Raw genomic sequence first — 576,716 nt, 5'->3', positions numbered from 1 at the left:
GAACTTACTTGGGAACCAGCACCACTGCCGTCTGAGAGTGAGGCTGAGGCACACCATGATCTGACAAAGGTAGCTAAGCGTAAAATGAAGGTCGTCGAAACTCTCATAGTTATGGAGTGTGATGACGCTCAACAAGAAGTGGCGTATACTCCTGCTGCTGAAGACTCTCACGACGACGACGCAGTCATCATAGGCTTCACTCCAGCCTCAGCGGGCATGCAGCAAACAGACATTTTACCCTAGCCCGAAAAGCTGCTGAGCGTGATGATGTTGTCAACGAGGGGGCAATGGGAACACCACAATCATTGGAGTTAACTAGTACACCACCACCTACCGCTTCCATATTTCTTCCTCGCCAAAAGGAACCTCCATCCACCTCGACCTCAATTAGTGGTGGGGAAAGTGCACAACGTAGTAAAGTTCAGCAATACACATCCTCCACTTCATCTGGCATTAGCAGCATGACCACCACCAGTATCGCCTCCTCCGGCCCCCACAGACATTTCAAGTCCGCAGTTTGGGACTTCTTTAGTGTTTGCCCAAAAAAGGAAAACATAGCCATTTGTAGCATTTGTAAGCTTGCAGTTAGTCGTGGTAAGCTTGGTACCAACTATGGGACCGGAGGCCAGAGAGGTCATCTTGAGAGACAGCACGCTGTCCAATGGTTTGCGCACCTAAAGGAGATCAAGGAAGCCCGAATTGCAAGTCAAGAAAACGTTGATGTTCCATCTGATGATGACGAGGAGGAAGAAGCGTCACACACTTCACTTACACCCAGTACCCCTGTCAGCACACCCCCTGTGAGCCACACTAAGAGTGTGGGAGAGAGTGAGACACTAATGCGAAAAAGTTCATCAGCGAGCGTAACTGGGTCGAAGAAGTCATCATCATCATCCCGTAAAATGGTCCAGGGCAACATTAGAACCATGTTGTTTTCAGACGCGCCATATGAACGCAACCACCCAACGGCGCGTCTGTATAACACTACGCTGGCTAAAATGCTAACGCTGGACCTTCTCCCTTTTTCTTTTGTAGAAGGGGGTGGTTTTCTAGAATTAGTGGCAGCGCTCTGCCCTAAATGGAAGGTTCCTAGCCGGTTCTATTTTGCCAGAGTTGGGGTTCCAGCACTACATGAAGATGTGCTGGAGGTGATTGGGGCAGCTTTGCAGAAGAGTGCTCTTCACACTATACATCTGACAACAGATATGTGGACCAGTGGCGCAGGCACTGATTACATGTGCATCACGGCACACTGGGTCTCTTTTTCAGGGGTTAAAGCAAAGCTAAACTCAGGTGTTGATCCAGAACAATTTTTTAAAGCTGCTCGGAAACATGCAACACTAGCCATGTTTGGCTTGGAGCTTCGTCATACAGCAGAAAACATTTTGAATGAGTTTAACACAAAGGTCTTTCATTGGCTGTCCCCAAAAAAATGCGAGATTGGTTATGTTTCCACGGATAATGGCGCCAATGTAGTTAAGGCCATGGATCTGGGTCACTATTTCAGAGTGCCGTGTTTGGCGCACTGTATAAACCTGGTTGTTAAAAATTTTTTGAGTGAAGACAGTCCAGCGTGCGAGTTAGTGGCCACCTGCCGAAAAATGTGCAACCATTTCAGCCATTCTTTTAAGGCCCGGAAGCATCTGAGGAGCCTGCTACATGAACGTCAAATGCCAGTGAAAGCACTCATCCAGGAGGTGCCAACACGTTGGAACTCAACCTTCTACATGCTTGAGCGTCTGTATGAGCAGTTTACGGTACTCGATCAGTATTTCTTAACACTGGGTACAGCTCAGAAGGACCTGAGGCTAGATGCGGCGGAATGGAAGCTAGTTAAAAGCCTGACAGACATGCTTCGTCCTTTTGAGGTCTTCACGCGTGCAGTCAGCAGGGAGGACTGTAATTTGGGAAAAGCTATCCCATTGTTGCGCATGCTGGAGCACAAACTGAAGGCGGTGTCTTCTAAGTTTCAAAAAGATGAAGAAAAGCAAGAAGCTTTTGTTTTGGCGGAGAAATTATTAGAGCGCCTACTTGGCGATGAACGTCTTCAAAAGATCCACTCAGAACAGCATTACATTTGTGCTACTATTCTGGAACCACGCTACAAAAAGGCGCTGGCAGGCAGAGCATTATTTCCTTTTGGTGATGAAGATGTTACAAAGTACAAACGTTGGCTAGCCTTGTCAGCCATGAGGTTTGAAAGAGAACAGCAGAAAATTGAAGGAAAAGGCAGTACATCAGCATCAGCAGGCCATCCCCAGTCAAAAGAATCCACTTCTGCACATGTGGCTGTGGCAGAAGTGACCTCTCAGCCGTTAAAGACACCGGCAACCGGATCATCTGCACCAGACACAACAGAAACATTGGGTGCAGAAGAGGATTGGCTAAATGAGCTTGGGTTTGGTTCTCAAAAGGTCCGAGCAAAAAGTAAGCAAAGTGGAGGAACCGCAGAGAACCTTCAGTCGATGGTGCAGGACTATATGAATGACTCAACAGAGGTCTATCTTAATGCTGACCCATTGGCGTATTGGCATGGGAAAAAGAGAATTGTTGCCAGAGATCACCAACCTGGCTATAAATTACTTGTCTTGCCCACTCACAAGTGTGTCTTCTGAACGTGTTTTCAGTGCTGCTGGTGGCATTGTAACTTGCAAACGGACCCGCCTCTCGCCCAAAAATGTGGAGAGGTTAACAATGATCAAGATGAATCAGCACCTCATACCACCAGATTACAAAGTACGAGAATACACGCCGGAAGAAGACGAGGAGGACTGCAACTTAGATGAGGGAATTTCTTCTGTGTTAGGTGACACTGACCTACTGCCTGAATTCGCAGAGTATGAGGACGAACTCTTATTCCCTGACACCGAGCCCTGAAAATGAGCCAATGAATCAATAACTTTCTTTTTCTTCCTTATTCACTTTTATTCCTGTGTGTCTGTCTTTCTTTGTTTTGCCAATAAACAAAAGAAGAGAGGTTAATGTCTCTTGTAAGCCACTTAGATGGAGCCAAAAGACTCGAGGAGTTCACACCCTATTTGGGTTTGAAAAGAAAGCCCTCACACACCGACCTAGTCAGTGTCATGCTTCATCATCGGGCCCCACCGAAGAGACCTAATGCCTCTTCGGTGTGCTGCGACGCCAGGAGACTGCGGAGCTGGTATTGTGTGATGGGTGTGTTGAGGGGTTAAATTAAACTTAAAAGTGTCTAAAGGGTATCTAAAAAAAGTTTATTAATGATCCCTAGGACACAATAAAAAGAGTTCTATGTGTCTGAATTGTAAAGCCAAAGGTAATGGATGGTTTAATTCAGAAATAACTTAGTCAACATGTTTCAGCCTTAGTGTTGGTTTAATTTTACCTAGGCATTCATCAGGACAATGTTAAACCCCGGCGGTATGGACTCTCTAATCGTCCACCCTAACCTGGGGGCGTGAAAGTGAAAATGAAAAAAATGTTTAAAGTGCATAAAAATTGGAAGAGCAAATGCTCATTCCGAAAAATCACTCCTAGTTATGGAGTGTCTTGGCACTTTAAAGTTAGGCGCTATCTGCACCATGGGTCTCAGGAGGGGGGTTGGAGTGTCCCTGGCACATCGCCCTCAGCACTCGCAGCCCGCTTGTACACCTCGTACTTCCTCAACCCGACCCCTTTGTTTTGCACAGTTAATATAATTAAAACTTGAATCACCTAATCACAAAAACAAGTCCATCAGCAGAACTGTCTTCACTTATTTGCTTATTGATTTGAAGGTGCCGCAGTCTGCATTCCTCAGGTTCACAAGTTCACAAGAACATGCTCCTCTATCCTCCTCCTCCAGACTCCTATTTCCCTCAAAGCAGAGGGCTGGATTACGCCCAATGAAGAAAGACTCTGCACTTGTGGGGGTGTTCTACTTTTTTGCGGGTGGGTTGGCGGGTCTTGGGGCATTGCTGGGAAGGTCTAATACCGGATAAAACTGGTTTGGACCAAATCAGACTTGAAAACAATTTTGACTTTTTGCTCACTATGTTTTCAGGGGCCTGTTTGGGGGGCTTCCTGGTGTTTGTGGGTGGGTTTTGGGGTCTGGGAGCACTGCTGGCACAGTCTAGTTTTGATTGCATTTGCTTTTCAGGAAATCCATGGTGGAAAACGGGAGTTATGACCTAGCTGCACAGCGCGTTTGGACAGAAGGCCGAAAAATATTGTAAGTAATATGAGATTTTCCATTTTGGCTTTTTGGCTGTTTGGGGGTGTTGTGCTTTTTTGCGGGTGGGTTGGCGGGTCTTGGGGCATTGCTGGGAAGGTCTAATACCGGATAAAACTGGTTTGGACCAAATCAGACTTGAAAACGTTTTTGACTTTTTGCTCACTATGTTTTTAGGGGCCTGTTTGGGGGGCTTCCTGGTGTTTGTGGGTGGGTTTTGGGGCCTGGGAGCACTGCTGGCACAGTCTAGTTTTGATTGCATTTGCTTTTCAGGAAATCCATGGTGGAAAACGGGAGTTATGACCTAGCTGCACAGCGCGTTTGGACAGAAGGCCGAAAAATATTGTAAGTAATATGAGATTATCCATTTTGGCTTTTTGGCTGTTTGGGGGTGTTGTGCTTTTTTGCGGGTGGGTTGGCGGGTCTTGGGGCATTGCTGGGAAGGTCTAATACCGGATAAAACTGGTTTGGACAAAATCCATGAGGAAAAAGTTTTTGCATTTTCTGACATTTTGCTCACTGTAGCGTTTTCGGGGGCCTGTTTGGGGGCTTCCTGGTGTTTGTGGGTGGTTTTCGGGGTCTGGGAGCACTGCTGGGTACGGATAGTTTTGATAGCAAGAGGTTTGAAGGAAATCCAGGGAGGCAGAGGGGAGTTAGGGCCTAGCTGCAGAGCGCGCGCTGAGTGATTTTGGAAATTTCCCCAAAAGTGACTAAGTCCCCATTTTTGAACTTTTGCTTTTTGGCTGTTTGGGGGTCTTCTACTTGTTTTTGCCTGGGTTGACGGCTCTGGGGCCATTGCTGGGAAGGTCTAATACCGGATAAAACTGGTTTGGACAAAATCCATGAGGAAAAAGTTTTTGCATTTTCTGACATTTCGCTCAATGTAGCATTTTCGGGGGCCTGTTTGGGGGGCTTCCTGGTGTTTGTGGGTGGGTTTCGGGGTCTGGGAGCACTTCTGGGTATGGATAGTTTTGATAGCAGGAGGTTTGAAGGAAATCCATGGAGGCAGAGGGGAGTTATGGCCCAACTGCAGAGCGCGCGCTGAGTGATTTTGGAAATTTCCCCAAAAGTGACAAAGTCCCCATTTTTGTACTTTTTCTTTTTGGCTGTTTGGGGGACTTCTACTTGTTTTCGCCTGGGTTGACGGCTCTGGGGCCATTGCTGGGAAGGTCTAATACCGGATAAAACTGGTTTGGCCAAAATCCATGAGGAAAATGTTTTTGCATTTTCTGACATTTCGCTCAATGTAGCGTATTCGGGGGCCTGTTTGGGGGGCTTCCTGGTGTTTGTGGGTGGGTTTCGGGGTCTGGGAGCACTGCTGGGTATGGATAGTTTTGATAGCAAGAGGTTTGAAGGAAATCCATGGAGGCAGAGGGGAGTTAGGGCCTAGCTGCAGAGCGCGCGCTGAGTGATTTTGGAAATTTCCCCAAAAGTGACAAAGTCCCCATTTTTGTACTTTTGCTGTTTGGCTGTTTGGGGGTCTTCTACTTGTCTTCGCCTGGGTTGAGGGCTCTGGGGCCATTGCTGGGAAGGTCTAATACCGGATAAAACCGGTTTGGACAAAATCGGAGGCTAAATTTTTTTTGCGTTTTTGCTGACTTGCTTGTCTTTGAGGTGCTCTTTGGGGGTGTTCCGGGTGTTTGTGGGTGGTTTTTAGGGTCTGGGAGCACTGCTGGCACAGTCTAGTTTTGATTGCATTTGCTTTTCAGGAAATCCATGGTGGAAAACGGGAGTTATGACCTAGCTGCACAGCGCGTTTGGACAGAAGGGCGAAAAATATTGTAAGTAATATGAGATTTCCCCTTTTGGCTTTTTGGCTGTTTGGGGGTGTTGTGCTTTTTTGCGGGTGGGTTGGCCGTTCTTGGGGCATTGCTGGGAAGGTCTAATACCGGATAAAACTGGTTTGGACAAAATCCATGCGGAAAAGCCTTTTGGCACTTTTTGTAACTTAGGGTTTGTTAGGGTTAGCCCTAGCAGCAGGATTGCATGTGTTTCAGGGTGTTCTTGATTTTTGCAACTGAGTTCTGGGGTCTTAGAGCACTCGTGGGAATGTGTAATTTTGGTTGCAAGTGATTTGAAGAAAATCCATGGTGGGAAAGGGGGATTAGGCATAGTTAAAGAAAGCGTTTGCCACTATTCTTAACTTAGGGCTCGTTAGGGTTAGCAGTATTTGTATTGCATGTGTTTGGGTGGGGGGCTGTTTGTGGGGGGGTTTGTGAGTCTTGGAGCGATGCTGGGTATGGATACTTTTGCTTGCTTGCAAGTGCTTTGAATACAATCCACGGTGGGTAAGGGGGGATTTGGGCCTACTTTTACTTTCAAAGTACGTTTTGTCACCAGTTTTCTACTAGGCCTCGTTTTTTGAGATCTGATTGGGTGTCTTCTACATTTTTGCGACTGGCTTTAGTAAGGGTCTGGGGGGAGCACTGCTTGGAAGGTCTAATTTTGTTCTAAAACACAGTTTACAGTACACCTAGCTTGAGGGGAAAGATCCGCTAAATTAATTTGCCCATACTTATTTATCCTTCAAAAGGAGACTCAGACAGAGTACGCACTTTCAAAAATATTGTACTGTCTTTTAGGAAACTCAAAGTGTGACTTTTTGCACTACACAGCTTACATACCTTATATTTATTTGTCAGTGGTGTTCTAATATCACTTCCTGTTTTTCCATCAATAATTACAGGCCGGGTTTCAGTCTGTGCAATGGGAAAAAAAGGATGAAGTCAGGCTTCACATTAGCGAGCCGCAATTCAGCATCCGCCAGGCAGGCAGTGGACAGGGTGTCTTCTGGTCACCAACATTGATGGACGGAGCGTCAGCTGGAATGGAGGAGTCCCGCTAATAAGAGGAATGGTTTGATGCATGAAACTTACCAAATTTAACAGGACAACTACAACAACATACAGATACAGTATCCGTTCTTTTCTAATTATCTTTAAAGTAATGTTATTGCTGTGAACTTCTATGAGTGTGACTCTGCATTTCTTGGATCTCCATTCTCTGCTTCTAAATTCATCCCTACAGCCATTCTATAGGTTTTACTTCTGCTATTTTTTAAACCTAATTTAATGTAAGAAGTGTTTCTCTGAGTGCAGAGATAGGCAAGTGAAAACGCTGCAGCCCTGTACTGTCGCATTCTGTCATTCACGGTTGTCGAAAATAGTACTTACTTTTCAGTAACCATGCATGCAGTCGTGCATGCACTTCCTATATGTCACTTAAAGGATTTATGGTTAGCTTTGTACCCAAAGATTTCTTTATCTTCAATTACTGTTTGTCCATGCTGTGCTTTTTTTTTCTTCTCTCAACAAAACTTACCCCAAAAAAAAAACCCATTCCCATCCATTTTCCAAACCCTAATCCTCTTCCCCCGGGCTGTGTGGTTTTGATTGATGTGTGACTAAATGACAGCAATAATTCCACACACTTGCTGGGGAGGATAAGGTGATAGCAACAGGCTGGTGAAGGAATCCGAGGATATATATTCTATTCTTACTCAGCTTGACACTCAGTCACTATTGGCAAATGAAAGCAGATTTTCATGTGCGCCATCAACTTGATAGGTCATCAAGATTAGAACATCCTCCTCCTAGACGTGGCAAATTATTACGCTGCTGTGTCCTTCACCTTCAGTACTATTTTTTGTAGTAGTATCCAATGTCAAATAAATTCAACGCAAGTACTAGTTATAATTTCAATACTTTACCATTTGTTAGGCTACTTTGTGGCACTGTTCTAGTGTACTGTCACCTGCTATATTCTCTATCGTACCGTTCTAATGCTACGGTAAGGACAAACAAGGTTTCATTTTCTTTTTTTTCAGATACTACAACTGCCACTGTGTAACACCACTAGTACCAACGCAATGATGACATTTCATCCGCCCAGGATTGCCAACCTTAATCGCGATTTGCCGTGCAGCCAGCCCTGTGCCTAGCCCTATTTCAAAACACAAATTACAGGTAAGATAAGCGTTTGGGGGGAGGAAGTATAATGGAGTATTAGGAGAGACGAGAGACTGACGCTAGTACTAGTAAAGTCCTAGGACTATTGAATTCACTTACTCTGTGAGAGGCACTTAGTTTTGAAAACATTTGGGCAATTAATTACACAACTTGAATCAAGATGCCACTTCAGTTTCACGAAAACAAAGTTACTGTTAAACCCCCCACCCGCCAGCCTCAAAAGCAGTAAAAAAAAACACGTATGCTAAGATAAAGTTTAAAGTATATTTATATCCCTGACAAAAATAATCTCCCACAAGACCCAACCCACCCCCACTCCCTAACCCCAACGAATGTCCATAAAGTGAAAAAACCCAACTCCCAATTCCCACCCCCCAGAAGTCTTTAAAAAAGGGGCAAGGGACAGTCTCTCCTCCTACTGCTGGCTACTGCTGTTGACTTTCCGGGCCAGGTCGGAATGCTCCTTGCGGAGGGTCTCAAGCAGGGTTTTCGTGTTGAGCAGCTCCTGCTTGAGGTAGGAAACCCTCAGGGAAAGGTGGTGCATACGTTTTTTGCAACTGCTGTGGGGGACAGCTGATTTCTTTGCTGCTCGGCGGTGGCGGGTGGCTGCGGCAGCGATACCACTGCTCCGTACCACTGGAGACCTTCTGCGCTGACTCTGTGACCCAGGGAGCGCGGAGGAGGATGCAGCTGTGCCGGTAGATGTTGTTGTAGACTGCGTGTCCCCCTCCTCCTGGGCCACCAGCCACCGATATTCAGCGACAGTGGCCTCCAGCCTCCGTTGCCGGGCCTGTGAAGCCAGCTCCTTCCGGGTTGGTTTGGAAGGAGCATCTATATGAAGAAAGAAAGACATAGTCTGTAACCAATGCTCTTTAAGATTAACACAAAATGATTCAGCAGAAAGTTGTGTCACAGTAGAAGTAGCAACCTGCAAGCGCAGTACATAACTATTGTGTCCAGTATCTATCTAACCTCCCACTTCTTCATCCTTGCTCTAACATTAGTGGGAGTTTAAGGAATCAATTTTACGAGCACTATGGACTCACTCCATTAGAGTCGACTATGACAGTACACCAGTCTTATTCTTCTTCTTCTCTATTGTTTAGCAAAATTGGTATGTTAACTTCTGCAAGCCGGCATAATGCCAGCGCAGTCAACTTGCACCCAAGAAAAACAGACACCCGCCATGATGAGTGAGACAGACTTGCGTTACTGTACCAGTCCACTACATGCAGGTGGTGATGCTCTTACTTTTCTATTACGGGTGGCACTGAGAATACTCTGTTACAAGGGCTACTGCTTAATTAATTTAACTTTCACCCTACAGTGCCAATGAATAGATACTTGAAAAGGAAAATGAAGAAGATAAATAATCTGATTATCTATCACTGCACATGGTATGTATTTCCTTACATATGGGATGACTTTAGGTGCTTTGCTTTTTATTGAGTGAACAGTGATACATCCACACAAGAATGACCGAGTTCAACTAAACTTATTAACAGAGGTAGTGAGTGGCCATCGTAATACCCGGATATATGCTGTGCTTGCAATACAAACTACTGCTGCTATTCATGGTAGTATTCGGACAAAATTACAACTTCTTTTCCTTGCCTTTCCTACACTGGGACGGACGTGCGGGTGCGGTGTTACATGCTCTTCAAAGTAACACTTAGTTCATCCAGTGACCATGTACTCTCTCGAGATACACATATGCTATCTAAGAGTCAGATAGTACCATGTTTCAGGCATCCATCCATTCAAACTATATGTCAATCATTCTTCTTCATGTCTCTCATCTGGACAAACCTTAAGTTTTCTCACGGGGAGCACACTATGCAGTCTGAAATCTCAATAAGTAAGGAATATAGGAGCTTACCACTGCCCGCCACTACCGTGGCAACCCGCACAGCAGTTTGGTCCGGCACTTGCACCGCCTCCTCCCCAGAACTTTCCTCCTCCACCTCCACGCTGGGCCCAGCACCAGATGTTCCACCTACAAAGTACATTTAAGAATGTTAGATGTCATAGACATACACCAATCACTAGTATTTTGTCTAGGAATTAAGAAATGTGAATACAGAAAACAATCTAATAATATGTGACTGTCTACTCTAAAGTAAAAATGTCCCTTTTTCCAGGGAAGGGTGTTGTCTTGCTGCACTTTTTGGCACAACTGATGAATGCTTGCTTTTTAACATGCACCATTTGTCTCATAACAGACAGAAGTTTCACTTCTAAGAACAAATCATCATCACTAGGACGGAGGGACCAACGATTCAGCACCAAAAAGAAAATTAAAGTTCAAACCAGGTGAGGGCTCGGCTCGCCCACAATAAATGTATGAAATAAATCACTATAAGAACTTTTCCATTTATAATCAACCGTTTATGTTTTATGACAAACTTGATTTTAATAAATATTTTTACTTTTAATAAAGCTTTAAAACTTAAATAGACTCTGTGGTTTTTGGTCATGAGTGAATGAGCAAAAGGTTTTGCAATTTGCAATGCATGAGCCCGTGCCTCTGACACTTCTGGACTCTGACTCCGTACTCTTGTCCTGCGTTGGATAATCATCATTGGGGATCAATCATCAATGAATTCGGGAGCTAAATGACTCTGCCACACTATCTAGTCAGTAAGGAGATTGGGGGTTCTTCAAAGTCTGATATCACTGAGGTATGTGGAAAGTCGACCTGTGCCTATTATAATTGATAAACAATGCACTTTAGTGTCCATAGTTCTGTTTGTACAGATTTGTCCCTGCAACAGTAGTAGTATGGATTGTCCTCCTATCCAAACCAAAAGTAAAGTAGTATCTTATTCTTTCTTGGTGGTCATTCACCTTTTTATTGTTGGTAATTGTCAAAGCATAAACATTTAGAAGACTTGAAAAGACATTATGGACAATCCCAGAGGACTGCACTCAGAGCATAGAGCTATTGCTGACTAGAATGGGAGTTTCGTTTTACACCTTTTGCCAAATGTTCAATCTTAGTTAGCTACACAGGCAGACAAATAAGAATATTCTAGTAATACCACAGGGAGTCATAGTCGAGGCAGGATAAGAATTTAGATACAGTCTACAAGAAGATCAAAGACGATTTAGAAAAAATCAAATGAGGAACGCTAGGAAAAAATAGGTACTCTATATTAAAATTAAAACTTACCGGGGCCAGCAAAGGAGCCCTCGCCTGACCGATCCTGGCCTGGTTCAGCAGCAGCAGCCTCCTCCAATGTCCTCTTGCCCCTGGGGGGAGCTGATGTACAACATGAAAGAAAGAAAGACCCAAAAACATGGATGATTGTTGTCAACCAAATCAAACATTTCAAAAGAACAATAACAAAATCTTTTGGCGAAATAGCAAATAGACAACTATTGAACGGGATATATTGACCTATCTCATGTGGTCTATTACGATATTAGTATTGCTTGATTTGCGGACCGTCGACTTGGAAAGTTATGCAACTCACTAAACAAACTACTAAAAAGGTTTGCCTAGGACTGGCAGGCAGCAGTCCGCAGCACGCGAAGTGACAGACAAACTCCATCGTGATTGCAGATCAGCGACAACACTAAAAAGTTTCCTACCACATTAACCAGTCATTAAAATACTCAAACTATCAATCCACCACCACTATTTCTTCTTATTGCCAGGTGTACATAGGAAGGACTGGACTGGAGTCTGTAGGGGCAGATTTACAAGCCCCTTGCGGCTCTTTTGCTCCATTGTTGCGTGACTTTTGTGACGCAGAGGCATAACAAAAGAGGCGCCATGGTGAGGCGTATATTTACAACGTGACGCATATGGGAGATGCATCACGTTGTAAAGCCCTGCGTCATCAGGGGGCGTTCCGGCGCAAGGGAGGGCGTTCCTGAACAGGAACGCATCCTAAAAGTGGCTGAGGGAAATCTAGAAGATGTCAATCAGTCACTTTTAGGACAATGATGCGTGACTCAAACCCTGCGCCTGCTTGAAGCAGACGTACGGCTTGACGCAGCATTGGGGAGATAGGGAACCCAAGAGCATTGCTGGAGCTGCGCCATCATTGTCACGCAACTCCAGCAATGCGCCGCCTTTACGGCACAGATGCGTAAGGCTTCTGTGACGTTTTGGGCCCATGGTGCGCCGCATTGTAAATACGGCGCACCATGGATGGTGGTAGAGTGGCGCACAATTACTGGCGCATCCCTGCTACTTTGCAGGGATGCGCCGGTAATTGAAAATCTGACCCTTAGTGTCTAGCATTACGCAGTTCTTTACACTACACTCATACATAATTTCTCAGGCCAATGAAATGAACACAAAATAGAAAACAAATAAGCATAGTAGCAAGACTACTGAGAAGGAGAGCAGTGCACCTGAAATGCACAGAAGATTTTGAAATATAATTTACCTACAATGTAATCTGCAGCATTATTGCTCTTGGTAAAAAACAAAAAATTGCAATATAATAACACACAGAGCGGGAGAAAACAGAGTTGTGATGAAATAGCTAGAAATAGCTACTACTACTCACCAAGCCCGGGGAACTCGACGCCGAGCACGTCCAGCAAGTCGCGTTCCCGGTCCATGAGATCCGTCCAGCGGTGGGTGGCCTGGTTGTAGGTGCGCCGGACCCCAGAGTGTTCAAACATGGCCCGGCACACCTTCTCCCACCGCTTCCGGCGCTCCCGGCTCCCGTAGCCGGTAGCGATCTTGCCACCTCCCATGATGGTCTTGGGGAGGCGGCGCTGGACATGAAAGACTAGTGCGGCCACCTCCTCCTCACTAAAAATCTCCCAAGCTATAACTTGCTCCCCCCTCAAACGCCCGCACAGGAGCCGGTCACGGGGCACGGGACCCTTCCCCTTCGCGGGCTGCTTCCCAGCTCCCTTTACCATGGTCTGGGCAGAAAGGAAGGTAAATAATAAAGAAGAAATAGAATAGGGAAGAAGAAAAGAAAAGAGTTAAAAAAAGTAGTTTAAAATTAACCCAAAGTAGCAGAAAACACAAAAATATAGAGCTAGAAAAATAGAGGGATAGATAATAAGTAAAATAGAACAAAAAAAACTTCAAACAAGCAAAGGATGGCAGAGATCGACAGAGGATACAGAAAGCATGCCCAGAACCATAGCAATGAATGAGAAACAAGATGGCCGCGCCCGTTCACGACCGCGTGGGTAAGTTCGCGCGAGATTTTCCTCGCGATCACGTGCGAAATTGTACTAGCGAGCCGCACACTTTGCGAGATTACACATAGCGCCCGGAAACGGAAATACGTCACGCAAACAAGATGGCCGCACCCATGTACGGCCGCTAGGGTAACTTCGCAAACGTTGTGCTACAAGCGGCTTGCGAACACGCAAAAAATCACGCGAACAAACACGCCGCAAAAAAACTAATCGTGTATTCTCACGAATTCGCGGCTTCTGAAATCGATCTCGCACAAATTCGCGCCCCGCGAATCGCGCGAAATTACAGAATTTTTTTTTTTGCAAAACTGAAAGCACTCAGCAGGTGCAAAAGTTCCATTTTAACATTAGTAACCATTCACTCTAGTGCTTCCTGAGGGGCCCCTCCAGAGTTCAGTTGCCTATTTGCAACTATTCTATGACCCTGCTCTGACCCTCACAGCAGGCTCATAGAATAGCTACAAGTAGGCCACAAAGGTCCTGTGAAAAAAATTGCACTGCAACAGAAAGCAAATTACAGATAAGGAAGCTGGTGCCAGTCAGACTGGAAGTTTAAATTCAGTGACACATTAATCAACCCCAAATTAATTCATGTCAGTTGAAGCAGGGCAGGTGTGCTTGCTTTTTTTCACCCCCATAATCTACAGTGATAAACCAACCAGAGGGTGGCAGTGATGTACCAGAGGGTGGCATGGGTGTACCAGAGGGTGGCAGTGGTGAAACAGAGGGTGCTGTGAACCTGTGATGATGAACCAGACGTAGAAACAACATAGTCGCGGCCGTTGCGAGCCGACAAGTAAGTTTGCAATTGCTAACTGGTACACAACCCTCGCGAACTGGCAGAAACCCTTGCGAACACACAAAAAAAAAATCCGCAAATTCGCGAGAGTTCGCGGATTTTGCGGATTGCGAATCGGTAAATACGCAGGTTTGCGGATTGCCAATTCGCAAAATCCGCCCATACTTAGACACGACAGGCTGTGGGAGATACTTGGAGTTGTAGGGGTGGATCTTTATATTATCCTTTTTTTATGGTACTTGTATAGGGGTGCCTCAGCTAATGTGCACTTTGGTATAGGGGGTGAGTGCACAGCCTCTTTTCCTATTAGAAGTGGGGTCAGGAAAGGTTGTGTACTGGCCCCCTTTCTTTTTAATTTGTATATTAATGGATTGGAACAAGCAGTGCTCAGGAATAATCAGGATTTCCCCTTAGGAGATGGCCATACCAGCACTCCTTTATGCGGACGAGGCAGTACTTATGTCTAGAACTCAAATTGGTCTTCAGAGGGTCCTTGACATTTTTACAGACTTTATGAAGGATCTAGGTCTCTCAATTAATTAATCAAAGACATACATCATGAATTGCGATGGGAGAAGCAAAAGGTCAAGGGGCATTATGTGGATGGGTAGAAGTTAGCTACAACCAAGAGCATCTCGTACCTTGGTATTGTTATATACTAAATTGCGGCCCTAACATAGGTGCTCTGTTTCAGAGGCACAAATCCTTTGTGCCACATAGACATGCATGCCCTTTCACCCAGTTAAGGCCCTTTCACCTAGATCAGCCCTCCCTTTACAATAATGAGCAACAGTGGGCTGTCCGTTATCTGACGTGTGCTCTGGGTGCAGAAGACGGTCCATCCTAAATACGTCATCTCCATGTCCAACAGTGACTAACCTAAAATCACAACGAATTCTTAGAAAAAGACCCTTAGCTCTTGGGATTTTCCCTAGCACAGGGTTATTGATTTCTCCAAGAACTCATTAAATATGCATGACGTCAATACCAACATTCCAAGGCACCTACCCGGTATAAATATACCTCCCTTTGCCCAAGAAAAATAGAGGCGACCGAGACTTCCATGCCGACACTCTGATATCTCAGACGCTGCAACCTGCGTCATGCCACAGCTCCAGCTGGCAGAAGTCCCACACCCACCCTGGAGGGTCCAGCTCGAGAATCAGGATGAAGTCCCGCTAAGGTAATGGAGTTAGACTAAATCCTAGGGAAATTCTTGGCTCTCTAAGACATACACACATGCTAGGTACACTTAGGTACATCTATTTATGCATCATAGGGGTATAGGCTTTATCTTAATGCATTCTGTATTTCATGGGTGTGTTCATTACTATTGCAAAATGGTAGAACTATACAATTCCTTTTTATTTAACTGCACTGCTGGCCATAATTCTCTGCTACTGTCCAACAGTTGTCACATCACATATAACCAGTGCTAGAAGAACAACTGTGCAATAAATTTTATTGTAAACACACCCGACTGTTTCTTCTATGTACTCCTCTGAGATGAGTGACTGAATGAAAAGTAGTATATTGTTTCCACGATCCTGCGGGATCAGGGTTTTATGTTATGTGGTTGCCAGAACCTATTCCCTTCTTGTCTTCAAGAAGTTTCTAGTGGCCTCTGAGCTAGCTGGCACACAGTAATTAAGTTTAATATACATAATAGGGGCATACTGACCTCAGTCCTATGCCAAGCCTATCGTGTATGTTATTCCAATGCGCAGAACCTATAAGGGAAATAGGAACTACACTACAGCATCCTATTTAATCAAGTTGATGCATGGGCTCAAGCAATAGTTACAAAAAAATTGGTGTTTGTAAAGACAATAGTTGCCCTCACCTCCTTCTCTAAGGAGTTAGAAAGGAAACCCCCAGCAGAGCTCATTCAGATTTATAAATCCAAATGTATTACAACTAGGTATGTGCGTAATTTTATGAACGATCTAGGGCACACAGAATATTTTACCAACCCAAATTCTAGGCAAGAAATGGCCAGAAAGATTAAGAAAGGAGGGTCTCCAGCTCCTGTGTACAATAAGAATGTCAGAAGAGATTCTAAAGCCCAGTGTAAAACACCTCCAGTTAATTTTAACCTCTTTTGACATTGAACCATATTTAATATTTGTACCAGGTGGTTTTGACAGCCGGCTTTTGACTAGGGTCAGACTGGGTACTGTTCATAGATTAGTGACTTTTCCAAGAATTAACGATTGGTCACGGACACTGCAACCTTGTCCATGTGATAATCTAGCTGAGCAGTCTACCATACACTTAGTTTTATTTTGTAAAGTTTATATAGGGTTTAGGAAAGTGTGGATTCTTCCTCTTTTAAAACAACATGGGCTAAGACAATGTCGCCCAACCTTGGTCAAACTCCAGCTCTTGGAGAGTCTTGGAGCATAGCAATGTTCTTGAAGAAAGTATTGCATTTTAGAAAAACTATGACATGTGAGTGAATTATAATCGATGGTGCATTTGCCATTTTTTAGATTATTTCTTATCATGCTGTTTTTAACTTCATATTGAATTTCATTTCTTATTTGTTTACATGTAATATTAGGATTTGTATGTATTTTTATGACATTTTTGTGCTTTTACGTTTGTCAAAAAATGCAGTTGAATAAAGCTTTCCTTGACCTTGACCAGTATCAACGCTTAATGTATCCTCTTCTCCTAACCTTAACTCCTAAAACAAAGACATTCTTCTAACTAAATCACAAATAATAGGAGCACTTTCACTGAGCACTTCTAAACCAACACGTTTTATTAGGCACATCAAAAATGTGAATAATTGTCAGCAAAATATACGATTTCTACATGTTAAGGTTTTCAACTAAACGCATGTGAATTCAACCTCAGTCTTTGCAAGTCAACATGAAAATATCCCTAACAATTCACAAATCACGTTATTACCATTCACGTTCTAATATCACACGTTAATACGTGGACTGGACCACCTCCTTCCTCTCCATCAGAACAAAGAGCATCCGCCTCTCCCCTTCCACTCCAAAGCCACCGGGATCATCTGCGGCGTACCCCAAGGTTCATCCCTCAGTCCACCGTTGTTCAACATCTACATGGCACCGCTCGTTCACGTCGGACAACGGCACAAACTCAACATCATCTCCTATGCCGACGACACCCAGCTGATCTTCTCCCTCACCAAGGACCACCACAACTCCAAAACCAACCTCCACGAAGGAATGAAGGCTGTCACCGGCTGGATGAGGAACAGCCGACTGAAGCTGAACTCGGACAAGACAGAGGTCCTCATCCTCGGATCCACCCCCTCGGCCGGGGACGACTCCTGGTAGCCGACTACACTAGGAACACCCCCAACACCCACCGACCACGCACGCAACCTAGGGGTCATCCTCGACTCTACCCTCTCCATGACGAAGCAGGCCAACGCTGTCTCCTCCTCCTGCTTCAACACCCTCGGCATACTTCGCAGGATCTTCAAGTGAATCCCCACCGAAACGAGAAGGACGGTCACCCAGGCCCTCGTCAGCAGTAGACTGGACTACGGAAATGCACTCTATGCAGGTGTCCCGGACAAACTCCTGAAACGGCTCCAACGCATCCAGAACGCCTCCGCACACCTGGTCCTCGACATCCCCCACTGCAGCCACATCACATCCCACCTGAGAGACCCGCATTGGCTCCCTGTCAACAAGAGGATAACCTTCAAACTCCTCACCCACGCACACAAGACACTCCACAACACCGGACCAGCGTACCTCAACAGCTGACTCAGCCTCTACACCCCCACCCGCCAGCTACGCTCCGCAGCCCGTGCCCTCGCCAACGTTCCCCGTATCCGAAGAGTGACTGCCGGTGGCAGATCATTCTCCAACCTTGCCGCCAAGACATGGAACACCCTCCCCATCCGCATACGGCAGACCTTCTGACCTTCTGACCGTGAGAAGACTTCTCAAGACCTGGCTCTTCGAACAGTAGCAGTCCCCCCTTAGCGCCTTGAGACTCTCACGGGCATGTGGTGCACTTTACAAATGCTATTGATTGATTGATTGATACAACAACAGAATATATGCGGTGCAAACTACTTTGAATTATAATACACCCCTACAATTGAAGGAGCAAAATTTGTGCTACATCAAGGTAGAAAAAAAAGTATTCAGCCTCCTTGTTTGGACACCAAAAAATTTGACAGAGCTGATGGTGTTCTCCAGAGAGAAGCTTTAGATCCTTGCAAATGCAGCACTTTTTGATATCTTTATTCTGCCTTGAAATCCAGAGTACTGCCACCACCTTTTTTACCTGGCCCTCCAGGCAGCTAACCCCTCCCCACCCCCTGTGTGACGGAGAGAATGGAGTCAGTAGAGCAATCCGGACAACAACAGTGCTCAGCCATGTACTGAGCACGGTGCTCTTAATGTGCTGGTTGGCCGCGCAAAGGGCACTTATTCCCTTCCTTATTGTAGATGTAATAGTGAACAGCAAAATATGTGACGCAAAAGGCAAACAGAAACAATGGCTGAAACAGTTGCAGAAGTGACGACAACATAGAAAGAAATGTAAAAGACACGTGATTGCTTCCTTTTAAGCTGAACCTGTCTTTTAATCATGACAAATATCATAGTTTCTACTTATATTTAATGAAAAGAAAAAAAAGAGAAATTCCCAAGTGAAAAACGCTGAGCCTTGCGTTCAACTTCTACTTGTGCCTTCTTTTGAGGTTAGTTCCAAAAATGAAAGGCCCTTAAGAGGGTAGTGCACTCTTAGGGTGTTGAGTTTTCACTACATATATTGGGTGACAAGCGGCTGACAAGTAAATAATGCATTGAATAAGGGAAGAAAAAGCAGGGGTCCCTCTTGGGGTTTGTAGTTTTGGCAAGGAAGTGAGAAAAGGACGTTGGTGGGGCACAGAGCATTCAAGTCATGGCAAGCCTTTAGTTTCACGTAATTTGACTCTGTACGAAGAACGGAAATAAAATGGGCCATGCATTGTTTTGCTTTTTCCTTCATACTTAAAAGAACAGCTTATCCTTTGTGTACAGAGCGCCTAGAGCATATACAATATTCAGATAAACTGTGGTAGGTAAAGGGGGAAGAGGGATGGTTTGACATGCCTTGCTTCTTAGAAAACGCTCTTTTTGTTCATGAGAAATGTAGTGTTATAGACAGTGCCGATACATCAGTTTTGCAGGTACCATAACAATGCCTTATATTTTGAATCAATAGCCCCTGATCTCCCCAGGCAGGCCACTAGGCACCAGGGATTATGTTGGGTTTTGTATGCGTAGGAGTGGGGGCTGCCCAGAATGGGCATGCTAATGCCCCCACTCTCACCCCTAAAAATGTCTTCCTGCCCCCCCTTGAAGGTAGATTGGGTCAATAGCCCCTCATTTGCCCCCCTCCAGCAGGGGAGCAGAAAGTACACTATGCACCAGAAATATGTTTATGAGTATGTGAGGCATGCCCCATAGACAAGACTTGCTTAATTTTTTTAGGCACACATTTTGGTTGTTTCAGTGATATTCTCATCTGCCCCCAAGCAAGGGCAGAAAAACCACTAGAAACCAGGGAAGGTTTGTGTGTGAACTGGAGTTTGGCTGCCGGTCTATATGTACTGAGCTTTGGCTGGTATTGTGCTGGCAGTGGTGTGTGTGGACTTGCACCTGATGACAGTGTGTGTAGATTGGTGTTTGCCTGGCGGAGTGCTTAGAGTGGTGCTTAGCTGGTGTGTACGTGGACAGGCACTTGGCTGACTGTGTGCATGGATGGTACTTGGCTGGCAGTGTGCATGGATGACACTTGGGTGTTGTTGTGCATGGATGATGCTTGGCTGGTGGTGTGCGTGGATGGTGTTGTGCATAAAGCGACTCTAGACTGTAGATGTAGCTTGCATGGACCCCTCCCCCCAGTGTTTTCTTATCCCCTCCAAACCTCACATTTAAATAAAAAGGTATATTTTCTTCACATTTCTGTGTGGGAAAGTTGTATGGTCACCCCACAGGTACACATTTCCTACCACCCAACATCCCCTTGGTCTCCCAAGGAAAATGATACCTCATTTGTATGGGTGCCCAAAGTAGCGTCAGCCTAAAAACATATAAACAAATTAACTTTACGGACCTGCTTTGGGCCCCCCTCAATCTCTACACGTTTTTGGCCCTTTCATGTCGCAGGCACTTGGCCCATCCACACAAGTATGGCATAATTTTTATCGAGAGATTGAGGGGAATGCTGAGTGGTAGGAAATTTGTGCAGTGCAGTGTTTGCATAACTTTTCCGCACAGATATTAGAGGAAAATTTGACACTTAAGCAAAATTTGTGGTTTGCAGCGGATTCTGCGATGGAAAATGTTGGGGGACCAACCTAAGCCACACCTCCCTGGACCTCCACGGGTATCTAGTTTTCAGAAATGTCTGGGTTTTTTAGTTTCCCCTAGATGTTTGCAAGCCTGGGACCAAAAACACTGGGGCCCATCTATTTATCACAAAATAAAATGGTTTATCAAGGGGGTCACCTGCGTTTTTGCTCCTGGCTAGGCGGCCATCTAGGGAAAAAATACAAAACCCAGACATTTATGAAAACTAGACACACAGGGGCGTCCAGGGAGGTGCAGCTTGAGCGGATCTCCCAATTTCTTCCTACACAAAATCCTCTGCAAACCTCAAATTTAGCTAAAGAAATCACATTTTCCTCACTATTCTGTGCGGGAAAGTTGAGGGATCACTTGCTTGCCATGAATTTCCTACCAGCAAGTGTTCCCCAAGGTCTCCTGATGAAAATGGGACCTCACTTGTAAGGGTAGGCCTAGTGCCCGTGACAAGAAATCACCGAAAGCATACTGCGCAGACTTCAAAATTATCTATCGTATTGCAGGATCACCGGGCCGCCACAAATTTCCTAACCCCCAGCGTTTCCTCAGGTCTCTCAATAAAAATGGCACTTCACTTGTGTGGGTAGACCTAGTGCCCTTGACAGGAAATGGTACCAAAACGTACTATGGAGACTTCAAAATTATCGATCGCATCACTACCTGGTATTGCGATTGAGTCACCTGCGTTTTAGTGCAGGGCTCAGCAGCCATCCAGAGAAACCTACCTAACCCAGACATTTCTGAAAACTAGACACTCAGGGGAGTCCAGAGAGGTGCTGCTTGCATGGATCACCCAACATTTTCCTACCAAGAATGCCCTGCAATTCTCAAAGTTAGCTAAAAATAAAAATAAAAATGTTCCCACATTTCTGTGTGGGGGTCACAGCTCCAGCACAAATTACCTACCACCCAGTGTTCCCGTCAGTCTCTCAGTAAAATGATACCTCACATTTTTGGGTGGACCAAGAGCCTGCGACTGAGAAGGGGCAAAAACGCAGAGATTGAGGGGATAGCACAGAAAGCTCTAAGCACTATTTTTTTAATGTAAGTTTTAGTCTGGCTCTGTATTGAACATCCAAACAAGGGAGGTATCATTTTTATTGAGTGACTGAGGGAAACAGGGGGTGGAAGGACATTTGTTCAGGCGTAGTGATCCCACACAAAATTAGAGGTTTGTAGGGGATTTGGGTAGGAAAACATTGTGGAATCCACGCAAGCCATACCTCCCTTGACTCCACTGGGTGTCTAGTTTTCAGAACTGTCTGGATTTGGTAGGTTTCCCTAGATGGGTACAGAGCCCGGGCCCAATAATACAGGTACCAACTTGCAAAACCAGGTCGTTTTGTGATAGATAATATTGATGCCTCCACAATACGTTTTGTTCCCTTCCCTGCTGCGGGTACTTGACCAACCAACACAAGTAAAGTACCATTTTTATCCGTAGACCTAAGAGAATGCTGGGTGGTAAAAAATGTGTGGCAGCCCAGTGATCTCACAACTTTCCCACATATAAAAGTTAGGAAAATGTGATTCTTTTAGCTGCATTTGAGGTTTGCAGGGGATTCTGGGTAGGAAAATGTTGGGAGACCCATGCAAGCCACACCTCCCTGGACTCCCCTGAGTGTCTAGTTTTCGGAAGTGTCAGGGTTAATAGGTTTCCCTAGATAGCCACCAAGCTCATGACCAAAAAATAGGTGACTCTTCAGTATGGTTTGGGCCATTTACTGTCACGGGCACTAGGCCCACCCATATAAGTGAGATAAAATATTGATCTGCGGGGCCTGGGGGAACGCTGGGTGCTAGGAAATTTGTGGCGGCCTGGTGATTCCCACACAGAAAAGTGAGGAAAACGTCATTTATTTTAGCTACATATGAGGTTTGCACGGGATTCTGGGTAGAGAAATGTTGGGAGATCCATGCAAGACACACCTCCCTGGTCTTCCCTGGGTCTCTAGTTTTTAAAAAAAATATCTGGGCTTGGTACGTTTTGTTAGATGACTGCCAAGCTGGGAAACAAAAATGCAGGTGTCTCCCTCACAAAACCAACTGTTTTTGTGTTCAATAACTTTGAATCCCCAGAGTATGTTTTGGGTTGTTTCCTGTCACGGGCACTAGGCCTCCCCACACAAGTGAGGTACAATTCGTAGCGCGAGACTTGGGGGAATGATGGATGGGTGGAAGTTTATGGCCCAACAGATTTTTCCATTGCAGAAATTTGAGGAAAATGTGTTTTTATGGCCAAAGTTCGAGGTTTGCAAGGGATTCTGGGTAACAGAACCCGTTGAGAACCACACAAGCCACCTCATCCTGGGTCCTGAATTCCCCTGGATGTCTTGTTTTAAAAAATGTACAGGGTTGCTAGGTTTCCCTAGGTGCTGGCTAAGCTAGGGTCCAAAATCCACAGCGAGGCACATTGCAAGAAAAGGGTCTGTTTTCACTGGAAAAATGTGATGAGCCCACATTGTGTTTTGGGGCGTTTTCTGTCACGGGCATTAAGTCTACCCACACAAGTCAAGTACCATTTTTATCAGGAGACTTGGGGCAATACAGAACAGTAGAAAATGTCTATTAGCAATTCTTTTTCTATGCATTACTGTCTTCCAAATGTGAGACAATGTGTAAAAAATTTGTAATTTTGAAAAATGTCCTCTAATTCATATGTAAGAATGGGTATCTACAATTGAGAGATGTGGAAATAGCTTCTGCTTCTAAACTCTATATTTTGCTATATATCCTGTACACAATAAAAAACCATTGCAAGACGCTGCTCAGTTATTGGCTCTGGGTTCCTAAGGTTCTTGGTGAACTTACAAGTCCTATATATCCCCACAACCAGAAGGATTTAATCCAGCGGATGTAATGGGTTATTTCTTTAAAACATCTTCCGTACTTAGAGGAAATTACAGGTGAAAGCGTTGGCACAAATGTGTGTTCTTTTTCAACTCAATTTCAATATTTTTTTATTTCAACTGTTAGTTTCTATAGGAAAACCTTTAAATGATTTACACAAATAACCCCTTGCTGAATTCAAACATTTGCCTACTATTTGGAAAAGAACACTTATTTCTACCACTGACTGGAAGGGGGTTAAAAGCACAAAAAATAGGGAAAAAAGGCAATGTCGCAGTAAAATTCCAAAACTGTGTAGAAAATGTTGGTTTTCTGATAAAAGTCTGCCTGCTCCCGAAAGCTGGTGATTTTAGAACTACAAACCCTTTGTTAATACCATTTACAGGGAAACAATTAGATGCTTTCTCCTGTAATGCTTTCCCCCCATTTTTCACAGAAACCCAACATTTAGATGAATTTTGGCTAGATCCACAAACACTGAGTACCTTTAGACTCACAGGATGTTAGAAGAATAGGACACAAAGTTGGTGTGAATACCTTATGCAGGCAAAATGTTATGGGGGCCTAGGGGTGAACTACCCCAAAAAGCCCAAAAAAGTTTAGCACAGGGAGGGGGAGGTGAAGGCTTAGCAGCAAAGTGGTTAAAGAAACAAGGTTTTCAGTATTTTTTTTAAATCATCCAATATCCTGATAGGAGCGAATGTGAAAGGGTTGACTGCTCCAATGACGGGGGCTAGGTAAAATAAAGCGCGTTATCCTTAAACCTCAAGTCTCTGCCTCGGCAGTACCGTGAAAGCAGAGTGCAAAGATATGACAATACCAAAAAGTACTTTATGAATAAGGCACATTACTTTGAACAGATTACTCTTTCTTACAGTTAGTCAATGTAAAGTTCTTACAGTGGGTTTAGAGGAAAAACAAGGAGGGAGTTTAGAAACTAAATGGTCAGGTGTATTTTGTATCACCTGTAGTTTGGAGAGTAGAGCCTCATTGTCCTCTAACAAAATTGTGTTCCTACGGTCCAGTTGACTGGATATGAGGGTCTGAAACATTGTTTTCTTGGAGCTCTTTGGGAGCAAAAGAGAACACTTTCCTGAGCAGTCGTAAAGTGCCCAAACAGGAAAAGCAAATGGAAGTCACCTGTTCCTTCATGAAGAGCTTATTGTGGACCAGAAAATCAAGATTTATACCACTTGCTGAGTGCAGTAAGTTGTACCAAGTTTTGTTTGACCATCAGTCTAATGACCACAATTTGTGTACTTTTCCAAACAGTAGGATTGATGTCGTTCCTCCGTTGAGTTGTAAACCACTCAGACAAATCCAAGATGCCAACTTACCCATATATACCGTAAATCAGGTTTAGAGGCTTCTGTTCTCTTAAGATCAGAAATTCAGTCCCATCTGCATATGATATTATTCTAATTCCACATTATTTGTCAGTCTTCGCAGGGGGGCCACATAAATGTTTAAAAAGGTATAACTAAGAGAGGACCCTTGAGGTACCCCCTGATTCATTAAAACTGTCCTAGATTTAAAAGGCTGGCTCACAATCATCTGCATTCTCTCAGGCAGGAAGTACCTGAGCCATGCTAGGGCCTCAGCCTACAACCTTTTATGTTTTATTGTACATTCTCTGAATAAGGATGAAATGGGAGACCATATCGAAGGCTACTGACAAATCTAATAGTACCAGCATGGCTGTGGTGCCGTCATTCAACAAGGTCCTAGTAAATTGATAACTGCCAAAAGTGTTGCCTCCATGCTGTGAGCTGTTCTAAAGCCGAATTGTGAGGGATCCAATATGCAATAATCCTCCAGCTATTTTGAGAGATGTTTATTTATTAATCTCTTCAAGACCTTACTAAGAAGTAGGAGAAGCGTAATCCGTCGATGGCTTGCTGAATGGGTCCGTATTGGCTTTTTTGGGATAGGGAAGATGAATTCTGACTTCTAGGCCTTTGGCATCTTGGCAACGTCCATGGATAGGTTAAATAGTTCTGTGATATGTGGAATCAGTAGTGAGGACAAAGAAGAGCATATGTCGACTGGACAGCGGGCTTCTGGTGAACCAAATTTTACTTTCCCTGGAATTTCTCTCACCAGTTCCTGAGTGATTATGTCAAACATTCTCAACAGGCCAAGGGTGTCAGATGCCAGTGCATTGTAATTTACTAATCGATCAGGCCTCTCAGCCTGAAACCAAAACTATTTATATATTTTGAAAATCTTTTTCTCGAAGTGACCCACAAATAACTCACATAAAACTTCTTAGGTAGGTATCACAAATCTGGAGGCCCCCAATTTAGCAAATTCATTTAGAAAATTAAATAATTCCCTTGCTGAATGACCTGATTGCTCAATCCTCAAGATAATATATTTCTTCTGTACGTCCCCAAATCTATCAATGGTAATTTTAGAGAGCTGCTTTCTATGCTCTCTGTTCTGAGGGAATTAATTCCTAAACCACTTCTTTTACAAAGAGTCTTTTCACTTCTAAGCTCAACTGTATACCAGGGTGCTTGTTATTTAGGATGTATCCCATAACAAACTGTTGAAGGAGCCACTAAATCAAAAGCTTCCATTAGGGAGTTATGGTAGCCTGCAAGTACCTCATTATTGTCATTACTTTTCTGTATAGCTGCTATTTGGTTCGCCAATATGAGGGAGTAAGAGTAGAGGAGGTACTAATTGATAGTCCCGACATATTGATGGTTAGAATAAGAACTCTTAAAGGCCTTGATATTCAGTTGATCAATATTTACGTCAGGGGTACCCGGGGTGGAAGGGTGGCTACAACCCTCCACATTTTGGACGACTTTTTATCAGGTGCACATGAAATGGGTTCACGGTTGTAATGGGGGACCTTAATTCCTGTTTTGAACCCCTGAGTGTAGGGGACGGCTTACTCACTGAGGCTGAGGATATGACTTGGGGGATTCCCCAGCTTGAGTTAGCCCCGATAAGGAAATGGACACAATCTGCTACATTCATTAAAGGGTTATGCCTGGATAAGGGCTTGCGAGCACTAAATGGTAGAGTGCGTTCGGATAGGACAGGTAGACATACCTTTATCAACGGCAGACACAGTAGCCGTATAGATTACATTTTGGTTGATGTAAAGATGTGGGCCACAGTTAAGGATATGGTGGTCTCGAGTCGTCCGGAAAGTGATCATGATCCGTTGGTGATGGAATTAAGGGATCACAGTTTTCTGGGGCTAGAGAGCTGTAGGCTAAATGTCGTTCAGGATGAAGTTGTACTTAGTAACGACATGAGAAGGGTACGGTGGCCTAAAGTCTCTGTTAATGTTGAGGCACGTAAGGAGATTAGAACACTGGTATCAAACTCTCTGGAAGTAATTTCTAGTTGTGGGTCACAGGAGAATATTAATGTAATAATCACTAATATCCACACTAGTCTATTTGTAGAGCTGAAAAAGCTATTTGTAAAGCCCATCTCCAAGCAGGGTAGGAGGGGGAAACAGAAAACTACATCCTGGTTTGATGAGGATTGCCGTAGAACCCAAGGGGATCTGTTTAATTCAATAAAACAAAAAAACCACAGCCAAATAAGGTCTTGTAGGAAGGCTTATAAAAATTCAAGGCACAAAGCTAAGTCCAACTGGGACGAGGAACGGTGGGCACAGTTAACCGAAGCATGTAGCTCCCGGAACATGTGTCAGTTCTGGCATTTACTAAAATGGGGCAAATCACAGGAAGATCGCCCAAGCCCTGCCTCGGTTGGTCAACTTCAGTGGGTTTGCTACTTTGAGGATCAATTTAGGAATTGTAGTAATACTCAGGATGACATACCATGTCTTATTCCGATTGCTCCTCTTAAATTCACGAGTAGTGAAGTTAAACATATCCTGCAATCTATCCCAAGGGGCAAGGCACCCGGCCCGGATTGCATCCCAGCTGACTTATTTCAAGAGGATCAGGACCTCTGGGTCCCCTATATAGTTCAATTGGCAAATGCTTTAGCCTCTGGTGCTCAGGTCCCCGAGTCTTGGTTTGGGGCAGAAATCCTGCCAATTTACAAGAAAGGCGATCGGTCGGTTCCTTCCAACTATCGGCCGATGAGCCTAATAGATGCGGTACAAAAAATCATAGCCCGCCTTGTTATTGGTAGGATTCAAGACTGGATTGATGAGTTTAACATTCTTACACCACTCCAGGCTGGCTTTCGGTCACATGTGAGCACCCTAGATCAGGCTCTTCGGTTTATTCTCCTCTATTGGAAAACCATCACCCTAGGCAAAGGTAACCTTTACGCAGCCTTTGTGGCTTAAGGTCTGCATTTGACCTTGTACCAAGGGCTAAACTGTGGGACTGTTTAGTGAAGCTGGGTATGCCGGCTCCTCTTATAAGCCTCCTGGTCAACCTGCATGCTCATACATATGCCCAAGTACGTTGGGGTAAACCAGGGGAGGTAACAGATACATTTCCAGTTGCTAAAGGTGTAAGGCAAGGGTGCGTTTTAGAACCCACCCTGTTTTCTTTATATATAAATGGGGTTATTCAATACTGTGCCAATCATCCTACTGATGCCCCGTCCCTGGCTGGAATGAAAATCCCATTGCTCATGTTCGCAGACGACACCCTTTTAATATCCAAGACCAGACAGGGCCTTCAACAGGCTTTGTCAAGGTTTGAACTGTTCTGCTGCGAGCATGAGTTTGAGGTAAATGTGTCAAAAACAAAATGTATGGTACTAAGAGGAGACTCCCCGATTACAGCTAGGGTCACTATGGGAGGTACATCTCTGGAACAGACAAAACTGTTTACCTATCTCAGAGTTACGTTTAGTGAGACCCTTAGTTGGTCTCAACAGGTTAACCTATTGGCATTAAAGCATACGCAGATAGGAGGAGCCCTGCTCAAAGAACATAAAAGCTCCTTTTCCAGGCCCATGTCTCCTTTAATGAAAATCTATGGTATGAAAGTTCTACCATCTGTCTTGTATGGAGCGGAGCTTTGGGGCTATAGTAACCTTGACCCCTTGAAAGTTGCCCAAAATAAATTTTTAAGGACGGCCCTTGGCCTTCCACAGTCATCCCCGCGGATCCCACTTTTGTACGATCTTGGGTGTCAGCCTGTGGAGGACCTGGCCAGATTTTGTCCACTAGCTTTTTGGCGACGACTTTGGACCACGCCTGAACTTCAGCTTTATGCAAGAGCATGCTTAGAGGTTAGGGATCTTCCCGACTCCCCCAATATTGGTTGGTTCAAAGCCTTAAGAACCACCCTGTGTGCCATGGGCCACGGGGAACTCTGGTTAAACCCTGACACTGCAACTTTTCCCTCTAAGAAAGATCTAAAGCAGCAATATTGGGACTGGGTGGTGAACAATAGACACTTTGGACTGACAGATACTAACCTTACTGGTACATTTGTTGTTATGAAAGATGTCCCCAGTTTTGAAAATTATTGGGATGTTATAACTAAGCCCCTGGACCGCAAAGTATATCATCAGTTTAGGTGCGGTTCTTTGCCTTTAAGGGAGTATACTAAACAGTGGGGTAAGGGAGGCCCGGTTCATTGTCCTAGGTGCTCAGGACAGGATGAAAGTGTTAACCATTTTCTTTTTGCCTGCCCGTTGTACACTGCCCCTCGAGCAAAGTGGCTTAGCCCAGTTTGTAGAAACTTGGGAACACGCTCAGCTGCGAATGCTAGTAGGTTATTAAAGTCTGACCTGTCACCCTTAACTGTAACTGGAGTAGCGAAATTCTTAGGTTGGGCCTGGATCCTTAGAGCAAGACTTATCAACTCGGCCTAGGTTCCAGCGTATTCCACTGATCTGCAATTGACTATGTGTAAATGTGTTCCCGCCTAGTGTGCCTGGACTACCAAGGTTATTTGATTAAGGATCTATTGTAACTTTTAATGAATTTTCAATGAAGTTTTGTATAAATGATTTAATATGGTCTTTGACTGTTTTAATATTACCTTATTCTATTTTAGGAATTGTACATGTATTTTAGCTACTGTAAATTGTGTTACATGTCTTTTATGATTTAATTATCGAATACAGACTTCTTGAAATTGAATTGAAATTAGTCGGGGTGTATTAAAAACATGTGTTAGTGAGGGTGAGAGCAGCCTAATGGTGATTTTTTTAAAAACCGAGTGTGTGAAGTGCGTTTATAATATACAGTGCAGTCTCCGCTTGGTGAGATCGGCATGGGGGCTTGCTGCTTATCGTGATTATTAATAAATGAAGGTGTATTAAAAACACGTGGGTTGATGAGGACCAATACAATTTACAATATGAGGGACGGGGGGGGCATCAGTGATCCTAAGTAGGCCAAATGGGGCGGTAACCCGCGAATGCGGTTCGGCATTACGTGGCATCCGAGATATATGCCTGTGCTCACCTTGGTATAACAAAGATCTAATCGGTAAGAAATGTTCGGCAGATGAGCCGTAGTCCCGTCTGGCCGCTGCATTCAGTCAGAATTGCTACAGTGGGGAGGACTGGTGTGACGTCTTATGTGCACGCTTCTGTCAGTGACTCGGTTGCCTGGCAACGGACGCAAGTCTTTATTTAAAGGTTATCGGGTAAGTCATGTATAACGCAACTTGGGTGTGTCTTTGGAGGTGCAGCAGGCAGGCATGGTGAGCAAAGGGGTGTCTGCAAAGATGACAGGCCAGTCAATATGGCATTGATTCCTAAAGGAGGATACAGTGTTTACATGCATATAATGCAAAGGTTGAATCACATCTCTGCCGAAAGTGCAGAATAGTTTAACAGAAGGTACATAATGCATGACTTTCTTCAATGATAAAACCAATGATAGTAAAAGCAGGTTACACAAGATGATCTGTTGTGTGGTGATTAAATGGAGGAGCGTTTCTGAGTTGCAAACAGGCTGTTATGTGTTGTGTGAAGGTCCACCCAATATTGCTTACATGTGTACAGGAACATTTGCAACAGGATTACGCAAAATGGTTACTGGTGGCCTAGTCATTGAATCACATCTCTGCCGAAAGTGCCGAATAGTTTAACACAAGGTACATAATGCATGACTTTCTTCAATGATAAAACCAATGATGGTTAAAAAAGGTTACGTGCAACACAATCTAACAAAAACTGGCTTCTTGAGGATAAGCAGTTTCAAAGACTTGATTGTAGGTTTTTTTTCAATCTTTATTTTTCTAAATCATTAAAACATTACAGGATTGCTTGCCGCCACCCCGTTTCATCCCACTCGGGACTTCTTCAGGGCTCAAAGCAATTTATAAAAAAACACAATTTATTACAAAATATATTTACAATTAAAAACATGCTATCTTTACACATTGTGATTCCATTATCAAGTACATGGATGCCTATCCTCTAAACACAATCATTTCTAATTTTGATACATGTGATTACGAAGCCATAACAATGATCCATACTGAATAGAAAATCTGTTCACATGGTATCCCAAACTTAATCTAATGCGGGAGGAGACACAGTTTAGAGATGCCATGATAAAAACAATGGACAAAATTGATACACCGATCATTGAAATTCACAGTGCTGGAACTCATATGTCTTTAGCTGATATGTCGTGATCATGATTCAAAAAAACGATTACAATTACAAAGTTATTAGTTTATTTGAGATAGTTTCTCAAAGTAAAATGCAGATATCAATGCAGTACTTCTAGGCTGCTAACAGTTCCTCAGGTAAAATAAGATACAATAAATGAGTCCCCAGATCTTTTTTCAATACATTGACATAAGGGCTTCCAAAGTATTATGCCTTTGGTATAATATTGTGACACAAAAATCTCTTTCAACACAATGCCATAGGGACAGCGAATGTATCGTACCTTTGTTATATCATTGTGACACAAAATTCACGTCAATCTTCTAATATTCCAATTGATGATCAGAGAAAGATATATCTAAAGGGAACAGTTGCAGATTCATATAGTTAATAGAATCCTGGGCATTCCTAAGTTTGCGATAGAAGTAGTGCATACATGCATGTGAATGCATCCCTGTGTGAGGCACACCTCTGGATTCATCAAAAGTTGACTCCAAAAATAAAGTTCATTTGAGTTTATCAAAGTCTATATTTAATTGTTGATGTCTTCAAATGTTTATAACATATCATTTAAACGATTTGCATCATTATTCATCATGTATCTACATTTCATAACTCCAATGCATTTCGGGCTTGAGAGCCCTTTTTCATGGAGCTCTAAAAATAAGAAAAAGAAGATATAGCAGTCAATGTAAATAACACTATCGGGCTGTGTAAGATTTTAAATACGTATCATGCGGTAAATTATCCTACAAGGTACTGCCTTATGGGTCACCGGTGTGGGTATTCAGTGAATTTTTTAGAATTAGGCCAGGACGAAAGAGAAGACCCAGGAGGAGCAAGCAAAGAAAAGGAAAAAGGACATCCGAATACACGGAGCACAATACTGAAGAAGGACAACAAACCCAAAAAAAACACCTAGTAATTAACATCTCGGATACCAACTTGACATCATACGAAATGATACTGTTGGAAAAAGGAACATCCTTCATTCCCACCACACAAACTAATTTACTTGAGTTGGAAGTAAGCACCTTCAATTTCACAGCCAAATTACGACTGCGCCATTTCTTTGACAACGTCCTACAACACAGGAAAAACCGGATCAACTTATGGGATTACGCCCACAAAGTACGTACCAAGCACCATGCAGCCACAAATGCATAGATTTATTCGAAAACTTGGTAAAACGTGACCTGGCAAAAATCAATTACAAAAGAAAAGTTACAAAAAACATAACACAAAAAGATCAAGACACCCTTAAGAAGATTGCCACTAATAAGGATATAAAATGTCATCGTTAAGACAGAAATGTACACAAGAAAAAAAACTGAGCATATCATGGATGACAATACGTACATGAAACTAAAATCCAACCCTACCACCCAATTCAAAGAAACACTCCAAAACATCATCAATAAGGCCTATAAGTCGGGTACCATCAATGATCGTACAAAAAAATTCTTGCTTCAAGAATATCCAAAAAGCCCATCAATACACATGACTCCTAAGATTCATAAAAACATTGAAGACCCGCCATTCAGGCCTATTGTTTCCACTAAAGGATCCTTACACAAACCTGTGGGGAAATTTCTAGACAGGTATCTCCAACCGTTAGTCACCAAAATGAGAAGTTGTGTGAAGGACACTACTGACTTTTTGCTAAAACTATCAGAAGTCCCAATTCAAGCTGATGAACACTTAGTTTTATGCACCGCAGACGTAAGTGCCCTATACACCTCCATCCCCCATGGCGGTGGCATTGAAGCAAATGAAAAAGCCATCCTTAACAGTAACCTTGACCCTCTGATGCAACGGTTCCTGATGGAACTCATGATGTTCACACTATACCACAGCTACTTTGAGTATGACGAAACTTGGTATCTCCAGCTGTCCGAAATGTCCATGGGGAATTGTGCTGCTCCCATGTATGCGAACATATTCATGAAGGAATATGAAGAAACACACATCTATGGAGACGACAACTGGAACAACAATATTAAACTATTCATCAGGTACATTGATGATTTATTCATCATATGGAAAGACTCTGAAAGTAATTTGGAACAAGTACTTACTACTTTGAACACCAAAGACGAAAGAATCCAACTTACATGGCAAATGAGCAAAGAATCTATCAATTTCTTAGATGTAGCCATCACCAGAACACCCAATGGGTTTAAAACTGATCTATAAAGCAAAGTAACGGATCGTAATAACACCCTCCATTACTCCAGCTTTCACCAGGGTTCATTAAAAAGTCACTTGCCATTTTCACAAATGCTGCGAGTCAAACGCATCACATCTGACGAACATCTGGCTGAACAACGCATTAATGAAATGAGTAAATGATTCTCAGAAAGAGGATACCCTAAAACCATACTTGAGAAAGCCAAGACACATGTCCAAACAATCAGCAGACAAGAGGCTTTAAAAAAACAAATAAACCTAAAGACAACAGAATGGTATTAGTTTCCAAATTTTCAACCACAAGTGCAAAATACAAAAAAATCATTTTAAAACCTTGGCCGATCTTGGAATTAGAGACTGATTTTCAAGATATATTCAAAGACCCTACTATATTCGCATACACACGGAGCAACAATATCAAGGAAATGCTAGCTTAACAACCGCCACCCAAAACTGAAAATAAAGGTACACGCCCTTGTATGAACTGCAATAACTGCAACAATATTATCAAAGGGAATACCATCACTCACCCATGAAAGGGAATGACATTAAGCTAAATGTTAATGCCACATGTGACTCTACTAATCTCATTTATTCATTAAAATGCCCCTGTGGAAAGATTTATGTGGGGAAGACTGAGAGGAAAATCAAAGTACGTATAAATGAACACAAATCGAACATAAGAACAAAAAATGAAAAATCCATTGTGGCTGTTCATTTCAATGAACAAAAACACACTGTTGCACAACTGAAATTTATGGTACTTGAAATTATCCAGAAAACAGAGGGCAAAGACAATCACAAATTTCTACTCCAACGTGAAATGTCATGGATTTACCGTTTACAATCAATGAAGCCCTTTGGACTCAATGATAGAACTGAAATTAGTTGCTATTTATAATTCTTGAACTTAATACTTTTGTCTTTATTCATATAGTTTACCATCATTTCCTGTGGTTTTCTGATACAGTAACTTTATTGTGGTTTGTTTTGATATTATTTACGTTGTATCCACACTGTTGGTAATTTTTCATCGTTACTGCTAGCCAACACACGATCACCTACTTTATTAAACACAAACCGATACACACACCTAAGATGGCCGCCCCGAGAGTCCGTCATTTATTTTCATTTTATTTTCATTAACCTCACGTGACGAATAGAATGAATCAAATGGATTTAACACGAACACACTTCCGCGTTCACTATGTTCCCGTAGGATGCACTATGGACCCGTAACATCAGCATGCTAAACGGACTAACCCCCCAAGTAAGTTTACTAACGCACCATCTTAGAACTTGACGGGACAGGTCTCCCGACCGCTATCAGAAGCTTATACCATGTTGTTCACTCTTTACAGCCCAACTGTCACCATTCATCACACCGTGCAACTGTAAGTTGTTTCGTTATCACGAGCACCCGTATTGACCTTTTTAATCACCCTTTAGCCGCCGTACCTCGTCAAACGTTTCAGCCTCTTTCCAATGTACACTTTGTTCTTTATCATATCACTGTGGCGACTTTTTGTGGCTATACTATCATGGACACTACATCGCATGATGGATTCCCCATTAAGCATGTTTTTTACTTTCACTGATTACCCACACCGGTGACCCATAAGGCAGTACCTTGTAGGATAATTTACCGCATGATACGTATTTAAAATCTTACACAGCCCGATAGTGTTATTTACATTGACTGCTATATCTTCTTTTTCTTATTTTTAGAGCTCCTTGAAAAAGGGCTCTCAAGCCCGAAATGCATTTGAGTTATGGAATGTACATACATGATGAATAATGATGCAAATCGTTTCAATGATATGTTATAGACATTTGAAGACATCAACAATTAAATATAGACTTTGATAAACTCAAATTAACTTTATTTTTGGGGTCAACTTTTGATGAACCCAGAGGTGTGCCTCACACAGGGATGCATTCACATGCATGTATGCACTACTTCTATTGTATTCAGATAGTGTGACTGGACGGACACACTTCCTGCGCGAGCACTCCACCTTATTGAAAACCAATTGAACTTTATTCGAAATATCAAGCACAAACCCTGAGCTGTGCACCTTCCCACCCACTGTTTTGTACATTCCTAAGTTTGCTCATGTTGATAACATCTTATTAGGTATCATAAAACATCCTCCGTTTTAGTCAGTGTATTCATACTAGTGGCATCCTACTAGATATCATTAGGATATCATGATGTTTGTGATTTAGGGCGGTCTATCAAACTGTCATTTGCCACTATTTATTAACACTATGCAAAAAACCTGATCTCCGATAATACATTCATTGCTCGAGGTAGGGATGTAAAATGTAAACTATGCCGTAGCAATTGCAGCAAACAAGTGAGAGTAGCTGATGTTTTTCCCCTTAGTTAATATATCTTATTGGACTATATTTAGGGCTCCCCAAAGGAAATTCTCTACATTACTCTGCTAATGACTTGTATTTCTATCTAAAGTTCTTTCCACTAAATAATGTTACTTACGTTATGAAAAAAGAAGTTGCTTCAACATTCTGATATAAGTTCCATTTGTATGATCCATCGAATTTTCCTCCTGATGTACTAATCTCACAGTGTGTTTACCCCATAATGTGTTCCATTGGTGAAATTCTAAACAAAAAGCACATATAGATAGCATAAAAAACTCTCCTCTTATCTTATCGTTATCATTATGCGTCTAGTCTCAACATTACACATTCTAACATGCTCCCTAGAGGCGATTAGTGAACATAAGCACGCATATATTGTTGGATACATACCGATATAGCAAAACAACAGCTACTGAGCTCAAAATAGACAGACACTCATACGCATGGTTCCGGCGTGTATTCAGAGTGTCTACATTGGTTACACAATGCACTAAATATTTAAATGGCACACACAGAAAGCGTTTTAAGGCAGCATATACTCTGTGTTTTAGCACCAATATCACAAAATAACAACTACTAGCGTCTCTGTAAAGATATGAGCTACGGTATAAAATGACATCAACTGCCTACGGTTCAGTTGGACTTTGGCCAATATCACAAAATAACAACTACTAACATATCTGTAAAGATATGAGCTCCCATATAAAACGACATCAACTACTGGACTTTGGCACACGTCAGGTTACGCATGTGCTACGGTACCTATATATCTATGTCACAGTGTATCAAATCTTTTATATCCACAAGCGTACGATTTATAAGACATATGCTACGTGTCTTGCCACCGAAGTGACACTATAACCGCGGCTCCTTTACACCACAAGCACGCTTCTACACTGGCATAAATTGCTAGTGGTCAAGGCTAAAGTGATCTAAAGATTACACGTGCTGCCTCAGTACTCACCCCGGCATGTGTGGCCCCTCGTATTCACAACAGTCCTCCGGTCGTGCAACCATGCAAGTCGGCATTTCACCCTGTTTATATCATCCATCTTAAACTATCCACACCAGTGGAACCCCCATGGCGCCTTTGGATGATGTAATCTCCGTGTGCTACTGGGTGTTCCACGCAATATCGGCACCATCTTTGAAAGTGTCTATCTGCACGGCGTCCTAAGTTGTTTCTCGGTAAATATCTCAGCGAATGATGGTTTATCGATTATACGGACGCATCAATTAAAGTAAAACCACGTAGTGACTCAATCTTTGTATATCAATATACACGGCCATATCCCAGTGAAGATAAAACGAAGTCGTTAATGATATTCAATCTTGCTAATTATCACACGCGGCATGGGCGCCATCTTTAAATATGTTTTTCCGATTATTCAGACACATCTGTATAATGATGATTTATCGATTATACAGACGTATCAATTAAAGTAAAACCGCCTAGTGACTTAATCTTTGTATATCAATATACACGGCCATATCCCAATAAAGATAAAACTAAGTCATTAATAATGTTCAATTCGACTAACTATCATGCGCGGCATGGGCGCCATCTTTGACTATGTGTATATACGCGGCGTCCAATATTCTTTCTCATTGAATGTCACAAAGAGTAGCGTTTTTTGGAATATATAAATGCACCAATATTCAAACCAAAATTGTATTACACCTTGATCTCTGTGTGTGAACATGCTAGGTCATATCACATAGCGTGTATCTGCCACATACACATCCCAGGTTTCCATACCACCTGTCTCGTACTTCCAGTTGGTGCTCAATTTCTTCCACGTAGTCTGAGGTGTTTTGTACCTCTACTGCCCCACCATTGTCTGCAGCCTTGATGATGATAGCGGTGCGAAAGGTGGTGGTGATGGGGATTCTAAAGAACGGTGATGGATTAAACCCAAATCTTTTGACTGGGTGTGAGTGTTTGATTGGTTCAGATGCTCCGTCCATCACCACCCCCTTTTGTACCGCTTTGATGATGATAGAGCTGTTCTGGCGCAGACAGTTGAGTGCCAATTTTTCATCTTTGCTGATATTGTATTTATTGTATTGCTGTTCTTCAAGTTAACCCATCACCTCTTGTAGGACAATTTGTTCAAAGGCCAATATGCGTTGGCTCATCAAGTAGGCTCCCGGTGCGAAAGTTGAGGGTGACTTGAGCGGTGTTGCTGTTGTTACTGGTTCATTTACATTCCTGCCAAAGTAGTACTTAAGTCTGATTTTGCGGAAAAATTTCTGCATTTCAGGCTTTGAAGTGAAGGGATCTGGTCTGCTCGTTGGGACGAAAGAGAGACCTTTGCTCAGTACCTCTCTTTCCACCACAGACATGCCTCACACGAGGTCTCCCAACCACGCCCAATCGCGCCCTTTGCGGCCGCAATCCTTGATTAGAAGCATGACCACTCGTACACCCCTTCGCCCTATGCAGCCTCACACTACGCAGTCCAACAACGTCCACGAGTCACCGCCACCTATATCTCACGTGTTGAAGCGGTAGTTTCACCACAAGGTAAACATTGCTCCTGTTACCTTTAAATCCGCACCACCCCTAACTGTAATTACTTTCACAGCAGCACACGTAAGCTGCTTGATCCCCGTGGTCCTATTTCTGAACAACTTATTTCACCCCTGTAGAGCAAATTACCGCTTGGGCTTGTCTTTTGAAATTTCCAGTGTCCCCCGACCTCGGCCAAGACTTTGTCTGGCCATTCTAGGGTGATTACTGCCACCCTATTACTTTCTGTGCACCTTTTGAGCACACCAGCAACCTCAGCTCATAGATAAGCACCTGTCTTTATGATTTTAGGCTGTCACCGTCCCCTTCCCGACACACTGTCCTGATGAAGACCCTGCGTGACCACCGACTGGGGCACATTTAGGGTTGAAACGCTGACGATTACTCAAGCCCAGACTAACCAAGACTCTACATAACGAAATGAAAAGGGTCACTGGTGTTAATGCATTATCTGGCCTATCTGTCACCTGTATATAAAAACCTCAACCACCTTGTATATACTGTAAACCTGTTGAGCACTGAGCACCTATTCCACACGATCACCCCATATCTATGTAAATATTGATCTCATGTTGACAGCCAGGGTTTACTCTGATTATCTATTGATTGAGCAAGAATTCGCACATAAAGCGTCTTGCTTGAACTCATGAACCTCATATAACCCTAATAGTCTTAATCAACCTGTTTGTATTACTAATTTGCCCTTATTCTGACATTTGGGGTGTCCCAGAGACGCTTGCTTATGTGTTTACTAATCCTAATACGCTTGCTGCTAAAGATGGCTGCTGCTATGCGGGCATTTCTTCTGCGCATGCGTCGGTCATACCCATGTGATGTGACGTACTCACAGTTCTGGTGGGAAATCTTTGCACTTGCGCAGTAGATCTAAGATGGCTGCTTTGTGTCCTCACATGCCTGATGCTTGTATTGCTGCTTTAGCTATACCGTTCGTCTTGCATTAATCTTAATGCTATAGTTATTACAAAGTAATGGGAATAGTATAGGGATTCAGGGTATACAGTGCATTTATTTTTTCTAAGTTCTAAAACTGTATCTATTTACTTTTCATGCAACGTAAACCTTGGGCATGAGGGACGGGAATACTCCATGTTGAAATGCCTTTCTGCGCATGACAGTCTTTCGCCAGAGGATGAACTCTATGGCATTGAATGAGTGCCAACCCAGAGGTCTCAGTCAAGATGTGCCTGGGAAGATGCACCTTCGCCTAGTAGAAGAAGCTGAATTGTACTAAATGTAACACATTGTAATAAAAGTTAAATTCATCATTGTTTCGTGTAGAAAGCATGTCATGGGAACCCCAAATTCAATAGGCAGTCTCAAAAGATGTAAATTAGGGCTTGAGAAAGTCAAATCCTATTTGGTGTGATGACCTGTCCTTCCTTTGGACCAATCGAAATTGGGGATTCTTACACTTGCAACATTTTGGGGGTGGTACACTGACCCGGAAACAGTATAACTAGCCTAGTTTGAGCTAGAGAAATTGTCTGATTGGCCGAATAGCTGACCTGTCACTGACCCAACGCACTCAATAGCTGATCCAGAAACAGAGGTGCTGCGGAGCACTCTGTCTGACTGTCTCACAGACCCATTCGGGGTTTTGAGAACCTTAAGTGCTGGCGGAGCACTTTGCTGGGGAATTCGAGAACCCAATAAGGGGGTTTTGACTGATAGCTGCAGAGAGGGTGTAGCGCAGGCGTTGCAACTGAACTGCGGGTGCTGGTCTTACCTTGGTGTTCCTGTCCTGATCCTAATCTGGTTTTCCTGTCCTGGGTTTCCATTCTGCACCTGCTGGCCTACTGGCGACTGTATTCTTTGGGGTTTTACTGTCCTTAACTGACCCGTGGCCAGGGTTGGTCTCCACACCGTTCTAGGTAAATATACATCTGAGGGAACCCATTTCGCAATCTCTATTTCTTTGCTTTTAATCAAATCGTACTTGCACATTGTTCCTTTACTTACCCTCCCTGTACTGACCAATGATAAAGTCCTACATTTTAGTTGTTATACTAGCATGTTCCATTTTTCCCCATCCTATAAGGACATTCCTACATACAGTTCATGAAATATAGACGTTCCTTTCCTTTAGACGATTTAAAATGGTTATAATGAATTATTAGCGTGTTCTATTTTTCTCTTTCCCTATAGCTACATGGTATCTTCGAATTTTCTATAGACTGATTAAAGTTACATTCTAGCATGTTCCTTATCTTTCCCGTCCTTTAGTTACTCCATATAAAGTCTGATTCCTGAAAAAAACATTATTAGCATGTTCCCTGTTCTTACCTTCTCTTTACAGTTCTAGATGGTTGGCCTAATCTGGTTCTTGCATAGTTACACTATTTTCATGATCTTGGTTATTGATAGCTTGCTCACTGTAAGTTCCATCTTTTCCACGTTTGATGAAGATTAGATAAAGGTTTTCAAAACTACCTGAGTCTGTGGTTATTATAAACAATGCACATATTATAATTGTTATTGTATTTTGTGACTGCTTATCTTTTACAGCTAGCTCCCTGATCCATTGTGATCATAGGTACCGGTGACAAGGATTGGTAAGTCGGGTACATTGGTAATAAATAGGAAGGAACAGAGTTACTGGTGGTAACGTGTAGGTTACCCGATTAATAAATATGGTGAATTGAATTTATGGGCCCAGGTGTGTATATGGTGAAAATTATAGTCGGGTGACCTGCGCGCTCTATCAGTAATTTTATGGTAGCAGAGGTGATGGTTAGGGACTAGTTAAAGGTAGGTAGGACTAGTTAGGATAGGGTAAATTGCTGCTAAATATGAAAACTTTATTACTGCAAACATATCGATCGATCAAATGAAATTGTTTTGAAATGTTTGAAATGTTTAAAATTGTTCTATGAAATGCTGCTATATTGAGCCAATGTTTTAACCAATTCGTTAGTGATTGTTATACGTTTGTCTGGAATGCCCGGGGGCAGAATAGCGGGTGGTGAGGAGAATCCACCTCGCAGTGAGGTCAGTTGCTCGAGGAAAATTGGTGCAGGTTGGGCAGAACTGGAAGCACTAATTAGGGTTTCTGTATAAGTGTATGAATAAGTGATAGCAAAGAGTTCGCTAGCAAAACTTCTATTGTGATATCACATAGTAAGGGTCACACGGAAGGAGTAGCACGTTCGTCTGAGCTTGTTTGATAGCAAAGGGGTTCACTGGTGAAACTTTCGGCTTAGTATATATCCCTGAGTGGATGAGTGGAAGGAGTAGCAGTTTCTCTGATGCTTGTGTGAAGAGTAGGCAGAAGGGATCTACTCGTAGTATATAAAAAGTAAACAAAAGGGATTTACTTGCAGTGGAACAAATCTTTTCTTTCTAGACACTCGAGTACAGTGGCAAATGTTTTTGCGTTGTAAATTAAACAGAGCACTTGCACTTTAAATAAAGAATTGAGTTTCCTTACCTTGTGAAGGAGGGAGTCAGTAGCGGAGCTGCTCTGACGTCACTCAGTGCCGCGCTGGTATTGGTCGAGACAGCGGGCGTGTAGCTGAGATAGTATTGTAAAGGAGGGGTGAGCAAAGGAACGTGAGAACTCGTTTCACGAGAAATGCCGCGCACCCATTGGTTGAAGTTATTTGAAACTGCACATTTGATTGGTTGCAGGAAATTAAAAGACGCATTGGTATTGGAAGTGATTTTGTAAACAAAAGTAAATTTGGGAAAAGGTATATGTGGTATTCGCATCATCCCGAGTCCCGACCAGATCCTAGATATCAAGGGTTTGTGAGAGATCAGTGGAGAACAGAAAGATATAGCATTATGTATGGGAGCAAGAGAAAGATGACTTTAGTAGACAAAGTAAAGAACTATTTTAAGAAAGACAAACCCATCAAAACCAGAGAAGGAGTTATCATTCTGCCACCTAATACTCCCGCATCATTTATGATGTTTGACAGAGGCTACCATGCTTGCGTATGGTTGGAAAATTGGGTGGAATATACTAAAGATGACGGAATTTTGGCCTTTCCATTAGAAGGTACATTCAATGGCAGAATTTTGTTCAATTTGAGAACCCGAATGAATGAATTACATCCCAGACCCAGACCCAGACTAACGCAATATGAGGCATTAGAAGAATGGGAAATAGAGGCTTTTGGCAAAGGTGTCCTGCAGGTGAGAGTCGCTGCGGCGCCTCCCTGTTTGTCTCGTGCGCCTAGAGCGCTGCTCTGCATTATTTTAAAACACTCCGTTTTTTGTATTTAATTTAATTTCTTTTTGCTTATCCCTTGTTTTTAAAAACGTTGTCCGGTCCCTTACCTGCACCATAAAATTGTTGGAAAACCACCGCAGTTTTTGCGGGTCCGGTTCCGGGGAGGTTTGTGGTGGGGAGTGACATCTTGGGTTGGGCAGGGAGTAGCGGACGCCATCTTGGAGCGTCCCAGACACTGGCCTCGGTACTTCTGCTAGTCAACTGGCTACCCTCCGCTCGTCTTTTAATGAGAGGAGTACAGTCCTCTCGGACTTCCCTTCCCTATCTGTAACTTCTTCCCTCGATCTTCTCGCCCGGCTTCAATCTGGCTCGCCGTTGGATCCTTGCCCAGCGAAATGTCTAGGAAAAATAGCGCCTGCAATTAACAGTTTGCTTAATCCGCTGCTCAATCTTTCCTTGACCATGGGCGAAGTTCCTTCGGCTTGGAAACATGCTCTGATCTTACCACTACTCAAAAAGCCCACTTTGGATCCTCTTGTCCATGCTAACTACAGGCCGATCTCCCTTCTCCCTGCTCTGGCAAAGGTGATCGAGAAACATGTACAGCTCTCTATTTCCAACTACATAGAGAGCAATAACATCTTACATGACTCCCAATCGGGCTTCCGTGCTAACTATAGCACGGAGACAGCTTTGCTCGAGATCACCGATGCCATCAGAGAGACGCTTGATCTGAGGGGGGAAGGCTATCCTGGTTATGCTGGACTTGTCGGCGGCGTTTGACACCGTCCCCCATGCCGGTCTCCTTTCTAGACTCTGGGAGATCGGCTTTCGTGGGACGGTGTGGAACTGGTTTAAATCCTTTCTGACCGGCCGTCGACAAGTGGTCTGGGCACCTCCGTTCTCCGCGGAAATGCCGCCGCTAGAGGTGGGGGTTCCTCAGGGGTCTATCCTGAGCCTCACCCTTTTCAATATCTATATGGCCCCTCTGGCGGCGGTAGCGGAGTCCTTTGGTGCCCGGATCATATCCTACGCTGATGACACCCAGCTCCTTTTTACATCTAAAAAGGGAGAGGCTTTTGACGGTGGTTTGATCAGGGAATGCCTGGGTGCGGTCTTCGACTGGTTTCGGCGGCACAGTCTGAAGTGCAACTCCGACAAGTCAGAGCTGCTTTTTTTCGGGTGTCCGCCGGATCCCAACTGGAAGACCTGGTGGCCCCAGGACATGTTTCCGCCTGACGTGGCCTCTGTGAAGGCTAAAAACCTAGGTGTGCAATGTGATGACAGCCTTTCTTTTGGACCCCAAATCATCGGTCTATATGGGAAATGCTTTGGCATTTTGAAAATGCTTCGGAAGTTTCTTCCTCTGCTGTCTCTGCAGCACAAAAAAATCATTGTGCAATCTCTAATTGGCTCGCGACTGGATTACGCGAATGCCCTGTATATCGGGCTGCCTAAATACTTGTTGGCCCGTTTGCAGATTGTGCAGAACTCGGCTGCAAGAGCCATTGTTGGTCTCCCACGCAGGGCAAAAGCCTCGGATTGCATTGGCTGCCCATTGCCAAAAGAATCACCCTTAAGGTGCTGACCTTGGCATTTAAGGCCCTCCATTCAATTGGCCCAAAGTATATGGAGAAGCGCCTGGCTTTTTATGTCCCGAGGAGGACGCTCCGGTCGGCCTTGTTGGCCAAAGCCATTGTTCCCCCGATTAAACTTGCCCGGATCAGAGGATGTTCTTTTCGATATTTGGTCCCGCGCTGCTGGAATGAGCTTCCTGTCTCCATAAGAAAGTCAAACAGTCTCCTTGCTTTCAGAAAGGAGCTGAAAACCTGGCTCTTTTCAGTATAATTTTTTTCTGGTTGGGCCTCTGTGAGCTGCTGTATTGTGTTTCTCCTCCATAGTTCTCTTTGCCAAAGCGCCGGGACACCCCTCGGGGTAGCCGTGCGCTATAGAAGAGACCTAAACATAACATAACATTTTGAGCAAGACAGACCAGAAATGACAAAGGGTTAACAAAATTTTACCCGAAAGTAAATAGAGAGACCTGAGAAAAAATAATGAAAGAATGGAGACAAAACATGATGGTAGAAGGACTGTACCCTGTAATAACAGTAGAAGAGCCCATGGGAGGGAAAAGGACAGAGAAAACAAAGCATTTAATGACCAGTGGTGATTCAGACAATGATTATTTGGAGGATTTGTTAATGAAAAATCCACCACCTTATAATGAAGGACCAAGATCTTTGAGTGTGAGAGATCCATGTCTGAGACCTCCTTATCAGGAGGAATCAAGACCTGTGAGTACGGGAAAACTATTTCTGAAACCTAATTATGGTGAGGGACCGAGTATGACACATCCGACTGCCCCGAGTTTTAGTCCTCCGTTGGTTCCGCAAATAGTACATGAAACCTCCATGGAAAAGATACTGCAGGATAGAGAACGAGAAGCTTTAGTTAAGCAAAGAACAGAACTATTTCAGAAAATCTCCCAATTAAATACAAGTCCTGAAGCTTTGACGATCCCAGTAACTATTGGACCAGTTGTTCCTTTGTACGGGGTTAAGCACAGTAGTCCGAAAATGCCAATTATAACCCCATCTGTAGTACAGCCAAGAAAAGAGCCCTTGATAGTAGATGATCAGGCAAGTGAATGCGAATCTGTGAATTCCTTGATGGATTTACCAATAAGGGAACCAGAAGGGAGTTCACAGAGAAAGAACACTCCTTTGACTTCGCGAGAAATTCAAATTGAGTCATCTTCCGGTACTAGAAGTGCTACTGTAGTGACTCCTGTAGAAATTGACAGATGGACCCGAGAATTAGAGAAGCTAAATCCTCAGCCAAAACCATTGGATATATACAAACTGAGAATAGAATTAGAGGAACTGATGGCTGGGAATGTGGGGTTGGACAGACTAAATACCCTTAGTGAGGAGGAATTGTTATTCATTTGTAAAAGTCTTACCCGTAATACCAGAGTATACTATGAGAAATTAATGGACACTGCAGCTAGTATGGGAATAGACATTAGCCGATCTAAAGTTTTGCAAAAACCCTACAGAGCAGAATTCTCAGACAAAGATTTGGAAAACATGAATGTGTCAGGGAAAAAGGTACAGATCAGAGAATTGTTAAACCTGTTGCAAAAATGGGGAGATTTAGAAAAATGGAAAGCCAGGTGGGCCAAGAAAAAAGAAGATAGTAGATCAAAGCAAATGACATCTGAATATGTTTTAAAAGAAGCAGAAAAAGTAGAAAAATTATATCCTATGCGAGAACTGCCAGGTGGAGGATATGTACATGTTCCTTGGTCCTGACATGATATTGTGTCCTTTACAAATGACTTCCCAAAATTGCGAGAAAAACCTGTAGACTGGTACAGACAGGTCGAGAGATTTGTGAAAGTTCAAAAATGCCTCCTGAAAGATCTAGATGGTGTCTTCGACATTGTAGTTCCTGTAGATTTATGGACTGAATGTAAAATTGCTGTTGATTGGCCTTGTGAGGAATTACTGAGGGACAGGGGCTCCTTCAGGGGATGTGATGAGGAAGTACGATCAGGTAATGTTGTATCTGAAAGGAAAGGTGCCTGCAAAGGAAACTGACTGGACCCGAATAGACAGAACTACTCAAAATAGAGATGAAACTGTGCATTCTTATTATGAACGACTGTTACAGGTGTTCAAGACATACAGTGGTCTGGACAACATTGAAATGAAGGACATGACTCACTTCATTTATCGATTTGTGCTAGGGTTAAGGCCTGAGATCTCACAGTGGATCAAAGATAATAAAATCTGCTGGCAAGCAAAACCGAAAAACGGAAAGAGTTAAAGGAAAAGGTTATGTGGGCACAGGTAAAATTAGCAGAGCACCAGGAGCTGCAATTAAGCAAAACGGCTAATAATCAGAGTCAAGGCCCCGGGGGTGGGGGAAAGCCCAGAGTAAAAATGAGCAGAGAAGAGGCAAGAAAGAAGTTCCCCTGTCACCGGTGCGGAAAGATTGGACACTGGAGAGACGAATGTAAGGATGTGCAGAATGGTAATGTGCAAATTAATTATTTGAATCCACAGACGCAGAATGAGACACCACGGAAGACCCAGCAGCAGGTAAAGCAGAATCAGTTGCCTGGTGCACCTAGGCCAAATTACAGGAGCAAAGCACAACAGAGTGAAGACACTGAAGGTTGGGAAGGAAGGGAGGATAGAAATGCAGCAACTTCACAATTTTTGTTCAATGATACATTTCTCTGGGATGACACCTACTGACAGTGCCTGAGGGGGGAGGACGAGGAGTGCGTGCTTGGCGCATCCTTGCCGGTGGACCAGTCAGGGCCATACATTGAAGCAAAGGTTGAAGGAAATGACGTCACCTTTCTGTTGGACACTGGTGCTACCCGTTCTAGTGTGAGAACAGCAGACGTTCCAAACCTATCCCTCTCGGGAGAAGCGATCCAAGTAGTGGGCGTTTCTAATCAGCTAATTAGTACCCCAGTTACAGAACCCATCGAGATTAAAATTGGGAACTTTAAAGAAATGCATAGATTTGTTGTATGTGATTCCAGTCCTGTAAACCTACTAGGATGAGATTTATTGTGTAAAATGAATTGTACTATCTTTTGCACTCCAAATGGCGTCAAAATTCAGACCCCAGATGAAGACGGAATTTACAAATTAATGTTAGCAAGACCCGACTTTAAAAGACTGACAATACAGGACTTACCTGAAGAACTCCAAGAAACAGTGAAACTGGAAGTATGGGATTTTACTGGAAAAGATGTAGGATTAATGGCAAATGTTGACCCAATTAAAATAGCACTAAAAGAAGATGCAGTCTACCCAAACACCAAGCAGTACAAAATGAGTGCAGAAGTGAAAGCAGGAGTTGCTATTGAAATAAAAAGATTGCTAGAGGCAGGTATTTTACAAGAAGTATTGAGCAGTCCTTGTAACTCACCAATAATTGGCATCAAGAAACCTAGTGGTAAGTACAGGGTAGTACAGGACCTGCGCAAGGTAAATAAAGTAGTTCCTTGTTGTCCTGTCGTGCCAACCCTGCAGTGATCCTATACCAAATTCCATGGAATGCTGGATGGTTTACCGTCATTGACTTATGTCACACATTCTTTTCAATTCCACTGCATCCAGACAGCAAATTTCTTTTCTCATTTGAATTTGACAGCCATGTCTACGTCTGGAATCGTGTCCCTCAAGGGTATACAGAAAGCCCTTCGATTTTTAATCAGATTCTGAAAAAGTGTCTTGAAACCTTGGTATTGCCCGGAAAATCTGCCCTGGTGCAATATATAGACGACCTCTTGGTGGCGTCTAAGAGCAGAAAAGACTGTGTTACTGACACCATTGCCTTACTGAACTATTTAGGTGAAGGTGGACATAAAGTATCACCAGAAAAACTGCAGTTCTGTACCTCTTCAGTAAAATATCTGGGGCACCAGATAGAGAGAGGTATCAGGAAAGTAACCACAGAGAGAATTAGAATAATTCGAAATATGGAATTGCCAAATAGCCAGAAAGAAATCAGAATGTTTCTAGGAGTTGTAGGATACTGTAGGCAGTGGATTGTGGGATTTGCAGTACTAGCAAGACCATTGATAAAAATGACAAAGAAAGGAGCCAAAGATCCAATGGAATGGGATGACGAAAGCATGAATGCTTTTGTAAAATTGAGAGAATGTCTGTGTACAGCTCCTGCATTAGGAATGCCTGACTATTCAAAAGATTTTGCACTTTTCTGTGACACAAGAGACAATTGTGCACTTTTCAGTCCTGACCCAAATTCATGGGCTGACTCGACGTCCAGTGGCATACTTTTTTTCCATATTGGACCCAGTAGCAGCTGGATTACCTGGATGCTTGAAAGCTGTAGCTGCAACATGCACGAGTCTTGAACAGAGTGAGTCCATTGTGATGGGACATCCAGTAACTGTATATGTTCCACATTCTGTTGTAATTTTTCTGACAAGAACTAAAACCCAGTACCTCACACCTAGTCGACTGACTAAGTATGAGAGAATCCTTGTAGGAGCAGGAAACATAACCATTGCTAGATGTAATATTCTGAATCCAGCTACCTTGCTGCCTAGTTCCTTCACAGCAGAAGTGAGGGAGGAAATTGAAGATGATTGCATTGATTTGACTGAGTTTAGCACTAAACCACGCCCATATATAAAAGAGAATCCTTTAATTAATGAGGATTTTGAGCTGTTCGTAGACGGCTCATGCCTGAGACATGAGGAAGGTGGCCTAAGTGCTGCCTACTTCGTGTGCACTCTAGGAGGTCCAGTGGAAGCATCTTATTTACATGGAGTCAAGTCTGCACAAATAGCTGAATTGGTTGCATTAACAAAAGCTTGTAAATTTGGGAGGCATTCAAAAATAACCATATATACTGATAGTCAGTATGGTTATGGGGTTGTGCATGACTTTGGCCAGTTGTGGATGCAAAGGGAGTTCCTGACTTCTTCAGGCACCCCTATCAGAAATGGAAAATATGTACAGGATTTACTGGAATCAATCCAGTTACCAAAAGAATTGGCTGTGGTCAAGTGTGCTGCTCACAAATCTGGTGAGAACAAAGTGACAGCAGGTAACCGATATGCTGACCAGTTAGCCCAACATTGTGCAAGATACCGAGTATCCATCAAAATAAAGGTTGGGGGAAACGGAAACAGCTGCCAACTTTTGATGCTAGAGGGAGTGAATACATGGGAGGAAGTGAGAGACTTACTGGAATCAGCAGAGCCACAGGAAAAGCAAAGATGGAGAAACTTTGGTTGTCGAAGGAGAAATGAAGATGGTGTCATTGTTTACCTTGATGATGGGCCTGTGATGCCAGACTGTATGCTTGCTCCTATGGCTAGGCTGATACATGGAGACACACATTTAGGCAGGGACGCGATGATTCGCATGTTTCGTTGGACCTGGTTCAATTCGAAATTCAGAAACGTAGCAGAAGCACTCTGCCGGAGGTGTCTGATTTGCCAACAATTTAACCCTGGAAAGAAAACTGTAGTATTACCAGGAACTATTGGAAAGGCAGAAGGCCCCTTTATTAGACTACAACTAGACTTTATTCAGTTGCCCCCTTGTCGAGAAATGAAATACCTACTCGTCATTGTCTGCCTGTTTTCAAAATGGGTAGAAGCTTACCCTGCCCGCAGAAATGACAGCATCACAGTAGCCAAGTTATTACTTAGGGAACTAATACCTAGGTACGGATTCCAAGTCACAATTGAATCAGACAGAGGAAGTCATTTCCAGAATGAAATAATTAAGCAAATTTGTGAAGCATTCAAAATCACGCAAAAACTGCACTGTGCATATTGCCCAGAGGCTTCTGGAGTGGTAGAACAACTGAATGGCACCATTAAAGCAAGATTGGGAAAGATGTGTGAATACACTCAATTGGAATGGCCAGATGCTCTTCCTCTTGTGTTGATGTGACTCAGAAGTATTCCAGACCGGAACACGGGCTTGAGTCCCCACGAGATTCTAATGGGAAGAGCAATGCGGCAAGCATGGGTGCCAGGATACAAACTGATAAGCATATCTGATGATTTGGTACTAGAATACTGAAAAGAGCTGGCTGACCAAGTGCGTTCTATCTCTCACCAGGTTGGGGGAGACGCCGTCGCCAGGCCAACGACTCCAGCACATGACCTGAATCCAGGTGACTGGGTTGTAATAAAGAAACATACTCGAAAAAGTTGCCTTGAACCGAGGTGGGGAAAGCCACGACAGGTGATCCTGGTAACCACCACAGCTGTGAAGTGTGCAGGAGCACCTCGCAGGATCCATGCCAGCCATACAAAGAGAGTGACTGGACCTGAAGAAACTGAGGCTGAAGGTTGTGCAGCTGAGGGGTCCCAAGATATCGATCCTGAAGTAGCTGAAGAGGAACAACCAAGCTCCAGTCAAGATGATTGGGTCCCAATAATCGACCTGACTATCGACCCTATACGAACCAGAAGACAAATCTATTTAGATAGACAGTGGGATAGTGAGGACGAGACAGGTGAAGAAGAAGGTACTCAGATCATTGAAATCCAAGTCAATCTGATTCTGAGGAGGACCAGATAGGGAGAGAACAGGTAATTGACACTCCACCACAAACTCCTGAGCAAAGAGAGGGACAGATAGAAATAAGGGAGAAAGTTCAAGCGGAAGAAAATCAAGAGTTCGAAGAGCTTGAACAGGATCAGATAGGATTAGACAATTGTGTTCAGGAAGAAGAAATCGAAACAGATCAAAGCCAAATTCAGCATACACCTGAACAAGGCCAGTTAAGGGACCAGGCAGAAGAAACTGAGGAAAGACCTGGACCTAGTCAGTTAGGGGAAAATACAGAAGGTGAGCCCGAACCAAATGTGCCACAACTGAACGACAACAAAAGAGGGTTTGAAGAAGGCCAAGACACCGTGCCAGTTAAAAGACTCAGAAAAGGTGACTCAGTACCCAGATTTGTGAAAAGACTAAGATTGTGACTAAAAACAATAAACGAAGAGTCTGAACAGGTGAATGAGGTCTCAAGTCAAACTGACCCAGCAGTGACAAAGCCTAAGAGAAGTGCCCGTATAAAGAAACTGAATACCAAGTACCCGAGTCCTGAGTGGACTTACTTTATAGTGGAAGAATTTGAAAATTTGGAAATAAGTGATGAAAGTGATGCAGAATTGATAACTGACAAGGCCGAATAAGGAGTAGAACCAACCTGAAAAGTTGCTCGAGTAAGCAAGCTGTGCAGAGTTACAAAGAGGGGTTAAGCTTCTTTTAAGCCAAAGATGTCTGATTCTTCTGTGAATGGGAGACCAAGATGAAGTTGTTTAAAAACATGCTGTCAAGTATGTTTATGCAGTGTATCAATAGTACTGATACTTTGGATAGGACTAACAATAGCTATTCCTTCTATGACCCGAACCTGTACCCGAATAAGTACTTACCTGAAGACACTGTAGAATCACACACTAGAAATACACCACAAAGAGTAGATGCACTAGACAAGCCACTTAGCCTTAAGCAAATACAGTTAGATTTAGAAGCACCAGATGAGGAAAGGTTACATTTCAGTAAAATCAAGAATAAAACTCATTTAAATGTTTTCGCAAACCTATTAGTAGATTATGTAGAAGCTATGGAAATAGATGATTGTTATGTCTGCATGAAGCTACCTACTTCAGTAGCTGAAGGTGTGACTTACCACCACTTGCCCTTAACCTATGAAATTCCTTGTAGTATACTAACTAGTTTATTATATAGAAGAGGATCTTTACAGTATTATTATTCAAATCTTGATGTGACATTTTCTGAACTTCCTGTCCGCCGAAACCTGAACCCTGTACATACAACTAGAAATGTAGCAAAATACATGAGTGATTATTTTCTAACTGTAGGTAAAATAGACATAGATAATGCACACAAAGATAACTTGCCCTGTTCATTACACGAAAAGGAGAAAATGTTTTTAAATATGGTAGAGAAAAGAAGAGAAAGTTTCCAAAAGAAAGCAAAAGATAAAAATCAGAAAATTCCTAAATGGGCCGAAAGCATAGTAAGCACCTCAAATGGTGGAACTAATGTAGCCATGTTGATGGATTTCGAAAAGAAAGGGAAACTCTGTCTTAAAAGAGAGAAAACTAGGTATTATAACAAGATCTTCATTGGTTCCAGTGAATGCGAACACAATTACAAGGTAATTGGGGGATGGGGTTTCAAAGATGGGTCAGAGCCTGTGTTTCCTGGAATTTATTTTATATGTGGGAACAAGGCTTAACTTCAAATTGCCCGACCATTGGTACGGAAGCTGTTATTTTGATATTGTCTTCCCAAAGATATACCATGTGGGGAAAATCACTGGAAGCACTGAAAAGACTAATGAATTAGTACGTAGTAAAAGAGAAAGTGTTGGGGAAATAGTAGGTGATATGTTTAGTGCATCAATACCTACAGTGGGAGTGACTCTGAATACACACAGAATTTGCAAATTGTCAACGGTAGTTAATCGGTTATCAACTGACACTGCTGGAGGTTTCCTGATGGTCAATACCGAAATGGTTGCGATCAGATCAATGGTTTTACAAAACAGACTTGCTCTTGATACATTATTGGCAAAAGAGGGCGGAGTCTGCAGAATGCTGAAAATGCAACATTGTTGCACTTACATACCTGACAAAAGTGTGGAAATTAAAGGGTATGTAAGGAACATTACTAATTTGGAAAAAGAGCTCGAACCACTGGAGGTTGACAGTGCCTGGAAGAGACGTATTGATGGTCTCTCTGCTATAGGTCTTTGGTTTTCTAACCTAGGTAAAAGTCTTTTGAGCAAAGTACTGATGCCAATTGCAGGAATAGGGTTAGTAATGTTTATAATAGTAATTTGCTGTAAATGTCGAAAACACCAAAAGAAATACACTGTGAATAAGAGAGGTGTGAAACAAAATGTTGATGAGCTTGAATTAGAAGAACTAAATAATCAGATTTATAAAAGGGTGAAGAATTCTCACCCTGATAAAGAGACTGAGAAAAAGCTGAACCGAATGTTTGAAGAGATTGAATTGGGGAAAATGTGAAAAGTTGGCATCTGGTTCTATTAATTTGTGATGATATAAAGTATCATCAAAGAGGGGATTGATGGAGCAATAATTCGCACGTAAAGCGTCTTGCTTGAACTCATGAACCTCAAATAACCCTAATAGTCTTAATCAACCTGTTTGTCTTACTAATTTGCCCTTATTCTGACATTTGGGGTGTCCCAGAGATGCTTGCTTATGTGTTTACTAATCCTAATACGCTTGCTGCTAAAGATGGCTGCTGCTATGCGGGAATTTCTTCTGTGCATGCGTCGGTCATACCCATGTGATGTGACGTACTCGCAGTTCTGGTGGGAAATCTTTGCACTTGCGCAGTAGATCTAAGATGGCTGCTTTGTGCCCTCACATACCTGATGCTTGTATTGCTGCTTTCGCTATACTGTTGGTCTTGCATTAATCCTAATGCTATAGTTATTATAAAGTAATGGGAATAGTATAGGGGTTCATGGTATACAGTGCATTTATTTTTTCTGTGTTCTAAAACTGTTTCTATTTACTTTCCATGTATCGTAAACCTTGGGCATGAGGGACGGGAATACTCCATGTTGAACTGCCTTTCTGCGCATGACAGTCTTTCGCCAGAGGATGAATTCTATGGCATTGAATGAGTGCCAACCCAGAGGTCTCAGCCAAGATGTGCCAGGGAAGATGCACCTTCGCCTAGTAGAAGAAGCTGAATTGTACTAAATGTAACACATTGTAATATAAGTTAAATTCATCATTGTTTCGTGTAAAAAGCATGTCATGGGAACCCCAAATTCAATAGGCGGTCCCAAAAGATGTAAATTAGGGCTTGAGAAAGTCAAATCCTAGTTTGTGTGATGACCTGTCCTTCCTTTGGACCAATCGAAGTTGGGGATTCTTACACTTGCAACAGTTTGGGGGTGGTACACTGACCCGAAAACAGTATAACTAGCCTAGTTTGAGCTAGAGAAATTGTCCGACTTGTCCGAATAGCTGACCTGTCACTGACCCAACGCACTCAATACCTGATCCAGAAACAGAGGTGTTGAGGAGCACTCTGTCCGACTGTCTCACAGACCCATTTGGGGTTTTGAGAACGTTAAGTGCAGGCGGAGCACTTTGCTGGGTAATCGGGGTTTTGACTGAGAGCTGCAGAGAGGGTGTAGCGCAGGCGTTGCAACTGAACTGCGGGTGCTGGTCTTACCTTGGTACTCCTGTCCTGATCCTAATCTGGTTTTCCTGTCCTGGGTTTCCATTCTGCACCTGCTGGCCTACTGGCGACTGTATTCTTTGAGGTTTCTACTGTCTTTAACTGACCCGTGGCCATGGTTGGTCTCCACTCCGTTCTAGGTAAATATAAATCTGAGGGAACCCATTTCGCATTCTCTATTTCTTTGCTTTTAATGAAATCGTACTTGCACATTGTTCCTTTTCTTACCCTCCCTGTACTGACCAATGATAAAGTCCTATATTTTAGTTGTTATACTAGCATGTTCCATTTTTCCCCATCCTATAAGGACATTCCTACATACAGTTCATGAAATATAGACGTTCCTTTCCTTCAGACGATTTAAAATGGTTATAATGAATTATTAGCGTGTTCTATTTTTCTCTTTCCCTATAGCTACATGGTATCTTCGAATTTTCTATAGACTGATTAAAGTTACATTCTAGCATGTTCCTTATCTTTCCCGCCCTCTAGTTACTCCATATAAAGTCTGATTCCTGAAAAATATCTTATTAGCATGTTCCCTGTTCTTACCTTCTCTTTACAGTTCTAGATGGTTGGACTAATCTGGTTCTTGCATAGTTACACTATTTTCATGATCTTGGTTATTGATAGCTTGCTCACTGTAAGTTCCATGCTTTCCACGTTTAATGAAGATTAGATAAAGGTTTTAAAAACTACCTGAGTCTGTAGTTATTATAAAGAGTGCAAATATTATAAATGTTATTGTGTTTTGTGACTGCTTATCTTTTACAGCTAGCTCCCTGGTCCATTGTGATCATAGGTACCCGTGACAAGGATTGGTAAGTCGGGTAATGTAACGGTGTAACCATACAGGATAACCACGTCACTTGTCAAGGGACATTACAGGACGTTTTTCCACCTTCAACACCCCTCTTCTACCCTTCACAGAACATCAGTGCCCAAGCCTGCACACAGGAGAACTAGGAGATTCACTGGCCCTTTAAGGATGAGACAGCAGAGGAATGGGCGGGGCTGTACAATGAGGCGGAGACGTCCTTTACGAAGGAACGCCAGAAACAGGTGTGTTTGTTCACCCGGAGAGAAACTGACGAGGAGCGAAGGAATACGGACGTGGAAGCAGAAGGAACGGAACATTCGGAGGACGGTGAAGTTGCGGCTTCAAGAGCGGACGAGAAGCCAGGAGGCCAACGGCTTTACGAGTCACCCAGCCACACATCCAGGGGAGGTGTGTGGCTAACCCAGGTACGTGAAACTATCCGGAACTGGGTGGGACGTAAGGGCGGTTTGCCTAATTAAACTCAATACCTCCTGGACCCGGTGTACTTTTTCCCGAGCACTGTCTTGCACCTTTGCCGTTACGTATAAAAGAGTGTTACACGGGTTACTGTGTCCTCACTCCCTTTCCCCTCACATATAGATAAATGTAAAGCACCCATCTCACAAGAGATTATTTCTATTTGTTTAAAACCGAGAGTCAAGATGGACCCGGAAGAAGAAAGGCCACGACGGAGTCCAGAAGGCTTTCCCCGACTCGACCCATCTGAACGTCACAACCAACGGCCCAATGGAAGTAGATCTCCACGACGGAATATACCCTTTAGGAGAACGTGTACGGATCACCTGTACAATACAGTAAAGCCCGTTAAAACTAAAACCCGCTTATTGCCGATTCCTCTTGACCCCGTCACAGGTACATTGGTAATAAATAGGAAGGAACAGGGTTACTGGTGGTAACGTGTAGGTTACCCGATTAATAAATATGGTGAATTGAATTTATGGGCCCAGGTGTGTATGTGGTGAAAATTATAGCCGGGTGACCAGCGCGCTCTCTCACTATGAATGATTTTATTCTGATAAATTAAAACAGTACAAAGCATCTAGATTTCTATTTCCAATTCTTCAAGGAAAATTGTTTTACTTTACAGGCCACCCGATTTTAACGAGTGCATTTTGAGCACCACTAAGTAACGTACTTTCTACCCAACAGAACCACTTCTTGTTTAACTTACCCATATCCATGTTCTGTGGGACACGGGGTTACCCACTATTGCTTAACCTCGAATCCCATATCAGCATTGCTTCAGTTCATTGAGCAATAATATATAATACAGATTTCAATTGACATTCAACAAAATGGCTACAATATAAGTATTTTTTCATTTTTTTTATATAGCGCAAACTTGACCCGGGGATATCAGGTATCAGAGTGCTTAACATGATAACCAGTTTCATTACAGATGGACAAATTTTTTTATTAGGCACAGGGAGATTGAGTGATTTGCCCATAATCACAAGATGTTGAGCGTCATTGCTGAGACTTGGACCGGTTCCCCAGATTCGATGTCGATTTCTCTAGCAGTAAGTCCATATCCTCTCCCAATGTCCATACTTTTATCTTTTAATACATATCATAACATAAATCAATTACATCAATGATTCGTTTTTAACAACTAAACAACAAAAATGTTGTGCCAGTGTGCATTTCAGTGAAAAAAAATATGGATTTGTCATGCTTGGCCATAGTTAAACACCTATTGGCCAAAGGGGAGTGCATTCCCAAAATACCACAAAGTCAGATGCCACATGTAGTCAGCAAGACTCAGCCAATCAGAACACAGCATTCGCACTACACGCATGATTGCCAGCTAGATACATACACATATTGGGTCTCCACAAAGTCGAGTGCCAGCTGTACCCCCTTATCAGATTGTTGAATTTATGGTTCATGACTAGGACTGGATTTACGAGCTCTACAAGAATGTGTAATCGGTTTATTGTACTTCAAGAACTGTATTTAATGCTGGTCAAAACTCTGAAAATCAAGACATTCTTGTGACAGGACTCTGTTACTGCTCTCCCGGCCATTGTGTTTAATTAAACCAACTTGTTCCTGTTTTGCCAAATGCCTCTTGTCTTTTCATTTTTCATAGGCAAATGCATCACTTTGTAAACCCCTGCACTACATTATACCTGCACCAGGTATAATGTTTGCAGGGGTATGCATGTATGTTCCCCCTGTAAAAAGCCTTGTGGAAGTGGTCTATGAAAACTCAGTGCGCCACTTCTAGGACGCCATTACGTCAATATTTTACACCTGCCGCACAGCAAGCGTACGACTAATGGCAGTCCCTTTCACATGGGCTTCCCCATGTGAAAGGACACATTGATGGAGTTGTGTCTATTTTTAGACACACCCCAGCAATGCATCACTTTTGCGCCTACAGATACGTCAGAAATACTGACGCATCTGTAACTCCTTGAGACATGATGCGTCATACACTAAATATGATGCATCCATCATGACGAAAGGAGGGTGCACTAAGAAGTGATGCATCTCTGTTTTCGCACAGTGATGTATCACTTTTCATTAATAAGGCCCTAACTGGGTTTACCTCTAATATTCAGCGATAGTTATGTGTGTTTTCAATATTGTAACACAGCAGCAGCTCACCAATAGCACTGCAAATAACCTCTGTGACACCCTCCTATTTCTTATATGTTAGGCCTGGTTTTGATCTAAAAGAATTTTTTTAATGTATATTACATTAAACATAAACACAATATTTCTCTGCAAAATGGCTGCACTAGACTCTCACACATCAGGTACATCAAAAATAAATTAAAGAAAAAAAGTATTTAAAACAATCTGTTTAAAAAATATTCAAGGTCATTAGGGCAAAACTCTGGAGAATGGAGCTGACTCTGTCAGGGCGCCCCCTGAAAGGCTGGGGCCTTGGGCCAGAGCCCACTTTGCCCATGCATTAAAACATATCTTCTTTTTACCTAGTCAGCATGCTCAAGAAGGTGAAGGTAGTTTATAATTAGTTTGGATTACTGGGCATTCCACAGATGGTACACATAGACCCTGGGTGTGAGATTGGGTCACTGATTTTTTTTTTGCTTGGACCGCTAGGAATTACATAGATGGTACACATAGGCCCTGGGTGTGACATAGGGTCATTTATTTATCGTTTGGATTGCTGGATGTCACACAGATGGTACAAAGAGACGCTGGGTGTGATATAGGGTCAACACTTTGATCTTATTTTTTAGTATAAAGGAATTTTCTTAGAGACTGTCAGTTTCTAACCACTGACAGTGACTGAAGGAAGTGAAAATCGGGTTTTTATGAATGGACCACTGAGCATCATACAGATGGCACGCATGACCCCTACGTGTGATATAGGGTGTAATTTGCATGTTTAGTGAAATAAGGTGTAGCTTGTGTCTGGCCAGGGAGGGCGGATAGTTATCAGGTTTTTCATTCTTCTCTGTACAAATCATATCTATTTTTGTCCCTGAGCAATACTGACAGACTATAGGGTTTACTTAACTCTGTCAGCCCATGTATGGTGTCCTGCTGGAAACAGACCAAGCAAGTGTAATGTGGGCATTTGTTATCTTCACTGTACTCAGGCTCATGATGCGGGAGATAGGGGCCTCGGAGATTATCTTTGTCAATCCTATCCATTTTGGGGTGGAATTGCAGAATGATGCCCGGTTGCGCCTGGCAGTGCTCACATGTTTCAGGAACAAGATTTGGCCACCGTGTCACAACAAATGTGGGTCAAGGAACCCTATGATGTAGGGCTCATCAACCCTGCTGACCCTCAAAGAATAACCTTATGGGAAGGAGCTTTCCTGCAGTTGGTGCATCAATACCTGCGCACCAAAGAGGCAGATCAATCAATCAATCAATCAATCAATCAATCAGAGTACTTGTAAAGGACGATACTTACCCGTGAGGGTCTTAAAGCGCTGAGGGGAGGCGGTGCCGCTACTGCTCGAAGAGCCAGGTCTTGAGGAGTTTTCTGAATGCGAGTAGGTCTTGGGTCTGCCATAGGTGGGTAGGGAGGGTGTTCCAGGTCTTGGCGGCGAGGTAGGAGAAGGATCTGCCGCCGGAGGTTGTTCGTTGGATGTGGGGTACATCGGCGAGGGCGATGCTGGCGGAGCGGAGCTGGCGGGTCCGGGTGTAGAAGTTGAGTCTGCTGTTCAGGTAGGCTGGTCCGGCGTTGTGGAGTGCTTTGTGTGCATGGGTCAGGAGCTTGAAGGTGAGCCTCTTGTCAACGGGGAGCCAGTGTAGGTCTCTCAGATGGGGGTGATATGGTTGCAGCGGAGCACGTTGATGATCAGTCGGGCGGAGGCATTTTGGATGCGTTGTAGTCGTCGTAGGTGTTTGGCTGGGATTCCTGCGTAGAGTGCTTTGCCATAGTCCAGTCTGCTGCTGACGAGGGCCTGTGTCACCGTTCTTCTTGTTTCGGTCGGGATCCACTTGTAGATCCTGCGGAGGGTATTGTAGCAGGAGGAGGAGACGGCGTTGACCTGTTTAGACATGGAAAGGGAGGAGTCAAGGATGAATCCTAGGTTGCGTGCATGGTTGGTGAGTGTCGGTGCTGTTCCCAGTGTGGTCGGCCACCAGGAGTCATCCCAGGCTGAGGGGGTGGGTCCAAGGATGAGTACCTCCGTCTTGTCCAAGTTCAGCGACAGACGGCTGTTCTGCATCCAGTCGGCGACGATGAAGGCATAGCACCCACGTTCCAGATACTAGTGGACCAAGAAGTCCTCCACATAAGAGTCTCCCCCTGCAGTACTCAGATCTTCTCCTGGTTCAGAACCTGCACTCCCTCAATGACATTGTGGGACCAGAGTTCCCATTGGTATCAGAACCTTCTGTCTTACTGGCAGCAACTTCTCTGTAATAGATATAAAAAAGGTGTTCTTCGGCATCCATCTGCACCCTAACAGTCATTAACATACTGCATTCAGCTTCCGCTGGGTTCAGCTGCTATACCGGAGACTGCCACAAGGGTACTGTGAATCCCCTAGTATCTAAAACAGAATACTGAGGAAGGATGTCACCAACTTCCAATAGAACAACACCCTTATACAATACGCTGATGACAACTTGGTCTGCAGTCCCTTCGAAGATCTATGTCACCAAGAAACGATAGCCCTACTAACCGAGCTTGTCACAAGATGATACAAAGTTGAAAAGGGAAAGGAGCATATTGTACAGCAGGAGCTTAGTTTTTGGGTCAACTCATCTCAGCAACCAGTTAGTGGATTACTCCAGAATGTGCTGACTTCATGAGGGCTATGCCGCCACCAAAAACAAACGAGTATTTGCGATGCAATAGGTCTAGCACTTGCGAGAGTTTGAGCTTTTGAAATTGTAAATGACAATGCCTTTTATTTATTTTTTTTGAAAACCTGCAAGCGGTGCATATTAAAGGATGCACTTTGTACTTATAGTCATTGCTTACACGAAGCAAGGCTAGCAGTAACTGTGCCTCTTTTACTGCTAGCCTTGCATCTTGTAAGCAATGACTACAAGTACGTGTTTATGCACCGATTGCAGGATTCCAAATCACTTAAATAAAAGTCATTATTATTTACAATGTCAATAGCTCAAACGCTCGCAAATATGAGACCTATTACATTGTAAATTCTTGTTTCTAACTTGTTTCTTTTAAAAATTTCATTCAGGAACAAGTAGCTTGGTGATAAGTGTTGAGATTTCTCAATTAATATGAGCACCACTTGAGAGGGACTTACGGTATCACTTATACTCCTTGCACTGACGTTCTGGCCAGGACAGTGTCCCTGATATTTATAAACCAATGGGGTGTTTCTCCGCCCATCGAGAATGAGACTTTTAGTTCATTATTAAAGAAGCATATTTAAAAGACTTTGAACATTTTAAATCACAAATGTTGTGGTCTTTGTCACAAATGCAAATATCTGAAACCTGGGGGGAAGAGGGAGGCACAAAGCCAAAGCCTGAGAAAATAACTCTAATCTGTGGAGCTCTAGCCTGTAGGATGGGGAGCTGTACCACATGAGTGTGAGTTGGTATAAACCTACTGAATGTGGCCAGAGAAGCCCAGCCAGATAGGATGCTACCTGTTGTTTAGTGTTTGAGAAGAAAATAATGCCCTAGGAGCAGGGGTCATCACAACATCATGCTCTTCAGCAAACACAAATGTGATCTCAGTTTTACAAAATACGCTAAACAGGGCCACTGGAATTATGCTTCGCAACCTAAAATGTAGTTTTCATTGAATGACTAAGCCCTGAAGGATCAATGCTCATACATGCATGTGTCATATACTGCATTTACTTATATTTTATGTACGGAGACGGATTCAAATTTTAATTTTACTTAAAACGCACGTACCACTGCACTTTTAATATTGATTTTATAAGTTACTGTATTTCTCAGGTTTTTATAATATGAGCAATAAATCATTCTTCAACGGCAGCTAAATTTAAAATCAATAAAGAATCTATTGAAAACAAAAAAAACTGGGATGGGCACTTTGGTGCCAAGAAAAGTTAGCTAGTGGAACATCAGGAGAGACTGGCTGACACAGACTGATTTTATTTTTATTTTTTTCAGTTTAAGAAATTTTTATTAAGTTTTAGCAAAAACGCAAACAATGCCATACAATAATGGAAGTGAATATAATAAGATAAAACAGGTGGCACTAGAGTTAATGAAAAATTTCAGAAAAACTAATGAGGGGAAGAGAAAAAAGTAAAGAAAAGTAAAGAAAAGAAGAAGAGAGAGAAGAGGAAAGGGGGAAAAGACAGAGAAGGAAGGTGGAAGGGGAAAGAAAGAAGCTAGGCGAAATTTGAGAATATGCGAGGATAAGAACAGGACATTAACTCACATGGAATGGGTAGAAGAGAGGTAAGAAACAAAGGGGAGGCATAGGAGATCAGATTTGATTTTTAGAGGGACAGAAGAAGAAGAAGCAACAGAAATCCTATGTTCATCACATATGAAATTCCACCAAGTTACAACAGAAATTTTGGAATTATCTTTCCAACAAGATAAAATCACTTTAAATGCAATAGCAATGAACAAATCAAGTAATCTAGCATTAGATGAGATCATGTCTATATCATCTGATAAAGAACCTAAAAATACATTTGCTTACGAGAATGTAGTAGAACATTGAAACATATGCATGCATATATCCCAGATAGATTTCCAAAATGAGAAGCAGAAGGGCAATCAAACAGTTGATGCTTAAGTGTACCTGGTTCGGAAGAACAAGACCAGCATACAGAGGGTGAAGCAGGTGAAAACTTGGAGATACTTACAGGCGTAAAAACAACTCTATGATAAATGAAAAAAAGGGATTGAGTAATGCGTGCAGCGATAGAAACCTTAAATAATTTGGACCATAAGCAATCCCAAACATCAACTGGTATCAAAATATTCAAATCAGCTTCCCAGTCAGTCTCAATAGAGGACTTAGGGCGGTCTGAAACATTGTAAACCAGTAATCTATATACATGGGCAGTTTTTGGTTGTTGTAGGGAGAACAAAGAGTAAAGTGGGGACGTGGGGGAAAAGGAGGGTAAAACATCAGGTGTTGAAAGGAATGTTAGGTGAGAGCGAATAGCATCAGTTATGATGGTATACTCCTGTAAATTTGAAATAGGCAGTTGATACATATTTTGTAACTCATGAAAAGGGAGAATAGAATTATTGAAATGGAATTGATGTACAAAAGAAATTCCCTTTTCCTTCCAGTATTTGTAGTAGAAAGACTTGCCCTTATATTTGAGGAACTTATTATACCACATAGTGGACGATAAAAGCATTGAAGGGGAGATAAGTCTTTGGAAAAAGTGTCAAGCAGCAGTGACTTAGAGTATTTCAGAACTGGGTGTTTGGACAAAAAGGAACAATTGAACATGAAGACAGCATGCTGAAACAAAAAGTCTTTCAACAAGGAGCGTTCAAACACTACCGATCTGGGTACTGGTGAAGTCAAAAAATCATATGCTAAAGTGAAGGATTGTTTTATAATAAAAGCAGAGTGGTATAATTTAAAGTTAGGGAAACGGACACCACCTTCATTTTTAGGATGGATGAGTGTTAGCAAAGCAATGCGGGGATGCTTATTACTCCACAAAAATTTGGAACATATAGAATTCAAACGAGCAAAATATGAGTAAGGGATTTTTATGGGGAGCATAGATACAGTATAAAGAATATGCGGCGTAATCATAATTTCAATAGTATCTAGTCTACCCCACCAGGACAAAAATAAGGGAGACCAACTTTGGAGAAGGGACTGGAGTTTTTTGACAAGGGAATCAAAGGTGAACTTAAGTGTTCAGTGATAGGGGAGGAAAACCAAATGCCAAGGTATTTTATTTTGGAAGGGCACCAGGCAAATTCTGTGGAGTGAAACATGTATTGGTAACAAATGGAATTTAGAGGTAGGACTTCTGTTTTGGAGAGATTGAGTTTGTAACCAGATATGATATGGAAGAATATAAACGACTTCATCCATGAAATGTGGTAGAGATGAGACTGGGTCAGCCATATAAACAAGGATATCATCTGCATATGCAGATATTTTTGTTTCAGTAGATGCTAGTTTGAAACCATGGACATTGGGGTTAGTTCGGATACGCTCCAAAAAAGGTTCGAGACATAGGATAAACAGTAATAGGGAAAGAGGACAACCCTGTCTTGTGCCCCTGGACAAAGAAAAAAATCTAGAAAACTGGTTGTTGACAAAAATACTAGCACGAGGAGAGGAGTAAAGGAGTTTAACTAAGGAAATAAAGAAGGGACCAAAACCAAACCATTGCAAGGATCGAAACATACATTGCCAATTGATCCGATCAAAGGCTTTCTCTGCATCCAAGGACAGAGCTGCAAGGGGAGATTTAAAGGAATTACTGTGGGAAATAATGTTAGCGAACATATGGGCATTATCAGAGGCCAATCTAGCTTTTACAAAGCCAACCTGATCAGTTTTAATCAAAAGAGGGATGAGGACATCTAGGCGAGAAGCAAAAATTTTAGCAAATATTTTACAATCATAATTAATCAGGGAAATGGGGCGAAAGATTTTACAGAGGGAGTGATCTTTGTCTGGTTTTGGAATTATGATAATGAGGGCTTCTAGGAAGGATCCAGAGGCTTTGGCAGATGAAATTGAATTAAAAAGTTGATGTAATTGGGGTACAAATATGGTTTGGAATGCAGAATAAAATTCAATAGGTAATCCATCAGGACCCGGAGCTTTGGATTTTTTAAGGGAAGAGATGGCCTGGAGAATTTCTTTAAGAGAAATGTCTTTCTCTAATTGGGCAAATTCATCTGGGAGTGAAGGTGGAGATGGGAGACGGTCAAAGAAGGACGTTAGGTTAGAATCCGATGGGTGAGTATCATCAGTATAAAGATTGTGATAATAATTATGAAAAACTTCTGCAATGTCCTCGTCTGAGGAAACTAATTTATTAGTTTGGTCATTGAGAATAGGACCAATACTTTTATGTTCAGATTTGATTTTGAGATAGTTTGCCAGCATTTTACCCGCTTTGTTTTGGCCCCCATTGTATTTGGATCTAATTTTCAAGAGGGTGTTACAAGCTTTGACCGTAGCAATCTTATTTAACTCAGATTTTGCTTTGATTAGATTCTGAAGAGCATCCTTGGATTTTGAGGAAAAGTACGAGTGTTCAAGAGTTTTAATATTCCTGAGTTGGTCTTCATATTTGAGTCTATTAGTTTTCTTCTTTTTTGTAACATATGAAATAGTAAGTGCTCGAAAAGCAGCTTTGAAAGCGTCCCAATTATTAGGAATAGAGGTGTCAGAAGGGTCATTAAGGAGAAAAAACTCATTAATAACGACCGTAGCTTCCTTAACAAAAGCAGCATCAGACAACAGAAATGTATTGAATTTCCATCGACTGAATTTGGAGGAAGTTAAGGTAAGATCAATGGACGCATGGACAGGGGCATGGTCAGACAGAAAAATAGATCCAATATCAGATTTTTGGATGGAGGGAAGGAGTGACTTACTAACCATAATATAGTCTATCCTAGAACGGGTATGATGAACATTGGAAAAAAGGTATATTCAAGGGTGTCAGGATTACATGTTTTCCAAACATCATAAAGGGGACGCGAAGCAATGGCAGATTGGAAACATTTATGAGTCTTATCAGGTTGAAATTTGTGAGATGAAAGCCTGTCTGCGAATGGGTCTAACCATTGATTAAAGTCCCCAGCAATTACAATATTTGGACAGTCCATAGTAGATATAAGGATTTTGATATCGTTCCAAAATTTGGGATCTGGTCAAACTGGACCATAAATGTTTAAGAGAACCAAAGTCTTATTTTGGATCACAACCTTTGCCATTACCCAGCATCTTTTGTCATCATTTTGAGAGGATAAAATTTAGGCCGACAACCCCTTATGGAACAAAATCGCAAAACACCCTTTCTTGTTAACCGCAGGAGAAAATACCACTTGACCCACCCAATGCCGTTGTAACTTAGAAGATTCAACATCTGTACAATGAGTCTCTTGGAGAAAGACTACTTGAGAATTAATTTTAGACAAATGAGACAATACCTTCTGACGCTTGACAGGATGACCAAGACCTCGAACATTCCAAGTCACAAAATTACACACAATGTAAGGTAAGGATGGGGCAATACACGTGGGGTGGACACACTGCAGGAAAAACATCTACAAGAGAGGACATAATAAAAAAAGAACATGTTACATCGGAATAAAATACCCAATACATGTAAGTATGAAAATACAATATGAACAAAAGCACTGTGTGTGACAACAAGAACCATAGTAGCCATAGTGCAAAAAATAGAGACTGACCAAGGAGAGAGAAGGAGGGGAGTGCCCAGGATGAGGGGGGAGCGTAGGAAAAGCAACAGCAAGAGAGAAAGGAAAGAAGAAAGAAAAGAACAACAGAAAAAAGACAAGAAGACAGATCAAGGAACAAAAAGAGAAATAAAGATCGATCAGAAGTAGAGACACATGAGATACAGATGATTAGGTCAAAAAGCCATATAGAAAAAGAGCAGGATAGAAGAGAAAAGAATAGAAGACAGGTAAAGAGGGAATAGAAGAGAGTAAGCAGATCAAGGCCAGGAAGCCTTATCCGTAGAGAGGAAAGCAACCGAAACAGCAGGGGCAAGGGTACACCAGAGAGGAGACATAGCCCCGCGAGCTACCAATGACAGGACAAGATAAAAAAAAAAAAAAAACAGAACAGATGAAGAGGCGAAACGTCGAGAAAGATGACAACAGCTAGGAGAAGAATTCAACAGAAGCCAATTAGCAGATAGGAGATACAATAATGTAGGCCATAGGAAGGGAGAAATTAACTAGCAGTGTCCATGGTAGAAGAAGAAACACTCTGTAGAAATAGCTGAAGCTTTTGTGGATCATTGAAGGAACGGGTACGACCATTGTGCGTTATTTTGCAGAAGCAAGGATGCAGGATTCCATATTGAATATTCAATTGTCTCATCCGAGGTCGAAGAGCTAAGAATTCCTTGCGTCGGGCAAGCGTGGCAGATGAAATATCCTGTGAGATAAAAATGTTGTGGCCAGACCATTGGAGACGTCGCTTAAGCCTAGCTGCCTTCAAGACAGACATTAGCTCAGTAAGTTCGAGGAAAAGCAGAATAATGCCACGAGGTTTGGAAGAGTTGGAGTTCATACGACCTAAACGGTGGGCTCTTTGGACGTTCAATGGATGAAAAGAAGGCTGAAGAGCCAAAAGTTCCTGTAAGAATTTTTGTTTGAACAACACCATGTCAGGACCCTCCACGTTCTCCGGAACACCATAAACGGCAGATTGTTCCTACGATTATGATTTTCAAGGTCCTCGATATGTAGTTGCAGTTTGTGAATTTCTTGTTCCAATTGAGGGATTCTGGCAGAAATGTCCTGAATATCACTTACACGCTGTTCTAAATTCAACACTTTGCCCTCCATGATCGCCCATCGCTCCTCAATCTGTCTAAGTTTTTCGTTGGTGGCAGACATGAATGGTTGTAGTCCACGAACCTCTTCCAAAATGGAATCCAGGACAGGATTAGAGGAAGACTGGATGGGGGAAGGCGGATCATTTTTGGGTCGTTTTGGTTTAGCACCAGTCTGAGATAATTTTGGAGTAGGTGAAACATGCGCCATTGTACTATGCAGATGTTGTGCCCCAAAAAAGTACAGAAGTGCAGACACTCTGAGGTGAACGCAGCACACAGGTCACCAGTAAGCATGGGCGGATTTTGCGGATCCACGATTCACGAATTTGCGGATTCACGGATCGGCGGATTGGCGGATTTGGGGGCGGGGCTTTACTGGATAATCAGTAAGTGCTACCTCGTTGGGTAAATGTATAGTGCGGGAACACGGTGCACACCTCGAGTGTGTGGGCGGGGCCAAACGGACGGGGCTTCCATGCGAGTGCACATGCCTCTTGTGTGTATAAAAGGTCAGAGACTGATCGGAGCAACAGATGTAGAAACAGAAGCTCCTGGTCACAGAACAGCACGGGGGTTGCGCTCGTGAAGGTCAAAGATGCAAAGGCCTGTATCCAGCGTCACAGCTGATTTTCGACGGTATATTTGGGAAGAAGGCACAACTGCCCAGCCTCCACAACGCTCAGGATTGTTTTTGGGCTGATGAATGAGTCACTGAATTAAAGCTTCCCTCAATTCACCTTCCCTTCTTGTTCATCTCATGAGAGGAGGCTGTCTCCCATGCAGCCTCCTCCAATTGCTCATTGTATGCCCGCGATACTATAAATTCCAACGAGGACCTACGTGCAGTGTCTCTCACACCGTATGTGCCACACGCTGTCCTTGGGGATCTCTCCTTGCTCTCGAACGGCCCCTATTGTTTACCTTAGCCAGCGGCTCATCAGAGCACGAGAAAACTGCTGCTTCTCCCTCAGCACGCCACACCGGGCATGTCACTACATGCGTCTCGATGTAATGAAATCTATGTGTCCTGCCTCTGCCAGTAGGCGCATGGCTTCCCGCCTGAATCGTCTGCCATCATTCTCCTCAATGCGCCTAACAAATTTTACTGGGGCCACAATGCCACTTTTCCCAAAATGGTGGCTGATACGATGAAACTTGCTGGTTATATCGACAAGCCCAAATGTAGCTTTGGCTGTCCCATCCACCAATATCCCCCGGGGCACAGCTCCCAAGGACAGCTGCCCCCCAAACCCTATTCTTAAAATGGGCCATTTTGCATGTATGTTATTTTTCTTGTTCCTAATCCCATTCACATTTGAAATTGTGACTACATGATGTAAGTATTTTTCCAAAACAGCAGCATTGTTTGGCATTTAGTGCAGCAAGCATCAAAAGGTTGGGCTTGGGGAAAATACTTTAGTACACATGGGCAATTATGCTTAAAAATAGTCTCAATTCAGCCTGCAAATAACAAACTAACTGACATGCTCTGACTCTTTTGGAACACGGAAAAGTTTGTTCAAAGAGGTGTAATTTTTGTGCCAGGACCGTCGTGCCAGAATGAACCCTGCCCTTCATATTTATTGAAGAAGACACCACCGTTTTTTTGTAACTAATTTACGATGGCGCCGGCAAGCTGCCAGCGCCATCCTAAAATAGTTACTAAATTAGCTTCAACAGGAAGCTCTAATTGGTAACATAAAGCAGGCGCTCGAGCCCCTGCTTTATCTTATCTATTAGAGCTTCCTGCTGAAGCTAATTAAGTAACTTTAGGATGGCGCTGGCAGCTTGCCGGCGCCATCGTAAATCAGTTACAGAGCAGCAAGGCGTGAACTTTTGACCGGGAATCCGCCGCTCGCGAATTGCGGATTTTCGGTAAATTCGCGAGAGTTCGCGGATCGCGGATTTACCGAAAATCCGCAAAATCCGCGATCGGAGCGGATTTTTCGCTCATGCTTAGTCACCAGAACCTCCACTGCCTTGGCACAAAATGGCGGCCACCCGCGTCTGCCGAGTCTAAAATTTACCGCTGATCAAAAAAGAGCGTTGCACGGCATTTAAGAATCCGCCGGCAGGCACAACATGGTCCACGAACCTTCCGCCGGCTCCGCTGAAAAGTCTGTCTGCTCAGAAATGCTGTAAAACCAGAATTAACGCGATCCGCTGGTCCAGTCACCACGGAGCCTACAGGGATTCCGTCTTCGCTCTCCGGCGCATTAGCCACGCTCCCCTGATTTGATAATTTAATGTTTTAATTATCGCATTTTTGAACACCATCAAGATGTTGCAATTCCTTTCACTACGTTCTTTAATTGCTTGTTTTATTGACACTATTTTGTTCATTTTTACATTTATATCTACTCATTTAGTCTGGTCTAGATTAGGTCATACATTTTTTATAAAGTCTTTTAAATATACAATGTGGGTTTCTTGTTTGTGTCCATCCATGGGGAAATAAAGTTGCAGAATCAACAATAAAAAATAATCCTCTATTGCCACATGACTAATTGCTGCCTTATGTGCACCATCCTCAAATAAAGTGTGGGAAGGTTCACATGTCCTGGCACAGTAAATTGGCTAGCCCGGCACTTTGCCAAAAGGTTTAGTGTATTTAAAATTGTGCACTATTTGCCTGTAATGCTGCAAAAATACATCAATATCGCATCCCCATTGATACGACTTGCGATATAACGGCACCCGTGGTAATAACTTGGTCATTGTAATGACCGCATTGTAAAGGCATGCATTGTGAAGGCAATTCAACACATGAATTGCAATGTCATAAATTCCATTCCATCCGTTTTCTGACACTCAGATGAATGCAGGAGGGTCTATACCTTTTTCATTGTACAAATAAAGGCAAAGGCCTGCTGGTTACAGATTACCTGGTGGGAACTACTGAATATGATTAATGACACTGAACTCTGCCTAAACACTATCAGGGAAGAACTAAGAGCCATCTGCCTCATGGTGATGCAACATCTGTATATGTTGGACTTGATGGCCGCAATGGAGGGTGGGGTGTGTGCCAAGATTAGTGCTTCTTGCTACAGGTTTATTCCTAGACATGATCTCAAAAACAAAACTCTCGCTTTTGCCATTAAGCACTGCATTGTCTACAAGCTTACACGAAGAAGGGGGGAGGTGCCCCTAAGCAGGACTGAATTTATATTCTTTTTTCTTCTCTCACCATGTGCTTGGCCAAACTGTGCACATCATTGCTTCTGGTTCTCGTTTTTTTACTACTAATGCGTGGTTTCCTCCAAGTAGCAGTTTCCTGCTGTAAAAATGCAGTCCTCAAATTAGGTAGTATGCAAATACCTAAAGAAAGGACAGCAGACACAACGTAAACACACCCAGCCTTGAATAAAGTGGCTGTCGTGAAAAATGAGACAAGCATTTGCAATGCAATCGGTTTCGCCTTTGGGACTATATGTTTTTAGCTATGCAGCACATTAGCCTGGGTGCTGAAACATTCTCTGATCTTTAACATGGAGGGAAAGTAAGGACCAAATCGAGTGACACGCCAGGTATGGGAACACATTTAAAGAAATATTGCCTTTCAGCTGGAAATGGTATAGTCCGAAGCTCTGTTTTTAATATAAAATCAGGGCCTTCGGTGGTCATATCACTGAAAATACAAGATTTGAAAAAAACATTATTGTCTACGGGTGCTCCTGGAAGGCAATTTCTGTGGACTGGAATCTAGAGAATGCTAAAGTGATTCTGGTATTTTACTGACCTCTGCTGGCCATTTTCTATCATGAAAGTGAAATAGAGGCAGCTGCCAGATATTTAAAAAAAGAAAGTGCATCAACAGAAAGCAATTCTGTTATTTTACTGACCTCTACTGGTCGTTTTCTGTCAATACAGTTAAATGGAGCAGTTGACCAAGCAGAAAGCAATTCTGGTATTTTACTGCCCTCTACTGTTTGTTTTGTATCAAGACAGTTAAATAGAGGCAGTTGAATAGAAAAAAAGTACCTAAGCGGAAGCAGACAACTCCTAGAGTTAATCTGCAGAGCCCACAAAGTACATACACTATAAGTATATACTAAAGTATATACAAGAGGTCTCGAATGCTCAACCTAAAAAATTATGTAGATAAAATTTCAACTAGAGGGGGGAATGTTAATATCGTTGAATGCGATGTCAATGTAGGCCAAAATATATGTACACAGAACATTGCCAATTCCGGTAAATATGATGTCAATGTACACCATAATATATGTACAAATAACAATGTCAATACCGGTAAATATATTGTCGATATACGCCATCTATACACATAATAATGATAATATCGGTAAATACAATATCAATGACTGTCATGTTATACATAAATGTAATAACTAACTTGTATTATTGCCATTGAATCCTCCCGAGATGACCTGCTCATCAACACAGAGTCAAAGATATGTGATCTGACAGGAACTGCAACCCAAACTCAAGCCTACCAATTGATAGATCACAGGTGGGGTAACACTTATCCTGAAGACAAACGCGCGAACAGGGAAAACGCGGATTAGTGAAACAGATAAGCAGGCACACCAGAAAAGGTCCAAGGAGATTGACCCCAATAAAACACGTTTGACCAAAGGGATGCGTGTTCCCAAAATACCACAAAATTAGATGCCACATGAAGTTAGGAAGGCTCAGCCAATCAGAACACAGCATACACACTAGACACAGTGATCATGCTCACCCCATGATGGACATCTGGACACATACACACTGGTCCACATTTAGTCTCCACAAAGTCGAGAGCCACCGGTGCCCACTTATTAGATGGTTTAACGTATGGTTTATAACTAGGCCCACATTTACATTCTCTACAAGAATGTGTACTCGGTTTATTGTACTCGAAGAACTGTTTATGATGCCTGCAAAAACCTCTGTATATCGAGACAATCTTAAGATGAGACTCTGCTGCTGCTCTCCTGCCCACTGCATTTAATTAAACCCGAGGGTGGCTCCTCCATAATGGGAGGAGAGCTTTATTTCCTTGGCTCAGAGCCAGCACCTGAAAAATAAAACAATATCATTTAATAGTTTTATTTTCTGTTGCTGGCTGAGCCAGCATGCAGTAGGAAGGGTGGGGTTTTGGGAGGGGGTAGGAGGAGTGCTATGTGCAGTTCTAAGTGCACATATGAGTGGGCAGCTGTCAAAGGGAGGTTGTGACATAGACCCAGTGACTGCTGGGACCAGGAAGACCGACGAGCGACCTGGGAGGCAGTCGGCAGGTGCAGATAAGGTTTCCTTTAAAAAAAAAATATTATTATTGAACTCACACTCCACGCTCCCTCTCCCAAGCACCCCTTTGCCCCCTCACCCTGCCCCCTGCAACCCCGCCCACCACATTTTATTTGTGCTGACTGCCATTGGTAAAGCACCAGAAAGTTGTTTGCTGCAGGACACAAGGAAGTAACAGGTGAGTTAATCATTGCATCTATGTTGTAGGACAATGTATGTGTCATATAAATCCCTTTCTTAACCCCTTCGGGGCTGGTAACGAGCTGGGCTCGTCATAGTGCACACTGTTGTGCGCTGATGACGAGCCCAGCTCGTCATGAGCCCCACCCTCGGGGGAAGCGCTGGCGCTCCCCCGTGGATCTGCGATCTTCTTGCCAAGTATGGAGATGGCAGCGGAAGAGTTTCCGCTGCCCCCCCGCCCCTCCCCATGGGAATCCCTGATGACGTCAGAGCGCACAGCGCGCGCTGACATCATCAGGGATTCCCAGGCGCGCGGGAAGCCAATTGCTTCCTGCGCGCCGAGGGAAAAGGTAGGTTTCTCGTGCTTGGGGGGGTTTGGGGCCGCACAGAGGCATCAGGTTTCCTCTCCCCGGATGTCTCTTTGCAGGGCATTTCTGCCTCACGATCGCGCACAGCATCGCGATCGTGCGGCGGAAATGCCCCCACTAGCACCAGGGATTTTGAATTTAGCTTTTAGGAAGCGACCCCTTGGGCAAGGGTCACTTCCAGGTGGGCAGATATATACTTTTTGATTTTCTGCCCCCCCTGGGGCAAATCGGCCCATTTTTTTCGTCCGTTTTGCTCCCAGGTGGGGCAAAAATTCCCCACTAGCACCAGGGATTTTTGTTGGGGCAATGTGTTTGTTTTGGGAAGCGACCCCTTGGGTAAGGGTCGCTTCCACGTGGCCATGATTGTGTTGATGATTTTCTGTCCCCCCTGGGGCAAATCGGCCTGTTTCTTTTGCCGTTTTGCCCCCGGGGGGGGGGGCAGAAAATGCTCCACTAGCACCAGGGAATTTAAATTTAGTTTTTAGGAAGCGACCCCTTGGGCAAGGGTCGCTTCCAGGTGGGATGTGATAATCTTTTTGATTTTCTGCCCCCCCGGGGGCAAATCGGCCCGTTTTTTCAGCCGTTTTGCCCCCAGGGAGGGGCAGAAATTCCCCACTAGCACCAGGGATTTGTTTTGGGGCAATGTATATGTTTTGGAAGCGACCCCTTGGGCAAGGGTCGCCTCCTGGTGGCAAGTAGTTATGTTTTTGAATTTCTGCCCCCCCTTGGGGCAAATTGGCCCGTTTTTGTTTATGTTTTGCCTCCTGGGGGGACAGAAAATTGCCGCTAGCACCAGGGTTTTTTTTTGCATGGTTTGTATTGACCCCTTGTGCAATGGTCACTTCCTGGAGGGGTCTTAATTTTTTATGTATATTTTTGCCCCCCCCCGGTGGGCAAATAGGCCTGTTTTTTTGCCCGTTTTGCCCCCAGGGGGGGGGCAGAATATGCCACTAGGCACCAGGGATTTTTTTTTTGTTATGGCGGCTACCCCTTGGGCAAGGTTTGCTTCTTAGAGGGAATGTTTTTCTGCTTCACCCCCACCCCCCTAGGGGCAAATTGGCCCTTTTTTCTGTAGGCCCTAGGATTTGAGTTTTGTAGTGTGTCGAAGCAAGCCCTTGGGCAAGGCTTGGTTCCAATGGTGGTTATATTTTTGGTTGTTTTTTACTGGCCGCCTCCCTTGGTGCCAGTTGGTCTTTTTTTGTCCTTACTGCCCCCGTGTGATGGGGGTACTGTTAGGAGCAAAAGACCGACTGGCACCAAAGGGGTCAGGCAGTAAAAAACTTTCAAAAAATTAACCAGTGTCTTGATGGTTTTCCTTACCTAATCCCAATTTGTCTAAGCCCTATTTGATGGCCCATCTGGGCGAATGTAAATTTGGGGGGCAAATTTGTGTGTTGTTTTTGTAATTGTTATATTGTTTGTGAAATGTGGTAGTAATTTTTTTTTCTTCTCTATTTTTGTCTTGTTCCAGGCTTTTGCTGTTTGGATTGTTGTAGGTTGCGGGTCTGTTACTGCTGGTTTTGCAGCTTGTGTAGTTGCTTGTGCTTGGTAAGTGAATGTATTTTGTACTACTTTCCCTTGATGATTGTCTTTTTGAAAAAGGTGTGCTTATAGCAGTTTGTGTGGCTCTGTGTTTTTTGTTTGTTTATTTTTTTTAGCATTAGTGCTTGATGTGCACTTTGTTTTCTAATCTGTAAAAAAAAGAAATTTCTTTCTAGTGGGATATAATTTCTTTTTGCTGTGTCTCAGCAGAGTAGGTGCTGGTGAGTGTAGCTATATTTGGTAAGAGTGAAATTGTTTTCGATTGTATTGATCTTTGTGTGAAAGCCGTACCTTGTTTACTTCTTACTTTGCACAGTGTAGGTTGTTGTTCACTTGTGTGTGCAGTCTTCTTGCTTTGTAAGGATAATGGCTAGTCGCAGGATTACTGCTCAGCAGGTTCTTGGTTTGCTTTTTGAGTCTTCCTCTGACCATGGTTCAGAGACTGAGTCTGATTCGGACCCAGAGGTAGGGGCAGAAGATTCAGGCAGTGAGTTTTCTCTTCGCATGGAATCATCGGATGATGAATCTTCTTCTAGTGCTGATGAAGTGCCTATGGTAGAGGAGGACATTGATGTGCCGGTAGTGGGCCAAGAGGCATCTGTGCTGCTGCCTAGGGCTGCAAGGTTTCCTTTCTTTTTACGTCGGCAAGAGGCAGGTGGGTTGCAGCCTGCGCCCAAAAGGCTTCACATGGCTGTGGTGCGCCAAGAGGCATCTGGTGCTGTTAGTCTTCCTGTTGGTGTAGTGCAGCAAGAGGCATCTGGGGCTGTTAGGCTTCCCATTGGTGTAGAGCGGCAAGAGGCATCTGGGCCTGCTTGGTTTCCCGGTGGTGTAGTGCAGCAAGAAGCATCTCAGGCTGCTAGGCTTCCCGTTGGTGTAGTGCAGCAAGAGCCCTCTGGGGATGCTATGTTTTCTGTTGGTGTTGTGCAGCCAGAAGTATCTGTGGCTGTTAGGCTTCCCGTTGGTGTACAGCAGCAAGAGGCTTCAGGGCTGCAGGCTGGGGTGACTGCTCCCCCCGTTGATAGGGATGGCCTCTGGGTTCCCCCTGGCATGGTGCAGCCGGCATTGCCAGAGTTCACTGGTGTTCCTGGGTGTAGAGTAAATACTGAGAATTTTCTGCCAATAAATTTTTTTCAGTTGTTTTTTGACGATGTGTTTTTGCAAGAGATTGTTGAGCAAACTAATTTGTATGCAGAACAGTTTTTGAGGGACAACAGTGCCAGCCTTAAGCCCCATTCTAGAGCTACCCGGTGGACTCCCACAAATGTTGAAGAGATGAAGAAGGTTTTGGGATTAACTTTTTTGATGGCCTTGCTAAGGAATCCATCAATGTCTTCATATTGGTCCACTAGTCCCTTGATGGCAACAGCTATATTTCCAGCAGTCATAAGTCGTGATCGGTATATGCTTCTTCTTCGGATAATGCATTTCGTTGATAATGGTTTAGCGTTGCCACGCGATCACCCTGATTGTGACCGTCTGTTTAAAATTCGGCCTGTCCTTGATCACGTTGTTGATCGTTTTTCTGAGATCTTTGCTCCTGGTAAAGAAATTGCAGTGGATGAGTCTTTGCTATTGTTCAAGGGCCGCTTGGTTTTTAGGCAATACATTCCTAGTAAGAGGGCACGCTATGGAATCAAACTGTATATGCTGTGTGACTGGATATGTCTACAATTTCAGGGTGTACACTGGTAAGGAGTCCAGCATTAACCCTCCTGGTTGTCCTTCCAGTTTTGGAGTGACAGAGAAAATTGTGTGGGTACTTGGTAGAGGATTATTTAACAAAGGCCACCATTTATATGTAGATAACTTCTACACTGGTGTGCGGTTGTTCAAGGAGTTGGCCAAAGTGGCCAAAGTGGGCACTGTTGCTTGTGGCACAATGCGCTGTTTCCCAAAGGAACTTGTTTGCAAAAGGCTTGAGCGGGGGCAGCCTAGTGCATTGCGATGTGGGGAGCTTCTAGCTGTGAAGTTTTTAGACAAGAGAGATGTGTACATGCTGACTACTATCGATGATGAAAGTACTGTACCTGTGCCTGTTTGGAGTCAGGGTGCTGAAGTGCGCACACCTGTGTGCATTTTAGCTTACAATAAGTACATGGGAGGTGTTGACAGAGTAGATCAGAGGTTGGAACCTTATGCTGCTGTTCGAAAGGCTTACATTTGGTACAAGAAGTTGGCTATCCATCTTTTCCACTTGGCATCCAGTCAGTCAAAAATACTTTATTCGGTCTCAAACATAAACCACAAAAGTATACAAAAAACATGCAAATTGGTCCAAGTAAACAACAAATTATATAATTAAAAAGGACCGATGATTGATAATAAACAATACACAGGGTCGAGTTAAAAAAAAATATATATATTAAAAAATTCATAATTACATTTTAATAACAATCATATCTATGCAATCATATCTATACCACCTGAATGTAAACATAATGCTGCGGTCATTAGGATGTTACTTTGCCCAGTTAATTTTTTTGCTCAATCTCGTTACAATTGTCAAAAATTTAGCAATATTGTAAATTTCCCAGACACTTGGTAATAACTGGAGAAATAACAACGCAGGTTTCACTTGGTAGAACCCTTTTCCCTTTAATAAAGGTACAATGAACTTTTTCCTAAGGACAGTAAAGTGTTTACAAAAGAACATAAAATGGGCAGTGTCCATAAGGGAAAGCCCATCACAACTACATAGCCCCAGATCATTTGAGTTTGTCCAGCCAGGGCGGCCACTGATCAGTAGGTGAATCTTATTCAGCCGGAATTTAGTTAGAAGGAATCTGTGGTTTGAGATGTTTACCACTTTTAAATAGAGTTCCAGCTGACACCCTGATGTCACAATCAACTGGTGCGTTCTAACTGTGGGCTTTACCAATTCTAAATGTTCTCTGTCCATTCTTCTCATTTCCAGAAAGGCATTTTTTACCCAATTAACATCGCCCTTAACCAGATCAGATGGATTAGTGAACATCTCTGGGCGGCCCAACTTGATTAATAAAAGGTGGACATATTTCAACCAAGGAATATGGTCCCAATGGTCCAGTGCTATGCAGTCGTTAAGGATTTTATGATTTACTGTCAGTTCTGGGTTCAACCATACAGAAATCCACTTCAATAAGGGGGCCATAGCAATGCGGTCCTCCAGGTAATCTATACCACATTCCTGGTGCACTATATAACCAGCCGTAGATCTCGGTAAGGACAAGATTGATTTAAGGAAATTGTCCTCTACTACCTGGAGGGTCTTGGCTGGTTTATATCCCCACAGGTCTGCCCCGTACATTGCGATGGAAATACATTTAGCGTTGTACACCTGCAATACTGCCTCCAAGGGTTTAACCCCTAGTTTACGAGAAAACCCCAAAACCGCAAAAATTGAACGTAAGAAGACTTTTTTCTTCTCCTGCAGCTGGGGGATCCAGGTTGAACATTGATCAAAAACAACCCCCAGGTAGGGAAATCTGGACACCCTTGACAGTCCATGCCCATTGCAATGTAGAACCTTCATGTTTCTCTCTGGCCTGCTTTTATAGCTCACAACCATTACATGTGATTTACCATGATTCACACTAAGATCTAAGGAAGACATAAAAGTATAAAAAGAATTTAATAGGCGTTGGAGACCCACTGCAGTACGAGCCAGCAAAGCAGCATCATCTGCGTATAATAATGCTGGCAAGTGGAGATCCCCGACCATGGGGATATCTCTACTTGATGTGTTTAAGGTTATCCCCAGGTCGTTGATGTACAGAGTAAATAATAAGGGCGCTAGGATGCACCCTTATCTAACACCGTTAGTGATATTGATCTTACCAGTGCTATTGCCTTTGCGGTCATACCTCACAAAGGCAGTAAGATCCCTATGGAGATCAGCCAGGAAGTATACAATATTAGCGTCTATACCAATTCTAAGAAGTTGGCCCCAGAGCTTGGACCTATTGACTCGGTCAAACGCCGAGGATAGGTCCATAAACGCTATATATAGGTTACCTTTCTTGGCTTGTGTGTACTTCCCTATAAGTAGTTGCAGGTTCAGGCTCTGATCTATGGTTCCTCGCCCTTTTCTAAAGCCATAGTGGAGGGAAGAAAGAGTATTAGTTTCTTCTAACCAAACAGTCAGCTTGCACAGTACTACTCTCCCAAGAACCTTTACGGCGGAGTCAATAAGGGAAATGGGGCGATAATTTCCCGGGTCACCTCTGTCGCCCTTCTTATAGATCGGCACAATTACTAACTGAGACCATGTCTCCGGAATGCCAAAACTCGAAATTCTGTTAAAAACATTAGTTAAGATCTTGGACCAGAATGCTATATTTGATTTAAAAAGATCGGAAGGAACACCATCCGGTCCAGGGGCCTTGTTACTGGTCATTTTCCCAATTGCATTGGCCACCTCGGATTCCTGAACTATCAGTGTATAGGGGAACCTCCTAAAGGTGGTCGATGCCTCATCCCCGGAATTCTCGCTCTCATAGACTGACTTAAAATGGTGTAGCCACTTGTCCTCCTGAATGCCACAATCCAGTTCGTCATTTTCAGAATCGGCGAAGTAGGATTGATTCACCACTGCCCAAAACTTTGCACTATTTTTTAGAACGTCAATAGATGTTAACTCTGCCCAAGCGTCCTCTCTAATCTCCGCCTCTTGGCCACAGCCTCCTTATACTTTTTTCTGAGTGTGGCAACAAGCTGCTTATCCACTGGGCTGGTTTTAAGGGCCAGTTTCAAGTTTTTATTAGCTGATGAACAATTATTATCAAACCAGCCTACCCTCGCACAGTGTGTGCTTTTGCCAATGCTGGTCAGATTGGTAGCGATCTCATGGCACACTTTTTGGTATGCCTCCAATACTTCCCTGTCTCCGGCATCAGGATTCATGCATAAATCCAGCTCCACCCCACTACTATTGCGAAGGTTAAGCAGAAAGTCATTAGGCACTATCTTACTCCATCTAATTCTGCGTGCTTGATCTGTGGGCCGGATGTTGTTTTTGTCCGCCATGTTTGCCTTAGCCATCGTCATTTTAATGACGTTTTTTACCATTAACAGAACTGGATTGTGGTCACTAAAGTGTGACCTTAGAACCGAATAACTAATAATGTGGCCATGAATACTACTACTAATAAAAATAAAATCAATGATAGACCCGCTACCATGTCCCTCAAAAGTGGGGGTCTCCTCGCCATCCCTACTGGGTGAAGTAATCCCATTTTCTGCCAACAGGGTTTCCAAAAGGGCACCCTGGTCTGAATGCTCAAAGTGGGTTTCTTCCTGATCTGGGGGGCCCAAAAACACATTAGAGGTACATTTATCCGGGCACTCGTGGATGTTAAAATCTCCCAGTAGGAAAATAATGCACTCTGCCTCAGATGACTCTTTAAAGTTTAAAAAAAAGAGGTTAAGCATTTTTAAGTTACTGGTTGGTTCTATTCTATCATAAGAGTTATAAAAGTTTACCACCAGAACATTGTGCTTGCCTTTACATGTAATATGTACTGCCAAGCAATACGGGCTACCCGTAGCTATTTCTTTATAGGTTCCTGGTATTCTGGCAGAGATCAACGTAATCAGTCCACCCCGCGCCCGTCCCCGAGTAGAGGGAACTGCCGGACGATGAAAGGTCGTAAAACCGTCTAATGTCAAAGCATTGCGTGTGTCCCAAGTTTCCTGCATTGCAATGATGTCCATACTACCTACAAGATTCCGCCAAATGGGGTCATCGATTTTATTTTTTAACCCAGCAATGTTCCATGTGGCAAGTAGACACTCCCCTGCCCTTCTTGCGTTAATGTCTACGGATGAAAAAGAAATATTTCCAACATTAATACCAGGGTCTTTCCCTCCAGGCAGTGTGAGAGAATTAATCAAACCTTCTATGTTAGTAATGGTATTAGGCACTGGTTGTATAACCCGGGGTGGGGATACGAGGTCCTTTGCCATGAGTCCCTCACCATGTCAATCTGCCCATCCCAAATTAACTAAGCATGCGTAACGGTTGACCGTAGGGGTATAAAATATTTGATCTTGACAGTTAACCGGCTGCAGATAGTTGTTGCGATGACCGTTAAATTGTGCACCCCCGAAACCCACTTGTGTTGGTCTACCTCCTCTGCCTTGTACCGTGTTCCACCCCCCGTCACCTTCTCCACCCCAACAGTGATTATTCATTTCCCAGGGTGGAGTAAACCTACTCCTTCCTCTGTAATCATTCTGACCTTTCAGCCAGCTCCATCTTTTATCGACCCGCTCATTTGACTGATAAAAATAAGCGAGAGGTCTGGCGATGACTGTGCCGGCTTGATGGGAAGATGGCCTGCTACAAATATAATCCACTACCTGTCGGTTTTCAAAGGTATAAGTTTAAGAAAAGGGGGGTTGACCCGGTGTCCCTCAGAACCTGGGTATTTGATAGTTCAACAAAAATTGGTTCTGTTGGGTAAGGCAGGTTATTTGATCTATGCTCGTAGATGCACATGAAAACAAATCAGCTCTCTGATACAATGTTTAGCGTTAAATGAGAAATCAATGCTCAAAACACAAACAAACAAAGTCATAAGGTCAAGGTATTGTATTGTAACTATTATTACATGGTTGCTTCTTATACAAATCCGAATTACTTCATTCATGGATCAGTTTTGAATACATAGCAAGACCGTCATATAAATTTGTGACTTTTTGTGACAAAAGTGCTCAGTGTAACTGACCTTATGACTTTGTTTGTTTGTGTTTTGAGCATTGATTTCTCATTTAACGCTGAACATTGTATCAGAGAGCTGATTTGTTTTCATGTGCATCTACGAGCATAGATCAAATAACCGGGTTTTCAAAGGTAACCACTATGCAGTCCCCCGGTAATCTCTTGCTATTTCCACCCATCCAGGGGGCTCTTTCCACCATTAAGATATTACTGGGCATATTCATTGGTAATGGAAAGTTATTTGTTAACCAGTGGCACACTTTGTTCTTCAAGGTTTGGAAGGATTCCACATGAGGAGGGTTTAATTCAGTTATCCCAGTAAGGACCACTACATAAGGGGCGGCCTCTAAGGGGAGATTAATGTTTTTGCGAGGTACTGACTTTTCTGGGTTAGAAGAAACCTGTTTGGGGAATGGAATAGTCTGCGGGGTCTGATCCTTAGATGTAACCTGGGGTGGTATCCTGGGTTTTGCAGGGGTGGGAATATTTATAGGGCCAGGTATGATGACAGGTATGTTGGTGTTTGGTCCTGCCAAGGTGGGATCTCTATTTGGTTTTTTTAACGAAGTTTTCTTTTCTGTGTTAGCCTTCGTCCCTGCCACAGAAGAGATGTGATTGCTATTTTTCACAACGGGAGCCATATTGCTAGTTGGACCAGGAATACTTGTGTTGACATGGACATCTTTTAGCACAAGTTCAATGCGCCGCAGCCTTGCCTCCAAGGGTGCCAGTAAGGCCTTAATGGCCTCAATGACATCCACGGATGCCAGGGACGCGGCTGAATTCTCCTGGTTTAACTCCCTCACAATCTCCAGGTTCTCCCCGCTTACTCCCAGAATATCGGCCAGGCTGTCATCCACTAGCGAATCCTCCAACATGCTCAGGGATAAACGCCCTGCCACTGAATGTGTGGCCTCTAGGTCTTTAGCTCTTGTTAATGGTTCCCCACTCACAGCAACTATGTTATTACCAATAATCGGTTGGCTAGGTGCATGTACTAATACTTTAGTGGAATTGACAGAAAGCAACTTAGCATTATTTTTTGGTATTGCCCCCTCTTTCTGACCTTTTGCATTTATATCAATGCATGTGGGGTGCACATCCACGTTTGAAATACAGTTGCTGGGCACAATGGTGTCTAATAGTGAATTAGGTATAGGGAGTCCCCCCTGATTTGAGAGAATACTAAGTCTCTCTAAGGTGTTACCACGTTCTAGGGTATCGGGTGTACGTGCCTGGGCGATATGGCCTAAAGAAGACCTTTTCGCCAAGTCCAGATCCTGCGACACCCGTTTACTCATCAAAACTATCCCCTGATCTATCAAACAGTTTGTACGAATTATGAAGTCATCAAGGGTACCGGTTAATTTCTTAGCCCCAGCAGTCATGCTACGTGTCTCTCGGCATTCCATATCCAGGCAGTGCGTTATAATCAATAGAAAATAGAGTCCTCAAAGCTCTTATTGCAGAGTGATGATATAAGGCTAACTGCAGTTGCTTACAGATTTGTTGATTGATCCCCGTTGTGGCATACAGATGTAACAGAGTTCCTGGCCCAGGCCAGGCTCCTCAGGCCTCTGAGGGCCACAGAGGGCCCGCCCTTTGCCCGGGCTTAGCCCCGGGCATCCCGCTCGCGTCCCGCGGAGCGATCTCCGCTCTACCTTAAATAGCTAATAAGGAAGGCGGTGGGCGGGACTAGCAGGGGGCGCTGGCCGGATGTTGGTAGGCCACGCAGGGACTCCTGGAAGAGCGAGTCCCTGCCGTGCTTCACCCCTGCCGATGTCTCACCGCCTCACAGCCCGCAAGGTCCCCAGGCACGCTCTCCCAAAGATAATGCTACGCAGCGGCACCCGCACAGCGGGTGCGGCAAGAAGTAATGTCCGTGACGGGGAGGAGAGGCTCAGGGCTCCAGCAATGCAGGACAGGAAAAATGATTGTCAGGTAAGGTCTCCTGTGCGAAAGGTAGCGTGTTCCCGCTTATTCCCCGGGATGGAGGCTCTTTAAACGCTCTCACTGCCGGGCGGTGGGCAGGACTAGCACTTGGCATCCTTTAATGCTTTTGTTGTGTTCCAGAAGTCTTGTCCTGAGTCGAAGATGACTTTTGTTAAGTTTCAGGAGTCTATAATAGGCAGCCTTGTACTAGTGGAGCAGGCAAGTGTTCCTAGAATTGGAGTGGTGGAGGATGTGGCTAGATTGAAAGATCGCCACTTTCCTGAATACATTCCTCCCACTTCCGTAAGAGACTTTCCGACTAGAAGTTGCAGAGTCTGTTGGCAAAGAGGCATGCGGAAGGAGTCTCGTATGTACTGCCCTGACTGTCCTTCTAAGCCTGGATTGTGTGTGTCAGCTTGTTTTAAATCGTACTACACGCAAAAGAAGTTTTGGGAGTTTTAATGAGCTGTAAAGTGAATTGCCTGGTCTGTATTCTGTAAATTTTTTTTAGTTTGTTTCAAGCATTGGCATTAGTGCAATGTGTTTAGTTTTAGAATTTGTGTTAGCTGATTTGTAGGTATTTCCATTTGTTAAGTGTTATTTTGAAAAAAAGAATTCTAAATGTGATTGTGGTGTGTGCAGGCTGGTGCTTGGATGGCGGTGTGCGTGGACTGGCGCTTGGCTGGTGGTGTGCGTGGACTGGTGCCTGGCTGGTGAAGTGCAAGGATTGGTGCTTGGCTGGTGCTGTGCGTGCACTGGTGGTTGGCTGGCGGGCTGCGTGGACTGGCGCTTGGCTGGTGGTGTGTGTGGAGTGGTGCTTGGCTGGTGGTGTGTGTGGAGTGGTGCTTGGCTGGCAGTGTGTGTGAAGTGGCGCTTGGCTGGATGGTGTTCGTGGAGTGGTACTTGGCTGTCTGTGCACGGAGTGGTGCTTGGCGGGTGGTGTGTGTGAATTTTTGTTTGGCTGGTGCAGTGCATGGTTAGGTGCTTGGCTGGCGGTGGGAGTGGATGGTGCTTGGCTGGTGAAGTGCAAGGATTGGTGCTTGGCTGGTGGTGTGCGTGCACTGGTGGTTGGCTGGCGGGCTGCGTGGACTGGCGAGTGGTGCTTGGCTGGCAGTGTGTGTGAAGTGGCGCTTGGATGGATGGTGTGCGTGGAGTGCTAATTGGCTGTCTGTGCACGGAGTGGTGCTTGGCTGGCGGTATGTGTGGAGTGGCGCTTGGCTGGATGGTGTGCGTGGAGTGGTACTTGGCTGTCTGTTCACGGAGTGGTGCTTGGCTGGCGGTGTGTGTGGAGTGGCGCTTGGCTGGTGGTGTGCGTGGAGTGGTACTTGGCTGTCTGTGCACGGAGTGGTGCTTGGCTGGCGGTGTGTGTGGAGTGGCGCTATGCTTGCGGTGTGTGTGGAGTGGTGCTTGGCTGGTGGCATGTGTGGAGTGGCGCTTGGCTTGCGGTGTGTGTGGAGTGGTGCTTGGCTGGTGATGTGTGTGGAGTGGTGCTTGGCTTGCGGTGTGCGTGGAGTGGTGCTTGGCTTGTGGTGTGTGTGGAGTGGTGCTTGGCTGGCGGTGTGTGTGGAGTGGCGCTTGGCTGGATGGTGTGTGTGGAGTGGTACTTGGCTGTCTGTGCATGGAGTGGCGCTTGGCTTGCGGTGTGCGTGGAGTGGTGCTTGGCTGGTGGTGTGTGTGGAGTGGTGCTTGACTGGCAGTGTGTGTGGAGTGGCGCTTGGCTGGATGGTGTGCGTGGAGTGGTACTTGGCTGTCTGTGCACGGAGTGGTGCTTGGCTGGCGGTGTGTGTGGAGTGGCGCTTGGCTTGCGGTGTGCGTGGAGGGGTGCTTGGCTGGTGGTGTGTGTGGAGTGGTGCTTGGCTGGCGGTGTGTGTGGAGTGGCGCTTGGCTGGTGGTGTGCGAGGAGTGGCGCTTGGTTGTCTGTGCACGGAGTGGTGCTTAGCTGGCGGTGTGTGTGGAGTGGCGCTAGGCTTGCGGTGTGCGTGGAGTGGTGCTTGGCTGTCGGTGTGCGCTGAGGGGTATTTGGCTGGCGGTGTGCATGGTCTGGTGCTTGGATGGTGGTGTGGGTGGACTGGCGCTCGGCTGGCGGTGTGTGAGTAGTTACTTTCTGTTGGTCACTACACACACTGCTAGTTTAGTGACACTCCACGCAGTCCATCATTTTGTGTAGTTGCAGTGTCAGATATGTGGGCGTGTGAAAGTGATGGGCCCTTGAATGGCGCTGTCTGCTGGTGTGAGTGCTGTAATGTGATGGGTCCCCGGCTTGCGGTGTGAATGTTTTGTATGTGTCACACGTACGAAAGGTGTATGAATGGCCTGTAAAGAGGTTGGTGCCTTGACGTGGCTTTACAGCTCACGAGCTGTGAGTCAGTTGTTCAGTTTATCATAATTTCAATTATACGCAGTGTATTTCATTTTTGTGAAATTACTTGCGAATACAATTGTATGTACTGAGTCATGACTCACCCTCGTGCCAAATCCAACCAGTATGTGTGTGTGCTTGCGGTTTAGATGGCTGTCCAGTAATATTTGTCTTTTTTCTCTTTCTGAAGTAGGGTGTACCTTCTCCCTTTTTGTGAATGTTGTAATGTTTTGCTTTTCCTTCCGGATGGTGTCAATGGTCTGGTGTCTATCAGGTATGAAAGGTGCGTGAATGGCCTGTAAAACTGTTGGTGCCTTGTCGTGGCTTTACAGCTCACGAGTTGCGAGTCACTGGTTCAGTTTTTATGCATTTATTTATTGACAGAGCATTTCATTTTTCTGAAATATCTTGTTAATAAAATATTATGTACTGAACCATCACTCGCCCTCGTGCCAAATCCAACCTGTATGTGTGTGACTTTGAGTTTGAGGAATAGATAGCCGTGCTTGAATGTTTGACTTTTGAGTAACTCTGTTAAGGTGTACATTATTGCTATAAATAACTTACTAAATTTAGATATTATTGTTAAACCATGGGAGTATATGGTCATGTCTTTCTGGTGTAATCTATTGTTTTTTTTATCCACAATCTCCTGCAAACTTGAAAATGTCTGTCACAATTGCCATGCAATATTGTCCCAAGATTCGCACGCTCTCAAATTGAAAACTTAATTCTTTCAAAACAATTTGGTTTTGCAAGGGGGTTCCCATGAGTTTTTGGCCCAGGGCTCGGCGGGAATCTTTGGAAACTACCATACCCAAACTGTTCTGAAAACTAGACACCCGGGGGAGTCCAGGGATGTATGGCATGCGTGGGTCCCCCAATGTTTTTCTATCCAGAAATCCCTGCAAACCTTAAATTTAGGTTAAAATAAACACTTTTCCATACATTTTTGCATGCGATCTCTGTGCCGGCACAAATGTCCTACCACCCTGCGTTTCCCTTGATCTCCCGAGTAAAATGATACCTCACTTGTGTGGGTGGGTCAAAGGCCTGTGACTAAGGTGAGGTGCTTAATTTGTCAATCCCAAATACTACAATTTTTAAAAATTAATTTTTAGCCTGTTCTGCTTTGGGGCATCCACACAAAGTGCGAAAAAACAGATTTCTTCAGCTAAAATTGAGGTTTGCAAGAGATTCTGGGTAAAGGAACGTTGGAGGAACCACGCAAGCCATACCTCCTTGGAAGCCCCTGGGTGTCTACTTTTCAGAAATGTGTGAGTTTGGTAGGTTTCCCTAGATGGCCGTCGAGCACAGGGCCAAAAACCCAGGTAACCCCTCGTGCAAAAGCTGGTGGTTTTGACATTGTCCAGGGCGTTTTTTTTGTCAATTTCTTAGTTTTGCAAGGGATTCTGGGTAGTAAGTAAAATCTTTATTCGGCGTTCATTTTCCATGAATTACCATAAAAACATTTATACATTTTATTTGCATGCATTTTAACAATACTAAAACATATTCATCTCATTTAAAAATTGAAAAGATTTTGCTTAATCAAAACAATGTAATAGGTATTATTCTGAAGATTAAGCCTTAGTTTAAAAATGCATTTTAAGAAAGTACTAACGACTTTGCAAACATATTCTGAGCTTAAAAATTGTAGCCACAACATAGCGGGACGGCATTTTCGAAGGCCTAGAGTTCTCAACAGTGGGGTTAGCCAAAGCCTTCGGTGGGCGGAATAATATTTACAGAACAGTACAGTGTGCATTGTTGACTGTTCAGATAATTCATCACATGGGCAAGGCATTAAACTCTCTTCCCAGCTATTTCTGTTTGGGAATGCTACGACCCTATGGAAAATGTTCAACCTGAATCTCGCTAATAGAAATCGTTCAAACTGCGAGTCTACATAGGTTAAATATGGTTCCATTTCCATGGTCGTCATGACCGCCAGAGAGTGCTGTACAGATGGTTTCTTAATCTCCACAGTGATACGTAATTCTTCAAAGTGACTCAACGCCTTTGCCTTGAGCTCTTTCTTGGGAATTCCAACAATAGATTCTGGGTTATAATAATACTCGGCCATTCCTAGATCAGTGAGAAGATTTTTAACATATGTTAACCAGTCTATTTTATCTGCGCGATCTAGGGTCATACAATCCGCAACGATAGCTTTAGTGAGAGAATTCTTTGTTGAAACCCATATTCTGCGCCAGAGAAGCACGGGTTCAATTTTGGCCAAGTCCTCAATGTGAGGTAGTCCCAGTTCTGCATGTGAGGCAAAAGTGGATACTCTTTTAGGGACTGACAGTAAAAATCTTATGAAGGTATTCTCCGCAACCTGTAGGGCTTTTGAGTGTTTATGGCCCCATAAACCCGCCCCATAAAGTGCGATTGAGTGGCACTTAGCTCTATAGATTTGGAGTAGTTCAACCGGGGTTTTTTTCCCTAATTTCTGGGCAAATTTAATGAGAGCAGCGATGGAGCGCAAAAGTTGGTGCTTGCGCGCTTCCATGGCCGCTCTCCAGTTGAGCTTCTCATCTATCATAATTCCCAAATAGGGGTATTGGGAAGTGGATTCTAATTTTTCGTTATTTAAAAAGATGTTTTTTCCGTTTTTCCTAACCCGTCCAGCTACCATAACAAAAGTTTTCTTTATGTTTATAAGAAGGTCTAGATCGCTCATAAATTTTGCATAACTATTCAAGGATTTTTGTAGCTCACGTGGGGTGCGTGCTATGATCACCGCGTCGTCTGCATACAAGAGCGCAGGCACCAGTCGATCTTTTACACGGGGTAAATCCAGTCCCCCTGTAACATCTCTACCTCGAGGCCATTGGTATAGAGGAAGAAAAGGAAGGGGGCAAGGACGCATCCCTGCCTGACGCCGCGCTCTATAGGAAAGGAGTCTGACAATTCACCCCGTACTCCAAAACTCACCCTCGCGGAAGCGTTGGAGTAAAGTTCTCTGAGGAAGGTCACGAGAACCTCGTCCATTCCCATGTTGGTCAGGACTGACCAGAGTTTTGCATGACTGACGCAGTCAAAAGCGGCAGAGAGGTCGACGTAAACCATGTACAACCTCTCGCGCTTTGCTGAGACATACTTTCCCATCAGTAAGGCCAGGTTGAGGGCTTGTTCAGTTGTTCCGTGGCCCTCTCGGAAACCATACTGAATGTCCGAGAGGGTCCCGGTATCGTCTGCCCACTCCTGTAAACGCTGGAGAACCACTCTGCCCAGTACTTTCCCCAGTGAGTCCAGGAGGGAGATTGGACGATAACAAGTCACCTCCTCTCTATTTCCCTTCTTAAAGATGGGTACCAGAATTAATTGGGTCCAGGATGTGAGTAATCCGGACACCATTGCTGCGTCAAACACCCTTTTTATTATCGGGGCCCAAAGATCTAATCTAAATTTGAAAAAATCAACTGGGGCTTTTCCACTCTTACTGGCATTCAGTGCGTTTATTACCTCGTATAGGTTGACTGCCAGTGGAATTGGGAATGAATTATCTTCATTTATACTGTTATTTTTTCCACTAGCAGCTACTACTGGTGGTTTGCCAAAAATCTTAGCGAAGTGATTTGTCCAGGTATGTCCCTCAATGGCTACATCAAGACTTGGCTGGTCTATTGAATCCGTCAGGAAAGGTGCTTTAACCACTTTCCAAAATAGTTCGCTGTTTTTGTTTAATGAGCTTTCATGCAGCTGGTTCCATAATGCCTTTTTTAGCTCTTCTTTTCTCGCTTTACAGGCCAACTTATACGCTATTCTCAGATTCCTGACCTCCTCTTTATCTCTTGTTGTTTGTATTAATGCTCTTTTTAGCTTTTTATGGGCTACTGAGCAATCATGGTTGAACCATCCTTTTCTTTTTTCCAAGGCCCCTTTCTGCTTCACGGTAAGGTGTTTATTTACTTTACCTAAGATCATCTTAAAATGGGATAGGACTTCCTCATCAGATACCTCCATATCTAAGCACTTCAGAATTTCTGTTTGTGCTGCAATTACGACCTTATTTGTCAGTTCGTTTGGATCAATCTGCCCCCACCCAAGGGTATAGCCATTTATTTTTGTGAGCTGGATATTGTTCTGGGAGAGGGCGGAGATTAAGGTTTGGGCTGATAGCTGAGATTGGTCCAGGATTAAATCAAAGGTTAAAGCTGAGTGATCACTTAATGTATTAATTTTCACTCTGAAATTCAGGGTCTTATTTACAAGGGTCGCTGTAGTGAGGATGTAGTCAATTGTAGTTTCACTTCCCCTTCCGAGATAGGTGGGGTCCAGCTTCCCAAGTAAAGGGTTTATTTGGTTTAATATTATTAGATCCAGACTGGACATGGTTTCGTTTAGGAAGTCGCCCACCACTGAATGACTAAAGTGGGTTATGTGCTCCTCGGTTCCATGCCCCATCCCACAGATATTACTATTTTGATTTTCGCAGGGGTGGAGATTAAAATCGCCTCCCCAAACGATACTCGGTGGTTCTGCCCCTGGTTTTAATTTCGTGTCACTACTTAGTTTCTTGCATAAAACCCCCAATATTTTTATTCTCTCGTTTTCCATTAGATTGTCATAGAGGTTGACGAAGAGAATAGTCCTCTTTGTCTTGAATACCAGTCTCAGGATCTGATAATGGGTTTCTAGACTAATTGGAGTAACTACCAGGCCAGGTATAGTGTTCGATATGTAAGTTATCAGCCCGCCTTTAGCTCTCCCGTGGGTTCCTGCAATTCCTGCTGAGAAATAAGTTTTGTACCCTATCAAGTGCATTTCTTTTGTAAGCCAAGTTTCCTGTAAAGCTAAGACTTGAGGTTCATTGGCAAACTCTAAGAGACTTCCGTCCAGGATTTTTTCTCGGAGACCTGCACAATTCCAGAACATAATTTGGATTTTTTCTCCTCTCGTAACGGAGACCTGGCTTCCATTTATCCTATTTAACGTGTTTGGCACAGGTTGCTCAACCTCCCTATTACGGTCCTCATGAACTAGAGTAGATGTAATGGTAATATTGTTCCCCCTATTTAGATTATCCCGCTCCCTCTCAGATGGTTGATTAGATTGAGTCACCTGACTGTATTCTTCAGTGGTACGATTTTCGACCGTAGTGTCTGGGGTGATATCACCAGCTAGAATGCCTTCTTTTATCATAGAACAGTCTTGAATCAAGGGAAGATTGCTATTGAGTCAATCCAATCCATCTAAACCAGACAGTGTTGAGAAGTAATTAAATGTTGGAATGTTAAACTCGGGGAATGGTGTTTGGTAGTTGTTATTCAAATTACCCCAGTATGTCTGAGAGTGGAGTTGTTGCAGAGGTTGATTCGAGAAATGGTTCTGAATAGGCTGGTAGCCTACTTCTCTCCACTCCGGACGATATCTTCTTGTTTGGAAGTGACTAGAATTATTTATCAATTCTCGTGGATAGAAGTAGCTAACGTAGTGTGTGGAGATAGTATCTCCGCCTATGGCCTCATACCAATCTCCCAGGGTTCTTACCACCCTATGGTCCTTAAAGTTAATGATTATGACGTCTCCCCTTTTGTCTTTTGGCCTTGAGCCCACACACACCGCTCGCCTTACTGACAGGATTTCACCATTTACATGTGCAGGAAGGGGTCTGTTCTGCTTCAACCAATAAATGGTTTTATTTTTCAGAGCATGATAGTTTTCTCTGGCCCCTTCTGCTAGTTCCGGAACTCCTGTCAGGACAATTGTATATGGAGCTGTATCCGGAGGTAAATCAACTGTCCTGTGTCTTGGTCTTTTTGAATATTGTGTTGAGTGGTCGCCCAAATCTCTGCTTGATATTTTATTCGTGGGCGGATTGGATTTTATTGTTGGTAAGGGAGGATTTGATTGTATAGAATTATTTGTCACAGGGAGGGCTGGACCTGAGGACTGTGATGATGAGTCAATAATGTTACTATGTGGCACCAGGAGTGAATTAGCCATGGGAGGATGTAAGGGGGTGGTATCGATAGTCGCCAAATGAGTCCCCAAATTACATTGGGGGATTGGTAGGGTAAGATGTGAGGTGGGAAAGGGTTTAGGCTCAAGAGGTCTATCTCGAGTAGTGACCGATGGTTTCATACTACTCAATGTGGCTTCTAAAATGGTGAGCCTGGTCTCCACTTTCATTATGCTCTCGCTGATAGGCAAGAGCAAAGATCTGAGCAGAAATTCCAGAGTGCCCAAAGGAGCGGCAGGGGGTACTACATTAGATGGATTAATCATGGGGGCTTCCTCGAGGTTGGTAGTGTGGACACCTCTATTGAGGGGAGAACTGCAGACATCCACCATCGATTTGTCATGATTTGGGGCTGGTTTAAGGCCTTTCCCAAAATCACAATGTGAAATTTTCGTTTTAGCATGCCCTCCCCTCATTTTCCTTCTTCGCTTATTGGGGGGGGGGGGCGTGGACCTTCGCATCAGCAGCTGTTTTTGGCTTGCCCTTCCCAACTTTAGGTGCTTTAACCGATAGAATAGGTTGGGAGGTTAAGTCGATGGGCACTCTACTAGGGCTAGTTGGATCAATAACCCTGGGGGCTTGCTCAATGGGCGGACAAGGGGGAGTAGTACAATTCCTCAGCAGAAGCGGGACGCCCTCCTCAGATAGTGGCCCCTCGCTAATGCTGATAGACTCACCCTCTTGGGAGATAGAAATTTCAGTCAAGGGCCTGTTTTTCAAGGTTTCAATAGAGCGGCGTCGCTCGGCCCTACGCTCAGCCAGAGAGCAATCTTTATCCCCATCCCCGCCACCCGGTGTTCGTGAGAAATAGATGTCCAATGTCCTGTTTTTGGCTCCCCCCACCTTAGCGGTGAGCCCATCCAACGCTGGTGAAGGCATGTCAGATATATGCTATCCTAAACAGGGACGAAGACGGGGTCAAGATATTACGCCAACAGCAAACACAAGAGGGTGGGCCCAGCCCAGGCTCCTCCGGCCTCTGAGGGCCACAGAGGGCCCGCCCTTTGCCCGGGCTTCGCCCCGGGCGCTCCCGCGCAGCGGTGCTGAAACAATGATATGGGCGAGGTAAGGCGAGGGGCGGGGCAGGCAGAGAGAGCGACCCAGGTGTTGCGGGTCTCGACCTCACGCAGGGACTCCTGGTAGATCGAGTCCCTGCGGGTCAGCTCGCAGCCCTGCAGCTCCCACACAGAAGCAGACAACGCAGCGGGACCCGCGCAGCGGGTCCGGCAAGGAGCTGTTGGTAGTCCGGCGTTTTCTTCGCACGAAAACAAAGGCAGGCTCTATCTGTGACTCCCACGACGGCAAAACAGCTTACAGGAGATCCCAGCGAGGGGCGGTGCAGCAGGTCCTTATCTGCTGAGGCGAGGGCGGGGCAGGCAGGGAGAGCGACCCAGGTGTTGCGGGTCTCGACCTCACGCAGGGACTCCTGGTAGATCGAGTCCCTGCGGGTCAGCTCGCAGCCCTGCAGCTCCCACACAGAAGCAGACAACGCAGCAGGACCCGCGCAGCGGGTCCGGCAAGGAGCTGTTGGTAGTCCGGCGTTTTCTTCGCACGAAAACAAAGGCAGGCTCTATCTGTGACTCCCACGACGGCAAAACAGCTTACAGGAGATCCCAGCGAGGGGCGGTGCAGCAGGTCCTTATCTGCTGAGGCGAGGGCGGGGCAGGCAGGGAGAGCGACCCAGGTGATGCGGGTCTCGACCTCACGCCGGGACTCCTGGTAGATCGAGTCCCTGCGGGTCAGCTCGCAGCCCTGCAGCTCCCACACAGAAGCAGACAACGCAGCGGGACCCGCGCAGCGGGTCCGGCAAGGAGCTGTTGGTAGTCCGGCGTTTTCTCCGCACGAAAACAAAGGCAGGCTCTATCTGTGACTCCGACGATGGCAAAACAGCTTACAGAAGATCCCAACGAGGGGCGGTGCAGCAGGTCCTTATCTGCTGAGGCGAGGGCGGGGCAGGCAGGGAGAGCGACCCAGGTGTTGCGGGTCTCGACCTCACGCAGGGACTCCTGGTAGATCGAGTCCCTGCGGGTCAGCTCGCAGCCCTGCAGCTCCCACACAGAAGCAGACAACGCAGCGGGACCCGCGCAGCGGGACCCGCGCAGCGGGTCCGGCAAGGAGCTGTTGGTAGTCCGGCGTTTTCTCCACACGAAAACAAAGGCAGGCTCTATCTGTGACTCCCACGACGGCAAAACAGCTTACAGGAGATCCCAGCGAGGGGCGGTGCAGCAGGTCCTTATCTGCTGAGGCGAGGGCGGGGCAGGCAGGGAGAGCGACCCAGGTGTTGCGGGTCTCGACCTCACGCAGGGACTCCTGGTAGATCGAGTCCCTGCGGGTCAGCTCGCAGCCCTGCAGCTCCCACACAGAAGCAGACATCGCAGCGGGACCCGCGCAGCGGGTCCGGCAAGGAGCTGTTGGTAGTCCGGCGTTTTCTCCGCACGAAAACAAAGGCAGGCTCTATCTGTGACTCCCACGACGGCAAAACAGCTTACCGGAGATCCCAGCGAGGGGCGGTGCAGCAGGTCCTTATCTGCTGAGGCGAGGGCGGGGCAGGCAGGGAGAGCGACCCAGGTGTTGCGGGTCTCGACCTCACGCAGGGACTCCTGGTAGATCGAGTCCCTGCGGGTCAGCTCGCAGCCCTGCAGCTCCCACACAGAAGCAGACAACGCAGCGGGACCCGCGCAGCGGGTCCGGCAAGGAGCTGTTGGTAGTCCGGCGTTTTCTCCGCACGAAAACAAAGGCAGGCTCTATCTGTGACTCCCACGACGGCAAAACAGCTTACAGGGATTCTGGGTAACAGAACCTGGTGGTAGGCAGTCTAGTCACCCCATCCTGAATTTCCTTGGGTGTCTAGTTTTCAAAAATGTATCGGTTTGCTAGGTTTCCCTAGGTGCCGGCAGAGCTAGGGTTCAAAAACAAAAGGTAGTCTCTTTGCCACACCATCAAGCAAGGTTTTGCAGAGAAGCCTGCGTTATCCTAACAGATTCCTTAGAAATTGTACTCCAAGAGAAAATTCCGATGCACCAACCAGTCATTGATTTCCCCAGCCATGACTTGCAGCTTCATCTTCATCGTTGTGAACTTTCTTCAGACACAGTCAGTTCCATAGTCTCTTCCAAACTGAGCACCAATCTGAAATGCTGATAGCACATGCAGCATCTTTGGTGCAGCGTGGTATGATCAATGTACCAGAACTGGCTTCTTGATGATATTGTCATTATCGTGCATTCTTGTGTAAAGGAGGACCAGACAGGAAAGTATGCCGAGGTTTCACCTAAACTAATCACAACTAAATAGATTGGTACCTCCATATGGACACTGCTAACAATTCAGGGGCCCAGAAATTGGGTCAACCTTGAGAAGTGAAGCTGGATGTGGTAGGCGTTGTTTAAAAGTGAGGGTCAATGTGTGTAGGTATGTAAAGACTGAAAGTAAAGTGCCAAACCCAGTTGTGTATTGATTTTTCTGGTCTTTCTTAGTGCTTGATGTGAGTGTGCAACTTCTGGAAGCACGGTGTCAGGCCAAGATATGTTTGTATTCTTGAGATCTTTCGTTGTGTTTGATGTGACTTGTATACAGAGACTGGAAAGCACAGTGCCAGGCGCGGATGCGCATGTATGCTTGTGATCTTTCATTGTGTTTGATTTGACTAGTGCACAAAGGCTGCAAGCACAGTGCTAGGCGCACATGTGCATTTATTCTTGTGATCTTTCATTCTGTTTGATTTGACTTGTGTACAAAGGCTGGAAGCACAGTGCCAGGCGCAGATGTGCATTTATTCTTGTGATCTTTCATTGTGTTTGATTTGACTAGTGTACAAAGGCTGGAAGCACAGTGCCAGGCGCAGATGTGCATTTATTTTGTGATCTTTGTGTTTGATTTGACTAGTGTACAAAGGTTGGAAGCACAGTGCAGGCGCAGATGTGCATGTATTCTTGTGATCTTTCGTTGTGTTTGATTTGACTAGTGTACAAAGGCTGGAAGCACAGTGCAGGCGCAGATGTGCATTTATTCTTGTGATCTTTCGTTGTGTTTGATTTGACTAGTGTACAAAGGCTGGAAGCACAGTGCCAGGCGCAGATGTGCACTTATTTTGTGATCTTTGTGTTTGATTTGACTAGTGTACAAAGGCTGGAAGCACAGTGCAGGCGCAGATGTGCATTTATTTTGTGATCTTTGTGTTTGATTTGACCAGTGTACAAAGGCTGGAAGCACAGTGCAGGTGCAGATGTGCATTTATTCTTGTGATCTTTCGTTGTGTTTGATTTGACTAGTGTACAAAGGCTGGAATCACAGTGCAGGCACAGATGTGCATTTATTATTGTGATCTTTCGTTGTGTTTGATTTGACTAGTGTACAAAGGCTGGAAGCACAGTGCCAGGCGCAGATGTGCATTTATTCTTGTGATCTTTCGTTGTGTTTGATTTGACTAGTGTACAAAGGCTGGAAGCACAGTGCCAGGCGCAAATGTGCATTTATTCTTGTGATCTTTCATTGTGTTTGATTTGACTTGTGTACAAAGGCTGGAAGCACAGTGCAGGCGCAGATGTGCATTTATTTTGTGATCTTTGTGTTTGATTTTACTTGTGTACAAAGACTGGAAGCACAGTGCCAGGCGCAGATGTGCATTTATTTTGTGATCTTTGTGTTTTATTTTACTTGTGTACAAAGACTGGAAGCACAGTGCCAGGCGCAGATGTGCATTTATTTTGTGATCTTTGTGTTTGATTTTACTTGTGTACAAAGACTGGAAGCACAGTGCAGGCGCAGATATGTAGTTATGCTTGCTGTCCGCTCTGGTGCTTGATGTTGGTATGTACCAGGCCAAGATGTGTAGTTATTACTGCTCTGTGTCCAGGTGCCCGATGTTAGTATGTAAGTGTTGGATCACAGTGCCAGTCCCAGATGTATAGTTTCCTTGCGGTCTCTCGTGGTGCTTTGTGCTGTTATATAAATAGAAGTGGTTTCAGGTCCAAATGTGTTGTGGTGTTTATAGTGAAAAGCCATATGAATAGAAACATTTCTTCTCTCTGTCTAAGCGGGTCCACGTTTCTGTCTCACAGGGCGGTGACCCCAGAGGTAACTTGAATGGAAACATATGACACCTGAAACAGGGAGTAGAAGATACGTCAACCCGTGAGAACCACGAAAGGGCTCTCAGTAAAGAGGGGTGTGTGGATAATATAGCTCCCCGTCTATTCACCGCCTGACAGAATGGTAAATAGATACCACAGGAAACGTGTGCATTACTACATTACTGAAAAGGCTTTCATTCCCAGGTGCTAAACTGGTGAAGGGTTTACTCAATTACCTTATACCACAAAAGAAGACATTGAAAGGTTCATGGCCTGTGATTCAGACTAAAAATAGAATTGATTCTCTCCCCCCCCCGCCCCCACTCGCCTCCAAATGGGCATATAAAGTACGCTATTGCTCTTTCGCCTCAGATTGCACTTTGACTTGAGGTGAAAATGGAGCGAGCCTGTGTCCTTCTGTGTGTGCTTTTGTGTGCGGACCTCCTACACGGGGCAGGTACGTCTGGGCAGCCGATAGTATTTTTGTGTCTGTTCAATGAGGTCGATCTACAAAGCATGATTTTCGCATTAAAATGCACTGAGTAATGTACTACAGGCAAATTAATGAGGGGAGCGTTCAATATTATATCGATTTATGTTACTGAATATGCGCGATACCAAATCGCGATAACAAATCGCGTTACTGATATGCGCGATTTGTTTTACCCGTGATTGGCACCGCCCGATGCTTTATCTCTTGGGCTCACTGTCCATGTCTGCAGGATGCCTTTGTTGAATCAGCCCCAGCTCCAGGATTTGGGATCTGGGAGGGGCAGGAAGAAGCATGGGTGGACCAGAGTCTCCCAGGTGACTGAGAGCTGGTTCTTGGCATGCCGGATGGTCTTGTAAGGAATGAATGAGAGCTGCACATCATACCTACAGCTAGGTTCTGTCTGCTAGTTTTAAATGTGTACTTCTAAAGGTTTAAACCTATGGGCTTCAACTCTTCTGCTATCTGCACCTCACGATCCTTTCTCGCTGTGTCTCCCTCCGGACTTCACTCTGCTGTCCCACTCACCACACCCTCTACATCCTCCAATCTCACTCTCGTCTTTCCTCACCTCACACTTATCCACCTGTTTCTCTGCTGTGCCTTACCCTTACTCATTTTTACCTCATATTTCTCCTCCCACCTCAGCACCTCAACTCTTCTCACCCTCCTCTATTTCTGCTTTATCCTAGTTTCACTCTCTCTTGGCCTCACTATCCTCTCACTGTGAGTCAACCTACTCTCACTCCACTTCACCCTTCTTTGCATCTCACCCTTTTCCCTCTATGTCATTCTTCTCTCTCCATCTCACCCTTTTCCTTGCCCTTTTCTATCTTCGTTGTCCTCCTCTTCCTCTTGCTCACCCTCCTGTGTCTTACCGACTTGTCTTCTTCTCTCCCTATTACCATTCTTAATTTTCTCACCACCCATCCACCTGCCACAGACTCCTCCCTATCTCTCTGTTTCACATTCTACTCTCTTCACCTTACCATTCTATTCCACTTCACCCACTATTTTCCAACCCACCCTCTTCTGTCAGCTTCATCTTTATTGCTGCTGCCTATGGGGTAATGCTTTTGTGTATATAAAGGAATAAGGTGTGTGCATGTGCTTCTGTGGGTGCATGAGTGTGTGCAATTAGGCATGGCAGCTCTCTGTCACCGGATCTGTTCTTCACTGGTAGCTCTCCAAATTCTAAACTTTGGCAGCACTAAGGACTGGATAATGTAGTGCATACACATGAGCACACATGAGATGTGCAAAGGATTGGGGTTATGCATATTTTAACTAAATAATCGAGGTAACAATTGGCGAAGAGCATTATAAACTTGAGCAACAAAACCATACCAGGCATGAATTGAGGGCCTATTTCTACCACTATTACCACTATTTTCTACCACTATCTTACCACTGTGTCAAGAGTATATCTTCCAAGGTTGACTACTGGACTTGTAATTTGATGACTACTTTCTCAACCACATTTTGTAGTCAGCTTTTTGAGCGGAATGTATCTTAAGGGGAACAAAGTGGAAAGGGAAAGCTCATTTGAGTGCCTCAAAATTGAACTTTCTCCCATAAATAATGACTGCCATGTTTTCTCTTCATTCCCATTCCCCTGTCTCTCACTAGTCTCTCCCATTCCCACCACCCTCTCGTAAGCCATTATCCTCCCTGTCCATCAATCTCCCCTCTTTCTTCTTCTTCCACTTTGATCAAGTCTTTTCACAATTTTCTCTGACCCCTCCTCCACCACTTATCAATTGCTCATGACCTTCCTATGTGACCACCATCTTTTCTCACTACCCCCATCAGTGGCAGCTGGTGACATTTGAAAGTGGTGAGGCATAAATGTTTGCTATGACTTTTATGTAGTGAGCAACACAAGCAAGCTTAATGGAGAAACATGGGGTTCAGGCTGGGTTCTCCTCCAAAGAAAAAAATTGAAAAAGAGATTGGCAAATAGTGCATTTTAAAGCAAAATATTTTTTTGATAAAGCAAGGCTTCTTAAGTGGTGGGAACATATAGTCTTTAAATATTAAACATATTAAAAACGGCCCTATGTCTTACTGCATCAATATGATCATTAGTTACTGTAATATCCACAATATACAAAACAACAACTTCAGCCTTTTAAAGTATTTTCTTGTCCAGTGTCTTGCACTGCATGCAGCATCAACTTTGAAAGAAAATGCTCTACCTAGGATTTGCAAAGGACCCACAGCGGAGGATTTCAATAAGTCATATAGCAATATGTAAAGACAGGTCTTTAAGTGGGATGAGAAATGTGGGGGCTCTCCAACAGGGAACATGTAAAATAAATTTCTGTGATTCTCATAGTGTGCTAAACGACCAGTATTTTGATTTCCTCTGAGATGTAATTGCATCCAGATGTATAGCACAGCAACTGACCTACATCTATTACCTGTAAGGACGATTTGCTTTGTGAATGGTTGTTAGCTGTCTAAGATAAATGGGTAAACGAAACAATTGATGGACGGTATGTTGGACAATGCAAACATTCACCCCCAGTCACAAGGATCTGGGTTAAATCCATCATTCTTTTGCTCACCACACAACCCCACTTTAGACCCAGTCACATTCAAATCAGTCTTGACCCTGTTCCTTGTGGGAACAGTCCAGCTTGAACTGCCAAGTCATCTCCTCCCTGGACTGGAAAGAAGCATCCTGGGACCGGTTTCAGGGTATCACACTTCATCAGCCAGGCTAGCTGCAATCCAGTGGTGTAGTGAGCTTGGGACCCACTTCTGAGCATAACCTTACCACTTAGGGCGACATATGCAAAGAAACAATTGATGGACAGAATGTTGTACAATGAAAACATTCACCCTCAGTCACAGGGATCTGGGTTAAATCAATCATTCTTTTGCTCACCACCCCACCTCAGTTTAGACCCAGCCATCTGCAAATCAGTCTTGACCCTGTTCCTTGTGGGAACAGTCCAGCCCAAACTGCCAAGCCAGGTCCTCCCTGGACTGGAAACAAGCATCCTGGGATCAGTTTCAGGGCGTCACTCTTCATCATCCAGGCTAGCTTGAATCCAGTGGTGTAGTGAGCATGCAGCCCACGTCTGGGTATACCCGTCCCACTTAGGGTGACATATGCAAAAGAAACAATTGATGGACGGAATGTTAGGCAATGCAAACATTCACCCCCAATCACAAGGATCTTGGTTAAATCCATCATTCTTTTGCTCACCACACCACTCCAGTTTAGACCCAGCCATATACAAATCAGTCTTCACCCTGTTCCTTGTGGGAACAATCCAGCACGAACAGCCAAGCCAGGTCCACCCTGGACTGGAAACAAACATTTTAATATAAATGAGTAACAAGGATTTCTTATAAATAATTAACCTTAAAAATGTTTCAATTCTGAAATTTCTATTGTTGAGGCCCGTGGAAGAGGTTTTGGCCTATGGTTGTGTGCTCTTTATGTTAGATATATATGTCCTTGTTCTCTGCTCATCTTGTCCATCTGTACATCTTCAACCGCCTCTCTTTCCTATTCAGCACCCTCTTTTCACTCTACCCCGAATGCACTTCCTCGCATCTCATTCACTTCAACCCTTCCAAACATACACTGCACTCACTAAATTTAAGCAATATATTTTCTTTTGCTTTTGCCCTGTAAATATTTTTTCATCTGTGCATCTCCTTCACACACATTTTAACAGAATTGCAATTGCAACAGGAATACATGACCATTGTTCTGTGTACTCTGCAACAAGACCAACCTACTGACAGTCACTTGCTTTGGCTTCAGAATCAGCGTCAGAGCGTCTTAATCAAAGCCACTCATAAACACCTGACATGACTCAAAGTATGCACGGAAAACAAATACCCAAACACAGCATGATTAAATAGCTCTTGAGGAAGGCAAGATTAAATAAAACTTGAAAAAGAGAAGAAATAAATCACTGATATGCATTGGCTAAATGTTTTTTAACACTCATTGTTCATAAATCAATCCATGTTTTCGGCATTGATACTATTAAGGGAATCAAGATAGGGCTAGTTTTAATGTCATATAGCAAAGAGCCATCTACTGTAAGCATATATATCTCGCTTTGCTCTTGACTCAGATATTTGGATCAACTGCACAAGTAAACAAGAACCCCGGCCTGTTCGTCTTTTGGATCAATTTTGTGGGGGAACAAATGCAGCAGATCCACTTCTAACCAGGGCAGTGACTCGCAACCAGCGCCTGGGGTGTCACAGTAGGGGAGGTTTGCGTGGTGAGGGTCTCAGCACAATATACATAACAGAAAATTAGCATTCTAACACTTACCATTACAGAGAACAAGGCACCAAAAACACTTGCTTGCATACACTCCTACATGTGATCAATGTGAATTTAGTGAGTAATACCTGTGCTTAAACCAAAAGCTTAATGCATATTAAGAGATCAAAAAACGAAAATCAAACGGTGCATTAGTGAACAGGTGAGATGTCGAGTATTATCTGCGCAACCGGTCCGTGAACAAAGGTGAATACTAAATAGATGACGACGTGCGTTTGAATCTCGTGCTGTTAGAAAGGTTTTTAAAAAAAGTGTGCTAACATGCATAAACGTACAAGAAAATATTCACAATTAACAAGCGGGGCTTACCGCAATTCTCGGCTTTCGCCTAACCATAAATGAACCGGAAGTTAAGCTGATTTAACCCGGATGTACTAGGCGGCCATATATGCAGTCGCTAAGACACCTAACTGTGCGTGAGGCATAAAAATAAACAATGGTGTGTAATGAACGGGTACATGCAGTGTTCTTGAGTTAATGGTGTGAAAGACTGTATCCAAAATAACGACCTGCAAGTCAAAATATTAAATTAGATCAATAAAGTTATACGAACGAACATAATACATGTAGCTTTCAAAGTATACAATAGCAATTTCAAACATCGTGAATTTAATTTCAAAGATGCAAAGAATGGTGCTACAAGTCAAAAAGGGAGAAGAGAAATCAAAACATGTTGGATGACATGAAATTAAATAACATAACATTTTATCAAAACGGCGCCACAGTACGGACAAAGGAAAGGAATTCTTATAGATAACAGTTGTATTCCATACGGTCATTAAGACAATGTTCAAGTTCAAGTTCAAGTTCGGAAATTGTATAGCGCGCTACTCACCCAGAGGGTCTCAAGGCGCTTGAGGGAGGGGGGGTGCTTTACTTATCGAATATCCAAGTTTTAAGTTGCTTTCTGAAGGAGAGGTGATTCTCTGTAAGGCGGAGGTGGGTGGGGAGAGAGTTCCAAGTTTTGGCCGCTAACTAGGAGAAGGATCTTCCCCCCATGGTGGATCTATGGATGCGCGGGATTGCGGCGAGGGCTTGATTGGATGATCGTAATTGGCGGGTGGGGGTGTAAAAGGACAGGCGCGTGTTGAGGCATTCGGGTCCTAGGTCGTAGAGGGCTTTGTGTGCGTGGGTGAGGAGACGGAACGTTATTCTCTTGTTGACGGGGAGCCAGTGGAGGTCTTTCAGGTGGCCGGAAATGTGAGCTTGGCGGGGGATGTCCAGTATGAGTCTGGCTGAAGCGTTTTGGATGCGTTGGAGTTTTTTCTGTAGTTTGGCTGTGGTTCCGGCGTAAAGGGTGTTTCCGTAATCCAGTCTGCTTGTGACCAGTGCGTGGGTGACAGTTTTTCTTGTTTCGATGGGGATCCAACGGAAGATTTTTTTGAGCATGCGTAGGATGTTGAAGCATGATGACGAGACGGCGTTGACCTGTCTGGTCATCGAGAGGGAGGAGTCCAGGATGAAGCCTAGGTTATGTGCGTGGTCCGTTGGTTTGGGTGCGATGCCCAGGGCTGGGGGCCACCAGGAGTCGTCCCAGGCGGAGGGGGAACAGCCTAAGATGAGGACTTCCGTTTTGTCCGAGTTCAGTTTTAAACAGCTGTTTTTCATCCGCTCGGCTACATCTTTCATTCCTTCGTGTAAGTTGCTTTTGGCGGTGTTTGTGTCTTTGGTGAGGGAGAGGACCAGCTGGGTATCGTCTGCGTAGGAGATGATGTTGAGGTGGTTGTGTTGGCGCGCGATGGATGCGAGGGGACTCATGTATACGTTGAAGAGGGTGGGACTGAGTGATGATCCTTGCGGGACGCCGCAGATGACTTTGGTGGCCTCTGATCTAAAAGGGGGGAGTCGGACTCTCTGGGTTCTAATGTGGTTTCATACTTGACAGTAATGAAATCCAATAGTTCTCTCTTTGTAATAGAGAATTGTGATTATCCTTTCCTTCCATTTTCGCAACATTTTCAAGAACACAAAATCTTATTTGGCTAACGTTGTGGCCGGCTTCAATGAAATGTTGAGCCACTGCTGATTTGATTTGTTTAGTTCGAATATTGGATTTGTGCTCATTGAGTCTAATTTTGATTTTTCTTTCAGTCTGCCCTACGTATATTTTGCCACAAGGGCATTTCAACATATACACTAAATTGGATATATCACAGGTTGCTGTTGCTCTGATTTTAATTTTGTGACCCTTGATAGGGTGGTCGATGGTTGTTCCTTTTATCTCGCTGTTGCAATGGTTGCAATTCCAGCAAGGTGAGGTTCCTTTGAATTGTATGGTAGCTTGGTCATGTTCCGAATGTTTTATTAGTTCTCCAATGTTTTTTGCTCTTGTGTATGCAAAGATGGGTTCTGTATCAAAGATATGGTTGAAATCCTGCTCTGCGGATTTGCCAATGCTTTTTGATGATGCTCCTGAAAGCTTTACTCATGGTAGAATACTTCGATACAATGGTTGTGGCATCCTTAGTTCTTTTCTGGCAGGTAGATAACAGTTCAGTTTGTGTCTTGTTTGCACAACGTTGCTGTGCTTGCTCGAGAATATGATTGGGGTAACCACGTTTCTGAAATCTTGTTATCATATCACTTTGTTGTGAATCCGATGTTTTAGGATCAGAGACTATGCGCTTCTCTCTTATCAATTGACTGTATGGCAAATGTTGTTTGAGTGGTTGTGGATGGAAACTGGAGTAATGTAATGTGTTGTTTCTGTCGGTTGCTTTCCTATGTAAATCAGTTTGGAATCCTGTGGAAGTTTAGACGATTTTTACGTCCAGAAAAAAGTTACTGATTCAGTTTGAATTTCATAGGTGAATTGAATACGTGAATCTATGTTGTTCAATTTGCTTAGTTCCTGATCAAGTCTCTGCTTTGGTCCTTGCCATAATAAAAAAATATCATCAATAAATCTCACAAAGATTTTGAGATGATTGATCCATGGGTGTACTGTCAGTACATGATCCTCTTCAAATCTACTCATGAAAATGTTTGCATAAGCTGGAGCTGCGCAGTTTCCCATGGATGTTCCGTTTTTTTGTTGGTACCATTCATCATTCCTTTTAAAGTAGCTGTGCAACAAAGTGAATTGCATGAGCTCCATTATAAATATTTTAAACTCTTCCTGGAGTTCAGTCCTGATCAAATTGTACTCAATGGCTTCAATCCCCATTCGGTGTGGGATAGAGGTATACAATGAATTGACATCCACTGTGCATAGAGGTGTACTGTCATAGTCATCCAGAGAAATGTTGTTGAGTTTTTGAAGAAAATCTGTTGTGTCCTTAATATAGGTTTTCGTGGACATGACTGTTGGCTGCAGATATTTATCTAAGAACTTTCCCACAGGTTCATGTATATTACCACGTGTTGAGACGATCGGTCTGCAAGGTCGTTATTTTGAATACACTCTTTCACACCATTAACTCAAGAACACTGCATGTACCCGTTCATTACACACCATTGTTAATTTTTATGCCTCACGCACAGTTAGGCGTCTTAGCGACCGCATATATGTCCGTCTAGTACATCCGGGTTAAATCAGCTTAACTTCCGGTTCATTTATGGTTAGGCGAAACGCCGAGAATTGCGGTCAGCCCCGCTTGTTAATTGTGAATCTTTTCTTGTACGTTTATGCATGTTAGCACACTTTTTTTAAAAACCTTTTTAACAGCACGAGATTCAAACGCACATCGTCATCTATTTAGTATTCACCTTTGTTCACGGACCGGTCGCGCAGATAATACTCGACATCTTACCTGCTCAAAAATGCACCGTTTGATTTTCGTTTTTTGATCTCTTAATATGCGTTAAGCTTTCGGTTTAAGCACAGGTATTACTCACTAAATTCACATTGTTTGGGACCATGGTTCATAGCCGGTGTTTTAACTTCACGCACTTTTAAGTTCTTATTGCTGTTTCCTCAATTTTTGAGCGCGAAAACAGACACTTCGTTTTCCTTTAGAAATATCCCCGGATGAAGGCATACTTTATGCCGAAATGCATTGGGAATTGCAAAGTGGATATTGAAACATGAATGAACTATCCTATGTACTTAAAGAAGTCTTGTGAAAAAATAACGAGATTCTGAATTAAAACAAAAGACTATCAATTCACACAAGTGTTTCCATCCTTCATTTTAAACGGATAAACCTTCCATTCGAAGGTAGCCAACAGAGCCTGGGGGACATATCCCACGCGGATGGGAATGCAACCTATTTTGATTTACTACATTACACTCCCAGTCAGAGAGTGATACCCCGGAGCACCGAACAACATATTAAGTATTGATTAACACGTGTAGTGCGCCCAACCAACACCTTTTTGCACGTCTAGTTCTCCTGACACGGATCGGGCAGCATACCCAGCGTACTTTCATCATGCAATAAGAAGAAATATTTGACATGACAGATATTAGAGCAGAAACTTTTGCTTATGGAAACGATGAAGCATCGAGAATATATGCACTCATTAATGAGGATGTTACTGAAGTCGCCACAAATCGAACAAAGGAACAAAATATTAGACAATTGATCTACCTTTCAAAAAAAGAAATTAATCAACGCTTGCATGCGAGTACTATGGTTAAATACCACAAGGCACAAAGAATCCCGAGAGGTCTAAGGATACCGTTGAAACCGTCACTATGTAAAAATGTACAGAAGTTCAAAGATAGGTTGTTTGCTATCTTAAACAAATGCTCATTAGACCTAATACTCTTGATTATCGAGGAATTGTCAAACATTTTAGACGACCTAACTAAAGAGATAACAAAGGTAAAGACCGAGCTTGAAAATAGTTTTTCTCCAGAGGAATTAACTAAGATTCTAGACGACATCAACATACAACTTTCCAAACACACCGCGGAGGTCAGTGAACACAAAATACGCAAACTAAGAAGAGATACCATCGATTAAAAGATGGGGGAGGTGTATACATGGGCAGACATTTATGCAAAATGTCGGCAAAACAAACCACATACAGCAAACACGGATACTTCTTCTTCTGAAAGGGATTTAAGCAATAAACAAGGAAGAAGTGGACGATTTCCTCCACAGAGACCATTGCATAATATTCCTTCAACCAATACAAATGTAGCCACAGCTTCCACATCAAGCGAGCCTTCTTTAGAGGTAGGCCACGAAGTACAAGAAGACCCAGGAGGAGTCAAAGAAAAAACAAAAGAACCCCCCCAAACGCGTACAGTAACAGCCAAGAAGGACAAACCCAAGATGGTAAAATAGAGGACAATCTTGTCATCAATATCTCGGATTACAAACTAACTCAAACACAGATAACAACTTTGCAAAAAGGCACATCATTTATCCCCACAGCCAACACCAACAAACTCGAGCTCGACGTCTCATTTTTTAAACTCATGAGAAAACTTCGTCTTAGACATTTTTTTGAGAACGTGGTGGAAAAGTCTATCAGAAAAGAAGATGATCAACTCAAAGGATTACGTACAACCAGTACATACATGGCACCGGTTTCTCACAAAAGTCTAGACATGTTTGAAATTTTGGTAAAAAACGACATCTCTAAACTGAATTGCACCAAACCAACTAAACACAAAAATTACACGATCAAAGAAATGGGTACCCTGAAGGCTATATCGCGCAACAAACATATAACATGTGTCAAGGTGGATAAGGGTGGCGCCATCGTTATTTTAAACACTACTTACTACAACTCACAGGCATCCCTACACCTCTCGGACCAAGAAACCTACATGAAGCAAGAGAATAATCCTACTAATCATTTCACGGAAATACTTGGGATCATTTTACAAAACGCTCTAGACAATGGCATCATCAACGAGAAAACCAAAAAGTACCTGACACAACTGCATCCCAAAAGCCCCAAGTTTTTTATGGTTCCCAAAATACATAAAAATCTAAAAGCACCACCTTGCAGACCAATCGTCTCAACACGTGGTATTATACATGAACCTGTGGGAAAGTTCTTAGATAAATATCTGCAGCCAACAGTCATGTCCACGAAAACCTATATTAAGGACACAACAGATTTTCTTGAAAAACTCAACAACATTTCTCTGGATGACTATGACAGTACACTTCTATGCACAGTGGATGTCAATTCATTGTATACCTCTATCCCACACCAAATGGGGATTGAAGCCATTAAGTACCATTTAATCAGGACTGAACTCCAGGAAGAGTTTAAAATATTTTTAATGGAGCTCATGGAATTCACGCTGTTGCACAGCTACTTTAAATGGAACGATGAATGGTACCAACAAAAAACCGGAACATCCATGGGAAACTGCGCAGCTCCAGCTTAGGCGAACATTTTCATGAGTAGATTTGAAGAGGATCATGTACTGACAGTACACCCATGGATCAATCATCTCAAAATGTTTGTGAGGTTTATTGATGATATTTTTTTATTATGGCAAGGACCAAAGCAGATACTTGATCAGGAACTAAGCAAATTGAACAACATAGATTAACGTATTCAATTCACCTATGAAATTCAAACTGAATCAATAACTTTTTTGGACGTAAAAATCGTCTAAACTTCCACAGGATTCTAAACTGATTTACATAGGAAAGCAACCGACAGAAACAACACATTACATTACTCCAGTTTCCATCCACAACCACTCAAACAACATTTGCCATACAGTCAATTGATAAGAGCGAAGCGCGTAGTCTCTGATCCTAAAACATCGGATTCACAACAAAGTGATATGATAACAAGATTTCAGAAACGTAGTTACCCCAATCATATTCTCGAGCAAGCACAGCAACGTTGTGCAAACAAGACACGAACTGAACTGTTATCTACCTGCCAGAAAAGAACTAAGGATGCCACAACCATTGTATCCAAGTATTCTACCATGAGTAAAGCTTTCAAGAGCATCATCAAAAAGCATTGGCAAATCCTTAGTGCAGAGCAGGATTTCAAACATATCTTCGATACAGAACACATCTTTGCATACACAAGAGCAAAAAACATTGGAGAACTAATAAAACATTCTGAACATGACCAAGCTACCATACAATTCAAAGGAACCTCACCTTGCTGGAATTGCAACCATTGCAACAGCGTGATAAAAGGAACGACCATCGACCACCCTATGAAGGGTCACAAAATTAAAATCAGAGCAACAGCAACCTGTGATACATCCAATTTAGTGTATATGTTGAAATGCCCTTGTGGCAAAATATACGTAGGACAGACTGAAAGAAAAATCAAAATTAGACTCAATGAGCACAAATCCAATATTAGAACTAAACAAATCAAATCAGCAGTGGCTCAACATTTCATTGAAGCCGGCCATAACGTTAGCCGAATAAGATTTTGTGTTCTTGAAAATGTTGCAAAAATGGAAGCAAAGGATAATCACAATTCTCTATTACAAAGATTTCATTACTGTCAAGTATGAAACCACATGGTCTTAATGACCGTACGGAATACAACTGTTATCTATAAGAATTCCTTTCCTTTGTCCGTACTGTGGCGCCGTTTTAATTCAATTTTATGTTATTTAATTTCATGTCATCCAACATGTTTTGATTTCTCTTCTCCCGTTTTTGACTTGTAGCAACATTCTTTGCATCTTTGAAATGAAATTCATGATGTTTGAAATTGCTATTGTATACTTTGAAAGCTACATGTATTATGTTCGTTCGTATAACTTTATTGATCTAATTTAATATTTTGACTTGCAGGTCGTTATTTTGGATACACACTTTCACACCATTAACTCAAGAACACTGCATTTACCCGTTCATTACACACCATTGTTTATTTTTATGCCTCACGCACAGTTAGGCGTCTTAGCGACCGCATATATGGCCGCCTAGTACATCCGGGTTAAATCAGCTTAACTTCCGGTTCATTTATGGTTAGGCGAAACGCCGAGAATTGCGGTAAGCCCCGCTTGTTAATTGTGAATCTTTTCTTGTACGTTTATGCATGTTAGCACACTTTTAAAAAAAAAAACCTTTCTAACAGCACGAGATTCAAACGCACGTCGTCATCTATTTAGTATTCACCTTTGTTCACGGACCGGTTGCGCAGATAATACTCGACATCTCACCTGTTCACTAATGCACCGTTTGATTTTCGTTTTTTGATCTCTTAATATGCGTTATGCTTTCGGTTTAAGCACAGGTATTACTCACTAAATTCACATTCTTTGGGACCATGGTTCATAGCCGGTGTTTTAACTTCACACACTTTTACGTTCTTATTGCTGTTTCCTCAATTTTTGAGTGCGAAAACAGACACTTCGTTTTCCTTTAGAAATATCCCCGGATGAAGGCATACTTTATGCCGAAATGCATTGGGAATTGCAAAGTGGATATTGAAACATGAATGAACTATCTCATGTACTTAAAGAAATCTTGTGAAAAAATAACGAGATTCTGAACTAAAACAAAAGACTATCAATTCACACAAGTGTTTCCATCCTCATTTTAAACGGATAAACCTTCCATTCGAAGGCAGCCAACGGAGCCTGGGGAACATATCCCACGCGGATGGGAATGCAACCTATTTTGATTTACTACATTACACTCCCAGTCAGATAGTGATACCCCGGAGCACCGAACAATGTATTAAGTTTTGATTAACACGTGTAGTGCGCCCAACCAACACCTTTTTGCACCTATAGTGGATACTGACATAGACTACAATGGCAAAGAATGGCTTTAGAACAGTAAGACCTGTGTCGTACATCACAATTCAAAAAGTACATCAATTTGTTTGGAGATACAATCATATCTCTAAATAAATAGATATATTTAATATTTGTACAGGAATGTGAAGGAATTTCAGGGGGGCAGCCCAGAGCCCTAATGGAGAATCCTACCCCGATGCCCATCCTTCACAAGCGTCATCCCCCCCTCACCCTTCTATTTTCCTGTCCCTCTGCTCTCCTCTTAGTGCCCCAAGCTCAGTACATGGTTAGCCATCCCCCTACTTGCATCACTCATTTTGCTCATCGATACCCTGCTCCTTCAATGCTACTTCCACAGACACCTTTTTCATCCTCCGTTATCTGCCTCACACCATATTCTTCACTTTCTCTGCTGCATGATGCTCATTAACCCCTACTTCTCACTAATCAACCCGCTCTGTCATATTTCATCTTTTCCTTTAATATTTTCTATACTTTTGTTTCATCTAGCCGTTTCCTTACCATTCTTTTGTCTTATCCTTCCTTTTTTTCTCATCTTTTCTATCCTCACAATCAACTCTATTTAGCCCCATCTCTGTACTGCATCACCGTTTCCACTTTTCAATATTGTCTTTAATTGTGTTTGCTACCCATTTGAACCAAAGTTCAGAAGGTGGCCGTGGGTTTATCAGGACTTCCTCTGATGTAAGGACACCACCGCTTCCACAGCTGCGAGTAAATCTTTAGCTAATATCCTTAGTTCCTTTGAACTCTACCTTTCAAAATGCCCTAAAATATCACATTTATTTGTGGCTTAAATAAGTGAGTTGTTTATCCATAGCAGGGACACCTAACAGTACAGAATTTTCATATTGGTTGTGTGACATCAACGTTTTTTTCTTATAGTGTTTGCTGCCTATAAGATAGATTATTATTTGGGATGGGTGACTGTCCACATCAATGAATAATAACACTTCTTGTCAGGGTGAGCCCTCAAAGTCACTACATCAACTTGAGCTCAACCCCCTGTTAGCTATGGTATGGAGCAGAAAGGCTTAACTTAGGGAAATGAGTAAAGTGTATATGCAGTACCAAAACAGTAATAAAGTAAAAAAAAACAAGTAATAGAAATCCCAAATTAAATTACAAAAATAGAGTCAAATTTAATTTAAAAAAAGACACCAAAAAGGTCGAAAATCTAATACGCAGGACCATAGATATGACTTTTTCAGTATTTAAATGCACCAAGCACAAATGATGGTCAAGGGTCACAATAGACTGGGACCTGGACACGATTTGAGGCCGACTGAGGTGGAGCTTGGGTTGGATGTATCAAGTGGATTGGTCCTGTGGAAAGTTTGGAAGTCAAAAAGCTCAAATACATTTCTGAGTCACAGTTCAGAGAGGGACTTTGTCACTTTTTTGGAAGAAACATGCTTTCCATGTGGGCATCTCTGAAACTACAGCTGCTGTCATTGAACTGAATCCTGGATACCTAAAGCAGATTGACCGCATTGCCTCTCAAAAACATTTCAGCAAGAATTCTCACACGTTTGTATGTCCCATCTCAGAATGGGAGCTGGTTGTTTTTCCTGAGGTGCTTCAATCTCTGAAATAGATTAAGTATCTTGTATCCCTGTAGCCACAGAGAAGTCAGACACCTGCCCTTTGAAGTTCACTTCTTTTTCATCAGTAAAAAAGGGAGCAGCTCTAGTCAGTCAGTGTCCTCTAAGTTCATAGGCAGCATTTTCAGTCCTCTTCTGATCTACTACAGATCAATACAGTGGTCTGAGGAGGGTGCCTTGGAGGTGCAAAGTTTATTACTGGCTCTAGCTAGGGGTTGGAGGCAATTCCTGGGTGAGGGAAAAGGTGCCAGGTCATGGCCTATCTACTTTTTTCAGTAGTTCTTGTTTTCTGTAGTGCAAACAGGCCTGAAATAGCGTCAAGGCAATTTCAAGATGGTCAAAGTCTTCAGCTCATCAAGCTTGGACACTAAAAGTCAAGGTTGTAGGCAAGTATGCTATGGAAAAGACTAGGGTCATCCATATCTAACATTAATATCCAGTTTGAGGCAGGCCCTGGACCCACAACACAAAATAAGATAGAGGTCTGGTAAGACAAATAATGGTCTTTCAGCAATCAGATAGAGGACACACAATAATTATCATCTGATCTTCTTTGATCTTTTCAAAGGCGCGACATGTTTGTATGTGCCTCAGACACGCCTCACAGGCAGGATTTGACACTGTGTGCCAACATAAGAAACAGTAGCCTTTGCCCTGAATGTCCAGCTGAACTCATAGGAGTCATAACAGCAGATTCAGGTGAATATGTCTTCCAAAATGGTCCATTGTGTGGCCCCTGGAAGGAATTTCACACCTCTTTAAAGGCTGAGTACCAACTGGGTAGCTGGGAATTAGCCTCCAAGAGCCTCAGACAGAGTAAAGATATATTTTTTAAAGTTACTATCTTTATTACTTGTTACAATTCCATCTTTATGGTACATTGGATTTTAATAACTATTAAAATATGGATTTAATTATTTTCCTTGCTGATCCCAAACACAAGATAACAGTGTTAATATGTTTACCTCTGCTCTAGTTTTCTGTACAGGACAGCCAAGCTTGCTGCAGTGAAAATAGCTTTTGGGGCTTTGTCACTATAGGAACATGGTGACATTAATTTCCATGTGCCCCATTTCAAAATACCATGCACCCTACCGTGTGGGCTACAACAAGTCCTACTTATGGGTGACATTTTCATATTTAAAAGGGATGTCTTTGCCTGTTACAAAAGGGTATATTAACATGTTGCATGGCAGGTTTTACAATGCAGCAGTGAGGTTACAATGGTTGGCCTGAAGCCACGTTTTGCATGCCCCCTTTGTGGATCACACAATGGGTTCTGCAGTCCACAAGTGACATTTAACTCCCAATCCTAACGGCATTTTCGGCAGCAGGGGTAAAGTGACCAGAGTTCCAAACCCAGCATAATAGTTTCCAGAAAAAGGTACCAGATCTAAGGTTGACCAAGCAGAAAGGTAGATTTTCTATAATGTCATTTTTTTCAGAAATGGAAGGCTGATTAGCAAGGTTGACCTTGTGACGCCACATATTGTTGGAAGATCTCCACATCAAGTGCATTAGCTAAGTACATCATCTTAGCAGTTTCGGACCTGAGGAGTAACAGCCACAATATATAATCAAGGTCACTGGATTTATGCAATTGGGGCGGACCAAATTATGCAGCAGGCCTAACTAAATTATGCAGCATAATGTGGAATAGTACTACTTTATTATGTTGTCTCTTTTTACATATATTAACACTGTCTAGAACAAAACTTAATCTCATTAGAGCAGTTTAAAATGCTACTACAGTAATAAGCACCTGTAACGTAACCAGTAAACATTTGTAAAGGTCCGTTCACTATGCAGCAACACACAAGCGTTTGTACTAACTTTTGATCCATTTACAATGGCTTTTTGTTAAGATCTGCAAATTATGCAACCAATGATGGCATTCCCTCCATCTACCCTCTTGACAAATCCATAATTATGCATAAAACGCGGCATCTGCAGCATTGCATAATTATAGTGGCCCCGACTATAATCCATTTCGGCCGATTCATGCGACAAAATGAGAGACTTTGTTGGGAAAGATAAATGCAGAGCCACAGATGCCTGACAGTGTGGTGTCTTTTTTTTAAAAGTTTCTGCTAATTATATTAGCAAGGTTCACCTTCTGCATGCACCTCAGGACATTGATAGTAGGCAGGACAGTGGCAGGACATGTTGCCAGTGCTGCCATGGAATCGTTGCCCTGGCTTTCCTTTGTGTTCTAGGAACATTCACTGCTCCTTCTCATTCTGTGTTTGTGTTGTATTTGTGAATTTTGACAAGTCTAAACTTTGCCATATTCAATGTGTTTTGCTTAAAATAGCGCTACAAGTAGAGCCGGTGGAATGTGTGATTCTGCGGCTAAAGCGTACTCCTCAAAATTATGGATTTGTCAATTAATCCACTTTCTGCTGCATAATTCGCGAGATTTTTGCACTCAAAACAAAATGTTGCTTCCAGCTCAAACAGATCAAAAGTTACGGAAAAACAATTACGCAGCAAAATGTGTTGCTGCAAATGTTCACTGATCACTTTTCAGTTGCCTTCTACTGTATTTCGATGTTAAAGTGTTAATAAGTAGGTGTAAACTTTTCCAAGAGAAAAATGACACGTAAAAATAAATTAAATACTACTATCACAAAATGTGCTTCATTACGCTGAGTAATTTTTCTTTCTATGCCACATAATTTAGTCAACCATGCCTCATAATTTGGTTTTCCCCAATCGCATAATTCTAGTGGCCCTGGCCATAATGTAGGAATAGCAGTCATCTACCATGTCCTCTCCCCTGTCCTCAGCCACTTAAAGTAGCCTAAGGCTTTGGCATTATGAATATAAGTTGCAAAATTACACTTTAATTGCTAGTCTTCAGGCTTGTGTGATTTTTTTCATTAAGAAAAAGAACAGAAGATGTTTTAGGTCTCGCTGAGTCAGCGCGCATGCGCTGCTCGGAGAGACATTTAGGGGCTTTGAGAAGTGCTCCCAAAGCAGCGATCAGCTTGCCAGTGTCAGTGACGCCACCTCAGGAGTCCAGGTTTCTTCCGTCTTGTAGTTGACTAGTCCCAATACCTCCAAGGACCAACAAATGTGACAAGGATTGCAACACTTGGCACAATCTGCTGACCCCTAAAGGGACAGGGAAGTGGGGGACGGAAAGGGTAGTGGATGGGGGTAAGGAAAGCGAAAGAGAGAAACAAACAACACTGGATCTCTTCCTTGAGATGACAGTCTCTCTCCTTGAAGCACTCTGGACTTTCTCTTTACTGCCGTGATTCATAGGTTGCAGTACTGCGTTGTAAGATTAACATCAATCACCACCAATTCCTTATCGTTCTGCAGCTTTAACAATACATACAGTAAGAAGTAACCTTATACATACCAACTATTAGAAAGCCCATTCCTGTACTTCTTGTGCAAGTCTATGGGACATCATTAAGCATACACTGAGCTGCTTAGAAATTGTAGCACCTTTTAAAACATAAATACACTGAGTAAATATTTGCCTTATACTGCTATTCCAACGAATTGAAAGAACTGGTTAGTTGAACTGCAAATCACACTTAGCATGCAACCGTTTTGTCTTACCTTACACTGTTACGTGTGCATCTGTAAGTAAATGGGGTTCTGTGGAAATAAATAAAAGAAAGAATACAGGCCCCTAATAACTACTGCAATGAACCAGTAACTTTGGTAACAACTTTACAATCAGTTTTTGCAGTTTGAATCACTGCGTTACCATAAGAAGAGTTGGCAGTTTCTGTCACCACTGTTAAATGACATCCAAATGCAAGTCTAAAAGATACGAGTTTAAACATTTACAATGTTCATAAAAGAAAAGATCCGACGTTCACTGCTAGCCAAGGTTCGTTTTTCCGATTACAGTATTGTTTTTGCCAAGGTTCGTTTTGCTTTGGCCAAGGTTTTATTCCTGATTACTAACAACAGAAAAGTCTTACTTTATCCTGGGATTTGCCGGAAGACCAAGTCCTGGGACCGGAAGGGTTTAGCAGGTTCCACTGAAAATGAGCTCCGACTCGAAAACCGGAAGTCTCTGGATCTGTCTCCGACGGAGCTTGGAAACTGCCAGGGCACTTCGAGTGTCGAGGAATCCTTCAGCTACTGGGTTGCTCCGAGGGATGGAGCAGGCAAGTCGCTGCTGCGATCTGAAGAGCGGGCGGGGCCGGGTACTGGGAACAAGGTCCTGGAGGCTCCTGAAGCGACGCATAGGCTGTGAAGCGAAGCGTCTTTCCGAGGAACCGGCAAGCCTTTTATAGGCTTTTTCACACGTGTGAGGGAACGTCGGTTGAGCGCACCTGCTCAACGTGCTTCCCTCATGAATATTCATAACCTCCTACCGGTCTTATGGAAAGAAACATTGCGCTATACAAATATGATTCTCTATCCCAACATTAAAGGTAGAAGTACAATAAACAAGCATTGCTACCTCCAAACACAACTTCTGCATTAACATGGTCCTGTCCTAGAAACGATGACCCATGCTTAAGTTTTCTTGACAGTTTCCCCCCCCAAAGGCCTTCTCAGGGGTCGTGGTTTACTGGGATTCAAAGCGTGAAAAGAGCTAATCAGCCGGGGGGCGTGAACATTGCTCTCAGGTTCCCAGGATCGTTCTGCACTATCATAGCCTTTCCAATCAATTAGATAGTACAAACGCCCCCTAAGTCTCTTTGAGTCTAGTATTTTCCTGACCTCGTACTCAATGTGATCTCCTATAACAAGTGGAGGGGGAGGAGCATCAGGATGGGTGTTAGGTTGTACAGGTTTTATCAGGGACACATGGAATACTGGATGAATTTTATAGTCCTGAGGAAGGATCAATTTTACAGAGACTGAATTTATTATTTTTTCTATGGAAAATGGACCAATGAATCTAGGTTTTAATTTTTTAGGTCCCTCAACTTGTATATTCTTGGTTGATAACCAAACCTGATCTCCAGGTTTATAAATAGGGGCAGGTGTCCTATGTTGATCAGCATAATATTTCATCCTTTCTTTTTGCTTAGTTAAGGTTAGTTTTACGTTTTCTTGAAATTTACGTAAACTAGTTAGTCTTTCTGCAACTGCTGGCATACTGTTTCCTTTTTCTGGGACAATAACAGGCAAAGTTCTAGGATGTTGACCAGTGAGAAAATAAAACGGGGAACAACCTAGGGCTGAGTGCATAGTGTTATTATAAGTGAATTCAGCCAAAGGCAGGGCGTCTATCCATTCTGTGGTTAAAGTGGTGGTTAAACAACGCAAACTTTGTTCCAGGTATTGATTCACTTTCTCGGTTTGTCCATCGGTTTGAGGGTGGAAAGCTGATGATAAAGCTAAGTCAATCCCTAGATGACTGCTCAATTGTTTCCAAAATTTAGACAGGAATTGTGGCCCTCTGTCTGAAATGATTTTTTGCGGAAGACCATGTAATTTTACAATGTTATCTAAAAACACCTTACTGAATTCAACTGCAGAGGGAAGTTTAGATAATGGAATAAAATGCCCCATTTTAGATAACAAATCCACCACTACTAAAATAGTAGTCATTCCTGATGATTTTGGTAGATCTGTTATAAAATCTAAGCTAATAGTATGCCAGGGTGTCGGAGGTATCTCCATTGGTTGCAATAAACCAACTGGAAATGAGTGTGAAGGCTTTTGTCGGGCACACACCGGACAAGTCTGGACATACTGCTGAATATCTGATTTCATACCTTTCCACCAAAAGTACCTTTGACACAATTCCACAGTCTTGTTAATTCCAGGATGAGCGACCATAGCTAAATCATGGTTCCATTTAATCACTTGTCTTCTCAAGTCTTCTTTTGGAATTAATATTTTATTTTTGAAATAAAATATACCATCTGATACAGAAGTTTGTTTTTGTTCAAGCCAATCTTTTAGATTTAAATCTTTATTTTGATCTCTGAGTAAAGACAGGAAGTCTAGTTGTGTGATTTCTGCGCAAATCTTTTCTACTGGTATTATACTCTGTTGCCCTTTTTTAGTTTCTTTGTCTTTATCACAAACTAAACGTGAAAGAGTATCCGACAACAATTGCTTGGCCCCAGGTCTATAAGTGATCATGAAATCGAATTCACTAAAGAATTGTAACCACCTCATCTGTCGTGGCGTGAATGCTTTCACTGTAGAGTAAAACTGTAAATTCTTGTGATCAGAGAATATAGTTATTGTATGCTTGGCCCCTAGGAGGTGATGTCTCCATTCCTGGAAGACAGCCTTGATTGCCAAAAGTTCTCGCTCAGCGATCGTGTAATTCTGTTCCGCTGGCAACAACTTCTTGGAAAAAAAAGCTATAGGATGGAAACTTCCTGAATTTGCATCTTTCTGTAACAGAACTCCCCCAATTGCGGTTTGAGAAGCATCTGCTTCAACGAAGAAAGGTCTGTCCGGGTCAGGATGTGTTAGGATGGGGGCAGAAGTGAAGGCCTTTTTCAAAAGGTCAAAGGCTTGCTCAGCTTCTTCATTCCACTGAAATTTCTTTCCTTTTTGTAGAAGACTGGTAATTGGCACCACGATTTCTGAAAACTTCGAGATAAATCTCCTATAGAAGTTTGCAAACCCCAGAATTCTTTGTACTTCTTTGACAGAAGTAGGAGTTGGCCAATCCAAAATTGCTTTTACCTTTTTGGGGTCCATGACTATGCCTTCTGGGGACAACCAGTAACCTAAGAATTCCACTTTTGTTGTGTTAAAAACACATTTCTCGAGTTTGACAAACAAAGAGTTATCTCGTAGTTTTTGTAAAACCAATCTAACATGTATTACATGCTCCTCTGGAGTTTTGGAAAAGATTAGAATGTCGTCGATATATACAATGACGCAGATGTCCAACAATTCATGCAACACCTCATTAATGAAGTACTGGAAGGCTGCCGGAGCGTTGCAGAGACCAAAAGGCATCACTGTATATTCAAACAGGCCAAATTTAGTACGGAAGGCAGTCTTCCATTCGTCGCCTTCTTTTACTCTGATTAAGTGGTATGCCCCACGAAGATCTAGTTTGGTGTAAATTGTTGACCCTTTGACCTGATTTAACAGTACAGGAATCAATGGGAGTGGATATCGATTTTTTTATAGTGGCCTTATTAATTGCACGATAGTCGATGCAGGCCCTCAAATCACCTGTCTTTTTAGCTACAAAAAATAGTGGAGACGAGACTGGAGAGGTTGAATGTCGAATAAAGCCAAATTCCAGCAATTCATCTAGGTAAGTCTGTAGATATTGGTTTTCTGGTTCCGTGAGTGCATAAACACGACTACAGGGTAGTACTGTTCCAGGGATCAAATCTATTCTGCAGTCATAAACCCTATGAGGGGGCAACTTAGTTGCTTTTACAGGGTCAAATACATCCGAAAAATCTTGGAATTCGGTTGGTAATTCCACCGAGTCTGGTTGGGTAGCAGCACAGACGAGAGGTAGGTTAGGGTCTCTATTCTCCTGATAACAATGTGTTTTACAATGCATGGAATCCAAAGTTACGGTACGCTTCACCCAATCGATTTTTGGGTTGTGAAGCTCCAACCATGGAATGCCTAGAATGACTCCAAAAGCGGGAGTGTCAATCAGGTCAAAAACTGTTAGTTCTGTATGCCCATTGTCTGATAGAAGAAGCAGTGGAGGAGTGTGAAACCTGATCAAACCAGACGAAAGTGCAGAACCATCAACTGCTCGCACGGGTTCTGGTTCCTTTTTTGGGATTTTTGTTAGATTTAACCTTTTAGCGAATCCTAAATCAAAAAAGTTTCCAGTGGCTCCTGAGTCTATCAAAACAGGAATACTATGTCTTTGTTGGTTTGCCAAAATCAGGACCAGCCTTATTGTGAAATGACGAGGTACGTGATGGGCAATGCTAGTAATATATCTTGAGACCTCAAAAGTCTTCTTTCCCGAGGGATCGGTCTCTCCTTCCCTCGAGAAACCTAGTTTTCCGATTCCTGAAGAGGATCCTGAATTGTGGCCAGGAGCTTCTTTTTAGCTGGCCGAATCGGACACTCTTTGGCGAAATGACCAGACTTCCCACAATAAAGGCATAGATTTGCCTTCCTTCTCCTATCTTTCTCATCTTGTGATGAAGGTCCTTTAATTCCCCCAATCTGCATTGGTTCTACTTGAGCATTCTTATCTTCACTACTCTTCTTTTCGGTTTTAAAGTGTAAAGCCCTGAAATCTGACTTGGGCCTTTCTGTTCTCCTCTCCCCCAGTCTATGATCTAACTTGACTACGAGATCTTGGAATTCCGCGAAGTCATCAGGAAGGTTTACAATATGAGCCAGAGAGTCCTTTAATTCCTCCCTAAGACCCCGATAGAACAAAGATATTCTTTTATCTTCTGGCCACTGGGTTTCAGCTAACAAACGATTAAAGGTGGTCACATAAGAAATCAGGTCTCGAGAGCCCTGACGTAGATTCAATAATTCATTGTCAGATGCTTGCAGAAAGACATGCTTTGCAAATAAACTAGACATGGCAGTTTTGAAATGCGTTAGATTATGCAATAAAGGATCATTCTTATCCACTAAAGGCATGGCCCAATTTGCCGCTACACCTCCTAAATAAGAAATAATGAAAGCTACCTTGGAGGTGTCTGAAGTGAAGATTTGAGGTTTGCATAAGAAATGCAACTGACACTGACTCATAAAAGTGGTAAAGTGAGAACTATCGCCAGAAAAGCGTTCAGGGTTGGCTAAAGGAACAGGCTGTGGGGAGACTACTGTGATTTGAGCAGGTTGACCTTGACCTATTCCTGTGGTAAGAGTTGGATTCTGGAAAGGGACCCCGAATTTGGGAGGTGATAGAACTGGCTTTTTAGACTCCCCTTTATCTCTCCAAGAAGTGAAGCCTTCTCTGGTGTGATCTAATTCTTGTCTGAGGGATTGGTTTTCTAACCGTAAGTCCTGTATCTCGTCATTCATTTTACGCACTAATTCTACCAACTGGGTGGCATCCATGTCTTCCATGGGAGTAGTCAATTTCAAGAGGGAATATGGACTGTTGTGGCTTCGCTTTCTGTCAGTGACGCCACCTCAGGAGTCCAGGTTTCTTCCGTCTTGTAGTTGACTAGTCCCAATACCTCCAAGGACCAACAAATGTGACAAGGATTGCAACACTTGGCACAATCTGCTGACCCCTAAAGGGACAGGGAAGTGGGGGACGGAAAGGGTAGTGGATGGGGGTAAGGAAAGCGAAAGAGAGAAACAAACAACACTGGATCTCTTCCTTGAGATGACAGTCTCTCTCCTTGAAGCACTCTGGACTTTCTCTTTACTGCCGTGATTCATAGGTTGCAGTACTGCGTTGTAAGATTAACATCAATCACCACCAATTCCTTATCGTTCTGCAGCTTTAACAATACATACAGTAAGAAGTAACCTTATACATACCAACTATTAGAAAGCCCATTCCTGTACTTCTTGTGCAAGTCTATGGGACATCATTAAGCATACACTGAGCTGCTTAGAAATTGTAGCACCTTTTAAAACATAAATACACTGAGTAAATATTTGCCTTATACTGCTATTCCAACGAATTGAAAGAACTGGTTAGTTGAACTGCAAATCACACTTAGCATGCAACCGTTTTGTCTTACCTTACACTGTTACGTGTGCATCTGTAAGTAAATGGGGTTCTGTGGAAATAAATAAAAGAAAGAATACAGGCCCCTAATAACTACTGCAATGAACCAGTAACTTTGGTAACAACTTTACAATCAGTTTTTGCAGTTTGAATCACTGCGTTACCATAAGAAGAGTTGGCAGTTTCTGTCACCACTGTTAAATGACATCCAAATGCAAGTCTAAAAGATACGAGTTTAAACATTTACAATGTTCATAAAAGAAAAGATCTGACGTTCACTGCTAGCCAAGGTTCGTTTTTCCGATTACAGTATTGTTTTTGCCAAGGTTCGTTTTGCTTTGGCCAAGGTTTTATTCCTGATTACTAACAACAGAAAAGTCTTACTTTATCCTGGGATTTGCCGGAAGACCAAGTCCTGGGACCGGAAGGGTTTAGCAGGTTCCACTGAAAATGAGCTCCGACTCGAAAACCGGAAGTCTCTGGATCTGTCTCCGACGGAGCTTGGAAACTGCCAGGGCACTTCGAGTGTCGAGGAATCCTTCAGCTGCTGGGTTGCTCCGAGGGATGGAGCAGGCAAGTCGCTGCTGCGATCTGAAGAGCGGGCGGGGCCGGGTACTGGGAACAAGGTCCTGGAGGCTCCTGAAGCGACGCATAGGCTGTGAAGCGAAGCGTCTTTCCGAGGAACCGGCAAGCCTTTTATAGGCTTTTTCACACGTGTGAGGGAACGTCGGTTGAGCGCACCTGCTCAACGTGCTTCCCTCATGAATATTCATAACCTCCTACCGGTCTTATGGAAAGAAACATTGCGCTATACAAATATGATTCTCTATCCCAACATTAAAGGTAGAAGTACAATAAACAAGCATTGCTACCTCCAAACACAACTTCTGCATTAACATGGTCCTGTCCTGGAAACGATGACCCATGCTTAAGTTTTCTTGACAGCCAGAACGCGCAAAGGAGCGCGCGATGTGCACAGCATTTTTTCACGTCGCACGCGCACCTCTGACTTCACCACTCGTGTTATTTTTTTATTTTTTTTGCGCAACACTCGCGGGCTGTTAGTGCCTTACAATCCCTGAAGCACTCCCAACGTCATGTCCATACAGTTGTGGCTCCGGCCAGACAGCGCCACTGTTCATCAGATACATACACTGTCTTATTTTTAAGGTTTTTGTTGTTTTGTTTAACCGCATTATACACGAGGGCATAGCGATGTTACAAGCAGCCCCTTGTAGCTATTTCACAGACTGACACCTGTACTTTCTGCCACTTTACATTTTTTTTTAAATCGCGCGATGATAGTTTTGCAGCAGCCTGCATTTGATGGTGGCTACAACATTTTACAAGAATAGCAAATCCTTGGTCTTGAAAAGTAGCGGAGCAGGCGCCCTTTTTTGATGCCTTCAGTTGTGTGGTGTTGTTGGTTGTGTGAGTAAATCTCGTGGCTGCGAGTGGACCCTTTTCCTGATGCTCACTTCGTGTGGGCTTTGTCGCCTTTAGGTTTTAGGGGTACTTTTGCTGTTGTTTCGTGCGATTCACAAATCACTGCGAAAGCTTTGAAGTCCAATTATTATGAGTTGTTTTCTCAGGCATCTTTCATTTTCAGTGTTGTTGTTAATGTGTAGCCAGCGGGAGCTGAAATCTGAATGTCAGATCGGTTTTCAGTTTGGCATTCACACCATGGCTCTGGGGATGAAAGCATAGTAAAACGTGTAAATAGCTGCGAATTTGTGCGGCTACATGAAACCCGAGCAGTCTCGTTTTTTTTTGTTTTCATTGAAGCTAATTACAGTAGAGGAATAAAGGTGATTCAGTCTATCGACTTTGTCTGGTTTAGACTTTTGTTAGAAGTGCGTGTAAAAAAGGTTAATGTAATCTAAGTCATTCATATTTATATTTCACATACTTTCCTTAATATTGCATTTCCTAACAGTGTTAGCTATTTACAAGCTGTTCTCCCACTATACGTTTTTCAGACAACATATCATTCTGGTTAGTGCATGCTTTGAATTGTAACACATCCGGGTGACTCTAGGACAACAGCTGAGTTCAGGCTGAAGGCAGTGTGAGTTCCACTCAATGCCTGTAGTTGGGTCAAAAAGGTGTTCAAGAACACGTGCACATCCAATCCTTGGCATCTCTGCAGCACGCACAGAACAATGATCCCGTACGCCAGCTGCATTTGTGATGCTCTGCAAATGTGTGAGTAAGGTGGCACTCTATGGGAATTTTGGATTAAATGTTTAAGCCACGCCCTGAAATAGGCAGGCCACACCCCTTTTAGGAAACTCTCAATTTTTTTTCTCCCACTTAAAGCCCCGTCTGAAAGTACGTGTTGCTAACACCACCACAGAATTACAGATGAGAAGATCGCTGGCTTTGGTCTCTTCTTCCCAGTGCAATAACTCATCCCACACAAGGGTGAAATATGACCTTTTATGACTTGTCATTTTATGTAAACAGATATCTGTAAAGCGCTGCACAGCTCTTTGGAGTTAACTATAGCATTGATGGGGTCTCTTTGTGAGCGCCCTTCCCTGTCCAGTGCTGGTAATGTGTGAATGTCAATTGTGCAACATTCATCAGTGGAAATTAAAATATGGAGAAAAGTTGTTACTTTTGAAAGTCTCTTTATTTAGCTCTTTCTTTGAAGAGGTCACGTTCTTAATCACTAAGATACAAATCCATGGCGGGGTTTTCACCACACTGGACATCTTTATAAAAGGGACCGCAACATTGTGCAGCTTACAAATAGCGCCATGACTACTTCTAAAATGAAGATTCGGCACTAGTGGTAACTGTTTACCTTTTAATTACAAGCATTGGCATAGCCAATAGGTCTTGTTATCTTTTATGGTGGTTTCAGCTCATTTCTGAACATCTCTATGCTTAATTTGATCCTGTGATGAATTTGGGGGTTCAAGGACTCTCGCCGTCCTCACCCAGGAGTTAGTCCTGAAGTCTCAGTTATCACGCTAAGGATTTTGACTGTCCATCCTGTGTCCCTTTGTGACCCTGCCCAGGTTCAGGCCAGCAAGTAGTGTTGTTGCATCACACAGGCTGACATCAATTCAGTGGTGCGGCAAAAGTGCACGTTTAACGAGCATTTGCAATGCAATAGGTCTCGCATTTACGCAAGCTTGTTCCATTAGGCAGCATATAATTTGGAGAACATTGCAGCTGCTGTAATTCCTTCTACCTGTCATACTGTTGGATAAACATACTGCGTAGAACAGACACTGTCAATTAGACACAGTGAAAACAAATCTAATTCCTTTTATATATAGGAACATGGATGTCACTGATTTAACCTGCAAGAAATTAAACCGGGCATCACGCCTGCTGACATTAGTTCACTTCTCAAGCAAATCTTTTTTTCTCCTTGTGTCTGACGTGCCATACGGTCTCAGTGGAAGAAAAAGCAGACAGAGAGGTTGGCATTAAACCATGTCTACACCCATGGACAATGTGACCAGCCTGATGCACCCAATGCTTAATTTGTAAAAAGTGCCAGGGTCCTTATCAGTAGGGCCCTGAGCTTGCGCAACCAAATGCCCCTGATGGCGTGCAAATGAAAATATCAACTCAGCTACTAACCATCAAATTCCTATAGGTGTGATAATTCAGACTACTCTAAGCCACACAAAGCTATGAGAAAGCTGTTGTAAGACTGCCCCCTATTTGCATCCCACTTAGTGCTGGGGAGGAACATTTGAATCAGTAGTTAGCATTCCCAGGTTGAAATCCCACCATTGTACACTACTGGGAGAAAGCACTGTAATCTCCCACAACTATCAGCAAGCACACCAGTGCTTTATGATGCTAGAACCTGGCATTATTAAGTAATATATGGGTTCTGAAGGGCCCGTGCAGCGGGCAGGAGCTGACATAGAGTAACTGGACCCGGCTACCCTCTCCCACTTGGGAAACTGGCTAGGAAACTCATTGAGGGCACAATGAAAGAATCAGACAGGCATAACTTTCAGGAGCAATAGCTTAGAAGCAAGGTCTTGTCCATCTAAAGTCTCAGGTCCCCCCATTGCAAGGGTTTAAGTACCACCAATGGAGGCAAGGTTGTAGTATCCTCAGATTTGTTCCTATTTATTGGCGACGATCTTTCGGAGACTTACTTGCGTTCAACGTGCCATCTAACAGGAGTTGGAACTCACTAGTAAATATTGTGGAACAAGCAAGAAGTAACTAGTAACTCAATTAAGGAACCTCGAAAAGCACGCACAGTAGCCCCACCAGTGTACGCAAAACCGGACAGCTCTAGCCCAGTGGTGCTGTCATCTCATCTCAGTGTCTTGAACAACAAGAAATTCAACATCAAAGCTGTCTACGTTTGTCAGAAGAACCAACGTATCAAAACAAGCATTAGCATAGCCAAAAGGTCTCACTTATGGGACCTTCTAAGTATTTAGGTATGCAGCACAATGTCCTTGGTGCAACAACAGCAACTGTTGCGTGGCTAAACACTTATAAGACCTATTGGCTATGCCAATGCTTGTTCTACTTGTGAATGGGCGATGGACGGAATGTTGCACAATGGCAAAACATTCACCGCCAGTCACAGATCTTGGTTAAATCCATCCATATTGAGGGGGCCTGGCCCACCCACTAGAATCAGGCCTGGTTTGAATGCCAAATCTTTCCAATACTCTTTCAGTCTTCACGGTTCCGGTCCTGAACCTACTACCATGATCATGATCTGCTTATGTATCGAACTCCCAGCTCCGGCTGTGCTTGTTTCAAAGCCTGTAGTCACTGACCACACACTTGTTCACTATTTTCCTTTCTTTAGTACCCCTCTCCCTGTCTACATATCGATATCTCCGCCACATCTTTCTGTTTTTCAACAGCTCCAGCTTGTGTTACTGTATTTGCTCATTGTTTTTCTGTGTTTTGGTATCTTTATATATATCTAAATAAGACGTTATGGACTTCGATCTTAGCCACCACCTCATTCACATGTTCCCTTGATAATTTATGGCAGGAAGGAGCATTAATGACAGATATGAGGGCTAAACTCTCAAACATTATGTAATAATTTAAGTGAAACTTACCTCCAGGGCACTGGGACGCTTCAGGTACACCCCTGTGCAAACAGTACTTTTGATTTATTAAGGTTGTCTTCTGAGGCTAGAAATCTTCCTTTGTATGACATGCCTTCTAAGGTAATGGAGTGCTATTTTTGCTCTTTTTGAATTATGTCATACACGGAAAGGCATATTGTGGTGTAAAGCTCAGCTACGTATGAAGAATGTAGTTCTACTGTCGGTGCCTTGGATTCTACGGGCATACTTTTGGGGTCTTGTTCTCGGGTATGAAGATGCTCAATATTTTTTTTAGGATAAGAAATAATCCTTTTATTAACGTTTAAGACGGCTTGTAGAACAATATCCTGACAGAGGGCCTAAATACCTAATTAGTTCGATAATAGACACAAATTAGGAATGGAATAGTATTTTAAGAATCCTGAATGCTCAAGGGATCGCCATGATGTTATGACTTTGCTTGGCCAAAAACTATTTTACATAGCCTTCTGTGCATGTCCAAGTGACAGCATGTTCTAAAGCTGATTAATTATTTGGATGCCAGCTGTGTGAAGATGTAAAGGGATCTATACATTAATGCTGCTTGCGATGTAGTACCTTAACAATCATAACGCTGCATTGCAGCATTGTCATTGGCTATGGGGAGCCTGGGTGCTTCCTGCTTATGAACAGTCACCTTACCTAGGATCAATGCATATTGCAGTAGCGGCTGGCAGTTGATGGTGGTGGAGGGGTGTGTGGTGGGGAGGAGGGCAGGGGAGATTGCAGGGGGGGGGACAAAATAAAAATAAAAAACACTTAGCTCCTCCACCGGCAGCATCTTTTCGCTACCTCTTGGCGAGTTCATAAGCAGGAAGCACCCAGGCTCCCCATAGCCAATGGCAATGCTTCAATGCAGCGTTATGATTGGCTCCCCTAAGCCAATGACAATGTTGCAATGCAGCGTAGTGCATCGGCGCTCAGATGGGGACTGGTGGCCTGGGCATGTTCCCCAGCAGGCTGTGTAAAGCAGCCTGGTGGGGACATGCAAAGTGTGCATGAATGTTTGGCTGGCCAAGCAGCCATGCACACTTGGAGTGTGCAAACACCTCCTCCACCTGTGCCTCCAGCCCCGTCCCGCCCTAACCCAGTACTGAACCTGCGAAAAATAAAATGATAATAACTGTTATTATCATTTTATTTTTCCTGCTCAAAAAGCAATGGGGCGACGCTCGTCTGCCTTAGCAGAGAAGCCGCCCCAGGCATATTGAGAACGTAACAACCTGCCAGAGGCTGTCAGGCATTTTAAAGGCATTATTTCAAATCAACATTTAGTGCAGAATAAATGCACAAGTATAATTGCAGAAATAAGTAACATTGTAGTGAACATGAACACACAAAATTTAAATAGTATGATGGTGAATAACATTATTAGACAATGCATTTTTAAAGATTACCTACATGCCTAATCTTTAGCATCAAAGTTGTGCCATAAGTGTTAGACTAGGCACCCTGGGTGTGGTTTCCTCTAACATTGTGTGTTTAGGCCTCCTGTTTTAGCTGACTTCAGTTTTGTTGGCCTTAGGACTCTGCGGAATTCACCACTGCTAACCAGTGCCAAAGTACTTGTCCTTAAAACATAGCAGAATAGACTACTGCTGCATTGATAGGATAAGTGCAAAGACCCACATTGCATTAAAGCTCTACGCAACCACCGCATTGCCCAGACTGAGTGCCACATCCATAGTGCAGGCCTGGTCATCCTCCGGTGACGGCAGCCTTGACGACGACAACGGGCTCCGCATCGCAGCCTTACAGTTCTTTGGAACTGATGCATCGCCTCAACTGTGTGCTGCTTCCTTGACACTTGTTATTGCCACACAACAAGCCCCTTCGATAGGACCCTTGACAAGAACACAAGCTTTTGCATCTCAGCCTCGCTGCATCTCAGAACCAATGCATTGCTTCAGATGCACAACGCATCTTGTACGTAGATCGTTGCAATGCTCCGCAAACAAGGATTTAAGGTACTTTGTTCAGCGATCCTAAGTAAGTCCCTCTAGACTGCCTGTGTACAATCGTGCCAGCTCAAACTTGTGACTTTGTCCTGGTCCAGCGTGACTGGATTCCCACAGTTGGCATTTTGTGCTTTTTGACAATATGTTCACAAAAATTTTAAAATGCTACCTCTGTGGTTTTACTGATAGGAGTTTTGTCATTTTAGTCTTGATTTATTTATTATAGAAAGTAATATTTTTCTAACATGATGTAGGATCATTTTTGTCTGGTGCTTTCACTTTATAACGGTTTGAAGTGTTACAGAAATACTTTACGCATTGCCTGATTACTCGGTGCCAAGCTATCAGAGGTCTGAGCATAGGTTAATTTAGGCTTGGCTTGTGCCTCATCCTGACAAGGATTGTGGCTGCTGTTTGACCGGGGCACACACCCCAGTCAATCAACAACCCAATTTCTCACAATAAGGATTTAATATTTTGAGAAAGTCAATACACATGCATAATGAGAGCAATATTACAATGGGATTTTTTGGCACACAGCAGACCAGAGTGTCTGTTGTTATGCCTGAAGGGCATATAGTACATTCCTTTAACCCAATATTTTACTGAATTTGTACCTAATTTTAAGACACTGGTCAGAAACAGAGCTTCAAACCTTGGTCACACTATTATCTGAAAATAAAACGCTACCTCAGAGAAATATTGGGTACAATGAATTCACTGTACGACCTGCCAGCAAATTATATAGTCACCTGCTCCGTACCTGAAATGCTCATCATGATACAGGCCCTGAACCTTTTATGTTTTTCTAATCAGTAATCATTTACTGACAGAGATAAATCGGGACCTACAGCTTGGCATAATAAACAAGTCTCCTAGCTGGTCATGGCTACAGAAATACATATGCATAGTATTGCTGAAATCTTAAGTCTACTCCAGATCATTCCTCCAGATGTGACAGCCAAAATACTAGAACTTCTACAATCCAAAGTCAATATATTTTTTGGGCAGGGGAAGTCCTTGACTGGGGTGCTTGAGGATCCCACACATTTTATTGCTGAGCTGCTCATCTACAATACCTGGTGGACGGGGAACATTCCAAAGTAACTAAACAACGGTCCTATAATAATCACTTTTTTTTGCTGCAACCCTAATATGGCACGTTCATTGGCTGTGCCAAACTCAGGGGAGCCAGGGCTTGTATTCTTTCGCAATAACAGGGGTGACAGTAGCCTTATGGGACAGAGTGACTAGAAGGTTGGGATTTTATGGCAAGACCGGAGGCTAAGATTATGCAATCTATCTTTACTGCGCCACCCACAGCAGCATCTTTGAAGAATATGGAACACAACGAAAGTTCTATGAAAACTAACAATGAACTGGAACCTCCAGTAATATTCCCTCTTTTTTGCTGCCTCCCAAACAGATAAGTCCCGTCTGCCATCGCTCTATGAATGCATGAATGTTGTAATCCTTATTTATCCTTAAAATCTTAAACTATCATAGGATTGTACATGGAATACTTAACATATCAGTGAGAGTGAGATTTCAATGAAATGTTTAATTTATTAATTATTTTGAGTAACTTAATATCGTAAGTTCGACATCTAGTCTATTTAAATCCATAATCCTTTAAACGAGTCATCTCTAATGGTATTTTAATGTGTAAATCAATTTAATGTGTCATCTTTACGACCAAAGATCTGTGCAGAGGTTTATTTGACAGATGTATGTCCTTTAGGGCATGCGAGCTCAGAGCACAAACATGTAATATGTCCTTTGTGTGTGGGGCTCTTACGCTGTCATGGTTTAATGAGGAGCAAATAAACATTAACTGGGTCGCACTTCTCAATTACTTAGCGCCCTCCTTTGCTTCACTCGAGCTGGCTCAGGACTTCACAATGATGATCCTTCTCGAGAGCTCTGCTCCGATACGAATGAGGTAATTACCCTCAAGGTCAGGCTCACGCACACACTCACGTAGAGCTTGATGTGTGCACGAGCGCTCTATTCAGTTTTCTCGATCGGTGAAACTGACAGGAAAAAAAGATTACTGCCCTGGTTAGACACATCTGGCAAACAGGTCTTTTCAGTTCTGCTTCTAAAAGGATATTTGGAGTAATAATTTTGAGAGAATCTTAATGCTTATTGTCTGTCGACCTTTTTTAGGTAAATTCGGCGATAAGTGGTAGCAGTTCTTTCCTGTCTTCTTATTTGTCTTTTGTGACACTGCCTTTGTTAATATTTAATGTTGTTTTGGCACTGTTCATTGCCGTTTCTGAATAGACTTTACTAGGTGAATTCATTTTGTGTTTACTTGGAAGGAAAGGGATATTTTAGAGAGAACAATGTCTGAACCAAGCAGTGAAATATGTCCTGAAAATAGGATTAGCGACATGCTTACTAAATTTGCATCTGATCTACATAAGAGGATGGCTAAGAAATTTGAGGAATTTGTTTTAAAAAAAACCTGGTTCCTCTGAGGAAGAGCGTTTTTGGTCCGCAGGTGAGGATCCTGCAGACGTTCTGACGAAGGAAGGAAAGGTTTCTAGGTAGAGAAAGAATTTAGATGAGTCTGGACTTAAGAGTAAAAGATCAAAAGCTGCGCATGCTGATGGGGGGTACTCGTAAAAGTACGAAACATGGCAGTGTTGAGGACACACATGGGGCCTTAGAGAGAGGCCGCCACGCAGTTACTGAATACCACAATAAAAAAAAGTAGAAGACACACTTCTGTCCTCTGTGACAAGTCTTCTGGCAGCGCAGAAATAGAGCTAAGTTGCATTTTGAAATTGTGGAAAATAATAAGGGTGTGGACAAATTGGCTTCTAGTAAGGGGGGTGTCCTTAGTGGAGGTGTGGACCCACTAGGTGACTCAATGTTTTACCCTTTGATGCTAAAACACCTTCTCTCTCCTGAATGGAGCCCGGCTCCGAATGTGGCACAGTATGTGGAACTGTGGTGAAGAAAACAGATCCCAAAGGATGTGAAACTGAGGTTACGGTCTGAGTGCCCACGACCCACCCTGGCAAAAAAGATTGGAATGACACCAGATCTGGATGCTAAAATGATAGCATTTATTGGGAAAGGAGGTAAAGACCCTAGGAAAGGTCTAGATAAAGGGTTACGTATGTGCCAGGATTGACGTTTGGACCTCACTGGCCCGCTAACCAAAATCTTTGATGTGGCTGAAGAGGTCTATGTGGGTAAAAAAGATCTGGATGTAGAGGAACTCAGAGAGAGGACACAAAGAGGAATTTGCTAGCTGGATAATGCAAACACAGCCCTGTCGGTAGAGAGAAGGAAGAGTATCCTTCTCAAGATTTACCCGAAATTGGCTGAACTGGCCAATAATGAAGGTGGTTTGGAGGCAAATGGAATGCTATTTGGTGAGACATTTCCTAAAGAAATGACAAAATACATTGAGGCTTTCAGCTCTTTGCAAAAGTCTCAGAGAGAAATTAAGAATGTGTTTGACCGTCGTTTTTTTGGTGGGGCCGGGAGAAATAGAGGTCGTTTCCCCGGCCGAGGAAAAGGAATCACAAGGGTCTCCTTTCCAAGAGGGTTTAGAGGCTACCAATATCAGTCACAGAGTGGCTATAAACCCGGAAATTTCTACCCTCAGAGGCAGAGGGGCAACTCAAGAGGAAATAGGAGGTCAAGGGGCACAGGTGGGTCAAGACCCTTTTGTTACCCGAATAAAGTTGAGCAGGAGACTTGCTCAATTTTATCACAATTGGTGTGCGATTTCGAAGGGCCCGTGGGTTCTTCAGACAGTCATGGGGTGTCATATAGATTTCATAGAGGAACCGGTTCAACTAAAATTTTCGGTTATGATAAAGTTTGATTCAAAGTTAACAGAACTAGTCAAAACAGAGGTAATGAGTTACTATACTAGCCAAAGGTGCGATTGTGGAAGAGTTGGAAGAGACTGTGAGTTTTGTGAGCAATATCTTTCTGGTGGAAAAGAAAGGGAAAGGTATGAGATCTGTCATAAATCTGAGGAAGTTGAACGATTGGGTGGAATACCACCATATCAAGATGGAAGGAATGCATATGCTGAGAGACATGTTGCAGTTAGGAGACTAGATGACTCATCTGGATTTAAAAGATGCTTATTTAAGTATCCCAATTTGCAAAGAACATCAGAGATTTCTAAGGTTCAGAAGGGGAGGAAGGTTGTGTAAGTTTGTTTGTCTCCCATTCGGGTTATCCTCCGCCCCGTTGTGTTTCACCAAAATGCACCGCCCAGTTGTTGCATTTCTGAGAGAGAGAGGAATTTGTGTAATAATATATCTAGATGACATTTTAATTATGGATCAGGAGAAATCAAGAGTGGAAGACCATATGAGGTTGGCAATAGACCTTTTGGAGAGTCTTGGTTTCTGGTAAACAGGGAGAAGTCGTGCTTCATTCCAAGTCAAGAGACTCAATTCCTGGGGTTTTTGATAAACATGGTTCAGGGTCAATTGAGATTGCCTATGGACAACATAAAGAAAATAAGAAAGGAAAGTCGAAGCATTTTGTTGTTGTATGTGATTTCATTGAGAATGCTAGCAAGGGTTATAGGGTTGTTGTCTTCAACTATTCAAGCTATTTTTCCAGGATCTTTGAATTATCGTGCTCTTCAGAGATTGAAGAGCAGTCACTTGAGGCATGGCATGAAGTATTCAGAGGAGATTACACTTTCAGGGGAAGCGAGGTCAGAGCTCCATTGGTGGCTAAGAAATATGGAGGCCTGGAATGGGAAAGACATTTTCGGAGTAAATCAGGAATTGATTATAGAATCAGATGCGAGTTTAACTGGATAGGGAGCTTATTGTGGTGCTACTTCAACAGGAGGAACTTGGACTGTAGAGGAAAGGAACTGCTTGCAGGGTCTTTTGCAATAAAGAGCTTTGCAAAGGACAAAGCAAGGTGTTCTGTCCTGCTAAGAATGGACAATCTCTCAGCTGTCAGGTATGTGAATAAGTTAGGTGGACCGAGATCAAGGGATCTAGCGGACCTTGCAAGAGTGTTTTGGGATGTTTGTTTGAATCAGTATATCTTGGTTCAGGCGGAACATATTCCAGGCCTGAAAAATGTACACGCAGAGTGTCACTCGAGGAATTACACGGATCTCAGCGACTGGTCTCGCCACAGTTCAGTGTTTCTGAGGTTGATGGAGTTGTGGGATCCTTGTCTGGACCTGTTTGCGAACAGGTGGAATACTCAGCTGGTAAAGTTTTTCAGTTGGCGTCCGGATCTGGACTCAGGAGGGTAGATGCTTTCAGACACGATTGGAGGGGACTTCGTCCTTATGCCTTCCCTCCATTTGTGATGATAATACATGTAACCTTGTTGGCTCGCAAATGGAGGAAACAATGGTCTTGATAACCCCCCTTTGGAAGTCTCAAGTCTGGTATCCTGTACTCCTAGAAATGTCAATAGATTTTCCAATTCTGCTCCCATCGTTTCAAGACGTTCTGATGGGACCATTGGGAGAACCCCACAAGTTAGTGCTATCAGGTCAGTTGAGACTGATGGCATGGAGAATTTTAGGAGAGTCTGAGAAGTGCCTGGACTTTCTGATGAGGCTCCTAACCTTATTAGAGAATCCTGGGCTCCAGGAATCAGGAAAATGTATAGACTGGGAGGGATTTTGTTACCGTGTCAGTGGATGAAGTTTTAATAGTTAATTACTTAGCTACCTTGTTTGCTTCAGGTTTAGCTTACAGAACTATCAATTTACATACATCAGCCATTGCCACTGGCCTTGAACTGGTAAATGGAGTTTCTGTGGGACAGAATGTTTTGGTGAAAAGATTGATGAGAAGCGTGAGAGTTTCAAAGCCACCTGCGGACAGATACTCGTCCGTTTGGGATGTATCAAAAGTGTTAATGTATTTAGAGAACTTAGGAAGCAACAGTGGATTGGAATTGAGAATTTTACATGGAAACTGACTATGATATTGTGCTTGTTATCTTTTAGAAGAGTTTCAGATGTATAGGCCTTGGATGTCGGTGCTAGGATTTTTAATCCTGAGGGAGTTTGCTTTTATCTTTGCAGAAGAATGAAAACATATTTAGATAGCATGTTCTATCCTTATTTTGATGAACATGAATGTTTATGTGTTGTGCGTTGTTTAAAGGAATATGCGAGGAGAACATCAGGCATTCGTCCTCCTACTGAAAATCAGCTTTTCATATCATATAGGAAACCACACTGAGCTGTATCTAGTCCAACTTTGGGTAGATGGGTTAAAGAAGGGATAGGGAATGCTGGTGTTGATGTGAGCAGGTTTGGTGCACATTCTGTGAGAGGTGCTTCCGCTTCAAAAGTTTTTATGCTGGGAGGTGCTTTGCATGATATTTTGAGGTGTGTTGATTGGTCTAATGACTCTGTCTTTGGAAAATGTTATTTAAAACCTGTGATAAATGCAGCTTCTTGTTTGTTAGAGAAGCTTTTAACTTGCATAATCTTAGCCTCCGGTCTTGCCATAAAATGTAGATTTTCATCAGCTTTGACGGACAGAAAATCTGGATTTTATTAAAGACACAGAGGCCTATATTTTCTCCCTAACCTTGTTTGGTTATTGTTCTTTGTTCTTTTACAGCTCGTGGTCAACAATGAGACAGGAAGATGGATTCCTAAATTTGGATAATACTTTCTTCTGGATTATCAAGTTGATGTTTTTTCTTAAGAGTTATGTTTGCGTTTTGTTGCAGTGCTCAAAAAAGAAGGAAGATGACTGGAGGTGCCCGTTCACTGTTAGTTTTCATAGAACTTTCGTTGTGTTCTATATTCTTTAAAGATGCTGCTGTGGGTGGCGCAATGAAAGAAGATTGCATAATATTAGCCTCCGTGTCTTTGATAAAATCCAGATTTTTTGTCCATCAAAGCTGACGAAAGTCTACATTATCTTCTAATTCTTTCCCTTACATTCTAATGACATCATCTCAGACTGTACACCTCCCACTGCCAAATTTTGTTTTCAAAACTGGAGATCAAATAGATGTTTCAAGACAGGCTCTCTATTTGGCAATAGACAGTTAAAATCCTTTGAAGATATTGAAAGCCAGTGCAACCTATTTGAGTCTGATAGATATCCATACATGCAGGTTCGCCTCTGGGTCTTACAAGCAAACAGCCACAGGACCACTGACACCGTTTCATATTTTTCATTTACAAATATTTGCTGGGACATAGTGTGACTGAAAACACCCCGGGCCAGAGACATTGGTAAGTGGACCTTGGGGTGACCATATCTTCTAGGAATTGGGAACACCCCCTTATGATGGAGCTCACAACTCAGCCCATAATGTATTAACCAGAGACACACAACACAAAATACTCACACATTGCTATGGATCCCCAAATAAAATAACAAAATGGGACATATTGATGTTGAACCTATGCTGAAGGGGTGAGGACCTACAGACAAGCTGCTACATGTTTCTTGGATGTGACCTAAACTCCAAAGATACTGGAATGTGACTATGGTCAAACTGGACCTCGTCGTTGGAGTACAAATACCCTGGGACACAGGGTTGGTCTTCTAGGGTATACAATATCAGCGGGGTAGATCCCACAAATCACTAAGGGGAAAGCAGATCACAATAATGATAGCCACAGCAATAAGAGCAATCCTTGACCTTTGGGGAAAGCAGAGGAAATTAGATGTGCAGTTTATGGAAAATACTTGCCAAGGAAAAGCTTGAGTTTTCCACATAACACAAACGCAAAGCATATGAAGCCTACTGTGCACCACCAATCTCAATTCTCTTAAGAGAATGTAGAGAATTTACATAACCCAACTATTTAAAGTCATACATCTCGTACCCACAGACATTATCTAAAGAAGCCACAGGATGCATCTTGCAATGTGTTTACATTGCAGGTGTATTCACCATCCAGTGCATAAAATGCTATATCATCCCAATCCCCTTTGCTGCTTTTAAATGTTATTGATGGGGAGAAGAAGGGACTCCTCCTTTTACCTAAAAAGATATCATTATAGTCTACTGATTTTCACTAGCCAGTGACTTGTAGGTGATGGTATGTGTAGTGTAGGTTAATGCAAAGCTTTAAACAATAAACGCATAACTAATGTAATAGTAAAGTTACAATAAAAACTACTTAGTTTGTGGATGTGCTCCCTAAGAATGAGCAAAATATAGTAACTCAAAGTGAAGTTAGAAAGTGTTGTGAGTATGTTGATCCATTTCCCAATTCTGTATGTGATAGATGGTGGAAGCAAAATATCAATGATGCAACAACAGCTTAATAAATGAAGAGAGCTGGCTGAAACCTTTAAGTGAGCATTTTATACATACATGTTTAGTAAAATCAAAAGGTCTTGGCTAATGCCAGACATAAAAATTACATGGGAATTATTTTGCACACTAGTGTTAAAGCGTGGCTTTTTACTCCAATGAATAAAGCGTCCCCCTGGATCTCATCTCAACTTCAGTTTTCAAATGGTGCCTAGTGGTGAGAGAATATAACCGCCAACCCAATGTGCTAAAACCTGCATGTTTACCTACTTTAGCAGATAAAAGGTTAGCAGCCCTAATAAAATAAGGAAGGACACCAAAAGAAAGAGTTTCCCCTGAAGCTTTATTTTATTTTTTTATTTTTATACGTTATTATTTCTTTTTCTTTTCTTTGGGGCACAAAATATGTATATTTTTTGTGTGTTCAAGCAACTAAACAAAGGCAGTCTAAGGGTACACCTGTCCCAGATAGTAAACAGACGGGCACAATAATTCCCAAAGGGGAAAGAAACACACCTGGTGATCACTACTGATGTGGGGAAGAAAACAAATAAGCATTTCAAACCCATACTTACCGTTTGCATACCTTTTCTTTTCTTTTAGTTTCTTTTCATGTGACTCCAGGGACCTCTACTTGTGCCGAGTAACCAGGAACGAAAAGAAGATCCTGATTAGCCCAAGAAGGAATAAGTAGTGTCCCTTATGAATATATAAACATTTCAATATCAATAAAAAGACATCATTGAGCCATCAAAACATCCTGCTTGCATTTACCAGCCTTCTAAAACCTCCACAGTTTCCTCCTGGCGGTCGCCAGTAGGTAGTTATAGGTAGGACCTTGTTTCCACATGAAAAGTGTTTTTTCTGACTTGCCAGTGACAAATCTTTACAAAACTTTTCTAAAAAAGTGTGCCAGTAATTCTGGTTGTGCGTGGAAAGTTTCGAGTGATTTTTGAAACGGGGTTGAGAAAATGGAAGGGGTCAAATAAGAGTGTTTCCTATGTTAATTCTTATAGTGTCTTCAGACAGGCCTGCAGCCTGAACTGCTGGATGGTATTACATGAAATTTGGCAGGAAAGGTAACTTTTAGTTCGCAGATCACGCTTTCAGTTATTTGGTGTAAATCCATTTAGTAGTTTTCCTGAAAGTGTTGGCGCTCATCTTGGGACATAGCTTTAGCCGAGTCCCAAAAGTAAAACACAAAAAAAATGTAAAGAGGGCAGGGTACGAATACCCTAGCCCTCTAACCTTGGTCCCACATGGACTCTGGCAGGGCAAAAAAACATATATTTTTTAATTCACCGTAATTCTCAAAAATATTCACGAATATTGCTGTGTATTTAAAAAAAAAACAAGCACAGTTTCTAGGACTTGTTTATAATGTCGCTCCCAGGTGGGCTAGGTCCCAGGGGCATGCAGGTCTTTATAAAAAACAAAATGGCGGGAGAGAATATGGCCCCCCTCCAAGGGCATATTTATGCCCCGGTAACCACCACCTCCCAGGGGCTCATGTGAATATTAATCGGGGGCCAAGTAGACCTCCCTAGGACCTATTAGAAACACAAAGACAGGTGAAGCCAGGACGCTTCCTCAGGCTCTCGTATGCCCATCGTGCGCAATGTACAGTGTCTATTTTAGTACGTTGGGGCCTTGGGCATGCAGCTCCCTGATCAGTATCTACCACTGTGTGCAGCTGGAGGAGAGTGTATAAATTGAGCTTGTATGCAATAAAAGTAGAGATTAATTTCTAGGGCGTTGAGGCTGCCCTGTTAGAAGGGCCTTTTCAGAGGCTTCCTGCGTGCCCATGCCAGAGCCACTACGTTTGAGTGAAGTTGCTCCAAGAACTGCTTGGTAAGTAGGAGTGGTGTATTAATGAATGAATGTAGAAACTTAGGGAGCACCATAATTTCGGCAATAGTGATCTTACCCTTAACTAACCCTGGGCGGAGTTCGTGGAGTTGCACTACGCGGAACTCTATGAAGTACAATAAAAGCTCAGCTGCACTACGCGGAGCAACCACGCAAGCGGCGGAGTACAATAGAAAAATGCTGCTTGTATTGATTGCACAGTGCCAGATGCTTGTCCGCACTGTGCAATCATTGCGAACGGCACCAAGCACAGCGCAAGTGGTCTTTGCTTTCCTTTTCTCCTGCTCGAGTACATTTTTACTCGAGCAGCAGATTTTCAACGCGAGCTGGCAGTTTCTCAACGCGAGCTGTTGTGAGCATACGCGACCACTCGCAATAAGAAACCTGACTCCTCGCCAAATTGGTGGTGACAATTGCGGACGAGAAAAAATCTCACCCGGAGGTTGATTTTCCATGCTTTGCCAACTTGACGTTGACGAACGCAAGCGAGGAAAGAAACTTTGCTCTGCTGTGCAGAGCGGAGTTTTTCGGTACTCCGTGAGCTCTGCGTAACACGGAGTGCAGGAAACTCTGCAAACTCTGTGAGCGGAGTGAATTTCACCGCCCAGGGTTACCCTTAACAGGACAGTGGCAATCTGGACTAGATTGATACTCTCTTCTCAAGTCAGGTCATAGCTCACCTGTAGGTTGATTCCCACAGCTCATCAAAATCTCTGCTGAGCCATAAGCCTAAATACTGAGTTGGTTCCATCTCCCAGTGCAATGGGAATTCAGCTCAAACTTTTCTGAGGCTGCACTGAGGTGGAAGAAGATGGATTTTGACCAATAAATGAAAATACTAGAGTGTCTCCTGAACCTGATTACATCCCGAACAATGGGAGAAATGTCTCCTAATTTCCCCTCAAAAAACCAATCCCGAGATGCAGATATGGATCAAGGCTTTCACAGCCTTAGACAGCTCACTGACCATCGTGGACTCAGCAACATCTCTGGGAATAACCCTTGACTGCAATTTGAACATGCAAGACCACATCAACTCGATGGCCAAATCGGCCAGATTCCACTTGAGCTACCTTTGGAAACTGAAACCCTTCCTCGACCCTGCCGACCTAAAAAGCGCAGTCCAAGCGCTAGTAATCTCCAGACTGGAGTATGGCTGTTCTACTCTCTCAGGTTTACCCAAGATCTCGCTGGCACCGTTAAAAGCCTGCCTTAACCCCTTCACTGCTGGGGTAATTCTCCCACAGTGTGGGGGGATCCGCGGAGCCGCTGTGGTCTTGACAAGCCCAGTTCATCATGACTCAGAGTGGAGCTGGGCTCATGACGAGCTGGGCTCATCACAACTCTGCCCACTGATTAATTCTCCCACACAGGCGGGGAATTAACCGTGTGTGAGTGGAGCACTCACTATTGTACACTGCTATGATTCCCTGTAAAGCGCTCTGATACCTTAATGGGTCAAGTTAGCACTCTATAAAACAATAAAATAAATAAATGAGAAAGGTTGTCATGGTGCTTGAGAACATACAGTGTAATGTAAACTGCATACATGGACACTTACACTCTCCTAGCTGACAAGTTGAGGCCCCTATCAGCATGATGCTGACACAGTTGTGAGGCCAGGGGCTCTGTCACTATTGCAAATAGGATGAGAGACAATGGGCGTCCCTACCTAATGCCCCTAGACACAGCAAATGGGACAGAGGCGGTGCCATTGAGGTGCAGTCGTACTGTGGGGGCGGTATAAAGAAGATTAATCATGTTTAGAAAGCGTGAGTTAAATCAGAGATGCAGAAGTCGGCAGAAGAGGTATGACAGCTCAAAAGAATCAAATGCCTTCATGGCATCTCAGAGGGCCATGGCTGCTACGAGTTGAGGGTCTAAGGTATGCATAAGAGCAAACATTGTGTAGAGATTGTGAGCTGTTGAACACCCTAGGACAAACCCAGATTGGTCCGACCAAACAATTGTAGGCAGAAGAGGCAAGACGTGGGTATCAATTATTTTAGCCAAAATGTTGTTATCCACATTAATCATGAACACTAGTCTTTAGGAGTCACAATGGTTGGCATGCTTCCTAGGCGTCAGGCCTGAAACAATGACGCAGTGAGGGAGGCAGTTGGCCCCGGGATAGCAAGTCATCGTACATTGCTAATCAATGAGGAGCTAGGATGGAAGCATAATCCTTATAACAGAAAGTACTGTGTCTGTCTAATCACTGCACATTATCCCCAGGCAAACTTCATATCAGCAAGATGATTTTCTCCACCGTAAAGGGAACATCAAGGTACAGAAGATGAGTGTTGTCTACCCATAAAAGCTGGAGGGTATTGACAAAAAGCATCCAGGGCCCCATTGTGGTACGATATAGATCCAAATTGGTCATCGATAAACTCTGTAATGTAAGTGGAGCAAGCCAGTCAGTGTCCTGCCAGATATATCACTGTCTCCATAACATCTTCCCATTGCCTCCTTGTGCAGGGGATGGGTTTCTTTCTCTGCTTCCACCTTGTATGCAGCAAGCTTTTCTCTGAGTGCTGCAAGCGATCACGCGTTATTGGAGTCAAAGAATTCTAGCTCTAATGTACAGATGTCAGTTTCAAGTTGCCAAGGATGGCAAGTTGCGTGTGGATTGCCTTGAGTATACCAGATTGTTTTACAATGAAAGCTCCCCAGGTGGCTACCTTGAAAGCCTCCCATAATGTGAACTTAGTGGCAAATGATGCCTCATTATTGGCAACAAAATCAACAATCTTCACCCTGATTTTGTAATGGAATACTGCGAGGAAGGTAGTTATCATTTGTGGTTTATGTACGGGCATCTTGCATGATTAGGCAAAAATCGATTTAAGACCTAGTGTAGGGTGTACAAGGGATACAAGTGCCCTCTGTACAGTCAGCATGTCATAAACGCCAGATTTCCAGAAGGCTATTATCATGCATAAGGGTATGTAGCTGTGCAGCAGCAGCCGGATGAATCCATCTAGTGTCACTAGATCTGTCGACTGCATTATCATGGACAGTATTAAACTTTCCCCCCGGAGAACCGGGCCAGGGTGCAACATGGTAATTAGGCACCAGACATTGGCAAAAATTGGGGCTGTCGATATTTGGGTCATAAACTGATGCTTCGGTCACTGAAACTTTGTAGAGCTCGCCGTGTACGATAACAGACCTTCTAACTCTGTTGCAGATAGATTGAAGCGTGTTCCAGCGCAGCCCCTTATGAAGAAGGATAGAAGTGCCCCAGGAATAGTTTGCGTATAGGGAGGTATGTGTTACAGTGATCAACCCCACTCCTAGGTGAAGGGCAGTGGACAAAGTTAAGTGGAGTTCTTGGAGGAAGCAGATGTCGATATGATATCTGTTAAGATACACCTGTACCAAGCTCGCCTTGAGTCTATCACCAGTATGTTTCGGGACGGGCATGTCGTTTCTGTTTCTTCTCGCTAAATCGAGAGCTAGGGACTTCTCAATGTCCTGGCTCCACTTTTACATTTCTCCATGGACTAAAGACACTTGGTATCAAACTGAGATTTTGACACATTTTGGCCTACCGGACTGAGCTTGTTTACGCTTAAAGAGCAATATACTGCTATACTATGCTGTGAGTAATTCATCAACTACTGTTGCTCCAAGCCTGGAAAAAGTCTTTTTACGATAAAATACGTGCCAGCTTAGTTCAAGTTGGGCGTTTGTTCAAGTTGGATTTTAGAAATAAAGAATATCGAACTTTCTATTGGCATCTATGTACTTAATGAATCGTACTGTTGAACACAACAGAAAAAACCCACACAAAATAAGGACCTTGACATTTTCCTTCTGTGTTGGTGCTCTGAACAGTTCTTCGAAAGTTTTGTGTATGGCTTGTCCCTACTTGTGACAATATTTGGATAACGTAGTGTCCTTTGTTTCATTGAGCACATCAACCTGACATATGTGTACTCAAATTTCCTTAATTTTTTATGTGCTCACAATATAACTCCCATTGTCATCTTTGTAATGTTTGTTGATTGGTGAAGTAGTATTACTTGCCATCGATCCAGATCCACAGCTTGGCAGGAGAGTGTAGTCAACCGCAGATTTTTGGAGGGGGCGTTACAGCCTGCACCACGATGATGAAGTCAGGGTATGTATACAAATCCTCTTCACACGTTTAAAAGTAAATACATAAAGTTTCATTCTGTGTCTAAGAATGCTTAAGATCTTGAATTAAAGACATCTGAAAATACAAAGACAAGCATCATTGTGATATGTTATGAAACTTTATGTATTTACTTTTAAACGTGTGCAGAGGATTTGTATACATAGTAGGTTAGTATGCTGGCCACACACATGGGGATTTGGTGTTTTTTCCCTACCTTATGCACCATGCCAGATTACCTGCCATAACTGATTTGTACTTGTGATAGACCTTAGAGCACCATTTTGCCTATTGCTGACCACCGACTGTATACCTAATGAAGTCAGGGTAGAAGGATATAGCATTTCTCTAGTGTATTCCCTGGTGATTGACAGTTTGACATTATATGGTTAAGCGCAAAATGACGTCCCTGTCTCTATAATTGAGAAGGTGGGCCACAATGGGCCTCACAAGTGCTCCAGGTGGAGGATGCAGGCCCAGTGCATGATGGGCACGCTCAGAAATAAAGACCAGTAAAAACGCCTCTCCAAACAGGGAGCAGAGCATGTGCTCAGCACAGGATTCCATTTTGTCGAAATTTGTTGATTCAGAAACCCCTAGGATGTAGAGGTTATTTCACCTAGAATGTGTTGCACAGTCCAAATTCTTGGGCCAGATTCATAGAACTAACTTAAGAAAAATCCTAAACTTACTACCACTTTGGTATTCACAGAAGGCACATACTCATTTTGGGATTCACAGAAGGCACTTACTCATTTCGGTATTCTCAGAAGTTAGGAGTCCTAACTTTAGGACTCCTAAATGCCTTCTGTGAATACAGAAAGTCTTAAAGTTAGGATTTTTCTCAGTGTAGGGGTAGTAAAGTTAGAACTTATAACTTTAGTACTCCTTAATGCCTTCTGTGAATACCGAAAGTCTTAAAGTTCGAATTTTTCCCAGTTTAGGAGTTGTAAAGTTAGGAGTCCTAACTTTACTACTCCTAAATTGAGAAAAATCCTAGCTTTAAGACTTTCATTATTCACAGAAGGCATTTAGGAGTCCTAAAGTTAGGACCCCTAACTTCTGTGAATACCGAAATGAGTAAGTGCCTTCTGTGAATGCCAAAATGGTAGTAAGTTTAGGATTTTTGTCTTAAGTTAGTTCTGTGAATTGGGCCCCCTGAGTTTGACAGCCCCGAGTACTCTTTCCATATGGAGCAGCTGTTCATTGGTGGTGGCATCTCTTTGATATGATCAATCCTGCTCTTCAGCAAATAGATGTTTGCGTAAATGGTGCACAAGCTTTTTTTTTATGTCAACAAACATCTCTTTTATGTCAAGATTGTGTATGCCCTCTCAAGACTCCGAGATGGCAGGGTGGCAGAAGCACTATTTGGGATCCATGACATACGTGTGAAGCTTGCCATCAAATACCCGCTTGGATTATCTGGCATTACACGTGCCCATGCTGAAAGTCTGCTGTGGGTGTCTGACCATTGAGTCCCCCCTCACTCCTGTTTCTGTTTCCTGAGGGACATGGGAGGCATAAGCAGACTGCAGACCAGTTAGTGGTCAGGGGGCAAAGGGCAATCCACACGCCACATGCAGATGTCTTCCAACTCATATACGGACCCACAGAAAGGGTCCGTCCAGTACGGCATATAATACTGTACTCTAGGAGTCGCTGATCAAGTAGCACTGTCTCTCAGGAAGCTCTGAAAGGCCTGAACTCTCCGGGTCCTGTCTCGCCCCGATGCTCTCCCTAACTGGGGTGGTCAAGAAGCATGAGCAGACCCAATTCCAGTAGAAAGAGGAGGTTAAAGTTAGGCCACACTCATCTTTGCAGTGCTCCTTCCCCGGGGGAAGGTTCTCACAGTACACAACGGGGACCAAGCCCTCTCTCAATCAATGACTGCCACAGAGGGCAAGCAAACCCCAGCCCCCAGGCCACAACCAGAGACATGCATCCCAGACCACCAGCATCCCAAAGGACACAGGGTAGACACATGTACTGTAAGTGTAGTAGATGCCACAATAGGTGCTGCAGTTCATCTTTGATGGCCATATCTTTGCATCTACACTTATTCTGCTTCTCCGATCAACTTCTTCCATATGCTTCTTGAGGTTTTTTCACTTCAGGGTCTGCTTAAATGGCACCATGGCTGCGGAAAGGAGTTGCTCTAGCGTTAAGCAGCATTTAAGTCATGACAGAAAGCACAGTCCAGCGTGAAATCTTATGCATGGTTGCTGTAGGTTCCACTTCTCTCCTTGGTACCAAGGTCCCAAATGTAAACATAAATTCTGGAAATGCAACTCCTGCTTCTGCTAATTACCTTTTTTCCATTACATAATGGTCTGGTGGCTTTGGGAGAACATTAGAGTAAGGAAATTGACCGACTACAGGATGAGCTATAAATGCAATATCAAGTGGCCAAGACACATATGATACAAACCGCCCTAAGTACAGATCACAACTACAAGAAGCTTATTGAGGCCCTAAACCTTCAACCACAAGCTTCCTGTTAAATGATAGACATGATGAAAATGAAAACTTTACCTGTATTCCTAGAAATGGTCCACACATTAAACTGTAGGACATATGTTACAATGAAGTATTCCTGGATCATTAACAAAATAGGCCAGTGAGCATCTGGCTCAACGAACAAAGGAAACTGAAATAATATCTATTGTAGTGTTGGAAACATCAACAGATTGCATAGTTGTCAATTGTTGTGGCCAAGCAAATGTACTGCAGACCATGAGGAGAAACAAAGACCTAGCAAGCAGAAGCTTGCCCATGAGACATATGCAAATCCATTGCAATTCCCTTTGTACCTTTAAGCAGATCCTTATTTGGCCTGATGGAAGATCATAGGCAGGCTTGACACGATCATTGTTGTTCAGTGGCCCGCGACCTCAGCCAGCTCTCCGCCTCCAGCAGGAGGCTGGTGTCGCTCCCACCTGCAGGGAAAAGCTACAAATGCCACTCCCTTTAGGCAGAAGCAATATGTTCATTTGCTTCCCTGCCTGCTTCAATGTAGGCAGGGAAATAGATGAAAAAGTAGGTTCACAGGGGTGGGAGGATTTTTTATACTCCTCCCCACTGGGAACGGGCTTAGTGTTTGCTCTTGCTTGGCTGGAGCTTTCAAATTGCTCCCACAAAGTGAGGGCAAACACAGGTTTCCCTGCCTGCACAAGTGCTAGCAGAGAAACCACTATGTACCTGCAATGAACATCCCAGGATATATGTGGAGATGGCCCTGGGGTATGGGTCCCCGGGGCCATTAATGGCTCTGGGATTGGGGCTGGGCAGCCCCTCTCATTTTTGAATGTGTGGTCAGGCACTGGAGATGTGATCATGGGGCCTAAATCGGCCCAGGGAGGGGGCTGTGTTCTCCCATCTCCCTTTTTAACTCACTGCAGGGCCCCAGGATGGGACCCCCTGGGCTAAACTTGTACCAGGAGGGGGCCGCATATATATATATATTTATATATATATATATATATATATATATATATATATATATATATATATATATATATATATATATATATATATATATATATATATATTACCTACTGGCGGTCGCCAGTAGGTATATATAGTTAGGATTTTTATATATATATATATATATATATATATATATATATATATATATATATATATATATATGTATATATGTATATATATAGTTAGGATTTTTTCTCTATGGGATTTTTGAAAATTCTATGTCTAATAACTTTGGCGTTTGTGGACGGAATTGGCTGAAATTGTCAGGAAAATGGAACATTTTGTTTCTGAGCAGCCCCTGAAAATTTGGGGGGGTTTTCGTCAAGGGGGGGCCGAAAAAAAAGGGGGGTCCCAAAACGTGTTTTTAACATTGAGTTTTCCATAGGGCGGTTGGCCTCACTTTTAGCCCGAACGGCTGAATGGATTTCCACGAAACTTGGCAAAATTGTAGATATTGTTTGCCCGATGTGCCTTTGCTAGGTCTCAAGATATGTGGTCCTGTGAGTTTTGAGTAAATTAGGTTTAAAAAAAGATATATATCTAGAGCTGCGCCCGGTATGCGTACCGGGGAGCGCTTCAGGCGCGCCACGCGACTTGCGCACGGCAAGCTGATTGGTTCTCGGGTGTCTGTAAACATTCGAAACAGTCCGCAGCGGCCCCCATCTTGTGTCTCGTGGGATTGAGACACAAGAGGTGGCAAGAATCAAAGGGGGGAAATGAGCAAAAGGGGGCAGGGTACACCCCCCTGACCCCCTACTTTTGATGTGGGGGCCATAAAAGGCTCCCGCGGGTGAAATTTTTTTTTTTAAAAATTTCGATTTTCGCGGGGGGGAGCGCCCGGTACGCGCACCGGGGAGCTTACGGGGGAGCGTACCATGGAGATTAAAAATGACAGACTTTTTTTTTAAAAAAACGCTTCTTTTTATAAATTGGAGGTAGTTCTGAAAAGAACTTTTTTTTTTGATTTTGTTGTTTTATATATATTTTTTTAGACTTTTTAAAACAATTTTATATTTTTTTGGGATTTTTGTCAAGGGAAAAACAAAAACAGGGATTCCAAAACTGCTCAACAGGAGCAAAAAAAATTGAAAATTTAGGGACTGGCAGAGCAGCGGTGCTGCTGTTTCTTTAGGGCAATGAGTTCAACACTCTGCTCCCCATAGCAGAGCAGTTCGTCACACTCCGTGCACAAAAATGTGATGCCTGCAAACACCGGCTGAATGTTAGGGACCATTCTTCCACGGGGTGGTCCCGAAGGTGTTGCTCCACCAGTGGAGGTGCTGCCGCCATCTGTTGGTACATTCCGTGCCAGCTCTCTGACACTCTCCCTGGCAAAGTTGTTAGGGTGTCTTCTTTTCACATGCCTGATCAAATTAGAATTCCCAAAACTATATTTTTTCAGAGGATTGCCTCTGGATAAACTACTCCCACATATTTTGCAGGTTACTTTGGGAGCGTTGACTTTTTTCTGTCCTTCAGGGATGTCGTAAAATTTCCAGATGAAATGGGTTTTTTTCTTTTGCTGAGGAGGGTCCTCATCTAAAAATCCATCTGAATCACTGCTGGATGACTCTCTTGCAGCCATTGCTGGAGATCAGAAAAGTAGGAGATAGAGTAGACAGAACAGCTCTTGCTCTCTCCAAGTACAAAGCAATAGTGAGAGAAATGGGTGGGTTTCACACAATTTGGAAAAAAAAAGTTCTGAACCAATCAAAAGTGTTATTTTAAAGTCACATGGTTTGACGCGCTTACGCTACGCGCCCCGGGGCGCGTCCCGGGCGTGTATCGTAAGCGCATCGGGGCGCTTACGTTGCGCGATCGTATGCGCTTCCGGGTGCGCTTACGCGGTGCGTCATAAGACGCATCTCGCGGCTACGCGATACGTGTCTTATGACGCAAGGCGTGGCGGCTACGTGATACATCACGATGTTGTTTTCGTTCGCGGCAATAGCGCTTCCGGGACGCGTATTAGTACGCGCCCCGGGGCGCGCCGCAAGATTGCGCTTACCCGTGCGTTCACCTGTCCGCGCCCCGGGAGCTTACAAAAAAAAAGTATTAAAATTTTTTTTATTAATAAACATATAAAATATATGTTTGGATTTAAAGAAGAATACATTTTACAGCTACAGATATTAGCTTTTAAAAAACCAATGAAATTCACTGAAAAAACCATAGGTTATAGACCATATATAGTTAGGAATTAGCATTTACAAAACCTTGAAAATTCACTGAAAAAACCATAGGTTATAGACCATATATAGTTAGGAATTAGCATTTAAAAAACCTTATTTTACTCACACAAAACCATTGAAATTCCATATATAGTTAGTTGTACTAACTATATATCGCGCACCCGCAATCCACTGCTGATGATGTCACATATTACATCATTCATGACATGGTCAGTGACATCACTGATGACATCACTGATGACATCTCAAATGACATCACTGATGACATCACTGATGACATCTCATTTGACATTACTCATGACATCATTCATGTGATGATACGATGAACCTCTTCAGACTCTAATATAACCTTAGATACACTCAGTGTAAACAGACACTCACAGACTGTCACTCATCCATGGAGTTACTCACACACCTAATCAGTCTTGCAAAGAATCAATCACACCTCCATTTCCTCAACTATATAGTTAAACACACCTTACTTATTGAAACATATAATAACACATATTTACTCTGTTATACAATCCCTGATACAAGTTCACAATAATCCATACAGCCACTCACACATTCACTGGCTCTCATGCACAGTTATTTATATATGTCAACTACCACATGTACTGTGTTTTACATATGTACTTACTTTGACATGTAGCACTGAGATATCCATTCACTCACCAATACACTCATGCACACAGTAAACCGCCCATACAGCTGTTTCCACATGCACTTTTGAACCCATACATCTAGTGAATCAACTGCTCACACATCTATGCACAGAGTCATACACCTCCCAGACACCCACACACACTCAGTCTCCCATACAAATACTTGGCCAACTAATCAATAACCCATATAGTTAGTCATATAGCTAATGATCAACAATTGCATCAGATTACAAAACAACAGACACAATGGTGCACAATTTAAAACAGTTTAGTCACTAACCCATGCACTCAGTGAGACACATTTAATCACTCACTTATACAGTCAGTCATGCACCTACTAAATACATCATCCAGACACTTATACATCCACTCATTCTTCAATATATAAGACATATTTTAACTTTACAGAAACATACAGTCACTGGATGTTATCATCAGTGATGTCATCAGTGATGTCATCAGTGATGTCATTTGAGATGTCATCAGTGATGTCATCAGTGATGTCACTGACCATGTCATGAATGATGTAATATGTGACATCATCAGCAGTGGATTGCGGGTGCGCGATATATAGTTAGTACAACTAACTATATATGGAATTTCAATGGTTTTGTGTGAGTAAAATAAGGTTTTTTAAATGCTAATTCCTAACTATATATGGTCTATAACCTATGGTTTTTTCAGTGAATTTTCAAGGTTTTGTAAATGCTAATTCCTAACTATATATGGTCTATAACCTATGGTTTTTTCAGTGAATATATATATATATTCACTGAAAAAACCATAGGTTATAGACCATATATAGTTAGGAATTAGCATTTAAAAAACCTTATTTTACTCACACAAAACCATTGAAATTCCATATATAGTTAGTTGCACTAACTATATATCGCGCACCTGCAATCCACTGCTGATGATGTCACATATTACATCATTCATGACATGGTCAGTGACATCACTGATGACATCACTGATGACATCTCAAATGACATCACTGATGACATCACTGATGACATCTCATTTGACATCATTCTTGTGCTAATACGATAAACCTCTTCAGACTCTAATATAACCTTAGATGCACTCAGTGTATACAGACACTCACACACTGTCACTCATCCATGGAGTTACTCACACACCTAGTCAGTCATGCAAAGAAACAATCTCACCTCCATTTCTTCAACTATACAGTTATACACACCTTACTTATTCAAACATATACTAACACATATTTACTCTCTTATACAATCCCTGATACAAGTTCACAATGATCCATACAACCACTCACACATTCAGTGGCTCTCATGCACAGTTATTTATATATGCCAACTCTCACATGTACTGTGTTTTACATATGTACTTACTATGACATGTAGCATTGAGATATCCATTCACTCATCAATACACTCATGCACACAGTCAACTGCCCATGTAGCTGTTTCCACATGCACTCTTGAACTCATACACCTAGTGAATCAACTGCTCACACATCTATGCACAGAGTCACACACCTCCCAGCCACCCCCACACAAACTCAATCTCCCATACAAATACTTGGGCAACCAATCAATAACACATATAGCCTCTCGTATAGCTAATGATCAACACATGCAGCAGTTTACATCACAACAGACATAATGATGCACAAATTAAGACAGTTTAGTCACTAACCCATGCATTCAGTGAGACACATTTAATCACTCACTCATACAGTCAGTCACGCACCTACTAAATCCTTCATCCAGACACTTATACATCCACTCATTCTTCAATATGTAAGACATATTTTAACTTTACAGAAACATACAGTCACTGGATGTTGTCATCAGTGATGTCATCAGTGATGTCATTTGAGATGTCATCAGTGATGTCATCAGTGATGTCACTGACCATGTCATGAATGATGTAATATGTGACATCATCAGCAGTGGATTGCAGGTGCGCGATATATAGTTAGTGCAACTAACTATATATGGAATTTCAATGGTTTTGTGTGAGTAAAATAAGGTTTTTTAAATGCTAATTCCTAACTATATATGGTCTATAACCTATGGTTTTTTCAGTGAATTTTCAAGGTTTTGTAAATGCTAATTCCTAACTATATATGGTCTATAACCTATGGTTTTTTCAGTGAATTTCAATGGTTTTTTAATAGCAAATATCATAAGCTGTCGAATGTCAAGTACGTGGTAAGTGAAAACATTTTCGTGTTTATGCACACTGATCTGCTTTGAATGGTGCCCCCCCCCCTCATTTCTATTAGGAGTACTCTCTCTTTGCAGATAGTGAAAGGTAGTTAACGCAGGTCTTTGCCCCCATTGTAATCCGTCGTGCCTGCTTCTCTCTCCATTTGATTCATTGTTATCCAAGTATTTACTGTTTTAGAATTAGTTCTCTTTGGTTCATTCTCTATTTACAAACAAACACAGAGTCGCAATACTCTGTTTAGTCTTTGCAGATAACGAAAAATCGTGTAAAAAAAAAGAAAAAGAATCGAGCAAAATCAGTAGGCCACTAATGGGATCTCTTTTTGACCTCGCAAAAATAGAAACATTAGGAACAACCCCTCATGACAAATACAAAACTAGTGAGATGAACTGAACTCCACACAATGATGGCTGCAAAACAGCTCGGCTCCGCCACCCACCCCGCCCAAAATAACGATAAAGAACGGCTGCCATGATTGGTTGCGGAATGACCACGACGGAGCTACGAAATGGTGCTGCTCTCATGCTAACCCCAGCTTCAGTCTGAAACATCCAGAAACACTGTAGACTACCAATTCGATCAGTTCCGGTAGCGCCCCAATGTAACCCGGTAGAGAAGAACTAGCCCTCCCCTCTTTGACTGATGGTTCTTGTTGCCTGTCCCTTCTGTTGTCATTTAACAGAACTATTTAGCCTGCTGAAAGGGGTTGTGTTCCGACCGCTGGTTGGTGGAGACATTTTGACTATATTCTGTACCTGCGTTGTCGCGTAATGCGTCATATGACGCGCCGCGTTAGCGCATCCGGAAGTCATCCGGGGCGCGCAGCGCGTAACGTAAGCATAACAAGTCATGTGACTTGTTAATAAAACTTTTCATTGGTTCATTTTACTTTTCTTATTGTAATGATGAAAGGCTTGATCATATGACCTAAAAATTACGCTTTTCATTACTTCCGAACATTATTTTTTCTTAAATATATGTTATAATGTTCCAGGCTAATGTACTTTCCCGGAAATTTTACAACTGTCCTGCAAGTAAAATATATTCTTTTTTCGAGAAAAAGAGCGTTTCTTCGTCCCATGACGGAGCCGTTGAGCAAAAGAGGGTCGACCTGCTGTCTTAGTCGCCGATACGCCTGAATATGAGATTCTTATCGATCACTTTATATTGCAGGAATAGAAAACACAACAGCCCTTGACCATTTATCTTTACTGCGTTCCTTCGTATTATACCTTTTACCCTTCATGTAATTGGTCTGCTTTATTTCACTTGCCTTTTAATGATTCTAAAACAGTGACTATTATTAAAAACTTTACCAATGTATATACTACTACCATGTTTTCTTTTAAAAACCTTTATTGTGAAAATTTCATTATACAAATACGAGCCTATAACCACGTGGGCCGGCCACGGAGCAAACTGTAATCGTATATGATGAATAGACATTTACACTGTAGAGGAACGTAACGGGCGGGCCATTAGGTTGCAAGAACTAAGGTGTCTAACAGTTACGGAATCGGTGGACGTACATTTTATAATTAAAATACGACAGGGCCAGTTACAATAAAATTATCTAGATATACATTTGCGGGCAAGTACCATGGGTGACGTTAATTCGAACTTTCAACAGTACAGTAATCAATAACACATCAGAACTTAATATCAATAGGGATGTCGAAATATTCAATCAATTCTCGTCCCCGCCCGCCATGTGCTTCAAAACTGCATACGTATCTCGTGATTTCAAGGTTCTGCAACCAGTACACAACAAGGAGTTACGAGTCCCATTTATTCTGGCGCCATTTTGGGCGAGGACGGGCAGGTCCAGGATATAGTCAAAATGTCTCTACCAACCATCGACTATGATGATGTTCATATGCTGTATTTATTAGAGTAACACTCAGATGTCCACATGAAATAAATTTGCCACAATCTAAACATGTCATTTTAATCTTTCCAAAGTTCTTCTAAATATTTGGGACCGTTTCCCTTGCCTCTGAAGCTCTCAGTGCCACTTCTTTGATGAATGTACTAGCAGGTCAGGGGTTCTCCTCCAAATCTCTCTTTTATGCAGCACTATAATTAATTGTTGCCACCTCTCCATATGACGATGCATGGTATAGTTACCACAACTATATTTTTTTTCGGTTCCTCTAGAGAGTTCATCGTGGCAGATGAAGCGTGTAACGTACCGGGCATTTACCTTTTTTTGCATGTACAGGAAAGGAAAAAAAAATCGAGCGTCCGAGTTCTAAGGTGTCCCAGGGCCATTTTAGTGGACCAGGCCCAAATCCAAAGAACAGGCCGCCATTTTGAGAGTCCTGTTGCAGCCGCCTGTCGCTGTAGCATCAAGAGCAGCCGAAACTCAGCTGAATGGCAACTGAAACGGTAAAGGGGCGCCCCACTACAGCAGACGAGCCAGGCCCAAATCCAAAGAACTGCTATCTCACAGGCTAATGGGGCGACCCACGCCGAGTTTCAGCATTGTAGGATGACCACACAAGTACAGCAACTTGCTAGACATCACCTCGGTGCCATCCGGATCTCGGCGCCCCACTGCAGATGAAGTGCCTCTCAACTATGAAACCACCACGGTGACATCCGGATCTTGGCGCGTTGTGCTGCCTTCGGCCTATTCGCACATCGGTCCGCTACTGACGCCATCTCACAGGCTAATGGGGTGACCCACGCCGAGTTTCAGCATTGTAGGATGACCACAGCAACTTGCTAGACATCACCTCAGTACCATCCGAATCTTGGCATCTCAACGCCTAGTGGTATCTTCCATACAAAAAATATTGTTACGCTGCCTTTGGCCCCATTCGCACACCAGTCCGCAACTTAGACATCACCTCGGTGCCATCCGGATCTTGGCATCTCAGCGCCTTGTGGTGTCAGTCAGAAAATATTGTTGTGCTGCCTTCGGCCTATTCGCAAATCCAAAGAACTGCTATCTCACAGGCTAATGGGGCGACCCACGCCGAGTTTCAGCATTGTAGGATGACCACACAAGTACAGCAACTTGCTAGACATCACCTCGGTGCCATCCGGATCTCGGCGCCCCACTGCAGATGAAGTGCCTCTCAACTATGAAACCACCACGGTGACATCCGGATCTTGGCGCGTTGTGCTGCCTTCGGCCTATTCGCACATCGGTCCGCTACTGACGCCATCTCACAGGCTAATGGGGTGACCCACGCCGAGTTTCAGCATTGTAGGATGACCACACCAACTTGCTAGACATCACCTCAGTGCCATCCGAATCTTGGCATCTCAACGCCTAGTGGTATCTTCCATACAAAAAATATTGTTACGCTGCCTTTGGCCCCATTCGCACACCAGTCCGCAACTTAGACATCACCTCGGTGCCATCCGGATCTTGGCATCTCAGCGCCTTGTGGTGTCAGTCAGAAAATATTGTTGTGCTGCCTTCGGCCTATTCGCAAATCCAAAGAACTGCTATCTCACAGGCTAATGGGGCGACCCACGCCGAGTTTCAGCATTGTAGGATGACCACACAAGTACAGCAACTTGCTAGACATCACCTCGGTGCCATCCGGATCTCGGCGCCCCACTGCAGATGAAGTGCCTCTCAACTATGAAACCACCACGGTGACATCCGGATCTTGGCGCGTTGTGCTGCCTTCGGCCTATTCGCACATCGGTCCGCTACTGACGCCATCTCACAGGCTAATGGGGTGACCCACGCCGAGTTTCAGCATTGTAGGATGACCACACCAACTTGCTAGACATCACCTCAGTGCCATCCGAATCTTGGCATCTCAACGCCTAGTGGTATCTTCCATACAAAAAATATTGTTACGCTGCCTTTGGCCCCATTCGCACACCAGTCCGCAACTTAGACATCACCTCGGTGCCATCCGGATCTTGGCATCTCAGCGCCTTGTGGTGTCAGTCAGAAAATATTGTTGTGCTGCCTTCGGCCTATTCGCACATCGGTCCGCTACTGACGCCATCTCACAGGCCAACGGGGCGCCCCACGCCGACTTTCAGCATTGTAGGATGGCCACACCAGTACCACAACTTGCAAGACACCACCTCGGTGCCATCCGGATCTTGGCATCTCAGCGCCTTGTGGTCTCTTCTACACCGGAAATATAGTAGAAAATATTGTTGCGCTGCCTTTAGCCCCATTCACACATCAGTCCGCTACTGACACCATCTCACAGGCCAACGGGGCGCCCCACGCCGACTTTCAACATTGTAGGATGGCCACAGAAGTGCGACAACTTACTAGACACCACCTCGGTGCCATCCGGATCTTGGCGCGTTGTGCTGCCTTCGGCCTATTCGCACATCGGTCCGCTACTGACGCAAACTCACAGGCCAACGGGGCGCCCCACGCCGACTTTCAGCATTGTAGGATGGCCACACCAGTGCGGCAACTTCCTACACACCACCTCGGTGCCATCCGGATCTTCGCGCGTAGTGAAGCTGCAGCAGCTGCAAATAAGCTTCAGACAGTGTTACAACCGCTGCTCAGAACTCTCAACTATGACACCACCTCGATGCCATCCGGATCTTGGCGCGTTGTGTTGCCTTCGGCCTATTCGCACATCGGTCCGCTACTGACACCGCCTCACGTGCCAACGTATTTTCTCCACATTTTATACCCTATGCCGCATAACAGGTCATGTGACTTCTTTATAAAACTTTTCATTGGTTCATTTTACTTTTGGTTTCCTAATGATGGAAGGCTTGATCATATGACCTAAAAACAACACTTTTCATTGGATGAAAACTTTTTTTTCCCCCCAAACGATGAAAGCCCCACCTTGTTTCTGGATGTTTCAGACTGAAGCTGGCGTCACCATGAGAGCACCACCATCTCGTAGCTCCGTCGTGGTCATTCCGCGAGCAATCATGGCAGCCGCTCCCCACCAGAAGCCTGCAGGAGTCGGGGCCCCCAAAACTTTTGATGAATTCTCAAGGCGGAGGGGACGCTTTCGAGAATGGGGTCCAAGACCTAGCAGACAAGCGTCCGATTTCCAAGGTGTCCCAGGGCCATTTCAGTGGACCAGGCCCAAAAAGGAAACAGCCTGCCGCCATTTTGAGAGTCCTGTGGCAGCCGCCTATCGCTGCACCGCAAGAGTGGGCGCAACTCAGCTGAATGGCGGATTTTGACACAGTGGACCAAAAGCGGACGGAATGGCAACTGAAACGGTAAAGGGGCGCCCCACTACAACAGATGACACTCCACCTGGAGAGGCCCGTTCACGCCGCCTCCCCCGGGGCGCCCCACGCCGTTATTCGGAGCAGCATTGTAGGATACCAAAACCAGTGCGGCAACTTACTGGACATCACCTTGGTGCCATCGTTCTGCTGCCTTGGAACTATTCGCACAACAGTTTGCTACTGATGACCCACCCCCCGCGACGCCCCACGCCGTTATTTGCTGGGTGGCAACTTACTAGACATCACTTTTGTGTCATCTAGATTTCGGCGCGTTCTGCTGCCTTGGAACTATTCGCACAACAGTTTGCTACTGATCACCCACCCCCCGCGACGCCCCACGCCGGAAATCTGGACGTTGTGCTGCGTTGGGACTATTCGCACAGCCGACCGCTACTTCGTTGTTTTTCTCTAAAAATGTTTATATGTTATTACTATTTTTGTTTTCTTGTATATATTTATAAATTATTAAAGTTTTATAATCTTACTACTTTGTCGGAGTGCTATATATTTTTAATGTGACACATAATTGTAAAAACTTTGATGTACAAAGAGTCATCCCTGGAATCTTCCGCTTCACGCTCGGTCCCCTCCCCAATCACAATACAGGATGGTTTTCAGATAATAGCAACGCTTCTGCTGTGACGGATCTCATCGAGTGTGGGCCTTGATCTACTATAACTCCTTTGAAGACGGGTGATTCTTTACAGCTGTGGCCATAAACTACATCTGCAGGGCTAGCTGATAGCCTAGGACCGGCCTGGACAATCGGACACAGAGGAAAAGGAGTGTCAGAGGGTGCGGTAGTGAATAGGGCGAAAGGGAGGTGTCGGGCGGGCACAGGGTGTGATTCTCAGGGAAGAACAGCGCAGATGGGGGGAGGTTTATTACCCATGCATAAAACAGAGAGCGGGGGTGACCACTGCCTGGGGGAGATGCTTGCGAGGGTGGGGAGCCATGGTAAGGATCGACAGCGTTCACAGAGTGGATCTGGTCAAGGCATCTAAAATGGCTGCCGTGCACGACAAAAGTGTGGCATTTGAAAAAAGACAAGATGGCGCACACAATGTTTTTCAACAATTCCTGATTTCCTTCGAATCGAACGTTAACAGACGTTGGGGCATATTACCAAAGTTAAGCGATATTTATCCCTAACGATGCATTGCAAAGATTTTTTTACCGTCAAATTATCGCAGATAAACCTTGCTATTATCAAGGTTTATCGCAAATACGATAAAAAACGAGCGCAATGCATTAATGTCGCTGAAAACTCCGCGATATTCATGCATTACCGAGCTAATGCTCTTAGCCATGTTATCCACCTCCCATTGGATAACATGGCTAAGAACTGCTCAGGGCAGCTGTTACTTTTTGGAGATATTCGCGCTTATCTCGAATATTTCCAAAAGTTGATAATAGGAGATAGCGATGTTAGCGACTGTTTCCAGTCGCTAACATCTTGGCATGCCCACTTTGCATGTCATTAGTGATAAATATCACTCACATGCAAAGTGGGACCCAAGATGGTCGCTATCTCCTACTAGCCGTCGCTAACTGGTGTTAGCAACAGCTAGGTAATACACATATAATTTTATCTCCGCGAAGCGGAGCGCTGTTACAGATATATATCTTGTTTTTGAACGTTAATTTCTCAAAATGCACTGAAGCACATATATTGAGACATAGCAAAGGCACATCGGGCTACCAGTCCCTAATATTTTACCAAGTTTCGTGCAAATCCATTCAGCCGTTCGATTATTATTATTATTATTTTTTTTTGCCCCGCGGGGCCCTTTTAAAACCTCCACATCAAACCTAGGGGGTCAGCGAGGATCTACTATGCCCCCTTATGGTCATCAGCCGTTCGATTATTATTATTATTTTTTTTTTTGCCCCGCGGGGCCCTTTTAAAACCTCCACATCAAACCTAGGGGGTCAGCGAGGATCTACTATGCCCCCTTATGGTCATTTGCCCCTTCGCTTTGGCCTCCTCTTGTCTCTCGATCCTACCGAGAGACAAGATGGCGGCCGCTACGTACTGTTTGGAATGTTTACAGACACCGGAGAGCCAATCAGCTTCGCTTCGCAAAGCTCCGTAACGCGAAAAGTACGCGAAGCGGTGCGCTGTTACAGATATAAATCTTTTTTTGAACGTTAATTTCTCAAAATCCACTGAAGCACATATATTGAGACCTAGCAAAGGCACATCGGGCTACCAGTCCCTACAATTTTGCCAAGTTTCGTGCAAATCCATTCAGCCGTTCGATTATTATTATTATTATTTTTTTTTGCCCCGCGGGGCCCTTTTAAAACCTCCACATCAAACCTAGGGGGTCAGCGAGGATCTACTATGCCCCCTTATAGTTATTTCCCCCTTTGTTTTGACCTCCTCTTGTCTCTCGATCCTACCGAGAGACAAGATGGCGGCCGCTACGGACTGTTTGGAATGTTGACAGACGCCGGAGAACCAATCAGCTTCGCTTCACAAAGCTCCGTTGCGCGAAAAGTACGCGTCCTGGGCCGCTGCCCAGTCCGCTGTTACAGATATATATCTTTTTTTAAACGTTAATTTCTCAAAATCCACTGGAGCACATATATTGAGACCTACAAAAGGCACATCGGGCTACCAGTCCCTACAATTTTGCCAAGTTTCGTGCAAATCCATTCAGCCGTTCGGGCTAAAAGTGAGGCCAACCGCCCTATGGAAAACTCAATGTTAAAAACACGTTTTGGGACCCCCCTTTTTTCTCGACCCCCCCTGGACGAAACCCCCCCCAATTTTCAGGGGCTGCTCAGAAACAAAATGTGCCATTTTCCTGAAAATTTCAGCCAATTCCGTCCACAAACGCCAAAGTTATTAGACATAGAATTTTCAAAAAACCCATAGAGAAAAAATCCTAACTATATATACCTACTGGCGACCGCCAGTAGGTAATATATATATATATATATGTATATATATATATATATATATATGTATATATATATTCACTGAAAAAACCATAGGTTATAGACCATATATAGTTAGGAATTAGCATTTACTAAACCTTATTTTACTCACACAAAACCATTGAAATTCCATATATAGTTAGTTGCACTAACTATATATCGCGCACCCGCAATCCACTGCTGATCATGTCACATATTACATCATTCATGACATGGTCAGTGACATCACTGATGACATCACTGATGACAACATCCAGTGATTATGTGTTTCTGTAAAGTTTAAATATGTTTTACATATTGAAGAATGAGTGGATGTATAAGTGTCTGAATGAAGGTTTTAGTAGGTGCGTGATTGACTGTATGAGTGAGTGATTAAATGCGTCTTACTGAATGCACGGGTTAGTGACTAAACTGTCTAAAAGTGTGCATCAGTATGTCTGTTGTTGTGCAAGCTGCTGCACGTGTTGATCAGTAGCTATATAAGTAGCTATATGGGTTATTGATTGGTTGCACAAGTATTTGTATGGGAGACTGAGTGTGTGTATGGCTGGCTGGGAGGTGTGTGACTCTGTGCAGATCAATGTGTACTTGTATCAGTGATTCTATAAGAGAGTAACTATGTGTTAGTATATGTTTCAAAAATGTAAGGTGTTCTGTGTTTAACTGTATAGATGAGAAAATGGAAGTGTGATTGATTCTTTTCAGGACTGACTAGGTGTGTGAGTAACTCCATGGATGAGTGGCAGAGTGTGAGTGTCTGTATAGGTGTATGAGTGCATATGATAGTGTTGTAAAGATGAGTGATTGTATGTATGAATGATTGTATGAGTGAATGTGTGTGTAGACATAGGAATCAGTGAGTGCGTATGTAGTAACTAGTATTGGTGTGTCAATGGTTTCAAAAATGATACTCTCTATTTAACACTGGGTGTAACGGAGGTTATATTAGAGTGTGAGGAGATGCATTGTATTATCACATGAATGATATCATCAGTGATGTGATCATTGATATCAAGTGAGATGTCATCAGTGATGTCATTTGAGATGTCATCAGTGATGTCATCAGTGATGTCACTGACCATGTCATGAATGATGTAATATGTGACATGATCAGCAGTGGATTGCGGGTGCGCGATATATAGTTAGTGCAACTAACTATATATGGAATTTCAATGGTTTTGTGTGAGTAAAATAAGGTTTAGTAAATGCTAATTCCTAACTATATATGGTCTATAACCTATGGTTTTTTCAGTGAATTTTCAAGGTTTTGTAAATGCTAATTCCTAACTATATATGGTCTATAACCTATGGTTTTTTCAGTGAATTTCATTGGTTTTTTAACAGCTAATATCTGTAGCTGTAAAATTTATTCTTCTTTAAATCCAAAAATATATTTTATATGTTTATGAATAATTATTTTTTTAAATATTTTTTTTTCTTCGTTCCCGCTTCGCGAATCGGGAACCTTACAGTAAAAAAATGTTCAGAAAAATAAAAAAAAAAGTTCTTTTTAGAACTACCTCCCCGTTATTAAAAAATTGGTACAATATTTGGAACTGTGCCAACCTCTATTTCTCTTAGTTCGCTTCCTAGTTCGCTCGCTGGTACGCGAACTGGAAGCGAACCAAAAACAGTAAGAATAAGGGAAGGAAACACACACTTATGTTAAAAGAAAGACAGCTATAGGGGAGTAAACTAGAGATACTATTACCCATAATCCACTACTGATGATGTCACATATTACATCATTCATGACATGCTCAGTGACATCATCAGCAGAGGATTGCGGGTTTTTTGGCAACATGCCTTATCGACGGTTTAATAACGCTGCCTTTTGCTTTATATAAGTTTTCAAATTGTATGAAATATATACCAATAGGTCTTTATGAACCTTTAGGTAGTGCTTTTGTTCATGAGGTCTGGTCGCTTCCATACACATACAGATGTTTCAAAGATGATCAAGAAGTTTATCTGAATGGAGAGGAATGCACTGAGACGCCAGATCATTCACTAATGTGTAGGCACATACAGTTACACGATTCATGCAACAAACAGCGACCAAATATGGCTTGCGTGATGCAAGGCACGCCAGTTCCTGCTATCATCCCCACGTTCAAGTTGTTGGAAAATGGTAGTTATTTGATGCTCAATAATGAAGATTGTTCTGAGTTAATTAAAAGTATTCCTTTTATCGTAACAGTAAGTGAACGGGTTATTTGCTGCAGAAATGTTCTATTTCCTCCCACACATGAACATAGGGAGTTTTCAATCTGGCCACAAATACCAACCTTGGGACACGTTTCAACGGCATGACAAGAATAAGAGCTCTTTTGTCTCAGAGAGAGGTGGCCTTGAGTTCGGCCCGTGAAACTTTCGTACTTCACATAGCGAACACCCGTACACAGGTTTGCCTTTCAATTTCAGCAACATGTTTCCGACTATCTTTAACGCATCCTCCACAAAATCCCTGGCACACTTTTTTAAAGTTGTTACCAGTGGTCTCGTGACTTCATTTGAGAAAATCTTTGGAGTCATCCCTGCTCCCTTTCATTCCATTTTCTCCACTCTGGTTCGTGGATTGCATTTTTACTTGCTTTACCAGCGGACGCTCTTGTACTTTTTTACATTTTTAAATATGGATGTCCCTCCTATGCAACCTCCGACCCTGCAGCTGCTGACACTGTTCCGCAATCGCATGCTAGAATATTATGGCACAATGCCGTTGGCGATATTAAGCACGGCATATGGATTATCTTTTCGGTTCTCCTACTTCACCTGTGTCCAGCCTGTATTTCACTGCCTGACCTGTGATTTCGATTGGGCCATTGATTTGTGTCTCTGCGGACCGGTTTCTCCTGACGTCGACTTTAATCAGCTGATGACTCCTATCATTACTCACGAGTTGATTTGTCCTGGCGAAAGGATTATGGCTGTGGCATTGATGCATGGACTACTTGGTCCCTGGAATTTACTGGCGGCAGCACAGTCTTTCTTGGAACACAGCTTTCTTGAAAACCCACCGAGCTGTCCTCTGATGGTGATAGAGGATCCGGTGCTGGGAGAGCACGTATGTTCTTTTCCGCTTTTAAATTGGATGGCTGAACTGTTTTCGGATGAAGACGGTGACTTCCTGTTGGAGGCTGTTGCAGCTTATTTTGCATACACAGTTATGTCATAGACCTTTTTCATGTTTCATATGCTGAGTACTAGCATTTCATTGACAATTCATTGACTTAATTGTCAAGTTTTTATTATTTACCTTGCCTATTGGCTTAAGACTCGATAAAGTACTTGGCTGTTTTATTTTTCTTTAGCATTGAATTTTCCTAGTTTTTAATGCTTTACCTTGCGGACCGTCCACATATAAACTTGCAATCTGCTCTCATGAGATGGCACTTCTATTATCTTATTCAGTTCGTTTCCGGATCATGAGGAGGTGTCATCTAGGTCCTGGATATCTTTACACCGTGTTAAGTTAGCATGGGCTCATTACCGGTTTAAACGCCATTTTTCCTTTTTTGCAACTTCTGCACACGACATTTAGTTGTTGCTTTAGCTTTCCACCTAGTAGTTCATCGTGGTTTACATGAGAATAATATGTTATTGGTCTACTATCTGCTTTACTTGTTAAACTATATCTGTACAGCGAGTGCTAAAGTTTCAAGAACAACACGGTACAGAATTGTTATGAGGTCTGATCTCCACGACTTCATACTCATAACATAAGTGCAACTTCTGCCAATTCTGGGCATGAGGCGGGTTTTATATTGCTTTGCCGAACACACATACACAACAGTTGATGCGGTTCACATGAAGAGAGAGCTGGTGTATGCTGATGTGATTCCTTCAAATCTAAGACACTAAAGTATGGGCACGCCCTAAACCAACACAAAGAGACCTTCTTAGCAAATAATATAATATGTGTATTAGGGAGGGTGAGATATAAGCAGCCGCGGGCCGTGGAGGGAGTTACGGTGAGGCAGGGAGGCGGGGAGGGGGAGAAGCAGGGTGGAGCCCTCTCTACCTTGCCCCTCCCCCTCCCCGCCTCCCTGCCCCACCGTAACTCCCTCCACGGCCCGCGGCTGCTTATAAGTGTTGCTAACTCTTATTCATTTACAGCATGTTAACATACTGTCACCATTCGCTTTTTATGTACTAGTAACTATGCTGGTAATTTTGCTACTGATAATATGTGTACTTGTATTCTCCACCCTGCTTCTCCCCCTCCCCGCCTCCCTGCCTCACCGTAACTCCCTCCACGGCCCGCGGCTGCTTATAAGTGTTGCTAACTCTTATTCATTTACAGCATGTTAACATACTATCACCATTCACTTTTTATGTACTAGTAACTATGCTGGTAATTTTGCTACTGATAATATGTGTACTTTTATTATCTAAGGTACTACGCCTGAGAAGACGGCATTAGTAAATAAACATTTCAAATACACATGTGTTCTTCTTAACTCCATGTTCTGGTTTCTAAGAAATATATAACGACCGACTGTTCATGAGTTCCACGTATCCTGAGGTACTATAAGTTCATATTCTGGATTGTCTAAACATTGAGAGTTTGTTATATCCAATGTGACACTGTACCTAGCTTGCTAAATAGTTTTTGATTACTAACGTGAGTTTTGGGACACCCTAATTCGCCGAGGTTCCAATCCTCTGTCCACAGTTCTGTGTGAGAACAGAAACCCTGCGACAGGGGCACCCCCGACCCTTGCTGGACCTTCATCACACTTGCGATACAACTCCAGCAATGCGCCACCTTTACGGCACAGATACATCACGCATCTGTGCTGTTTTTGCCCCGTGATGCGCCGCATTGTAAATGCAGCACACCATAGGTGACGGAACAGCGGCACAGAATGACTAACACATCCCTGGTGATGCGCCAGTCATCATAAATGTATCCCTATGCTTCTTATCTTGTTAGAGATGAACCGCCATATGTATCATCAAAGTTATTTGCATTTCCTAAATAGCGAACTTTAAGGAATAAATAGCGATTCTTTACCATTCCTAGTTTGCGATGAGCTATTTGCTAATTAGCCGAATGTAGCCCAATGAAGCCCAATGTAGCCCAATGTAGCCCAAAGATGGCCGCCAGACACACAAAAAAACAAATGTAGCCCAAATATCAGCCAGATGTAGCCCAACTATAGCCCAGTGACAGAATGACCAATCAGCTTCGCAAACCTCCGTTACGCGAAGCGGAGCGCTGTTACAGATATATATCTTTTTTTGAACGTTAATTTCTCAAAATCCACTGGAGCACATATATTGAGACCTAGCAAAGGCACATCGGGCTACCAGTCCCTAATATTTTGCCAAGTTTCGTGCAAATCCATTCAGCCGTTCAATTATTATTTTTATTATTTTTTTTTGCCCCGCGGGGCCCTTTTAAAACCTCCACATCAAACCTAGGGGGTCAGCGAGGATCTACTATGCCCCCTTATAGTTATTTCCCCCTTTGTTTTGACCTCCTCTTGTCTCTCGATCCTACCGAGAGACAAGATGGCGGCCGCTACGGACTGTTTGGAATGTTGACAGACGCCGGAGAACCAATCAGCTTCGCTTCACAAAGCTCCGTTGCGCGAAAAGTCCGCGAACCAGAGCGCTAACCGGTCCGCTGTTACAGATATATATCTTTTTTTAAACGTTAATTTCTCAAAATCCACTGGAGCACATATATTGAGACCTACAAAAGGCACATCGGGCTACCAGTCCCTACAATTTTGCCAAGTTTCGTGCAAATCCATTCAGCCGTTCGGGCTAAAAGTGAGGCCAACCGCCCTATGGAAAACTCAATGTTAAAAACACGTTTTGGGACCCCCCTTTTTTCTCGGCCCCCACTGGACGAACCCCCCCCAAATTTTCAAGGGCTGCTCAGAAACAAAATGTGCCATTTTCCTGAAAATTTCAGCCAATTCCGTCCACAAACGCCAAAGTTATTAGACATAGAATTTTCAAAAAACCCATAGAGAAAAAATCCTAACTATATATACCTACTGGCGACCGCCAGTAGGTAATATATATATATATATATACACAGGTTTCAGGGATGTTATATTTTGTTGGACATTTCACACATACAAAACCAGAGAAGTTTGGCAGTTAAATGCAAATTTCTAACTATAACGTCACTGAAACCTATGTTTTTTTCAGTGAATTTCTAAGGTTTTGTTACATCAAAATTTCCAAATGTAACGTCTGTGAAATCTATGGTTTTTTCAGTGAATATCAAAGGTTATTTTAGATGAAAATTTCTAATAATGACGTCCCTGAAACCTGTGGTTCTTTCAGTGAATTTCTAAGGTTTTTTAAAGGCTAATCCCTAACTGTAACCGCCTTGAAATCTCTGGATTTTACAGTGAATTGGTAATGTTTTTCAAATGCTAATTTCTAACTATGCCTACATAGGTAGGACATGTGCAGAAAGAGGAAGAAAGGCGGAGAAAGAAGCATGAGCAGTGCAGAAAGACACAAGAGAGGTACAGAAAGAGGAAGAAAGGTGCAGAAAAAAGCAAGAGAAAGACAGAAAGAGGCAACATGAGTCCAGAAAGAGGAAGAAAGGTGCTGAAAGAAGCAAGAGATGTGCAGAAAAGGACCACCGGAGGTGCAGAAAGAGGCATAATTTTACTGTACCTTACAACAGATTCATACAAAGTAGCCAAATCACTAATACGTCTCCCAAGAATGTTAGGCCTACCAAATATAAAACAACAATCATAAGCAAATCAATGTAAGTCTGACCAAGTTTGTGAAGGAATGCATACGTGCGTCTCTGCTTTTACCTAGTGACATAAACATAAACATACAAATACTTGAATACCTATGTTTCAAACAGCATACTCTGTACATTTGTGTACAAAAAAGATAGAAGCAAGAGAAGTGCTGAAAGAAGCAACTGATGTGCAAAAAGAGGCAAAAGGTGTGCAGAAAGAGTCAAGAAGGGTCAGAAAGAAGCAAGTGAGGTGCTGAAAGAGGCAACAGAGGTGTAGAAAGATGCAATAAAGGTACAGAAACAAGCAAGAGAGGTGCAGAAAAAGGCAAGAGAATTGCTGAAAGACGCAACAGAAGTGTGGAAAGAAGCAAGAATAGTGCAGGAAGAGGCAAGTGAGGTGCAGAAACAGGCAAGAGAGGTGCAGAAAGAAGCAGGAGATGTGCAGAAAGATGAAAGACAAGTGCAGAAAGAGACAACAGGGGTGCAGAAAGAAGCAAGAGCAGTGCAGAAAGAACCAACAGAGGTGCAGAAATAGGCAAGAGAGGTACAGAAAAGGCAAGAAGGTGCTGAAAAAAGCAAAAGAGGTACAGAAAGAGGCAAGAGAACTGCAGAAAAAGGCAAGCGAGGTGCATAAATAGGCAGGAGAGGTGCAAAAAGAGCGAAAAGGGATACAGAAAGCGGCAAGAGGGATGCAGAAAGAAGCTAGAGAAGTACAGAAAGAAGCAACAAAGATGCTGAAAGAGGCAAGAGGGGTGCATAAAGAGGCAAGAGAAGTGCTGAAAGAAGCAACAGAAGTGCCGAAAAAGGCAAGAGAGGTGCAGAAACAGGCACGGAAGGTGGAGAAAGAGGGAGCAGGGGTGCAGAAAGAGGTAAGAGGGATACAGAAATTTGCAATGGAGGTGCAGAAAGAAGCAAGAGCAGTGGAGAAAGGAGCAAGAGAAGTGCATAAAGAAGCAAGAAAGGTGGAAAAATAGGGAAGAGGGGTGCAGCATCAGGCAAGAGGGATGCAGAAACATAAAAAGAGGTGCAGAAAAAAGCACAACTAGTGCTGAAAGAACTAACAGAGGTGCAAAAAGAGGTAAGAGTGGTGCCGAAAGAGTTAGGAGAGGTGCACAAAGAGGCAAGAGGGATACAGAAAGAGGCAGAAGGGGGGCAGAAAGAAGGAAGAGAAGTACAGAAAGAAGCAACAGAGGTGCTGAAAAAAGCGCAAAGGTTGCGAAAGAGGCAAGAGAAGTGCAGAAAGAAGCAAGAAAGGTGCAGAAACAGGCAGGAAAGTTTCAGAAATAGGGAACAGAGGTGCAGAAAGAGGGAAAAGGGGTGCAACAAGAGGCAAGAGGGGTGCAGAAAGAAGCAAGTGAGGTACAGAAAGAGGTAAGAGAGGTACAGAAAGAGACAAGGGAGGTGCAGAAACAGGCAAGAAAATTGAAGAAAGAGGCTAGAGAATTGCTTAAAAAAGCAGGAGAGGTATAAAAAGAAGCAAGAGAAGTACAAAAAGAGGCAAGTGAGGTGCTGAAACAGGCAATTGATGTGCAAGAAATGGCAAGAGAACTGCAGCAAGAGGGATTCAAAAAAGGAAAGACAAGTGCAGAAAGAAGCAAGAGAGGTACAGAAAGATGCAAGAGCAGTGCAGAAAGAACCAACAGAGGTGCAGAAAGAGGCAAGAGGGGAGAACTGCAGAAAAAGGCAATAGAGGAGCAAAAAAGGCAGTAGAGGAGCACCAAGAGGCAAAACAAGTACAGAAAGAGGCAAGAGGGGTGCAAAAAGAAGCGAGAGTAGTGCTGAAAGAAGCAACAGATGTGCTGAAAGAGCCAAGAGGGGTGTAGAAAGATGTACAAAAAGTGCAGAAAGAAGCAACTGGGGTGCTAAAAGAGGCAAGCAAGGTGCAGAAACAGGCAAGAAAGGTGACAAAGAGGGAACTGGGGGCAGAAAGAGTCAAGAAGGGTCAGAAAGAAGCAAGTGAGGTGCTGAAAGAGGCAACAGAGGTGTAGAAAGATGCAATAAAGGTGCAGAAACAAGCAAGAGAGGTGCAGAAAGAGGCAAGAGAATTGCTGAAAGACGCAACAGAAGTGTGGAAAGAAGCAAGAATAGTGCAGGAAGAGGCAAGTGAGGTGCAGAAACAGGCAAGAGAGGTGCAGAAAGAAGCAGGAGAGGTGCAGAAAGATGAAAGACAAGTGCAGAAAGAGACAACAGGGGTGCAGAAAGAAGCAAGTGCAGTGCAGAAAGAACCAACAGAGGTGCAGAAATAGGCAAGAGAGGTACAGAAAAGGCAAGAAGGTGCTGAAAAAAGCGAAAGAGGTACAGAAAGAGGCAAGAGAACTGCAGAAAAAGGCAAGCGAGGTGCATAAGGAGGCAGGAGAGGTGCAAAAAGAGAAAAAAGGGATACAGAAAGCGGCAAGAGGGATGCAGAAAGAAGCTAGAGAAGTACAGAAAGAAGCAACAAAGATGCTGAAAGAGGCAAGAGGGGTGCATAAAGAGGCAAGAGAAGTGCTGAAAGAAGCAACAGAAGTGCCGAAAAAGGCAAGAGAGGTGCAGAAACAGGCACGAAAGGTGGAGAAAGAGGGAACAGGGGTGCAGAAAGAGGTAAGAGGGATACAGAAATTTGCAATGGAGGTGCAGAAAGAAGCAAGAGCAGTGGAGAAAGGAGCAAGAGAAGTGCATAAAGAAGCAAGAAAGGTGGAAAAATAGGGAAGAGGGGTGCAGAAACAGGCAAGAGGGATGCAGAAACATAAAAAGAGGTGCAGAAAAAAGCACAACTAGCGCTGAAAGAACTAACAGAGGTGCAAAAAGAGGTAAGAGTGGTGCCGAAAGAGTTAGGAGACGTGCACAAAGAGGCAAGAGGGATACAGAAAGAGGCAGAAGGGGTGCAGAAAGAAGGAAGAGAAGTACAGAAAGAAGCAACAGAGGTGCTGAAAAAAGCGCAAAGGTTGCGAAAGAGGCAAGAGAAGTGCAGAAAGAAGCAAGAGAGGTGCAGAAACAGGCAGGAAAGTTTCAGAAATAGGGAACAGAGGTGCAGAAAGAGGGAAGAGGGGTGCAACAAGAGGCAAGAGGGGTGCAGAAAAAAGCAAGTGAGGTGCAGAAAGAGGTAAGAGAGGTACAGAAAGAGACAAGGGAGGTGCAGAAACAGGCAAGAAAATTGAAGAAAGAGGCTAGAGAATTGCTTAAAAAAGCAGGAGAGGTATAAAAAGAAGCAAGAGAAGTACAAAAAGAGGCAAGTGAGGTGCTGAAACAGGCAATTGATGTGCAAGAAATGGCAAGAGAACTGCAGCAAGAGGGATTCAAAAAAGGAAAGACAAGTGCAGAAAGAAGCAAGAGAGGTACAGAAAGATGCAAGAGCAGTGCAGAAAGAACCAACAGAGGTGCAGAAAGAGGCAAGAGGGGAGAACTGCAGAAAAAGGCAATAGAGGAGCAAAAAAGGCAGTAGAGGAGCACCAAGAGGCAAAACGAGTACAGAAAGAGGCAAGAGGGGTGCAAAAAGAAGCGAGAGTAGTGCTGAAAGAAGGAACAGATGTGCTGAAAGAGCCAAGAGGGGTGTAGAAAGATGTACAAAAAGTGCAGAAAGAAGCAACTGGGGTGCTAAAAGAGGCAAGCATGGTGCAGAAACAGGCAAGAAAGGGGACAAAGAGGGAACTGGGGGCAGAAAGAGTCAAGAAGGGTCAGAAAGAAGCAAGTGAGGTGCTGAAAGAGGCAACAGAGGTGTAGAAAGATGCAATAAAGGTGCAGAAACAAGCAAGAGAGGTGCAGAAAGAGGCAAGAGAATTGCTGAAAGACGCAACAGAAGTGTGGAAAGAAGCAAGAATAGTGCAGGAAGAGGCAAGTGAGGTGCAGAAACAGGCAAGAGGGGTGCAGAAAGAAGCAGGAGAGGTGCAGAAAGATGAAAGACAAGTGCAGAAAGAGACAACAGGGGTGCAGAAAGAAGCAAGAGCAGTGCAGAAAGAACCAACAGAGGTGCAGGAATAGGCAAGAGAGGTACAGAAAAGGCAAGAAGGTGCTGAAAAAAGCGAAAGAGGTACAGAAAGAGGCAAGAGAACTGCAGAAAAAGGCAAGCGAGGTGCATAAGGAGGCAGGAGAGGTGCAAAAAGAGAAAAAAGGGATACAGAAAGCGGCAAGAGGGATGCAGAAAGAAGCTAGAGAAGTACAGAAAGAAGCAACAAAGATGCTGAAAGAGGCAAGAGGGGTGCATAAAGAGGCAAGAGAAGTGCTGAAAGAAGCAACAGAAGTGCCGAAAAAGGCAAGAGAGGTGCAGAAACAGCCACGAAAGGTGCAGAAAGAGGCAAGAGGGGAGAACTGCAGAAAAAGGCAATAGAGGAGCACAAAAGGCAGTAGAGGAGCACCAAGAGGCAAAACGAGTACAGAAAGAGGCAAGAGGGGTGCAAAAAGAAGCGAGAGTAGTGCTGAAAGAAGCAACAGATGTGCTGAAAGAGCCCAGAGGGGTGTAGAAAGATGCACAAAAAGTGCAGAAAGAAGCAACTGGGGTGCTAAAAGAGGCAAGCAAGGTGCAGAAACAGGCAAGAAAGGTGCCAAAGAGGGAACTGGGGGGCAGAAATAAGGAGGAGGGATACATCAATTTGCAAGAGAGGTGCAGAAAGAAGCAAGAGCAGTGCAGAAAAAACTAAGAGAAATACAGAAAGAAGCAAGAGAAATGTCGAAAGAAGCAAGAGAGGTAGAGAAATAGGGAAGAGGGGTGCAGAAAGAGGCTAGGGGGATGCAGAAATTTACAAAAGAGGTACAGGAAGAAGCAAGGAGCTGTGCAGAAAGAACAAACAGAGGTGCTGAAAGAGGCGCAAAGGGTGCAGAAAGAAGCAAAAGAAGTACAGAAAGAAGCAAATGAGGTACAGAAAGAGGCAAGAGAGGTGCAGAAACAGGCAGGAAAGGTGCAGAAAGATGGGACAGGGTTGCAGAAAGTGTCAAGGGGGGTGCAGAAAGAAACAGGTGAGGTGCAGGAAGAGGCAAAAGAGATACAGAAAGAGGCAAGAGAGGTACAAAGACAGGCAAGAAAAGTGAAGAAAGAGGTAAGAAAATTGCTGCAAGAAGCAACAGAGGTGTAGAAAGAAGCAAGAGAACTGCAGAAAGAGGCAAGGAAAGTGCAGAAAGAGGCAAGCAAAGTGCAGAAAGAGGCAAGCAAAGTGCAGAGAGAGGCAAGAGAGGTGCAGAAAGAAGCAAGAGCAGTGCAGAAAGAACCAACAGAGGTGCAGAAAGAGGTAAGAGGGGTCCAGAAGGAGGCAAGAAAGTGCAGAAAGAGGCCAGAGAACTGCAGAAAAAGGCAAGAGAGGTACAGAAAGAGGCAGGAGAGGTGCACAAAGAGGCAAAAAGGGCATAGAAAGAGGCAAGAGGGATGCATAATGAAGCAAGAGAAGTGCAGAAAGAAGCAACAAAGGTGGTAAAAGAAGCAAGAGGGGTGCAGAAAGGGGCAAGAGAAGTACAGAAAGACGCAACAAAGGTACTGAAAGAGGCAGGAGAGAGGTACAGAAACAGGCAGTAAAGTGTAAAAAGAAGGAACAGTGGTGCAGAAAGAAGTAAGAGAGATTCAGAAATTTGCAAGAGAGGTGGACAAAGAAGCAAGAGCAGCGCAGAAAGAAGCAAGAGCAGTGCATAAAGGAGCAAGAGTAGTGCAGAAAGAAGCAACAGAGGTGGAAAAATTGGGGAAGAGGGGTGCAGAAATGTACAAAGAGGTACAGAAAGAACCAAAACCAGTGCAGAAAGAACTAACAGAGGTGCACAAAGAGGCAAGAGGGGTGCAGAAAGAGTTAGGAGAGGTGCACAGAGGCAAGAGGGATACAGAACGAGGCAGGAGGGGTACGGGAAGAGGGAAGAGAAGTTCATAAAGAAGCAACAGAGGTGCTAAAAGAAGCACAAAGGGTGCAGAAAGTGGCAAGAGAAGTGCAGAAAGAAGCAAGAGAGGTGCAGAAACATGCAGGAACATTGCAGTAATAGGAGAACAAAGGTGCAGAAAGAGGGAAGAGGAGTGCAGCAAGAGGCAAGAGGGTAGAGAAAGAAGCAAGTGAAGTGCAGAAAGAGGGAAGAAGGGTGCAGAAAGAGACTAGAGGGATGCAGAAATTTGCAAAAGAGGTACAGAAAGAAGCAAGAGCTGTGCAGAAAGAACTAACAGGGGTGCTGAAAGAGGTGCAAAGGGTGCAGAAAAAAGCAACGGAATTGCCGAAAGAAGCAACTGAGGTACAGAAAGAGGTAAGAGAGGTGCAGAAACAGGCAGTAAAGGTACAGAACGATGGGACCGGCATACAATAAGAGGCAAGAGAGGTACAGAAAGAAACAAGTGAAGTGCAGGAAGAGGCAAAAGAGATACAGAAAGTGGCAAGAGAGGTGCAAAAACAGGCAAGAGACGTGCAGATAGAGGCAAGAGAATTGCTGAAAGAAGCAACAGTGGTGTAGAAAGAAGCAATAAAGTGCAGAAAGAGTCAAGCAAAGTGCAGAAAAAGGCAACCGAAGTGCAGAAAGAGCCAAGAGAGGTGCAGAAAATGGTAAGAGAACTGCAGAAAGAGGCCAGAGGGATGCAAAAAGAAGCAAGAGCGGTACAGAAAAAAACAAGTGAGGTACAGGAAGAGGCTAAAGAGATACAGAAAGAGGCAAGAGAGGTGCAAAAACAGGCAAAAGAAGTGCAGAAAGAGGCAAGAGAATTGCTGAAAGAAGCAACAGTGGTGTAGAAAGAAGCAATAAAATTGCAGAAAGAGGCAAGCAAAGTGCAAAAAGAGGCAAGCGAAGTGCAGAAAGAGCCAAGAGAGGTGCAGAAAATGGCAAGAGAACTGCAGAAAGAGGCCAGAGGGATACAAAAAAGGGAAGAAGGGTGCAGAAAGAAGCATGAGAAGGGGTGCAGAAACAGGTAAGAGGATACAGAAATGTATGAGAGGTGGAGAAAGATGCAAGAGCAGTGCAGAAAGAAGCAAGAGCAGTGCAGAAAGATGGAAGAGAAGTGCAGAAAAGGCAAGAGGGGTGCAGAAATTTACAAAAGAAGAGCAGAAAGAAGCAAGAGCAGTGCAGAAAGAACCAACAGAGGTGCAAGAAGAAGCAAGAGGAGTGCGGAAAGAGATAGACATGTGCACAAAGAGGCAAGAGGGGTACAGAAAAAGGCATGAGGGGTGCAGAAAGAAGGAAGAGAAGTGCAAAAAAAAGCAACAGAGGTGCTGAAAGAGGGAAGTGGGTACATAAATAGGCAAGAGAGGTACAGAAACAGGCAAAAGAATAGCTGAAAGAAGCAACAGAGGTGCAGAAAGAAGCAAGAGAAGTACAGAAAGATGCAAGTGAGGTACAGCAAGAGGCAAGAAAGGTGCAGAAAATGCCAATAGAACTGCAAAAAGAGGCAATAGAAATGCAAAAAAGGGAAGAAGGGTACAGAAGAAGCAAGAGAGGTACAGAAAGAAAAAGAGCAGTACAGAAAGAACCAACAGAGGTACAGAGAGAGGCAAGAAAAGTACAGAAAGAAGCAAAAGAGGTGCAGGAAGAGGCAAGAGAACTTCAGAAAGTAGCAGGAGAGGTGGAGAAATAAGGAAAAGGGGTGCAAAAAGAAGTAAAGGGGGATCAGAAAGAGATAGGTGAGGTGCACAAATGTAAGAGGGGTATAGAAAGAGGCAAGAGGGGTGCAGAAAGAGAAAAGAGAAGTTCAGCAAGAAGCAAACGAGCCACAGAAAGAAGAAAGAGAGGTGCAGAAACAGGCAGGAAAGGTGCAAAAAGAGGGAACAGGGGTGCAAAAAGAGGCAAGAGAGGTGCAGAAAAAGGGAAGAGGGGTCCAGAAAGAGGCAAGGGGGTCCAGAAAGAAGCAAGTGAGGTACAGAAAGAGGCAAGAGAATTGCTGAAAGAATTAACCAAGGTGTAGAAAGAAGCAAGAGGAGTGCAGAAAGAGGCAATTGAAGTACAGAAAGAGGCAAGAGAGATGCAGAAAATAGCAAGAGTACTGCAGAAAGAGGCAAGAGAGATGCAAAAAGGGGAAGAAGGGTGCAGAAAGGAGCAATAGAGGTACAGAAAGAAGCAAGAGAAGTGCAGTAAGAAGCAAGAGAGGTGTCAGAAAGAGGGAAGACGAGTACAGAAAGACACAACAAGGGGGCAGAAAGAAGCAAGATAAGTGCAGAAAGAGGCAAAGGAAGTGCATAATGAAGTAGCCAGAGGTGCAGAAGGAGGCAAGTGAACTGCAGAAAAAGGCAGGAAAGTTGCAGAAACAGGCCAAATAGGTACAGAAAGAGGGAAGAGGGGTGCAGAAAGAGGCAATTGAAGTACAGAAAGAGGCAAGAGAGATGCACTCCCAATCAGGAGTTTCATTTTGATTGGCTGCCAGAACTCCAAACCAAGAAGTGTTGGCAGCCATCTTGTGACTTGGTAAAACCGAGTCACAAGTAAAAAGGGAATAAAATGATAAAGGGAAAAGGGGCCAGAGTAGAAATACCCTGACCCCCTAGGCCTGGTCAGGAGGACCCCCAGGGCCTCAAAAAGCATATTTTTTTTCAAACTGCAGGATTCGCTCTGGGTTTGTGAATCCTGCCGAGAAAATTTTAAAAAACAAAGTGCGGTCTCCTGCTCTTTGTTTTAATGAGCCCCAGGGGGATCAGGTGCAAGGGGCAATATGCTAAATATATGCAGGGGACGTGGGCCCCCACTGCCCTAGGGACAGCCAGCTCCCTGGGCTTTTAATAAAATATGTGGGGGGCTCCTGCCCCCCCACACTGCCCCAGGGACCGCCACCTCCTCTGGGCTTTTCTTAGTTATGTGTGGGGGCCCTCAAGGGCCCCCCTAAGCCCCAGTGACTGCAACCTCCTGGGGCTTTGCTTAATTATATGTGACGGGGGCCTCAAAGGCCCCCCCAAGCCCCAGGGACTGACACCTCCCTGGGGGTTTAACAAATGGTAAGTGTGGGGGGGCTTGAGCCCCCCAACACTGCCCCGAGGACCACAACCTCCCCGGGCCTCTAATTATTAAAATACAGGGTCCGTTGCGGACCACTACCTCCGGGTCATTGCAGTTTGCAATGGCAGAGCGGGGGCACTGCTCCCGCCCTGTCATTGCAAACTTCTGCTTTGCTCCATGGAAGCCAGAGCAGGAAAGCTGCTCTCGCTTCCATGAAGCACAGCAGTATTGCTTTTGGACAAGGGGAGCTGCATGATTGCAGCTCCCATTGTCCAAAAGCAATGCCGGCTCCCGCAGGAGGCAGTAGAATGGCTGGGACCAATGTTAGGCCAGATCCCGGGATAGGGTCCCCGGGCCATAATTGGCATCAGGAGGGGGTTCACGCGGCTCCCTCCAAATAACAAAAAAAGGCTGTCCAAGCCCTGGGGGATAGGGTCCCCGGGGCCAGAAATGGCCTGGGAAGGGGGCCTCTTGGACCACTCTCTGTTTCTTTTTTTTTTTAATAGGACCGGACCCTGGGGGAGGGGGTCCCGAAGCCAAAATTGGCCACAGGTGGGGCCTGGAGCCAACCTGCGCGCCGTCGCAATGCTTGCCTCCATTTTGTCTGGCACCACTGGAGCTCTATAGCCCGGGGACACACTGTTAGTGTAACCAGGCGCTTTAGAAATTCAGTTTACTTACTTACTTACTTACTTACTTCCCATGACTTTCAATTGTGATTTTTCTTTGCCAACCACATCACGTCATCTCGATATCACGCCATCTCTGTTCCAGGCAGTTTTAGCAGTCACTTTTGGATGCCAGTCACTACGCCGATTTAATTGTGGCATTGTCAGGTTGTGAATCTACTACGAGGGATTTTCAACATTGTTTCTACATGGCCGCATGGTATTCACACGTTTTGTCAACAAATGTCTTGTAGTGTGTTTGATGCAAACTTTCCTGGAACTATCTGAACACCATTGTTGAGGTTTGTCGGAGCGACGATGTTTTAATGTGATGTACATTGTCTTATTTTCTTCCTGGTGACTCAAAGCATTTTTGTTGCTTCCTCGAGTACAGTTTAGGATTGCCCAATACTGTCGGTTGATATCTTGTGTTCACGCAGCTATGATTTTTCATCACTCACTGCTCTGGCCTATGCTGCCATCTAGTGTCTATCCTCACATTATCAGCTTTAGTGGCTATTCCTCAGATTACGAACTTTAAGTTATATGGCCAATCCTACAGTGTATATTACTGCTCAGTGACCTTTTAATAGTGTGACAAGTCAAGTTTTTGACCTCTGGGGTTGTTTTATTTTGTTTCTAGTGAACAGTGTTAATTATCTCTTTCTAACAAGTGTTTTAATACGGTCACACAGTGCACAATCTTTACCTTAACACACAGTGCACAATCTTTACCTCAACATGAGGTGTCTTGCAGGGATTTTAGTCTCAGCATTACCATGCACATTCTCACATTTATTATCTCTTTCTAACTAGTGTTTTAGTCCTGTCACACAGTGCACAATCTGTACCTTAACTTCAGGTGTCTCACAATGGTTTAGTCCTTTTATTACAGTGCACATTTTCCTTACTTTCACTTGTGGTGTATTGTAAGGGTTCTTGCTGTTCTAATGGTTCACAACAATGACCTCTACATGAGTTGTCTCACATGGGTTACATTCCCATTTTTACGGTGCACATCATGTTTGCCTCTACATAAGGTGTCTGCTCAGTGCACAAGAAATTACCTCCAGGGTATTTCTTCCTTTACAGTGCACACTATGTCATGTGTTCCTACCCACGTATTCGGGTTCCAACCCGAAAAGCTAAAAAATGTGTTGCTTTAGTGCACAGTGTGGAAGCCCCACACTAGTTGTCCATACACGGACACTTCTCATCTTATTTGATTACCCTACATAGGGTGTGTTTGGGGAGTACCCTTTTGTGTACAACTCCAGTCTCATTACCTTCACACAGGGTATTTAGTCTGATTACCAATTGGTTATTTTCTCAAAATTATTGTGTCTTGTTCACAGCTTTCAATTGGTATTCATTTGGTCAATTGGTCATCATTTGTGATATTGAGATTTTAATTTATGGGAAGTATCTGTGATTCATTTTAATTGTCTCACTATTTCCTATTACAGCCCAGTTTTCATTTTGACATTTTTATTGGTGTCATCTGTGGATCCTGGATTCTATTCTTCTTTGTTTTTCTCTGTCTTTCTCTTACTGTGGTGTTCTTTTGTTCATTGGAGGTTTTCTTCTACAACTTTTTGTCAGTGTCTGGTATGATTTGTCTCTTTATATGCATTCCTGGCCAGCAAGTATATCTTGAGGTAGTCACTTGGTATTTTCTCTTTTTGTTATTGTTGTTGAGAGGAAAAGAGGATGGTATTCTCACCTTGTCTTTCTTCTCTGTTTTTGTCACTTATATTTTCACATTTTTTTATTAGTTCTTTTCTCTCAATGGTTTACGATGTTTCTAATTTACTCCTTATCTTTCCTTTATCTTGGTTTTCTTTCTCTTTTCTTTCTTTATTGGTTTTATATGGAAGGAAAGGGGATATGTTATATCCTGGCTTTGATGGTATTCATGCAATCGCTTTCTCTGCCAGTGGAATGTTCATCCAATTATGTGTTTCAGAATGTTGGGAGCCAGAGATGTCAGTTGAGAAGGGCTGAGCAGCATACTGGCTGCTCCTGGTGGGGTCTTATATTGGATTTAACTGGATGACTTGTAACTATCTACTAATAAACATCTAAAGATCCTCTACACGTCTGGACTAAGTTACTACAAATACCCATGTGGCTGTCTTTATATACATGTATCAACACATATATATAACAAACATCGTTTGCCAATGTTGCATAAAATTAAAATTGAAACTTCATACAAGTACATTTAGAACCAGTGTCACACTCATGAACATACAAGTACATTTAGAACCAGTGTCACACTCATGAATAATCCAGAAAAGTGAGGACCTCTGGTAAAATACCAACGACCAGTGTCGGATCCTCATGTCTGAACCCCCTAGACAGGCAAAATAACTGTGTAAAAGCCCACATACAATGCTGAATTTAAAAATGTTAAAGGCACAGGCAAATCCTTTTTATTACATGGCATAGTTTCTTTTCAATGGCACTGAACAAGCAGTTATTCGTAATAGCATATTATTGTGGCGCACCAATCTCTTTGAAAACATTTGCAGAGGGAGGAGAAGAGTATTGTTTTGTGGAGAGTTTTGTCCATCATTTCGCGAATTACCCAGAGTTCATTCCTCGTAGTGCAGTTAATCCTCTGACCCTTTCAGTGCTTATAAATTCCTCATTGGGCATCTGTTTCCCAATATAATAAGAGGGTCCGTGCTTCTGATGTTAGCTTCCTCCTCTCATGTGCTAGTCACTTGATTTACCACCAAACAAACTGAAAAGGCTGTGGTAAATAAATAATTAAATACCTGTGCTATTTTTGACAAGATATACTAATAACAGATAGCTCAATAAATAAGAGTCAAGATTCGAGGTAGCTGGAGTTTGCAGGTTTTAATACAGGCATAAAGGACAGGAACAGGACAACCTGCACGGGAATAGGATGGCAGCTGCCGGGGGACAGGATCGGAGCATAAGGGGCAACTTTAATAACAGTGCACAAGTATATATAGTTAAAACAATTTCATTGCAGTACATACAATAGGCATAGCAGTGGGCGGGGTTTGTAGCAGTCGCGAAAGATAAGGCATAAAATGGGTGTAACAAGAGGCGTGTACATAGACATGTGATGTAAACGTAACAGAATATGTCATAAATGGGGCGGAAACATGGAGGGGGCTACCTAAGGAGCCGGGACCTCTGACCTAATGGTGCGCGCAAACTGGCAATGACGTGTTACTAGGGAGAACTGGGGGCTATGACTTCTGCGCTAGAAGAGGAGACTAAAGTCTGGAGAGTCAGAGCGACATGTACCCAAACACTATATAGTATCTGATGTTTAGAGAACATGTTGATAGAATCTAAAAGTTATCAGGGCAAAGGCTAACAGACTCTAAGACTGGTGCATGCATTATTCCACATGTAGTGCGTGTTGAGGAATATTAAATGACCATTAATACAGTATTTCTCTTACATGGAGACGTAAAGGCTAGACGATGACTGAAACTATTGATGCGATTCAGTAGCTTAGGAATGCAGAGAAGGAGGGCTGGACTGATAACTAGAATCATAACATACTCTTGGCAGACTGGCAGGCAGAGCCAGGCCGAGCCGGGCACTGTGAGGCAGGAAGTAAGTGAAGGGTCAGGGATACAGGTGGGGGCTGTATCGCTCCTCAGCGAGGGTTCAGGAGACAGGAGCTGAATCTGAGTCCGGGCCCTTTTGAGGCCTAGAAACGGGGACTTTTACCGAATTAACGTGCACACTGTGAAACGTGGCAACATAGGTTTACATAGGCCTAATACTCGTAGCTTTCACGAGAACTGGAAATTGGCATACTAGAGTTGGACACAACTGGAATTGCGTCTTTAATCGATCATAAGGGAATACATATGCATATTGATCATGCACATATAGCATAGGAGTGGGGAACACGTAGGGACACAGAACATGGCAAAATTTACTTTTCCACAAGGCACTGCACGTTAAATCTCTGTGCTGTTTTCCACTGCATAATCCTCGCTGTTCTGCAATCTTCCAACCCGTTGTCCAATATATGTGTGTGTTTATATATGTGTGTGTGTGTGTGTATATACATATAAATGTACATGTCTTCAGCTGTGAGGTGAATGGTTTGAGAAATGTTGTGGACAAAAATAAAGATAGTGGTGATGAAAATATGCATTAAGTGAATTAAGTAAAGAAAAATAGCTTTCAGTGACTACTCAACCTTGGGCCATGTATATTCTGTTTAGAAAAAATGTAACATTCACTACAAAAATGCAACCAGTAGTTGTCCCCAGACTTTATTCAGGGGCCAACACTGGTTACTACAAACTCTTTTGATTGCTAGCTCAGTGATCAAGAAAACAAATTAATGTTTCAGTTCCAGGTTGTTGTTGTCATTCTAATTGGAGAGCGACAGGCACTTTGATGTCAGCAATGATGTTTCTATATGAATAACGTGCTACTGATATTGCACTGTTGTTTCTTTTTTTCTTCTCATAATGTAAAACAAAATAATTAATCATATGCAAATGAAAAAAGAAACCACACAGTGTGCTTACTTTGCTATGGAACTCTTACAGTAATTAGATCTCTGCTTTCTAGGCCAAGCTAACATTTATTGTATTTATCTCTCCAGATGTTGCTGTATCTTCAACTACAAAACACCCCAGTAAGTGCTGCATGAGCCTTAAACGGAAACCCTTGTGTATGGGCATGTCAGTAATGATTGTTTTTGTTGTTGGTTTTTTTGGTCCTCATATGTGACAACTTGCAAAGGTATAATATCAGATATTGATATGTGGTTCTGACATACCAAGCAAGCAGCCTGCCGGGCAAAGTCATTCCTGATATTCCTTTCTGCTCCATTACGAGAGATTGTGGGATCACCCACCCACTCTCTCTCTGGAGGCGAGTGTCTTAATCCCTGAACCTGAAAATCTCACTATGTGATTGAATCGGGCGCAAATGTAGCTAATGGCTTCCAGTACGTATTCTTTATGGGGACCCACTTAAACAATCTAGTCTGCCAATGATACCCACTTAATACAGGTTTCCCAGTGTGCTACAATTATCAAGGTTGGCAAGATATGTTCTTTCATGTTCCTACCTCTTCCCACTAGATCATCATCTTCTAAAACCCCAAATATTATCAGTGGTAGGCTTACCTCAATTCTTCTTTCCTTAAGGGTAGTCAAAGCCTTACCCACATCCTGCCAGTAGACTTAAATTTCTGGGCATTGCCAAACCATATGAATATCGTCTGCTTTCTCTTTCTCGCACTTCGGGCAATGTAATAGTATCTCCCACGTTAGACAGTTTCATGGGGGACCAATATACCCTATGAGAAACAAACAGATGATTTCTTCTTAATGGAGCATATCTAACAAAAGAACAAAGGGTAGCCATAGATACTTGACACAAGCATGATATGTCTACTGTCAGTAGTAATTCCTTTCATCTGCCTTCTGGAAGTGTGTTAGGGATGTCTTCTGCTTGAATCAGCATTCAGTGCCAGGTTGAGATTTCTTTCTTTTGCTAATTGGTGTCACAGATTTTCTTCACCCAGTCCAAGGAACCGCCAGCGTCTGGCTGTTCACATGCCTAACTTGTTAATTGCAAGTAGTTAAACCTTTATAACGTGTTGTTAGTTTTTTGGACAAGAAGTTCCCATGAAATTGTATTCTCTACCCCCAACAGGTCCCCCTATTTTTCTATAGAGATAGTGGTGATGAAAATATGCATTAAGTAAATTACGTAAAGAAAAATAGCTTTCAGTGACTACCCAATTCTTGGGACAACAGAGACGTGGTCTGAAACATTTGAGACATGAAAAGAGACAAATATACAGTTAGACTGCTCACCCAATATTTAAATCAGAAATTGTGTAATTGCAACATGACTACTAACCTGGCATGATCCCTTACACAACTCGGGGTTGACTCTTCCAACCACTCAGGCATGTCTATTCTGTTTAGAAAAAATTTAACATTCACTTAAAAAATGCGCCCAGTAGTTGTCCCCAGTCTTTTTTCTGGGGCAATCACTGGATACTACGAACTCTTTTGATTGCTAGCTCAGTAATCAAGAACACAAATTAATGTTTCAGTTCCAGGTTGTTGTTGTTATTCTAATTGGAGAGCGACAGGCACTTTGATGTAAGCAATAATGTTACAAATATTGCAATTTTGTTTAACTTATTCTTCTCATAATGTAAAAGGATATAAATTAATCATATGCAAATGAAAAAGGAAATCACACAGTGTGCTTACTTTGCTATGGAACTTTTACATTATTTAGATCCCTGCTTTCTAGGTCAAGCTAACATTTATTGTATTTATCTCTCTAGCTGTTGCTGTATCTTCAACTACAAAACACCCCAGTAAGTGCATGTGCCTTGAGCGGAAACCCTTGTGTATGGGCATGTCAGTAATGATTGTTTTTTTTGTGGTCTTTTGGTCTTCGTATGTGACAACTTGCAAAGGTATAGTATCAGACATTGGGATTCGGTCCTGACATCCCAAGCACGCAGCCTGCCGGACAAAGTCATTCCTGGTATACTTTTCTGCTCCATTACGAGAGGTTGTGGGATCCCACACTCAGTCTCTCTCTGGAGGTGAGAGTCTTAATCCTTGGACCTGAAAGTCTCAGTATGTGATTGATTCAGGCGCAAATGTAGCTAATGGCTTCCAGGTTCGTATTTTTTTGTTGAACCACTTAAACAATTTAGTCTGCCAATGCGTTTAGCTGATATTAACCATTCTGTACAAGGGGGAAATGGGTGATACCAACTTAATACAGACTTCCCTGCATGCTATAATTATAAAGGTGAGCACGAGCTGTTCTTTCATCTTCCTAACTCTTCCCACTAGATCATCATCTTCTAAAACCCCAAATATTATCAGTGGCTTACCTCAATTCTTCTTTCCATTAGGGTAGTCAAAGCCTTACCCACATCCTGCCAGTAGAATTGAATTGGGGGTGATTCCCAAAACATATGAATATCGTCTGCTTTCTCCTTCTCGCATTTCAGGCAATGCTTGATAGTATCTCCTACTTTAAACTGTTTCATGGGGGACCAATATAGCCTATGGGAAACAAACAGATGATGTCTTATTAATGGAGCATATCTAACAAAAGAACAAAGGGTAGCCATAGATACTTGCCACAAGCATGATATGTCTACTGTCAGTAGTAATTCCTTTCATCTGCCTTCTGGAAGTGTGTTAGGGCTGTCTTCTGCTTGAATCAGCATTCAGCGCCAGGTTGAGATTTCTTTCTTTTGCTAATTGGTGTCACAGATTTTCTTCACCCAGTCCAAGGAACGGCCAGCATCTGGCTGTTCACGTGCCCAACTTGTTAATTGCAAGTAGTTAAACCTTTATAACATGTTGTTAGTTTTTTGGACAAGAAGTTCCCATGAAATTGTATTCTCTACCCCCAACAGGTCCCCCTATTTTTCTATAGAGATAGTGGTGATGAAAATATGCATTAAGTAAATTACGTAAAGAAAAATAGCTTTCAGTGACTACCCAATTCTTGGGACAACAGAGACGTGGTCTGAAAAATGTGAGACATGAAAAGAGACAAATATACAGTTAGACTGCTCACCCAATATTTAAATCAGAAATTGTGTCATTACAACATGACTACTAACCTGGCATGATCCCTTACACAACTCGGGGTTGACTCTTCCAACCACTCAGGCATGTCTATTCTGTTTAGAAAAAATGTAACATTCACTTAAAAAATGCGCCCAGTAGTTGTCCCCAGTCTTTTTTCTGGGGCAATCACTGGATACTACGAACTCTTTTGATTGCTAGCTCAGTAATCAAGAACACAAATTAATGTTTCAGTTCCAGGTTGTTGTTGTTATTCTAATTGGAGAGCGACAGGCACTTTGATGTAAGCAATAATGTTACAAATATTGCAATTTTGTTTAACTTATTCTTCTCATAATGTAAAAGGATATAAATTAATCATATGCAAATGAAAAAGGAAATCACACAGTGTGCTTACTTTGCTATGGAACTTTTACATTATTTAGATCCCTGCTTTCTAGGTCAAGCTAACATTTATTGTATTTATCTCTCTAGCTGTTGCTGTATCTTCAACTACAAAACACCCCAGTAAGTGCATGTGCCTTGAGCGGAAACCCTTGTGTATGGGCATGTCAGTAATGATTGTTTTTTTTGTGGTCTTTTGGTCTTCGTATGTGACAACTTGCAAAGGTATAGTATCAGACATTGGGATGCGGTCCTGACATCCCAAGCACGCAGCCTGCCGGACAAAGTCATTCCTGATATACTTTTCTGCTCCATTACGAGAGGTTGTGGGATCCCCCACTCAGTCTCTCTCTGGAGGTGAGAGTCTTAATCCTTGGACCTGAAAGTCTCAGTATGTGATTGATTCAGGCGCAAATGTAGCTAATGGCTTCCAGGTTCGTGTTTTTTTGTTGAACCACTTAAAAAATTTAGTCTGCCAATGCGTTTAGCTGATATTAACCATTCTGTACAAGGGGGAAATGGGTGATACCAACTTAATACAGACTTCCCTGCATGCTATAATTATAAAGGTGAGCACGAGCTGTTCTTTCATCTTCCTAACTCTTCCCACTAGATCATCATCTTCTAAAACCCCAAATATTATCAGTGGCTTACCTCAATTCTTCTTTCCATTAGGGTAGTCAAAGCCTTATCCACATCCTGCCAGTAGAATTGAATTGGGGGTCATTCCCAAAACATATGAATATCGTCTGCTTTCTCCTTCTCGCATTTCAGGCAATGCTTGATAGTATCTCCTACTTTAAACTGTTTCATGGGGGACCAATATAGCCTATGGGAAACAAACAGATGATTTCTTATTAATGGAGCATATCTAACAAAAGAACAAAGGGTAGCCATAGATACTTGCCACAAGCATGATATGTCTACTGTCAGTAGTAATTCCTTTCATCTGCCTTCTGGAAGTGTGTTAGGGCTGTCTTCTGCTTGAATCAGCATTCAGCGCCAGGTTGAGATTTCTTTCTTTTGCTAATTGGTGTCACAGATTTTCTTCACCCAGTCCAAGGAACGGCCAGCGTCTGGCTGTTCACGTGCCCAACTTGTTAATTGCAAGTAGTTAAACCTTTATAACATGTTGTTAGTTTTTTGGACAAGAAGTTCCCATGAAATTGTATTCTCTACCCCCAACAGGTCCCCCTATTTTTCTATAGAGATAGTGGTGATGAAAATATGCATTAAGTAAATTACGTAAAGAAAAATAGCTTTCAGTGACTACCCAATTCTTGGGACAACAGAGATGTGGTCTGAAAAATTTGAGACATGAAAAGAGACAAAAATACAGTTAGACTGCTCACCCAATATTTAAATCAGAAATTGTGTCCTTGCAACATGACTACTAACCTGGCATGATCCCTTACACAACTCGGGGTTGACTCTTCCAACCACTCAGGCATGTCTATTCTGTTTAGAAAAAATGTAACATTCACTTAAAAAATGCGCCCAGTAGTTGTCCCCAGACTTTTTTCTGGGGCAATCACTGGATACTACGAACTCTTTTGATTGCTAGCTCAGTAATCAAGAACACAAATTAATGTTTCAGTTCCAGGTTGTTGTTGTTATTCTAATTGGAGAGCGACAGGCACTTTGATGTAAGCAATAATGTTACAAATATTGCAATTTTGTTTAACTTTTTCTTCTCATAATGTAAAAGGATATAAATTAATCATATGCAAATGAAAAAGGAAATCACACAGTGTGCTTACTATGCTATGGAACTTTTACATTATGTAGATCTCTGCTTTCTAGGTCAAGCTAACATTTATTGTATTTATCTCTCTAGCTGTTGCTGTATCTTCAACTACAAAACACCCCAGTAAGTGCATGTGCCTTGAGCGGAAACCCTTGTGTATGGGCATGTCAGTAATGATTTTTTTTTTGTGGTCTTTTGGTCTTCGTATGTGACAACTTGCAAAGGTATAGTATCAGACATTTGGATGCGGTCCTGACATCCCAAGCGCGCAGCCTGCCGGACAAAGTCATTCCTGATATACTTTTCTGCTCCATTACGAGAGGTTGTGGGATCCCCCACTCAGTCTCTCTCTGGAGGTGAGAGTCTTAATCCTTGGACCTGAAAATCTCAGTATGTGATTGATTCAGGCGCAAATGTAGCTAATGACTTTCAGGTTCGTGTTTTTTTGTTGAACCACTTAAACAATTTAGTCTGCCAATGCGTTTAGCTGATATTAACCATTCTGTACAAGGGGGAAATGGGTGATACCAACTTAGTACAGATTTCCCTGCATGCTATAATTATAAAGGTGAACACGAGCTGTTCTTTCCTCTTCCTAACTCTTCCCACTAGTTCATCATCTTCTAAAACCCCAAATATTATCAGTGGCTTACCTCAATTCTTCTTTCCATTAGGTTAGTCAAAGCCTTACCCACATCCTGCCAGTAGAATTGAATTGGGGGTCATTGCCAAATATATGAATATCGTCTGCTTTTTCCTTCTCGCATTTCAGGCAATGCTTGATAGTATCTCCTACTTTAAACTGTTTCATGGGGGACCAATATAGCCTATGGGAAACAAACAGATGATTTCTTATTAATGGAGCATATCTTACAAAAGAACAAAGGGTAGCCATAGACACTTGCCACAAGCATGATATGTCTACTGTCAGTAGTAATTCCTTTCATCTGCCTTTTGGAAGTGTGTTAGGGCTGTCTTCTGCTTGAATCAGCATTCAGCGCCAGGTTGAGATTTCTTTCTTTTGCTAATTGGTGTCACAGATTTTCTTCACCCAGTCCAAGGAACGGCCAGCGTCTGGCTGTTCACGTGCCCAACTTGTTAATTGCAAGTAGTTAAACCTTTATAACATGTTGTTAGTTTTTTGGACAAGAAGTTCCCATGAAATTGTATTCTCTGCCCCCAACAGGTCTCCCTATTTTTCTATAGAGATAGTGGTGATGAAAATATGCATTAAGTAAATTACGTAAAGAAAAATAGCTTTCAGTGACTACCCAATTCTTGGGACAACACAGACGTGGTCTGAAAAATTTGAGACATTAAAAGAGACAAATATACAGTTAGACTGCTCACCCAATATTTAAATCAGAAATTGTGTCATTGCAACATGACTACTAACCTGGCATGATCCCCTACACAACTCGGGGTTGACTCTTCCAACCACTCATGCATGTCTATTCTGTTTAGAAAAAATGTAACATTCACTTAAAAAATGCGCCCAGTAATTGTCCCCAGACTTTTTTCTGGGGCAATCACTGGATACTACGAACTCTTTTGATTGCTAGCTCAGTAATCAAGAACACAAATTAATGTTTCAGTTCCAGGTTGTTTTTGTTATTCTAATTGGAGAGCGACAGGCACTTTGATGTAAGCAATAATGTTACAAATATTGCAATTTTGTTTAACTTATTCTTCTCATAATGTAAAAGGATATAAATTAATCATATGCAAATGAAAAAGGAAATCACACAGTGTGCTTACTATGCTATGGAACTTTTACATTATTTAGATCCCTGCTTTCTAGGTCAAGCTAACATTTATTGTATTTATCTCTCTAGCTGTTGCTGTATCTTCAACTACAAAACACCCCAGTAAGTGCATGTGCCTTGAGCGGAAACCCTTGTGTATGGGCATGTCAGTAATGATTGTTTTTTTTGTGGTCTTTTGGTCTTCGTATGTGACAACTTGCAAAGGTATAGTATCAGACATTGGGATGCGGTCCTGACATCCCAAGCACGCAGTCTGCCGGACAAAGTCATTCCTGATATACTTTTCTGCTCCATTACGAGAGGTCGTGGGATCCCCCACTCAGTCTCTCTCTGGAGGTGGGAGTCTTAATCCTTGGACCTGAAAGTCTCAGTATGTGATTGACTCAGGCGCAAATGTAGCTAATGACTTCCAGGTTCGTGTTTTTTTGTTGAACCACTTAAACAGTTTAGTCTGCCAATGCGTTTAGCTGACATTAACCATTCTGTACAAGGGGGAAATGGGTGATACCAACTTAATACAGATTTCCCTGCATGCTATAATTATAAAGGTGAGCACGAGCTGTTCTTTCATCTTCCTAACTCTTCCCACTAGATCATCATCTTCTAAAACCCCAAATATTATCAGTGGCTTACCTTAATTCTTCTTTCCATTAGGGTAGTCAAAGCCTTACCCACATCCTGCCAGTAGAATTGAATTGGGGGTCATTGCCAAAACATATGAATATCGTCTGCTTTCTCCTTCTCGCATTTCAGGCAATGCTTGATAGTATCTCCTACTTTAAACTGTTTCATGGGGGACCAATATAGCCTATGGGAAACAAACAGATGATTTCTTATTAATGGAGCATATCTAACAAAAGAACAAAGGGTAGCCATATATACTTGCCACAACCATGATATGTCTACTGTCAGTAGTAATTCCTTTCATCTGCCTTCTGGAAGTGTGTTAGGGCTGTCTTCTGCTTGAATCAGCATTCAGCGCCAGGTTGAGATTTCTTTCTTTTGCTAATTGGTGTCACAGATTTTCTTCACCCAGTCCAAGGAACGGCCAGCGTCTGGCTGTTCACGTGCCCAACTTGTTAATTGCAAGTAGTTAAACCTTTATAACATGTTGTTAGTTTTTTGGACAAGAAGTTCCCATGAAATTGTATTCTCTACCCCCAACAGGTCCCCCTATTTTTCTATAGAGATAGTGGTGATGAAAATATGCATTAAGTAAATTACGTAAAGAAAAATAGCTTTCAGTGACTACCCAATTCTTGGGACAACAGAGACGTGGTCTGAAAAATTTGAGACATGAAAAGAGACAAATATACAGTTAGACTGCTCACCCAATATTTAAATCAGAAATTGTGTCATTGCAACATGACTACTAACCTGGCATGATCCCTTACACAACTCGGGGTTGACTCTTCCAACCACTCAGGCATGTCTATTCTGTTTAGAAAAAATGTAACATTCACTTAAAAAATGCGCCCAGTAGTTGTCCCCAGACTTTTTTCTGGGGCAATCACTGGACACTACGAACTCTTTTCATTCATGGGGGACCAATATAGCCTATGGGAAACAAACAGATGATTTCTTATTAATGGAGCATATCTAACAAAAGATCAAAGTGTAGCACAAGGGTGTTACGTTTACTGTCGGTAGTACTTCCTTCCATGTGCCTTATGGGAGAGTGTTAGGGCCGCCTTTTGCTTGAATCAGCATCCAGTACCAGGTCCCTTGAAATTGTATTCCCTTCCCCTCTTTTCCCATTCCGGCCTCAATGAGTGGAATGGCCAATACATCCAATAAGCATGGTGGGGTTCCAGGGGATTTCCAAATTGGAGCCAGGTGACAATAGTAGGAAATTCAGAGAATTTTCCTAACCTGTATTCACAGCTTACATGCTGCAGTTAAAACCTTGAGTCACACCCTTTTGAAGTATTTGGGGTGTCCAAATTTAAAGAGAAAGTGACTGCTCTCTTCTTTCAAATCTTTGGTGAGAGCTCCAAAACATGAGGGCCCCAATTTAAAGTTGTTTGTTAATAGAGTTTTAAAATGCTTTAATTGGAAAGCCCAGCAGTAAATTTGAAAATCTGGGAAGGCCACCCAACCATCTGTTTTCTTTTTACACCACTTCTTCCATGCAATTCTAACGGCCTTATTTGCCCAAATAAAACTGTTCACTTCACCTGGTAACTTTCTCATACACTTTACCTCAAAATGCAGTGGTAATGCATTAAACAGAAAAGTACGTTTTGGAAGGAGCATCATTTTGTTGAGGTTAGTTTTGCCGAGGTGGGACCATAGTTTTAGGAGCTTTCTGGTTTCTTTCGTGATTTTAACCCAGTTTATTTCAGCCATGATATCCATATCTTTCGTCACTTGCACACCTAAATATCTGATCTCCATCTTCTCTTGCTTTTTCAGAGTAATGTCTAGTGGTATATTCCATGCCATGATCTCAGTCGTCTCTTCGTTGACTAAATATCCCAATACTTTCTCAAAATCTATTAAAATATCCAAGATGATGGGAGATGCCCCTAACAGGTCTTTTGTGTAGATCATTAGATCGCCGGCATACAAGGCCTCTTTCTCCATCATTGATACTGAAATGGTAAGATTCGCTGTTCCTGCCTGATTCTCCTGGCTAAGGGTTCAATATATAGGTTTAACAGTAGTGGGGATAGGGGCAAGTTTGCTGGTGCCTCTACCTATCTCCACCACAGGTGTAAGAGTGCCATTAACCCGGATTCTTGCCTTAGGGGATCTGTATACATTTTGGATTGCATGTAAAAAATTATTACCTACTCATTATAGCTAAGGGAAGTTGTTTGTCAGTGGCAAGGTCGATTGCACATACCAAATCAGGTACATGCTCTTGTAGGTGTCTATTTGCCATCAATCCCTTTTGGAGGTGTTGATCTGCTCTCCCGACACTACACCAAATCTTTTGGCCAGAATGCATGTAAACAGTGAGGAGTCAATGTTAAGTAGTGAAATCAGCCGATATGATTTACATGTTTTTAGGATTTTTATTAGGTTCAAGAATTAATGTGATTGTAGCCTCATTCCACCTGTCAGGGATAGGGAAATTATCCTCATATATAAGATTAAATAAGGAGGTCAGCTCTGGATCTATTTCTTCCGCTAAGACCTTATATATCTCAGGCGGGATACCATCTGGGCCTGGAACTTTCCCCTTTTTTAAATGTTTAATTGCTTCATGAACATCCTCAAGACTTATTTCCTTATTTAGATGTTGTACTTTGTCTTGAGTAAGTTTTAAATGTGGGTCTAGTGTTAGTCAACTATCACCCTGGGAGTCTGATGCTAGGCGATCTTCCCTATACAAGTTTCGAAAAGGTGATAAAAGTCATCCCTATGTCTTGATCATTTTGGCACCTTTCCCCAATTTGCTCCACTACCACCTCTTTGATTGTGTTTCTAGTCAGTGTTCCTATTGCCTTCCAAGGCAATAACTTACCACAGCCGTCCCCATATTCATAATGTGCTAATTGGCTAACATTCCATTTTTGTTCAAGTGTGTCGTCTAGGTGATCTGTTAGTATTTTCTTTGCTTCATCTATTTGATTTTGAATTCTGATAAAATCTCCAGGGTCGGCTGCTTAATTCAGATCTGTGAGCCCGGTGGCTTTTACCCTCTCTTGGTCCGATATTTTTTGCTGGGCTTTTAAAAATGATTTGTCTAGCGTCCATTTATAATCGGATCCATGCGAGAAGCATAACCATATTTCTTATTGCGATATGTGTAACTTTAATTACTTCCAGCCTTACCTATCCAAGGATCTATCAACCCCATATTCTTCATTAAATTTTGTATGGCGTTTCTCATTTTTGGTGTCTTGGTTGTTGGTCAGGAGGAAGATTTATCTAGAACAGGATTGAGTAATGTATTGAAGTCACCAGCCATTATAATTATATTTTCATTATTTGGCAATAGTTGAAACAGATCCTGTAAGGTGGAAGGATCGTGTATATTGGGGCATTAATAGGTGACCAGGGAATATTTAATGTTGTTGATATGCATGATGGCTATCAGCCATTTACCCTTGGGATCTGCAGCGACCTCTAATAGTTTGGCCCATGCTGTATTTCTGGGTAAAATCGCATCCCCTTTACATTACAATTTTGATTTGTGCATGCATACTGGCGTATCCACCCCTGCCCTTTAGTAATTTTTTACCACTCTGCCTGCTGAAAGGTGTGTCTCTTGTATCATCAGTATATCATTGTTTGATTGTTTTAAAAAAGAATAATTCTCCTCCTCCTGGGCGGCACCCTCAACCCATTTACATTCCAACTTAATATCCTCAGGCTGCTGGTATTAATAACGGTAGTCACCTTCAGGGGCGCACCTTTTCTTTGAGCCTCGTAAACTTAACATATTTGCCACACATAAGGGCCATAATTTTTTTCCCTCTGCTACCCACCAAGTGAGATATTTAATTGAGGAACACGGCGGTCAGTTAACAACGGACCGCTTCTGACTCACCTCTCCGGGACGCCAAGATGCACCGGGCCGAGCCTCGCCTAGCCCCTGCGCCGGAAAGTTCTACTGAGCTGCAGACACGGTTTTGGGCTGCCATATGGGAAGGGTAGCCTGCAGTTGTTACAAGGGAGTGGAGGCGCAGAGACACCCTTGATGCAACTGTACCACAGCTTGCCTCCTCTGAGGAACAGTGGTTACTGGGCGCATTGGAGCTACGCCGGGACCGGCAAGCTGCAGCACAGTCCCACCACCGGGTCGCTGACAGCAATGTCAGCACAAGTCTGAGAGCACGCCAGCCACTACATCCCCCATCACAAACCACTACACTGAATCCTTCTTCTTTTTTGCATCTTATGTGCCCCAAAAATACTCCTCTGCCAGGTGGGAAGGAGAAGGGACAGGGGAAACCACACAGGAACGCCAGAAAAGCTTAGAAGACTTGAGTTTAATCATCTGAAGAAGGGAAGACACAAGGTATTTTGCGCTACACTCTCAGAAATAAACACTTAGATTTCAACATTGGACTTTCTAAGGGGGGCCTTGGTGTATTCCCCCCAATAATCTTCCCTAAAACTGCACCCACTCTGCCACTCACTACTTCCCCCCAAACTCCCAAAGCTGCTTTTCTGGAGCCCAAGAATAGGAAAGTTAAAATCACACACTCACTGAGATCCTTTTTGAAAGTACAAGGAGGGAGGGGGGACACTTTCCCCAGAGAGGCTAGTACACCTTTTGTCCTCACTCATACAGACACTCTCAGACTAATGGCACTTCAAAAACTTGATCATAGAGAGCAGGAGGGGCTCCCCCTATCCAACCATTCCCAGGTTTTGGAGGGAGGTATAATACTCCCGGAACTCATAGGAGAGGTTGAATTAGGGGCACCTATACCAGTGATAGAGGAAAATATCTTTCCCCACCTATAGAACAAGACACAGGAGCCTTACTGCATTCACTTTCCGAGGAGATTAGAACTAGATTCTCACTCTCTGAGGGAAATCCCACAAAAATATGTGACATGTGCGAGAGCCTAGAAAATAAAATAACGGGTCTAACGGAAAGAATAGAGAGCCTAGAGGCAATTCTGGAGACAGTGCGGGATGAGACAGCAGGGAACAGCAGAGAAATTGCGGACCTTAAGACTAATGGGAAATTACTCCAGGAAAAGGTAGAAGCATTAGAAAACCACTCCAGGAGAAACAATCTAAAGGTCCTAAATATTCCTGAGGGTAATGAAGGAGGCGATTTAAGAGAGTTTGTAATAGCTCTGATAAAAGAATTGATACTATCTGTCAGGACACTAGACCTACATCAGGATATACAAAGAGTACATAGGGACCCATACATGAAGAATCCCAGCATAACTAAGCCCAGAAGGGTACTGATACATTTTAATACCTATGTTGTGGAAAAGTAAATTTTGCCATGTTCTGTGTCCCTACGCTTCATCCATCATATGTTATGTGTGCATGACCAATATGCATATGTTATTCCCCATGTCCGATTAATGACGCAATTACAGTTGTGTCCACCTCTAGTATGTCAGTTTCCAGTCCTCGTGAATACTACGAATATTAGGCCTATGTAAAGTTATGTTGCCACGTTTCTCAGTGTGCACGTTATTCCATTATAAAGTCCCCGTTTCTAGGCCTCAACAGGGCCCGGACCACAGATTCAGCTCCTGTCTCCTGAAAGCCTCGCTGAGGAGCGATACAGCCCCCACCTGTATCCTCGACCCTTCACTTACTTCCTGCCTCGCAGTGCCCGGTGCAGCTTGGCTCTGCCTCTGAGTCTGCCAAGAGTATGTTATAGTTCCAGCTATCAGTTCAGTCCTCCTTCTCTGCATTCCTAAGCTACTGAACTGCATCAATAGTTTCCGTCATTGTCTAGCCTTCTCGTCTCCACGTTAGAGAAATACTGTATTAATGGTCATTTAATATTCTTCATCACGCACTACATGTAGAATAATGCATGGTCCAGTCTTAGAGTCAAGTTAGCTTTTCCCCTCATGACTTCTAGTTTATATCAACATGTTCCCTAAACATTAGATACCAGATAGGGTTTAGGTACATGTCGCTCCGACCCTCCAGACTCTAGTCTCTGCTCCTAGCACAGAGTTCGTAGCCCCCAGCTTCTCCTAGTAACACGTCATTGCCAGTTTTCGCGCACCATTAGGTTAGAGGTCCCGGCTCCTTAGGTAGCCCCCTCCAATGTTTCCGCCCCATTTCATGACATATTCTGTTACGTTTGCATCACATGTCTATGTATACTCCCAGTTACACCTCTTTTTACTGTTATCTTTCGCGACTGCTACGCGTCACGCTTTCTGCTCCACCCACTGCTACGCCTACTGCAATGTAATGCTATGTGTTTGCGCTATGTATATAAGTCAATGCATTGTTATTAAAAGTTAGCGCGCTCATCCCAGACCAAGCCCCAGCAGCTGCTGGGTCATTCTATGCAGGTTGTCCTGATCCTGTCCTTATGCTGTAATAAACCTGCAGAAACTCCTACTACCTCGAATCTTGACTCTTATTTTATTGAGCTATCTGTTATTCATTCATTCATTTAAAAATAGATCCGGTATTATTTATTTATATACCACATAATGGCGCCCGAATAGGGACTTGCCCTTTCCCCACGCGTCGGTGAAGCCACGCCGACCCCCTGACCCTCTGCAGTCGTGACGGAACCATACCGTGCACTGGCAGATATTTCTGCTCCAAGTATCCCTCAGGCCCACGGAGGAGACGGAGGAGGCGGTCCAGCATCCGAACGAGACGGTGGAGGAACGCGGCGAGTCCCGACCAGAGCCCAAGCCGAGAGTCCAAGGTCCGAGGTATCCGGAGGCCCACCTGTAACTGAAGTCCGAAGTTCGTCGTCCGTCGTCCAGTCCAGTCCGAGGCCTTCCGTTCCGTGCTGCCCGGTGAGTACCATTGCTGGGGTAGTATCTAGACAGGACCAATCTAAATTGACTCCTGGTCTGTGGGTTGGTGGTACCCAGACTCACAAACGAAGTGTTCACCTAGGTGGATACGGGTCTTGATGCGTCCCTTTATGGGACCGGTATGTTCCGTACTGTTATAGCAGTGCATCTAGTAACTCTAGTCTGTTCCGTTCTCGAGAAAACCTGTTCTGTTTCTGTTCTCAGTATTCCAGGTAATATTCTGTTCGAACCGTTATTTATAATGTTCTTTATGTATTTTAATGTTGTGGTATGAGTGTGATGTGATTTCGTGTTTTTATTGTGTATTGTATTGTGTCCAGATTACAGTTCAGTCATGCCGCTCTTTTCCAAGTTACGTCAGTTAAAAACTAGAAAGGGTCTGTTAGAGGAAGCAGTTCCTGTCCCACCTAGGGACAGTCCAGGTCACTTTATGTATCAGAAACATGGCATAAGCGCCATAATGTATCTAGATTTATGGGTAGAGTATACCAAACAGTTAGAAGAAAAGTATAGATGGCCCGTATCGGGTACATGGGATGCCGAATGTATCATGCGAGTAGAAGAAGCATTATGGAAAAAGAAAGCCAGACAGTCACAGAAAGATGCCATCGAGTTATGGCGTAAAGAAGCGCATAGAAGAACCGAAAAGGAAGTCAGAAAGTCAGAGTTAAGTAGAGAATCCCAGGAACGAGCCCAAGAAAGAGAATTAATCGAGATAGGTGAACAAGTCAAAGCCGAACAGTCAGACAGACAGAGGCATGCCCTCATTAAGGGTATGTATCCTCTCCTTGCCGAAGGTTTGCCAAAAGCGACCCCAGAGGCATCCAGTAATTTCCCGCCGCCATTAGTTCCGACCAAGCTACGTCACAAACCGACCGCAGCTGATATTTTTATTTCGTCCTACTTGGACGACACAGTCCCCGAATATGCAAATCCTGTTCGCGCTCCGCCAGTCCCTGTAAATCAGGCACTTCCTGCTCCTCCAGACACCGGGGTGCCCTTAACAGCTCCCCCGGTCCAGTCCGCCATACAAGTCCAGCCCACGTTACAATTACCGACTCTGCCAGGACGAAGAATGTCAGTCGACGATTCCAGTTTAGGGGCCGCGGGAGGAGGTCTTCCTCAAACCCCGCCGCCACACAAGCGTTTATCAGCACTCGAATTACATGCTCAAGCATCACAGCGTACTCCTAAAAGTAATAAGTCTGTCACAGAAATCAGACAAGCCCTTGGCGAATGTGTCTATGACCCAGTCCCAGGCGAGTATAATATGGTTTTATATTCCGTACGTGTAAGGAGAGTGACCGAGTATCTAGTCACCTTACCGAATATGAAAGAAGATCTAGACAGAATATATCGTTTCATCCGTACAGGGGATGATCCAGAAAGTATTGGCGAGATTATGTCTCAAAGGAAAGCCGAGATCCAGCTCATGATATTAAAGTTCCTGATCAATTGTCTAATAAGAGAACAAGATTACCCGTCTAAAGATTCCGCCGAAATGAGAATCCTGACAAGGTGGAGTGATAATATAGCCGAGGGTAAGCACAAGACCGTCGGTGCCATGGAGAGTATGTACAAGAAAATTCGTAAAGAAATAATAAGGTTACACGAACAGCGTAAAGCAGCACAAGTAAGCGAGAAAGAAAGTATCTCTGATCCTGAAGAGGAAGACGAGAATCCCGCCAGAATAGCGTATGTAGGAAAACCTAGATTTCCAGATCGCCATTTACGCCTAGAACACAAGTCTATTTTTCATCATCCAGCACCAGAACAAGGTTCCCTAGAACAAGTATTTCAAGCTACCGATCACATTCTGAAATCACGAGTCGGTTACAGTGAATTAAGTACTATGCATGAACAAGAACTAGCCCGATCAGCAGTCCGATGGATTACTGATTCTACCACTTTTCCAGACGAAATAGTGGCACAAATGTTTCTGAAACTGCCCCCAGCCGAGCAACGACTGGTGGGTATGTATATGATCCAACACCTTATTACTCTGTATGAGGGTCAACATTCTGATCCAGGTCCGTTACACGATATCCTGAACGAGTTACTCCAGTATAGATGGAGAGGTCTAGGTACCGATTTAATTAGTGTCATTCTAGAACAGCGTCACAAATATAGAACGTTTCTGAACCCGCATTTTGTTCATGTCTCACCCCCAGAAAGTAAACCATTCTACATAGACAGACAGAATCCGTTACGAGAAGTCCACCCAGTCCAAGGGGCGGGTGGCGTAATGCAACGAGTGTTTGTATACACTCCAATATCAAAGATGGAACTCCTTGAAATGAAGAAATTAATTCCCTGTCATGACAAAGATCCAGCAGGGTTCCATAGAGAATTAAAAGACATGCTCCGTATGGGAGAATACACTTACCCAGATATCATTAAAATGTTAAAGGTCCTGCTACCCGCAGGGGTATATGAAAAGTTAAAAGAAAAAGAATGGGAGGTGGGAGAGAAAAAGATCGATTGGGCAGCTCTAGAAGCTGAAGACAAGGCACGAGTACCAGGTACCGGTCTTGGAGATAAATGTAAAGAATTACCAGAATTACTGATTCAAGTTTTACCCAGATTATTGACAACGAGAAAAGAAGACTGGGATGCAATCTCAGCCTGTAAACAGAAACAAGATGAAGATATTAGTGATTTTTATTCTAGATTCGAGAAATGTTTCAGTATTAATAGTGGTCTCAAGACAAGTAGTGAGTCATACCCTCATCTTTTCGTTACCAAATTAGTCGAGAATTCAAGCCCACAAATTAAAAATCGAGTTTTGAAAGTCGAAAGCACCTGGCAAGCTAATACTCCGTCCCAGATGCTCCAGATGCTCCAGTACCACCAGAATAGAATCAGAGAAGAGCAAGAACACGAGAGAAAACGTATGAAAGACACGAAAATGAAAGTGCTAGTTGCACAAACAGTTCCTCAAGACAGTCAGAAGAGGGGTCTGAATCAAGCCAGTCATCCTGCAGCTCCCGTTAAAGGGAACTGCAATTATTGTAAGCAGCCAGGTCATTTTATAAACGAGTGTGCAGTTCTGAAACATAACATAGCTACTGGTAAGACTAAAGAAAGACCACGTCCGCCTAGACAAGAACAAGTTTCACAGATTCCTCAGCCACAGAATGCACAACAGACAGTTCCAACACCGCAGCCTATCGCTGCAACACAGCACGTTACATCGCAGATGTACCAGTATGCACAGTCTGAGTATCCAGAGTACCAGCCATATTCATGAAACAGCCTAGAGAGGGAGGTAGGCTTGCCTCTCATCGAGATACCTGTAGATCAAGAAGGTCCCTATGTTCACAGTCAAGTATTAGGGAAAGATAGAAAGTTTTTGATCGATACAGGGGCAAGTAGGACCACAATTAATCATGCCGAAGTTCCAGGGGCTCCGCTCTCAGGCTCAAGAAATGTTTCCCTTGGATTTTCAGGAAAGCCAATAGTTAATGAGATATCAAAGCCAGTCACTCTAGAAGTAGGTCCATTGTCCCGTACTACTGATCTGTTACTTACTAAGTCATGTCCAGAAAACCTATTAGGCATTAAGACACTGAAAGAGTTAGGTGCAGTTATTTGCTGTTCCCCAGAGGGAATACGTCTGTTCCTACGTGACTTTAAGGGTCACTATGTATTACGAGATTTTGATTCAAGATTGTCTAATGTTCCGCAGCATTTATGGGCGCAAGGTCCAACTGATGTAGGTTACATGCAAATCACACCCCATCGTGTGACTCTCAAACCAGGTGTAGTGTTACCCCGAATCAGACAGTACAGATTGCCACCTGAGGCTGTAGCAGCCTTATCCAAAATTATTGACGAGCTCATGGCTCAAGGAGTAGTTGTAGAAACTGACTCCAATGTATGCAATTCTCCGATCATTCCAGTTATGAAACGTACTGATCCAAATGCACCCCCAGTATATCGACTAGTGATTGATTTACGAGAGCTTAATAAATGTATTATTCCTCAGTACCCAGTTGTCCCAGACATCTCTTCCCTGTTAACAGCCATTGATTCCGAAGCCATGTTTTTCACTGTCATAGACCTCAAGAATGCATTTTTTAGTGTTCCGATTCATCCGGACAGCCAGTTTCTTTTCGGATTTTGTTTAAATGGAAGGAGCTATATGTTCACACGCGCTCCTCAAGGTTTCACAGAAAGCCCTAGTATTTACAGTCAAGCACTCAAGAGACAACTAGACAACATTCACATGCCAACTGACACTGCCCTGCTCCAGTATGTTGATGATCTACTGATCACAGCCCGTTCTGAACGTGCTTGCGAGCGAGCATCACTTACAGTCCTGTATTTTCTAGCCGAGATGGGGCACAAGGTGTCACCTTCGAAGCTTCAATTCTGTGTCCAGCAAGTGGTATACTTAGGACACTTGCTGTCCAAGAGGGGTAGGCAGTTGACACCCGACCGTATCCAGTTAATAGCGAGTCTTCCCCAGCCCAGAACCCAGAAGGAGGTACGTGCCTTTATCGGCCTTACTTCTTATTGTAGACAATGGATTCCCCAGTATGCATTTCTAGCCAAGCCACTGATACAGTTAACGACACAGGAGGCAGCCGTATCGACTGTCCTCCCTTGGACATCTGAACATACACTTAGTTTCAATGAGTTAAAGAAAGCCCTATGTCAAGCTCCAGTTCTAGCTACACCGAACTACAGTAAGCCTTTTACACTTTTCGTTACTGAACGGGAAGGTACAGCATTATCTGTTCTCACACAAGATCAAGCAGGACAATACAAGCCCTGTGCTTATTTTTCGAGCACATTAGATCCAGTCGCCCAGGCGTTGCCTGCGTGCCTCAAGTCAGTTGCAGCCACAGCACTAGCTATCAGACAAAGTGATTCCATAGTTTTAGGACACTCCCTGACAGTACAAGTTCCACACTCCGTAGAAGTTCTTTTAAACCGAACACAAACACAACACTTGACAATTGCACGTTTAACAGGTTATGAATTGACACTGTTCCAGCCACACATAGAAATTAGACGCTGCAACGTCCTGAATCCTGCTACACTGTTACCATCAGTTAGTTCAAATCCAGACCCACATGATTGTGTGGAAGTAGTTAACATTACGACAAAGCCAAGACAAGACCTGACAGACATTCCGTTACCAGATCCTGACCTGACACTTTATGTGGATGGTTCATGTATGAGAACTAGTACAGGAGAACTAGTCGCCGCGTATGCAGTAACTACTGACACTGAAGTTATTGAAACACACCATATTGACACCCTGTCCGCTCAAGCAGCAGAGCTAGTCGCTCTGACACAAGCCTGTATACACGCCAAGAACCTGAAAGTTAATATTTACACAGATTCACGTTACGCATTCGGAGTTGTACACGACTTCGGAGTGCTCTGGCAGGAGAGAGGTTTCATGACTTCTCATGGAACCAAGATTCAGCACGGTCTCCTTATTCAAGCCCTGTTAGATGCCATACATTTACCGACATCTATTGCTATCATGAAATGTAAAGCACATACGAAAGTTACTGACATTATTTCCCAAGGTAATGATCTAGCAGATCGCACAGCCAAGCTTACAGCACAGACTCCAGACATTCCAGGTAACATGACACATACTCCAGATCCGATTACATGTATGACAGTTAAGGACCCTACACAAGATGTCATAGATATCCAGTTACATGCTACTCCCGATGAAATCAAGAAATGGTATGAACAAGGAGGGGTCCAGACAGATCAAGGGTGGTTAACGAAAGGTAGAGCCACATGGTTTCTCCCCGATTCTATGGTTCAAGTCATTATCAATACCACACATAGTCCAGCACATTTAGGAGAAAAAGCTATGTTAGACAGTATCCAGAACATTTGGTTCAACAAGCATTTACGAGCTGCAGCCAAGCAGAAAGTCCGTACCTGTATGATATGTTGTCAGTTTAATCCAGGTAAAAGTGTCCCGGTGGAACAAGGTGGTTTCCAGCCCCCTGACCACCCTTTTGAGGTCCTCCAGATGGATTATATTCAGATGGAGCGATGTCGAGGTTTCAAGTATGTCCTTGTAGTTGTATGCGCTTTGTCCAGGTGGACAGAAGCATATCCAGTCCCAGATTACACAGCCGCGACCACTGCCAAGCAGTTGGTTCGTGAATTCTTCCCTAGATATGGACTCCCTAGAGTCGTATATTCTGATAACGGCCAGCCATTCTCATCTGAACTCATGAAGCACGTTTCCCTTTTGTTAGGGTACCAGTGGAAGTTCCATTGTGTACGCCATCCTGAAGCAGCCGGTCTCGTAGAGAGACATAATCAGACCCTGAAAATCCGTATTGTTAAAGTCTGTAAAGAAAAAGGTGTGGACTGGCTAGTAGCTCTACCAGTCGCTCTGTTTTATATGCGCATGGTCGCACATTCCAGATCAGGTCTGTCCCCGTATGAGGTCGTATTCGGCCGCCCCCCTAACATGTGGGGTACTCCTAGACCCCGAAGTATTACCGATGTTTCATGTAATATGCTGACAGATTACCTAGCTTCCTTGATGTCTGCCCTCAACTCATGTCGTTCACAGGTTGCTGCCGCATTTCCAGACAATACCGAGGTGGCACCGCACGAGATCGTTCCAGGCTCCTTGGTGATGATCAGAAATTTTGACAGATCAAGTCCGCTGGAACCACGTTGGAAAGAGCCACGTCAGGTCCTCTTGACCACCCGTACTGCCGTCAAGTTGGAAGGCAGGAAGGGGTGGGTCCATCTTTCTCATGTAAAACTTTTCAATGGATTGAAACCAGTCTCCAAGAACATTTCCAAGGATTCCCAAGATTCTAAAGACTGCCAAAACATTGCTCTTAAGGACTGTCCCGCACAAGACTTTATTACAACCCCTCCCATGGTAGAGAAAACTCCGCAACAGGAGTATAAGTTAAAGCTCAGGTCTAGTAAAATAAGTCAGTCAGTTTGATTGTATAAGTCCTCCCCTAGGTGAAACGGTTAGACTGTTTCTGACATGTATAAAATAGACCCCCATAGTGAGAGAGTCAGTCGAAGTTCAATCAGATGTATCGTTTTTCTGAGTTTCGTATTATTCATCAGCATTATGATTTCCTGCACCAGCTATGCGTTCTATCTGTATTGTCCAGTTCCTCATGTAAATATGTCTGTTAATGCTACAGTAGAGCACACGTTAAGTGATCTGCCTCCTCACGAATATTCTTACCGCCTCGCTATGCGTAACAACACATTTATCCGTATGTTACATTACTCACACCAGACCAGCAATGCCACTAATTGTTGGGTGTGTGGTCGACTCCCCCCTTTCCAGACACCGAAAGGAGTTCTGCCACTGTTTCCTTATCCATTCTCACACAATGGTTCGTGTGGAGCATGGTCCACGTTAACGTCATCCTCAACAGATATGTCTTTTCTTAACAATACATGTTTCTCAGACAAGCAAGGTTTCCCCCACAGAACAGGTTTAGATCTAGAAAATGAAGTATATAATTTAGGTAATTATTCGTCAAATTTCATGGTCCTGAATGTTCAGTCTGATACTACTCCAGACTTACCTGCTATTTCAGTACTACCTGTCAAAGGCGAATTATGTGTCCGTAGTTATGGTTCCATACATGTAGGTCATAGTGAATGTACTACTATTGTCAAGTATAGTGACAGTGGGAAATCTGTTTTCAAAGCTTCACGTCATTCTTATTTTATTTGTGGTCAAACTGCATATGTCCGTCTGCCCCTCGATTGGGAGGGAACCTGTTACATTGCTTTCCTACTGCCACCTGTTTTTCTAGCCCCATCTGATTATCACAGAAACACACATCTAGTACACATTAGACATAGAAGGGAGTCCCCAATTGTCGATTATACTGAAACTACTCTAGAACAGTATACAGATTTCAATAAAGGTTTCTTCTTCTTTGTAGGACCTGTCCAGAATAGTAAACTGATCCGTAGGTTAACCAGAACCCTTGAAGCTGTAGTAAATGAGACTGCCTCTGCTCTAGGTAATCTAACTGAAGAACAATCTGCTATGAGATTTGTCGTTTTGCAAAATCGTCTCGTCCTTGACGTCATACTGGCCGATAGGGGCGGGGCCTGTAGAGTCATCGGATCTAGTTGCTGCATTTTCATTCCAAATAACGCGCCGTCTGTTTATTCAGCTATAACCAGACTCCAGAAAATTGCCCATCTGTTACATCAAGATCCAGGCACCTGGACATGGTCCGGTTGGTTCTGGAATATAATTTCCGCATGGGGATGGAAAGTCCTGTCCTTTCTAGGTATTGCAGTAGCGATCATATTTAGCTGCTGCCTCTGTATACAATGTGGCCCTGCGATTTGCAGCATGTGTGCTACCTCTTGTATTCCTAGTCCCAAGCCCCGTTCTAAATCCCGTTCCAAGACAATTCGAGACGAGCAAATGATACTGTATGAAATGATAGATGGTATCATGAAAATTGATGTTTCCTGATGGAAACGTAGTGACAAGGAGGGAATGTGGAAAAGTAAATTTTGCCATGTTCTGTGTCCCTACGCTTCATCCTTCATATGTTATGTGTGCATGACCAATATGCATATGTTATTCCCCATGTCCGATTAATGACGCAATTACAGTTGTGTCCACCTCTAGTATGTCAGTTTCCAGTCCTCGTGAATACTACGAATATTAGGCCTATGTAAAGTTATGTTGCCACGTTTCTCAGTGTGCACGTTATTCCATTATAAAGTCCCCGTTTCTAGGCCTCAACAGGGCCCGGACCACAGATTCAGCTCCTGTCTCCTGAAAGCCTCGCTGAGGAGCGATACAGCCCCCACCTGTATCCTCGACCCTTCACTTACTTCCTGCCTCGCAGTGCCCGGTGCAGCTTGGCTCTGCCTCTGAGTCTGCCAAGAGTATGTTATAGTTCCAGCTATCAGTTCAGTCCTCCTTCTCTGCATTCCTAAGCTACTGAACTGCATCAATAGTTTCCGTCATTGTCTAGCCTTCTCGTCTCCACGTTAGAGAAATACTGTATTAATGGTCATTTAATATTCTTCATCACGCACTACATGTAGAATAATGCATGGTCCAGTCTTAGAGTCAAGTTAGCTTTTCCCCTCATGACTTCTAGTTTATATCAACATGTTCCCTAAACATTAGATACCAGATAGGGTTTAGGTACATGTCGCTCCGACCCTCCAGACTCTAGTCTCTGCTCCTAGCACAGAGTTCGTAGCCCCCAGCTTCTCCTAGTAACACGTCATTGCCAGTTTTCGCGCACCATTAGGTTAGAGGTCCCGGCTCCTTAGGTAGCCCCCTCCAATGTTTCCGCCCCATTTCATGACATATTCTGTTACGTTTGCATCACATGTCTATGTATACTCCCAGTTACACCTCTTTTTACTGTTATCTTTCGCGACTGCTACGCGTCACGCTTTCTGCTCCACCCACTGCTACGCCTACTGCAATGTAATGCTATGTGTTTGCGCTATGTATATAAGTCAATGCATTGTTATTAAAAGTTAGCGCGCTCATCCCAGACCAAGCCCCAGCAGCTGCTGGGTCATTCTATGCAGGTTGTCCTGATCCTGTCCTTATGCTGTAATAAACCTGCAGAAACTCCTACTACCTCGAATCTTGACTCTTATTTTATTGAGCTATCTGTTATTCATTCATTCATTTAAAAATAGATCCGGTATTATTTATTTATATACCACAATGTGACAAAAGAAAAGATACTGATGGAAGGTCTTAAGGCAGGTTCATATACTAAAAATGAGTGGTCCTTCCGTATTCGGTCAGATATTGCTAGGAAGACACAGAATCGACATTGGGAGATGGGTAAGTATATACAAGACCTTAGATCATTTGGCACCACGGCTCAGCTGAAGTTCCCTGCCACTTTGAGAATAATGAGGAACAGCAAGATGTTTAACCCAAAAGATTCAGATGAAGTTTTGGATTTGATTAAAAAATATTAAAACTTAGGGCTTGACTTGGCGTCACTGTTAGATAATCACTTATATTCATGCCGGAGAGGTGAGGGCAAAGGATGTTAAGGAAACGCCCAGGTTGGTTTAAGGGAGGGTTCCTTGGGGGGCGGGGGGACATGATCACACTAATGTAAAGTAATTATTCTTTGTTTGTACTGGACGCACTGGCTTCAAAACCTATGCGGCTGAATGCATAAAGGAAGTGTTCTTTGTACTTTTGGGTCTGGCACTAACCGCTTTCCAATGTGGAAGGCCAGGATTGAGGGATTATCAATCAATCAGGATTTATAAAGTGTGCTGGAGTTGTTAGCTGCTTCGCGGTGCTCTATTCATTCGAACAACCACGTCTTGGGTCCCCCTGAAATTAGGGAAATACAAGGAGAAGCAGTGAAAAATTAGGGAAAAGCAGGAGAAAACGGGGCAAGAAAAGAGGAAACAGTAAATTACAAGGCAAAAACAAGAGAAAGCACTCAGAAAAACAAGTAAAAGGAGGAGAAAGCAGAACGAGGCAAAAGCAGGAGAAAGCACTTAGAAAAATAGGGGGAAAGGAATGAGAAAACAGTAAAAAAATATGCACAAAAGCAGGAGAAAGCCATCAGAAAAACAAGGGAAAGGAAGGAGAAAGCAGTAAAAAAAAAACGAGGCACAAGCATGAGAATGTACTCAGAAAAACGGGAGAAAGGTAGGAGAAAGCAGTGAAAAATGAAGCAAAAGCAGGAGAAAGTAATCTGGAAAACGGAGATAAGGGAGGAGAAAGCAGTGAAAATGGAGGTAAAAGCAGGAGAAAGCCCTTAGAAAAAACAGTGAAACGGAAGGACAACGCAGTAAAAAAACAAGCCAAAAGTAGAAGAAAGCACTCAGAAATCAAGGAGGAAGAAGAGCAGTACATCAGCACAGGAGAACTATGATCCACTGGCCTGCAGTAGATTGTTCATGGGCTATTTGAGTCCGAACAAAAATGAATGCCTATTATTTTTCACCTAAATCCTAATGGGGAATCTTTTGTCTCTTTTAGAACCTACTTGTAAAACAATGCTAGAATATTATATCCATAGTACTACTTTTACAATGTACATTGTATTTGGGCTGGTAATTCGCAGATTCAGAGAATTATTAACAGATTGGTATCTGTAGAAATCTGACTTGTCTGTTGTGCACTAATGATTAGGTGGGCTGAAAACATTTTGCTTCATTCCACACATGAAAGCTCATAATCCAATAGAAACTCATTATGTGTTTGATGTTATGCTCTTGGTAAATGGCCTTCCACTGATGAAGAGCACAACTGTTCATACCTGACATAGAATTTGCATTCAACTGTAGTTCTAGAAACATGCTTATCCACTTTCAGTCTATTACTTATCTCCCCTTTAGTCTTTTGGAGTGTGTAGTATATGTGCTGGATGTTCAGTTCTTCGATGCAGCCAAAATGACAGGTTTGTAACTCCGACCCTAGTAATAGTTTATAGTCAAATTTGCAAACCTGAATGTTTGACCATAAAAGTGTTTTTGAGGGCCTATATCTGATTGAGCAATATTTATTGACCTTTACTTTTCGATTGCTAATACAGCCTTAGAGCCCAACGTAGCGGGATCTAGCGATCATCAAGCCCTCTCCAGTGTTAAATGCCTGAGCCAAAATTGAGAACCTTTAACAAGGGAGCAGGCCATTTATTGGCTGGTAAAGCCCGCTTTGGAGGGCTCTAAGGGTAATAGAACATTCCTCCCCTAGAGGATAGATTGTTCTAATTTGTAAAACAAAGTCCTCACAGAGCCCTTGGTGGTTGAAATCCCCTCGCGCTCCGTAAGGCCTTTGTTCACAGCAACAGCTGTGAGCAAACATTGGAAGGTTGCTTCTCCAGACTGCTAACAAGCATTAGAAGCCTGGAGCTACTCCATTGTCTTCAATGGAGCTCCCAACATTCCAATGTTCTTATTCCTTACATAGACCTGATCAGAAATTGGCACACAGTATATAGGTAGGGTGATGGAACACCAATTATTGTAAATTCTTAATTTGTGGCCTCTGTCTCATATTTACTCCAATTTTTATAGCATGGTGTTTAGATTTGCCACCCTCTTGAACTCTGAATATTGCTTTAGTGCTTTGATTTCTGGCTCGCATTGACATTTTACACAGCTTTGAATTGGGGATACTTAGACATTAAAATCAAAATTTCTGTGGCAGTGGTCTTGTGTCTTGATAGGATGTCTTAGGTGATTGTTATTCAAGGAGACAATGAGATTCAAAAAATGCTCCAGGCACCTCCTTACATACTTAATATGTTTCACTACAATGATCCTTGTGTTTGATTGAAAACAGAGGTGTACAAAATGAGTTACATGAAGCTGAAAATGCATAATTGTGGCTTCAGGTGGCTTTTTACAAAAGCATATTAAATTGGCACCAGTAGGACAAACACAATTTGGGCTGATATTCATCTTTCAGTTCCGGAAAGGGGTAGGAAAATGGAGGTTTTCAGAGGCAGTTTTACATTGAAAATGTTTGTCACATTCATTAATTAGGACATTTGAAGGCAATCCGTATTTCTTTTTATATGTTTCCCTACTTTAAAAGCACTTGAACATCCACTTTAAAATGGTTGTAGTAGGTGAACCATGTGTTTGGGTAATATCTTAAAAAAGACAATATGCCGTTCCTCAGAAGGAATACATTGTTTTCCATTTTGTTTGAAATTGGGTGTCTAGTTGGCAGAGGCATTCACCCTGTCCAAACAGGGATCACAAGCCTTGTCATGATAAGTAAGATAAATACTAAATGATAATCTGTGGTCAACCTTTGGTAGCTTGGCACCGAGCAATCAGGTGTCCCTAAAGAGGCAATGTGTAAAGTATTTGTGCAAAATACACACACACAGTACCGCAATTAAAACATCACAAAACTACTTCACACAAGTTTAGGAAAACAGAGATGAAAAAATGTAAAACTACAAAAATCCAATAAGTAGAACCAGTGATAAATCAATAGCGCTAAGGGGTTACTTGGGGTCGTGATAGACCGTGGTGAATCAAAGTTTGAGGCCAGCGGCGATGGAGGGCAGGCTGGCTACAGGACTCACACAGGTCCCGCTGACGTAGTACTTTGGATGGAGCAAGCGTCGAAGTCAAAGGCTCAATGTGGAGAACAGAGGAGGCGGTGTCATCGTTGATTTTGTGGATGCAGGTGATGCATCTGTTCCAATTCACTCTAATGGAGAAGGCTTCAACGACGATCCCCTTATGATGCAGGCACAGTGTTGTTGTAGAATCTCGCAGTCGGGTCCCGCATAGTCATCGAGCCGTGCAGGTATGTTGTCAGATAGGAACTTCATATGTGTCGAAGGACGCTGTGTCGATTCCGATTGCTGCAAAGTCTTCCCTGCATCAATTTCGAAGCAAAACAGCTTCTTCTTAGTGTAAACCCATGAGTGGGTTGACACTAAGGATAGGCTGGAATAGTTGAGTGTTACTCCCGGGAATTCCGCAGAGTTACATTAATACTCTGCGAGACTACATGGAGTCCCCCCCCTTGGGAACCAGAGAATAGCATGAGGTGCTAATGGCGATACTGATGGAGAGTATGAATAGTCTATGCTAGCAGTGAGGAGAGAGTGTGACTGTTTCCATTGCTTCGCTTTCCTGTGCTGTGCTGTGCTTCACTCAAAGCACATCCTCTCTTCAAGGACATGAGCATGTATGAACACCTAAGACAAACATTCATTAAAAGTGTGAAGAACGCACACTTCACCGATGGAATGATCACACAGACATCATTCCTACGCTGCTTCTTACGCTACGGAGCTGTTATTGAAAGAAGTGAATGATACTTTAACCTGCAAGTGCAGCTCCTTCCTACGAATTATGTTTAGCAGCACCCATGCCAGCATGCCAGTGTAGAACTGCGACTATAACCTACATAGTACAGACTAGTTCAAACTAGCATTTTTTGGGGGGAGTACTGCTATGAGCTGACTCGCATCTAGACGCCGCCCGCTATATTAGGGCACCGACCTATAGTAAGAGTGGCAAAGGATTAAAAAACGTGTTTGAACATGAAACATCATCTGATGACCTTTTCTTCCTCAAGCCAGATTAGTCAGTTTATTAATAAAACATTACATGTACATTTACACAATCTGAACCTATGTAACTATGTGTTGCAAATGTCGGGTATTTTCTGCTAAACTTCGTTCACTATATACCAAACTTCTAAAATGAAAAATAAAAACTTGATCTCTTCCCTTAATTTCAAACTCTATACCTAACATTCTCAAACCATTACATAGCACCACAACCTATATGTCACAATATTTAACTTCGGTAAGATGTCACCACTTTTAAGATATGTCAGTTCTGTGTGTACCTGTAGCCGGAATCTGTGTGCACTGAGATATTATGAGACATAATGTAGTCCAGTGAGCTTTCTCATCTGCTCTCCAGATCCGAGAACATCCTACTGACTACGGGTTTGAATGTCCACAGGGACCACCCACCGTTTCACCTGAGGTCAATGAAATGAGTGATATTGAGTTAGCAACAGTGTCAAATGGCATTACCCTCAAATGCAGAAGCACTCTTTTTCGAGCATGAGACACTAGTAGAAAATATTATTATAGTATTTACCTGTCAGCACTGCAGGGACCAGGATCCCAGAACGGGTGAGGACCAGTAGCACCCCAGGGTAGGCCATGCTTCTCCGATAATGGTGAGAAGATGTAGTTGCCGGTGAAGCAAAAGGCACTCCAGTGGGTGTCTAACCAGGGGCAGAGGGTGGAAACTCTTGGTTACAATGGATACTCTGTGCACTGTGCAGACACCAGAGCCTAAAATACTCAAACATCACACAATCCTCCTCCGGCAGCATAAGGCTGGCTAGCGCCCCCTCCACTTTCTGCAAAAACACAGTACACACAGCTGAGGGTGCGAGAAGTGCATCCAGCCCCTTCTCATCTGACAGGTGCCGGTCTAGTTTGAACTTGGCCAGACATTTCACAATAGGTTTTGTGGCTAGGTCCCACCCTCCAAGTTATAAGGAAAAGAAGACGTTCAATTAATGTACCAAATGCAAGCCTCACTGAAATCCCATGGCTGTGCATGTTTAGTTATATTGGGGCATTTTGTTCTAGTTGTGCAAGGGCTCAGTTAAAAAAGTTTAAAGCGATGTGCACTGGTAAACTCTGCCACATGACTGTATGCAGAGTTTTTCCGAACTCAGCATTCCAAGTAGAGCGGGGAGTGGCAAACAACTGCACACTCCACCAGTGGAGTGGAGCTTACCACCTTCTCTAGTTTACTCCTCAGGCAGTGTTGGATTTACAAATGGCAGAGTTCAGCAGCAGCAGGGTTTTGATGGCCCTATGATTTCAGAAAGGGTGGACAAGCCGGCAAGCCTTTGGAGTCTCTCTGGGCTCAACTAAGATCTGTCCTGTCCTTGTCCTCAGCAGGGCAGAGGTAAGCAGTCAGCAGAGCATCTCAGCAAGCAGAAAGCAGTTCCTTCAGAGCAGCAATCAGGCAAAGTGGCAATCATTGCAGCATTGCAGTCTTTACTCCTTCATGTGTAAATGTCAGCCCCCCCTACCTCTTCCTTCCTAGGAAGAGCTATAAAAATTTAGATAAATGCAGATGTGTTCTCTGTCACACCCACACATCCAGTGTTTGTGGCTGTCTAGAAGGAAATGGACAAAGTGTAGTTGTCACCCATCCCACACATGTATTGGAGACAGCCTGCCAGGCACACAAAGCAGTAATAGAAGAGAAATGTCAACTTTCTAAAAGTGCCATTTTTAAACCAGTAATGCTAATTCCAATTTTACTAGCAGAGAGGATTTATTATTCCCATTCTAAAGATGTAAAACATGATGCACCTTCTCCTTTCTAATTAGAATTTAGAATGTGTTTATTGTACAGTTAATAAAAACTCACAATATTACACAATAGATAAAAAGTCATTGACTGTATAAAAAAAGCTTTTACAAAAAAAGATGCTGCACATTGATAAAATCAAAAGGAGTCTATGGTAAATTAACGAGTCTTTCCTGTTGGTCACGGCCTTAATACTTGTAGTTCTTATGGCTGTAAGGCCGTTGGAGAAATCACTGTTCTCCTGATATGATTAGTTGTTTCACCCAACTGTCTTTTCATTTAGTTTTGTGGGTGATTTCATATTTTATTATAATTACTGTGGCTTTAGTACTTGTGGGCCTTATAGTTTTTTAAGAGCGATTAGGGAAGACTGCTATTCTCCTGGTGCGGTTGGGTTTTCGCACCCAAGTGTTATTTCGTTTAGTTTTTGGGCCACTATTTCAAAGTATTTGACTGTTCTACAGTTTAACTGAGTCTCTTCGGGGTTGAAACAGAGCATTACTGCTTGCCTGCAGGTTTTTACGCACTTCTGGTTCCATAGGGGCCGAAGCATAGAACGCCTTACATCCACAAGAGCTTTACAAATACAAATGATGTGTATAAGATCCTCCTTCGCAGATTGGCAAAGGCGACATGCATTTGATGGATTAGGCCTTTTCCATGGTGCCAGATGATGTGCTATGGGTATGTTGCCTAAGCGCATGTTTAGAAACTTATTTTTTGTTTTTTGTGTAGGGCCCGTTGATAAGTACTCTTGTGGCTTTGTGGTTCTGTACCCTTCAAGCACAACCCATTCGTGCGCTCTCTTGGTTAGGGTGGCTCGGTCCTCAAGTGAGGAGACCAATTTGATGACTTTCGACACTGCTTTTTTAAAGGTCCCAAAATCCGTTCTTGTTTCCCAGAGCGTATTTAGTCCTAGGCTCTCCAGTGAGTTTGTTAGGTATGCCTTGCAGGTGAGATTTCTTTGGCGTTAAGCTCAATCCATAGGTTGGCGTTTAGGGATCCTTGCTCGGCGTCTTTAATTTTGCGCCAGCTTTTTATATATTGGCCTTTCCTCTCCACAGAGTGTTTCAGCAGTCCAAATTCGAGACGAATTTGAGCGGGCGAAGAATTTTTAGGGAGGTGGAAGATTGCCCTATATGCACGACTGATAGTATTGTCCAGAGTACTTGCATCTTTACCTCGCATTGATTCGCTGCCCTAGGAGAGCATAGGCTGTAGGCGAGCTTTTATTACCTGTAAGAGTGGCGCTAATGTCCTGTCAGGGAGAGCTTTCTGCAGGGGCCTTGTTGATAGTTGGAAAGTCATGCCCTTCCGGCGAATGGCCTCTAGTTGTTGCTTGAAGGAGCCGTTGCCCTCTATTATGACTCCTAGATATTTATATGAGGTCACCAGTTCTAATCTTTGATTGTCCAGGTACCATGCGGGTTTCCGTTTTTTGTTGTAGTTCATTGGCATGACTTTGGTTTTGTTCAGATTGATTGTTAAAGAATTTGCTTTTGAAAATGCATTGGTTCTGTACAGAAGGTTTTGGAGGCCAATAGGAGACCGGCTGATGAGGACCAGGTCATCTGCGTAAAGCAGGTTTGAGAGCGTAATATTTCCTAACCGAGGTGCGTGTGATGTAACTGTTTTTAGCTCTTCGGGCAGATCCGCGAGGAAGAGATTGAACAATGTTGGCCCTAGGACGCAGCCCTGTTTTAATCCTTTGCTGGTCTTTATTTTTCTCGATAGGTGTGTGCCAGATCCCAGTTTAATTTGGACCCATGTGTCGGTATGCAACATTTCCAGCTGCTGTAGAAGGGGGCCAGGGATTCCCAATGAGCTCAGCTTCCGCCATAGTTTGTGCCGATCTACATGGTCGAATGCGGCGCTGTAATCAATGAAGCACACGAACAGGGAGCTTTTTGCCGTTTTTACTGCGTCGAACAATAGGGTTAACGCCATGATGTTTGGTAGGGTACCCTGGCCCATCCGGAAGCCCGTCTGTGTAGCTGGGATGATGTTCTTTTTTGTTGCCCATGTTGTTAGATCCTTCAAGATGAGGCCTGCGTAGTACTTTGCCTCTACGTCTATCAGGGCAATCAGACGGTAGCTGCTTGGGTCGATCCTAGCGCCTTTTTTGTATATTGGGCTTATTATCGAGCCACTCCAAGATGTTGGTATTTTTCCTGTTTCCCTTACTTCATTGAACACTGGAGTCAATGTAGTGCACCAAAAAGCTGGATCCTGTTTGTATAATATCGGAGGGATCCCGTTTGGTCCTGGGGCCCCCTCAAGTTTTCCCTTCGAGATTTGTTTAAGAATAGTATCTGCTGTTTCCTGAGCCGATAGTTCATTTTCGATTATTCTAGGCTCAACTATCATAGGACTGGCTTCGTCCTCTGCTGGAGTGTGGGGCCCGGTTGTTTTCTTTTTGAGCGCTTGGTTTGCTTTTTTGGTGAGTGTGACAGTTTTGTCCAATTGGTGGAGAGCTCCCTCTTCCGAGTCTGCCCCTCCGGCTTTCTTCATTGCGGGGTCGTTTGTGTTAAAGTGAATTGTTAAATAGTTAGCCCAGTCGGATTCCGGTATTTCAGAGTTAATACCGTTGTGGTCTGGCTGTTGAACCGCCAAGGAGTATAGAGAGAAAAACAAAACTACGGCGCCCTCCACTCAATACATCATTACACAACCAATGCCGTAGTTTCTGAGGCAGTTCTCAAATCTTAATCTGTAGACAATACTGGATAAACCACAGGTGCTTCCAGGAAAACTCTAACCTTTAGAGACTTTCAAATTGTCTCAGTCTGATGCCTTAATAAAATAGCCCCTCTCTGATCCATATACATTGAAACAGCACATAACCCACAAACATTTAACACAAATGAAAAAAGGTGGAGAAAGCGAGATGGCACCTCACGGGCGCACCACCAATGGGACCCCTGGCTGGTACTCACCAGGATGGCCCTGTTCTCATCATTGGTGCCATCAAGCCTTAACGGAAACGTGTCTAAACCCAGGGTGGGGAGACAGTGAATGGTGCAATGGACACAACTTATATGTGACAAAACTTACGACATTAGACATGTAACATACAACATATAAGTTACTGTTCAACTAGAACCAAAAAAACCTTTACTCGTGTTCTATTCTTTGTTGCAAACAGTAAAAACTTAAACATAAAAAAGGGGGATGTGAATACTACCCATCGATTCACACCCTACTTACAGCCGACATGTTTCATTGCCTTGGTTTTTATCAGGCAATTTCCTCAGGGCAAACCAATAAATGCCACTGCACAAGCCACTGACTGTAGTGTGCCTTTAGTTGGCTATGACTCTTATACCAGCCACGAGGAATATAAAATCAGGGATGCAGCTTCCATAGGTAAGCATGCTCCAATCTCCCTTCGATTATGATACAGTGGAGAATACTCGTACGGCGTCTTCTCAGCACTCGGGATATCCTCCTTGAAAAGAAAGGCTATTTCGCTAGGAGGATAGAGGCTGCCTCTAATTCCTGCAAGGAGATTTTCTCGATTGTCAGGGAATTTACGGCTCCACGGTCTAATTCGACCCAGACCGCCCCTACCGAGGCGTGGGTTTCTGATCTTGCCAACTTTTTTACTACCAAGAGAAAGCTGATCCAGGACTCCTTCCCGCTGAGGCCGGTTGTACTCTCCCCCAGCTTTGAGGACGGACCAGTTCTATCGGCCCCTTTGGGGTCAGTCTTGGCAGATTTTCCGCCTATTTCAGTCCCTTCGTCATTGACACTTATGGCCAATATTAAATCTGGCTCGCCTCTTGACCCATGCCCGGCCAAGTTTTTGGCGAAGATGGCGGCAGTTGTTAATCCGTTGGCGAACCCACTTCTGAATCTCTCTTTGAGCCGGGGGGTGGTCCCGCAGGCTTGGAAGCAGGCGATGGTCATTCCCCTCCTCAAGAAGCCTGGTCTTGATCCCAAGGTCTTGGCCAATTATAGGCCCATCTCTCTCCTTCCTGCGCTGGTCAAGATCTTGGAGAAGCATATGCACATTGTGCTTTCCAACTTCTTGGAATCCCACCATTTGCTACACTCCACTCAATCTGGCTTCCGCCCTAACCTAAGCACCGAGACGGCGCTTCTGGAGGTGTCTGAAGCCATTAAAGAGGCTCTGGATTCGGGAGGCAAAGCCATGCTTTTGATGCTTGACTTGTCGGCGGCCTTTGACACCGTCCCCCACGAGGATCTGCTCGTCAGACTTTATGAGATCGGTCTGAGGGGGACGGTGCTCAGCTGGTTTAGATCGTTTCTGGCTGGCCGTCGACAAACGGTCTGGGCCTCACCTAGTTCTGCCGTGATCCCGCCTTTGGGAGTCGGAGTCCCGCAGGGCTCTGTGTTGAGTCCGACTCTTTTTAACATCTTTATGACGGCATTGGCTGAGTCTTGTGGGGCCCAGATCGTATCCTATGCCGACGATACCTACCTCCTCTTTACTTGCGGGAAAGGAGAGGATTTTGATGGAGAGAGTATCCGCGAGTGCCTTGGGGCTTTTTTTAAATGGTTCCAGCTGAACAGCCTCAGGTGCAACACAGATAAATCTGAGGTACTCTTCTTCGGCTGCCAATCCGACCCGGACTGGCAGGAATGGTGGCCTGCTGATATGTCTCCTCCAGTACGATCGTCCCAGCTGGCAAAGAACTTGGGGATCAAGATTGATAACGGTCTGACTTTAAGATCTCAGATCCTTGCTCTAACGGGCACCTGTTTTGGCCTCCTCAGGATGCTCCGGAAGTTTCTTCCTTTGCTTTATGAAGACCACAGGAAGACTACGGTACAGGCCTTAATTGTTTCAAGATTGGGCTATTCCAACGTCCTATACCTTGGCCTGCCGGAGTATCTCTTACAACGGCTGCAGGTGGTCCAGAACACGGCAGCGCGGGCCATTTTCAGCCTCCATAGGCTAGCCAGGGTCTCCGGCCTTTTGCAGTCTCTTCATTGGCTGCCTATCCGGAAGCGGATAGTTTTCAAGGCCCTGACCCTGGCACACAAGGCTCTTCACGCCTCGGGGGCTAAATACCTTCAAAGTAGGCTTGCCTTTTACCATCCGGCTCCATCTCTGAGATTGGAAGCGTTGTTCCTTGCTGTGGTTCCTCGTGTGAAGAAGGCCCGCATTGGAGGCCGTTCTTTTAGGCTGCGGGCTCCACAGCTTTGGAATACTTTGCCTTTGGCACTACGTAGCACCGCTAATTTGCTGACCTTCAGGAAGGGCCTTAAAACCTGGCTCTTTGCCCTTTAGTTTTCCCTCTTTTATCTGCTGGCTTTGTCTTTTTTATTCTTGTGTTGTGTTTGTCTTTCGCAGGCTGTCAAATAAAAGCGCCAGGACACTCTATCGGAGTATCCGTGCGCTATAAAAGACAAAATTAACATAACATAACATAACTCCAGAGAGTGCAACAGTAGGGAAAGCGGTGGATAGCATGGGGGTAAAAATTACTATTCCGAACTCCAGTGAGTGCAACAGTAGGGAAAGCATTGGATAGCATAGGGGAAAAAATTACTATTCCAACTCCAGTGAGTGCAACAGTCAGGAAAGCGTTGGATAGCGTAGGGGTAAAAATTTCTATTCCAACTCCAGAGAGTGCAACAGTAGGGAACGCGTTGGATAGCCTAGGTATAAAAATTACTATTCCTAATCCAGTGAGTGCAATAGCAGGAAAAGTGTTGGATAGCGTAGGAGTTAAATTAACATACTTATCAATTAAATATTTTTTATAAAATAAATAATATATTAATAATTATTAAACTAAATGTATTAATAAATACCTTTTAAATTAGATTAATATTTACTTAAATACCATTAAATTACTTCCCACCCTATTCCCCAATAAACACACAACACGCTACACATAAAAAAGAACACAATTAATTCAATTATCAATTAATCAATTAATGAAAAATAATTACCAATTAATAATTAATTAACAATACATTAATATTTAATAACAGTAAACGAAAACTCATTAATTGATTAATTATATTTAAATGACTTCCCACCCTATTTCCCTATACACCCACAACCCGCTACACATTAGAAATAACATAATTAATTTAATTATCAAATAATAAAAAATATTGACCAATGAATTATTTTAAATAAAATTGTTAACATTAACAATAACTAAAAATTAATATATGTTAATTATAATTAATGTAATTATAAATTAACCAATTAATAACAACCAATTACCAATTAATAATTAATTAACAATAAGTTAACAATCAATGACAATAAATAAAACATATTAATTAATCAATTATAATTAAATTACTTCCCACCTTATGCCCCTATAAGCCCACAACCCGCTCTGATACTAAAACGCAAAAAAAGATAAAAAAATTACGATTTTCTATACATTTATTACATATATTTAAAAATAATGAAAAAAGCATAAAAAAATGTTAAAGATACATATAAAATACATACTAAATACATGACACTAAAAAAAGTTGATAATATTTACAAAGATATTTTTGCTAACGATAATATTTACTTTGATATTACTTACTTCGATATTAAATAAATCGATATTACTTACCTTGCAGTCGATTTTCTGGTCAACGATATTCTTGACTTCGATATTCTGTCCCTACGATATTAAAAACTCGATATTAGTGCAGGTTGATATTAAAATTTCAATATTTTTGACTGCTCACGAATCTGATCATGAGAGAGCTCATGTTCAGTAATTGCTTTGCAGAACTGCTTGAACATCTGACCAGTTCAAAGATCACTGTACCCAGAGGGAAATAGGGAAAATGAAAAGGAGTTCTCTAAATGTCTCCAAAAGAGTTCTCAGTGGAAGGAATCCCAATCAAATCCTCAGCAGAAGAGGGATGAATGGAAAGGCGTCCCCAGGTTACCTCAGGCCCAAGTGCAATGCCTCTCACCAGTATCTGCACTTTAAGAGGGATGTCTTATATCTCCACAGGAAATAGCCCCTGACTGGTGGGCTCATCTTTGGAAATACCCAGTTAGCTCTTGGGGGTAGTGCAGAGTTTAAGCCAGTGCCTTAGTGTCCCCGGGTGACAAGGAGATGGTGCCAAAGGCTCACATGCTTGACAATACTAAAAGAATTAGCAGTAGGTCACCATCAATGTTAAGATGGTGGATGCTCTGAGACACACAGAAGCCAGTATGACTACTGTTTGGTGTCACCTGGTGTTCTCAGAGAAGGCAGTCCCTGATGTAGTCTACCATGTTCTTACATCAGACAACATAGTGATCCACTTTCCAACGGTTCTAATCCCATGGGGGGGGGTCTTAATTTCCTTAAAGGTAGCTGTGAGTACAACCATGCTTTTTGACTGTCTGTTGGGGATAAAGTCTCAGAAGGACATGTTGGATGGCCTGAGTGAGTGCGCCTAACCACACTGCCTATGGCATCCTGACAGAGGATTCAGAAGGACCTGGCGTCTTGAAAAATGGTCTTGGTGCCGGCAAATAAGAGGAAGAGCATGGGACGTGGGACACCTACTCCAGAAGATCCAATATTCTGGGTGGAGGCTGATCCAGAGGGTGATGCTCAGAATCTACAGGGGGAGTAATTGTTGCTCTGGGAGAACTCGCTGAGTTAGCTGGGTGGCAAATTAAAGAGAGGTCATCACAGATGGAGTTTTACAAAAGGAAGAGAATGTGTCCTACTCTTGAGGGCCTAGTGTGGTGGGCTAAGGCCTAGGCAGCTGGTGACACCTCTGGTTTGCTTAATTTTCAAGGAAAAGGTTTCTTATACAGTGAACCCAAAGTCCCTAAGTCTGGGTCTACCTGTGTGTTGGTGATCTCCCAGTGGTATTGGCCTTTTCAAATTGAGTTGGCTAACTATATCCCCTTGGTAGAACAACTGGGGCAGGCCAAAACTTTAAACCTTTGTCCAACTGGCCACCTTCTCGCGGTAAAGCAGAAGGCCCTCTTGCTTCCCTTCCGTGTAGTGGTAACACTATTTGAGAGGATGGCCATTAATGTTGTTGGGCCTCAGGACACCAAGACTGTCTTAAGAAACAGGTTCCTGCTGGTCTTGGTGGACAATGCAACACGTTATCCTGAGGCCATACACTTGAAATCGTGAATGCACCTACAGGGGCTAGGGCATTGATGAGGATATTTACCTGTATGAGGTTGAGATGGTACCTGCTGGTAAAACCCTTAAAACCCTTTTTTAAACCACCAAAGGTCAATTCTCAGACTGAACTCATGTTTAAGGTTCCCATCATGTAATCACTACATATTGTTATTTATCTGTCTCTTGATGTCACATTTTCTTTATTAGATCAACATGTCTGACCCAAAACACTATGAGGCTACCACATTGGCTTACAGTGCTACACTAACATTTGAATTAAAAAAAATTAAGCCTTTGTTGAGATGTTCATTGACATCTGATTTCTTGCGAAGGTAGCATCTGAAGGGAGAGGAAACACATAAACTGTAAATTCCATATTGCTTTGTCAGTTAATGTGTTCTGTTTGTACTCTGAGAGATGTATATATATGTGTCTCAGAACAAGTTCTGTGGACTCGAGCAGATGTTGATGACTAGAATGTAAGAGAGATCTTATTTATATGATCATTTCATGTGGCTGCATATTTTCTCTGGACACCATGTTCAGAGTTAATAAGCCCCTGCACCTATAGTGAATGAGTAAATGATCAGTGATGACAGCTCGCCATGCCAAGTAGTGGGGAAGCAATGCGTGAAACATAAAAAAGCATGGACTAAATAATTAAAAAATAGATAAAATAGTACTTACATGCCACTGCAGTTGACACCTTGCTCCTCTCCTAATCCTTATCTCTGGGAAGTCCACGGGCTAGTGCACACTGCATAGGGTCCCAGATGCCAAGCTAGAAGAATCCAGGAATACTATTAGCCATCATAAGAGAAGTGCTGGGATCAGTCTCAGTGGCCTGGTTTGGCGCTCAGACAGGGCTGGTGTCTGATCTTGTTCTGGCTGTGCAACAGAGCTCTGTTTTCAGAAATGCTAACAGCCTGAATATGATGTCGGTCGGAAACTAAACCACCCGAATCCTTGTCTGATTTGGTTCTGACCAACTCGCGGTTGGCAGGTCTGCCTGAATCAGTATGATGCTTCTGAACACTGTACGGAAGGACTCCCATTGACTTCAATGGAGCCTGTGTTCTGACCGACAACACAGGCTCCTATGGGGAAAATGGGTGTCTGCAGAAAACCTTGCACACTGTCGCAGGCACCCCATTGTGCCTGCCACGCTTTGCATGGTTTTACAGAGAGTTCCCTAGGGTACATCCTCGAATCCAAACCGGGGGACTCAGGGTGAAGGAGGGCCTTCTAGGGGCCCCCAAAGTCTGTTTCTGGCAGCCTTTCTGTGTAGGACAGACCGAGTCGGTAAGGATGCCAGAATCCGACATCATAATCGATTGGTCCGTAGAGCTGTACGAATTGGCTCTGACCGACTCAGATTCTTCGATTCCCCTTCCGACCACGAACATCATAATCTGTCAGTCGGAAACAATTCCAACGTACCGATTACGATGGGTTCCACACGGTCTAAGGGAATGCGACTGTCAGTCGGAGGCTTTACGACCAACAAAGTAATCAGGCCCTAATTGTGCATGTTGGTTCGGCCGTCCTAAGACAGCCGTCCAAACCGACATGCGCACTTACAGTGCCAATCACTCCTCTCTGAAGCTGAGGATGGCCCCGCCCTATGACTCAGCTGGCTCTGCGCAGCGTTTCACCGGGTTTCTTCACAACAGTCATCATCGAATGACTGTTGTGAAGAAACCCGGTGAAATGCTGCGCTCGTTGGAATAAAAAGCCACGAGCAAAGTACCTGATTGATTGAAAACCACGAAGGCAAACTTTTTTTTTAAAGGAATAAGAAACGGACGGTGCCGTAAAATTGATACCCCGCCGGACTAAACAATTGATGGTGGAGTGTTCACCAGAGGCAACCTGGGCGATACCGGCATATTAACCACCAACCCAATATTGAATATCAGAAAAGATTAAAGGTTCGATTTTGATCAGAATTCAGAAATTTAATTGTATCATACAAGGAGAGCAAAGTGTATGTCCTGAAGAAGATGGTATCATTAATAGATATGCCATCGAAACGCGTCAACGCCTGATGATAAAGGGGTGTTAAATTGGGCCGAAGCAGCATCAAACTAGAGACAGGAAAAAGAGATTGATGCTCTAGGCTGTCTATTGATTAGGCCAATTAACACAAGTAAATACAGAGTGTATTGTCTTTGTAGTTTCTCCTTTTTAAACTTTTTAATATTTGTGTATTTAATTGTATTGAAATGTGAAGTATAATGATGCATAATTTGTATTTTGTGAAACCATTTTTGATAAAATAAATTTGAGGAATACATGTTTTTATATAAAAACTTAGTTGTGGATTTATAAGTGCTTCATTTGGGTCCTCAATAAACGGTGGGGTGGAGTTGTGTGAGTAGTGTGATTGATTTAATTAGTATTCTACCCAAACGGAACCTTCTTTTTAACTTGATAGTTTCTGGGTGCTCCATCCCTTTGGATTAAAGAGCCCCCTATCCTTGAATTTCAAAGAGGTAGGTGATACACTAGTGAAAAAAGAATGTAGGAGATTTTGACTATCAGCACATGTAAAGCTTAAAAAAAGATGTCCTATGTTTTAAAAACCAAACACCCTTCCGTATGGGCCATCAAGGGCCTTCATTAACCCCTTGCATGCTCATGACGAGCCCACAGTGGAGGTGTGCTCATGATGAGCTGGGCTCGTCATAACGGCCACGGCCCGCCCACGCGGGATTGATTCCCTGCCTGTGCGGGAGAAATAATCAGTGGGCAGGGTTGTGACGAGCCCAGCTCCACTGTGACCCATGATGAGCTGGGCTCATCACGAGCACCCGCGCGCCACGGCCCCCCAACCTCGCCCCGCGCCGTGGGGGAATTACCCCTGCGGCGAAGGGGTTAAGGGTGATGTATATGTTTTAAAATGTAAGGTTTAGGCCTGGCAAAAAGTTTGCGTTTCCAGGTGGAATTGGCAGTTTTACTTTGTACTATGGACTGCATTGGCAGGCCTGAGACATGTTTTAAAGTGCTATTTTAGTTGGGGGGCAGTGAGATCTGCCGACTCACTAGCATTCATTGTACAGGTCCCGGGCAATTGTAGGTCCAGATACTAGGGACTTGTATGTAAAGTAAATGTGCCGAATAGGTGTACACCAATTTTACTGTGTTACTGGTTAGCAGGGGCAAAGTGCCCAGAGTCCTAATGGCAATAAAAAAATAATTTAAAAAAGCAGGAGGTGTGAAGGCAAAATATTTGGGTGTGACCCTGCACAGATGGCCAGGTTAAACACCCTTCAGTGTTTTTTCTAGAAATTAGAGGTTCAAATTTGATCCATCTAGAAATGAATAGGTTGAATTAGAGATATCTGTACCGTTAATCCAAGCAGCTCAGCAAACTCTTGTTCTTGCATCTCCTGCATACCCAAAATTAAAAACATATTCAAACTTGATAGTACAAGGGAGCTTTTTCTCCTGACGGCCGTTTCAGTACAATGAAATTCAAAGAAAGTTCCATTGACCTAAAGCTCTCTCATTGACTGGAAGTACAGAGAAGCATTGTGCTGCCCCTATTACAGGACTGGGTGCATCAGTCCCAAGTCCTGAAAAGAATTTGATTCAAAAGAGCCAAAAGAGGGTAGGAATTACATTTCCTGACCCTTTGGTTCAGGTGGGTTGTCCCCAAATGGCACAACATTGTTTTAACAAAATAGATTGGGCCACCCACAGACGATTGGGTGCAGGGCATGAAGGACCGGCCACTTAGACGAAGCCCTTTGGTCAGTCCCGTTGACCACACCCTGCTGAACATGGCCATGCGCAGGTGAGGGTTGACTGAAAATAGTGGATAATTGAATCGTACAGCTGAATGTAGCATATGATCAAAAAGCCCAAAAAATTATTTAAAATGATTTGGTTAAAATGAAGTTATAGTTATCTATGGTTATAACATAAACATACATATTTCTTTTAAACTTTCTAATTCACTATACAACCATAGTTAATCTGAATTCATAGATACAAAACAAAACCCAAAGCCCTGAATCGAATCGAAAAATCTTTATTCAGATTTATATACAAATCCTTAAAAGAATACAAATACAGTGATACAATAGTTTACAATTTGGTTTACAAGTAATGTCCACACGCCATCAAATAAAACCATATATTCTAAACAGTGCATTTTAAAATCGAATATAAGTCTACGTCTAGGTCAGACTGATCAAATTTAGACAATTAGGGAAATAAAAAGGAGTAAAAATTGATTTACATGAAATGTCCACACACTATCACGTGAAAGCAAATGTACTGAGAAGTGTGTTAGGAGATCGGGCAAACAAACAATGTACGCTAAAACATATATTTTACAATTTTAGAAAGGCTTGCCATAGTTAAACAAAAGACAAATAATGGGACTTTAAAGTGCTAGCAATAATATATCAGATCTGATCAAAGTATCTGTTAAAATCAATTCCAGGATTCAAGTAAATTAAGTTGGTTTTTATTATCCAGCACAGCATTCATAACCTCATTGCTTTAAGATCCAGATGCAACTGCCTTTTCTCTCCCAACCACTTTCCAGAATACAGAATGTTATTAGAATATAAACATGGCTCATGGACAGCAGCTCAGGAGCATCATGATGTCACTTACCAAGATGTTAGTGAACATAGAAAAAGTGTGATACAGAATGTAACATATCCCCCTTTTCCATAAACAAGCATGTTGTTCAGACATAATCACTAAACCTAGCTGGACTATTTCTTACACAAACATTTTGCTTGATTCTTGAAGCTACCGTGCCATTAACACTTTGTCCTAAAACTTGAGTGTTGGGTTTACATCTAGAACTAGAATCAGAAACAAAATTATTACACTTAGCAATTCTTCTTATATTCCACAATTTTCCATCTTGTGTAATTACAGAATTAGTAAACACTTTTTTGATCTGTATAGGTTTACCAAATTTACATGACCCCTTCATCATTAGACCTGGTCTCATATTTCTTACCCAATCTCCCACAACAAAATTATGAGTTCTAACTTTCCATTTCCTTTTGCACCAATTCACGGTCTTATTTTGCTTCACTTCCACTCTCTTAGCTGTATCATGTACACATTCTTTATTATCTATTTTACCTTGGCACTTGTTCTTGAGCCACCATGGACATATTTTTGAAGCAGGATCTCTTTATTTGAGTAGTTTAAAAGGACTAAGTTCGGTTGTTGTATGAGGTGTAATTCGATAAACCCACAATCTCTCTCTTAACTCATTCATCCATTCACCACGGGTTTTCACCACATCAGTTATATATGACTTCAACACTCTATTAAATCGTTCCACCTGGCCATTCTCATGTGGTTCATATAACGATGTACACTTGTGTGTTATGCCATGTTCCTTTAAATAATTCTCCATTTCTATTAATTTCAATTGCACTCCATTGTCTGTAATTAACACAGAAGGACAACCTTCTCGAGGAAAAATTTCTTTAAAAAACACAATCACTGCATTTGTAGTGGCATTAGGTACAAATTTTACTTCCGGCCATTTTGAGTGGAAATCAATCAAGACTAAGGCATATTGTGAATTTTCTGGTAGATTCTTAAATGGGCCTGAAATATCAAAAGCTAACTTTTGCCACAGCATGTCTGGCCACTTCACAACCTTTAAAGGTGGAACATAAGTCCTTAACATTCTCTCACTCGACACACACTCTTCACATTCCCTAACTACTCTATCTATAAATGCATCCATTCCAGGCCACCAAAAGAAAGCCCTAATCAACCTCTTCATAGAAGATATACCCAGATGTGTTTTATGAGCTAGCTTAAGTATGACCTCTTGTACACCTTGTGGTGGAACACATTTGCCTGACTTAAACAAAAAACCATTCTCCCATTCTAATTCGTCCGCTACCTTCGCAAATGGTAAAAGCTCCTCTTTAATTAACTCTTTTTTAGGCCATCCTTCCATAATGTACTTTTTAAGGGAACTCCACCTATCATCCATCCTTACACAACTGTCCCACTTCTCTTCTGTAAATTCCTGAAACTGATCTCCCATCACATCAGCTATAGTCACAATGAATTCTCCTTCCTTAACCACATCCACCTTGTCCTGCTCACAGGGCAAACGTGATAGGAAATCTGCAGTAACATTCTTCTTCCCTGGAACATACTCCGTGCTAAAATTGTACTCTTGTAATCCAGAAGATAACCTCGAGATCCTGGCAGTGGAATGCCAACCACCACCTGTAGACAGTATATTAACAAGAGGTTTATGATCAGTTCTGAGGATAAACCTGCAACCCCATACATACAACCTAAAATGTTCCACCGCCCACACACATGCAAGCAACTCTCTTTCAATTGCCGCATATTTCCGTTCACACTCGTTCAACGTGCGTGAAGCAAAAGCAATGTTCCACTCCTCTTTTCCTTCTCTCTGAGACAGAATGCCACCTAAACCATATAAACTGGCATCCACCGAGATAATACATCCTTTTTTCATCCTAAAAGGTTTCAATGTAGGAGAATTAATGATATCCTTCTTTATGCATTCAAAAGCCTCCTGTTGCTTATTTGACCACACATACTTTACATTCTGTCTTAATAAAACCCGCAATGGTTCCATTTTTGTAGCGAAATTTTCCACAAACTTACTGTAATATTCACACATGCCCGTGAATGATAACAATTGATCCTTATTAGTAGGTGATGGGGCTTTAACGATTGCATCTACATTAGTTTTTTTGGGAACAATTCCATCTCCAGACAATGTGTGACCCAAATACCCGACTGTACGTTTAAAAAGTTTACATTTATGTGCTTTCAATGTGAGGCCATGGCTCTCTAACCTTTTGCAAACTTCATTCAAATGAAAAACATGCTCCGTTTCATTCCTTGAGAAAATTAAGATGTCATCTTGGAAGCATTTGACATATTCATCCAAATCCCTAAATATTTGGAACATCACTCTCTGGAAAACTGCCGCCGCCGACGCCAGGCCAAATGGCATTCGTGTATATTGGTATAGGCCAAAAGGCGTAATGAACGCTGTCAGTTTTTTTGACTCTTCCTTAAGTTCTATTTGGTGATATGCAGATCGCAAATCTAATGTAGAAAATATTTGAGCTCCCACAAACATTGACACAACTTCATTAATATTTGGTAATGGGTGACAATCTATGACAATATTAGAGTTGAGAGCTCTAAGGTCTACACATACTCTCAATTTTTGGTCCGGCTTGCGGACCAAAACAATGGGAGAAACCCATTCAGCTGATTCAATGGTTTCAATGATTCCCTCATCTGATAACTCTTTTAACATATCTTTTAATTCTTGTCTTACACTTATTGGAACACCCCTAATTTTTTGTTTGAAAGGTGGGGTATTTTCCTTCAGAACAATTTTATGAGAGAAATTCTTTAATTTCCCTAACTTGTCACAAAACACATTCGTGTAACTGTTCCCCAAAACCTTCTCTTTATCATTACAGTTGTTATTGTTGCCAATGGTAGCAATCTGATTAAATAGTGTATCATCAAATAAAGTGACTGGCTCTTTGGCCCTTGGATTCAATATAATTCCATGTTTATACTGATCACGCCATCCTAGGACATTAACTCCTTTTTTTGCAATATACAGCTTAATTTCAGTACTCCTATACTTAAAGCAGATTTTTACTCCAAAGAAACCCTCAACTTCAATCTGATTGCCTTCAAAACTCTTAGTCAAAATATCGGAAGGTAGTAAATTCTCTAAACTCAATTGCTTGTTCAACTTCTCTAAAAAATATTGACATGTGATAATAGTCCATGGGGACCCTGAATCTACCATCAGAACTATGTCCACTCCACACACTTTAAAATCACTATTAGGTGATTTCTTAATATGATCAGGAACTCCATCAATAATGGAGACAACAAAGCCCCTATCAACTGTATCTGTTTCATGCGCCAGATTGGATGAGTTTACTTCATTATCCGCAACAAATGAGACTGCACCTCTGGATGGTGTGACACTACGTCTAATGTCCCTACACACACTTGTGAAGGGCCCTACTCTACCACAATTCCTACATTCCTTGTTAATTGCAGGATAACCCGGAAATGATGCTAAATGAGATTTATTGCCACATCTAAAACAAACTGCATTGTTTCGTGTTGGTACTTGGGCATACCTGTACATATTAGTGTTTAAATTTCCCTTATAGTTGTGTTGGAAACGTGTAGGTTGTTGTTGTTGGAACTTTGTGGGTTGCTGTTGCATTGTGTTCTCAATTTTAGGTTTAATATAACAAACTTCCTCCTCTGTAGATTTTTTATTAGAATTGTCTTTAACAACCTCCATCCATTTCTCCGACTGTTCTAGCGCCTTTGCTTCGGTAATTGCCTCAGTCAAGCTGGGATTTCCTAAAACCCACAATCTTTCTTGAATTTTTTTATTCCTAACGTGTACTATGATTTGATCTCTTATCATTTCATCTGTTAACGTTCCAAAATTACAATGCAATGATAAAGATCTTAATCCTGTGAGGAAATCATCAAAACTTTCATCATCTTTTTGCTCTCTGGTATAGAATTTGAATCTGTTTAAAGCAATACTTGTAACAGGCTTAAATCTTTTTTCTATTCTTAATAAAGCCTCATTATATACATTCAAATTATCACCGCTACCATCGCTCTGGGACGCGATTTGAGGCAAAGATCTAAAAATAACTTGCCCCTCCGAACCTAGACAATGCAACAAAATACATTTCTTTCTTTCTGCCCCCATACGTTCGCCATCTATAGCTTTCATATATGTAATAAATTCTTCCTTCCATCTTGCCCAAGGCATAGGAGGATCACCCTTGGACTGCAAAAACGTTGCTGGGAGATCAAACTGCATGTTTATACGTTGAATTAAGAAAAGAAAATAAGCAGGAATAGTTATGTTATATATGCATTAACTAAGTACCTTTGAAAAAAAAATATTGCGAAAGAATAAATAAATAATAACTATTATAATATAACTCTTAAGATATTAATATTATTTGAACATATTCTCATCGCCAAAATTGTTAAAATCAATCCCAGGATTCAAGTAAATTAAGTTGGTGTTTATTATCCAGCACAGCATTCATAACCTCATTGCTTTAAGATCCAGATGCAACTGCCTTTTCTCTCCCAACCACCTTCCAGAATACAGAATGTTATTAGAATATAAACATGGATCATGGACAGCAGCTCAGGAGCATCATGATGTCACTTACCAAGATGTTAATGAACATAGAAAAAGTGTGATACAGAATGTAACAGTATCTTCATAGCATAAGCCATCGAGATGGATTAAAGATGCACACCTACAAAGAGTTTTCTTAATGAAAGAAAAACATCTGCTTAATTGACAAATGTTTCGAATATATTTCTCCAGTTATAGTTAGGGGTTGTCAGAATTGACAAAATTGAACTCCTCGGAATTACCTAATATTTTTTTAGATTCCGCAGAATTTCACAATGGGGTGGAGCGGGCATTTTAAGGTATTTATTTTCTTAAAGGAAAATGCACCCTCGCTTTCAAAAATGGATGTGAGTATGCATTTTTCTCTAAGAAAATAGAGCAGCCAACCATCACTTGGCACCTGTACATACTCTGCAGTGCTTCCTGCAGAGTATGTATGTAAAGGCACCGCCACTGAGCAATGCAGTGGTTTCTAGATTTTAGGAACCACTGCATATCAATCTGTAGTGCATGCACCTTGGCACTCTTACATACTCAGCAGTAATTACTGCTGAGTATGTAATGGTGTTAAGACATATGCACTGCAGTGGTTTCTAACCAGGACGGCAGGATGGTGCAGCCCCTCTATGTCTAAAAAACACTGCAGATTAAACTTTAGTGTGCAGTGATTTTAAAACAGAGAGCGACTGCTCCGTCTTCCAGGTCTCTTTAGAAACAACGGAATTTACTGCTTAATTCCACCAGCGGAGCAGCAGAATTTATAAGTAATTTCATGTCGCAATAGAGACACTGATCTACCCAATTCCTCTGAATCTATCTGCTGTTGGAATTAATAATTCCACCCATGCTTAGATATAGTTAAGTGAACTGACCATAACTTGCATCCCTGGCATGCGTTGCTTGTGATTTTATTTATGAAATCAGTCATGACATGTTAAATGACATCCCTAATAACATCTCAAGTGATATCACTAATAAGGTCACTGATGACACCATCCATTGGTACTCCTGTTTACATTAGCTGCAAGGCTGAGGTCTTTCTTTAGTTAGTAAGACACTCTACTGTATAGAGGAATCAGACCCTGCCCATGCATTTAGCTCAACAGGGTGGTATTATAATTCCTAATCTAGTCATTAGAGCCATTTGGCAGCATTTATATAGTAAGATGCTTGAATTTATATATAGCACTTCACAGCCCAGATGAGGTGCCAAAGCATATTTGCTGAGGGTAGCACCATACTGTGTGGGATGGAAGAGTCTATGTCTCTCACAAAGGCTCAGTATTGTTCTGATGCCCATCATCAAAACCAGAATTGTGATCTGATCTTATTTTTGTCATTTCAACTTTGCATGTGCAGAGGCGAAAGGAGGAACTAGATAATACACAGGCTTCTTGAAGTTAGATTTTGGATTTATAGTACTTGCAGGAATGAATCTTGGCTGATGTAGGAAGTATGTTGGTGTTGTGTGTCTATGGATGAGTTACCTTATCTGGTAACAGCTAGCATGTCCCTGCGCTTTCGCATTAAGTGGAGCAAGAAGCAATGAGGGAGCCTGCTCATTTGGTTGTGATTTTTTGAGAGTGGTTCTGTGTCTTTTTGTCTTTCTAGCTATGGTGAGTGAAACTGTCCGCTCATAGTGGATCATTTTTGGAAAAGTCAAGTCTTTACTGCCAATTTAGGTAATCTTGGATGTTTAGTTTTCTTTGCAGAGAAGGAACGCCTAAGTGTTGCTGATTGTAGGGACTAAGGGATTCCGCTGATGTATTTCTTTCTCATTTGGGGGAATTGTCTGCTGGGGTGGCAATTTGAAGCAGACGATTATCTTCTGCACATATACTTTTTGTATGCTTGGTAAAACAAAGGTTCTTGGATCTGTAGGTGATGCAGGGTTTTAAGGCTTAGCATCTGACATTACGATACACTTGAATGACCAATGAGATATGAGAACATAGAGGGATACGCAGAAGTTGTCTTGCTGCTTTGTTTCAGAATCTTTGCAGTTGTCAGTGGCCTCTAAGTAGACTCCATTTGCACAATCAACACAAGGGGATAAGGAAGATGGTTGCCTAATATTCTGCTTGCAGCCTAGATGTTGAGAGATCCATCATATTAGTTATTCAGTGCACAATCCACTTCATGTTATTTAGGGCCTGATTTAGAGTTCAATGGACAGTATTCTGCCCCCGTATTGCAAGTGCATTATATCCAATGGCACTGGTAATGCGGCAGATGGGATATCCATCATGTTTGTGACAAACTCTAAATAAGGACCCTTAGTTCACATGCAGCACCAGGAATAGCCTGGAGTCTATGATTGGTCCAAAATGTCTTACCTCTGTGGTGATTGCTGGTGGTGCCCATTGTGTGGGTCAATATAGTCTTTGGGTTTATTTCTTTCATTCTCTGAAAGTTAGGATCTTGTTTTTGACAAGTTAAGTTTAAGATAATTTCTCAACATTCTTTAGTTGGTCTCTCAAATGTAATGTTTCTAAGCTCTCTAGGTCCTTCTGGTTGTCAACATTTCAGATGTTCCAAGTGTTGTCAGCATAGTATTACCATGCTAAAATGAAAGGCTTGATGAATCTCAGTATGGGTTGAGGTAGATATTGCACTGGTGATGTGATTTAGTCTTGAAGTACACTAATGTCAAGGCTAAGAAAAAGTGATATGAGCAGGTCTTCAGAATGATTGTGGGCCTGCCAGAAGGGCAGGATGAGATCCTGTCAAGAATAGTTTTCTTTGTGCCAGGTTTATCGAGTCTCACTAGAGAAAAATGGTTATTGATTGCAGACATTGCGTTAGACAGGTCCCGTAGTAGTCCTGCAACTCCATGTCTGTCTATGGTTGTCTTTAGTTCAACCAGTGCAGTTTCTTACCTCTTTGGGCATAACCAAATGTGTTCTATAAAAGTGGCTTGTTTTCTTACAAAATCTTACAGACCTAAGAAAATGCTACTCTATCAGTTTGAATAAGAACAGGGCATTCAAGCTTGGCCGGTAGGTGACACACCCGTCTTGATGATTACTCATGTGGAGTTTACTTTGAGATAAGAAGGAAAGGTTATGACATGATAGGAAGTAGTTGTTAATGGTCATAGCTGGATATGTAGAAATCATGATGAGCTAGATACTCTTGAATAGTTGTATCAGACAGCAGCAGATGGGAAGCTGCGAGGTCCTTAGCCCCGATAGTGGATTTGGGATATGAAGAGTTTCTTGGAGAAAGGCTAGGTTTTAATGTCTCTTGGTTGGAGAACACTTTTTAGTCCTGGGATTTGTGAGCTGAAGGGTGTGCTTTTTATTCTCAGGCATTGTTCGAGCAGCTTTGATTTCACTACAAGTTGGTCTGTGATGGAATTAAAGAAAACTGGAGACTGCGATTTGTACTCCACTTTACAGATTTTAGTATGGATCTTTTGAAGGGTCTTAGTAATGCATTTGGCATATGCGTTGTGATTTCATTGAAGAGTAATGTTTTTAGTGACTTCTGTTTTCAGTGTCTTGAAACTTTCATTGAGTCAAAGAGTTTTATGATGATGGTTTGAGTGTATGAACATATCAAAAAGAATGCACTGTTAAAAGCTTTGAAGAACAATTGCATAACTGATTAACTTCTGTTAATTGGTTAGGGTAAATCAACTAAGAGGTGAGCTTTCAGTGCAGAGACTTAGAGTCATATGCATGAACACATTTTCCCGCAGTCATAGAATGGGCAAGACCATTTGATGCATCTGGCCCTTAGAGTCTGTTGTACTGTATTTGTTGTGCAACAAGAAAATAGGGCACCACAATAGCCTACAGATAACAGGACATAGAAGTAACAGAAAAAGACTAATACTTGTCTCCCAAAAAAATCCTTGAGGAATATTGTTTTGCTGTCATATGCAATTGAGGTAAGTGCCACAGAATGGCAGGTGATGCGTGTGGGTTTAGTTCTGAGAATAGTGACATTAAGAGCCTTTGATTTTGATGTGATGATTCTTGAGAGTGGGACATTAGATTGCTTACACAGGATACCCTTATTGTCCAGGATGCTGAAATTAGGATTGTTCAAGGGGCTATCTCAAATGGCATCTAGCAATGCACCTGTAAAATCTCATTTGTTTGGAATTTCACTGTAGTTCAGCGGGAATGCAAAAACCAAGATTAGCAGCTGACTACGAGGGATTTGCAGTCTGTCATTACAATGCCTTTAACTAAATGGGTTTGTAACAATTGCTTAAAATAATGACTAGACCTTCTCTGGCTTTCATCATATGATTCCATGTCAGGTCTGTAAACCCAAGAAGAATGACTTCATGCACGACTGGTGAGGCCTTTTCTCCTAACAGGGAGTGAAAATGCTGAGTAGGTCTGGTTTTGTATCTGAATTCGGAGTGCAGTAGTTTAGGCGGGTTTTGTCCATTGAGCAACTGTAGATAAATTGGTGTCTTGGACTATATTGAATGTGGGGAAGGAGTAGGAGGGGTGCGGATGAGAAATAAAAGGTAGAGATAGAAAGGGTGGTAAAGAGTTTTGGAGAGTAGCATGGAACAGAGGTTGTGTAAGTGATAAGTTCAGGGACAAAGGGGGCCATTCTAGCTGCTGGAAGAGACAGAATATGGACTTTAGTAAGCTAAAAGAGGGTAGCAAGTCAGTATGGTGACCTAATTTTAGTAGAGGGGAAAGCATGTCAAGAATTGGTAAGGAAAAGGGTCCAGGATAAGAAGTAAGGGAATGAGTGATGGTAGTATCAGAAGACATGCAGTTTCAGTGATTCTGAAGAAGGTTGTATGGATGTTATAAGGTGACTGAGGAGGGATTCTTGAGGCTGGATGGGAAATATGAGGTACTGGGTTTTTCAGAACCGGTACCGAACCGGTAACCCAGTGGTGTCAGGGAACACACCCAAAAACCTCGAGTACTTTCCTGATTTAGACCACAGAAACTCAGAGTCTTCTAGGTGAAGTCAAGGATCGATTTTATTGGCTGCAACCAAGGTAACAGGCGTCCTAGAAGTACAACAGCACGGGATGTATATTCTCAGGAGACTGCTCAATCTTACAAAGTCAGGCTTCTCTTTTTATACAAAATATTGTGCTTTAGGCAAACATTCTTTGAATTTTAGTATACCATTCACATGTTCCCATTACAAAGAAAAAGCAGAGTTATGATGACAAGCCCACATTACAGTTCGTCCAGCCCATAATAAATCACCCGGCAAGGCCCAACAGTTTCATCAGATATCGGTGGACCCCCAATAAAAACGGGCACCTCCTCCTCGTAAAGCAAGTCAGAGAGAAAGGAGCAGGGACAGGTGGGAGCAAGATTAGGCAGGGTGTGTGTGCGATGAAAAGGGTTTATGACATGTTGTGCTTTGATGCTATCTCGTTCGGCCACTGGGAGAGGAACTGACCAAACAGGTTCGGCCTGAGGCAAAGGTTTCAGCTTGCCCAGGTCAGAGAAAAGTCAATCAAGGTGTACGTGTCCTTTGATATCGAATTTAGCTGTATTATAAGCCTATGTCAGGGCAACTCACAAAATGGCTGCCATACACAAAATGGAAGCCAAGGGTTCAAGACAAAAATTACGATTTCGAGGTGAAATCGTCACTCGAATATGACGAAAATGCTTTTACATAGTGTACTAGCCATTTCCGGTCTTTTGATATAAAAATCGTCATGCTACGACGAAGTTTTATTCACGAGTCCAGAATTGTCAGAACTGCAAACCCTCCTTTTGCCCTTACATAGGCAATTTAACCTAATCTCATGCTAATCTGAGTCCAGGTCTATATTCCTAAAGTCATTGAGATGTTGCTGTAACATCATTCTAGTACTTAGCTCGTCTCTTGATACAGGTTTCCTTACACATGATGTAGCACAGAGGCCACATATTGCAGGAGCACACTGCACGCACAGACAGAACAGGAAAAGAATGGCTAAGACCATGCCAATGACCATCAGAATTTTCCATCCCCAGGCGGATATCAGTTCCCAGAACCATCCCATTAAAGACCAATCTCCTTTATCCACATGAATAGATTCGGAAATCTTATGCAGTTTAGAGATGGCCTGGTACACTGTTGGAGCGTTATCTGGGATGAAAACACAGCAACTCAATTGGATCAATCTACATACCCCACCTCGGTCTGCAAGTATGACATCTAATGCGACCCTGTTCTGAAGGGTCATAAGACGATCCGACTGGAGCTCAGCAGTCAAGTTACCAAGGGCACCGGCAGTTTCAACCACGGTGGATTCAACTACCCTTGTCAATTGCCTTATGTTCCTGCTGTTAGCCATTGGTCCCCAGAACGGCAGAAAACCCTTTACGTAGTCCCCAAATTCTTGTCCTGCAGTGTCTTCTTCGCTGAAGACACCTCTAACTATCCTTGTCTTGTGGTAATCTGCTGCCGCTGTGTAGGTGGGAGGCAGCAGGAACAAAACAAAATATGTGCCCGAAAAGTCAGGGGGCAACCATGTATAGGCTCTGTCATGGCAGATGAAATAGGTACCCTTAGCTGCTAAAAACGAAGGGGAAGTCTGGGCTGCAAAAACATACGTTTTAGTGCAGATACTCTTCCCTAACTGAGCTCTGGGATTCTTGCCATTACCTTGCAGACACAGGTGACCCTGATGGGGTACAATCCAAATCGGGGAAGATCTCTTAGCTTGCTGTTTCTCACTCAGAGTAGCTCCATATCCGGTCACGTTCCATCCTACGTATACTAGTGTCTCATCTCTCGGGATAGTCTCATAAGAAATGTCTTCCTTTATCATATCTACTATACCCTTAACTAGAGCACTTTTCTTAGGATTGTCTTCCACAGAACGTAGGGGGTAGACTTCATGTGCATATATGAACATTGTTCTGTATGCCCACACAGAACCATTGTGGCTGAAAGGCAGGACCAGATAAGGGATACCTTTATCCGTTGTGTGAGGCATAAGACCACACACCCAACAGTTAGTCGTGTTCATTACAAGTTGGTGTTGGTGCAAAAGCTGAACAAAGGAGTTATTAATAAACTCTAATCTCCTAGCGGATTCATGTTCAGGAAGGGGTTGAAAAGAATGTGAGGAAACAGTGAAAGGAGGAGGTATAGACGATGTAGTGGGTGCAAATGTTACTCGAAAAGAGAATAAAACATAACTTATTAAAAATATAAACATACTGAATAACATGAAAATGCACAATATCAAAAAGCTTTTCTTTGTCAATATTTTACGTATCTTGGCTTTAAAGTTCGTTTTGGCAGGTCTCTCCATCTCGAAAAACTCCATCCTCTCTAAAGTGCTGCCCGCGATGGGAGGTTGTTTCTGCTAAGGAATGCTTCTGTCAGTCTAGGGCAACTCCCTTGGACCAACCAGAACTGTCGACCTAACGTCGTCAGCTGCACCCCAAAGACTTTGGGCAATCGCGGCCCTAGCAGCGGAACCCGGATGGCGGTTCGAAAAACAAAAATAGGCAAGTTTCTCAGATGGGAGAGCTGCGCTTTCAAAAATAGTACTTGGAGGAGAAAAAAAGAATTTTATTTGTCCATAGGTCTCGGCCTCAAATTATAGCGCTTTTTCCCAGGTACTGTCTGGTCCTGAAACAGGAGTTCAGGCTCTGTAGTGTCCAATCGAATTGACGGTGATACAGCTGGTTGCAAAATTGTATCACTCTCTTGTTCAGTAAGTGTTCCTTTTACACGTGCATCACTGAAAGGCAGAAAACGTGGCACGGTTTCAGTCTCTGAGTCGGCGACACCTTCCTGGACCCACCGGTCATATGGCAGAGGCAGAGGGATCCGCTTGCAGTGGATCCCGTGGATCCAGTTTTTCTTCCCCTCCACTCGAACAGCTGATCTTGTGGAAAGAAGAACGAGGTGCGGTCCGGTCCACCTTGGCTGGTCGTTCTTGGTCCGCTGGAAATTTTTCACAAGGACCCAAGATCCAGGGTCGATCTGATGACCTGGAGTTTCAGAGACCGGAGGCAGGGTGTCATGGACCTGTTGGTGTAAAACACGCAATGTAGCCATCAATTCGTACAAATAATCAAGCAGAACAGGGTGTTCTATTTCACTGAACTTAGTGGGCCTTGGCACTCCCCATATGTTGGCCGGGCGGACAAAAACTATTTCGTAGGGACTAAGTCCCACTCGCGAATGCACAGTCATTCTGGTGGATAGGAGTGCTAAGGGTAGGTCGTCAGGCCATTTAAGACCAGAGCTCGCTTGGATTTTGGCCACTTTAAGTTTTAAAGTGCCGTTGTAGCATTCTACTAATCCAGCTGATTGGGGGTGATTTGCAGCGTGGAACTTTTGCTGAATGCCTAGCCCTTCACATACTCTCTTCATCACACAACCCACAAATTCACTCCCATTGTCACTCCAGACCATTCTAGGCATTCCGAATCGGGGGAAGAACTCTTTCACAAGGGCTTTAGCTGTGGATAAGGCAGTGTTGTCTTTTAGGGGATAGGCTTCCACCCATCTTGAAAAGGCACAAACAACGACGAGCACGTATTTTAAATTGTTGCACCTCTCCATGTGGATGAAATCTAGCTGCAAAACCTCGAACGGATACGTAGGAGGTGCAAAATGACCAGCTGGAGGTGGGGTTCCCCTACCAGGATTGTGTTTCAGACACACCATGCAATTCTTGACCACATTCTCTGCACACTTAGGAATTCCTGCATTTTGCCATACTGGAGCCAACAACTTACAAATCCCTTTCACACTGATGTGAGCCATTCCATGAGCCATTGTAACTGTGGAAAAGTAAATTTTGCCATGTTCTGTGTCCCTACGTGTCATCCGTCATATGTTATGTGTGCATGATTAAATATGCATATGTACTCCCCATGTCTGATTAATGACGCAATTACAGTTGTGTCCACCTCTAGTATGCCAGTTTCCAGTCCTCGTGAATACTACGAATATCAGGCCTATGTAAAGTTACGTTGCCACGTTTCTCAGTGTGCACGTTATTCCATTATAAAGTCCCCGTTTCTAGGCCTCAAAAGGGCCTGGACACCAGATTCAGCTCCTGTCTCCTGAAGCCTCGCTGAGGAGCGATACAGCCCCCACCTGTATCCTCGACCCTTCACTTACTTCCTGCCTCGCAGTGCCCGGCCCAGCCTGGCTCAGTCTCTGAGTCTGCCAAGAGTATGTTATGAGTCCAGTTATCAGTTCAGTCCTCCTTCTCTGCATTCCTAAGCTACTGAACTGCATCAATAGTTTCCGTCATTGTCTAGCCTTCACGTCTCCACGTTAGAGAAATACTGCATTCAATGGTCATTTCATATTCTTCATCACGCACTACATGAAGAATAATGCATGGTCCAGTCTTAGAATCAAGTTAGCCTTTCCTCTCTTGACTTCTAGTTCATATCAACATGTTCCCTAAACATCAGATACTAGATAGGGTTTAGGTACATGTCGCTCCGACCCTCCAGACTTCAGTCTCTGCTCCTAGCACAGAGTTCATAGCCCCCAGCTTCTCCTAGTGATACATCATTGCCAGTTTGCGCGCACCATTAGGTTAGAGGTCCCGGCTCCTCAGGTAGCCCCCTCCATGGTTTCCGCCCCATTCATGACATATTCTGTTACGTTTGCATCACATGTCTATGTATACGCCCTGTTACACCTCTTTTCCCCCTTATCTTTCGCGACTGCTACGCGTCACGCCTTCTGCTCCACCCACTGCTACGCCTACTGCAATGTGATGCTATGTGTTTGCGTTATGTATATATGCTCATGTATTGTTATTGAAAGTCAGCGCGCTCATCCCAGATCCAGCCCCAGCAGCTGCTGGGCCCTGTCATCCTATTCCCATGCAGGTTGTCCTGTTCCTGTCCTTATGCTGTATTAAACCTGCGAAACTCCTACTACCTCGAATCTTGACTCTTATTTATTGAGCTATCTGTTATGATATATGTCTAGTCAAAAATAGGGTATTATTTATTTATTTACCACATAATGGCGCCCGAATAGGGACTTGCCCTTTCCCCACGCGTCGGTGAAGCCACGCCGACCCCCTGACCCTCTGCAGTCGTGACGGAACTCTTCTGCGCAGTGGCAGATATTTTTGCTCAAGTATCCCTCAGGCCCACGGAGGAGACGGAGGAGGCGGTCCAGCATCCAGACGAGACGGTGGAGGAACGCGGCGAGTCCCGACCAGAGCCCAAGCCAAGAGTCCAAGGTCCGAGGTATCCGGAGGTCCACCCGTAACTGAAGTCCGAAGTCCGAAGTTCGTCGTCCGTCGTCGTAGCAGTCCAGTCCAGTCTGAGGCCTTCCGTTCTTGCTGCCCGGTGAGTACCGTTACTGGGGTGGTATCTAGACAGGGTCAATTTAATTGACTCTGGTCTGTGGGTTGGTGGTACACAGTCCCACAAACGAAGTGTCCACTTCGGTGGATGCGGGTCCTGACGTGTCTCTTTACGAGACCGGTAAGTTTCGTACTGTTTCAGCAGTGCATCTAGTTTCTGTTCTAGTCAGTTTCTGTTCTCGAGAAAATTTATGTGTCTGTTCTCAGTATTTCCAGGTAGTATTCTGTTCGAACTGTTATTTTTTAAATGTTTTTCATGTATTTTAATGTCGTGGTATGAATGGGGTATAAGTATCGTGTTCATTGTGTATTGTATTGTGTCTAGATTACAGTTCAGTCATGCCCATATTTTCCAAGTTACGTCAGTTAAAAACTAGAAAGGGTCTGCTGGAAGCAGCAGTTCCCGTCCCGCCCAGGGACAGTCCAGGTCACTTTATGTATCAGAAACATGGCATAAGTGCCATATTGTATCTAGATTTATGGGTAGAGTATACCAAACAGTTAGAAGAAAAGTATAGATGGCCCGTATCGGGTACATGGGATGCCGAATGCATCATGCGAGTAGAAGAAGCATTATGGAAAAAGAAAGCCAGACAGTCACAGAAAGATGCCATCGAGTTATGGCGTAAAGAAGCTCATAAAAGAACTGAAAAAGAAATCAGAAAGTCAGAATTAAGTAGAGAATCCTTAGAGCGAGCCCAAGAAAAAGAATTAATCGAGATAGGTGAACAAGTCAAAGCCGAACAGTCAGACAGACAGAGGCATGCCCTTATTAAGGGTATGTATCCTCTTCTTGCCGAGGGCTTGCCAAAAGCGACCCCAGAGGCATCCAGTAATTTCCCGCCACCACTAGTTCCGACCAAGCTACGTCACAAACCGACCGCAGCTGATATTTTTATTTCGTCCTATCTGGACGACACAGTCCCTGTATATGCAGATCCTGTTCGCGCTCCGCCAGTCCCAGTAAATCAGGCACATCCTGCTTCTCCAGACACCGGGGCACCCCATGCAGTACCTGCTACGGTACCCCCGGTCCAGCCAGCATTTCAATTTCCCGCTCCGCCACGAAGAATATCAGTCGACGATTCTCGTCTAGGGGCCGCAGGAGGAGGTCCTCCTCAAACCCCGCCGCCACGCAAGCGTTTATCAGCACTCGAATTACATGCTCAAGCATCACAGCGTACTCCCAAGAGTAATAAGTCTGTTGCAGAAATCAGGCAAGCCCTTGGCGAATGTGCCTATGACCCAGTCCCAGGCGAGAATAATATGGTTTTATATTCAGTACGCGTAAGGAGGGTGACCGAGTATCTAGTCACCCTACCCAATATGAAAGAAGATCTAGACAGAATATATCGTTTCATCCGTACAGGGGATGATCCAGAAAGTATTAGTGATGCCATGTCTCAAAGGAAAGCTGAGATCCAGCGTATGATATTAAAGTTTTTAATTAACTGTCTAATAAGAGAACAAGATTACCCGTCTAAAGATCCGGCCGAAATGAAAACCCTGACAAAGTGGAGTGATAATATAGCCGAGGGTAAGCACAATACCATTAGTGCCATGGAGAGTATGTACAAGAAAATCCGTAGAGAGATAATAAAGATACACGAACAACGAAAAGCAGCACGAGTAAGCGAGAAAGAAAGTCACTCTGATCCTGAAGAGGAAGACGACGAGAATACCGCCAGAATAGCGTATGTAGGAAAATCTAGATTTCCAGATCGCCATTTACGCCTAGAACACAAGTCAGCTTTCCATCATTCAGCACCAGAATAAGGTTCCCTAGAACAAGTATTCCAAGCTACCGATCACATTCTGAAATCACGAATCGGTTACAGTGAGTTAAGTACCATGCATGAACAAGAACTAGTCCGATCAGCAGTCCGATGGATTACTGATTCTACCACTTTTCCAGACGAAATAGTGGCACAAATGTTTCTGAAATTGCCCCCAGCCGAGCAACGACTGGTGGGTATGTATATGATCCAGCACCTCATTACTCTGTATGAGGGTCAGCACTCTGATCCAGGTCCGTTACACGATGTCCTGAACGAGTTACTCCAGTATAGATGGAGAGGTTTAGGTACCGATTTAATTAGTGTCATTCTAGAACAGCGCCACAAATATAGAACGTTTCTGAACCCGCATTTTGTTCATGTCTCACCCCCAGAAGGTAAACCATTTTACATAGAAAGACAGAACCCGTTACGAGAAGTGCATCCAGTTAAGACAGAGGACGGGGAAATGCAACGAGTGTTTGTATACACCCCAATAACAAAGATGGAACTCCTCGAAATGAAGAAATTAATTCCCTGTCATGACAAAGATCCAGCAGGGTTCCATAGAGAATTAAAAGACATGCTCCGTATGGGAGAATACACTTACCCAGATATCATTAAAATGTTAAAGGTCCTGTTGCCCGCAGGGGTGTATGAAAAGCTAAAGGAAAAAGAATGGGAGGTGGGAGAGAAAAAGATAGATTGGGCAGTTCTAGAAGCTGAAGACAAGGCACGAGTACCAGGTACCGGTCTAGGAGAGAAATGTAAAGAATTACCAGAATTATTAATACAAGTTCTACCCAGATTATTGACAACTAGAAAAGAAGACTGGGATGCAATCTCAGCCTGTAAACAGAAGCAAGACGAGGATATTAGTGATTTTTATTCTAGATTTGAAAAATGTTTTAGTATCAACAGTGGCCTCAAGACAAGTAGCGAGTCATACCCTCACCTTTTTGTTACTAAATTAGTCGAGAATTCAAGCCCACAAGTTAAAAATCGAGTTTTGAAAGTCGAAAGCACCTGGCAAGCTAATACTCCGTCCCAGATGCTCCAGATGCTCCAGTACCACCAGAATAGAATCAGGGAAGAGCAAGAACACGAGAGAAAACGTATGAAAGACACGAAAATGAAAGTACTAGTTGCACAATCTGTTACTCAAGACAGTCAGAAGAGGGGTCCGAATCAAGCCAGTCATCCTGCAGCTCCCGTTAAAGGGAACTGCAACTATTGTAAACAGCCAGGTCATTTTATAAATGAGTGTGCAGTTCTGAAACACAACATAGCTACTGGTAAGACTAAAGAAAGACCACGTCCGCCTAGACAAGAGCAAGTTTCACAGACTCCTCAGCCACAGAATGCACAACAGACAGTTACAGCACCGCAGCCTATCGCTGCAACACAGCATGTTACATCGCAGATGTACCAGTATGCACAGTCTGAGTATCCAGAGTACCAGCAGTATTCATGAAACAGCCTAGAGAGGGAGGTAGGCTTGCCTCTCATCGAGATACCTGTAGATCAAGAAGGTCCCTATGTTCACAGTCAAGTATTAGGGAAAGACAGAAAGTTTTTGATTGATACAGGGGCAAGTAGGACCACAATTAGTCACGCCGAAGTTCCAGGGGCTCCGCTCTCAGGCTCAAGAAATGTTTCCCTTGGATTTTCAGGAAAACCTATCGTAAATGAGATTTCAAAGCCAGTTACTCTAGAAGTAGGTCCATTGTCCCGCACTACTGATCTGTTACTTACTAAGTCATGTCCAGAAAACCTATTAGGCATTAAGACACTGAAAGAGTTAGGTGCAGTTATATGCTGTTCCCCAGAGGGAATACGATTGTTCCTACGTGACTTTAAGGGTCACTATGTGTTACGAGATTTTGATTCAAGACTGTCTAATGTTCCGCAGCATCTATGGGCGCAAGGTCCAACTGATGTAGGTTATATGCAAATCACACCTTATCGTGTGACTCTCAAGTCAGGTGTAGTGTTACCACGAATCAGACAGTACAGATTGCCACCTGGGGCTGTAGCAGCCTTATCCAAAATTATTGACGAGCTCATCGCTCAAGGAGTGGTTGTAGAAACTGACTCCAATGTATGTAATTCTCCGATCATTCCAGTCATGAAACGTACTGATCCAAATGCACCCCCAGTATATCGATTAGTGATCGACCTACGAGAGCTTAATAAATGTATTATTCCGCAGTACCCAGTTGTCCCAGACATCTCTTCCCTATTGACAGCCATTGATTCCGAAGCCACGTTCTTCACTGTCATCGACCTCAAGAACGCATTTTTCAGTGTCCCTATTCATCCAGACAGCCAGTTCCTTTTCGGATTTTGTTTAAATGGAAGGAGCTATATGTTCACACGCGCTCCTCAAGGTTTCACAGAAAGTCCTAGTATTTACAGTCAAGCACTTAAGAGACAACTAGACAACATTCACATGCCAACTGACACTGCCCTGCTCCAGTATGTCGATGATCTACTGATCACAGCCCGTTCTGAACGTGCTTGCGAACGAGCATCCCTCACAGTTCTGTATTTCCTAGCCGAGATGGGGCACAAGGTGTCCCCTTCGAAGCTTCAATTCTGTGTCCAGCAAGTGATCTACTTAGGCCACTTACTGTCCAAGAGGGGTAGGCAGTTGACACCAGACCGTATCCAGTTAATAGCGAGTCTTCCTCAGCCCAAGACCCAGAAGGAGGTACGTGCTTTTATCGGCCTTACTTCTTATTGTAGACAATGGATTCCTCAGTATGCATTTCTAGCCAAGCCACTGATACAGTTAACGACACAGGAGGCAGCCGTATCGACTGTCCTCCCTTGGACATCTGAACATACACTTAGTTTCAATGAGTTAAAGAAAGCCCTATGCCAAGCTCCAGTTCTAGCGACACCGAACTACAGTAAGCCTTTTACACTTTTTGTTACTGAACGTGAAGGTACAGCATTATCTGTTCTCACACAAGATCAAGCAGGACAAAACAAGCCCTGTGCTTATTTTTCTAGCACATTAGATCCAGTCGCCCAGGCTTTGCCTGCGTGCCTCAAGTCAGTTGCAGCCACAGCACTAGCTATCAGACAAAGTGATTCCATAGTCTTAGGACATTCCTTGACAGTACAAGTTCCACATTCCGTGGAAGTTCTTCTGAACCGAACACAAACTCAGCACTTGTCAATTGCACGTTTAACAGGTTATGAATTGACACTGTTCCAGCCACACATAGAAATCAGACGCTGCAACGTCCTGAACCCTGCTACACTGTTACCATCAGTTACTTCGAATCCTGACCCACATGACTGTGTGGAAGTAGTTAACATTACGACAAAGCCAAGACAAGATCTGACAGATACTCCGTTACCAGACCCCGACCTGACACTTTATGTGGATGGTTCATGTATGAGAACAAGTACAGGAGAACTAGTCGCCGCGTATGCAGTGACTACTGACACCGAAGTTATTGAAACACACCGTATTGACACTCTGTCCGCTCAAGCAGCAGAGCTAGTTGCTCTGACACAAGCCTGTATACACGCCAAGAACCTGAAAGTTAACGTTTACACAGATTCACGCTACGCATTCGGAGTCGTACACGACTTCGGAGTGCTCTGGCAGGAGAGAGGTTTCATGACCTCTCATGGAACCAAGATTCAGCATGGTCTCCTTATTCAAGCTCTGTTAGATACCATACACTTACCGACATCCATTGCTATCATGAAGTGCAAAGCACATACGAAAGTCACTGATATTATTTCCCAAGGTAATGATCTAGCAGATCGCACAGCCAAGCTTACAGCACAGACTCCAGACATTCAAGTCAATCAGACACATACTCCAGATCCGATTACATGCATGACAGTTAAGGACCCTACACAAGATGTCATAGATATCCAGTTACATGCTACTCCTGAAGAAATCAAGAAATGGTCCGAACAAGGAGGGGTCCAGACAGATCAAGGAAGGTTAACAAAGGGTAGAGCCACATGGTTTCTCCCCGACTCTATGGTTCAAGTCATTATTAATACCGCACATAGTCCAGCACATTTAGGAGAAAAAGCTATGTTAGACAGTATCCAGAACATTTGGTTCAACAAGCATTTACGAGCTGCAGCTAAGCAGAAAGTCCGTACCTGTATGATATGTTGTCAGTTTAATCCAGGTAAAAGTGTCCCGGTGGAACAAGGTGGATTCCAGCCCCCTGACCACCCTTTTGAAGTCCTCCAGATGGATTATATTCAGATGGAGCGATGTCGAGGTTTCAAGTATGTCCTTGTAGTTTTATGCGCTTTGTCCAGGTGGACAGAAGCATATCCAGTCCCAGATTACACAGCCGCGACCACTGCCAAGCAGTTGGTTCGTGAATTCTTCCCTCGTTATGGACTCCCTAGAGTCGTATATTCTGATAACGGCCAGCCATTCTCCTCAGAGTTAATGAAGCACGTTTCCCTTTTGCTAGGGTACCAGTGGAAGTTCCATTGTGTACGCCATCCTGAAGCAGCCGGTCTCGTTGAGAGACATAATCAAACCCTGAAAATCCGCATCGCCAAAGTCTGTCAAGAAAAAGGTGTGGACTGGCTAGTAGCTCTGCCAGTTGCTCTATTTTACATGCGCATGGTCGCACATTCCAGATCAGGTCTGTCCCCGTATGAGGTCGTTTTCGGCCGCCCCCCAAACATGTGGGGTACTCCTAGACCCCGAAGTATTACCGATGTTTCAAGTAATATGCTGACAGATTACCTAGCTTCCTTGATGTCTGCCCTCAACTCATGTCGTTCACAGGTTGCCGCCGCATTTCCAGACAATACCGAGGTGGCACCGCATGAAATCGTCCCAGGATCCATGGTGATGGTCCGCAACTTTGACAGATCAAGTCCGCTGGAGCCTCGTTGGAAAGAGCCCCGACAGGTCCTCCTCACCACCCGTACAGCCGTGAAGTTGGAAGGACGCAAGGGCTGGGTGCACCTTTCTCATGTTAAACTTTTTAAAGGACTAAAACCCGCCTTAAAGAACATTTCTCAGGATTTGAAGGAAAATATTGTTTTCAAGGACTGTCCCGCAAAAGACATTGCTACAACCCCTCCCCTGTTAGAGAAAACTCCGCAGCAGGAGTATAAACAAAAACTACGGTCTAGTAAAATAAGTCAGCCAGTTTGATTGTCTAAGTCCTCCCCTAGGTGAAACGGTTAGACTGTTTCTGACATGTATAAAATAGACCCCCATAGTGAGAGAGTTAGTCAAAACTCAATCCGATGTATCGTTTTTCTATGTTTCATATTGTTTTCCAGCCTTATGATTTCCTGCACCAGTTATGCATTTTACCTATGTTTCCCAGTTTCACATGTAAATAAGTCTGCTAATGCTACAGTAGAGCACACGTTTAGTGATCTGCCCCCTCATGAACTGTCCTACCGCCTCGCTATGCGTAATAACTCATTTGTCCGCATGTTACATTATTCACACCAGACCAGCAATGCCACTAATTGTTGGGTGTGTGGTCGACTCCCCCCTTTCCAGACACCGAAGGGAGTTCTGCCACTTTTTCCTTATCCATTTTCACATAATGGTTCATGTGGAGCATGGTCCACGTTAACGTCATCCTCAACAGATATGTTTTTTCTTAACAATACATGTTTCCCAGACAAGCAAGGTCTCCCTCACCGAACAGGTTTAGATCTAGAAAATGAAGTGTATAATTTAGGTAATTATTCGTCGAATTTTATGGTCCTGAATGTTCAGTCTGATACTACTCCAGACTTACCTGCTATTTCAGTATTACCAGTCAAAGGCGAATTATGTGTCCGAAATAATGGTTCCGTACATGTAGGACATAGTGATTGTACTACTGTTGTCAAGTATAGTGACAGTGGGAAATCTATTTTCAAAGCTTCACGTCATTCATATTTTGTTTGTGGTCAAACCGCATATGTTCGTCTGCCCCTCGATTGGGAGGGAACCTGTTACATTGCCTTCCTACTGCCACCCGTTTTCCTAGCCCCACCTGATTATCATAGAAATACACATCTAGTACACATTAGACATAGAAGGGAGTCCCCAATTGTCGATTATACTGAAACTGCTCTAGAACAGTATACAGATTTCAATAAAGGTTTCTTCTTCTTTATAGGACCTGTCCAGAATAGTAAACTAATCCGTAGGTTAACCAGAACCCTTGAAGCTGTAGTAAATGAGACTGCCTCTGCTCTAGGTAACCTAACCGAAGAGCAATCTGCTATGAGATTTGTCGTTTTACAGAATCGTCTCGTCCTTGACGTCATACTGGCCGATAGGGGCGGGGCTTGTAGAGTCATCGGATCTAGTTGCTGCATTTTCATTCCAAATAACGCGCCGTCTGTTTATTCAGCTATAACCAGACTCCATAAAATTGCCCATCTGTTACACCAAGATCCAGGCACCTGGACATGGTCCGGTTGGTTCTGGAATATAATTTCCGCATGGGGATGGAAAATATTGTCCTTCCTAGGTATTGCAGTAGCGATCATATTCAGCTGCTGCCTCTGTATACAATGTGGCCCTGCGATTTGCGGCATTTGTGCTACCTCTTGTATTCCTAGTCCCAAGCCCAGTTCTAAATCCCGTTCCAGGATAATTCGAGACGAGCAAATGATACTGTATGAAATGATAGATGGTATCATGAATATTGATGTTTCCTGATGGAAACGTAGTGACAAGGAGGGAATGTGGAAAAGTAAATTTTGCCATGTTCTGTGTCCCTACGTGTCATCCGTCATATGTTATGTGTGCATGATTAAATATGCATATGTACTCCCCATGTCTGATTAATGACGCAATTACAGTTGTGTCCACCTCTAGTATGCCAGTTTCCAGTCCTCGTGAATACTACGAATATCAGGCCTATGTAAAGTTACGTTGCCACGTTTCTCAGTGTGCACGTTATTCCATTATAAAGTCCCCGTTTCTAGGCCTCAAAAGGGCCTGGACACCAGATTCAGCTCCTGTCTCCTGAAGCCTCGCTGAGGAGCGATACAGCCCCCACCTGTATCCTCGACCCTTCACTTACTTCCTGCCTCGCAGTGCCCGGCCCAGCCTGGCTCAGTCTCTGAGTCTGCCAAGAGTATGTTATGAGTCCAGTTATCAGTTCAGTCCTCCTTCTCTGCATTCCTAAGCTACTGAACTGCATCAATAGTTTCCGTCATTGTCTAGCCTTCACGTCTCCACGTTAGAGAAATACTGCATTCAATGGTCATTTCATATTCTTCATCACGCACTACATGAAGAATAATGCATGGTCCAGTCTTAGAATCAAGTTAGCCTTTCCTCTCTTGACTTCTAGTTCATATCAACATGTTCCCTAAACATCAGATACTAGATAGGGTTTAGGTACATGTCGCTCCGACCCTCCAGACTTCAGTCTCTGCTCCTAGCACAGAGTTCATAGCCCCCAGCTTCTCCTAGTGATACGTCATTGCCAGTTTGCGCGCACCATTAGGTTAGAGGTCCCGGCTCCTCAGGTAGCCCCCTCCATGGTTTCCGCCCCATTCATGACATATTCTGTTACGTTTGCATCACATGTCTATGTATACGCCCTGTTACACCTCTTTTCCCCCTTATCTTTCGCGACTGCTACGCGTCACGCCTTCTGCTCCACCCACTGCTACGCCTACTGCAATGTAATGCTATGTGTTTGCGTTATGTATATATGCTCATGTATTGTTATTGAAAGTCAGCGCGCTCATCCCAGATCCAGCCCCAGCAGCTGCTGGGCCCTGTCATCCTATTCCCATGCAGGTTGTCCTGTTCCTGTCCTTATGCTGTATTAAACCTGCGAAACTCCTACTACCTCGAATCTTGACTCTTATTTATTGAGCTATCTGTTATGATATATGTCTAGTCAAAAATAGGGTATTATTTATTTATTTACCACATAACCACTGCAAGCACATATGCATCGGGTAACAACCATCTCTGATGTTCTGACAATTCAATCCAACAACCATTTCCATCCATTCTACCCGTACTTTCTCTCCACATGTTCAACTCTTTCTTTGTGGCCTCAGCTTGAATAGACTTCACACTCTCTATCGTGTCTTCACACATTCCAACATCACCAACCCATCTTGCAGGGCCTGTAACATACATTCGGCTCATTACATTCCTTGCAGTTTCTTTCGCGATTTCGTCAGCAAATGCATTTCCACGACCAACATCATCAGTCACCTTCTTGTGAGCACTACATTTCACAATCGCCACTTGCAGAGGCAAGGTCAGTGATTCAAGAAGCTCATTCACCAACTGACCATGCTGAATCTTAGTCCCATGCGAAGTCAGGAACCCACGTTCTTTCCACAATCGTCCAAAACTGTGAGCCACACCAAATGCATACTGACTGTCGGTATAGACAGTCACTTTCATTCCTTTTGACGACACACATGCTCTCGTAAGTGCAATCAATTCTGCTGCTTGAGCTGAATTATGTGGGATACGTGCAGCTTCAACAATTGTATGCAAAGTCGTGACAACATATGCTGCAGTCGTGTCACCATTTGGGAGCTTGAAGCATGAACCATCTACCCATAAGGTACCATCACACTTTTCAAGAGGAGTATCTAGGAGATCTATTCTCCCTTTCGTTTCTTCTTCTGTTCTAAGAAAACAATCATGCTGTTCTGAATCATCTAGTTCCTCTACAATTGGCAACAACGTAGCTGGGTTGAGGGTGTTGCATCTTTTTATGTGCACATGACTTGCTAACAAGGTTAATTCGTAACCTGACAATCAAGCACTAGTTAAGTGCTGTGTCTTGGTTCTGTTTAACAACGTGTCTACTGCATGTGGAACCATAACAACTAACGTGTTATTCATCACTAGACCAGCAGACTGTCGAATAGAAACAGCTGCTGCCGCTGTTGCTCTTAAACAACTCGGCAATGCTTTAGCTACAGGATCCAAAGTCGACAAAAAATATGCACATGCACGCTGCTTGTCTCCAAACAACTGAGTCAACACTGATAATGCACAACCCTCTTTCTCATGGACATACAATGTAAAGGGCTTACTGTAGTTGGGTGTACCTAACACAGGAGCCGAACATAATGTTGTGCGCAATTCAAAAAAACTTTTCTGACACTCTTCAGACCAAGGAACGGGATTGGGTGTATCTTTACACGTTAATGCCACTAAAGGTTTGGCTAGTAACGAAAAATTTGGTATCCATTGCCTGCAATATGATGAAATGCCCAAGAAAGCACGTACTTCTCTCTGTGTTCTTGGCACACTCAATTTCGCAATTGCCTGAATTCTTTCTGGGGTCAGTTTCCTTCCCTCCTTCGACAAGAGATGACCTAAGTAGGTCACTTCTTGTCGACAATATTGCAATTTTGAGAGAGACACTTTGTGGTGCAAATCACACAAATGATGCAACAATGACAACGTGGCTTCTTTACAGATTTCCTCAGTATCTGCAGCAACAAGCAAATCATCAACATACTGAATGAGGGTAGCGCCATCAGGTAAAACAATCGTATCAAGCTGTGTTTTTAGAGCCTGACTATATATCGATGGACTTTCACAGTAGCCCTGTGGAGCGCGTTTAAAGCGGAAGCTGCGTCCTCCTAAACTGAAGCCAAAAATATCCCTGCTCTCCTCGGCAATCGGGATGCTGAAGAAAGCATTCTTCAAGTCAATCACCGAAAACCAGGTGGCAGAAGCTGGAATCATAGTCGATAGGGCAGTAATGTCAGGAACAACTGGAAATTGTGGCACAACTATTTTATTGACCTCTCTAAGATCAATCACAAATCGGTACACAGGTGGCTGAGAAGGGTCAGTTCGTTTCAAAACAGGCAGAACAGGACTATTGCAAACGTTGCCTCTTGTCTCTTCAATCACATATTTTTCAATCAAATCGTGAATAATCGCTAGCAAAGCTTTTTCACCTTCACTAGAAATTTTGTATTGGGGAATTCGTGGCATTTTAACAGTGGCTTTCAATGTTACAACATATGGCGGTATTTCCAAAAGGCCTACATCATTAGGACCAGTAGCCCAAAGAATATTAGGGAGAGATAACAATTCTGTTGGAAGTTTATCCCTTGACAAATACATTGGAGAAATCACTTTCTTACCCAGTGTAAGTTGTACTCCTGAAGGAGAACAATATAAAGTTGCATACAATCTTTTCAGCAAATCTAATCCTAGCAAGTTTTCACCACAACCTGTTGTCAGAATAAGGGGTGCTTCGAATTCACAAGGTCCAACAGAAAGGGACAAAGGGTCAGAAATCGGATTTCTAACTGGGGCGCCAGAAAAACCTACAGAAACATTCATTTCGCAAGACAAAGGTGTGCCAGCGAGTTTGGAGTGCATAATAGAACTCTTTGTAGCACCAGTATCCAACAGAAAAGGCTCTGACACACCTGATGTAATCACCTCAACGTAGGGTCCACTCTGATCTACTGGAACTGAAACAACTCCCTCTCTTTGTCTATGGCTGTCCTAGCAATCATTACCTTCCCAATGCTCATCTTCTGCATAGTAATCATCTGCGTAGTACTGAGCTGTCCTACCGGACGCGTTATTCTGCTGATCCAATTTATTCGTTGAATTTTGAGGCGGAAAAGAACGCGCGTTCTGGGGGAAATTTCCACGTCCTCTACCTCTAGGAGCTTGTTGAACACCTCTACCTCTTGAGCCAGAAACACCATTTGCGCGCTGTAACAAGATAGGGCAACTATACTTGAAATGACCCTCTTCCTTACAATACGAACATTGATTGGGACCTACAGGGACACGTGGTTGAGTATACTCGACTCTTTGCGAGTTCCTCTGATACTGTTGAGGCTGCTGATAATTATTCTGATAGTTAATCTGTGCACCACTATTTTGACCACCACCACGTGGCGGATATGCTTGCTGTAACAAAACCTTTGTTTTTAACTCTTTAGTTTTCTTGTCTGCTCTATCTTTCTCATCTTTGTCCCGATTTTCGTAATGTTGTGCAGTAGCCAATATCTGTGCTGAAGAGGAAACTGCCCAAGAACTCTCTGAATCTTTTAACTTTTTACACAACTCTGGAAGCAGATTGTGCACTAATTTATTGACGAACAGTCGCTGACCACCTTCTGTGCTCATATCTTGACCACTGTGGTCGACAAAAGTCTCTTCAAACCTGGTGAAGAAATCTGAGACCGTTTCATCTTTCTTCTGCTTACATGCAGACAATTTATCCCAATTTACTCGCATGGCAGGCATTAAAGTCTTCATGTAATTAATAATCCTACCAGGGAGGTCTGCTACTAAAGGCTCAGGTTTAGCACCACCAATTTGTAGGGCATCTGCGGCAGCAATATTAGCCCATGAGTCACCTAACTCTTGATCATGATCTGCATGACGAATCTTTCCCCATAAGGGCTGTGGAACAACGTTCCCAAACAACATATCTATATCCGCTAAATTCATGATACATGACCCAGCAGTCTGTGACAACTCTTTGTAATACCCTGCGGGATTTTTACAGGGATCAGGCAATGTCTGTTTAAGAGCCAAAACTTCAGCTTGCTTCCATGGGACATGTACCCACACACGCTGAAAGTGTGGCAGAATAGGTGAGACAGCATTCGCGTTCCCTTCCCTCCATTGTGGAGGAACTTCTTTCATGGGATACTGTCTCACCTTCTTTTTAACCGAGGAATCAGACTCAAACAATGACCTAGAAACACCTTCAGTCCTAAGCAACAACAACGTCGCAACTGCTTTCTTAACATCTGAACCCACAATTGCGCCTTTTGAAAACTCAAACCGTACGTGGCTCAACTCAGGAGGATTAGAGTCCAAATCATTTTCCTCTAAATCTTCACACAGGAAAACACACATTTTCTCAAAAACGTATCTCTGCTTTGATGCTTCCCACTGGGTGAAGACATCCATAACACATTCTAAATCATATCTTTCCGTATCAGCAACCCATTTATGTGCCAAATAATTCAACGTTTCCTTCTCCCTAGAGTCAGGCTGTTGACTACGTAACTGTTTGTGCTCTGTGTCAGGAGTTACACTCGTTGCACCAAAGAGAGGATGCAAAAAATTTGCGACAGTACTAGCCACTCTCTGATGAACAGAAGGAGAAGTCGATGAAAAGACAAGAGGGAAAGCAGGGTGAGACGAGGCAGATGCAGAGGCAGTGTCAGGAGAAGTACCAGGAGTGTTAGTCGATATAGTAGTTAAAGTTGCAGGAAGTAAAGGAGGAGCAGATGTAAAAGTCGGTGGCCCTTGAGGAGGCTGCACCGGAGGAGCAGGAGCCAGCTGAAGAGTAGCTGGTGGGTGCTGTGGAGGAGCAGGAGGCAATGCAATCACAGGTTGCGCAACTAAAGGTTGCGGAGGTGCCGTAGCATTTTGCGCATAGGGGGGTGGCGAACTTAACAAATGCGCCATTAATGGATCTTTTTCAAGCTCTTTTGCTGCATCTTGCTGAAGAGGCGGCAAAACTGGATAGCATTTATCTATTACCATTTTACGTTGCCTGTGCAACTGCTCACTCATCTGTTCTTCTTCATTGTCTTTAAACTGCATAGCAGCTTGCATTATCGAAATACCCCGTTCTCTCTTATTTTTCTTCTCTAATTTAATTTCCTTCTATTTGGCTTCCTTACGCCATAGGCGGAAAGAGTCATACATCGCCGGCCGGGCTTTCTTCTTAAAAAGTTTAACTTCGAGGTTATCTAAGATTTCTGTATCAAAGCTACCATATTGGGGCCATTTTAAAACACCATCTTTTCTGGTGTAGCGGAACCACACTTCATTATATGTGATGGGGCCTACTCCATGTTTCACATACAGTTCATAAGTTGGAGTTCGAAACCGGAGGAACTGGACATGAGTCCTCCAATCGGGAGTCCCTATTATTACAACCAAGACAAAACAAATTTCCAAGTCTGCTAAGACCAGGCATCTTCGCTCACTAGTCTAGCTTCAAACTTCAAAGGATTATCGATTACGATATTGCTCGTGAATGCACGAGTCCTTTGGCTTTGGCACTTGCAAGTTCCAAAAAAGTGATCCCAAAAGGGGATACTCAAACTAAGACCAACTAAGGACTGGGAGACGCTCCACTGATACTTAACTGAGATATCGATGACGTCACCAGAAGACTCGTCTTATCGTTTCGCTCTACCAAACTTCAAGGGTCCAAATCAGGGCGATAGCCAGGGCAGCAGTCCTTTGTAGCCGTCGGGAAGCGGGGAACCTCGCAGCAAAGACTTTCGGACCACGTCGACATGCAGGGGTCGATGAAGTGGTTGGCCTTCCTCCAGAATTTTCACACGAAGCTCCTCACGAACCTCTGGCTGGACCGGTACCGCTGGTATCACCCCACTTTGGGCACCAACTGAGGTACTGGGTTTTTCAGAACCGGTACCGAACCGGTAACCCAGTGGTGTCAGGGAACACACCCAAAGACCTCGAGTACTTTCCTGATTTAGACCACAGAAACTCAGAGTCTTCTAGGTGAAGTCAAGGATTCGATTTTATTGGCTGAAACTAAGGTAACAGGCGTCCTAGAAGTACAACAGCACGGGATGTATATTCTTAGGAGACTGCTCAAAGTCAGGCTTCTCTTTTTATACAAAATATTGTGCTTTAGGCAAACATTCTTCGAATTTTAGTATACCATTCACATGTTCCAATTACAAAGAAAAAGCAGAGTCATGATGACAAGCCCACATTACAGTTCGTCCAGCCCATAATAAATCACCCGGCAAGGCCCAACAGTTTCATCAGATATCGGTGGACCCCCAATAAAAACGGGCACCTCCTCCTCGTAAAGCAAGTCAGAGAGAAAGGAGCAGGGACAGGTGGGAGCAAGATTAGGCAGGGTGTGTGTGCGATGAAAAGGGTTTATGACATGTTGTGCCTTGATGCTACCTCGTTCGGCCACTGGGAGAGGAACTGACCAAACAGGTTCGGCCTGAGGCAAAGGTTTCAGCTTGCCCAGGTCAGAGAAAAGTCAATCAAGGTGTACGTGTCCTTTGATATCGAATTTAGCTGTATTATAAGCCTATGTCAGGGCAACTCACAAAATGGCTGCCGTACACAAAATGGAAGCCAAGGGTTCAAGACGAAAATGACGATTTCGAGGTGAAATCGTCACTCGAATATGACGAAAATGCTTGTTCATAGTGTACTAGCCATTTTCGGTCTTTTGATATAAAAATCGTCATGCTACGACGAAGTTTTATTCACGAGTCCAGAATTTTCAGAACTACAAATAGTGCTACAGTTAGAGAAAAGAGATATTGGAAAAACTAAAGATGTGTTAGTGGTGGACAGGTAAGGTACAGATGAGGTGAGGGAGGAAATGGCAGTGAAAGGAAAGGAAGGATATTAGAGGAAGATGGAACAGGATTAAAAAGAATATAGAAGTTGGAAAGATGGATGAGCAGAGGTTACAGAGAACGAGGGACAGAGAAGTTGGTGAAGAAATGAGGAGTAATATATAGTGGGGTTTGCGAGAATGGGAAGGGTAAAAGAATGGGAAATATATTAGGAAGTTTGAACAGAAGGGGAGTGCAATGGAAAGAAATTAGGATACAGGGCTGGTGATCCAGTGTTATGCTGGGGGAATGATCGAATGAGATTGAGGAAAAAGAAGCATAACTTGAGAAGCTATTAGAGAAAACTATGGCTAGCCTGCTGAGGGAAAAATTGTGAGTAGGGATGGCAGGTAGTTTGGAGGGGTAGTTGAAGTAAGAAAGGTACAGGACAGAAGGGAGAGTTAAATAAGTGAACCCTGACTAGGATGAAGGATAAGATTTATGAGCAGGAGTTTAAGTGTAAAATTGGGGTGAGGAAAATATTTAGTGACAATGACAAACAAGATCAGGCTGAACAGTCAAAGTGTGTAAGAAAGTAACCACTGAAGTGCATGGACTTAAATATAGAAAGAGAAAGAGCAGGTAAGAGGAGGGATGAGTCGTTGGAGTGAGGTGTAGTTCAAGGGAATATCCAGAGAAATATATCAGCCCCCACTTTGAACTATATTGCTGCTGTTGAGTGAGTAAGACCCTGCATGGAAGGCCTGCAGGAATTGTTCCCTCAAGGGAAGTTTACTTCTTCCCTCATTCTCTTTTCTACAGATGCTCCGTCCATCACCACCCCCTTTTATACCGCTTTGTTCGCCCTAAATTGGCAGGGTATGCTCAGGCGTGAGTCCCATGCTCTCCACACCACTGGAGTCAAGCTATCCTGGCTGAAGACGGCAGATAGCCAGAAACCAACCGCTCCTAGGATGCTTGATTCCGGTCCAGGAAAGACATGGCTTGCAGGTCGGGCTGGACTGTTCCCATGAGGCACAGGGTCAAGACTGATTTGCATATGGCCATGTCTGAACTGGGGTGGTGTGGAGTGCAAAAAAACAATGGATTTAGGCCCAGATCTCTGTACTGTGGTGAATGTAGGACATTGTTCTGCATTCTGTCCATCAACTGTTGGGTTTACCATTTTTAATAGAGCTGTCCGACCTGTCACAGACAGCGGGAGAGCAGCCCAAAAGGCCATGTTACCCTTCAATGCCCTCACGCACCTCCATACATTCGCTTCCAGCATATCAGTAGCGGTATGATAAACATGTACACCCAGGTATGCCAGCCAAGTCGGTTCCCATCGCACTTCTCTAGATGTAATGGGTGGCAGTCCCCCAGGCCTCGTCAGAAACAGACATGTTTTCGACCAATTCACCCGTAGGCCAGAAATATCTCTGAATTCTGAGAGCAAATTCGCAGCTCCAGCTAGTGCCCTCCCGGCATCTTCCAAAAACATCAATAAGTCATCCGCATATAGCGAAATATACTGCTGATCTCCCTGGCACCACAGACCATCATATTCCTCTCCCAATCTGGCCTTCGCCGCCAGTGGTTCTATGGCTAGGGCAAACAGTAAGGGGGAGAGCGAACACCCCTGTCTCGTCCCATGGGCCACTGGGTATTGAGATGATATCAGTGTCCCAACCCGCACCCTAGCCACTGCAGATGTATAGAGCACCTTCGTCCAGGCCACAAAGTCAGTTCCTACTCCAAAGCATCCCAGCGTCTCATACAGATATAGCCACTCTAAGCTGTCAAAGGCTTTCTCAATGTCCACTGATAGCACCACAGGTTGCTGTGCTCCCGGTGGTTCCTCTTCCAATATCCATACCAACCTCCGTATATTAGAGGATGTATTCCTAGTCCGGATAAACCCAGCCTGATCCACGTGGATCAGAGCGGTCATGTGCTGCAAGAGGCGAGTCGCCAATATCCTGCTCAAAATCTTGTGGTCGATAGTTAGCATTGATAGCGGCTGATAGGAGGCTGTGTCCGTCCCCCCTCGGCCAGTTTTCAGAAGCGGGATCACTAGTGCTTCCCGCATGGTGTTAGGGAGTTGACCCAATCCTTTTGCCTCTTTGTAGACTTCCAAGAGCCTCTGGGCTAATAGGTCCACATATTTCCAGTAGAACTCTACCGGTAATCCGTCAACTCCCGGTGTTTTATTTTGGGCCATGTGCTTGATAGCACTCCTAATTTCCTCCATCGTTATGTCCCGGCCCAAGAATTTTGCTTGTTCTTCCTCTGATTCTGGGAATATGATCTCGTCCAGAAAGGAGTCGATCTCGAATTCCCCCGCCACCAACGAGCTTTCATACAGTGCCTCATAATACAGCAGAAACCGGTGTAATGTCGCACTCGGTGAAAACAACCTCCCCATCTCTGTCCTCTAGTGCAAATATCAGTGACCCCCGTTTTGTTGGATTGGCCAGCCAAGCCAGCAATGCCCCCGCCTTATCTCCTTCAGCGTGTGCTTTCGTGAAATAAGTTTTATGGTCAAAGCAACGCATTCTCTCCATCTCCGCTGCCACCCCTTCTTTTGCTGCCATTAACTCCGCCTGAACTTCGGGATGCCCAGGCCTTGCTAGTTCCGCCTCTCTCAGCCTACTCTTGGCCCGGTCTACATCTTGCAATAGTACCTTCCGCATCTCTACATGTTTACCAATACAGAGCCCTCGTATGACCATCTCAAAGAGGCCGTGCCAGCATTCTCGGAAAAGTAATGTGTTATCCCTTCACTCACTTCCCTCTGAAAAACCGGGTCTTCTAGTGTTTCAGGTCGTAGACGCCAAGTGGGGATGGCAGATACTGGCATCATCCAATGCATATTAAATAGCAGTGGGTTATGATCCGACAGTGTTCTGGTGAGATATTCAGTGTGCACTATAGAGGACACCCGTGATGTTGAGCACAAGACTGCATTTAAGCGAACATGCAGATCATGCATCGCAGAGAAGTATGAATAATCACGGTCATGTGGATGGTGCGTGCGCCATACGTCCACCAAACTACACCTGTCCTGCCAATCCAGCCTACATTTAGTCAGTCTGTACACAGGAGAGTCCGCTAACGGAGGGTGTGATCTATCCAGTGACACATCTGCTATGGAATTGAAATCCCCTCCTAGCACTACAGGGCCTTTGAAGTAATGTGCTAATGAGCCAGATAAACGTTCCAAGAAGCGCGGTTAGTCAATGTTTGGAGCGTAAATGCTACAAAATGCTATATCCCTACCCCGGAGCCTCCCCACTACTGCCACAAACCTGCATTCAGGGTCTATTGTCTGCTTCGTCACCTGGAAAGGAACTCCAGCTCTAATCCATATCAGTGCTCCCAGTGCAAACGCAGAATATGTGGTGTTAAAAACCTGTCCTCTCCATCTCCTCTGTTAAACTATGCCTTCCGCCTTAGTGAGGTGAGTTTCTTGAAGCAGCGCTATGTGGATCCCTCGTCTGACTAAGTATGCATGGATCTTGTGGCGCCGTGTCATTGTGTGAAGCCCCCTCACATTCCAGGTTATACATCGCAGATCAGCTACAGCCCCCATAGCTAACGTGTAATATCCACATCTCAAGTCGTCTTTCAGCAACCCCACCGGCGAACCTCTTAACCCAACTTCACCCCCAACAGCCCGACCCCCCCCCAAGAACAGGACCTCCAGCAGTATCTGAGGGCATGCCTTATGGGCAACGAGGGGAGCTTGGTGCCGACGGGCCGCCGCCTATATTCTGTACTCCTCCCGCCTCGAAAACCCCAAATAAAAGAATGCACCATACCATTCCACCCCCCAATCACCACCTTGAGACTTAGTGAGCATCCACCAATAGTTCAATCATGCCCCAGACCCACTGGAGCGAAAGTTTACCCCCTCCCCACGCAACATTCAACATCGTTATACTCCCCCCCCGCTAGCCATGACCATAACACCTCTCACCATCCTCAGCCACAGCGCATGAACCTCGCCAAGTTCAAGTTTTCATTCGTCCAATATCCCATCCGCTGTCGCTGGTTTGATCGGCGGCATCCGTATGCTATCAAGTTCAAGTTCAAGTTTATTTGTTTGATTAATTAAAATCTTACAAAAAAGTACACTTTAAAATGTCTCAACAATAAAAAGTTAACGAACATCAAGCAAATAATTTTACTAAACTTCTAAAAAGCGGAACTCTAAATAGAATTTGCCTTAAGGCCTTTTACAATCACAGATAAAAATTTTACAAAAGCGGAATTCATTAATAGATCGTTCGAATTTAGGCACGCCATTAGTGCTTGTCTACAAGTTCTTACACCTCGAGCATTGAATAACCACCTGAGGATTACTTTCCTTTCTGCTTCTATTGTAGGACACAAACATAAAAGATGCAACATATCTTCTTGTCCCCCTTTACACAACCTACATATCGTATTGTTCTCAGTTAACTTCCACGGTGGCAGATGACACAAACCTGGCCATAGACCAAAGCGCACTCTAATAAATGTTCGCTTACTTTGGACAGACCAAGGAGTTTCTAGGTATTTTTGGACTTGTTTTTTCTTATAGTCATTTACAATTGGCCAAGAGTGTTTTCTTTTTACCAGTAGCTCTTTATTTTTTAGGAGCGATAGATGAATAACCAGTTTATTAATTGTCTTTTTAAAACTTTCCTGGGTGATAGTATTTTCCCAAATTGGTGTTAATCCAAGTTCTTCTTTTGCTTTGTTTAAGTATGCCCAGGCTTGAAGTTTCCTATTGTCTCTTACTTCTTTCCATAATATTTGAGACAATTGATTAACCTGGTCGTTTTTTACACGATTCCACACTTTTAGAATTTGGCCTTGCCGGGCATAAAGCTGATTATTTATCCCAAACTCCAGCCTTATTTGTGCCTGTGAGGCATTACATGGAAGGTTAAAAAGTATTTTGTACGTTTTTGCCACTGCTTTGTTAATTAGTTCCGCATCCTTCCCGTTTAGGACTTCGGCACCGTATGTTAAAGTTGGTATTAGTTTGGCAGATATGATTTTTAATAAAGGACCATATGTCAAGGCGGTTAGTTTCTTTTGTATGGTTCTAAATGCGGCAACAAGGCTATTGACTTTCCTGGTAATATCTTTCCTTTGAGGGAGAAAACTTCCACTCTCGTTGAATAGGACACCAAGATACCGATAGCTATTAACTTGTTCTAGTTGGGTTTGTCCCAGCATCCATTTATTTTTTTGTCTTCTGCTCCTTGTGACAACCATTATTTTTGTTTTTGTCTCATTTATTACCATTTGGTTATCCTTTGCATACCTAAGTGATCGATCAATCAGTCTTTGCAGACCTACCTTTGTGTGGCTCATCAACACCACATCGTCTGCATATAGCAAATTCGATATTTGTTTTCCCGCTAGCCTCGGTGTATGTGAATTAACTTCGTTCAGTGTTTCGGTGAGGTCGGCTATGAATAAGTTAAAAAGTAATGGTGCAAGGACACAACCCTGTTTGAGGCCGCGTGTCACCGGTATTTTATTCGATAATGATCGGCCGTCACCGACCCTCACCCTGACCCAGGTTTCAGAGTACAGTAGTTTGATAAGCTTCAGTAATGGGCCTGGGATACCAAAATCTACCAGTTTTCTCCATAGCAGGGTCCTATTAACAAGATCGAAGGCCGATCTAAAATCGACGAAACAAAAATAAAGGGACTGTTTAGCTAAAAGAGCTTTATCCTTTAAAACTGATAAGATTAAAATGTTAGTAGAAGTTCCTAAACCCTTAATGAACCCGGTTTGGTTTGGGGGTAGTATTAGCTTTTCTTTGACCCAATCTGAAAGAGTTAATAGTAAGAGACCCGCAAATAGTTTAGCGTCCGTATCTTGGAGAGTGATCAATCGATAGTTCTCAGGTAGTTGCCAATTACCCTTTTTGTAAACGGGTGATATTAGTGATCCTCTCCAGGATTCCGGTATGTGCCCTGTTTGGATAACTACATTAAATACCTTTGTCAAATAGGTAGCCCATAAGGCAGGGTCCTCTTTATAGACTGCAAATGGAATACCGTTTGGGCCCGGTGCTCCATCTTTTTGTTGCTTTATTAAATTGGCTACCTCGCTCTCTGAGAAGTTTTTCACCAGATCAATTTCCTGTTCCCTTTCAATGAACCCTGTATGATTGACGTCATTAGAGCGGAGATCATCTTCAACATATAAGGTCTTTTTGAGGAATTTTACCCAGTCCTCCTCTGTTATTGGCGACGCTATCACATGTTTATTGGGTCTGTTTATGGCATTAATTATTTTCCAAAATTCTCTGGAATTCGCTTGGTTACTTGCGTGGTAGATTTTTGCCCACAAGACCTGTTGAGTTTTGTTTTTTTCAGACCACAACAATTTCCTCAAGTTGCTGTTAGTACTTCTAAGTTGCTTTCTAATTTCCTCATTAACCGGTAACCTGGTTAGCTGTTTCCTCAGTCTGTTATGAGTCCGCCTTACTTTTTTAATGGTGTATGAAAGATTAATATTAGTATCTTGATTTATTTTCTGCTTTAGTTGGGATTTCCTACAAGTTGGAGTACCTTCATCCAATTCGACTACCTTCTGGGTGAACTGTTCCCAATGTATAAGTATAGACTGGCTCGGATGTTCATTAAAACATTCTTGTACCAATATTTGAGCTTTTTTTTCAACCACATATTTTTTATCCGGTTTCCAAATGAGTTTCCTATGGTTAATTGTACAGATCTGGCCTTGTGTAGTTAAATAATTTTGTTTTTTTGGCAGTTCGAAATAGATTTCCAATATTTGCTGACTGTGATCACTCTCAATAACTTTTTTTAGCCTATAGGAACCAATTTTATCAAAAATGTCTAATGACAATAATGTGAAGTCTATTCTAGATTTTGATTCATGATTATAAAATGACCAGCCGGCTGGCTGATCAGTTGGGAAACTGCCATTTAGTGCTCGGAGACCCATTGCTTCTAAATCCATTAATAGGTTTTTTCCGATTGGATTTTGTTTGGTATTTATGTTGAGATCTAGAAGTTGCTCAGGAATCGACCATTCGTAGTTTTGAGAGTTGATAAAATCGTCCCGTGCCATTTGAATCAGCAAGTTTATATTAAAGTCCCCTGTAGCTAGAATCTTAACGGACGGGTCAAATATTATTTGTTCCAATAGGTATGTTACTATTGCGATACTTATGTTCTTGCGAGATGACTGGTTTGGTGGGATATATATGTTAAGTATTATTAATGCGTTCCTGTTGTGTTTTGTTGCTCACCGGTTACAAATATTATCTTAACTGCTTGTATGTTTGCGTTATTTGTGTCCAGCTGTTCATGCTTAATTTCCAAGTCAGTCCCAATGAATATTGCCAGACCCCCACAAGGACGTCCAAATTTGGAGTGTCTGATGGCGGGTACATAATATCCTTTATAACTTTGCAGAAAGAAAGGATCCGTTTCCCATGTCTCCTGTAGACATATGATTTGGTAGTGAGTAGACAAGGAATCTATTTCCGCGTTTTTGATTTTTTTTCCTAATCCATTAATGTTCCAAGAACATATAGAGACTGGGGGTCGAGGGTACCCCCTTTCCTCCCAAAAATGTTTCCGTTTATTTTCTTGTCAGTGGTCGTGTAGAGCACTCTTTATCCAGTTTTCGTTTATTCGCTTAGATTCTACAATTTTTAGTTCCTCCGTATTCTCCTCTTTTGCCTCCTGTGTACTACCCTGGGTTTTTTTTAATATGGAGTATACCAAATTCTTCTTTGGTTCTCTCGGAGCTTTTCTTGGGTGTTCTTCCTTTTTCAACGGTGTCGGGTAAGGTTTGGGGAGAGGTTTACTAATTTTTATCCCCCAACTTTGAAAAACCTTTTGTTCTAGCATGATTTGATCCACTAAACCGGCTGTATTTAACGTTATAACTGTGAGTGGTAGAGTGCCCTCCGGATTTTGTGCAAAGGCCACACATTCAATGTCTTTTGTTGTTACTTTTTCTAATGAAGGTATTGATTTCATTAGTTGAAGAATATTACCTCTATTCAGGATGTCGTTGTTGCCTCTATACTCGTATAGTGGCGTCAGTATTATTTGTGACAACGTCTTCGGGAGTAGTGAGTCCGTATTATCTTCAGTTTCTTTTTGATGGGTTTTACAGATAATTAGTTTGCCTTGTCCCGTCTTTGTAATAGTTAATTCTTCTTTGTTACGTTGGTAATCTCCAATGACCGACATTTTATTTGTACATTGTAAGTTAGTCATGGTTACAACTGACTGTTTTTGAATAGGGACTATATTTTTGTTTTGTTGCAGGGAGTTTGTAGGTTCGTTCAGTGAGTTATTTTTTTCCTGACAAATTGTTCTCTGTATCCTTATATCTGAATGCTTTTTTTCCCCATTTAGCAGTGTAGTAGACTCTACTTCAGAAAACACAGACTTTGTTTCGTTCGAGTTACTTTGTATATCGCTTAGCTGGCCCCAAGAAATACATCCATTTCTTTTTTGAGCGCGTGTTACTTTACAATTCAGAGCCGTTTTTTGCCCCTCGTGATGCAGTTTTTTATTTTCCTTAGTATGTCTTTGCGCGAGCTGTTTTTGGTCTATAATGTCTTCTATTTTAGTTTCGTGGAATGCAAGTGGCTTATTATCCATATCATTTTTTGATGATTTGTTAAAGATGTCATAATATTTTTCATTCTTTTCCACTTTTTCGTGATGGGACGCCTCCACCTCACTTTTTTCTTACTCTATTTCTTCTTGTGATGATTCTTCCAGGTTCGTTTCCAGCGTTTTCTTTGAGGGTGGATATATTTTTACCATGTTATCATTTTTTTCCTTATTTCTAGCCTTACGAAGTTTTTTTCTTTGTCTCTTTGAAGTTTTATATCCTTGGGTATTATCCTTTCCCTTTTCTGTTTCAATACTTATTTTCCCGTGAGTTTTTTGCGTGATAGTTGGTGATAACTCTGTATCCCCATTCTGACCTATTGTATTTTCCGTTTGTTTTGGTTGAATGATTTCCACCGGCTCCCATTGCTTTTTTACTTCAGTATTAATATGTTCATATTTTGACTGCTGAGGTTGACATATTTCATCTTTGTTATTATTATATTTTTTGAGAACTAGATCTTTCACATCCTCTAGTATGGTGTTTACTACTTCAGGAATAGTAGACAGTTTTTTTATAATTGGTTCGCAAGTGCATTCGAATGTATTAGTTTCTGCATGTTTTTGGGCTTTAGTTATTAAGCGGTTTAGTTCAGTCAGTTTTTGGTCTATTCCGGTGACCGCATTAGCCATTACTCCCAGTATCTCAATTTGAGTATCCATTTTATTTGACTGATATGTCAGTGCTTCTAGCGTTAAAGTGGAAGTTTGGTAGAATATGTCCCATGTAGTTCCTGGGTCAATGTTAGTTGATTCTTGGAGTTTCCTCTTTTTTGTTATGTCCACTTTGACCTCTAATGGGAAAGGAATTTGCATTTCCTGTTCATTGTTTATGGTATTATTCGCAAGCTTTTTTAATGAAGTACATTCTGGTACATATGGTTTCATAGTGTCAATGTCATTATAACTTGCTTCTTGCGATTTCCTATTTTTTGTTATGTCAACTTCTAATGGATTAGCTTCACTGATTCAATAGATTTTTGTTGCAGAAGGTTGATTTGTGCCGAGTCTTCAATCCCTCTTACGCCCTTATTTGTTATCTCTGCATTTTTTAGCTGCAGTGGGGTGTGATGTGTTTGGTTCCTTCTTAGGTCAGAAATTTCGCATAGAGAGACCTTCTGGTTCATTTCGTTTATTGGATTTTTTTCCTCAGGTGATTCGGCTGGTACCTCTATGTCACTGTTTTTTCCCTTGAGGGTGAGAATGTTTAACGGTTCGATTGGTGTTTGTAATTGGTTTTTGGATGTGTCAGATTCCATTGACATTAATACTCCAGTTGGGTCAGCTAAGAAGTCGAATTTGTGCGGTATTTTAGTTGATCTTTCGAACATCCGAGCAATTGGTGAGATTAAGGTTTGGTTTGATCCGTTTGCTTTTATGTTTTGGACCTTAGATGCTTTGTTCTTCCGCACCTTCTTTGTCTGGGGGCCTGTTGATCTTTCCTTCCCAGAACGCATCCCCAATTGTCTTGGAATTGGAAAATTCACTTGAGTTGCAGCGACGTTGTTATCACAGTGCGGGCATCCGCGGTCACTCCTTCTTGCAAACTGTGTGTAACCTGCTGCCTTCAGAGTCCTCAGAATTTGGACTCGATCTCACACACGGGCAAGACTATAACGGCTGAACGTGTAGTGTTCACACCCTCAGCCTTCTGTCTAAGGCCCTGGCCCTTACTCTCACCCTCACCCTAACCCTCCCAGGCCTGTCTACCTTAAAAGGGACAGCTGCCGTTAGGGAGAGAGGGGGCGGAAGGGAGGAGTTGGTCAAAAAACTGTTATAGTGAGAAGAGCTCTCTTGAATTGAAAGGAGCAGGAATTGCGACCCTCCTCATAGATAGCTTGTAGGTAGCTCTTGAGGCGCCGGTCTGTGGTCTTTGCTATTGCTGTTCCTGTTGCTGCCGTGCCCCCCGGGCACCAGCCCCTCTCTCACTGCTCTGTGGGGGGTGTAAAGGGGCTTGCACTGCCAGGTGCCTCTGTCACATCTGCTACCGCACCTCCTGCTGCTCCTGCTTTCTCCTGTCCTGCTAGCGTGTGGCTAGGAGATGTGGAGTGTGGAGTGTGGACGGCAGATGGGCTGGCAGGCTGGCTGGCTGGCAGGCAGGACGGACAGGCAAAAATCATTTAAAGTCACCCCCTGCCCCGACCCCCCAGATAGCCGGGAAGCTCTGGTTCCTCCTGCTGAGCCGAGCCGAGCACGCTACTGATCAGCTCACACCAACCGTCTGCACAGCTCACGGCTCCTGGCTCCTGGTGCAAAGCTGTGGCTCCTAGTGCAAAGCTGTGGCCCGCGCTCGTTCCCCCGGGCACACGGTGCCGCCGCTGTAGCACCCGTCAGCCCGTCAGCCACGCACTTCACGGTGCTCTCTACATGGACCGCGGCATCAGCACAGGCTCGCGGGTTGCGGGTACAGTCCCCCCGAGATCCCGATACCTGATTCACACAGGCCCAGGTTGTTGCTGCCGTTCTGCGGTGCTCCGGGCTTTCCGCGATTCACTGCCGTTCTTCAGGTACCGGCAGCCGTCCTGCGCTCGCTCGCTCGCTCTCACTGCACTGCAATGGTCTGTGCTATCCGCAACTAAGGTCTTTGTTTCAGAGTGTTCCTTGTCCTTCTCCCAGTCAGTGACTTCCGGAGAATGCATCTTCTGACCCTCCGAAAGAGCAGATATCGCCTCCAACACCCCCTGCCGCTCCACCTCAGTTTGCGACGCAGAGGGCCTCCTCAAGCCTCGCCGTCTCTGTCAGAGTCTGTGCGATTTGGGCTGTGGCAGCCCCTCCGAGGTGTCGTGCTTCTGCCGTCCTTGGCCATCTTTCCCAGCTCTATAGGATTCCAGCCATGCGCATGCGTCATCTGGAGTGTCATGGAAGCAAGTCCCTTGCTCACTTTGCCACTGGAGTCAAGCAAGCCCGGCTGAAGACGGCTGTAATGCCAGAAACCGGTCCTGGGAAGCTTGATTCCGGTCCAGGGAAGACATGGCTTGGCAGTTCGGGCTGGACTGTTCCCATGAGGCACTGGGTCAGACTGATTTGCATATGGCCATGTCTGAACTGGGGTGACAGAGTGAGCTAAAGAACGGTGATGGATTAAACCCAGATCAGTTGACTGGGGGTGAGTGTTTGTATTGTCAACTCTCCGTCCATCACCACCTTTGGTTTTTCTATGGAAGCAAGCCTTGCCATCTACAATTATTCTTAATCCAGCCGGAAACAGCAAAGACTACTGGAGCCCCTCCACTCTCAGTACTTTTTTAATTGCCAAGAAGGATGATCGGCGATGCTGGGTCTCGGATTTATAGTCTGGGAATAGGTTGACCTTGCTGTTCCCCAATGTCACTTCCTTTGATGTCATTATGGTCAAAGAGCACATTTTGCCACTTCTGCAACCACTGACATTTTGTTTAATCGACGCCCACGCTCTTTTGCTGAACTATAGTCAGAGTCTCCTGCAACTAAGGGAGTGCTGTGGTAGGACCCTGCTACATTCCTCATCACAGGACATAGGTGGCTTGTTGAAGACTTGTTGTATACCTATGTTTACAAATATATATATAGCCTATCAGCAACCACTTCAGCAACATAGATGGACTTCATTAAAAAAGGCAATGCATGTGTTGTTGACATGCTTATCTTCAAATCACCGTATATAATTTTGATATTTTTTTCCTTTCACCCATGATTATATGAGCCCAATAGTACAGCACCTAGTTGGCTATCCCGCTACACAGATACAGGGACCTTTGTAATTTGGAAACCTCTTATTCAATGGTGCACCCTGTATCCCAGCTGGCACTCCATCTTTAGCCTACATGTCACTAGCAACCAGAGACCAACATGTGTGCTGTGTGCAAATCTGAATTATGAACCCCTTGGAAAAGCCACACCCTTTATGTTTCCCGACAGACATTTCATCAGGTAAAGCTTCTGAAATTGAAAAGAAACAGTTTCACACACAATGGGAGCTGTGACACTAATTCCTTTAAGAATACCCATTTCTCTGTGATTTCCACATCCTGACACTCTGATACACCTGTGTCAGTAATTCAAGTGCAGAATTATTGATGCAGGGTTAGCTCACCACTTGAAATGGAGCCCTTGGTGTCTTTCTTTAGATGGTCTATCTCCGAGTAGGTGAAGCCATGTGGTATAGTCTTTCTTGAGATAGGTGAAGCCATGCTGAGCGGTCTATCATGATGTAGGTGAAGCCATGCGGAATGGTCTATCTTGAGGTATGTGAAGCCATGAGGAATTGTCTGTATTGTGGTAGGTAAAGCCATGAGGAATGGTTTATCTTGAGGTAGGTGAAGCCGTGATGAATGGCCTATCTTCAGGTAGGTGAAGACATGAGGAGACTGTGGTAGGGATTGAAATTATGTTTGAACCTTATTAGGAAGAACTGGGCTGACTGTTGTGAAGAATATTTCTGAATCAGAATCAGAGTCTTCCAATGATTCTCCTACGGGTATGAATGGTATTGAATTTCACACCTGAGAAATTGTGTAACATTTAATTAAATTCAGGTAATGCAAATACCTGAATTTCACAGGCAAAAATTTTGAGATGCTATTGGTAGGAAGATGGTGCATAGTTCAGGTTAGAAAATGGCAACTCACAACCCATAGTGGTGTCCCTTAAGGATAAATATTGGCCTCCTTTCTTTTCAATTTACGTGCGAAACAGCTATGAAATTTCCAAGCATCCTTTGACCTCTGATAGCTCCAATATGCTTATGATGTCTGCCTATAAATAATACTTAAGAATGAACTAAACACTGAGGGCCATATTTATGAAGTTTTTGCGCAAGGGCACAAAGGCTTTAATGATATTACAAAGCCATGCAAGGTGTAATTTGCTTGGCCTTGGGTAGCTTTGCAAAGAAATGTAAAGAAAGGCAGCTACTTCCACTGCGTTACTTTACGCATCAACTTGGAAGGTGTTCCATGGGTGGAGCATGACCAATCTCATGCATCCAGATTTGGATTTTTACACATTCCCAGGTTCATAAAAATGTGTTAACCTGGGAATGCATCAGAATGCTTTGCCTTCCCAAGTGAAGCGCAACAAAGAGATATATATTTATTTCTCCTTGTTGTTTCCTCCTTCCACTTATGCAGCATTCTGCAGCATACACAGAAAGAGGAACATACCTCTAAGGAATTGTTTTTGAGCAGGAAGGTGTCCCTTCCTGTACAAAAACAATCCTGCCTGTAACTTAGACACCTTTGCACTGTGGTGCAAGAGTGTCTGTGTTGGCTCTACGCTGCACACACTGCACCAGCACATTTTGAGAGCAGAAATCTTTGAAAATATGGAGCATTTGTGCTCTCCCTCTTTCATGCAATGCAGCACAGCCACTTTGCTTTCTGCCCTGCATTGCATGAAGGTTTAGTAAATGTGACACTGAATGCATCTATGATTGTCGGTCAAAATTAAAAACTGTATTATTGTAAAACTAAGCCAAAACAAAACTGATTTTACCGTTATCAGGCAAGATGCAAACAGCAGTAATGCTAACAGTTGGAAAAATAATTTACAGCAAACTGCTCTAGTTTGATCCAAAAGGCCACATCACTTTGTTTCCTAATTGGGAACAATCTCAACCGAGAAACACACAGGACATGTTTTGGTGAACGAGTCTCATTCTCAGTCACTATTTCTCAAATCAATAAATAGGTTCATCCTAACTGAGAATCTAAAACAAGACATTAGATCATTAGTGTTTTCCTTTATGAAATGTGGGATATGCTGCTCACTGGCCTCCTTGCTAATCGAGTGCTCAGTGCAGCTGCAAGAATTACCACAGACTTGAAGAAATGTGACCAAATCACGCCTGTCATAAAGGAATTAAGATTGCTCCCCTTCCATCACAGATATATTTTCACGTCAGCAAGTTTATTCTTTATGGCTCTAAACTGAACAAACCCTGTGAAATGAAAGAGACAGGATCCCAAGAAGATAGAGACATCTTTATAGCTTTCCCTGCAGTGCAAACCACGCCTTACAAGAAACCTCCACACCAGACCGCTCTTTCGCAGGATTTTCTCGCAAAGTTTAGAAAAAATAGAGAGGATTCAGGGCCCTTGTTTCTGATCATTCAAGGCAACCTGAAAAGTAATGGAAGTTAGGCGCTGGTTTGCAGGTCAGCAGCGCGGCAGCGTATGAAAACTGCTGGTACCACATAGCATTTTTTATATATTTTGTTGCTGTTTGTTACCTGGTACCTGACCTTTGATCTGGTGATTCTCCTGTGGATCGTGCAGGTCGAGCTGGATTGGTGCCCCTGCGGTCCTGGTCTTGGTGGCTGCCTGGTCTTACTGCTGAGATCAGCTCGAGCTGATCTTTCAGATTTGGCAGAGGATTGTCCTGGTGTTTCTCTGTCTAGGTGTTTTCGATTATCCTGCAGCCAGTCTTCCCTCTGACCTAGGAGATTTCACAACTTTGCGCAGTGTCAGTTGGTACCTGGTTGGTGGGTCCACCTGAGACGTCCTAGTGCTGTCATGGGGAAGCATTGCAGGAAGTGCAAGCGTGTGGAGCACTCCTCTTCTTCATGTTCTTCATCTTCATTCCCCCTTTCTCCAGCGCAGTCTCAACGTCGCTGGGAGGGTTATGATGCTTGATTCAAGAGATTAATTAAAGAAACTCTGCGTGAGATGGGGGCGCGTTCCAAGGGTCCTCTTCATGTTCATACCTCTCATTCTTCTGATTCGGAGAAAGATTTGATAGGGATGCAGATAATAATGGAAAATATAGTGACAAGGATATGTTACCTGACTTACTTAAATATGTCAAATCCAACATGGGGTTTCTGTATGATGAAGTGCCCAGTATGTCTGGTGTTTCACTGCTGTGGCAGTTTCAGAGTTCGGCTGTCGTAGATGTGCCCATCCATGCTTGTGTCCGTGAGATTCTGAAGAGGAAATGGAAGGATCCTGATTGTATTATGCTTTTGGGGTTTATGGCTAAACCGTACCTGCTTCAGGATATGTCCAAGGAATTGACTGTGTGATTCCTTTGTGGCTAGTCTTGTGGGTTGTACTTCCTTGTCTGAGGATACTGTGATTAAAGATCCTGTGAAGAAAAAGAGGGGTGCCTGCCTTCGGAAGGTGTACTCTGGGTCACATCTGGCCCTAATAGCTGATATTTATTGCACTTATGCGGCTTAGTCTCTGATCTCTGATATCGAGGCTCTGTATCAGTCGATGGATGATACATCTGACTGCTCTGGGCTTTTGGATCACATTGAGCGGCAGGTGGAGTTTCTCTCTGATGTGTCCTTTGATGTGGTGAGGGCTTCGGCCCTTTCCGGTGGAACAGGTGAGGCCGCACGCCACAATCTGGTGTTGAAGGACTGGGAAACTGATTTTGCTCAAAAGGCTTGTGCCTTGCTCTTGCCTTTTCAGGGTACTAGCTGTTTTGGGAGGAATTGGAGGGCAAATTGCATAAATTGTATAAGGAGAAAAAGCACTGTTCTTCCTTTAGGCAGCCCTCCGCTGCATCTTTTTTTCCCCATATCTAAGTATTATTTTAAACCTCCTTCTCATCTGCAGTTTTCCATGGGCCATGGGAGGTGCTCTTCTGGTTGGGTTCGGGATAGGAAGACCAAGTACGCCCCATCAGAAACCTAGTTCCTGACTACATGGCTGTGGCTCCCAGATTCTTTGTAGGAGGCATGGCATCAGTACTCTTCCGATGTGTGGATTCTGGACATTGTGCGTCAGGGATATCTAATTGAATTTACGGAGCCGCCTCAGGATTCAGGGATTCGTCTGACTCCTTGGCCATCCTATCAGGCAAATTGGTCAGAGCTGTCTCTGAGGATCGAGTCTCTCTTTAAGAAGTTGATGATTCAGGCCTTTCCTCCTCTGGAAGCAGGGAGGGGGTTTTACTCCCCGATTTTTAGGGTGTGACTGGGAGGTTCCGACTGGTCCTCGACTTGTAAGCTCTGAACAAGTTTGTGGTTCATCTGCCCTTCTGGATGGAAACTCTTCAGTGAGTGATCCCGTTGGTACTCCCAGTCCATTTCTTGTGCACCCTAAGGCCTAGATGTAGGTAAATGTGAATTACCGATTCATAAATACCGAATTTTACCGATTCGGTATTCATGAATCGGTAATTCAAATGTAGGTAGAAATTCGGTAACAAATACAGAATCAGTATGATTCGATATTTACCGATTCTGTAATTACAGAATCGGTATTTGCCATTGATTCCTATGGGCCTTGAAGCCCTTAGGATTCAATGGCAGTTACTGATTCGGTAATTACCGAATCGGTAAAAATACCGAATTTACAAGGGGGACAGGGTGTCACTTTGACACCCTGTTGCACCCCTGTAACTGGCTTGTGTGCCATGTGGCACACAGACATGCCCTTAGGGCATGTCTGTGTGCCACATGGCACAGGTGTACATGCACAGATGTGCTTGTACACAAGAATTCGTTATTTACCATGCAATTGTATTACATGGTAAATAACGAATTCTAAAGGCCCTGTAGCACTGTTAGAAGTGCTACCTACATAGGAAAATACAGATTCGGTAATTTTACCGATCGGTAATTTTACCGATTTGGTAAAATTACCGATTCGGTAAAATTACCGAATCTGTATGTTTTCAGTGCCCCTACATGCCAATGTCAAAATACCGGTCAGAAACGGCCGAAAATCTGTATTTTCGGCCGATTCCGACCGGTATTTTGACACCTACATCTGGCCCTAAATCTCCAGGACACATATTATCATGCTCTCATATGTCCCTGAGGTTTTGCCTTCAGGATCGTCCTTTCTAGTTTCAGGTCCGGCCTTTTGGCCTGAGGTCAGCCCCATGGGTGTTCACCAAGGTGATGGCACAGTCGGTGGCTTCCTTGCATCTTCATGGGGTCCAAGTTTATCCATACCTGGACAATTGGTTGACCCATGCTCCCTCTCGAGATCAATTGTTGGTGGATCTGGAAGTGGTATTTTCTGCGTTGCAAGGTCATGGGTTTCTCCGGAATATTCCCAAATGTCAACTGGAGCCCTTGCATGACTTGAATTTCATCAAGGTGCTTCTGCTCCAATTTGAACAAGTGTTCCTGCCTCTTTCTCGGGCTGTGACCTTGGTTTTACTTGCTTGGATGTTCTTGGCAGGGGGGCGCTTTTCCGGTCCGTCTCTGGTCCGTCTCTGGTTTAATCTTCTGGGTCTCATGGATGCAACAGTGTTTACAGCAGCATGGACTCAGTTGCATCTCAGGCCTCTGTGGCTGTATCTGTCAGCCCGTTGGAATCTATTGTCCCGCAATCTGGTTCCTCTGGTTCAAGTGTCTCCATCCATCCTCCCTACCCTGGTGGATGGTGTAGGACTATCTTTCTAATGGTCTGCAGTTGCAGCTCTTTCCACCAGCAGTCCACATGGCAGATGCCAGTGCTTTGAGGTGCGGAGAGACATTGGATTCCAGATCACTTAATGGTCATAGGTCCCTTCAGGAAGGTCGGCGTTCATAAATTGGAGGCAGTTGACTGCAGTGTCACAGGCTGTGATGGGTTTCAGCTCTCTGTTGTTGGGGGGCAATGTGGTGGTCTGTTCGGACAACATGGTGTCATGGCCTACCTGAATCATCGTGGGGGCTCCAGGTCCAAGTCTCTGAACGCAGTTGTGATTCCACTGTTTTGTTGTGTGGAAGGGCATCTATTGTTTCTCTCGGCTGTTCATATTCGGAATGTGGACAATGGTGTAGCAGATGCCCTCAGTCATTATTTCCCCACCTCCCATGAGTTGACCCTGACTCCAGTGGCTTTTCAGCATGTGTGCAGGAGGTTTGGTCTTCCCTATCTCAACATCTTTGCTCCCCGGAAGAATGCTCAGCTGTCCTGGTTCTGCTTCTTGTTTTGACAGTGTGTTGGTACTCTGACCATTCCTTCACCATCACACCTGCAGTATGCTTTTCCTCCATTGGCACTGATCCCCTGGATTGTGGCTCACCTGGGTTGGGAGTGCCCGGAGGTGGTGGTTCCCTTTTGGCCACGTCCTTCTTGGTTTCCAACTGTGAAGCTGTTGGCTGTGCAGGGTCCCTGGTTACTTCCTTGCTTTCTGTCTCCCCTGTGGTCATCTCAGATGTTTCCAGGGCTGCAGCTGTCAGTGTGGAAGTTGAGAGGCAGGGGTGGTAGCATAGAGGTTTCCCTGAACATTTAGCTTTGGCCCTGCAACAGTCTCATAAGCGTTCTACTTTCCTGTGGGCGTCATTGGGGGAATTTCCAGCACTGGTGTCCGGCTCTGAAGTTGTCCCCTCTGGATTGCTCTTTGCCAGAGGTGCTTCAGTTTCTCTAGGAGGGCTTTGAGAAGCGGTTTTCTGTTTACACTTTGCAGGCTCAGTGGGCTGCAATTAAGGTTTTCGTTCCCATTCTGGGAATTTGTCTGATGTGGAAGGTTTGGTGCCTTGATTGTTGTGGAGTTTCTCTATAGCCCACCTTGTGGTACGGCCGCCCATTACCTTTTGGGACCTTCACCTGGTTTTGCGAGCTCTTGTGGCTCCTACATTTGAGCCTTTGTCTGAGGTGGACATCAAATTTAGGACCTTGAAGGTGTTTTTTCTGGAGGCCATTACTTCAGCTCGGCACCTTGGGGAAATGAAGGCTCTGATGGCTCAGGAGCTGTTTTTGTCTTTTTCGGGTGATGGGGTAGTCCTCCGGTTGGATTTGGCCTATGTCACCAAGGTTTCTTCTCAGTTCCATTGCTCCTAGGAATTGGTGTTACCTACTTTGTGCGCATATCAGGAGTTTGCCAATGATCCTCCTTAAACTTTACTTGATGTCTGCAGGGCTTTGCGTGTATATCTTGATCGTACATGTTCCTTTAGGAAGTCAGATTCCCTGTTTGTCTCCTTTGAGGTGGACACTCGAGGGGGGAAGGTTTCTTCTTCTTCCATTGGTCGCTGGTTAAAGCAGGTCATTATGTTTGCTTATTCTCTTTTGGGTGCCCCTCCTTCGGTAGGTGTTCACGGCCCTTCTACCCAGGGGGTGGCAGCTTCCTGGGCTGAGGTTTGGGGTGTCCCTGTCCGAGATATATAGGGAATCACTTGGGCTTCCTCTAATACTTTTGTGAGGCATTATTGGATCCAAAATTTGCTGGTGGATGATGCTAATTTCCGTTTGGGGGTACTGCGTGCTGTGTGCTCCTGAATTCTTGTTCTGATTGTTTCAATAAATCACTGGGTTTTGCTGTCTGTTTGTGTTCTGGTGGTTTGTTGTTGATGAATGCCAATGTTTGCTTCGGTATTCTCGCTTCGTCATGAATGGGGCGAGGACAATGGGACCATGAGTAATGAAGATTACCAGTAAGTAATAGGGAATTATACATTAGTTGCTGATGCAGTAGTTAGGAATGTATATTTTCTATTGATCATTCATCGCTGGTATAATAGAGGGAAATGTATGTTTTCTATATCATATCATTGTGGAAACAGTAATGCATAAATGCATCTAGTCGCTTTCTTTGTGGGGGCAGCAATGGAGAATTGGACAGTAAAAGTTCAGAGACCCAGGATTACCTAGCAGTGTCGAGTTATCTGTATTCAGATAGTCAGTATCAGTTCAGCCTGTTGCAGAGCTATATTTTTCAAAAAAGTGCCAGGCAGAGAGATCCAAGGCACAATTATGTTGTGCTACAATTTTACTGTGCTATCTCTGTTGCCTTCTGTTCCTACTGATTTCTGTTGTGCTCTGTTATATTATTTGAGGGGTCATTGCGTTTTTATTTTTGAAAAATAGCCTAATCTGAGATTTAGTTTTTAAAAATAAAAATAAAACATGGAAAGCTTGCCGCAAGTCTCTGTCATATTGATGGAGCCAAACGTCAAACTTTCAGTACATTAACAGGAACATCTGTAAATTTATTGGGCATGGCCTCCATCAGGCGAAATGAGTACTCTACTTTAAATCATTTGACTTGTGAAGAAAGTGCTAAATCCCAAGGGGAACATGCAAACAGAACTTCCTCTACCATAACAATATTATGGATAACATTTATGTTGCGTAGTCTGTTGATACAGCCTTTTCTCAAGCAAACAGAGAATTTTATGTTACCATACAATGCGATAACTAGCCACAACCCTGGTTCAGATTTCTACTGTTCTCTGCACGGGTAGCGCAATAGCCGTGACTATCTCTGTAAAGGGTTCAGATTTACAGCACTTTTGCAAGTGGGGCGGCAGTCTGTCTAGGCTGCTGTTCTGAATGAAAGGGTCCTAATACAGTTGTCTGGTACTCTCAGGAAGCACAATCAAGTGCACAGGTGTACGGCCATTTTGCTGTGATTTATGTAATATCTCGTTTTGATGTTCATTCTTGCTTATATAAAAATTGGCTTAATTACATTTCAAAGTAGTTCAGAGGAAAAATAGGAGCATTTAGTTGAGAAACTGCATGTATCTTGATGTTATAATCAACGGCAGTAATATGCAATACTTTCCCTCCTAATAGGTACTCTGCACTCGACAGCCAAACCCCCCGGTAAGTGCAGCACCTAGAGAATGAATCATGTCAAGATCATATGTAAGTTTTCTTTGACCTTAAATATAAGGGAAGTAAAGTACATAATCTAGAATTCTGGGTTGACAGGCCATTAGAAAAGTTTTAACAAAGCCACCTTTGCAGGGGTCTTCGGATACTCTACAGGCACAACATGCGGTCTGTGCATGAGCAAACTTTGATGGTTAACTCTGTAATCGTAGGCAGGGTTTGTGCATATATTCCTCTGACTTAGCTTAAGAAGGGGATCATGATCATAGCACACTGACACACTTGCCTGCTCTACAGGCCAAGATAACACTCTGCCAGTAGGTGGGCAGAAAGAGAAACACATGCCCACTCTCAGAATAAATCCCTGGGGTTGGACTAATGCTACCCAATGAGTGGTCGACATTAAGCAGCTCCTGCCTGCTCTGGATTTCTCTCTGTGTACTTGCACAATACAAGGAATGAGGGAAAGCTCAATGTTTAATGTATTGACAGTAGAAGAGAACATGCACATTTGTTTGTGTAAATCTGCACCCCACACTAAAAATGTTATCTTTGCAAAGGAAGAGCACCTGGTATGTTATGTTATGTTATTTTATGTTAGTAACTTTTATTCAGCGCACAGCTGCCCCAGCGAAGGGGCGTCCTGGCGCCTGATCCAGTACCACAACACAACAAATCACCGCTGAAAAGAAACACTATCAATCAACAGAGGTGAACAAATAGGTTTTAATCGCGCGTCTGAAAAGAGTCAGGCTATTAAGGGCACGGATGTGGACAGGAAGGGAGTTCCATAATCCAGCCGCCATGACTCGAAATGAACGGCCACCCATCCTACTCAGTCTGAATCTAGGCGCACTCACTAGATGAAGAGATTCCGACCTGAGAGACCGCCTGGGAACATACGGGGAGACAAGACCCACCAAGGCAGGAGGTGACGAAAATTTCAAGATCTTGAATGTCAGACAGAGTGCCTTGAATTTAATTCTCTGTCTGACCGGCAGCCAATGAAGGGAGGTTAAAACTGCAGATACAGAGCACCGTCTCGGGAGGCCCACAATGGCCCGCGCAGCGGCATTCTGCACCCTCTGCAGTCTGGTGGCCTCGGCCTGGTTGACACCAAGCAACAGAGCACTCCCATAGTCCAGCCGAGAGAGAATCGCGGCTTGGACCACCAGTTGCCGAGTTGGGGGGTTGAAGAATTTGAGGACTGCTCTCAGTCCTCGCAGAATACCATAGCAGGTAGCTGCTATGGTATAACATGTCACAGGATAATAATGCCAATATCTGCAATGGAGTGCCATCAGTTATGATCTATATTTTCATACTAAGCAGTAACAATATAATGTTAATTTACTTCCTAACAAGTTTGTTAGGTTCAACGCCCAAACCCTCTAGTAAGTGCCGCTTGCAGTGAATACATCAATTCAATCGCATTTAAAGATATCCCAGGACTGAACTTTAAGTAAAGATAAGCACAGGCTGTTGACAGGATTGCTTCTCTGAAATCTGATTGGGTATATACATTTAGCACTTTCAGACATGATAGTTCATGTCTATAAGTTGGTTCGGCAAGCTGACAATGTACACAATTGTAGAAGGAGGAGGGGAACCACTCCCTGGCATACCAGCACACAATTGGGCAACAAGCATTATCAGGGATGCAATGTATACTAACACTCATTTGAGCTGTAAGTATTGTGTTGTCACCATTCCTGGTTCAGCCTCTGTTGTGTATTTCTCGACACGTGTTGCAGAATATTCGTTCTATTCAGTAGAGAAGTAAAACTGTGGGGTGCTGGAAATGCTGCTCACACCCTTAGCGAGGTTAAAAGTCTTCAGCTTTCACCACTGTTGAAGGACAAGGGCAAGCATCCTGGAAAAAGTGTCTAGAGATACACAGCACTGACTGCGTCAACAATTCTGAAAACTAAAGCCGTTCAAATGAAGTTAATATTATGAAGCAATGCAATTACTACAATGCATTTGGGAAAATTGTGTGCTGGTATACAGTGGCATAGCGTAACTTGAGGCCCCACCCACAATGTACATGGACGGGGCAACAATGCTCTGAACCCAGTCAAGAACTCTCGAGCCAGGGACCCTCCATCTGTGCACAGTACCTGAGGGGCCTATTGTTACACCACTGATGGTACACCAGCCAGTGTGATTCCTCCTACCTTGTTTTGACTGTACACAGTTGTGCTCTGCCATACTTGGGGGTTGATACTTTCACCCTACTTTGACTGTAGACCACATTGGGGATTTGGAGTTGGTGCATGCCCACTGTACAAATCAGAGGCAGTGGGCCTGATTCCAGATATACAGAACTGACACTCAGTGATATTGTGTGCATCCGCAAGGGAGGATCTGCACAACAAACCCAGCCTGCTTTGTCATTTTATAACAGACCTCAAGTCCTTTAAATAGAAGAGAGAAGGGGGTGAGTTAATGTGAAATTAGGTGAGGAGGGAATCAGCGATTGAGATAAGCCAGTGTAGTTTATGTCATGGCAAGAGACTTATTTAGCCGTCTCCCAGCCTTATGTAACCAATAAAATATCTTTCTCCCCAGGTTTATGTAATTAGCAAAATATCTAATAGAGTTAATTTTTGTTATGATGTTTACAGAGCCATCCTTCTAACTTTTAATGGATTTACAGGAACCACTGTGACGGTAAATCCTGCCAATACAAAGGATGCCATCTTGCCAGAGGGCATCTCTAATACGGTGGGCAGGTACTCCCTCAGGCCAGTGGAATGCTTTACTTTGCTCATAGCTGGCATGTTCAAGAACATAGCAAGGGCCACTGCACTATGTGATTCTGAGGTAGCTGTATTTTCTGCGTAATCAAAATTAGGGATCTAACACACTTATTATTTATTCCACTATATATTGTATAATTGACAAAAGTCAAAAACAATCCAGTGCCATTTATATCGAACTGCAATTCTATGCAGGCATAAACACTGAATAACCGAAATACAGAAGGAATGAAAAATTATTTGACTTTTGGAGAAAGTGATACTCCCAGCGGAGAATACATAAACAAAAGTAAACTACCATACTAATATTATGGATAACATTTGTGTTGTGTAGTCTCTTGATATATCATTTCTGTAGCAAACAGAGATTTAGATTTTACCATACAATGCTACAACCAGCCACCTCCCGGTTCAAAGCTCTACGAATATGTGCCAGGGTAGCGCAATAGCAGTGTCTATGTTTGTAGAGGGTTCTTATTTACAATCCTTTTGCAGGGGATACAGGGATCTGTCTATGCTGCTGTTCTGAACAAAAGCGACCTAATACAGTTGTCTCCTACTCCCAGTAAGCATGATCAAGTGCATAGGTGTACTTCCGTATTGCAGTGATTCATATAAAATCTCGTTTTGATGCTCATTCTTATCTAACATTGGTGTTATTATATTACAAAGTAGTACAAAGGCAAGATAGGAGAATTTAGTTGATGAACTGCATTTATCTTGATTTTATAATACATGACAGTAATAAGTAATACTTTCCCTCCTAATAGGTACTCTGCACTCGACAGCCAAAACCACTGGTAAGTGCAGCACCTAGAGAATGACTCATATCAAAAACAGATGTAAGTTCTCTTTGGGCTTAAAGCTAAGGAATGTTGAGTGCATAATCTAGAATACTGATTTGACAAGCCATTCAAAATACTTTGATAAAGACAAGTGAAGTTCCTGGCTGTAGCCACCTTTGTAGGGGTTGTCAGATACTCCACAGACACAAGGTGTGGTCTGTGAATGAGAAAACCTTGATGGTTATCTCTTTAATCGCATGCAAAGTTTGTGCATACGTTTCCTTGACTTAGCTTAAGAAGGGGATCGTGATCATAGAACACTACCACACTTGCCTGGCCTACAGTACAAGAGAACACTCTATCTTTAGGTGGGCAAGAAGAGGGACATATGCCCACTCTCAAATTAGCCCCCTGGTGTTGTACTAATGCTACCCCTTGTGCGGTAGATCTTAAGCACCTCCTACCTGCTCTGGTTTTCTCTATCTGTACCTACTACTTCCACCCTAAGGAAATCCAGAAGGCCAAAAGAAAACTCCTCATTTCTATGGGGCGTCACGCGAGTCACTATGAATGAGGATAAGCTAATTGTTTAATGCATTCTCAGTAGAAGGGAACATGCACATTTGTTTGTACAAAAGGGATTTGTGATGGAAAATTCCACCCCACACAAAATGTGTTATCTTTGCATAGGATTAGCACCTGGTATAACAAGATAATATTGACAATGTCTGCAATAGATTGCAATCTGTTATAATTGATATTTTCATACAAATCAGTAACAGAATAATGTCACTTTACTTCCTAACAGGTTTGTTACGCTCAACGCTCAAACTCTCCGGTAAGAGAATAAAACAGTTCAAAAACATTTTAAAGATGTCAAAGGACTGAACTTTAAGTAAGGAGAAGCACCAGCTGTCGATAGCATTGAGTCTCTGAAATCTGACTGGTTATAATCATTTAGTACTTGAAGAAATGATAGTGTATGTCTATAAGTTGGTTTGGCAAGCTAACACTTTACACAGTTGTAGAAGGAGGAGGGGGCACACTGCCTGGCTGACCAACAGAAAATTAGCCCAAAAGCATTATGGGAAATGCAGTGTATGCTAACACTCACTTAAGTTGAAAGTCTTTAGTTCTCACCATTCCTGGTGCTGCCAGCATTGTGTATCTCTGAATATTTGTCCTACTTCAGTAGACAAGTTAAACGGAGGTGCTGGAAATGCTGCTCAAACACTTCTCTGGGTTTTGCACCACTCACACAGCATAGGTCAGCACAAACAAACACACCAAACATCCAAACACAGAAGGAGGAGGAAGCACACTGCCTGACATTCCAGCTGTCTGACATTCCAGCACACAACTCACCCAGATGCTTTGTGGTAAAATCAGTAAATGCTTACACTCACTTGATTTAAAAGTCATCAGCTTTCACCATTGTTGAAGGGCAAGCATCCCAAAAAACGTGTCTTGAGACACACAGCACAGACTGCATCAGCAATAGTAAACACTAAATTCGCTCAATTATATAATCAGTGAAATATCTAATAGAGTTCATTTATTGTTCTAAAAACCTATATCATTTAGAACAGAATATAGAGAATGAGTAAAATCTGATTAAAATGAAAAGAGATTACAACAATGAACCCAAAACCGTAGTGTAGACTATGAGCTCAATTTAGAGTACAGCAGTGAGAGTATTCTGTCGTAAAGGTAACAAAGTTCCGTCTCCACCAAGCTGAAAGTCCTCCCGCCTCATTTAGCAGGACCTTCAGTATGTAGACAATGGAGACCACTCCATCTCTGTTGCCAACATGAACCTCAGATGGCTTGACATAGTAAGGGCTATAAGAAGTTTAGCCAATTGTTCATCCACTCAATTTACAGTATACAATGAAATACCAATATTTCACTGTCAGTCACCACCAGGTAAATCATGGCGATAAAAGGCAGTGAATACTGCTAAATGTCCCTTATGCTGTGGGAGAACATTTCCATTTTGAGGGGGTCATTGTTTTTTTTTATTTATTTGGAAAACAAAGCCTATTTTAGGATTTAATATTTGAAAATGAAAAAAATAATGAAAGTTTGCAGGAAGGCTATGTCATGTTTACAGAGTCATCCATCAAACTTTTAATGATTTAATAGGAACGACTGTGACGATAAACCATGCCAATGCAAAAAAAAGGGCAACTTAATCCATCATATACTGAATGATTGGCAGATGTCAGCAAAAACAATCTAGTGCCCTGAATATAGAACTGCTGTTCCACACAGGCATGGAGCCTTAATTACGGAAATTCTGAAGGAATTAAAAATGATTAGACTTGTGAAAAAAGTGCTAAATCCTATGGAGAATATCCAAACAAAATGTCCTCTACCATACCGATATTATGGATAACATATATGTTGTGTAGTCTCTTGATATAGCCTATCCAGCAAACATTTCATTTGATTTCACCATAGAGTGCTATAGCATGCCACATCTATGGTTCAGATCTCTACTGTTCTGAACAAGGGTTGCGCAATAGACATGATCATCTTCATCAAGTGTTCTTATTTACAGTTCTTTTCTTTGTGTGTGTCGGCGGGGGTCTGTTTTGGCTGCCTTTATAAACAAAAGGGACCAATCATGATAAAGTCACTAACTTCACTGTCATACTGCTGAGATTCATATGAAATATTATTGTGATGTTCATTCTTCCTTAACTGAAAAATGTCTCAATTACATTACAAAGTAGCACAAAGGGAAGATGAGAACATTTAGTTGGTGAACTGTATTTTTCTTGATTTTATAATTATTGTTAGTAATAAGCAATATTTTTCGTCCTAACAGGTACTTTACCCCCGACAGCCAAAACCCCTGGTAAGTGCATCACATAGAGAGTAAATCATGTCAAGAACAGATTTATGTTCTCATTAGGCTTAAATATAAGAAGAGTAGAGTGCATAATCTAGAACACTTCTGATTTTGACAGGCAATGAGAAAAACTTGAACAAAGACAAGTGAGGTTCCTAACTGTAGTCTTATTTGTAGGGGTCTCCAGATACTCCAGAGACACAGGGTATGGTCTGTGTGTGAGAAAACTTCATAGATTTGACTTGGAATTACAAGAAGGGTTTGTGCATATAATCCCCTGACTTCACTTTAGCCGGGATCATGGTCATAACACACTTACACAGTTTACCCTTCAGGACAAAAGAACAATCTGTGGGTAGGTGGGGAGGAAGAGGGACACATCAAGCCCCCTCACAGAGTAACCCCCTACATTTGGAGTAATGCTACCCAATGTGTGGTAAACATAACCCCTTTGGTGCTAAGGCAATTCCAGATATTTAATGTAATTTCCATTGAAATGAATGGGCACTGCATGACGAGCTGACCTTGTCATTAGCATGGAAGTGGTTCCACTTCCATGCTAATGACAAGATCAGCTCATCATGCAGTGCCCATTCATTTCAATGGAAATTACATTAAATATCTCCTGCATAGCTAGGTTGTCTCTGCATGTACTTCAACAATAAGGAAACACAAAGGCTGAAAGTGAACTCCTATTTACACAGTGGCATCTGGTGACATATGAAAGTGGTGTGGGGTAAAATTTGTGGCTGAGTGCACTGTGATGAGCAAGCCTAACTAGTGCGCCAAACCAGCATACGGGGAAATCAGGTGGATTCTCGCTCTGAGAATGTTTTTAAAATACAGTGGGCTCGTTTGAGAAAGCAAGAAGGTCAATAAAGTAATTGTGAAAGTGTAGTTATGACATCAATAAAGAGATTTCATATGATAATAACGTCAGCAGCAGCTTATTCAGTAACATCACAGGACTTCATAACAGACTTCAAAATACCAATGCTAAGCACCTCACAGATTTCTTTATTTATTGATATAACTTTAGAAATTATATCTTCTGAAGAAATACAAGCAATAGTCATTTGTCGGACCGGACACAGTATGACAGCATGGAATAAACATTTAAAAGTAGTAGGGCACTCTACAAGACACTGTACGTTTCATTGAGATCATCCAATGTAAAGTAAACAGGCACATTGAAGTCAGGCATACACCAGGGATTTCAGTGACTCGAATATCCGTACAGCAGATGATGAACAATTGAGCAGGTCACCAACTATCAGTATTCAAGAATTGGTAGGATTGACATATTGTTCACTTTTTGTAGACAACATCAGCACGTCTGTCTATATTGGCTGCAAGCATCACGATCACTTGAACATTAAGTCTGGGATTCTCCTAATAAGGTATTTTCTATAGAGAGCATTGCTAAAGCATTCTGTCTTTCCTCAATCATGGCGATCATCAGGAATGCCTTGATTATGTTTAAAGTGGAAAAACATTGTTCTGACTCTGCTGTTGTCATAGAAGTGGTACTTAATATTTTTAGTAAAGCCACTGTCTCTGTGAGTGACTTTTCCATATTAAGTTTCTGAATTAAAGCGAGCAAAACATGGCAACAGTGGCCTCTCAATACACTTGCATTGCATACAGTACATTTAATTCAGTTCTTAGATCCTCTTTTTTGATCATAGGATAAGCTTCCACAGCCTCATTCAGATGCATGGTCAAGGGAGTAAGTATAACATTTAGAAAAGTGATCACTTTGCAGTTATCTCACACTCACCAAATGCTTTGTAAAAGAAAAATATTCCTTAGCATGCACAACTATAGTGTCCCATATCTCCTTTTTAATTCAGATAAGACTTTTGATGTGTTTTCTGCAGTTTGAGAAACCAGAATCATTTGACAGTCTTCTGTCTAAATTGACCGTCCCTTCTCTGACTTTGCTTATGCCGGTGACCAATTGACTGGTAGCTCTTTGCACAAAGACAGTATCTATTTCGCGTTTTTGTAACTGGATGTATTAGATGTTGACAAAAGGATTTTTTTCATGAAACAAAAACAGACTGAACTGAAACTCTCTGTCTTCTAGCAAAGCCACAGGCCTCATTCCGACATTTTGATTCAATCACACCATTGCCTTCTAGGGCGTCGAAACATTTCTCAAGATCAACCCTATATTAGAATACTAGGTTGATTATACATTCAAACAAGTTGGGGATCCCTTTACACGCCTTCTGGCCACAATGTCCTTAAGCACTTCCATTCTTTTGGGGGTATGTGAGAAGAATAAAGCCTCCCTCCGACATCCAAAATGAAAATTTGTACCTCGGAGATCTTTGCTACTGCTTGTTGCATAATAGGATTACATTGATGGGCATAACAATGTCATAATGGACATTAGGGTGCAAATCTCTAATTCTTTTTATACTGCACCAAATATTCCACTGTTTACCAAAGCACCATCATAGCTTTGTGCAATAAGTTTTTGTTTATGAGGCTGCTCTGGAAAAATCAAGTTCAGTTTAAATAGTATAGCTGAAGCTATGGTTTCAGTTTGAATAGCAGCAACGTCTGTGTTTTTCAACTGTTGGACAATATAGCTTCTTGTAATCTAGCATGCATTTAAGGAGTTAATTTTTTATCGTTTTAGAGGTGCCCTTCAAAACTGTAGCACGTGCTAAATGTGTTTCCATTTACCTGTATATGCTTGCTATTAAATGTACAAGGCCTCTGAATATACCTACATTTTTGGGACGTTCAGATTCATCATGTCCCTGTAAAGCCAGTTAAAAACCACCACACAATGGAATACAAACACTTATTTTTGATAGTAAGTGTCTATTCCTATCGACTGCTTCATTGTGTTTCTTTATTGATTTGCGGTGTGCATCGTTAATGTGGGCTTCAATAGGTGTGTCGCCCAAAATTCCCAGTTACGTCAGGTTTTTAAATACTCTCTGCAAGCCAATCAAATTTGTGTACTAGGTGTGTGAAAATGTACATTTGTATGTCTTCCCCCTCTCAGGGGCAGTTGTTTTTGTACTTTTGGGTCTGGCCAGTCAGGTCCTAATAGTTTCATAATTAGTTTCCCTTCACGTTTCATTCCAATGCTCTACAGTATTCATGGTATTTTACCAATAATAAAGTTAACTGTTAATAGTCAACGTACAATGTATATGGTTTGATGCAAAAACATAATTAATATTTTGGCATACATGCATATCTTGGACATTATCACACTACATCTCCACAGCGCCCATTTGCACAACATGACTGTTAAAAATGTAGCCTTAAAGACTTCTGCCTCAGTGAGCCATACATACTAGTTGCCGAAGGCCTGAAGCAGACATATAACTTATTGCTATATTTGGGTATTAAAATGGTACTAATGAGGTGCAACAAATGCACAGACAGTATTACCAAGTTTAACAAAGACAAAATAATTAAGTACTACTGTTTCAAAATGTGCCTTATCATGCTGCATAGTTTGTCTTGTCTTGCCGCATAATTTGGCCCTCTCCTGCCGCATAATTCCAGTGTCCCTGATTATGTTTTATTGACAAAAGAAAAGTATTTATTCTGCCACATTAAAAGCAGTGACAGCATTTCCTGCAGCTCAAGCAAGCTAATTGCTGCATTGTACAGTCAATAGTTGCTGTGACACAGCATACATACCTGCTAACTCCCTGGTGCCATTGCATGGAACCTGTTAACATTCTGTAAGACCCCAACAGAATCATACTGTGGGTTAGGAGCATAGTCATTCCAAAGCCTCTGAAGCTAGAACTGGTTTACCTTGCAGATGAAATACACAGAGGTGTAGTAGCTCAAACAAAAGAACTGCAGGAAAGGGAGAATGTTCATGGCTCCCCACTGTGTGGAGAGTGACATCAGAAAGTGCAAACAAGCTGATTCTGGCACTACAGGAAGTCTTTTCTACATGTAGAATTCTCAAAATCATCAAGAAAGACAATAGACCTGCATTCAACAGCCATGAATTTGAAATACTCAGGGACTAAATGAACATTAGCTATCAGAAGATAACACAGCTGGTATGCCACTAGGAAGTGGTAAAGGAGGAAAGTCTGCTTGTGGATTTTTAATCTTTATTCCCCCTGGCCAAACACTTCTCTAAGAGCTCCCTGAAAGAAGGTTGAGCGGTTAAGTTTCAGGGAGACCCGATGATGAAGCATGACATCACTAGGGTTTGTGAGGGTATATAAAACAAAAGGACTGGTCTCCTTTCCCACTTCCTAGTGGCATACCATTCAAAGCTTCACATAGGGACTTCCCATCACTGGTTAGTCAGGATCCATCCGTTCGATCGTTCAAAAACTTTATTGCGGTTGGGTATAACCATAAAAGCACATACATTAAAAAAAAATGCAGTTTTCAAACATAGCAATAATCTTATAAAATCAATTGATCTAATTTAAATCCATCATCAATAAAAATCATCAAAGTGGGAAGAAAAAAGTTTGAAAATTGTAAAAATTTAAGTTAAGTCTACTAATTCTTAAAAATAATAAAAAACCTTTTAATGTACACATTCACTTCCTACATCTCCACAGTTTAAGCTTGGTCCAAATATAATTCTGAGTTAAGTAGTCAAATTCCTACAAATTAACCACATTGAGAACAGGAACTTTGCTACAGCAGCCACTATCACTGCGTTGGTATCAGTTTTTAAAATACTGAAGAAAGCGAGATAATTCCTGATGCCCAGATTGTTACATAGCTGAATGTTATGTTAAAAGCACTTTTATAGCGCACAGCTGCCCCAGCCAAGGGGCGTCCCGGCGCTTCATAGAGAATAACAAACACAACACAGCAGCTACGGATAAAAAGTGCACAGAAAAAAAGGCTAAGCTGAATGAAGGAAAAGATGCGTTTTAATGGCCCTCCTAAACTTCAGGAGCTCATCCATTTCACAGATATGGAGCGGAAGAGAATTCAACAATTTTGCGGCCAACACCTTGAAGGACCGACCTCCAGCCCTACACAGCCTAAACCGAGGAACTACTACCAAATTTTGTCCCAAGGATCTCAAGGTTCGGGCAGGCACATAAGGCACCAAAAGATTGTGAAGATTCTGGGTGGAGGCCAACTTGAGGATCTTAAAAGAGAGGCACAGGGTCTTAAAATGAATTCTCTGTGCCATCGGCAACCAGTGCAGCGAACGGATGGTACTTTCCGCAGAGCAGAATCTAGGTAAGCCCACCAGGTCTCTGGCTGCGGCGTTCTGGACACGTTGCATCCGAGCAATCTCTGCCTGATTAGCTCCCAATAGGAGCACGCTGGCATAATCAATCCGGGATAAAATGGAAGCCTGTATGACCAGCTGCCTGGTGGAAGGATCGAAGAACCTCAGAATAGGTCTTAACCCTCGTAAGATGCCAAAACAAGTGGCCGCCACTTTTTTAGTGTGACCACAAAAACTAAGGGCAGGATCTAGCCATACCCCCAAGTTTTTTAACTCCAGAACAGGGATGGGAGTCACACCCAGCTCAGGGGGACACCATGTATCACCCCAGAGGTCAGTCCGCTTGCCCACAATCATGACCTCAGTTTTTTTGGCATTTAACTGGAGACAGTTGGCATTCATCCTGCTGGCCACCGCAGAAAGTCCATTCCGGAATCTGGGGGCGTCAAGGTCGGAGTCACCACTCAGGACGACCGCCAACTTATTGTTGTCGGCATACGAGACCATAGTAATGCCCCATTGCTTGACGACACCCGCCAGCGGTCTCACATAAATATTGAATAATGTGGGACTCAACAACGAACCCTGCGGCACACCCAGCTGCAACGGATAGGACTTGGACTCAAAAGGTGGGGTGATTACTTTAAAGGTCCGGTCAGCAAGAAAGGATCTGAACCAATCGAGTGCAGTGCCCGATACTCCCGCCTCACCAAGACGTTGAAGTAAAATCCTATGTGAGACCGTGTCGAACGCAGGCACTGAGATCCAATAGTATCAGTGCCGCAGTCTGACCAGAATCAAGCACGGAACAAAGGTGTTCTGTCATAGAGAGCAGTGCAGTCTCAGTGCTGTGACCAGCATGGAAACCGTTCTGGGATGGATCCAGAATACCTGCCCTAGTAAGGTGTTCAGACAGCACCCCGTTCACAAAGGCCTCAGTGATTTTAGCAGCCCAGGGAAGGAGTGAAATCGGGCGATAGCTCTCAAGTTTGCGAGGGTCCAAGGTAGCCTTCTTCAGTATAGGTGTCACCACAGCCTGTTTCCATTTAATTGGAACGACACCAGAGGCAAGGGAAAGATTAATAAGGTGGCGCAGAGGAGGGAGACAGAGATCCGCAGAGTCTTTGAACTGAGCTGGACGCAGAGCATCAGTAGGCGAGCCAGATTTTACCTTGCTGACCAGCGTAAGAAATGTCTCAGATGATAGATTAGGAAGGGGGACTAGAGCATGACCTCTGGTCAGTATAAGGTTAGTGGGCTCAGCAACCGGCTCAGTACTAGGGAAAGCACGGTAAATAGCTTGGACCTTTTCAATAAAGAACACGGCCAAGTCTTCACAGTGGGCCGCTGAGCAAATTTCTGCCGTAGCGGCTCTATTGGCCGTCAGGTCCTTAAGGACCTTAAAAATAAGTTTGGATGGTTTGGGGCTATTACTAAATTCCTGAGAGTAGTAGGCAGCACGGGCTCTACACACTGCTCTGTGGTAAATTTTGACTTTCGCCAAATTGAGCGTTTTTTTCTCAGCCTCATAGAATTTCCGCCAGTCCCTTTCTGCCAGTTTACAAACTTTTTTTAACGGCAGCAGGGAACTGTCGTACCATGGGCTGGAAGCTCTAGAACGGCGTTTAGTCCAGACAGCAGGAATCAGTGCGTCCAATGCCCGGGAAAACCCAATCAGAAAAAAGGTTATAACCAGAATCGACATTAAGAAGAGGGCCTAATGGATTGAGCTCCAAGAGATGATGGAAGTCCTCCAGATTGAGTTTCTTCCAGTGACGTTTAAGCACTACTCTGTCCACAGGCATAAAAGGGGGCTCTCTAATCAGGAAGGAGATTTTCACTAGAAAATGATCAGTCCACGCAACCGGACAAGGTCTAGCCACTTTAACCCCAGTCAGGTTGGAATATAGCGTATCAAGAATATGACCACCGAAATGGGTGGGGAAAGTAACCAGTTGAGTAAGCTGAAATGCCTCCAGATCTGCCAGAGTACTGCTAATAGCTGGCATATGACTACAGTCAAAATGGAGATTAAGGTCTCCAATTATGCTAAAGTTAGCACAGCCTATTGCCAAGGAGCTAATACACTCCGGGAGAGCCTTTCTAAAAGCCGTGTCACAACCAGGAGGACGATAGATAAGGAGGCCAGAAAAGGTGAAATGATGGCTGAAAGAGATTTTAAAAAAAGCACTTTCACATCCTGCCAGGTCAATTATCTTCCAGACACAAGGATAACTGGATTTCACAGCCAGAGCAATACCGCCTCCCCTGGAGGCCCGATTGTGAGTAAAAATGGAGTACTCAGGGGGGAGAGCAAGATTAACAGCTGTCGTATCCATGTCCTGAAGCCATGTTTCAGTCATAACAAAATACATCTGGTGTCTCGTCTTTTATAAGGTCATGGACTTCTAAGTAGTGTTTCCGAAGAGATCAAATATTAAGATTCCAAATAGAAATATCTCGGGAGACCAAAGGTCTGATGCAAGATGGATTGGCCGAGGGAGAGCCCACCAAGGCCGCAGGCAGAGAGGGGGCATCAATAAACCAAGTGCCGCAGGCACAAACAAACGGGCCGCACAAAGGGCTGACAGGTCCATGCAAACAGTCGGGGACCGACCGCCTAATGCCCAACAGCTCATAGCTGAGACATTACCTCAAGACAGACAGATGTCTCATGCGTAGCGTAGAGCCCCGCCAACGCCTCCTTAGCGCTGACGGGCGCAGACGGGCAGGACTCTGGCACGGCTCAGGCGCAGCGAAGGCGCGCCCACTGCGCGAGACCGCTGCGCGCTCGAGGACTGGCTAAAGTAGGGCCACCACGTGTAGTCCGCCCCACTAGGACGCTCAAGATGGCGCTCAAAAGCGTCACTACCCCTCCCAAGATGGCGGCCGATATTCAAGTAAATACTAAGCTCCCAGGACCGGACCCGCTAAAACAGCGGTGGAACAGCAGTTTAAATGCAGGTAAGAGGGCAGCTACCCACAGTTAAAAACAGGGAATAATAAAACTAAAAATAACAGAGATACACAACAGGTAATTAAAATGCACAGCGTGCTTTCAACACAGCGCTATTAAGCGCGAATCCGCAATGCACTGAAAAGCGAGTGTACCTTCTCCAGGCAGAGCCAGAAAACGAGCCGCCTTAAGTAGGGCCACCAAGTGTAGTCCGCCCCACTAGGACGCTCAAGATGGCGCCCAAAAGCGTCACTATCCCTCCCAAGATGGCGGCCGATATTCAAGTAAATACTAAGCCCCCAGGACCGGACCCGCTAAAGCAGCGGTGGAACAGCAGTTTAAATGCAGGTAAGAGGGCAGCTACCCACAGCTAAAAACAGGGAATAATAAAAATAACAAAGATACAGCACAGGTAATTAAAATGCACAGCGCGCTTTCAACACAGCGCTATTAAGCGCGAATCCGCAATGCACTGAAAACCGAGTGTACCTTCTTCCGGATATTACCATATGCAGGACAGAAGAGGATAACATGTACAGGAGTTTCCTCCTCCTTTCGACATTCTGGGGAGGGATGGACTGGGCCCCCCGTCCGCCTATCGGTGGTTGCATATAAGGGCAGGGTTCCATATCTAAATTGTAAATAAAGCTTCTTTGCTAGGGTAGGTTGTATGACATCGATGTCCTGTTCAAAGCCATAATATGGCTTAGAGTCCAAGAAACCATATGTTAGACTTGAGGTTTTCACTGAACGAAATACATTCCTTAGGTTAGACCTTGGGGTTGTTCCAGAGATTCCCCAGCCCAATCGAGATGAAAGACTGCCTTACAAATGATAACCAAGGAATCCTGCCTGCGACTAGAGATGCCATTACCACCTTTAGTTCCTCCTTGTAGCTCGCCAACTCAGGAGTACTCCCCAGCCTCCTCCAATAAAGCAGTGGCCGTGAGGCAATGGCATTTGCAATCGGGCAGATGTTTAGGTCCAGCCTTAGCGGCGCTAACGGAGTATTTCTTGGTAGAGTCATAGTTTGCCTAATAAAGTTGTTTTCTGTAATGGTTAGCTCATTTGAGAGTGTATGGCCCCAAAGTACCGCCCCATATAGGGATGACGACCTAGCTTGGACTTTAAAAATTTGAAGCGGGACACTTACTATTTTTAAGACACAGTTTTTTTGCACTTTTAAAATCCCCCCTACAGCCTGAGTTAATTTTAGGTTGGCCTTGGCCATTTGGGGACCCCACCCCATTGTGTCGTTCAGAGATAGACCCAAATAATCAAAAATGGGGACCCTTTCCAGGGTCTGCCCTCCATCGATGGGTGGGGGCAGTTAATAGTACTGGCATTAAATACCATGTACTTGGTCTGGTTAATGTTAACCACCAGGTTTCTTTTTTTGCAGAAGTTGGTGAAATGGTTGAACACCCGCTGCATGCCCATTGGTGATTTAGAGAGCAGCAGGGTGTCATACGCAAACGGTGTACAGTCTTAATATCGAGTCATTTATTTCGACTGGACATAATATCGACTAGAGAATATCGAGATGGCATTAATATCGAGGTAAGTAATATCGATTTTTTTTTAATCGATTGTTATGTATGTAAAAAATATCGACATAAAAAATATCGAGTAAGTAATATCGTCAGTAAAAAATATCGATATGTTTATTAGTTTAAAAATATCGAAAGTTGTGTTATCGACTGTCACAATATCGACTCTCATGATATCGAATTTTAATATGTATATATATAATATGTAATAGTTCAATGTACATTGTTTTAATGTTTTATAATAGCATTTTGTGTTAAAATGTATTAATTTTATTTATTTATTTATATAGAATTAATGTTAAAAATAATTAATAAATTTAAAAAAATTTATATTACTATAATAATTTCTAGGAGCGGGTAGTGGGTTTTTAGGGGAATAGGGTGGGAAGTATTTTAAATATAATTAATTAATTATGTAAATATATTAATTGGTATTAATTAATTAATTATGTAAATATAGTAATTGGTATTAATTAATTAAATATGTAAATATATTAATTGGTATTAATTAATTAAATATGTAAATATATTAATTGGTATTAATTAATTAAATATGTAAATATAATTATTAGTATTAATATGTAATTAATTGTTAAATTACTATTTAATTAAATATATAATATGTAATTGGTAAATATGTTATTTTAATAGCTTATTTGAGAATTATGCTTATTTAAATAATTTTTTTCATGTAGCCGGTTGTGGGATTATAGGGGATTAGGGTGGGAAGTAATTTAATAGTAAGTAATTAAATCTGTTAATTAATTAATTGGTAAGAATAAGTAAATACTTGTTATTTATCTAAAATATGTTAATTATATATAATTTAATAGTTAATTTATTTAAATAAATGGAATTATTGTTGAATATGTAAAATCAAACTTTTTTAGGATATGTAGTGGGTTGTGGGATTATAGGGGAATAGGGTGGGAAGTAATTTAATTGTAAGTAATTAATTATGTTAATTAGTTAATTGTTATGAATAATTAAATATTTGTAAAATAAATTAAATATGTTAATTATATTTTATGTAATTGTAAATTTATTAACATTAATGCTATTATAGTAAATAATGTTACATATCACATTTTTATGTTATGTAGTGGGTTGTGTGTTAATAGGGGTATAGGGTGGGAAGTTAATTAATTATAAGTAATGACATATGTTAATTAATTAATTGGTATTCATAATGAAATAATTGTTAAAGACTTAAAATATGTTAATTATATAGATATAAATAGATATAACTAATATTATAATAATTAAATATAAAATATATATATATGAAATATAATTGTCTAATTACATTTAATTACATATATATAATATATTTATAATTAGATATATAAAGATATATATAACATATATATATATAATTATAGATATTCTCATATATATATTATTTTGTATTTGGGGAAAGAGGTTGGTTTAGTCTTCTGGGTTACTTTTCTGTTTGGTTATTAAGGGGTATATGTTGTGTGGAGAGTCAGTTGTCAGTTTTTTGGTAAAGGTGTATTTGTAGGGGTCAGGGTCAGTTTTCATTTAGTGGGTAAAGGGGTATTTTTAGGGGTCAGGGTCAGTTTTCAGTTAGTGGGTAAAGGGGTATTTGTAGGGTTCAGGGTCAGTTTTCAGTATTTGGGTAAAGGGTAATTTTTTTCTTTCAGAGTCAGTTTTCAGTTTGTGGATAAAGGTGTTTTTAGGGGTCAGGGTCAGTTTTCAGTTTTTGGGTAAAGGGGTATTTGTAGGGGTGAGGGTCAGTTTTCAGTTAGTGGGTAAAGGGGTATTTGTAGGGGTCAGGGTCAGTTTTCAGTTAGTGGGTAAAGGGGTATTTTTAGGGGTCAGGGTCAGTTTTCAGTTAGTGGGTAAAGGGGTATTTTTAGGGTTAAGGGTCAGTTTTCAGTATTTGGGTAAAGGGTATTTTTTTGGTTGCAGGGTCAGTTTTCAGTTTGTGGGTAAAGGGGTATTTTTAGAGGTCAGGGTCAGTTTTCAGTTTTTGGGTAAAGGGGTATTTTTAGGGGTTAGGGTCAGTTTTCAGTTAGTGGGTAAAGGGGTATTAGTAGGGGTCAGTGTCAGTTTTCAGTTAGTGGCTAAAGGGGTATTTTTAGGGGTTAGGGTCAGTTTTCAGTTAGTGGGTAAAGGGTTATTTTTAGGGTTAAGGGTCAGTTTTCAGTATTTGGGTAAAGGGTCTTTCTTTGGTTGCAGGGTTAGTTTTCAGTTTGTGGGTAAAGGGGTATTTTTAGAGGTCAGGGTCAGTTTTTAGTTAGTGGGTAAAGGGGTATTTGTAGGGGTCAGGGTCAGTTTTCAGTTAGTGGGTAAAGGGGTATTTTTAGGGGTCAGGGTCAGTTTTCAGTTAGTGGGTAAAGGGCTATTTTTAGGGTTAAGGGTCAGTTTTCAGTATTTGGGTAAAGGGTATTTTTTTGGTTGCAGGGTTAGTTTTCAGTTTGTGGGAAAAGGGGTATTTTTAGAGGTCAGGGTCAGTTTTCAGTTTTTGGGTAAAGGGGTATTTTTAGGGGTCAGGGTCAGTTTTCAGTTAGTGGGTAAAGGGGTATTTTTAGGGGTCAGGGTCAGTTTTCAGTTAGTGGGTAAAGGGTTATTGTTAGGGGTCAGGGTCAGTTTTCAGTTAGTGGGTAAAGGGGTATTTTGTGGGTTCTGGGTCAGTTTTTAGTTTGTGGGTAAAGGGGTGTTTTTAGGGCTTTGGGTCAGTTTAGGGTTTTAGGTTAGAGGGATACAGGGTAAAAATATGGTCAATTTAAATGTCTATTAAATTAGTTACTTTTTCATATATTTTATATAAAATATTTGAATTAATATACATTAAAACAATTATTGGTATTGTAGGACTTTAAATATTAATACATTTTTAAACATATTTAAATGTATAAGGTATTTTTTAATAGATTATTTAATATGCAAATAATATTTATATACAATAATAAAGAAGGAAACATAGACAGGGTTAAATGCCATAAATGAAAAATTGTTTATTCACATATAAACATTTATTTGTAAGTAGAGAATCATTTTTTATTTATAATCAAAAATTTTCATTCAATGTTTTTATTAACATAACAAAAATATGAAGTACATGTATATGTTTTTAACACATAAATTATATTTACATAATTTTTTTATCTTTTACATATATTAACATTTAAATAGTTTCTGAAACAAATTGGTAATATGTACTTTTTATTTAATAACAAAATATTTATTCAGATACACATTGAATTTATTGTGATTGCAAATTATGTACATTTTTTTGTAATTGTAACATTTTTGTTTATTACCAAGTCATGTTATATTTTTGGAAATAATTATTATGAATATTGAACATATTTATAATATTCATTTTTAAATACATAAACACAAAAAACATTTATTATATACATACATAATGTTTTACATAATATTTGCAAATTAAAAAAAAACATTTCTTGTAACAAACTTATATATGCAATTTATTTTTACATTAACATTATTTACTAAATGTATTTATAAATCAAAAATTAATTTTTTAACTATAACATAACAGTTGAATAATTATTTCAAACTTATGAATATTTATGAAATAATTTTATACACTTTAAAAAAATATTTACACTTAATATAATACTCTGTGTATTTTTTAAAGTGTTGGAATATAGAAATTAAATAGCATTTAGCTGTATACAGGGACTACTTTTTAACCGCGTAATGTTACTTAGGCGTATTTGGTGCTTCAACAGATCGCGGTTGGGTGCTGCTTCGCGTTAGAGAGGGTAAGTTTGTTTTAATTGTGTTTTATAAGTTTCTGAACTTATTGCTAGTGTATGTGTGCTGTGTTTATGTTTATGTAGGTAGAGTTAATTAGAGAAGATTGTGTGTTCGGTGTTAGGTAGAGTGTACGATATTGGATTTTTACCGCGTTTTTGTTGTAGGTGTGTGAGGTGAGGTAATATGTTTAAATGTTACTAAGATAATATGTTTGATGTATAAATATGTGTTTTTATATATGTATGGGTGTTTTTATGTGGGTGGGTATGTTATTTATTTTTTCTAGGTTATCGTCGCGTTTCGCTGTTTTGGAGGACTCCCTTCTTTTTTGATCACAGCTGTGTAACGAGTATTATATACTCTTATTTTTGCACACTATTTTTTGGGTTTTTACATTTTCTTGGAGCGTTTATTTTTCGCCATTACGGATTTTTGGGTTTTCTATGGTATCTGGTGTCTACTGAAGTGGAAAGGAGTCGCTATGCATTTGCTTGTATTTTTGCATTTTTTTTGGCCTTTCATGGATTGTATGGGTTTTTGGAATGGTGTCCTATGGATTGCTTGGAATTGGATTACGTTTGAAGCTGCATCAGAAATATAAGTATTTTCTGGATTTTTAATGGGTGGGAAAACTGTTTTTAATTTTGCTTTACTTACGTTGTATGTAACATTTTGTAAATACATTATCTAAATACATTTTATATATGTTAATATTATGTATTTGATAATTTAATTGCAATTTGTTACATATTATAATGAAGAATTTTAGGAAAAATATGTTTAGTTTTACGTGTATAGTTATGTAATGTTTTAAAGAATAGTTTTGGCAATCATTGATAGATATTCTAGTCCTTTGCTAGTTGGATAGAGGGTAACTTGACTTTGGAGTGTGTTATACATTTTTTTAGTTTCTTTGGTGAGTTTAGGTCCAATCAAAGTTACTGATTGCTCCATTCGGAGCTCCTGGTAACTTTGTTCTTTTTGTAAGGATTGTATTAATTTGTGAAGGGTAGGCGTTCCTCGGCCTGTAGTTGCTTGGAAGGCATTGTGCCATCCTTCAACTGCATTGTTTGTTTTTGCTTCCTTATTTAGTGTGCTAAGGTAGACATTCCACCAAGCTATTTGGTATTTGGGTTGTCTTCTGTGGCCTGATCTGTGTAGCCTTCCTACCCATGTGTCTTCGAAGTAGTCAAGCATAGGGCTTAGTTTATCTTCGTTTCTTTTATAGTAGGGGCTGTCTATTAATAAGTTATAGTGCTCAGTTACATCTGTTAGTGGAACATAGGCTAGGGCGATGAGTTTTTTGATTTGATAAGCAAATGTGCTATCAGTGGCGTATTGGATACTCAAGGTTGATTTTTGTAGATGTCGCCAGATACATTGATTAAAGTGGTAATAGCAACCTTGTATTGCTGTGTGTGGGTATGTTTTAAGGATGCTGTTTATCATAGCTTTTTCAAAGTCAATGATAATTTTTTGTGGAAAATAGTTGTTAGTATGTTGCTTGACTTCAGTTAGTATTTCTTGATAGGTAGTTTGCTGTTTGTTTGGTAGAAGGGCATAAAGGAATGGAATATTTGCATTTTGGAAATGACCATGGATGGTGTATAATTGATAAAAAGGTTTGGGGCATACAGAAAAAGTACCGTCCATCATCCAAGTTTGGCATTGGGTACGTTTTGTCATGATGTTTGCTGTGGCAAACAGTATAATTCTTTTATCTTTAGATTTGTTGTCATAGAGTATAAAATTTTCTTTATTGTGAGTTACAGAGAGTTCAGGTGGAATTTGGACTTCTTCTAAAGTTTTTGGTGTGGGAGGAGTAGTGCATGTTGCTCTTTTTTGTCTAGCTACTGTTCTTTTAAGGGATTCTATAGATGGTAATTGGCTAGAAGCATGTTGGGGAAGTACACTTAAATGGTGTTTCAGAATAGCAGTTGTTGGTTGATCAGTGCTAGTACTAGCTTCTTTAAGGGAATCTAGCATTTGTCTAATCTCTATTTCTGTTACATTGGGTGGGTGATTATGTTCTTTAGTATAAGTAACAGTAGTTTCCTGAGTTATAGCTCTACCATAACATTTGTTGGCATAATATTTCGTACACTTCCAAAACACTTTCAAATCTTTTTGTTTCTCTTGAGTGTAGACATATCCCATGTAACAAAGAAGCATTTTCCCTTTTTGTGAATAAATGAATTTAGCTCCTTCAGTCATGATAGTATTGTAGTGCTAGGAGGTAATTAAAAGAGAATGTAAATATTTTTTAAGGAAAATAAATGTTCTAATCACATTATACAGTTTCACACATTTGTATTTTACCTGTAAATGTTTTGATGCTTTCAAGTCATTATTTTCAGCTGTTGATGTTCTTCAAACTGTTATTTTCTGTGTATATCTTTTTGTACCTGTGGAAGTTGAGAAAATGTGTAGATATATTTTATTACTATTTATGATAATTTGTTCGACGTTTTTTGCTAGTTTAGATTTAGTTACCTATCTATTAATTCTCGATTTTACATTTCTAATATATACTTACTTTTTTATATGTAACTTTTGATGTCCAGGTGTTGTGTAGGTCTTCTGTTTTTTTTTTTCATCTGTAGGATGAGTGCTAAAAAAAAAAGATATATTTGATGTATTTTGCTTTAAAATATAGGTGTGAGCTTTGAGAGTTACATTTTCGCTGACTAATAATGTAGTAGTACTTACTTTAGATATGTGTAGGTCTCTTTCTGTTGAAGTCCATCAGTTTTCTTCCAGAAATCCAGCAGAGTTTCGTCTTCCTTTACTTAGGAGATGTATACTGCGTTTTTAGTTACTTATTATTTCATTTATATAGTATTAGGTTAATTGTTTCAGAAATAGGATTGGTTGTTTAAATGGATAGTCTGTTTTTATTTGTTGATTTGAATTTTTTTTTCTGTTATGCTAATTGTTTTCCTTATATGGGTGACGCCAATTAACGTTTATTGAATGTGTAAGGATTTATTTTGTATAGGTAATGTTCTAGGTAATGTTATTTTGATATTTGTAAAGTGGAGGAATATATATAATTAGTTGTAAAAAATGTGTAGAAGGTCGAAACATTGTTTATGTATTATAAAATGTATGTTAGTATTTATTGTGTGTTGTAAATGTTATGAAAATAAATAATATATGTCATCTATTTATATTAACTAAATCTGGTTTTTTATGATCAGTATGACTTAATTATTAAATAATAAAGTCATTTATTTTAGGATCTATTAATGTCGATTTTTTTACAATCGATAAATTTGCTATCTATGTTTGTGTAATCGATATTTTGACTGTTGTTATATAAATATTTAATAATCGGTGTTTTAGAAATCGATAATGTTGTGAGTCGATATTGTTGTAGTCGTTGTTTTTAGTAGTCGATATTGTGTAGTCGATATTTTTGATGTTTGTTGTGTAAGTATAGTAAATCGATAATTTTGTTGTCGATAATTAGTCATCGATATTTTGTCCAGTCGATATTCGGTCTGTCGAGGTTATGTCAGTGATCCACGCAAACATAAGTGCGGGGAATCTCTGGGAGGCCAGTTTTGGGGAGTCTATATCTTTGATAACGAAGAGATCTTCTATGAGCCCGTTAAGAAAGAGGGAAAAGAGGTTTGGGGCTAGCACACAGCCCTGCCGAACCCCCTTCTCAACTGGAAACGGGCCCGTTAGTTGTCCATGCTTACCGAATCGATCTCTGGCAAAAGTACCTTCGTGGAGAAGTTTGAATTGGTAGCATAAGTATGGCGGTACCCCCATTGTTAGTAGTATATTCCAGAGCTGGTTACGGTCCACCATATCAAATGCGGACTTCAAATCCACGAAGGTTAAATATAGACTACCCCCTTCCAGGACAACATGCTTCCAATAAAGGACCTGGAGCCTAAATAGTTGGTCGATTGTTGAAGTTTTGGCCCTGAAACCCGCTTGTAGCGGAGTCAGAATATTATTATCATTAATCCAGTCCTGCAGACGTTGTAAAAGGAGCCTAGCATACATTTTCTCGCTCACATCAATAGGCTTGATAGAGCGCGCGGGTCACCCGACCAATAATTTCGCCACTTCTGGCTTCGGGCCCATATATTTCAAATCACCATATACATTGATTAGATGACCTCACGCTCTGCTATCAGGTATTTGTGAGTTCCCTTCGTTATTCTTCAGCGTACCCGACTTACCATCCACCGACACGGGCACCTATGACCACAATGGATCAGGGAGCTAGCTGTAAAGGAAAAGGCAGCAAAATACAAACCCAATCGAATAATATTCAATACCTTTTGTAAAATGACCACGGACAACTGGAAGTTTTAAAATCTTTATCTAATTTAGTAAATTTCAGAAATAATCAAATTCACAGTAATTAAACAATCGATAATCAGAATAACAGAAAGTACATAGCTGAATAGCAAATAAGTCAGAGCAACCCTTTATAGGTTAGGGGAATCAGGACACACTTAATATGCAGGATCAGGAATTAGAACGTTTCAGATGAATCACTAAAGATGGGATAGGCTTTGATTAGGACTGGTTTTCTAGAATTATTTCAAGGGAATAGGACAGGAGTTCGGGACATTTATATAGCTATAGGAGAATCTATGAAGAGAGACACGCTATGCTTTAAGGCAAAAGTTCTTTAGACAGTTTAAGTAAGGAGGTTCTAGACCATATGAGAAAATGACAAACTGAAATGCAAAATATAATTTCTAACAGGTAGGGCAACATAGGAACACGTTTGTAAAATAAATGCAAATGACTTTATGATTCAATGGTTGCGGCAAAAGTATGGAAAATTAACATATGCAAAGGTATGTCTTTATTAAAGCAAAAGACAGAAATATAGAAAGGTGCAGTTTCAGGAGATTCGGAGTAATATTTACCTAGACTGGTGTGAAAACCAAACCCTGGCCACGGGTCAGTTAAGGACAGGAAACCCTCAAGGAAGGATACCCCTCAAAGAACAGCAGGTGCAGAATGGACACCCAGGACAGGACAGGAAACCCTCAGATTAGGAATCAGGACAGGACCTCTCGGACAGGACCCTCAGGACAGGACCAGCACCCGCAGTTCGGAAGCAACGCCTGCGCTCCACCCTCTCTGCAGCTATCGATCAAGACCCCGATTGGATCAGCGAACTCCCAGCAAAGTGCTCCGCCAGCACTTTAAGGTTTAGTAAAACCTTAGTCTATGGTCAATTTCGGACAGAGTGCTCCGCAGTACTCTGTATATTCAGTCACCTATTGAGTGCGTTGGGTCAGTGACAGGTCAGCTAAACCAGACAAGTCGGACAATTTCCCTAGGTAAACCCAGGGTAGTTATACTGTTCTGGGACGGTGTTCCACCCCCCAATGTTGCAAAGTGTCAGAATCCCTCAATTTGGATTGGTCCTAAGGTAGGCTTTGGGTAACACACCAATCAGAGTAGACTATTTGGAGGCCTACTTTGCATTTCTGGGTACCGCCTAGCGAGATTGGGGTTCTCATGAGAAAGTCCAGTGGAATACAATGAAGAGAATACAATTGTTTCAATATGGGCACACATGACTCCGTCCTGCTGGGTCGCAGGTCATTTTCTCAGGAGCATCTTGTCCATCTCTGCCAGCTGGCTGAGTTCCACTGTTCGAGGTTGAACTTCCCCAGGCTTCATGACCTGCGCAGAAGGGACCTTCAAGATGGTTCCCGGCTCAGTCAGACCCCCATTTCCCGCGGTATATGAAAAGTAAGCGAGAACAAATTAATACATAGAAATAAATGTATGTAAACACATCATTGGTCTTGTACTTCAAACTTATCATTATAAAAATATACTATGCAGTTTAAATGTTAGCAACATATACACACTCACAAGAGCAACTGCACGAGTAGTACCACGTTATTGCAAAAGCTGTGTATTACGCATGCGCACCCTTTCCCTCCAAAATGTATAACTACGTCAGGACACGTGAGTGTGACTGACGCATGCGCAGAAGCCATCTACTAAGCAGCGGCCATTTTAAAGACATTTATTAGTTGTATTAGAAATACACGTATGCAAGCTTCCTCTACCTTGTTCGAATATGAAAATAAAAGATTAGTAAGACGTACAATTTATTAATTTATTACACACGGGCGAGGTTCTTGACTCGAGCAAGTCGCGATGCGATGCTTGCTCTATCAATCCCCTCTTTGATGATATTTACTATCATCACAAAAATAATGGAACCAGATGCCAACTTCTTCACACTTTATACAGCTCTATCTCTTCCAACAAACGATCCAGCTTCTCTTTTTCATTTTTAGTAGGGTGAGAATTTTTCACCTTTTTGTATATCTGATTATTCATTTCCTCTAATTCAAGCTCATCCACACTTCGTTTCACTCCTCTGGCATTCACTTGATGCTTTCCGGTGTGTTTACGACACTTGCAACAGACAAATATGAAAAATAGGATAAGACCTATAATTCCAATTGGCATCAGTACCTTAAACAATAAGCTTTTACCTAAGCTAGCAAACCAATGACCTACATTTGAGAGACCATCTACCAGTCTCTTCCAGGCACTGTCAACCTCGAGTGGTTTGAGTTCCCTTTCCAAATTAGTAATGTTTTTCACGTATCTTTTGAGCTGCACACTTTTGTCCGGAATATAAGTGCAACAATGTTGCGCCTTCAACATCCGGCAGACTCCGCCCTCTTTTGCTAATAAGGTATCAAGAGCAAGTCTGTTCTGCAAAACCATTGATCTGATCGCAACCATTTCGGTATTGACCAGCAGAAATCCATGAGCTGTGTCAGTAGACAACACATCCACTATAGTGGACAATTTGCAAATTCTGTGAGTGTTCAGAACCACTCCCACTCTAGGTATCAGTGCACTGAAAATACTACCCATTATTTCACCTACGCTTTCTCTTTTACTACGCACTAAGCCATTAGTATTTTCACTGCTTCCAGCAACTTTGTTCACATGGTATATTTTCGGGAAGACAATGCCAAAGTAGCAGCTTCCATACCAGTGATCCGGCAATTTAAAATAAGCCTTGTCCCCACATATATAATAAATTCCAGGAAACACAGGCTCTGACCCATTTTTGAAACCCCAACCTCCAATTACCTTGTAATTATGTTCACATTCACTGGAACCAATGAAAATGTTATTATAGTAGCTAGTCTTCTCGCGGTGAAGACATAGCTTTCCTTTCTTTTCAAAATCCAGCAACAGAGCAGGACCCGCCCCACCATTTGAGGTGCCTTCCATGTTCTCAGCCCATTTTGGCCTTTTCTGTGTTTCGTCATCTGCCTTTCTTTTTATTTTTATTCTCCTTTTCTCTGCCATGTTCAGGAACATCTTTTCCTGCTCACGCAAAGAACAGGTCAAGTTATCTCTGTGTGCGTCACCTATGTCTATATTACCTATAGTCAGGAAGTATTCGCCCATATAGCGAGTAACGTCACTTTTAGTATGTACAGTATTCAAGTTCCCACGTATAGGGAGTTCAGAAAAGATCACGTCATTGTTTGAGTAATAGTACTGTAACGGTCCTCTTTTGTAAAACAAGCTAGCTAAAATGCTACAGGAAATTCCATAGGTCAGGGGCAGGTGATGGTATGTCACGCCTTCAGCTACAGAGGTAGGTAGCTTCATGCAGACATAGCAATCTTCAATTTCCATAGTCTCTACATAGTGTATTAACAAGTTTGCGAAAACATTTAAATGCGTTCTATTCTTTACTCCATGATAATGTAGTCCTCCCTCATCTGATGCTTCTAGGTCTCGTTTTGTTTGTCTGAGTGCTCTCTCGTGTATTGCTACACTTTGTGTTGTTAGTTCTTCAGTCTCAGTATTTACAATCTCAGTAGGGTCAATATTAGTATTTTTGCTCACCGCAAAAGGAATGAAAACTGTTAGTCCTATCCAAATTAATATCAGTATAACTATACTACATACACATACCTTGCAGCATGTTTTGCAACGACTGCAACTAGGTCTACCATTCACGTTTGAATCAGACATTTTGGCTCAGAAGAAGTTTCTCGACCCCTCTTTGTGTCTTTACACCAGTAGCTTACTTTGTGCAAATTCACGGTGGCTCGTCTTCTTCTTCGGCAGAGTACTCAGCGACTGGTTCTCCGTCGCTCTCGTCAGTTATATCAAGATCTTCAAATTCTTCTAACACGAGCGTCCATTCAGGAGACTTGTACTTTTTGTTTTGTCTTTTTATTCGATCACTCCTTCTCTTGGAAGTATCTTCTGGTTGTTCTGCTATGCGAGCACTTCTTATTTCTTCTGCACGTTTTTCTCCTACTGTTTTTATTCTCAGTCTCAATTTCTTTATGTATCCAGGCTCAATGTGCTTTCTTTTCTTAAGTCTTTTAGTTGGTACCGAGACCTCGTTCTCTTCTCTTGCCCTTTTATTTTCATTAGTTTGTGGCAATTCTGCTTCTTCTATTTCCCTTCCTGTCTCACTAGTTCCAGGACTTGCATCTATTTCTTCTGCCTGGTTACTAATCTGGCCTTGTTCAGGAGAATTTTGTTTTTGCTTTTCAAATGTCTCTGTTTCTGTTTCCTGAACACTTTCTCCTAATCCTATTTGATCCTGTTCGAGCACTTCGTTCTCTTGTGTTTCTTCCGCTCGAATCTCTTTACTAGGTCTGATCTGTCCCTTTTCGATATCAGGAGTTAGTGGAGGAGTATCGATCACTTGTTCTGTCCCTGTCTGACCTTCTCCTTCCTCAGTTTTGATGTGAATCTCAAGAGTCTGAGGTTCTTCGCCTGTGCCTTGCTTTTCCTCTCTATTCCACTCTCTACCTTTCAAAATTCGTTCGCTGGTTCTGATTGGGTCTTCGGTAAGGTCAATCAATGGTATCCACTCATCTGGCCATATGCTTGTCAGCTCGTCATCAGCTACTTCTGGACCAACCTTTGGGAAACCTTCAGCAGTCTGGACTCTTGGTAGCTCGTCATCAACTACTCCTGGACCAACGCCTGCGGACCCCTCAGCTTGACTGGTACTGGGCTGTACGTCGTCAGTTACTTCTGGTCTTGCTTCTGCAGGCCCCTCTGCTGGACCGTCTTCTTCTCCAGGCGCTTTGTCGGGTTGTACCTTCTGAGTGTGGCTGGCGTGGATCCAATGGGGAACACCGGTACACTTTACTGCTGTGGTCGTTACCAGGATCACTTGTCGCTTCTCTCCCCACCTCGGTTCCAGGCAGCTCGACCGAGTATGCTTCTTTATTTTGACCCAGTCTCTGGGAACCAGTTTGTGGAGAGGAGTCGTTGGATTGGCGACGGCGTCTACTCCGATCTGGCGAGAGATATAACGCACTTGGTCACCTAATCTCTTGCAGTATTCAAGCACCAAATCATCAGTAATACTCAACAGTTTGCTTCCTGGTACCCATGCTTGTCTCATCACTCTTCCCATCAAGATTTCATGAGGGCTCAGGCCTGTCTTTCGGTCGGGAATACTTCGGAGTCCCATCAGAACCAGAGGCAGGGCCTTTACCCAGGTCATGCCAGATGCATCACACAATTTCGCTAGTCTTGTTTTGATAGTCCCGTTTATTTGTTCCACCACTCCAGAAGCCTCTGGATGATATGCACAGTGGAGTTTTTGCGAGATCCCAAATGCCTTACAGAGTTGGTCGATCACATCCTTCTGAAAATGTCGGCCTCTATCTGATTCAATAGTGACTGGAACCCCGAACCTAGGTATCAGTTCTTTCAGTAAACACTTTGCTACTGTCAGTGCGTCACTTTGGGGAGTAGGGTAAGCTTCCACCCACTTTGAAAATAGGCAGACAATGACAAGGACATAACGCTTCCCTTCACAACGTGGCATGGTGATGAAATCAACTTGTACTTTCACAAAGGGACCCGCTGACCTCCCAATTTTCCCTAGTTCCACTATTGTTCTCTTGCCTGGGTTCATCTTTTGACATGACAGGCACCTCTGGCAGAGGGACTCTGCTACTTTCCTGAACTTCCTGCTATACCAAGTCTGTTGGAATACCAGAATCATGGCATCCCTACCAATGTGTGATCCCTCATGTATCAATCTCGCCATTGCGCCAAGCAAGTGTCTGGGTAACACAGGCATACCATTTGGGCCCAAGATGACACCATCCTCTCGTCTTGGTCTACACCCTTCTTCCTTCCACTTCTCTCTCTCTTGCCAGGGTGCCGCCTGCTGCCATTCTCTCACTTCATCCCATGTAGGCACTTCTTCAAACACTCGAAGTTGGCAGCTGGTTCCAGGCCCCCCCCGTTTTGGATTTATGATATATCGATCTCTGGCGCATAATTTTGCCACTCGATCCGCGAAATCATTTCCCAAAGATACAGGGTCAAAGTCCTGCTTATGGGCAGCACACTTGACCACTGCCAGTTCCTTTGGTAACTGGATTGCCTCTAAAAGGTCTTGAACAACTTTCCCATTTCGAATAGGGGTACCTGATGAGGTCAGGAACTCCCTCTGTAGCCATAATTGGCCAAAGTCATGCACAACCCCAAAACATTACTGACTGTCAGTATACACTGTTAGGCGTACGTTTTTCCCCAATTTGCAAGCCTTTATCATCGCGATCAATTCGGCTACTTGTGCTGACTTTACTTCAAATAAATAACCTGCTTCTTCAATTTTGGTTAAGGAGACTACCGCATAGGCAGCACTCAGGCCTCCTTGTTCATGTCTTAGGCATGAACCATCCACAAAAAATTCCAAGTCATGTTTAGGCAAAGGTGTTTCTTTAATGTCTGGGCGTGGCTTTGTGCTAAATTCTGTTAAATCAATGCAGTTATGCTAATTTTCCTCCCCATCTTCCATATCCATTGAATTGGGAAGCAGAGTGGCGGGGTTCAGAATGTTGCACCTGACAATTGTTATATTTGCAGCACACACGAGAATCCTCTCGTATTTAGTCAGCCGACTAGGGGTGAGATGCTGAGTTTTCGTTCTTGTTATCAAAATTACCACTCCATGTGGAACATACACAGTTATAGGATGTCCCATGACAATGGATTCACTCTGCTCTAAACTTGTGCAAGTAGCAGCTACTGCTTTCAGACATCCTGGTAATCCAGCAGCCACTGGATCCAGGGTGGCAGAGAAATATGCCACAGGCCTTCTGGTTGTGCCATGTTCTTGTGTTAGGACTGACAACGCGCAATTATCGCGAGTGTCACAGAACAGGGCAAATTCCTTGGAATAGTCTGGCATTCCCAACGCAGGGGCTGTACACAGACAATCTCACAATTTGGTGAAGGCTGTTAAGCTTTCCTCATCCCATTCTACGACATCCGGTGTTCCTCTCTTGGTCATTTTTATCAAGGGCCTAGCTAGGACTGCAAATCCCAGAATCCATTGCTTGCAGTATCCTATCACTCCAAGGAACATTCTGATTTCTTTCTGAGTACGGGGTAACTGCATCTTTTGAATTATTCTCACTCTTTCTGACGTTACTTTCCTGATGCCTTTCTCTATCTGGTGCCCCAGATATTTCACTGATTTTGCACAGAACTGTAATTTTTCAGGGGCCACTTTATGTCCCTTTTCACTCAGGTGATTCAGTAGGGCAATGGTGTCAATCACACAGTCCCTATGACTTTTGGACGCCACCAAGAAGTCGTCAATGTATTGCACCAAGACAGAATTTCCAGGTAAGACCAAAGTTTCCAAGCATTTTTTCAAGATCTGATTAAAGATAGAGGGGCTCTCTGTGTACCCTTGGGGGACCCTGTTCCAGACATACACGTGACTGTTGAAGGCAAATGAGAAAATAAATTTGCTGTCTGGATGCAAGGGAATGGAAAAGAATGCATGACATAGGTCTATCACAGTGAACCACTCAGCATCCCAGGGAATCTGGTACAGAATCACTGCTGGGTTCGGGACAATTGGGCAGCAAGGAATCACTATCGATGATGAAAAAGCTTTATTCGAGTTATACACTCATAAAAGCACACACATATAAATTTATACATTTAAAACTTTAACATTCAATAACAATAGATTTTCAATTAAAAATACATATACACACACATAAAATGGTTACCAATAGAGGTTAAAATAAGCTTTCTCATAAAGTGCTGGGACTAAATGCATGTTGAGGTGTAGAATCCTCCGCGTTGTGGGCCATTCCCAAGTTCATACAATCAAAAAAAGCTCTTAACATACATATTTAGCAGCATTTTTGTAGTTAAAATTCATATCTTTCTCCCAGTAGGTACTAGCAAGGATAAATCAAACAAGCGGAAGAGGTAAAATTCAAAGCACATTAGGGGATAGAGCCCTCCTCCTTATGGACCATGCCCACCCCAGATATTTTGCCGTTCCAACTACAATGGACAATTCAGTGGAGGAACAAATAATTCTCAACCCCTCAACACCACTTAGCACACCAAGGTTCCTACAAACAGGAGGCAACCAAGATTTTCTTGGATTTGCATAAGCCTCGCATAAAAATAGGAAATGTGCGATACTTTCGTTGGGGGCCCCACATGACGGGCAGCACGAGCTACTACTAGTTCTCCAACTGGACGTCAAACACCTCAAGGGGAGAGAACCTGCCCTTAACTGGAAAAATAATTTCCTGTCTAATGGAACAGTTATATTGTCCCAATACTTTTCTAGGGCTGGTCTTGTTTTAATTTCCATAAATCTACCCCCCATGGATTCCGAGGTTACGCTCCTCCAAAGCTTCTGATCAATGTAATCCCAATATATTTCTTTAATACTGGTTTTACTAGGGAACACTTCCCCGAGGGGATTTTCCCGGAGTTTGGAGAGACCAAGCTCAGCAAGGACGTCCCTCAGCATTTTTAGCCATGTAATTTTACGAAAGACATCTGATTTGGCTAGTGCTAAGTACCCCTCAGCGTAGTGTCTTATTTCCATGGTTGTCCATAGCCGTCTCCAATAGAGGATAGGCCTCAGTCGGGCACGATCACTAAGCGATCTCCTGCCTAAATCAAAGCCAAGCGGTATTAATGGGGTGCTTTGGGGGAGACTAGTTATCCCTCTCAAAAACCTGTTCTCGGATCTTTGAAGGGTGGTTAGACTCTCAAAGCCCCAGACTTCAGCCCCATAAAGGGTTGCGCCCAAGGCTTTTGCGTCATATACCATGAGAACAGGTTTTATAGGCCTAGATTTGGATTTTACTTGCTCTACCCGGAGGGCTCCTGAAATCTGCTGGTGTTTCAGCACCGCCTTCTCAATGTGTCTCGCCCAGCCAAGTTTACTTGAAATCTCCACCCCAAGGTATGTAAAAACATTTAGTAACTCTAGTTTGATGTTGTTCAAAGATACCCTCGGTTGGGATTGGCGCTTTTGCCCAAAGGCCATCAACTTGGTTTTATTTACATTAACTTCGAGACCCCTTTCTTTACAGAACATGTCAAATATGTTCAGCGCTCGATGGAGACCCGACGGGGTCTTGGACACGATCAAGGTATCGTCAGCGAACATCAGGATTGGGACCCTGATGCCCGCTAGCGAAGGTGCGTCTACCGCTGCGTCCGATATCCTATCCACTATGCCATTGATGAACAGGGAGAACAGCAGGGGTGCCATAGCACATCCCTGCCGTACCCCCCGCTCAACTGGGAAGTTGGTAGTAGATTCCCCATTCCTCCCCCACTGAACCTTGGCATAATTGCTTTCATGGAGACGCATTATCAATGTAAGCAAGTCAAGTGGAACCCCTATCTTGGACAAAACCGCCCACAGCTTGCTCCTAGGCACCAGATCGAAGGCAGCCCTTAGATCTACAAATGCTACATAAAGGCTGCCTTTGCCCAGGAGTACAGTCCCCCACCGTAGCATGGTGAAGCGAAAAATTTGATCGACCGTACTGGTTGCCTGTCTAAATCCTGCCTGGAAGGGGGATAAAGCATTATTGTCATCTACCCAGGCCATAAGTTTGTCAACCACCATCTTCCCCACCACTTTTTGCATAGTGGCCAGCAAACTTATCGGTCTATAATTTGCCGGGAGTGACCGATCACCTTTCTTAAAGATCGGTATTATTATTGCCCCCTTCCATATATTGGGGATTTTTGCCCCTTTGGCAAAGCCATTTCCCAGCAAGGTCGCATATTTTGCCCACCGAACCTTGTCGTGTTTGAAAATGTCTGAGGGGATTCCATCTATCTTGTTTACCTTTCTCAGGTCCTTCACTACTCGGTACTTGCCACTAGGCTTTTTGATGCCCATAATCGGTGAGTTGCATGGGCTACTCATTACTTCCTGTATGATGTTTCCTTCTAATAATTTCTGTATTTCCAGGGCAACCCCTGCTCTCACTTCTGCATTCATTCTGTAGGGTTTAGTATTAGGGTATACTGCATTGTCCTTGATGGCTATCTGTATGGGGTCTACGTTTTTCATTAATCCTACATCTTTTCTTGGCGTTCTTTGGGCAAATCCTGCATAGTCATTCGTTTAATTTCTGAGTCCGGTCTGATTAACATTAATTTATAAATGCCATCTTCATCTGGGGTCTGAATTTCGACGCCCTTTGGTGTGCAAAAGATGGTACAATTCATTTTGCACAGCAAATCACGTCCCAGTAAGTTTACTGGACTGGTGTCACAAACGACAAATCTATGCATTTCCTTAAAGTTTCCAATTGAGATCTCCATGGGCTCGGTAACAGGAGTACTAATCAATTGATTAGATACACCCACTACTTGGATGGCTTCTCCCGAGAGGGGTAGGTTTGGAACGTCCACTGTTCTCACAGTAGAACGGGTAGCGCCAGTGTCCAACAGAAAAGTGACATCATTTCCGTCAACCTTTCCTTCAATGTATGGTCCGGACTGGTCTACCGGCAAGGAGGCGCCAAGTACGCACTCCTCGTCCTCCCCTCTCAGGCCCCGTCAGTACTGGTCATCACAAAGGAAGGTATCGTTTAGTAAATACTGTGAAGTTGCTGTATTTCTGTTCTCATTGCTTTCCCAGACCTCTACGTCATCACCCTGCGTGGACTTTCCCTTAAATACTTGCTTTGGTGCTCGGGGCAACTGAATCGTTTTTACCTGTGTTTGGGTCTTTCTTGGTCTTTCTTTCTGCGTCTGTGGAATTAAATCAGGTGTTTGGGTGTTATCATCCTGCAAATAGGGACACTCGTTTCGCCAGTGTCCAATTTCCCCGCACTGGTGGCAGGGAAATTTCTTCATTGCCTCCTCCCTGCTCATTTTGGGCCGGGGCTTGCCTCCTCCCCCACCCCCAGGACCTTGGTTCTGAGTAGTTTTGGCCATTTTACTCAATTGTTTTTCCTGCTGTTCTGCGAGCTTCACTTGAGCCCACATAACCTTCTCCTTGAGAGCCTTTTTCTTTTCTGCCATCTCGTCCTCGCAGTACTTTGCGTACCGCAGGACCTCATCCATCTTTTTAGTATGCCAACAGATTTTGTTATCTTTTATCCACTGACAAATTTCGGGTCTTAAACCATTTACAAACCTGTAAATAAAATGTGTCATATCCTTCATCTCGATGTTGTATATCCCGCTGTATGTTTTGAACACCTGCAACAGCCTTTCATAAAAGGAGTGCACTGTCTCTTCTCTTTCCTGTGTTGTTCTATCTATCTTGGTCCAATCAGTTTCCTTTGCTGGCACTTTTACTTTCAAATGCTGTATTACTTGTTCATATTTTTTCATCACTTCTCTCGATGGTTCCCCTGTGTTGCCATCTCTCGGGTATTCCTCACTAGGCCAAGCTATGGCTATTTTACACTCGGTCCACAGATCTACCGGGACCACAATGTCGAAAAACCCATCCAGGTCTTTCCACAGGCATTTTTGTACCTTTACGAACCTTTCCACCTGCCTGTACCAGTCTACTGGTTTTTCGCGCAATTTGGGGAAATCGTTGGTAAAGGACACAATATCCTGTCTGGACCATGGAACGTGCACATACTTCCCACCTGGTACTTCGCGCATAGGGCATAACTACTCCGGTTTTTCAGCTTCTTTTAGCAAAAATTCGGGAGTTGCCTGCCTAGACCTGGCCTCGTACTTTTTCTTGACCCATCTAGCTTTCCACCTTTCCACATCTCCCCATTTTTGCAATACTGACAATAGTTCCTTGACCTGTGCTTTCTTTCCTGAAGCATTCAAGTTTTCCAAATCTTTGTCTGAGAAATCTGCTCTATAGGGTTTTTGCAGTGGTTTCGATCTTGAAATATCTATACCCATGCTAGCAGCAGTGTCTGTCAGTTTTTCATGAAGTACTCGGGTATTTCGGGTGAGACTTTTGCAGATAAACAGCATTTCGTCTTCGGAGTAGGTATTTAATCTGTCTAATCCTACGTTTCCTGCCATCAATTCCTCTATTTCTATTCTCAGCTTGTAAAGATCTAAAGGTTTCGTTGGGGACGTTTGCTTTTCCAATTCCTGACCCCATCTTTCGATTTCTTCCGGAGTCACCAATGTGACACTCCTAGTACCCGAGGTCGATTCCATCTGAATTGCCCTCGTACTAAACGTGTGCGGCTTCGGGATCCTTTTCTCAGTCTTTCTAATGGGCAGGTCTAGCAGCGAGACCTCCGACTCGCACTCACTGGTCTGATCATCTATAATTAAGGGTTCTGGTCTGGTCGGTGCAATGACAGGGGTAATTACGGGAGTTTTTGGAGTCCCTTGACGGTCCCCGTACAGCGGAACCACCGGTCCGATTGTTACTGGGATCGTCAAGGCTTCAGGACCTGCATTTAGCTGTGACATTTTCCGTATTATTTCAGCTCGCTGATTCCCCAGCGCTTCTCGCTCTTTCTCTTCTAATAACCTGTCCAAGGAGTTTCCATGTAACACCTGCGGGGTCAGAATGGGAGCATAACTCGGGGCTGTGGGATGAGTCTCACTCGGCCCTCCTCCATAGTTAGGCTTCGGAAACCGACTTCCTGTGCCTAGGATTCTTGGATCTTCCTCATTCTGGGGCTGTAATAACGGCATTCCTGAACCTACGGACCTCACCTCTCCTCCATAAGGGGGACGAGGGAAAAACTCTCCTTCACGTGAATATCCTGTCTCTCCACCTACCGGTCTCCTGGGGTAAATACTTCTGGGTTCTATGGGTCCTAGATTCTCAGTATAAGGAGGAATTATGTAATCCCCTCCTACACTTGCGGACCTGACCTCTTGCCTTTGTAGGGGTCTCCGGGGAATATCTCCTGCACTCGAAGGTCGGTGTCCCTCATTATAAGGAGGCAGACTTCTCATGCACATGTCATCTAACAATTCGTCATCTGACTCTCCCAGGGGCCCCCAATGTTTAGTCTTTTCTGTTCTTTCCCCCCCCCCAGGAGGATCTTCTGCTGGGATCATGGGAAACAGTCCTTCAACAATCATGCTCTGTCTCCATTGTTTCATCTTTTTATCTCGGGATTCTTGCCTCAGTTTTGGGTAATACTTTGTCAGCCCTTTGTCCATTCGGGGCTTCTCTCTTTGGAAAGCCTCAATCTCCCACTCCTCTAATGCCTCATACTGCGTTAGTCTTGGTCTGGGATGTAATTCATTCATTCGGGTTCTTAAATTGAATAGGATTCTACCATTAAAGGTACCTTCTAACGGAAAGGCCATTATTCCGTCGTCTTCCGTGTACTTCACCCAATTTTCTAACCACACACACGTATTGTACCCTCTGTCAAACATCATGAAAGAGGCGGGAGTATTTGGTGGTGGAATAACAATGCCCTCTCTAGTTTTAATCGGCTTGTCCTTTTTAAAGTAATTCTTTACCTTCTTTACAATGGACATTTTTCTCTTAGTTCCGTACATAATATCGTATCTATTAGCTTTCCACTGATCCCTTTCAAACCCTTGGTTTCTTGGATCGGGTCTAGTTTCTGGAGAATACGAGTGCCACATACGATTTATACGCTTAACTTTGTTTACAAATTACCTCCAATCAGAATGCGTTTTGCAATTCCGTGCGACCAATGGGTGCACGCGTTCAAATATTTTCGGCCAATGGGTGCGCGGCCTTTTTCGCGAGACAGTTCTCACGCTTCAGCGCTCACCCCTCCTTCACAATTCCAGCCCCGCTACCCGCCCGCTGTATCTACCAATCCCAGCGCGGCACGGAGTGACGTCAGAGACGCTTCGCGACTGACTCCCTCCCTTCACAAGGTAACGGAAACTTTCTTTCTTTCTAAAGTGCTAGTGCTTGGTATATTTAACAACGAATACACATTCGCCACAGTGCTCAAGTGTCTAAACAGGAAAGATTTCTTTTACTGCAAGTAAACTACTTCCATTTACTTTTCACACGCTGCGGGTAGATCTCTTCCGCCTACCCTTCACTCTAGCATCAGTGAACCTGTTACTTCCCTAGACCCATCCACTCTTTTCCGGGATATATCCGAGTCTAAGGTTTCCCAACGGACCCCTTTGCTTTCACCCAAGCTCCGATGAACCTGCTACTCTTCCGATGTGACCCTTATTAGGTTACGCCACTATGGGAATTTTGCCAATGAACCTCGTTACTAACATTTATTCACACATGTATTCAGAAAAACCCTAGTTAGTGCTTCCTGGTTTTACCTAACCTGCACCTAACTTTGCTTGAGCCTGCGACCTCAAGGCAATGGATTCTATTCACCACTTGCCTATTCAATTCCCCGGGGAGTTCTGACAACACTGAACAGCACGTTTTACGTACGCATGGATTAATACATATAACAATATAAGAACAAGAATAACAATTTTGAAACAATTCATAAATTTCAAACACAGCGCATTCTCAAGAGATTGATCAGGTCCCTCGAAATGGCCGCTCTTATAGCAGCATCAATATACTAGCAGCTACCGACTTGACTTAGCCTAACTAGTCCTACCTAACCTTTAACTATTCCCTAACCATCCTCTGCTACCAGAAAATACTGATAGAGCGCGCGGGTCACCCGACCAATAATTTCGCCACTTCTGGCTTCGGGCCCATATATTTCAAATCACCATATACATTGATGAGATGACCTCACTCTCTGCTATCAGGTATTTGTGAGTTCCCTTCGTTATTCTTCAGCGTACCCGACTTACCATCCACCGACACGGGCACCTATGACCACAATGGATCAGGGAGCTAGCTGTAAAGGAAAAGGCAGCAAAATACAAACCCAATCGAATAATATTCAATACCTTTTGTAAAATGACCACGGACAACTGGAAGTTTTAAAATCTTTATCTAATTTAGTAAATTTCAGAAATAATCAAATTCACAGTAATTAAACAATCGATAATCAGAATAACAGAAAGTACATAGCTGAATAGCAAATAAGTCAGAGCAACCATTTATAGGTTAGGGGAATCAGGACACACTTAATATGCAGGATCAGGAATTAGAACGTTTCAGATGAATCACTAAAGATGGGATAGGCTTTGATTAGGACTGGTTTTATAGAATTATTTCAAGGGAATAGGACAGGAGTTCGGGACATTTATATAGCTATAGGAGAATCTATGAAGAGAGACACGCTATGCTTTAAGGCAAAAGTTCTTTAGACAGTTTAAGTAAGGAGGTTCTAGACCATATGAGAAAATGACAAACTGAAATGCAAAATATAATTTCTAACAGGTAGGGCAACATAGGAACACGTTTGTAAAATAAATGCAAATGACTTTATGATTCAATGGTTGCGGCAAAAGTATGGAAAATTAACATATGCAAAGGTATGTCTTTATTAAAGCAAAAGACAGAAATATAGAAAGGTGCAGTTTCATGAGATTCGGAGTAATATTTACCTAGACTGGTGTGAAAACCAAACCCTGGCCACGGGTCAGTTAAGGACAGGAAACCCTCAAGGAAGGATACCCCTCAAAGAACAGCAGGTGCAGAATGGACACCCAGGACAGGACAGGAAACCCTCAGATTAGGAATCAGGACAGGACCTCTCGGACAGGACCCTCAGGACAGGACCAGCACCCGCAGTTCGGAAGCAACGCCTGCGCTCCACCCTCTCTGCAGCTATCGATCAAGACCCCGATTGGATCAGCGAACTCCCAGCAAAGTGCTCCGCCAGCACTTTAAGGTTTAGTAAAACCTTAGTCTATGGTCAATTTCGGACAGAGTGCTCCGCAGTACTCTGTATCTACAGTCACCTATTGAGTGCGTTGGGTCAGTGACAGGTCAGCTAAACCAGACAAGTCGGACAATTTCCCTAGGTAAACCCAGGGTAGTTATACTGTTCTGGGACGGTGTACCACCCCCCAATGTTGCAAAGTGTCAGAATCCCTCAATTTGGATTGGTCCTAAGGTAGGCTTTGGGTAACACACCAATCAGAGTAGACTATTTGGAGGCCTACTTTGCATTTCTGGGTACCGCCTAGCGAGATTGGGGTTCTCATGAGAAAGTCCAGTGGAATACAATGAAGAGAATACAATTGTTTCAATATGGGCACACATGACTCCGTCCTGCTGGGTCGCAGGTCATTTTCTCAGGAGCATCTTGCCCATCTCTGCCAGCTGGCTGAGTTCCACTGTTCGAGGCTGAACTTCCCCAGGCTTCATGACCTGCGCAGAAGGGACCTTCAAGATGGTTCCCGGCTCAGTCAGACCCCCATTTCCCGCGGTATATGAAAAGTAAGTGAGAACAAATTAATACATAGAAATAAATGTATGTAAACACATCATTGGTCTTGTACTTCAAACTTATCATTATAAAAATATACTATGCAGTTTAAATGTTAGCAACATATACACACTCACAAGAGCAACTGCACGAGCAGTACCACGTTATTGCAAAAGCTGTGTATTACGCATGCGCACCCTTTCCCTCCAAAATTTATAACTACGTCAGGACACGTGAATGTGACTGACGCATGCGCAGAAGCCATCTACTAAGCAGCGGCCATTTTAAAGACATTTATTAGTTGTATTAGAAATACACGTATGCAAGCTTCCTCTACCTTGTTCGAATATGAAAATAAAAGATTAGTAAGACGTACAATTTATTAATTTATTACACACGGGCGAGGTTCTTGACTCGAGCAAGTCGCGATGCGATGCTTGCTCTATCAGGCTAATAGGCCTATAGTTGGATGGTTCGAGTGGGGAGCCCTTTTTGTACATAGGGATTATCCCCTCCCCATCCACGTACATGGAAGTGGTAAATCCTGGAGAATAGCATTGTATAATAGTAAGAGATAGGGTACCCATAATGTCTGTTCGTCTCTGTAGAGGTCGCCAGGAATCCTGTCCAACCCTGGAGCTTTATTCTGTTGCAGGCTTGTGACAGCCATTTGGACCTCTCCCAACGTACAAAGTGGTGTACACCACGTGGGGTCAGGGGCCAAAAGACTTGGTGGGGCTTCACTTCTATTGGTTGGGGAATAGAATAAAGCTCTTTAAAATGTAGAGACCATGCTTCTTCGGGAATGTTTGGGTCAATCATAGTCTTACCGTCTGGTTTTCCAGAAGGTCCTTGAGTCTTTCGCAACGAGTGCAGACCTAATGGCTTGCCATCGTTCTGCTTCCCACTCTGATTTTGCATTAAAAATGATTTTCTGGTATGCCTGCCTAGCTCAGTGACACATACCTTATTGCCTTGTTTGAGGGCCCGGTGTCAGTGTACACTTCGCATCCCTGCAGCCCCTGCTAAACCAGGGATTTCTATCACCCTGCAGTTTCGGCTTGGTAGGTCCTAATTTATAAGAAAAGTCCGCCAATGTTGCAGCTAATTCCTTGTGAATTCCGCCAAGGTCTGTTCCCACACCATTCTCCGTAGGGTTATCATTAGTATGGTTAGCCCTTTCGAGCAGTGGGATTATACTGTAATACATTTTGGCCATATTTTCGCTGGACTGCTTAATGGTTGCCCAGCGAATTCGCCTCCCTCCTTGCACTACTCAGATATCACTGCTTGGAGAGATTTCCTTGTCATGATCCTCGTTGACCAAGCGAAAATCCATCTCAATGGCCAAGGGATTGTGATCGCTTTCCATACGCCAGATTATGTTAAAATCAAGGACTTTATGCCACAGTTCCAGACTAACCAAGAAATAGTCTATTACAGATGCGTGACCCATTCCTCTGTAGGTTGGTTGCCCTGGAGTATCCCCCTGAAAACTCCCATTACAGGCTCTTATAGAGAACGAATAGGTGAGGGAGGTCAGCTGGAGGACAAGGGGAGTCCATCCTTTGACTGATTACATATTTGGAGGAGGAACTAGCCATGTTTCATCTTCCTCCTGTTGAAATCGGGGGGACACCATTAAGTCGTTCATAATGGCAGTTAAAATCTCCGCTGATCAGCAGGACAGCATCGCCCGGAAGAGAATTCAGTAGAGCGTTCAAAGAGTCTATAGTATGGGAGGTTCCTTCTTGCCGTACTGGCCATGAATAAATGTTAATGAGTGCCAATTTTGGTGTTTTACTGTGGATCATTAGAATACACGTCAGATCAGGACTATTTGTGTCAATTCTTTTCAACGTAAAACCGAGATGTATGCCTATCCTTGTACACAACCCCCCCGATGGTCTACCTTTCGGGCCCTTGATGGCTGGCTCCATGAAAGTGACATACCCCATTCTATTCAAGGGGTTTACAGCCCAGGTTTCCTTGAATAGGCAGAACCCCTAATGATCTTCAAATGCGCACCAATCAGGGATATCTATGTTGGCGGCGAGATCTTTAATATTCCAGGACAAGATTTCCAGGGACCCGTTAGGGGGCGTCGACCTAGTCCCCATGTTCACCCGGAACCTCGGGCTCTCAGATCCACCCACTTGATTACTAGACACATGTTGGGCTAATTCTGCCTGTACAATCGGACTACAGACAGGAGGTATAACAGTTTGACCCGTAGGTGTTGTTTGTGTATTTAGACCGACCACTATCTCCCTCGTGACTAAAGGCAGATTTCCCCCATCGCTCACACCTTCTTTAATAATTGACGGATGTTCTATTAGCCCCGCAAACACCCCAGGGCTTTTGGACCTGTGGTGTACTGATGGGGGCAGAGATCGAGACAGAGAGGGCGTTAGTAGTCAGTCTACCTGGTCCAGTACACTGAACCTGTTGTTTACTGGGAAGCCTAAAACATCCTCACTGACCCACCATCCCCACATGCCCTCTTCATGGCACCGGTTATCACGTTGGGGTTGCCATTGAACAGAGTTCCTGGGGCAATGGGTAGGGGGAGAATTAGCTGGTGGATAGAAATAACTTAGCTTCATTGTTTTGATAGTTGAGACTACACTATTAGGATAGCTTCTACACACATGATCAACTACCCTACAGTCTTGGAAGTTTGTTACTACACAATCCCCGTCCACATCTTTCAGTTTGTGACCCACCCAACCTACTCTTTTAACACACAGAATTTGACTTCGCACATTACTAGGCAAAGGTCTATGGGTGTTCAACCAGTGCATCGATTTATTTTTAAGTTCCATATATGTTTCCGTTCTATTGGGGGCCAACTTAGGAACCCCGGTCAGAACGACCACATAGGGGACACTTTCCGGAGGTAGGTCAATACGCGGTGGGTCCAGAGAGAAGTAATCGTTTTTGGCTGTACCATTCCTGGGGATCGGGCATTTCCAACAGTTTTAGTCCCAATGTGGCTTAATCGTGCGCTGGGTCGTTGATCTGAGGTAGCAGCCAAGGAGTTTGTGGGGCAGTTAGTTGAAGGCTGCGAGTTTGTTTGCAAAAGCCCATCTACGGTTGTTGGCGCTCGAATTTGGGCTGTGATAACAGTTAATTCCTTTACAAGGTCCATATTTTTTCCAGTTAGGTCCTCCATTTTCGCCAACCTTTCTTCAATTAACTTTAGTCTTTGCTCGAGGGGCTGTAATATTGATAGTATAACCGTACTCAATTTTTCCAGCAGCAAATCTGCATTGGGAAGGCTTATGGGTGTAGGGTTATTTAGTTCCTCATGGAGGCTTACTGGGAGGCTTACTGGGAGCACCACTGACTCACTTTGCTCACCTAGCTCCACAATGGGCGCTTCGTTATAGTTGTTGGGTTTTGGCTGCTTAGGTTTCCTGCCCCGAAGTGGTGCACCCGTCCGTTTCCGTTTGGGGAGGGCTCCTTCTTGGTGTGTATGAGATTCAGGGGAGATTATGGAGACTTCTACAGGTATGGCCGCCTTGTTTAATTCCTGATCGGGCGGCAGTCGTTTGGTCAATCTACCGTATTTAGTGCTTTACTAAAGGGAGAGTTTGGTCCTCCGAGTGGCCCTTCAGTATCAGTTATTTGTTGGGGATAGACCAGTGAGCACACCTGTGTTAAAAGGCCCAGTGATGATCTCCTAGAGAAAGCCTGGTCCAGTGACAAGCGGCGTTCCGTTATAACTATCTCACGTTCTAGCACCGATGATGCCCTCAGAATGAATTGGTCCAAAGTCCCGGCTATGTGCCCTGTAGTTGTAGGTTTCATGCCCCTACGGGCCGCCATAATCCCCAGAAAATATGGACAATAAGGGCAAACAGTACTCACGGGCTTCCAGTGGATGTTAGAGAGTGAGCCCGGTCCGGTCTCCTCCGGTCTATAACGGGCTAAAACGGGCCCGCCCTTGGCCCGGGCTTTGCCCGGCGCGCGTCCCGCGCAGCGGGGTCAGGTTACGTTGATGTGGCTGTGTGACGTCAGGGGGAGGAGCGCGGTAGTGGTGGCAGGAGCGGAGACTCCTGGTCCTAGGAGTCCCGCTTAATCCTTCTCTCCTCTCCAGTGGCAGCAACAGTCAAGCAGGCAAAGGCTCCGCTGCGAGCGGCGCCCGCGAAGCGGGGGGCGCGAGCGGTTAAGAGGCAGGCAGTGGCTGGGGGAGGGGCGCGGGAGTGGCAGCAACAGTGGAGACTCCTGGTCCTAGGTGTCCCGCTTAATCCTTCTCTCCCCTCCAGTGGCAGCAACAGTCAAGCAGGCAAAGTCTCCGCTGGATCCATCCAATACATTATTCGTTAAAAACTATTAAGATATCGGGGGAGTACTTCTTGTGATAAAGTACTATAACACAGGAGGGTGTACTCCCTCTTTTCAGTTCCTCTAGGCCCTCTTGGTAATACTGGTGTTCTTCTCGTTTACCGTTATGTATTACGAGCTAAATAAAGAGACATCTAGGTAACATTCTGACATTGGTGCATCAACTGCAGAGGATGAGGACAGATTTCCCATTGGACACTCTTCATGTCTCTAAAACAGAACACACCCTGCATACTTAAAACAGACGGGATCCCAAGGAGATTCAGACATCCTTATAGCTTCGCCTGCAGTGCAAACCCCTTGTTACAGCAAACCACCACACAACCACTCTTTCTAAGGATTTTATCACAAATGTTTGAAAAAATACAACTAGATATGAGTCAGGGCCCGCGTTTCGTATCTTTCAAGACAAATTGAAAACTAAATTTCCCATTAATAAATTCTAACTCACCCTGACAGGGAATTTCGTTACCATGCTACTGTGAGTGATACCAGACTCTGATGTCTTAGGCCTGGTTATGAGTTGGGCAGTTAACTCCAATCCGTGGATAAACACCATTTACGCACTGGTTGGAATTATGAAATGTTAGGAGCTTAACAGATTTGATAATTATCAGATGTGTTAAAAAGCAAATTCTTAGATTGATTTCGGCAGATCAAATCTGCCAAAATTTAACAGGGAACACCTTACAGTATTAACCATATCATGATATTGAAATGAAATGAAATGAAATGAAATGAAATGAAATTTGTACTTGTAAAGCGCACTTATACCCCAACTGGGGTGTCCTGGCGCTGTAACGCATACCGCTGTGGAACCCTTCCTGACTTTTCCCTGTGTAATGTACACACCTGGGCACCCCCAAGGTGAAGCCAGGCATCCCAGCGCTGTGTGGCCTTTGTGGAGATTAAGCAAGCTATTGCCCAGAGTTTTCAGAGTGGGACCCATGATTAGAATAGGCACTGAGGCGAAATTGAGCCCAAGACCCGCCGAGGTGCAAATTTAACCCTGGTCCCGGGCCAGGCCTCAGCATCAGGGTCTGCCGCTCTAACCATTGAACCACACTTCTCCATCATGTGGATTTTAAACACCAGTATCCGCATGTTATTCCCCAACAACTCTTAAGAGGTGCTATTTATTCAGCTCAATTAATAATACAACCCTTAGTATCGTTATTTATCATGTAAATAAATAACACATATACTCGTAATCAGAACCTTAGTGGTTGTTTTCATCCTCGCCTTATTACTTTCCCCTACCCCATTGAAATCACTTTGCATCATGAATCTACTAACTTTTTACTTCTTCCTAAAATGTCAAGTTAGAACTCTATCAATGCTAACTCAGTGCAGAACAGCTTTACTGATGAGTGTCTCTGATTTCAATGATGTAAATGTTTTTTTGTTTGTAGATGTGGAACTGAAATATGATAGAGTTGTATTTATTCATAACATTGAGGACTCTAAAATCCTTTGGGATAATGTCTGTACCATAGGAAAAAAACTAAATATACGTTTAAAACTGTGTTGAGCTTCATTGCTAAAGCTGTAGAATTACACACACTCTCCGGAATGAACACCGAAAGACCATCATCCATTATACACTCAATGCTGATTTAGTAGTAGAGAATGTGTATTTTCCGCTGACCATTCATCGCTGGTATAATAGAGGAAAATATATGTTTTCTATAGCACATTCATTGTGAAAACAGTAATGCATAAATGAATCTAGTCACTTTATTTGTGGGGGCAGCAATGGGGAATTGGGCAGTAAAGGTACAGAGACACAAGATTGTCTAGTGATGTGAAGGTCATCTGTACTTAGATTTTCAGTAACAGTATATTTTCCCAACCTCTGAGACAGGACACACTTTTTAGGAAACCTTTGGCCAATTACTGGTTAAGCCTGTTACAGAGATATATTCTTCAAATCTGTGCCAGAGAGAGAGATCCACGGCACGATTATGTTGTGCTACAGTTTTATTGTGCTTTCTGTGCTGCCTTCTGTTTTTGACTGATTTTTGTTGTGCACTATTATTTTATTTTACTATTGTGATTTTCTTTGTGGTTTGTTATTGTGTTGTGTTCCTTTGTGCTCTGTATTCACTTTAGAAAGTTATCAAAAGTTGCTACATTTCTAGGCAAACATAGCATATTCCTCTAAATTTCCAGTGCCTCACAACCATGTATCACTATCTATGAAGGTAAAATACTGCTGTTCCTGTTCTTCCACTGTGCAAGACAACAGTTAACCCAAAACTTTGGCAGAGACTACGGGCCTGATTTAGAGTTTGACAGATAGGGAACTCTGTCATTAAGGTGATGGAGTACCCTCTCCGCCAAACTTAATATCCACTCACCTCATTTAGAGAAGCCTTCTGTATATAGACAACGGAGATCACTCTGTCTCTGTTGCCGATATAGACCTCAGATAGCCTGACAGAGTAAGGGCTGTTGGAGGTTTTGCCATTGTTTATCCACCCTATTTACAGTAAGGTATGAAATAGCAAGATTTCACTGCCAGTCAACGGCAGTAATAGGCAATGAAAACTGCAAAATGCCTCATAGAAAGGGTCATTGCTTTTTTGCTTTTGAAAACTAAAACCTACTCTTGGATTTCGTTTTAAAAATGGAAAGAAAACATTGAAATCTTGCTGTAAGGCTCTATCATGTTGAAGGAGCCACCTGTCAAAATTTCAATGCATTAAAAGTTACCACTGTGACAGTAAATCCTGCCAATGCAAGAGGCCAGCGGACATCTATAAATTCGGTGGTCATGGCCTGCATCAGGCCAAAGGAGTTCTTCACTTTGCTCAGAGTTGGCATGTTCTACGACATAGCATGGGCCACTGCACTATGTAGTTCAGTGTGATCTGCAGTTTATACATATTTGCCGCTTTTGACCTGCCACAATTGTAAAGGACCCTTGATTTGCCAATACTAGCCTGGGAGCCCGTGTGCTCGGCTACTTGAATCACCGGGAGACGCTGTGGGGAGAGCCTGTGTTGCCGACGCCGGGAGCGGGACTGCGAGGACCAGAGGTGCTTGTGCCAGGAGACCGCGCGCACCTGGTGCCTCTTCCCGCCCCCTCCTCCCTGAGTGCCTTATAACGACTCGCGGCCCCCGCTTCGCGGGAGCCGCTCGCTAGCCGCTTTTGACCTGCCACAATTGTAAAGGACCCTTGATTTGCCAATACTAGCCTGGGAGCCCGTGTGCTCGGCTACTTGAATCACCGGGAGACGCTGTGGGGAGAGCCTGTGTTAGCGACGCCGGGAGCGGGACTGCGAGGACCAGAGGTGCTTGCGCCAGGAGACCGCGCGCACCTGGTGCCTCTTCCCGCCCCCTCCTCCCTGAGTGCCTTATAACGACTCGCGGCCCCCGCTTCGCGGGAGCCGCTCGCTAGCCGCTTTTGACCTGCCACAATTGTAAAGGACCCTTGATTTGCCAATACTAGCCTGGGAGCCCGTGTGCTCGGCTACTTGAATCACCGGGAGACGCTGTGGGGAGAGCCTGTGTTGCCGACGCCGGGAGCGGGACTGCGAGGACCAGAGGTGCTTGCGCCAGGAGACCGCGCGCACCTGGTGCCTCTTCCCGCCCCCTACTCCTATTTAGATCAGCCCCCTGACGCGAACGCGGGCCGCGCGCGGACGGAAGCGCGGACGAAGCCCGGGCAAAGGGCGGGCCTTCTGAGGCCCTCAGAGGCCGAAGCAGGCCGTGCTGTGCCTACCTCTCTTTTAAGCATAGTATATAAATTACTAGTTTTTGTTAGGTTTGTTACTGATTTATTGTGATCCGTCCACTATTGTATTACGCTTGCAAACTCCTAAGAGTTTTTTAGAAAATAATGACGGCCAAAAAGCTTAGGTCTGGTAGAGTTTTGGTCGGTAAGTCGTGTTCCAAAACAAAATCTAATCCCCTTCGAAATAAGAATAATCATGCAAAACAACTGAAAGGTACCTGTCAGTTATTTAATCTTTGGGAACGGGGGAAAACTAAAGCGCTCAATGTTGATTTTGCACACACTCCTCTGGTAAATGCTCCATCTGCTCCAATGGGTTTGAGTTTTATGGGTTCAGGGTTTGAAAAAAGTATGGAGAAGGAAGTAATTACCGAAGTTGCAGGTTCTGACCCTACCCATACTCCTTTCCCATTACAAATTCCCTTTGAAGTTGGTCTCCATGTTGCGAGAGTTCGGGAGCAAATCTCTTTCTCCAAAACTTGTGAGTCCCTTTCTGAAAAACATGAACCAATCCCTCCCTCTTCTAGAGAAGTTTATAACAACGATTATGTTCTCTCTGACTCGGATTTGGAAGTCTGTAAAAGATATATCGAGGTTGATACTGTTAAGACCAGGGAGTTTGTAAAAACACCATTAACATCAATACCACCGGTTCTTCATCTTTATAACAGCACACCCTCGAATATCTCTCAGTCACACATCTCAATGAGTCCCACTCTCAATATATCAGGTATTGATTCTTTGCTTCCGCCTAGGGTGGATAAATCGGATAAACCAGTCTCTGACTTCTTATCCTCCTTAGAACATTTGCTCTCATCCATCTTAGTATTACTAGAGAAATTTGTTGGAGGTTCGGATTGTGTAATGGATACAGTAACCCAAATATTAAAGGTCTTAGTACATGGTAAACCAGAGAAGGAATCCGGCTCCAACTTAGAGGTGGTTGTAGAAAATTTTTCAGAGCAGAAAACGGCTGAGTCAAAGACTGGGATCCCCAATACGCTCCATTCCATTAATGTTAGAGAACAATCAGCTCACTGTACGAAACCTCTCATTTCTAACTGTGCAGTAGATTTAGTTCCAATGGTGGAGGTGTTACAAGAAGGGGTGGTAAAGGAAGATATAGTTCCGCCCCCATTGCTAACGGACTCAATAATAATGGATCCAATGTTAGTGGTCCCATATGTAACGGATTCTAAGGAAGATATGGAACTTTTTCCTATTTTTAATAAACAGCAGGGTGTGGGTGATAAGGAGGCCCCTGAATCAGATGGTGTTAGAAATAAGGAGAATTTAGGGAAAGTTAAAAAAACTTGGGGCAAAAAAGAAGCAATTAATCAGAAGAATTGAAAAAAATAGACGGCGGAAAATTCGTTGGAAGGAAAATTCGGAATCAGTTTGTGATCAAGAACTTCATCAGACCTCCTTGATGGTACAAAAAGATGAAATACAGAATCGGGTTCCCCTGTTATTGAATCCTTGCCCCCTAGAGGGGCTTTTGTAACACTAAAGTGGTCTTGTTAAATTCTAAGCCCAAAAAAAACGAAACTACCTCTATAAGTTCAGGATCCCCTAAGCTTAATCCCCTGGCCAACCCCAGAGCTCTTCAACCCCAACGCCGGAAACAACGACATCACCCCGTCGCAAGACCTCTGCAACTCCCTCGCCTCCTACTTCCACAACAAGATCGCGGACATACACAACAGCTTCAGCATCCAACCGACGCACGCCACAACCGCAGCAACGCCACCCACCACCACCCTCCGCGCCTGGACTCCGAGCACCGAAGACACCGTCCGCACAATGAACTCCGTCCACTCCGGATCTCCGACCGACCCCTGCCCTCACCACGTCTTCAACAAGGCCGACGTTGTCATCGCACCCCACCTGCGGGACATTATCAACACCTCCTTCGACACCGCCACCTTCCCTGAGAGCTGGAAGCACGCAGAACTCAGCGCTCTACTCAAGAAACCTACAGCGGACCCCACCGAACTCAAGAATTACCGCCCCATCTCGCTCCTCCCGTTCCCGGCCAAAGTCATCGAAAAGACCGTCAACAAACAGCTGGCCGCCTTCCTCGAGACGAATGGATCCCTCGACCCCTCACAGTCTGGCTTCCGAGCCAACCACAGCACCGAGACCGCCCTCATCGCTGCCACCGATGACATCCGAACCCTGATGGACAACGGAGAAACAGCGGCCCTCATCCTCCTGGACCTCTCCGCGGCATTCGACACTGTCTGCCACCGCACCCTAGTGCAGCGCCTCGGCAACATCGGAATCCAAGAGAAGGCACTGGAATGGATCACCTCCTTCCTCGACGGAAGAACACAGAGAGTCCGCCTACCACCGTACAAGTCAGAGGCCACCGAAGTCATCTGCGGCGTCCCTCAAGGATCCTCGTTGAGTCCCACCCTCTTCAACGTCTACATGAGCCCCCTCGCGGCCATCGCACGCCAACACAACCTCAACATAATCTCCTACGCCGACGACACCCAGCTGATCCTCTCCCTGACCAACGATCCCGCCGCCGCCAGAGCCAACCTGCACGAAGGGATGAGAGATGTAGCCGAGTCGATGACGACCAGCCGCCTGAAACTGAACTCAGACAAGACGGAGGTCCTCATCCTGGGCTCCTCGCCCTCCGCCTGGGACGACTCTTGGTGGCCCCCCGCCCTGGGCACCGCACCCAAACCGACGGACCACGCACGCAACCTGGGCTTCATCCTGGACTCCTCCCTCTCCATGACCAGACAAGTCAACGCCGTCTCCTCGTCATGCTTCAACATCCTGCGCATGCTACGGAAGATCTTCTGGTGGATCCCCACCGAAACCAGGAAGACTGTCACCCAGGCCCTCGTCACCAGCCGACTGGACTACGGCAACGCCCTCTACGCCGGAACCACCGCCAAGCTCCAGAAGAGACTCCAGCGGATCCAGAACGCCTCAGCCAGACTCATCCTCGACATCCCACGAAACAGCCACATCTCCGGACATCTGAGAGACCTGCACTGGCTCCCCGTCAACAAAAGAATCACCTTCCGTCTCCTCACCCACGCACACAAAGCCCTACACGACCAAGGCCCGAGCTACCTCAACAACCGAATCAACTTCTACGCTCCCAAGCGCCACCTCAGATCAACCAGCCACGCCCTCGCCGCCGTCCCCCGCATCCGAAGAGCGACAACAGGAGGAAGGTCCTTCTCCTACCTGGCCGCAAAGACCTGGAACTCCCTCCCGACCGACCTGCGCCTGACCCAAGACCACCTCTCCTTCAGGAAGAAGCTCAAGACCTGGCTGTTCGAGCAGTAACGGCACCCCCCCCTCCTAGCGCCTTGAGACCCTACGGGTGAGAAGTGCGCTCTATAAATGTCTTGATTGATTGATTGATTGGCCAGTCCCTTCACCGTCAAAAGGGAAGCAGCAGCAGTTTGTCTAAATCCACCTGAATGCCTTTTGGATGAGAGTGTAGACACTCTTATCCTAGATTTTCTACCTTTGTTTGATGCAGACTGCATTTTAAATAGATCACTGCTTCTTAAATACTTTCAAGAGTCTGCAAATTTGAAATTGTTACAAACCTCGGACATAGATTTGGTACGGATCTTGAAGATTGAGGGTGGTAGTTTAACGAGGGTAAGATTTTATTCGAAATTAGTGGTGAACCTTATTTTACAACGGTCGGAATACTTTCAGAGTAGAGGGATTGATGTGATGCCCTTTTGGGGAAATTTCTCTTTTGATAAACCCTCTAAACCTTTAGGGCCCTTAAGACCCTCTATTCCCCTCCTGAAGGTAGTACTTGGAAATAAAGAACAAGTTAGTGGTTTTGATGAGCTTAAAATTCATCTATCAAAAGATCTTTGCTCTGTATCTTACCCCAATCCATCTATATCCCTCTTACTTGATAAGGCAGAAGATGACTCTGTCCGTTGGGATTGGTTACCCGGCGTTCTTTCAAAGAAATTGACAATCACATACCCACCTAATCCTCATCTTTAGCGAGAATATAACGTTATTATCTTAGAACTGTGCAGGGATAAAGAATTGTCCGGAAAAAATTAATTTCCTTATGTCTTTAAAAGCCAGTGTGATTTGTCTCCAAGAGACTTGGTGCTCTGAGAAACTTCGGTTTAGAAGGGATTATTTTATTCTTGATGGTCAAGCCGTCTCTTCCAGGAGAGGACACGCTAAGGGGGGAATTGCCTGTCTCCTATCCACTGAGATAAAATGGAATTTCTCCCATTATATGGATTCTAGCAATCTCTTTCAAGCTATAACGCTGTTTAGTCACGATAATGTTAATGTATCTAAACCTCTGGTATTGATTAACATATACATTCCCCCTGAAGTTAGCTTTAATGTAATTTTAAGAAGAGTTTTTGCCTATATTCAAAGTATAAGGGAGAAATCTTCTTCCCCCAATATAATCTTAGTAGGGGATTTGAATTGTAAAATTTCTAATTCAAGTACGACTCTGTTTCGCGATAAAGACAAAGAAGAATCATGTCATATCCCACAAGCTATCCTTCCCGAGAAAATTAAAACAAATAAGCGCGGAAGTTGCTTCTCAAAGAACTTTCTGAAATGGATGGGATTATATCAAACGGAAGACTCCCCTCCGACTCCCCTGCTAATTTTACTCACAAATCTCATCAGGGAGAATCAATATTAGATTATGTGATAGTTCAGAACTCTTCTTTTTTCCTAGTAAAGGATCTCAGGGTCATTGAAACGGTCTTTAGTGACCATAAAATACTTCTTTCCGTTTTGAATATAAATCCTCAGAGTCCCGATCAATGGCCACTTAATAGTGATCAGGTAAATTTTGGAGTGAAATCAGGAAGGTGCTATTGGAACCCACAAGCTGAACAAGACCTGGAGAGCGTCTTGGATGCTGCAATTGATGATCTTGCCAATTGGCAGGGTTCTGAAATAACGTCCTTCCAAGATTTTATGACGTCAGTAATTTCACTCGCTAAAAAACCTAACAAGAAAAGACACTTTACAACTCCCTCTTGGCCCTTACGTTCTATTAATATAGAAATAAATAAACTTGTAAGGAAACAATATTTGCATAAATCCGTAGAAGGAGCTTGTAAAATAAACCTATTAAAAAGAAGGAGGAAAAGGTTGCAGGAAAAACTACGGAAAGAAAGGGAGGATGCAACTTGGATTAAATTAAGAGAGGCTGCTTTTAATGGGGATATGAGACAGTTTTGGTCTCTTATAGGAGAGGGGTGTGGATCAAGAACACGTCCACTTCCTATTCCCATAGATGAACACATATGGGTGGAATATGTTACATCCCTTTATGCAATAAATGGAATGTCGTTTCCTCATGTTGGTGTTAATGAAAAGGATCAGCCTCTGATTCCCCTATCTGAAAAGGACATTATAATAGCCATAAGGGAAATGCGCTTATCCGGGGCAATGGGGCCAGACGAACTTCCAATTTCGGTTTTAAAACACAACAGTGAAAAATGGAGTAAGTTGTTATGTCCAGTGTTTAATGTTTGTTTCTGTAGCGCAAAGATAGTTCCCTCGTGGAAAGGAAGCATTTTAGTGCCCCTTTTTAAAAAGGGTGATCGATTAGCTCCTCAAAATTATCGCCAAATTGCTTTGTTAGACGCAATTGGAAAGGTTTTTTCTAGATGCCTTCTGAAACAAGTTAATGACTGGGTAGTCCAGGCAAATATTCTTCCTCTAGAACAGACGGGATTCCGAAGAAATCACGGTACCTTGGATAATTTAACTGCTCTCCAGGTAATAACGGATAAATATGTCAAGGTCAGAGGTGGGGGAGTCTATGCTGCCTTCAAAGACTTCTCCACGGCCTTTGACAAAGTTGACCGTCCATTATTATGGAAAAAATTGTTTGCCTTGGGTATGCCAGCCAGGCTATTAAATTTAGTCCAGGAACTCCACTCTGAGACCTGGTGTAGAGTATTATTGGGGGGGAGAGAGGCCTTTCCCAAGCAATTCCTACAGCCAATGGTCTTAAACAGGGCTGCTTTTTAGCACCCTTACTATTTTCCCTTTTTGTTTGTGATCTCCCACAGATTCTTTCCCTGAGTGATGGAATTGCCCCCACTTTAGGGGACAAACAGGTAGCATGTTTAATGTATGCAGATGACATACTTCTTCTTGACCTTACGCCTAAGGGTCTTAATAGTCGTCTGCATGCTTTGCATTTATTTTCTAAAGATCATCATTTGAAAATTAACATGTCTAAAAGCAAAGTAATGTGCTTCACGGGAAAGAAAAAAACAAAATTGTGTTACTTCTGCTGGTTTTTAGGGAATGAGAAATTGGAAGTTGTAAAAACTTATGTTTTTTTGGGAAAAATAGTTTGTGGTAATTTGAGTAACAAGGCACACATAGATGGTAACATCAGGAAAGCCCTGACCCAGGGAAAGGGACTGAGCGCTCTTTATAAAGCCACAGGTAGAAGACATTTTGCCATTCTCCTGGAGGCCTTTCGTGCAAAAATTCCTGCTTCCCTGCTCTATGGCACTGAGCTAATAGACTTAAGTCAATGGGGTTTTTTGGATACCATTGAGGGTAGACTTTTGCGTTGTTTATTGTCAGTCAATAATGCGTGTACAGTAGAAACCCTTAGACTTGAATTGGGATTACGAAGCAGTTGAGTTCAGGCCCTGGCAGGAGTAATACGCTGGGTTTTTCACCTAGCCAAGGGCAACCCGGCTACATTAAGATGCCTAATTAAAAAAGAATTACTGGGTCCTATGAAAGAATATTCTTTACTTATAAACAATTTTAGAAGGGCTGTTTTACTATTAGAATTGGAGGAATCATCGCTCTTTCAATTATCCTTGCATCAGCTTAAGCTGTCTTTAAAACGGGCTATATGGGAGCTAAGTTTTAAGAGGGATAGAGATGTTTTCTGTATAAAGAAAGGTGTTACCGAGGTTGTTAATTCCTATTCATTTAAAAAGATACAACCCTATGCATCTTGGTCCCTCCCTCACGGCTTACGCCGTTTTTGGTTTCTTTTGAGATATGACCTTCCTCCTTTAAATACATTATTAGCTAGATGGCATGGTTGTTCTGATAAATGTAATCTATGTAGCATTGATTCTTCAATTCAGGATAACTCCCATATCCTTTTTATATGCCCTGCTCTAAGGGCCCATCGTCAAAAGTGGTTGAGACCAATATGCTTAAAGTTAGGTATTTTTTCTGCAAAATCTCTACTGGACGCTTTGTGCAACCTGCCTAATGAAATGTTTTGTTACAGAATTTTTAATTTCTTTAAATGTTTTTTGGATTTATATTAATAGATATGATTTTATGCCTTTTGTATTACGTAAATGTATTACACGGATAGGATACTCTGTAACTTTTGTTGTAACTTAGCTGTGACTATATTTGTAGAGGGTTCAGCTTTACGGTACTTTTGCATGTGGGGCGGGGGTCTGTCTCGGCAGCTGTTCTGAACAAAAGGGTCCTAATACAGTCGTCTGCTACTGTCAGCAAGCATGATCAAGTGCACAGGTGTACTTCCATACTGAAGTGATTCATGTCGAATCTCGTCTTGATGTTCATTCTTCCATATCTAAAATTGGCTTGATTACATTACAAAGTAGTACAAATGCAAGATAAGAGCATTTAGTTGAGGAGCTGCAGTTATCTTGATTTTATAATCAATATCAGTAATAAGTAATACTTTTTCTCCTGATAGGTACTCTGCCCCCGACAGCCAAAGCACCTGGTAAGTCCAGCACCTAGAGAATGAATCATATTAGAAAATGAATCATATTAAGAACAGATGCAAGTTCTCCTTGGGCTTAATTCAAAGGAGAGTAGAGTGCATAATCTAGAATTTTGATTTTGACAGGCCATTAGAAAAACGTGAAGAAAGACAGGTAAAGTTCCGGGCTGCACCACCTTTGTAGGGTCTTCAGATACTCCACACACACAAGGTGTGGTCTATGCAGGAGAAAACCTTGATGGTTAAGTTTGTAATCATAGGCAAGGTTTGTGAATATATTCCCCTGACTTTGCTTTAGAAGGGGATCCTGATCATATATATATATATATATATATATATATATATATATATATATATATATATATATATATATATATATATATATATATATATATCTGATTTTGTAGAGCGCTCAGCTACCCGTAGGTTTCCCGGCGCTAAACGAACAGAAGTAAGAGAGGACAACGGAAGATAAGGAATCGGTTACAGAGAAAATAACCAGGTTTTCACACCTTTGCGGAATTTGACGTAAGATGTTTCAGACCGCAGAGGGATAGGAAGTGAGTTCCAGAGCGCAGGTGCCAGGTGGGAGAACGAACGTCCGCCGACTCTGGCACGCTTAAAGCGGGGAACAGAGAATCTGCAATGAGTGGAAGACCTAAGGGTGCGAGAGGGACAATATTGCTGGACTAAGGTGGAGAGATAGTGGGGGGCTTTTCCAGCTTTGATGCGGTGCATAAAGCAAAGTGCTTTAAATTTGGTCCTAGATTCTATGCGCAACCAGTGAAGGCTGCGCAGGGAAGAAGAGACTGAGGTTGTTCTCGGGAGATTGCAGAGTAGACGGGCAGCCATGTTCTGAACTACTTGGAGCTTCCTGGTAACCTCCTTACAGGCACCCAGAAGAAGTACGTTGCCGTAGTCCAGCCGCGATGTCACTAGGGCCTGGACCACTGACTTCTGGGTATCTGGAGGCAGCATCCATGTGATCTTCCTCAGCCACCTGATGATGGTGGTACAGGTGGCCGAGACCTTGACCACATGTTGTCTCATGGATAACTGATTATCAAAGAGGACCCCCAGATTGCGTGCTGACGTTACTGGGACCGGTAAAGGTCCCATTTGCTGAGGCCAATGTTGCGGGCCCCAGAGAGCGGAATCCGGCCCAAACAGGAGAAGCTCTGTTTTATCGCCGTTCAGCTTAAGCTTGTTAGTCAGCATCCAGTTGGCGATATCAGTGAGTCCAGCACAGAGAGAAGAGGAAGGGGAGTGTTGATTAGAGGAGAGAGAAAAAATAATCTGGGTATCATCAGCATAAGAAAAAATAGAAAGTCCCGCCTGTTCCGCAAGAAAAGCAAGAGGTCTAACATAAAGGTTAAAGAATAAAGGACTAAGAATAGAACCTTGGGGAACACCATATGGAGAGTTGTGAACAGTGGACACAGAAGAGGGGGAAAAAACCTGGAAAGTGCGATGAGAAAGAAAGTCAGAAATCCAGGCAAGGGCGGGGCCGCAGATACCCACAGACTTCAGGGCAGACAAAAGGATGCTATGGGAGACGGTGTCGAAAGCGGCACTCAAATCCAAAAGGATGAGTGCCACTGTCTCCCCTTTGTCTACCTGGCACCTAACTGTCTCCGAGACTCCCAAAAGGGTGGACTCCGTAGAGAAGCCTGCACGGAAACCAGACTGGGAAGGGTGGAGGACGTTTGCTGATTCAATGTAGGTGGTGAGATGACGGTTGATATGTTTCTCCAACACCTTTGAGAGGCAGGGGAGCAAGGAAATGGGCCGGAAGTTGGCAGGATTGCTGACATCCGCATTGGCTTTTTTCAGCAATGGAACCACCATCGCATGCTTCCAGATATTAGGAACCACTGCCTCAGTGAGGGATGCATTCAGAAGAGCCAAGATGCAATCCAAAGGGGCAGTGTCCAGAGTACAAAGAATCTGGGGAGGCATGGGATCCAATGGAGAGCCGGATTTAATCTCTGCCAACAATTTCTGGAAGACGGGCATGGAGATACATTCCCATTTATCTAGTCGAGGAGAAGAGAGTCGTTCAGGATCATCCTGTGAGAAGAGTTGGTCCTGTGGCTGGAATGGTGGCCTAATTGAGACGGAAGGAGAAACGCCAAAGCCTGCGTAGATGTTATCAATTTTAGATGTAAAGAACTCTGCCAGGGAATTGCATTGATTGCTATTTAGGCAGGGGGCTTTGGGGGCACATGACATACCCGATAGTTCCTGAACTGCCTTAAAGAGGGCTTTAGGACGATTCTGGGCTTTCAGTATCGTGTCGTTAACATGATTAGCCCGGGCAGTGTTACATAGAGTGTGGTATTTATGTAATGCAAGTTTGTAGTTCTCTTTATCTGCCAACAGGTAGTTGGATCTCCAAATGCGCTCCAGTCTTTTGCAGCGTGACTTTTCCACTTTGAGTTCTTCATTGAACCAAGGGGCAGGAGGGTGCAGGAACTTTTGTGTACATTTACGTACTGGAAGGCAGGACTCAATGGCAGAAGTAAGCCAGGTACTGATCTTGCCCACGTCATCCATGGTGATATTAGCCGAAAGGGGCAGAGTTTCTTTTAAGGAAAAATTAAGTTGCTCCAAATTCAGTTTATGCCAATTCCTTCTTGTTCCAAGGGAAGGTGGGCTGCCAGGGGGGCCAGGTGCAGCCGTTGTCTTGATGTGAAACTCTACAATGAAGTGATCCGACCAAATAATCGGTTTTGGGGGTAGGCAGGTAACATTATCTAAATTAGCAAAAATTGGATCAAGTAAGTTACCGCCTTTATGCGTAGGACCAGAGTTTAGGAGATTTAGATTGAGGGCGGCCAGGTCCTGTGTGAGATGGGTGCTGGTAGGGCATAGGGTGTCATTAAAATGTATATTTAGATCACCTAATAACAAAAAATTGTTGGATTCCAGCACAAGGGGAGAAATGTATTCCGGAAGAGCGGCAGCCCAAGCGCCGGCAGCGCCAGGTGGGCGATATAAAAGGGCACCGGACAAAGTAAAATTAGGTGATAATAGGAGTTTAAAACTGCCAGCTTCGCAGTTAGGGATGACAAGATCATCCCACTTGCAAGAGTAGGTCCTTTTAAAAATAATAGCAATGCCTCCTCCATCTTTAAGAGGTCTGTTACGACCCACGAAGGCGTAATTATCAGGGAGGGCAGTAGCGATGTCTGGACCAGAGCAGTCCTTTAGCCAAGTTTCGGTAAGAAACAGGGCCGACGGACTATATGAAGTGAGAAGGTCAAATATGTCCCTTTTGTGCTTAGGTAAAGAGCGACAATTTAAACTGATAAAACTAAACACAGGAGAGGGATTCGGCAAATGAGCTTTCACAGGGAAGGGGGAATCGGCCCAGAAAGGGAGTGAGGGAATGCGCAGCTCAGATAGGTGGGACGTGATAGCCAATGCGCAAGCAGGACAGGACAGAGGTGCATCCTGACAACACATGCGAGAGCAGTACTTGCCAGGCGACGGACGTAAGCCAAGCAGAGTACAGCGAGAGTAAGTATGTCTAGGGTAAATGATGCCAGGAGCAAGGGGAGTGGCCCCAGGTCCCAACAGGTCGCGGACGGGCGCAGACGGGCTTAACTCAGGCGCAACTCCGGCGCGCCTACGTCGCGCCCGCTGCGCTCGTCCGCTGCGCTTCCTAGGGAGGGGGACCATTTTAAAGGGCTGAGGGCGGGAGGGGCCGAGCGCTAGTCCGCTCGCGTCTGCTCCACTCCAGGCTCCTCACCCAAAATGGCGGCCAAAGTCGGGTCCCGGGCAGTGTTTTAATCACCTGCCAAGGGATGAATGAGGGCAAGAGCACGAGTGTGCAAAGTAAGTTTTAAAATATTCGCCTGTATAACAAAAGAGTCAACACAAAATGTGCAGGATAAAATACAATTTTCACAAATCCGTTTTTAAAATCACCACATCGCCTCTAAAGTATCCACGGAGCCCGATGTGACCTTGGGCAACCGTGAACTTCTATCAATTGGCCTGTGGACACGAAGGGCTTTTGAAGGGCTGAGGGCGGGAGGGGCCGAGCGCTAGTCCGCTCGCGTCTGCTCCACTCCAGGCTCCTCACCCAAAATGGCGGCCAAAGTCGGGTCCCGGGCAGTGTTTTAATCACCTGCCAAGGGATGAATGAGGGCAAGAGCACGAGTGTGCAAAGTAAGTTTTAAAATATTCGCCTGTATAACAAAAGAGTCAACACAAAATGTGCAGGATAAAATACAATTTTCACAATTCCGTTTTTAAAATCACCACATCGCCTCTAAAGTATCCACGGAGCCCGATGTGACCTTGGGCAACCGTGAACTTCTATCAATTGGCCTGTGGACACGAAGGGCTTTTGAAGGGCTGAGGGCGGGAGGGGCCGAGCGCTAGTCCGCTCGCGTCTGCTCCACTCCAGGCTCCTCACCCAAAATGGCGGCCAAAGTCGGGTCCCGGGCAGTGTTTTAATCACCTGCCAAGGGATGAATGAGGGCAAGAGCACGAGTGTGCAAAGTAAGTTTTAAAATATTCGCCTGTATAACAAAAGAGTCAACACAAAATGTGCAGGATAAAATACAATTTTCACAATTCCGTTTTTAAAATCACCACATCGCCTCTAAAGTATCCACGGAGCCCGATGTGACCTTGGGCAACCGTGAACTTCTATCAATTGGCCTGTGGACACGAAGGGCTTTTGAAGGGCTGAGGGCGGGAGGGGCCGAGCGCTAGTCCGCTCGCGTCTGCTCCACTCCAGGCTCCTCACCCAAAATGGCGGCCAAAGTCGGGTCCCGGGCAGTGTTTTAATCACCTGCCAAGGGATGAATGAGGGCAAGAGCACGAGTGTGCAAAGTAAGTTTTAAAATATTCGCCTGTATAACAAAAGAGTCAACACAAAATGTGCAGGATAAAATACAATTTTCACAATTCCGTTTTTAAAATCACCACATCGCCTCTAAAGTATCCACGGAGCCCGATGTGACCTTGGGCAACCGTGAACTTGATCATAGCACACTAACATACCTGCCTGCCCTACGGGACAAGGGAACAGTCTGTGGGTGGGTAGGAAGAGGGACACATGCCCACTCTACCCTCTGTGGTTGGACAAATGGCACCCAGGTGCGGCCCGTGCAGGCAAGAGCGGTGGGACAGGGACTCGACAGATAAGGACGAAGGAAATTAAATATGTATTTAATTTTCCCTCATCGTCATCTGTCGAGTCCCCCTCCACCTCGCCCCGCCGATCTTACTTGCATGGACCGCTCCTGCTGCTACCTCACGTGTGATAGACATTAGGCACCTTCTGCCTTGCATGGTTTTCTCTTGGTGTTCTTCCACAATAAGGAAACACAGAAGGCTGAAAGAAAGCTCCTTATTTCTAAGGGGCATCACACAAACACTACAAGTGAAGAAAAGCTAATGCACATTTGTTTGCACAAGAGTTTTGTGATAGAAAATTTCACCCACACTAAAAATGTTATCTTTACATAGGACGAGCACCTGGTATAGAAAGTTACAGGATAATAAGCGCAATGTCTGCAATGGAGTGCCATCTGTTATCATTTATCTTTTCATGTAAATCATTAACGATATAATGTTCCTTTACTCCCAAACTGGTTTGATAGGTTCAATACCCAAACCCTCTGGTAAGTGATGCATACAGTGAATACATCAATCCAAGAACATTTGTCCAAGGAATTAACTTTAAGTAGAGACTAGCACAGGCGGTGGACAGGATTGAGTCTCTGAAAGTTGATTGAGTATATTAATTTAGCACTTGTAGGCATGATAGTGCATATCTATAAATTGGTTCAGCAAGCTGATGCTGTACACAGTAGTGGAAGGGTGAGGGGGCAACAGCCTGGCATCCCAGCACACAATTGTCCCAAAGCATTATGGCAAATGTAGTGTATACTAACACTCACTTGAGTTGAAAGTCTTTAGCTTTCACTATTCCAGGTGCAGCCAGTGTTGTGTATCTTTCAACACGTCTCAGGACATTTATACAATTAAATATGGGGATACTAGAAATGCAGCTCACACCCTTCTCAGGTTCCTGCACCACTCACACAGTGTAGGTCAGACCCAGCAACTTACCAAGCAGCCAACCACAGAAGGAGGAAGGGAGCAAACTGTCTTGCAAACTCACCCAGATTCATTGTGGTAAATGCAGTATAAGATTACACTAATTTGAGTTGAAAGTCTTCAGTTTTCACCATTGTTGAAGGACAAGCATCCTGCAAATGTGTCTAGAGAAACACAGCACTGACTGCACCAACAATGATGAACACTAAAGACGTTCTATTAAAGTGAATGTTATGAAGCAAAGCACTTAACACAATGCATTTGGGCAATTTGTGTGCTGGCATGCAGTGGCATAACATAATTTGAGGGACTGTGGTCGTGTAAGTCTTAGATACGAGCCCATAGCCCCCCTACAAGATCCGAGCATGCAGCGGGTACTTGCCTGCTGCCACGACCCTCCTGGGCCGTGGTGTTGGAAGAGTGCACTGGTCCCGAGCGCGGTGCTCCTGGAGCTGCTTTCCCTCGTCGTCTCCTCCTTGCTGTCTTCGGGCTCCTCGTTTGTTCCGCTGCTGCACAGCGCCTGTGTGTCCTCCGCTGCTTCCCTCCAGGCTGTGCTCCGCTGCTTGTCCTCCAGTCCGGTGGCGTCTTCCTCCTCTTGCTCCGAAAACGCGGAACGATATTCTCCGTGCCCGTCGCTCTTTTCAGGCATTCCAGCTGCTACTTCCTTATCGGGCGCTAGAGCGTCAACCGCACTTCCGGTTTTGGCGGCGGTGGCCATGTTGGGTAGGTCGGCGTCGCCCGGGAGTGGGTACTGATCACAGGGACCTCCGTGCAATGTACAAGGAAGAGCCTCAAAAGGTCAGGACCCTGTCAAGAGCACTCAGACCAGGGGCCCTCCACCCCTGCACTGTGGCAGAGGGGGCTGCGGGGGCTATAGTTACGCCACTGCTGATATTCAAGGCAGTGTAATCCCTCCTACCTTGATTTGGCTGTACACAGTTGTGTTCAGCCATATTTGTTGGTCGATACAATCATCCTACTTTTACTGTAGTCCACATTGGGCATTTGGTGTGGGTGCATGCCCACTGTACAAATCAGAGGCCATGGGCCTAAATCCAGATATACAGCACTGACACTCAGCGCCATTGTGTGTATCTGCAAGGGAGGATCTGCACAACAAACCCAGCCTGCTCTGTCATTTTATATCAGACCATAAGTCATTTGAATAGAAGCGAGAAAGGGAGTGAGGTGATGTTAAATGAGGTGAGAGGGAATCAGTGATTAAAAGAAGTCTGTGCAGTTTACATCATGATAGGAGACATATTTAGCCGTCTCTCCAGGTTTATGTAATCAGTAAAATATCTGTCTCCTGAGGCTTATTTAGTTAGTAAAATATCTAATAGAGTTAATTTATTCTATTGAAAAAACCTATATCTTTTAGAATGGAATGTAAAGAATTACTAAAATCAGGTCATAATAAAAAAGGAGTACAACAATAAACCCAAAACTATGGTGTAGACTATGGGCTCAATTTAGAGTTTGACAGAGAAGGTACTCTATCGTAAAGGTGACGAGGTACCCTCTCCGCCAACGGAAGGGTTTGCCAATTGCCTATCCACCCTATTTACAGTGTGCAATGAAATAGCAAGATTTCACTGTCAGTCACCACCAGGCAGAACCTAGTGGAAAGAGGCAGTGAAGACTGCAAAATGTCCCATACTCAGAGGGAGAATATTTCCATAGTGATGGACATTGCTTTTTTATTTTTGAAAACAAAAGCCTTCTTTAGAATTTAATTTTTGAAAATTAAAAAAACCAATGAAAGTTTACAGGAAGGCCATGTCGTGTTTACAGAGCCATCCATCAAACTTTCAATGAATTACAGGAACCACTGTGACAATGAATCCTGCCAATGCAAGATATGCCCACTGGCCAGAGTGCAGCTCTAAATTCAGCTGGCATGCCAGTGGAGTACTTAACCTAGCTCAGAGCTGGCATGCTCATGAACATAGCAAGGGCCACTGCACCATGTGATTCTGAGTTAGCTGTATTGTCTACATAATGAAAGATCTACCACACTTACTACTTAATCCACCATATACTGAATATTTGGCAGATGTCAGCAAAATCAATCCTGTGCCCTGAATATAGAACTGCTGTTCAATGCAGGCTAGGGCCTGAATTACGGAAATACAGAGGGAATGAAAAATAAATTGACTTGTTGAAAAAGTGCTAAATCCCTAGAATACCCAAACAAAATTTCATCCACCACACCAATATTATGGATAACATTTATGTTGTGTAGTCTCTTGATATAGCCAGTCTCTAGCAAACAGAGAATTTGATTTTACCATCTAATGCTATACCCAGCCATGGCCCTGTTTCAGATCTCTACTGTTTGTTGGAAGGGTAGCGCAATAGGTGTGATCATCTTTGTAGAGTGTTCTGGTTTACAGTTTTTGTGTGTGTGTGGGGGGTCTGTCTAGGCTGCTATTCTGAACAAAAGGGACCTAATACAGTTGTCTGCTTCTCTCAGTAAGCATGATCAAGTGCATAAGTGTACTTCCATTTTGCAGTGATTCATGAAAAATCTTGTTTTAATGTTCATTCTTGCTTATCTAAAAATTGGCTTAATTACATTACATAGTAGTACAAAGGCAAGATAAAAGCATTCAGTTGAGGAACTGCATTTATCTTGGTTTTATAATCAGTACAGTAATAAGTAATACTTTCCCTCCTAATAGGTACTCTGCCCCCGACAGCAAAAAACTCTGGTAAGTGCCGCACCTAGAGAATGAATCATGTCAAGACAGATGTAAGTTCTCTTTGGGCTTAAATCTAGAGGAATGTAAAATACATAATCTAGAATACTGATTTGACATGCCATCAGAAAGACTTGAACAAAGTCACCTTTGTGGGGGTCTTAAGCTCACTCACAGACATAAAGTGCATTCTGTGCATGAGCAAACCTTGACGGTTAACTCTGTAATTGCTTGCAGGGTCTGTGCATATATTCCCCTGACAGCTTTAGAAGAGGATCATGATCATAACATACTAACACACTTACCTGCCCTACAGGGCAAGAGAACATTCCGTTGGTAGGTTGGCAGGAAGAGGGACATATGCCCACTCTCAGACTAACCCCACGGGGTTGGACTAATGTTACCCCAGTTTGGTAGACAATAAGCACCTCCTGCCTGTTCTGGTTTTCTCTGTGTGTATTTCCACCAAAAACAAATGCAGCAGGCCAAAATAAAACTGCTCATTTCTATGAGGCATCATAAGAGTCACTACCAATGAGGGAAAGATAATTTTAATGTATTGTCAGTAGAAGAGAGCATGCACATTTGTTTGGACTAAAGAGATTTACGAAAGAAAGTTGCACCCAACACTAAAAATGTTATCTTTGCATAGGAAGAGCACTTGGTATAACATGTCATGGGATTTTAATGGCAATGTCTGCTACGGAGTGCCATGGGTTATAATTAATGTGTTCATTCAAAGCAGTAATGATGCAATTTTACTTTACTTCTTAACAGATTTGTTAGCTTCAACGCCCAAACCCTCTGGTAAGTGCTGTATATAGAAAATAAATCAATTCAAGAACGTTTAAAAGATGTCCCAGGCAAGAACTTTAAGTAGAGACAACCACAGGCTGTTGACAGGATTGAGTCTCTGAAAGCTGATTTAGTATATACATTTAGCACTTGCAGACACGGTAGTGCACGTCTAAAGGTTGGTTCCGAAAGCTGACACTGTATGCAGTTGTAAAAGGAGGAGTTGGCACACTGCCTGCCATACAGCACACACGTGTGCCAGAAGAATTATGGTAAATGCAGTGTATATTAACACTCAATTTAGTCTTTAGTTTTCACTGTGCTGGTGCAGCCAATGTTGTGTATCTCTAAACACGTTTTCCAGGATATTTGTCCCACTTTAGTGGACAAGTAAAACTGAGGGGTGCTAGAAATGCTACTTACACCCTTCTCTGGGCTCTGCCCCACTCACAGAGCATTGGTAGCCCTAACAACTCACCAACTAGCCAATCAGAGAAGGAGAAGGGAGTAAACTGCCTGGCATATCAGCACACAACTAACTCTGATGCAGTGTGGTAAATGCAGTATATAATTACACTCACTTGAATTGAAAGTCTTCGCCCTTACCATTGTTGAAGGACAAACATCCTGAAAAACGTGTTTAGAGATACACAGCAGTGACTTCACCAACAATGGTGAACATTAAAGACGTTCAATTGTAGTGAATGTCAGGAAGAAATGCATTTAACTCCTTTGCTACCAGGCCTATACACCCACCTGTGTCATGACTTTTTTGGGCTATATGGCATAGGTTGCGTTGAGGCCCTTATAACTTTTTGTCTACATAAGATATCCAAGATAAATGTTTTTCCTTTTTTCCAATATTCCAAGAAATCTAAAGCTACTCAGGGTTTGTGGATTCCCCTAGAGAGGACCGAGGAATTAGCCTAAACACAATCAATCAATCAATTAATCAAGATATTTATATAGCGTGCTACTCACCCGGAGGGTCTCAAGGCACTTGGGGGGGAGGAGGGGGGGGGGGGGATCCGCTACTGCTCGAACAGCCAGGTCTTGAGTTGCCTCCTGAAGGAGAGGTGGTCTTGGGTCAGACGGAGGTGGATGGGGAGGGAGTTCCAAGTCTTGCCTGCCAGGTAGGAGAAGGATCTTCCTCCCATGGTGGCTCTTCGAATGCGTGGAACGGCGGCGAGGGCGTGGCTGGTTGATCGTAGCTGGCGGGTGGGAGTGTAGAAGGTCAGGCGGTTGTTGAGGTACCTGGGGCCCAGGTCGTGGAGGGCCTTGTGTGCGTGGGTTAGGAGTCGGAACGTGATTCTCTTGCTGACGGGGAGTCAGTGCAGGTCTCTCAGGTGTCCGGAGATGTGGCTGTGTCGGGGGATGCCCAGGATGAGATGAGACACAGCCACATTTTGTGTTTTTTGGGAAAAGATGTGTAAAATATGCTGCAGAGGAAAGTGTCTGTTTTGTTTACCTGCGACCGGTATCAACAAAGGGTATGTGGTGATAAAATCACCATCTTCCAAGGCAGGCATTTCTCAGAAAACTAAACTGTTAGACACATTCTTCGCATTTTACTGAGAATTGGCCTATTTCTCCTATTTTTTGTACTTTCAAACTCCTTCCAGTTAATGGTAAAATTTGGTATGAAAACATTAATGGATCCTAGAAAGCTATCTATGTCTAAAAAGTATGCAAAATTATAAATAGAGCAAAGTGTTGTATGTGTTGATCCTGCAAGGTTTTCCTATATAAAGTAACAGTTGAAATAAACCAATATTGAAATTGAGTTGGAAAAAACAGCTATCTGTGCCTCCATTTTCACCTGTACCATTTTCTAACTATGGCATATTTATTAAAGCAATATACCCTTCTATTCACTGGACCCTTCTGGTTGTGGGGATATATAGGGCATGTGGATTCACCATGAACCTGAGGTATGCAGAGACAATAACTTAGATGCGTTTTGCAATGTTTTTTCATTGTATACCAGGTATAAAGCAAATCCTTTAGAAAAATATAAAAAGTGAAAATTAGGTATCAAGGAAACCTATGTATTTCTGAATTGGGAACAAGATATGGAGTTTAGAAGCACTGGTTATCTGCATATATCTAAATTTGTAGGTACCCATACTACCATGTGAATTAGAGGGCATTTTTCAAGATGACTTTTTTTTACACACTTTCTTACATTTGGAAGGCAGAAATACATAGTAAGACAATTGGTAATACCATGTGTTCTACTATTCTGTGTTTCCTCAAGTCTACAGAAAAAATTGATACCAAGCTTGTGAGGTTATGCCTATGCCCACATAACAAAATGGCCAAAATGCAACATAAACGCATCACATTTTTCCACTGAAAACTGATCCTTTTTTTGCAATGTGATTAGCTGTGGATTATCGGCCCTAGCTCAGCTGGTATCTAGTGAAACCTTGCAACCCTGTACATTTTTAAAATCTGAACATGTAGTGGAATCCAGGATGGTGTGATTTGTGTGGCCTCACTAGGTTATATTACCTAAAATCCCTTGCAAACCTCAATATTGTCAAAAAAACACATTTTTCCTACATTTCTGTGATGGAAAGTTCTGGAGGAATCTTTGGGGAGCCACTAACTTCCACCCTCCCAGCATTGTCTCAAGTCTACCAATAAAAATGGTACCTCAGTTGTTTAAGTAGGCCAAGTGACTGCGAGAGGAAACAGCCCAAAACGCAACATGGAAACACTAGGGGGCATATTACCAACGTTAAGCGATATTTATCGCTAACGATGCTTAGCAACGAATTTTTTACCGCTAAGCATTGTCAGAAATTATCGCAGATAAACCTTGGTATTACCAAGGTTTATCGCAAATGCGATAAAAAACGGCCGCAATGCATGAATATCGCTGAAAAGTCAGCGATATTCATTCATTACCGAGCTAATGCTCTTAGCCATGTTATCCACCTCCCATTGCATAACATGGCTAAGAACTGCTCAGGGCAGGTGTTAGTTTTTGGAGATATTCGCGCTTAGCGCGAATATCTCCAAAAGTTGGTAATAGGAGATAGCGATGTTAGCGACTGGTTCCAGTTGCTAACATCTTGGCACGCCCACTTTGCATGTCATTAGTGATAAATATCACTGACATGCAAAGTGGGGCCCAAGATGGTCGCTATCTCCTACTAGCTGTCACTAACTGGTGTTAGCGACAGCTAGGTAATAGGGAGATAATTTTATCTCCGCTTTCTTGGCTTTTAAAGCCAAAAAAGCGGAGATAAACCCCCTTGATAATATGCCCCTAGATTTTTCGAGTGAAAACTAACCCTTTTTTTGCAGTGTGCCTAGCTGTGAATTTTGGGCCCTACCTCAGCCGGCACCAAGGCAAACCTAGAAAACCTGTAAATTTTTTAAAACTAGACTCCGAGGGTAACTCCAGATTTTTGTGATTTATTTAGCTACATTTGAGATTTGCTGGGGATTCTTGGTAGGAAAATGTTGAGGGATCAATGTCAGCCACACCTCCATGGATTCCCCTGGGTGTCTAGTTTTCAGAAATGTTTGGGTTTCTTAGCTTTCCATAGATGCCTGCAGAGCCGGAGACCAAAAACCCATGTGACTCTGTTGGAAAACCAGGATGTTTTGTGATGGATTATTTTGAAGTCTCCACAATAGGTTTAGGGCCCTTCCCTGATGCGGGCACTTGGCCCACTCACACAAGTGAGGTAGGATTTTATTGGGAGACCTCAGGGAACACTGGGTGGTAGGAAATCTGTGGTTCTTTTCTGGAAGAATATGGCACAGTAATACAAGGAAAATGTGTGACTTTAGTCGAATTTTGAGGTTTGCTGCGCATTGTGGTTGGAAAACTTGTTGGGATCAATGAGTGCAGACCATCTTGTACTCCCCTGGGTTATTCGTTTATGAAAATAACTAGAATTTGTAGATTTTACCTAGACACAATATAAACCTTGGCAGAGAAAGACAAAAAAGACAAATACTACTTCCCATCCATCTATTTGTCACATACATCCACATACTGTTTGGATTTGGCACAAGGGTGAGTGAAATGTTCAAAATGCATATTTGTTTGACAATGGATTTCACAAAAATTAAATACACAGTTAATAACTGAAAGTTCTAAGATCTGAACCAATGACTCACAGTTTGTGAGCTGCAAAAGCAGGGCAAGGCACCAACCTCTTTACAGGCCATTCACACTCCTTTCATACATGACACAAACAAGATGATTCACACTGCAGCACATTACAACACTCACATTAATAGACAATGTAGAGATAATGTACACCCTGGCAGAAAAAAGACAGAAAAGACAACTATTACTTCATACTCATCTATTACTCAAGTACACACACATACTAGTTGGATTTGCCACGAGGGTGAGTGACGGCTCAGAGCCTAAAATGTTAATAAGAAAAGATTTCACAGAAATGAAATGTACTGTTAATAATTGAAAGGTCGAAAACCTGAAACATTGATTCAGAGCTCATGAGCTGTAAAGCTGCGGCAAGGCAACAAAATCTTTACAGGCCATTCAGTCACCTTTCATATGTGATACATACATGATCATTCACACTGCCAGCCGTGGGCCCAGCACATTACAACACTTATATCAACAGACTGACAAGCAATCACATTGGCTGGTGGTTGACAGAGTGTGGGCTTTGGCGTTTGGCTAGAAGGGACCAACAGCAAGTCACTACGTACACGCTGCCAGCCAAACGCCAGTCTATGCACACTGTCAGCCAAGAAGCAGTACATATACACTGCCAGCCAAGTGCTAGTCCACACACACATCCAGCCAAACACCAGTCCATGCCCACAGCCAGCCAAGCGCTAGTCCATGCACAACACCAGCCAAACATCAGTCCACTCACACAGCCAGCCAAGCACCAATCCACACGCACCACCATCACATTTTTTATATAAAAAAAGAAAACACAAATCAATTGGCAATAGAAACAAAACTATAACTCCAGACAGAACAGCTCGCACTAAATACATCATACTAATGCCAACCATAAAATCTGAACAAAAAATGTAAAATGATACAGACTAGTCAGTTGACTTTTAGACTTCCGACTGCAACCAAAAACTCTGCTCTGTGTGGTACAATATTAAACATGCGGGCACACACAGCCCAGGCTTAGAAGAACAATAGGGCAGTACATAAAAGTTTCCTTCCATATACCTTTTCGGTAACAGACTCTTCATTTCTTAGTTGGAAAGTTTTTTTGTACTATGGGAAGAATGTAATCAGGAAAGTGGCGATCTTTCAATCTAGCCACATCCTTCACCACTGCTACTGTAGGAACTCGTGCCTAACCCACTACAGCAAGGCTGTCTATCCGAGACAGCTGAAACTGAACAAATGTCTTTTTTTGACGCTGGTGAACAATCCATAAATACAACAGAAGCAGTGAAGATTGCTAAATGGAACAAATAGATAGCCAACTCCTTATACCAAACATACGCCTTACAAAGAGCAGTCTAAGGTTCCAACCTCTGATCTGCTATATCTACACCACCCATGTGCCTTTTGGAACCTAAAATGCACACAAGTGTGTCTCTTCAGCAACCTGACCCCAAACATTCACAGGTATAGTACTTTCATTATGGAAGGGTCAGCTTATAGACATCTTTCCTGTCAGATCTAGACATTCATCACTACTCACGGAACTGCACTGCCCCTTGTCAAGTTTTTTTTACAAACAAGCTCTTTTGGGTAGCCATAAAGGTTGGAGCGGATTGTGCCACAAGCAACAGTCTCCACTTTGAACAATTCCCAGAACAATGGCACACCAGCATAAAAGTAATCTACGTATAAAAAGTGACCTTTGTTAAAAAGCTTTTTACCAGGTTCCTACATAATTTTTTCAGCAACTCCAAAAGTGGACGGAACCCAGAGGGGTCAATACTTGAATTGCTACCCATTTAGACCGTGAAATTATAGACAGTCCAGTACTACTCTCAGACAGCATATACATGCCCTCTAGGTAGGAATGTACTGCTTAAAAACAGCCAGCCCTTAAACAGGACCAAAGACTCATCCACAGATACTTCTTTCCCTGGCACATAGATCTCTGAAAATCAATCTACAAAGAGATCATGGACAGGCCAAACTTTATAAAGATGGGCCCAATCAGTGCAATCTCGTGGCAGCGCTAAAGAATTACCAACAATATGCAATGTCCGAAGAAGAAGCAAATTCTGATTATGACTCATGGTTGCAGGTAATATAGCCTTTGCCACGAGGGAATTAGCAGACCAATATTTAGACAGCAACAGCTTCCTTTTCAGGCCCATCAAACAGAACTTCTTCAACACTTCCAGATTTGTGGAAGTTCATCAGGTAGCTCTAGAGTGAGACTTTAGTCTGGCACTGTTGTCCCTCAAGTACTGTTCAGAATAAAAATTAGTCTGCACAACATTCTCATTCAAAAAATACACCATCCATTAACAACTGAAATGAATGTATAGGCAAAATGTTTTCACAATGTTCTCTACACCCCGCGCCACCACTAAAAGCAGGCAACACCGACTGCACCATGTTTGGGTCAACCAATAGTCCAGCACATCCAATGGGACTTCCTTCAACCCCAGGCTGCAATCCAGATGTAGCTTGCTGTACTATTGGCACACCTTAAGCACACCAGTGTCTTCTTCTAAAAAAGGCACTCCATCTTCACTGAGAATGGCTTCCTCATCAGACAATTCCTCTCTAATAGAAAATTGCTGTCAGAATGCTGGCCTTCCACCTCTGCCTCAGATGCAGAGTCAGCCTCAAAATCATGGTCAAAAGAAGACTGGAAAAGCATGCAAACAACCTGCTAAGAAGTCATCCTGCAGTTAGCCATAATCCTTACAAAGAAAAGTAACTTGACAAACAATTGAAGAATACCCAACACTGTATACAATAAGTAATAAACAAAGAGGGGCTTTATCAAGTGGAAATTAAAACTACTGGGATACAGTAAAATCTAGAAGGATAAGTCAATCAAAACAAAAGAAAACAAATGCGTACAATACCACACACTTGCCAGAAACAGCACACATGAGGATCAATTGCACCTACTCTGCATAGTCACAGCAAGCACTAAAGAAGCCTCACTGTAAAGAAAGGGAAAACACATTGACACACAAGGCAGTAAACAACGTGCACAAATCAGTATGTTACTTTGAAAGGCAATCACACAAAAAGCTAACAAAGCAAATTATAAAAGGATACACAAAAGATGAAAAGAGTATGAAATTAATAGCTTACTAACCACAGCTCCACAAACTGCAGATCTGCCAAAGCTGCACCCTGCAACAAGGATTTACCAACAAGACAAAAGAAACAATTGGCTTTACAAAAACAAAAATTGAAAAAAATGATACACAAATAAACATGGTAACAAAATATCAAAACACACTAATATTCCCCTGAAAGGAGGCATTGTACCACCAGATGACAGTAAAAATTTTCCAGAAGCAGAGCTCCCACCACATACATAACCTTATTCCCAGGAAACTCAAGTGTTACCATCCACCATGAGGCTCAATCCACTTAAATATCTCTTAAAGGAACAAAAAAACATCCCAGGGAGCAGATCGGCCTAACAATGTGCAATCTGCCCTCAGGGGAGGGCATCATAAAATAAATATGGCCCCCAAACGGGTTGTTTCCCTTTAAAAATACCTCCCTGGTGCCTAGTAGGTTTCCGTCTCCACGAAGGGCAAGTAGGCCTAAAACCAGCCGATCTGACCTCTGGAGTGGTGAAACTATCAAAACAATTATCCCACAAGGGGAGAATCCTTCCTCACAGGAAATCGCAATTCAAGAAATGCAAAGCCAAGCATGAGTCTGGGTTTAAGGCACCCATGGAGGCACCCCAAATTTCTTAGTTCACATGAAAGTGCACATGTGCCCTGGGGGCATATGTGCATTTCATGCTACAATAACAATATGCATTTTAATGGCTTTTTTTGCACATAGTTACCATCCACTTGAAGTTGATGGTTATTGCTTTTTCTAAATGCCCAAATTATATCTAGGAAATGCTTTGTACATGTGCATTAGGAATAACGAAAACATAATCCCTATTTGTGATTCCTTAAATCACTGTCGCAATTTGCGATTTCTACAGTGTAGAAATCGTATACTGCGACCGGTTTTGGTTCTTTTTACATCTGGAAAGGGCACTTATCATTTCTTAGCAGGCAAAATAGGGATTCCGCTCATTAAGAAGTGCTAAATGGCTTTGTACATCTGGCCCTTACTACTTAATCCACCATATACTGAATAATTGGCAAATATCAGCAAAAACAATCCAGTCAGCTGAATATAGAACAGCAGGCATAGGACATACATTACAAAATACAGAAGGAATGAGAAATATTTGGACTTGTGGAGAAAGTGCTAAATCTCCCAAACAAAATTTAATCTACTATACCAATATTGTGGGAGCAGTTATGTCATGTAGTCTCTTGATATAACCTTTCTCTAGCAAATAGAGAATTAGATGTTACCATACAATGCTTTAAGCAGTCACAGCCCTGGTTTAGATCTCTACTGTACTGATGAAGGATATCGCTATAGCCGTGATCCTACTTGTAGAGTGTTCTGATTTACAGGTCTTTACTGGGTGTGGGGTGTTCTGTCTAGGCTGCTGTTCTAAACAAAAGTGACTTAATAAAGGTGTCTACTACTCTCAGTAATCATGATCAAGTATAACTACACTTTCATATTGCCGAGATTCATATACAATCTTGTTTTGATGTTTATTCTTCCTTAACTGAAAAATGTCTCAATTACATTACAAATTTGCACAAAGGGAAAATGGGAGTTTATAATTAATGGCAGTAATAAGCAATATTTTTTCTCCTACTAGGTACTCTACCCCCGACAGCCAAAACTCCTGGTAAGTGCGGCACATATAAGAATAAATCATAACAATAACTGATTTATGTTTTTGTTGGGCTTAAATCTAAGGAGAGTAGTGTGCATCATATACAATAATTCTAACTAAGACAAGTGAGTTTCCTGACTGTAGCGGTCTTCAGAAACTCCAGAGACACAGGGCATGGTTTGTGCATGAGCAAACATTGTAGGTTGATCCCGGAATCGTAGACAGGGTTTGTACATATGTTCCCCTGACTTCGCTTTAGAAGGGGATGAAGATCATAACACACTAACACTCTTGCTTACCCTACAGGACAAAAGAACAGTCTGTGGGTAGGTAGGATAGAAGAGAGATGTGATGCCCCACCCAGAGTGACCCCCTGGTGTTGGACTAATGATACCCCAAGTGTGGTAGACATAAAGCAACTGCTACGTGGCCTAGTTTTCTCTGTGTGCGACAATAAGGAAACAATGAAGGCCAAAAGTAAGCTCCTCATTTATATGCAGTAGAGGCTGGTGACATTTGATAGTGGTGGAGTGTAAAAGTTGTGGCTGAGTGCACTGTGGCGCGCAAGCGTAGTGAGCACAGCTGATCCAATATATGGTGGGTTCGGGCGGTTTAAGTCTCAAGGAAAATTTTGAAAAAAAAATGGGCAAATGGTGCATTTTCAAGGGAATTTGAGAAGCAGGATGGTTAATAAAATAATTTTGAAAGTGTAGTTGTGCCATTAATAAATAGATATCATATGATAATAATGTAGGTAGTGGCTTATTCAGTATAACCAAAGAACTTCATATAAAACTTCGAGCACATTTCTTTATTTATTGATATACCTTTAGAAATTAAAGCTACTGAGAAAATAAAATGTAAAGTGATTTGTTGGACTGGATACAGTGAGACAGCAAGTAATAAACATTTAAAGGTAGTAGGGCAACCTACAAGGCACTGTATTCTCATTGAGAGCAACCAGCAGTAAAATATACATTGAAGTCTGGCATACACCAGTGATTTCAGAGTCTTCAATATCTGTAGAGCAGATTAGGAACAATTGAGCAGGTCACAAACTAGTAGCATTCAAGAAATGTTAGGATTAACATATTGTTCACTTTTTTAGACAAAATAGCTGCTAATGTCTCAATGACTTGAACATTAAAGTCTGGCATTCTCTTAAAATGGTCTCTGACTATATTGCATTGCTAAAGCATCAGTCCTTCCTCAATCATGGTGATCATCAGGAATGTTTTGATTCTGTTCAAAGTCGTAAAACATTGTTCTGACTCTGCTGTTCTCATAAGAGTTGTACATACTGTTTCAGTAAAGCCACAGTCTCTGTAAGTGACTTTTCCATATTAAGGGGCAGATTTACAAGTCCCTTGCATCACTTTTGCGCCGTAGCGGCGGCGTAAAAGTTGTGGCCCATTTACAACGTGACGGATCTAGGGAGATGCGTCACGTTGTAAAGCCCTGCATCACATTATACCTGTGCCAGGTATAATGTATGCATGGTAGGCGTTCCAATGCAAAAAGCCACGTAGAACTGGTGCAGTGAAATTTACAAGATTTCTCTGCGTCACTCTACGCCTTCACTGCGTCAAAATCCCTACGCCTGCTCAGACCAGGTGTAAGGATTGACGTAGGGCATTTTACATGGGACCTACCTATGTTTTCTGGCACATTGCTGGAGTTGTGTCACTTTTGTGACAAACCCCAAAAATGCGTCATTTTTTCTCCAACAGATGCATCAGAATTTCTGACGCATCTGTAATTCCTTGCGCCATGGTGCACTGTATTGTAAATACAGCGCCTCCATTGTGGCGCAAGGACATTTGAAGGTGAGGCAAGGAAACTGACACATCTATATAGATGCGTCAGTTCCTTGTAACTCTGCCACATAGTTTCTGAATTCAAGCGAGCAAAGGCATGGCACCAGTGGCCTCCCGATACACATGCTTTGCATACCGTACAGTTAATTCAGTTCTTAGATTCTCTTGTTGAGCATAGGATAAGCTTCCAAAGCCTTATTCAGTGCTCGCTCATGGAAGAAAGTGTAATATTTTGAAAACTGGCTGCTTTGCAGTAGAAGAACTCAAAATATTCCTTTGCATGCACAACTATAGTGTCACATATCTCCTTTGCAATTGGGACCAGAATGCTGATGTTTTATCTATGGTTTGAGAAACTAGAATCGTTTGGCAGTCTGCTGTCTAAACTGTCGGATTCTATGACTTTCTTCATGTTGTTGTTGGTAACAAACTGACTGGTAGCTTTTTGCACAAAGACAATATCTTCTTTGTGTAACTGGACGTACAATATGTTGACATGAGGCATTTTTTCGTTAAACAAAAACAGAAAGCACTGAAACTCTCAGTCTTGTAGTGTTCTAGCAAAGCCTCATTCTGACTTTTGGATTGAAAGTTGCCATTGGCTTCTATGGTGTTGAAACATTTCTCGAGATCAACCTGATATTGGAATCTTAGGTTGATTATACTTATGTGAAAGTTCTAATGAGTTAGCCATCACTTTGGAAGCCTTCTGGCCACAATGTCCTGAAGTACTTGCATTATTTTCGGGGAACGTGAGAAGAAAGTTGCCATGCCTCTTACATCCAAAAAGAAAACTTGTACCTCTTAGATCATTGCTACTGCTTGTTGCATAATAAGATTAGGTTGGTGGGCATAACAATGCACATAATGGTTTTTATGGTACACATCTCTAATTCTTTTTTGTACTCCACCAAAGATTCCAATCATTACTGAAGCACCTTCATTGCTTTGTGCATTAAGTTTTAGTTTCTTAGGCAGCTCTGGGAATATCAAGTTCAGTGCATGTAGTATTGCTGAAGCTATGGTTTCTGCACTACAGTCTCTTAAATATGTGAAACCATAGAACCACTCAAGGCACCGAAAGATTAATATGGACTGTGTTTTAGTGGCCACATCAGTAGTGTCATCAGCCTGAATAGCCACAAAGTCTGTGTTTTTCAACTGTTGGACAATACAGCTTCTTATAACCTCTAGCATACACTCAAGGAGTTCCTTTTGTATAATTTTGGAGGTGTCCTTAGAGATAAGAGCACTTACTAAATGCAGTAGAGGTCGGTGGTGGGAGTGCTGCTGGGCGGTGACGTGGGGCGGGGAGGGGCAGGGTGGGGGGTAGTAAACTATAGAATACTGCCAAATACCGGTAAGTAAACATATAAACGAATTACGTTGTGCGTACTGCATCGCCAAATGCAATGCAGTGCAGGCAACTAAATCAGTTTTATTTATTTATATGTTTACTTACCTGTATTTTGCCATATTCTGTACTTTACTACCCCTCACCCCATGTCACCGCCCGGCAGAAGTCCCACCACCGACCGCTACTGGCTAAATGTTCTTGCATTTCACTGTCTATGCTTGCTATTACATCTACAGGGCCTCTGAATAAACCTGGATTTGAGTAACTTTAGGATTCATCATGCTGGCAAAAGGCCAGTTCAAAAGCACCACAGAAACTAATTCAAATAATTATTGTCGATAGTATGTGCCTATTCCTATCAACTGCTTCATTGTGCTTCTTTCTTGATTTGCCGTATGCATCGCTTAAGTGGGCTTCAACCGGTGTGTCACCCACCATTCCCAGTCTCAACAGGTTTTCCATATGGATTCTCCTGCTGCTTTATTTTATCCCAAAAGAAACAAAAATGATGGGTCAATGAAGAACAAATCAAACATTCACCCCAGTTAAGAGATCTGGGTAAATTGGTTGTTCTTTTACTCCCCATGCCACTCCAGTTTAGACCCAGCCATATGCAAATCAGTCTTGATCCTGCCCCTCTTGGAAATAGTCCAGCCTGAATTGCCAAGACAGGTCCTCCTTAAACCAGAAAACAAGCATCCTGGGATACGGTTTTGGGCTATCACCCCTCATCAGTTAGACCTAACTTGAATCCAGGGGCACAGACATCCATCGACCCACGTCTAGGCATAACCCAGTGCAGTTAGGGTAAGTAAGCAAAAGACACACAAACGATGGACAAATTGCAGAATAAATCAAACATTCACCCCCATTCCAGAGATCTGGGATAAATCCATATATCTCTTTATTGCTCACCATGCCACCCAAGGTTAGACCCAGCCATTTGCAAAATCGGTCTTGACCCTGCCCCTCATGGGAACAGTCCAGCCCAAGCTGCAGAAACAAGCATCCTGGGACCGGTTCAGGGGCATCCCCATCTTCAACCAGGCTCACTGTCCCAGACTCACCATGTCACTGGATTCAAGTAAGCCTGGCTGATGAGGTGTAATACCCCGCAACCGGTCCCAGGATGCTTGTTTTTTGTGTATTTTTTGCTCTTTATTATATCCGACCAATGCATCTGTTCTATTACTCCTTTTTCAGTCCAAAGAATGTAACCACCAAACAGCAAGCAGTGGAAGCATAACAGAGAATTTGTTGACGTACTCCCTGTGAGCAATCAACTTTTGTGTACTAGAAGTTTGAAAATGTACATTTGTTGTAGGTTTGAGTCTGGATGATCAGGTTCTAATTGTTTCAATGAATGGTTTTGCAAGCATCTTCTCTACAGAGTGTATGGTGTCTTACCAATATTAAAGTTACCTGTCAATAATCAAAGTACAATGTATAACGTTTGGTGCAAAAACAGAATTCATATTTCTGCATATATGCATATCTTGTGCATTATCACAATATATCTCCAACAGCTCTCATTTGCACAACATGACTGATAAAAATATAGCCTTATAGCCTCCTGCCTTAGTGTGCCATACATACTGGTTGTTGTAGGCCCTGAAGCAGACATACATTTCAAGACACAGGTGACGGCCTATAACAAGGCAAATGAGAGGGACTTCAGCAACCAATATAGCCAGAGGCAGCTGGGCTAAACAGCTGTTACTAACTTCATCCATTGAGGGTAGAATGTTCTAAATTAAAAAGGGAGAAACAGAAAGACAAACATTTTACTGTTGGAGCAGAGCGCTTACATCAGCCATTGTTATACCTGAGCAGATTCATTATTTAAACTCTCAACAGTCCAATCTTTTAATATTATTTAAACAGTTCCCTGACTCAAATTGATTCTGATGTGTATGCACGCCACCCACCATGTAGACAACATACATCACTTAAGTAAAATGTAAAAATATTATAGCATCAATTTTCTTACTTGGGGTTGTTGAGTTGTGGGGGTGCAAGTGCAGCAAAGGAGGTTGGGTTCTGTACTATTTGGTCTTAGTCCAAAAATGATGTAGTAACGTTTATCAGACTTTACCAGATTCTAAAAATAAAAGTATAACATACTGTAGTAGTGGCAACAAAAGACGAGGCCGGCTGATCTGAGGTTTCTCTTGGGGGCGTTGAATGAGATTCAGATGCTGAGGTATTGGGGTGCGGTGTTGTGGAGGGCTTTGTAGGTGTGTGTGAGCAGTCTGAAGGTTATTCATCTTTCAATGGGGAGCCAGTGGAGGTCGCGGAGATGTTTGATGATGTGATCCTGACGTGGGATATCAGGGATACGTCCGTCTGCGGCATTCTGAACGGTCTGTAGTTTGCAGAAGAGTTTTTAGTTGATCCCGGCTTATAGAGCATTGCCATAGTCCATTCTGCTGGTGATGACTACAACGTGGGTGCCAATTTTCCTATAGTCTGTAGGATCTACTTGAACAACTTGCTAAGTATGCGAGGATGTAGAAGTATACGCAGGATACAGTGTAGTGGTGCACGACCTTTATTCAATTAAAGCGTAGACTGCAGCAACGGATCACCGTTGCGCACTGCTGCACTGGTGCTACCTGCTTTCAAAATGGCCGCCCTCTTGACCTAACCCTATAGATACTAGGCTACCCACAATGGAGATGGCTTAAAAACCACCAGAACCTCGTCGAGGGGAGATGACCCCTGCGGTGGTCTAGAGGGGCGCCAAAAACAAGAAACCCCCTGAGGAGTCTTAGCCCCAGCTCGCAATACTGCGAGGGGACTGCCTGACCCTAACATGGCCGCCAACAAAGACGCTAGCTCATAAATTAAGGAGATGACCCAAAGACCATCACATTATGGTCAAGGGGGCTCTAGTTTAAGTACCCTGGTGCGTTTAGTCAGTTAATTCAAGAGAAAATGAAAACTTACATTTTAATTCCTTTCACATCCTTGGGTACAAGCTTCATAAACCAACCTTTGTTCTGCTCCTTAAGTGGTTAAGTGGTTGAACACAACTGGTGCAATCTTCACGTAGATCATCGTGGGGCTGCCTGACCCCAACTTGACCGCCCACTAAGCTGCCAGCTCATAGCTCAAGGAGGTCTGTGCCCCTGTCTGATTCAACCAGAAGACCTCACTCCTGAATGAAACCCCCCAGGAAGAACGCACGGAAGGAAATGCCCGGCTGAGTTCCCGGCCTGGAAGTACTGCGCAAGACTGGGATTGCCCACACAAAACAGATACCCTTTGCCCCAGCAACTCCAGGTTAGTGGGGACCCTCATCTTGTTACACATCCACAATTGAGGGAGCCTAAGGCTTCATCACCCTAGGAACACCAACGTCCCACCCCTAGAGGGGTCTCCAGACCTCACCTCTAACTCCCCCACCCTCCACCCCGCCAATCAGCTCCCCCACGGCACAACACTCTCCCTCTTTCACACAAGTGGGTTGCACATGAGGACCCCTTGTCGCCTAGCTAATAGCCCACTCCCCTAGAGAGACTTCACCGCTAATTACCCCACCATCCACCTCGACTAGCAGCTCTCCCTCCCCCGGCACGGCACTCTCCCCCCCAACTCACAAGAGGAACACCTCCTCTTCCATCCTAGCTAAGATGCCTCCGGCCTTGCAATTGGACACCTATCCGCGCCCTTCACCTAACTACCTGACACCCCATGGTCAGAACGCCTTCGCTATAACTTTCCCCCACAGACTCTTCTTTAAAGCGAAAAAACACTTTAAACACAAAGTAATCAGGCAACATCCCGAAACGCTAGTTGTAGATACATACCACTGCCCATCTAGAGGGCAGCGTAAAATGGACTTCATCTTCCACGCCGACAGGCTCGACCTTTGGGTCAACATCTTCAACTCACACCTTCTTGTCTCCAAAACCACTATCACAAGTCACAGCCGCAAACTAACTATCTCTCTCCCAAAACACCAGACCCTTACCAGCTGCATCTCCATTACCATTTTCGAGAATGGCACCATCCTAATACAGGCAAAAAATGAGAACCTCCAGTTCTTCGACTCCCTTTTCCCCTCGCTAAAGAAGGCAACATCTCACAACACACACCATACCAGGACCCCCCCTGGGAGCCTCCTACAATCATCAAGTCATCAGACCCCGCCTGCACCCTCTCCCCGAGCCCATCCCCCGACGTCCAATGAAACCGCCCACCCCTTGTCCCCCTCAACTATGGTCCCACCCACCGTCCAACCCTGCCCCCCATCTATTTCAGCCAGCCTCCCAGAGCGGAGCCCTTCTCCCAACCACAACTGATCCACAGCCACCCTCTCCACCAGTCTCAATGCAGCCAGAGCTCAGTCATCCTCCCAAAGAGAAGCTCTACTCCCAATCACAACTGATTCACATCCCCTCCCTCCGCCAGCCCCAACGCAGCAAGAGCACAGCCACCCTCCTAGCAAGGAGCACTACTTCCAATCACAACTGGGCCACAGCCCCCCCCACCAGCCCTAACGCAGCTGGACAATAGACCAGAGACAGAGCCCCCTCTTCCCCTGAACCCCTTTTCAAACAACATGTCGTGCAACTCAGACAGGACCGTGCAGCTCCCCCCCCCAGGACATAGCTCCACCTATCCTCCCCTTCTCACCCCCACAAATAATCTGACGCGATGCCTCAACATTCTGGAAGCTACGCTAGAAACCTTGGTTCGAGGCCTGAACGAAACCCTCTCCTCCTGTCAGGATCCCTACTACTTTGGAATCAGATTCCAGACCAGTTTGCCATAAAATGAGTCTTTACTGGCCAAAAGGAAAGAAGAGATGCTCTTCCTGGTCCCGTTTGTGGCACTTGTGGAATCTTAAGATGGCCGTTAAGAAGCTGGAGTTGGCGGTCTAGTTGATCTGCCAGCTCCTGAGAAGGTTCCAGGTGACGCGCGCGCTACCGTAGTAGTGCGCACTTCACCAAGGTATTCAGCTGAGGTAGTCAGTATTTAGAAGCGCTCGTAAGTTTAGGCCAAAGAAAGTATAATTTCAAAGACAGTTTTTTTCAGAGCATGTAATTTAGCAGCAGAATACAGAAGCACATTGACGGACTTCAATTCTGGAGTTCATCTACCAAGCAGCATTCTTGTAACCCTCCGTGTGGAGGAGAGCAGAGACGTCAGAAGACAGACAACGCGTAAGAGCAGACCCGACGGAAAGAAAAGCTAAGTTTTGCGCAATAGCTAAAGATTAAATACTGTAATTTGATAATAGTTATGAAAGACGTGAACAAGTAAATAACATTCGAGGTACCTGAGTTGTGCAGCAATCTGCGTTTATTCTGTGGTAGGTCACAAGAGAGAGCAAGAGTTAATTAATAGTTAAAAGAAGAAGGAGTTGCTAGTAATAACCGTGTTAATATTTTGCAGAAGTGAGACAATCGCAGCAGCATTGTAATTAAACAAGAAGGCGAAATAAAGACATAGTGCAGGAAGTATTTGGTAGGTTGTCAGTGAATCAAAATAATAAATTTGAGGCAGGTAGACCAATCACAGAAAATAAGAATCCGATATTTTACAGGAGAAGACGAACAAGTAACTTAAATACCACCCAAGAGGTACTCTTCAGGTGAAAGAAGAGAGGCAGGTCTACATAGGACATTGGGTAGGTTAAGTAGTGGAGTAAGAGTTAAAGAAAGCTTAGAGCAGAGTAGAGAAAGAAAACGTATTATATTTGCATATGCTTAGTTTTCCTAGGAATCTTCGATAGGCTGATTGATAGCAGATTGAAGAACCAGACAGAAGACCAGAGAGTCCAGACCAGTCTCTTCTGTTTCTCTTTGTTATTTTATCCAATTTCCCCCTTCCCCCTTTCTGATTAATGGGAGTCACAATGTCATTCTGACTCCTCCCTAGCGAAAATCCGTCGGCCCACCCAACATTCCGTAGCTTCCCCATCCCATCTCACCCTAGAAGGAGCCAATCAGCGCCCCCCCAACCGGACCCTTCCCCCCAGATCCCGTCCTTCAGTCACTAAAACTTTGACTGGGACATGAGTAGACAGACCTAGAAGAACACAACCCACCCTCTTCCCTAAGGAAGCGACCACACTCGCCTCATCATACGACCTACCCACAGACCCCTACCCTAAGTCCGCACTTCGCTCACAGAAAGTGATTCCACTTACCCTATCATAGGTCCCCCCCGCTGATCTCCACCTCCAAATCCTCGATTCAAGTAATTACTGGAGGGGGTAGGGGCCATCCCCCCCGTAGAGCCCCTAGACCCCAGCGCACCTAACCTCCCTGCCCAGAGTCCACCTCAGCAAATCGAAGCCTGAAGAAGAACCCTCCATTATTTGCATGCTCATCAACAGCATATCTGGTTCTGAACATGCGACTGAAATGGCAGAAGCCATCCTCTCCCATGACCTAGATGTAGCTTTCATCACGGAAACCTGGCTCAACACCCTGTCCTACCCCAACATGGACTTGCTGGTGCCGCCCGGTTTTCAATAATCCACAAAGATAGACACGAGCAGAGAGGCGGCAGCATAGCAATCATTCATAAAAGTGAGCTCTCCATCTCGGAAAGCTCCTGGTGCCTAAATAGCTCCTTTGAATGCCTGTCAGTCAACATCAAATCATGCACGAACAGATCGCTTCGTAGCCATCTCCTGTACCACCCTCCAGGCAACTCCAACGAATTTGGAGCGCAGCTCTCTGACCTGATCATCCAATGCGCACTCAGCAACGCCAACAGTATAATTCTGGGCGACCTCAACTTAAGATGGAATGAAACAAAAAACCCACTCATTCAATCTCTCAACAGCCTCCTGCTAGACAATGGTATGATCCAACACTGCTCAAAAGAAACACACACAGAGGAGCGATCCTTGACGCAATCATTTCGGACAGAAACACAATCACTATGGACAATATCATTCCCGTGGACTGGTCAGACCACCACATTATTCTTTTCCATATCAACCAACCGGCCTTAACTCAACCCCCTAAACAGGCCCCTCCCAAATGGGTCAGGAACACAGTCCTAGTCCCCCGGGACAAACTAGAAGGGCTAAGCACGCTCCTCCCTAGCACGACGGAGCACCTCTCAACCACCGAACTCACCTCTCTGTACCACTCCAACATGACGCTCACCTTGCACCTTCTGGCACTCCTGAAACTAAAAATACCCAGAAGCACCCCCTCCAGGTCCTGGTTCACCACCAACATCAATGATGAAAGAAGACAGCTCAGAACCTTAGAAAGAATCTGGAGGAACAATCCCTCCTCCCTCCATCGTGATCAACTCAAGGCAGCACGCAGAAACAACAATAAACACATTACGAACAAAAAGACAACTTTCTTCTGCTCCGCCTTAGACAATGCAAAAAACCACCCCAAAGAACTCTTTAATATCATTAGGAGCCAAACATCCAAACCGATGACATCCAACATAGTGGCATCCAAAGATCAATGCGACAACTTTGCCAGCTTTTTCAACGATAAAATTGCCAAAATCGATCTCTCTCTCAGCACAAACCCCTCCCCTCATAAGGAGACCAAGAGGCCAGCAATAAACAACAGCACCCCAGTGAACATACCTATTCACTGGTCCTCCTTCTCCCCCATCCAGGAAGCAGAGATAGTCAATCTGATCACCCCCGCCAAACCCTCATCCCACTCCCTAGATCAGCTGCCCACGAGCCTGGCTAAAGATCTGAAGCTTACCTTAGCGCCAATTTGGTGCAAGATCATCAATAGCTCACTGAGCTTGGTAATCATTCCAGATTCCCTCAAAGTAGGGCAAGTCACGCTGCTACTAAAAAAACCAGGGCTAGACACTGAGGATATGAACAACTTTAGACCTGTATCGAACCCTCCTCTTTTATCCAAAATTCTGGAAAGATGTGTTCTTCCACAGCTAACCCAACACCTGGAGAATATCAAGCTCCTATACCCACACCAATCGGGATTCAGAAAGGGATGCAGCACCCAAAACGCAATCCTAAATGTCATAGACGATCTACACAAGTAACTTGACTCAGACCAATGCAGCCTTCTCATTCTCCTAGACTTATCAGTCGCTTTCGATACAGTTGATCACGCCCTGCTCCTCAAAGTCCTCCATGAAAGAGCGGGCATTGAAATGACAGTACTAAACTGGTTCTACTCTTTTCTTCACAACCGCATGCAAAGAATATAAATCAATAACTTTGAATCTGATCCCCGTCCCGTCAACAGAGGAGTTCCACAAGGGTCAGTACTTTCTCCCCAACTTTTCAACATTTACATGGAACCCCTCACCACACTTCTCAGGAACTCCAACATACCCTTCCACCTCTATGCGGATGACACACAACTTTATCTGGAAACCACCTCAATTAAAGACATACACAGACTAAATGTCACGCTCAAAGAGGTCCAACATTGGCTCACATTGAACCACCTTCAACTCAACCAAGAGAAAACAGAGGTTCTCCTCATCTCCAACAAAGCCGAAAACCCCCAAATCGAAGCCCTCAATGGTGCCCTCACGCCAACGGACTCCGTGAAATCCCTAGGTATTACCCTTGACCCCAAATTGGATATGAAAACATCTCAAAATCCGCCAAAAGTGCGTTTCTAAATCTGAAACTTCTATACAAAATAAAACCCTTCCTCCCCCCGAAAGATCTTCAACAGGATACCCAGGCACTGGTGCTCTCTAGAATTGATTATGAATCGCAGCCCTGACCGGCACAGCAAAATCTCACCTAGGTCCCCTGATTACTACCTTCAATGCCGCAGCAAGAATGGTCACCGGAACTAAATAATTCGACCACATATCGCGGGCACTCAAGGATTTTAAGTGTCTCCCTATTGAACAACGAGCCAGCTTCCGAACAGCATGTCTCACGCACAAAGCCCTGCACACAGGTAAACCAGAATACCTGGCTGCCAAACTCAAAAGGGCCGGCCAGTCAAGTCCAGGAACCTCAGAAGTTCCAACACTCTTCTACTCATCCCAATGAAATCGTGGAAACACAAAACCACAAATAAATCCTTTGCGGGAAATGCACCCAAGATCTGGAACTCCATCCCCCCCACATCAGAACGACTACCTCCTTCCTGAAATTTAAAATCCTACTCAAAGCCCTCTTCCTAGAGCACTCTCAAACATAACGAGAAATCCACAAGATACTCTGGAAAGTGTTACTAACTCCTCTTCTTGAAACCACTCAGCCTCGCCCCTCTTGCTCGACCAAAAGATCTGTATTGTAACTATGTCTATAATGCTCTTAAGTTTGTAAGTGGCATATTTTGTCTTTGCCAAAAATTGCTCATTGTTGTACCTTCGGGGAAGTGCTCTGATACCCTCAGGTCCAGCTAGCACCATACAAAACTTCTAAATAAATAAATACATATGATGCAGAGGTTGCGTGCATGGTCTATTGGGGTGGGAGAGTTTCCGAGGGTGGGAGTCCACCAGGTGTTGTCCCATGCAGAGGGGATGAAGATGAGGTTGAGGACTTCTGTTTTCTCTGAGTTTAGCTTCAGGCAGCTGTTGCTTATCCAGGTTGCGATAGCCTTTATCCGTTCTTGGAAATTGCACCTGGTGATGTCGGGTTCCTCGGTGAGGGAGAGGTTGAGATGGGTGTCATCATCATAGGAAACAATTATTGAGCCCATGATTTCTGATGATATTTGCGAGGGGGGGCATGTAAAAGTTGAAGAGTGTGGGGCTGAGGGAGGACCATTGGGGTACTCTGAATCTGACCTCTGTCAGTTCTGAGAGGAAGGGAGGCAGTCTTATTCTCTGTGTTCTGCCTGATAGAAAAGATTGTATCCAGTCTAAGGCTTTGCCAGTGTCGTGGAGTCTGATGGCTAGTGTGCAGTGGGAGACAATGTCAAAGGCTGCTGATAGGTCCAGGAGGATGAGGGCTGCCATGTGACCTTGGATGAGAAGGGCACGGATGTCGTTGGTGGCGGCAAGGAGGGCAGTCTCTATGCTGTGGTTGCTCCTTAATCTATATTGAGAGGTGTCTAGGATTCTGCTGGTTTCTATGAAGTGTGGTAGCTGGGTGTTGACAGTCTTTTCAATGACTTTGGCGGCAAAAGGAAGCAGTTAGATGGGCCTGATGTTCTTGAGCTCCTTGGGTTCTGCGGAGGGCTCTTTTAGGTGAAGGTTGACTTCAGCATGCTTCCAGTTGTCTGCAAATGTGGTGGTCTCGAGGGAGCAGTTGATAGTTTGGCATAGCTCTGGTGCAATGGTGGTGGCTGCCCTGTGGAAGATGTGTGGTGGGCATGGGTCAGAAGGTGCTCCGGAGTGGATGCTCTTCAGTGTCTTTAAGGTGTCTTCTGTAGTGAGAGTGGTCCAGGTGAGGAGGGTCTGTTGGGTGCCATCGTTGGAGGTAGGAATAGAGGTGGTTCTGTGGTCATGGTCATTGAAGTTTTGCTGTTGGGTTTGGAAAATGTCTGTATAATGGGGAAGAGTTCATTGGAGTTGTGGGCATTGGAGAGGATTCTGTCTTGGGTGAAGTTTTTCTTCATTGCTTTGATTAGTTGGTGGTGTACTGTGGTGGCGGTTTTGGAGGCAGATCATGCTTCCTGGGTTTTGCTGTTTCTCCGCGTCTTCTCCAGTCATCTGCAGGAGCTCTTGGATTCTCGGAGATCCACGGTGAGACAGTTGGCTTTCTTGCTGTGTTGTCTCCTGGTGTTCGGGAGTAGGTTGAAAATGTTGGCGCAGTTGGTGATCCATTGGTGGAGGTTGTTTGCTGCTGTGTTGTGGTTAGTCGTAGTTATGGGTGGAGTGTAGGTGAGGACGGAGGTGACATGCTGTTAAAGGGAGTGTTAAGAGAAAAGCTGTAGGATGCAAACAGATGTATAACTCAATAAAATGTAAATACCTGCTAATACACAGTACAAATATTTCAAAATATAGCAGATGTTAGGAAAGAACATAAGAAAAGCTTTCCACATGTTTGTGTGCTTTAAAAATGTATCCGTAGAAATGAGTGTACAATTGTCAATGCAAATGTAGGGGATATTGCTATGGAAATGGGGTCTATATTTTAATGACTACTGCAGCATTCATTAGGAAAATATTTGGGACAATATGCCCAAAATGCACCTGCAGTTACATACTGCACTCTTACCATTTTCACGCTGAATGGGTGTAGGCTGTTGCATATTTGCAAAACTTGTTCTTTTTTGCTCTGACACTGGTGCATCACCTGCAGAGGAAGAAGACAGAAATCCCATTGCACTCTTTATGGCTCTTAAACTGAACACACCCTGCATACTAAAAAGAAACAGGATCCCAAGGAGATAGAGACATCTTTATGGCTTCACCTGCAGTGCAAACGCCTTGTTACAACAGCCACACGAAACCACTCTTACTCAGGATTTTCTCGCACATTTTGGAAAAATTACAACTAGAGATGAGTCAGGGTCTTCGTTTCTCATCTTTCAAGGCAACCTGAAAATTAAAATTCCCCCAAATAAATTCTAAGCCACCGTGACGGTGAATTTCCTTGTCATGCCCCTGTGCGAGATATAAGATTCTGATATCCTAGGGCGGACTATGAGTTGGGTGGTTAATTCCAACCTCTGAATAAAACCCACGTTCATGCACTGGTTGGAATTACGAATTCTTAGGTGATTAACACATCTGACAATTATCGGATGTGTTAAAACACTCATTCTCTGTTAAATTTCATCAGGTCGAACCTGCAGAAATTTAACAGAGGGCAACCATACAGTGTTTACCATACAATTTGGATTTTCTGGCCTTAAACCCAAAAATCTGCATGTTAGTCCCCAAAAACTCGTGCTATTTATCACACTCGATAAATAATGTAACCCTTGGGATCGTTAACACCTATGCTCGTAATCAGGCCCTTAGTACATCCTTGCCTTATTGCTTTCCTCTGCCACATTGAAAGCACTTTGCATGATGAATCTACTAACTTTCTCCTTTTTCCTAAGATATCAAGTTGCCATTCTATCATGTAATTGTTTTGTATATGTAGATGTGAAACTGAAAGATTAAAGAATTGTAGTTTGTCATAAAATTAAGGACTCTAAAATCCTTTGTGATAATGTCTGCAAAAGCCGTGTTAAGCGTCATTACTAAAGCTGTAGCATTACACACACTCTGGAATGAATACCGAAAGGCTCTCATCCATTATGCATACATTCATTGCTGATGCAATAGTAGAGAATGTGTATTTTCTGTTCACCATTCATCGCTGGTAAAAAAAAAGGAGATGTATGGTTTCTATATATAGCACATTCTTTGTGGAAACAGTAATGCATAAATGCATCTAGTCACTTTCTTTGTGGGGGCAGCAAAGGGGAAATGGGAAGTAAAGGTTCAGAGACATAGGATTGCCCAATGGTATGAAGTTCATCTGTACTTAGATTTTCAGTATCAGTATATTTTCCTGACCTCTTAGGCTGCTCAAACATTTTAGGAGATCTGTTGCCATTTACATGTTAAACCTGTTGCAGAGCTATATTTTTCTAAACTGTGGCAGACAGAGCGATCTGAGGCGCTATTATGTTGTACTGCAATTTTACTGGGCTTTTTGTGCTGCCTTAAGTTTGACTCATTTTTGTTGTGCACTGTAATTTTATTTGACTATTGTTATTTTTCATTGTGGTTTGTTATTGTGTTGTTTTCCATTGTGCTCTGTATTCACTTTACAAAGTCAAACGTTGCTACATTTCTAGGCAAACATAACATAGTCCTCTAAACTTCCAGTGCCTCACAACCATATATAACTATCTATGAAGGTAAAATACTGCTGCTCCAGTTCTTCCACTTTGTAAGACAGCAGTTAACACAAAACTATGGCAGAGACTATGGGCCTGATTTAGAGTGTGACAGATAGGGAAGGAGCCATCTGTCAAAATGTCAGTGCATTAAAAGGTACCACTTAGACATGAATCCTGCCAATCCAAGAGGCCAGCGGACATCTGTAAATTCAGGGACATGGCCTGCATCAGGCCAAAAGAGTACTTTACTTTGATCATAGCTGGCATGTTCTGGAACATGGACGGGGTAAGTGCACTATTTGGTTCAGCGCGATCTGTTTTTTTCTACATCAGTAAGTATTTAACACACTTACTACTTAATCCACCAACTACTGAAATGGCAGATGTCAGCAAAAAAAACTCGGGGCCTTATTTATGAAGGCCTTGCGCCGCCGGTGCGTCACTTTTTCCCATTTTAAAAGTGGCACATCGGCGGCGCAAGGCCTTCATAAATAAGGCCCTCAGTGCCCTGAATATAACGCTGCCGATTTGTGGAGGTGAAAAGTCTGAATGACAGATATACAGATGGAATGAACAATCATTTGACTTGTTTGAGAAAGTAGTATATTTCAAGGAGAATACACAAACAGAACTTCCTTCATCATATTATTATTATGGATAACATTTGTGTTGTGTAGTCTCTTGATATAGCTTATCTCTAGCAAACAGAGAATTAGATGTTACCATCCAATGCTATAACCAGCCACAGCCCAGTTTCAGAGCTCTACTGTTCTGTGCCAGGGTAGCACAATAGCCATGTTTATCTTTTTACAGTACTTTTGCAGGTGTACGGGGGTCTGTCTAGGCTGCTGTCTGAACAAAAGGGTCCTAATACAGTTACTCTCATCAAGCATGATCAAGTGCATAAGTGTACTGCCATATTGCAGTGATTCGTGTAAAATCTCTTTTTGATGTTTATTCTTCTTACTTTCATTACAAAGTAGTGCAGAGGCAAGATAAGAGCATTTAGTTGTGGACTGCATTTTTCTTAATGTTATAATCAATGACAAAACCCCTGGTAAGTGTAGCACCTAGAGAATGAATCATGTCAAGAACAGATGTGAGTTCTCTTTGGGCTTTAATCTAAGGAAAGTAGAGTACATAATTTAGAATTCTGATTGAACAGGCCATTAAAAAACCTGAACAAGCCACCTTTGTAGGGGTGTTCAGATGCTCTACAGACACAAGATGTGGTCTGTGCATGAGAAAACCTTGATGGTTTTCTCTTTAAACACAGGCAGGGTTTGTGCATAAATTCCACTGACCGAGCTTTGGAAGGGGATCATGATTAACCCTGGACAAAGCACTACGCTACGCTTGCGTAGTTTGCGCTACTTTGCACTACGCAAATTGCATGTAGAACAGTGCAAACATGCGTAGCATAGCATAGCGTAGCGTAGTGCGGCGGTCATTCTTTGCTTGCTCGTGGTCTGCTAAGTCAAGCTAACAAAATGAAATCCCGGTGAGACTTTTTCCTCGTTCCTGATCAGCAACATCAAGTTGCCGATCGCGAGCGTGGAAAATAAACCTCCCGGCGAGATTCTCAACGCGGGGTGATCAGGTTTCTCATTGCGAGTGGTCGTGTATGCTCGTGACTGCTCGCAATGAGAAAGCTGCCGCTCAAGTATAAATCTACTAGAGCGGCAGATGACAACCGCTTGCAGTGTGCAAGATGCAGTTTGCACTGATTGCACAGTGCGGACAGGCATCCGGCACTGTGCAATCAGTGCAAACAGCATTTTGCACAGTACACTACGCACCTCACGTAGCTTGCGTAGTGCGAAGTGCACTTCGCGTAGCTACGCGTAGCGCTACTTCGCAAACTACGCCCAGGGTTAATCATGATCATAGCACATTTACACTCTGCTCTGCCCTACAGGACAAGAGAACCTTCTGTTGGTAGGTGGGCAGGAAGAGATACATATGCTCACTCTCAAAGTAAACCCCTGGAGTTGGACTAATGCTACCCTATATGTGGTCGACATTAAGCATCTTCTGCCTGCACTGGTTTACTCTGTGAGTACATTCACAGCAAGGAAATGCAGAAGGCCGAACGAAAGCACCTCGTTACTATGGGGCATCCCACGGTTCACTACAAATGAGGACAAACTAAGTTCTGAATGCATTGTCAGTAAAAAAGGACATGCAGATTTTTTTGTACAAAAGGGTTTTGTGATAGAAAATTGCACTCACACTAAAAATGTTATCTTACATAGAAAGAGCACCTGGTGTATACAGGATAATAATGGCAATGTCTGCAATGAAATGCCATTTTTTATAATTTATATTTTCATTCAAAGTAGTAACTATATATTGTTACTTTACTTCCTTACAGGTTTGATAGGTTCAACTCCCAAACCATCTGGTAAGTGCTGCATACAGTGAATAAATCAATCCAATTTTTTTTTAAAGATGTCCCAAGACTGAACTTTAAGTTGAGACAAACATAGGCTGGCGACAGAATTGAGTCTCTGAAATCTGATTGGGTATATCCATTTAGCCCTTGCAGACACAATAGTGCATGTCTATAAGATGGTTCGACAAGCTCACACTGTACACAGTTGCAGGAGAAGGAGGGAGTACACTGCCTGGTATACCAGCACACAATTGTACCAGAAGAATTATGGGAGCTGTTGTATATACTAACACTCACTTGAGTTGAAAGTCTTTCGTTTTCACCATTCCTGGTGCTGACAGTGTTGCGTATCTCTTGACACGTGTTTCAGGATATTAGTCTTAATACAGTAGACAAGTAAAACTGGGGGGTGCTAGAAATGTTGCTCACACCCTTCTCAGGTTTCTGCACCACTTGTGAAACATAGGTCAGCCCCAACAAATCACCAAGCAGCTAATCACAGAAGGGGGAGGGAGCACACTGCCTGCCATACCAGCACATAATTCACACAAATACATTGTGGTAAATGCAGTATATGATTACACTCACTTGAGTTGAAAGACTTCAGCTTTCACCATTGTTTAAGGACAAGCATCCTGAAAAACGTGTCTAGCTATACACAGTACTGAATGCACTAGCAATGGTGAACACTAAAGACGTTCAATTGAAGTGAATGTTATAAAGCAAAGCATTGAACACAAGACATTTGGGCAAACTGTGTGCTGCTATGCAGTGCAATAGCATAACTTGAAGATCATCCCTGCAACGTACATAGCACCGAGTCAAGTGTTCTCAGGCCAGGGCCCCTCTGTCCATGCAGAGTGCCGGAGGGGGCCACTGCAACGTGTGTGCTGCAGGGGCTATTCTTAGGCCACTGCTGATATGCTGGACATTGTGACCCCTCATCCCTTGGTTTGACTCTGAACAGGTGTGCTCAGCCATATTTTCTGGTTAATACTTTCACCCTAGTTTGACTATGGTGCACATTGGGGATTTTGTGTCCGTGCATGCCCACTGTACAAATCAGAGGCAGTGGGCCTGAATCTATATATATCTATCTATATATATATATATATATATATATATATATATATATATATATATATATATATAGATTCAGGCCCACTGCCTCTGATTTGTACAGTGGGCATGCACGGACACAAAATCCCCAATGTGCACCATAGTCAAACTATATATATAACTATATATATACAGCACTGCCACTCAGTGCTATTGTGTGCATCTTCAAGGGAGGATCTGCACAACAAACCCAACCTGCTCTGTCATTTTATATCAGACCTGAAGTCCTTTAAATAGAAGTGAGAAAGGGGGAGAGTTGAAGTCAAATTTGGTGAGAAGGGAATCAGTGATTGAGACAAGCCTGTGTAGTTTAGAACATGGCAAGAGACATATTTAGCCGTCTCCCCATGCTTATGTGATCAGTAAAATATCTGTCTCCTCAGGCTTATATAATTAGCAAAATATCTAATAGAGTTAATTTATTATTTCGAAAAACCAATATCATTCAGAACAGAATGTAAACAATAAGTAAAATGAGATCAAAATGAAAATAGAGTACAACAATTAACTGTGGTGTAGACCATGGACCCAAATTTGAGGGTATCCTGTTGTAATGGTGACGAAGTACCATCTCCACCACTGTGTCCGTAAATGCTGCCAATGCAAGAGATGCCAACTGGCCAGAATGCATTTCTCAATTTGATGGGCAGGTACTCCTTCAGGCCAGTGGGGAGCTTTACTTTGCTCACAGCTGGCAGGTTCAGGAACACAGTAAGGGCCACTGCACTATGTGATTTTGAGGTAGCTGCATTTTCTACATTATTAAGGATCTACCACACTTACTACTTAATCCACCATATGCTGAATAATTGGCCGATGTCAGCAGTGCCCTGAATATAGAACTGATGTTCTATGCAGGCTCATAGCCTGAATTACGGAAATACAGAAGAAATTAAAAATAATTTGACTTGTGGAGAAAGTGCTAAATCCAGAGGAGAAACCCACCAAAATGACCTCTACCATACCAATATTATGGATAACATTAATGTTGTGTAGGTTCTTGATACAGCCTATCTCTAGCAAACAGAGAATTTGATTTTTACCACACAATGCTATAACCAGAGACATCCCTCGTTTAGATCTTTACTGTTCTAGGCAAAGGGCAGTGCAATGCCCCTGATCTTCTTTGTAGAGTGTTCTGAGTTTCAGTTCTTTTTTGAGTGTGGGGGAGGTGGTCTGTCTAGGCTGCTGTTCTAAACGAAAGGGAAGTAATGCAATGTTCTACTACTCCTCGCAATCATGTTTAAGTACATAATTACACTTTTGTATTGCAGAGATTAATTTAACCCCTTGGCTGTGGCGGTAATTCTGCCACGGCGCTGGGGGGGGGAACCACGCCCTCATGAGCCATGGGTGCGCTGTGCTCATGACTGCGTGGTTCCGTCACAACTCCGCCCACTCACTAATTTGCCCGCACAGGCGGGGAATCAGTGCTGGGTGGGCGTAGCGGCCGCAACATGATGGAACCACGCCGTCATGAGCAAACGGCGCCCGTGGCTCATGACGGCGTGGTTCCATCATGATGAGGGAAGGGGTTCAATTCTTATTTTGATGTTCATTCTTGCTTAACTGAAATTGGCTCAATTACATTACAAAGTAGCACAGAGGCAGGATAAGAGCATTCGGTTGATAATTAATGGCAGTAATAAGCAATATTTTTCCTCCTAATAGGTGATCTACCACCGACAGCCAAAGCCCCTGGTAAGTGCAGCACAAAGAAAAGAAAAGAAAGAATGTGGCACAATGGCTAGGGCGGTTGAACCCAGAGCTTGAGAACCGGTTTTGAGTGTCAGCAGGGATCTCAACATCACCTTATCTTCCCGTGCCTAACAAAATGAATGTCTGTCTGTAACATAACTGGCGCCCAGGTAAAGAACTTGGATTCCTTTTGGTCGAGTGTGAGCTAAATCAAGTTAAGTACAGATTTATTTTCTAATTCGGGTTAAGTCTAAGGAGAGTAGAGAGCATAATCTAGAGTAATTCTGATTTTGACAGCCCATTAGAAAAACTTGAACAAGGACAAGTGAAGTTCCTGACTGTAACCATTCCGGGAGGGGTCTTAAGATACTCCACAAACACAGGGCGTGGTGTGTGCATGAGCAAACCGTATAGGTTGGCCATGGGATCATGGGTAGGGCAAGAGAACAGACTGTGGGTAGGTGGGAGGAAGAGGGATACACCATGCCCCCTCACAGACCAACTCCTTGTGTTGGAATAATGCTACGCCATGTGTTACAGACAGTAAGCTTCTCCTGCCTGATCTCGTTTTCTCTGTGTGTACTTGTTTATTAAGAAAACACAGAAGGCTGAAAGAAAGCTTCTCATTTCTATGGGGCATCCCACGAGTCACTGCAAATGAGGAAAAGCAAATTTGTATGTATGCATTGTCAGTAGAAGAGTACACGCACTTTTGTTTGTACGACAGGGATTTGTGAGAGTAAATTGTACCCGACACTAAAAATGCTATCTTTACATAAAAAGAGCACCTGGTATAACATGTCACAGGCGAATAATGTCAGTGTCTGCAATGGAGTGCCACCTGTTATAATTTATATTTTCATACAAAGCTGTAATAATATAATGTTACTTTAATTCCTAACAGGTTTGTTAGGTTCAATGCCTAAACCCTCTTGTAAGTGCCGCATTCAGTGAATAAATGAATTCAGGAACATTTTGAAGATGTCCCAGGACTTAACTTTCAGTAGAGACTAGCACAGACTGTGGACAGGATTGAGTCTCTGAAATCTGTTTGGGTATATTCATTTAGCATTTGCAAACATGATAGTGTATGTCTATCAGTTGGTTCGGCAAGTTGACACCGTACACAGTTGTAGACGGAGGAGGGGGCACACTGCCTGGAATACCAGTACACAACTGGCCCAGAAGCATTCAGGGAAATACATTGTATACTAACACTCACTTTAGTTGAAAGTGTTTAGTTTATCACTATTCCTGGTGCAGCCAGTGTTGGGTATCTCTCAACAAGTGTTTCTGGATATTTGTCCTACTGATGTAGACAAGAAAAACTAGGGGGTGCGGGAGGGATGCTGCTTACGCCCTTCTCAGATTCCTGCACCATTCACAGAGTGTAGGTGCATCCCAGATTTTGTCGGCCCAACAACTCACCAAGGAGTCAGTCACATAAGGAGAAGGGATCACCCTTCCTGACATACCAACTCACAATTCACGCGGATGTATTGTGGTAAATGCAGTATATGATTACACTCACTTGAGTCGAAAATCTTCAGCTTTCACCATTGTTGAAGGGCAAGCATACTGATACACATCCCTGACTGGGGAAACGGCCACTGCAATGCGGCCATTTCCACGCATAACCATAACCACGCATGCATTACAACGCATGCGTGGTTACAACAAATAGCCTTTACCACCCATACCTTTAGTACGAGATACATAGGAAAAGCATATGTGTTAAAGGAAAACAAATAATAAGGGGGGACATTGAGGGGTCTCCCCCCCCAAAAAAAAAAATAAGTATAAGAAAGGGGATTTGGGGGCACCCCCCAAAAAACGCCCCTCTTCCGTCATTTTAAGATAAAGAAAAAAAAGATGTGGAGGCAATTGGCGTTGTTAGAGGAAATGGAAAGACACTTCCGCTCCTCTTAACGACATGCAACGTCACCTCGGAAGATCATGGAGAGGCGAGGTAAGGGGGAATGAGGGGGTGGTGTTGCACAGGAGGTAAATTTAAAGTGTACATTTTTAGGGTTATTTTGAAGGTATCTGAGATATCCTTTAACATGAAAATGCCATTAACATGCATAGTTTAACAACGAAAATAATTGTAAAAGTATGCATGCAAAAGGCATTTTCGTGGTAAAGAAAATGCGTGGTGGTGGCCTTCGCATTGTAACGCATGCATGGTAAAGGCCTGCGTTACAATGGAATGCATTGTAAAGTCATTCAATCCACTGACTGCCTTTACAATGGTGAACACTAAAGATATACAATTGAAGTGAATGTTATGAATCACTGCATTTAATGCAATACATTTGGGCAAATTGTGGCTGGTATGCCAGACAGTGTGATCTCTCTTCCCTTGTTTTACTGTACACAGTTGTGTTCAGCTATATTTGGATTTAGGGTGCATCCCACAACATGGGGACTGCAAGCCTAGTGTTACGCCACTGCTTTTATGCAAGGCAGTGGGATCCCTCCTCGCCTGTTCTAACTGTACAAAGTTGTGTTCAGCCATATTTGTTGGTCATACTTTCACTCTATTTTGACTGTAGTCCATATTGGGTGTTTGGAGTTGGTGCATGCCTACTGTACAAATCTGAGAAAGTGGGGCTGAATCCAGATATCCAGCACTGACAATCAATGTGCATCTTCAAGGAAGGATCTGCACAACAACCCCAGCTTGCTCTGTCATTTTATATCAGACCTCAAGTCCTTTAAATAGAAGCTGGAAGTGGGGTGAGTTGATGTGAAATTAGGTAAGGAGGGAATCAGCGATCGAGAGAAGCCAGTGTAGTTTACGTCCTGGGAAGAGACATATTTATTTATCTCCCCAGGCTTATGTAATCTGTAAAATATCTGTCTTCCAAGGCTTATGTGATTAGCAAAATATCTGTCGCCCCAGGTTTATGTAATTAGTAAAATATCTAAAAGAGTTCTTTTATTGTATTGAAAAACCTATATCATATAGAACAGAATGTTAAGAATAAGTAAAATCAGATCATAATGAAAATAGAGTACAACATTTAACCCACAACTGTGGTGTAGGCTATGATCCTAGTTTAAAGTTTGGCAGGGGGTACCCCGTCATGAAGGTGACAAAGTGCTCTATCCGCCAATCTAAAGGTCCGCTTGCCTCATTTAGAGACAGTAGGAATTCAAAATATTGACAACCGTGACCTCTCCATCTCTGCTCCCAACATATACCACAGATGGCCTAACAGGCTAAGGGCTAGTGGAGGTTTTGCCAATTCTTGTGTGCGATGAAATAGCAAGATTTCACTGCCAGTCACCACCAGGTAAAACCTGGTGTTAAAGACTCATTAAAGACTGCAAAATGCCCTGTAAGCCATGGGAGACAATTTCCGTGGTAAGGGGGCATTGCATTTTTATTTTTGACAACAAAAGCATACTTTATAATTTAATTCTGGATAATGGAAAACATTAATGAATGTTTTCAGGAAAGCTATGTCATATTGACAGAGCCTTCCTTCAAACATTCATTGAATTGACAGGAACCACTGTGACGGTGAATCATGCCAAATGCAGGAGATGCCCAATGGCTTAACGGCATCTATAAATTTGGTGGGAAAATACTCCCTCAGGCCAGTGGAGTACTTTACTTTGCTTAGAGCTGGCATGTTCATGAAAATAGCAAGGGCAAGGACACTGAGGTCGCTGTATTTTCTTCATAATTAAGGATCTACCCCACTTACGACTTAATCCACCATATACTTAACAATTGACAAATGTCATAAAAAAACAATCCAGTTCCCTGAATATGGAACTTCTTTTCATGCAGACTAGGGCCTGAATTGCAGAAATAGAGAACAAATTAAGAAAAATATGACTTGTGGAAAAAGTGCTAAATCCTGAAGCGAATACCCAAACATAATTTCATTTACCATACCAATATTATGGATAACATCTATGTCATGTGGTCTCTTGCTAGAGCCTTTTTTCTAGCAAACAGAGAATTAGATTTTACCATACAATGCTATAACCAGTCACAGTCCTGTTTCATACCTCTACTGCTCTGGTCAAGGGTTTCACAATAGCCATGATCATCTTTGTGGAGTGTTCCGATTTACTGGTAATTTTTGCAAGTGTATGGGGAGTGTCTGTCTAGGCTGCTGTTCTAAACAAAAGGGACAACATATGATTTTCCATTACTCTTAGCAATCATGATCAAGTACATAATTGCACTTTCATATTGCAGAGATTCATAATAAATCTTAATTTGATGATTATTCTTGCTTAACTGAAAAAAATGTCTCAATGACATTACAAAGTAGAACAAAGGCAAGATGAGAGCATTAAGTTGATTAACTGATTTTTTCTTAATTTTATAATTAGTGGCTTTAATAGGCAATATGTTTCTTTCTAATAGGTACTCTACCCCCAACACCTAAAAACCCAGGTAAGTGCAGAACATAGAGATTAATTCATATCAAGAACAGATTTATTTTTGCATTGGGGTTAAATCTAAGGAGAGTAGATTGCATAATCCAGAATAATTCCGATTTTAACAAGTCATTATAAATACCTGAACAAAGGGAGGTTCATGACTATAGCCATCTTTGTAGGGGTCTTCAGATACTTTACAGAAACAAGGCATGGTCTTTGTGTGAGCAAACCTTGTCATTTGTTAGCCCTGGAATTGCAGCAAGGTTTGTGCATATATTTCCGTTGCTTCGCTTTAGAAGGGGATTATGCTAATAACACACAAGCACACTAGCCTACCCTAAAGGACAAGAGAACAGTCTGTGGGTAGGTGGGGAAAAAGAGGGACACATCATACCTACTCCCAGAGTAAACCCCTCGCGTTGGGCTAAGGCTACCCCATGTCTTCTAGACTTTAAGTATCTCCTGCCTGTCCTGGTTTTTTCTGTGTGTACTCGGCAATAAGGAAACATAGAAGTCCAAAGGGACACTCCTCATTTATAGACAGTGGTGGCTGGTGACATTTGAAAGTGGTGAGGGGTAAAGGTTGTGGCTGAGTGCATTGTGGTGAGCGAGTGCGCATGAATGGCATAAGGGGAGTTCAGGGGGGGTTTCCCCCCCAACAACATTTTGAAAAAAGCATGGGCAAATGGTGCATTTTCAAGCAAATTTGAGAAAGCAAGAAGGTTAAAGTAATTGTGAAAGTGTAGTTATGACATCAATAAGGATATCACATATGATAATAACATAGCCAGCTGCTCATTCAAAATAACCACAGAACCTCATAATAGACTTTGAGATAACAATGTGAGCACCTCACAGCTTTATTTATTGATACACCTTTATGAAGTAAATCTACTGAGGAAATACAAGCTATAGTGATTTGTCGGATTGGACACAGTGACATAGCAAAGAATAAACATTAAAGGGTAGTAGGGCATCCTACAAGGCACTGTTTGTCTCCTTGAGAGCAACTAATGGCAAAGTAAACATTAGACAGATTGAAATCAGGCATACACCAGTGATTTCAGTGTCTCCAATATCTGTGCAGCAGAGGAGGAACAGCTGAGCAGGTCACAAACTAAAAGCATTCAAGAAATATTAGGATTAACATAGTGTTCTCTTTTTGTGACAAAATCAGCATATCTGTCTTTAATAGCTGCAAAACATTTCAATGAATACAGTGTAGTATTCTCTTAACAATGTCTCTCTATATAGAAAGCATTGCTAAAGAATTCAGCTTTTCCTCAGTCATGGTGTTCCTCAGGAATGTCTTAATTCTGTTTAAAGTGGAAAAACATTGTTCTGACTCTGCTTTTGTCAATCAAGTGGTAATTACTATTTTAAAAAAAGCCACTCTCTCTTTAGGTAACTTTTCCATATCAGGATTTTTAATTAAACCAAGCAAAAAACATGGCACCAGTGGTCTCCTGATACACATGCATTATGTACAGTACAGTAAATTCAGTTGTTTGATCCTCTTTTTTTACCGTAGGATAAGCTTCCACATTCAGGGCTTGCTCAATGAAGCAAGTGTCATATTTTGAAAAACGATCCCTCTTTAGTGATGTGGTACTCCCCAAATGCTTTGGAAAGCAAAAACTTTATTTTGCATGCACAACTATAGTGTCACATATCTCCTATGCAATTTGGACCAGACTGCTGATGTTTTTTCTGTGTTTTGAGAAACTAGAATTGTTTAGCAGTCTCTGGTCAATCACTTCCCTGACTTCATGCTGGTGACAAACTGACTGGTAACTCTTTGCACAAAGAAAGTATATTTTTTGTAGTCTTGTAACTAGATGTATAATGTCAACATGAGGCATTACTAAAGCACCATCATAGCTTTGTTCAATACGTTTTTGTTTTTAAGGCTGCTCAGAAATAATCAAATTCATTTTATGATGTATAGCTTCAGTAATGGTTTCTGCACTAGTCTCTTAAATTTGTAAAACCATAGAACCTCTCCAAAACTTTACTTGCATGGTCAAGGCACTGAAAGATTAATTTGGTCTGTGTTATTGGCCATGTCAGTGGTGTCACCAGTCTAAATAGTCACATTGTCTGTGTTTTTCAACTGTTGGAGTTCATTTTGATTCATTTTAGAGGTACCCATAAGACTGTAGCATTTGTTAAAATGTGCTTCCTTTTCACTGTGCTTGCTGTTAAATCTACAAGGCCTCTGAATATACCTGAATTTAAGGAACTTTCAGATTTATCATGCCCTAGTAAGGGCAGTACAAAAGCACCACAGAAATTAATACAATCAATTATTTTTGACAGTATGTGCCTATTCCTCTTATCTGCTTGATTATGTTTCTTTATTAATTTGCAGTATGTGTTACTTATGTGGGCTTCAATCAGTGTGTCCCCCAACATTCTCAGTCTTGTCAGGTTTTCCATATGGAGTCTCGTGTGTGCATGCTTCTTTATTTTATCCCAAAAGACACACACATGATGCAATGCAGAACTAATCAAACACCCCCCTACACCGTCAAGTTATCTGGGTTAAAATCCATCGTCAGGTCCTCTCTCAAGCAGAAACAAGTATCCTTGTACTGGTTTCATGGTATCATCCCTCATCAGTTAGGCTAGTTTGAATCCAGTGGCACAGTGAGAATAGGACAGGCTGAATAAGAAAAATATATTGTTGAGTGTTGACAGCGTTTACATTTATTATGTTTACATTTAATAGAGGGCCAAATTATTACTGGAGCAACGCCCAATCACCCTAAGACAGAAACCTCTCCTGTTTATATGGAGCATCATACAAATCACTACAAGTGTGGAAAATCTCCTTTTTTAATGCATGGGCAGAAGAAGGAATTATGCACATTTGTTTGTACAAAAGGATTCTGTAAATGAAAATTGCTCGCCACGCCAAAAATGTTATCATTGGGTAGGAAGAGAACCTGGTATAACATGTCATGGGATAATAATGACAATTTCTGCGATGGGGTGCCATGTGTTATAATTTATATCTTTATAGGAAGGCGTAACAATATAATGTTGTTTTTCTTCTTCACAGGTGTGTTAGGCTCAACGCCCAAACCCTCAGGTAAGTTCATCATACAGGAATTAAATAAATACAAGAACCTTTTAAAAATGTTCCAAGACTGAACTTTAAGTAGAGACAAGCACAGGCTGTCGACATAAAGGGTCTCTGAAATCTCATTATCTATATTCATTTAACAATTACAAATAAATCCGTGCATGTCTATACGTTGGTTCATAAGCTGAGACTGAACACTGTTGTATATGGAGGAGGAAGAACACTGCCTGGCATACCAGCACACGACTGGCCCAGAAGCATTATGGAGAATGCTGTGTATAATAACACTCACTTGTGATGAAAGGCTTTAGTTTTCACTATTGCTTGTGCTGCTAGTGCTGTGCATCTCTCGACATGTGTTTCAGTATATTTGACCTACTTTAGTAGACAAGAAAAGCTGGTGGGTGCTGGAAATGCTGCTTATGTCCTTCTCATATTTCCACACCACTTGCAGAGCGTAGGTGAATCCCAGATCTTGTCAGCCCAACAGCTCACCAAGGAGCCAATCACACAAGGAAGAGGCATGACCCTGCCAGTCATACCATTACACAATACACCCACATGCTTTGCTGCAAATGCAGTATAATATTACACTCACTTGAGTTGAAAGTTTTCAGTTTTTAACATTGTTGAATAACAAGCATCCTGAAAAATGTGTCTTGAGATACACAGTACTGACTGCACCAAAAATGGTGAACATTAAAGGCTTTAAATTGAAGTGAGTGTTATGAATCCATGCATTTAACACAATGCCAGGCAGTGTGATCCCTCTTCCATTGTTTTTACTTTACACAGTTGTGTTCAGCCATATTTGGAATTAGGGGGCTCCTGCACAGCGGGCACTGTGGGGCCTATTGTCATGCCACTGCTAGTATGCCAGGCAGTGTGATTCCTCCTCCCTTGTTTTGACTGTACACAGTTGTGTTCAGCCATATTTGTTGGTCGATACCATCAACCTACTTTAACTTCAGTCAATATTGGTGATTTGTTGCTGGTGCCTGCCCAGTGTACAATTCTGAGGCCGGGGAATTGAATCCAGATTTACTTCATTGACACTTAGTGCCATTGTGCACATCTGCAAGGGGAGGATCTGTACAACAAACCTAGTCTGCTCTGTCATTTTATATCAGACCTCATGTCATCCAAATAGAACAAGAGGGGGTTGAGTTGATGTGAAGTTAGGTGAGGAGGTAATCAGTGATTGAAATAAGCCTGTGTAGTTTATGTCATGGTAAGAGACATATTTAGCCATCTACAAAGGCTTATGTAATCAGTAAACTATCTTTGTCTCCAAGCTTATATAATCAGAAAAATATCCAATAGAGTTAATTTGTTATATTGAAAAACCTATATCATCAAAACAAATTGTAGAGAACAAGTAAAATCAGATCATAATTAAAATGGAGTACAACAATCAACCGAAAACTGTGGTGTAGACTATGGGACCAATGTAAAGTTTGAAAGAGAGGGTACTCCATTGTGTGGGTGACGAAGTACCCTATCAGCCAAACTGAAGGCCCACTCACCTCATTTATAGACAAAAGGGCATTCAGTATGTTGACAATGGGGACCACTCCACCACTCCATCTGTGCTGCTGACATACACCTCAAACGGCCTGACAGAGTTAGGGATGTCAGAGGTTTGGCCAATTTTCCATCCAGTTTATTTACAGTAGGCAAGGAAATATCAAGATTTACCACAGTCACCACCAGGTGAAACCTGGGTGTGAAGGGTAGTGAAACTGAAAAATGCCTTGCATGCTGTACGAGAAAATTCCCATGGTGAAGTGGTCATTGCTCTTTTTATTTTACTTCCCACTTCCCACTTTGGGATTTAGTTTTTGAAAAGAAAAAGAAAACATTGAATGTTTGCTGGAAGTCTCTTTCATGTTGACAGAGCCGCCCATTAACTTTCAGTCCATTAACAGGAACCAACATAACGTGAACCTGCCAATTCAATAGATGTCTGTTGGCCATCAGACATCTCTAAATCCTGTGGGCATGAACTCCCTCAGGCATTCTACCTGGCCTGATCTTTTTTGTGTGTACTTGCACAATTCTGAAAAGCTGAACGCCGAATGGAAGCTCATTTTTATTCTGGGGAATTGCACAAGACACTACAAAGTAGGAAATCTGCCTTCTGAATGTATAGGCAGAAGAAGAGAACATTCCACATGTTTGTACAAAAGAACTCTTTGATATAAAATATTTTTTATGTACTATTGAAATTTTCTTTAAGGGACTGTTTATTTCTTGACCTCAATCCCTCTTCGATTCTATCTATAGTATTAGGATTTTTCTGTGACCCACCTGTTTTAGGTTAATATTATCATTAGGACTACATTAATGCCCCTTTGTTATCCTACTTATGATTCGTCCACTGTCCTGGTACCCTTTCTCCTCTATTTACTATTTATCTTATCACTCTCCCTTACTATTCAAATTCTGATTTAAGCCTCTCCTCTCCCTCCTCTCCCTCCTCCCGTCCCCTGTTTCTACGCATCCTTATTACACAGGTCTTTTCCCCTCTTTCCCGGTTTCACTACTCTCATAATGGAACCTACAGGCACTCACACCTAAAAAATCATCTACCCTCCCAAACTCACCAAAAAATCAGCCAAACGCTTCAAACACAACTTTTTAAATCTCACCCAGAAACGCCCTTTGCTGACCCTTACTTCACACCACATAATGGAATTACGACCACTGATATCATTTTCCTCACTAGACGTAGATCCCAATGGAGGAAAGCTTTCCTAGCCTTATTCTCAATCTCCTCATCGAAGAAATCAGCGCACAGTCTCATGATCTACACTGCTTCATCACAGTTCTTCCACGCCACAGCCACCTTCACAATCTACAACAACGGAATTATTTTCATTCAATCCACAGACCGCAGTCTAAATCTGTTTGATAACATCTTCTCCACTATAAAAGATTATGTGTCTAATCCTCCTACCTCCTCCCAACTTACCCAACTGACCCAATCTCCCAACATTCCGGCCACCACCTCCCCTAACCTCCTTGCTACCTTCCCATCCCCTACCCCCCTTCCATCCTTGAGCGCTGCTCCTCACTCCTCCCTCAACCTCTCTCTATCACCTTCCAGCACCCCCCACTCTCTTCCCCTAACCCTCTCACGCCTCCAACCTACTCTACCTTATCTTCTAATTCACCTCTTGCACAATTTCTCAGGCTTCCCACTATGTCCACAGCCCCTTTCACTTCTTGTCCCTCTTCCCCCACCATCCCTCCCCCTACCGCCCCCCTATCTCATAACAACCCCTTAGTCCTCCCTCTACCCTGTATCACTTCCGTTCACGCTCCCTATACAGTAGTCGTCCCATCTCTGGCTCTGAACGGTGACCATTCCCCTCCTATTGAAACCCCCCAAGAACCCTGCACAGTAGTTGTCCCTCCTCTGGCTCCAAACAGAGACCATTCCCCTCCCATTAATTCCCCCCAAGAACCCTCCACAGCTGTCGATCCCTCTCTTGCTCCAAACAGAAACCATTCCCCTCCCACTGAATCCCCTCACGCACCCGGCACAGTAGTCGTTCCACCTCTGACTCCAAGTTGTGACCTCTCTCTTCCCAATAATATTCCAACCATCATACCTCTCCTCCCTTCATTAGCCATTTCCAGTTCCCTTACACCTTTGCCTTCAATGTGCACTACTTTCCATTCATCACCGCCCCCCCTTCCCCACCTGTACCTTCATCTGATCTCACTCCTAACCGAGTCACTCAGCCCCAATCCCAACCCTCTTGTCACTCCAACACCAACGCCTCTTCTGTTCCAATCTTCACCTTGAATAAGATTAGGATTACTCTACCTCAAATCAAAGATGATCTCCATTCCTTCAAAGTTATTTTTTAAACAACTCAGGAACCCTTTACCCCCTAAAGCTTCGTCACCCTACAAACCCCTCACCCATCCCCCTCCTCCTTGCAAACAGAACCCTCCCTATTGGACATCTATCCCCTCACGTAACTCTATCACCCGTCCTCATCTCAGCGTCAACCCTCTCTCTTCGTACGACATAAGCTCTCTCCTACACTCATATGATATTGCACCCCTGACCCATGCAGCCCCCACATATCTTCCCTTCCCTACTATTCCTCTCAATCCCCACAGGTCCTCCAAACAGAATGATAGAGGTATCGTTCCTGATAATCTAAAAAAGTCTCACTCACTCCCGACCCCTCTTCCTCCCTCATCACTCCTCGGCTTAAATGCACTTTTCTGAACTGCAGATCGGCCCCCAGACATGCCTCAGACATTGCAGACCTCATCATCGCACATGACCTAGACTTGATCATACTCACCAAAACTTGGTTATCAGACTCCTCCTCACCACTCATTGACATTCTAGTTCCCCCTAACTACCATATCATTAGGCTAGACGGGATTGGCAAAACAGGGGGTGGACTTGTGTGTATTCACCGTAGCAATCTTGCAATCAATAGAGCCAGTTCACCTCTATTCTCCTCCTGTGAGTACCTTTGTCTTGATATCATCAGCGAAGCTAACCCTGTTTGCTCCCTACATATTCTCTACCATCCTCCAGGAGACAACCTCACCTTTTCTGAGCACCTCATGGATCTGATCACAACGAACACTGGACGTCATCATACACAGATTTTCCTGGGGGATTTCAACCTTCATTGGAACGACCACAACAACTCTTTAGTCAATTGTCTCAAAAACATCCTCATTGACCTAGACCTCACACACATTTGCAACAGCCCCACCCACGACAAAAGCTCTATCCTGGATCTTATCATCTCCAAAGCTGACGCTATCCAACTCGAGTCAATCCAACCCTGTGACTGGTCTGACCACTTCATTATCAATTACTTCATTATTGAAAAAATCAAGCTCATTCCTGCTCAATTCCCAGACCTAAGGTCTGGAAGAGAGATCTGAAGAAACTCAACCCCAACTCTCTACCCTCCCTCAACCACAATCTTCTCTTACCTCCCATTGGCGTTGTTGACGTACAGGTCCTTACCGATCACTACCTCAATTCGATGTCCTCTATTATCAACGCAGCTGCCCCCCTTCAATTAAAGGATGTTTCTTCAAAAATCTCTAAACCATGGTATGACGGATTTCTGAATGATGACAGACGAGCGATGAGACAGGCAGAACGTAATTGGAGATCTGTCCCATCTGCTTTGCACCTCAAAACACTTAAGAAAAAAAGAAACGCTTACTTCAGAAAAATGAAACGCTTGAAAACTGCTTTCTTTAGCCTCCAGCTTGATCAAGCAAAAAAAACGACCAAAAAAACTGTTCGAGTTAATAAAAACCCAATCCAGAGATGTCCCTCAATCTCTTTCAAACACCTCTAATGCACTGCCGTCATGTGAAGAATTCTCTTCCTTCTTTAACTTAAAGACAGACAACATTGAGAATGACCTCCTTATTGATCTAAATCTCTACTCTACCGCACATAATAAAATGCCCATTGAGTTAAAAAACAATGCTTCGTGGTAATCCTTTGAAATGTATTCAGAAGAAAATATTGCCAAGATTCTCAGCACACTGAAGCCCTCCAATCACCTCAATGACCCTCTACCCGCAAACGCCGTAAAGGACTTTATACCATTACTTCTCCCCCTTTGGACCAAAATCATTAATAGCTCACTTCAACAAGGATGCATCCCGGATTCCCTCAAAGTGGGACAGGTTTCGCCCATTTTAAAGAAACCCGCAGCTGACCCCTCTGAACTTAACAACTATCGCCCTATCACCAATATCCCTACACTAGCCAAACTACTAGAAAAATGCGTGCACCTTCAACTGACTAAACACATCAAGCACTTTCACCTCCTCAACCCATACCAATCAGGCTTCCGAGCAGGCCACAGTACTGAATCTGCCATGACCCACATTATTGATGATGCACTTCAAATACTGGATCAGAATGGTTCCTGCCTCCTCATACTACTCGATCTCTCCTCAGCCTTCGATACGGTCAAACATGAGAATCTTCTTGATCTGTTGAATCTCAGAATGGGTATCTCAGGGACAGTTCTCAATTGGTTCACCTACTTTCTGCACAACAGGACCCAAAAACTCAAAATTAACAACACTATGTCCTCTCCAGTTCCTGTCACTCTGGGTGTCCCTCAAGGATCCTCCCTCTCGGATGTATGACGTTACAACGCATGCTTTTACCACGCATGCTGTTACAACGCAGGTTTTACTACGCATACCATTACAACGCATAGCGCTTTGGGGTGCTGGATAGGGTTTAATTTACTATTCCAACTCCAGTCCCCGTGGATACTAGGGTAGGTGTTGGATAGTAAATTTAATCTATTCCCTATCCTAGAGAGCCCCCCAGCGCAATGCGTTGTAATGGTTTTCGTTGTAAAGCCTGCGTTGTAATAGCACTGCATGGTAAAAGTTGCGTTGTAAAGGATGTTTCCCTCCCTCTCCCCTACTATGTTTAATCTAGTCATGGAACCACTTACCGCACTACTCCAAGCATCCAATGTCCAATTCCACATGTACGCTGATGACACCCAACTCTACCTCAAAATAAACACCGTCGACGACATCAAATTACTCAACACAACGCTTAGGAACACACAGACCTGGCTAGCAGAGAATCACCTCAAACTTAACGCGTTAAAAACAGAATTCCTCCTAATAGCACCTCCCACCAAAGTCCACATCATTCAGCCCTGGCTCAATCATCTCACTGCTCTCAACGTTCAACCTACTATTGTGGACTCCGTGAAATCTTTAGGCATAACCCTCGACTGTAATCTCAACATGCAACATCACATCAGCAATGCAACGAAGGGAGCTAATTTCCACATCAACACATTGTGTAAATTGAAACCTTTCCTTCCTCCCAAGGATTTCAAAACTGCAGTCCAAGCCTTGGTCATCCCAAGAGTGGAATATGGCAGTGCTGCACTCTGTGGTCTCCCCCTATCATCTATAGCACCATTAAAAGCCTCTATTAATGCTGCAGCCAGACTTATCACAGGCTCAAAAAAAAGGTCACACACCAACTCTTGATCTAAAAGCTTTAAACTGGCTGCCCTACGAAGCCAGAATACATCTGAAAATCGCCTGTATGACCCACAAAGCTTTACACCACAATTCCCCCAGTTATCTCACACAGAAACTGACAATATCTGGTGGATCAAGAGCGACAAGAAGCGCAGACAATCTTTTTTTTAAACCTAAGAGATTCCACAAGAAAAAAAACTACAAACGCTCCTTTTCAGGAATGGCGCCCAGGATATGGAATGCCCTCCCTCCAGAAATCAGACTTATCTCATCTACAGCATCCTTCAAAAAAGATGTAAAAGCTCTCCTCCTAGCCAAATTTACATGAACTCTGACTATTGTATTCTGGTAACTGAATACTTTCCTCCTTAGACTATTTTGATTGTATTTTTGTATGTTATCTGGAAACTCAATACTTTCTTCATGAGACTATTTTATATTGTATTTTGTATGAATACTGACCTCCTGCATCTTTTCCTCCATACATTGTTTTTTCTTTATGTTGTAACCATTTACATCTTTTTTATCAATCGTTTTTGTTTAATCTTTAGTCATTTGCACGTTTAGTCACACTCTGTAAAGCGCTCTGAAATCCGTAAGGATCTTGTTCGCGCTCTATAAAACTTTCAAAATAAAATAAATAAATGAATCACAGGATAATAATGGATATGTCGGCAATAGAGATCAGTGAGTTATAATATTTTTATATAAAGCAATAGCAAACTAATGCTATTTTTATACTAAAGAAGTTTGTTAGGCTCAACACCCAAATCCTCTGGTAAGTGCAGCATACAGTGAACAAATCAATCCAAGAAAATGTTTAAGATCTCCCGGTACTGCATTTTAAGTAGAGACAAGTGCAGGCTGTTGACAGGATTAATTGAGTCTCTGCATTTTACGTCACTGCAAGAGACATTGTGTAGTGGTCACCCCAGGCCTTTGTAATCAGTAGAATATCTAATAGAGGTAATTTGTTACGTTGAAATCCTGTACAATTTGGAACAGAGTGACAAAAAAACAAGTAAAATCAATTCATAATGAAAATTGAGGCAAATGTTGTCATAGGTTTTAGCCAACCTGCCTTTACAAAAGGGCTACAAAAATTATTTACTCATGGTTGCCTAATATTGTCCATATAGCCTTTTTAAAAAGTAAGGGGTTTCTAGAAATAAAATTCATATTCACACGTTGAATGGGCTTAACCGTCTCAAGTTTAGCTCTTTAGATACAGTTCTTATACATTTGATGAATTACACATTAAATCATTTGCTTCTCCTTTCTTAACAATAATCTATTGCCTCAGGAATACCACATATTTCACCCTTATTGAACACAGCATTTAGTAAAAAGCTTCTTTGTTACAGTATTTTTGGCCAAACAAAAAATAATGTCCCGATGATTTAATAGTCTGGTGACACAAGCAACACATTCAGATTGAATAGGACCTTGCAAGTTAACCACCTGAGAGTTGTAGAATTGGAGAATAAAACAATTGTAACCTTAAGGATTCATAATTAACCTTAGAAGATAGATTTTAGTAGACCTGGCAGCCTTAGGGTGGTCTTAGCCTAACTTTTTGCCTGTCTCTCTCCATTTTTCTGATCTCGTTTTAGCTGTCTTTAGGACTTTGCGCACTTGAACAAAGCTAAAAACTTCTAAGGTCCTTGTGCTCTCTCCCCTAACCATGGTAATATTGGTTCATCCCCTACTGGCATATTTTATTTACTTATAGGTCCATGGTAAAGAACACTCCTTGTGCCCAGGGCCTGTAAATGAAATGCTACTAATGGGCCTGCAGCACTGATTGGGCCATCAATATACGTTGCCCCTTAACCATGTGTCAGGCTTGTCTCTGCAGAGCCTCTGTGTGCAGTTTCTCACTGCCATTTCGACCTGGCAAGTAAACCCTCTTGCCAGGCCTAAACCGTCCTTTTTCATACATATATGAAACCCCTAAGCTAGACCCTGTATAACCACAGGGCAGGGTGCAGTGTATTGAAAAGGCAGGGTAGGTACCTTTACATTTAACATGTCTAGGTAGTGAAAAGCTCCCAATTTCATGTTTCACTACTGAAAGGCCTTTCTCTCCCATAGGATAACATTAGTATTACCTTATTACAAGTGTAATGCCCAATTGTGAAGAGGTGGAATTTTCAAGTATAGTGTCATTGAACTCACAATTTAAAATCCCATTGGATTTAAAATTCCAGTTTAGCAAATGCCACTTTAAGAAAGTTACAAAAACCTATAGGGGTTAAGCCCAAAGGACCGGGCCAGGTAGAGCTATTCAAAATTCAGAACACAAAACAATGAACCCGGCTCCGTACTGCCATACACTCCTACTACTCATGGAGTAACGAACAGGTAACTCTTTTATCTGTCCGAATGGAATTTTTATTGGAACATTCCTGTTTCTTTAAAAGTTAATCAAAAAAAATGTTGGGGACTGAAAAAGAAACATAGACATCAAATTCACACATGAATTTACATGTATATACAATTCACAGTAACATACACTTAAAGACAAAAATGGACATAGAAACTGTGAAAAAATTATTAGCAACAGCTTGCAACATGACAAAATCAGCAAATGAATTCATGCATTAATCTGATGCAAAACACATTTTTAGAGAAATGTACATTATATACAAAATTTTGTAATAAACATGAACATATCCAATGTTATGAACCACATATTTTATTCCAACTCCAGCGTCAAAAATGTATCTGAATAGTGTATCAATCCTTTATCCAAAAGTTTCCTTCAACACTCGCCGCATTCAGAATTAACTAAATGCCTCCCAAAATGCCAACACGTTTCAAGACCCAGGCGAATAGTACTGGGACTATCATCAGGGCTTCATATAAATGGACCGGATATTCTACAAAAAACAAAATAAATAAATGATGCAAAAACAGCATCAACCCGAACTGACTCTCTCTCTTGTACATGTAACTAACTTAGGGGTCCATTAGGATGGCAGACGGACAAAGTCCGTCCGCCATCCTGTCGGGGGCAGGTACCGTCCGCCACAGGGGCGGAGGAACCATGCCCCCAATTAGAATGCACCCGCCACAGTGGCGGGTGCATCCCGCATTTTTAACATTGCGGCGGACGGTGCTTAAAGCACCGGCCACCGCAATGTGAAAAATGCTTGTTGTGCGTTTCACAGCACAACATGACAGGCACCGCGCAGTGCCTGCCATGTTGTGCTGTGAAATGCAGGGGGGTACCATAGGTACCCCCCATGTGAATCCCCCCCCCTTCACCCTGGTGGACCGCAACGGGCCCCAAAGCGGGAAACTGTTGCCTTTTCGTGGCAGCATTGCCGCCACGGAAAGGCATTTCTCTCAGGCCATCCTAATATGGCTGGCGGTGTCTGAAAGACACCCCACCATATCAGGCCTTTTCCGCCGCGGTCGCAAGGTGACCGCGGCGGAAAAGCGGCGGATGGTTTTCTCCTCCACCACGGTCCCCCCGCCATAGGAATATGGTGGGGGGAAGAAAGGTGGCGGACGGGCAAGGATGGCCGACGGATCGCCACCACCTGCATGCCATCCTAATGGACCCTTTAGTGTGTACCTGTTTTCTAGAGTTGGAGCAGCCGCTCCAGCTAGTTTACTCCAAGAGTTTGTGGCTTTTCTGCCACTGGACTCGTTTATGTTACTGCCTATGAGGCTCCTTTAACTTTACCAGTATACATTTCTGAAAAGAAAAAAAACTAAGTATTGAATATATCTACTTCTATTCTCGACTTACAACCCCAGAGGGAAGCACCAAAACGATATGTACCTTTACTGCAGAGTATGGGCAGGACTGAGTTCCTTGAAGGCTCTTTATTCTACAAATGAAAAAACGATATTGTCCTCATTTAACAATGTATCCACTTCTGCTTTTAATCTTTTCAAATATTTCAGTGTATGTAATACTATGGAGATCTCATTTAGCCTTGCACTCCATTCAAGTATGGCTGTGAAAGGGCCATGCCCATTTGCTCTAGACCTGTTTTCGATAGACAATTCGGATGGTTCTTTTTCGCAGCATGAAAGTATAGAGGGGAGAAGATCGTTAATCCACAATCAATTAATCAAAAATTCTTCATACTGCATGATAACTAGATTGGGTTAGTTAATTTATTACAGCACCAAAAATAACTGGACATAGAGACACCTCAGCACGAGGGTATGAAAATAGAAAATAGAACTGAATTAGCAAATCTACGTATCCAATTTCGACAATGTAGTAAGCAAGAAGTAGGATGCAGAGAATCAAGAAGCATAAGTGCACATTTTCCTGCATAGAGGGTTGATGAATATAAAGCATCAATCTATCCCTACTCTAGCTTTAGGATGACATCCCTACATAAGCATTTTCAATGGAAAGAAAAAAAGGTGTCAGTGTGTGGAGTCTTCCTAAAAAGTCTCCCAACCATCAATGGGTCAAGTAGCATAAAGTCACTAGTAATAGAAAGAGCTTGTTCGAATATGCTCTCTATCTGAGGTTAAGAAAGAAGTGTGGACCTGTCCCTAATTTCAACAAACAGTTATCCAAGGTAATATTTCCCATGATACACTTCACATCATTCCATACATTCTGGGTTCTGTTAGGGATGTGTTTTTCCATGATGTTGTGCATGAGTCTTCATTGCAACAAGTTGTCCTTGGTTCACATGCCTTCTCGAATGTGAAACCGTCTCTGTCGTTATCACCTCCAACCCGTGTAATTGTAACTTCTTCTCTCCTTGCCTAGCTTGTTAAAACAAAGACATTATAATCCCAAGGGAATGTATACTTGACCTGCAATGGAAACGTGAGAAAGAACAGGATCTGCAATGCATATCAAATTCAACTATTGATTCTAAAGCAAGAGTTTCCCAGGACTTGCCTTTCAGGCCTATGGCTTTGGTTTAACCTAGGATGTGTCTCTTTCAGCAAAACAATTTGCTTAACCATTATTAGCATTTCAATTAATAAATGTACCTACTAGTTAGAAAACATCAATTGTCGAGCACATTTAATAAGTGAGTAGTATCAGTTTCACAGCACGAGTTTCACATGCTAACGTTTTCTGCTAGTTACATCTAACTCCTGTTGTTAATTCTCATGACATTTATCCATAAACTAAAGCACGTCACGTAAAAGCGTTCATATTTTTAAAATTCTAGTACCTCATGTTAACATAATTTACACGATTATATGGGGATGCGTTCTACACATGAATATAATGCACCCCCACAATTTAAATGAGATTTCCGCTTCATCAGATGCATATGGGTCAAAATGGTTGGAGTGGTGCGAGCTAAGGGGGTGCTTAATTTTGTATTGGCGCCAAGTATGTGCATTCTTAATTTTTTCTGTTAACTGCCTCTGTTAGGGTGTGTTAGTAGCAGCAGCACGGGAATCTAGGGAGAGCGCAGAGACAATGGGAGGCTGCATGGTATTCTGTAGAGAGTCATGTTTGTCTCTCTTCTCAGCTCTAACTCCTCAGCCCATTTGTTTCTTTCTTTCCTTCACACCCATCCTTTTGGCTTTGTTCTTCCCTCCCACTCTTCTGCTTCCTGTTTTTCTCCCTCTCTGTCTCCCCTTATTTCTGAACAGCTGATATAACAGTAAATAGGCTTTAGCCAATGTGGTACCTCTGATTTGTGCCATTTGTTTACATAATGGACTAAAAATAAATGCAGTTAATAAAAAAAAAGCTACACTTTAGACAAAAAAGGCATGTTTGGTATGCCTCTTCCATAAGGCTGAAAAGTAATATAAATACCCTGTGGCTGATAAAATTGTTTTCAAAGGCAGAAATGCTGTTCTAGCACTTCTACAATGATGGTTATGCATGTCTGGTTTTAAAAAAGTGAATGTCATAGTTTCTGCAGTCTTAAAAGCCTGTTAGTGAAAGCAGTTTTCGGCCTTATTCTCCGTTCTTATTTTCGAATTATAAATTACATAAAATACTATTAGCATTTAGAAAGACCAGACATATTTTGATCATAAGGGAACCAAATTTGAAGTATGTATGCCAGTCTTCCCACATGGACAAAACATTCCAGCAGAAGCACATTATTGAAGGAGAGGAGGGAGAGAAAGGCAGTTATGGCCTTTCATGTTCTCCTGCTAAACACAACTTCTTTCAACCAGTGGTGCTGGAACAATTTTTCTGAGTTTGAGTGCTGCCACCAATGTAACATCACCGAGCTCATTAGTACTGTGAAAATTCTAAGTGTCACACAAAGATCAAGGGGCATTATTACAGGAAAATAACACAGCGCAGCACTGCAAGTGTGCCTGCTTTGCAAGGAAGGGACACCTTCATGCACAAAGAATAATTGACTCATAGTTTTTCTTCTTTTTATGTCTGTAGCACAGATAGATAGAGGAAAAACTATGAGTAATAAAGGAGTGTCTCCTCTTTGCACCACTCTTACACCTCCCATGAGGAGTTATAATCTGATGCATTCCCAGGTTTATGAAACATGAAAATCTGGGAATGCACCAGATCTCATGAGTGCTGAGTGGAAACACCCACAGCAACACCCATGGAATGCCCCTTTCATGCAGAGTAATGTGTGAATGTGGGCCTGTTTACAAGGCAATGAAATGCCTCGCAAGGATGGCTTTGCGTGGCCCTGTTAATATGGACCAGCCTTCTGCGCCACATGAGCGCCCAAAAAAGTGATGCACCGGTGGTGCAAGGGGCTTGCAAATGTGCACCCACGTGTAGAAAACGAGCCTTACTTATTCAGTAAGGGTCTGGTATGTGGCTGGTGGTGGGTTTTGGAGCACACTGTCACTTATATATAATTACAGCATGGTGTGGTAGCACGCTGTATAGACAGCGCATTCTACTTTGAAATGGCCACTTATTTTACAGGCATTTCACTTATAAATCTGAATAGCACACAAATGAAAATGTGTGGAAATAGAGTTTCAGCAAATCTTTGTCATTAACATAACACCAATTAATTGATTTCCTTAGTGAGTATTGAAATCTCTGTTTCCACTTCACTTTAAAAGGGCTTTAAAAGAAACTTATTTTTTGTTTATCGTGACTGCTGATGCATATGGAAATATTTGTACAGTTCATTTACGGGTATTTACATTTATTTGTGTATTTAATAAAATTACATCCTAGAGCATTTCCTTTCACACCGGCAAAGTTGTCAATGTGTTCTCCCTTTGCAGTCACAGAAAAGCAATCATCAAGGTACACATTGAAAGAATAAACATCAATTTGAGAGAAGACATAGCCTTACATTTGACCTCTGGCTCTAAAAATACAACAAATGTGACCAGATAAAACTAACATTTTCAGAGCTGCCAATTTTTCAGAACGTATTGTGTGACATTTCCACAGTTTAAATGCACTAATGAGTGACATTCAACGACGAAATGCGTGTTACTTAGAGTGACACTTTTTCACAAATAACACCAACATTTAAATGCATTAAAAAATATCAGTATGATAAATTAAACTCTTGTGAGCAACAAGAAGCTCCAAAAAGAACTCTAAACTGCATCTTTCAGGTTATATTCCAGATTATTTTATGAAGTTATCTAAAGATGAAAGACCACCAAAAGAGTTATAGAAAAAGGTGCACTTTAGGCCAATCGCCCATTGCGCTATTGTGCTCTACCTACTCACTTGTGTCACAACCAGAAGTAAATACTCCTCTCTGCAGTGCTAGGCCGAGCCAAAGAGTGCGTCTTTGGCCCACATTCTGCAAGAGGGCAAGTGAACTCACAGGGGAGGTGCCACTGTAGTCTTGGCTGCCTGCTGTTTCACAGTGGGCTTGTGCTGACTAGGGCCTGGTTTCACACTTTCTCGCCTAGTTGCTGCACACGCAATGCAGCTGAGCTCTGTGGCCGTACTAGGGGGTATATTATCAACCACCAGCGATAATTATCGCTGGCTGTACATAGCGATAGAAATATTATCGCTGGCTATCGCTGAATATTATCGCCATGATAAAGCTATATTTACAACGCATAGCGCTATGGCGCTAATATTACAGCGATAGCGATGTTTCCATCTCCCATTAAAAGCATGCCTTCGTCAGAAATTTAACAGACGTTAAATTCCTGAATTAAGGCTGAGGTAGCGTGATTTTTTTTTTTATCGCTCCACCTCCTTGTTAATATTGCAAATCTGCCTTCACGATGTTAACATGTGTTGTTTTCACAGCCATGCCTTCTTTGCATCTCATTAGCGATGCGAGGCGAGGCTGTGAAAAAACGAGCTCTACATCAAGGAAATACGCGCTAGCGTGTCCTTGATGATATTGCGATATAATTATTGCCGATTTTCGCCCAAAACCGGACGCTAAAGTGGCGAAAATTATATCTCCAGTCCTTGCTAATAAGCTCGTCATCGTTGTCCAACCGAGTAATGGAGTCACTGGCAGACAGGGTTGCCACCTGTCCAGTTTTCTACTGGCATAACCTGTATTTTAATATCCCAGCTGCTGCAAACATTTACAAAGTCACCTAAAGACACTATTTTGAGCCTTTATCTGTACATAGATCCAACAGCAACTGTAAATAGAAAGCCCCTTTAATTGTGTTCTAGAATTGGCTAATGATCCATGACTAATAAAGTAAAAGAAGACTGAAAAGTCATATTACAAAGAATGCATATGTTTTCGTTTTTGGTGCTATTTAGTATCACAGACGGACCTTGCATACTATTAAAATAACAACGACCGATCAGCGTTTTTCTCCTGGAAAGGTGGCAGCCCTACTGGCAGACCTGCGATGCTTGCACGTTAAATTCTGGACCCACTAAACATTCCCCGAGGTGAGGGCAGGCTTACTCTAAAGTTGTTGTCACAGTCCAGCACTTATGCACTCAGGATCTTCTATTTTGACGTTCTAATGACCACCCCTTATAGGACTGAAACTGCATAGCTTAGGAGAGCAGGAACTCATGCCCTGAGTTCCTCCAGCAAGTTTCTGAGTTTGTTATTGAAGACTCAGCATCCAAAGCTATTGTACTTTTGCGCATGGAATATTACTCAAAATTATGTTCTGCGGTCTGGAGGAGCATGCGATGTTCACCTTTCCATTTCTAAGTATGAATTAATTTAGCTCACTGCACTTTGAAGGACTGCCATTGGTGACAGCATAGATTTGAGTGGCAGGACCGCAGTTTTACTTGTCACTTGCCTCTCCGGTTTAGGTCTCTCCTTAGACAATGTACGGCCGTTCGCTTGGTGTGTCTATTATTCCTTGAAATACATCTAAAAAGGGCTTAGAGCCTACCTTTTATTTACCATTGGTTGGTTTCCTCGTCACTTTCATTTCTTTTGTTTTCATTCGTTTGAAACTGGTTTAAATTGTCCTGTCAGACCTCTGTAACCAGGTACATCATTCCATCCATGTGTAACATAGGTGTATGATTATCTTCTGTATGTGCAGAAGGATGTTTGCGGTGCTGGACATGGCCACCGAAACCCAAGAATACCTTTTGATTCCTTGCATATGAATAGCACCTGGTAAAATATCAATGACGTCGTCATGGCTTGCGTAATTTCAGGAATATCGCTTAATGCTTTTCATGTAAAATTTACAAAATAATGCCGATTGCGCTGCTATTCACAGCACAACTATTGGATTGAATTGGATTGGATTTGGTTTTTGTATAACGCGATAGCTACCCGCAGGCGTCCTAGCGCTTATGAGCAACAGGTGTATGTGGCAGGGGCTGAGTTATCTACTGAAGAGAAGGGTTTTTAGTTTTTTCCGGAAAGGCAGAATGTTAGGTTCTGAGCGGAGGGAGACTGGAAGAGAGTTCCAGAGTTTTGCCGCGTTTACTGAGAACATTCTGCCTCCGCTCCTCTCCTCTTCTGATCCTAGGGTTAATGATTTGGAAGGTATGGGCCGACCTAAGCTGTCTGCTAGGATGGTAGGGGGTGATCAGGGTGTGGTTCAGAGTTGCTCCTTTCCTCCAGTAGGCACGGTGGGCAATACACATGCTTTTAAAGTCGATTCTTTCCCTCACTGGCAGCCAGTGGAGATCTTTTAGTTCGGATTTCACAGATTGGCGGCGGGGGATGCGCAACAGAGTGCGGGCAGCGCAGTTTTGAATCACCTGGAGTTTTCTCAGGGTTAGTTGGGGGCCTCCTAGGTAGAGGGCGTTCCCGAAGTCCAGCTGGGAGAGGATCAGGCCCTGGACCATGATCTGTCTAGCCTTGAATGGGAGGAGTGGAAGGATCTTCCAGATGAGCCTCAAAATGCCCATGCAGGTGGCAGATAGTTTGACTGCCTGGTGGCTAAATGTGAGTATATTGTCCAACCAGATTCCTAGGTTCTTAATGGTGTCCTTGGCTAAGGGGGCGGGGCCCAATGGATTTCTGTGGGGAGTTACCCAGTACCATTAGCTCTGTCTTATCTCCGTTTAGTTTTAGATAAGACTGGGTCATCCAGGCGCATACTGCCTCCATACAGCCCTTTAGATCACTTGATTGAGTGGAGGGGTGATTCAGAGTTACCACCAGCTGGGTGTCATCGGTGTAGGACACAATTTGAACGTCAAAAGGGCGAACAATCTCGGCAAGGGGGCGCATGTATATGTTAAACAATGTGGGGCTCAGGGAGGAGCCCTGAGGAACCCCACAACTGAGTGGTTTACTGGGCGAGGTGACGTTGCCCTCGCAGACTCGGAACGAGCGCTATATTGTGGGAACGATGTGAAGACCAACAGACGAGAGGTTGATGCTTACTGCAATTGTATTTTTCATACCATTTTTGTAGTGTGAAATTTGTTTATATATATGCAGAGTTTTATATAGCGCTGGTAGACCCGGAGGTATCAGAGCGCTTTACATGAGGATCATTGAGTTACAGGATACAAAAATTACATTGGTTACAGTTACAGTTACAAGTATAGGCATAAGAGAAAAACATGAGATTATACAATAACATAGGTTATTAGCGCGTTGCATAGCCAAGACACGTCTTATGGGGAATGGAAAGTAGAGGGGGAAAGGTAAACAGGGGACAGGAATGCAGATAAAGTTAGGCAGAGCAGAAGGGGGAAAGTACTTCAGGGGCAACAAAGCAGCCAAAGAGAAAGACAGACAAAACCGCGAAGAACCGTTGAAAACAATGTCCGATGTCCGGCTGGGTAGGTGACAGCCGAGGGGGTGAACCAGAACCAGACTCCTCCATAGCTGTAGAGGACAGCTCCACCGGGCAATGCCCAATGGTACTAGGGCTCTGCAGTAAGAACAAACAGTTTCGATTTTTACCCATGGGGCATCATCATAGGTCAATCGAAGGCATTGGTCCTGGTGTAACTGGGAAGCACCATCCGCCCCGTCCTATAGCTAGCCCAATGAGAGGAGAGGTGGAAGAGACAGATCCAAAGTCAGCAGATCTTTCCTATTCCCAGAAGCAGTAGTGAGTGTTGGACATTTGTGCAGGAAAAACCTTTAGTTGTTCCATAGAAGCCTGGAGGTCCCATTTAACTCTGTGCGCAGCTACATTTTAAATTCTTACAGGGAAGCCAACAGGTCTTTCTTGGTCAGTGCCATGCTGGCTCCATCAGACTCTTGTTCAGGCACTTGTTACTTTTCTCTGCGGGAGTGAAGAATTGGGACACCTTTGTCATGGCCTTTTTTGAAGGCATGGATGCACTGTCAGTCCCTGCTAGGAGTCACCCGACCCCACTGCTTACTTGGGCATCTGGGCTTTGTAGCACTTCTCCATTGGAGGCCCCGTTGTGGACCTTATTATCATTGTTAAATGAGTGCACCCTACTCCTCCCAGTATCTTCACTGGTGCGATCTTTCACTCTCTGCGTTATTGGTTCATGACAGAACCGGCTTAGTTATCTCAAATCCTGCAATGCAAGGCCCACTATATTCCTGCGGTAAGGGTAATCTACTCCGGCTGCTGTTGTTTCACTCAGGTATCTCATCCACCTCACGCTCACCTCTTCATTTTTGCCAAGTCACGTCTAGCCCTCCAGTGCATCTCTTCATGATTGCAGGCGCTAGGATCCCACAACCTGCGATCTAATTTCAACCACAGCCAGGCCTTCACTCACTCCGCTGCCCATTCACCTCACGCTGCGGAGCCCTTATTTCCCGGAGACAGTAGGGCTCACCTGTGCCAGCCACTCCAACGGTCGATTGGCTCCCACCTCTCTCTGGACCGATTTGTCTGTTCAGGAGGGAACAGTAGCCACACTTCATGCGCAGTAGCCTAAAGGCTGCGTCTGCCGCCATCACCGTCTTGATACTTTCTGCATCTGCCCTGCACATTCATCTTGGCGCGTTGCTATTGGTGGCCTCCTTTCTTCCCCGGCGCCGACTCGGGGGACACAGTGCCAGCTCTCTTCCCTTGATTACTTCAGAGCCAGACAACCCTCAGTTCACAGCCGCTCTCCTTTCGCAGACCAGTCAGGCCGCGTAGGGCACTGAGGGTATCTCCAAGCATGCCAGTGGGTTGCTCCTCAAACTTCTCCTCCAATGTCAGGGGACAAACACCTCACCAGCAGGGTTTTTCAGTTGCAGCTCCCCCAAGCTTTGATATCAAAAGGGCTGCTGTGCTCGCTTCACCAGGGGTGCCTTGGGTCAGGCGCCATCTTAAAGTCAGGCGCTGCCTCCCGCTATCGGCTCCTTTCAAGGCCCCTCACTACTTGTCCAGCAGGTGCACAGATCGGTGTGGGATGATCCCCTTGAGCTGGCTCAATGCTCCATGCTGCCTCCAACTCGTAGTCTGCTCAACTCAAGAAGACGCCGCCGCCGCCAAGGTGCCTCAGTGTCTCGCCCGGCCGCAAAGTGGCCGCAGGACTTTGCCTGACTCCAGGAACAGAATCACGGGGATGGCAAACCTCACCCGGCTCTCCCTCTGCGGGTCTTGTTACGTTGTCTCCTGCTCAGTCGCTGTCCGCCCAGGACCCGCTTTGGCTGCGCTCAATCAAGTTGTCTCTTGGTCTTTCTCGGTCGCAGTCTACGGCACCATCGTGTCACTTCCTTTTGCTCACAGCCACACTGCGGACTCCGCTCCCGATCACTACTGCTGCATTAAACAGGCGCCTCCTGACAATCCTCTGCCTCACACCACTTTGCTGAACCAGATTTGGTATGTCTTGGTTCTCCGGCCTTGTGTTGGCGGTGTTCGGCAGTCTCAATGTGTCCTCATTTCAAAAATTGTTGCGAGGATGCATTTTGTTGTTAAACATAGAACTAAATGATTTACATTTTGTGTTACTTTATGTAATTTTCCTGACGTATTGCATACTTTGGCAAAAGTGAATTACATAAATTTTGCGCACCCCTGCAGATGAGTTACAGATTTGAAGGAGGGTGGATAAAGTCTGCTAGACAGCAATGTGCCTTGCAGAGTGTGCCAAACGTTTCAACTTTTCACAGGTCTTTTGTAGAGGACTAAAATCTGGCATTTGGAGGAGAGATAGAGTCCCTTTGTACAGTAGTGGCCCATCCTCTGTCAAAGTGTGAGGGGTGGGTCGTGCCAGAGGAGGGAGGTGGGGAGGGTCCGGGACTAAAACAATAAATAATAATAAAACAAAAATAACTTGCCTTAATTCCGCCGCCGTCTCCTGGGTGTCAGCTCTTTCTGCTTCTGTCTCTAGGCACAGGCTCCCAGCCTGCCCTGTGGGCAATGCAAGAGCAGGTTCAGGATTTGCCTGAGCACCGACAACCTGTACTCTCCCACCAACAGTATCATCCCTTGCACCCACCCCAAGCCTCTCAGAGTCCAGGGGGCGGGCCCAGGGGATTCAAATAAAACGATAATAAAATGGGTTTTAACCCCGTCTTTCTTTGTTGGTGGTGGCGGGGCTTTGTTGGTGGTGGCGGGGGGGGGCGTTCATCCACTCAAATAGAGCCGCCATCACAGCCTTTTTGAAATAAGAACAGCTCTTCCCACTTCCTGAGCTATTCTTTCCCTCAGTTATTTCCCCCAAAAGACTTAGAGATTTAAAAGTGAGGATGCCTCTGCCTCTTTAAAGCCTTTTTTAAGGTCACATATAACAGCGAGCTCTCAGCACCACTCTTCTTTCCTGTTCATACTAGAGGAAAAAGACTGTGCTTGAGAGGGATAGACAAAAACAGTCTGATATCAGAATACGAGCTAGACTTATGGAATACACAAAGTCTGTCTGCACACCTGGAACAAGTATAGGAGAGAAACCAGTAGCAGAGGTCTCACACTAGTGGAAATGAAGACCTCTGTGCTTGAGTGTTGGGTGTCACTGACAGCCAACTCCTCTTTGACAGCACTGGGAACAGAAACTTGAAAGTTTATACTGCCATTAGAGCTACCTTGAGTAACGTGTCCCACTGACTGCTGGAAGTGGATATTGGAGTTATCCTTGCATGAAGGAAGGTCTGCAAATTAAAGGAAGAACTCAAGAAGTTGTGCAAGAGATAATGGCCTGTCATATCCTATGAAAGCATCTGCACCACCATGACATGTGATGAGGCCTTATTACCCTGGTTATAACTGGAGTATGGACAGGAGTAAAGCAAACTACTCTCTAAACCTGCAATTGTGTGAGGACCATTCTCTTCATCCTGATCAATCAGTGGAAAAGCATCTGGCCTTTTGCATGCCACCACCCTTCTCTTGAATTGGAGGTATGAGTCTGTAAAGTTTTTTACCACTGGAGAGTACTTGGAGGCCACGTTTCACAGTGTGAATTTGACCGTATACACCAGGGGCAGCAAAGTTCCTAGCCCAGCCATTGAACACCACGAAGAAGACAAGCTGGATTACCTTGTAAAGATTCTCTGTGCACTGAGGTTGAAATAGTGACAACAACAGTATTAGACACTGAGGAAGTTGGAACAGTAATTTTGGGACACATCAGATAATGCCAATTCAAGTGTCATCTGAGGTTGTGGCGTGGTGGACCGGTGAGCCTGAAGGAGATTGTGCCTCTCCAGATCATGAGGGGTAGGGGGATGAGTTTTTTTCAACTGATGATGATGTATTACAGATAAGATCCCAGGAACATCACACAGCAAGAGATCTGATCAGTGATGTCATTGACAATGTCATGAGTGATATAATATGTGAGGTCATAAGCGGTGCATTGCGGGGACGTGGTTTATAGTTAGCTCACTATCTATAAAGGCTGAATTTCTATGGTTTTGTAACAGTGAAATCTGATCCTAACTATAATGGCCCTGTAACCTTTGTTTTTTAAGTGAATTTATATGGTGTTTGTAACTAGTAGGCACATTTGCAGAGTGGTGGAGAAAGGGGGCTGTGGCTCCGCCCAGCTCTCTGTAATCCAGCTGTGTAAGACTTACAGGAGGTACCAGGAGGGATTCTTTGCCCCCATGGTCCGTCAGGAGTAATGTGGATGTCATGTCTCAACCAGTAGGTCACCACAAGCCGTGTTTGCAGCGTGCTGGAGAAAGGGGGCATGGCCTCCAAAGACATCCTTGCAATCCCACTGTGTGGGACTTAATGGAGATCTCCAAGTATTTCCTTGTGGACCAACTGCCCCTCTTGTTACCTCCAGTAAGGTCCACACAGTGGGATTGCTGAGACCTGGTAGAAGGCCACACTCCCTTTTTCCACCACTCTGCAAACTACTACTGGGGGATGAAGTCCCTTGGCTACTGAGGGTCCTTGGGGGAAACTACCTCCAGCATGTATCACACAGTGGGTTTACTTCGAGGATTTCGGTGGTTACGCCCCCTTTCTCCACCACTCTGCAAACACGCCTCCTGGGTCACTACTAGTTGGTGGTTCCCTACCCCCGGGCCTGGCCTTTTAAGAAATATATATATTTAAAGAGAGGGGGGCCAGGCTGGCCGACCTCCTGATTGGGACTTCAGCCCTTGGCACCCATCCCCGAACCCAGGCCTTCATATATATTTTTTTAAAGGGGAGAGGGATTGTCTGATGATGTGTATTAGAACAATGGAGGTGCTCGGTGCAACTGGGAAGAAAGGAGATTTTAGACCAGAGCAAGGGGTGGAGGTGAATGCCATTTAATGATTTTCAAACTCTCCTTGACCTCCATGGCAGGCCAGATAGTGGTATATAGAAAAATATCAGTCTCTCCCAATGCACCAAATCCAGGTACCACTCTGATCTTCCCACTCATGGCCCTGGGAAACCTGTGATCTTTGCTATTACTGCACCATTTCACAAGATTGATATACTCTCATGTAATTCTGTGAACTGCTCTCACTTTCCCATTTCAAATTAGTAGATAAATGGTAGAATGCAAAATCATAAAGAGTTAGAAATCGCAAATTCAAAGTTATACTGGGATGACTAAAGTGTACGTTTGATATATTCTAAGTTGTTTTTACTCTGCAGGACGATGAAAGACACCGTTGTCAGCAAGGAGCCAGCAAGTATGCTCTAATCCTCATGCCACGAGGTTCTGTGACCCACCAGCTGACATTGTAAAGCCTGAAGATGATCTCTGGGAAACTCTTTTGTGTCTCCTTTTGTATTTAAAAAATGTTGATCCTTTATTTTTTGCTAAATGCCCATTCTGCTAAATGAGAAGTATATTAGCAGGTTCTAATGCAGTGAGGGTTGTCCAAAGGAGATGTGGTCATCTGGCTAGGGATTCTCCAAGGCTTGCAGGGCTATGGAAGATTCAGTCATATATCAGACATTTCTGAATTCTAACTGACTTTCCCACAGGCCAATTTTAATTTCTCAGGCACTATCTTACTTAGAAAAAAGATTTCCCCAGCCTCTTTTCTGGCCTATGATAACTGTGTTCATATCCTGGAATAATCTCAGAAGACTAGACTGTTTCCTAAACACATTGTCTTAACGTTTTATAAAGTGGAATCCTCTTTAATAAGAAGCAAATATGGTGTTACAGATCAAATGAATCAACCAGGAAATAAAAAAAAAAGGAATCTGTGGCATAAACCTATTTAGCTATCACTGCAGAATTTCAGTAGTGACATTCAATGTTTTTTACAGTAGGTTCTTAAATTCTGATGTTAGTCTACACTGCATTCGGAATGTCAAACGCCACAGATGTTGTCCGGAAACAATGTGGAAAAAGAAATATACATCTACCTTGGAAATTTCGTCAGTATAGTGGTTGGAATGTTTTATTAATGTTTGCACAGCTATTGCTACCTTAATAAAGCTATTATAGCATCACTTCCATGTGTTTATCTTCTGTTTCCACTATTCCACTTTAAATACTAAGGGGCATATTTATGGGGATTTGGCAAAGGGGCGAACACAGGTCCATGCAGCTGCCGTGGTGCGGGGGGGCCCCATGCTGCAGGGGGCCCCTCAGCACAATACTCAGGCCCAATAGCTCCAGAGCGGGGGCCCTTCCATGTGCGTGGCAGGAGGGCCCCCTCAACTTTCATTACGCCACTGATTTGGTGCAATGCAGCGGAGCAAGTGACTTGCTGGGCTGCCCTGCATCAAAGTGAAAGGGCAGGTATCGATGGCATACAGTGCATTCCTGTCCTTTTGCCCTGCACTGGCACTGTTTCAGCACCCTAGCGCCAACACAGGTACTCTCGGTTCATGGTGCAAGGGTGCCTGCCTTGCATGCAACCCTGGGAGGTTCTTTCCTCTTTTTATGTGTGTGCTTTGCTTTACTCCATATATTCGAGGCCATACAAAGCCACGCGAAGTGACTCTACATGGTCTCATAAATAGGATTTGGTGATTTGGGCCTATGTTGCTTCCCAAAAAGTGATGCAACGGCAGTGCAAGGGACTTGTAAATATGCCCCTAAACATGAACTGTATAACTCTAGTCATGAAAACGAAAGGGGAGCCTGAGAGAAGGTATAGCATTTTTTTCTGATAAGGGAACCTAAACAATATCAGAAGTCTGGGAAAAAAAGTTGAATATTGGGCAAATCCTGTCTGTTCCTACATGTCTTCAATATGTATGTCAGTATGTGGAACTGATTTTGTTTTAAGTGGCATACAGAGACCTGTTAGGAGGCCACACTCCCTTTTTCCACCACTCTGCAAACGCGCCTCCTGGCGCACTACTAGTAAGGGATGAAGTCCCCTTGGCTACTGAGGGTCCTTGGGGGACAACTACTGCTCCTATTACCTCCAAGATGTATCACACAGTGGGTTTGCTTCGAGGATTTCTGTGGTTACGCCCCCTTTCTCCACCACTCTGCAAACACGCCTCCTGGTGCACTACTGGTTGGTGGTTCCCTACCCCCGGGTGCGGCCTTTTAAAAAATATATATATTTAAAGAGAGGGGGGCCAGGGCGGCCGACCTCCTGATTGCGACTTCAGCCCTTGCCACCCATCCCCCGGACCCAGGCCTTTACATATATTTTTTTAAGGGGGAGAGGGATTGTCTGATGATGTGTATTAGAACAATGTCGGTGCTCGGTGCAACTGGGAAGAAAGGAGGTTTTAGGCCAGAGCAAAGGGTGGAGGTGAATGCCATTTAATGATTTTCAAACTCTCCTTGACCTCCATGGCAGGCCAGATAGTGGTATATAGAAAAATATCACTCTCCCAATTCACCAAATCCAAGTACCAAATCCAGGTACCACTCTTTTATTTCCATTTTCCTATTTTGGAGGATATGTGGCTGATTACTGGAAAGGATGTTTCTCTTAGTAGCACTTGTTCCTTTTATGGTTCTTTACACAGTGCGCATGCTAGAATAGTTTGTTAGTCCTCCAACAAAGCAATGCTATTAGAAATACCATGTTGTGCATAGGGTCAATAAGGTAATAACACGACAGTGAAACACAAGTGTCAGGGTTTTTTGTTTTAGTGTATGTCCTAATGTGGAGTAAAATCCATTTTCGAGGATAAAGAGTTTTCCCCAGAATCGGCATTTGTATGTTGTTTTGTTCCTTAGAGAAACTATCTTTCGACTGCCCACTACTCCAAAATGTTTGGAGATAATTGCATCTCCTCCACAGATAGTTGATCTCCAAAAACTTTGAGATCCTTCCATGGTGACCACTGCAGTTGGTTTTTACCACACATGAGTTGTGAAGAAGCTAATTTTGATCCTGGTTACCTACAGTTCCTTGTGCTATTTTTGGAGGCATTTTCCTCCAATGAAAAGCTGGAGTTAGCAACTTTATTTGACATCACTGGCCAGGATTGTGGTCAGTTAAGCTGAAGAAACTAATTGTATCTTTGCTATTTGTGTATATTAATGCAGCATACACATATATTAACATTACACTATCAGGAGCAGCTTTGTGGAAGAAAGTTTTGCATCTTGTGGTGCAAACAATATGTAAATTTCAGTTAACAAGAAAGTTCATGTAATAAAACTTTTGAAGAGTTGTTCAAGTTATTTAAGGGTGTGCAAAATGAGAAATAATTTTAGCAAGCATGAATTGAGGGCTTAAACCTAGACAAATATGAATAGTGTTTACTATGTATGCAGAACATGAGTAGAGAGATATAGGGGAATGCGTGAATGAATGAAACATACAAATTGATGCATAAGGGCAATTGTAGTGGGTTGCTAAATAAAGTATAGTTAGTGTAATATAAGATGGGTATCGAGTTTGCCATTCAATGGGCTTACAGGTTCTGCTCTTTAAACATACAGACCACAATATCATTGTTGTTCTGTCTAGAGCAGCTCCTCATGTTCTGGGAAAGTACCTTTGTAATTGGATAAATGCTAATAGAATTAGACATGTTATATATACCACTATTCTCTGAAGGATATTGTGATTTGTGGCTCTGTGGTAGTCTAGAAAAAAGATCAAGCAGTCTAGAGATTTCTAATCTCATGGGCTGTATCATGCACATTACGTGCTTCATTCCTGCCGATTCATTCACTGTGAGTTAGGCTAAAGCATTTGCATTAATCCCAAACATCAGTGCAAGAAAAGAGATTATATGATTCCAGTATAATGGGCTGGATTGTATAGAGTTGTTCCTTCCCAGTGGGTTGCACTGGCTCGTATTGGCTAAATTGCTATATCACACATGGTGCCCAGTTTAGCTAGCGTGCTCGCCACTGGACTTGTTGCACACAAGGCCTCTGTTTCATAGCCCTTAGCAGTTATGTAACAGACAAATAGATACTTAATGGCCCAGGATGTGGGTGGACAAATTCCGCTGCGATCTTTCTGAAAGTAGTCAATTATCCCTTCCGAGTAGTATTTTTATAGAAGATTTGTCTTTCTTTTGTGATTTTTAATGCGAAGTGCCACTACCCTTTCCTCTCCTCCTGGGCTGAATAGTGTACAGGTTGTGCCTGGTACCATGAAAACATTCCTCTTTTTAGCTTCTGCTGCCTTGTCACTGTTTTCCTACTGTGCCACGTTCTCTAGCTGTTAGTAAACAGCGCGCACTTTTTCTTTTATATATAGTTTGGGTCCCGATCTCACTGTTGCTCACCCTATCTTGTCCTAATTTGTCTACTTTCTGCTGTGGCCTGCATCGAGGAGGGAGCTCTGTTGTATAGTTAAAGTTGTAGCGTCCTCCCCAGCATGGGAGCATGCAAATGAATACATCACACACAAAGCTCTGTAACAGACATATTTACATCTTGGCATACAAAAACACACAGAGCTCTGATTATGTCATAACAACTATTAACCACATCTTAACACCTCGCAGCAAGTTACGTGATTGCACTGCTGAGTCCGCCCAGAACTGCAAAGATCCTAGCACTCATAATCTCACAACAGTACATCTCCCCCTTTGTTAAATAAAAAGTATAAACAACTGTCACATCACATTTCCTCAAAAAAGTAATTGAGGTGCAAAAAACTAGTTGGCCAGATCAAGTGGTATGAGGTGGTTTAAATGCACTCTGATTGTGAACAGATGGCACAGGCTCTGATGCTTGATCTGGATCATTAGGTGGCATCTCCTCATTCACAATTGCAGGCGTAACTAATGTTGAGGTAGGTGCTTACAGTGTGATGATTCCAGCGTGAACGACTTTCTGGGACGACGTGCCATCACCACTTGTCCTTTGCACGTCACAAACCTCAGTGGACCACAGCAAACTTCGTGTGTGTTTCCCACTTTTAATTTCTGCTTGACCAGGACACAGTCACCTTCAGCAAAGACTGTTTCATGAACTCGTTGATGCAGATTGGCATGTGTTTTAATTTCGCACTTTTAAGAAGTGTCATCGACATGAACCATATCAGCATTCAAGGATCGGCCTACTGTCCTCTGTGGCAGTTGGTTCAAATGGCTCTGCCAATTAGCAAGGTGGAAGACTCTCAGTTGTGGAGTGAGGAATTGAACAATATAATGGAGGTCTTGGCACAGGACCTGGTTTAACACATCCCCTACATTGATGCTCATTGAATTACCCTTTTGAGGGTACCCATGAATCGTTCCACAACTCCATCAGCTTGAGGCCACAAAGGTGTACTCTTTTAATGCTTGAAATTTAGTCTGACTAGAAACTCCTTGAATTCTTTGCTATTAAATGGCAGTTCATTGTCATATTTAAGAATGGAGGTCATACCCCACGCTGCAAAGGTGTCATGCAGCCACTCGATTACCTTGCCATAGGTTGTTGATGATACCTCCTCTACTAAAGGAAGGCATGATAGTCATTAATGACTACCATGGGATGATGTCCATTACCTAAGTGCTTGTGCAGGAACATCAGACATTGTCAATGGATGCTGCAGTCACTTTAGGGGAAAAGCAGTTGCAAAGATGGCATTCCTGTAGTTCCTGCTCAACACGCTCGTCTAGGGGCAGGGATCAGCACACAGTCTCATAAGGTTCTTAATGGGCTAGTTCAATATCTTGCTGTCTTAGGCTCTAAGATATGACGATTCTCGAGCCTTTTAATACATGACCTTCCTTGGTCATGGGCAGTTCATCCTCCACATTTTAGAATTTTTTTTGATTCAACATAGTCAGCAAATGGTTGCGCACTCTTCTTCCTTGATTGTATTGAAATGATGTATTTGAGGATAAGTATGTTCCTATCAGCATTAGTAGAAGCAATAATCTGTTCAATGGACAGGGCTGCTGGCGTGCTGGACCTCACAATAAAGTTAATGTACTCCTCAACTGTTTTGGATGTCAAACTGTGATGATGTAGCAGTATTCATGAAACATTATTCAGCAGTTTTCTGATCGATAGCTAGCTTATGTACAATTACCTAGTCTTTACTCTCTTGCAGTCGCAACCCTGCCTCTCAACGTGAGGGAGCACCTCAATTTTCGGGTTTCCAAAAACAGTGAGCAGTACTTGGTGGTCTATAGTGATAGTGAAACGTTTTCCTTATAGAAACACATGAAAATGTCCAAAGGCCCACACTACAGCCACACTCTCCTTCTCTGGCTTAGAATTGGCACGTTCTGTGTTAGACAGGCTTCGATTGGCATAGGCTACAATGTGTCTCTGAGCATTTGGATGCCCATTATTGACCTCAGCTCCACCGGGCTCACTTCTAATGTGATCTCAATATGTAGGTTGGGGTACAAATAGGCATTCTCGGTTGCATTCTCAATCGCATGTTGTATTCTTTTCAAATTTTGATCACATTCAGCAGACTACTGGAAAGGGACACTTTGTTTTGTCAAGTCTCTCAAAGGGGCACTCACAGTAGCAAAGTCACAAATGTACTGTGTGCAACAACTGGCCATGCCTAAGAAGAATCATAGAATGGTGATATCTTGTGGGGGGCAACTAGCTGAGAGAGCTTGAACTTTATCTGGGTCAGGAGTGATTCCCCCATCAAAGAACATGTGCCCAAAGAATTTAAGTTTGGTCTTGTAAAACTCACGCTTTGTTGCATTTAGAGTGAGATCTGCTTCAGCAAGAAACTGGCACACCTGTGTAAGAGCCTTCTCATGCTCCTTTTGTGTTGCTCCAAACACCTGTAAGTCATCACTGTAAATAGAAGCATGTGTGGCAGGTTGAATTAATCAATGTATAACATCCTGAAATATCACTGTAACCGAAGAAACTCCAAACTTCAACTACTTGTATCTGAACAAGCCAACATGAGTTAAAAAGTAGTGATGTACCTACGGTCCTCTTCCAACTCGAGGTAATGGTATCCCATGTTTAAGTCAAGAGGGGAGAAGACTTTGGAACCATTCAGTTGATGATCATGACTGCTATGGGCAGACCAGGATGTCTTTCTCGCTCGATTGCTTTGCCGGCCAGGTGCATGTAAATGTAAATGTCAAGTATTTGTAAAGCGCAAACAATTATCCGAAGGTGTCAAGGCCCTGGGGGCCGTCGGGAAGATTAAGCAAGCTATTGCCCAAAGTCAAATGGTGATGGTCAGACCCCTGCTGCCGGAGCCGGGGATCGAACTGTGATCCCCAGTGTCCAGCATTAGTCGCCCTGGCCGCTGTGCCACACCTCTTCCAATTTCTTCAGTGTGCATATCAACACAGATGCACACTGAACCTCCACTGTCCTTTTTTGTCACCAGCACTATGGGGGAAACCAATTGGTAGGACCAGAGGAGTGTTCAATGATGTCATGTTTCAACAATGTTTCTTGTTCTTGCTCAATGGCTTCTTGTAAGTGGATAGGGACTCTGCTGTGCCACTGGGCAAGAGGGCAAATGTCTTAATTATTATTGGGTACTGACCCACAATTTCAGACTGAGCATGGATGTCATAGCTGAGAGATTTCAGTCCACTGTCAGCAGCAGAAGCTAAACTGAGAAGGCATGCACTCAATGACGTTCCTTGAAGAACGTGAATTGGCACATTGTCTAATACTGCTTAATGTTGCATTGCCGCTATGAATGACCCTTGACTCTGCAGTTGTTTAGAAGCAGCCCACATATATACCTATGTGTTTGACAGGTTGAAGCATGGCACAGGTGACAGGCTATTAGACATTTGTACTGGCATGATGTTAATTGACGCACCACTGTCTATGACAAAAATTATGAGGCATCTGTAATCTTGGGGGAACATACAAATGAATTTGGTTGTTTTGTTTAGTGGTATACCTGTTTCTTGTTCTGCGATGCAAGCAACCAAACCTAGAGGTACCAGTTGTTTCTTGGTCGATACCATCAGCGCCCATCCATCTTCATCACTGGCGCTTGATAATAACAGTAAATACCCTTAGTGGATAACCTTGACGATAATCGACTTTGTCTAGTTTTTACTTTTAATAACTGATGTTCCTTTTTAGCCTTGTGGGCATGGCAAGAATGCTTCTGGAACCCTCTGGCATCCATTTTCTCATCTTGCTGTGACATGTTTGTTTTGCTTTGCAAACTGTTATGAAGTGTTCTTTCCCACGACTTTTTCATGTCTGTCATGTTGTTGGACATTTGCGTTCATGGGGAAATTGAAATCCACATTGGAAACACAATTTCAATTTCTTCAGAAACATCGCCTTGTGTGCATCTACTTTGTGATTATGCCTGCTTTTCATGATTAATGCTGATTCACCTTTATCCATTCCTGCTTCCATAGCAGCGGCCTGTTCTTCTGCCCTCGAGACAATTAGCACGTTCTCTGAGTATCTCTCCTAAAATTGGTCTTTTGAACAAGACTGGATGGCAGCCATTGTTGACTCTGAGCCATATGGATTATTTGTCCTTAAACTCAATAAACTTGCAGCATTTGATGAGCATGTGCAGTCTCCCAACAAGCTCATCCATCATTTCACCATCATTTCACTTATTGAAAATGTACCTTTCACATTCGACATGGGATTGAAGTTGGTTCCAAATGCTTCTTTGATTTGAAGGTGTGATATTGCATCAGTCTGGGAAATTTTCTTCAGCAATTCTTTTACTCCAGCAATGTTCTTCAAGTATTTAATGGTTTTCTTATTGTATACTTCTTCGAGGGCGTCTTTGAAGTCATCAAATGTCTCGATCCATGCAGTCCACCTGGCCCAATATTCTGCTTTGCGCAATGTCGAGTGGTGGTTTCAGGAACATGGCTGCTTTGTATTTTGTGCTCCCTTCTGCTGCAGTTGAGAGCATGTACTTTGCACCTGATTCTGCACTTCTGCAAGCACCAGCCGTGTGCCTGCCTTTGAGTCATCATGCCTGATCGGAGCTCGTATGGTGCCATATTCTTTCTTGATGGTAACAGTTTTGTCTCTTGCACTTGGTCGTCGCTGCCTTTAGCTTTTTGCATTGTACCTGGTTGTGGCTTCCTTTACGTTTCACTTTGTACCGATGATGGCTCTGTGTTCTGGTGCAGCACAATCACTCTTCTTTCAGCCTTAGCCGCAGATTCTGCTGGGCTTTTGTATGTGCTCCTCTGTAGGGCCTTCAACATTTTCAAAGGCAATGTCTGGTTGGAGCAGGGCATCGACTCTACATACGCCAACTTTAGACTGCTATGCATTGACTTGGGGCACACTTGGAATGCACAGTTTGTTGTACAGTTGCAAACTCATCAGCTGAAGTAGTCTTGTTTCTTCAGGTACAAATCACATCCTCATTGCCAGATGCAGTGTCCTCCCCACCCGTGAGAATGCCAATTAATATGAGACACACAGTGCTCTGATATAGACATCTTTATTCCTCAGCATAAGATCGCACACTGCACTCTGACGATTGGATCATCAACTGCACCGACAGCATCACTCCCTTTGGAAATGACACCCACAGAAGGTTCATCAAGCAGTCTAGCTGGTACACTGAAGTTCTCATACTCATGAAATGGCACTGCAAACAACTGGAAAGGCGATGGCGTGCCATCATTGACAAGACCGACAAGACCGCCTTCAAGACAGCCATCAGCCTCTACCACAGACAGTTGAGAGAATCAAAGAAAAGGGGCTTAGCCTCACGCATCAAATTCAGCTCCAATATTAGCGGAGAACTCTTCAACATCGTCAAAGAACTCCAGCCCTTCAGCTGCAACCAACAATATTCCCCCTTCACTGGAACTATGCGAAAAGCTTTCAGATTTCTTCCACGACTAGATCAGCAATTTAAAGAAACCTCAAACCCCAGTCCAAGGCCACCATTTTCTTCAAGCAACACAATTACCCCCCTACCATCCCACACATCCAACTAACTGAATGCAGCTAGCTCACCCCACAGGACACCGTCTCCATCATGAATTTGGTTCACTCAGGGGCCTCAACCGACTCATGCCTTCACTGCATCTTCAACTTAATGGAAGCCAGAATCAGCTACAAACTCACCACCTTGTTCAGCACCTCAATTGCCATGCCCAATTTCCCCAAGGAATGGAAACATGCAGAAGTCAAAGCACTACTAAAAAAAACAATCTGCAGACCCCAACTAACTCAACAACTACCAACAGATCGCCCTGCTCCTATTCCCAGGCAAAGTATTTGAAAATGCCAACATCCAAAAACTCTCCTCATATCTGCAATGTAACCTCCTACTTGACTCCTCCCAATACAGATTCCGCAGCAACTACAGAACCAAGACAGCCCTCATCACAGCTGCCGACAACATCCAAGCCCTACTTGACCAAGTAGAGATTACCGCGCTGATCCTGCTAGATATAATCTCCCACCATACTCTCATCACAAGGCTGCACAACCAAGGCATCCAAGGAGCCACTCTCAGATGCCTCTTTCCTCACTGAGAGAATGCAAAAAGTTCACCTTTCTTCCTTCACCTCTGAACCTAAGGAAATCATCTGTGGAGCCCCCAAGGATCCTCGCTCAGCCCCATCCCCTTAAACACTTATATGACTCCTCTGGCCAGCATCTCAAAAACCCACAAACCCAACATCATATACAACTCTGAAGGCACTTAACTAATCCTCTCCCTCTCTGAATACACAACTGCCTGAAGCTCAACTTGGACAAGACAGATGTACTGATTTTCAGAAACAAAAGCTTCCCCATAGGACGCATTCTGGTGGCAGTCAGTACTCTGACCTACTCCTACCCAACTAATCACACTATCAATCTAGGCATCATTCTGGACAAGAAGATAGCCTTGATGACACAGGTCAACTCCATCTCCTCCTGCTGCTTCCTCATCCTCTGCATGCTTCATAAGATATTCAAATTGCTACCCCAAAGCTCCAGATGCACCATCACCCAGGCCCTCATATCCAGCCAACTGGTCTACGGCAACACTCTCTATGCAGGGATCACAGCTCATCTCCTCCGTTGAACACCATACAGAATGCTGCAGCCAGTCTGATCGTGCATCTCCCTAGTCAAACCCACATCACTCTACCTCAGGGAACTCCTCTGGCTCCATGTACAGAAAAGATGCCAACTCAAGTTCCTGTCCCATGCATACAAGGCCCTAAACAACTGCGGACCTGCCTGCTTGAACCACTGCCTGGACTTCCATCAACCCACCAGTCACCTCTGCTCCACATCCGTTTATCTAACCCTCACCTCACCCATTAGACGGAGCAGATGAGGAGGTTGCTACTTCTCCTACCTAGTAGCAAAGTCATGGCACGAGTTACCCTTTCATCTAAGGACCTCGGTATCTCTTTCAGAGTTCCGAAAGTCTCTGAAACCCTGTGTATTCAGCTAATCAACTGGAGCCTGCGAGCACCTGGACACCCCCACCAGTGACAAGAAGAGCTCTACCAATCTACTGATTGATGGGTTGATTAAGGAATTAAAGAGTAATTACAGCAGGCAGGTTCTTCTCATGAATGGGGCCACATGTGTGGAACACCTATCTATGAATATATACACTGAAAATATTTTTTTGTAATTCTGAAAGTTGCAAGCCAATCATCTATTTTAGAGGCATTCGGCCAAATAAAAAATGTTTTGTAAATTGGTGCACCATGTGGGTCTGAGTAAATACTCTATAGTGTGCACGTCCCAAATGAAAAGATAATCTGAACATTGCATACTTTCAGCTGAAAAGTGTACCACTACACCACCAACCAAATTACAAGATACGGGGATGTGCACCTTATGGGCACATGCCCGTATAGTTAATGTGCTCCTAGAGCGCACCACTTGGGAGCAGACAAGAGGGCTGCAGGGACTCCCCAGACACTACTTACTGAACCCAGCTGAGGGTGGACTCCAATTCCCCCCTTAAAGAGCTCCTGTTCGCTCTGTTTTGAAAGGTGGATCGATAGTTTGAAAACGCTGGCCAGCTTTTCAATACTATACTATGCTATCCCAATGAAGGAGCATGTTCACATCTTCACAAGAATGTTGAATTTATTTCTGCATAATCCTGCCTCGTTCTGGGTCTGTGCAGACCCCTTCCAACGAAAGCTGATGTACATGGCAAATAAAAAAGAAAAAATCCTAGTTAATATATTTATGTTTCTGAAAAACAATTTTCCATGATCACATTCCTTTGCCTAATCTCACTTTGGTATCATTCCCTACACTTCTTCAACCCTTAGCAATAATGTCCTGTGGCTTAAACTGATTCTGCATTCCACAGTTTTAAAGTCCTACATTTTCTCTATCTGGATCCCATGTGCTTCTTCACAGTTCACGTCATCTTTGATATTCATAAGAACTTGTCACTTGTCACTAACCCTTCATCACCTATCTCTATCACTTAAACTGTCATTTGAGTGTACTCAAACTTTTTCTACTAAGCATACCCCATATTTTCTGTCGATCTTAAAGTTATTATTTTTCTATGATCTTTATTTATTTTTACTCAGTCCACAGCAAAACGCTACAGACATATTATCCTTTTTTGTCTCTCAAAGTACCTGTGTCATTTTCAGTAATGTTGTGGAAGTTGGCAGAGATCACTGTTAGCATGAGCTGAAGTCATTTTGTTTGTGGCCTCCATTTTAGTGAAGCCATGTGCCTGCCATGTGCTTCTCCCGTTTTCACTGTTGCCTGCCCTTGTATTTCGTCTGAGTCATCAACATAGTTAACTCCTTCAGTACTGAGCCAGAGCCTTGTGCATTCTCAGAAAGGCTTGTAGCTGTCAGAATACACCTGTGTTAAGTGCAACTGTCAGACTATTTCAACTGTTGAAAACAGTTTTGTTACTCCTTCCACTCTGTTGACTAAGTATTTTCTACTTGTCCATATCTGTGAAAAGCTATACTTGTTTATACTTGTACCGCCTCTTTTTGAGTCTCCATACTCACTCTGCAGGAGAAAAGGTGTATATAAGCAGCTTGGTTTCTGTATTCCATGTACTGCCGCATACATTGCCTGAGGGTTCTGTATCAATGTAGTCCCCGCTCATGAGTGTTGATAATAAAATATTTGTTTAATAATAAAGCTTCCGTACCACTCTCTATTTTGTTGGTCTAAGGACTTGAGGACAAAAAGGGGGAACTCCTGCCCCGGTGGGCCTCTGGAAAGGCTAGCTCCCACAAATTGGTGCTCATCGGAGACATGGCTGCCCGACAGAGTGGTCTTGATGGAGGATTGAAATCTCGCTGAGGAAGTACGCTGCATGAGGAGACCTTTGTCTTTGCAGATCGAAGTACTTTTCCAATTTTCTTGATTTAAACCTCCAGGTGGCGACCGGTCCGTGACTGGGATCCCTTTAGCATTTGTCTTACAGTGACCATTAGGTCGATTCAGAGCTTGGCAGTTGGAACCTTGAGATTTTTGCTCGGTAAGGTCTCTAAAGCTGCACTCTTTTTGGCCAAAATTCAGATTTGATTTAGGTAACATGCGTGTTGCAACATACATAGGCAGGCAATGAATTGATTTTTCTCGAACTTGTGTATTCTTGAACGGTGCTGTATTTGAGATAAGTACTATTTTGTTATAATATTATATTTATTATAATATTTTTGACATGCCTGTTTCAAGCACGCTTCGAAAGGATGTGTTGCTTTCTTGGAGGTACCAACATGGATTTAGAACAAAGTCAGCCGGCTCCCCCTAAAGGAAGACCAAATAGGTATATGTACATTAAAAACGGTATTCCTTCCATAATGTATAGTGCACTGTGGAATAAATACACCAAAAAGGATCTTGATTTGCGATGGCCAATAAATGGGTCATTTGATCTTAGAAAGATTCAGTATGTGGAACAATGTGTGTTTAAGCATAAAAGTAGACAAGATATGTTTGTGTACGAATGTGGGTGAATGAATCGCCTGAGAGAGTGAGGCAAGAGCAAGCTTTAGCAGAAAAAGAACAGCGCATAAATATGTAGATAAAAGCGCTGGTAATGAAAAATAAAGAAATTAAGGAAATAAAAGAGAAAGAGGATAGGAAGCGTTGTTTACAGGTAAAGGCCAATACCCGCCTGGCGCCCCTTTCATCCTCTACTTAAACAACCTCAGGATGATTCAATTTAGTTAGACCGATCTTTGCCTCCATATACTTTTCCCACTGCCCCCCAGGATGGTTCTGATGACGATAAATCTCACCCAGATCAGGAACGGACAGAATTAGAAAATAAATGGAAAACTCGCTCTCTCTTGACAGTTGACAATGTGGCCTCTCTTAAATCTGCTGCCCGTAAAGCAGCTTGTTGTACCACCTCTGCTCCAGACATTACAGCAGATGTTCAGCAATGGCCAGAATCAGAGCAGTTATATTTTGCAGAATCGTTTACTGGAGAAGTAATAGAAAATGTTAGGAAACATTCCAAAGAATTAGAACCTGTTGATATAAAATCTGATCATAAACAATTGAATGATGGTCTTTTTCTCCCTCCCCAGGTGGCCAATTTAATTAGACATGTGGTTAAACTATGAACTGATGCGTTCTGTTTGTGGGAGGAGAAAAAGGCAGCAACTGCGGCTGAACAAACAGCTCAGCCCCTGTGCAGCAGGAGGACGTTCCAGGGACAGATAAGGATACTGTAGTTCATGGGAAAACAATGCATGAAGCTGCGCCTTTAGATGTTCCTCCTAGGGGTGCGGGAACAAGTGACAATGAAGATTCAACTGATGCAAAGGGATATTTTGTTCATAATTGGGTCTACACTCCTTGGAGTAAAGCGGATGTCATGGCTCTTAAAGCTACTTTGCCTGACTCATGTAAAAATCCGGCTGCTTTTTATGAAAAAGTTGAAGGAGCTATTAGTTCTTGCATTATGACTTTTCCTGATATTGACATGTTTTTGGGGCTTACCTTACTCCCTGATATGTGGAGATCTATTCGTAAAGTAGATGATCGTACAGCTTTCCGAGACAGTTGGGCAGAAATAGAGAGAAAAGATGTAGAAAGGGAACCTGCACAGAAACCACAACAAGAGATATTAGACCTCCCAAAGGCTATATTAACTAAGCTGAAAACATTTATACCTCCTAAAAAGATAGATTGGACTATGTTAGCATCCTGTAAGCGAAAGCTTATGAATCAGTTTCTGATTTCTTTACACGTTTTGAGGAGACATTCCATGACTTTAGTGGCCAGTCATTGACAGATGACACAGGCAAACATCTGTTCGTTGATAAATTTGTCACAAACATGTTGCCAGAAAAAGCTAGTTGCCTAAAGGCCAGCGAGAGTTCATGGATCACATCTTCCCCAGTCTCTCTTTTGACTATGGCTGAGTGTTATGGACGTCAGGAATTGGAAAGGACAGGAGTATCAGTGTGGCAATGGACATATAAGAAGCCGCACAGTGACCTTAGGAAATAGAAGAGGAATGGATAATAGTACTAGGTTTAGGGCAGTTGAACATACTCAAAATTCTTCTAATACTTTCGACAGGCGAAATCAATATCAAATGTCCGATACTTCGACTGATAATTTGAAGGATTCTAATTACGCATAGGAATGCCTAGGATGTGGTAAGGAATCAGTTGATGTCCCAGTAGATCAGAAGGGTCGCTATGTTAATGCAAAAGTTTGGGTTCTACTGATTGGTTTTTGGTTGACACAGGAGCTACTCGTAGTGCCCTGTCTAAACATTTGGTTCCTAGGACTCTCATGTCTGGCTTAACAACAACATTGAACCACACAGTGTATAGTACGACCGGCAGGTTCACTAAAGCGGAAAATAGTGAGATGCTTAAAGATATAAGACTTCCCAAGCTCTCAGACGAAAATAGGGACTACCTGGAATCCTCACTGATGGATGATGAGATGGCACAGGCAATCAGGGGTATGAATTCAGGGAAAGCTCCAGGGCCCAATGGTATCCCCATTGAACTATAGAAACTGAGACCTAATAAACTTGCCCCCTACTTCCGTTAAATATTAACGGAGAGTAGAGAGAAGGGAATGCTCCCATATGACCAACGTGTTGCCAACATGGTGGTCATATATAAAGAAGGCAACCTCAGAACCAGCTGCGCATCCTGTAGGCCAATATTGCTTCTAAATGTGGAGCCCAAAGTCCTTGCAAAATTGCTAGTGACATGTCTGCTTAAAGTCATTACCACCCTGGTCCACCCTGATCAGTCGGGTTTTATGCCTCATCAAAATACGGCCCTCAACCTGCGTCGCCTGCATAGAGTACTGAGAAGAACACCCACAATACTGGAACCAGCAGCTCTAGTATCATTGGACGCCACCATGGTGTTTGCCATGGTTAAGTGGCCCTATCTATTTGTGTTTCTAGGCAAATTAGGATTCGGACCAGAATTCACAGGCTGGATTCGCCTCCTGTACTCCGGCCCGATGGCCTGGGTGGTGGTAAATACCTGCAAATCCCCGGACTTCCGGCTGAGCAGGGGCACTCGGCAGGGCTGCCCCCTGTCTCCGCTCCTCTTTGCGTTGGCATTGGAGCCACTGGCGGCCTGGATCAGGCAAGATCGATCCATCCGTGGATTGCGGTGGTCACTGTATTGGGAGGACAAGATATCCGAATATGCAGACGACATTCTTCTTCACCTTACTAATCCGGGAGCATTATTGATCTTCCTCTTGGATGTGCTGGCAATATTCGGGAGGTACTCTGGGACCTTAGGAAGTACTATTGGGCGTCCCATGTTGCGGCTATCAACCACAGGATATATGGCCACCCAGATGATCCCGGATATGCCATGGATTTTTGGCTGCTCCCAGGGGGAGACTATACTAGAGCGTTATACGCCAAGCCTCGTAGATTCCCACTAACAGAACTTACAGCACACGGTGTCCAGCTATGGCACACAGTCAATAAACACCTGAAGTGAACAAACTCACACTAGCCACTCCACTGTGGAACACAGAGAAATTGGGAAGCCTCTGGAAATCCAAGACTTTTGATAAATGTGACCTTATAGGGATCTCGTGAATCAAAGACATCTCGGGGGAGGGGGGGAAAGGTTCAGTCATTTGCGTCACTTAAAATACAGTACAGCTTGGCAGACACTGAGTATTACCATTATCTCCAAGTCCGCCATGCGTTATTCACTCTGATTGGCCTTACCTATTTTTGTAGGCAGTGGATTCCTAGCTTTTCGCACATTGTTAAACCCTTGTTGGCCCCTTTGACTAAAGACACTCGGATGCCCCTCCCATGGATAACCAAATACCAGGCTGCTTTTCAACACGGCGTCAAGCTGTATATTCTGCACCAGTATTAGGAACTCCAGACTACACTGAGGCCTTCACACTCTATGTACACAAGAGGGATGGTTGAGCTCTCTCAGTTTTAACACAGACACACTGTGATAAGCAGTGTCCCTGTGCATATTTCTCCGCTGTCCTTGATCCAGTCACTCGTGCTTTGCCTGGGTGTTTTCGTTCTGTGGCAGGGGCAGCTGTGTCTACACGTCAAATTGAGGGACTAGTCTTGTCACATAGATTGCTTGTGTTAATACCCCATGCAGTTGATGCCTTGTTGAACCAAAGAAAAATGCAGCACTTAACTAGTGCTTGCTTGACAGAATATGAATTGACACTTTTGGCCCCTCAGATTACCTTGAAAAGATGTTCGACCCTTAATCCGTCTACACTATTGCCATTCCCAGCTATTCAGTCCCAGTCACAAGAATCCCATGACTGTATATTCCTTACTGAGGAACAAACAAAGGGTTTTATTGACCTACAAGATACACCCCTTTCTAGTGTTTATGGGGAATAGTGGGTTGATGGGTCTTGCCTGAAATTGCTAGATGGCACAACATCAGCTGCGTGCGCAATCACAACACTTCAAACAGTGGTGGAGACAGCCGGCATCCCACAGAGGTCAACTCAGGCAGCTGAGATGATAGCACTAACAAGAGCATGTGAGCTTAGTACTGATTTGTCTGTTAATATCTACACTGATAGCCGATATGCTTTTGGAGTGGCTCATGATTTTGGGCTGCTCTTAAAGGGAAGAGGCTTCCTTACATCACATGGGACACAAATACTGCATGGGGAATTACTACATAATCTCCTTACTGCCCTGACTTATCCTAAGAAACTAGTGATTGTTAAGTGCAGTGCACACAAGAAAGTGACTGATAAAATAGGACAGAGCAATGCCTTCACAGATCACACAGCCCGTGAGAATGCAATGCAGAGAAGCACTACATCTATGTAAGTGGTTAAGTCACAGGCTGAACTTTGGCATGATGCCAGGCAAGAGGTGCTGGAAATGCAGCGATCTGCCTCTGCTGGACAATTAGACCAATGGTCTAAGGAGGGAATGTTGGAGGATGAGGGCTGTTGGAGAAATAAAGACATTACCAAATGGAGATTGCCGACAGACTACTCTCACTCCATGATTCACATGGCACATGGGCCGACATATGTTGGAGCAGCCTCAATATCAAAGTTACTTATGCAAGTTTGGGATCATCCAGCTATTGCTGGCACAGCTAAAAGGATAGTTCAGTCTTGTCTGATTTGTCATCAGTGTAATCCATGGAAAGGGAACACAAACTCCTGAAGGAGGGTTTGCCACACCAACTGCACCTTTTGAGGTACTGCAAATGGATTATATCCAGCTTGAATGCTGTAATAACCTGAATGTCCTAGTAGAGGTATGTGCCTTTAGTAAGTGGATCAAGGCGTATGCTACGAAAGATAATACAGCTCTTACTAGCAAAGGTGCTTCTAAAGGAGTTAGTCCCCAGATTCGGCGTTTGCTGAGTTTAGTAGTGCGACAAGTTGTTGAGTATGTCTTGAAGTGATTGGGAATTAAGCAGAAGTTCCATGCTGCTTTTCACCCACAATCGGCAGGGCTAGTGGAACGATACAATTCTACTCTCCGCTTAAGTTAGCTAAAATACAGGCTTCCACATCTCTGAAAGGGCCTGATGCACTGCCCTCTGAATTGCTATCCATTAGATCGGTGCCACATACATGGTCTGGCCTCACACCGTATGAGGGAGTATTTGGGAGGTCAATGAATCTTTGGGGAATTCCCAAGCCACACCCTATGCATGATATTCCTTATGGGATTATCCCGGTGAAGAGCTGATATCATGCGGTAAACCATGCCTGGGTTCAGTCAGTGTTGCAGTAAGTCACTGATTGGACTGAACTTGGTTCTGTGTGGGGCAGCGTAATTTTTTTAAAATACCACATGGCCCGCCTTATCATGAAACACACAGCTCACAGACCGCTAGGAACTGCCTGGGTCCCTGCTTCAGTGTAACAGGTACACCAATCAGCGTAGCTCTACCAATGACCAGACAAAATACATTATTAACCCGCCCGTCCCACCTTGGGTTGAATTGTCAAGTGTCCTGAGTCGGACTTGGACAAATGTGAATCAGTGTCCCAACTTTGCACCCACCCCAGCATACTGCGCACCCGCAGCGCTGGGCTAGCCAGTCAGTTGAAGAAGCAAGCAGCATGGCATGCAGTAGCAGGCCTCTGAATCAGATAATTAAAAGGCCATAAATAATGCTGCTTTTATTTGAGCCTGGTGTTGTGGCGTGTGAAAGATGTAGACATGTGTGAGCTCAGCTGAGCTGTTTGCTTTATAGTTCACTCACTGTTCACCATTTCAGTTCAGCATGACATCATGTGGGAGGTGACGCAGCGGGTCACACTCACACAGTATATTGAGTAATGAATATTTGTCTCGCTGTTGGTGGTATTTCTGTACGGCTAGCAGGATGGCTCAAAATTTACTGTGCAGGCATAAACATGAGGAGTGAGCATTTTGTATTTTTTCAGCGAATGCTACACACGGGGGCAGGTAAATAACCGTCACGTAGGCTTACATTGTAATGCTTGAAAAGTTGGTCGGTGAGTAAGCTTATCAATGGCTACGTGCCTCTAGCACACACAGTCGGGCCTGGTTATCTCCGTGCATTATTGCTAGTGTGTGGTGATTATGAAAGTGATTTAACACACACAATAAAAAGCTTAAGTACCAAGGCCATTACATAACATCGCTATCTATGAAAGACTAGCAGCATTTTCCGGTTGAAGTGTGACCTCTATTTAATAAAATTAGATGCAGACGGGGAGCTCGAAATAGCTAATACTGATAATTTATATTCTGCATACCAACACCCTATGTTCCTCTTCCAAGGCCCTGATTTGTTCCCAGGGGCTTGGGCCTGGGGCTTTGTAGGAAGACATTGTGTTGTAACTTATTGTCACCCGGCCGCCCTCAGCCCCGGGCTTGGGAAAAGATATAAAGCATGTATATATGCGACTAATCAGGGGTGCTATCGGCAGCACTATTGGCAGGATTATTAATAATCTCCTGACAGACCTGAACATTTTACTCAAAACTTGACCTATGTAAATGAGCAAAGAAAGTAGTGCTGTAATCTGTCCCAACAATGCTGGGAGGCCATTGGGCCGATGATCACACAATTGGATGACTGCAGTGTGGAGTTGAGACCTCATACGAGCCCCTGCAATGGCTCCCACCTTACTTTGCAGAAGGTACTCTCACAGTGATGGCAGTTTAGTTTGAAGGGTGCCACGTGCTCACCAGGGCAGTGTTTTATTTTCAGGAAATGGGCCTTCTTGTGAGAGGGAATTAAGTAGTTTGTTGACTTAAGCCCCTATTAGCCTTTGGCACAGGCTTCGATGTGATTGGTTCATTGCATGCCCAGTGATGACAGACGGAAGCTGTCCACCACATTCACAAAAAAAAGCATTTACCACATTAAAATAGCTACATGTCAAATCACAGTTTTTTTGTGCATTTACTATCGAAAAATAACAATGTGCGTGGGATTTGGGCACAGTAAAGGAGTTCTAATTTGATAGTAAGGAGACTGCTTGCAGAATCCTGTGGGAACTCCAAATAATGTCTGACTTGCAATGACTACCTGCAAAGTGCTGCCACAGGTGCACACAGGTATGTCAAAGATCAAGCTGATTAAAAGTCGTGTGCTTCTTATTCCCATAGTGACCATGCGGAAATATGTCCCCTCTGCAGGTCGGTCGACAGTTCAGACATACACTCGATTTCTGAAGCGCCTCTGTTAATTTTAATTTCAGTCATGGCAGCTGAAAAGAAATTGTGCAAAGCTGTCTATTTCACGGGTGCAGCATTATAATGCAAGATGGCAACAAAGTGTTCAGTCTGTCTTTTTCGTTAAGAGCTCGTATGCCTGTCACAAAGAAAATACATTCTGCCTGTCACGTTCTCTATAATCTCGTTTCAGGACAAAATGTTACCCTTTGATGTCAGAAAACATGCCCAGTTGGTGGCTGAATAGAGGTGAAAATTAAAAACCTGGAATCACTGCTGGCTTCCCTGCTTAGACAATTTGTGTGATCCTAGGCTGATATTTTCTTTCTTTGACTCTCCCTTTTATTCATTGGTGTAAATAAGGAGAAAGCTAAAGCTGAGGACGTCTATTTTCCTGAGAATAGTCTCAGATGTGTGTCCCATTCATATCTCTCCACACCTCTTCCAGATGAAGATGAAGGTGCAACATAACATTATTGCTGCTTAGCTGCAACAAGCAAAACCAAAGCAGCACATTGCAGATCTTTCTTTTCTTTCTTGTACTCTATTTTAATAATTTACACAAACTAGCACAGTGAAAATTTAAGTTTTTGCGCTCTATAGTGAAAGAAAAACTAGAATATTTTTCTGCATGTTTCCACTTTCTATACGTTTCAAACTACTGCAGCTTATTTTTTTTCAAACTGACATATTAAAGTGTTTCTAATATCTGTTTGCAACACATATCCAGCAGGTTTTTGATGGATATAGTTTTGCAGCACCAGAGATTTTATTTGTATTCTTCATGTTTGCAAACATACTCTATCATATGAAAGAGCTAAACACAAAGGTTTTAAGTGGTTTGTGGGAAAGGTGATGGTGTGACCAGATTTAAATGGGATAAAGACATGGTGTACATGTTCGACCTTGTTCCCTTTTCAATGCATTAATAATATTTTATCCAATGTATTCCACAATTGTGCTTTGAATGCACTGTTGTTTTCATTTTTAAACCTTTTTTGAGGGGGGTGGGGGGCAGAGGGAACCTCCTATCAAAACCTTTCTTGCAGAAGGCTCTCTTGCTGAAATTCAGATCAAATATTACATCTGGCTTTCAGCGGTGCCAGTTGATGACGTGGGTAGGGCCAGTGGAGGAAGTGGGTGGAGTCCTCCTACAAAACTTTAGCACTGGGACCTAATATTTTAGAAATTAAGCACTGGCTGGTTTCTGGCACCATCACATATTGATCGCAGTGGAAAAAACATGACATAGACAGTGCCTTCTCAGACCCCTTTCTGGCTTAGCAATGCTCTTACTTTTGATTAAGGCTGCCAGAAGTGGTGCTTTCTTTCTAATGCCTCATTATCTAATGAGCCTGAATACTGTAATTATTTCTGAATATCTCATGACAGCCTTCACATATTTTTACCCAGTTGCATGATGTTCAGTGCTGTACACCACACACAAACAAAATCGTATTTTCCATGATTAGCCTTATTATTTATTTTATGATTTAATAGTCTTAATGAACGCGGAAGCATACAAAGGTATTTGGGATCATAACACAGAACTCCGTAATTTACATTGGGCAGTCATAACATAGATCAAAGACAATTTAGAGCTTAAATTGATTGCATGGTAGGTGTGTGATGACGCAGGCGATTGCAACTCAGTTGGGATCAGATTTTCACAACATTTAGCTCAAATAAAACTATTGATTTGTATCATTAGGGTGAAGCAGAGAATCACACTTCCAAAACAGGGAGTGTTCATATAATTCTGATATTAAGAACCAAGCAGTTTGGCGGACCACGGCAAAAAAGATTCTTGGGTATCGTCTGTCAAGGAAGGCTCTTGAGGTCCATCTTGGAGTTCATTAGAAGTCCTGTAGATCCGGAGGGTTGTCATAGTGAATTCCTAGGAATGCAAGGAAGCATAATTTGCATTTGATTCTAGCAATTAAAGGCAGTCAACAGAACTGCTGCCGAATGGTGATGTCTTTAGCAGGAGGGCTGATCAGACGCCTCAGTCAGTGGTGTTCTAGTTGTACCTGTAATGAGTAAAGTACCAGTTATACAAGGAGAAAATCAGAAGCAAAAAGTGTCTTTAATCATGAGTTTGTAAATAATAGCTCACTTCAAAGAGCCCAATACTTTAGATTAAGACAACATTCGCTATTCCCACAAATATATTAAACCATAGGAAAGGGACTTCTATGGCCACCGAATTTTGGAAATATTAAAGCACCTAAAGGAACTGTTTGAAGTTACTGATACCAGTTTCCTTACTCTTACCAATTTCATTTCCTAAATATATTTGGAAGTTTCCTCGTATTTGTCAGTATCAACTCTTGGTCAGAAAATAACTGTTGCCTTTAGAGATTAGACACCTGTACAATATGAGTTGACAGTATTATAATTATTTTGGAGATGGAAGCTTGTCGGCGACAGGGATGTTATCATCAGAACACACATCTGAGGAAGGATGTTCTCTCTGAGGTGGATCAACGGTGGAGAAATATTCGGAACCATTCAAGACATCCTAACCTTTAAGAATTTGCTAAAAACTTGACCCTTCCTGATACTGCAACCGTAGAACTAACACTGAAACCTACATTGTTCTCAAATAAACACACACATCCACCACTGCTCCCTTTAATATCTCTCTAGGTGATTCTTCACCAAACTCTTGGGGGCATATTAACAAGATGTGCGTTAAAAAACGCACATTGCACATTTCACTATCGCCGGATTTTTTCGCCGTGTTAGCGCTTTATTATCAACGCGAAACACTTAGGCGATAGTAAATCCTGCGATAGCCAGCAATAGTGAACATTAGTGCGTGAAAACAAGCGTTGTTTTCACGCGCTAATGTGTGCCTTGATAATATGGGGCGGAGGATTCAGCTTTATGATCCACAGCCCCATGTTATCAATGCCTAACGCCTGGTCAGAGCAGGCGTTGGGAGACCTGCGATAAACGAGTTTATCGCAGGTCTTTTCCTCCCAACACCTGCCTTGGTGATAGGGTGTTCCCACCTCCAACCACATTTTACATGTGGTTGGACTTGGGAACGCCCACTTTGCATGTCAATAGCGATGTTTCTCGCTGACATGCAAAGTGGGCTTGAGGCAGGCGTTGGAATGCCCTTGTGAATAGGGCGCTGGAAGTATCGCCGCTTTCTCGGCGAATTGTGCCGAGAAAGCGGCGATACTTCAGCTTGTTAATATGCCCCTTAGTTTCATCCTTAAGATCCCATCATAGCCAATTAATTAAAAGCTCACGGGTTTGAGAGCACACACAATAACAAAGGAAGTAAATTGTGTAATGAAACAAGATAGACAATGCTATCTAACCTTCAGGAGCCATATCAAACAATCAACACAGAATCCATGCTACCATGTACAGGTAAGGTGATGTTCTGACTAACTTTTTATATTAGTTCACTCACTGATGATAATGCAAATCATTTTTTTTTACAACAGGCATGTATTTAAAGCCATGCTCACTGAACGACACACTTGGAAAATAGATACAACCTCTGAGAAATTGCCATTCTAGTTTAGGTCTTACTATCTAAATTCAACTTAGCTGGAGAGATAAATGTGCAGGATAGCACCACAATATTATGCTCTGTACAACTTGAGATATAGGTCCTGAGACATAACTCTGACATGTAAACTTGCTGAGAGATTCACAAAGCAGTAAGCCTGATTAAACATGAGATATAAAAACATCCTTGCCTATTATGATAATCCGTAAAATTCCATCAAACAACATACCTATCTATCTGTAGGCTTTAACATAGACTATCAAAAATTCACACCTACATGCCTATCGTCAAAAACATATGCTTTCACAATAAATACGCAAAGCTTAGGGGCCGATTATGATTGTGGTTTTTCCGCAACCTCCTGGCCGGCGGAAGCCACCGCCGGCCCGGAGGATGCGGAAAAACCGCTGTGGAGCCTCCAAAGACCCACCGCCAAATTAGGATGGCTGGTGGGTCTGGAATTCCGTCCGCAGCTTTTCCGCCGCGGTCGCCTTCCGACTGCGGCGGAAAAGCTCTAACATGGCTGGCGGTGTCTATCAGACACCGCCAGCCATATTAGGATGGTGGTGAATACATGCTTTTCCGCGGCGGCTTTTCCGCCGTGGAAAAGCATACAGACTTTCACTTGGGGGGCCCATTGCGGGCCCCCTGGGTGAAAGGGGCGTGGGGGGTGCACATGGGGGGTACCTATGGTACCCCCCTGCATTTGCATGCACAAAGTGGCAGGCACTGCGCAGTGCCTGCTGCTTTGTGCATGCAAATGCGATGCATGCATTTTTAACATTGCGGCGGGTGCAGCTTGAAGCTGCATCTGCCGCAATGTTTAAGATAGAGGATGTGACCGCCACCCTGGCGGTCACATCCTAATCTGCTCGGAGGGAACGCCACAGCCCATGCGGACGTTCCCTCCTCCTCAGGGGTCGCGGACGGACTCAAGTCCGTCCGCGATCCTAATCGGCCCCTTAGTCCCTTCATCCTAACATTTCATAATAAACAAATCAACCTTACAGCCATGATCGTTGGCTTTGCCACCATAACCAGTTCAGTCTCACTGAATAAAGTATAAACTTTACCAAGAAATGCAGCATTGGTTAATAATTCTGTGTGTTACAATTTTATTCGCCCCCCTTACTTCATTATGTATAATCACTCCCTTGATGTCATTTTGTCATTGACTAGCCCACCCTACATTACCCCTGAATTATGTAGGATCTGTTATGTTTGCTTCCCCATTTTAGTCTGGTTATGATTTGTGATGGAGTAACCCCGCCTCCCAAACTCTAAATCAGGCCCATAATAACATAATGTGAATACTTACTCATTTTTATATTAAGCACTACACCTAGGTGTAATACTTCACAATTTTGATATTCACAATTTCAGAGTTAAATTTACACCTAGGTTTAGCCTTACATGCCTCCAGTCCATCAGCAGCCTACAACAGGATTTACAAGTATACAGTTTCTACTTTGAACTGTACATATGTATGTGGAGGTCTCCTTGTGGAAAAGATCATTGAAATTAGTATAGGTCATTATAGAATACAATTGTATGTTAATTTAAAAAAATGAATATGAATGTAGAAGTTCGAAACAAAAACATTTGCAACACATTGTGTTCAAATTAAATCTTTATTAAATAAGGAATTAAAATATATCAATGCATTTGATGAATCATTTTTAAATTCCCACTGTCACTAACATTTCTACTTAATATTTTTAAAATAATGTAAATTATTGTTATAATTATTAATAACATATATTTGTTTTAACACACACACAGAAGTTAAATGTTGACATAATTTAATTCATTTAACATTAGCTCCTATAGTGTGTTACTTTAATTTCCTGTATCCATTGTTTTCTATGGGGCATGTTGCAATACCAGTGTGTGGACATGTGTGGTTCTTGACGTACTCTAAGACTGGGTGGAAACATATTTAAATCTGTTTTGACACCTTTAGAGTTTGTGATTAAAATTTGTGTTACTATTTTGTGGGTGTGTGTTTGGTTTGGCATGTGCCTCTCTAAACCCTTCCTACATTTCTATAAAAATCTTGAATTTAGTACTAAATGGTACTCATTTTCTAGTCACTCTTCATTGTACCTCTTGCATTTATTATAAAAACGTATACCAATAAGTGTAGATATCCCCAAAAAACTTAGCAGAGATCTCTGCAAAAATAAATAGGCGAGGCAGAGGTGTGGAGATCCGGTAATATGTCTGTGATTAGCATTTTGTAGTATATGAGTATAACTGATGTAGTACTACTTTACATGCTACTAAAAGCAGTTTGTGAATAGGTCCCTCCATTACATAACCCCATGAATGTCTCAAACAGAAAATATATTTTAAAGTAAATATTTGCAAAGTATATAAAATGATTCAGAATGTCAGACAGTGTGTTGTTTCAATTGCAGGACCCGTCACCCTCCCCAATAAAACCCTAATTTCTAGTTGTACATACACACACACACAGACACAGACACCCATGCAGAGCAATGTTCTAGGCAAAACACATCACATTTGAGATGCTCTCTGCAGCTAGGTCAAATCTCCCCAAAAAAACAGAAGCCTCACATGTGTGTACACACACCGTCACACAACATCACCACTATGTACATACAGAAACTTGACTTCATAAGTGTATATGCATTCCGTCATATAATATCGTTAAAATATATGTAGTTTTAAGGAGTGGAACTCATACAGCTAAATACCCTCAATATTATGTGCAAAGAAAGTCACATAGCTTTACTTGTGGGTTCTCCTTTAGCCCCACTAGAGTGTTCATGTACAGTTAAATTACCTCATTAGAGTGTAAGTATCCAGTTGCAATAAAATCACCTCATGAAATATTACAGCTCCTAACTTTGGAACCTCGGGCCCAGGTTTTAAATTCCAGCCTTAGCACTAAGCTCAACATTGTGCGATTCCGGGCTAATCAGGTTCAGGTTTTAAAGTCTTTATTTCGATTTTTGCATCATAAAAGACAATTAAAAGCAATAGAAATTGAGCATACATGATGTAGTTAAAATTTGATTTAAAACCATCACAGTTACAATTTACAATTTCATAGATTTCGAAAAGCATTTCAGCACTAATATTAGGATTAAACAGTATAATAAAGACCTAATACAAGTAAAAAAGAAAAACCTGTTTAAAAATTAAAAGACGGAGACAAAATCAAGGTGCCTGCAGATATCTTGCTCTAATCACCCATGTCCACCCCAGGAATTTGGCTACGCCCACAGCTACCACCTCGGAGGTATTGGTACGAAGTGCCCATATAGCCTCTGCACTCCCTCTGACTTTAAGATGGTGACATATGGGCCCTATCCATTTGCTTCTTGGGGCATAATAAACCGGACATACAAATAGGAGATGACCCACACTCGCCTTATGTCCAGTGCACCAAGGACAGGAATCACTCACTCGGTTGGACCAGTTCCTGGTAAAGGATCTTAAGGGCAGAGAACCTACTCGGAACTGGTGGTAGAGCTTCCTGTCTAATGGCTTAGTTATAACGTCCCAATAATTCTCTAGGAGAGGGTCCAATTTGTGGGACAAAAACCTTCCTGTTAAGCTAACAGAATCTGAAGCAATAACTAGCCCTTTGCAAGCAGATGCCCAATAGAGTGCTTTATATTCCTGTTTTGAAGGAAAGTTGGTAGACCCCGGAGAAACCCACAGCTGGTTAAGACCCATGTCATCCAGGATCAATTTCACTTCACGCAACCAGGGTATACTGCTAGACCCCCAGATAGATCTTACTTCCTCAAGTTCCCTAGCAAAGAGGTTTAGGTCTGGGGAGGTCCAGATACGTCTCCACATAGCTACTAGTCTGTATCTAGCCATTTCATTAATTGGGTTACAGCCCATATCCAGACATAGTGGTTTGGTTGGAGCCGATTGTGGAAGTCCTACCAGTTTCCGCATGAATTTATTCTGGACTTTCACCAGGGTTGATAGGTCCATATGTCCCCAAAGGTCTGCCCCGTACAATATTGTGGAGCTTACCTTGGTGGCATAAATCTTAAGTGCGGGTTTAACACGTTTAGTTAGGGACCTTTTTTGCTCCTGTAAAAGACAACCCGTGAGGCGAGCAAATTTTAGGTGTAGTGTGTCAACCTGTGGTTTCCAGCGGAGACGGTAGTCCAAGGTTACTCCTAGATAGGTCATAACCGCAACTTGTTCCAAGCCCACTCTGTTCATGCTCACTGAGCTCTTAATGGGACGGCTTTTAGTTAGGACCATGAATTTAGTTTTGCTTACATTGATTTTTAGGTCGTTGGCGGTACAAAACTCCTCAAAGCGGGTCAGTGCAGTTTGCAGACCGCTACGAGTCTTTGAGAGAAGTAAAGTGTCATCAGCAGAGATGAGCATAGGGAACTTGGTCCCGCCCAAAGATGGTGCATCCGTGGGGATGTTTGCAAAAAACTTGACCATCTGATCAATGAACAGTAAAAAAAGCGTGGGTGCCAGAACACAACCCTGACGGACGCCACGTGTTACGGGGAAGCAATCCGTCACCTGCCCTTGGCCACCCCACCTCACCCTAGCAAAATTGCCCTCATGTAATCTAACAATCAGGTCCAGTAATTCTAATGGCAGTCCCAGATCTCTAAGAACGGTCCAGAGTTTGACCCTTGGCACAAGGTCAAAGGCCGATATCAGATCGATAAATGCGGCATAGATCGTTCCGCCGCCCAACAGCACCACCTTCCAGTAAATCAGACAAAATCTGAAAACCTGGTCGATGGTGCTGGTACCTGATCTGAAGCCGGCCTGTAGGGGGGACAAGATGCCCTCCAACTCCATCCACCCTTGGACTCTGGCAAGGACCATCCTTACAATGACCTTTTGAAGTGAGTCAATTAAACTTATTGGGCGGTAGTTTCCCGGGACTGAGCGGACCCCTTTTTTAAAAATTGGGAGAATCTCCGCCCCCTTCCAGGACACAGGAAACCTGGCCCCCTTAGCAATGGCATTCGCTATCGTGGTTATGTAGGGAACCCAGAGTTGGAAATTGACCTTAAATAAATCGGCCGGGATGCAATCCGTCCCTGGCGCCTTCCCCCTTTGGACCAGGCGGAGCGCAGACTCAGTTTCCAGTGGCGTGAAGATTAACTCTTGGTTAGGAATGACGGTGATTGCCTGCTTCGTTAAATCTGTGTCGATTTCTAAGTCACGGTCCATAAACTGACCAGAATAGAAATCAACCCATGCTTCTGCAGACACATGGTTAACTGGGGTTTTAAGAGTCGGGGTTTCTGCCCCACTTAACAATTTCCCAGAACTTGATCTGGTTGGCAGAAGTGCAGGCATCCAGTAGGTCAGACCAATATAGATCGTCCCACTCCCTTTTTGCTTCCCACTGGGTTCTTTTATACATTAAGCGTGCCTCCTTTATATCGCTGGAAATCCTAGATTTCACTGCTTTAACTAAGTGACTATGTGCCTCCCTGCAGTTTTTATTGTACCAATTCTCCCGAGAACCATGTACCTTTACGGTGCCTTGCGTTGGTGGAAGCGTCAAGAGGACCTTAAGATGAGCAAAACACCGTTCGTGAAGGTCACAGATCTGATCACCAACAACCCTGGTATGGGCAAGGGACGAAATGTCGCTCAAAGTCGACGAGACTGCCTTCATTATGCTATCAAGAAGGGTCGGGTACTCCACAACCCTGGACCATCTAAGCCTTCTTCGATCGTTTGCTAAGATAGCATCCCCTGTTACATGAACAGCAGAAGTGGGCCTACCGAATCCACCTGGGAGTCTCAAACTTAGTGACAATGGGTTGTGGTCGCTTTCAGGGCGAGACACTACTTCCATGTCAATCAGAAGTGACCAATATTCCATCTTTAGCAGGATGTAGTCTATTCGACTTTTTCTCACCCCATTGTCAAAAGTGCGTTTGCCAACTTTGTCAGAGGCTGTACGACCGTTGGTTGCCCTTAGCCCCCAATCTAGACACAGCCCCATCCAGTGTAAGGCTGCCTCAGAGCCTCTTTTGATATTATCCAGAGACAGCATCGGAATGTTCCAGACATTATCCTCCGCAAACCCCAGGTCCTCCCCCGCAGCATAAAGCGGCTCGAAGGTACAGTTGAGGTCCCCTGCTAGGACAAGTAACTTGTCTCTCCCTACCCCTTCAAGGTAGGAGTCTAACACATCTAGGATACTAGGACAGCGCCCACCCGGTTGGCCACGTGCATAGATGTTAATGACTACAATGTCCTGGCAGTTTTCTTTGCTTAGTCTAATTCCCAAGAGGTCCGGGTTGTCCACAAAGATTTCCATTGGTCGGTAGCAGATGGACTGTTTAACCCAGATCACTAATCTTCCCGATGCCCGACCCTTATTGCCCCTTATTGCTGGTTTAAAAAAGTTTAGGAACCCGACCCTATGGATAGGATCAGGGGCCCAACTTTCCTGAAACAGCAAAATATCAAAAGTATCAATAAAATCCAACCAGTCCTCTGAATCCATACGACCCTTAATCCCTGCCACATTCCATGATGCTAATTTAAGTGTCGCAACCTGACTGGGTGTTATAATAGTATGCATACCACTGTGATCCACTCCCAGGGGTGCGGCTATACTCAGTTGTGGACCCGCCACCATGATATCCTCCTGGTGAGGGTATACAGATGCCGCCACCATCTCCCTCTCAATACTGGTGTCCCCTGAATAGACACCTCAGTACAAACTCCGTCAGCCCCACCTACTTGGTTGCCCAGAACCCTCCCGTTGCCAACTGCCTGGTGAAGTCAATCAATACATTCCAGGCCAGAGAGAGGTTCGTAGCGATTGAACAATAATGGGTGCTGCGGGATGTAAGGTGATCTATCAGCATGATATCTTCTAACAGGTATTCTTGGGAGGGTATGACTGGAGGGGAACTCACAGGATCGTCTGGGATAAAAATACCCGAGGCCTAGGGTCTGCACATCCCCCAGCCTCCCAAACCTTGCTTTCCTACGCAGAAAATCTACCACCCAGGGATCCTTCACAAACAGTATTTCAGTCGAGGAGGAGGGGGCAAGAGGGCGGTTTTATTTAGCCAAAATACAACTTTGTTTCGGAGGTCCCCGGGTGATTCAGTGGAACCCTCCCTAAGAGGGACAACACCTGTTAAAACTATCGTACATGGCAGTGGTTCCCAAACTTTTTTGACCTGTGGCTCCCTTGACCTAATAGGCAGTTGGCCGTGGCTCCCCACCATTTTTTTACCGGTGGGCGAGATGTAAGCCCAACCTCGGGAGTACTTCCTGTTGTCTTCCTTAAAGTAATTGGGACGCAATGAAGGTACTATAATCATATTTGTAACAAAATAAGAAGATAACAGTTGACCTAGCATTTGACGTAAGCAGATCAGTTTATTTTAAAAGTATTCAATAAAAGGGTGAGTTTTTAAACATGAACTGAAAAACGTTACTGCCCCGGCTCTGATGACATGATATATCAAAGCTAGCTGCCACGGTTTCAGACTGCTTATGTGTGACATTTTCGTTTTTCAGTGTAACTATGAGTGACATTCAACAGCTATGAGTGACACCTTCTCGTAAGCAAAAGCAAGCAATGAAGACGAGGGAAACGTATAAATATCAGAAATAACACACATTTGAGCAATGGGAAACACTAAGAAGATCTTAAAACTGCAGCAAGGCACCAGAAATGGAAGGGCACTGTGAGACCTGACTGTACCAAACGGGATGTGAGAGGCCATACTGCTTGCAGCCTCATGTGTGACATTTGTGCGGTTTCAGTGCTCTTATAAGTGACGTTCAACTGCCCAACGTGCAACACTTGAACACTTTCTCATGAGTAAAGCAAGCAATGCAGTGCACGGAAACTCATAAATATCAGAAATTAAATCCTCTTGAGGAATTAAGTTCTAAAAGTATCTTAGCCCTTCTTAAGAGGCTATTAAGAAAATCACACGTTTTTTGTAGTTTGCACCTCCTGAATTTAAGTATTTGAGCTGCTCTTATATGTGATCACTCGGTACAAGTTAGCCACTCTTCTGGCAATTAAAATGTATTGCTTTTTTGCTTAAATGCTTTGTGCTCAATTCCTAAATGATGTGATTCAGTTTTGGCGACAGGCAGAATCCAGTTTAGTTTATGCAGTTTAACTTAACGCGCACTTTCAACCATGGGCAGTATTACCCAGCGTTTTTCAACAGACACTGTATATTATTTTTTCCAGTGCCACTGCCAACAATCAATACATTTCTGTATCGGGCACCCGGACGTCACTACTGCTGCTAATTCCTTGCAGGCCCCATGTCCCGACACTAATAGAGCAAGCAGCATATGTAACAGCTGCCTGCTCCAAACTCGGAGACACATTGTGCTAAAAACCCGTTCAGACTAAAGGCCATGTAAACTGTCTGCCACTGCTCCTCGCATTTTTCAGCGCCAATTAAAGTTTTAGTGGCTGTTTCACAGTCTCTTACATGTGGTAGTGAAGTGCGCACTTTGGGAGAATACGTGCGAGCTGGTACCAAGTAGTGTGGGCGCCCGTGCATGCTACAGGGACAATGCTCTTAAGTGACTGTAAGTGACCTTTTTGGTGCATTCTAGTTTAAATTGGTTGTGCAATTAGGGCGGCGGACTTCACTTAACTGTTTCCTCGGGTAGAGAAGAGGGTCCCACAAGGCACGGTGGGTAGACAGCACACACGCATCTCAAACCCTCTGAACAGCATATGCCGGTAATGGTGGAGACTACGCCTCGGGATGCACATACAACGCATACTTACGCACGTCGCGCACCATGTTGCAGGATGATGAAGGTGGCATTTCCAACTTCCCCGTGTGTTCCCACATTGTGCGCGGCGCCCCTGCCTACTCATTACGGCGCACCGGGGCGCCGCGGCGCACAGTTTGGGAACCACGGGTATATGGAGTTGCTTCTAGAGGTAGGTCTGTGCATGGGGTACCCGTTTGTTGGCTTTCGCAAGGGGAGTAGGGGGATTGATGGATCTGCTCCCCTTTGCACCATTGGTTAATTTGGGCTGAGACGATGTGCTGGGAGCATCCATTACACTATCCTGAGGCCGAGTAGCCACAGGAGGTGTAGGGGTATTCGGCTGGCGTTGGTGGTTAAATTTGGAGGGAGCCTTCTTTGGTACTTGCAGCAAGGAAGCTGGTGCAGGCGTACAATCATTATTCCCAGAACTCCCCCCTGCCACTGAGCCCTTGTTTTTTTTAAGATCAGGATTAGTAGGTCCTGAACCAGCAATTACTGACGATGAAATTTTACCTATGGTTACGTTTTTCTGGCCTTTGGAATTACTCGAGAAAGAACTAGAATTCCCCAGAACAATTTGGGAGTTTGCTATCTTTTTTAAGAAACCAGTATTTGTGTTTACAATAGACTCGAGTGCATCCAATTTCACGGTCATCAAACGTGTTCTTTTGAGTACAGAAAGTACAAGAGTTTTAAACAAAGCTTCCATTTTGGCCAGCAAACTGTCATCATTACTGTAACAGGTGGGGCATGGGTCCGAGGACCCGAAGGGGATGTGAGGAGGACTCGGGGGATCATTTAATACTAGGACAGGATGAAGGGTGGAATTGACCTCGGGGGTTGGGACAGTGGGATGTGCTGGGGCATTAGGTTTTTGAATCCTGGTGGCACCCCCCCTCTGATGGCCCTTACATCTTTTCCTTTTGCGTGGTACATTTCTCAGAGAGTCCTCATCCGTGGATGAGTCCAACTGAGATTGACTGGCCAGGAGCACACTGCCCTCACCCCCACTGCCTTGTGTGTCATCGGGGTTAGAATCGCTCTCTATCATAGTCGGGGGTAGGCCTTCCCCCTCCACCTCACGGTGCACGTCCGCCGCTATTTCGACAAGATGGTGGCTCGAACTCGGGGCCCGTGCATCAGGGCTAGGTATTGTGGCCAACCTTCCCAATGAAGAGCGTTTCCCGCTAACCAGATCTATTGAGAGCCTTTTTTCGGCCATGGCTATCTCTTTTTCTAGGATACCTGTGGCCCTGGTAATAAAAGCGTCTAAAGGGCCAGAGACTACCCCCTTTGTGGTCTGCATCTTTACAATGCGTTCTTTACCAGAACGTAAAGGCATAATTATAACAATAGCCGTACAATATTGGCACAGCGATAAATACAAAGAAGCAGGGGGGGAGGCCCAACCCAACCTCGATCAACCACGGACGGCCACAGACGGTCCCGCCCTTGTCCCGGGCTTCTCCCGGGATGCTCCCGCGCAGCGGGGAGAGCAGGTTGGTAAAATGGGAACTCCCGTTGGTGGGAGGAGGGGCAGGCAGGGAGAGCGGCCCAGATGGTTGCAATTAGGGCTGGCGGGGACTCCTGGGAGAGGTAGTCCCAGTCCCGCAGCTCGCAGCCCTGCCCACGCACTCGCACCCCCACAGCAGTCTCCGCCTGGATGAACAAACAACTAGAGGGCTCCAAAGGTCCACAACAATACTCCCCTCGAAGCGGGACCCGCGAAGCGGGTTCCGCGAGGCGCTGCACGGAAGAACGGCAGTCTGGGCAGCGATTCAGCACACACACCTACAGGTCAGCAAGGCGTCCCAATGTGGATCAGAGAGCCGAGGATTTAAGCTTCGTTGGTGGGGGGAGGGGCAGGCCCAGGCAGGGAGAGCCGCCCAGATGGTTGCAATTAGGGCTGGCGGGGACTCCTGGGAGAGGTAGTCCCGGTCCCGCAGCTCGCAGCACTGCCCACGCACTCGCACCCCCACAGCAGTCTCCGCCTGGATGAACAAACAACTAGAGGGCTCCAAAGGTCCACAACAATACTCCCCTCGAAGCGGGACCCGCGAAGCGGGTTCCGCGAGGCGCTGCACGGAAGAACGGCAGTCTGGGCAGCGATTCAACACACACACCTACAGGTCAGCAAGGCGTCCCAATGTGGATCAGAGAGCCGAGGATTTAAGCTTCGTTGGTGGGGGGAGGGGCAGGCAGGGAGAGCGGCCCAGATGGTTGCAATTAGGGCTGGCGGGGACTCCTGGGAGAGGTAGTCCCAGTCCCGCAGCTCGCAGCCCTGCCCACGCACTCGCACCTCCACAGCAGTCTCCGCCTGGATGAACAAACAACTAGAGGGCTCCAAAGGTCCACAACAATACTCCCCTCGAAGCGGGACCCGCGAAGCGGGTTCCGCGAGGCGCTGCACGGAAGAACGGCAGTCTGGGCAGCGATTCAGCACACACACCTACAGGTCAGGAAGGCGTCCCCGGGCTAATCACTTTTTATCCCTGTACCTAAAAAGGTGAAATTTATTTGTGTAATTCCCACTAGATGTATGTGATCAAGATCGTCTCTTAACCCCCATCTAATGTACAGTGCGCCATTGCTTCCGTTGGCAGGTTTGCACTATAAAAATACCAATACATGTTTACATAAGTAGTCATGTTTGGGTGCAGTTTTATGCCCCTGTGTTTTAATGACTGCAGCCTTTTAATAAGAATGAAGTATGAAACTTGCAATGTTTTAAAAAAAAAAGATTATGGGCCAGATGTACGACAGTTTTTCGCGGTTGCAAAGGAGATTTCTGCCCCTTGTGTTTTCCCTAGCAACGGTGGACGATCATGCAGTTTGTCTTTCTAGCTGACACTACTATAAACACTGTAAATCACTTGGCACAAAAGAGGCCTACATACAAAGGAAAATCGAATAAAATACCCGATACATGGGCCGCCGATTACCCTCAAGTTTTTTTCAGATTGACTGATTACAAAAACGGTCCAATTTAGTTATGTGAAAACTCTCCATAAAAAACATTTGTGAGCCCTGAAGAAGTCTGTGTGTGGACGAAACGTGTTGGCGGTTGCAAAACGTTTTTTAAAAGAAAAGAAAATAAAGGATGAAGTTTAATAAGAAATGCATAACACCGACTCGTCTTTGTGCGACAACTGTACTATAATTCTGATAATTGTTTTACCTTTCAAAAAAAGTCTGCTGGGCTATCTGTTTCTATATCCAAATAGTATTTCTGCCCCTTGTGTTTTCCCTAGCACTGGTGCTAAATTTAGCTGCCTAGCGCCAACGCACCAAGGGTGTAAATGTAAATGTGTAAATGTAAATGTGGGGATACTTGTATAGCGCACGAATCACCCCTAGGGTTCTCTCGGCGCTTGTACGAATACCGCTGTGGAACCCACCCTGGCTTTCCCTGTGAGGTGTCCACTCCTGGGCACCCCCAAGGTGGAGGCCAGGCATCCTTAGCGTTGTGGGGGCCGTTGTGGAGATTAAGCAAGTTATTGCCCAGAGTTGCAGAGTGGGACTCCATGATTGGAATAGACACCGAGGCGAGAATTATCAGGTCCGTGGAATTTTTGAGCCCAAGACCCGCCAAGGCGTGGAATTGAACCCTGGTCCAGGGCTAGACCTCTGCATCAGGTTCTGCCGCTCTAACTATTGAGCCACACTTCTCCCGGGGGTGCCTGCTTTGCAGTGACTGATTGTTTATGTGGAGGAATGTCTCTCTTCCTGCATATCAACAATCACTAATGGCAATTTGTAACTTCTATATGTGCTGCAGAATGTAGTATACATACAAAAAGCAAAAATGTGGAGAAATAAAAGTATTTCTTCTTGTTTCAGCATTCTTATGCCTGCTCTTCCATTGCATTTGTTTTTGGAGCTGCCTCAGATTTACACCTCCTTGTGAGTCTTGGGCAGTGTCAAAGTCAATGAGTGTTGCAGTGGAATACCCAAAGCAATCCCCAATGCACAAGGTGGCATTAAGCCACAAAAAGTGGCTTAACACCACTTTATAAGTATGGAGATGGGCATATCTCCACCAGAACATCGCTCAAAGTGATGATCTGGTGGTGATATACCCTTGTAGATATGCCCCTAAGTGTTCAAGGATTCCCAGTAGGATTCAGTAAAACATATTTAGTAAGACCCACTGCAGACGGTCGTGAGAGAGAGAGGTGGTTTACCCCTTCAGAAAAATACGACACTGTCCAGTTTCCTCAGGGAATGGCCCAACTCATTTCCACTGGGGTGGCAACCCTTTGACATATGGGATGTAGGCTAGAGCAAAGCATATATTGTCCATGTAGAAGTAGGAAGATTTAAGATAACAGACATGCTATGTTTCATTCTTCCCTCAAACATTCTCGAGGGATATGAACTGGATGTTTTTTCGGCAGTTATATTGTATAGTCTGGTCAAACTTGAATTACTCTATGGATCCCAAGTGAGACTCATCCACTCAGAAGCAACCTTCTCTATCAGCATGGAAATCTTGCAAGTAAAATCCTCTTTTTGCATGAACACCCTAAGTATTTGGACCAATGCTGCTGGATTTGTGATGCTGAAGATGTATTGAGTCCTGCCAAACAGGCCTCAGTGACCCTTAAAATGTGTAATTTGGATTGGTTTACCTACAATTGGAAAAAGGTAACCTACTTATAAGTCCCTAGCTCATGTTAGGAAGGTACCCATGGCCTGTGTGTTAAAGTGTCTCTTGTGGACCGCAGCACTTACGGTGCACCACAAGTGTGACAAAGCAAAGCATAACTCCCAGCCCGTGATTTCTAGCTGGCACATCAGTTTAAACTGCTAGCTAAACTGTCATTTAAAGCAATAGCAAAGCCCAAACCTTGCATTTTTAGATCTCGCCTACACAGCACATGCGTTTTGCTGCAAGACGTGTTGTTTACTAATCAGTCAGCTTATGACCCGCCCCCAGCATACCATTTGTTGTTTTAGTTTTCATTCCCATGTGCATTATTTTGATTGATTAGCTCCTAAAGGCTTTCTTTTTTTTCTTGTTTTAGCTCCTTCCTGGAGACTGGGCCAAATATGTTTTCTTCCTTGTATTTCTTTTTTCTCATCTTTTTGAAATACTGTGGGGCATATGTACAAGCCCCTATCACCACCACAACATCACCTATATTGACGTTGTAGTGGCGATAGTGGCTGTACCTTATGTACCAGGCAACGTTAAGCCTCTTAACGTAGCTTAAGGCTGCCTTGTACATAAGGCCCCTTTTCACGCTATGCTTAATGTGAAAAGGTGGCCAGTGTGTGCTGCGGTGGGCGTTTCACCACAACACCCATTCATTTTGATGCTACCCCCTATGTACAAGGGTGACGTACATAAGAGGCAGCGCCAAAATTAAGACCAGGTAAATCCTGGTCTTAAGTTGGAGAAATGAGGAGAAATGCATTATTTCTCCTCATTTTTACTTTTTCAATGTGTGCTGCTTTGTGTGCTCCTGTACACTTATCTCTCCAGCTAAGTAGAATTTAGATAGTAAGACCTAAATTAGAATGGCAATTTCTCAGAGGTTGTATCTATTTTCCAAGTTTGTCGTTCAGTGAGCATGGCTTTAAATACATGCCTGTTGTAAAAAAAAATGATTTGCATTATCATCAGTGAGTGAACTAATATAAAAAGTTAGTCAGAACATCACCTTACCTGTACATGGCAGCATGGATTCTGTGTTGATTGTTTGGTATTGCTCCCGAAGGTGAGATGGCATTGTCTATCTTTGTTTAATTACACAATTTACTTTGTTTGTTATTGAGTGTGCTCTCAAACCTGTGAGCTTTTAATTGATTGGCTATGATGGGATCTTAAGGATGATACTAAGAGTTTGATGAAGAATCACCTAGAGAGACATTAAAGGGAGCAGTGGTGGATTTGTGTGTTTACTTGAGATTAATGTAGGTTTCTGTGTTAGTTCTACAGTTGCAGTATCAGGAAGGGTCAAGTTTTTAGCCCCTTTGCGACCACAAAATCTGTTAGTTCAATGTACCAACCCTATTTTGCGAGTGGCATGGCTTGATAATTTGCACCTAGCAGTTGCCTCACGCATGCACTCCAATTTTGTGCTGCAAATACGACACAACTACATGGTAAATATGATCCTCAGTTCAAACTGTGACATATTCCTATTCGATACACCCCTAATCATTTTGATGGGTTAGGGGCCCTGGGCTCTACATTGGTGCTTCTATTCAGGGATTGGTAAAATATCACACAGAGGGGCATATTTATGGGAAAATATCAGAACGTGGAGCTGCGCCAAATCTGACACACCGTGCGCCAACATTTTCAAAGTGCAAGGGTGCCTGTGAAGGCACTATGTTACTAAACTTAGCACTATCGCTGGGGGAAATGCAAGGCTGCAACATATCCCTGTAAATATGGTGCAGCCTCGCGTTTCAGAAGTGCCGGAGAGAGGCCTATTTCCGCCACTTCATTGTACATATGGCGCGATTTTTTTTTAAAGTAAAGTGTTCCAGTATTATTCCTGGATGTGCAATGTGAATGGTTTCATAAGATGCACTTTCATGTATTTTGGATTTTATTTTACATTTAATCAATTGAAGACACTGTATTATGAATGCTTTATTTACTTACAATCACAACTTTACTACTCTACTGTACTCTACGCTATTCCTCTCTGAGCCACACCACTCCACTCTAAGCCACTCTATACCACTCCATGCCACTCCACTTTACTCAATGCTACCCCATCCCCTTCATTCAACGCTTCACAAATCCACCCTTCGCCACTCGACTCTACACCATTTTACTCTATGCCACTCCACTCCACACAATGACACTCTACACAACTCCACTCTATGTTATTCTACTGCTTGCCACCTTACTTTACGTCACTCCATTCCACCACACCACTCTACACCATTCTATTCCACTCTACTCCACTTTTACTCACCCTAGTTTACGTCACTCCACTTTACTCTATGCTGCCCTACATCAATCTATTTTATGCCACTCCACTCTACAATATTGCACTCTACTCTACAAAACTCCACTCTATGCCTCTCTACTCTCTGCCACTCAAATACTCACTCAACTCCTTGCAACTCTACACCATTCTATGCCACCCTACTCTAAGCCACTCTACTCTACACCATTCTACTCTATGCCACTCTACACAATGCCAGTTTATGCCCCTTCACGCTACTCCACTTCACTCTACGCCACTCCACTCTGTGTCGCTCTACTGTATGCCACTCCATTCAACTCCACCCCACTTTACTCCACTTTAGCGCCACTCAACTCTATGGCATTTCACTCTTTGCCATTCTAATTTAGACCACTGCACTCTACACCACACCACTTTATTCCACAACACTCTATGCCACTCCACCCCACTCTAAGCTGCTCCACTCTATACCGCTCCACTCTACTCCGTGCCACTCTACTCAAAGCCCCACTCTATGCTACTCTACTTTATGCCACTCCAAGGTATGCCACGCCACTCTATGCCACTCCACCACACTGTATGCCACTTCATTCTATGCAACGACTCTCCATACCTCTCTACTCTACGCCACACTATGCACTCTACTCTACATCACTCAACTCTTTGCCACACCACTCCACTTTGGTCGACACCACTCTACTCAACGCAACTCTATGTCACTTCACTCCACTCTACTACACTCTAATCTGCTCCTCTCCTCTCCACGCCACTCCACTCCACACAGTTGCACTTTATGCCACTCCACTCTATTCCACACCATGCCACTCTACTACACACCACTCTACTCTAACCCATTATGCTCCAAGGCACTCTTTGCACTCTACTATACCTCACAAATTTCCACTCCACTCTACGCAACTCTACTTTATTCTGTTCCACTCCACTATACACCACTTCACTCTCAGCCAATCTATTCCACTCCACTCTACACCACCCTAACCTACCCCACTTCACTGTATGCCACTTCATTCTTCTCTATTCACTCAATGCCATTCCACCCCACTCTACGCAACTCAAAGCCTCTCTACTTTATGCCACTCCATTCCACTCTATGTCACTCCACGCCAATCTATGCCTCTCTACTCTATCCCACATGACTCTACTTAGTGCCATTGCACTGTATAACATTCTACACCACTCCACGCCACTCCACATCACTCTACACTACTCCATCCTACTCCGTACCACTCAACTCTATGCACACTAATCTATGTCACTCTATTGTATGTCACACCACTTCAATCTACTGTATGCAACCCTACTGTACACAACTTCACACCACTCAAGGCCACTTCACCCCACTCCACTATATGACATTCCACCCTATGCCACTCCCCTCTATGTCACTCCACTCTATAGCACTCTACTCTACGCCATTCCATTCTACTCTAGGCCCTCTACACTAGGTTACTCCACTCTATGCCATGCTACACCATTCCAATCTGCACCATTCCCCTCTATGCCACTCCACAGCTGTCTACACCTCTCAACACTACTCTACTCCACGCCACTCTACTCTTTGCCACTGTACTCTATGCCACATCACACTACTCTACCCAGTCTACATCACTCTGACTCTAGTCTACACTACTCTACTCTGTGCTACTCTACTCCATGCTACTATACTCTACACCGCTCTACTCTGCACCACACCTCTCCACTCTGTTCTATGACTCTCCATGCCACTCTGTGCCACTCTACAGCACTCCACTCTATTCCACACCATTCTATGACACTCTACCCTATGCCATTTTATGCCACTCAACTCTTTGCCACTCCACTCCACGCTACTCAATGACACTCAACTGTATGCCACTTTACTTCATTTTACTTTAAGTTACTCTACACAGTCTACTCTATGCCACTCTATTTTACACCACTCTACTTTACACCACTCCAGGCCACTCCACTTTATGCACTCTAATCTACACCACTTCACTCTACTCTACGCCACTCTAATTTAAGCTGCTCAAATCTAATGCCACTCCACGGCACTATGTCGCTCACTCTACTCCAGTCCATGTCACTCTACTCTACTCTACACCACTGCACTCTGTGCCATTCTACACCACTCCACACCACTCTGCTCTAGTGTACACCAGCCATGGCAATCTACTCTGTGCCACTCCCCTCTGCCCCACTCAATCTTATTCCACTCTACTCTACGGTACACCATTCTACTATGTGCCACTCCGCTCTATGTCACTCCATACCATCCAAGCCACTCTACACCACTCCACTCTACCCCTTTTGATCATACTCTACTCTACATCACTCTATGCCACTCCACTCTACCCAACTCCACGCTGCTCCACACCATTTTAGTCTATATTACTCAACTCTATGCCACTCTACTCTATCCCACTATTTTACGCCACTCTACTGTACACCACTCCACATCACTCTATGCCACTCCACTCTACCCTATGCCGCTTCACTCTAATTTACACCACTCTACTCTGACCACTCGGCTCTACAACATTCTATGCCACTCCATGTCCCTCTCTGCCATTTCACACTACTCCACTCTCCTCTATGCCACTTTCCTCTATTCATCTGCACTCTACACCACACCAATAACTTGTAGCCATGCTGAACTGCAGCCATGCTGCTGTACGACATGGATAAAAGCCCTTTGCAGGGCCAATAGCTCTGACATAGGTAGGAGCTATTGACTTTGCCAATGCTTGTAATATATGTAAGTCACCCCCAAGTCACCCCCAATGTATTCCTAAAGAGCCCTAAGGCAGGGTACTGTATATTTAAAAGCTGAATGGGATTTTTATGTGTCCTGACAGTAAAACCCCCCATTTTAATTGTTATGGTACAAAGGCCAGTAGTTTTATTAGCTACTGCCCAATTACACTCTGAAAATTCAGCAATGCTAAGTTCTGAATGGGATTACTAAGATTAGTACTTCAAGGTATAAAAAGAATAGTTGCATTAAACCTGACTTTATGCACAGGTCAAATGTAATGCAGCTTTTGCATGAATGTCGACTTTGGAAAGTTGCCACTTTGTTGCCCAGTTTTCTAGTTTGTGTATGATTGCTGTCCATGAGACAGCCTTCTGCCCAATGAGGGAGGTGTGCACAACTCAGTATGGAACACAAAGGACCTGCTATTGGAAGAGGTGTGAACTATTCCTTGCAGGAAGCCCAAGCAGGGTGTGATCCCAAAAGCGACCCTCAAATTGAAAGCCACCTTTGAAGGGCAAATGGTGGACATACAAGAGGGGCTGTTCTTTTGTTTTTGCAGACAGCTGGCATCTGGGTCAAAGAGGGAGAAGCCACTGTCAAACGGTTTTTTCAGAAGTCCCCAGGTGGCAACATCTCTCAGAGGGGATAGAGAGCTCCACACACCAAGAGGAGGGTTTTGTCATATTGGACGTGGGCAGAATGGTGTATTTGAGATTGGCTCAACTGCCACCTTGCAATGGAACAATCCGATGAAACTGATACAACAGACTAAATATAATATCTGATTGACTGTCCAAGACCGACTCCCCATTGTGGATTGCCCAGGCCACTACAAGTCACCGAAAGTCCTGCATCAGGGCTAGCACTCATTACGAATATCTATAGTTTTAGTTTTACCAATTTAACTTATTTAGAGAAATTGCTGTACATTTAATGCACTGTCAAGTTAACCAAAAGTTCCCCGTAGCCTCTTTTGTACCATAGGAAAACCCCGGACTACACATACCGACCCCGGCAACTATTGAAACAAGAATAAGCCAAGCATCTACCCAAGAACTCTATATTTCATATTAAGCTTGGCACAAAGCAATTTACCTGGTACTTTTTTTTAACAATGAGGACTCTAAGCACGGATTACTTTGCCAGCCAAATTCTCTGTTGAACCATTTAAAAAAATTACATTACAACTTTTATTGGAATCAGTAATCAGTTTAGTATTTCTTTGGCTCATATTTCGGAACCATATAATAATCTGAAGTTTTAATTCTAGTGACCAGTAACCCACGTTCTATTTTTATTTAAACTCCTTTTAAACACCTTGCCTAATGCATGCTTAAGAATGTGTATAACAATTGTTAATAAGCATGCATAATAAACTTACTTATATTCTGGCTTAGCTGGATGCCACAATTTGCAGGAAGTTGCCACTTGGCAGGAGGGGACATGGTAGGTCATTGGCTAGTAGCCGCCACATACCTTGAGGGTGGATTGGTGTCACTACAACGCATGCTTTTACATCGCATGCCTTTACAACGCGGTTTTTACATCGCATACCATTACAACGCATAATGCTTTTAGGCGCTGGATAGTGAATTATTTAATTTACTATTCCAACTCCAGTCCCCGTGGATAGCAGGGAAGGTGTTGGATAGTATATTAAATACATTCCCTATCCTAGAGCGCCCCCCAGCGCATTGCGTTGTAATGGTTTGCGTTGTAATGGTTGCGATGTAATGGTAGTGCGTTGTAAAAAATTCGTTGTAAGTGATGTTCCCCCTTGAGGGTACATCCTACAATGGTTCTCGTCATACCTGAACAAAAGATCTAACTTAATCAAACCTACATTAACAGCAACATCGGTCAACCAAGGAGCCCCCCAATGCTCAATCCTTTCCCCTGCCCTCTTCAACTTCTACATGGAACCTCTGGCACTGATCCTGAAACAATCCAGGATTTCCTGCAGTCTCTACACAGATGGCACCCAATTCTATATCAAAATCACTTCATTTAAAGACATCCAACACCTCAATAACACTCTCTCCTTGAAACATACTTAGCTCAACAACAACCACATAAAATTAAATCCCCCCAAAAAACTGAACTCCTCATTCAGCCTAAAAAAGACCCCTACCCTATTTACCACTGGCTCAGATTTTGAACTTAACAACACTGTAAACTATCCATAGCCATCTCTGTCAAATCTCTGGGACTACCCTCCACAAAAGCCTAGCTATGAAAGAACATATCCTCTCAGCAAAAAATTCCTTCTACACTCTAAAACACATTAAAAGATTCAAACCATTTATATGCTCTGAAGACCTGAAGACGGTAATCCAATCCCTTGTTCTCTCCAAGCTGAACTACAGCAACACAACGATTACTGGCACCGTAAAAAATCCACCTTGTGCCAATGAATTCCTCACTTAACACAGAAGCTAGACTGAACTCTGGAGAGAGACAATTCGACCATATCACTCCCACTCTCAAGAAACTCAGCGGCTTACCTATTGAAGCAAGTAGTATTAATATAACAACCTGCATAAGTCACAAAGGTCTCTACTCTGGAAATCCAACCTACCTCACCAAGAAACTCACAGAAGTGGTCCAAACAAGAACTTTACGAAGCGCTAACACTCTTCTCCTCATCCCTCTAAAATTCAAGACAACCAATTTCCTCACTTGTTGCTTCTTTGGAAAAGCCCATCGAATTTGCAATGCCCTTACTAGGGAACTGTGTGACAATCAATCCTACCTTCACTTCAGGAAAACTTAAAACTGAAATTCCTAAAGTCCTCCACCTAACCTACTTTGTGCGACTTACCACATACCCTGTCTAACAAACTCACTGCTCACTTTGACCTCTATCCCCACCCCTTGATACCTTACACCCGCAATACACTGCAAGAATATATGCTTCCCTCCTTTCTTTATCTCATGTAAACCTCCTTCCTGCTTTCATTTTATTACTTAGTCCCGACCTTCAAACGTTGCCCGAGTCTTCTGGACCCAGGAGAGCCATTGGAGAGCAGTTTGGTCACCCAGCAAGGATGTTACTCCCAGGTTAAAACAAACCACCGATTTGGCTACGACTTGAGACCAACAGACTAGTGGCAACTGGTGTTTGGCTGGGGTTCACCCAAACTTCAAGGAACATCGACCTTTGGGTCCAAAGTTTCCAAACTGTATTTGTGGACAGAGGGGTGGCCCGAGGAAGACCCTCAACACCGGCTCAGAATCCTCAGCATTCTTGAGAATCTTCCGCTATTCACATCCCTTGCATCAGAACCACTCCATTGATGTCTATGGTAGTTTGCCCATATAGTCTGGAACTGGACTGGAGACTGCTTTGACTGCAAAGTAAATGTTCAACAGGACCTTATTGGTTCATGTGATTGGCTACCTACTGAAGTTAGTCGCCCCAAGAGTGCCGAAGTAGTTGTTTACTACTTTGTTAAACGTTTGGAAAGATTACCTTGTCCATTATAATGATTTATTGCCTACAGTGAAAAGCAGTAATTTATTGGTTCTGTATAAATTCTTATCCACGGAACCATCTGTTGGATTTTTGTCCTTGAGATATTTATTTAAAGATAAAAATACAAACTATATTTACGAATTGTGTTGGATTTTGCTTGTTTTGTGTTTTCTATTTATTCAACTCTTTTGGAAGCTCTTAATGCTATACATTTGTTTCTTTGTTGAACCCTGATGGCTCAGAGCCACAGCTACCCATGGTTGAGCTAAGGTTTTTCAAATGAACGTGAAAGACCCAATATGGATTTGTGAGTTTATTACATGGAGAGGTTGGACAACCTCGCCATGTTATAAACCGCTTTCCTCACAGTACTCAAGATAAAATGGGTCTATCATTACTCTGGGGTACAGTGAAGGTTTAGTAGATAGAATCTGGTTTCATCTTGTGGAAGATAGGAACGGGGTAGCATACATTCCTTCGCATGCAGCTGGAGAAATATGTCTTGCCATAATACTTTTCTGGGAGCTCTTTAGATAACAAACCAGAGACAAGTGTAAAAAAATGGGGGGCATCTGGGGCTCGTGTACAAAGAATGCATTAAATGAAAGGGGGTGCAATTTACACACTCAGGGGCATATTACCAAGGAGGGCGATAGGCGAATATTGCTGAGTTAGCGGCCGTTTTCGGCCGCTAAGCGGCGATAACTATATCGCCCTATTACCAAGCTGTCGCTAACAGCAGTTAGCGACAGCTTGTAGGCGATAGCGAGCGGTTTGGGGCCCGCTTTGCATGTCAGCGATATTTATTGCTAATGACATGCAAAGTGGGTGTACCCAACCCGTTAGCGACTGAAAGCAGTCGCTAACGTCGCTATCGACTATTAGCAAGGCAGGCGTAGCGATGGCAATATTCACGCTAATCGCGAATATCTCCAAAAACTAACCCCTGCTCGGATCAGTTCTTAGCTATTATATCCAATGGGAGGTGGATATAATGGCTAAGACCCTGTTAGCGATAATGTGTGAATATCGCTGTATTCTCAGCGATATTCACGCATTTCGCTGCTATCGCCTGGATTTTTATCGCTTTTTAGACAAAGCTTGCTAATAGCAAGTTATCTCAGCGATAAAAACCGGTGATGCGCGGCGTTAAAAATATTTCCGCTAACCCTACTTAGCAATAAATATTGCAATTTGTTGGTAATATGACCCTCAGTTTTACCGAACACATTTTTGCGAAACGACTTAAGTATTAATAGGTCTGTTCACAAAATGTAGAATTGTAGTGGATGGCAATGTAACCCAGCTCATAATAATCAGCTAGATCACACATTGTGACCCACTATAATTGGCTGCAAACAAAGGTATGGTGGCCAGCTGAGGTAAGCAGACCACTATATCTTTAATTGGTTTTAAATCAAGCAATCTATTTTTTTTAATGTAGCCATTTTCTCGAAAGGAAATCTGGAGGAGTTTAAAAAAGAGAACATGATTACTTCCGAGTCTTACAAAAAATGTCTTTTCACCATTCACAAAGGGCAAACCGTCCCTTTGAAAAAACCTCCCCGTTTGAAAATGGGTTACCACCTCCTTCGAGTTGGTGGTGAAATATTAATGTTTTGCGACGTGATTTTGTTTGCTAAGCATCAATATACATCTGAAGAAATTGGTGTTTGGAAGGAACACCCTTAAACAACCATTCCAGATAGCGATTCCTCAGTGTTTCCTACACCCATTCACAAATCAGAAACACTTTTACAAATTATTGAATGGGTTTAGTGCATTTAGAATAGTGTTTTAGAGGTGGTAAACCTTCAGCTTTACTAAATCTGAAGGTGTGGGACTGTTAAAACCAGTGGTGTCATGAACCACCTGCTTTAGCAGCTTCAATGGTTGAGGGGTTCTTTCTGTGCCTCTTCTGTCTGCAACTCAGTAGACAAAATCTGCTAAATCCATACTAATATTATAAAGAGAGAGCCCAAACCTTTGAGGCGTGTAATCTCAGTAAGCACAGCACCAATGACAACACCCAATACAGCGTTGGAAAGGGCAGTTGCAGCAGAAGGACATAGGCTATGTAGACGGCCACCATATATATATATTTTTTTTTGCAGAGTTTTATATAGCGCGAACTTGACCCGAACTGAATCAGGTATCAGAGCGCTTTACATAGCACCAGTTACGTTACATGAGGACACACATTCATTTTTGTTAGGCACGGAGAGATTAAGTGATTTGCCCAGAATCACAGGATGTTTGGCGTTGTTACCAAGACTCGAACCCAGATCCCCAGGTCCGAGGTCGAGCGCCTTAGCCGTTAGGTCAACTCCTCTATACATTTAAAAGGTAAAAGAACCGTGCCAGCAAAGTAGTCCCTTGTGGGCGTGTCTGCGTTGTGCTGTGGGCGTGGGCTGTCCGTCCCTATTCTAATGAAACAGAAAAGTTGTCTACCGCAAGATTTTAAAATAAATTGCCCTTGCCAAATACACATATTACACACTTTCTATTTCATACCCGGACATCGTCGGGACGGGCTGCTAGTACTGTTATAAAGGAATAAAGCGTCCATAGAAGAATACGCAGGAGCAAAGTAGAATGAAAGATGGATAAATAGAAAAGGTAAAGATGGAAGGAATATTGAATGGTGAAAGGGTGAAAAGTTGTGCGGATGAATGAGTGTGTGAGTGAATGGATAGGTGGGTAACAAGTGAAAGGATTAGATGGATAGGGATAGATGGATGAATGAGAGAGTCAATGGTTAGGTTGATGGACAGGTGAATGGATGGGAGAAAAAAGGGATGGATGACTGAGTAAATAAATGAGTGAATTTGATGGAAGAGTGGATGGTTAAATGGATGAACGGATTGGTGGATGGCAGAGTGGATGAATGGCTGATGGGTGGATGGACCGCAGAGCGGATGGATGGAGAGCAGACTGCATAAATAGATGGCAAAGTGGATAGATGGGTGGATGGCAGAGGGGATGTCAGAGTGGCTGGATGGATGGCAAAGTGGATGGCTGGATGGCAGAGGGGATGGACTGATAGATGAAAGCATGGATGACATGGTGGATCAATGGCAGAATGGGTGGATGGATGGCCGGGTGGAAAAGTGGATGGATGGGTGCACAGACTCTTGGATGGCAGAGTGGATGAATGGATGGGTATATGGATGGATTGGTGGCAGAGTTGATGAATGGATGGAATAGAGAAAGATTGAATGATGGATGAAAGAATCAATGGAAGACAGAATGTAAAGGTGAAATAGTGGATATCAATGGGTGGATGGAAGGGTGAAAGGATGAATGTATAGACACTTGGATGAAAGAGACATGGGAGCTCTTCTAGGGAGGATTGGGCTCGATTGCTTCTCTTGCTTGGTGCAATCAGAGGATTACTTCAAAGTGGGGAGGGGGTATTTTAATTTTCTGGCTACTCCCTTGGTTACAACACCTTGTACACATGGCCTCTGAAGCAGGGTATGAAGCTGCTCTTCATCATACATATGTATAGTGCTTTTTATGGCCACAATCGTGTGTAAATACTGATTTTTGGGTTTCTTGTATTTTGTTTATTTTTTGGGGGTTTTATGCATACATTTTTTAGTGTCATTTTTATTTGTTGGAGGCTGATTTGAGTAGAAATGGTCTTGTGGAAACAGTGAAACTTGATACGTGCTGCGATTGCATGCAGTAAAAGAGCAACATCCATTATCTTGCAAGACGTTTGTACCTGGGGGCATATGTCACGAAGATTTCACTGAGATGATGCCAAAGTGTTTTTCAGTTAAGACACATAATCGTTGCAAAAAGGTTAAATTTTTTCATGTGGACGCACTGCCACCCATTCCTTATCATTATGTTTCAGCAACACTTTTAATTTAATAGTTTCACATTTCAGGTGCTAACCTATTCCAAACATTCTTGAAAGCATAAAAAAGCTCCATATGCTTCTAAATTAGAAGCTGGGGCTGCTTTTCTAAATGAGAGATACACTTACCTCTTGAGCAGACTGCACTGGCATCCTCGCCGTGGACACAGTCATATACAGCCATCCCACGGTGAGGACACGTCCACAACGCGTACTCATACCGGCTGCAATTCACATCAGGGAGGATGGGCCCGGTGCCCTGACCATAGGAGGCGGTCCCTGGAGCGGAAACTGCTCTTCCACAGCCCAGTTCTCTGCATACCTCATCGACGTCCTCAAGACCCCAGCCGTCATCACATACCGTCCCCCAAGAGGAGCTGTAATAGACCTCAACACGACCCTCACATCTGTTTGTGCCGTTCACAAGTCGAATGGGGCTTTGCGGGGGGTGGCCGACCGGAGGGAGGCTCGCCCCCCCGGGGAATTTTGGGGCCCGGGAGGAAGGGGCGGACTGGAGTGTCAGGGGACAGGAAGTGTAGGCTTGGGCTGGTTGGGCTTCTTGGGGGGAATTGGGCTGTCTTGGGCTGTTTTTGGGCTGGTAGCTATAAGAACGGCCATGTTAGGTCACTGTCCACCATTTTGGAGACAGTGACCCGGCAGCCGAGGTGTAGGCAGGAGAGTTTTTGTCCCGCCCGCCCGCCCTCTGGTGGCATGGGTGGGGTTTCCCTGTAGGGTAAAAGGGGGGTCTTTTGTGGTCCTGGGGGTACTTTTTGAGAGGGGTTTTGTTGGGAGCAGGTGTGCTCTTTGGTTAGGACGGCTGGGGTTTGATGTCGCTGGGGCAGGTGCTGGTGAGATGTTTCTGGGGTGGCGCTTTTCCTAGTTTAAGGGCGGGGTAGGTAGGAGGAATGAGCTTTCCTGGACAGAGGGGGAGTGAGTGTACATATGGCAAGTGTTTAAACAGTTGAGGCAGGCGTTGGGTAGTTGGTAATTATGTATATGTTGTTTTCGTGGGAACATTTTAGGGGTGGGGGTGGGGGTGGGGGTGGGGGTTTGGTTAGGTATGTGTATATTTAGTTAGGTCTAGTTTTATACGGCAAAGGCCAAGATGCACCTGTTCCCAATAAATCGGCCTTTATCACACCTTACTTTGTCTCCGGTCGGTCTTCCCCCCCCCCCATCTCCCGATGGGCCCCAACGGAGAACTGAACTGAAAGAAGTAAAAAGCAAACACAACTTTATGTATTCATTCACCTCTGCAAATACTGTCCCAGGAAGCAAGTATTTAAGTGCTACCCACTGAACTTTCATGTACCTTTGGAATGCTTCCAAGTTAAGGTACTAATTGGGCAAAACAGTGGTGAATTCTCTTATTGAGGACATTGGAGAAATGCGGGCACTGGTAAACATCAATAAAATGCAAACAGTAACGTATAGCCACAGTGAACAGGCTACACCCCAGACTAAGGATGCAGCCATGTACAAGACTGCAATCATTTTATTTTCACATGGTTTACGAAATGTAGCCGTGTAAAAGTGGATTTTATTTCAATTTGAATGTAGGTAATTTCAACACAGTTCATGCTCCTCATATGCCCTCTCGGGTTTCTTCCATGTTTAACTGTGTTTAGCAAAGACGTCGATTTGGGGTAATAAGTAAGACCAATGTGGGCAGATATATGATATTTATTTCCTCTAACAACCGTAGGAGGATATTACAGCTTAAGGACATCCATACAGGCAGACCGTGCTTCTAAGACAATAGGAGCTCTAAACCCTGTGAAGTCCTCATCTGATGCTGGGAGTTGTCATGAAGTATGGTGTGTGGAAATGCACAATACATTCCCTGTATGACCACCAGCATTCCTGTAAAGCATTTTTCCAAATACACCGCAGCATATTTCCCAATTTTTGTTCTCTGCATTGCTTTTGGACCTTCTCCAATCCAGCAGAACGTTCATAAGAGGATGCATGTTATTTGTGAAGACGGGTCACCTGTGGAGCACTCTAATGAAACACATCTACACCACTAATCATCATCTAACTTTTAGGAAAATGCTGAAACCTTTCGGGGCATATTACCAAGCATAAGCGAAAAATATCGCTAAGCTTGTTTAGCGGCTATATTTATATCGCCGTGCTTCGCCTATTTTTATCGCTTAGGAGCCTTGCTATTATCAAGGTTTATCTCCTAAGCGATAAAAAATCGTCCGAAATGCATGAATATTGCTGAAAAGTCAGCGATATTCATGCATTACCGCGCAAATGCTCTTAGCCATGTTATCCACCTACCATTGGATAACATGGCTAAGAACTGCTCTGGGCAGGCGTTAGCTTTTGGAGATAATCGCGCTTAGCGCGATTATTTCCAAAAGTTGGTAATAGGAGTTAGCGATGTTAGCGACTGTTTCCAGTCGCTAACATCTTGGCACGCCCACTTTGCATGTCATTAGCGATATATATCGCTGACATGCAAAATGGGCCCCCGGAAGCTCGCTATCTCCTACTAGCTGTCGCTAACTGGTGTTAGCGACAGCTAGGTAATAGGGCGATTAAATTATCGCCGCTTTAGCAGGAAAAATTCCCGCTAACGCGGCAATAAGGCCCTTGGTAATATGCCCCTTTCTCTTCCTAAAACCAGTGATAAAACAGACAACCACATTTAACCTCAATTAGTACATGTCTATCACTCCTCAAATCGCTCTCCAGTTTCTTACTAAGCAAATAAGCTCTCCTCATTCATCCGAAATCACCATTTCTAACATATTAAGGGATTCCTGGATTTAGGCCACATATTAAAACAAAAAATGAACATATAATGCAAAAAAGGATGACAACGGTATCTAATCTAGAGCAGCAGTGGCAAAAAAGTGTCTCTAGGGAAATAGGAAGGAAACAGCACACAGGACCAGCGGTGCCTTGTCCAGATAAGGCAACCAACTATCTAACGTTTGAGTGTACTTTTCTCACTGATGATGTATATCAACTACTTCGACAAATGTATGTACTTAGAGCACCTGGATGTCAGAACCATGAAGTAGCTGAGTAGTTCTCATTCGCTTCCATTAAACTGGGTTCAGTTTCTTAATTGACCAAATCTCTAACCTACTTACAAATACATCCTCAAATAGGGCATGCAGGAAAAAAAAACACAAGCACAGAGTGCACAGATATTCCCTATCTCACTGTTCACAGCAACATCATTCAACTGGTAGCACCTAAAATATTCTTACAACTGATTACTAACGTACTGATACACATGGTATCCGTGCTGCATGGTGTAGAAATACATACGCAAGAGTTCTGAACATTTTAGAATCAAACCTTTAGTTAAATAACCCAAGGAGCTCTTAATACTGATAATATGTGTAAAGGAATTACTTGCAAGTTGGTAAAAATAATCAAAATGGAACGTTACAGAACACATAAATAACTTATTAGTTTCATGCTTGAAAATACAAAGGTGGTCCAAATGCTTCCAAATTTCAGACTGACGCTGCTCTTTCAAGTGGGAGTTGCACTCACCTCTTGAGCATACGACGCTGGCATCCTCAATGTGGGCACAGTTGTGTACATCAATTCCGTTGTGTGGACACTTCCACAGTGCATATTCGGACCCCAGACAGTTGACATCATCTAGGAAGATAGGCACGTTGCCCTGACCATAGAAGCCGGAGCCTGGAGCAGAGACTGCTGATCCACAATCCAGTTCTCTGCACACCACGTTGGCATCTTCAAGCCCCCAGTTGTCATCACATACTGTTCCCCATTGGGTGCCATAAAAGGCCTCAACACGACCCTCACATCTGTTTGTGCCATTTACAAGTCGAATTGGGAAATGAGCTGAAACAAATAGAAAGAAAATACAACTTTTTAAGACCTTAACTTTAGGAGAAAACAACTACTGACTATTGAGGGACAAACAAATGTGTATCACGCATTGAACTTTCAAGAACTTAAATTTTAAGGTACGTAAAGAAGAAACACAGGCATGTATTCACTTGCTGCAGCTATTGGAAGAACGGCAAACACATGGTAAATACCTCTCAGTAAAATAAAAAATAAACAGTATAGTCAAAATGACAATGGTACCTCTAGAAATGTTTCTGAGAAGCAGCAGACATGGCCTCCATCACCTAGAATTGTGAAGAATGTGCACACAAACACAAACATACACTCAGAAGTAAATATGTGTGTTTACATACAAATATATCATTGAAAAAAAAGTTAAAAACTGAGTTATGGTTTTCAGTCATACGTGGAAAACCACAGAACTTGACCAGCTATAGTGTGTAATGCACGAAACAGACAAAACTCACAACGGCTGCCATATTTATCTCTTGCTTGAAAACCTTTTTTTTCCAGCGCCACTTGGCGTATAGGTGATTTGTGCTTGGTTGGGGTGATGTAAGGGGTGCACATTGTGAGCTCCATACCAAAACTGGAGAATTACAGTGGAATTCTGTGTTTCAGTCATTATCATAACTTAGTGTTGGAAGTGGAGGTCCCTGTCGTTTACCACCGCCACCAAATTCAGGAGACGTGCGTCCACGACCTCTCGCTACAAAGTTAGGCTACGTAAGGACACTGTCTGGGATAGCCCTGCTCACCTCCTTAGTAGCTTAAAGAACAATACAAATGCCAGTGCTGGACGTCCCTTTAACTTACTAAGGCAGACCTTTATGAAAAAAAGCATACCGGTCCATGTGTTAACTCACATCATTAGTTTATTAATTACTTTTTTCATTAGTGTAACATTATTTTTTCAAATTCAAATCAAGAGTTTTTTTGCATATGTACAAATATATTACATTTGAAAAACATTACAATACAAAAAGGTACAAAATACAATTTACAAATTTACAACACATCCAACTTGCACACTGGCCAAATCATTCATCCTTCCCTTTCATACAAAATGTACACTTTGGGCCTAATGTCAATAATGGATTATCTGTCCATATAAATGAAACAGCTTCTCAGTTTGAATGTAGTCTCAAAAAAATAGTTTGAGAATGAAACCCTGCCTCTTCAATATATTTTAAACTATATTTTCAATTGACAGAAGGCACCATAACAGGTCGACGCGTTTCGAACCCCCAAATGCGGGGTTCTCCTCAGGACTGACAATTTCACAAAAAAAAAATATATACTCTTATCAGTGTGACGTCCAAAAAACCAATAAAGTTACTACAAATGGCACCACCTGTCGATGCCTTATTCCTACCTTATTAACGAAAAATTGCACTCTTAGTCCAAGTGGTTAGATGGGATGGGGCACTCTAGACAAAAGAGACATTGACAGCATTTTAACACATAACACATTCCTATTTTAATGCAACTGTATAAGGGGGTCCGCATTGCGGTGCACTCACCTGTTTAATGGTGCAGCGGCATGACCTAAAAATGGGCAAAAGGGAAACTTATGAGCCAAAGTGAAACACTGTCCTCATGATTGGCGGAGGGCGGGAAGTTGGGGATCGATGGTGCACCATTCGGGCCAACTTACCGCGTGAGGTCGAGTAAACGGACTTCACCGAGATTCAATCTTCAGGTGTGTAGTAATTTTCTCTACTTGCGTCCTGAAACCAAGAGCGGTTGAATGATTAGTTCAAGAACGCTGACTTGAACGGAGCTGGTATATTCTGTGCGGCGGCAAGGAGCATGTTACCTTAGTTTGAATGAATTCACGTCTCTAACAGAATTCCGAGGGTCTGTAACTGCTACAATATTGAAACACTCTATATCATTGGTGCATGGCGCGGTCACATGATCGGCCTGCTTTCTTGATTCAGTGAGTTTTAAAGTGACAGTGCATATATGCTGCATCTGTGGAAAAACTTTATTGAGTCCTGGTATCCTACAAACTTCACTTAATCTCAATACAAAAAAAGCTAGTGAGATCCTCAGCGCCAGATGTTTGGAACGATACAATAAGGTGCTGCCATTGAATGCCATAAACCTTAAACTGCCACAATAGAAAGGCATCAGACTGGCCTTTGTAAACAGACCTATGTTTGGGAGGTGTAATACAAACACTACTCAATGGATCCGAGTGAGCATAAATAACCCGAACAATCGATCCTTTATTTAAGCCTTGCAAGGCAGATTGTGGATGTTTTCATATGGTGATTGTCCCAAGGTACTGTTTAGTGCATGATTGCAAATCGTCGCCCTATCTCCACTATTGCTATGATCAGTCAGATACATATCTGGATGATGTTCCAATTGATTAAGTATGAGTCCCTTTAGGCGTATAAGCCTTGCAAGGCAGATTGTGGATGTTTTCATGTGGTGATTGTCCCAAGAAGCTGTTTAGTGCATGCTTGCAAATCGTCGCCCCATCTCCAATGTTGCTATGATCAGTCAGATACATATCTGAACGGTGGTCCAATTGATTAAGTATGAGTCCCTTTAGGCATATGAGCCCTCAATGAACCAAGGACCTTCGTGAAGCCGCACATTCATGTATTCATTTTGAAGATCTCTGAAATCTCGTTAAGTCCTGTTACTGCCGTGTTATATTTCATTATCAGTAACGCTTCACGCTGATTTAGTGTACTTTCAATGTCAACTTTCAATTGACATTAGAACCAAACGTTGTGACAAACACAATCCTTTTTTGTTCTGGTCGTAAACGCCCGGAACAAAAAAAAACAAAAGGATTGTGTGTGTCACAACGTTTAGTTCTAATGCCAACCATCTACGAAAGATGGTGACTCAAAATTGGCACCTAGTGAAAGATCTACATAGTGAGTTCAAGGACCCGCCTCATTTCGCTTTCAAGAAAGAAAAAAGTGTGGCACAACATATCGTTAGGGCAGCCTTACCCTCAGCCACGAAAACAACGTTAAGAGGCATGTTGGGAATTTCTCCAGTTGTTGGCCACCACAAGTGCGGCAATTGTTCTTGCTGTGCGCAGACATATGAAGGGTCTGTTTTCACGTTCAATGGCATCCATTGGAAGCATGAGGTATTTACAAATTGTCTAACCAAAAATGTGGTATATGGGATTACGTGCCCGTGTCCCAAATTATATATAGGCAAGACCACACAGGAGGTACGACACAGAATGACGCAACACAAGTCTAGAATACGAAAAGAGACACCCAACGCTCCTTTGGTTCAACATTGGGCGTTAAACAAACACAAAGAGGAAGATTTACGATGGACCATTATTTCCAAAATTGAAAGGGACCCACGTGGAGGCGACATTGAAAGTAAACGAATTCAGCGTGAAGCGTTACTGATAATGAAATATAACACGGCAGTAACAGGACTTAACGAGATTTCAGAGATCTTCAAAATGAATACATGAATGTGCGGCTCCACGAAGGTCCTTTGTTCATTGAGGGCTCATATGCCTAAAGGGACTCATACTTAATCAATTGGACCACCATTCAGATATGTATCTGACTGATCATAGCAACATTGGAGATGGGGCGACGATTTGCAAGCATGCACTAAACAGCTTCTTGGGACAATCACCACATGAAAATATCCACAATCTGCCTTGCAAGGCTTATACGCCTAAAGGGACTCATACTTAATCAATTGGAACATCATCCAGATATGTATCTGACTGATCATAGCAATATTGGAGATAGGGCGACGATTTGCAATCATGCACTAAACAGTACCTTGGGACAATCACCACATGAAAACATCCACAATCTGCCTTGCAAGGCTTAAATAAAGGATCGATTGTTCGGGTTATTTATGCTCCCTCGGATCCATTGAGTAGTGTTTGTATCACACCTCCCAAACATAGGTCCATTTACAAAGGCCAATCTGATGCCTTTCTATTGCGGCAGTTTAAGGTTCATGGCATTCAATGGCAGCACCTTATTGTATCGTTCCGAACATCTGGCGCTGGGGATCTCACTAGCTTTTTTGTATTGAGATTAAGTGAAATTTGTAGGATACCAGGACTCAATAAAGTTTTTCCACAGATGCGGCATATATGCACTGTCACTTTAAAACTTACTGAATCAAGAAAGCAGGCCGATCAAGTGACCGCGCCATGCACCAATGATATAGAGTGTTTCAATATTGTAGCAGTTACAGACCCTCGGAATTCTGTTAGAGACGTGAATTCATTAGAACTAAGGTAACATGCTCCTTGCCGCCGCACAGAATATACCAGCTCCGTTCAAGTCAGCGTTCTTGAACTAATCATTCAATCGCTCTTGGTTTCAGGATGCAAGTAGAGAAAATTACTACACGCCTGAAGATTGAATCTCGGTGAAGTCCGTTTATTCGACCTCACGCGGTAAGTTGGCCCGAATGGTGCACCATCGATCCCCAACTTCCCGCCCTCCGCCAATCATGCAGGACAGTCTTTCACTTTGGCTCATAAGTTTCCCTTTTGCCCATTTTTAGGTCATGCCGCTGCACCATTAAACAGGTGAGTGCACCGCAATGCGGACCCCCCTATACAGTTGCATTAAAATAGGAATGTGTTATGTGTTAAAATGCTGTCAATGTCTCTTTTGTCTAGAGTGCCCCATCCCATCTAACCACTTGGACTAAGAGTGCATTTTTTCGTTAATAAGGTAGGAATAAGGCATCGACAGGTGGTGCCATTTGTATTAACTTTATTGGTTTTTTGGACGTCACACTGATACATGTATTTGTTTGTTTTTTTAGAAATTGTCGGTCCTGAGGAGAACCCTGCATTTGGGGGTTCGAAACGCGTCGACCTGTTATGGTGCCTTCTGTCAATTGAAAATATAGTTTAAAATATATTGAAGAGGCAGGGTTTCATTCTTAAACTATTTTTTTGAGACTACATTCAAACTGAGAAGCTGTTTCATTTATATGGACAGATAATCCATTATTGACATTAGGCCCAAAGTGTACATTTTGTATGAAAGGGAAGGATGAATGATTTGGCCAGTGTGCAAGTTGGATGTGTTGTAAATTAGTAAATTGTATTTTGTACCTTGATGTATTGTAATGTTTTTCAAATGTAATATATTTGTACATACGCAAAAAAACTCTTGATTTGAATTTGAAAAAATAATGTTCCACTAGTGAAAAAAGTAATTAATAAACTAGTGATGTGAGTTAACACATGGACCGGTATGCTTTTTTTCATAAAGGTCTGCCTTAGTAAGTTAAAGTGACGTCCAGCACTGGCATTTGTATTGTTCTTTAGATTGATTAGGCTAAGCCTTGCTGGGTAAGAGCCACGACCCTGTGTCGTTTTTCTTCTCCTTAGTAGCTTGGCATGAGCAGCCAGGCTTATCTCCAAGGCACTAGTGTTGAGTATGTGCAACCACGCTCACAGTAACCCCATGATGTCATCACAAATAGACTCCACACGAGTATTCATAAAAATGAGTATAATCTTTATATAAGCAATTATACGCTACGACCACACGATACAAAATCAACATATACAAATGGGTAGTATTCTTTCCGGTGGGTTGGTAGGTTCTAATCCCAACCACCGCTTCTTAAACAACAGTTAAGCTAATTTCTAACCATTTTCCAAAAGGTTAGATAAGTCGTACTGATAGAATCACACACGTTGCAAAAGGAGACAGTGTTGCAATGCATAGCGATGTTCTCTTATACTGTGCAAAAGAGAAACAATGCCATACGTAGCGCCACGGTCATGTACTTGGAAGTTAAGGAATAATGCAATGTGTATCACCATCAGCATGCCCTGTACCAGGAAGAAACAAAGCAACGTGTCACGCTACAATCCTGTACGGTGCAATAAAGAAATAATACACTGTGCCACGCTATACTCAGATACTGTGCACTGAAGAAATAATGCAATGCGCCACATTACAATCAGGTAATATGCAGGGGAGAAATAACGTATTGCTAGCGCACCAAGCATAAAGTTTGTCAGGCACAAATGTGGTCAGGCGTCATACGACAGTTCGATAGTTTGTCAGGAGCAATTATGCTAAGTGTAATTCAACAGTTTTACATGCTCTGTTAACAGTGCCTCGTTATGGATCAAATGAAGACACAAAAAGGTACTGCTTCCCACTCCGGCCCCAGTTCTGCCCCGTCCTGGGTCAGACTGAAGTGGGAGGCCGAGAGAGTGTCCCTCTGGGCCCGCACCCCACCCCAGGTGTTTATCCATGTTACCTGGGGTGGGGGGCAATCCCACTCACCTGCCCAACATCAGCGACTTGGGCCTTTATCCAGAACTCCGTATTGGGTTGCGGCAGACTTGGCCAGTGGCTCAGTTCTTGTGTGGCTGCCAGTCCGGGCCGCTGCAGATTGACTCCGAGGGCCCCTATGACTTGGCCCTCAATCCGGCGGTCTCAGTCCACACCAAGACCCGCCCTCAGTACTGTGGACACTTTACTTCAATTCGGTGCACACCCCAACCCGGCACTCTCCACCAGCACCTTCAGGTTGCACTTCAACATGCACACCGCACTTCCGAGACTCACCTCTTCTTTGTTGCTCACGACGATCCAGCGCTCTTCACCAACGCTCCACTTGCACCTCAACGTGCACCCTGCGCATTTGAGCCTCTCATCTTCTCCCAGTGCACACCATTTCCAGGCGCTCTTCACCAACACCCTGGCTGCACCACGACACACGCTCTTACGCATATGAGCATCACCCCATCTCCCGGTGAACACAATATCCAGGTGCTCTTCCCTAAAGCCCTGGCTGCCCCACGACATGCACAATGTGTGTCCGAGTCTCGCTTCTTCCTTTGATGCACAGGAGGCCCAGGCGCTCCTCACCAACAACTGGGCTGCACCAGGACATGGTCCCAGCGCGTCCGAGTTTCCCTTGAATCTCCAGGTGCCCAAGATCACAGGGCACAACTTGTGAAGTTCTCAGGCTAGACAGAGCACACGCATCTACCCAAAACAGGGAGCTAGCTCACCTCAGGCCCTTGGGGTTTCAAGACACAGCACAAAGCACAGTCTTCTTCAAGCAGGGGGACCCAGCGCCTCCAAGCACAGCCCCAACAGCCTCTTCCTTCGTTAGAGCGGCAAACTGCAGACCATCCCAAGATCATGAAGCAAGGATTGGTCTATCCACAGCAGTCTCTTCAGTTGCTCCTTCTTTAGCAGAAGTTCCTCTTGACCACAGAATGGGGCCAAGCCTTTTCAGTCTCAATCCATATCTGTTTCATTCCAACGTTCAGGGGTTTCAGCTCTCATAGTTATATCCCTTAATGTCTTTGAAGTTTGTATGTGCTCAGGGGGTCCCTGACTACTCCCTAAATCATTTCTGGGTGTACCCCTCTCAGTGTCACCTCTCTCTCATCGATACCGGGAGTCTGGATCCTTAATCACTCAGCAGGAGATGGGTCAATTGGTTTATTGTACCGGCCCAGGCCATATTACCTCCTGGGCTTCTCCTCCACTAATCTCCAGATGCAGGGCAGCCTGGTGCCATCTCAACCCCTCCCTGGGTCAAGACCTCTGCCAGCTCCTCTCTCCTTTCAATACAAAACAGACAATCCACATTTCAGAGACACACACAAATGCTCAGAGCTAACCCTGGGCGTAGTTCGCTTAGTAGCGCTACGCATAGCTACGTGAAGTGCACTTTGCACTACGTGAGCTACGCGTAGCTACGTGAACTGCATAGTGCACTGTGCAAAATGTTATCCGCACTCATTGCACAGTTCTGTATGCTTGTCCGCACTGTGCAATCAGTGCAAACCGCATCTTGCACAGTGCAAATGGTCGTTTTCTGCCGCTCGATTAGATTTCTACTCGAGAGTAAGCTTTCTCAACGTGGACTGGTAGTTTCTCATCGCGGACGGTCGCGAGCATACGCAACCACTCACAATGAGAAACCTGACCTCCCCGTGTTGCAAATCTCGCTGGGCGGTTTATTTTCCACGCTCGCGATTGGCAACTTGATGTTACTGATCGAGAGCGAGGAAAAAGTCTCGCCGGGATGTCATTTTGCTCGCTCGCGGTCACCAACTTAACGTTGAGAATCGTGAACAAGCAAAAAATAACCGCTACGCTACGGGTGTTTGCACTGTGCTATGTGCATCTCGCGTAGGACGAAGTAGCACAAACTTCGCAAACTATGGGAGTGTAGCGTAGTATTTTGCTCAGGGTTACTCAGAGCACAAACTCAGCCACTTTCTAAAAGAGTGGCTTATAAACACACAGTGACAAAACCACCTTCATAGAAAGATCATTATGATGCTGTGAGTCCATACATACCAAACTTCACCGCTCCATTATAAACTGACAGGAAACTAGGCTAACAAACACAACACCCAGCCTCCCCCATTCTGTACTATGAGTAGAATGGCCTTTCAGCAGTGAAAAATGAAATGGAGAGTTTTTCACTGTCAGAACATAACACACACACAGTTTATGTACTGCCTTTTACTTACACTGCACTCTGCCTAGTGGTTACCTGGTACCTACCACATGGGTGCCCCATCTATATCTATACTAATATAATAAAGAGAGAGCCCAAATCTTTGAGGCGGGTAATCTCAGGAACCACAGCACCAATCACAACACCCAATACAGTATTGGAAAGGACAGTTGCAGCAGATGGACATAGGCTATACAGCTGGCCACCATATACATTTTTTTAACATTTTTTTATTTTTATAAAGCGCATGGTTACCCCATCTCGGCATGTCCCTGCGCTAAGTGAGAAGGGGGTGGGATTTACCGCAACAGTAGGCCAAAGAAAGAACGTTAGGGGAAAAGTAGTCCGTTGTGAGCATGAGCCTTCTGCTGGAAGCCATGGGCGTGTGCATAGAGCGATGGGCGCGGCCTGCTCGGACTACGAGGGGCGTTGCGTTTACCATTGTTGTAGGCGTTAGCCATTGACGCGATGTGGGACATGTAATTTCCATCGGATGGAGCTGAGCCGTCCCAATACGAGTGGGCGTCGTCCCAATACAAGTGGGCGTTGCATTTACCATTGTTGTGGGCGTTGCATGTTGACGCGTAGTGGGGCGTCTAATTGCCGTCGGCTGGAGCGGAGCGTCAGGTGGAGCACACAAACACGTTTGTGTCTGCAGCGGACACAAACGTTCCCATATTGCATTGAGGACACAGCTTCACAGTGGACGCATTCTTTTGCGGGGCCTGAGCCGGGTGATGGGGCGATTCAGAGTAAGTTTTTAAAAAAATACGGGCCTGAGCTGGGTGATGGGGCGATTCAGAGTAAGTTTTTTTTTTAAACGCGGAGCCTGAGCCCGGTGATGGGGCGATTCAGAGTACGTTTTTAAAAAAACGCGGGGCCTGAGCCCGGTGATGGGGCAATACAGAGTAAGTTTTAAAAATAAATTGCCTTGCAAATTGAAAGCATTGCAGACATTCGATTTCATCCCCGTACAACGTCGGGACGGGCTGCTAGTGTGTATATAAAAGGGAAAGTCAGGCCTGACAAGTGGTTGCACTTGTCAGGACTACATGCTAACTTAGCATTCTGCGCGCAGGCCCTACACTGAAGGCCTGAATTCCCTTCTCTGCACACCCTTGCATTACTAGCCCTTGCACACTCAGTGCACATCACTAGGGAATTCTACTAGTAAGGAAACATACCAATCATGGCCAACCAATCATCATTACAGTTTACATAGGGAACTCCTGTACTTTGACACTGATCAGCAGTGGCAAAGTACCCAAAGCATCTAAATTGGCATTTCTAGGTCAGGAAAACGGTCTAGGGGAAAAGCAAAAAGTCTAGGGAACTTTAATAACTTTGTTTTTTTCAGTGTTTTCTGGGCCAGGGCTGGCACCCAAGCTTGTTCATCAACTTTGTGTTTTTCACATTACTAGGTCCCTACTACCTGTACCTGCACTCTTTAAAGAATCTCCCTTGTGTGAGGAATGTATTTATAAATTGCCCCAAAGTCAAGAATAATATACAAGTTGAAAATCGTTTGCAAAATGCCAGTGGAATTGGCATCGAAAGTGGATGCTAATGAATCACAATTGCTCTTTGATTTGCGAATTGTGTGCTTCTTTCTACATTTTCTCCTGTTGTCAGAATCAACTTTTTCATGTCTATGGGTACCCCTCAGGATTCCCCTGTGGCCGGATCCCCCTGAGGCAAGCTCCCATGGCTGTGCAATTTTGTTTCCCACAACGCACCAATCTTGAATGGGAATGGATCAGTGATTTTTAAGAAGGCAGAAGTGAAATGTCCAGAGCTTCTCCAACATGATTTCTAAAGGCACAGATATAGAGGTGTTGGCACAATTTTTTTTAACACATCACAAATACTATTGAGAGATTTTACACCAAACCAATAAGAGAACACTTTCTGAGTAAAGTTCTACTTTCATACCAAGTCTGGCTTAAATCAGTTTAGCGATTTGTGCTGTAAGCTATGTGAACCATCAAGCACTAGCTAATACTATCTCTGAGACTGGGTGATATTTGTGAGGCACCATGTTATGACGATCTCCTTTCCCCGAGTCCCTTCTACCAGTGATATCTCCAATCTACGCCATTAAAGTCCCTGGGTCCATCTGATTTCGCAGGCATTGAATAAAAGCATTTTGAGATAACCAGTGCCCTCCCAGACTCCCTCCCTGGCCCAGCGATACTTTTCTTTCTTTATTAAAAACTAAAAACCTTGCCAGCTAAAGACCTTCTTCACATATCTTTTCCCAGCTGTATGATGATCTCCTGTTCAGTAGTGAGCACCACACAAATAAAGTAGAACATTTGCAGTCAATGGTGCTGTGGTTGCACCTGTAATAATAAGAGGGCCAGGTATATAGAGACTGAACAGGAGCAGGGTGTCTTCAGTCACATTCTATTGGAGGTTGACCACTTTCGGCATGATCAGCTAACAAAATTCTGTGCTAGGGGAAAGGAATAGAAGTGCAACATGTTGCTTGACCTAGTGCGGGTAAAAAACGTACACCGGCTCCGAACCCGGGCATCTTTAGCACACTAATGTTCAAATGGTTAGAAGCTGTATATGTGCATTTCCAAAACTGTGCGCGTCTGTGTGTGTTTATAGAAACCTAGCTGCAAGGCGGTGTGGTGTGCAGACATGCACATAAATCATCTCATGTCTGCCTGCGATAAAGAGGAACGCCCCTGTTTGGGCCTATTAGGTACTGCAAGGTCTGTGGTCTGGAACCATTACTCCTGCAATGGGAAATTACACCTCTCCTAGTAAGAATGCAAAAGACCTACAAGTAACCAGTCCATACCCAGTGGTGCTTCTAGCGACTGCATCTGACGTTTAATCTGGCTGCTTGTAAACAGTATGTGCTGTGGACCACTGATCTACTGCGCTTGCATCAACACTTTCGAGCAAAGCCTGCAATCTACCTGGCATTACCATTTCTTGTTGACAAAGAGGCTGAATGTAATTTACAAAGATGGATACGAGAAAATAGCCTATCCTGTTCTTTTCTCCTGACTCCTGTACTTTCACCACCTATACCCTCACTATCTCTTCAAATAACCTAATATATTCGTTTTACATAGCTTACTAGATACTAGATATCATCTCAACTGACTAGTGTGTCCACCTAATAATTTAAGACGTCTCGGGTTAAAGCACACATGGTGCATCTGTTTCTTTTTACTAGACCTCGCGGTATAGCCTGGTGGCATAGCACTGTCCAAGGTGCTCGGTTTCTGTCACTCCTGTGTTGACTCCATGTGATGTTTCCTGAGGGCTTGCCACTGTTGCCATGGGATAGGATTCTATTGCCACTGAGTGGACTCCATATTTTACTTCCTGGTAGATTAGCACTCCTGTCACGTGCTAGGATTCTGTCATTCCTGGGATGACTTCATATTGTACTCGCTGACGACTTAGTATTACAGCCCATGGTGGTAGTTCTCTCTCTCTTTTGATGACTTCCTGTAGTATTTATTTGGAACCACTATTGCCACATGGTAGTTGTAAGCTAGCATGATCGCTTGCATGATCACTTGCATGATCATTACACACCTGCATGTACACTCACCAGAATGACTGCCTAATTGAGAGACTCCTGGGCATTCCCCCAAGAGTTGAGACTATGTGCCTTCTTGTACAATGTATCTACCTGTTTTAATTTCTTTTCCACATGTAGCCGGGACCTTAGACTGCATGTTTTCTTCCCCTATGTATCCCCTATTTTACCCAATTGATCCCTCTCTTCCCAACGCTTTGTACACCACCCTTAATACTGTAAAGTACTCTGATACCCTCACTGGTCTGGTTTGCACTCTATAAAACTATAAAATAAATAAATAAACTACATAAACTGTTATGGACTTTTGATAGCACAGATCGCATAACCCTTTGCGACAGCTTATACAACATCTTTAAACTACTACAGCACCTAGTCAGGGGTATAACCTGCTAAATAATACATTGGATTCAGCAGTCCCTGTATAAACGTGCACCTCTATTATCTTATAATCCGCAAATTGTGATGCACCTAGTCGCTAATTACAATGAAAAGACATCAGCAATTAACTGTAAGACGTTTCTACAGTCGAGTTCTGACATCACCATGCCTGCTGCCAGCAGCCGAGATAAAAGCCAGGTCAGGTCATGTAGCATAATTAAAGCAGCAGTTTAAAGCAACAAAACAAACGCTGCTTTTATTTCTTCTGCTCCATTGTTGTAGCTTACAGTAATAAGCAGAAATAACGTTTATTTATTGCCCTTCTTAGAAAATTAAAGAAGGTAGAATATTTTTGCATGTATCTACACACTGCAAGCTACTACAGATATATATTTTTTTAAATGGCTAGTACTGAACTGTTTCTAATATCGTTTTGCAACAAATATACAACAGGTATTTGTTGTGGTTAATTTTGCAGTAGTAGTTCTTTATGTTTCCAAACAAGCTCTCTCTTTCATTTTAAAGTGCTGTGTTCCAAAGTTTTAAGTGGTTCGTGGGAAAGGTGATGATTCAACTATTTATTATATGAGATAAAATACACCCTACCATACATTATAAAGATATTGCAAGTCACATTTTTCTATATGTTTATGGAACTCCTCGCTGACTTGTAATAGTCGTATAATGAATGGCAGGGTGTACTTTATCCTTTATATTAATGGAAATACAATACAAAAAAATACAGTGTCAAAGTTCCTAATGGTAAAACATCCCATATAACTCAAAGCACACAACTTTACCCTCTTTTCGTAATGAATAGTGCCATAACATTGCAAGACATGTAAATAGCAATAAGAATGGCACAGCATGAAAACAGCATGAAAACAGTAGGACAAACTAACACTTTCCAGGACTATATTATTAACAATGGGCTCTCAAAGAATAGTGTGCTCCCAGTCCACGAATCACCTCAGTGCCTCATCAGGGATTATACGCATTTTATAAATGCTCATTCCAGTCCATACCATCTGACATGAAGACCTGAATTGCTGACAATCAAATCTTTGGGATACAATCTAGCCAGTTACATATGATCCTTCTCTTTGTCCTTTCGACAATTCCACAGAACACCGAAAGGAGGAAATCTGTACTCTATGAAGACAGACAAACTGTAGAAGGCTCTCATGAAAGCCATCCACATCACACACAACCATCTATATTTCAGGAAGATGCTAAAACCCTGTCTCTGCATAGAACGATATTACTAGAACAAAAACAAAAACTGTTTGAGAGGCCTACATTAACCTCTATCGCAACTTAAATTACTCCATATCCTACATATGAAGTATTGACATGTTTGTAACCACACAAAACACCAGAAGAACTAAAGGATGTAATAAAAGAAGGAAGACAATGCCATTCAACTTACAGCAGAAATGCCGGAGTACTCAGGTAAGGCAACCAACAGTATGGTACAGGTACTGTTGTACGTCTCTCACTAATGATGCAAATCAGCTACTTCACCAAACACCTATCTATTTAAAACCAAGACGTTTGAACAATAACTTAGAATATTGTTCTGCTCGCTGATAAAGGACATTGTAGAGTCTGTGTCACCCAAGGGAAGGCTCTTCTTGCTTGGACCAGAACTTATAAATTAAATATAAGTGCAGAGACAATTCTGCAGACTAATACCACAGGCCTTTTTTCTGATTAAAATGAGGGATAGCTCTTTGGAGATACCTCTATCAATATCCCGGCTGCATTAAAGCCAATACAGTAAGGTTTATGAAATCTGAGACATAAATCACCCATGTAACAGCTGTGACCAGCAAGATCTGTGTGACTGACGATTGGATATGCTTTGCTAACAAGCAGAAGCAAAAGAACTTCCACCCCAACTTAACTTTCCAGTTTAGACCTGAGCTTATAAACTCTTTGCCACCTGAAGGACAGCACCATCGGGCACGGTCCAACTCCGCTAAAAAAGACTCTACTACTTGCAGCCATAAACTGTTAGTTTGTATAACCTAAGGAACAGCTATACTGCTTTGCCACTCAGACTGTCAGATCATGTACCCAAATCATAGCCCAGTGTCTGGAATTATGATGTTGCATGATGGTGCCCTCAGAGGAGGGCTGTATCATTCACACTATGGATTACATAACCTCACACGCTGAATTAGACTTTGGTCTGCTGAAAAAGCTTCTTGACCACTTACACAATCACTTTAAGGCTTCCAAATGTCCTGTGATATGGTACATATAGCAAACAAGGGACCACAGACTGATTTGCATGAGACTGAACACAAATACATTGAACATTGCTACATATATGATAATCCACATGAAAGACTACAGACTAATTTGCATGAGACTGAACACAGATACGTTGAACATTGAACCTTAAATGGACCACAGTGTGTTGTGCATGTGTAAATCCTTGCGTGAAGTGAGTACAACACTTTGTTAGAATGTGCTTGATATCTATTCTGGACATGTATACCATGGTGTACAAGTCAAACAACAGATTCTAGGATACGCGTCCATGTTCTTGACATGGTCTGCCTGGAGAACTGATGAAATATTTTTCTGTATAGTTCTCATGGAATACAGCCAAGCATTTTCCAGCAAGGGTGTTTATTTATCTGTGCATAATCTAGCCAACATGCAGGCACTTGCACCGCTCTAGTTTGTTTCCACATATTGTGATCACTTATGCTGATACACATTGCAGCACTGGGAGAGGGTGGGGGTGCTGCCAAACACAAACGTTTGCACTAGCGACTGCTGGCCTCTGATTGCAGCATGAGAATTTGATTTACTGCTTCAGATCTATGAGTGTTCATGTGCAGCACTTCACACTAATATATTTTCCTAACTTTACTCTAAAGAATAATACTTTTCCATTTGAAAATGGTGCAAGGACCACAGGCGATCGCATCTTCATTTGTCATTTTGTGGAATAGAAATACTGAGAAGAAGTCACAGTCACTAGCCAACATTTTTGGGTTTCTCCAACGTATGCATGGGGGGGGCTCATTTGGGGCTTATGGTACAATAATATGGGTTAACCCAATATTTCAAGGAAAAATATGTACATGCAGAATTTATTCATACAGTGGGTTCCTCAAAATTAATTTATAAACTGTAGGAAATGACAATCTTTTGTGTGGTGTATCTCCAGATGTTTGCACAATAAATTTTTGTTGGCTGTAGATGTCCGTGAACGTTACCGCTGCTAACCAGTGGTAAAGTGTCTGTGCTCCTCCTTTCCACATAATGAAATTGGTATACTGCTCATTAGCATATTTAACATACCTATAAGTCCCTAGCATATGGTCCAAAGTGTATTCAGGGCCTAGAAGTGAAATATCATTAGTTGACTGCAGAAAGTCAGTGATATAAAACATGGCTTCACCCCTATGATTTTAGCTTGAATGTGGTAGTTTAAATACAGCAGTTTCTGACAGGCCAAAAAGTTATTTTTAAATATTAATAAGTCATCTCTCTGTAAGCTTTACTACCTATAATACAGGGTGCATGGTATTTAATCGCGGGACATGTAGAAATGTAATGTTAAATAGTTCCTTACAGTGAAAAAGGCCCCAAAATGTTATTTTCACTGTAGCAAGGCTGGGTGTTCCATAGAAAAACACTTGGATGAAATATTAAATGTAATATTACTATCTCCAGCTACGAACCACCTAGATTTCATTCTTAGGCTCCTTTTAATATTAAAAAGCGCAATTCCCTGGTGAAATCAGACTTTTAATAAGGAAGTGTCTGTTTAATGGGCTAAATATAAAAAAAAATCTCTGCTATTTACCTAGCAGCAGGCAAAATAAGACATAATCTCTGCTTTTTAGCCGGCAATAGAATAAATAGTAGAGAACACAGTTCCTTGTAAATGCTTTTTGGAATTACTTATCGGAATTCCTTTCACCATTGTTTTAGTGGCCTGTCACCATTGTTTTAGTGACAAATGTCATGTATTTACAGTCCATTTTTTTAAGGCACAGTTTTACTGATGCTGAGACTCAAGCCCGGTTCCGCAGGTTCATATGAGGTACAAACACTTGGGAATTCGGGGCCAGATGTAGGTGGCCCAATACCGGTCGGTAACGGCCGAAATTCGGTAATTTCGTCCATTACCGACCGGTATTGTGCATTCGGGATATAGGGGACCAAAAAGTAGCCAAATCAGTAAAGTTTCCGAATCGGTAAAGTTACCGAATCGGTAACCTTACCGAATCGGTAAATATACCGAATCGGTAAATATACAGAATCGGTAAATTTACCGAATCGGAAACTTTACCGATTCGGTATATTTACCGAATCGGTAAAGTTTCCGAATCGGAAAAGTTACCGAATCGGAAAAGTTACCCATTCGGTATGTAGGTCCCCTTTTAAATACCGAATTTGCATGAAATTCGGTATTTAAGAGTCGGTATTTACCATGGATTGAAAGCAGGTGGTAACCAGGTGCAGGCTATAAAAAAGGACCCAAAAAGCACCACTTACACCAGAATGGCGGCATTCATTGCGAGGCGGCTACGGCTCCAGGCAGAAGGAGAGAGGGTCTGGAGGAGGGAGGAGCAGGTGCATAGGCAGAGGATCACACTATTCCAGCTCACTGAGCCTGAGATCCTACAGAGGTACAGGCTGGCCCCACAAACAATCCTAGACCTCATCAGGGACCTACACCCACTATTGGACAATCCTACCCCAAGGGCGCACGCCATCCCACCCCATGTGCAGGTGCTGTACAGCCTACACCTGCTTGCATCTGGAAGCTACCAGAGTGTGGTTGCTGCGGTAGGTGGGGTGTCCCAGAGCTGTCTGTCCTGTTTTTCTAAAAATTTCCTTGATGCCATGTTGCAGAGAATGCAGCACTACATTAGCTTCCCTGCTACGCATTCAGAACTGCTAAGGACGAAGACAGACTTCTATCAGATGGCGCAGTTCCCTAACATCATTGGCTGCATTGATGGTACCCACATACCAATATGCCCACCTGCTGCCACAGAGTACATTTATCGGAACCGTAAATGTACAGGTGATCTGTGATGCAAAATACGTGATCACTGACATAGTAGCCAAATTCCCAGGTAGTACCCACGACTCCTACATCTTCCAAAACAGTGGAATCTATGAACGCCTGACTGCGGGGGAATTTGGCGAAGGATACTTGCTAGGTTTGACACTGTGTGGAATTCACTTGAATCGTATTACTGGTGGATGTGTGTGAGCATGTGATTAATGTCAATTTCTTATTACTAATAGGGGACAGTGCATATGCCCTCCGGTCCTTCATCCTCACACCCTACCTCAACCCAACAACACCAGGTCAGAGGAGATACAACAGGGCACACAAAACAACTAGAAACATTGTGGAGCGCACCTTTGGCATGTGGAAGAGCAGGTTTCGCTGTCTCCATAAAAGTGGAGGGTCCCGCCAATACACACCAATCACCTGCTGCAAAATGATTGCAGCCTGTGCAATGCTGCACAGCCTGGCGGTCAAGAAGGGCACAGAAGTGGAAATCTCAGATTATGAGGACCATGACGACGAGGAAGCATTCCCTGAACCACACACATCTGGAGGACCAACATCAACTGATGGCAGACACAGACGGGAAGAGGTCACATGCAACTATTTTTAAGTAAGTAAGGAGACAAAGACAGGCGTAGTATGCTACAACACTAGTTTAATTTTGTAATGACGTTTGTTTTTTAAAGCACAAAAGTGCAACAAAAAGCATTTAACTGCAATGCTCTCAATTCTGGTTAAGTTCACCATGAACTGTGAAAGTTATTTCCTTGCTCGCTTCCCAGTAACACTAGTAGGTTGTTCAACCTGCTCACTGTCTTGCTGGCCTGTGGCCTCAGCATGGCGCCTGCTCCTCCTAGTTTCAGTTACAGGGGTGCTTCCAATGCTGCTCCTGCTCGTGCTCTCCTCACTTATAGGCACATCAAGAGCAGCTGTGTGTGCAGTTTGTTCAGTCAACAGCGCCTCAAGGGCGCTGGTCATCCTGCACATGCCCCTGGTGACCTCATTTGTGTTTTGTGTCATGGCCTCCTGTATGTTGGAGCTCCTCCTGCATAACAGGGATGTGACAGTAGCCAGGCGGTTGATGGCTGTACTTTGGACATGTGCACGACGCCTATCCCTGTGCCTTGCAGCAAAATCATTGTCTATTTTGGTGCATAGTAGCTGCACCGAGTTGTTGATTCCCCGCATCCCTGCTGCCATCTCCTTGTTGACCTGTACCATCTCCTTGTTGACCTGTACCATCTCACTGATGCCCTTTCCTATCTCTCCCATGTGACTATTCAGGGACCTCAGCTGTCGTTGGCATGCCTGGTTGGCTCTTCCCTGCATCCTTTGTATCCGCACCATGCTCCCCTCCAGACCAAGAACACACTTCCACCCTCAACTGGTGCATCTGCTGGCCTTTCTTGCACTCTGCGGCGTCTTGCAGTACCATGGCCCATCCCTGCACTGGAGTGTGTTGTGCCAGGGCTCACTGCTACAGGCAAGTTCTGTTGTCCGTCACCCTCCATGTCTGCTACTACGGACTCCAAATCGGGGAGTGGAGCCACAACATGCCTCCTGCCTGGTTGTGATGGGGGTATGACATCATGCTGTGATGGTGGCATTTAAGGTGATGACAGCAGGAGAGGGGGCTGTGATCTGCTAGGGGACGCCAGCAACTCTTGGGTCATTTCTGTGTCCTGAGCAGGTGGATGGCTACTTGATGCAGCTTTCTCCTGTTGTACGTTGGGGGTACTTTGTCCTGCATCCTCCCTCTCCGCCCTCTCAGGCGGTGTCCCTTCAGCCTCCTGCGAGCGCCTGCGAGACGTTTCACCTGTGGACATATGAGCGTACATTAGCTAAGCACTACTGTCTCACAGTCACTACAATTAAAAAATTATCACATTGGCCATGTTCTGCATGCAGTCATTACATGTACTAATTGGTTGGTGTGCTGTATGACATGTCCTTACATTTCCTGTCTACATATCGCATCATGCATTGGCCCTGTATATTGCTAGCAGTACTGGACTTGGGTTCACTTGCCCACAAAGGGTACAGGTAAGGGTGTTGCTATTGGGGGGAATGCAGTGCATTTGTCTTACCTTTTTTGCTTGCAGCTCTTGCCGAGCTGTCTACTTCACCCTGTCCGCAGACGCTGTCGGGTTCTAGGGTTGAGGCCACCATCTCCTCCAGGTCAGTCAGGGGTGCTGGGTTCTTGCCTCCGCCTGTTTTTGATGCCTGCGTGTGTTGTTCTGCCATTTTCTTATTGGTTTGGCTCCTCAGGTCATAAAAATGTTTTTTTAGGTCATCTATGTCCCTGGTGGTCACCCCCACGGCATTCACTTTCTCCATAATGTCCAGCCAGATTTTTCTTTTGGCTGATTCAGCCACAGTGAGGGACTGCCTGCCAAACAATTTGTGGTGCACCTTGACCACCTACTCCACAAGGGCCTGCAGCTCCATGCTGCTGAATTTCAGCTTCCTCCTCCTCTCAGGCTGCTCTTTTTCTTGGCTGCTTGTCATTTTTCACTTTTAAAAGTGCTCCAAACCCTTTCTGTTGCTCCTGCACTCTGCTCAGCTCCAACTGCCTTTCCAGAAGCTTCTAATTAGTTGCAGCTGCCTGTGTAGCCACTTCCTGGTAGGGAGGGGGAGGGTGGTGGCACCTGATTGGCTGCCTACTTGATTTTCACTTTTGTTAGCTTTCCGATTCGGTATTTACCGAATCAGTATTTACCGATTCGGTAAATACCAAATTGGTAAATTCCGAATGTCCGATACAGAATTTTACCGATTCGGTATTTTTTACCGATTTTTTACCTACATCCCATTTTCCGATTCTAAAGTACCGATTCGGTAAAATTCGGTATTTTAGAATCGGTAAAATGGATTTACCTACATCTGGCCCTAAGACTTTAACAATGAAAATGGGACCGTAAACCTAGAGAATACACCCTGCGTAGGGGTACCGTACCCATAAATCCAAACCAACCCAGAGGGAGGGTTACATGCTATGTTGAATGGAGGAAACCCCATAAACATACCACGTGTAAGGGTTACCAATGAAAGAGCAATTAGTGGGAATCCTACCCATGAACCAAAACCAACCCAGGGAATGGGTTACTATATAAACTGTAATTGGGAAACACACTCACAAACCCGTCTCAATGAGGAGGCCGCGTGTAACATTGTATGAGAACCATAACCCCAAACCCACCGCTGTGTAGGGGTTGCGTTAAAGCTTTTTGGGAAGAAACTAGAACCAAACCCATACCAATCCCTAATATAAGGGATAAAGTAGTACAGCTACCCACCTAAACAATACTAAGAACGTCCCTACCGTGAGGGAGAATAACATGTGGAAGCTGAAACACGTATGCTATGAACATGAATTTTCCATTAGATAGCATCTAAGTAAAGCAAACTCTGCATACATATTTAACTGACAGTAAATTAGTTCCAGGTGACAGTAAATATGCTCTGTAAACGAGAAAAGCATAAATAAGCATTGAAAAAAAATGCGCACACCCAGTAAAATGTACACTATAAATTAAAAATTGCCACACACATATTGCATAGAAAGGCAATAAAAATCTAAACTTCCAGCATCAGACCTGCTAACTCAAAGTACAGGAACAGAAAGATAGATGGTGTGGATAAACTTCACTCGGAGGGAAAACATAAGAACATTTCAGTCAATATCGAACTTGGCACTAGGTGGTAGCGTAACACTGGGATGTGAATACAGGAAAATCAAAGCTGCGTGAAAGCAATATTTCAACCCACAGAAATGAACATTCGAAGGCTTTTCATAAACGCCCAGCATCAGAAACATCGTCACAAGATCGTAACAAGAGGAGAGTCTCCATAATGCAGGTGAGATTCCACGTGCAATGTCAACAGCACGTGCCGCTTCTCATTTAAATTTGAAAGTGGTGGTTGACCCCGCAGATATCAGATCTAAAAGATGACCATTAATCAAAGTGAAAAAAAATAAAAAATGAAATGTCTCACCTGACTTTACTAGCCAGTACCAATGAAATCACGCCCTTTAGCTCATTGTTAGATGCGAGTCTTTGTGTCATAGCCTCCGTACACCTCCATGTGAAGTTGCTCTTTTGGACAAATCCACAGCTGACTCCAAGCATAACGAGTTTGTCTTTGTAGAAGACCATGTGTAGCAATCTCTGCTCACGTTGTGTATACTTGAAACATGTAAAATTGTACTCCAGACACCTCCAAAGTAACACCAACATCTGGGAGAAGACGGATTATGCACAGGGCAGCTGTCTATATGAATGTTGACGTGTGCTGCGCCCATGTGGCTTGTAGTCATGTAGATAGTCATTTCCAAGCAGTAGACTTTCCTGGCAGATGCAGGACTTGTGAGTATACGCACAACCACAGAGCACAGCACTCTGTTGTTGGGGCTGTCCGATGTACAGGACACTCGTGGGGCTGCGGAGAGTGCTGTGCCAATTTCTTTTGTTGTTTGTGACATCTTCTAATGCATTGGAACCTCTTGAGTCTCTTCATAAGTTGCCTTTAGTGTGCTTAAAGTTGCATCGTTTCTATGATGTCTTGGCAAGTTAGACCTGTGACGGCTTCTCATCATGTGGACTTGTGCAGATGTCATCTTGTGGTTACTAGACCAACTGTAGAGACAAGTAGGCATGTAGGAATGTCTCCAACTGTCGCTCGTCCAAAATATGTTGTACTCTGTGGTAGAAAGTAGACGCTGGTAGCCATATAAGTTCTTACGTACCTTTATTCCAGTTGTACAGCAGGATAAGCAGGTACATCAGCTTAGTAGATCTGATAAACATGTAGTAATGATGTAGGTTAGCCCAGTAGTCAGCCCTTGATCCTATGCCACAGCACACCCCACCAGCAGGAGCCTGACTGCTGCTCAGCCCATCTGTAACTGTCATACCTCACTCAGTCAGACACACAACATTCCACGCATCACAGCATTCTCAACATTCTACTCCAAACACACACAGTGGCTGAGCAGCAGGTGGACTGGTAAACTGCAAGATATGAAAGTACTATGCAGGGGATAACATGGAAGCTATCAGTTTCAAGGAAAAGGCAACCCAACTTCCCACTAGAAATCATTCATACCAGCCCCAGCTTGTTAGTCTGTCCGCTGCATGTCAATAAAGCTCAGAAAAACTTTATTTCGGTCAATACGACCTAAAAAAGTACAGTCCTAAAATCATATACAACATACATTCATTCGTGTTTGTTTACAGTTATCGTACTTAGGACATTAAGAACAACATACCCAACGGTCTTTAAATTTCATGAATTGAAAGGCTAGTCATTAGGGATACTACAAGCTGGTGGGCTATACAATTACATATCGGGGAGGGCATGATACAATAAATAAATAAATAGTTAAGAAAAACGGTAATAATCTATAGGGAAGATTAAAATGATAGCACATTAAAAGACTGATCGTAATTTATAAGATATACAATTGTTAAAAGAATGGTTACATTAAATCATTGCAACATGCCCTAGGCCTCATTAGATAGTCTCAACAGGGCCCTTCAAGTACACCACATGGAGAACAAAAATCTGGAGACTGAGAACACGATCGGGATACTAGGTTCAGATTTCAGTATCCAAAATGCCTCCAGATAGTGCCTACTACCGATGTTTCTGCAGACCTGTGCCAACCAACGTTTCCGGGCCTTGTGATAGCCGGGCAGCCGAAAAACACATGCTGCAAAGATTCGTCTTTAAAACCGCAGGCTGGGCATTGTGCCTTTTGGTCCTTACTCCACTTTGCCGTGTAGTAGCGGAGCGGAAGAACCCCAAACCGGAATTGTAAGAAGAGCTTTCTTGCCTCCACCAGTGTAGTCAGGAATCCAAGAAAGCCAAGGATAGTATGCCCGTCTTGGGGCAAGAGTATAGTTGGGCCCTTCTATATTCTACGTACTGCGCCTTAATTTGCTTCCTTGTGGTTTGCAAACAGGCACGATCTGGGTCTGTCCAACAGTCACCCCGGCCCATGTTGGTCAGTAGAGATTTTATGTGTGCAAACCATGTAAGTGTAACTGCGCCCCGGATTGACAAAACCTCCAGCAACTCCTCCCTGTATGTCACTAATTCAGGGGTGACCCATAGGCGACGCCAGTACAGTATAGGACTAAGGCTTGAGATGTCTGCTATCGCCATCAGGCCTGAGTCTAGTCTTAGCGGAATCAACGGGGTGCTCATTGGTAGTCTGTACAGCTGTCTTAGAAATTGATTTTCTACTTTTTGAGGGGAATCTAGTTTGGCATGGCCCCATAGCTCGGCACCATATAAAGCTCCCCCACACGCTTGGGCCTTGTAGATTTCTAGAGCTGGGCTAACTGTTCTTTTGCCTGATCTACTAAAGACCTTCATTATGCCACCTGTCGATTGAGCTAATTTTAGTGTGCTCTTGGTGATATGAGCCCCCCAATACAAATTTTCAGTAATGGTGAGACCTAAATAGATGAAGGATGAGACTCTTTCCAGGGATTTCCCGTTTAATTGGGGGTTTGGACGTGAGCTTTTTGGGCTATTGAACGCCATATATTTAGTTTTCTGTAGGTTTATGTCTAAACCTCTTTCCTTACAGAAAAGCTCACATTTGTTTAGAACCCTCTGAATCCCCATTGGTGATTTTGAAACCAAAAGGGTGTCATCTACGAACATCATTGCTGAAATTTGGCGGGACGCTAGCTTAGGGGCATCAAGATCTTTTACAGTTGCCAGTTCATCGATCAGCCCGTTAATGTAAAGACTAAATAGCGTCGGTGCTAAGACGCATCCCTGGCGTACACCACGTTTAACAGGGATTGGGGCTGTAAGATTTCCATCCTTGCCAAATCTTATTTGGACGGAGGTATCTTTGTGCAATCTTTTAAGAAGAGAAATAAAATATGCCGGGACCCCCAACTCAGTGAGAATGGACCATAACTTTTCCTGTGGCACCAGGTCGAATGCCGACCTTAGGTCCACAAAAATTAGGTATAAGCTGCCCCCCTGAAGGCAGACGGTCTTCCAGTACAAGAGCTGTAGTCTTAGTTCTTGGTCCAGGGTTGATATATTTTCCCTGAACCCTGCCTGGAGGGGGCACAGTACCCCCTTCTCTTCCATCCAGGATTGAAGACTGGCTAACAAAACCCTCGCAAATAGTTTTTGGGAAATGTCTATTAAACTTATCGATCTATATTTTGTTGGCAGGAGTGGGGATCCTTTTTTAAAAATTGGAATGATCTTCGCTCCCAGCCAACTGGGTGGTATTCTCATGCCCTGTATTATAGCATTGAAAAGTCCACAAAAGTACGGGGTCCAGATGGCTGGTTCACTCCTATATAGGTCCCCGGGAATCTTATCCAGGCCTGGGGCTTTACCTGGTACTATTTTTTGCAGTGCGCCCTCGGTCTCCTAAAGTGTTATAGATATGTTTAGGCTACTACCTGGGTCTTCTTCGTGTTCTGGACTTCTTTCTTTGCCTGGCCGGGCCAAGGCCACTACCTTAGGGGACTGGACAAATGAGGAGCCCTCAGAGTCTTTTTCGTCGGCATAGTGGGTCTCAAAATGCACCCGCCATACCTCTTCATCCAAGTATGGTTCAATTGTGGATTTGGGGGTAGGAGCACCTGTGTTGACAATATTCCAAAACATCCTCATATCTCTATCCCCTAGAGCCATTTTAAGTAGATCCCAGTATTCCCTTTCCCATCGCTGTTTAGCTTTTTGGACCGTTGATTTATATAATTTCCTTGTGGTTTTAATAGGCGGATGATTTTTGCCTTTAATAGATGTCACAAGTGCCTTTTTGGCCCTGCGACATTCACTATTGTACCATGGGTGACTAGGGGGCCTACTCGGTCTGGAAGGAGTGTTAGGGTAAAAGAAGGCAGATGATACATCCCTTAGTTTGCTGTAGTTTGTATCAACAGCTCCCAGATCTAGAGCAGCACTGCTTTGGTGTAATGCGGATGCCTCTTCAAGCACAGGAATAAGCGCTTCATACAAATTACTCATCTTATCCTGTGATTGGAGGAAATTGGACCACCGTACTTTCCTCCTACAATTTGAAATAGTTATGCCGGAGTCAATGGGGCCAGTTGGGGGAATAGTTTGAGGGTTTAGGGCTTTTATTATCATTATTAGGGCATGGTGATCGCTATCCATTCGTGTAATGATATTAAAATCGATCATCCTGTCCCAGGAGTTAGTGTCAATTAAAACATAATCTAATATAGACTCACGTTTTTTACTATAAAAGGTATAACCAGTAGATGAGTCAGAGCATGATCTCCCATTGCACGCTCTCAATGAGTGTCTTAAAACAAGGGAGTTCATCTGGATTAAGAGGGGGGACCAGTTTTTCACCAAAGGGCATCTGGATTCTGGGATTGCCAGTAAGAGGTCCTCTTCCTCCATGTTTTCGGGGATCAAGCCCTCAAGGGGCTCCAACTGGCAATTGAAGTCCCCACCAACAATAACCATTTGGTTTGGATCTATAAGACATAAAAAAGTAAATAGGGCCTCTACCGTTTTAGATTCCTTTCCCCGAGGAGTCGGTCTAGAGTATAGATTAATTAAAGTAACAGGAGGCTTTGAGCAGAACTGCAGTTGAACACATAAAATGTCCAAAGAACCAGTTTCAAGTTGTACAGCCTTGCAACCTAGGTGAATCCCTAACCAGATCATAAGCCCCCCAAACGGTCTCCCTACACCACCTGTTATGGTCGGGATATTAAAAATAGCGTAGTCAGGATTGGTTGACTCCTCACAAGCCCAAGTCTCTTGAAACATGCAAACCTCCTGTTGACTAATGAAAGACTCCCGGTCAGGGTCACCCAGTTTGTGTTTGATACCTGCCACATTCCAAGACAAAATCTTAGTTACTTGTCTAACTTGTGTGGAAATTCTGAGCGACATTATAGTAGCAGGCATCAATGGGGAGATTAACGCACCGGTGGCGAGCTCAGCTTGGGGCCTTGTAGTGAGCTGGGGTTCACGGTTTTCCCTCTGGGCACAAGCTCCACTGGGGATAGTACTATAAGTGCTGGTAAAGCCGCCCAAGCTTTTACCAGCTAGGCCATCCTTGTTAAGAGAATGTGCCCATCTACACTTAGTCCACCAATCCTTGGACGAGGCGGAGATAATCTCCTTTTTGTGAGTGGCGTCTCCATTTAGTCAGTCCACCCCATCTAGTGGACTGAATTTGTTACCTGTCGGGATATTAAAACAGGGATAGGTGGTCCAATGTGCTGCTCGTGTGAATGGAGTATTGTTTGTGGGGAAAGATCTCCAACCCATCCTCTGATGGTTATAACATTTTCGTGGTCTGTTTGGAGGATAGAAGTAGCGTAAATGGAGTGGTACAATGCTACCCGAGTTCCTCCCGTACTCTGTTGCTAAAATGCTTTGTGCTATCTCGGGATTCCTAAAATGTATTATTATGCATTCCCCTGGTATGTCCTGGCATATCTCGTATCCCTGATTACTATTGTTCACTAACCAATTGATGCATTTGTTTTTCAGTTCTCGGTGGGATTCCACCATACCCTCTCTTATGGCCGGTGCCCCTGCAAGCACTACAACATAGTGAGTTGAGGCTGGTGGAAGATTAATAACTGGTAGAACATACATTTTGTTTTTATGGGCCAGAGCCAAACCTGTTCCTTGTGTGTCCTTCCTTGGGGATTTCTGTGCTTCCCTGTTTTTTGTAGACATTGATTGACTAATGTTCACTGCTCTTGCCTGCGTCGGGGGGGGTTACTAAATCATTCAGCCCCCTGGCCTGTTGGGCGTTTGCCTGACTAGTAGTGGGAGTTTGTTCTGTAGGTATTGTAACAGGATCAGCCAGGTAATTATCCCTACTAACCTGTGGACATACTCTATCTTTTAAAATGGGGATAGCCTCATTTGACTCTTTAGATTTTAGAAAATGATCCACCCTGACAGATAGCCCGTCTATCCTTTCCATTAGATGGCAAAGTTCCTCCTTAATAATGGCCCTCTCCTGGATGTGTAAATTATTCACCAGTAGAGATACCCACCCAGGCTGTTCGGGAGTGTCACTATTATACGGCTCTGCGATGTTATCAAACCTGAGCCCTTCTAGTGGAATAGAATCTAGTTGGTGTTTTTTCCGCCTGACAGGTGGTTTTACTTTGGGCTTTGCTCTAGCTTTAATACTTCCGCCCGGTTGCTTTCTGATAGCAACCTCAGGTGACTCTATGGTAGACTCTAGCTCTACTATTGGGGCATTTGGGGCTCTATGGGTGCTATAGATGCTACCTCAGTGTCTACACTAGGGCTATGTGATGGTGATATAAGGTCGAAGTTTGGTGTTATGGATAGTCTTCTCTCTGTCCTTTCTATTTCTGTGGCAATAGCGCCCAGGGCTTTCACCAACATCCGGTCAATTGAAGTAGGATTGGGGTTGGGTATTTGCACTGGTGCCACTTGCTTTTTTTCCACACAGACTCGTTTCCCCATTTTGCAGGTTTGATCATGTCAATATAAGCTTCTGCTCAGCAGCATTAATTAATAACTCCTAGATTGCCGGCCACGTTATCAGTTTTTCTGCTGCTTGCATTCCATTGAGCAGCGTTTCAGGGGGTGGCAGGTATTTAATTGCCAGGCAGGATTATAATGCGATTGTCCAGGGTGGAGAGGCAGTAGATGAATTTCTGACACTTCAGTGGAAAATTAGTCCTCAGTAAATATTATTTTTTTGAAGCACTGGAGTAGAATTGTGCCACCGTAACTTATCTTTTGAATAACTACCTGCACAGCTGGAAAAAATAGGAGAACATGCATGTGCGAACCTCATGATAAAGAACAGAGATTCTTCATTGTATGTGCTATGTGCACTTGTGTGCTGCTCTTATTTAAATATAGTTTGACCTGCCTAATATTTATTAACACCTTGGCTGCTCAAGATATTCCTCTGCTGTGCTGGGCCATAATGTAAATGGGTGTGGTCATGACGAGCTCAGCTCGTCATGAGCACCCTAGAGGTATACCTCATGACGAGCTGAGCTCGTCATGAGCATCAAAGAGGTTAAGCCACACTACCGAATCATTATTCGATGAGTGGGTGGGAGCCTGGGAGGAGGAGTGGTGGAGGTTAGGAGAGCAGCAAGAGGGATGCACAGAGTGTGTGCATGGACATCTCACTACTTCTCATTCCAATCCACACAGCCACCATCTGTATATATTTGTTTATGGCAGTGTAGAGAGGAGGATTGTGCTTTCCAGTACATGACCAAGGAGAACTGCACCGACTAAGGAAAGACACACTCCAGACTAGCTAAGAGCGGAAAAGAAATAAAGGTCTGTAGTTCAACTTCATTTTTCTCAATAATTGCATATTGTTTGGTAGCAATCTCTGTATTTACATCGACAGTGTTAACATTGAAAACGTGTATTAGCTTTTCTGCGTAAATACAACACATGGGTGAAGAACGCATAATGTACTGTACTGAGTAAATAATGCCTCTCTACAGCATAACTTGAAGCCATTGGCAAAGCCAATAGCTCTGGCTAAACAGGTGAGAACTATTGGCTATAACAGTGCTTGTTTTTAAAGTTCATGTTTCACCTTTCGATTATTTTGTAGAGCTGGGCTCTTTTTGAGTTTCTTATGGAAGGCCTTGTGCTAGCTTTAGGCTTCTGTTTAAGAGAAATTGTGTGTGGTGAGCATTTCAAATCTGGCAACACAGCAGCAGTCAACAAGCAGCAGCAAACAGATGAAGGGACACGTACAGTAGATAGTTGGTGTTTGGGGTCAGAGTGCATTGGGTCACTTGCGGGAGGTGAATTGAGTGAGACACTGTAACCAGGCTTCTCTGGAAGAGGGGAAGCGAAAGCAGGAGACAGGTAAGTAATGTATCAGAGTAATTCACAGGAGGAGCTCCCTCTCCTGAAAGTGAATAAACACACTTTTTCCATACTATTCAAAATGTAAGAGTATGTTTTGGGCATTGATACTTATTGGTCTCATGTCACGAGCAATTACTACAGCCACAATTATATTTTAGTTTTAGTAACATGCACAATGTGGAGGGGCGTGACTTGGCTTGGCCACCGGCGAAAATGGACGTGTGAGCTCCGTGCTCCGTACCTGCCTTCCCCGATTATCCTGCTTTACTTTCTCCTGCTGGCCCTAATGGACTGGGATTGACCACATCCCCAGCCGCGGACATTGAAGTTCGGCCCGGAGCGGTGAGACCGGCCCAGCGGCAGTGCAAAGACGCGCCGCGTCCGAGATTTTGCGGGCCTCAATTAATCAGGTGGCCGCCTTGCGGTGAGGGCCGGGCGGTCGCCGGCTGTGACGAGGGTCGGGACCCCGGCTTCACGACCGATCGACGGTGGCGGCGGATGGGCCGACCTAGTGTGGAGCTGATGCGGTGCCCAGTCGAGTGTGCCCACAGGTGAGGGGACTGAGTGCCTCCTGTGGCTGCGGGGGCCTGGCGGACGCGGCACCAGAGGGACTCCCTGCGGAGACTTGCCGGTTGCTGCTGGTGCGGGGCGCTGGGGCCCTGACGGAGTGCCCGAGAACCTGGCGGGGCCTGATCCCGGGAGCAGTTATTTACCGGCGTGCAGGGGCACTGACCCCCCCTGGCTGGGGCTGGAGCCATCTACCACTGACGTTGCCGTGCTGCGGCGGACGCACCTGCCACCACGCACCTGATCGCCTGCTCATCGGTCCGAGGGGGCGGCTCGACATCGGGGCCTACTAGCGACGTCTGGCCTGGACTCAGCGGCAGGCCCGACCAGTGCTGGGAGTGGGGGGCTGGACCCGGGGACCCACAGCGGTGCTGCCACGTGCGCGACCAGGGGAGCGGACCTTGGTTTGCAGGATTGTGTTCTGACCCGCCAGCTCAACGTGGACTCCTGGTAGATCTGACTGAAGGAGCGCCCAGCACCTGCTGACCAAGGGCTGGTACCGGCTGCCACCATGGGGAAGCGCCTGAAACCTCCTCCTGACCCTGCGGAGGACTCGGTGAGCAGTCAGGACTCTGCTCTGTCCGGTGGGTCGATGGCGGGCCTGCCGCAGAGCCAACTGGATCAGATCTTGAAAGCCATCACTGACACCAGAGAGGCTTTGCATCACGACATCGCTCAGGTATCCACGAATATGGGGCCCTTGCGGGCAGACCACAGCAAACTGGCAGACCGGGTCAAACAAGCGGAAGTTCAGCTAGACACACTGGAACCCACTGTCAAGGCGTCTGAGACTTCTCTGGGTGAACTGCAGCAACGGGTGCACTTGCTTGAGCAGAGGGCAGAGGATGCGGAGGGACGCAATCGCCGCATTAATATACGCTTGGTGGGCCTACCTGAAAAAATTGAAGGTTCTGACATGTTGGGCTATCTTGAAACCTGAAGGCGCGAGCACTGGGGCCCTACCAAGTGGACAATGCCCGTGTTTCCATCTACCCAGATTATTGCCATGAGGTTCAGAGGCTGCGCTCCACCTTCCTGGCGGTTAAGAAGGCTCTCCGTGAAGAGGGTATCCGTTACTCTCTCTTGCTCCCGGCCCGCCTGCGGATCATGATGGAGGGCAAATCCTCCTTCTACAATTCTCCTGACGAAGTGTGGGACTGGCTGGAACTGTACAGGGCCGGTGCGGATGCTCATCTGACATCTGGGGAGCCGCGGAGCACCGCACCGTGACCTAGGCGGAACAGGAGAACCAGGAGACGACCACCGACTGCTCGGATCCCCTCCATATCACAGACTAAGCTGGAACGCAAAGAGGCCCTCCGGGCGGTCTCTACCATTTCCAAGACAGTGGAGTCGACGTCGGCGATGGAGTCGGGCTCCCGTAGGGGCTCTGAGGATGGGACGTCGGAAGGTTCGGGCGGTGGCGGCCCCGCACCACCTCCTGTCACTCCTGGGACTAGAGATGGCTTGCTAGACGAATGACCCTTGTGCCCCCCCCCCGAAGTGGTATTGTATATGCTGATGTGTTCCTGTTATGTGCTAGGGGAGGAGGCATACACCCCGGGCTGGCAGGGAGTTGTTGGGCGGCTGCCTCGTACACTTCATGGCTTCTGCCACTGACGCGGTGGGGATGTGGGACGCCTAGGAAATACTGGGGGAGGCCGGACTAGCGGCATGTGTAGCTCACGGTCTGTTGGCAGTGGTGCCGAACCCCCCCCCCCCCCGATCTCACACCTATTGTGAGACTCTGGTAGTTGCCAGAGACTGTTCTTATTGGGACTTTTGCATTTGGATGGGTTTCTACGGTTTGGGGCCTATTCTGGGCATGGGTGGGACACGGGTTTGTTGGGTGGTCTTAGGACTCAGGTTTTTGGGGTGTTGTCAGTGTGCCTGGAGTTTTTTCTTTACTCAGAACTGTACTTGCTATTGTGAATGGGGACCTTACCTGAGCTGAAGTGTGTAACCTGGAATGTGCAGGGACTGAATTCCATGCTGAAACGTCACAAGGTGCATGCCTATCTTGTTCGCAGGGGGATCCAGGTTGCTTTCCTGCAGGAAACACATGTTGACCAGACGGAGGGGCGGGCTCTGCAGCGCAGGTGGCGGGGGCAGTTGTTTTACACCGTGTACTCGGCCTTTGCAAGGGGAGTTTTGATCTGGGTGAGAGCAGGGGTTCCCTTCCAGCCCTTGGTGACAGTGGTAGATCCTGAGGGGAGATTTGTGGCTGTGCACGGCCGACTAGATGGGAGGGACGTAACGCTCTGCAGTGTTTACGCCCCGAATGTGGAGCAGCCTGCCTTTTTCACACGATTACCCGGGAAACTGGCGACAGTCCTGGCTAATACAGTCCTGCTAGGGGGGGATTTTAACTCTGTGTTAGATGTGGAATTAGACAGGTCTCACCCACCACTGGCACAATCAGCAGCTCACAGGCTGGCGAAGAGTAGGCGAGAGTGGCAAAGTAGCTGGGGCCTGGTCGATGCATGGCGTACTCAACACCCTGCTGAGAGGGATTTTTCCTTTTACTCCCCCCCGCACGCTCTGCATGTTCGCCTTGACAGCATTCTCTGCTCACCGGACGCTCAGTGTTTGGTCCGCCACAGCGAATACCTGGCTAAAACGATATCCGACCATAACCCTTGCTTGGTAGTGGTCCAATGGACACGGCAACGCCAAGCTATCCCAACGTGGCGGTTGAACCCGTTGGCGCTGGAGGACGCGGCGTTTAAGGCTGATATACGAACTGGGGTGGAAGGCTATTTCACTGCTAATGAGGGCACGGCATCGAGTATGGCGCTGAAGTGGGACGCCTTTAAGGCGGTAATTCGGGGAGTCTGTATTTCGGCTACCGCGGGAGTCCGTAAGACCCTCCTGCAGGACGTCGCGCTGAGCGAAGATCGCTTGCGCGTGGAGGAGCGATGTAGTCACACGACTCCTGAGGCTCATGGAGCTGTTTCGGCTGCGCGAGAAGAAGTTGCGTCAAAGATGGAGAAGCTCCGCTGCTTTGACTATAAGGAGTTTCTTGTTAGGGCTCATGCTGAACGCGACAAGGTGGGCTCCCTGCTGGCCTGACTGGCTAATCCTGGGACTCGTGGTACTCCGATTGTGGCTTTGGCTACCCCGGAGGGGCATCTGTTTTACACTCAATTGAAGATCAACGCCCAATTCTTGGCATACTATGCACACCTTTATAGGAGCGCGATGTCAAGTGCGCCTGCGGAGCTTGATGACTTCTTGCTTGCGGCGCGGCTTCCCCGGCTCGATCCGGATCAAGTGGACCGCTTAGGCGGGGAAATCACCAAAGGGGAGATACGCGTAGCTATTAAGCACATGGCTCGCCGCAAGACCCCTGGTGCGGATGGTCTACCGATTGAATTTTATGCAGCCTACGCGGATGTGCTGACCCCGCGGTTGCAGACGGTTTACCGGGAAGCCTGGGACGCCGGGGCTTTACCTGCGACCACTCGCGAGGCCTTAGTGATACCCTTACTGAAGCGTGGCGGCGATGCCAGCTCTCGCTCGGCCTACCGCCCGCTCTCTATGCTCACGACGGACTACAAGATCCTGAGCAAAGTTCTCGCGATGCAGCTTCTTGCTCACATGCACACTTTGGTGCACCCCGATCAGGCGGGCTTTATTCCCCAGCGTCCCACCGCCACCTGTGTGCGTCGGCTGCTTCGGGTCATGGGGAGCAATGTTGACGGCCTCCCTGATGCCGCTGTCCTTTCGATTGACATCGAGAAGGCCTTTGACAGCGTAGAGTGGCCGTACCTGCTCCGGGTACTGGGGGCCTTTGGACTGGGTGAGCGGTTTGTGAAGTGGACTGCCTTGCTTTATGCTGCAGCCACCGCTCGAGTCAAGACGGGTGCTACCATCTCCGCCACGTACAGGGTTGGTCGGGGGATGCGACAGGGATGCTCCTTGTCCCCTCTACTATTTGCGGTCGCTATCGAGCCGCTTGCGGCTCACACCCGTATGGGCCGAGCTTATGAAGGTCTCTCACTGAGAGGTGATACCCATTACATCTCCCTCTATGCGGACGACTGTTTGATATTTTTGGCGGACACCAGCGACTCCCTACGTGGTGCCGAGCGCTTGCTCTTAGATTTTGGCTACCTTTCGGGACTACGAGTCAACTGGGGAAAATCTTGTCTTTTCCCGATGGCGCTGAGGACGGATGACTCCCAACCGGAGGGCGAACTGCGCTGGGAGTAACGTCGCCTCCCTTACCTGGGTACACATGTCTATCACTCTTCGCTGGCCCTCCTAGAGGGTAACATTGACAGAGCGATCAGGAATCTGCAAGGCTCCATGGGAATCTGGTGGACACTGCCTCTGTCGGTCGCGGGGCGAGTGGCGTTACTGAAAATGGTAGCACTTCCCCGCTTATTATAGCTGTTCCGCACTCTACCAATATGGATCCCGGCGTCGGTTTTTAGCAGACTCCGCTCCCTAACCTCCGGGTTCATCTGGGGATCAGGTAGGCAGCGCGTTGCACTGGCCACTTTGATGCGCCCCAGGGCAGATGGGGGGCTCGCGGTCCCGGATTTTGAATGGTATTACCTGGCGGCGCAGCTGCAGTGGCTTACCCAGGCGGTGGCTTTGGAGTACCGGGGCCCAGAGGGGATGCAGGGCAGACTGTTTCCCAGACATGTCATCTCTTTTATATTCCTGGGCCAGAAGCTGGACCTTACCCAGCTCACTCTGGAACAACGTACTCTTCGTAGCTGTTGGCTTCGTTGCCATAGGCACTCGGGTACCGCTCGCCCGTATGCCCCTGAGATTCCTCTGGGGATGTGCACGGCCTTCCCGCATGGGGGTGACTGGTCTGCGCTGGCAACCTGGGAGGAACTCGGTTTGCAAGTGCTCGGTGATCTTTCCAAAGATGGTACGCTGCTCACATTCCAAGAGCTGCGAGACTCTTACGACCTCCCAAGAGGTGACTACCTGCTGCACGCCGCGCTGGTGGCCAGTATTCGGAGACACTGGAGGGGGGGCTCACCGAGCCACCGACGTCCATGAGCTGCCAATATGTGGTCATGGTGGCTGGTACTTACAAGGCTGTCACCTGCCTCTATAGGAGGCTATTGACTGAAGCCCTACTGCCCATGGATGGGCTGAGAGCCAAATGGGAATGTGATGTTGGGCGACCGATCCCTGAGTCGACATGGCCGCAGCTGGTGCGCCGCGCGTGGAAGGGCACTCGAAATGCCAGGTTCCAATTGGTCCAGTTCTTTACGCTGCACTGTGCGTACCTGACACCAGTTAAGATTTCGCACTATTTTGAGGGCGCATCGTCGCTCTGTCCTCGTTGTGGGACGGCTGGAGTGGATTTCGCACACATGTTTTGGTCCTGTGGTGAGCTGACTGGTTACTGGGAAGTGGTGCTGGCCTGCCTGAATGCTGTCACGGACCGGCAGATAGAAGCGGATATGGGCGCTTGCTTATTGTTATGGTTCCCTCACACCCCCCCCACTCGCGTCACTAGTAAGTTTTATGATTTGGGCCTGATTTTGGCCAAAAGAGAGATCACCATGCACTGGAAATCCAACCGAGGTCCTAGCTACTTGCGTTGGAGGGCCACTCTGATGCGATGGGCGAGGACTGAGAGCGCATTGCGATTGCAACAGGCCAGGTGCCTAGACAACGACAAGGCCTTGGAGGTAGCTAGAGCGTGGGAGGCCCTGGTGATAGCACTCCAGCTGCCTGAGAGCGAACTGAGTGAGGATGAGGAAGGGGCGGCACCATAGGAGTGATACTTTAGTGGGTACCCTACTTCCAACGAAGCACACGATTACTATATGCACGACAGGGGTTCTGAGAGGTCGGTTCCCCCATTGAAACGGACTACTTATTTGACTGGAGGGAGAATTTCTGTTGGTTATAAGCTCACTGAGGAAGGACGTAAGGCACACTGACAGGGGTGGGTGGGACACAGGGCGGGAACTATTTCGGGGATTGTTATATAAATGGCTTCATGTATGAGAAGTGATATCATCCTGGAATGTCATTCATCACTTCACTATCTTGCTGATTGTACTAATCTCTTGTTAAACCTGATTGCCAATAAAAATTGTTTTTACAGAAAAAAAAATAGTAACATGCACAATGTATCCTGGGAATGGTAGTTTTGATTTTTAACATGTTAAGCAGTGTTTTAAGTGGGAATGGTCCTGTCTCTACTGGGCCCTCATTTCTGTACGTGACAGTGCTGTCTCCGAAAACGGAATCTGGAAGCCAAGAAAACAAATCCGTTGCAGGCTTGGTGGCTGTACTTGACTAATATCATTGAGGAGGGGTGCTAGTTAAGGAAACAGTAATATAAGGAGGAGAAAAAGTAGGAGAAGAAAGGCAAAGAGGTGGACCACTTGGAGGGCTAGGACAACCAGAGCTACGAGGACTAGGACAAGACGAACCAGGCTCAGAGAAATGTAATCTATGAGGACCAGGGTTACCAAAGCCAGAGGGGACCAAGAACAAATAGATGGTGAGAAACAGGTCAGTGAAAAACAGCCCTAAGAGTACCAAGGCCAGGATGAGAAGGATCAAGAGGGCAGGATTATGTGGAATTGGGGGATCTGGACCACGTGGACAATGGCCCGAAGGAACAGATGGGCCAAAGGTCGAAGGAACAGAAGGCCCTGTTCTATAATGACAAGAAAGGGTATGAGGGCCTGGTGCACCAAACAGGACAAGAGGGATGAGGACAACCAGGGGCAGGTGGAGCAGATCCTAATAGACAGACCAACAAAGTCAAGTATTAGGAGGCCAATGGAGAGAAGGACCAGTGACAGGCAGTCAAATACCACAGACATCATATCAAGGAGGACCATGATGCTAGATACAAAAGGACCAGGAAGAGCAAAACCAGAAAGGACCAGGGCTAGCAGGACCTGGAGACCCTAGATTAGAATGACCAGGTGGGATATAAAGTACGAGAAAGTCTAGGTCCTATGGATGTTAAGATCCAGGAGTGTAAGACGTAGGGTGATCCTAAACCACAATAACTACATAAACCAAGAAGACCCACAGCATAGGAACTAGGAGGACCAGTACCAGATGCATGCGGAAGACAATACTCAATAGGACCATTTTCTCAAAAAGGATCATAATAGAGGGGTCCATGATCAGAAGGACAAGAACAAGGTAGGATAGACAAACCTGGAGAACTAGTAGGAGTAGAATGGGGCAGGAGAACGTGGCACTAGTAGGTCTAGGGAAATCAGGGCCAGTAGAACTAACACCAGAAGACCTGATTAATGAGGGGCAGACAAAGGAGTACCATAACTAAGACCAGGACTATATGTACCATGATGACCAGAATCAAACAGTTTAGGTACAGGCAAACAAGGGCACTGGATAAACCAGGAGAGCAGGACCAGGAGGGCTGATACTGAGAATTAGGGCGAGGAGGTTGAAAAGGTCCATGGGCGGCAGCTTGTGAAACAGGAATCCAAATGACATGGGGCAGGAGTACATGGAAATGATGCCCGGTCAAACCAGGACCAGAAAGTACAGGGCCAGAAAGTCCTTAAACTAGCATGAGCTGAAGATCAAGGAACATCAGAACTAGGAAAGTCTATGATTATCTGTGACAGGACAAGCTATTTTAAAGGCATTTGGGCAAGGAAAAGGAGGATGAGAGTTAGGAGGACCAGGGCCAGATTAAAGAGGACTACGAAGATCAGGACCCAAAGGGCAATGGACAGTATGTCCAAGTTATGTTATTTTATGTTGGTTTGTAGAGCACACTAATTATCCTACAGGGTATCCATGCCCATGATACAAGGATAAAGAGGCCAGGGAATAGGAAGACTGAGGGGGCAGTCCCAAGGGTACCCAGAAGACCAGAGCAAAGAGCTAGGTAAACTAAAATGATCATGACCAGGAGGACTAGAATGAGGGCTAAAAGGATCATGAAGACTAGGACCTAGGAGTCCAGGGCTCAGATTACCAACTGGGGCAGAGCAATCATTACAAATAGCAGGACCAGGGCAAGGAGGATCTAATTTAAGAAAAACAACCATCATATGGAAGACCAAGTGGAATGGACAGTAGTGAGTAGGATTACCAGGACCAAAATGACCAGGCCCAGGTGGACCCAAACAAGGAGAAACTGGATTAATAGTGTGTTTTTTCCATGGCTATAGTATCAGTAGGACTAAAAGGAGGAGATCCAGGAGAACAAGAACAACTCAAACCAGTAGGACAAAGACTAAGAGGGCTAGAACACGAGAAGCATGGTGGACCAGGACCTGTAGTACCATGACTAGGATGTTGATGGTAATAAGGTGACTAAGACCAATAGGACCACAAAGGAACAGGGCCAGATGGACCAAGACTATGGGAACCAGGAAGGGCCATGATGGCTGAAAGGCAAAGTTTATGATAACAAACACAATAGGACAAGAAGAACTAGGATGACCAGAACCAAGGAGACTAAGACTAAGATAGCAGGTGGGTCAGGTCCAGAAGAACTAGGGTCAGGAGAAACCAACCTATAGGGCACAGGACCAAAAGGCCCAGGGACAATAGGTACATCATCCAGTGGAGGACAAGGACTTTGAGAAACAAGAATAACCTGACATTGAGCAGGAGTGCCAGGCAGCTGAGACCAGGGACACATACAGTGAGTGTCAGAAGGGAAAGGTCTAAGAGTGTTGCATGACTCACATGTAATCTCCATTTTAGATTCATCTCCTTAGGTTGGCATCTCTTTCTCGTGGTCCCTTTTGCCACACTTTTTGCAAATGTGTGAATGTGCTGTATGTGCATCTCTGAGAGGCACTGGCATCCTGTAGCCCATGCAGTTAATTTGAGAGTAGTACATAAAGAGCATGATGTCATTGCTTATCCTTTATTTTTGTGCTGGCTAGGATACACTTAATTTTAGTTATACAAAACCAAATAACCTGCTCTGGCCCTCTGCCACAGTTGAACAGTACCTCATTATATAAACAACTTCTGTGCTAAAGCTCCTAGAGAGGAGCATTTCCATTCTGAGATTGTCACTGAATTGTTGCGAACTGTGACGCAGCCCTGATGACTCCAACATTCATCCTGCTAAGGAAAATAACCAGTACACAGCAACTGGCTGCCTGACACCTAAGACCAAGTGGTGGGGTTTAGGATAAGCCAATTGATCCAGCATAATGCTACTCCTGTTATGCTCTGTTTAGTATAGATTTAGATACAGATAGGAGTAAGCAAACATTAGCAACAATTAACATGGTTGAATTGTTTACCATTCTAATAATGCTGAGTACAATAGTATTTCTCATTTTTCTAATAATTGCAGCTCATGCTTTCTTTGCAAGAATAAGATCATGTTAATAAATGATTGAAAATGCATTGTTGTATCTTTCTTGTGTTTACCTTGGGCATGCAATAGTGACCAAATGAAAGGGTTAGATCTGTTTCCACTGATTCCCTGAGAATTAGAGTGTCATATACAAGATTGTCAAGAACCAGCTGCCACCACTGACATTTGGAAAGAGGCCGTGTGGAAGGATTGTAATGCTCTCCACACCACTGCTCTGGGGTTATGGCTCAGTTCCTCAGCCTTTGACTCTGAAAGCCTACTGAGGTAGGTGGATTGTGTGTTCCAACCACCCATCCTCCCACCTCCCTCCATCTCCCTTTCATTGTTCACCCATTGGGTCTACAGCAGTAGACTGCCTACAGCCCTCACTGGCTTACCTCTTGGCCGGTCTAGGTGCTGCTCCTCTACTCCGGGCACTCGTCCTGGTTCCATGGCAGTGATCCACAGTGCTTCTTGTATAGGCTGACCTGTAACTATGAAAGGCCTTCCTTACAGAACTCGCAAGGACTGCAGATGTGCATGCATGGAGAGTGTAGACCTCAACTTGGACTCCACTCTCCATGCGTGTGAATATGCTGTCCTCGCGAGTCCGGCAAAGAAAGAGTTTCATAGCTGAAGGTGAAGAAACACTGCAGATGACCACCACAGCTTCTCATTGCCGAGATCCACGTAAGGTTGCGGGCAACTCTGCCACATTGCGGAATTGGAGATTTTTGCAGAACTCCGTGCTCGCACGGATCACGGAGTTGGCAAAACTCTGCAAACTGCTGGTGGGGCAGAGTTCACCACCCACCCTTAATGTGGACTAATTCTGTATACTATGAAGTTCCTGTTGGGTCCTCTTGGTCTAATACACAGTCCTGCTATATTTGTAGGAAATGAATACCAGGAGGACCAGAATTAGAAGGATCAGTGCCAGTAGGACTGGCAACAGACCTAAGACTGCCAGGGGGACCATGACCAGAAAACCAGGGTCCAGAGTACCATGTGGAGGAGAAAGACCAGAACCTGGGGGCAGTAGAACCAGGGTAAGTACCATTAGGAGGACCAGAACAACTCAAGCCAGGAAGAGTAAGGAGACTCAACCTATATGTCCAGAAGGACCAGACCAAAAATGATGACACTAAAAAGGACCCAAACAAAGAGAACCTGGGTCAAGAGGGCCCAAATCCTTTGGGTGCAGTGCCAGAAGAACCATGAGGATAAAGCACAGACCCAGGAAGACTAGATCTAAGATGGCAAGGCCTAAGAGGGCCAGTAGACAAGAGGCCAGTTAGACTGAGGGGACCAGCAGGAACAGAAACTGATGTACTTGGAATCAGATGAGCAGGGAAAGGACCAGAGTATCACGTCCTGGAATAAGTGGACAAGTTAGTTCAGATAACAGCAAGCGGGAGGACTATGGCCAAGTGTATAAAGACCTGTTGGAGGAGGACCCGGAAACTAGTCAGGTCAGGATTCGGTGGACTAGGGCTGTTAAGGCCAGGGATCAGATGGAGAGGATCAGGTGGACTAGAAAGATCAGAATAAGCAGGACCAGGAACAGGGAAAAGAGGGCCAGAGAGATTGAACCAAGGGATCAGACATGAAGTTCCAAGTGGAGCAGGAGGATTAGGACCTGGGGTATTAAGACCAGGCTGGCAAGGAACAGGGGGGCCAGGACAACCAGAGTCACGTGGACCAATGGCAGCAGTCTCGGACCGAAATGACCAGGCCCACCCGAAGAAGACCTATTAAGGAGTACCCGGACTAACGGAGGCAGTACCAGGTAGACAAGGACTAGGACTAGGAGAACCAGGATGACCCAAACAAGAAAGACTAGACATGCCAGCCCTAGGAGAACCAGGACAACAGGACTAGGAGACCAGCAGTATCAGAAATGAGGCTCAGTAGTACCAGGATCAGGAGGCCCAGGATGGGCTAATGCAAGGATGAGCTAGAAGCAAGGCCAGTTAGACCAGGGTCAGGAAGGACTACAGCCAAGACCCCCAAATTCAGGAAACCAGGGTGACCAGAACTAGTTATACCAGAACCAGGATGAGGATCAGGAGAACCAAACAACCCAGAAAAAGAGGACATGGAATAGGACTAGGACTAGGAGGAGGACTAGGCACAGACGAACTGAGAAGTGAAGGAAGAAAACGTAGAGCAAGTGGACACATATGTGTATCTAGGCCACATGTTAGGATATCCTGCTTGGTAAATGCTTCTTATTCATGCTTCTTACACTTCAAACCACTAGAAACCCCCCTCACCCCTTCTGAACTGGTACGTATTTGCTGAAAAAACAGACAATGCAAAGTAAAAAAAGCAAGGACTGTTACACTCTGACCTGTGAGTGGAGAAGACTTGGTCTTATGTTGGCACAGTAATCTGAGGGTGCATCTGAGAGGCATTTGGTCTGAAACTTGGCAGAGGACGTTCAAGTTGGATGGGTGAAAATAAGTGTGGTTTATGAAGAATGGCAGAAGGGGTCCCCTTGACCCCAAGGGGTCAAGAAGATATGCCAATCAGCTAAGGGAAGCTCAAGATCACAAGAAGCCTCTCATTAGCAGAAGAGGGGGTGATGGCAGCTCCAGGTAGATCCTCTCACAAGGACCAAAGTGGGATTCGATCACCCCCAGATCTTTGTGCTAACATTCCCTGTGTGTGCATGTGAGGTGAGTATGTAGAAAGATGCAGATTTACTAAGAAGTCATGCAACTCACGGCAGCAAGACAACTTGCTGTGCTCTGCTGCATTGCATGAAAGGGAGAGTGCAGAAATGCACCATATCTACTAAGATATGCCACATTTCTGTTCTCCCCTTGTGCTGGCGCACTTGTGCTACCTAGCACCAGCACAGGCACGCTTGTGCAGTGGTGCGAGTGTGCCTGTGTTATGAGTCAGATAGTTTATTGGCAGGAAGGACCACTTTCCGGCACCAAAACAATCCTTTGAGGCGTTTTCTTTCTTTCTGTGTGCTACAGAAAGCAGTACTCATAGAAAGGGGAAGGAATAAAAAGCAACACAGATATTTCTCCTTGTTGAGACTCACTTGAGAAGGTGTACCATTCTGGCGCAATACTAGGTTTACTCACTTAAGTAAATCTGGGACTGCATCAGATTCCATGGTTGGGAACACCAATGCTCCACCAATGAAATGCTTTCTCAGCACAGGGAAAAGCAAGGCAATGATTTGCACTGCATTGCTTTACTCTGGATTTACTAAGCCACACAGATCCACTTAAGATGGCTTTGCATGACATAGTAAATATCATTTGCATTGCCTTGCTTGGTGCAAGGGCAATGCAAGCTCTTAGTAAATCTTAACCTCAGAATGTAGTAGTAAGACTCCTTATGTGATGAAAGTCTTCGCGCATGGAGCAGGGGATGCTTTTTGCATGACGCGTTGGAGAGTAGTTGCAGCTTCCCTGCACAGTGGGAGTGTATTAACCTCACCCCTGAGGATAGAGGATAAAAACCCAGAACTTAAGAGAGAGAGAATGGAGAAAAGGCTACCCAACAAAATTCTGTGAGATCCTTTTTAGCAACGGGCTTCTGATTATTTCTTCCTGAGTGACTACATAGGGTAGATTCGATCATAGAAGAATGGGATAGGTCATTTGTTTCTCTTGTGAAAGGTGTCAAGGTTTCTAAGCAGCACTGCCCATTTGTTTGTGCTTGATGACTACTCAGATAGGCTGTTGACAGCAGGTGCTGAATCTCAAGCTTTATTATGCCCTTGCTTAGGATAGTTCTGCTTGGAGCCAGCACTATTGCTACTGCTATGAGAGCAGTCATCTAGCACAAAGGTTGTGTCTGAGAAACCAACAGAAAATTATGTTTGAAAGATAAACAATCCAACTCAGTTGTAAAACTTCAATTGTGAATTCACACCCATTTCTTGGAAAATGAGTACTAAAGTAGAATTTTGAATTGATCGATCGATCAGTAGGTCACAAGAATGGAGGTAACAAAATGGCTCTGTTTATTCGGTGCATTATTTCTTACAATATTAATATTAAAGTCAATGAATAAAAATCTCAGTGAGTTTCTATTCTTCTGTGTCTTTAATGCCTATATTCCTTTCTCAGATTTACTGGAAATGTTTTTGATATTCCAATGACTTTCAGTTTAATTTATTATTTTCCCATTCCTTTGCTTGTGGCTTCGCAACAGAATACCTCTGATTGCCTAACAATATGCAGGCCGTTGAAGAAATTACTTCATACCATCTACCCTATCCTGCCTATAGAGGGCAGAATATAAATAATGAACACATCACCATGGAAGAAAAATCCCAGCATGTGGAACCATAATTTTTTTTGCTTTTCAAAAACAAAAATTTCAAACGTTTACTAGCCAGCCGTCATGTCTGACTGCACTGTCCTTCAAATGTTTTGTGCACAGACAGAAACCGCCATGACAGCAGTTCCTATCAATGTAGAGAATTGTCACAGGGCCAGAAGACAACTCTAAATTTGGCAGGCAGATATGATGTTAGAGGTATTGTCCTTAACTCTTTCCTTAAAAACCAAAGTCAGGCCCATAGTTTTTCTGACTTTTGTCATCGGATTGAATTGAAGCCTCTTAATTATATTGTGTTATGGTTTTTATTTTGATAAACGTCTCTCTAAATATTAAGGGGCTCCATGGTACTAGGATACAACATTTCTATTTCTGGTGTTTGCTTTTACAAATCATTATTTTCAAGTCTTTTAATCTGATTTGCTTCATTGAACTGAACCAGAACGTACTGATTTGCTGCAGGAAAAGAGGTGTTCTCATAACATGGGGCCTTTTGGTAATCCTATATCTGGCCCTTGCAGATTCCCATGGCTTTGTGAGTAAGAGGAAGTATATAGTTTTAGAAGAGTAAATAACTTTAGCCTTGCAAAGGATCTAATGATCTTTATCATTAGTCATATCTGCAGGCAAATGTAAAGGAGTAGAAGTATATGTGGTGTACGAGACAGCTCCATAAAGGGTCCCAAGTCCCTGTGTCTTGGCCCAAGGTGTAATGGAGTGGCATTCTGTGCCATGTCTGTCAAAATAACTTGCAAACATTCAAACATTTGTGACCTTTAGACCTATAAGATAGAGCTTAGATCTCAGCTAGTTTTAGCACTAAGAACCTCATGTTGCAAAATCACAAGAGTTGCAATGACAAAAGTACTTATTATTATGTCCAAAACTGTTTCTATGAGTTGAAGATTTCTTTAGACTATTAAAAGTACTTTTGCAATTCTGAATTGTCAGTATGATTGTTCATGAAAGGAGTTTCCTCCCTACCCTTTCCAATTCAGAAAGTAATTCATTGATAGTTTGAGTCTGCAATTGCTGTTGTAAACCATTGTTGAGCTAACGACTCACTAGTTAGGGTGTTAACTAATTTGTAAAGGAAAAGGGGACCCCCTTAAGACTGTATGTTAGCAGCCTCAGGGGTCAAAGGTTTCTTAAAACTGCCAGCCAAATAGCGCAGAATCTATAACTTTTATACAGCACCCAGGTAAATACTGATAGTGCACAATCAACTGTGTAGTCAGCAGCCTGAATAATAGTGACGTTTTTCTGTTGTTTGCATGGCTGCCAGCTGACCAGCACACAATTTCTACTATTCAGCCTGTAGCCGGGTAAATAGTAGATTGTTCTGCTATTTGCCTGGACACCAGCCATTCAGTGCAGAATCTCTACTGTTTAGCCAGCGGCCGGGTAAATAGTTATATTTTTCAGAATCCCTACTACTTAGCCAGTGATCGGGTAAATAGTGACGTTTTTCTTGTATTTCCATGCACGCTGGCAAACAGTGCAGAATCTTTATTATTTAGCAAGGTGGCCTCTCTAAATAGGGAAGTTTTGTTGCGATTTTCAAGCTGCCGGCCAAATAGTAAATAATTTTCTACTATTTAGCCAGCGGCAGAGTAAATAGCAGAAACAATTCACAATTTATCTGGTGGCCCAATAAATAGCTGCTACCTTTTAATACATATTAAACAAAATGTACAAAACATTACTGCAGTCACTAAATTAGCGCCTGCTAAACTGAAAGTAAGCAGAAGGTGCAAGCCCACCCCTCCTCGGTTTAAAGATATCCTGAGGGTCTCAAACCAAGGGTGTTGTAGACAAGAGAGAAATTGGAGGAGAGACTACGATCCCCTAGTGAGAAAAATACAAATCCTGCATTGCTCAGTACACAAAACTTTTATTGGTGGAAAAATATGCTGTCTTTATTGCACAAATAAAGTCAGGCAGTAATTCAACTAAATCACTGTTTGAGGCCTTCACTACACTCTCACCCTAACTATCTGCAATACAGCAGGAGGTAGTCAGGCCTTCTGCAGTTCTGTTGTGAATTTATTTCAGGAAAAAGTGAAGGTAATCTTTAACAAATGTACCTCCAGTATATTAACTTACCAGATCACCAACAAGGCAAACATAGGGATCTCCCATAAGATTAGCCTAACCGAACGCCCCCCGCTAACTGAAGATCAAGTCAAACCGGCTACTTCCAAGAAAACATCAGGATCTCTACTAGCCCCCTGTCTCCCCAATATTTTCCACCTAGTCCCCAATGTAGTATCCCCGAATCTGGCAAAAATATTCAATGCCATGTTTCGTTTTGGTGTGTTTCAAAGGCAGTGGAATACTGTTTGGTTCTTCCACTGTTGAAGAAACCTAACCTAAATGAGCACGACCAAAACAACTACCATCCATCGGCCGGATGAGGTTGTTGAGGAAAATTTTGCCTTTACTCCCCTTCAGGCTCGAAGGATTATGGTGCAAGCCTTAATCCTGTCCCGCCTAGATTACAGGAATGCTTTGTATTTGGGTGCGCCATTGGCCACCATCAAAAAACTGCAGGTGACTCAGAACTGTGCGGCCCGCTTACTCCTGGAGCTTCCCCGGAGGCATTCAGCTTCATCTGCTTTGAAGAAGCTCCACTGGCTGCCAATCCAGTCCAGAATCCGATTCAAGGCTATGTGCTTAGCTCATAGAGCCATGTGGAAATCAGGACCTGCCATGATTCGCTCTCTTGTTACCCCCTATCAACCTTCTAGAAGTCTGCGTTCTAGTACGGCCTTCCTTGCTACCACAAGGAAAGTACGCCGAGCCAGATGGGGTGGACGTTCCTTCGCCTGGAATGCCTCCATTTTCTGGAACTCTTTGCCACCACTCTGTGCAGTGAACCTAACCTATAGATCTTCCGCAGACTCCTGAAAACTTTTCTCTTTCACTAACACTCATTAACTGGCTCTGTTCTCTGCCTGCCTGGTCCCAGCGCTACGAGGCCTCAGGGTAGAGGTGCGCTATATAAACCCAATTTTCATTTAATTTTCATTTCATTTCATTTCAAGTCTTCCATTCCCAGCAAAGCTACTGGAAAAATCCATGAACACTCAGTTGGCCACTTTTTCGGAGAGCAACAGCCTGCTCAATGACACGCAGTTTACTTTCCGTAGTGGCCACAGTATGTAATCAGCACTTATTGGGGCCATGGAGGAGATCAGGGCCTCAGTGGATAAGGGTGGCAACACCGCCCTTATTCTACTCGACCTATCTGCGGCATTTGACACAGTCTATCATGACCTTCTGATTGACCGGTTATAGAGCCTGGGGATTCAGGGAGCAGCTCATGACCTATTGTGATCATTCCTCACAGATCATATTCAATCAGTTTCTTTTAAGTACTTCACATCCGAACCCTACACGCTGCCATGTGAGGTGCCACAGGGCTCATTATTGAGCCCTACGCTGTTCAATCTCTACATTACCTCCCTAGTAGCCTTAAAATAATCATTTGGGTTGTCACTGGTATCATACAACAACACCCAGATTGTGGTTTCGTTATCTGATAAGGGTCCCAACATGAGCAACATTTTTCAGAGCGGCATGAGTGCAGTGGTCCTCTGGATGAACAAAAACTGTATGAAGCTAAATTAATCAGAGACACAAATCATCTTTTTTGGGTAATAAACCCACTTTCTGCTCCCCCTTTTGGTGGCCTGCTGAGGTAGGCACCCTTCTGAGGTTGGTTAAGAAGGTAAAGAACCTTGTCGTCCTGGCCAACGACAGACTGACATATAAAGAGCAAGATACAAAGTGAATTCTGCATCTTTTTTCTCGCTATGAATCAGGAAGTAAATTGCTCAATTGCTACCATATAACATGTTAAAGAAAGTCATTCTTCCACTAGTTCTAGCCAGAGTAGACTTCTGCAATGGTTTATATTAAAATCTGCCTAAAACATCTCTAAATAAACTGCAAATTTTGCGAAACACAGCAGCTCATATACTGATGAAGGTCCCACATTTAGTTCAGCCTCGCAAGCCATTATCAGATTGCACTGGCTACCCGTAAAGAAGTCGATAGTCTTCAAGGGTTTCTGTACGGCATACAAAGCACTTCAAGGTCTTGGTCCCACTTATCTTATGAATAAGTTTAGATGGTAATAGCGTGGCAGGACTCTTTGCCCAAGCTCTGCTAGTGATTTGGTAGCTCCCACCTGCAAATTGGACACCCGGGGGAGGTAAAACTTTTGTCACACTTGTAAGGCCTAAAATTGGAATTGTTTGCCTCTGAAGGAATAATGAATGAATGAATGAATACATTTATTGGTGTGGTTACTCAAAACCATTACAATAAAACAAGATACAAAAGAGGGCAACATTTCTTAAAAGGATAAATATTTTAAAAGATAAACAGAGTAGTTAAAATCTAAGGGGCTAAAGTTCAATAATCTTTCAATCCAACATAGGTTTTTGAGCTTAGCCAATGGCTGTATGTGCTCCAATTTAGCTAATCGATTGGTACAAGATGTTATGTGACCTCAGTGCAAGTGCTTGCCTGATCGCTTAATAGGGGGTGGCCATCAGCTTCATACGAGTCTGTCAAGATGGGCCTAAGGTAAAGTCTGCGAGCTAAGCGCAGGGCCGGGCAGCAAAGTAGGAGGTGGGCCAAAGACTCCCGTTTGTATTTGCAGAGCCGGCACTCCATGATCGCCATTCTTGTCGATTCAGTGTTGTTTAATTGTTTAAGGGGAAGAGGGTGTAGTCTGAACGCTCAAATCCTGTGTAAGGCTTGTCGCCCCACGGCCTGCGAGAGGTGAAGTTTAGGGTTATACTCTGTGTGTGGGAGGCTTTGGGACTCGTGGAAGCCTCTTTTTGCCAGCGATTCCATGTCCAAGGTGCGAGAGCAAAGACAAACTTGCTTTTTCATTATACTTTTGATGGCAGTGTACTTGACTGTCTTGGGGTCCCAGTTCTCTAGTGGTAGTTTCAAAAGGACTTTGGCAGCGGCGAGAGTGGCTGACCAGGGGTTGCCAGGTTCCAGGAAGATACTTTTTAAAGCTGCCTTCATTGTGTTCTCTTGTGCCGCTGTTGTAAGATAGAAGTATTTGCTCAGAGAGGCCATCTCTTCCAGTTTTTGTTGGTTCAGGTTGAATTCTAATCACACTAGATTGTTCCTGGTGCAGGCGGGTAGATGGAATAACTTTTTATAGGCAGTACAGTGGATCTTTTCTAGGTCTTTCGCTAGTTTTCCTGGAATTTTGCATAAATAAGAGATGGGATTAATTTTGCCCTCAGGACTCTTTGAATAGCCGTTGTTGTGGGGCTATGTAGAGTGCCGTATAGCTTGTAGAGGGCATAAATGATGCTTATCCCTTTCATCTGCATTTTATGGAGATGGACTCCAGGCGGCCTGTTTCGCTAAAAAAGACCCCTAAGTAGTTGTAGTGCTGTGTACAGTCCAGAGTCAGCTGGCCAAGCCTCCATTTTGCCAATTTTTTGGGGGGGTATTGACCGAAAATTACTGTTTTGGATTTTGATGAGTTGGCAACCAACTTATTTTTAACATTGTAAGTTGCCAGAGCCTTGAGTGCTTTTTGTAAGCCTATTTTAGTGTGATCTAGGAGTACCAGGTCCTCAGCGTATTGCATTAGTTGGATCTTAGTGCGCCCGATCCTAGGTGTTGCTAATGTGGCTCCAGTCAAAGCTTGGCCCATGTCTGCGGTACATAAATTGAAGAGCATCGGAGCTAAGATGCACCCTTGCTTTAGGCCGCGATCCGTGGCGATTTTCTCTGCAGCATATTCGCTCGAGAGTTTGATTCTAACCCAAGTTCTTGAATACAGTGATTAAATTGCTTGTAATAAAGATGGGTTGATATTCCAGCGTGCCAACTTCTGCCAGAGGATGGAACGATCTACGCCATCAAAAGCTGCAGAGTAGTCAATAAAACAAGCAAAGAGAGGGAGGCTTTGGCGGGACACAGCTTGTTGGACTAGATATGAGAGGGCAATTATGTTGTCCACCGTTCATGCCCCATGTCTAAACCCTGTTTGGAAGAAGGGCAGAAGGCCTTCAGTGCTGACCCAGTTTGATAGTTCCGCCAGAAGGGTACTTGCATAGGTCTTGCCCTCGATGTCCAACAGGGCGATCATGCGGTCATTTTTTGGATCGGATTACGGCCCTTTCTTATGTATTGGGTGCAGAAGCGACCCACTCCAGGAGTCTGGAACGTCTCCCAAGAACCGGCATTCGGCATATAACTGGGTCAGATTATCTGTCCCGAAGTCTGTGTCGGCCATGAAGAGGGAGCCATGCAGGCCGTTAGGACCTGGTGCCCCATTCTGTCTAATCTTTTTTAAGATTGTACATACTAAAGTTTTGCCTGGATGAGAGTCGTCGTCCAATGTTTCCGATGTATGTGCAGTGATGTCTAGTTCTTCGCTCGCATTAAGGCCTTTGTTTAAGGAAGGTCTACTTCGATCTTCTTTGTACAGTGTTTTTACGTGAGGGACACAGGTGCCTGCTTTGAGTGAGTTCTCTCTGTGAGTGTCTCCTTGAGTTAGAGTATTTAGGTATCTCCAGAACTCTTGGGATTTGCAGGGTCTCAGCAAGTCAAAGATCTTCAGCAATTTTGCCTCAATGCATTCACGTTTCGTGGCCCAGACTTCCTTTGAGTGACTTTTTGCGGCTTCTTTAAGTAGCCTTTTGGCCGATGCTGAGCCGGTTTTCCAATAAGCCCTGCATTTGGCGTTTAGTTGTTTGGCACTCTCTTTAATTGCTGGGATGAATCCAAAAGTATGTGATGGGTGTCGGGGGATTGTGCTTATTGTATCTCCTCGAAGCAGTGAGGCTAATTTGCTGGCGGATCGGTCCCATTCTTCTATAGCGCCCCTGTTATTTGCGTTAAGTGGACAGCCTGCCCATGTTTTTTTTCCATTTGTCAAACTTGTTGATTGGCGCTGGCCCCCATTTGATTCTTCTTAATAGCTTGTGCAGTTCTTCTCCGTTAGATGCCCCAATGCAGCGTAGAGTGTGACATGTGTCTGCTGTGAGGTTGAACGTAGTTGTTAAGGCGGCATGATCACTTTCGTTTCGCGGGTGCACTGTGTAGTTTGACATGGGATTTTGTATTCTTTCGCTTAGTAAGATATAGTCTATTGTCGTTTGATTGTTGTATGTGGGGGCAAAGAAAGCCCCTGGCTTGTTCCTTAAAAACAGAGAGTGTTCTGTTAGCAGGTTATAAGTCTGCATTAGGGTGTGGAAAGTGCCTGTAGCCCCAGAATGGTTGCTTTGTGTTGCAGTGCCCCTATGTTATGTGTGTTAAAGTCCCCAAGGATGATAGATTCCATTGGTGCACACTGTAAGAGCAGAGTTTCTATCTGACTTATCAGCAGGGTCAGTTTATCCTTGGCACCGGCCCATGGGAGTTGTAGTAAACATTAATTAAGAGTATTGGGAGTGGGCCGTTGGTCGTGGAGAGACCTTTCACAGTGCCCGCCAGAAACATACTTGATGTGGTTTTTATTTCTGTAAAATGTATTTTCAGCGAGTGCTTAATGTGTATGAAAATCCCTCCTGAGGGTCTTCAAAATAAGTTGTCTTTGATAGCTGGTTTGCAATATTCTGCGTAACCTCTTATTGATATTGGTTTTGTTGCCCATGTTTCTTGGGTGCAGATTAAGTCGGCTCCTTCCAAAAATGCCAATGTCGCTGGGTTTTGCACGAGCTTTGTAATCCCTGCGACGTTCCAGGTCATGATGTTTAATCTTCGAATGCTGACCGTCGAATTGCTGTGCTTGGCTGAGCCATTTTTCGGCAGCTGCTGAATGATCTCCTTGCTTGCAGAGGGACGGGTATTGTGGGCTGCCAACCAAGACCAGTCTTTACTGATATTCCCTTTAATTGAGCGAGAGCGGGTGCCCTGTCCCAAACTTGTTGTTATTTTGATGAGACTTTTGTTGGTGAGATTTATTTTTGTGCTACCTTTGGTCCCATGGAGGATGGACTCGACTTGTGGCGCTGAGTAGGTCAAGTCGTTCGGAGCAATAATCAGCCAGCTCTTTATTAGGGTTTAGGGAATGACTGAAGACTTGGCTGTACTGTGACAACTAGCTATTGATAACTTACCTATTTACCAAGATGCCTACGAGCATATGATGCACTCTACACATTATAAAATCAAATCAATCAATCCCCAATTGAGGCTTTTCTTTTAAGTCCCATTGGGGCATATTACCAACGTTAAGCGATATTTATCGCTAACGGTGCTTAGCAACGAATTTTTTAACGCTAAGCATCGTCAGAAATTATCGCAGAAAAACCTTGCTATTATCAATGTTTATCGCAAATGCGATAAAAAACGGCCGCAATGCATGAATATCGCTGAAAAGTCCGCGATATTCATGCATTACCGAGCTAATGCTCTTAGCCATGTTATCCACCTCCCATTGGATAACATGGCTAAGAACTGCTCAGGGCAGGTGTTAGTTTTTGGAGATATTCACGCTTAGCGCGAATATCTCAAAAAGTTGGTAATAGGAGATAGCGATGTGAGCGACTGTTTCCAGTCGCTAACATCTTGGCACGCCCACTTTGCATGTCATTAGTGATAAATATCACTGACATGCAAAGTGGGGCCCAAGATGGTCGCTATCTCCTACTAGCTGTCGCTAACTGGTGTTAGCGACAGCTAGGTAATAGGGAGATAATTTTATTTCCGCTTTCTTGGCTTTTAAAGCCAAAAAAGCGGAGATAAACCCCCTTGATAATATGCCCCATTGACTTTACCGGTGTAGCACTCGAGACTTCCACTCTGACCATCACCTCTGCGCCTGGAGGCACCAGGGCAGGTAAAGGGAAACTGCTGGTGGTACTTTACACCTCTACAACCTTAAGTCCCAGAAGGCACTTCTGAGCTCCGACTGCAAGTACTGCTTCCTACATGCGTTTTTCCTCCCATTGGCTACTATTGTAGATTTTAAGGTGCTTCTTAAAACTGTTATTTGAACTATTTTCCTATTGTTCTACTAAAACCAATATCTCCCACTGTACTAAAATTATTTTAAAGATCTTGGTGACTAAATTCCTGTAAAAATCTATTTTATTTTTATAAATTGGTCTCAGATTTCCTATTGAGTGTATGAAACATTTAGTGACTGCGTGTGTACAACAAATGCTTAATACTCCCCTCTGATAAGCCTGTCATATAGATACTGTATATCTTTATAATGTGTTAAGTTAGCATAGGCTCATTAAATGTTTAAACGCCATTTTTCCTTTTGCTGCTTCTGCACACAACACTTAATTGTTGATTTAGCTTTCAACCTAGTAGTTCGTTGTGGTTTACATGAGAATAATATGTTATTACTCTGATATCAGCTTTGCTTAATAAACTATGTCTGTACAGAGAGTGCTGAAGCTTCAGGAACAACACGATACAGAATTGTTATGAGGTCTGATCTTCGCGCCTTCATAGACATAACATAAGTGCAGCTTCTGCCAACTTTGGGCTTGAGGCGGGTTTTTATATTGCTTTGCTTGAAGCACACAAACACACTTGATGCTGTTCGCATGCAGAGAGAGCTGGTGTATGCTGATGTGATCTCTTCATTCTAGGATCCTGAGGTATCGGCCCGCCCTAATTCAACCCAAAGAGACCTTCTTAGCTATTAATATAATATGTGAGATAGGGAGGGTGAGAAATAAGTGTTGTTAACCCTTATTCATTACAGCATGTTAGCATGCTGTCACCATTTGCTTTCTATGGACTAGTAACTATGCTGATAACTTTGCTTCTGATAATATGTTTCCTTGTATTATCTAAGATACTGCGCCTGAGAAGACGGCATTAGTAAATAAATATTTCAAATGTTCACGTGTTCTTCTTTACTCCACGTTCTGGTTTGAAATGATTGTATAACGAAAGAGTGCTCATGTGTTCCACGTAACCTGAGGTATTGTAAGCTCATGTTCTGGTTTGTCTAAACATTGGGAGTTTATTATGACCAATGAGACACTGTAGCTAGCTCGGTAAGGGGTTTGTTGGGTACTAAGGTGAGTTTTGGGTCACCCTAATTCGCTGAGGTTCCAATCCTCTGTGCACAGTTCTGTGGGAGAACAGAAACCCTGCTACACCAATATCTCCCACTGTACTAAAATTATTTTAAAGATCTTGGTGACTAAATTCCTGTAAAAATCTATTTTATTTTTATAAATTGGTCTCAGATTTCCTATTGGGTGTATGAAACATTTAGTGACTGCGTGTGTACAACAAATGCTTAATACTCCCCTCTGATAAGCCTAAGCTACTCGACCACACCACAATAAATAGAGCACGTGTGATCTTTAAAGCAGGCCCTGTGGTGCAGTATGGACGTTTTGCACAGTGTGCCCCTACATTGGCATCACTTCATGAAAAGCCAGCTTACTACAATGATCAGTAGCACAGAACATGTGCTGCTCTCCGATTACACTGGAGATCCCCTCCCTATGGTAAAGAAATGCTGCTTGTGTGGCAGAATGATTGTGTTTTCCTTAGTTTAAATAGACAACATGAGATATGAAGCCAGGAAGAACGTAAGGAGAGCAACATCCATGGGACTAGAAGCATGCCTAGTCAATTGCTTGGCAACTTTGCAATTATTTGTTTATAAGTATGTATACTACCTAAAGTTTGAAACATGTAATCTTTCCTGAAAGGAAAAGGGCATATTTAGAGCCTAATGTTCAAAGTTCTATCGTGATCGCAAACCCTGCGATTGCAAAATCACAGGGTTTGTCACTTGAAAAAGGCTTTTCTTTATGTGCAAAAGTCTTTTTATGAATTGGAAAATCCTTTCCGACTCCTCAGTTTGTTTGTCCAATTTGTCCAATTTTCCCTGTGGGGTCCTGCCACAAAGTTGTTCCCTTATTGCTCTTCTTTTATTTTCCAATTTTTCAGCGCAGTCACCTGATACGAATTTCATTTTATTCGCCTCACCGCGGCGTGTTCTTCGTCACCGTTAGATTGGAAAATTGTTGTAATTATTACACCCCAAACAAATATACATTGCATACTTTTCTGTAAATACTATCAAGTACCTAGAAAATCTTTACTGAAACCTCTACTGAAGACCTGGGGACTGCGGTCTTGTAAGGATGCTTTTGTTCGTTTACAACAATTGGAGAACAGGGAAGTGATACTTATTGTGGAAAAGTTTTTAAAATTGCTGCTAAGGTTCAGGAAGTCGATATGATACATGAATTTTTATAATTATTTATTGTCTATATATTCTTTTTAATATCTTTTTAATTGTTAATGTGAACTCCTCTGTTTCTTTTGAAGCTATGTTCTTCTGGCATTTTACAGACCTATATGTGGTTTTTAATTGCAATTCGATTATTGTAATGTGTGCTTTTATGATATCCTCGTGATTATCGAATAAAGCTTATTGATTTGATTTGATTTGTTGTAATTCTTTCCCATTTTTCTGAGGTGACGTTAAGTTCTACCAGGAGTAATGCATGGTCGCTTGTTTCGTCCGTTTTCATTTTGAAATCTGCAATTTTGGAGGCTAACTGGTCGCAGAGAAAAATATAGTCAATTGTGGAGCTGTTCTTAAATGTGGCTTTCATTTGTTTATTTAGATCAGGTTTTTGTAAGTGCTCTGCTGAAGTTAATTCATATTCCAATAAGAAGTTATTGAAGATTCTTTCCGCGCCAGTCAGGTGAATCCTTTAGGACTGTTTTGTTCCCAAGTGGTGCAAGTTAAAATCACCCACAACCAATTTTGCCGGAGACCGATGTATGGATAGAATTTCCTGCAACGTTGTAATCACGTGATGAGTAGCCTTTAATTTCCATTGAGCCAATGTGTTTAAATATACATTAATTAGGAGAAAGGATGAGATGTTTTAATTGGCGTTTCTTCCTTCTAATAGCAGTGCTTGTAGCATGTTTGAATCGGTGTTTATCTTCTTGATGATAAATTGTTTTGCGTGTTTAACATAGACTGAGATTCCGCCTGATGGTCTTCCATAACGATTGGGTTTGGTGGCGAGTTAATGAAAGCCTGCGTACCCTTCCAGATGTACTGGTTTAGTTGCCCAGGTTTCTTGTAGGCATACAATATTGCAATCTAGCAGTTTATTTTTTGCTGTTATTTGTCTGAGGGTATTTTGTAGGCCAGCCACATTCCAAGAAACAAGTTTAAGATTTTGATATATTTTCAGACCTGGTTCACTGTTGATTCCCTTTTTTAGGATGCTTGTTCTATATTTGGGGTCAAGGTCCCCTGAACAGTCCCCCTTGTTTTCTTTAGCGTCAGGTATGATGAGTAGAGCTCCGAGTGCCACTGTGATTCCTACTATAGTTCTCCCTCCATGATGTTTTTTGAGGTGCATCTTCTTTTATTGTTCTTTGTACAATTGTTTCCCCTTGAGTGCTTACAATGATGTTTAGGTTGTTATGATTCTGTTGTAATTGCTTATTTGAAGTGCCTTTCAGTATGCAACACGTATTTTGCTTTACTTTCTTTAGATTGTTTGATGGATCCAGTAAGATTTGTGGGTACTTTTCTAGCTCAGGTGTCATCACTGCTATTCCCCAATTTTTGAAAGTTTCAGTTTCCAAGAGTACGGCCTCTGCTAAGTTATGATTTATCCAGGTCACTACTGTGTTTTCTTGGTTGGGGTTTTCGTCCCTTGGTTTGAAGTGAACACACTCCATGTCTGCACTAGTTATGCTAGACAGTGATGGAATATAATGAAAGAGCCTTAGTAGGTTACCTCTATTTATGATATCATGTCTGCCCTTTGATTTGTACGATGGCTGAAAGATGCTTGTTCGTGCAACTCTTCTTTCAGCCAGAAAGAAGTTATTGGGGGTTATGTTGTGCATGAGTTTAATTGCAGCGGGGCTATTCTCCCCCGAGGGCTTAGTTAAACTCCCATAAAGTTCGATCTTTTCTTCCCCCATAATACTTTTGGGGCATTCAGTAGAGGTTTTATCTGAGCTAATGATTGTTGTATATATTAACAACAAGAGAGGGAGGATAAACAAAGGATCACTCCTATATCCCCAATCATAAATACAAGAAAACAACTAAGGAGTGACTTAATGGTGCTGTGAGCAAATAAATAAAGCCAGGCACATCATATGAGAAAACCTTCAACCAGCAGTGACAAGGCGATAATGGAAACAAACACAGGGAAAAAGGGTGAATACACATACAGAAAAAAAGGCAACAATTCCTATTTATTTAAGAAGAACCCTCACTCACCCTAGTGGTGACATGCTTCATCATGGGGTTCCCACTGGAGGAACCAAATGTCCCTCCAGTGTGCTTCAACGCCTGATTTACAGCAGAGCAGGTTGTTGTGAAATGAACTTAATAAGTATGTGTTTAAGTGCAGGTGATAGTGAAATATTAAAAAATATTAGTTGTACCAAAAACGACTTTATTTGGTGGTCAGCTAATATTATTACGATTGTTGTGTCTGGGAGGACTCTATTTGCTACCTCCAAATTTTCAGGTTTCTTCTGAGTTTCTCTGGGCATCGGTTGTTCCATTTTCTTCTGCATTTCTCTGGTGGCTAATTCAGGTAGACAGTTTGCTGTCTCCTGCTCATCTTCTAATCGTTTATTTGTTTTAATCTGTTTGGAAAAAAGTGGGAATGGTTTTATATTTAATTGCTGATCATGTTTCTGTTTAAATAACGTTTCTGGTTCAGTAAAGACATATGTTGGCTAATCCCAGCTTCTTCTCAGTTGTGTCGTGTTCTCTGCCTTTTTTTGTTTTTTTAGTTTTTTCTTCATATGTCTGGTCATGTGTGGTTGTACTAGTTGTGTTGGGGTTCCCTGATTATTCTCCAAGTTTAATACTTCTATAGTATCTGTAATTTGATAAGCCAGGGCTGAGTCTGAGGTTATGCTTAGTTTCTTCAATTCCTCTTCCCTGTTCTGAGGCCGTGCCGGAATGCTGTTAAGCTTGTTGACATCGTTTACCCTGATCTTTAGGTCCTCAATAAGGGTAGTCATGACCTCTGGGATTGTTGCTAGTTTGTCCATTGTTGGGCAAAAAGCACATTCCGTATTAAGAGTGGTTGCATAGGCCTGTGCTCGCACGATTAAGGAGTTAAACAGAAAGTTTTTGGTCGATCCCTGAGATTGCCTTGGCCATGATGTTTAGCAGGTCAACTTGCACGTCCATCTTGTTCGATTGATAGTTTAATGCCTCCAAAGTGAGTTGTGATGTTTTGAAAAAAATATCCCATACTGTCCCTGTGTCAGTTGATAGCGCTTTTTTAGTTGTTGGTGACGCCATTTTAGTTGTTGGTGCTGGCTCGTAGGTACCTAGACTTTTGTTCAGATTTTCCTCTTTAGGCGATTTTATTATTGGCCATAATATTACAGACGGTACGGATTGCGCGGGTTCCTCAGGCGCTTTGGTGTTCTGATCTACTTCCTCATGGTGTGCTTGCATTGATGTTTGATTAAGAATTCTTACCTGTACCTCTAATGGTTGTTGTGCCATATTGCTTGTGCCATGATTTTGTGCTTGTTGCCCAAGTGATATAGCAGGATCTTCATATGGTCCTTCATGTGGTCCTTCTGTCAGGTGCGGAGAATGTTCTCTAGATTGTTCTCTAGATGTGATTACCTCCTGGTCTTTTATGGGTCCCCCTTCGTTCTCTAGAGGATCCCTTGATTCTTGATATGGCATATGCTCTGTTAAGCCTTTTGCGTTTCTTTTTTCATTTGAGTTGTCCAAAACCATTATTTCATGTTCTCCTTTAGTATCCCTTAATTGTGTGCTCCTAATGTTCTTAGTTATTGTTGTAATTGGTGGGGGTAGTTGATTATCTTCCTCTTGCATTGTCATCATTATCCCTATTGGATCTTTTAAGAATTCTGCCTTACTAGTTCCATTGTTTGTTCTCATGAAGGCTGGAAATAGTGGTGATATTAATGTCTGTGCTTCCCCCTCCGTTTTTGCTTTGTTATTGTTTGCCGATGTTCCTTGTGTTTTTCTTTTTCTTTTTGTTGCGGGGCAAGGCGCTCTGTCTCTTCCTGACCTCATGCTTTTTTAAGTTTTATTAGGTTGTAATTTTGTGTTAGATTGTGTTAATTTGTGTATTATAATGCCTCAAACCGGGCCCAGAAGCCTGAGGAGAGAACGAACTTTAATCCTCGTTGTTGTTTTATATTTTGCCTTACCTTGTACACTAAACTGTGCCTAAAGACCGATCTGTGGGCCCGAGGGGAAGGTGATTCGACCCACGTCCTAGCTCCAGCTGCTATTCTGGGCTGATAGACCTGCCGTACAGTCTCCGCGATCTCCGGCTAGCATGAAGACACAATCTGGAGCCCTCTATACAAATGCGATAGAGGCAGTCTATTCACATCTGCAGCAAACCTGTTGACCAAGCGCAAATGCGATAGTGATTTTGGTGCCGTAGGCAAACAAGGCAAGTGCGGCAAAGCAGGCAGGAGACTGTATTATACCTCTATTCCTCTGTGCCTCCTTCCCATTCCACTATTACAACCCCCGCTCCAGCATCTCAGTTCCAGCTCCAGCTGTACACACCTGCTGTTTGTGCTGCCAGTTGTTGTCAAGTATGTAAGTACCTTATAATATAGGGCCTTATGTTGTTATGTTGTTGTCAGTAGCAATGTCAAAGTAGATTAAAATAACCGCAATAATAGTTGCAACTAACTACAACTATGTGGAAACCTTACCCAAGTGTATTGGTACCAACTGTCCTCTTACCACGCTACTCCCACTCCAGCTCCAGTTCCAACCCTGCTCTTCCCCCGCCCCAGCTCCAACTCAGCCCACACTCACAGTTTGTTCGGGGTTTTTCAGGGTTTGCAAGTATTTGCGAGTATTCACAGGTATTCACTGAGTTTTACAGATGGGAGCAATCAGGAGCGGGGCGCTGTGTCAGTAATATGACGGAGCTGGTAGCAAGACCTGTTAGTCTTCCTGCTTCCCTCTAATTCCCTTCGTGTTAGAATAGCAGGGTTTTTTGTGCTGGTCTCCGCTAGGTCTCCGCAAGGTTAGAGAAAGAATGTCAATGTTCAAAAAGCAGAACCGGCTCCAAATGCAGAGAACCGCGTCATAGCCACGCCCACTCCGCCAGCGATCAAACACTCACCCAACAATGCTGGCGATGTCCCCCTTAGGATACAATTGCCTGCCCCAAACGTACTTCGCTGAATGCCTTCTGATTCCCGGCCGTCCTCCGGTTATTACGGACAATAAACAGCTCAATTTCACTTTGTCGGATAATAGCGGCAGAAAATGCAGTCAAGTCGTCAGTCCGTCAATCTCCAATGTGCACAAACATAAAAAACCAATTCCAGAGAGTGTAATATTTAGTGTTTTTAAATCTTTCTTTTGCAAAGTTTCACTGGGCTGGAAGTATAACCCGTTGGTCTTACTCGTTAAATCCAGCTCCCTTCGTGTTGCACTGCATGGGTACCTCGCATCTATCAGTGCAAAGTCCGGACTAGAGTGGCAAACCCAGCGGAAAGGAGTCGGCCACGGTCGCAAAGAGCCGCGGAGCTGCCACACACAATCTGCCAGTGGTCGCTCACTCACCAAACAATGCCAGCGATCAAAGATCAAAGAAATCCATCTCCGCTGGACGCCACTAGCTCCCTTGCTCACTCGGTGAGTTGAAAATGTCCAAAATATCCAAAATGTCGGTGTGGAAGCAGGTGGAGAGGCAGAGAGCGTCTGGCTCCTTCGCAGCAGCTGCAACAACACTAGCTGCGGGCTCTCTGCAGGCTCTCTGAAAGATCTGGCACTGGTACTCACTGAGTCTTTCATATGTCCTCAGATATCCTCGGTAAATTAGTTAGAGTGTAATGTGCGGTAGTAGCATTAAGGAAGCGTTCACGGCTCCCAAACCGCACCAGGTGATGACCTCGCGGCTCCCACCAAACTGGAGGCTGAGCCGCAGGTTTGAGTGCGCTCAGCTGGCAGCCTGCGGGTCTCGCCGCACCAGACAGTCAGTCGTGGCCCCTGCCACGGCACAGAGAGGCACAGAGAGGCTGGTAGCCTCCGAGAGTTGTGGTCCGATTGGGGGGACCAAGTGGGGGCCAGGCCAGTCCGTGGCTTTCTGGCAGTGCCTCCAGCTGCAGCGTTTTCTTCAGCGCTCTGTTCTAGATGCCCAAAACGCCAGCGGCAACGCCGACAAGGTCATGCAGCCTCTCGCAGCTCACTCTCCCCTCGTTGCGCTCCTCTCAAAACGCGGCACTGGAATACACAGTCCTAGACTATTAAAGACTAGGCGGCCGCCTAGGGCGGCAAAAGGGGAGATTTCTTGTCTTAATTTGAACCTGCGAAAGTAAAGCTAAGTGGCCGCCGGTCTTGCCTAATGGTAGAAACGGCCCTGGGAATAACCAAAAACAAAACCCAGCGTGCGCGGTTAGGAGACAGAAATCACACGGTTTGGCACATAAAGCGACTGAAGGCATTTGAAAATAACTGCATTGAGAGGCGGTTAAGAAAAATATCCAAAGAAAAGTAATGTGTCGGTCAGTTAAAGGTGCCCGTGGAGATAACAAACACATTTAAGAGCGCATGAGGACCACATATGTTCGCAAAAAATGCACATGATTTTAAATTACCTACGAAACCCACAAGGACAAGTGTACCTAGCACAAATAACACTGCAAAAACAGGTTATATAGTGAAGAAAACAGGGTTTACCAAAAACCAGACAGCGCAGGGATTCTCCGTACAAAACCCAACTCACGGACTACCAAAAACACACTCAGGCACAGGGAACTGCCTGCGTACACACAAGCGGGCAGTGGAACTGTGTGTGTACCACAGACACCAGATAATAGGAAGCACAAAAGACCCAACAAAACAGCATGTATTAAACACACATCAGCAAATAAACAAAACCGGGCAGAAGAAATTGTGTACGTAACACAAACGAACAGAACTAAAAAACAACAGAACAAGGGCAACTGTGGGTACATCACAGACAGAAAACTAACGTAAGCAGCCGGGGACAGAGAAGTGCGTGTATAACACAGACATCAGCAAAAATCAAAAACCCTATCAGGGGGGACTGTATCTACTATTATGTGCTAACAAAAAACAGCATAACGTTGTGAATTGTGCTTGTAGCACAAAGAACAGGACATGCCATGCACACAGTCGAAGGTGTGTGTGTGTATAAACATGCGTCTCAACACTGTAGCTACACAGAGAGGATGACCTCTCTAGAGCCATAAAGGGAAAGAGAAGGGTTATGGGTAGAGTACAACCTCCTGAGTTAAACTAATTAACAGTATGAGTATCCCACTGCTCATCCTGCAACAATTCACTGCGGAGTTTAATGAGGTGAGGACCCGGGAGAGGAGAGGAGGTGATAAGACTGGGGAGTTCAGAGAGGAGAGGTGCAGAGGAGGACCAAAGGGAGAGAGAGGGGAGATGTGCAGAGGAACAACTTCAAACTGAGTCGTGAGAAGAGCTGAGGGAAACGTGCAGAAGGAGACGCGGGAGGTAAAGAGAAAGACCTGCGAGAGGAGAGGCGCATGAGGACTGGTACAATAGGGAGGGGTAATAAGGATTGGCACTGAGAATTGGTACTACCACGGGTCTCTCAGGACTGATATAGACCAATTGAGACTGTGTTGAGTGAGTGGTACAGAGGACAGGTACTGACCAAGTGACCCTGAAGACTGTGTTTACTAAGGGGTACTAAGGGCAGGTATCTACCGAGGGAGCATTGACGACTGTGTTAACTGAGGGGTACTAAAGACAGGTACTGACCGTGAGCTTTGACAATTGTGTTCATTGAGGGTTACTGAGGACAGGTACTGGCCGAGTGAGCACGGAAGACTGTGTTCACTGTGGGGTACTGGGGACAGGTACTGACCAAGTGAGCCCCGATGTCTGTGTTCACTGATGGGTACTGAGGGCAGGTACTGGGTGAGTGAGCAATGAAAGTTACTAATTTTGTTGTTTCTAGTTTTGAAAACGAGGTGCACTTGACGCCTCTGTGGTATTTAAACACAAGGCTCTATTGGGCATCCATGTACAAAGTTCTGTGAGTGTATGGCTACTATAATGGTCTGGCCTGGGCCTTTCGTTGAGGTTGTTTGCAGGACTGACTGTTGTGATCCTGTTTCCTGATAGTAGTTGAGAGTAACATGGAAGAGTTCGGCAGTAGAGGGTTTGCCTCTATAGCCTCAATAACAGGGGGAGAGAGTGATGGTGGTAAAAGGGAGCGGGCGGCATTTTTCAATTCTTGCCTAGGGTGGCAAAACACCTAGAAACGGCCCTGCGTTAAGGTGGATAGGCCCGTAGTCTTGACCAAAGTAGGCAGACCCTGGAGCAGATACAGCATGTCCACAGTCCAGTTCTTTGCACACTACATTGGCATCTTTGAGGCCCCAGTCGTCATCACATACAGTGCCCCAGGAGGAGCCGTAATAGACCTCAACTCGACCTTCACACCTGTTTGCGCCGTTCACAAGTTCAACATGGAAATCAACTGAAACAAAATTGAAATAAACAACTTTTAGTTCTCTACTACCTGGTGAGATTCCTTCTGAGAAAGCGAGCACGAAAGAACTACACATTCAGCCATTGAACATTTGTAAACGTCAATGTGAAGGTACAGAGAAGAAAACACAGCAGTGTATTTACTTTCTAAGGACATTAAAGGAAGGGAGAGCCCTGGAAATACCTGTCAAAGAAAACAAAGCATTAATTTTTAGTCACCATAAGTAGAAGACATCCCCTGAGTAAAGTTGTAGTCATTTACTGAGCTCAGGGCGAATCTTTTCACACAATTTAAAAAATATTACTATGTAAAACTGGAAACAAGCTTAATTTTCATCAGTATGCCATTTTCAAACTCGTACATTTTTCATCAAGTAAAAATGTCCACTCTTCTGGGGAAACAGCCCCTACAATGCTGTCATTATCATGCAATACCTTTACCACATATATATTCATATATATATATACATATACATGGCGGCGGTGCTGAGCAGTAAATAAACATTAATTAAGCACTATTTCTGGGTTTGCTTCGTCGCTTTCTTCACGTGGAGCTGTGGGAGCTGTGGGACGAGTACAAGGGATATATATATAATCTTTCTGCCAAGAACCTTGTGGCCTCTCTCCCTCATTTCGCAGTAACTGGAGTTGGTGAGGGAACGCTGGAAAGTGATATATATATATGGTTGTTTTTAGGGTTTAGAGATGGGTGAAGGTATTGGGTGGCTACGGTAAATTGAAGGTTTAGGGTGGGTAAGGATATTTGGGTGGCATAGGCATTTTTAGGAATACGAAATAATGCGAGGTCTGAGACAATGACCAGCCCCACGAACACACCCCCCGGCAAGAGGAGGTAAATGAGGAGGGGTAAAAAAGGCAGAATCCGAACGCAGCACTCTGATTGTGACACGCAGCAAACGGGGGGCACGGTGGACTTAACAACAGAAAAAACAGTAATAAATTTGTCAAGTAAAGCTCTGACAGAAATGGAATTAAAGGTATTACAACTAGGATTAACTTTTTGTCCTATACTCTCCTTTGACTATACCCAGACACAAATCAATTTATATCATTTCATCAGAAAAATAAAGTTATTGAAGATTCATCAATTACACTCTAAAAAACCTGGAAACAGCACAGAAGAAGATGCAGATATAATGGATGAATTAACAGGAGCTGAATTAGGGGCCATCCAACTAATACATGATCTAGATGAAGATTCTAGATTTCAGAACATGTCTGACATAAACCCCAACCAAATGCTTGAAGAGACTGGCATCCAACAAAAGGGATACAAAAGCAACTTAAGAAAAAAATCAAGAATGATTCCAAGAACAGCCTTTGATGCTATCGACGCCTTTCAAGAGGTTGTGATAGAGGAACTAAAAAACTTACAAGATGAGAACTTTAGTTCTAAAAAAAAGAAATCTGACTAAAAATCAATGGGAGTCGTTGATGAAACTGAAAGAGGACGACTCAATTATAATCAAACATGTCGTAATCCTCAATAAGGGACAATACGAAGATGAAGCCCTATCACAACTAGATAGAAGAGAGCATTACATTAGACTAGCTTATCAAAAAAGCATCAAGGATTTTCAGGATTTACTAGATAAATGGAAAAATGAAGGAACTTTGGATCAAGACGACTGGAAATGTATGCAATGTGAACATCCGGTGCTAGCCACATTTTACCATTTACCAAAAGTGCACAAAAGCACACTGTGGCCACCAGGATGACCAATAGTCTCCTCGAAGAACAATCTTTTAGAAAATGCCTCTATCTATATTAATCATTTTATTTCACCCATGGTCAAAGACTTAAGTTCGTATCTGAGAGACACAAAGGACTTCTTGTGTATCATCGAAGGAATTAGATGGGACTCTGATATGTTACTGATAACTTTAGACATTGCTTGCCTATATACATCAATCCAACATGATAAAGGCTTAGAAGCTATGAGTTTTTTCCTACAAAAAAGATCACTGAAATATAGGAAACACAATCAAATGTTAATTAAATTGACAAAATTCTATCTTAACAACAACATTTTTACCTTTTCAGGGCAGCTGTACCTCCAACGACAGGGCACGGCAATGGGCACGTGCTTCGCCCCCAGCTACGCGAACTTGTTCGTCAGCTGGCGGGAGAAGCACGTTGCCTGGGCGGGAGAAAATTAAAAATGGATGGACAGCGTTGCTCTGTGGACCAGGTACATTGATGATTTGTTCATCGTGTGGCGTGGTCCGCAGAGCGAAGCTGAGAAATATATACAAGACCTGAATATAAATGAAGTGAATCTGAAATTTATCAGTTGTATTAGCCCAAAGGAAGAAGTCTATTTAGACCTCAAAGTCTATGTTGATTGGAACAAGATTGAAACCTCACTCCACAGAAAGCCCACTGCAGGGAACACCATCCTGCACGCTGGCAGTTACCATCCCAGGAGTGTGGTGAACAATATTCCGTTTGGAGAATTTCTTAGGATGAAGGGGAATTGTTCTACCACCACTGAATGCCAGAAAGCAATAGGTCAAGCTAGACGAAGGTTCCAAAAAAGAGGCTATGGTAAAAATGTTTTAGATCCAGCAGAGGCTCGTTGTGAATCCATAGAAAGAGGTGAACTTTTGAGAGATATGAGGAAAACTGAGGAAGGTAAAGTTAGAATTATCACGAGCTTCAGTGATAAATCTTCTGAGGTATTTCAGATCATGAGAAGGAACTGGAAGACAATGACAACTGATAACGTTGTGGGAAAACTATTGCCAGAAAAACCGCTAGTCACATATAGGAAAGGAAGCTCCCTAAAAGATCATCTAGTCAACAGTCACTATGAACAAAAAAAGAAAATCCAATCTCCAATAAAGGGGTTCTTTTCATGCATAAAATGCAAAGCGTGCAAAAACAGTCACAAGATAAAGGACTATCAAATACCTGGGAATAGAACCAAGACTCCTATCTCCAAACTCCTAAATTGTAATTCAGATCATAATGTCTATTGCTTAGTATGCCCACGTGGGAAACAATATATAGGAAGTACCATCCACCCAGCGAAAAAGTGCATATTAGAACATCTAAGAGCAATTAATAACAGGTATGCTAATTATCCAGTAGCGCGACACTTTGAGGCAGAACATCAGAGCAATAGCAGTCTTCTAAAAAAATTTTGTTTGGACCAAGTTGAAAAGAAAGAGAGGGGTGGAGATATTGTAAGAAGGCTGCGAACACTGGAGTCAAAATACATTATAAAATTACAAACTAAGACTCCAAGGGGGTTGAATAATGAAGAGGAGATGTGGATTCATGTGGACTAGATGTGCAATAACAATAAGGGATTAATAATGATGGAAAGACTAGGAGCTAATCCCAAATTGCTGACATACTGACCTATGAATTGATGAAATAATTGTCTAAGAATCTAACTGTATGAAAAACTGAATAGTTGTATATAATGTAAATAGTAACATAAGCTGTTGCTTTGAATGCCCATACAGGGCACAATTAGCGTGGCTGTCCATGGTAGATAGAGCCGTAGAAAATAAGAGAGCGTTATTGACACGGCTCGTTCCTGGGTGATCGAAAAATGTGTAAATAGATGAATAAAAAAGGAATTAATTGATAGAAATATAAAAGAAGTTAAAGAATAATCAAGAAATAATTAATGTTGAATTTAATTTCTTAATACTGACCCAAAGTATAGTACGATTGAGACATTCTAAGATCGCCGCCATGGCAAATTTCTTTGTTAGATGTTTGTGTTGCACCAAGACACTTTCTATTTCTGTGAATTTTGTTTGAACACAACTTTATTTAAACACACGAAATGTAAATAATGAATTGACACTGACAAAGGCGGTAACGCCGAAACGCGTTTGTCGATTTATTTTCTGCAATGAATGAAGATGGAATAAATCCAGAACTTTAAAAACTACAGTTTTTGGCACCTGATATTGCTTGAGGTGTGCGCTTTATACTTTAATTCGGTGAAGTACGGACTGACAGTGAGTAATTTGTAGCGTACCCCACTGTGCGCAAAGCAGCACCCGCGACGGAGTGGTGCAACGGCTTGTGGAACGGAGTTGTTGAAATATCTATATATATATATATATATATATATATATATATATATATATATATATATATATAAATAAAAAGGTTGTTTTTAGGGTTTAGAGATGGGTAAGGCTATTGGGTGGCTACGGTAAATTGAAGGTTTAGGGTGGGTAAGGATATTTGGGTGGCATAGGCATTTTTAGAGTATATGGTGGGTAGGGTATTTAGGTGCCAAGGGTGCTTTCAGGGTTTAGGGTGGGTAAGGGTATTTGTGTGCCAATGGTGCTTTTGGGGTTTATGGTGGGTAAGAGTATTTCAATGGTAAGGTTTTCTTAGGGCTTAGGGTACATAAGGGTATTTGAGTGCCAATGGCAATTTCAGGGTTTAGGGTGGGTAAGGCTATTTGGGTGGGAAAGGGGGGTTTAGGGTTTTGGACGGGTAAGGGTATTTTGGTGGTAAGGGCGTTTTTTGGGTTTAGGGTAGGTAAGGGAATTTTTAGCATTTAGGGTGGCAAGGGTATTTTAGGGTTTAGCGTAAGTAGGGATATTTGGGTGGAAAGGGTGTTTTCAGGGTTTAGGGTGGGTAGGGTCATTTGGGAGATAAGGGTGTTTTTAGGGTTTAGGTGGTAAGGGTATTTGGGTGTGTAAGGGTACTTCAGTGCCAAAGGTAATTTCAGGGTATAGGGTGGGTAAGGGTATTTGGTTGGTAAGAGTTTTTCAGGGTAAGGGCTAAGGGAATTTGGGTGGCAAGGGAATTTTTAGGGTTTAGGGTGGGAAGGGGTATTTTGGTGGCATGGGTATTTTTGGTGTTTAGGGTAAGTAAGGGTAGTTTTGGATGGCTTGGGTATTTTTAGGGTTTAGAGTAGGTAGGGGTATTAGGATTAAGCATGGGCGGATTTTGCGAATTGGCAATCCGCGAACTTGCGTATTTACGGATTCGCAATCCGCAAAATCCGCGAACTCTCGCGAATTTGCGGATTTTTTGGGGTTTTTTGTGTTCGCAAGGATTTCTGCCAGTTCGCGAGGGTTGTGTACCAGTTCGCAATTGCGAACTTACTTGTCGGCTCGCAACGGCTGCGACTATGTTGTTTCTACGTCTGGTTCATCATCACAGGTTCACAGCACCCTCTGTTTCACCACTGCCACCCTCTGGTACACCCATGCCACCCTCTGGTACATCACTGCCACTCTCTGGTTGGTTTATCACTGTAGATTATGGGGGTGAAAAAAAGCAAGCACACCTGCCCTGCTTCAACTGACATGAATTAATTTGGGGTTGATTAATGTGTCACTGAATTTAAACTTCCAGTCTGGCTGGCACCTGCTTCCTTATCTGTAATTTGCTTTATGTTGCAGTGCAATTTTTTTCACAGGACCTTTGTGGCCTACTTGTAGCTATTCTCTGAGCCTGCTGTGAGGGTCGGAGCAGGGTCATAGAATAGTTGCAAGTAGGCAACTGAACTCTGAGGGGGCCCCTCAGGAAGCACTACAGGGAATGGTTATTAATGATAAGATTGAACTTTTGCACCTGCTGAGTGCTTTCAGTTTTGTCTGTAATTGCTTTCTGTTGCAGTGTAATTTTTTTAACAGGACCTTTGTTGTATACTTGTAGCGATTCTCTGAGCCTGCTGTGAGGGTCAGAGCAGGGTCATAGAATAGTTGCAAGTAGGCAAATGAACTCTGAAGGGGCCCCTCAGGAAGCACTACAGGGAATGGTTACTAATGATAAGATAGAACTTTTGCACCTGCTGAGTGCTTTCAGTTTTGCAAAAATCCAAATATCCAGCAGTATCCACAAAAAGTAATCCTTCCAGGTCAAGATCCAAATCAAAGTGACCAGCACATGAAGAAAGCACTGGGAGGAGCCTGCTGGACAGGAACAGGAAATTGGAGACTGTGGGACACTTCCTTCCTCCCACCAGCCCCCCAAAATGGACTCCTTGCAAAGAAAAAGTGCAGGCAAATGTCAACCTGAGGAGTTATTCTGATAAAAATTATAATTTTCAAGGTTTATGCTGCCTGCTGGTGGATTTCTTGTGCGAAATTGCAAATTTTGCAATCTCGCAATTGCGAGATTGTCGCTGCCCGCCGCATCTACGTGTTCGCAAGTGTTTACTCCCGCGAAATTGTATAGTATTCTAGTTGGCAAGTGCCACCAAGCAAAAAATACGCTTCACACGGATTTTACGAATTTTCGGCAAGTTCGCGAGAGTTCGCGGATTGCGAATTTGCCGAAAATCCGCAAAATCCGCGAGCGGAACGGATTTTACGCCCATGCTTAATTAGGATGAAAAGGGTATTTTTAGTCAAATGATAAGTGTCTCGCCCACCATAAATCAACCATCACTTTTTAATTTCTTCAGAAGTCATATTTATTAACTCTGGGCTTAAGTTTCTTTTTTTGTATTTGTAGTTTTTCTATTTATCATGTTTTCTCCTTATCAGTGTTTTCAAAATAATCCTGTTTAAGATTTCCACAAAAATTGTAGACACATAAAAAATAAAACATAACACTACCTGGTTTAGCTATAGGGGAGACAGACCGTAGATTCCCTCCTTGGTCGTCACCTAGCCAGTCGGTCTATAGACAGACTTCCTCTAGTCTCTGCGGTTGTCTCTTCCCTTATCCTAACTTCCTCACCTCACCTACCCCCCACTTCTTTTCTCTATCCTTTCTCTCCTCTCCTAACGTATTGCTGACTGTCCTTTGTAAGGTATAATTGTTGATCTTTTTCTGTTATACTGTTAAACCACATTGTTGCACTTCCTTTCGTCCCTCCTGCTGTCTCCTCCCGCATCCTCCCTCTTTTTATGTTTCTCCTTCTGCCTTCTCTCAATGTATTGAGACTGAACTTTTTTTGTCAGATGCCTGATGGAGCTACCTGGTTTAGATATCGGTGCGATGGGCCGTGGATTCTCTCCTTGGTCTTCACCTTACCCTGTCGGTCCTAAGAAAGATCTCTTTTCGTCTCTCCATATTGTCTCTTCCCTTATCCTCCCTTTCTCACCTCCCCTGCCTCCACCACTACCTCTCTCTCTCCTTTCTCCCCTCTCCTAATTGTATTGCCTATTCTTTTTTTGGGATTTATTGTGTTATTGTTGAACTTTTTCTGTTACATTGTTGATTCTAGTGTAAAGCGCTCTGATACCTCCGGGTCTAGCCAGCGCTATATAAAACACTTTAAATAAATAAATACAGACATAACAAATCTTCTTATTACGAAAAACTTAGTGCATAGCATAAATCAAGCTAATAAATGTGACATTCCACAACATACACATTTGACAAAATACAATAAGTGACAAAAAATAAAGAACAGAAAATATTTATCCTACAAGATACTAATGCATCAAAAGGGACCTAATCTGACTTAGTTCTCGATTTCAAGAGCCTTTCAGGTCCTAGAGGATTCAGAGTTCTAATCAATCCTCAAGGTCTAAGCTTGTTTCCTCAAGTCAAGACTTTTCACTGTTCTCTGCAATCATTTGCATGTATGGGTGCTCTTGGCCTCCGAAGTGCAATAGCCTATGCGTTTCAACCTTCAACAGGGGACCAGGGTTAAATTTAGGTGAAGGTATTCATCAGGGCAGTTTTTGTTTTTTCAAGTAGGACATCACAGCTTTCCTAAATCAAGAAAACGTGAAAATGCTTAGTGATAGTGTCTACCTCTAATAGTGCAATACGTTAGAGGCTTACTTTTAAAGCGTTTATCTACATACAACTTTTTGGTGTTAGTCTGAGCCTGAAGAGTCCCAGAGTTGGATATGTACTCATGTCTGCGTTAGGCATGAATTTTTCTTGCTGCTGGAAGAAAAGGTGGCTTATGTTGGAGTTCAAATAGAAGTTCCCTTGTTGTACCTATCGTGGATTTATTTAAAAACGTGATTATGCTCAATAGCTTCGGGGCAAATCGAGTGTGCAGGCAAATGAAAGGTGCACTCAATTGCTTCGGGGCGTTTGGGGTGTAGAGACAAATGGAAGGTGCACTTCATGAGTCAGGCTCTATATAATACTGTGGATGTAATGCATACTCTATTGTGGAAGCGTGAGGTGACTAGTATGCACATGTTTAGTTGATTTTGTGACAGAGCCATTGTTGTTATTAGTCACTCTCCCCTACGATTGCGTGATACGCGTGCTTTCCACTCTTAGCACTGGTAATACTGGTGCATATTTTCTAGCATCCAGGCGGCCTCTCGGGCTCACAGTGTCTCCGCACAGTCTTCTGTGGAAAAAGCCGGTCATGGCCAAACAAGTTCCTTATTATTTTTCCGTATATTTACGTTTGACGTTGTACGTTGTTCACGTTTAGTGCCTGATCTTGCCTGTATGATTTCTGTTTTTGTTACTTATTGTATTTTGTCAATTGTTTATGTTGTGGAGTGTCACATTTAACAGCTTGATTTATGCTATGCACTAAGTTTTTCATAACAAGATTTATGTCTGTATTCTGTAAATAATGTTTTATGTGTCTACAATTTTTGTGGAATTGTTAATAAGGAGTATTTTGAAAACACTGATAAGGGGAAAACCTGATGAATAGAAAAAATAGAAATACAAAAAAAGAAACTTAAGCCCAGATTTAATAAATATGACTTCTGAAGGCATTAAAAGTGATGGTTGATTTATGGTGAGAGAGGCACTTCTCGTTTGACTAGGTTTGTATGTGATTCCAGCCTCTGGCCCCCTTATTTAGAATCACTCCCCTTTTTGCTCTCCAGGGGTATTTTTAAGGTATATAGTGGGTAAGGGCATTTGAGTGTCAAGGGGATTTTTAGGGTTGAGGTTGGGTAGGACTATAGGGTTGTAAGGGCATATCTCGTTTTTTTGGGTGGTTGAATTTAGGGGTTGATAAGCTCTGGTCATGGCCCATTGGGCAAGGATCAGTGTGGCATATCTACATAGCCAGTGCTCTTCTTCGGCAGACCAGGCACTGACCGGATCTTGGCTACAGCAGCCGATCCTTTCAACCAGGATTTGACTCATATGTTCAGTTTTGACAACTGCAACATCCACGCTTGATCAGGGCGGTGAGAGCCAGCATTTCCATTGCACAAATGGCACTGCTGGACATGCAGGACATCTTTGGGGGCCAACTACCCCTCCTGTTACTGCCAGCAAGTCCTATACAGTTAGTTTACTAAAATCTCTCCAGTGGCGACACCCCCTTTCTCCTCCATTCTGCAAAGATGCCTCATGGTGCACTACTAGTTGGGGGAAGAAGTCCCCTTGGCTCTTGAGGGTCTTTGGGGGCCAACTAGCACTCCTGTTATGTCCGGTATACAGGTAGATTGCTGAGAGCTCATCAGAGGCTGTCCCCCTTTCTCCATCACTCTGCAAATGTGCCTCCTGGCACACTACTCTTTGGGGGAAGAAGTCCACTTTAGTCCTGAGGCCCTCAGCAGGCAAGGGGACCTCATCCCCCCCATCAGCAGTGCACTGAAAGGTGCATTTGCATAGTGGTGGATAAAGTGGATGTGTCCTCTGACCACATCTCATTAATCCGCCTGTGTGGAGCTAACTGGAGGTAAAAGGAGGTCTTGTTGGCCCCTAATAACCATCAGCAGCCAAGGGAAATTCATCCCCCAACCAGGAGAGGGCCAGGAGGCAGAGTGCTGAAAACTCCTTTTTTTAATGGGGTCCACGTGCTCCCCTTTCCCTGGAGCATTTTGGGTTCAGGGAATGCCGTCACCCTTGGCCTGACCCTTTAAAACACACAGCTCCCTCCCTGGGCCAAGTTCGGCCCCAGGACACCATCCCCTGGGTCCTGGCCTCTCCGTTGGGGACCACGGGGGAGCCTTCTCTGGGACTATACATTTCTTTAAGACCCAGGGAGCTGCATTTCAAAGCAATGTCTGTTTCCCTGCTCGCTTGATTGCGGGCAGGGAAACTGACATGCTCTGCTTTCAGCAGGCAAGAGCATTTTTTGTTCTTATTCACTGAAAGCAGAGAGTTTGCTCTGGCTTGTAGTCAGCGGTGCTCTTGCCAAGCCATAGCAAACTGCAATGTCCCAAGGTGGGCACCCCAGGACATTGCTGGAGCTGAATCTGGGACTGCTGTGTAATTCTTCTAGCTGATCCTACCTTATTTGTTTCTGTAAACAGAGTATACAAGATCAATATTCAATCATGATCGGGTTCCCATAACCTACAGCAAGAGAAAAGCTCTTAGGATAAGCAAGAAGAATTACACATCATATTGAATACATATGATTACGTTTGACTGAGACACGCCTATGGAAAAAAAGAAAATAAAGAACAAATGACAAATATTGCCCCCATCTTCTGACTGAAAACCTGGTCAGGCAGCTCCAACGGGGACTAACTTATGGATAGTTTAAGCACTATGGATTAAGACAGGATAGCTGAAGAACTTTTCAGCAACTTGGCAAAGGAGGACACAGTAGTCACTTCATTGAGTATCGGGAACCAACAACAGAGAGAAGGTTTGAAGGAAAAATGAATCAGATTAGATTGACTCAAAAGTGAGAACTTTAAGTGGTGGGATGGTATCACAATGAAACAGTATTTAAAACTAGAAATAAAATCCTGAGGGTTCTTGGGTCACAAATCCAGCTCACATATGACGATTTGGATGAGGACCTTCTCATGATATGGGAGAAGGCATTGAGAACTTACTCCATGAAATTAATGGCATCCTAAAAGAAAATGCGGAGCGCTACGATAAAAATCTGCAAACAGAAATTCTAACAGTAGAATTGGAGATTAGGGAACTGAACCTCAAAAAGCTACTGAAAAGAACTATACGATTCTAAATAAGATTATCCAGAAACATCAGGATGATGTAAAGCAAATGAAAGCCTGCAAATAAAAAAGGGATGAGATTGACTACAAACAGGGTAGAGTTTTTACATTTGCTAGGAAATATGATCACATGATCACTACCGAGTACAGGAAACATCGGAAAATGATACAGGGGGAGCCTCTGCTAGCTCGACATCTCTTAATATCACACACACTACTGAAAGTGAACCTGAGACAGGATCAGACTCTGCAATACGGAATATGTCAGACAATATATAGGAGAGTAGGATCTGCTTCTTTTAGTTACCCCCACTTTTTGCTGATGTTTCACTGTTTTTACCTTAGAGTGACTGTGATCCTGTTATCCGGGACCCCAGTCAAGCTGCTTTCACCTCTAAATTGATTGAATGTACTTTAGGTACACTCCAGATTGGATTCTTGGGTACTCTTATAAGTCTCTGGTATATGGTATACTATGTACCCAGGGCATAGGTACCCCAAAGGCCTCTCAGGGGCTGCAGCATGTATTCTGCCACCCCTGAGAGACCATTCAAACTGACAACACATGTCCTCTCTCTACTCCCCCAGGAAGGATACAACATTTACCTAGAAGATCCAGATCTCCCTCCAGGGAATCTAATCATTCAGGTACTTCTGTAGGGATCTCTGCTCATAAAAGAGAATCCTCTAATGATAAGAAGTGCCAACTGCTTGAGTTTCAGAGAGCTAAGCTCAGACTCAAGAGAGAGCAATTGACCTTAGACAGGGAATCCCTAGAACTCCGGAGAGCTTCCAGAAGGTTGGGGCTAAAGTCCCATTGTGGCAGCAAAGGTGTTCCTAGCCCTAGAGAGTACACTCATGATCAGCCCGAACAAGATAGTCCTTCCCTACCAGAGTGGGAATGACACCCACAAATGGATAACTGCACTAGAGAGGGTCTGTAAAGTACAGAGGGTCCCTCAAGAGCAGTGGGCAGCTATCTTGTGACTCTCCTTTGGAGCCATTTAGGGATACAGGTGCAAGTGTCACCATGGTGACAAACCAACTTGTGGCCCTGAGCGAATCATACTTGGCGAGATATACCAAGTGACCAATGCAAGCAATGTCAGGACAGATCATTCCTTGGCAGTTATGAATTTCACCTGGGAAGGGGTTACTGGCCTTTAGAAGGTTGTGGTAAGTGCAGACCTCCCTGCTGAATGCTTGGTGGGCAATGATTTAGAAACTTCAGCTTGGGCTGAAGTGGAGCTCAGGACTCATGCAGAAATGTTTGTTGGGCATCCCTGCAGATGTGTTTGCTATGACTAGGTCAAAGGCAAACATGTCTTCCCCAGAACAGGCCCTGGATCCTGGAATAATGGACCAGGTGCATCCCAAGAGAAGGAGCAGTAGGGGCAAGGCAGTGTCTTCCCCCTGCCTCAGAATACAGAACAGTCTCTTGAGGGAGATGATCTCAGTCCTGTATAAGTAACTGTCCCAGACAAGCTTGAACCTGATCAGGTTGAGTTCTTGGGGACAGGGGGCCCTTCCAGGGCAGATCTGAGTCAGGAGCAGCTGAGCAACTCCTCTCTTGAACCCCTCAGACAGCAAGCTGTTGCTGAAGCTGCTGGGAGTGCCAGTGGATCCCATAGGATCTGCTGGGTTGATGGGCTCTTATACTCAGAGAGTAGAGGCCACAAGCCTGGTGCTACCAGGAGGTTGGTTATGCCTCTGAAGTTAAGGGGCTTCCTATTGACACTGGCACATGATATCCCATTAGCAGGACACTTACGCCAAAACAAGACTTGGGACAGGCTTGTTTCTCACTTTCATTGGCCACATATATCAGAGGACACAAAGGAGTGTTGTCGCTCCTGTGTCAGTTGCAAGCCAGTGGTAAGGCAGGTGGTACTACAAAGGCCCCCCTGATACAACTACCTGTGGTGGGTGTTCCCTTTGAGATGGTTGGGATTGACATTCCTAGCCCCATGGACCCTCAAACTGCATCTGGGCACAGATTTATACTAGTGGTGGTGGACCATTTCACTAGGTATCCAGAGGCAATCCCTCTTAGGACAACCACAGCTCCTGTTGTGGCTAGAGCCTTCCTGGGAATCTTTTCCAGGGTGGGTTCTCCCAAAGAGGTAGTATCAGACAGAGAGGCAAACTTTATGTCAGGTTACTTGACTGCTATGTGGAAGGGGTGTGGAGTAAATTATAAATTAACTATCCCTTATCACCCACAATGCAATGGGTTGGTTGAGAGATTCAAAAAAACCCTAAAGGGCATGATTAAAGGTCTCATTGAAAAGCTCGGGCGTAGATGGGACATACTTTTGCCCTGCCTTCTCTTTGAACTTGTGTGGTCCAACTTAATTAGTGCACATTGGAACATTGTGATAGATTCCAGATGGAATAACCAAATGATGATGTTTTTAATATTTCATATGCAAATGGTCTCTGAGAATTTTTGTGTTTATATATAAATGTATTTTTTGTATAATTGTATAAACCCGATACAGATGTTTTTAAATTGATCATGAAAGGATTTTATTTATGACAAATTGTTTGCAATAATAAAAACATGTGTTTTTAATTGATTGCTTTATAGATATATGTTCTTACAATTGGTTTGGGGTTCATGACATGTGGTATGTGGAGTACAGGTATGACTGTGTAGTTGAGATATGAATACTTGTGAGTATGTGCTATACATATAACTTCCAACCTGCTCCAAGATAGTTTGTTTTGATCATTACTTCACTGTTTATCAGCCAGGACAGAAAGTATGGGTGTTGGAGCCTGTGGCCCTAGCAGCCCTCCAAGCCAAGTGGAGTGGCCCCTATACAATCATTGAGCAGAAGGGAGAAGTTACCTATCTGGTGGACCTTAGAACTCCCAGGAGCCCCCATAGGGAGCTCCATGTGAACAGGCTCCAACCACATGTTGACATGGCAGACATGGGCTTGTCATGGCTACTATTGAGGGACAGCAGGAAGAGAGTTAGCTACTTCCTGACCTGCTCTCACAGAACCCTGATGATGATTCAGTAGATGGTGTAGCCTTGGCAGACAGCCTCACTAGCCAGCAGCAAACCGATTGTAGGCAGACATATGTTCTCACTGACTCCAAGTCAGACTACCTGGTGCACTCATGAAGTAGACACAGGTGACAGTCTACCTGTTAAAAATAAGATATACATGCATCAGGACTGAAGTCCAGAGGATGATGGATTTAGGAGTAATTGAGCCCTCAGATAGCCCTTGGGCTAGCCCAGTAGTCTGGTACCAAAACCTCACATCCAGAATGGAAAGAGAAACATGAGGTTCTGTGTTGACTACAGGGGTCTCAATGCAATCACTAGGACTTATGCCCATCCAATACCCAGGGCAGATGAGCTTATAGATACTTTGGCCGCCGCCAAGTTTCTGAGCACATTTGACCTGACAGCTGGCTACTGGCAAATCAGATAAGCTGAGAATGCAAAGCCAAAAACAGCATTCTCAACCCCTAGTGTGCACTACTAATTTGTGGTGATGCCCTTTGGCATGAAGAATGCACCTGCCACTTTTCAAACGTTGGTGAATAAAGTCCTTACAGGTCTGGAAGCCGACAGTGCAGCTTATCTAGATGATATTTCTGTCTTTAGCTCCACCTGGGAGGATCTCCTGGTCCATCCACCCGAGAAAGGTTTTGGAGGCCCTGCAGAAAGCAGGCCTCACTATCAAGGCCACCTCGTGCCAGATAGGGCAGAGTTGTGTTGTATACCCAGGCCACCTTGTTGGTGGAGGTCAGGTTCAACCATTGCAGAGCAAAATCCATACCATCATGGACTGTGGTGCTCAAATCACCCAGACTCAGGTCAGAGCTTTTTTGGGCGAGACTGGGTACTGTAGGAGGTTTGTCAAAGGATATGGATCCATAGTGACCCCTTTGAATGATCTAGCTTCCATAAGAATGCCCTTTGGCATGAAGAATGCCCTTTGGCATGAAGAATGCACCTGCCACTTTTCAAAGGTTGGTGAATAAAGTCCTTACAGTTCTGGAAGCCTACAGTGCAGCTTATCTAGATGATATTACTGTCTTTAGCTCCACCTGGGAGGATCTCCTGGTCCATCCACCTGAGAAATGTTTTGGAGGCCCTGTAGAAATCAGGCCTCGCTATCAAGGCCACCAAGTGCCAGATAGGGCAGAGTTGTGTTGTATACCCAGGCCACCTTGTTGGTGGAGGTCAGGTTCAACCATTGCAGAGCAAAATCCATACCATCATGGACTGGGGTGCTCCAATCACCCAGACTCAGGTCAGAGCTTTTTTGGGCCAGACTGGGTACTATAGGAGGTTTGTCAAAGGATATGGATCCATAGTGACCCCTTTGAATGATCTAGCTTCCAAAAGAATGCCTAAGAAAGTTCAATGGACAGTTAGCTGTCAAAAGGCATTTGATGACCTGAAGCAGGCCATGTGCACTGTTCCAATTCTGCAAAGTCCAGACTATTCCAAACAATTCATTGTTCAAACTGATGCATCTGAGTTGGGGGTAGGGGCTGTGTTAGCACAACTGAATGAAGAGAGTCAGGATCAGCCAGTAGCTTTTATTAGCAGAAGGTTGACCCCCAGAGAGAAATGTTGGCCAGCTATTGAGAGGGAAGCCTTTGCTGTGGTTTGGGCTCTGAAGAAGCTGAAGCCATACGTGTTTGGCACTCATTTTATCGTTCAGACAGACAATAAGCCCCTCTTAAGGCTAAAACAGATGAAGGGTGAAACCCCTAAACTTTTGAGGTGGTCCATTTCCCTACAGGGGATGGACTATACAGTGGAACATGGACTTGGGAGTAACCATGCCCATTCAGATGGACACTCCAGATATTTCCACTTAGAACATGAAGACTCATCTGGTCAAGGTTAGTTTAATGTCCTTATGTTTGTAAGGGGGTTATGTAGGAGAATGGGATCTGCTTCTTGTAGTTACCCTCAGTTTTTGCTGATGTTTCACTGTTTTAGACTTAGACTGACTGGGATCCTGCTATCTAGGACCCCAGTCAAGCAGCTTTCTCCTCTAAATTGATTGCATGTACTTTAGGTACATTCCAGATTTGATTCTGGGGTACCCTTATAAGTCCCTAGTATATGGTACACTATGTTTCCAGGGCTTAGGTATCCCAAAGGCCTCTAAGGGGCTGCAGCATGTATTATGCCACCCCTGGGAGACCATTCATTGTAAACGAATCCAGGACCCTTTTTAAATATTCCCGATGTATGCCCTTATGTGGTTATATCAAATCATATCCTTATAAAGGCATAAGAATCATACCCATATTATGTCATAGCCAATACAGTCCAAATACGGCAAGGCTACTCCCATAGACTCCTAGAAAGCACAACGTGTTCTTAAACAAACCAAGCCTCCAGCAGCCCGGGAATTCCCCTTGCTTCTGTATTAATTTATCCTAGAACTCCTGGAGTCCTGAAAGAACTGCGAGTTCTTAGTGACGTCTTATGTCCAACCTTACGACAAACTCGGCACCTTCCAGGTATAAATATACCAGCATCTGCCCTAGCAAAACACACGGTGGTTTGGAGCAGATCGGCTATCTACTTGCCTGACGCCATGCTGCAGCAAGTGCCGAACGAAGCCGACCCTCCCATTGACGCACTGAGAGAGACGCTGTCTTTTCTCCTGCCGAGAAATCCAGCTCCAGTGTTTCCCTGTCACCCTTGCGGGTTGCTGGGAGATCGAGTCCTGAGAGAGAGATACAAGACCTCCTTCATTCTATAAACAAGGTACGGAGCTGATTAGACCCTTAGAGAATTCTTGATTCAGATTCTTGGCAAAAACTATCTTAACTAAAACTGCAGCTCACTTACTCCTTCCCACGTACTAGGCTTAGGTTAGGTACACCGGGGTAGGCGTATCTTAGAAGCACCAGTTAAGTACGTTTAGTTATGATTTTATCTATGTATATATTTTATCTATTTTAAACACCGTATGGCTCAGAAACCATACCATGCTTTTACAGTATTATTTCATAATACTCCTTTTACTGTACGCACTTTACTTAATAACAAGTATTGCAATTGTGGCAACTCACTTCTCTTGCATGAGAAAGAAGACTGTTCAATAAATAACCTCTTTTATTGAAACGTCCGTCTCTCTATTTCTCTGCGCTTCTGGTGAAACTAAGCATGCATGATTGACTGAGTGAAATAGCTATCTATTGTTTCCGCGACTCTAGAGGTATACTCCTTATTCTGGAGGGAGCAAAGTTGTCATGTTTATGGCTGCGGTTGTCAGAAACTAATCCCTTCTTGTCTATTCAGGAAAGTTAACACCTTCTTGTTTACTCGAGAAAGTTTCTAGTGACCTCTGAGCTAGCTGGCATTCATAATTAAGTCTAACATATTCAATAGAGTCCCAGTCGACCTAAGTCCTACGTCTAAACTATCATTTATGTTATTCCAATGCGCAGAGCCTATTAGGAATATAGGAACTACACTACATGGCGCCCAACAATTGGTAAGGCGATAATTTAACGCTAGATACTAGAGTAACTCGGTTGTGCTTTTCACACAGACCCCTTTCTCCCGTAAAAACTCCAATAGATGTCTGGAGTGGGTGAAAGGTTAATATCCGCCAAAACTTAGTAGGATGCGAATCCTATGTATTAGTTTTTGGTTTAGTCAACGTTGAAGGATACAGTGTTCTAAAATATTGTGCACCTAATCTTTGTTTCCTTGAAACTTGATCTGCAAACTTTCTGTCAGCAAAATGTCAGACGACGACAAAGAAAGAGATGCTTTGGTAGCTCAACTTTTAGCGGAGAACACAAGTCTCCGGCAAGATGACCCGGATGCTATAATCATCCCAGTCAATGTAAGGAAGAGTGTAACTTACAAACTTATAAATAATGGAGTATCACCAAGAGGTGGTACAGTTATATTTGTGGTAGAGGCCCATGAATATCGGCAGACAGAGGTATTCTATTCATGGATACATTTTCCGGCAGCAAATGCTGTGACACACGATTTCCACTGCTACAAAGTAGGGGTATCTCCAACGAAATACGTTCCTTTCGAGGACGTTGAAAGTCTACTAACCTACCAAGAGCATCAGCTCTGGTTTAATGGCGCCCTAAAACATCAAAATCGCATCACCAGGCTCGGTCCACTAGGTAGACCAGGAGCCACATGGCCGGTTCTAGCCAGCTACACACCACATCCTGACATTGAAGGAATGTCAAACGGAGAACTTTTAGTTCAGCTAAAACAATTAATTAAAATACATAGACAATTGGTCCAATATGTCAGGCGGACTTGAACAGTCCAACCAGCAATAAAAATTCCACAGCACACCCCTCACCAGGGGAACACAAATAAAATAACACCACAGACTATACAATCGGTCATTGGCAAATTACCCGCGAAACGGGAACAAATTCCGTTCTGGTTAGCTCAAAAAATTACTCAGATAGAGGCAGTATTTCCTGATACTACACCTCATGAAAAACACAGAATTCTGACAATCTGTCTACCAATGGGGATCGCACCACATGTGGAGGACAGTGACACTTGGGGAACAGTCTTTCCGTCAATATACACAAAAACACATGGTGTTCCGTATATGGTGGTTATACCAGACGTACTGAGACAGATTCAAAATGAATACAGTCCGGAGCCTGCTTTAAATCTAGGTATGAAATTACTGAAATACTTTAAGCAAGTCTCGGCTACACTAGTAGCCAACATAAAAGGAGAAGCAGCATCGGTGGCGATCCACCAAAATTTAAAAGAAACAGAAATAGCAGAACAACATTTTGAACTTGCCAGAATATTTGAAAAATCCTATGAGGAATTAGGTAGAGATAGTTTGGGTGGGAAACCACTAAAACCACAAGTAACTGAAAATCCTGAAAAGAGCTTTATTAAGAATAATCTCATTACTCCAAAAAAGAAGTGAGAGGGTAATAAACAAACCACTCCCAGAGAAAAACAGTTCCAGTCCAGAGGAAGGTCACCCCAACGGAGAAATAGATCTCCAGAAAGGGGGGGGGGGCAAGTCTCCACAACGGGAGCCCTCTGAAAAACGATACAACGTTAGAGATATGGATAAAATAAGAAAACCTGACAGATATTAAGATAATGATACACGTCCCTCTCGATCTTTTCAGACTTCCTCACAGAAATCGGAAAGAAGAGGACGGTCAGAACATAAAGAAGAGCGCGTCAAGTCCAAAGACAAGGAAGCTGCTCATCAAAGTAAAAAATTATAATTTCCCAAAAAGAAGGTAGCCAGTATTAAAATAAAACATGCCGAGGATTCTGAGGACACAACTCAAGAATGGAGAATGGGCCCAGACAATGCTAGACAGCGCAGCAGAAGTGACCATAGCTCGCAAGATCCTGATGAATCTTCTGGAGACAGTGGACACGAATGAATACATTCAAGTGGAAACTGCAGACACCAGAGTTAGTGTACCCCATAAATTATATGAAATAACATTACGTATAGAAGGGGACAAAACTAGGAAAATAAGAGGTCTCTTTTGAGAACCTATCAAAAGGCTATGATATCCAGCTAGCAGAAAAAAGACTGGCCACCATAGTTTGTCAGAGAGTGCCCAAATGGCGAAGAAATGATTATGCCTGCCTTCTCAAATCACATTCCAATTCATAAAAAATACACTTATACTAGAAAATGGGCATTGGCCAAGCCCCTGCATTATATAAAAATCATGTAGGATGGGATGGGATGAGGATTCTCCTCACCATAAAATTCAGTTAAAAAATCAACCTACTGCACAGAGGCAGTATCCTGTTAAGCAAGAAGCTAAAAAACAAGTCAGGGAGATCTTAGATCAACTTGAATGCCAGGGGGTGATTGAAGCATGCACCTCACAAATGAACAATCCTTTGTTTCCTGTCTCCAAACCAGACGATTCATATCGTCTAGTTTTGGACTACAGACAACTAAACTCTTGTTGCAAAACATTGCAGTACAAAACTCACACAGTGCAGCACTAATGAATAACACTGTGCGCAAAAAATATAAAACGACATTAGATATTTCAAATGGTTTCTTCTGTCAAAACATTGCACCAGAAAGCATGTACTTGACCACTTTCTCCAGTATGGGGGCCTCAAGGCAATTCTGTCGTCTCCCCCAGGGATTCAAGAACAGCCCAGGATTATTTTCAGCCAGGGTAACAGAATTACTACAAATGTATAATGATGAGGCATTATCTTATGTCGATGACATCTATCTTACAGACGATGACCTGGAGACACACTTGAAAAGAGTGAACACTATTATACTTGGGTTCGCATCTGAAGGGTACAAATTCAACTTTAAAAAGTCACGAATTGCCCACCTCACTGTCCTATTTTTAGGATATGAGTTATCAAGTGAAGGCAAAAGCCTAGCAGACAACTTCTTAGAGAAGTGTGCAGTACTCCAAGCTCCAAAAACGCTGAAAAACTTACAATCAATTCTAGGTTTCCTGAATTTCGGAAGAACTTACATTCTAAACTACGCAGAGAGGGGTAAACCTCTCTACGAATTAATAAAACCTGATTTCAAACCAATTAATTGGACACAGAATCACACAAAAATGTTAAGATCAATACAAACAAACATGTTAACTAAAACAAAACTGCAAACATGCGCAAACGAACGCAACCTTGTAATCCGAGTCATCCCAGGAAGATGCGGATTTACGTAGCTGACCTCTAATGAGGGAGAAACGGTACCAATAGCTTATAAATCACACTTGTACACACAAGCTGAAATGAAATTCAGTTCTACTGAGAAAATTCTGACTGCGGTTCAAACTGCTGAAGCAAAAGAAAGAGCTCTCGCACAAGGTAAACGTATAATAATCGTTACACCAGTACCTGCCCTAGAGGCAGTAACAAGAGCCAGCATTCCGAATGCTAAAGCTTTACATCCGAGATGGATACAATGGGTTCATTATCTTGCTGCATCAGACGTAGTACACGAATTTGATCCTAACTTAAAAACGCAAGAATTTCTCCAATACGAATATGAATGTCCTCTGCCTCTCGAACATTACGGCTGTATAATATATACAGACGGATCAGCACAGCCCGTAGTTGGGGGTAAACAAGCATATAGTGCTGCGTGCGCGATTGTTAAAGGTCGGTGGCATGAAGGAAAATTTAGACCCCTGGTGACTAAGACTCAATCACTTGGAGATTGTACAGCTCAGCGAGCTGAACTACAAGCTTTCAAGATGGCGCTTGAAAATACCGATCGCGAATTCCCCACACTAATAGTTTGCGATTCGTATTATTGCGTCCAGTCTTACAATGAATACTTGCAGAACTGGGTTCCAAATGGTTTCAAAGATGCAAAAGGTGGCGCAATCAAGCATAAAATGCTTTGGGAACAAGTAGTTCTTTTACAGAAAGAACTACAAAAGACTCACGTGATGCATACACTGAGTCATCAAGGTGATGCGTTCACATTGCAGGGAATTCATTGGCTGATGAGACCGCGAAGGCAGCTGTGCAAACGGCTTCCGTAGCTGCCATTACCCAGTCAAAAACAAAAATAGACAGGGAGATAAGGCAAGCTGTCAGTGCTTCAGTAAAAGACAGTGGTAAGACACTCCCGAAAGGCTTTCCAGTAAAGTACTCATACAAAACTGATGCGAATAATGTTCCTTTTGCTGTAATCCCTGGAGTGGGGGATAGGGCAATTCCAAACATGGAACACAGGTTAGGACTAATTTTAGCGGCACACTCGCTTCTGCACATGCTGGTGTTTCCGCCACTGTATCGTTATTAAAACAGAGATATTGGAGGCCACGCATGAGAAAACAGACTAGAAACTATGTTCTAGAATGTGAAATATGCCATAGAATGAAAGTATCAACAGTGAAACGACCTGCACAGACACCCCTTCTAATCTCAGATAAACCATTAGCATGTGTTTACCTGGACCACTGTGGTCCCTTCAAAGGGATGGCAACTAAAAATATATCATGGTCGCAGTGGATTCCTGCACGAGATTCATTTGGCTGTGGCCCCTGCGCTCGGCTGACGCCAGAACTGTTATAAAAGATTTGCGAGTCTTTATAGGCACATACGCAATTGGCATTCTGACCATGGTCCTGCGTTTAGCTCTCGAGCTTACAAGGAGGCCATGGCCAGCTTGGGCATTGCATTGCGGTACTCTAGTCCATTCCATCCTGAGGGAAATGTGGTAGTGGAAAGAAAAAAACGTGACATAAAGTAATCTATAACAGTGAGGGTATTAGGTTTGGGTGACGGGTGGGTCAAACATCTAATAAGTGTCCAACGTAGTCTTAATAATCTGCCAAGACATTCTCTGGGTGGAATCACTCTGTATGAACTTTTGTTTGGTACTAGAATGATCATCAAAGATCTCGATTGTCAGACTTCAGTGGTGGAACAAAAAACCTTTGATATCAAAGATCGTTTGGCTGTTTTACAGGACTTAAATGAAACAAGAAGAAGTCTAAGTAACACAAAGCTAAAGCCAACGGCCACTGAAGATTAACCACCTGTCAGAGCAAGACCTGTCTGGATTCCAAAGATTGGGGTTCTGGTCAGAGAAATGATCGCGGTGAAGGAGGAATTTAGGCCTTCTTACAGAAAAGCAGTACCTGTCTTAGCTATGAGCGGAACAAGATCAGTAGTACTACCGCCCATTGCTGGTAAAAGGGAGAACAGAGTTGTATCAATCGACCTGGTAAAACCACAATCATGTGGCCAATAATAAAAAGTAGGCCCAGTGGACTCCCAAGAAGTAGCAGAAGACCAAACCTTGCTACAATTCAAGAGGTTCAAACTGGGAGACTAATCACATTTGATAAACCCGCAGTGAATAAAAAAGGACTATGCAACAAAGCCATGGAACTTGTGTCTCTTGAAACCCAAATTGCAACAGTTCATCAAGAAACACCAATCTACAATGAGGTAGCTTCTGACTATACAAATCCAAAGATTAATGAAAATCCGGAAGCTATTCCAACAATTGACAGAACTGCATCTGGCTACTTCATCAATTTCGAGGACTTTTCTGAAGATCCAAGTGAACATGAAGAAAATCCAGCAAATAAAACTTTCAAAGAAAAAATAACTGAACTCTTTCATCAACTTGGAGAATCATATCTGAATTCACCATGGATTGAATTGTGGATTGTGTTAGGTGTCCTTTTCCTCCTACTCTGGCTCATTTTGGTTTTAAGCTTGGGAAGATTTATTGATGGAAAATACAGTACAATGGACACAGCAAGTCAGAACATCAACTTGGCTCTAAAGCCTCACAGATCCTCTCACATTGAAAAAAGAGAACTATCGTCAGTAAACATCACAGGCATTCCTATACCTGGTGGTGTAGCATGGGACGCTACTGATTACGACATCTATGGCCCGGTTGAACTCTTGAAATATCCACATCAGTTCAAGATTTCATTAAGTGACTTTGTATCACCTTGTACTTTCTCTGATGATTGGGACTTTGAAAATATTAATAATATGATGTCAGATTTAGAAATGTCAGCAAAATTTACAGAACATGATTATTTAGAAGGTTCATCAAACTATGAAGAAATGTATTGCTTTAATCATTATGGGCATCACTATTTGCATGAATCTGCTAATCCTAGAAATGTTTTTAGTTACAATCAATGGGAACATTGTCTGACACCGCCAAAAGGCTGCTCGAAAACATTTTATGAGAAATTCCCATACTTCCCAGGGTTTAATACAACTGATCCAGAAACGTTTTATTTTAAAATGATGAATAAGACAGGAATGAAAAACATGTTGACAAATACTAAATTGATATATTCTACAAAATTTTAGGAAAAAATGTCTACATTTGGTTTTGAATTTTGGAAAAACAACCTTGAGACAAAAACTGTCTGGGGTACAAAAGACTGGCAGGTACAAGGTTTAGAATCATTATTCAGAGCCTGCATGATCCCAGAACAAATAATGTTCCTCAATGACACCATTCAACAAACAACCTGTCTTGGCCTAGCCAAGAGAAAGGACTAAAACAAACCGTCTATACCAAAGCCCATACCTGATAGTAATAGCACTACAGATGTGGAGATAGACGTATCCCATATTTTACACCAAAACAGAACTAATCCTGATTGGAAAAAATGTTTGATCTGGCCCACAGACACTAATAACTGTCAAGATAGATTCCTGAACAACAAACAGGGGTTCAAACAAAACAGGCCAGACCCAAGATATTCCCAGAGACTACATCCAGGGATTATTACAACATACAGTGTAGGAAAACTATGCCTCGAATGGCTACAGAAATCCACACTACCTGAAATTAAACAACACTTGATTTTACTTAAAGAAGGTGCTGACTTACGAGATTTCAAATTGGGACCTCGCAAACAGCATCAAAAACGTTTCATATACGCCGGTATATATGCTGCTTACAACGAAGCTTGGAAAGTAACGCAAATTGAAACTGCGGAAAAAATACGAGAAATTGATCGTATTAATTTGGAAAAATCACTATCTGTAGTGGACAATGGGTTAACAACTCTGTCCTCCAGAATTTATTCAATGGACAGCATTGTATCATCTGCTATTGATATAATAGAACAGGATATGCTAATGTTACTATCCAAAAAACAAATGAGGAAGAGCAGAGGCAGTAGTGATAGAATCACCCTCCTAAACGTAGTAGATAACTAAAAGGATTCTATCAAATGTAAAAAAGTGAGTATTTTATTGTTTTTTTACTATAGAGTGAAGACTAGGGGCCAGATGTAGGTAATTCATATTTACCACTTCTTAAATACCGAATTTTACCGATTCGGTATTTAAGAAGTGGTAAATATGAAGGGGGGAGATGTAGGTATTTCCAGATGTGGAAATACCGAATCGTTAAGATTCGGTATTTACCGAATCTGGAAATACCGAATCGGTATTTCCTATTGATTCCTATGGGCTGTGAAGCCCATAGGAATCAATGGGCAATACCGATTCTGTAATTACAGAATCGGTAAATACCGATTTTAGCAAGGGTGCAGGGGGTGTCACTTTGACACCCTCTGGCACCCCTGTTTTAGGCTTGTGTGCCATGTGGCACACAAACATGCCCTAAGGGCATGTATGTGTGCCATATGGCACAGGTGTACATGCACAGATGTGCATGTACACCTGCATCGGTATTTTACCATGCAATTGTATTGCATGGTAAAATACCGATTTTCAAAGCCCTGTGTCAATGTGCAACTTGGCACCTACATTATACCGATTCGGTAAAATTACCGAAAATGCCTGCTTTTTGCCCCCTACATCTCAAAATCCAATTACCGGTCGGTAACGGCCGAATTCGGCCGTTACCGACCGGTAATTGGCCACCTACATCTGGCCCTAAGTGTCTAAAGGTTGTGATATAAGCTCTCTTTGCGAGTGGAAAAAAGGAGAGCACTATGTGCTTTTAAAATACCCGTCACACACTATGAATCCCATAGTGTCATGCTTCATCATAGGGGTCTTCCCGTCCCTCTACGGGGCGGGGCGTGCTGCGACCTACGCACTACGCGGGAGCACTGAAATATTTGATGATAGGTTATGGGTGGTGTGACAGTAGTTAGTGAAGAGTGGGAGTAGGGACCGATTGAAGTGTAGTGATAGTACAATAGGGGTTTACAGATTCCCTGGCTAGTAGAAAAAAATATTTATTGACTTCCCTAGCTGGGAACAGTAAAAAAGGGTTTATAAAAAAGTAGAACCAAATGTGTTAGCTACTTGGTCGACATGACATGTTTCATAAGCAGTCCCCTCCTGCTTACTCATCAGGACCTATGTATGTCCCTACTAACAATACTCAATTCTGAATAAATGTTGTATACCTAAAAGTCCTAAACTGGGTGGCAAAAAGACACCACCAAGTTGTGCTTCTGGGCTTGAGTGGGCCCCAGGTGAAGCGTAAAAAAGGTCAACCTATTATGGTCCAGTGGTTTCAATATATGTTTGCCCCATGAGTCTGCATCTTAGGGTAATTATCGGCGGTTTATTGACCGCTTCTGATAATCTGCATTGATCCTACCCTGCGGCAGGATCCCTCAGAGCCTGGGGCCCACTCAAGCCCAGAAGCACAACTTGGTGGTGTCTTTTTGCCACCCAGTTTAGGACTTTTAGGCCCTCCGCACAATCGGCATATCAGCCAAGGTGGACCAGTACTGGAGGAAAAGCGATATGCGCATCAGAGCAGCTAAGTAGGTGTAGGCAAGAAGAATCAAGTGCAAATGCCAGTAGGTAGGAGAAATTGTTAGAAAGCACACAGTAATTCAGCCACACATATACAATTTAAAAAGTATTAAAAACCTACTAGCAGGGCAGGAAACACAAAATTCTACCGCTGCCAGCTGCGCGCGTCGTTTACATCAAGAATATATAGGTTAATGCCTATGATGCAAACTGGATCGCTAATGCAGCTGAGGAAGCGGAAACTGTGTGGGAAACAGGGGCTCAAATTGAATCATGAATTCAAAGCTATTCTGAACAGGGACCCCCAAAATATGTTTGGCCCAGGGCCCCCAAAATCCTTAAGATGTCCCTGCGAGAACTCCTCACATAAGGTTGACCATTTGGGCTAAAGTTTGCTCAGTGGGGTGAGGTGATTTTTGGAAACTTGGCCCGCTTTCATGAATTGTCAACTTACTGTTTTTTTCCCAACTTTGAGCACAATGTTCAAAGCATTGCCCACAACTACTTGAGACGTCACAGGTGATCCTAACTCTGGTAGGTTACTTTACAGGGATGCAAACCAAGAACCCTATTCAGAAAATGCACATTCATGGGAAGGGCATGAGAGGCAATTTATTCCATATGCATTTTATGACATTGTCTAACTACCTTAGGAATTAACCCAGCTAATTTGGATTAGAGTGGGAAACCTATGGAAGATAGGATGCAGGCATCAGAGGGACTGGCAATCATTTATATTAGTGAGACATGCCAGCATCCTATATTATAGTAACTTTTTCTTAGAGACTGCTATACGAATTCACTAGATTGTTGTTTGCTAGTGTCATTAAGTAGTTCAATGTAACTTTGATTTTCCTACAAATAAGAAGTGGAGGCATAGTAGACAGCACCCAGTACCCCCAGAGGTTGGAAATAGGAATGAAGCGGCATATATTTACATTATGCAGTAGCGCAGGACTGCACAGATTCAAACACTGATCATGCATTTGATATTTAAAACAGAGACACCCTCCCTTTCCCACCTAAATTCCTGAAAGAGAATATGACATGAATGAAACTATTCACTGAAGATATTTTCTTTATGAAATTTTGCAACAGTAATTACCAGGTGTGCCTTTGGCTAATTTTTCAAAGCATAAATGTAGAAAACTTGAAACTGCTAAATTGGGAATCCTGACCTGTATTTGAAGCTACTCTTCATTGCGGCTTTTCAGGAAACATAGTGAATTTGAAAATGTAATTCTGTCCTGCACTGATGTAGTCACAAAATACATATACCAATTGCTTTCAGGTTGCGGACTAAGTCTTCTCTTCCAAGTGGGATGGACACTCACCTCTTGAGCAGATGACGCTGGCATCCTCTTGGTGTCCGCAGTCATGCACACCCATCCCTCTGTGAGGACACGTCCACAGCGCCTCTTCATCTTCTCCGCAGTTCACGTCGTCCAGGAGGATGGATCCGTAGCCCTGTCCATAGAGGGCATTCTCTGGAGCGGACACCGCTGATCCGCAGTCCAGTTCTCTGCACAACGTTTGTATCATTGAGGTCCCAGAAGTCGTCACACACTGTGCCCCAGGTGGAGCCTTGATAGACCTCAACACGACCCTCACATCTGTTTGTGCCATTTACAAGTCGAACTGGGAAATACAATGAAAGAAATTGAAATATAACACGACTTTTAATTCTTAAAAACTTGTTTGGATTCAGAAATCAAATCTTCAAGCAAGAGCTTTTCTACTCTCATCACAATGAACCTCTGAGATCTTCGATGATGAGGAATTGCCTGGAAATGTGAGCACTGGCGAACACCTAATAGTAAAAGACTAGTGGCATTACCATATAGTGACAATAAGTATCTTTCTTTATACACTTTACAAAGTTCCATGAAGGTTACGTAATTTACATTTTTTTTTATAGTCAAGAACATTTTTCCACTCTCCTGATATCCTCTTATGCCACAACTGATACCGAAATCAATACTACTTTCCGAGTCTCTTTCATGTACAGTATTAGCAGGTACTTTACACATAGTAATAGAAAGGCTATGCAGAAACCAGGTCAGAATGATTCAAAGAACAGTGCAGAAGGACAACTCCTGACCAGGTAACTCATGATTCCTAGAAAGGTGATGCCATATGAGCACCGTGAATACGCCTTCATTTGTACAAATCATGAAGTAAAGATACTAATAGAACATAATTTGAATAACAACGTATAGGTAACATATTTTTAACGATCCAACTGGTTCTTCTGTTCTACTAGATTTTTTGTCTGATTTAAACTCTCTTTTTTTACCTCCACTGAGGACTCAGACTGTAGGTTTTTGCTCAGTACTTGTGTCTCAGTTTATTTGGACTAAACTTCACTAACTGTATATAGAAAAAACTATCATAGGCTGTACTTATTATTATTATTATTAATATTATTATTATTATTATTATTATTACACTTATAAAGCGCACAGCTACCCAACAAGGTCTCCCGGCACTAGACATGTGAAGGCCGATACCGCTAGATAGAGATAAAAGGGCAAAGATCAAGGGTAATCAAACGAAGTCACTAAACAGCAATGTCTTTAAGCTATTACAAAGGCCAATAGAGACTGACAGTTTCTAAGGTCAATCAGAAGGTCATTCAAGAGCCTGGGGCTCAGACAGGAGAAGGAGTGACCCCTCATACAGACGAGCTGGAACCTGGGAACTGAAAAACAATGAAAGGCTAGAAGAGTGCAGCTGTTGAGTCAGAGCATAAAGTGTAAGTAGATTTTGAATGTAAGAAGGAGCAAGGCCCCATGTAGCAAAGGGTCTTGAACTCAATACGCTTATTGATTTTAAGCCAGTGAAGTTGGTGAAGCAGAGGAGAAGCAAAGGCAGATCTAGGCAGGTGAAAAAGAAGGCGAGCAGCAGCGTTCTGGATGACCTGTAGCCGGTGTAAAGAGGCTTTATCGGTGCCCAAATAGAGGACGTTGCCGTAGTCCAACCTGGACCATTCTTTAACGGGGGACTTCCATATGTAAGATTGGATGTCCAAGTCTGGAAAGCAATATTCTAACCTCTTACAGAATGCTAGAAAACTGCAGCTTGCTGGAAGGATGTCTCAGTCAGTTAAGCACCAATCCGTTACCGGCTCAACTTCTCATTTCCTTATCCCAGTCCCTCTCTGTTCAATTTCTCTACACTTCCAAAGCTTCGCTGAGCATGTTGAACGTCCATAGCCTCCAGTCCTGTGTTATGAAACTTAGGAACAACTAGTGGGTTTGGTGAAGATGATCATAAGTTCCTTTGCGATAGGTACCTCTTTACGTGGCGGTGGAGGGGCTGCCCTCTCATCAGGGAGACCTTATAAAGTAGTGCTCATGAAACATTACATAGATTTTAACATATGAGAATAGATGGTGCCCTCTCCTACCTCTTTCTGATACAGCAGTGCTCTTGGAATTCTTTACCTATTCGTACGATGATATTGTTCTCAACAATTCAAGCCAAAGAAATGAGTAAAAAACATTAAATTAAATGATCGCCTCTTTTGCGACCGTTTTCGGCCGCAAAGCGGATTGGGCCGCTTTGCTTGTCAGCGATATTTATCGGTAATGACATGCAAAGTGGGCGTACCCAACCAGTTAGCGACTGAAAGCAGTCGCTAATGTCGCTATCACCTATTAGCAAGGCAGGCGCAGCGATAAAAAAATTCGCGCTAAGCGCTTATCGCTAAAAACTAACGCCTGCTCAGACAAGTTCTTAGCCATTATATCCAATGGGAGGTGGATATTCTGGATAAGACCCTATTGGCGATGATGCGTGAATATCGCTGGTTTTCCAGCGATATTCACGCATTTCGCCGTTATCGCCGGTTATTTTATCGCTATGGAGAAAAACGTTGCAAAAAGCACGTTATCTCTGCGATAAAATCCGGCAATGCTTGGCGATAAAAGAAATGTCGCTAAGCTTCTTTATCGCTAGTTGTTGATAATATGCCCCACTATTCTTACCAGTTGTTGGTGTACTGGTTCTACCTGCAACAAGAATAGACCCAGAAGAAGCTGTGTCACTCACGGGTACTTTGAAGCACATTCATACACACTCAATGAAGTACTTTCTTACGCTCAGTGCATCACAATTTGGGCCCGTTCTCATTTTCCACAATATATATTAACTCCATTAAAAATAACTTACATTCCCAATAAAAATCATAAACAGACAAACATGTTTAAAGTCTTCAGTGAAATTCTGTTTCTGTGGTAGCCTCAACCACTCTGCAAAATGCAAATCAGTTTTCTTCAATAGCAGCCAATAAATCAAACACTGCATATGTTTTGCTTACTATCACTGCCGCTCATTCCTGCACTGAGTTATATTGCAACACCATAAAATGCATACGTTCACGATAGCTAGAACCATGAAGAATTTGATAGGAATTTAAAATACTATCTGATGGTCAAGTGGGATTTTAATCTACTATTTGTAAAATGTCACTTTAAAAAAGTTGGCATTTTCCTGCCTAAAGGCTTTAGTAGCTTTTCAGAGTCAATCCAGAACTGTCACCGGTAGATGGTATGTCCAGGACTTTGAGGAAGGGAAGAATATTTCTGCCATGTTTGATTTTGGTAGAGTATAGCACTGTGGGATTGTTTAAAGCCAGACCCCCAAATTTCCCCCACCAACAAGCTAGTGCCTGGCATAAAAGTGGTCTACCTGGATAACTTCTTCAAAGCACCACTGGACCTGAAGAAGACAGAAGACCTACACTTGCTGAACCACCCTTTGGACTTCAGAAAGAGGCCTGCACACACTGTAACCTGTGGAGAAAACCCAAAGGGCCGGAAGAACTCCCACTGGAACCCACAACAAAAGAGTGGATCCCAAGGGCTAATTGGCTAGCCTTTTGTTAAGCTCCAGGGTCAAAAAATCTGCAAAAAGTCCACCTTCCTGAAGAGCCCAGCTAACCAGTCTTAACTGGACTTGCTCTGGACCCGGATGGTGGCTTCCCCTGGAGTGAGTCCTGCCCCACCTTTTGCCCTAAGGACCCTTGGATAGGAGTCAGAGTGTATTCCTCCTGTCTAACCCTAAAAGCTGGGACTTATACAAGGGTTTTTCCAAAACAAACCAGAAACTACTACTGGACTGACACCGAGCCTCAGCTTTCCGCATTGCACTGCCAGTCAGACTCAACTTTTTGTTTTAACGTGCTGAAAGGATCCTGACTTCCCAAAAAGTTTCTAAGTACGAAGGTAGAAATTTTCACTGAGCAAAAGTGCCAAAGGCATCAGACGACGAAGGACCTTCCTTGGGTGCCAAACACTGACTTCCTCCGCTCAGAGCTTTCCTGGAAAAAGTCAACGGCTTCACTGGGACATCATCCAATGGCTATTTGTTAAAAGTGGGTGGCTAACTACGCTTGGTCAGCGGAGTTCACAGAGTTTTTGCGACTCCGCCCTCCACTTGGAGGGTGGAGTTTGTCAAAAACTCTGCCTACGCTGCGAAGCGGAGTTGACGGCACCCAACCACAGTAGCAGACACCTCAACTCAGCCTCAGCAGTCAGCAGCCGGCGTACTCCAGCGCTGACTTCTCCCCTGCAAGGACAGGCATAGGAGGGTAGTCAACCCCAGCACAGAGGGTGAGGCTGCATGCTAGCAGCAGCGGCGGTGTCCACTAGTTCCTGATTGAGGGGCCATGAGCGGAGTGGTGCCCAATTGACAGATGCATTCTTTGGAACTCCTCTGGAGGCTCTGGAGTGCGATGGCCTGCAGCAATGGCGTGACCGTGGACGGCCGGTGGCCAATGTGCACTGGGGCCTGCCTGTGTACTTCCACCTGTGTGGGGATCTAATGGGCTGCTGGACTCGCTTCACTAACAAGCAGTCATTGTTGTGCAGTTTACAAGCCGCACAGGCCCTTTGAGCTAATGAACTGAAATGTATAGGCGCTTTAAACTGAAAACATGCTTGTGCTCATATTGTTATATTGAACAATGTTTTTATGTTTTCAAATATAAGGCAATAATTCATTCACCTGCAATGAAACCTTTCGTAGGACGAAGTGTTTTGGATGTGACAGTTGGTCCTCTGTGTTGGGGCCTGATTTATGTATTTTTATTGTGAGACTCGTAGTAAGGGTAGTGCAGTAATTCATCTATTTCCATCACGGCACCGTCGAGCGCCGCCTCGTCTACACCTTTAACACAGTCCTCTTTCTAGTATCATTATTGCGCGGACGCATTGCCGGCCCCCAGGTGTTTGCAATCTAATTTGAGCGGGGTATGGCATATTTAAACTTTGCCTTTCGTCTGACTCCTTGCTTGATCAGGCCCGTGAGGTGGATAGTGACGACTTGATATATGCGGGACGCGCTTACTTCAGCCGGTAAGGATCTTTTACCTGGAATTCCTCTAGATGAATTGTGCCGCTGAATCCCCGCTTGGTTCTATCACCTACTTTTGTTTTTGATTTCTGTAATTCCGTAGCCCAGCGATTGGATGTACCCACTTGCATTAATTTCGACCTACTTATGAAAATGTCTGCACTTCGGTGTTAAGAAGTCGGCACTTCGGTGTTAAGAAGACTGCCCGGGGCTCGTACCCGGCTCGGTAGGTAGCGACCCTTGTGTCCTGTGTATTTTTCGTTTGATCGAAGTTAATTATAACGAGGATGGCCTTCTTTTACATCTAATAATATACAATCTCCATTTTCCCTGCCCCCTTTAGACCGGGAGGTGTATTTATCCGTGATTATCTGGTACAGCCTATCTGTGGACACATATTCGGTCAGGCGAGATATATCCTGTTTTCCCTGACCCACATCTTGTCCATACTCATCTTTGCGTTTATTTTGGTGAGTACAACATCGGCATTATGTGTAGTTAGCCTGACGTGAATGGCCCTCCTTGGAGGTAACAGACAGAAATGTACGCTTCATTACATCTAGATAGGAGCTAGACCTCCGATATAGGCAAGACTAACTTATTGGCATAGGACTCTTCGGCTCAGGCTGATCACCCCTTAATTGGTATCTCCCGTGACTTTGGAAGTACATAGGAGCATCTGTGTCTTCAAATTCGCTATAGGACAATTGCTCTATTAACTAATTCTTTTGTTTTTTAGAGTGTCTCCAAGTCCTAGGGGTAACTTCCTGTCCCCGAACCTTTGATTCTATGCTCTATCGTATCTGTCAAGAAGGGTATGTGTCTGTACTCTGCTTGAGTTTGCGCCTTGGAATTGGGACATATCAACTTATGGAATTTTTATTATGTCTTTGATTACATGGTGGCAGCCATCTGCATCTTTTCTTTTAAAGTATTTTTTCTTTTATTCTTTTGCACGGGATTATATCTGGACAATTGATGGTTTACCCTTTCTCCTTTTTCTTTCACTATGCACATGATTTCCTGTATTACCTGCACACGGTTCTAACTTGGTGTATTTTCATATATCATTTTTTCAAACCCTTGTTATAATTTTCAACTTCTTTCTATTTTAGCTTCTCTTATTCCAGCAACTTTTTATCATTATTAATGGCCATATTTACGGTATGTCTTACTGTCCCCGCAGATACTGTCTTCAGACTGAACATTATGAATTGAAGTGGCAGCCCTGAATCTAACTGTTTACATTCACTGTATTGAGTATTTTGGTGCACAGACATAATATCGACTCCAAAATATCGTTTGGACATAATATCGACTCCAAAATATCGTTTGGAGAAAATATCGACAGGACAGAATATAGACAGCCAAAATATCGTTTTTAAGGTAAGTGAAGTAATATCGTTTTTAAGGTAAGTGAAGTAATATCGTTTTTATTTTTAGGGTTCAGGGTCAGTTTTGGGTTTTTGGGTAAAGGGGTATTTTTAGGGTTCAGGGTCAGTTTTCAGTTTTTGGGTAAAGGGGTATTTTTAGGGTTCAGGGTCAGTTTTCAGTTTTTGGGTAAAGGGGTATTTTTAGGGTTCAGGGTCAGTTTTCAGTTTTTGGGTATTATTTTATTATATTTTATTACTATATATATATGTTTAATAAATATGAAATAAAAAAATATTTATTTAACTTTCATTAATTATTTAATTATTATAAGTTAAATTAATTATTTAATTATTATAAGTTAATTTAAGTAATTTTAAGTATGTTTTAGTAATTAATTATTAATATTAATTTAATTTAACACTGTTTTTTGTAAATACGATATTTTTTACAACTATATTTTTGTAAACGATATTTTTAACTCGATATTTTTGTACTTACCTGTTTGTAGATAGAAACTCGATATTTTGACTGTCGATATTTTCTCAACGATATTTTTGATGGTCGATATTCTGTCCGTCGATATTCTTTCAGTGATCCGAGTATTTTGTTCTGATTTATTACAGAAGAGATTATATATAATTATTTGCGCCCTGACGAAGGATTGGTCAATATCGGTCCTGTTCCAAAACGCGCGTCGGCGCTCTGTTCTGTTTTGTTCCTTGCTATATTTGTGTTAACTGTCTCTTATGGTGTATATATATATAATTTTTATTAACTGTTTGTATATATTGTGAATTGGTATGACTGATGATGGTTTGGATGGGGGTGATTGGTGGTTGCTATGAGGGTATGAGAGGGATGTGTCGCATATAACTTGTTATGTAAATAGAATTTGTACATATATTCATGTCATTATGATTGCTGAATCTACAAATGAAAAATTCAAAAAATTATAATAAATAGATATGTTTTTCAAATAATTCTCTGTGTGGGACCGTGAGACTCTTTATAGTTTAGAGCTTTTTGCCTTCAATATATATCTAGAGTTAGGGGGGGTCCTCTTGTGTTTGATTATTGTATTTTCCCTGCCTCCTCCCCTAATATCTGATTCCAGGGACCCTCTTGTGTTTTTGATTATTACAAAATTACATATACATGCCCATAAAGAAACCAAATATGAATGAATAAAAAGTATAGTGCAATACAATCCATAGTAAGGTACTGAGCCTTACATTGTGCATATGCGCAGAACCAATACAAAATACAGTACACTCTGAGGTAAAAGTGCAAATGCGCAAAATAGTTTGTTTGAGATAGATAAAATGCTATAAGGACGTATGACTGCAAGAAGGATTACACATGTTCAGTCCATTCCATAGATTACAGCATGTAGAGTGCTAATAAAACATACAACTACATAATAAAGTTTGTACGTTGGTGCTAATCAGAATAAAGTGCAAGGGGCCATTGCACATATACATAGAAGATTAAAACACACCTAAAAACATTTTAAAAAGTTGAAAATGTTTTCACAAGCCATTTCAGTTGGGAGAGCGAATAAACATTGACAAGCCTCAACTACAGAAGTTATGTTATGATTCATGAAGATCGGTCTCAAAAAGTGGCGATGTGCAGAATCAAGGGATGTGCATACAAAAATGACTTGCTTTAATTCTTGAACATGGTTAGGGCAAACATCAAAAACTTCTCATCCTGCAGAATAGCTTCCCATATTCCTGTGATAACTCACAGAGAAAACAAATGTAAATATTAATAACAAGATGATTCTCTGAGCACCATGTGAGAGTTTCCAAAGGAGATAGGGTTGGGTATTTTTACAGATGCTACTTTCCATTATGATCTAATTCCTCACTTGCTGTAAACTGAATAGAATATCCCTTTTCCTACTCACTATGTACAATGATTTTTTTTACAAAAAGTTTTACAAAAAGGTTTTGGAAAATATAAATCACCACTCTGGACAATCTTGATAATTTCCAATTCTTTTGTATGGGACGAATAAAGTACACTTCTTTCTTTCATACTATGGAAAATGTGCTTTAATGCAGCGAAACTAGAACCCATTTCCATTCCCAGCAAACTGTTCCCCCACCTCAAAAAGCTGCCATAGTGAACGCAGCTGTGGCGGGTATTTCAAATTCAAGTTGAGGAGCAGACAAGAAAGCCAAAGAGTTCAAATTGCAAATTTGACACCATAGACGCACTTCTACTGTCTCAAACAAGGTCCAGCCCTCCGTGTATATTACTTCACAGGCTTAACTCAGTGTGGGCAGTTTTATTTTACCTTGTACACCGATGAGACTTGTGCAAAATGACTTTTCACAGAACACCTATACCATCAATGAATAGCAGAGGCCTGGGACAATTAAGGCATTATAATGGTTCATATGTTCTTTATTCAGACAATTGCTTGAAAAGATCTTACCCAGATATGAAAAAAATGTGCAACTTCCATCTTAACTTACCCCCAAGAACCAATTAAAGTTTTGCCTGACTTTGACCCCCTTCCTTCTAATGGTCATAACTTTACCCTTGGATATATTTATTTTTCGAAAATGTTCCTCTTCGTATTTTTCCAAAGCACAAAGAAGTCTTTTGAGGGCTTTTAGAGTTAGTTCTAATACAATATTATCAAAAGAGCACAGAAGACAGGCAACGTTTATTAGACCAATGGACTTATTTACAAGCCCCTTGCTTCCAAACAAGGGAATTTATTTAATGATTTACCTCTTTTACAGCCCAAGAGATCTTAATGGGTAATGTATATCATTTACGTTATCTTTGCTCCCAAGAACACTGAAGAAGGCCAACTGCCCTTCATACCAGGACATGGGATCATGTAATGAGAGATCAAGTGGGTCCAAGCTTGATTTTTTAAGACATTGGTCCAAAGCCTTTATATTATTATGTGACCAGAACGTTCTCCTGTTTGGCTTGTTATAAATATCATTATTCTTCTTGGAATTCCAAGAGTCAAAATACTAAAGCTCTAAGTCAACAGACACAGAAAGACTAGTAAGATCACTTAACCCAGTCCTCAAGATCTCTAACTGCAAACAGGCACTGAATAGTTAATTGGACACTACCATATAGTCAATTAAGGATTGATCACGAGGGGAATGAAAAGAATAAGAAGTAAGAAAGTCAACAGGGACATTACCATTCTGAAAAACAAATTAATGCTATCTCTATTTTTCCATGAAACTTAAGCCCCGCCTATCTGATCCAACTTTTTCTGGCAAAACTAAATAAGGAATACACCATACCCCAACCATGTTGGTACTACAGAGAGTAATACAAGCTGGATTTGACATTTTAGCATTAAAGACCCCTACAACTATAACCAAACGACATTCCCCCAAACACTGATGTTGCAAACAAATGAAAACATAGAGTAAACTAAATTATCCTTATGCTTAATAGGGGGAATATATAAAATGTGCAAGTAAAAAAAGTTGACAACTCTCCACTCTCATTAAACATGGGCAGCTTTAAGCAAAGGCAAAGCTTTGGTGGGTAAACAAATACCTTTGGATTCAAATTGATAACATTCTCCAAAAGAATAGCAACTCCTCCACTAGCATTGCCTTTTCAGAGGATTTGATTACACAGGAGAAAACAAAATAATTCTCATTGAAAAATCAGAACAAACCCATGTTTCTTGCAAACATATAATCAAAGGTTTATGGTGTGTTACAAACTTAATTTTCAAATTGGTTTGACCTAGACTTGCCATATTCCAGGATACAAGTTTGCTCCAGGGGTTACCTCGGCAACACCGGATGCTTTGCAGTGTCATTGGTCCCATTCAGTGTGCGTGCTAACCATCTCCACAATATTTATGCCTCTCCTCCCCGTGCTTCTACCTACAGAAATAGTTATGTCCTTCAGATTAACTGACCCCCTCCCTATTAGGTCCCGTGGTGTACCCTGAGAATTCAACACTGAACTGTTACAGTTAGAAAGTAAAAGGCTCTTCACAGAAGACAGCAATACCTCTTTTCAGGAAAAATTCTTCGTTCTCCAAGACCAACAATATACCTTTGTTCATGTTTTGCATTGAATTAATTTTGATTCTAACGGTACCCTTATTTATGCGATTTATACATGAAAATACATCTAGATATATACTACAAGATATTCCAGTGTTTGCTTTATTACTTTTGTTTCTTTGTGAATTAATTGCGTAAATAATTTATTTTAATTGTTGGTTCAAGATCTGTTTAGACTGAACTATTTAATTATTTCAACACAAACAATCAGAAAATGTATTCTTTAAACAAAATCCTTTGCTGGCATCTTTGACTCAATACTATTTGAATCGCCCAAGCCTCCAATGGTGTATTGGGTTCTCCCACAATATCGGTAACTAATGATGCCAACTCTGAGTTCCACCCCACTACCCATGTGTTCTACTTGGCACCATGATTCATAATCCCTCGCACACAACCACCATTTTGACAAACCTCATCCTTATTATCATGGTTCTCATTAGAAAGTTCTGCATTATGGGAACTGTCCCATTTTCCTGACATGAGATGTTGGAAGTTTGCTCTTCCAAATCATTAGGAAGTGTAGGGAGGATAGGTTTCTGAACAACCGGGCATCAATCCCGGATATGAAGGAACATTGTCCAACATTTTAATGTTTGCGGAAAGATTGGGAAATACAGATTCAACACAAATACTTGCAAACCTTAGATTGTTTTACTTATATTTAAAAATACAATCTTTCTGTTTCCTCTTCTCCTTGGACAAATGTAACCTAGGGCTACCTGAAGTGCCCCCCCTCCCGTGGAGCCCCATTTTGGGGCACTTAAGAAGGATCAACAAAAGACCAAACATGAGTGGAAAGAGCCCCACTAGGGAGAATTAGCCCTTTTATTCGTCGACTAGGGCCTCTGCTACATCCGGATTAGACCCCTAAAAAATAAATAATTTTATGAATATACATGTCCTTCATGAGTTTTGTTTTAGATTTTGCAACAAATATCTTTGCGGGATGATCCTTCAACAAGCTGGGCTTATTCACTTGGATACCAATTTCTTAAGACCCACCATTTGCCACATTATCAACTTGAGGTACCTGCGATTTCAACTCTTTTGCCTTTACCACCAACATTTGCCACAAACCAGAATTGGTAAGGCTTTGAACCCCCAAAACAGTTGGAGACAGCACCTCCAGCACATAATCAGAATTGGAAACCGATCTTTCTAGCAAGACAAAAAATAAAATAAAACTTTCTCATTACATAGCAATATTTCACATGAAACTCCTCCCCAACCTTACTCCTCCAGGTTAAACAGCTGTGAAGCCAATTGTGCCATTGAGGACATGAGCGATTCAGAGTTCATTGAGGTCATTGAGTTTAAAGAGGCTAAAGAGACCGTTGCTGAGGGTGTACTACTATACCGAGAAGGCAGAGATGGCCGACAGGGCAAACGTTGTGAGGACTGGCCCAAATCACCTCCTTCTAGAGCAGCCAATGATTTCAGACTAGCCTCCCTCAGCCAATTCTTATCCTTCGACAAATCTAAGTTTGGCAAAGTAAGGTCATCCAACACAGCAGGCCCTAGCCATTGACCAAGCTGAGAGTTCATAGGACCTTCCAGAGCGGGACTTAAGTCATGCCCCTAATTGGGCATTCACAGAGTTCGATGCAATGTAGCTGTATGGTACAGTACCCAATGGAGAAACATCCAATTGCATAGGGCCAAATTTTAGGATATTGCTTCCATATTTTGTAGAGCTCAACTGTGGATCAGCCTCCCTGAAGCCATCCCCTGCTTCTTCTAAGCCAGGGCAACTACATAATACACTCAACTTTCATAAAGGAGGCAACTCTGCCCAACATGGACACCCTAGCATATGGGAACACCATGTGCACATCAGAAACTTGAAAGGAAGTGGGCCAGGGGAGTGAGGACAGAAGTAGAACCACACACTGTCAGCATTTGCAGCGCTTTCACCACCCTACTGAGAAAACCCTGAGGGACCGCAGCTGCTACCTGAAAGGCAACATGGCCCCCGCACTCTCGTTATCTCTCAACGCCTCTCATCAAGCAGCAGGCAGCCACAATAGCTTTGGTGGTGTGAGGATCATACCTGCCGGTGCTCCGCGGTGTTCAAGCATCTAGTGCTCTGGCCTCGCCCACATCATCATCAGCATACATGCGTAATATGAATGCTCAATACAGCCATACAGAAGCCTCCACAGGTCTTGCTGACATTCCCAAACATTAGTGACAATGGACAGTAAGGGCAGGATAAACGTATTGGAATGGAAACTGTAGCAACAAAGAATTCCAGTAAGCAATCAAATAACTACATCCTCAGTGTATCCTCATCCTGGTTCCATGTCAAACATCCATGTCACAGCCAGCAATCAAGTAATGCAAGAAACTCACAGAAAAAAAATCACTACAGCAGCTGATGAAACATATTGGAGAAGAGAAAAGTAAGGCGCATCAACTATACAAGACCAACCAGCCCATGGACCGAACTCCCCAAATTCAGATCGAACAGTTGTTAATGGATCTGAACACAGAAGACCAACCAATATGAAATAGAGAAAACCAGAAGAAGGGAGGAGGCAAGCCAAGATGCCCACAAATTAGATGCAGGTAAAAAGAAGGTCATCAGTAGCATAGAACCAAAAAACATAGCCATGCACCAACCGGACAGAGGAATACCAACAGGCAGCTGAATAATGACAGCACAAACAGATTTCAACAAAAATAATGCCACCAAGATGTTACACTCAGTCACAGTGGAATGTAAAACAAAGATCCTGGCACACAGAGAATGGCAGCCCACAGGCCTGAGGAAAACAACAGTTCAAGAAAGAATTCTATTGGGGACCACTGAGAAAAGAAGCACCCATGGCAGACCAGAGACAAAAGTCATGGAGGAATGCTGAAATCAAGCCTTATGATGATGTCACAATGGGAAGAAAGAAGCTGGAAAAAAAGAAGATTGAACAACAGTCAACAGAAAGAACCCCCCACCTCCAAAGAAAAGGTCAAGCAACGCTCTTGTACCATACTACAAAAACTGGTGTAGCAGCCCATAGCAGCCAGCAGGGAAGCAACAGGCTGAGATCTGGGCCAATAAAGCAAAGCCCAACCACAGCACAAGAGGCAAATGGAACAGAATGCAAGAACAATGAGTGGCCTAAAATAGAGTGAAGCCGTATCCCACCACAACTCCCCATCAGTACTCATGAGAGGTAAAAATGCACTCAGTGAGCACAGTGAACCACCAAAGAGACAACAACCTTCATCCACATCTATTCAAGAGGAGTAGACAACTGGACAACTAAAAGACAGCAGGTTTACTCAGAGTGCCAAGTGCACAGTACAAGAATCAACCAATACAACCAGAAACCCAAGCAGTGCCAGTCAAGCATCAACAGACATAGAGCTCAGCTAGGTGTCAGAACGGTGAGTTCGTGAGTGCGAGCGGGGAAAATCCAATGCTAAACCACTTCCCTGCAAGATTTTTCAATGCAGGCAGTGGTGGATAGACGCTACTGCCAGCATTGAGAAACCTTCTGTTCACGTTGAGGAAGTTCCGCTTGAGTAGAACTTCTACTCAAGTGGCAGATAGAAGAAGCAGCGCCCTCTTGCACTGTACTAGATGTCATTAGCACTGATGTTACAGCACAGGACAAACTCCCAGCACTAAAAATCCGTGCGAACAGTGCAAGGTAACCCACTCCGCTGCTCACGGAACACCACAAAGCTTGGTGGAGTGTTTTGTCACTTTGTGGAATTTCACATAGGCGATCTCCAGCCAGGCTCAACAGGGACCCAAGCCAATTTGTAAGCCCTTATCTCCCCCAAACACACTGGTCCAACTGATACCACATCAAGGGACAATACAAAAGCTCTAAAGGCCAGCAGGAAGCACAAGAAAAATCTAGGGTGTTCAGAGACACCGTAACCCCATCATAACTGTCTAAGATTAAAGGGAATGAGGGCCTACGAAAAGGATTCAGGCATTCAAAGGGCAATCTTCAAGCCCCATGTCCCCCATGGACTTTGAGGTATGCCAGGGCTATCAGCGACATTATAATTTGTCCTAAGTGACCCAGAGCAAAGGTCCAAGGAGATAAGTGGCCCAAGAAGACTGAAGGTTATCATCAAGTCTAGTATGGAGCACAAGTAGAGCCAGGATAGCCAGAGTCACCAATTCTCAATGCACACAACACAGACTCGAGGAACAAGAAGTGAATGGGGCCTAGAGAAGGATAAAAATATGGAGAAGGCAATCCATGAGCCCAACAAGCAGCACAAGGACAGCCAGTGTGAGCAGAACAGCCCAAATAGTCACAACTGATCCAGAACAAAAGACCAAAGACATAATGGGTCCAATGGTAGGAGAGGGGTGAAAAGCAGAGAGCCAAGCCGTCCACCAGATGTATACAGTAAGAGTCAGGAATGGATTACAGGACTCGAAGATACCCCCAATGCCAAACACAGAAATCAAAATCCAAGGAGAAGGAGATGGAGATAAACAAACAATTGCGTTAGTGTAACTAGGCCACACACACACACCACAAGTTCTAAGGGCCGAAAGGAGCACAACAAACAGTCCAAGAACAGATATTCACTTCGAAAGCAGAGCTATGCAATGGAACAATGCAATGGATTCCCCAAACTAAACACAGCCGGCCTACTGAGCCGATAGCACCTAGGGGTCAAGGCCCATAAGTGGGAGATGTAAAGTAAAGAACCATAAAGGCAAGGATGGCAATGTAACTCATGGCCCAGTCGGTCGCAATGAAAACCCTGACAGAACACCAGAATTAGCACCACATGCCATCCAAGCACAGCATGGGATGTGTGGAAAATGAAATTTTGCCTGACCAGGATGCCCCCTACGTATACCCTATGTTACATGTGTGTGCATGTCATCCATGCATATTCCCTGTAGTGGCCTGAATCACTAGGCCTCTGCATTCATGTCCTGCATTAGAAATGCCAGTCATCAAAGTCTCCCAAACGTTAAGGTAGCATAAGGCCCATGTATTTGCATTTCATGACTCCTGACACACTGAAAGCCGAGAGAAGCCCAGCAAGAGGCCTGCCAAGACAGTATTATGAATAACAGTTATCTGTTTGCTTTACAGAATCACATTTCAGTCTGGTGAAGAAGGTACACAGAACCCATCTGCATAGATAGGGCCCAGCCATTCTGTCTCTGTTTAAGTGGATTACAGTGCTTGCATCCATAGAAAGCTCATGCAATGCACGAAGAAATATATGCTTTCTCTGTCTTTTAGTGATGAACAACTATTGCTTCAGATAATACATCCCCTATCATATCAGATTGTACAAGATGTGCTAGTCACCCTGACACAAGAGATCTCTCTTCTAGACTGAAAGTCAGCCTCCTCCCAGTTACACGTCAATTGCACGTCATGCCCAAGTTGCACACAAGTAGGACAAAGTTCGAGCTGGTCATGCAAACTCCTCCTCTAAGTACCCACCCACCTATGACACCTACCTATCACCTACCTATGACTCATCAAAGTGTACACCCACATGTTCTTATCTCATTTTATTTCTCTGCTCTGCCTCGAGCGTTCCTTCCTACGTCCTATGTACAAGTCTAAATGTATAAATATCATGTTCAGTAAATAATTGTTAGAAGACTCTTCCTGAACCTCAGAGGTGATGGAACATATTCTCCCTTTGACTCGAGTTATTGGAATAAAGCCCATTTAACTTGGACACCACGGATCCTGTCTCTCATTTGATGCATGATACTTTGTTAATGCCTAGAAATTCCGCCAGGGTAATCTTTTATTTACCACATAATTTGGCGCCCTTACAGGGACATATCCGTTTCCCCACTCGCCGGAGTTGTCGGTCTAGTCTTTGCCCCCTTCTACAGCCGCGACGGACTCGAAGTGCACACGTGATCAGGATTTCCCGCTACTCCCTCAGGCCCAGGAGGAGGACGGACTGCGACCAGGCATCCATGTGAGGCGGTGAGGAACGCGGATCGTCTCAACCAGAGCCCAGCCCGTGAGAGAGCAAGGTCCGAGGTCTCCAGAGGTCCACCTGTTCCAAGGCGCAAGCGTAGTCAAGTCAAGTTTCCGAGGCCTTCAAGTTTCAAGATTCTGCTTTCCCGATGAGTACCACTATGGGGAATGCATCAAGTTTCAAGACTGATCCACTGTAAAAGGTGGAAACGGTCAAGACGGGTCCACGGTTAAACGTGGGCCCGGTCAAGACGTGTCTCAATTTTTTGGGACCGGTATGGTTGTACTGTATTTTCAGTGCACAAATCTGTTTTTCAAGTACATGTTTAACTCTCTGTAATGGTATCTGTTTTAGTGTTTTCATGTTATGATTTTCTAGTGTGAATGATTGTTACTTGTTACGGTTTATTTCTGTGTATTGTGTTTTCATTGTATTGATTTCAAACATGCCACTGTTCTCAATATTACGTCAGATAGGGACCAGAAAGGGTATACTAGAAGAGTCAGCTAATATCCCGCCTAGAGACACACCTGGTCATGATATGTGTTAAAAGTCAAGACCCTCTCAGAAAGACGCCATTGAGTTATGGCGCAAAGAGTCACATAGGTGATCAGAGAAAGAATTCAACAAAGTAGAGAGAAATAAACTAGCAGAGGAAAAAAGCCAAAGAAAAGGAATCACGTCCTCTCAGAAGAACTAGTTAGAGTTAGAGTTAGAGTTAGAGCTATAAGTTTACTGTGGAGTTCCTTGTAAATAGCGCCTTGTAAAGATGCCTTGTGAATAGCGTGTCATTTTTGTGACATGTTGAATTTCTTGTAAATATGGCTTGTGAATAGCGCCATGTGGTTATGTTTTGTGCAGAGCATGTTATCATCAGGTCCCTAGTCATTACGTTAGGCAGGAGAGAGCTGGATCTCTTTCAAGTACTTGGAGAAAACGTTTTGAAGATGTGCGTATGTGTTATGTGATAACGTGGAGAAATGAGTTCATGACTTTCCCATGTACTGCAGTCATTGGGGAATGATTGTGCTTCAGCTGCCAAAGAGTTAATATCTTGTACTGAGTAGGCAGTATTTGTTTTAACATGCTGTTTAACAAGGTGTTGAGGGATTTTGGCGTTTTTTGGTGTTTGCGGGGGGCGTGTTTTTGAGTGGAAATTCGTACCCGTTCCAGCAGAGGGATTTGGTTGCTTTTTGGTGAGGATTTAGGGAATAGCTTGGACTACTGTGATGCAAAATTTGAAAGGGATCCGAGCTGTGGAAGTGGTGGAAAAAGCATGTTTTGTGTGGAGGTGCGATTTGCCATGTTATCCAATGGGCGTATTTCTGAAAATTGAGATAAGGGTTTTTGCACGGAGAGTGCTTTAATGTTTTTCACGGTTGAGAAGAAATTATAGAATAGACCCATTAGAGAACGTGCTATTAATTAGTGTACTGCAACAGTGTGTTTTTTTTTAAATAGGAATGTTTCTACAGAATATTTTTCCCAATGCAAGCTGCCCTTTAGAATAGCGTGTGACAGTTATCCCACTCACTTAGGAAAAATGGCTATTTGAAAATTAATGAACGTGGCCCTTTTTGATAGCTATAATACACTACCCTCCTTAATGCATTGCTATGTGTCCCCTACATTAGTTTAATTTGCATTTAGTTTCAAGGCTCACCTATGTACTTTGACAGGCTGCTGATAGAAAGGTAATACTTGCACGGTGAAAGCAGTGTTCATTAAACATGCTGCCTGTTATATGTCCACCAGCCTTTGTAAATAGGGTTTATTATGTCTGATTCAGAGGTCAGTTAGGCTGCAATGCCTACACAGATGGTTACAGATAAACATTTAGTGGAGACACTTCAATTGATATGTGCAGAGAACGGTCCCAACCCAACAGTCCATGATAATTCGTTTCTTTTTCTCAAATGCAAAATGCATAGCCTTGTGTGCAGAAGCAAATTGTCCCATATTTGTGTGTTAATTTGCATACTAAACAAATGCCCATGTTTCAAATGTCTTGCCTTCTAGCTGAATTAGTTAACCAAAAGTGTTTATTAGAAAGTGGAGCTTTTAAGTAGCAGTACAGAATTATTTTAAAATGCTAGCATGTCACTTAGTTACAAAAAAAAGATATGTCTTTACTAATTTACTTTTTACAACGTTGTAAATTTGCTTCAGTTAAGTAAGAGAACGTGGGTTAAGCTCTCTGTCCTGGGAACAGTTATGTTTTGAATTACAAGGAATGTGTTTTTCGACCTTGAGACAGTCCGTCCGAGACCGAGATGGCCTGACTCCCAGGGACAGATATTTATGTAAAGGAAGGGCTTTTCCCTCTTGGAGCGAGCAGTGCCTGTCTTGTTGATATTGGCCATACTCCAATTCTTTCCACGATCCCTTTGTTTATGTAAAGGGAGGGCTACTGCTCCGACTTACACTAGCTTCCTTCGAATGTGGAGGGAGGAGGCTTGCAGCTCACTCTTTATGAAACTTGGCAGACGTTTGGCTCTTTCAATGAGCTCAGCGTTGGCAGCGACCCAATTTTAGTGAAGAAGAGACAAGTGAGAGGCTTGTCTCCTATTTGTTTGTTTGACACTGAGCCAGTTCCTGGCTCTGAGGGGAGGGGTAGGTGAGCAAGGAGTGAGTTCGTAGCGAAGTTACCTCCCCAGCCCCTCTGACTTGTGTACAAAAAATTGTTCTTCCTTACAGTCAACACTAAAAGCTTCATTGACTATAGATAAATTCACGCTTGCAAATGAATAAGTTTTTCCTTCAGTAGTGTAAACAGAATAATTGGCAGGAGTCTTGCTCTTGCAGATGGGTTAAGCATCTGGCAGTCATTCAATGTTAGATCACAGTGAAGCCCGGCTTGGATTTGATTCAAAACTCCGAGCGCGAACATAATTCTAGAGGGAGGGGCTGCTTCTCAAAGGAGTGAGGAGTGGTGAGGCTCTAGGCCTTCTGTCCATGACAAGAATACTTTGGTTTTATTCAAATACATTTAGAGAGCATATTGTAGGTGGTATGGTCATGCTATTCCCAAGATTTAGAGTAGGATTTTAGTGTAAACTGCAGAGCTTTTTGGAACGAGGCTCCACTTAACTTAGAGGTTAACAGAGGTTCGTGGGCATTTGTTTGAGGTTCCCCCAAAATAAAAATTGTGGTTTTGGATTGAAAATTCATTTTTTATTTATTTATTTATTTATTTTTATGTAAATCATTTTGCTGGATTGATGACATACGGTCCTAGCACTTGCAGTCAAGCGTTAAAGCGACAGCTAGTCAGTGTTTACATGCCTACCAACACAGCACTGATACAGTACATAAACGACATTCTGATTACAGCAAGATCAGTACCAGACTGTGACATTGCATCTCTGACAGTCTTACACTTTCTGTGAAAAGCAAGTGGTGTACAACACTTGCTTTCCAAGGAGGGTACACCAGGTATACAGCTAACATAATGCCTTTATTGGCCCCACTTCTTATTGTAGGCAATGGATTCCCCAGTATGCATATCTAGCCAAACCATTCATACAGTTAACTACACAGGAGGCAGTCATTTTGACTGTTCTCCCTTGGACACAAGAACACTTGACTTGGCATTTGAGGAATTAAAAAGAGCATTATGTCACGCCCAGTTTTAGCGACTCCATGTCGCAGTAAACATTTTATGCTTTTTTCTTTTTATTTATTTTTACATTTGACTGTAGCGAGACTGACAGGATATGAACTGACATTATTTCAACCACACATAGTGATCAGACGTTGTAACATTCTGAAACCTGCAACACTTTTGCCCTCAAGTACAGTAAATGCACCACCACATGACTGTGTGGAAGTTATGAATATAGTGACCAAAACAAGACCTGACAGATATTGTACTCCCAGACCCTGACCTGACGCTCTATGTAGATGGATCATGCATGAGAACGAGTGCAGGGGAGTTAGTAGCAGCGTATGCCGTGACCACAGAGGTCATAGAGACACAGAAAATAGACACACTGTCTGCTCAAGCAGCAGAGCTCATTGCTCTGACACAAGCCTGCATAAGAGCAAAGCACTTGAAAGTAAACATTTATACAGACTCACAATATGCCTATGGCATAGTTCATGATTTTGGGGTCCTGTGGCAAGAGAGAGGTTTCTGGTGCCAAGAGTCAGCATGGCCAGCTTATTCAGGCCCTGTTAGTGGCCATACATTTACCTACAGCCATTTCTATCCTGAAGTGCAAAGCTCACACCAAAGTTACAGACACCATTTCCCAGAGTAATGACCTGGCAGACCGAACAGCTAAACTTACTGCCCAGACACCAACAGACATGACAAGGACAGAGGTACCGTTACTAACAACAAGCATGACAGTCAGGGATCCCACTCAAGATGTACTCGACATACAGACACATGCCACTGCAGATGAGATAAAGAAATGGACTGAACAAGGAGGGGTCCAGACTAACCAAGGTTGGATGACTAAGGGAAAAGCTACATGGTTTCTTTCAGATTCTATGGTACAAATAATCATAAACACAACACATAGTCCCGCACACTTAGGAGAGAAGGCAATGATAGACAGCTTACAGAATATTTGGTTTAACAAGCACCTACGTGCAGCAGTGAAACAGAAAGTGCGAACATGTATGATCTGTGAACATGTATGATCTGTTGCCAGTTCAATCCAGGAAAAGGCATTCCGGTGGAACAAGGCGGATTTCATCCTCCTGACCACCCTTTTGAGGTTCTCCAGATGGATTATATTATTATTATTATTATTATTATTATTTATTTTTGTAGAGCGCATAGTCACCATAAGGTATCCCAGCGCTAGGCACCCTATCTCTTTGGTTTGGGCTGGTTCAGGACGGTTAAAGAAGGAACGGGGGGGGCAGGGGATAACTGTTTAGAGTAGGCGTGAGTCATTGGGGAAAAAGATGAGTTTTGAGCCGCTTTCTGAAGTGAAGGTACCGTGTTTCAAGTCTCAGGTCGCGGGGGAGCGAGTTCCAAAGGTGTGCAGTTTGGACTGAGAAGCGTCTTCTGCCTGAGCGGCTTTTCTTAAATCTGGGAGTGGTGATGAGGTTTTCTGTGTCCGACCGAAGGGATCTCGTGGGTCTGTAGGGTGTAATCAGTTTACTGAGAGCGGGGGGGCCTTGCTTTTGAAGTAGTTTGTGAGCTAGACACAGGGCCTTAAATTTGACCCGCTCCCTTATGGGAAGCCAGTGGAGGAGTTTGAGGGCAGGTTTGGCGGAGGTTCTAGCAGGGGTGTTTGTGATAATCCGGGCCGCAGTATTCTGGATTCTTTGAAGCTTGGTGAGGGTCGCCTCCGGGGCACCTAGATAAATCACATTACTATAGTCAAGCCTTGAGATTATCAAGCCTTGAATAAGCAATTTTTGGGAGTTGAAGGGCAAGAGGGGCAGGACTTTCCTCAGTGATTTCAGGAGCCCGAAGCAGGTCCCGGCTACTTTGTTTGCCTGCGCAGTGAATGAGAGGTCCGAGTCGAGCCATACCCCTAGGCTTTTTACCTCTACTTTTGGGTCAGGGGGGGGCCCATACAGGCTGGCCAGATGTTCGGGGAGAGTGAGAGCCCTTTTGGACCGAGGAGCAGAACTTCGGTTTTTGTCCCATTTAATTTTAGGGCTGAGTTGTTCATCCAGAGGTGGACCTGTGAAAGGCAGTTAAATAGATCTGCTGATTGTTGTCTGGGGTGGGATAGAGACACCACTAGTTGTGTGTCGTCGGCGTAGCTGACGACGCTCACTCCGAAAGGGGTGATAACCTCCTCCAATGTGGACATGTAGATATTGAATAGAGTAGGGCTCAGAGAGGAGCCCTGGGGCACGCCACATTGGAGGGGAATTTCGGAGGAGCGGGCGTTTTTTCCCCAGATCTGATAGGTCCGTTGATCTAAGAAGGATGAGATCCAGGAAAGGGCGGAGCCTTCCACACCTACTCTCTTGAGTCTTTTAATGAGAAGTTGGTGGTTGACGGTGTCGAATGCCGCGCTGAGGTCGAGGAGGATCACTGCCACTGATCCTCCGTCGTCAAGCAGTGTTCTGGCTTCCTCAACCGCGGCCAGGAGGGCGATGTCAGTGCCCTGTCCTGGACGAAAGCCCGTCTGTGAGCTCTTTAATTTGTTGTTGCTCTCCAAAAACTGGGAGAGCTTCCTGTTGACCAACTTTTCGGCGATCTTGCTTACTCCAGGGAGTAGGGAAATAGGCCTGTAATTGGCCAAATTTCCGGGGTCGAGGGAGGGTTTCTTGAGTAAGGCTTTTACGACGGCCTTCTTCCAGCTCGGGGGTACAACTCCCTGTTGGAGTGAGGCATTGATCAGATGTGTCAGGGGAGAGGTGATCGTGGGAGCTACTTCCTTGAGAAACCGGAAAGGTGCGGGGTCCCTAGGAGATCCACTCTTTATGGAATTCAACGTATATCCTACCTCCTCCGTTGTGACTTGCCCCCAAGAGGAGAGACAAGTAGGTGTTGAGGGGTATGGGGGATCGTTTTCATCACACGAATTCGTAAGGGGGATTGAGTCAAGGATTGTTTGGATTTTGTCGTGGAAGAAGTTAGCCAATTGTTGGCATTTTTCCTGATCGACTTTGGGATCTGTGGGTTGTCTTAGTCTCTGTTCTGGGGTTTTCAGAAGCTCTTTAAGGATGTCATAAGACTCCTTACTAGAGCATCCCGCTTTCTCTATTCTTTCTTTAAAAAACTCGCTTTTGGTTTTCCGTATAGCGGTTTTGTAGGTTAGAAGGGAGGTCGAGTAGCTATTTTTGTCGCTCTTCGATTTATTTCTCCTCCAAGAGCGTTCTGTTCTCTTGCACTCTTGGCGCAGAGCTTTAAGTTCTGGGGTGTACCATGGAGCCGCTGGTATTCGTTTGGGATGTTTATAGGTCACTGTTTTAGGAAGAAGTGTGTCTAGGGAGCCGGTAATCCACTCCTCCAGCTGCCCATCAGCTGTAATAGGGTCGGTAGAGAGCTTGGGGGTGGATTCTGCAAGGACGGCGACCCATTCCCCCGGTGTGAGTTTATGCCACCATCTATCGGTAACCTGGATTTTAGTGGTTGGGAGGTTCATGGTGGGAATTTCCCAGGCAATAGGGACCAGAAAATGGTCCGTCCATGGAAGGGGCATGGGTGGTTTAGTGGTGATAGTCGCTACGTTTGTAAAGAGGGTATCCAGTAGGTGTCCCTTCTCATGGGTGGGCTCGTTGTTAACCAATCGGATGTCGAGTGACATCAGGTCTATCCGAAGGTCGGAGGCTGTCCGGTCCGAGGGGTCCGTGAAGTGGAGGTTTAGGTCACCTAACATGAGAAAGTTGGAGGTTGCAGATGCTAGTTGTGACACTGATTCAACGACGGCGTTGGTGAAATTGCCGGGGGGACCTGGGGGGCGGTAGATTAAGAGCCCTGACATAGAATGAGCTGGGGAGGTTTGGAGGGAGAACTGACAACTCTCGCAGTCCTCAATGTAGGCATTAGACGTTCTGCAGGTATATTTGTCCCTGAAGATTATGGCTACCCCCCCTCCCCTCCCTTTTGGTCTATGTAAGGCTTGGCAGAGGTACCCAGTGGGGAGGGCCGATACGATGTCTGAATCGGAGCTATCTGATAGCCATGTCTCAGTTAAAAAAAGTAGATCAAGATCCAGATCTTGTATTAGCAGGTTGGTTTCAAGGGCATGTTTGGGAAGGGAGCGGCAATTAAGGAGTCCAAGTTTTATTTCGGATTTAGTTGAGCTCCGGGGGGTCGGATTGCAGTGCGCACAGTTAGAGAAGGGTATGCCCTCAGTGTGCGTGTGGTAGCATGCCAGGTCTTTCTGAGGTTGGAGTGCGCGGAGCGCCTCTCCAGAGTACACCACCCGGTCATGAGTGCATTTTGGCAGAGTCCCTAGGCCTAGGTCCGTCAGGGCCCGGACGGGCCCAGACGGGCTTGCCTTTGGCGCGCCTTCGGCGCGCTGACGGCGCGCCCGCTGCGCCCGTCCGCTGCGCTCCCTGAACTGACACATTATTTATGCGCACTCAAGGTGGGGTGGTTGAGGTGGGCGTGGCCACCCGGAGGGGGCGTGTCCTGGTCTCCTCGTGGCCGGCGATGGCGGCGAGCGAGTGGGTCCTGTGCCAGACAGCGTTCAGATCCGCTGTTTCCAGTGACACAGGTAAGTGCAGGGGGAGGAGGGCAGAGTGCGTTAAAAAACACAAATACACACAATTTTAAGATCAAAAAGCAAATTTTAGAAGCAAGCGTCGCTCCCGGCTTTCCGCCTCAGGAGATTAGGGCAAAGTGCAGCTCTAGTGATCAGAGCGCGCTTTTAAAGGTTTTTTTTTATTTTTTTAGGTCGGAGTGGGCGTGGCCACCCGGAGGGGGTGTGTCCTGGTCTCCTCGTGGCCGGCGATGGCGGCGAGCGAGTGGGTCCTGTGCCAGACAGCGTTCAGATCCGCTGTTTCCAGTGACACAGGTAAGTGCAGGGGGAGGGGGGCAGAGTGCGTTAAAAAACACAAATACACACAATTTTAAGATCAAAAAGCAAATTTTAGAAGCAAGCGTCGCTCCCGGCTTTCCGCCTCAGGAGATTAGGGCAAAGTGCAGCTCTAGTGATCAGAGCGCGCTTTTAAAGGTTTTTTTTTTTTTTTAGGTCGGAGTGGGCGTGGCCACCCGGAGGGGGCGTGTCCTGGTCTTCTCGTGGCCGGCGATGGCGGCGAGCGAGTGGGTCCTGTGCCAGACAGCGTTCAGATCCGCTGTTTCCAGTGACACAGGTAAGTGCAGGGGGAGGGGGGCAGAGTGCGTTAAAAAACACAAATACACACAATTTTAAGATCAAAAAGCAAATTTTAGAAGCAAGCGTCGCTCCCGGCTTTCCGCCTCAGGAGATTAGGGCAAAGAGATTATATCCAAATGGACAGATGTAGAGGTTACAAATATGTCTTAGTAGTTATGTGTGCACTATCTAGATGGACAGAAGCATATCCTGTTCCAGATCATACTGCTGTGACAACAGCCAGACAGTTAGTGCGCGAGTTCTTCCCCAGATATTGCCGCGTGTCATCTATTCTGATAACGGTCAGCCATTCTCCTCTGAATTAATGAAACAAGTGTCTCTTCTGTTAGGATATACCTGGAAGTTCCATTGTGTACGACACCCAGAAGCAGCAGGCCTTGTAGAAAGACATAATCAGACAATTAAGACAAAAGTTGCTGAGATCTGTACAGAAAAAGGCGTGGATTGGATGGTGGCCTTGCAGGTTGCCCTCTTTTACATGCGTATGGTAGCTCATTCCAGAACAGGCCTATCTCCTTATGAAGTATATATGTGGGGTACGCCTATGCCAAAGAAAATACCTGATGTTGACAGTAACATGCTGACAGATTACCTGGCTTCCTTGATGTCTACACTACTCTCTTGTTGTTCACAGGTTGCTGCTGCCTTCCCTGACAACACCCAGGTCAAGGAACACGCCATTGTCCCCGAGAATTTTGTATGCATCCGGAATTTTGATAGTTCAAGTCCCCTTGAGCCACGTTGGAAGACGCCGAAGTTGGTGGAAGGACGTAAAGGCCGAACTCACCTTCATCACTACAAAAGATACTTTGGACTATTTGGAACTTTGGAACTTTTATAAAGAACACTGACCTTTGCTAGAAAAGACTCCACAGCAGGAGTATAGGTTTAAGTAGCGATCCAGTAAGTCAGACGTAGTTTAATTGTTTAAGCCCACCCGGTGGTGAATCGGTTAGACTAGTTTCTGACATGTATAAGATCACATATGAGAATAGCAAGAAGAGAGATAAGAAGGAAAAATACTGCAAGACATTACGCAGTAGATGTATTGTTACCTTGATCATTTTTTTTATTCTGTGCATTGTTATAATTGGTATCAGTTTATTGCTACATGTTTTCTTTCCCATTTCCTCACATATACATTCTTCCAGTAACAGCACTGTAGAGCATACATTCAGTGACCTGCCTCCTCATGAATTGTCATATCGACTTGCACTACGTAACAATACTTTTATTCGTATGTTACACCATTCTCACCAGACCAGCAATGCAACTGACTGCTGGGTATGTGGCCAACTGCCCCCTTATCAGAAAACGGAGGGAGTTTTGCCATTCTATCCTTTACCGTTCTCACACAATGGTTCATGTGGAGCATGGTTTGCTCTAATAACCTCAATAGATAGAAGGTACATAGCTTATCCAGGTGGCTGGATATATGGAAACCTGAATAAAGTAATGAATGAAGCATGCTTTCCAGACAAAGACGGATTCCCCCAAAGAAAGGGAACCGATTTAGAGAATGAAGAGTACGAACAGGGAAATGCATCTGTTAATTTTATAATGTTAAACGTTCAGCCCAAGCAAAATACAGGTCCACCGTTTATTTCAGTTCTACCAGCAAAAGGTGATTTATGTGTTAGTAAGGAAGGCTCAGTACTTATGGGACACAGCGAGTGTAACACTGTAGTAGAGTTTAACGATAAAGGACTTTCTTCTTTCAAAACATCACGCCATACCTATTTCATTTGTGGTCAGACAGCCTATGTACATCTGCCCTTAGACTGGGGTGGGACTTGTTATATAGCATTCTTATTGCCACCCGTTTTTCTAGCCCCATCAAATTATCATAGAGATTCACGACTAGAACATGTTAGACAAAAGAGAGAGACAGATTCCGCAGGGATTGATCAGACTGAAACAGCTTGGGAGCAATATACAGATTTCAACAAAGGATTCTTTTTCTTCATAGGTCCCGTCCAAAACAGTAAACTGATACGCAGGTTAACAAGGACTCTTGAAACAGTTGTAAATATAACTGCATCTGCCCTGGCGAACTTGACCCAGGAACAGTCTGCTATTAGACTTGTCGTTCTTCAAAACCGCCTCGTTCTAGACGTCATCTTGGCGGATAGGGGCGGAGCTTGTAGAGTCATCCGATCTAGTTGTTGCATTTTCATCCCAGATAATGCACCATCTGTGTACGAAGCAATAACAAGGCTCCACAAGATTGCTCATGCCATACATCAAGACCCAGGCACATTAACTTGGTCCAGTTGGTTCTGGGGTATAATATCGGCATGGGGTTGGAAAGTCATGTCTTTCCTAGGACTGGTCCTACTTATGATATTTGGTTGCTGTCTCTGTTTACAGTGCGGCCCGGCGATTTGCGGCCTGTGTGCCGCTGCCTGTATTCCCCATCCACGTAAACAAAGAGTTAAAGATGAACAAATGATTCTGTATGATGAACTATACGGTCTCATGAATATAGATGTATCCTAAAGGGTTAAGTAGGGGACAAGGAGGGAATGTGGAAAATGAAATTTTGCCTGACCAGGATGCCCCCTACGTATACCCTATGTTACATGTGTGTGCATGTCATCCATGCATATTCCCTGTAGTGGCCTGAATCACTAGGCCTCTGCATTCATGTCCTGCATTAGAAATGCCAGTCATCAAAGTCTCCCAAACGTTAAGGTAGCATAAGGCCCATGTATTTGCATTTCATGACTCCTGACACACTGAAAGCCGAGAGAAGCCCAGCAAGAGGCCTGCCAAGACAGTATTATGAATAACAGTTATCTGTTTGCTTTACAGAATCACATTTCAGTCTGGTGAATAAGGTACACAGAACCCATCTGCATAGATAGGGCCCAGCCATTCTGTCTCTGTTTAAGTGGATTACAGTGCTTGCATCCATAGAAAGCTCATGCAATGCACGAAGAAATATATGCTTTCTCTGTCTTTTAGTGATGAACAACTATTGCTTCAGATAATACATCCCCTATCATATCAGATTGTGCAAGATGTGCTAGTCACCCTGACACAAGAGATCTCTCTTCTAGACTGAAAGTCAGCCTCCTCCCAGTTACACGTCAATTGCACGTCATGCCCAAGTTGCACACAAGTAGGACAAAGTTCGAGCTGGTCATGCAAACTCCTCCTCTAAGTACCCACCCACCTATGACACCTACCTATCACCTACCTATGACTCATAAAGTGTACACCCACATGTTCTTATCTCATTTTCTTTCTCTGCTCTGCCTCGAGCGTTCCTTCCTACGTCCTATGTACAAGACTAAATGTATAAATATCATGTTCAGTAAATAATTGTTAGAAGACTCTTCCTGAACCTCAGAGGTGATGGAACATATTCTCCCTTTGACTCGAGTTATTGGAATAAAGCCCATTTAACTTGGACACCACGGATCCTGTCTCTCATTTGATGCATGATACTTTGTTAATGCCTAGAAATTCCGCCAGGGTAATCTTTTATTTACCACAGATGTATTCGGGGTACCAAACAATAACTAATACAAGGAGACAGAAGCCACACCCTGAACCAAGCCAGGATCAAATCAAAGACATACACAGGCCCTAGCATAAATACAGGGAGAGAGCAAACCAGTCCCTTGAAGGTGACCCAAACACCATATGCCTCAGGCAGAATCCAGCCAAGAACAAGGCAACAACCGTCCTAGGGAAAAGTCTCATAAGCCCAGTAGGAAGACAAAAGGACCTTACAGACCAGACGCTCGAATCCAAGCAGTGAGCAATGGGTGAAGCACCCCTTCCATAAAAAGAAGTTCAAGCAGCAATGACAAAGGGCTCTGGACCTGACAAGGCGATATACATCCACAAGACCAAGAGGACAGCATTGGGGGCGAAAACAGGAAGAAGGAGAAACAAGAAGCCAAACCCCACACAAGGAAACTGAGCAACCCTAAACACTACCAGGCACAAGGAACCTGCACATCAAAACCCACACCCTCCCTTTGTCACCATGAGGTCAAATCCCAGGAAGGCTAGCACCCGAGATAGAACAAAAGAGCCACAAAGGAAGGAGAATTGTTTTAAATCTTTATTTATAATGACATACAATCACTGACATCTGGAATATTTAAGGAGGAAAACCTCCACACTAAAGGTGCAGACTGAACAGCATCCAAACTCAAATGGCCAATTCACAACAAAGATAGGGCTCAAAGCAGAGCACTATTTAACCCACAACAGACCTTCCAACACAGCAAAGTCACAAGTTGGCCAGCTAAGGGAGTCCAACCCCTGTAAGCAAGACCAGGACAAGCACAAGCCAAGAAAGTCATCTTCACACATGCCAGTCTGTACATGGAATCAACACTGTATTACAAGGGTGCTTGCCTAAATACCATTGTCAATAGATTTAGTTACAGATAACCATTTTACAGTTTTGCAATGTCTTTGGGTGGCTGACTCCTCGTGTCCCATATATCCTTTCTGTCCATTAACAATGCGTTGGAAATCTCATGTCAGTCAATGGACAGTTTCCAAACTGATTTACAACAAGGGGTGGTGATGGACAGAGTCTCTGAATTAAGCAGAGTACTCTCACCCAGTCAAGAGATCAGGGCTAGATCCAACACCGTTTTTTAGCTCATTGCACCATCCCAGTCTCAGAACCTGGCTGTATGCAAATTAGTCTGTCCCTGGCCCAGTGCATCATGGGAACAGGGCAGACCAGACTACAAAAGCCAATTCTTACACTGGGAAGGAAACAAGCTTCCGGGGACCGGTTTCTGGCATTACAGCCGTCTTCGGCCCGGCTTGCTTGAATCCTGATGGTGCAATGAGCAAGGGACTCACATCTGAGTATACCCTTCCACGCTTAGGGTGGACAAAATTATTTACAACAAGGGGTGGTGATGGACAGAGTCTCTGAATTAAGCAGAGTACTCTCACCCAGTCAAGAGATCAGGGCTAGATCCAACACCGTTTTTTAGCTCATTGCACCATCCCAGTCTCAGAACCTGGCTGTATGCAAATTAGTCTGTCCCTGGCCCAGTGCATCATGGGAACAGGGCAGACCAGACTACAAAAGCCAATTCTTACACTGGGAAGGAAACAAGCTTCCGGGGACCGGTTTCTGGCATTACAGCCGTCTTCGGCCCGGCTTGCTTGAATCCTGATGGTGCAATGAGCAAGGGACTCACATCTGAGTATACCCTTCCACGCTTAGGGTGGACAAAATTATTTACAACAAGGGGTGGTGATGGACAGAGTCTCTGAATTAAGCAGAGTACTCTCACCCAGTCAAGAGATCAGGGCTAGATCCAACACCGTTTTTTAGCTCATTGCACCATCCCAGTCTCAGAACCTGGCTGTATGCAAATTAGTCTGTCCCTGGCCCAGTGCATCATGGGAACAGGGCAGACCAGACTACAAAAGCCAATTCTTACACTGGGAAGGAAACAAGCTTCCGGGGACCGGTTTCTGGCATTACAGCCGTCTTCGGCCCGGCTTGCTTGAATCCTGATGGTGCAATGAGCAAGGGACTCACATCTGAGTATACCCTTCCACGCTTAGGGTGGACAAAATTATTTACAACAAGGGGTGGTGATGGACAGAGTCTCTGAATTAAGCAGAGTACTCTCACCCAGTCAAGAGATCAGGGCTAGATCCAACACCGTTTTTTAGCTCATTGCACCATCCCAGTCTCAGAACCTGGCTGTATGCAAATTAGTCTGTCCCTGGCCCAGTGCATCATGGGAACAGGGCAGACCAGACTACAAAAGCCAATTCTTACACTGGGAAGGAAACAAGCTTCCGGGGACCGGTTTCTGGCATTACAGCCGTCTTCGGCCCGGCTTGCTTGAATCCTGATGGTGCAATGAGCAAGGGAC

The 576,716-nt window shown here is 43.4% G+C and overlaps 1 protein-coding gene and 1 long non-coding RNA gene across 10 annotated transcripts; one reads left to right on the top strand and one right to left on the bottom strand.

Annotated features, from left to right (window-relative positions):
• Positions 1 to 96,503: 96,503 nt before the first annotated feature.
• Positions 96,504 to 402,136, top strand: LOC144755244 (uncharacterized). 7 transcript variants are annotated; one of them, XM_078643979.1, is made up of 19 exons: positions 96,504 to 96,570; positions 179,665 to 179,697; positions 181,375 to 181,407; positions 183,122 to 183,154; positions 184,869 to 184,901; positions 186,614 to 186,646; positions 274,601 to 274,630; positions 278,172 to 278,201; positions 278,995 to 279,024; positions 281,020 to 281,049; positions 330,870 to 330,899; positions 339,665 to 339,694; positions 340,460 to 340,489; positions 349,348 to 349,377; positions 367,651 to 367,680; positions 370,462 to 370,491; positions 374,879 to 374,908; positions 377,960 to 377,989; positions 401,324 to 402,136. In XM_078643979.1, the coding sequence occupies exons 1-19, from the start codon at positions 96,510 to 96,512 to the stop codon at positions 401,329 to 401,331; spliced, it is 594 nt and encodes a 197-aa protein (XP_078500105.1). In that variant the 5' UTR covers positions 96,504 to 96,509; the 3' UTR covers positions 401,332 to 402,136. The 7 variants fall into 7 exon arrangements, with proteins under 7 accessions (XP_078500105.1, XP_078500107.1, XP_078500108.1 ...); XM_078643981.1 differs by lacking the exon at positions 183,122 to 183,154; XM_078643982.1 differs by lacking the exon at positions 186,614 to 186,646.
• A 21,413-nt stretch (positions 402,137 to 423,549) lies between these two features.
• Positions 423,550 to 545,981, bottom strand: LOC144755241 (uncharacterized). 3 transcript variants are annotated; one of them, XR_013594860.1, is made up of 6 exons: positions 545,666 to 545,975; positions 518,064 to 518,288; positions 454,033 to 455,317; positions 452,613 to 453,478; positions 451,546 to 451,853; positions 423,550 to 424,121 (listed from the first exon to the last, which is right to left on the bottom strand). It is a non-coding gene; the product is annotated as an uncharacterized LOC144755241 (long non-coding RNA). The 3 variants fall into 3 exon arrangements; XR_013594859.1 differs by lacking the exon at positions 452,613 to 453,478 and having other exon boundaries at positions 454,935 to 455,317; positions 545,666 to 545,981; XR_013594858.1 differs by lacking the exons at positions 452,613 to 453,478; positions 545,666 to 545,975 and having other exon boundaries at positions 454,935 to 455,317; positions 518,064 to 518,314.
• Positions 545,982 to 576,716: the final 30,735 nt, after the last annotated feature.

Source organism: Lissotriton helveticus, chromosome 5_1 (assembly GCF_964261635.1).
Source record: "Lissotriton helveticus chromosome 5_1, aLisHel1.1, whole genome shotgun sequence".
Classification (NCBI taxonomy): domain Eukaryota; kingdom Metazoa; phylum Chordata; class Amphibia; order Caudata; family Salamandridae; genus Lissotriton; species Lissotriton helveticus.
Note: the sequence above shows the minus strand (reverse complement) of the source record. Positions and strands in the feature narration are given on the sequence as shown.

Excerpts from the sequence above, each read along its gene's own strand:
- LOC144755244 (XM_078643979.1), top strand. The coding sequence starts at position 96,510 with ATGGAGCGAGCCTGTGTCCTTCTGTGTGTGCTTTTGTGTGCGGACCTC. Across the intron at positions 186,647-274,600 it reads TTCAACTACAAAACACCCCA|GTACTCTGCACTCGACAGCC; the intron begins GTAAGTGCATGT and ends CCCTCCTAATAG. Across the intron at positions 278,202-278,994 it reads CTCGACAGCCAAAACCACTG|GTTTGTTACGCTCAACGCTC; the intron begins GTAAGTGCAGCA and ends ACTTCCTAACAG.